This window comes from Tachyglossus aculeatus, chromosome 16 (genome assembly GCF_015852505.1).
Source record: "Tachyglossus aculeatus isolate mTacAcu1 chromosome 16, mTacAcu1.pri, whole genome shotgun sequence".
NCBI lineage: Eukaryota > Metazoa > Chordata > Mammalia > Monotremata > Tachyglossidae > Tachyglossus > Tachyglossus aculeatus.
In genome coordinates this window covers 34,404,865-34,865,997 of record NC_052081.1, presented here as the reverse complement: position 1 = coordinate 34,865,997, position 461,133 = coordinate 34,404,865, and the positions used below count along the sequence as shown (strand labels likewise).

At 43.9% G+C, this 461,133-nt stretch overlaps 1 protein-coding gene, 2 long non-coding RNA genes and 2 other non-coding genes across 5 annotated transcripts in view; 1 reads left to right on the top strand and 4 right to left on the bottom strand.

The window, feature by feature from the left end:
* The first annotated feature begins 42,941 nt into the window (after positions 1-42,941).
* SORCS3 (sortilin related VPS10 domain containing receptor 3) lies at positions 42,942-447,459 on the top strand. The gene is made up of 27 exons (XM_038758619.1): positions 42,942-43,301; positions 171,653-171,720; positions 233,022-233,121; positions 264,062-264,220; positions 313,884-313,957; positions 339,563-339,627; positions 347,587-347,705; positions 369,752-369,841; positions 372,680-372,859; positions 377,491-377,637; positions 378,505-378,607; positions 382,044-382,120; positions 382,560-382,651; positions 389,288-389,395; positions 406,734-406,851; positions 407,673-407,806; positions 411,342-411,455; positions 414,148-414,319; positions 418,476-418,662; positions 423,400-423,533; positions 430,750-430,873; positions 432,514-432,626; positions 434,527-434,658; positions 436,777-436,876; positions 439,243-439,348; positions 444,838-444,998; positions 446,486-447,459. Exons 1-27 carry the CDS (start codon positions 42,942-42,944, stop codon positions 446,548-446,550), a joined length of 3,402 nt encoding a protein of 1,133 aa, XP_038614547.1. The 3' UTR covers positions 446,551-447,459.
* On the bottom strand, positions 122,734-122,871 carry LOC119938940. Its single transcript, XR_005454624.1, has one exon. It is a non-coding gene; the product is annotated as a small nucleolar RNA SNORA7 (small nucleolar RNA).
* LOC119938830 lies at positions 328,250-328,387 on the bottom strand. The gene has a single exon (XR_005454531.1). It is a non-coding gene; the product is annotated as a small nucleolar RNA SNORA7 (small nucleolar RNA).
* Positions 447,460-450,017: 2,558 nt separating the features above from the next.
* On the bottom strand, positions 450,018-453,596 carry LOC119937992. The gene is made up of 3 exons (XR_005454319.1): positions 453,493-453,596; positions 451,519-451,570; positions 450,018-450,103 (listed from the first exon to the last, which is right to left on the bottom strand). It is a non-coding gene; the product is annotated as an uncharacterized LOC119937992 (long non-coding RNA).
* Positions 453,597-459,698: 6,102 nt separating this feature from the next.
* The window catches only part of LOC119937976, a 2,054-nt gene continuing 619 nt past the window's right edge, over positions 459,699-461,133 (bottom strand). The window contains exons 2-3 of the long non-coding RNA XR_005454311.1: positions 460,637-460,813; positions 459,699-459,871 (exon numbers count right to left, since the gene is read on the bottom strand). This is a non-coding gene — a long non-coding RNA (uncharacterized LOC119937976). The remainder of the gene's footprint in view (positions 459,872-460,636; positions 460,814-461,133) is intronic.

Sequence of the window (461,133 nt, the reverse complement as noted above, 5' to 3'; positions counted from 1 at the left end):
CAAGAAGAGAAACGTCATTATGAACAGAAATGGAAGCAGCAGGAGAAGCAGTGTGACCTAGAGGAAAGAGCATGGGCTGGGAGTCAGAGAATCTGTATTCTAATCCTGACTCTTGTCTGCTGCTTGACTCAGGCAAATCGCTTAGCTTCTCTGTGCCTGTTACCTCATTTGTAAACTGGAGATTAAATTACCCTTCCTCCTAATTAGATTGTGAGTCCCATTTGAGACAGGGACTGTGTCCAACCTGATTATCTACTCCAGGGCTTGGTAGAGTGCCTTGCACAGAGTAAGCACTTAAGAAATACTCTAAAAAATGGAAAGAGACTAGCTAGTAAGCTGAAGATGGAACAAGTATTCCAGTAATTCTACAATGATCTGTTCAATTCCGTATGCAAGAGGAAGAATTAGATGCCCATGATGAAAGAAAGTGTAGCTGATGTGAGGGCTGAAGAAGTGGAATTTATCACGTAGAAAGTGAAAGATGTAAAATCACTAGAAGAATCACAGAACAATGGTTCTGGAAAAGCACTGGCTCAACATTCTACAGAGTAACAGAATGGGGCAATCTCTCAAAGCTGTAAAGGGTCTAAAAAGTGTGTGGCTATCAGGGGAAGTCAGTACAAGATTTTAAAAGTCTGCTTGCTGACACAAATCTATAAATTGTTCACCTGACCCATTCTCAACCACATTCGAGAGACATTAGATGAACGAAACAGAAGGGAACCAGGCAGGCTTTCGGTAAGAAGAGTCAACAATAGATCATATTCACATCATCAACCAGCTAACAGAGAAGAACAGAAAATTTTGAATCCCTCTGCCAACTGTTTATTTACTTCAAGAGAACATTCGAATTTGTCAGACGTAACGCACATCTCCATGCACTGTAGGAACAAGAAATGAACAGCAGCATATGTTTGTGTTTTTCAGGCCTTCAACAACAAGATTATAATATTTGCTAATGCCATCGACCTAAGTATTGGGTAAGAGGCAAGAGGGTAGACAAGATGATGGACTCTCACCTAAGCAGGTCTGTCTTTAGTGTTTTGGAGGATTTGTTCAGGAAGAGTAAATATGAAAATGGCTTTGACAGTAGGCAGAGGAAAATTGCAAACGCCTGAACAAATGTTGCAAAACATAAGCAGAAGCAAAAAAAAAAGTTGACCAGGATAAATTACGGAGGATGAAGAATGAAATATGAAATGATGGTTGACTACTGAAGGAAGTGATAAAATATGGGGACTTCTGTTAAATGGTAAAAGCCAACAGTGCTTTTGAACAGAATTAGATGGAAGATAACCAGGATAGAAGGCATCAATAAAAGATCGCTTCCATAAAAAACATGCAGTTGATCGGTAGGTCATCTGAAAAATAAGAAGAAAACTTTGACAGCTCCTTTATAACAACAGTGTGCTATGAGAAGTGGCTCACTGCCAAATCAGAAAAGAAGAAAGTTTGGGACCCCTGTCATATACTTCTATGTATTAAAGAAGCACTGTGGCTTAGTGGAAAGACCACGGGCTTGAGAGTCAGAGGTCATGGATTCTAATCCCAGCTTTGCCATGCGTCAGTTGTGTGACTTTGGGCGAGTCACTTAACTTCTCTGTGCCTGTTACCTCATCTGTAAAATGAGGATTAAGACTGCGAGCCCCACGTGGGACAACCCGATTACTTTGTATCTACCCCAGTGCTTAGAACAGTGCTTGCACATAGTAAGCACTTAGCAAATACCGTAATTATGATTATTTCTCAAGCTCCTAAAACAACGCTTGATACAAATGAGGCAATCAATGAATATGGCCGAAGATGGATGATAACCATGAATAACGGGACAAAGAATGGATGGTATTTCCAGCACCCGATTTTAAATAAAGAACTGAAGAGAAGGAACCAGGCAGGAGATGTTATGGAAGTATGAAATGCCTTGAAGCAATAGATAGTATGTGAACACACACACACACACACCTCCCCCTCCCCCCACCAAAGTCCTGGAGATGTCCAGAAATGTCAGCCTGCCATTTTCAACTAGATGTCCCACCAGGACTGTCTCCTTTTTCCTTGAGGAATAGAAGAAATTCTGATCCAGTTCCAGGAGGTTGGTTCTCAAAGCTATTGGGAATGTTGACAGCACCAACTGAACACTGGACAGTTTAAGGACCTCCCAGCCCCCAACCCCCCACCACCCATCTGAGGTGTCAACATTGAACCTGAATGGGGAAGCTGGAGAAGAAAAGCAAGGACCCTGGTGTAGACTGAACTACAGGGTAAATTTCATGCTTTATATACAGGAACAGCCCCTAAACCATGTATCAGTGCCAATTTTGCACAACACTGCCGTACCTACATGTAGCTGCTGTTTTTATTGAAATATAAATTGGGTTTTTAAGCTCTATTAGGCAGCCCAAGATTTTTTATTATTATGCTCTTACTATCTGCCCAACACTGTTCTAGGTGCTGGGGTAGATACAAGTAAATCCGGTCATCATCATCATCAATCGTATTTATTGAGTGCTTACTATGTGCAGAGCGTAGACCATGTCCCACAGGGGCTTTCAGTCTAGGTAGGAGGGAGAACAGGTATGCATGCAAATTGGAGTGAGTGCAGCTTCCCTGAGAGAGAAATTGGCAGGCCAAGTGCTGATTTCCCAGGGTTGGGAGGACAGAACCTTTCCTACGCTTCCCTTGGATTTGGCATTTCCAAATTTCCAACAAAATTTCCAAGGGAGTCACCAGGCCAGGAAAATGGCCATCCTCTGTGCGGCCAAAAGAGTCACCAGACAGGGAGTCCCAAGATGTATAGGATAAATAGAAAACGTAGAGTGATGCAAAAGTACCTATCTCTTCTGGGCAGGACAAGGGGCTTCCTTATTCAATAAGAGGCAGCTGGCAACTCTCCTTGTATGTCTTCGTAGTAAATTCCATCCTGCCTGCCAGTGGGCTGTATTTGCCTGGAAACAACACATTTGTGCCTGCTAAGTGCTCAGAGATGACCCAGGGGTGCATCCTGAAACCCTACCTCTGGATAGCTTGCCTTCTGCTCTCTGAGCAGCGGACATTGCCACCCTGTATGAGACGCCCCTCTTCTCGCTTCTCCGGCCGTGTCTTCTGCTCCCTATTACAAGTCGTCACGTCTTAATTACCAAAGTGATTTCTTAGATTGGCAGGTGGTAAGGAGGGAGGAGGGGAAGGGGCTTGCTCAGCTTCTCCCACGTTTAAAGAAATGGCGTGGAAGACAATTTTTCTCCTTTGATGTGTTTTAGGAGCTGTGAACCGCAGTGGGCTAAGCAGGGAAGTGCCTTTAATCAAATCTCAAAAAGAGCTTTTTCCCCAAGAATGGGACTACTACATTCACCCTCTGTGCATTTCACCCTCACCTGGCCTCTCCCTTGCTTCTAGACCAGGCCACACTGTGTTTGTTTATGCTTAGGGGAATTTGGAGGTGGGTGAGGGCAGTAAGTCTTTTTAAAATGAGTAACACTAGGAAAACAAAGGCAGTCTTAAGTTGATTTTTCCAGTTTTTTCTTTGTTATTCTTTTCCCCTGTATTATAAGATGGGCAGGTATTAAGTTGGAATCTGAGGGGATTTTTTAATTGTTTTGGTGGTATTGCTACCTTCAGTGATTGGGCTCTGCCCTTCCTTAGCCCTTCTAGGAACCTCTGAGACACAGCAGCCTATTATGCCTTGAGTAGCTTGAGGGGGGTAGACAAGGAAACTCTCCCCCCATCCCTCCCCAGCTCTCCCTCCTTCTCAATAATAATATTAATCATAATAATAGAATTTAAGTGCTACTATGTGTTAAGGACTGGATTAGGTACCAGGTAATCATGTCGGACACAGTTTCTGTCCCACAAGGGGCTCGCAGTTTAGAGGAGTGGGAGAACAGGTGTTGGATCCTCATTTTCAGATGAGGAAACGGAGGCAAAAAGAAGTGAAGTGATTTACCCAAGGCAGGTCCTCTGATTCCCAGACCTGTGCTCTTTCCATTAGGCCATGTTCCTCCCCCTCTCCTCTTCCTCTCTCTTTTCTCCTCTCTTGCCCCCCTCCCCCCCCCATCCCTCCCTCCCCTTCCTTCTTTTTACTCCCCGCACTGGGGTAGGTGTTGTTGCTGCTGACAATGTGAGGTTCCATTGACCGAGACATTTTCCAGGACCATATTCCTCAACCATGAGGGCTGGTATAGAGAAGCAGCGTGGCTCAGTGGAAAGAGCACAGTCTTTGGAGTCAGAGGTCATGAGTTCAAACCTCAGCTCTGACAGTTGTCAGCTGTGTGACTTTGGGCAAGTCACTTAACGTCTCTGTGCCTCAGTTCCCTCATCTGTAAAATGGGGATTAAGACTGTGAGCCCCCAGGGGGACAACCTGATCACCTTGTAACCTCCCCAGTGCTTAGTACAGTGCTTTGCACATAGTAAGTGTTTAATAAATGCCATTATTATTATTATTATTATGGTGTAACTGAGGCAAGAGTGCACTAGCTAGTGAATCTTGGGCCAAGCCTTGTCTCTACCTACCTCACCAGCTGCTATGCCTTCTCCTCAGGATGATTGATTAATCACCCTCGTTATCTTTTACCTACTCTAGTGATCTATACAGTGTTTGGAACACAGTAAGTGCCTAAGAAGAGCTATTAAAAAAACAAAAACAAAAAACCTCTCTGATTGCACCTACCAGATGGGTGGATATCCCACTTGACAGTGAAACAGAATTGGACACCTAATAGTCTATTTCAGCAAATGGCTATTTTCTGCGAGTAGTGCCTTTTCACTTTTTCTATTACCTTTGCTACTTTCCCCATTTCCCATTTATGTGTAGAAGCAGATTTTCCTAACTGATCTCCTCTTCTCCTTCCTTGCCTGACATATTAAATACTCATTAAGCTATTTTATTGACTTGCAGAGAAATCTTCCCTCATTGGGCCACTGGAAACCTCTTATTCTTTCCCCTGCCCCTCCAACCACCATGCATTTCTGATTAAATGATCGCTTAGCCACCTAACCATGATCTGGAGGATGGCTTCTTACTTCCAAGCATCTCACTAAACTGTAAGAAAGGCAACATGCACCTCTCTAGGTCACTTGTCTAGAGCTGCTTACTCTATTGAACTCTTCCCAAGTGCTTAGTACAGTGCACTGCACAGAGTAAGCACTAAAATACCACTGATTGATTGCCTGAGGTTTGGGTCTAACCTCACTGTTGGAGCTCTAAGATAGTACCATTACAGGGATTTCTTTGGGGAAACCCTCTTCATTTCAATCAAATAATGAATAGTATTTATAGAACATCTGTATGCTGAGCATTCAATCAATCAGTGTATTTAAATGCTGAGCACTGCACCACACACTTGGAAGAGTACACTATAACAGAGTTGGTAGACGTGTTCTCTGCGCACAACGAGCTTACACTGTACTAAGCGTTTGGGATTCCAATTGTATTAGAAGACATCACTCCTTAAGGAGGGATAGAGGAGGTTAAGGAGGTTACAGTGCAGCATGGGAGACAGATAAAAATCAATTACAGAAAGAAGGGAGAAGAGAATAGAAAGGATTTTTGGATGATGATGATGATTATAGTTAAGAAGTTACTACGTGTCACACACTCTTCTAAGTGCTGTGGTAAATAGAAGTTAATCTGGTTGGTTAGAATCCCTGTCCCACTTGGGGCTTACAGTCTGTAGGAGGGAGACCAGGTATTTAATTTTCATTTTACAGTTGAGGAAACTGAGGCCCAGATAATTCAAGTAACTTTCCCAAGCCAGCAATTGGCAGAGCTGGGATTAGAACCCAGGTCTTCTGACTCCTAGACCCGAGCCCTTTCCACTAAGTTGTGCTGCTTCCCCTCAGTAAGTGCTTAAATAGTACTTTATATGCAATATCGGAACGTGCAGAAGTGGTATTGGTGGTTGTGAGGATGTAAGGGCTGAGGAGGGAATTGGGAGGAAACAAACTGGGAAGAATAATTGATGGTATTTTTTGAGTGCTTACTGTGTGCAGAACACTGTGTCTGAGAAGGCCTCCTGTTAAAAGTTTGTGATGTAGAGCGAGGATTTGCTTGATTGGTTTGGTCTCTTTGAAATTCCAGAATCCTGCCCCTGCATCAGGAACAAGCAAGGATGCTGTCTGCGATTTTTCCAAGAAATGGCTGGGCTGTCCACCTGGCCCGTCCTCGCCCATGAAGTAAGTTAGATCTGATCCTTTCTTCTGCCCCCCCTCCCCTCCTTTCCACTCTCACTCTCTCAGACCCTCCTGGATTGTTTTCCTAATGCACGTTTCCGATGATTTCTGTTCTCCCACTGCTCTAACCCGCCGATGCGTTCATTCATTTGCTTGCATTTCCCGGCTTGCTAACTAAACTTGAACACAAGGGAGCACCAAAGAGTTTCCTATTGCTTGGTACGCATTTATAGAAATAACTTATTAATCACTATATGTTTCCATGGGTCTTACATATGGATGTTAATATATAAAGAGAGTGTGTCTATTTAAAACCAAAAAATAAGACCCGTTAAGAAAGTACCCTCTATCTGCTGTGTATGTGGACCGAAGAAAGCTCGTATTTGATTAAAATTATCATGGAACAGGTAGGGTCAGTACTGAGTACACCATATGCATCTTATCTATATATTATAAATGGATAATACAAACACACACACACACACACACACTCATATACTTGTGTGTTTTTGTATATAATATGTTTTATTCTGTACAATATGTTTTAATATGTGTGTTTTGTATATAATATGCATATCTGAGAGTGTGCGTCCTCCTTATATATTGTATTGTGAATTTGTTTTGGAGAGCCACAGTGCTTCATATACACCTCATCTTCCCCATAACCTCTTGAAGGTAAGAAGGGAGTAGTAATCATCTTTATCTTCATTCTGCAGATGGGAAAACCTCAGGTGCAAAGCAATTCAATTGACTTGCCTAAGGTTCCTGGAAAGAGCCAGGCCTCCTGACACCAAGACACTAGTTCTTTGCATTAGACCAACCTGCTGTGTGTATATAAAAGGCGATAGTGAACGACTTCTAAATTCCCCAGAAAAGAAACCATTTTTCTTGGCACCTGGAGCCCTAACTTCAAAGCCGCATGTTTCCCTGTAAGAGTCGCAGGAGTTGACAGAGATGATTCTGAGAGGGATGGGGTGTGGGTTCCACCATTATGACCGGGCACCCTTTTGGGATGCAGTTACTTTTGCCCTTTATTGCCTTCCAAGTTGGGAGCGTATGATAGGTGTAAAGGGGGGGAGAGAGCCTGGCTATTCACTCCTTGAACCTCAGTATTCTCACTCAGAGCTGAAGTGTTCCGGTGCTCAGGAAATACGTGATCCAAAGTCACTGGGGTTATATGTTCCGAATCCAGGAAGGTCATTCTATCCCATGATATGTCTGTTATTGAAACAGGAAAAATGCTCAAGTTCAGGGAGTAGATGATCTCATCTGAGGAAGTTTGATGAAAACTGATAATAATGAGATTTTTTAAGTGTTGACTATGTGACAAGCACTGGAATAGATCCAAGATCATTTGATCAGATACAGTTCTTGTCCCTCGCAGAGCTCACAGTCCTAAAGGGAGGGAGAATATCTCCTCCTTTTACCGCACCTCTCTGATTTTCTAATACAATCCAGCCTGTTCACTTCACTTCATGTAACATCAACCCATTCACTGTATTTTGAAGCTCCCCTATCTCGCCTCTGACCCCCTGCCCATATTTTCACTCTAGCCTGGAACTACCTTCCCCTTTGTATACGACAGTCCACCACTCTCTCCGCCAAAATCACATCTCCTCCAAGAGGCCTTCCTCGACTAAGCTGTCACTTCTCCTTCTCCCTCTCCTTCTGTGTCACCCACGCATTTGGAACGGTACCCTTAGCCCCACAGCACTTATGTACATATCCAAATTTTATCTTAAGGTCTGTCTCCCCTTCAAGACTATAAGCTCTTTGTGGACAGGGAATGTGTCTACCAACTCTCTTGTATTGTACTCTCCCAAGCACTTAGTACAGTGTTCTGCACCAAGTAAGCACTCAATAAATACCACTGATTGATTATTCTACCCCCATTTAACAGATGAAGAAACTGAGATCCAAGATAAGTGACTCTCCCAAGGTCACACAGCAGGCAAGTGGCAGAGCCGGAACTAGAACTCCCACACCCGTGCTCTTCCTAGAGAAGCAGCGTGGCTCAGTGGAAAAAGCCCGGGCTTTGGAGTCAGAGGTCATGGGTTCAAATCCCGCTCCGCCAATTGTCAGCTGTGTGACTTTGAGCAAGTCACTTCACTTCTCTGTGCCTCAGTTCCGTCATCTGTAAAATGGGGATTAAGCCTGAGAGCCCCACCTGGGACAACCTGATCACCTTGTATCCCCCCAGCGCTTCAAACAGTGCTTTGCACATAATACATGCTTAACAAATACCATCATTATTATTATTATCATTCCTACTAAGCCATGAGGCTTCTCTTAACAATATGGCCAAGGGAGGGGATTATAAATTCATAACACAGCGGAATACTTTATTCAGAAGATGCATTCTGACTCAGATGTACATTTTTCTTCCCTCAACTATCCTACTCCCTTCTGTAACGTATACTTTCAATCTGAGTTATGAGTTGTGACTTGGACCGTGGTCTTGCAGGGGAGAAGTCCCTAGTGCCCTCCCTGGGCCTGCAGCTCCTATAGAGGGCAGAATTGGACTTTGGAGAGATTTGTGTACTGAATGAAAAACGAGTTGCAGTAAATGGACGGTAAAGCTGAATAATAGAGAGAAGCCTTAAGGATTCTCTAGATAGTGAATCGTGTGGGTCCCAATTGGGCAGGTGGCGGGGATGTGACTGCTCACAAAACCAGCCCGGGTTTTTTTTTATGGTATTTGTTAAGCACTTACCATGTGCCGAGCACTGTACTAAGCACTGGGATAGATACAAAATAACCAGGTCCATGTCCCACATGGGGTTCACTGCTTGAATCCACACAGAGAAGTGTAGTGACTTGCCCACAGTCATGCAGCAGAGAAGTGGCGGAGATGGGATTAGAACCCAGGTCCTTCCGACTCCCAGGCCTGTGTTCTATCCACTAAGCCATGCTGCTTCTCTCTCTCTCTCTCTCTCTCTCTCTCTCTCTGTCTTTGAGATAGCCCTGGGCTAGCATAGCACGGAGATGTCTGCTCTGTGTCTGGGAGGCATCCCAGTATGGGACAGATCAGAGGATGTAGGCCGGCAGACTCACAACTAGAGAATGGAGGTGGATAATTTGCTCATTGATAATTGTACAATTGCCATAATCACTATCATGACACATTTTGTGTGCTGCTATAGGATGTTACACTATTCCACGGTGTTACCTTGAGTAACTACGGTAGGCTTTTCCATCAGGAAAGGTAGACAAGCCCTGGTCCTGAGGTCAGGAATGATTATCTCCATGGAGGAACTGATTATAGTGCCAGTGCCGATGATGATGATGGCATTTGTTAAGCACTTACTATGTGCAAAGCACTGTTCTAAGCGCTGGGGAGAATACAAGGTACTTGTGCACCTCCACTCACACTCTCTTGTCTCTGCCAGGGGAGATGATGATGGAATTTATTAAGCGCTTACTATCTGTAAAGCACTGTTCTAAATGCCGGGGAGGTTACAAGGTGATCAGGTTGTCCCATGGGGGGCTCACAGTCTTAATCCCCATTTTACAGATGAGGTAAATGAGGCACAGAGAAGTTAAGTGACTTGCCCAAAGCCTCACAGCTGACAATTGGCAGAGCTGGGATTTGAACCCATGACCTCTGACTCCAAAGCCCATGCTCTTTCCACTGAGCCTTGCTGCTCCTCTGCTGGGGTATGGAGTGCAATGAGCCAACAGGTGGGCAAAGGTGGAGCTCAGTGCTAAATCCATAGGCTCTAGGGTTTTTTTTTTAACGTGTAGGATGCTTTTACAGTTGAATTGACCACAGTACAATATTGTGTCTGAACTGTGCTGTACTGCTGTGACCCGGAGGGCTGTGGCCTTGGTAGCCACAGTGGTCTCCAGTGTCCACGTTATCCACCTATTTTTAGGATTCCTGCCAGGCCTCTTGTAACACTCTAAGTGAATCTTAGGTCAGAAACTTCACTGAGAAGTGGAGTGGCCTAGTGGAAAGAGTATGGGCCTAGGAGCCAGAGGATAAGGGTTCTAATCCTGTCTCCACCATTTGCCTGCTATGTCACTCTGGGCAAGCCACTTCACTTCTCTGTGCCTCAGTTTCCTCATCTGTAAAGTGGGGATTCACACTTAGTCCGTGAGCCCCACCGAGTTAGGGACTGTATCTGACCTGATTACCATCTATCTATTAAAGTGTGTTGTATGGTGCTTGATACGTAGTAAGCATTTAACAAATTCTACTATTATGATTAATAGAAGCAGTGTGGACTGGTGGAAGGAGCTTGGGCCTGAGAGTCAGAAGACCTGGGTTCTAATCCATTATTATTATTATCATTATCACTGGTGGCATAGCACACCTCGAGCAGAACTGGGACTAGAACTCACGTCTTCTGATTTCCAGAGCAGTCCTCTTTCCACAGGACCAGTAGCGGAGCTAAATAAATTTCACGGTAGCCAGGTAACAGAAATCACCATTTATTCCACTTGTTAGTACCAGTAGCTTTTACTATTGTGCTCATCTTCCCCATTGTTCATTAACATCAGGGGGTTCTTTGGGGAAATGAGACTTGGTGCACACACTCTGTCTAGTCACACCAACCCAATAATTACTTTGAAATGTACTGGCTAGCAATTATCTTAAATAAAGAGAAAACACAGCATACTCCCACCCTGTAAATTTAAAGTGTTTACAGAGTTGCTAATAGTCCCCTCTGGTTGGGGCAGCCACCGTTTTCAAATTTAAAATCAATCAGCACAGGGAGAGAGATGAAGAAAGAGAGAAAACAAATGAACCCCTTGCGCATTTTGAAAAGGATCCGGATGTCCCGGAAATCATCATCAGGAAGACAAGCTGCTAGTATCCTTCAAATTGCAACTGGAATTCATCGACAAATTGAAGAGGAGGATGAAGAGGGCAGGATGGGAGGGAGCTAGAGTGTGTTTTTTTTTTAATTTTTATTCCTACACTAGAAAACTAGTTTCCCCAGTGAAGACCACCTGGTTAAAAAGGAAAGGGGTGGTTAGAGAGTGTGTTACAGTATTGCCAAAATGGAAATTCTCAATCCTCTATTATTCTCCAGGGCAGCTAGGTTCAATGTGGGATGAGACTATGGTTTCTCTCAATGGTGTTCTGTAAGTGCATTGTGGGCAGGGAATGTCTGTTCATTCAGTCAATTGTATTTATTGAGCACTTACTGTGTGCAAAGCACCGTAGTAAGCGCTTGGAAGAGTACAGTATAATAACAAACAGACACATTCCTGCCCACAACTAGCTACTTTCCCAAGTATTTAGTACAGTGCTCTGCACACACTAAGCGCTAAATAAATATGACTGATTCCTAGAGCTCTTCAGGGTATCAATCAGGTAGTTCCTTCTATGATGTCAGAGAGGGTTCAAAAGGCTATGGAAAGCTTCATAGAGCATAGCACGCCTCATCTTGTAGCCAGATGGAGATGGCCTTTGAAAATACCCTAAAAAATCTGGAGTCTTGCAGACCTACAGGTGTGTTGAGACTAGTCTTCGAGAATGTGTTCCTGTTCTCCTTGTATGTGTAATCCTCAAGATGTGCCATGACCTACTAAGGAAAATGATCGGGGGAGAGAGAGAGAGAGAGAGAGAGAGAGGGAGAGACTCTCCCCCACAGGATCAGGCAAGACAGTTCCATTCACTGACAGAAATCAGCATCAAGCGTAGACATGGTATGCAGTTTATTCCCTCCGGCATTGGGTCAAGCCATTGGTAGGCTTGTGGCCTCAAGCCCCTCCACCTCCCTACGAAGGCCAATTGGAATTGCAAAAGATAATAATAATAATGGCATTTATTAAGCGCTTAGTATGTGCAAAGCACTGTTCTAAGCACTGGGGAGTTTACAAGGTGATCAGGTTGTCCCACGGCGGGCTCACAGTCTTCATCCCCATTTTACAGATGAGGGAACTGAGGCCTGGAGAAGTGAAGTGACTTGCCCAAAGTCACCCAGCTGACAAGTGGCGGAGCAGGGATTTGAACCCAGGACCTCTGGCTCCAAAGCCCGGGCTCTTTCCACTGAGCCATGCTGCTTCCCCTGAAGATGAAGCAGGAGTGTGTGGCCGCTGTAACATTGAGAACCTTGGGACCTTTACTGAATAGGAAAGAGGGAGGCAGGGAAAGGGGTTCATTTTGAAATTTTAATTTTAGTTTACCGATTTTGTCTTCCCCCTAGATGGCCAGCTCTTTGTGGGTAATAATAACAATAGTTATGGAATTTGTTAAGCGCTTACTATGTGCCAGGTACTGTACTAAGTGCTGGGGTGGATGGATACGTGCAAATCGGGTTGGACAAAGTTCCTGTCCCTGATGGGGCTCACGGTCTTAATCCCCATTTTACAGATCAGGTAGTTGAGGCACAGAGAAGTTAAGTGACTTGCCCAAGGCCACACAGAAGATAAGTGGCAGAGCCAGGATTAGAACCCAAGACTTTCTTACTTCCAGGACAGTGCTTTATCCACTGTATCATGCCGCTTCCCTGCTTGGGTACTGTCTTCAATTTATATTTTTTTTCATGGTCCCAAGCACCTAATATAGGACTTTTCACAATGCAAGTGCTAAACAAATATTAGAAATAAAATAAATAATATTTGGGAAGCATGAGGAGCATGAAAGATAAAAAGGAAATGAAAATCTTGTTCCATGTCACCTGCAATTTACGTCTTTCTTAAGAAAGCAGCAGGGTTTAGTGGAAAGAGCCCAGGCCTGGGAATCAGAGGATCTGGGTTCTAACTCCAGCTCTGCCCCTTGTCTGCTCTGTGATCTTGGGCAAGTAACTTAATTTCTCTATTCCTCAGTTTTCTAGTCAGCAAAATGGGGATTAAATCCTATTCCCGCCTATTTAGACTGTGAGTCCCATGTCGGATAGTGTCTGTGTCAGCCCATCAAACAATGGTATTTTTTGAATGTTTACCATGTGAAGAGCACTATACTAAGCGCTTGGAAGAGTACAACAGAGTTGGTAGACCTGTTCCCTGCCCATAAGGAGCTTACAGTCTAGAGGACCAACCTGATTATTTTGTATCTGCCCCAGTGCACTTAGTACAGCGCTTGGCACATAGCAGCACTTAACAAATGCCTTAATCACTATTTATTTTTATTGTTATTATTATGTGCATATGGCTCATCTCAATAGCAAATCAATCCTACCTTTTCTTCCTTTGGTGAGAGGTGTCAAAGACTTTCCCAATCACAAGGAATCAAATGGGATGGTCCGCGGTCTTTCGAATGGAAGGATTCATTCATTCACTCAGTCATATTTATTGAGTGCTTACTGTGTGCAGAGCACTGTACTGTTTGGAAAGTACAGTACAGCAATAAAGAGAGACAGTCCCCAAACTGAGGATGCAGAGAGCCCTGGGCTTTTATACTTGAGGGTTGGGCAGCAGGAGGGATCCGAGCGTATCACATCAACCAGGTAACCTGCAAGTTGCGACTCAGTCACAGCAGTATCTGGTTCTCTGACACATGCTAGCTAAATTTCACCACTAGAGCCAATTTGGCAAGATCCGGGTTATGGATATTTTGCTTTCTGAAGAGCATTCAGATGGTCTATAAACATGTTTCCGACAGATAACAAAATTCAGGCATCTCGTAGAATGCCTAGGGATTTTATTCGTTACCTAATATTTTGGGCAAAATACCAGGCAAGGGCAAATTCATTCATTCAATCGTATTTATTGAGCGCTTACTGTGTGCAGAGCACTGTACTAAGCGCTTGGGAAGTACAAATTGGCAACATATAGAGACGGCCCCTACTCAACAGTGGGCTCACAGTCTAGAAGCAAATGAAGCACACACTGTATCCTTTATCTAGGCATTGGATTGAATTCCTAGGAATTCTAAAGAATGCCACTATTGGCTAAGGCAATGGAAAAATACTTGATATGGCACAACATGCCACTGCCAAGTACTTATTTTATCATCATCTTGAATACACTGAGTGAAGGCTAAGTGGTCATTTACGGACCCCAAGAATATAAGGTTTTTTAGGTTATAGCACATAGCAACAGCTCACTGTAGAACCTACTCAGCCAGAGAATACTGGCCCGGAACAAAAGGTTTCTGGAGTGGGGAGAAAGGGGAGTAATAGAGTGATTATTAGAATGAGGGATGCAAATTAAATGATTGCAGTTATGATTATATTTGGTAAGTGCCTACACTGTGCCAAGCACTGGGGTAGATACAGGATATTTAGAGTAGACACAGTCCCTGTCCCACATGGAGCTCACAGTCCAAGCGGGAGGGAGAACGGGTATTCAGTCTCCATTTTGCAGATGAGGAAACCAGAGCACAGAAGTCAAGTGACTTTCCCAAAGATCGTACAGCAGACAAGTGACCAAGCTGGGTTGAGAGCCCGGATCTCCTCACTCCCAGGCCCATGATCTTTCCAAAAAATTACGTTGCTCTGACAACGATAGTATGGAAACAGGGATAGAATGTTTGTTACTGTGTTTGGGGAAGCATAGTACACTCCTGGTATATCATACCTGCTCACCATACCATAGAACCTAGATATCCCTGGGGGTAAGCATGAGATCTCCATGTCAAGAAACAGCTTGGCCTGGTGGATACATTATGGGCCTGGGTTCTAATTCCAGCTCCGCCGCTTGCCTGCTGTGTAACCCTGGACAAGTCACCTAACCTCTCTGTGTCTGTTTCATCCACTGAAAATGGAGATTCACTACCAGTTCTCCATCCCACTTGACTCTGAGCCCCATGACACAGGCAAGTAGGTAGACTGATTAACTTGTATCTACCCCAGTGCTTGACAATTAAGTGCTTAACCAATGCCATAAAAAAGAGGGAGAAGGAGGGTCTCTAGGTTGATGGACAGGTGTCCTGAGTTGTCATGTGCTCCAGGCCCGGGAACAAACTGGAAGCGATGCCATGGAAATGCCTTGAAACCCACTCTGTGTCTGGTCTGGATCACTCCTCTGGGTAGTTGGGGCACCAAGAGAAGTGATGGGGAGAGGGCCTGGGTGAGTTTTAGGGCAGTGCCAGGATGAGACTCATCAGTGCAAGTCCTCGGGTTGTATTTAGTCTCTACCATAGCTCAGCTAAAACCAGGCCATGGATTTGGGGATTAAGAAACCTGTAATTCAGTGGGGGTAATGCCGGGTTTCTGTTTTTATTTTTAAAAATTGGAATAAAATCAGATTTAAATTTTAAACTTTGAAAAATGGGCAAGAAATATGTTTTTATTTTAGGTACTGTTAATAAATGATTCTCTAGTTCGGAGGACCCTGGCAAATGGAGGCAGGATGGAGATGAGGTGGGGGAAAAGTGGGGTGGGGGGAATCAGACTGGCAGGAGTGGCTGCAGATGGGACACTTAAGAAGGGGGAGGGTGGGTGGGGGAAAAATGTGAGGCTCTGAACGCCTCGGCAGTCCCCCCACTTCATCTGGCTTCCCCAGTTCCGCAGGGGCTTGCTCCTAATGGCTCAGGCCCCAAGAGGGAGGGCTGGAAGGGAGGTGGAGGGAAAAGAGGCCAAGGAGTGGGCTTACCAGGGATGGGAAGAAGAAATGTGGCCATGAACAAAAATGGTATTTACTGAGCACTTATGTGCAGAGCCCTGTATTGAGTGCTTAGCCTGGTAAGCTAAGAAGTACCTCAGAAAGAAGCAACTTCCCAAGGAAGCTGAGTCCTGGAATTCTGCTTTGCAAAACAACTCCTCCCCCTATTTTTTTCCTTCTTTCATTTCCTGTTTTGTGAACTTCTAGTGCTTGCGGCATCTTCAGATAACAACAGATTAGAAGGCCCAAGTTGCTTGACGTTTTGGGAATAAGACCCCAGATCTAGTCTTTCAGCCATTGTTTAAGTTGTTAGGATCCTTGCCATTCTATGATCCAAGGAGCGGCTGGGATTTCTCTTTGTTGTTCCTAGGGCCCAGAGATTGAAGGAGGGAGGGGAGATTTCCCCAGCATTTTGATCATGCCAAAGGCTATTCTTAGAGATTTTTCCCATGGAAGCTCCAACTTGTAATTTTGGGAGGCACCTTTCCGTCCTCACATTCCCTGCTGCCCACCAGGCTCCCACTTGCCATGGAAGGGAATTGTTGCAGGCTTAGATCTAAAAGTACTCTGTCCGTTTCTTTATGGAATTATGGGTGCTGACCCTCAGGCTGTTTTGTGGCATTTGTTTTTATGATATTTGTTAAGGGCTTACTATATGGTAGGCACTGTACTTAGCACTGGCGTAGATGCCAGCCGATCTGGTTGGACACCGTCAATATCCCACATAGGTCTCACAGTCTTAACCTCCATTTTATAGATGAGGTAACTGAGATGCAGAGAAGTGAAATGACTTGCCCAAGGTCACACAGCAGGCAAATGGCAGAGCTGAGATTAGGACCCAGGTCCTCCTTCTGACTCCTGGGCCCATACTCTATCCGATAGGCAACACGGCTTCTCTGGCCTGAGGCCAATGTGGATAATTGCAGTCTGCCCTTCAACTCCCACTTGAGTTGCAATTGGATTCAACTCTGCCAGTTTTTCGTTTCCTTGTCCTGAATGGTTTCAGGGCTTTGGTTTTGCAAAGTAATAAACCCTGAGGTGATTTTTGGATATTCTGGGGATTCCTTTGCATTTCTAATATACTTTGGTGTCCTCTGGGGATACAAGGTGCCATTTAAACAGCCTAGTAAAAGATGAGACTGAACTGGATTTCTAAGCAGGTTATGAAGATGAGAAGCAGTTAACCCAGGACAGGGCTTCAACAAAACTGCCCCCTCCCTCTGGTCACCTTGGCCCACTCTGGCCCGTGACAGTATCCAATTGGGCAGAGATTGAGAATGGACAAGCAGTGGAGGCATTATGTTCCTGCAAGACAGGAGACCCATCTCAGGAGATGATGCTCCAGGGACAGCAAATAGCTGCCTTGCAGCCACTTCGAGCTGTCTCCCGTTACCAGAATAATGTGAGTCCTGGCGTAATGGTAGAAAGCATTTTTCAAGGGAATGTCAGCTCAGTTACTGCTAGGGAGGGCCCATTGTATACCTAGGAAAGGAGCACAAGAGATAAATATTTTGGGAAAAAGCAAGCTGGAGAGATGAGCTGTCAGAAACTGTGAACGTTAGGGAAATGGATGGCATTTTTCAGTCGTCTTCCTCCTGGCTAGGTAACAAGATCACTATTGGGTTGTGGTTTCTGGTAAGCTTCCACCAAAGTACCATTTGTTTGAAACGAGTTCCTTCTGATGAATCTCACCTGAGCATAAAGAGGTGAGGGTTGATTTGGGCCATCAGTTTCCTTTGCGGGGGGGGAGAAGGGGTGGTGTTCCATGGTGGGCACTCGTCCTCCTTTCCTGGGTTAACAAGTTGATCATCAAGTACCCCCCAACAGGGGATAGTAAGCCTACTACATTGTATTTTTCTCTGTACTTACAAGAGGCCCGTAAGACAAACACCATTTTCTTTTAGAACCTCTTCTTTTGAGACTTTATAAGCAACCTCGGTGATTCAAAAACTGAAAACAATTTTCCACAATGAGGACTCATTCTGCCTCTTTCCCTGTCGTGTGGATAGTTGGCAGTTTACTCAGACAATGACCCCTGTCTGGTGTGTTTGTAGGGTTTTAACATTTCGATTCATGTTCAGCAGCACGTGGCTGCTGTTGTAGCATTGGCTTATTACAAGCATTAGGGGGTGCTTACGTCAGAAAATACCAAATGTGATCATTTAAACAGGCCAAAAAAAAATCACCTTTCATGACAGTGTGGCTTAGTGGAAAGAGCCCGGGCTTTGGAGTCAGAGGTCGTGGGTTCAAATCCCAGCTCTGCCACTTGTCAGCTATGTGACTTTGGGCAAGTCACTTAACTTCCCTGGGCCTCAGTTACCTCATCTGTAAAATGGGGTTGGAGACTGTGAGCCCCACTTGGGACAACCTGATCACCTTGTAACCCCCCCAGTGCTTAGAACAGTGCTTTGCACATAGTAAGCACTTAATAAATGCCATCATTATTATTAGTATTATTATGACAATAGTCCTGGTCCTGATAACTTTTTTATGGTGTTTGCCAAGTGCTTACTATGTGTCAGACACTGTACTAAGTGCTGGGGTAGATAGAGGCTGATTGGGTTGGGCACAGTCTTAATCCCCACTTTACAGATAAGGTAACAAGTTCAGAGAAGTTAAATGACACACAGCATCACACAGCAGACAAGTGGCAGAGGCGGAATTAGAACCCAAGTCCTCTGATTCTTATACCTGTGCTTTTTCTGCTAGGCCATGCTGCTTCCCTGTAATGTCGCAAGTGTTTGTGTGTTTTTGTGTTTAATGGCTCTAATATTGTGTGGCACTACATCCTTAAAGTAATCCAAGGATTAGAACTTGAACATTCCTTACTGCTTAATGTAATTTGTTTTTCTGGAAATCTATGAAGACCATTGGGTTTAGCAGCTTTGAAACATAAATGTCTACTAATTATTTTGAAAGACTGCTTAGGATGAGCTGAAGGCTGCATGCAAAGAAATGTGGAAATGCATCATTTGTTCTGTGTCAGAAGTCATATGCTTGCTGATATTAATGCCCACTCAAAAATAATTTGACGGCTTAAAGCCAGGGCAGATGAATGACACCTGTAAATGTCTTCCCAGGCCCCAGGTATTTTCACTGGGTCCGTATTCTGCCAGAAATGAAAGTGAAAACCGTTTTGTTGGGTGGGAGGGATGGGGAGAGGGCAGTATAAGCTTCCCTCATCTTCAGTGCCTGTAAACCTTGCAAATCATTTTTCAGTTAAAAGGTTAATGCCGCAGGTGCTGTTGTGTTGTTGTTTAGCCATATCTTAGCAGGGCTAATCCTGGTAGAGATGGATGCTTAAAGCATAAGCTTGCTTAAGGCAAGTAGTAGTAATAGTATTTACTAAGCACTTCATATATGCAGAGCACTGTGCTCAGCATGGAGAAAGAATACCCAGTCTCAAAGGGCTCACAGTTCTAACAGTTTAAGTGGGGCGGGAGGCAGACGAAGCAGGAGTGATGAAACTGTAAAATACTCTATCAGCATAAAGGACCGGGACAAAAGCACAAAATAAAAAGCAAACTCAGTAGGGTGCTGTGGCTAGAAGAGTAGAATTTCAGGCTCCTCAGGGTTCAGTGTCCAAGGCATAGTCAGAACCACAAGCGACTACTGGAGCAGCGACCAGTCTTGTGAAGGGCTCTTGCTGCAAGGGCTTTTCTCCTTTCCCGTTGGGATGGGCAAGGCAGGATGGGCTGGAATTCCCTCAGTGGTGAAGAGGAGAGGTAGTGTTGGGTGGAAAGACTTAGCATTTTCTCTCCTAGTGGCATCTTGCCCCTAAGTAGGAGAGAGATCGGGGTGGTTGGCTCGGTCTGCTGAGGAGAATATGTTGGGTAAGGAGGACCCAGCCGCGGATTCCACTTGATGATTCTGGAATTGACCAGGGGCCTCAGATGACTAGAAATGACTGTTCTTCAGCCTTTTAGAACTAGGAAGGGACCCCAGAGGGAAGATTAAGCCCCCTCTTCATTTGGAAATCCAAATCTTGATTGAAAATTGTAGCTAAACGTTTGAGCCACCCAGGTTAATCAAAGCTAGTAACAATCTGAAAGAAATTGGACACATCCCAGTTCACTCATTTGGTTCCTTGAGACTCCAGGCTTTCATTTTCCTTCTTACTAAACCACACATGTGTCACCCTGAGGACGTAGGAGGCATTTTCTTGCCTGTAGAGAATTTCCCATCTGTTCCCATTTGTCACACCGTTCAGTGGCTTGGTGAAGGCCATATGGATGGAAAATCCTGCCCAGGCAGAGTATTCTGGAGGTTTGTGTTTCCCTTGGAGCTCAAAGAGCCCAGCCGACAGTGTTATCTAAAATTGAGAGACTTGATCCACACATTTTGGCATAAGAGCTGTATAGGACCTTGGACAGTTATGTGTGTGTGTGTGTGGGTGTGGGTGAATATAGATGTGTGTACATAGAGGTCACTTCACTTCTCTTTGCCTCAGTTACCTCATCTGTAAAATGGGGATTAAGACTGTGAGCCCCACATGGGACAACCCAATTATCTTGTATCTACCTCAGTGCTTAGAATAGTGCTTGGCACATAGTAAGCGCTTAACAAATACCATTATTATTATTATTATATGGGTTGGATCTGTTCCAACACCAGGGAAGGAAAGACTAGGAGTTAAGCGCTTAGTACAGTGCTCTGCACACAGTATGCGCTCAATAAATACAATTGATGATGAGTTGAGGTAAACTGCATTAAGGAAGTATTGAAGTCTGCATCCATGGAGTGGAGTGGTTATCCCAGAGTTGGAAAGAAAAAGGAAAAAAGGAGTGAAAGCGCAAAGAGACAGTGTTTTTGAATCTGTCCTGGTAAAGCAAGCGTAATTCCAGCAGGGTATTCAGTAGGGTGTGAAAGGTGTTCTCTCCCTCTTGTGGGAGTACATAGCTTGCAATCTAAGGTGAAATTGAGCAAAATAAGGTTTTCCTTCACTTCTCTTCAAATCCCACTGGGCCGCACTTTACGCTTTGTCATATCTCCTTTCCGCTCGCCTGCATCGTGGTATGAATTCATGATAAAGCTTTTGCATAACAGGAGTTGGGTTGCCTCTGGACCTAGGGGCTGGAGTGCAAATAGGCAGGAGGATGTTGATGCCTAATGGACCTTCAGCTCACCATCCCGAGACCCTGCATGATGTACCTTGATCAGTGGTCCAAGCTTTTAGGGTGAAGGAACCTCTCTCAACTAGGAAGTGGTCCATGGCCTATTCAGTTACTAAAACCATTTTTAATTTGTGATGCAAAGCTCTATTAGTGAGATTTGAAATTGGGAGGTGGAGGGGACAAGGGGTGAAATAAAGCAGAGAAGCAGCGTGGCTCAGTGGATAGAGTCCAGACTTGGGAGTCAGAGGTCATGGGTTCTAATCCCGGCCCTGCCACTTGTCAGCAGTGTGACTTTGGGCAAGTCATTTCACTTCTCTGTGCCTGTTACCTCATCTGTAAAATGGGGATGAAGACTGTGAGCCCCACGTGGCACAGTAAGCGCTCAGTAAATACGATTGAATGAATGAATGAATTGTATCTTCCCCAGAGCTTAGAACGGTGCTTTGCACAGAGTAAGCACTTAACAAATACCATCATTATTATAAAGCAGGATCAGATGAACCACCTAAGTTTGGACTTGTAACTCTCCGGCCAAAATGTGGGTTTAAAATGACAAGGAACTCAAGACAAAGAGCAGGCTGAAGAGACAGGTTCTCTAGTGAGGGTATTTATTTAGCACTTACTATGGGCCATGCACTGTGCTAAGCCTTGGGGTAGATGCAAGATAATCCAATCAAACACAGACCCTAAACCACACAAGATTCACAATCTCAGAAGTAGGGAGAGCAAGGGGACCACCTTTCCTCTTCCTGAAGGATTTCACTCCATCTTAAAAGAAAAAAAGAAAAGGGGAAGAAAAAGTACCTGAACTGGTTTCATTAGCAGATGGTAGAGGAGAAGCTAACTGGAAACTTCTGTAGCATATAAAACAAAAAATCCTAAAACCAACCCAAGAATTAAATGATGTCATTATCAGGTATTTAAAGTAAAACACCGTCTGTTTCATCAAAATTCAGAGTTCTCATCAGCTGGAGAACATGCCTGGCTTCATGTCAACTTGATAAAATACAATTTTCCCCCATATTTCTCAGTAGGAATGCTCCTTGTTAAATGCCAATGAAGAAAGGGGTCATTGAGAAGGTACTGGGGGCGGTGGCGGGGGGGACATTGGAGAGGGGAATAGATGTAGAGTTTAATTTTTCCAGTTCTTTCTTTATATCCTTTGTGGCATTTTAATGAAAGTGGTCTATTGCTGTACTTCAAGATTTCTGAATTATTAAAAAATGGCTTCATCACCCCATGCAAATCAGGACCACATCTGATATTTATAAACTCCCTGGCAATGCTACTTGGTTTGTACCTCATTAGTGGGTTCTGAAGTGTGCTGCAGTGAGAGAAACTTGGCCATTCAAAAGCCGGACCCAGACTCCCTTAGTCCCTGTTCTTAGCACGCAGTCCTTGGACAACTACTTAGTGACCTCAGGAAGCTTTTGTGCTATGTCAGCCTGCGGCCAGTCAGCACTCTGTTTCTGCGGAGGAAGTAACAGATCATGCCTCACCTCGGGAAATCAAGTTGGAAGCTTCCTCTGGTTCAGGGCATACACTTGCCGGGCTCTTACAAGGCATGAAAAAATCGGCATATATACAAGAGGCATACTGTCTTCAAATTCAGTTTGTTCTTAGTGATTTGACTCTGGGCAATTTTACCTTACTCTTTTCTCGTTTCTTCTCCCCATTTATCAATTAGTGGTATTTACTGAGTACTTACTGAGTGCAGATCCCTGTACTAAGCACTGGGAGAACACAATACAGGAGAGAAGGAAGACACGATCCCTTCCTACAAGGAGCTTACAGACTATACCCTTCTTCCCCTTTTCTCTCTTCTCCTTCCCCCACCTGGAATTTCCTTAAGTTAAGTTACTTCGTGGAAGTGGGTTGCACACTCTAGGAGGCTCGTTCACACTTTGGAGCCACTGAATTCCATTTCCTAAATTACTGCTTCAGGGAACTAAACGGTCTCCTGGTGGCTTGAAGAATCGACCGAATCACCCAAAGTGCCCTACCATAGTTGCCAACTTTTCATTTTGAATGTGAGGGTGGAAAGGGGGTGGGGCTCTGGGGGAGACAAACGGGTCCAACCTTACTATTCCTCTTTTTCTTCTTCACCAGATCTTCTCCCTCCCCCTTGTCCCTCCCCTTTACCTTTCCCTCCTCCAAATAACACCCCATTTGCAATTTTGAAAATGTTTTTTGGTTGAATGTTGTTTGCTTAACTGCCCTTGCCTATATTTACCGACTCCAATCCTATGTTTTCACATACCGAACACAGTACTTTGTGCTCAATCAATATTTATCGATAAGGATAATGATGAGTGGGGATGACCAGTATGATTCAAATTCTATTCCTCTATTCCATTTCATGCCCAAATCATGTAGAAGTGAATGTTTTGTAACTTAACGTGGCCCTTCTATGAGTATTAGGTTTTGCGACTATCCTGGATCTTGCTATGAGGCTGTTACATAATGGGCCGGAATAAGTTACTTCCTGGAAGTGGGTTGCACACTCTAGGAGGCTCATTCACACTCTGGAGCCACTGAACTCCATTTCCTAAATTACTGCTTCAGGGAACTAAACGGTCTCCTGGTGGCTTGAAGAATCGACCGAATCATCCAAAGTGCCCTACCACAGTGGCCAACTTTTCATTTTGAATGTGGGGGTGGAAAGGAGGTGGGGCTCTGGGGGAGACAAATGGGTTGGGAATTAAGAGGAACAGGCTTCCAAGAGGTGATGGGCCATAAAGACCCAGTTTGCCGTCTTTTCAGCCCCCCTCAGAATTTCTCAAGTCTCATCGGAAACCCCGGCTGAGTGCTGTGGGGAGCCTAGCCCAAGAAGCTGTGGGTGAGAACAATGGCTTCCCTTCCACAGCTGGAAAACCAGCGGAGCCCCCATAGGGCTGGAATTTAGGTGCCCCACTTACATCCCCAGATAGCCAATTCACCGTGGCAGGATTTAGCCAACCCTTGAATGCTGTGGGACCTGGGTTGAGCTTTCTTGCAAAATAGACCTAGTAAAAAAAAGGTGTTATTTCCAGGGGATCCCTTTTAAGAGCTTAGGAAAAAAGTACAGGATTTGAAACTAAATGTCTATGGTTTCCAACATAGTTGGAAAAAAAAAGCCATATGCAGGCTTTGAATCCTTGAATAGAAAATTAGTCTAGAAGCTCCTCCCTCCCCTAACACCACAAGAACATCAGAGCTAATGTGGAGATGGACTGTAGGCCCCAAATTCCTACCTCCCTAAACTTAACAGACCACAGCTCTCCCCATACTCAAAACCTTTCTGAAATTCCACTACTTCCCACCAGGCATTCTTGATTAATTCCCAGCTCACCCGAATCATATAAATCCATAAATCATCTCTAGAATTTAGATACCTGCTCATTCTCATCCTCAACTAAATATATATGTATATGTATTTAGTCAACCATAAACTAAATTATTTTGATGACTTTTTAATTGGTATTAAGAACTTATTGTGTTTCAGGCACTGTATTTTAAGTGCAGGGGTAGATATAAACTATTCAGGTTGGACCCCGTCCAAGTCTCATGTGGGTGTCTCAGTCTTAATCCCAGTTTACAGATGAGGCAACTGAGGCACAGAGAAGTTAAGTGGCCTGCCCAAGGTCACACAGCAACGAAGTGATGGAGATGGGATTAAAACCCAAGTCCTCTATTCCCAGGCCCATGTCCTTTCCACTAGGTCACTCTGATTACTCTGTAAATATACTTTTAGATCTGTCTCCCCCGCTGGGAGACTGCGAATCTCAACATTGCCCATCTTAATTTGTATGAAAAATTTTAAATCATGCCATTTCTCTCTCTAACTGTCTCTCTCTAGAGAGAGATAGAAAAAGAACAGTCTTTCATTTTCAAAGATGACTCTATTGACGATGTGATCCTGTTGATGTGTGTGAAAATGCCTTTAAAAAACAATATGTGACTGACATTGCCTTCCTTTTTGTTTGCATGTGATGATAGATCCTTGCTGTGCTGGTGGGTTTTCATCCCTTATAAGGTTTAAAAGTCCAGGCAGTATAACCTCTTTCTATAAAAATAATAAAGTAGAGTTTGTAATATTAATTATTTTCTTCAGGAAAGTGGCAAAATGCTGTGTGCATTAACATTTATCAGAGCCACAGAACTGGCTTTGGCAGACTATCCTAAAATAGAAGCTGCCATAAATGAAAAACTCCTAAAGAAATTGGAGAGAGAATGAGAGGTGATGTGAAAATAGTCTTTTGAATAAACAATTATGCCAGTCGTGCCATCTTCAAATGTGAAGGACACTATATAATAAAAGGAAGTATTCATAAAAGAAGAAAATAGCTGCATAGTGACAAAACAATGAAAAGATTCAGGTTCTGCTTTGGGGGTTGGGGGGATTGGTGGAAAGGTTGTTTGAACAACTCCAAAATAATACAGAGGCTCCCAAATAAGCCTGTCTTCTTCCAAGGAGTTAGGGACACTCTATTGACATTGTTCCCTGAGACTTGAGAAGGTCCTTGAAGATAACAAGGGGCAAGGTACCAAGGCTGAAGAGATACAAGGCTAGGCAGATGGAAACCAAACCAAGGACTTCTGCACACCTCTGAAGAGTGACACAGACCCAAACACAAAGCCGTCAGATCTTTACAGAGTAAAGATGGCAATCCTAAAGAGATTGTAGTGATACTTGCTTGTTCCTTATTAAGACTGGGGTTAGATGCTTAGGTTGCTAAGCAATGTAAGTTATTTATAGTAATGTCTGTCTCCCCCTCTAGACTGTAAGCTTGTTGTGGGCGGGGACTGTGTCTGTTTATTGTTATACTGCACAATCCCAAGTGCTTAGTACAGCACTATGCACCCAGTAAGCGCTCAAAAAATGTGATTGACTGACTAGGCGTCCGCAACTTTATTCATTTTTAAGTTGTGGTTCAAAGTGGCAGATGCTTTCGCTTGCTTTTGGAGTTTGACTTTAAATGAGGACTCATGCAGGGCCCTGAGGTACAAGCTCTTGATTTGGGCTCCAGGGTCTCACAATATAGAGAGAAATGAGAAAGACAGACAGACACGCAGGATGAAGTGGAAGAGATATAGCAATTAAACAAAACAGCGGTTGAGCTTTAGATCATAAGCTCCTAGAGGGCAAGGAACACCATCTTCTGTTGTTTTCTCCCAAGAGCTTACTTAGTACAATGCTTTGTGCTCAGTAGGTGTTCAGTAAATACTGTTGATTAACTGATTCAACAACAAAAAAACCCAGCAACAGAGCAGTAGGACACCATTCCTGGGAGGGATAAATTCTCAGGCTCTCACAGCTCCCAGTTTGCCCATATCTTGCCTAAGTTCTCATGGCCACTCCAGGATTCTAGATAATAGCATTTCTAGATGCCAGGAAGAGGACTTTTGTCTTTCACCTGCCCTCCGGGCAATGGGCAGGGAGGTGTATAAATCACCGTAGTATCCGCAAGGTGGGAAACCCATGGCCTCAACACCCACCCTGCCCCTCTGAGCTACCTGGTCCTGAGGGCAAGGGCAGAAACTGTTTTGTCAGTCAGTCAGTTATATTTATTGTGCATTTACTGTGTGCAGAGCACTGTATTTTTTGAGCTCTTGGGAGAGTACAAGGTTAACAAAGGATGGACATATTCCATGTATACAGTGAGCTTGAAGTCTAGATGGGGAGACAGGCATTAATATAAATATATTACAGATATGTACTCAAGTGTTTTGGGGCTGGCAGGGGGAATGAAGGAAGGAAGCAACTCAGGGTGGCATGGAAGGGAGAGGGAGAAGAGAAAAGGAGGGCTCAGTCAGGGAAGGCCTCTGGAGGAGATGTTTTGTCCCTCATCTACCCACTGCTCCAACCTTGCCAGAAAAGACTGGCTGAGGAAATGAACCTTTTTTTCACAGACCACCATTTCTAAGGGTTTTTTTGGTCTTATGCAGGTTTTTCCACCCCTTCGGCTATTGCGGATGAATCGCTATGAAAAAAATTAACCTTTCAACATGTTAAGACGTGACTTTGTCCTTGGCATTTCACAAACTCAAAACTGCAGTCAGAACCCAGTTCCCATGGCACACCTATTGAGATCTGAAAGTGGGGAGAATTTGTGTGTGGGGGGGAAAGGGGAAGGGTAGGGCCAGGGGAATGTTCTCACTCAGACACCTACATTGGCTCTTTCCACACATATGGAAAGGGGAGAAAATGAAAAAGGTATCCAAGATGTCATCATTATTACTATCTTCCAGAATAAAGGAGAGCGCTGACTAGAGCAGTAGAGTGGGCTAGAGGAAAGAGCACAGACTTGGAAGTAGGAAGACCTGAGTTCTAATCCCGGCTCCTCCACTTTCCTGCTGGCTGATCTTGGGCAAGTCCCTTCACTTCTCTGGGACTCATTTTCCTCATCCGTAAAGTGGGCATTAAATAATTGTTCATTCATTCATTCAATCGTATTTATTGAGCGCTTACTGGGTGCAGAGCACTGTACTAAGCTCTTGGAAAGTACAAGTTGGCAACATATAGAGATGGTTCCTACCCAACAGTGGGCTCACAGTCTAGAAGGGGGAGACAGAACAAAACAAAACATATTAACAAATTAAATTAAATAGAATAAATATGTACAAATAAAATAGAGTAATAAATACATACAAACATATATGCATATGTACAGGTGCTGTGGGGAGGGGAAGGAGGCAAGGCAGGGGGGATGGAAAGGGGAGGAGGGGGAGAGGAAGGAGGGGGCTCAGTCTGGGAAGGCCTCCTGGAGGAGGTGAGCTCTCAGTAGGGCTTTGAAGGGAGAAGGAGAGCTAGCTTGGCGGATGTGCAGAGGGAGGCCATTCCAGGCCAGGGGGATGACATGGGCCAGGGGTTGACGGCGGGACAGGCGAGAACAAGGCACGGTGAGGAGATTAGCGGCAGAGGAGCGGAGGGTGCGGGCTGGGCTGGAGAAGGAGAGAAGGGAGGTGAGGTAGGAGGGGGCGAAGTGATGGAGAGCCTTGAAGCCGAGGGTGAGGAGTTTCTGCCTGATTGTTCTTCCTCCTACTCAGATGGCGAGTCCAGTGAGGGACAGGGACTGTGTCTGACCTAGTTATCTTGTATCTCCCCCAGCACTTGAGTGCTTGGCCCCTAGTTAGTGCTTCTAACAAATATCATTATTATTATGTTTGCAGTAATTGTTGTGGGCCCTCGCTGCTCTTTATTGCTGACAAGATACTAGCCACAGATGTGGAGCTACTGCTGAAGAACATCTTTAACCACAGGCTCTCAGATTTCTATGTAATTTCAAACCAAAGTGGGGCACAAAATCCTTCCATAATAGTTGAAAATGAGATTCTGGCTTAAGGAGAGAAGGGCAGAAAGGAGTAGGGAGAAGAGTAGGAAAACCTAGAGAGGGGAAAATGGGATGTGCATAGATATACGTACACCCAAATGTCTATATAAAATAATAGTAATGACGATGATGATCATGGTACTTGTTAAACACTGCTTATAAACTAAGCACTCTACTAAGCCCTGAGAGAGATACAGTGCAATCAGATTAGACTTAGTATTTGCCCCACATGGGGCTTCCTATGTGCATATCTTTAAATTATATGAATTATTTCTTTATAATAAATTTTGTCCACCCCTCTAGACTGGATGCTCATTGTGGGCAGGGAACGTGTCTGCTAACTTTGTTGTATTGTACTCTTTCAAGCACTTAGCACAGTGCTGTACACATAGTCAGTGCTCAATAAACACCATTGATTGATTGAAGTGGAGGGGAAACAGGCATTTAACCGCCATTTTCAGATGAGGACATTAATATATAGGGAAATGAAGTGACTTGCCCAGGATCACACAGCAGGCAGGTGGCAGAGCCAGGATTAGAACCCAGCTCCTTTGACTCCCAGCCCTGTATTCTTTCCAGTAGGCTGTGTTGCTTCCCACATACACTTACTGAGCAGCAACTGAAAGGTTTGCCAAAATCTCTAATGGTGAAAACCCCACCTGGTTTTACAACTCTCCAGTGCTGGGTTCTGTTGGGTTTGCAGGATCTCTCTCTCTTCCTCCTCCCTCAACTCTTTCTCTCTTTCATCTCTCATTCTTTCATAATTCCCCTCCCAGTCCAGCTCTAGTTTCATTCGATCTATCTGTCACTGAAGGTATGGAAACTTCTCTACATCCTCTGACACTTGGAAAATACTTCTCTGATCTCTCAGGTGGATGTCTTTTCCAAAATCACCTTCAGAAGCCATTCGTTTCCGTTCTTTCCCTCTGCTCTATAAATTCTCTTTATGGCCACTCTTAACAATGATATTTTGATAGATTACGGAAAGTTCATCTTTTTCCAAAGGACTCAATTAATACACCAGAGACTCAACCGGTATTTATTTATTGAGTATACAGCCCTTTTGTAGGTACTCATGTTACTAGAATAGATATGAACCCTGCTCGAGGACTTGTATTTACGGTGGAAAAATCAAATGGTTGGATTATAATCAAACGTCTGCCTGAAAGAGAGCAGTAAAATTTGGGCACCTCTCCATCCCCAAAAGAAATGATCAGAGAAGTTTTGAAAATTATATACAGCAGCTCAAAAAAAAAATTACTTTTCCGATTGGCACAAAGCCACGTGTTTTCAAAGTCTGGGAGGACGACAGGCTTCCTAAAATGTTTGCTGACCTGAAAAAGATTTTGCTTTTCAAGTAGTGGGGAAAGAAAATCTGTTTCTTTGATCTATTTTTTATGATATTTGTTCAACACTCACTACACACCAAGCGCTGTACTAAGCGCTGGGGTAGATACGAGATAATCAGGTTAGACACAGTCCCTGTCCCACATGGGGCTCACCAGCTTAATCCCCATTTTACAGACGAGTTAACTGAGTCACAGAGAAGTGAAGTGACTTGCCCAAGGTCACCCAGCAGACAAGTGGCAGAGCCAAGGTTAGAACCCAGTTCTTCTGACTCCCAGGACTGTGCTCTTCCCACTAGGCCACGCTGCTTCTCCTTTGAGTTTCACCCCAGCAGTGTGTAAGACCCAGAATGCTTGCATAGCCCCAAGATTCAATAATTCAATCATATTGAGTGCTTACTGTGTGCAGAGCACTGCACTAAGCGCTTGGAAAGTACAGTCTGGCAACAGATAGAGAAAATCCCTACCCAACAACGGGTTCACAGTCTAGAAGTTCAGCCTGTTCTCAGGCAACCTCATCCTAGAGTTCCATCTCCACGGCACATTCCCTCTAGACTATAAGTTCCTTGTGGGCAGGGCACATATCTTCCAACTGTGTTATATTGTACTCTCCCAAGCACTTAGTACAGTGTTTTCCATGCAATAAATGATCGATAAATATAATTGATTGAGGTGTGTACGTTGCCATACCCCATTAAGCTTTGGTGGATTTTTGCCAAGGGATTCAAATATCAAGAGTGAAAAATTAGAAAGCAACTCAATCAAATCATATCAAGACTATATTCTGTTAAATTAGGTCTTTTTTTTAAAAAAAGGGGTCAGATTGTGAAGGGGAAAAGATGTGGGATGTGCATTCACTCTTTCAAGGCGCCATGGGAATGAATTAGGAATAAAAAACTGCTCTAGCGTTGGTCCCTAATTAGTGGCCTTGTAGTATCTAACCCCATTTTTTTTTATTGAACAAGACCCAGAGTGACAACCAATTCAAAGATACCATTTTGGCCTTGCCACTGAATGCCCAGCTTCAGAAACATCAGCAGAATTCAAATTAAAATTCTTAATATTCTACACTCACCAAAAAAAGCTTAGCTGTTTAGGGAACATAGACCTGATTACCACATTCTGTGTTTATTCTAATCCATGCAGGTTCATAAAGTCCACTTTAGACAAAAATCAGGCTGACATAAATATATGAGAAGAAAACCAGTTCACATTTATGGACCCCATAAAACCCAATGCCTCAAAAAATTTACAACTTCACCCCACTGGCTCTATTTTTGACACTACAGCCCGGTGTCATAAAACAAATTAAGTAAGTGTGTATCTTCAAAAACAAAAGAATGCCTTCTAATAATATATTCTCAATCATTAAATGAATTGAACCATCTATGATTGGATTAAGATGGGCAAAGCAATGGTAAAATAAAATATAATGAAGCCCATAACATAAAGAGAACCAAATGCAAAAATAAATAAATTTTTATACCATAGATAGGGCATGTAAGCCAGGAAGGTAAAGAGCTATACTTTTGGCATGAATGGTCTTGTAACTTTAAGTGTTCATGGGCAAACTACATGCATTCTATGCTAGCCCTGTTGCCATTCAGCAAAGCAGTGTGGTCTGGTATCCTGCCAAATGAATTCAACCCCTTCTGCCAGGATAAAACTGGGAGAAGCCTTTCTGGGTCAGCATCTTCCAGGGATTGAGGGCATGTGACTTTGGGCAATAACTGCTCTGTGCCTCAGTTTCCTCAGATGTAAAATGGGGAGTAAAACCGTGAGCCTCATGTGGGACGGGGCCTGTGTTCAACCTGATTAACTAGTATCTACCCCAGAGCTTAGAACAGTGTTTGGCACATAGTAAGCACTTATCAAATACCATTATTATTATTATTACTACCTACCGAGCCGTCTCTGGTCTTTCCCCCCTCTTCTCAGTCCTTCCTTCCTCTAGACTGTGAGCTCCTCCATTAGATTGTACGTTCCTTCAATCAGTGGTATTTATTGAGTGCTTATGGGTGCAGAACATTTACTGAGTGCTTATGGGTGCAGAACATTTACTAAGTTCTTGGGAGACTACAACAGAATTACCAGATAGATTCCCTGCCCAGCTCCTTGTATACAGGGAGTGTGTCTCCCAACCCTGTTGTACTGTACTCTCACAAGTTCTTAGTACAGTGTTCTGCCCACAGTAAACGCTCAATAACTGCCATTGGTGGATTGACTGATTTCCATTCAGAGTTACCTGAGAAATCAGCTGTCAGGTACGTCTCTCCCTTAGGATCAAAGCAAAGATCAGGGCTAGAAAATGGAGCAGATATTGAAAGGCAAGGATCCTGATTCATTGGATATTTGGTATTCACCCCACCCTGAGCCCCACAGCACCTATGTATGTAACTATAAAACTATAAATGATTTATTTATATTCATGCCCATCGCCCCCTCTAGATTGTGAACTCACTGTGGGCAGGCGATATGTCTACAAAGTCTATTGTATCATACTCTACTAAGCACTTAATACAGTGCTCGGCACCCAATAAGCACTCAATAAATACCATTGACTGATTGATTGATTGATGGAATAGGTGATGATCCAGCACGGCCACTCAGAGCATCCATCTGTAGAAAGATGGTTTCCTCAGAGGAATATCAGGGGTGGCCAAGGTAGAGGGTACCAGGGTATTGTTTGTATTTCATGAACATCCCCAAGCCCCTCAGCATTTGCTGTACCAACTCAGCACTCTTCTGCAGGAATTTTGGTGCCTTTTGCACATGGTTATTAATTTACCTAGAGCTTCAGATAGAAGATGGAGTAGAAATAAAGCCAATGAATATATCATTTTACTGTGCTCAATTATTGGAGTCACGAAAAATCTCTCTCCGGGATTAGCTCGCCTGCATGACAAGATGACAGCTGTACCAGAGGATTACCTCAGAAGGGCCTTTTGAGGTCTGGGGATCCTGGAAGAGATTTTTTTCTGGCCAGGTTTCTGACAGTGCTCCACTCCAATCCCATCTTATATCTAGCTACTCTTTGGAGAACTTTATTGGATATTTTAAATCAGTGAAGTCTGAGAACACGAATCATATGCTATAACTCGGTTCTTGAAAAATGCAGCCATGACTTTTCGCTTGGTCATTCTTTCCTCAAGGGTTACCGCTGACTCTGTGTCTGCTGGGCACAAGCTTCATCTGAACACTACAGATGTATGGACATACTCTATTATTTATAGATTTTTTTTCCCCAAAGCTTTCAAAATCCAGTGTCTTCCCTGAAAGTATGAATGAGACAGTGTAAACAAGTAGTGAAACTTCTGGTGAGTCTTCTCTTGGATACTAGTGTCCTCTTGCTTCTGTTATCTGAGCATCTTCTACACTGTCAATAGTCAAGGGTCAAACAAAGTATCTAGAAGTTTAAGCCGCCTATTTGGTTTTTAAGATAGTAGGAATTGGCTGAAAATTCTGGTCAATCACCCCACTTTCCTTTCCTGTTGTTTCTTTCAGCCTTGGCAAGCTGTACTATTTGCTTTGCCAGACACAAGAGGACACTTTAAGGTGGCACTTTGAGACTTTATCACACTGCTGTATTTGCTGGTGACTTGGCCCCTAAACAGAGTGCAGCTTGGCCTTTTCTGAAAATTGGCAGCAGTGATTTTTTTCCCCAACAAATCCGTCTCGAAGTACAAAGTATTTGCTGGGGCCATTTTCTGACAATATACTGGGTAAAATGATCTCTAATCAGTACTGTTTTTTACAAGGAATCTATTTCACGTTGACAGAGTAGAAGCAGCCTGTGTGTCATGGAAAAACCCATTTAATCCTCATCTTATCAATTAGAAATCGGAATATGAAAGCTTGTTACCCATCCCTTTTTCGGTGAGGCTTTGAGAATCTCCAACGAAAGGTCCCGGATTAATGTCGTATTACACTATAGCTGTCCAAACAGTTAATTGACCTGCAAAGGGGTGCTTGTAATCAGCTTGAGGCAGGGAATCTCCTCATTGTTCTGCATAATTTTGCCTTCTTTACAAAACAATTTGAGTTTACCATGAAGCTGTGCAAATAACTAAATGATTTTAGATGAGATTAGAAAGGATTATTTTGCAGTGCAATAAAATGTTTGTCCACTAAAACTGACAGTGGAGGTAACTTATTTGGATAGGATGTGAAAATGATTTTATGAAGAAATGTAGTGTATTGATAACTGCCCTGGCTCTACCCAGCTTGGTCATTTGTGTCTCCCTGATTGTTTCCAACAACCCCTGGGATTATTTAACAATCTGAAATTCTTGAAATTCTAGAATTCTGAAATTCTAGAAGGGCTTCCCAGCCCCACAGACTGCTAGGAGAAATCATGTTTAGAACTAAGATGTGTAAATAAGCGAGACTATCTACTAGCTTGCTTAGTTTTCATAACCAGCTGGTCCTCCCCCTAGGGAGGGACTCGCAGGGATGGACTTACTTTTGGGGCAGCTGCGAGTTGTTGCTCCAGGGCCGTGGCTTTCAGGAGTCTCCGTAAGAGAGAAGACTGCAGGCTGAACGGTTCTGTCTGCCTTGGCATATGGGCCAATCAGTCCACTCCAGCAGCACTGAAATGACTGGCTGTGGCGGCATCATCTGTAATGCGTGTCCAACCTGATTAACTTGTATCTACCCCAGCAGTGCTTGGCACATAATAAGTGTTTAACAAGTGCCATTAATATCATTGTTATTACTATTATTAATAATAATGATAACAGTCATTGGGGGAAGGGGAGGGTGGTGGCAAAAGTGAACAGGCCTATTTCTGTCAACGGCTCACAGATGCTGTAGTCATTTTTCCAAGGCTGCCTGCCCTCCAGGCGAAAACATCATTCGCCTGAGGCTTGCGGTTGTTTGCAAAGCAGAGTTGGTTTCCAGTTTTCAGTCCAGAAAGCCTCCTATACTGTTCTTTCACTTACCTAAATCGAAAGAACCCAATAATACGTCCGGAAGCCAGACATTAATTTACATCTGTAAATGCATTGCCCTTTCAATATTAATCAGGGTTCCCAGTCTGTGTAATCAATTTTTCTCTTGTGGTGACATTGTTTCTTTTCTCGATGAAACTGGATCTTACATATTCAAGCCTTTGATTCTCTCTGGCCTTTCTTATATGTGAAGCTCAAATATGTTTTGTGTTTTGAGGATAGAGAATCAGCTAGGAAGAAAGGGAAGCCAAATATTTTCTTTGCTATAATTGCAGAGAAAATTCAGTTGCTATAATGAGGGACTAGTTGAAATGCAGTGTTACTGGATGATCACCTCAGATATTTATTCTTCCCTACTTGCTGATGGTTGAATGAGCTTTTCTCTCAAATTCAGTCAGTAAACCAGTAGTATTTATTGAGTGCTTACTGTGTGTAGAGCATTGTGGAAAGTGCTTTTGGAGGGAGTACAGTGTACTGGTGTTGGTAGTTATGATTCCTGTCGGTAAGGGGTTTACAGTCTAGAGGACTTCTCAGAGTTATTTCAAAGGTTTATGCAGACAGTTCCTCACTGTACCCTTAGCATTACTTAAAATTGACTGTTAAAAGCAAAACTATAACACTCCTCTGATAAGACTGATTCCAAATCATACACATGTCATACATTTGTAGATGTGACTCATGGCAATGGGAAAGAGGGAACATAAGATTTTAAAAGCAATTTAATTGGAGGAAGTCTAAAAAGCTGCTTGGGGGGTGAAAAATAAGTAGAAATCTTATAATGATGGTAATCATTATTGATTATAGTAGTATTAGGTGCTTTCTGTGTGCCAAACATTGTGCTTAACTCTGGGGTAAATAAAAGATTATCAGATTGGACACAGTTCCTACCCCACTTGGGACTCACACTTTAATAATTAGAAAGAGCATTTTATCTTCATTTTTCTGTTGGGGAACTAAAGCACAGGGAGATTAAATGAGATACCCAAGGTCACACAGGAGGCAAGTGACAGAATCAGGATTACAATCTGGATGTCTTGACTAGTATTTTGACTAGTATTTTGTACATATTTTTTACTCTATTTATTTATTTTATTTGTACATATCTATTCTATTTATTTTATTTTGTTAGTATGTTTGGTTTTGTTCTCTGTCTCCCCCTTTTAGTGAGCCCACTGTTGGGTAGGGACTGTCTCTATGTGTTGCCAATTTGTACTTCCCCAGCGCTTAGTACAGTGCTCTGCACATAGTAAGCGCTCAATAAATACAATTTATGATGATGATGATAGTATGTCTTGACTTGTCTTGAGAAGCAGCATGGCTCAGTGGAAAGAGCACAGGCTTGGGAGTCAGAAGTCATGGGTTCTAATCCCGGCCCCCCCACATTCATTCATTCAATCATATTTATTGAGCACTTACTGTGTGCAGAGCACTGTATTAAGCGCTTGTGAAGTACAAGTTGGCAACATAAAATGTCTGCTGTGTGACCTTGGACAAGTCACTTAACTTCTCTGAGCCTCAGTTACCTCATCTGTAAAATGGGGATGAAGACTGTGAGCCCCACGTGGGACAACCTGATCACCTTGTATCCCCCCCAGCGCTTAGAACAGTGCTTCGCACATAGTAAGCACTTAACAAATGCCATTATTAGTAGTAGTTGGAGTCCCATACTCTTTCCATAAAGTTTAAGGAAGTCCTTTGAACAGGGGGTCAACTCCATGAGACAGTTTTATCCAATTTATTTTCCCAAAAGTAAGCTCCTTAGGGGTAGGGATTGTGTCTACTGATGCTATTGTACACCCCCAAGCTCTTACCATAGTGCTCTGCACATATTAAGTGCTCAATAAATACCACTGATTGATTGACTCCTATGCTGGAATGTTCCGACTTTGCAAGGGGGTGATCAGGAGAAGCAATAGCTATTTGGGAGCCATCCGGTGCACTTGGAGAAATAGAGGCAACTGAAGATGCTTTCACCTATGCTCTTGGGCCTTTTTTGTTTGCCACCTTCTGCACTGTGGTTGAGTGGGGAAAGAGTAGAAGGTCTGTCATTCCTCTAAAGAGACAAGGTCCTTTTACATAGTCTGTGGTTTACACTGTGATTTGTTGGCCTGAAATCTATCTAGACAGGCAGCCAATGAGACACAAGACCCCACAGCAATTCTTAGATTGGATACTAAGTAGGATTGACTTTTTTTTAAGCGATCTGAGGGATTTTGTGGATTAAGCATTGGAAGGAGAGATATGAATGGGAATCTTGGCTCCACTAGAAGTTCACTGTGTGGCCTATGCAGTTGACACAGACATTTAAAATGTCTTTTTCCCCCTCTAGATTGCAAACCTGTGGGCAGAGAATGTTTCTGCCAATTCTGTTATATTGTACTCTCCCATGTGCTTAGACAGTGCCCTGCACATAGTAAGCATTCCTTAAGTACCTCCGACTGATCGATAGGCCAACACCTCACTCGGTTCCTTGTTTGGCTCAGCCATTGATTTCGCCACGGGGATTTAGTCATGAGCAAATGAAAATAATGACAGAACACCACCCGCTTGCATTTAAACAATCCAGATTATGAAGGTGATCTTTAGTCCATTTTAAATGGTTCGGATATCATCGTTTATGTTTCCAGTTGAGGCAGACCTGAAAAAACCATCAAAAATTAATTGTAAACTCGAGTTGTTTTGTAAAGAAAGCAAAATTATGCAGAACAAAGAGGAGATTCCCTGCCTCAAGCTGCTTATGAGCAACACTTTGCAGGTCACAGGTGGAGACCTGGTTTTGAGCCAGCTATTTGGTTAAGAAGCTCCATTCCCTTTTTATGAGAAGAGCCCCAGGGACTCTGCAAGCATCCGCCTCTATGTCAGAGGTGCTAAGGGAGGGGGGATACAGTTCCCATCTGAAGAAGCAACATGATCGAGTGGAAAGAGCACAGGCCTTGGTGTCAGGTTTACTTCTCTCCCCTTCTAGCCTGTAAACTTGTTGTGGTAGGGCACATTACTCTCTCGTGTGTAGTCTCCCAAGAGCTTAGTAAAGTGCTCTGCATACAGTAAGTGCTCAATTCATACTATTGATTGGATGATGAATTGTCTGCTGCTTGACCTTGGGCAAGTCACTTAACTACTCTGTGCCTTAGTTTGCTCATCTGAGAAGTAGAGATTCAATACCTGTTCTCTGTCTCCTTCAGACTCTTAGGTCTATGTGGGACAGGGTTTGGGTCCAACTTGGTTATCTTCTGTCTGCCCCAGCACTTAGTACAGTGTTGAACACCTAGTAAGCACTTAGCAAATGTCATTTATCTGCTCCCCGCCCCCAAATCTGAAAACCTCACCTGAAGGAAGTGGGAGTGCATTAGAGGGCTAGTGGGAGAGGGGTGGAGAAGGGGAGAGGTGGAGGGAATGCAGATGGGATAGGGGTGGTTAGAGGAGAGTCAGAGCTGTTGGGACAGGGATGGGGGGAGGACAGTTAGTGCTGATGGCACAGGGGTAGGTGAGAGGGTCAGGGCAGATAAGGGGGGCGAGTGGAGGGGGGTATCGGTGCCGATGGGACAGGGATGGGTGAGTTGGTGTCAGGGCGGATAGGAGACGGGTAAGTGGAGGGAGTCGACAGGGCTGATGGGTCAGGGGTGGTGGGCTTTTGGGGCGGGGGGGGAGGCCAGTGCCAAAGGGCGAGGGGCGGAGAGGAGGGGCTTCAGAATTGAGGTCCTCTCCCTCCCCTGTTCCTCTTCTCCCCTCAGACCCGCGGATCAAAGTCAGATTCCGTTTTCCGGGTCGATAGCCGGAGCGGAGGTTAGGGAAGTTCGCCCGGATTTGGGGGAAAATCCCTCTCTGGGCAGGGAGGGTCCCGGAGACCCCCGCGGGGATGGAGGCCTCCAGGGCTGGCCCCCGTGGCCCCGGGGAGGGGCCGGTTGGTGGCCGGGATGCCCCCCGGCTGGCCTGGCCTCTGGGCAGTTCATCATCGATGGGCAAAACGCCCTGGCAGCGGGGAGGCCCGCGGGACCAGCTGCGGCCCCCGAAGCCTCTGCACCCCCGGGCCCGCCCGGCACCCTCCCCAATGCCGCCGACCTCCGGACGGATTGCGGGACCGGCCCTACACGCCCTCCGTCCATCATCTCCCGCCACCCATCATCTCCCGCCACCCATCATCTCCCGCCACCCATCATCTCCTGCCCTATCATCTCCCGCCCTCCCCCCATCATCTCCCGCCCTCCCCCATCATCTCCCGCCCTCCCCCATCATCTCCCGCCCTCCCCCCATCATCTCCCGCCCTCCCCCATCATCTCCCGCCCTCCATCCATCATCTCCCGCCCTCCATCCATCATCTCCCGCCCCATCATCTCCCGCCCCATCATCTCCCACCCTCCATCCCTCATCTCCCGCCCCATCATCTCCCACCCTCCATCCCTCATCTCCCGTCCCCTCATCGCCCACCCCCTCATCTCCCGCTCCATCATCTCCTTCCCCATCACCTCCCGCTCCATCTCCTTCCCCATCACCTCCCGCTCCATCTCCTTCCCCATCACCTCCCGCTCCATCTCCTTTCCCCATCACCTCCCGCTCCATCTCCTTCCCCATCACCTCCCGCTCCATCTCCTTCTCCATCACCTCCCGCTCCATCTCCTTCCCCATCACCTCCCGCTCCATCTCCTTCCCCATCACCTCCCGCTCCATCTCCTTCCCCATCACCTCCTTCCCCATCACCTCCTTCCCCATCACCTCCCGCCCCATCATCTCCCTCCCCATCACCTCCCACCCTCCATCATCTCCCACTCCATCATCATCATCATCATTATTATTAGAGTCTAGAGCAAGTTTAGGTCATCTTCATCTTCCCCTTTACCCTGTCACTTGAGATAATAATAATGATGGCACTTACTATATGCAAAGCACTGTTCTATGCGCTGGGGAGGATACAAGGTGATCAGGTTGTCCCACGGGGGGCTCACAGTCTTAATCCCCATTTTACAGATGAGGTAACTGAGGCATAGAGAATTTAAGTGACTTGCCCAAAGTCACACAGCTGACAATTGGCAGAGCTGGACTGTGAGCCCACTGTTGGGTAGGGACTGTCTCTATATGTTGCCAACTTGTACTTCCCAAGCGCTTAGTACAGTGCTCTGCACACAGTAAGCGCTCAATAAATACGATTGATTGATTGATTGACCTCTGACTCTCAAGCCCGGGCTCTTTCCACCAAGCCACGCCGAGTTGGTAGACACGTCCCTTCCCCAATCGAGCCCTTCCTTTCTCAACTCACAGTACAGAGAACTTTCCGTGTCTGCCGGGAGTTATCTGTTGGGGATTCCCAGGGCCTCCAAACGGGGAAGACTTCCTGAAGGAGGTGGGCCGGGTTGCGCGGCAGGAAGGCATAGGCGGCCTAGCCAAATGCTCCCATCCTCTTCCATTGGAGGTTCAGATCCCTTTCTCCCCCAGGCATCCACCCGCCCAGCTCCCGAGATTTCTTTCACCTTTTGAAAGTCCGAGGGACCCAGCTGCGGTTGCCAGGCACCGCCCTGGGGCCAGGAGGAGGAGGAGGAGGAGGATGCATCCTCCTGTGCCCGCTCCCCGCATCCGGTTGCCAAGGGACCAGCGCTTCCAGGCTGCGGCTGGCACTGGGAGAGAGGCGAGGATGGACAGGACGGGGCAGTGCCCTCCCTCCCCAACTGCCTTCAGTCATATTTGTTGAGCGCTTACTGTGTGCAGAGCACTGGACTAAGCGCTCCATCTCTGCCCCGCTCCCCCCATCACCCACCCAACCCCACACTGCCAAGGAGCCGGGATCCAAGGATTGAGAAGCGGCGTGGCCCAGTGCCAAGAGCCCGGGCTTGGGAGTCAAAGGTCATGGGTTCTAATCCCAGCTCTGCCACATGTCTGCTGTGTGACCTCGGGCAAGTCTCTTAACTTCTCTGAGCCTCAGTTACCTCACCTGTAAAATGGGGGTGAAGACTGTGATCCCCAGGTGGGACAACCTGATCACCTTGTAGCCTCCCCAGCACTTAGAACAGTGCTTTACACCTAGTAAGCGCTTAATAAATGCCATCATTATTATTATTATTACCCCCAAACCAGTAATTGACTCTTTCAGAGACGGGCCATTAGGAAAGGGGATGGTGGAATGAATTTTTGGAGAGAAAGTGAGATATTCGAACTAGGTAACTCGGGAGCCTCGTAATATTCATTTGGTCGTATTTATTGAGCGCTTACTGTGTGCAGAGCACTGGACTGAGCACTTAGCAGGGGAGGGGAGGAAAGGGGCTTCTCCGGCCTGGGTTTGGCCTAGATCTGTCCCCAAGAAGACGTGTGGGGGGGGTGGGGGGTGGAGACACAGATAGCCTTGCCTTCCCTCCCTTCGCCAAACCCGTTTTTTGGCTACTCTCTTAAAAAAAAAAATAACCTAATGAAAGCCTCCGGTCGAGACTGCCATCGCTTGGAGAAGCAGCGTGGCTCAGTGGAAAGAGCCCGGGCTTGGGAGTCAGAGATCGTGGGTTCTAATCCTGGCCCCGCCACTTATCAGCTGTGTGACCCTGGGTAAGTCACTTCACTTCTCTGTGCCTCCGTGACCTCACCTGTAAAATGGGGATGTAGACTGTGAGCCCCGTGTGGGGTAACCTGATTAGTTTGTGTCCTCCTCAGGGCTTAGAACAGTGCTTGGCACATAGTAGGCGCTTAAGAAATGCCATTATTATTATTATTATTATTAAGTAACGTGACCGGGCGGGGGCTGCCGCGGAGAAAGGAGGGCTAGGAAAGGGTGAAGGGAGTGGGCAGGGGCACAGGGAAAACGGAATGGCAGTGTCATGAAAGGAGGCGATCAAATTGGAAGGAAGAGTCGGGTTATTGATGGTACAATTTCGCGGCGGGGAGGGATGCTTCTGGAACTTATTTTCATAACTATTTCGTCTTCTGAGAATTAGCATAGCTCACTACAAAAACAAATGGACTCACTGCGCACAAACGCAGACCCCCTTTTCTCCTAGGCGCCTCTCTTCACCCACCGATCCGGGGAGGAACACACACACACACACACACACACACACACACACACACGTATTCATACACACACACACATCCACACACATGTATTCATACACACACACACACTCACACTAGCAGTGAGGCGCTAAATCCAGGATTGCGGGCTGGGAGAGCAGCTCGGGTGCTGGTGTATTCCTGTGTGGTCGCTCCCTCTCCGTTGGATCAAAACCTCGAACATGAATAGTTTTCACTAAAAAACACTCTCCTCCTCCTTCTCCTCCTCCTTCTCCTCCCTTCTCATTTCTTCTTCTTTTCCTCCTCCTCTCTTCTTCTTTTCCTCCTCCTCCCTTCTCCCCCTCCTCTTCCTCCCTTCTCCTCCTCCTCCTCTCTACTCCCCCTCCTCCTCTCTTCTCCCCCTCCTCCTCCTCCTTTTTTCCTCCTCCTCTTCTTCTCCTCCTCCTCCTCCTCTTCTTCTTCTCCTCCTCCCCTTTCTCCTCCTCCTCCCTTCTCCTCCTCCTTCTCCTCTTCCTCCTCCCCTTTCTCCTCCTCCTCCCCTTCTTCTTCCCCTTTCTCCTCCTCCTCTTCTCCTCCCCCTCCTCCCAGATCCCCCTCCCTCCCTCCCGTCCCCAGGCTCTTTTCCCATCCCCTTCTCCCGCCCCTTCCCCACCTCCCTCCCTCCCCCCTCTTCCACCACCAACCAACCCAAAAGGGGGGGAAAAAAGAAAAAAAAATCCCAAGAATCAAAAGAAACCGCGTTCGACCCGCGGCGGGGAGGAGGAGGAGGAGAGTTGGGTGGTTGTGCTTTGGAGAGGGGAGACGCGTTTTTCCTGGGGATGCCCGGCTCCCCTCGCCTTATTATTTTTTTTTCTTTCCCGTTTCGGATGCTGGAGGAGGAATAGTCCTTTTTTGATTTATTTCTCTGGGCGGAATCTCCCCCTCGGAGGGGGGGAGGAGGGAGGCGGAGGGGCTTCAGCCCGGAATCCCCCTCCCCTGCGCTAGGGCGGGCGCACACACACACACACACGCACACACAGACACAGACAGACACCCAGAGAGAAGGAGGGAGTCAGGCTGGGCGACAGCCCCGTCCGGCTCACAGGCACACACACACACACACACACACACACAAACAGACACACACAGAGACACACACAGACAGACACACAAAGATCCAGAGAGAAGGAGGGAGTCAGTCTGGGCGACAGCCCCGTCCGGCGCACAGGCACCCAGAGACACACAGACACACACAGACAGGCACACAAAAATCCAGAGAGAAGGAGGGAGTCAGGCTGGGCGACAGCCCCGTCCGGCTCACAGGCACACACACACACAAACACACAGACACACACAGACAGGCACACAAAAATCCAGAGAGAAGGAGGGAGCCAGGCTGGGCGACAGCCCCGTCCTCGGGATGGAGCGGGGTCCGGCGGGCTCTGGGAGCCGGGCAGGGACCCAGGAGTCCGGGCTGGGGCTGCTGCTGCTCCTGCTCCTCCTGGTCCTCTCCTCCTCCTCCTCCTCGTCCTCCTCGTCCTCGTCGTCGTCGTCTTCGTCCACCTCCCCCTGCGCGCCGTCCGGGGCCGAGATGGTCCGGGCCGGTGGGTTGGGGCGCCCCCCGTCCGTCCGCGGAGGGGGCGCGGAGGCCGCCCCCCTCCTCCGCCCCCCGGGCGCCGTGCCCCCCGGCCCGGGCGAGGCGCAACCCGGGAGGGCTCCCGGGCGGCGGCGGCGGCGGCGGCGGAGGAGGAGCCGGCGGGGGCCGGCGGAGGCCCCGGACCCCCAGACAGGGCCCCGCGGGGGCGGGCCGCAGCCCAGGGGGTCGCAGCCCAGGGCCCGGGGGGGCGCCCCCGAAGCCCAGGACCTCAGCCTGCCCACGACCTCCTTCGCCCTGACGGGGGACTCGGCGCATAACCAAGCCATGGTGCACTGGTCCGGCCACAACAGCAGCGTGAGTGTCCAGCCCTCCATCCATCCATCCATCCATCCATCCATCCATCCATCCATCCAACCAACCATCATCATCAATCGTATTTATTGAGTGCTTACTGTGTGCAGAGCACTGTACTAAGCGCTTGGGAAGTACAAGTTGGCAACATATAGAAACAGTCCCTACCCAACAGTGGGCTCAACCATCCATCCGTCCATCCATCCATCTGTCCATCCATCCAACCATCCATCCATCCATCCATCCAACCATCCATCCATCCATCCATCCATCCAATCAACCATCATCATCATCATCAATTGTATTGAGCACTTACTGTGTGCAGGGCACTGTACTAAGCACTTGGGAAGTACAAGTTGGCAACATATAGAGACAGTCCCTACCCAACAGTGGGCTCAACCATCCATCCGTCCGTCCATCCATCCATCTGTCCATCCATCCATCCATCCATCCATCCATCCATCCATCCACACTGGGGACAGAAGGCCAGCTCCCCTTCCTTCTCCCCCATTCCCTCCCCCCTCCACTTTTAGAAACCTCGGGGCAGCCCGTTGTCACGCTCTTTCTCCCCTCCCGCCCTCCAACAGGTGACCCGGGTTTTGTCAGCGCATTTCCTCGGGGGTTGGTTGGAGAGGGGCTCGGGGGTCTCCCTTTGGGGGGGTCCAGCTCCCTGCCCCTCTGACTGGTCTCCGTGGAAAAGTTGTCAGCGTCGGGGAGAAGAACAGGTGGAGCCAAGCCGAGCTGGGCTCCCTCACTGCGGGGAACCCATCTCGGTGCCAACCTCTGGCCAGAAATCTGACAGAGGCAGGCCAGAAGAGTTTGGAGCCCAGCCAGCACCCGAAAGAAACGCTTCTCGCCTGAAAGTGCTTAAATTGAATTGCTGAATTCACTAGCGCTGGTTGAGAGACTCTGTAAGCGTAAAAAAAAGGCCGTAGGGTTATGTTGGAAGGGTTTTTTGTTGTTGTTGTTTCCCTCTTTGCTGGGTTTTTCTGGAGCCTGTTGCATCAAGAGGTGGCGCCCTGAAACCTGTTCAGGTTTTTTCTGTCTGTCTCCCTCCCTCCCTCCCTCTGGGCTCTCGGTCCGCTTGGGTGGCACGCAGTTGCGGTGGCAGCCGAGCTGCGATGTTAGTGGCCCTTCCCAAGATCGGGCTTGAGAACAGTCGAAGATTTCCCGTCTTCCTCTCCCCCGGCACCTCCGTCCTCCCCACCCCTCACTCTTCCCTAAGGAGGGATTTCCGTAGGCCTTTTCACGATTCTTTCCGGAGCTTTGAATCCTAGGGAATCCCTGGCACTGGCTCAAAGCCCCTGGCACTCTCCGAGTAGTTACCGCGTCCAGCTCCCAGCTTTCCTTCTCCCGGATTCCTTTCCCTTAATGGAAATGTGCATTAAGCAGATGATTTTAACCCTGAATTAGGAGGCAGGACGGGAACCGGGGATCTCCTCATCAAAGGCTGCTATATATGGGTTGCTCTGACAGTCTCCTAGACGATGCGAGAGCTCTGTGGCCTTTTGGGCAGGTGGTTTTACCAGAACACAAGTCTCCCCACCATGACTGTTCTTTGCTGCCCTCCTGATTGATTTAACTAAGCGGTCTTCCACAACAGAGGCATAACCGTGTGGGAGTTGTAGCTACCTTGCCTTGCGCGCCTCTCAAACCCTGAATTAAAGGATTTCAGAAACTCTCAGACAGCCACCTCGGTATGGATTTTCAATAGCTAGAAAGATTTTTTTTTTTTATTCAACCGTTACAGCAGTCAGCCATTCTTTTGCATTCCCAGCAATGAAGGGAGTGTGGCTAGGGATTTTCCGAGTAGGAGAAGGCAGGGATAGGCAACTGAAGTTGACTTAATTTCTAGCCCAGCTGGGGCCAGTTTGCTGGTTGTTGCATTGCTAGTGAGAGACCGGTGATAAATTCAAACTTTTTGCTTGGTAGAAAATGTTAGAAATTATGTTTCCTGGAAAATGAGTGGATAGGAGATGAGGGCAGATGTATTCCTGGAAGAAAAATGCACGTTGTCTTCGAAACTGTGGAATACAGGTTGACATGAGGGGAACTCAACTTAGTAAGGCTCCCCCCCGCCCCTTGCCCAAAGACACATATTTTGTGTGAGTGAAATCCTGAGAATTGGTTATTTTGGCGGGGGGGGGGGGGGGGATTACTTTCAGAGCTTATCAAAAAGCAGTTTTAGGGTTTCTTCACTGGAGTTCTGCTTCCATCCAGCAGTACAACTACTAGCCCCAGAGGGTCAGCACACTAGTGTCTCACCCAGATGTGGACTCAAAGGTTTATTGTGGTTTTTTCATCCTTTGCTTTAGCCAAGTAGAAGACAACACAGTCGCTTCACTCTAGATGAATATTTGAGACCAGGAGTAGAAAATTTCTAGAGGGTATTGACTCTTCTGACCCCAAATCATACCAAACGAAATTAGGTTTAGGTGCGTGCTGTAGGTTGGCAGCTGTGACAAGTGCCTGTCAATCGATTCTTCCTGTCTCCTGTATTCGTTTTTGTAATTTGAACATATGAAGACTCTTTGTAGTCCAAAGGAAACAGTCCCTGAATTCATTATTTGGGGACCTTTGGTGTGATTATTTAAAACCTCCCTGAGTTAGAGGGGGGCGGGAGGGGAAAGATGGTGTTAGTAAAACCTGTGAGGTGTCCAGGGAAGAGGTGGCTATTTACAAGGTTTTCCTAATCAGGGAGAAAGGAAGAGGGGAATATGATAATAGCAGGCTTCACCCCTCTGGACAATTTGTCCCTGGAAAGGAGATCTTGAATTCGTGTGCTAGTATTAAACTTTTCCCAGGACCTGCCATTTCATCTTCATAAATCTAAGGCTTATTTCTGGATATCTTTCATGTACCCTTAACAGCTCCTATTAATTGAAGGATCAGTAGTTTGATCTAACCCCATCCTGAAAGGTCACCTGGTAAAGTTTGAAAGGGTCAATCTGACCCAGGGGAGACTCTGCAGAGATCACCATAAAGGCACCGAACCAGACAGGCTCAAGTTCAGGGCTCAAGATGACAGGACTGTAGAGGGCATACATGGGGGAGGAACAGTGCTTACACACTAGTCGACTCAGGAGCTTTTTTAGCTGGATGTGAGAAGGGACAAGAAGGCAGAGGAAGGGGAGGACCAGGCATGTTTCTGTGTGACCCCTGAAGCCCAAGACTGGAAGGGAGAAAATACTTGTGGTGTTCACAATAGGAGGCTTTCGGGGTGCTCTTTCCCAGCTGGGCCAGCTGTTCTTTCTATTAACGTGGGAGTATTGCCAAAAACACTTAGGAGAAAGCAGCCCCCACCTCCATTTCTTTTCATGTGGAAACCAAAAAACAAAAACCCAAATAGCAGTCTACTGTTCATGTTCAAGCAAAGCCTCCCGCTCAATGGGCTGGCAAATAATCCTGGTGAAGGGAGCGTTGGAAAAGGCTGCCTGCTTCTCCTGCCTCTTCCTGAAACCATCTTTGGGGGCTCCCCTTTGGCACTGTGCCGATGAGAGCTCCTTTTGTCCCCATTGCATGTCACCAAAGCAACTGCTCACCTCTGCAGTGGTGAGTTTCAAGTTGGGGGGTATTGAGTCGTAATGCTTTTGTGGGTAGTTTTCAATTAAGGAGCCGAACAGTACAGCATGGATGGGGAGAACGAGGGAGATAGTGGTAATTCGAAGAGGATACCTCTGCTCACCCAGGTTCTGAATACCAATACTGTCAGGAAGACATTGACACTGAAATCATTCATCTGGACTGTGCTCTAAAATATTTACTTCTAATGTGCAAAATAGTGACAGATTTGATCAGATTAATGGTATTCCATTTGGAAGATATTTTAATTGCAGTTCCCAAACAGATTTTTCAGATATCTTTTGGCCTGATGATCACACTCATCGTCCCTGCTAACAGCCCTAGTGTCACAATATCTTAATGCATTTTCCTTTGCTGAAATTTAATAATGAAGCCTGCCCCGAAAGCCATTCTTCAGGAGTTTGCCAAAAAAATCCGCTTTTAATTAATATTACAAGGGGAGTTATTTCAGCTGGATGTAGCTGGGAAATAAAGCTGAGTGTCGCAACCATAATTGCTTCAGATGGTTGCCATCCACTCTGTGAGGTGGTGGGGGAAAACTGGGGATTTAACTGCTGGCTATTTGTCTGCAGGATAGTTTCATCAAAGATATTAGCTGAATAGGGAAACTAATATGTGATCTGCACCTCAGATCCTGCAGAGATTTTTAAGGCATACAGGACTAATCAATTAACAGTGTCCATTGAGAACCTACTGTGGACAGAGCACTGTAATAATAATAATGATGGTATTTATTAAGCGTTTACTATGTGCCAGGCATTGTTCTAAGTGCTGGGGTAGATACAAGGTCATCAGGTTGTCCCACGTGGGGTTCACAGTCTTAATCCTCATTTTACAGATGAGGTCACTGAGGCACAGAGAAGTTAAGTGACTTGCCCAAAGTCACACAGCTGACAAGTGGCGGAGCTGGGATTAGAACCCCTGACCTCTGACTCTCAAGCCCGGGCTCTTTCCACTAAGCCACGCCTCTTCCCACTGTACTAAGCACTTGGGTGACTACAGTGTACAGAAGCAGTAGACATGATCCCTTCCCTCAAGGAGCTTACAATCTAGTTGGAGGACGGACATTAAAATAAATTACAGAGAGGAGAAAGTTGTAGGTTATATACATATACACATAAATGAGAAGCAGTGTTGCCTAGTGGATAGAGCATGGTCCTGGGAGGCAGAAGGACCTGGGTTCTAATCCTAGCTCCGCTACTTGACTGCTGTGTGACCTTGGGGAAGTCAGTTGACTTCTCTGTGCCTCAGTTATCTCAGCTGTAAGGTTGAGATTAAGACTGTGAGCCCCATAGGGGACATGGATGGTGTCCATCCTGATTAGCTTGTGCCTGGCACATAGTAAGCACCTAAGTACTGAAAAAAAAGGGTAGTTAGATGGCACAGTGGAAAGAACACAGACCCCGGGGTCAATAGGCCCAGGTTTTTGGCCTGGCCTTGCCAGTTCCTACTGTATGACATTGACCAAGGCACTCAACAGGTTCATACCTCAATTTCCTCATCTCTTAAATGGGGAAAATGTTAATTTTCCCCCTCCTCTTAGGTTGTTGGTTCTTTGTGGTTCCGGGGTTACAGCTGATCTGATTATCATGTGTCTATTCCAGCACTTAACACAGTCTTTGACACATAGTACTTAATGTGATCATTTTGATTATTGTTTTACTACTATTAGTCTCTTAGGTGTTATGGAAGGAATTAAATGACAGTGGGGGAGGATATAAAGTGGGGAGATTAGAGATTAAAGAAGAGATGAGAGCAAGACACAGTGAGTAGATTAGTCTGAGAAGAATGAAAGTGGAAGCTGAGGTGTGGTGGAAGAAGAGAGTGGATAAATAGGAGTTAGTGAGCTGGTTTAGTGCCTTAAAGCCAATAGTCAAGAATTTCTGCCTGATGCGGAAAAGGATGGGCACCCATTGGGAGTTATTGAGGGGTGGGAAGAATAGTTGAAAAATACTGAATGGAAAGGTCCTTTTAAAATAAGAACAAAGAATCGTCTGAAGTCTTTTTAGATTTGGTGAAGAAAAGATATACTCTTGGGCTAAGTGAATAATAATAACAATGATAATCATAACAATAATGGCAGTAGTGCTATTTGTTAAGCACTTACTAGGTACCAAACACTGTACCAAGGGCTGGGGTAGGTGCAAGTTAATCAGGTCGGATAGAGTCCCGACTGTCCTATGTGGGTCTCACAGTCTAGGTGGGAAGAAAAACAGGTATTACATTTCCATTTTACAGATGGGGAACCCGAGGTACAAAAAAGTTAAGTGACTTTGCCTTGGTCAAATAGCAGGCAAGTGACAGAGCTGGGATGAGAACCAAGGTTCTCTGGTGAACGATTTAATTTAAATTGTAGATGTAATTAAAATGAACAAAGGTGTTCTGGGCTTCACCAATCTGTGGAAGCCAATAATTCAAGAACAAAGGTCACCAGGAAATAAAGATATTGAGTTGAAGGGCTTAACCAAGGTCAACCAGTCAGTGATATTTAGTGAGCGCTCACTTCATGCATGGCACTGTACTAAGTGCTTGTGAGAGTACAATACAGTTGGCAGACATGATCTCTGCTCTCATGGAGCTTACAGTCTAGCTGGGGAGACAGACACATACCTAAGTGATGTGGGGTGGGGAATCCAATGGTGAAGAGTTTCTACTTGAAACAGAGATGGATGGACAACAATTGGAAGCACATAAGGAGCAAGTAAGGAGATGTGTGCGCAGTAATAATTTTTAGAAAAATCATCCAGGCTGCAGAGTGAAGTATGGACGGGAGGGAGGAGAGGCTGAAGGCAGCAGTTTGGATGAAGAGGAAGGAGCAAATTATCTGCTTAGAGGATGGGACTAAATGCCTGGATGAGGCAGTAGGAAAGGAAAATAAAATGAAGAGATGAGAGCCTAGTCAGGGAAGGCTTCCTGGAGGAGACTCGATTTTTATTAGGGCTTTAAAGATGGGGATAGTGCTGATCTGTTGGATATGTAAAGCAGCGTGTCTCAGTGGCAAGAGCCCGGGCTTGGGAGTCAGAGGTCATGGGTTCAAATCCCGGCTCCACCAACTGTCACCTGTGTGACTTTGGGGAAGTCACTTAGCTTCTCTGCGCCTCAGTTACCTCATCTGTAAAATGGGGATTAAGACTGTGAGCCCCACGTGGGACAATCTGATCACCTTGTACCCTACCCAGTGCTTAGAACAGTGCTTTGCACATAGTAAGCGCTTAACAAATGCCTTCATTATTATTATTTATTAGGTAGGGGGAAGGGGTTCCAGCCAGGAGGAAGGATGTGAGCAAGGGGTCAACTCCAAGTGAGACAAAAGCGTGGGACAGTGAGTAGTTTGTACTAGAGGAGTGAAGTGGGCAGGCTGAATTGTAATGGGAGAGGGGTGAAGATAAGAAAATGGGAGAGAGCTGACTGAATGCCTTGAGTCTGATGGTGATGAGTTTCTACTTGATGTAGAGATTGATGGGCAACAATTGGAAGCACTTAAGGAACGGGGAGACGTGTGCAGAATGATTTTTTAGAAAAATGATCAGGGCAGCAGAGTGAAGTATGAAGTGGAAAGGGGAGAGGCTCGAGGCAGCAGCTTGGATGAAGAGGAAGTAGCAAATTAAGGAGAAGTTGTAGAGCTGGAATTGACAAAATGTGGCTGAATATGGGGGGTGAAGGAGAGAGATGAGTTCAGTGAGCATCCAGTTGTTGGCTTATCCAGGTCCTATGGATCTCCTCTCCCCCCTTTCCTCCCCTGCCATATTCCTCACCTTTTGGCCAATGCCATGTCTGGTAATACCTTGACCGGAGAGCAGGCAGGGCATGGAAGAGAAGCAGCGTGGCTCAGTGGAAAGAGCCCGGGCTTTGGAGTCAGAGGCCATGGGTTCAAATCCCGGCTCCACCAATTGTCAGCCGTGTGACTTTGGGCAAGTCACTGCACTTCTCTGGGCCTCAGCTACCTCATCTGTAAAATGGGGATTAAGACTGGGACAACCTGATCACCTTGTAACCTCCCCAGCACTTAGAACAGTGCTTTGCACATGGTAAGTGCTTAATAAATGCCAACATCATTATTAAAGAGCCCAGCTTTGGGAGTCAGAGGCCGTGAATTATAATTCCGGCTTCGCCGCTTTAAAATTAGAGAAGCAGCGTGGCTCAGTGGAAAGAGCATGGGCTTTGGAGTCGGAGGTCATGGGTTCAAATCCCAGCTCTGCCAATTGTCACCTGTGTGACTTTGGGCAAGTCACTTAACTTCTCTGGGCCTCAGTTACCTCATCTGTAAAATGGAGATTAAGACTGTGAGCCCCACGTGGGACAACCTGATCACCTTGTATCCTCCCCAGTACTTAGAACAGTGCTTTGCACATAGTAAGCACTTAACAAATGTCATCATTATTATTATTATTTATGGACTGGGGAAGGGGAAAAAGGTATGTGAGAAGGAACTTGCACCCATCCCTTTTGTTACTGTAGCAACTCTGGTAAAAAAAAAAATAATTGGCTGGGAAAAGGAGTGGAAATTTATTGCTAAAAGTAAGATTTTAGGAATTGGTGGATTGCAGTTCTCCATGGTTTTCAGCTTTCCCATTCACAGAAGTAATCTGCGTGTCCATGTTGAGGAGATGGCAGGAGAAGCTGTAGCTAAGACCTCTGCAAATCCAGATCAGAGGGACTGAACCCCTTCTATCCCAGTAGGGTCACAGAATGTTACCCCAGATTCCTGAGAGCTTGTTTGTGCTCTTGGAAAGAGAGAACTTGGCGTATGGCCCATCACCTTTTTAGTTTGTGATTGTCATTATTGAGCTTGGACCACAGGAGAGGCACTTTGCCTGAAGCCAGAGGGTGGTGGCTTCCTATTCCTGTCCCCAACTTCTCCCCATCAGCCTAGGAAGAAGACGGGCAGTGGTGATAGCGGTGGTGGCGGCAGTGGGCCGGGGCAAAGATGAGATCCAAAAGTTCCTTTCTCTGTTGCCCCTTCCCCTTGGACATTGAACTTTCCTCCCTTGTCTCTTGAACTCAGCTTACTTTCTACATTCCCCTCGCCTCTTGTTTTGGAGAAGGATCTGCTGGCCAGGGAGACTTGGAAGTGTTTCGTATTTAGTTGTAGGAGTTGTTCTCCCCATTTCACAGGTGGGAAAATCGAGGCCCAGGTCTGTCCAAAGCCATCCAGAGCAGTTGTCCTGGCAAGGAAGGGATTCTAAATTCACATCCTAGGGGTTTTCTTTATCCGAGCACCCCTGCCAACCTGGTTCCTGAGGTTGGCGACTATTCTTTTGCTGTTGACTGGAACTTACCATGGCTAAAGGGAGCCATCATGGGTCACCTCATTGCTTGAATTAGCAAGTGACTGGCAGATTGTGATTTAAAAAATCAAGACTTGTTGCATCATGAGAAAGCATTTTGCACGTTTATTTTGATATGTGTACTTTAGGTTTAATTATGGTAATGCTATTCTTCCCTGTACACTACTAAATAGGCAGTTGTAAATTTGGTAAAAGCAATGAAATCTTAGTGATAAAATAAGGGCTTGGCTATTAAATCTGTGCTGAGAAACCAGGTAAACCCATCAGACATAGATTGAGCAATGCCAGTGCCACCGATTGGCAGCGGACAATTAATGGTGCTTTCAATATGCAGCATTGTAAGCCATACCCCATCCCTAACTAGAAAGACCTCCTTTCTGAACAAACTTTTAATAAAACTTCCACCTCGGGGAAGACTCGATATGGACTGTGTTAGTTCTACTGATTCAGTCCCAGCTTTTTGAATTGATTTAATTAGTATTTGTTGAGCATCTGTAATGTGCTAGGCACTGTACAGAACTAAACATGATATAGCTCTTGCTTACCAGTGGATTACATTCTAGTGTATCTGGGCAGCACATCTGTAACTGTTCTTCTTTATAGGTTTTAAAACAAAGCTCATTAGGGTTAGTTTGAGAGGGTGATGGAGGCAGCAGGGATGAGGAAGTATCCAGTCTTGGTTTGGAGAATGTAGGCTAGCAATGCCCCCTTTGATACAGGGAAGACTTCCTGCAGAAATTGAGCCCAATATGCTTTGAAAAACATGCACCTGTTCACCAGTAAATTCAAATGGTTGGCTAACCCTTCGGTGGCTAGAGCCACCAATGTTAGCAGAAATGTTGCTCCCTGAAATTATGAGGTTGTGCCTGGAGTTCCTCTTTCCCTGTGTTCTCTCTTTGTTCCTGAACATGAAAGAGAACCACAGTAGATATGTAAAATATTGCTAACTTCCTTCTCTGAAATGACACATTTACCAGCTCATTAGCTTTGATCGAACCCAGATGCTTTTTGGCCTGAACTTACGGGTACTGAGCTTTTTGCCCTACTGCCTATTCAATGTTCAGAGCGTATGGAGCCTCGGAGCCTGAGATAAACACTAGAGGGAGTGTTGCCCTTGGAAAGAAATAAAAATGAATGAAAAACCCATGCATCATGAGACGTTGCTCCAAGGAGGAGAAACGGGGATTGCAAAGGGCATTATTGAAGATGTATATTTTGGCAGAAATGTAAATGGAGCCCCTTCTTTCCTCTCCCCCTCGTCCCCCTCTCCATCCCCCCGCCTTACCGCCTTCCCCTCCCCACAGCACCTGTATATATGTATATATGGTTGTACATATTTATTACTCTGTTTATTTATTTATTTATTTATTTTACTTGTACATTTCTATCCTACTTATTTTATTTTGTTGGTATGTTTGGTTCTGTTCTCTGTCTCCCCCTTTTAGACTGTGAGCCCACTATCGGGTAGGGACTGTCTCTATGTGATGCCAATTTGTACTTCCCAAGCGCTTAGTACAGTGCTCTGCACATAGTAAGCGCTCAATAAATACGATTGATTGATTGATTGATCAGGAATTCTGTTGGGGGCAACCACTTTCAAAGCCTTTTGTCTAAGGAAAGAAGGAAGTGGCTATTGCACATAAACGGATCCTTTTTTAACCTTTGCTAGAATGCATGGAGGAGGCAGCCGAAGCCCTCAGGAAACTTTGGATGAGGAGAAGCTCAGGGAAGTTTTCGGGATATCTACTGTATTCTCTTCCTTTGTGCTGTCTCAATCACTAAAAGTTAGTTGGGGGAAAATTAGATTCTTGTGGGGTTTCTCCTACTGTTACTCAACAACCCTTGGGACCTCACAATTACTCCCACCGCAGTAGATAATTGGCTTGAGAGAGGCTGGCAATAAAGTCACTCAATGAGTATATGTCCGGTCCTCAAGGAGTTTATGGTCTTACTGGGGAGCGAAGACAGGAAAATATATAATCCACATAAAATTCTACAAACCAATGCTTAATGCGTATGAGTTGAAAAGGGAGGCGGGAGTCATGGATCATACAGATGGGTTGAAGAACGAGAGGTTAAGTTAGAAACCCAACTGTTATGCGTCCACAGTTCCCTTTTATTACTTTTGCCTGAATTTTGTTCCGTCCGACTTTTTGTGTCACCACCTTTAAGGCAGCAGTTAGGGTGAAAAGAAAATTTGGCAGATTGCTGTTAATCGTCTGTGGGCTGTTTGTAAATCTCGAAAGAGTACTAGCGAGAGGAAATTAACTTGAGCTGCAGCATGGAGCATGCTGCATATAAGGAAGAAATAAGGAAGAAACTCTTGACTGAGTGACTACCCACTGGATATTGTGGAATCAATCCATCAGTAGTATTTATTGAGCGCTTACTGGGTACAGAACACTGAACCAAGTGCTTGGGAGAATACAGTATAACAGAGTTGGTAGACATAATCCCTGCCCTCAAGGACTTTACAATCTAGTGGAATTGCCTTCCCCCAGAGACCTTTACAAAGAAGACGCCCAGGGTGATTTAGGTGAAGCTAACGTAGAGATTTTGTACCTTGGAGTTCTCTCCCAACATTCACGTTGTAGGAGTTTTTGGTACCAAGTTGAGTATTCTTTTTTTTTTTTAATTGGTATTTGTTAAGTCTTTACTCTGTGCCAGGTGCTGTACTTAGCACTGGGTTAGATACAAGCTAATTAGATTGGACACAGTCCATGTCCCACGTGGGGCTCACAGTCTTAATCCCCATTTTACAGATGAGGTAACGGAGACACAGAGAAGTTAAATGACTTGCCCAAAGTCACAATCAATCAATCGTATTTATTGAGCGCTTACTGTGTGCAGAGCACGGTACTAAGCGCTTCGGAAGTACAAGTTGGCAACATATAGAGACGGTCCCTACCCAACAGTGGTCTCACAGTCTAGAAGTCACACAGAGGATGAGCAACAGAGGAGGGATTAGAACCCAGGTACTCTGACTCCTGTGCTCCTTCTACTACACCATGCTGCTTCTCTTCTTTCAGGTAACAAGGGCAAGACCATTTCTGGGAATCAATCTGTCAATCATTCGTATTTCTTGAGCATGTTCTGAGTGCAGAGCACCATGCTGAGCACTTGGGAGAGTACAATATAAGAGATGTGGTAAACAGCTTCCCTGTCCACAAGGAGATTACAATCCAGGAATTTACAGTCTAGAGGGAATATCCCCTTTCTCACAAATCCACCATCACTTTTCTCTCTCATCATGATTTTGCACTTACGTGATTTGTTGGAGATTTAAGATTCACTATGAATCACAGATTTTCTGTTCTAGGGCAGGGCTGGGATTCCAATGGGATTGTTCTATTCCCCAGGCATGTTGAAAGTAGGGGAAGGATGAAGGAGTCTGGATGTCTTAATAAGTCTTCCAAATAAATATCAAAGCTTTCCTTCTGTTCTTATCTCTTTCCTCCCTCGAAATTTAACCACTGAGCCTTCACTCAGTGAAGGTAGAGAGGCAATTAAATGCATGAAATTCCATGCATAAATCATTCCTTGCCCTGGGTGAGTAGCTATTCGAAAGGCACTGGAAAGTTAATTAAACTCTAAATTAGGAGGCTATTGACCATCAAAGAAACAATTCAGGGCTCTTGTGTCACTTCTATGAGATCGGTTCTTTGGGAGTAGTAGGAATAGTATTTATTAAGTGGCTACTATGAGCTAAGCATTGTGTTAAGCTCAGGGAAAAAATAAATAGATGCGAACTAGATATGGTCCCTGATCCCTATGGGGCACACAGTCTAAGAATAGGTAGGGAGAGTGTTGGCAACAGACAAATGAGCGATGCAAATAATAAAAAAAACCCAGGAAGCCAACACAAAAGATAAAGATAACAGTAATAAGGGCATTCATTGAATGCAAAGTGTTGGGGAGGTTCAACAGAGCACAGGATATGTTCCCTGCTCACAAGCAGCTTATATTCCAATGGGAAGAGTTGGAAGACAGACTTTAAAAGTGGTAGAATCAGAAATAATAATTGAATATGCATATATACACTGGTGCTGAAGATGACATAAATTAGAGTACATGCTAAAGGAGGCTTTTGGGTTAATATGATTTGTGGTGCTGGGAATTTATCAGGGAAGGATTATTGGAGGGGATAGGATATTGAGCAGGGTTTTGAACATTGGACAGCTTTAGCTTGGAAGAGCATTAGAATGGTCTTTGAGTTCCTAGATGGGGAAAACTTGTCAGGGAGTAAAATGGAGGAGAAAGAGAAGAGGGCTGAGGGGCTGGTTAATAGCATTCTTCAAGTCTATGAAGAACGCCCATAAAGAAGGTGATGACCAGCTAATCACCACAAGGTCGTAACAAGAAGCAGTGGGTTTGAAATACAGTAAGAGGAATTTAGGTTAGATATAAGGAAAGTAATTCCATCAGTAAGCAGGGGTGAAAGGGATTACCAAAATAGACTGAGGGAGTTCCTTTTCCTTTTCTGTAATCATAAGAGATAATCTAATAATTGTGGCATTTAAGTGTTTACTATGTGCCAGTCACTGAACTAAGCGCAGGGGTGGATACAGGCAAATCAGGTTGTACACAGTCCCTGTCCCACATGGGGCTCAGATTCTTAATCCCCATTTCACAGCTGAGGTAACTGAAGCACAGAGACTTGTCCAAGATCACATAGCAGACAAGTGGCAAAGCTGGGATTAGAACCCAGGTCCTCCTGACTTCCCAGCCTTCACTGTATCCACTAGGCACACTACTTGTCCATCTCATCTACTGGGATGATTTGTGAGACATTTCTCCAGATCTCTTCCAGCCCTAAGAGGCCGTTGTCTGGATGCCAAGGGAAGATAATGGAGAGCTATAGTATTGTTACATGGACAGTACTCCTGTAAGTCTCCAGCTGGAGCAAGCAGAGGGTCAGGTGTCATGTGGGATGGGACTGTGTCTCATTTTATTAACTCGTATCTACCCTAGTGCTTAGCGCGGTGTTCGACCCACAGCAAGCGCTTAACAAACACCAGAGTAGTAATGATAAAAACTATGGTGACAACAAAGCACATTGGCTTAAAACAAAACTGGATAAAGACTTTTCGTATTATAGGTCAGTAGGTGGAAGCATTTTACCCAAAGCAGCCTGGGCTCATTAATTTTCAAATCCTGCTGGGAAGTAATTGGGGAGAACAGGGGCACCGTGAGGAGCACCGTTCTAGGACTTCAGGGCTCCTTGCCAGTTGCAAATCCTCGATCCGGTACCCTGTAAAAACCTCCTTTCGAATGGTCGTGTGGTCTCACACTGGAAGCCCTGATGAGGAGACGGTCGGGGGAGAAATCTAATCTGCTTTTTGGCTTCGGTAGCAAGCGATTTCTCGCATTCTGGCATTTTGCCGTGGGTCAGAGCCTCCTGAATGTCTTGGTCCTCAAGGGCTCCAGCCTGGGGCTGTAGTTTGTGCCAGCCAGAAATGGCTGAAGGGGAACATTTACATCTCTGAATTACAAAAACAAACAAGTACATTTCCACTGGCATTTTCAAAGCCACAAAGCCCTGGCGGTGTTGTGCATCTTCAGTTTCATTCACATGTCCCAGCCCCTACTCTATTCTGTGATCCCCCAACCATGGCAGGAAGTCTTCCCTACTCTCTGCCCTCCACAGGGAAAGATTGAGCCTGACTTGTCTCTAGCCCTTAGTGCCCGTCCAGGAGTGCCAGGTAGTAATGGCTCCTGAGTTTAGCCTTTGCCACTCCATTTCTCTTCCCAAAGGAATAGTTGGAAGTTGGAGATTGCCACATCATGCCAAGTAGGAAATAAGAAGAGTAGGGGCGCTGAGAAGGGGAGATGTGGATTGCCTGAGCAGTTGAAAATAGAAATTGTGTAAAAAAACATAAAATCATGTGCAACTTTGGTATAGGCCTGGGCTGTCGACTAGCAGCGGCAGTAGAAGTAATGGTATTTATTTAATGCCATAAAAATGGTGGCATTTGTTAAGTGCTTAATATGTTTTAATCTGTGTACTAGGTTTTGCGGTAGATACAAGAAAATCAGGTTGGTTACAATCCCTGTCCCTCAGCATGCTCACAATCTAAGCAGGAGGGAGAACAGAAATTGAATTCCCATTTTACAGATGAAGAAATGGAGGCGCAGCAAAGCAAAGTGAGTTGTCCAAGACAAGTATTCGACCAGTATGAGAAGCCAGGTCCTCTATCTCCCAGGCTTGTGCTCTTTCCATAAGACTGTGTTGCTTTCTTACTAAGTGCCTACTTGCCTGCTGACTGTGGTGTACGCGCGTGACGGGACGTGCTACGCACTTCATCGGGGTGTGGCGGTTGCATGATGGGGCATGGTGGTCACGGGATTGGGTGATGTTCAAGTACTGGACATGATGTTCACCCCTCCCTTCCTCTGCCCTACCTCCTTCCCCTTCCCACAGCACTTGCATATATATTTGTACAGATTTATTACTCTATTTTACTTGTACATTTTTACTATTCTATTTATTTTGCTAATGCTGTGCCTATAGCTGTAATTCTGTTTGTTCTGATGGTTTTGACACCTGTCTACATGTTTTGTTTTGTTGTCTGTCTCCCCCTTCTAGACTGTGAGCCCATTGTTGTGTAGTGACCTCTATATGTTGCCGACTTGTACTTCCCAAATACTTAGTCCAGTACACAGTAAGCTCTCAATAAATACGATTGAATGAATGAATGAAACACTAAGGAAAGTTTGACACATATGCTGCTCTCTTAATGCTTCCACTCTACCGGGGAAGAGACTCAAAATATATTTATTTAATATTTACTTACAGAATAAATAAACTGACCATTCAATTGACTCTTTTGTTTATTCAAGAACAAATGCTAGAACCCGCTGATGGGTTCATACAATTCAGGGTGCTAATTAGCTGTGAATTGAGATGCCATTTGGGGCTATCATTAGTCAGGGAGGATTTACTGGAGAGAGATAGTACAATCTGTGAATTAACTCATATATAAAAGGGGCTGTAAATTTGGAGAGTGAAAGGTTCCCGGCAGTGGAGGAGGAACCAGCTCAATCTGGGTCTGCTGCCTTCACAATCACTAAAACAGCTTAGTGCCTAGCACAGGCCTTGGAGTCAGAAAGTCTTGGGCTCTAATCTTGGCTCCACCACTTGTCTGCTGTGTGACCCTGGGCAAGTCACTTCACTTCTCTGGGCCTCGGTTACCTCATCTGTAAAATGGGGATTAAGACTGTGAGCCCCATGAGGGACGGGGACTGAGTCCAGCCCAAACTGCTTGTATCCACCCCAGCGCTTAGTGCCTGGCACGTAGTAAGTGCTTAACAAAGACCGTAATTATTATTATTATTATTTTTCTCTTTGAAATCCAAGGAAAGGCCAAATCAGAGCCAATCAACGGTGCTTTCTTGAGAGCTATCAAGGCAGAGGAGGCAGAGCCTCTTCCCAGCCTCACTGTGAGACTCTGGTCAAGTTGTACTCCTCTCTGGATCTCAGGAGAAGACACAATCATCCCTGGATTTTCTCCGAGTCCCAGAGATGATCTGGACTGTAGGAGAGCTGCTCTGAAGCTCCTTATGACTGCAGGCCTGGGATAGCTCCATGTTCTCCTCCTATTCCTGATTCATTCCCGCATGCCCCCAGCCGTGCCCTTAAGCTGTGACTATTTCTCGGACTGTGTCCCATTTGATGACCTAGAGAAACAGCGTGGTTTAGCAGAAAGAGTACGGTCTTGGAAGTCAGAGGCCATGGATCCTAATGCTGCCACCTCCACTTGTCTCCTGTGTGACCTTGGGCAAGCCACTTAGCTTCTCTGTGCCTGTTATCTGTAAAGTGGAGATTAAGACTGTGAGCCCCACATGCGGCAACCTGATTACCTTATTTCTACCCCAGCACTTAGAACAGTGCTTGGCACATAGTAATTGCTTAACAAATACCATCACCATTATCACTATTATTATTATTATTACCTAGTATCTGTTCCAGCATCTACTACAGTACTTGACACAATAAGCTCAAGGAATGTTAGCAAATACTGCAGTTCATTCTCAGGAGAAGTGTGCAGGTCGGGAAGATCACCAGAACTGTGCTTCAATTCACCCCACCCTCAACCCCATAACACTCATGTTCATCTCCTTATACTCTGCCATTTCCCCCATCTGAAGATTATTTTCATGTCTGTCTCCCCCTCTAGAGAATGAGTGTTCCTTGTAGCAGGGATTGTGTCTACCAACTCTGTTATCTTATATTCTCCTGAGCTCTTAGTACAGTGCTCTGTACACAGTAAGCACTCCTTAAATACTATTGATAGATTAATCTATTCAAAAGAGGGCTGCATGGCCATTTTTGCTGGGGATGATCTGGTGCTTTGGTGAGCAGGGAGATGGGCCAGACCTTTCTGGGGGAGTAGTGTGATTCCAGTGCATCTGCCACCCACGGGTAATTATCTTTACAATCGAAGCCAGCTCCGGACAGACGAGGCAGCTGTTTCCCAGCAGCTGGCAGCCGCTGACCCAATGCCCAGAGGCTGGCCAGAGGAAATGCCACAGATAGCCCCCGTGAGGAGCCAGCAAAAGCAAGAGCCAGCAATGTGATCCTCCTCTTGCCTCAGCGATCCATCCAAGCTCAAGTCCAGGGGCAAGGAGAAGAGCGAAGCTGAATTGGTAGAGAAGTCATTTGATGATACTTGCTAAGCGCATCTGGATGTAGAGCACTCTACTAAGTGCTTCAGAGATTACAGTACAGTAGAGTTGGTAGTTGAGATTCCTGTCCCAGGGAGCTGACGGTCCAGAGCATAGAGTAAACATAATAGACACTATGTAGATAATCCTCTGCAGCTTCTAAAGGAGGAGGATTTATGGGGGAGGGCAAATGTAGAAAGCCGTAGTTCTTCCATGCTAGTGGAGGACATCTTATTGACACTAGAAAGGCCAGATAGTATGGTCTGACTTTGATCAGCTGGGCCATAGTCTCTAGATTTCTAGATTGTTGCTGCAACTTGCCGAAGTTCAGCATATGCTGATTCTGACTTCTAGTGAACTCAGTTTCTGAGGTGGAAGAGTGTATGTGTGTGTATAATTTTGTCTTTTACTTGAGAACAGTGTGGCATAGTGGAAAGAGCACGGGACTGGGAGTCAGAGGACCTAGGTCCTAATCCCAACTCTGCCACGAACCTCCCATATGACCTTGGACAAGTCACTGAACTTCTCTGTGCTTCAGTTCCCGCAACTGCAAAATGGGGATTCAATATCTGTTCTCCCTCCAATTAGACTGTGAGCCCCATGTGGGACCTGATGACTTTTTATCTACCCCAGTGCATAGTACAGTGCTTGGCACGTAGTAAATGCTAAACCAATACCACAGTTGTTATTATTTTTCTCTGTCTTTGCCTCTGGTTCTTGCTCATTCTTCCATTTCGTTTTCCTTCATGAACTCATTTACGTGTTACTCTAAGAATGCTTCATTTATGTCTTCTCTGAAGGATTTTTTAATGTCTTACAAAATAAAGAGGCCTTGTGAAGGTAGTCACAGTTGCTATCTTGTTGTTGGGGGTAGTTGATTCAGTCATAGCTGACTATAGTTGGGGTTAGATTCTTGGGAAGATAAGGTCTTGATTGAAATGTTGGCCTTGTCTTGCAGGGGAAATCCCTATAAGTATTTTGTCTTTTGTATAGTACTTTTCATCTCTAGTCTGTAAGATCCTTGTGGGCAGGGGATGTTGGATTGGACTCTCCTTAGTACATAGTAAAGTGCTCTGCAAACAGTAAGCACTCAGTATATACCATTGATTGCTAGATAGATCTTCCCAAAATACTGCACATCGATTATCTCAAAATATCCTGACCACATCCCTGCAGGATATAGAGAGACAGATATTATTATTCCTATTTTACAGATTAGGAATCAGAAGAACCTGGGTTCTAATCCTGGATCTGCCACTGTGTGACCTTGGGCAAGTCACATAACTTCTCCGTGCCTCAGTTACCTCATCTGTAAAATGGGGATTGATTATGAGCCCCATATGGGACAAGGACTGTGTCCAGCCTGATTACCTAGTATCTACTCCAGTGCTTAGAACAGTGCCTGCAACATAGTAAGCTCTTAACATATACCATTAAAACAAAAAGGAGCTTACAATCTAAGGAGGGAGAACTGGGTTTTGACTCTAGAACCCCTGCTCCCAGCCTACTACTCTTTCCACTTAGACCACACTGCTTCCCTAAGCCAGTGACTTTCTCCTGCTCCTCACATGCCCATGAAGAAAATTAATCAACCCAATGCCTCTTAGTTGCTTTTTTATAGTATATATTAAGTCCTTATTATGTTCCAGGCACCGTACTAAGCTCTGGATCTTGTCTTATGCTCTCGAGTTGGTCCCGACCCATAGTGACTCCATGGACACATCTCTCCCAGAACACCCCACCTCTAGATGCAATCATTCTGGTAGTGCAATCCATAGAGTTTTCTTGGAACAAATACGGAAATGGTTTACCACTGCCGCCTTCTGCGCAGTAAACTTGAGTCTCCATCCTTGACTCTTTCCCATGCTGCAGCTGCCTAACACAGGTGAGTGTTGACTTGTAGCAGATTGCCTTCCCCGTGCTAGCCACTGCCCAAGCTAGGAACAGAATGAGTCTGCTTCTGCTTGCCTTTCCCTCCCCAATCCAAAACTGGTAGAGAACTGGAAACTCTCCAGGTACGATCCTGAGAGTGGAAGCTCTCGGTAGATACAGGCTCCTCAGATTGGACCCAGTCCATGTCCCACATGGGGCTCACGGTCTTAATTTTGCATGTGAGGTAGCAGAGGCACAGAGAAGTTAAGTGACTTAACCAAGGTTTCACAGCAGGCAAGTGGCGGAGCCTTTAGCCTTATGGGCTTTGGCCAGGCATTGTATAAGCAAGTGCAATAAATAAGCAAGGGAAAGACTGCAGAGTGCAAGGTATCTGAAATTCAACTCTAATTAGAGCTTCACATGTAGAGCCAACTGTATCTTCAGGTCATTCTTTTCTAAAGTTCTCATTGCCACCACTGTTCCTGAATTCGGTAGGTCTCTTAAATGAACCGGATTCCTGGGAGAGGGCTAGCACGACTAGCCGTACACGGGGCATACATCCTTGACTTCTCTCTCTGTCTCTCTGGGCTCATCACCAGGCTATGGCATTGCCCTGCCAGTTGAGTGGATTCCAGGTTTGTGCCCAGGGATTGCAGTTTTAGCAGGCGCCGGAATATAAATGTTACAGTCAAACTCAAGTTTTGATTGAGCGCACGACACGATATTTCATTTAGAGGGGAGGAGATGCAGGACTGGGGATTTTGGACATCCTGGCCGATTATTTAAAATATATTAGCTCTGATAAAATATTTAGTGTTTAAACAACAAATTTAATACGGTGAATTGCATTTTATTTATTAATGGCAGTTGCAAGGAGATTTGTAAGCGTTCTGGCGAAGTGTACTGTTGTGATATTGCGAAGTATAGTAATTACTGTAATATTTTGTTGAATTATTAATATCTACTGTGCCTGTAGGACCATAAGCTCCTGCAACAGCCAAGGTTTCAAAATTGCTTTTTTTTTTCCTCTGGTTTTGTTTTGTTTGTATCCTTATGAATTTTTAAGGAAATGGTGGGAAATTTTGAGGAAATCATATCTTGCTAAACCGTAATGCACATCTCAACTGAATGTACCCATCAAACTGTGTCTTCTTTGATATGGTTCCTCTCTTTCCTCCCTCTCCCCTCCCCGGCCTAACATGTTTGTGAAGCAAGTCAAGTTACTACTTGGAGAATTGTGTTAGGGAAATCTCTACATCCATTTTTCATGTACATCTCCAAGGTGGGAGATTATTACTTGATTCTGACTGTACCTTTAGATAACTGACTTAATCAATGCCATTTGTTGAGCACCCACTATGTGCAGAGCATTGAACCAAACGTTTGGGAGAGCATGATACAGCAGAGTTGGTAGAAAAGTTTCCTGCCAACAAGGAGCTTACAGTCTAGAGGGAGAGACAAATTATTGATATGCACATAAGTGCTGAGGGTAGAGGGCTTAAAGGGTACAGATTTAAGTGCGTAGGCAATGCAGAAGGGAGAGTAGGGAAAGTGAAGACTTAATCAGGGAAGTCCTCTTGAAGGAGATGTGATTTTAAGGCTTTGAAGGTGGGGAGACCTAGGCGGTGCTTTCCTTTCAGCTTCCGACTTGAGGGATTTCTTTGCACATCTACCCTTGGTCAGGTGGAGTCAGCTAGTCAATTTGTTTTGGTCTGTTTGCAAAGCCATTATAAATTCCTCCCTCCTAGTCTGGGAAGGCATTGGCAGAGGCCTGCTGTGATTACTGGACTCTGGAAAGCCCTGCCTTTCTATTTGTGATAGTTGCTAAGTGCTTACTACGTGCCAGGCACTCTACTAAGCTGTGAGGTAGATACAAGCTAATCAAAAGGTTGGACACAGTCCATGTCCCATGTATGGTTCACAGTCTTAATCCCCATTTTACAGATGAGGTAACTGAGGCACAGAGAAGTTAAGCGACTTGCCCACTCTGCTTTGCTTGCGGCTCCCTACTTTAGTTCATCATTCAATAGCCATTTAGATATCCTGCTCATTCGTTCTCCACACAAGTCTTGCCCGGTGGAAGAGACATAAAGACTATTGAATTGATGCTGATGGACAGGGTGCTGGGATCTGAGTGGTATGAGGCCTGATAATGGCTCCTTCCAACATTGTGATCTTGGGATTTTTTTTTATGTTATCCTTGTGTTACACACTTGTGCATCAATTGTTCCTCATGTGTCTATCACCAACCCTCCATCCCCGCCTTTTAGATTATGAGACCTCTCTTGAAGGCCAAAGACCTGTGTCTTGTTCATCCTTTATTGTATTTCCCCCAGTGTTCAGTACGAGGTAGTGCCCAGTAAGCACACAATCTTGTCTTGTGCCGTTGAGTTGTTTCCGACCCATAGTGACACCACGGACATATCTGTCCCAGAACGCCCCGCTCTCCGTCTGCAGTCATTCTGGTAGTGGATTCATAGAGTTTTCTTGGTAAAAGTATGGAAGTGGTTTACCATTGCCACCTTCCGCGCAGTAAACTTGAGTCTCCGCCCTCGACTGTCTCCCATGCCGCTGCTGCCCAGCACTGGTGAGTTTTGACTCCTAGCAGATTGCCTTTCACTCGCACACCACTGTCCAAGCTAGGAATGGAATGGCTCTGCCTTTGCTTGACTTTCCCTCCCATAGCCGAGACTGTAGGGTACTGGAAACTCTCCAGGTGCGACTGAGAGGGGAGGCATTCATTTAAACCATTAAATGAATGACCTTGAAACTTTCAAAGATGTCACATCAGTGTCATCTATGGGCCATATTTAATAACATAGAACAGACAGGGTCATGGAGAAAGAGATCCCAGCACCCTGTCCATCAGCATCAATACAATAGTCCTTATGTCTCTCCTCCACTGGACAGGACATGTGTAGAGAATGAATGACAGTGGGGTATCCAAATGGCTCTTGAATGATGAACTAAAGTAGGGAGCCATAAGCAAGGCAGAGTGAGAAAAAAGCTTTAAAGATGTAATGAAGCACAAACTAAAGCAGTACAGAATAACTGTGGACAGCTGGAAGACATCAGCAGCTGACTGATGAGCCAGGCAAGGAGTAATTAGGGCGAGATGGCTATTTTGGGGGTAGAGATTTCAGGAAGAGCATGCCATCAAGGGGAAAAATTGGAAATGGTGTCAAGTCACTGCAGGCAACATGCACAACTGTCCAGGAAAGGTGACCTTTGCATATGTACAAAGCATTGTTGATTGGAGTAGTAGTAGTATTTATTGAGCACCCACTAAGCACGATGTACTCTAAGCCCTTGGAATTTTCAAAAGAAAAAAGTTACATATTCTTTACCTAAAAAGAATGTATACTCTAATAGAGGAAACTGAACTAAAAATATTTGCCAATAAGCTGAAAAAAATAAATATGTGTGTGTGTGTGTGTGTGTGTGTGTGTGTGTGTGTGTGTGTGTATGAACTAGCTGAGGATGGGAACAAATAAGAACAGAGTTCTTGGAATAGCTGATTGGATTATACAATTTGTATTTCTGGGCATTAATCAGGGAAGGCTTTTTGGAGGTGGTGGAATTTCAGGAGGGCTGTGGTCTGTTGGATTTGGGGAGGGAGAGATTTTTTTCAGGTATGCCTGCTACGTATAGAATATGTTTCTGAAGGAAGCATCTTTGAACCTGAAGGACAGATATGTTTGTCTAAGGGTACCATCAAATGATAGGGGCTAGTGGCAATGTTGGCTCGGTGTGGCAGCGACAGTGGGTATTTTGGTAGGGAGGTGGGTGAGGCTGCTGGAGAGGGGCTGGGGAGAATTTGAATTGTGGGTGCATTGTCAACTTGCCCTGTCTCTTCTTGGTTCTGTCTTCCACAGCCACCCTTCCTGCTCCTCTCTGACAGTCTCACAAGTTGACCCGTTCCCTGGTCCTCCTGCCACTCTTTTGGGGGAGTGGTGGGATTGAACAGGAGTTTTGGTTGAACAACTAACATCTTTGCTGCTTGACAACTCTTCATATTCTAAGCTGGTATATAAAATATACTTGTGTAGTAAAAGTGATTACACACAATTCTCTCAAAATTACATTCATAAAAATGAATCACTGATGATCTTTGAAACCTAATGATGTTGCTATGTGCCTCCTTCTGTCTTGTCTCCTCCATTTATCCTAAATATCCACAAATTTGTAGTTGGGGACTATGATTCCTCAAGGGTAGAAATTGGCATAGGAAGAAGGAGAGAGGAAATGAAGTTAGAGATATGGCTACATAAATATAAGAACTGTCCAGAGCCCTGATATTTTAGAGTGTCATATGGAATAAAGGAAATAATTAGCACCTTCTGTTTCAGAAGTGGCAGTTCCTTTGGAACAACCCTTTTTGGCTATTAACCTCCCTCTAGTCTTCATCAAGCAACTCATTGGAAGAGGCAGCAGTCTGAATCAAGCTTATCTCTTTCCCTGGTTGGGTTCATTTCAGTTGCCAAACATCTGCTATTTCCGAGGTTTACCTTACAAGGCAGCATCTAACTCTACATCCTTCAGCCAACAGGCACCTAGTTGAAAACCATCTCCCAACTCCAGTGGTTTTTTCCTATTCCCAGAATGGTTATGGGAGCAAATATGGCAAATCATCATGTCTAGCCCGTTGTTTCGCAATGCAATTACTGCGTTGTTCCCAGGGCAGCTATTAACACAAAGACTGGAGCTTGGTTTTTGCCTTGTTCAGAGAGGCCGCTCAAATCGAACATCACCGCCATGAATTCTGGGCTGAAAATGGTTCAGCATCACCTTGTGTGTTTGTCTTTCAATTGTCCTCAAAATGTTCAGGCCTAGGGTTGTCAGTGTGGCTTAGGTTGCTTCAACTGCTGGGCTTTTGCTCTGAGCCCACCCATGTTGAAAGGTGGAGCTTCTTCAGGTCTTGAATCTGGCACCTCAGCTCTTTGGATGAATTTGTTTGGGAGTTAATTAGATTTTTCCAACTTGTGTTGGATCATAAAGAATCATAAATCCCATCATATCATAATAAACTTCTGTTCTGCTGCCCAGAGTTCTCCGTTTTTGCTCACATCCCTAGCTCTGCTTCTTTCTGAATCCCCAGGAAGCTTTAATCACTGTTTTGGATGCATCTGGTGCCAGATTTCATTCAACAAGATCACAATTCCCTCTTTATGACATCATTGCCTGTCACCATGGAAACATTCCCAGAGTCACAGAGACTGATTGTGGCATCATTGAAAGCATCAGGCAATGGAAGGAAAAGGAGAGGAAATGCAGGGAAAAAAATTCATGTGACATGGCAGGGATATAGGATTTTTCTTCTTTTAGGGGATGAAATTCTAGCCTGGACAAAGATTTGGGCTTTAGGGCCTTTTGAGGAAAGAAGGGAAATTGGCAGCAAGTCAACTACTACAGGAGGAAAAATGAGTGACTTGATTTGGGAAGATGCTTGCACTCTGAGGTTCATTATCTGGCACTTTTCACTTGGAATGGAGGGCTAGTAATAGGCAAATCCCTGGCCATTGGCTTCAGCAGCATCCCAGATATTGCACTTTTCAGCTACTTGAGCAGCCGAGGGAAGAGCTACATACATATTTCCTAAACTAGTGCAAAAAAAGTGCCCGAGTTAATAATGGATTCATTCTTTCTCCTAGAAGAGAGAGAGAACCGAAACTGTATAGAAAATAGAGCTAGATCCCTCTTCTCCGGGAGTCCTCTGTGTCCAACCCAGTGGGCTTTGTCTTTAATTTCCATGTAGCCTCATGTGCCTGTTGCTTTTCCTCTGCAGGAGATCCTTGCTGCCAGAACTAAACTTTTGAAAGTGAAGGACTGGAATTCTTCACTTGGGTTGACTGCCCTTGCAGTCATCCCCGATGATGTCTTCTCATTTCTCCAGTAACAACTCCATACACTGCTTCCGTGCCCCCTCTGTTTATGTTCCCTTGGTCCTCATTCACTCTTTTCTCCTTCCTTAATTCCCATGCACCAGGAGGATCCCCATCTCCTCTCTGGTTCTTCATTTCTTCTTATTTGCTTTCTCTTCTTTCACATCCTTCACTCTTCCTCCTTCCAAACCCCTCACTTCCTTCATTGTTTAATCCACCGTCTGTGATGCTTTTGGACTGTTGTCTGACAGGAAGCGGAAACAGTGAGCTGAATTACCTTTAACTGCAATTTGATTCCCCATCTCCCTAAAAAGAATTCAGTTCTGCCTGAAACTAGTGTGTATTGTGTAGACTGATCCAACCTGGCTTGTTTTCCCTTTGGGTTTGAGCCCTTTGGTAAGCCTCAATGGGTCAATCCAATCCCATGGGATAATCTCGGAACCAAAACCCTGGGGAGAGTGGATCAATTCTGCCTTATTTTCTCTCCTCCTTTTGCCCACACTTAGGGGTTTGGGAAGCTGTTCCACAGTTTGGGGGATGCGCTAGAGGATCCTGAAATCAATCAACTTCATTCATTCAATCGTATTTATTGAGCGCTTACTGTGTGCAGAGCACTGCACTAAGCGCTTGGGAAGTACAAGTGGGCAACATACAGAGACGGTCCCTACCCAACAACAGGCTCACAGTCTAGAAGGGGGAGACAGACAACAAAACCAAACATGTGGACAGGTGTCAAGTCATCAGAATAAACAGAAGTAAAGCTAGGTGCACATCATTAACAAAATAAAATAAATAGAATAGTAAATATGTATAAGTGAAATAAATGAGTAATAAATCTGTACAAACATATATACAAGTGCTGTAGGGAGGGGAAGGAAGTAGGGCGGGGGGATGGGGAGGGGGAGAGGAGGGAGGGGGCTCAGTCTGGGAAGGCCTCCTGGAGGAGGTGCGCTCTCAGTAGGGCTTTGAAGGGAGGAAGAAAGCTAGCTTGGCAGACGTGCAGAGGGAGGGCATTCCAGGCCAGGGGGAGGATATGGGCCAGGGGTTGATGGCAGGAGAGGTGAGAACGAGGCACAGTGAGGAGGTTAGCGGCAGAGGAGTGGAAGGTGCGGGCTGGGCTGTAGAAGGAAAGAAGAGAGGTGAGGTAGGAGGGGGCGAGGTGATGGAGAGCCTTGAAGCTGAGAGTGAGGAATTTTTGCCTGATGCATTGGTTGACTGGTAGCCGCTGGAGATTTTGGAGGAGTGGAGTAACATGCCCAGAGTGTTTCTGCACAAAGATGATCCGGGCAGCGGCATGAAGTATAGACTGAAGTGGGGAGAGACAGGAGGATGGGAGATCAGAGAGGAGGCTGATGCAGAAATCCAGTCGGGATAGGATGAGAGATTGAACAAGCAGGGTAGCGGTTTGTTTGGAGATGAAAGGGTGGATCTTGGCGATGTTACAGAGGTGAGACCAGCAGGTTTTGGTGACGGTAAACTTGACTCTTTAGGGAGGATCTCTCCCTGGGGTCCTCAGATCCAGGAGGCTGTCCTGTCCTTCCTAGAGTCTCAGGTCTGTTCCTAGCCAAATACCAAAGGGACAGAAATTCCTCTCATTATCAGCTATTTGTCAGGTGATCTTTTTCCAGATTACCTACATGGCTGCTTCCTTTTTTCCCCTGGCCCTGTATGTTTTCTGGTTCCAGTTCCTGCTTTGGGGAATATAGGGTGGAGACATGACCAGCAGATGACAATAATAATAATAATGGTATTTGTTAAGCACTTACTATGTGTGAGGCTCTGTACTAAGCGCTAGGGTGAATACAAGCAAATTAGGTTGGACACAGTCCCTGTCCCATGTGGGGCTCTGTTTCAATCCTCATTTTACAGACGAGGAAACTGAAGCATAGAGAAATGAAATGACTTGCCCAAGATCAAACAGCAGACAAGTGGCAGAGCTGGGATTAGAACCCATGACCTTCTGACTCCCAAGCCCATACTCTATCCACTAAGCCACACTGCTTCTTGGTAAAGCTGGCTGGCTTCTCTACTGCTGCCCAGTCTTGGAGGGAGAGAGTTTTTGCATGCCTGGATTTGAGGAATCTTCTTCATCCCCCAAGGAAAATGGATGTCTAGCCTAAGAAGGTGGAATATGACATTCATTCATTCATTCAATCGTATTTATTGAGCACTTACTATGTGCAGAGCACTGTACTAAGCGCTTAATGTGATTAATGATTTGCATCAGAGTATTAATTGCTCATGGGTTAATCTTCTATAATTAATTGAGTCAGATTTGTTCATGGTTACGAACGTAAGCCAAGGTAAAAATTCAGTTTCCTTAGACCAGGGTCGCAGATTATCCGACATTCAAATTTTTAAAAATCTCCTTTATTTAGCGAACAAATGACCTTCCCCAAAATGCTCAAAACCCCTTTGCTGAGGAAACTCGAGTCTTTCAAAGGTCACCATTTCTTCCTCAGGTTGATGCTGTTCAAGCTCTGGCTATACTGTTTCATCTGTCAGCCTTGCTTTCTGCCTCCTATTCTCTAGACCTTGGACTATTGTTTAGTTTCCCAGGCTTTGACTACATCAAGATGTTGCAGAAAAAATAATTTGAAGAAGAGAAGTTTTTGAAAGATGAATGCAAATGTATCTTTGAGGGCTTTTAAATATTCACAAGACTTCACAAACATTAACTCATCAATCAGTACTCACAGCTGCCTTTGTCCTGCCTACCCCCAAGAGGCTGGCTAGTGGTTATTACTGCTCCATTTTATCCAAATTTTGAGAAATGGAAAAACTGTAAAGACTGGAGCCCAGTGAGGCTAAGAACCTTGTCTGAGAACACTAATGCTTGTTCGGAGCAGTTGTCGTCATCATCATCATCATCCAAAATCTAATATTAAGTGCCTTCCTACATGGCTGTGAACTAGGCAGGGCTAGCAAGAAATTGTCACAAATCGAAAGTTTTCTAAAGTCCAGTAGACAAAAAATTCAAATTGTGGACGTTTTCATAAATTGAAATCAACCTGTCTGCAGCGTTCTCAGCCAAACCCTTCCCCTCTCCCCGCAAACTATATACGGTTTAGAGTTAGGGGTAGAATTAGGGTTGGGGCAAGAACGATTCAGGGTAGGGTTGGGGGAAGAGATTTGATGACCATCTTCATCTGGAATGAAATTTCTGCAACATTAGATGATTTTCCATTATGACCTCGTAAGATGATTTGCATACAGCTTTCTAGGTGCTGTCCCAAATGGGCAGATCAGATGTGGTCCGTAGTATCTAGGAGTTCACTCTCTATGGCAGGCGATGGTGATCTGAATCATCAACATGCCTGTGACCCAAAGGGACAGAGGCAAAAATTAAAGTGAAAGTATTCAAATTAAAATAAGGGGTAAGCGGTGGGGAGAAACTTCATTTATCAAAGGGAAAGAAGAATGAATCAAGGGGAGTAGTAGTAGCTTTAGTATCGAGTGCTTTTTGTGTGCCAAGCACCGTGCTAATCAATCAGTCATATTTATTAAGCACTTACTATGTTCATAGCACTGTATTAAGTGGTCAGGAGAGTATTCATTCAGTCATACTTATTGAACACTTATTGTGTGCAAAGCACTGTCCTAAGCACTTGGGAGAGTACAAATAACAATAAATAGACACATTCCCTGCCCTTAACGAGCTTACAGTCTAGAGTACATTACAACAGAAATAGGGACATGTTCTCTGCCCATAACAAGCGTACTTAGTATGCATTGGGTAATACTACAGTCCCTGGCTCTCAAATATTAAATGGGGAGAGGGGACTGGTTACAGTCACATAAGGTGTGAAAATGACATAGGAAGACAAAGACATAGGAAGACAAGCAGAGCAAAACAGAAGCTGTAGGGACTTTGTCTAGAGGAGCAGAGGTTTTTGCTCTTCATGACTCAGAGTCCAACAGTCCCTGATAATAATAATAATAATGATGATGATGGCATTTAAGTGTTTACTTTGTGCAAGGCACTGTTCTAAGTGCTGGGTAAGATACAAGGTGATCAGGTTGTCCCACATGGGGCTCACAGTCTTAATCCCCATTTTACAGATGAGGTAACTGAAGCCCAGAGAAGTTAAGTGACCTGCCCAAAGTCACTCAGCTGACAAGCAGCAGAGGCAAGATTTGAACCCATGACCTCTGACACCCAAGCCTGTGCTCTTTCCACTGAGCCACGCTGCCTGATCACCACAGCCATCCCAACCCTCAAATTTTTATGGAGGCCTCACGTGATTGCTGTTTTGTGGAGGTCACAAGTAGTCCAATCAAGGTCAGAAGAAAGGTCTGGGTTCTTGCTGGAGACCCCCCATGAGGCTCATGTGGCTTAATTATCCTTTTTCTTTCCCGGCTTTTCCTAGGACAGTCTTGTTTTGCAAATTGTTTTTCTTCTAACACCAAGCCTACATTTTTTCCCATCAAAATTACTCCTCAGAGGAAGAACTCGACAATCGTTCCCATCTTTAAACCCTACTTAGACCCTTCTTGAACTCTGTTAAGGGACTGGACCAGTTCTCCAAGCACCAGTCTGTGCCACCTCAGCCATGACCCACCTCCCCACGCTGCCTCTCCCTCCACGCCTAGTTCTCTGGCGAGGTTGCTGATGGTGGGTTACAAGTCTCCTCCCCTTCCTCTGGGCTGCACTACTCCTCTTATAAGTCATGTATATGAGGGAGCCTTCTGTTGACCTTCTTTTAATTGCTAATAATTATTCACTTTTATATAGCTCAGGGTGATAAATATTCATGAGCAGGCTAGTGCATCAGTATTGGGCCCTTTAAGCTATGGTGTTTTAATTAAACTGAACCTTGGAATTCAAAGCCATAAAGAGACATTAAAAAGGAAAAAAACGTAAGGTGGGAAGGACAGTAAGGCAGATGAAATGTTGGCTTGGCGTTACCAAGTGACCTCACCTTTCCTGAAGATTGGTGAGCCTAGGGCTGACACAGTTCCATCCAGCTCCAATTTTGCCTGGAAAATCTCCTCCAGTTGGCTTTAAACTCTTAAGCAGCGTGGCTCAGTGGAAAGAGCACGGGCTTGGGAGTCAGAGGTCATGGGTTCTAATCCCAGCTCCGCCACTTATCAGCTGTGTGACTTTGGGCAAGTCACTTAACTTCTCTGTGCCTCAGTTACCTCATTTGGAAAATGGGAATTAAGACTGTGAGCCCCATATGGGACAACCTGAGTACCTTGTATCTCCCCCAGTGCTTAAAACAGTGCTTGGCACATAGTAAGCGCTTAACAAATATCAAAATTATTATTATTATTATTATTATTATTGAGAGTTTAGAGAAGCAGTATGGCTTAGTGGAGAAACCATAGAACTTCAGTTTTAATCTTGGCTCTGCCATTTATCTGCTGCGTGACCATGGATGTTACTTAACTTCTCTGAGCCTCAGTTTCCTCATCTGTAAAATGAAGATTCAATAGCTGTCCTCCCTCCTACTTAGACTCTGAGCTCCACCTGGAACAAGGACCATGCCCTGTATCTTTTTTCTACCCTAATGCTTAGTATAGTGATTGGCACATAGTAAGCATGTATCACAATTAATATTATTGGAGTTTGAATTTTTTGAATCTCCATTCATCCATGGGCACCGCATCGTCAAGTGTTCTGTTCAGTGGGATTCCTTCACTGCTTTTTGAGATTTAAGTGTTCTTTGAACAGGTCGGTGATATCAAGTTTAATAAGCACAGCGGCAAATGGGAATCGGTCCTTGAAAATTCTGAAACGTATTTAAGTGCCCTTTAATAGTATTAGAAAGAGTGAGGGAAGGGCCCTTGATAAATGCTTTAGAGTTCCAGGTCCTTGGTAAAATAAGGGGCAGCTTGAAATCCTGTGTCTTTTGGTCAAACTGAAGAGATGAGGGAGAGAGGAAAGGCATAATTTTCAACTCTCCCTGGGGTCTTGGCCTGGGAGAATGCTGTACTCCAGGGAGCCTCACATTATTATGATATTTGTTCAATCCTTTCTATGTGCCAAGCACTGTTCTGAGCACTGGAGTAGTTGCCAGTTAATTAGGTTGGACACAGCCCATGTCCCAAATGGAGCTCCTAGTCCAAGTTGGAGGGAGAATAGATACTGAATCCCTCTTTTGCAGTTGAAGAAACTGAGGCACAGAGAAGTTGTGACTTCCCTCTCTAGAAGAAGAGACTATTCAGGTGAGGACAGGTTTGAGATTGGGGAATCATGTCTCTGTGCTTTAAAATGGGAAAAGGGGTTTGTTGACTGCAGTATATAGAAACCAAGATGTTCATGAAATGCATGAGAGTTCTTTTCTCTTTTTTTTTGTTAAGAGGAAGTGACTAGATTAGCCTTTCAGAGAGGTGATTTCTTCTTATAGGTCTTTGGGCAAAGGAGATTGGGAAAATACTCTTGCAAAAGGTGATTCGAATCCCATCTTTATTGGAAATCACAGCTTTGCTCTCCTTGGGTTTGACTCTCAGATTCTGCTGGAAGGTATCTGGGGAGGGACCCTCAGAACTGATACTGGGTGCCAACACCATCACAGAATTCTGGGAAAGGCAACTGTGCCTCTTTTAGCTCTTTGACATGTATTTGGTCAAACATCAGAAATGAGAGAAAACTTGATCAGTGTAGTGCTGTTCTAAAGATGAATTTGTTTGCTCCACATTGACAGCCACTCCACGGGCAAAAGTCTGTGTGATGTTTTTCATCATGGACAGCGGCAGTATTCACTGTGTGCCTGCCCTTTGTGGCACATTTTATCAGAGGCTGAAGGAGAAGCTCCTGGCCAAAAGGTTGGATTCAGCTCAAGGCTAAGCTAGTAGTAAGACTCTTAGTTATTAAAGAGACATTGTTTTTGAGCAGCCCTACATTCTCCCATACGTCTTCACAGTTTCTTCCAGGAATATGTGTCTAGAGACGCACACAAGTGCTAGTAATAATTATGATATTTGTTAAGCTCTTACTATGTACAGGAATAGATTCAAGTTTATCAGGTTGGGCACAGTGCCTGTCCCACATGGGGTTCACAGCTTCATTCCCTATTTTACAGATGAGGGAACTGAGGCACAGAGAAGTTAAGTGACTTGTCCAAGGTCACACAGCAGACAAGGGGCAGATCCAGGATTAGAACCCGTGACCTTCCGAGTCCCAGGTCCATGCTCCATCCACTACACCAAATGCTAAGGGTGGTGGGAGTCATGAGCATGATCAGAGTCAGATGGAGTTAATCTGGGAAGGCTTCCTAAGGGAACTGGTTTTAAGTTATTTTGAAGCATGTGTGAAGTGTATTTGTCAGAGAGAAGGGGTGAAAAATAGTCCAGCTGGGGAGAGTGGCACTCCCAAGGACAGGTAAATCGTGTGGATGGCACAGTATGAGTGTAATGAGAAGGCACTGTCAGCGAGGTGCAAGTGTGGAAAGGTCCTTGGGCCGCAGTCATAGTGGGGAATGCTACTGAAGTAGAAAGACAGGTCTCCTTTCTTGCTGGTATCCCCAGTGGTTAGATGCCACTATGAGTGCAAGTGGGATTCACAGTTCCAAGCAGCCTTCAGGAAGGGCTCAATGTCCCTGCCTAGAATGGCTCCACAGCCACCACCACCGCAGCAATCACTTCAGGTTTCTTATCTGGGCCCCTGCAGTGCCATTAAGACATCACGGGGACTTGAGTCAGGCTGACCCATCATCCTCCCGGTGCTTCAGGTGACCTCACTTGCATCTGCTAGCTTGTCTTCTCCCATTTATAGTTGCCTCAATGTCAACAGGTGCTACATCCCGGTTTTCAACCTGGGAAGCTTGACTCTTCCCCTCTAGACTGCAAGCTCCTTGTGGGCAGGGAACGTGCCTACCAAATCTGTTGTGCTCCCACGGGCACTTAGTACAGTGCTCTGCGTACAGTAAGCACTTGGTAAATACCACTGATGATGGTGACGATTTGCATTCCCATCCTGCTAAACAGCACCCTGTGAATTATATTACTTGTCATTTTGGTACTTAACATTATGCAGTTCTCCCTTGTGTTTTGTCTCTTCGAGTATTCTGTCTCCTCTATTAGTCTAGTGCTTAGTACACTGGTCTCTACATGCAGTGTACTCTCAGTAGACACTGTTGGCAGCCTGACTGGCCACCTGGCTGTCTCTCCATAGTGCTTCCATCCTTGACATATTTTTTAGTTAGTTGCTTTGCCCTCTTCTTTGCCTCTCCTCCTCCCTCTTTTCTCTCAACTCTCTGTGAAGTGGGCCAGCCCAAGAGGAGGAAGAGTGCAATAAGGGGAAGAGACAGAGAGAGAGAGAAGTAAATGAAAACAGAATGAAATAAGACCCGTTCCAGCTATGACACTGAAGAAAATCTCCTGAATGAAATCCAATCTGTTATTTAACCCCCAGGTCCCGGTTTAGTACCCGCCTATTGTGAAGGGAGAGCTAAAATAAAGTGGCTCTATCTTCCTGCAGATAAGCCTGCAAAAGGCAGTTTGGACCTCTCAGAAAAGGAATGCAGGGCTCTTAACTGTGCCATCGCTGCATTTCACCCTCTTCTGTGCAACCTGTTTCAGTTGAGGGGACCAGAGAGGCCTGTTTGGGTTGCATCAGCCGCTATCGCTGTGGTGAGCGGGAAGAAGCAGAGCCCGAGTGACAGAGACTGTCAACCTCCTTCAGTCAGAGGCCCTCAGACTTCCTTGCACACACTTCATATTTTGGCTGGATAAATAAATAAAGTGCCAAATAACAGATCGTGAGCTTTGAGCCCACCCACAGTTGAAAAAATTGGAAAGATGACAGGAAGAGCACCCATGAGCTCCCTCCCAAGGCTCCGGCGGGCGTCCGTCAGCCAGGTGTGGGGGCTTATGGTGAGAATTAGATGGATATGTGGAGGAACGAAGCTGCTCTTTTTTTCTTTTTCACCTGATCCGGGGTTTTGTGCAACTTCTCTGCTCTTCTAGCAATTGGGTGTAGTATTTTTTTTTTTTTGAGAGGAAAAAAAAAACTTCTTCCCACTTCTCCATTTCTTCTTGGGGTTAATCTGTCCCCTCTGCCTTATTAAAGAAGCAATTAGCACGGCATGTTATTGCTGAGAAGCTTGCTATTCCCCTTCCTGCAGCTGAGAAGAGAATGCACTAAATGGCTCCAACCCCTCACTAACTGCACTTGAAACTGGGCTCCTTTAAAATAGGGATAATTCTGCTCAGGGAATCCCTTCGGCAAGAGGCTTGAGAAGCGACTCAAACTCTTTAACTTCCTGACCTCCAGTTCCGCAGAGCGTTTCCATGATCCCGCACCTCCAAAATCCAGTTTCTCTTGATATCCCATGAGAGATGACTACTGCATAAAAATGGGGTGCGGCAAAATTCCTAGGAGGGAAAGACAAAAAATGGTTCATTCTGTTGAGATAACTTGGCCTTTGCTACTATTGTCACTTTCTAACAGCTGTACATAATTTTGTCAGACTAGTCTCTGCTAGCTTCTCGAAGCTCCAGCATGATCTCCCTGGGCATATCCTGACCCTTAGTTTTAGGAACCTTAGACCAAATGTAAGCACTGAAGAAATAATTGGGGTAAGGAATGAGAATCAGGCCAATGTTCCATCCAGTCCAGTATTCTGTTTGCATCAGTGACAATAGGGTACTTGAAGGAACTGTGTCAGTTCATCAATCAATGATATTTATTGGGTGCCTATGTTTGACTTCTTTGGCATTCATTTTAACAATTAAGACTGCAGCTTTTCATATCCCTTTTCCTCTCTATATTCCCAACTTTCCCAGTTGTCAAGCATTACAGGCCTCATATTCACTGAAAGCCGTATTGTATCTACTGCTCCATTTAACCTGCAGAGCATACCCGTGGTACTAAATTCCACATGCTCACCGCCTGCTGTGGTGTTTCCTTTTGGGTTTTTGAAGTTGCCACTTGAAGCTTCAAAGCCCGTCCCTCATCCTCTCTGTACAGGAGTTGGTCAGTCAATCAATAAATCTACACACTTACTGTGTGTAGAGCACTGTACTGTGTGCTTGGGGAGTATGGTATAATAGAGCTGGTAAACATGGTGGCCCACAGCTTTTCTGACTTTATTCTTCATGATCCTGTAGACTTAAACCATGTCCCTTATCAGAGCCTTTGTGTTTCCAGAGTAAAGAATTCTAGTCTTTTCCATCTTTCCCCATACAGGAGCATCCCCATCATTCTGATCATGGTGGTTGCCCTTCCCTTATTTTTCTCTTTCTCTCCTTCTTATGGTTATTTGAGCACTTACTGTGTGTATAAGAACTGGGGTTGATACAACTTAATCAGGTTGGACACCATCTAAGTAGGAGGGACAATCCTCATTTTACAGATGAGGAAACTGAGGCACAGAGAAGTTGAGTGACTTGCCCAAGGTCATACATTACACAAATTGCAGTTGGGATTAGAACCCAGGGCCTGAATCCCAGGCCCATGCTCTTTCCACTAGGCCACGTTTAAGCTGCTCATCTTAAACTACAGCAAAGTTGTACAATATTCCAGGTGTGGATAAACCATGGTTTTATGGAGTGGCCATCCTGTGCCTTTTGCTTTTCAACTCTTTCCTGCTGGTGACCAGCCCATCATTTGCCCTATTTGGTTCCTGCCCTACATTGGTCCAATGATTGTAAAGAACAGTCAACAGTGACTCTTGAGATCTTTTTCTTGAATCAAGACAAATTACCTCAATCTCATTATATATTAAAGAACCTAGTCAACCTGCTCTTGGGTGGGGCTATGAAAATGAGTGTTAAGTGAAAGGGCATTAGACACAGTGTAGTTTTCCACAGGAAACAACCTCAAACACACTAATTTGTTCCTGACATCCAAAAAAACTGACCCAAACTACTATTTTAGTTTAAATACACCACAGTTAACTCTTTATTAACTCATATGATAAAATAGCAAGGCAAATATACACCAGTAATAAAATTTTATAGATTTAAACAATTAAATGTCAACATTTATGTCTACATATACACATATGTATGAAAAGTAATAATTGTCCTCATCAGAAGCTTGATACTGTGATTTGACTGAAGCATCCATTTAAGCACATCTAGTTCAACTCCCACACTTAGCTCTTCTGCTGTTTGTTACTTTCAAGACTTGACTGTACTCTAAGAGCCACTCGATTGCTGCTTGCCCAGGCTCTATACTTGCCTTTTCCCCACTTCCCTGGGATGCTGGGAGGATGAAATGAGCTGACAGATGTGCAAGTGTTTTGAGCTCTTAGCAAGAAAGGCACCAGAGATTGCCTGGAAGTAGTATTGTCATGAATCACTTTCACTCCCTTAAAGGCCTCCTGTCTTGCTTGGGAGGACTGGAAGAGCTGGGTGAAGGGGTTGAGTGGCTCTGATTTTTTTTTTCTCCAGGAGAACCCACAGCTTGAAAGATGTATCCCTGCTTTGATTAGTAAGCCGACCCCAGAGACAAGCCCAGGCCTCCTCCCCCTCGGTTACATGCCAAGACTCTGCCTCCTGCTCTTGGAGAGCAGTGACCCAAGGGAGAGAGGGGAAAACTGAAGATCATTAAGAGAGAAATCGGTGACGAGCTACACGGGAACGGCTTGAAAAGCACAAGTCTTTGTAGTCCCTTTTTATAGAGTCTTATACCTGGAACAGGTGCACATCAAAAGGCAGCACTAGACAGGAAGATGAGGCTTAAATGTCTCATTTTATGCTGAACTATTAAAGGAAAAAAAGAAGGTTAGGGCTCCATAAGGGAAGAAGACTCTGTGAGCGTGTGTGCAATGGGAAGGCAATTATCCCTGCGCTGCTCAATTCGCCAAGCTACGCAGGGCTGCTGTGGCTCTCAGCTTTGGGTTAATGGACAGGAAGAAGGAGAGAAGGTGTCGTCCACAGAAGGAGCCAAGCAGAGCGGCACAATCGGGCATCTGGTGGCCAACGATGCTATTCACTTGGCTACCTGGGGGCCTGGCTGGGAGTGGTGTCTTTTCTGCTTTTAGAGAGCATTGGGGCATTATGGGAATCAAAAGCTCAAGCCTGCTTTTGAAGGGAAGGAGGCTGCAAGAAGTCTGGCTACTGAGTGATGATAGAAATACTTCTTGCCTGTATTCGTTCATACAGTGCCTGTATTCCCATGATGTCAAGTTCATCACACAGCATAACGAGACGATAGCATGGGCTGATTCAGAAGCCGGATGCCCTCGCCGTGCCCAGCCTCTACTGGTCAGGCAGGCCCTGGGGCAGGGCACCTATCCCTCTCCATCTTTCTCCTTGTACTTAGAGTGGCTCTCCGCACAGCCCAGTGGGAGCCTGGACCTGCGTTTGGCTTGTGGGAGGGCTTTCGGACAGGGCCAGTCTCCTGCCCCCATCTCCCAACACACTTCTCCCACTCCGGTTTCCACCCCGAACACTTAGTGGTGGTGGTGACAGTGTGATCCCTGCGGGGAGGAGGGAGTGAGAAGCAGCATGACCCAGTGGATAGAGCATGGGCCCAGGAGTCAGAAGGACCTGGGTTCTAATCTTGGCTCCACCACCTGTCTGCTGGGTGACCATGGGCAAGTCACTTCACTTCTCTGTGCCTCAATTCCCCCATCTGTATAATGGGGATTAAGACTGGGAGCCCCACACGGGACAGGGACCGTGTCCAACCTGATGAGACTGTATCTACCCCAGTGCTTAGTATGGTGCCTGACATATAGTAAGCACTTAATACCCCAATACCACAATGTTGGAGCATGGTCCAGGAAGTCAGAAGGCCCTGGGTTCTAATCCCAGTTCCTTGATTTGTCTGCTGTGTGACCTTGGGCAAAACACTTCACTTCTTTGCCTCAGTTACCTCATCTGTAAAATGGGGATTAAAACTGTGAGCCCAAGTGGGACATGGACTTTGTCCAACCTGATTATCTTGAACTTACCCTAGCACTTAGTACAGTGCTTGGCACGTAGCAAGGGCTAAACAAATACCCTTGGAAAAAAACGAGTGAGTCACAGTCACCTCCTTCTCCTTGGAAACAGGGCAGAGGAGAGTGGCAATGGGTATATGGGTAGTCAGCAAGATGGGGGCCGAAGGACTGGGCTGAGTGAACTGGTCAGTGCTGGAGTGGCACAGAACAACCCTGGCCTCCTAACTGGTATTTATTGAGAGCTTATTGGGTGCAGAGCACTGTACTAAGCATCCTTTCAGTTACTTCCCCCTCAGTGTTCAGTCTCTGCAAGTCCCCCGAGAGACTTGTGAGAACTGCCTCCAGGCCATTGCTGACCTTAACAGTCCCAGCTCGAACTCATGCCAGGCTCGCAGTGGGAGCAGAGGCCACAGCAGGCTCCCACTGCCCATTGCTGCCACCCTGGGCCTGCACTTTCTGTTCCCCTTCAGTTTTGTGAAGTCTGGCCTAGTTATGACAAAGCGGGAACTGCCATTCCGGCTCTCATTTTCTTACCAATCCTAGTTATGGTGCTTCCAGTTCCTTCCACCTGACCAATTCCAACGCTGAATCCCAGGGCTAGGCTTTCCCTTGTTCCTGATTAATAATAATAATGGCATTTAGTAAGCGCTTACTATGTGCAAAGCACTGTTCTAAGTGCTGATCCCTACAGGATAGTCATGGCGAAGGTTTATAGAAGCACTTTGAGATGTATGCCCTCTAGACTCTAAACTCGTTATGCGCTAGGAATGTACCCACTAGTTCTGTTGTAATAATAATGATGGTATTTGTTAAGCGCTTACTATGTGCAAAGCACTGTTCTAAGTGCTGGATACTCTCCCAGGCTCCTAGTACAGTGCTCTGCCCATAGTAAGTGCTCAATAAATACCAGTGAATGATTTATGAAGGGCAAAAGAGGCCTGCTGGCTTAGGCTCTCAGTCAGCTCAGTTTGCTGGCCTGGCACTAAGAGACTTCTGGAAGGGACTGTTCCCACGGAAATGTTTTCTGAGTGAATCAACAGTCAACGTAGTGGGAGGTGGGACGTTGAGGGGGAAGAGACTGTTCACTCATGGAACAGAGAGAATGAGTCCGATAAATGGAAAGGGCGAGTTGAATCATCTTGGACTGACTCCAGACCCTGCCAGCAAACTGGAGGCAGTGAGACTAGCAGCATGCTTATGTGTATTGGTACACAACATGCCATGGTTCTCAGCAGCCAGAATGAGGTGGCAGAAGCAGCAGTTTTCAGAACAGCTTGTCCACCTGCAAATATGTGTTTTTCTCTCTCTGTCTTTCCCTCCTGCTCTCCGCTCCTCCTCACCCCTCCTTCTCACCTTCCTAATCAGCACTTCTCTACTCTGTAATGTGCACATTTGTGTGACGTCAATTAGGAGTGCTTCTTTGCTTTTTCTTGTTGCTAACCTTTCTGAGAGCCGGAGAATTTATCTGGGGTGGTGGATTTCTGACCCGCCGTTTATTACCCGCTGTAGAACATGCCTAAGAGGGGCCAGGCACCTGCCGGGCCCTGTCCCGGAGTGGACTGCCCCAACTGTCGAGACTGGAATGGGATAGGAAGAGTATTCTCTGCAGATGCCACTCTCTGGAGAAATAAATCTCTGCCAATGCAACTTTGCCACATCAGCTTCCAGAGGGCAGGGCTCTGGTCCTCTCTTTGGATGGCAACTAGTGGAGAGCCAATGAACCAATCGTCAATTATCTGAGCAGATGAGTTCAGAGAGTCGAATGTCTGCACAGATGGACGATATCAGGCTTGTCCGCCTGAGAAAGTCAAAGCTAATTTTGTGTGAGGGCTTGAACTGCTTTATCAGCACAAATCCAGACCCAGTTGGGCTAGTCAACTTTTTATTGTAACCTAAATGTACTGGTGGTCAGTGACAATACTTAGGTTTGGTGATGATGTAGCTCTTTACCATTATGTTACCAGATTATCCGAGCTTTGCAGAAACACTGTGAGTTGATGGGCTCATAGGAGAGCTCCTAGGACAAGTCCATCCATTAGTCAGCCAGTCAATCTGTAGGTTAATAATAGTTGTTGGTAAAATAGATACCATCGGGTGCTAACTTTCCAAAGTCTCTTCATAGCCTCCTGATCATTGTACTACCTCACCACTCCCTCTCTCTCCCCTTTTCCATCTATTTATCAATATGCCATCTCTCTCCTGCTTTCTAAATCTACCTCTGATTTGGGCCTCTGAGGCTTCCCATGATTTGTGTGTCACTGTCTCTTCATTTAGGTTGTAAACACCTTGAGGGAAAGGATTTTATTCTCCTTGATGACTTCCTTTGTACTCTCCCAAAGAGCACTGTGCTTAGCCCTCAATAAATGTAATTGATTGATTTTTTGATCACTAGGTTAGGGAGTACCAACTCTGAGCAAAACCTTGTACTACTTGTGGGAAGTTAAAAATGAAGACTCCTCATGTTTCTCACTTATTGAAGTCCTAAAGAGATTCCAGTGACTTTTGAATTCCGAAATGGTGTTACTTTGGGTTTCCCATTGAACTCTTGCCAATCTAAACCAGTCTGAGTGAACTGATAGTACTATGTCTGATTTTACTGCTTATGGCTGTGAAATTAGGGAGAGAAGAGGAAACACCTCTGCACCTAAAGTGGTTCTCCACACAGCCCAGTGGGAACCTGGGCCCACAGTTTGGATCATGGGAGGTCTTTAGGACAGGGCCAGTCTTGTATGTACACCTGTGATGAAGATCACCACTGGAGGATTCAAAAACAAATACCGAAATATCCACTACATGACTTCCCAGAATCACTCAAGATTTAAAACTAAAGTCTACTTCTTTCCTACTATTTCTGCTGCTTCTTTCTTTCCTTCTTCAAACATGTTGTCTTTTCCCATAGAACACCTTTCTTCAGTAGTTTATGGAAGAGGGAGAAAGGGATTGAAATAGAATAAATAGATTATTAAAAAAGTGCATTGAAACCAAACATCTATTCACTAAGGACAGCAGTATAAATAGAATGAAAGCATAAGCTTCTCCTGGAGGCAATAGATTTCTAAAGTGATTATGAAGCAACAGATCTTTGATTATCTCTGCTAGTGTGGAAAATCTCTTTATGCGTCTAGTTATATATTTGTGTCAGTTATCTTGTGCTGCTATATTATTTTATATCAGGAACAAGACCACCCTTTTAATGGTTTTTAGAAGATGAATGGTTCTTATCATGGTAACTGTCCCGTATTTTGAAAATGAAATGCAAAGTCAATAACCTTTCTTTGGTGGGAGTGGTTTACCTTCTACAGATTTTTTGTGTGTGCAAGACCTCACTTGTAGATTGCAAACATTCTGGGGAAAGGCAATTTTTCCTGTTTTGAACAAGACTGAGCATATGATTGAAGCCCAATATTTTTTAATAACAACTTACTATTCTAAGGCTTTCTATTGGCTAGGATAACTAATATGCTCTTCTCTCACTTTGTAGTTTGAGCTTCCTTCTCTCCACTTATTAACTGACACAGAGATATTGTCCAGTACAGCAGATCTTTGATTATCTCTGTTAGTGTGGAAAATCTCTCTATGTGTCTGGTTAGATATTTCTGACAGTTACCTTGTGCTGCTGTATTATTGAATATCAGTCAGTACCATTCAGAAAGAGAGGGAGAGAGAGGGAAACATCGCTCCAGGACCCTGTACCTAGAAACACGTAAATAAGCATTGAGGCTGATCATATGTGAGTAATGAATGTTAAAATAAAACCAGAGAATCCTCAGTGACACAGTGTTTGATGAATAGCCCCATTAGTGCATTTAAATTAAGTATCTGGTTTAATGATGTCATGCTGCATACTGCTGTGAGTTATATTGCATGTAATTTAATGCCATTACAAAGGACTCTTAATAAATTCAGCACAGTCTGTGTTACATGATGCAATTAAGATCTGATGGCATGGTATTGATGTATTGGTGTTTGACTTTATGAACTTGCGGGGTCCGTTTTTTTGGAGACAAAGTGAGAAAGAAAGATTGTGGTCTCAGTGATGAAATACTTCCAGGGTCAGATGAACAGTAGCTATTTAGGCCCACCAAGTACAGAGAACCAGCAAGCCCCTGATCCTGAAGGCAAGTGAAAGGAAACTGAAGCGAGGGAATTCATAGTTGAGGCAAGATAGAGGATGTTTTAACCAGTTTAGACAGGTGCATGTGGTTTTGTTAGGGGGTTGGAAAGCTTAGCTTCTTTGTCTCCAGGTCATTTTAGTTCTGAGCCTTTTCCTTTTGTGGTTTGGTTAGCATTTCATGCACTGGACACATACGCCTTCTTAGTACCTCTAGGCTGAGTCAACCCAGGAAGGTCCGGTCAAAGAACCAAATTCAAAGACACTATAAAGGCTGGATAAACACCTGCAAGTCCAAACCTACCGAAATAAAGGCCTCCACATTTCTTATCAATAATACGGATGTCAGTCACTAGCATTTATACTCTCCTTCCTCCACAGAAGTGTTGGAGGGCATAATTCATTGAAACTCAATTAAGACTTATCAGTATTTAGGAAGAGCTGGAACCAGTGGCAAATATATATATTGTATTTTTCCAATTTGATTTTAAATGTATTTTGGAGGGATAATAAGAAATGAATTCCACAGCTAGAAAGCATAATTACAAAATGCCCTTGTTCTCAGGGATTCAAGGTCACCACCAGCATCAGTGAAGCCATTTTGTGTGTCCAACTTCATTCCCTGAACCTGAGAGTCTCTCTCTCTCTCTCTCTCTCTCTCTCTCACACACACACACACACACACACACACACACACTCAATCAATCAATCGTACTTATTGAGGGCTTACTGTGTGCAGAGCACTGTACTAAGCACTAGGGAAGTACAAGTTGGCAACATATAGAGACACACACACACACACACGTGGATGAACCTATTTTCACAGTGAGGCATTCAAAAAGTAGGTGTGGAAGGCCTGTTTTCCTGTGTGACTGGTGATAATGACTTCCCAAGCGCTTAGTACAGTGCTCTGCACACAGTAAGAGCTCAGTAAATACGAATGAATGAATGAACGGGGTCTCCAGAAACTCTAGGCTCTAAATCTCGACCTGGGAGGGTGAGAACTCTTGCAAAGAGAAGGAGATCTCTTGTCGTAAAAAAAAACAGAGATAAAGTGGATAAGAAGAAAAAACTACTTTCTCTTAATAAAGGGATAATACTGGAACACCTACTTTCTTGTCAGATAATTGCAGATAGATTTAATGTGAGCTTCTTTCTAATAACAAGATGTTCAGGGATATTATACTTGCAGATTATTGAGTCATTAAAAGTAAATGTGAAAAACAACTACCATGAATCCTGTTGACACAAATAGTACTATTGGGCTAACTTTAACTTTACAGTAGCTGGACTTCCTAGATGGTGAGCCCTTCGAAGGACAGGGTCTCTGCCTAATTCCCCCCGTGTACTATTTCTTAGCCCTTAGAACAGAGCTCTGCTCACACTGAGTGCTTAATAAATACTATTAGTACTACTACTCACTTTTCCAGGGGCTTGTTAGACAAGGGGCTTTCATGACTAGGCATGGGGCTCTAACAACCATGCACTACGTACAGGCCAAATCCCCAATTTTGTCAAATCAAGGGGGGAAATGACTGCTAATACCCAGGTTCTTTCTGGACATCACCTTATCTCCTCTGCCACGAAGAGCCCACCTTTCATAATTCTGGGCTCCAAGCTGTGGATGTCAGAGAAACTGAAGGGTAGGGCACCCTGTCTGAGCTGCAATTAATCAGTCTTGATGAAATAAAGGTGTTTAATTAAGCAGTTGGTAATTAATCCATACACCTGTTTAGCCCCTTTGAATTGACTCGGTACTTAACCCCCTTTCCAATAAGCTATCGACCATTGTTGCAGAAAGGTTCTCAGAATGGATTAATCCATTAACTTGATCCAGGGGGTTGACCTCCCTGTTTTTATTTTCCTTATGCATTAAAACCAGGGGTCTGTTCTCCTGTACCATAATCACATTTGCCCAAAGGTTCCAGCTCCATGAGAAAGAACTCTCCTGTCCTTGGAGAAAACCAATTTAATTCTTGTATCACTGTATATTCTTTCAAATATTACTATATGCATCTTCTCAAAACCCCTTGCTTGGAAGTATTAGGTGCTGCTACACCCATTTTGTAAGAAGGAAAGAAAAAGGTCCAGATGGGTGAGGAGGTTTCTGGAGGCTTTCTGGAAAGTCAGTTGGCAGAGCTGGATAAAGAGTGTTGCGTTCCAGATCCCAAATTAGTTGTTCTAGCAGATCACACCAGTTTTCCTGATTCCAGTTTTCCTGAACCAGTTGCCTTTAAAAAGTATCAGGCCTTAACACATTTGATTTTATTGGAGACACCATTCAAATCTCTTGGCAAGCCCACTGGATAATAGCTGAGAAATCATTTAATGAGATCTAGACCATTTTACAGCTCACACAGGGTTTTCATTTATTGTGGCTCTATATTCTGTGCATACTATGCTGATTTTTCTAAGGAATAAAAATGTTTATTTGCTATGAATTTTCCTCCAGATTGTTAATCCTAAAAGCCATCATAATTAAAGCTGTGATGTGTCACTTTAAGAGCTTGGGCCAAAGTGAATATCATTGATGAGTGGGCTCCAGCCAGATATTTAGCTTTGAATTAGTTTTGTGGTTTGGGTAGATTATAGGAAAAAACCCATACATCCCAGCTGTTAAACATCCACTTCTTCTTTTGTTGTTGTTTTCTTGATGCGATGAATACAGATTTTGAACAAATGCCCAGGGTTGAGCCTAGCTGAAATCTTTAGAAAATTCAGGGTGTTTCAGCTTTCTCTTTTTTAGGGGATGATTTGTAGCTTCCTGCTCCCCACTCTTCGCTCCACCCTCTCCGCCATTTTTAATGTACTGTGTGATCTTAGAGAATGAATTTATAAGGGAAACATCATGAATAATAAAATAAGGTGCTTGAATGCCGGCATCTCTCCCTTCTAAAGGCTGAGGAAATATACTTAGCGAAGATAGTCCTATATATTACCCGAATACACCAGTGCCAGGGCTTTAAAATTCCTGTACAGGGCTGCTGTGGAGCAATATTTTTTCCTTTGTAGAGTTGTAGACTACCCTTTTCTAGGATGAATCCTCTCCTCTCCACAATGACTAGTTGAGACTGCCTTTCTTGAGGAAACTTGGCATGTGTTGTTCCTATTGGCATTGAGGATGGTGGTAGAGGGGGCAAAATGCCATTTTTACAATTCAGAAAACAAATAGCGCTAATGTTCAGATTAGGTGGTAGGCTAATGACTCAGGTTTAGCTGAACCTTAAAGTGTCTGTAGTGATTTAGTCCATCACGTCTGAAGTGACTGACTTATTTGTCTTGTTGAATAGATGAATTTTCAGTGAAGGCAGTGTTTGGTCTGGTGTTCATCGACTTGATGGAGGTGGGTTGTAGTTTGCAAAGGGAAGGAGTTCTCTTGGGTCAGTTTGTTTTTTGCTCAGGAGCCAATTTCAAATGAAGGTGATGGTCAACAAAGTCATCTTACTAGGTCCCAGATGGGGGAGCCTGAAGAATAGACCAGTTGGTGGAGGGTGTAATAGAGGCATAGGAGGACTCATTTCGAAATATCGGAGCCAGTTAGAAAAGAAATAGTAAATTTAATGATTCCTAGAAAATTTCTTGAAAGGACTGATAGCATGTCAGGAAATCAAACCCTTCACTTGAGGTGGTGCTTAGTTGCTCTGACAAGTCTGCTATTTTAACTGGATATAATGCAAAAGGAAGGGAAAAATTGTCTCTCTAGCTTTCTAGCCTGCAACCTAGACCCTGTATGATTGTCTGTCTACAGGTTACTTATAGACCAAAACTGCAGATGTATTTACAAAGTCCATTAGTTGGCCAAGTGGTTTTCAGGCTTCCCAACATTTAACAGGTAGTGAAGCAGTGTGGCCTAGTGGGAAGAACTCAGACCTGGAAGTTAGAGGTTCTGGGTTCTAACCTCAGCTCCATCAGTTATCTGCTCTCTGACCTTGTCACATAGCTTTCTGTGCCTCAGTTTCCTCATCTGTAAAATGGGGATTAAATTCTATTCTCTCTTATTTAAACTGGGAGCCCCAAATGGAACAGGGGGCTGTGTCCAACCTGACCATCTTGTGTCTACCCCAGCACTTAGAACAGTGCTTGACACACAGTATGTGGTTAACAGATACCATAATTATTATTTAACCATACAGACTTTTAGACTGTGAGCCCACTGTTGGGTAGGGACTATCTCTATATGTTGCCAACTTGTACTTCTCAAGCGCTTAGTACAGTGCTCTGCACACAGAAAGTGCTCAATAAATACGATTGATTGATTGATTGATAGTGAGGATGCAGCTCATCCCTCTAGAGTGTTAGCTCATTGTAGGCAGGAGTGTGTCTATCTGTTGTTATATTGTACCCTTCTAAGTGCTTAGTACAGTGCTTTGCACACAGTAAGTGCTCAATAAATACGACTGACTGACTGAATGAATGCAGCTGGCAATAGTGTGGTGACCACACTTTTAGACTGTGAGCCCACTGTTGGGTAGGGACTGTCTCTATGTGATGCCAATTTGTACTTCCCAAGCGCTTAGTACAGTGCTCTGCACATAGTAAGCGCTCAATAAATACGATTGATTGATTGACCAGAGTTGTGATGTGTGGTGGAGAGAAGAAAAATTCTGGCTGGAGATCAGGGATGTTTCCTAGTAATAATTCAGAAATTTTTGACTGGAATCTGGGAAAGAGGGATTAGATGGACTCCATTTCATTTTCCCTTCTGCCACTACACAAGAAGGTACCTTTCAGGCTGCCCTCCTTTGACCAGGGAGCCTAGAGAAGGAGAAGGGGAAAAAATGAAAAGGTGAGGACACTATTAGCTCCTTCTGGGAGCATGATCTTAGCTCTCTTTTCCACCACTCTTTCCTCTCCTGCTTCTGACGTTTATCAGAAACCACCAGGACCATAAGGCTAATGGTCCTTATGCCCTGTTCTATAGTGAATGGCTTTCCTTTTGCTGAGGAAACAGTTGTCTGTTAGGGCATTATTGTGCCATGTTCAACACCTCACTTACCCCAAAAGTTTCCCTTCCTATGACAACACATTGCAGTATTGGAAGGAGATCTCTGATCTTTGGGCAGTACCCACCCAAAATTAAGTCCTGGATAATAATAATAATAATAATAATAATAATGGCATTTATTAAGCGCTTACTAGGTGCAAAGCACTGTTCTAAGCGCTGGGGAGGTTACAAGGTGATCAGGTTGTCCCACAGGGATCTCTCAGTCTTCATCCCCATTTTTACAGATGAGGTAACTGAGGCACAGAGAAGTGAAGTGACTTGCCCAAAGTCACACAGCTGACAATTGGCAGAGCTAGGATTTGAACCCTCTTTCCACTGAGCCACGCTGCTCATGATGAAGGTGAATTTTCCCATGAGAAGGATGGATGTGGAAGGAACAAAGGTCCAGATATCAAGGACATATAAGTATTTCCACCCATCACAAAATGAAAATAGGAAGAATAATCCTTCTGCAGTGAAGTGGCGGCAGGTTCTTCTGTGAGCTTACACTCCAGATTCAGCAGGTTCTTAGCTGATGAATAATATATAAGATTTCCTTCCTTCTCTCCCTCTCTTCTCACCAATGCCTACTATTTAACCCATTACTACTTTGGAATTTAAACCTTGTTTAATGTTCAGGGATAGAAATTGCTAGAAAAGCACCATATAACATTATGCAGTTTTGTATTAAAATTTCATAAGTGCCAATTACCACCTACGATTTTTTTTTTTTTATGAACCTGGCAGAGAAGTACCAAATTACTAAAGCAGCTGGAACTGTTGCTAAAGTGCGATGTTGATGATACATTAAGGACCTGTTTCTGATATTTGTCAGGTTTTTAAAAAAATAATTGAGTGTTTTAACCTTGGGCAGGCAGGGAGTAATCTACTTTCTCGATGTAATTCATAGTTTGAGAGAATCAGAGGGACCAAATAGGCAAAGAAGGTGGAAGCAACTGTGGAGGAGAAGGTTCCTGCTATTTTCTTCATACAAAGAGAAGCATCTTGGTCTATTAGAGCACGGGCCTGAGAATCAAGAGCTCTGACCCCAGCTCTGCCGCTGTCCCACTGGGTGAGCTTATTTTGACCACATGTTTTATTTTGTTTGTCTCCCCCTTCTAGACTGTGAGCCCGTTGTTGGGTAGGGACCGTCTCTATATGTTGCCAACTTGTACTTCCCAAGCGCTTAGTACAGTGCTCTGCACACAGTAAGCGCTCAATAAATACGATTGAATGAATAAATGAATGAATTTGTTCTTCTGGCCCCTTAGACTATGAGCCCTGTATAGGACAGAGACTATGTCTGACCTGATTATCTGCACAGGATAGATACCACATAGCAAGTGGTTAACACATAACATTATTAGAGAAAATATAATGCCCAAACTGCCCATGAGGAGAGAACAGAAAAACAAACAGGGAGTAGCAAGGTCTTTCTGGGAAGCAGCATTGCCTAGTGGCAAGAGCACGGGCTTGGGCATCAGAAGTCTGGATTCTAATCCCAGCTCTGCTGATTGTCTGCTGTGTGACCTTGGGAAAGTCACTTAACTTCTCTGTGCCTCAGTTATCTCAACTGTAAAATGGGGATTAAGAGTGTGAGCCTCGTGTGGGACAGGGATTGTGTCCAACCTGATTACCTTGTATCTACTCCGGCAGTTAGAACAGTGCATGGCACATAGTAAGCACTTAACAAATACCATCAGTATTATTCTTATTGTTCTGTCATTGACCAAACATGATAAAAGGTTTAGAAAGATGTAAGGCCATTTAGAATCGGATCAAGTGGCAGGAGTCAGAAGCCACGCAGATTAGTAGATTAGTAAAGGGAAAGGTTGTGGGTGTTAGATGGCACATATCTATCTGTAAGTATGGATGTGAAGGAGGGCAAAAAGCATGCTGATCCCTTAATCAATCAATCCATCCATCAATCATATTTATTGAGCACTTACTGTGTGCAGAGCACTGTACTAAGCGCTTGGGAAGTACAAACTGGCAACATATAGAGACAGTCCCTACCCAACAGTGGGCTCACAGTCTAGAAGGGGGAGACAGAGAACAAAACCAAACCTACTAACAAAATAAAAGAAATAGAATAGATAGGTACAAGTAAAATAAATAAATAAATAGAGTAATAAATATGTACAAACATATATACATATATCAGCATAGTCGCTGTCAGAGACAGATTCCCTTTGATCTGAATCAACATAGACACAGTTCCTGTATCACACAAGTTCAACGTCTTAGAGGGAGAACAGATATTGAATTTCCATTTTACAGATGAGAAAACGGAAAAACAGAGAAGTTGTGACTTGTCCGAGGTCACAAGTGGTAGAGCTGGAATTTAGAACCTGAGTCCTCTGACTCTCCAACCTGTGCTTTCTCCACTAGGCCATGCTCCTTCTCTCACTATAGGCATGCCACCGGGGAAGCTGATCTGATTCTATCCCAGTACTGGTTTATCCCCATCTTGAAGGTTCCTGCATCCTTCAGGCAAGCATACTTCTGGGTGGGAGAGAAGCAGGTGGCTTTTGGGTACTGGTGTGAGGATTAACTAAGTACTCATAACCCAGTGGTTTTGCTGCATGTTAAAGATTTGCTTTCAAGGAGCTTCCGGACAATTAGATTGAAGACATGATAATATCTCTCCAAATCGATTAAGGAATCAATCCGTGGTATATATTGAGCTCATACTGGTGCAGAGCACTGTAGTCAATGCCTGGGGGAGTACAATACAATAGAAGTCGGTAGACCCACAAGGATCTTACAACTTAAGCAACAATCTCCATAGGGCAGTCTCTTTAACCATTGGGTTGTAAATGTCTCAAAAGTGAGGGGGATATTTCTTTATTTCCTGTCCCTAAGCCTACAGTTCATTGCTCATATATACTGAGTGCCTACTGTGTGCAGAGCACTGTACTAAGCATTTGGGAGAGTACAATATAATGCAGTTAGTAGACATGTTCTCTGCCCACGAGGAGCTTACAGTCTAGAGTGATAATGATGAAATTCCAGGAACCCATGGGACTAGTGCAAATGTACTGTGTGGTTTCATGCCAAAATGGCCCCGACTTCTTCTTTAGCTTGCTTTTAGCTACTGTAACTTTCAAAGCGAGGCACTGAGGATTATATACCGCTGAAATTGGTCATTTGGAAAATTTCCCAACCCACCAGGCTAGAAGAGGTTGATGATAATAATTGTGGTATTTAAGTGCTTACTCTGTGCCAGGCACTGTAATAATAATAATAATTCTGGTATTTAAGTGCTTACTATGTGCAAGGCACCTTACTAAGTGCTGGGGTAGATACAAGTAGATTGGCATGGACACAGTCACTGTCCCACATGGGGCTTAGTCTCAATCCCCATTTTAGAGATGAGGAAACTAAGGCCCAGAGAAGTGAAGTCACTGGCCCAAGGTCACACAGCAGACAAATGGCAGAGCTGGCATTAGAACCCATGACCTCTGATTCCCAAGCCTGCACTTTTGCCATGAGGCCAGGCTGCTAAGTGCTGGGGTGGATACAAGCAAATTGGGTTGGACACAGTCCCTGTCCCATGTGGAGCTCACAGTCTCAATCCCCATTTTACAGTAGAGGCAACAGGCACAGAGATGTTGTGACTTGCCCAAGGTCACACAGCAGCCAAATGGCAGAGCCAAGATTAGAACCCATCACCTTCTGAATCCTAGGCCCCTGCCCTTTCCACTACTCCATGATGAGTGTCTGTGATTAGTGTCCAGTCTTTACTGTGCTTAATAAATGCCACAAAAAAAATGCAAATGTGTTTAATTTTGAATAATGAGATTAGATGCTCCACCTTTTTCTATCTTTTCTTGAATTTTTTTTCCTTATTGCCAAAATGAAAGTGAATTTACTCGGGGTGATGGTTTTTGGTAAAAAAAATTTCTGTACTCAAACCCAGCCTATATCCTCTAGCCAACAAGGCTTTAGTACATCAGACATTGAAAAATTAAGGATCTGGTCTACCCAAATCCTGAATTAAAGAGCAAAAATTGCGTGTAGATGGAGTGACACTCAGTGGGATGTGTGTTTGGTAGAACTTGGAGGTAGCGGTGTTCTGTATTCCTTTGAAAGCAAGGCTGAAGTCGGGTGACTTAAGGAGATGTAAGAAACTTAAACTCACCCCACTTACTGCCTAAGAACTACATTTCCCAGGGTCATGTGGGACATAGATTCAATCAGCAAGCCAGGTGGAGGCTTTTAAATTTAGGGAAGGGAGCCCTGTTTGGTTCTTTCTGCCTGCTGGGTTACATGCTGGTCATCTTGCTGCTTGTGAGTACTCACTCAGAAAGTGGTCTGGTTCTCTACAGAAGTTTTGTTTTATGGGTGTATATCTAAAACCTTTTTACTTGGGGCTGAGTGGGCACTTATTTTTCCCTATTTTCTCTTTTCTTGCCTATTCAGCTACAACATTTGAGTGTTTGAGAAATGCTTCTTGGGTTCTTCCTCTAGTAACACAGCCTTCACAAAATGCAACGTGAATAGAAACTGCAGTATTGGGGTTGGGAATTATGATCTAAGTTATCATAAGGACTTTGGAGTCCAACACTGATTGGGGAGGGAAAGCCAAGCAAAAGTAACACTTGATTTTTGTGTTTATCCCCTTTCCTCGGGCCTCGTTGCAGAGGGACCCAGGCAGCAAGAGAAACAGGGGAGGTTGTCCCTGTCAGTCCTTGCCCACCTGGGTTCATATTTGGGCCTGCGGGATGGGCCTGGGGAGTGGCCTACTGTGATAGAGGAGGTGAGGTTAGTAACAGAGGGATAGATGGTTGGGTTTCCCTCTCTCGTTCTGGTCCCAGCCCCAGTGCCTTTCTTTTTTTAAAAAAAATGGTATGTGTTAAACTCTTACTATGTGTGAGGCACTGTACTGAGTCCTGGGTAGATACAAGGTAATCAGGTTGGACATAGTCCCTGTCCCACATGGGGCTTAAATCTTCCTCCCCATTTTACAGATGGGGAGCCTGAGGCAGAGAGAAGTGGAGTGACTTGCCCAAGGTCTCACATCAGATGAGTGGGGGAGCCTGGATCGGAACCCAGGTCCTTCTGACTCCCAGTTCTGTGCTCCATCTATTGGGCTACACCGCCACCCACTGCGTCTCTCAGCCTCATCCCTAAAGTACCATATTCCGGGCAAAAAAAGAATTGCGACCATCTCATTTTATAAGCCCTGCTATCCCTCACAATGTGCCAAATGTCGCAGAGACTAGGTTTGCTTTGAAATTCTGGGAATGAAAATCAACCAGGAGCCAAAAAATGAGGTGCATGAATATTTCAGAGGTCCAAGGAAATGTGAAGCTATTCACTGCTGTTTTTCCCAAACGGGTTTTGCCTCTTTCTTAACAGTGATCAGAATCACCTGTTGATGATCCAGGGTTTGAATGTCCAATGTATTTGTGAACCACGGTGCCTTTCGTCATTGAAAATGTTGGGATTCTGCACATGAGTAGAGTTGAAATGAATGAGCTGCAGTTCTTGTATTTATAGGCAAATGGTGTGCTATCTCAAAGTATAAATAGAACAATGGTGTAGTGAGGGAGGAGCTGGCTTTCCGGAACTGTGAAAACCCAGCAATTATTCCTGGAACTACGCTCATTGTTTATCTCTACTTGAATTTTAATAAACAGGACTCTGCCATTTATTCATGCATTTTCAAATGGAAATATATCTACCATTATTATCCCTTTCTCATGAGTCAGGTCCCATCTTGCAGATTCACAGCTGAGCAAACGTATAGAAAATTAGTGACAATTAGATAATTGTCACCCTGTATAAGCTCAGCACAGCTGTGAATGAATATGGCCTGCTCTGTTGCCACCTGGTGCACTTCACAAACCCTTCTCATAAGGTTTCATGAGCTTACTTTAATGCTGTAATCACCAAAAAATTTGGTAGCCCACAGAGCTCTTGTACCAGGGTAACCCTCACCTGCCCAGAGGACACAGAGTAAATGACACAAATTAAAATCTCCATAAATGGGTGAGTAGATAAATTACCGTTTGCATGGCTGAGTTACCAGAATCTAAGGGCCAAAGCTAGATTGAGTGGATGAGAAGTCTTCTCCAAAATGATCTTTCGCCTCTTCTTTTGGCCATAAATGTTGACTCGGATTTAGCTCTCAAATCCTAGCTAATTTAGCCAGGATATGTGAGAGTTAATCTGTAGGTTTTATGGGATGGGAATTGTGCAGTCGGGTCTGAAGGTAAGCAGAGGGTCCAGGAAGAAGAGTTTACATCAGGTTTATTGTCTTCCCTCATCAGTCTCTTGGAAAAATAATCTAACTGAGCTTCCCAAACTCCGGGGAAAGTGGTGTGCTACTCTGGAGACAATGGGGTGGGAACACAAAGCAAAATATTGTCTCTAGCATTGAGATCTGATGGGGGAAGGAAAACTAAGGGTGGTTAAAGGCTCTTGCAGGTTTCTTTGGACTAGTCGAATAGTTGTCTGTCTATATCACATGAAATCTCTAGGTAAATTTGAAGAGGTCTGCAAACCTTTACTGTTGGGTAGGCAATTCCTTTAGTTTTATAGGCTTTGGTGTTTTATGCCCCCTTTCCCCAGCAACCTGACTCCCAAGTCCATTTTGCTGAGAATTTAGATTCTATAATTCCACAGAGCTTGAATATTAAACCCAGATCTTTTTTTTTTCCTATTCATTTATTTGCCCTGGAAGAGAAATGGCTAAAAGTTGTTCCCATTAATCTGTGTGAGGATGTGGATTTCAAAGTGTTCTATTTTCACAGGAGAGGGTCTCGGGAAGTCTGAACATTCTTTGCTTTCTCTCCAAGGTTAAGTTCAGCCTACTGTTGGGGAAAAATGCTGAAGCAAATGCTGGAAATAGTACAATCCACTTGATGGTTTATGGCTTTCCCTGTGGAGCTCAGACATTCAAATTTAACCTGTCTGCACTGATTCTCTTTGGCCATTAAAATTTCCTTGGTCACCAAGTAGCAGGATGTAGACACCTTCTGAATTTTCCTGATCTCTGTACCTGTGGTAATGTGGCTATGCAGTGTACTGAGCCTTGGGTTAAATATGAATTGTGACTGTGATTAGGTTCACTTTTATTTTTTAAATCTGGGAAACTTGTTTTGCTAGTTCTCCCCTCTTGTTCATACAAGTGCCAACATCCAACATAACAACCACCTGAAATTGGGCTGTGGGTAGAATTTATTTGCAGGCATCTTAATTTCCCTGGTGATAATCAAATTAATTTTGTTGCGACATTTTTAATTGAAAGATGAAATGTTGCTGAGCTTGTTCAGGAGATTAAAAAAAAGTCGAAGCCCACTTGTTAATGAGCACAGAGCAGAGACCGGGGTCAGCAGGTCATCTTCATCTCATTCCCTGGATGTTCTTCCAGCCAGTGCTAGAGGAAATGTACAGCCTGCTGTGACCTCAGGGAATGAATGATGGAGCTGGCTATCCTCTCCCACAGGGTAAGGGTCAGCGAATTAAAGTTTGGGCTTATTTTGTCGGCCTAACGCAGGGAACCGGTGAACAGAGGGTTGGCAGCCAACTGCTCGTGGTGAAAGTCAACTAGTCAGTCATTTCTATTTACTGAGTACTTACTGTGTACAGAGCACTGTACAAGCGCTTAGTACGGTGTCAAGTGCTTAGTACAGTGCTTTGCACACAGTAAGCACAAAATAAATACAATTGAATGAGTGAATACTAAGCGCTTGGAAGAGTACAATATAACAGACGCGTTCCCTTCCCTCAGCAAGCTTACATCTACAGACGGGTTCAATCCACCAAGGAACTGGCATTAAGGAAGGATTGATTCAATCGTATTTATTGAGCACTTACTGTGTGCAGAGCACTGTACTAAGCGCTTGGGAAGTACAAGTTGGCAACGTATAGAGACGGTCCCTAACCAACAGCGGGCTATCTACCCTTTTTGAGGGAAGGTGGATTTGACGGGATGCACTGAAAGATGTCCTAGTCTCTCTGTTGGGAGTTGGGAATTCCAGACAGAGTGGCAAAGACTTTCACATGAGGTTGAGGGTGAGGGGCTATGGGATTCTAGGGGGGAGGTGTATTTGATGAGTGCTTACTATATGTGGAGCACTGTACATCCTGGCTCCACCAATTGTCAGCTGTGTGACTTTGGGCAAGTCACTTAACTTCTCTGTGCCTCAGTTACCTCATCTGTAAAATGGGGATTAAGACTGTGAGCCCCCCCCAGGACAACCTGGTAGCCCTGTACCTCCCCAGCGCTTAGAACAGTGCTTGCCACATAGTGAGTGCTTAATAAATGCCATCATTATTATTATTATCATTACTGAGTGCTCGGGGGAGTACAGGACAAAAGAGTAGTTTATAGATGATCTTTGCCCACAAGGAGCTTACCAGAAATTGCTGTTGTTTTGGATATGCATACCTTCTCCTAGAATACTCAGAATTATTATTATGGTATTTAAGTGCTTAGTATGTATCAAGCACAGTTCTGTGCATGGAATAGAAACAATAATAATAATAATAATGATCAGCTTGGACACAGTTCCTGTCCCACAATCTAAGTAGGATGGAGAACAGATGTTGAATCCTCATTTTATAGTGGAGGAAACTGAGGCACAGAGAAGTTAAGTGACTTGCCTGAGGTCACACAGCAAGCAATTGGTAGAGCTGGATTAGAACCCAAGTCCTCTGACTCCTAAACCCCTGCATAATCCATTGAATCATTTCATCCCTAGCTTAAAATTTGGCCTATTGAGGTAGTTATCAGGGAAATTCAGTAAAAGCTGCGATTTCACAATTTATACTTGGAAACAAAACTAAAGACTGAAGGCCATCTGGTCATCCCCAGAGAGGCAGCATGACCTAGTGGAAAGGGCACGAGCCTAGGAGTGAGAGGACATGGGTTCTAATCCTGGGTCTGCCTCTTATTATAATAATAATAATGATAATAATAATAGCATTTGTTAAGTGTTTACTATTGGCCAAGCACTGTTCTAATTACTGGGGTAGGTACAAGGTAATCAGTTTGTCCCACATGGGGCTCACAATCTTAATCCCTACTTTACAGATGAGGTAACTGAAGCACAGAAAGGTTAAGAGGGTTGCCCAAAGTCACACAGTAGACAAGTAGCAGAGCTGGGATTAGAACCCATGTCCTCTGACTCTCGAGCCCATGCTCTTTCCACTAAGCCACGCTGCTTCTCTTACCTGCTGGGTAGCCTTGGGCAAGTCATTTCTCTGCCTCAGTTATCTCATCCAAAACTGGGGATTAAAACTGTGAGCCCCATCTGGGACATGAACTGTGTCCAATCTGATTATTTTGTATCTACTCCAGTGGTTAGAACGATTCCTGGTGTGCATAGAGCATGAGTTTGGGGGGCAGAAAGTCCTAGGTTCTGATCCTGGCTCTGCCACTTGTCCTCTCTGTGACCTTAGGTGAGGCACTTAACTTCTCCGTGCCTCAGTTACCTCATCTGTAAAATCAGGATTAGGATTATGAGCCCCCAAGTGGGACAGTGACTGTGTCCAACCCAATTTGCATGTATCCACCCCAGCACTCAATACAGTGCCTGGTTTATAGCAAGTACTTAACAAATACCACATTTATTATCATTATTATTATTATTATTATTATGTAAGTGCCTAACAAATACCATTATTAAAAAAAATTCCACATCTCCAGGCAGAACTGCATCTAATTTTAGCAAGTTAGTAATAATTTCTGGTCTAAAAGTGAATACAGATGTGGATGGCATTTTAAGGGTTGTCCTCTGATGAAAGTAGACTATTTTAATCCCTTTCCATCTCTATGCTGAAACTAATTACTCTTGCTGCATTTCTTTGGGTACTTTGTGGAAAAAGAGATTTTCTAGCAGCTGAAAAGCTAAATGGTATATCAGGAGGAAATAAAAAGGGAGAGCAGATGTATGTCTGTTTCTCTTGTGTTTCCTTCACCTATCTCTTCCATTTTCTTTCTCCCCAACAATACTTTGTCCACCAGTATGCTCCCTCACTAATAAATCTAAATTACACTGAAGACAAGGGGCTTTGAGCTTGTTGTCACTGTAAGCACATTGTCCTGGAGGTGACTTTAAAGAAGTTTTTGGTTGTATAAATACTGGCTGAAAAATATGTTATTAAAAAAAATGGAAGAACTGAGATCACAAACAGGGTTTAAGGACCTTCAGTAGAACTAGTTCAGGCAGTCATAAACTCCCAGAGAAAGTTATTGGACTTGAAGATTGCAGCAAAGTCTGTAAATTAAATTTAAAAAGTGCAGATTTATTACCTCAAGAAGAGGCTTGACTGGATGGGAGTGATAGGCTAACAGGGACTGGTGAGAGCCCAGAGTGGGAGATAAATCTGTGACAGGCAGCATGCAAGGTTGTTTGGTTTTTCTCCATTTGCAAAAACATTTCTTTGGATTTGAGGGGAAACCATGGCTTCATCTGAAGAATAAAGAAGACCTGGGTGGAGTTAAAGTTTGGTCAGCACTATATCCCAGGATTCTTGTGAGTAGTGAATTTCCTTTTGGAATCAGATACTGGATCTTAATGAACTTGTTTTTAGTTCAGTCCCCCTAAGGAGTCTGTATTTGTTGTGCAAGTTGACTTTAGGCATGTTCCTTTTTTATCAAAGAGACTGGGAATCCCTGTTCACGAATGTATACATATATATGTATACACCCCCACATCATGTACATTCTTATACGGCCCCTGCCCTTCACCAAAGGCCTCACAGTTGGAAATTCCATTATGTTCTCTGGGCCGAAATTCTTGGTTTCATTTTGTAGGTGTGCGCTAAAATAATGCATAATGAACTCAATCTCTAAGTGTCTTCTTGGAGGGGAAACATTTTAAGTAGCTCAAGAAAGCAACATGGATGTGTTTACTATTCATTCATTCATTCAATTGTATTTATTGAGCACTTACTATGTGCAGAGCACTGTACGAAGCTCCTGGGAAGTACAAATCAGCAACATATAGAGGCAGTCCCTACCCAACAACAGGCTCACAGTCTAGAAGGGGGAGACAGACAAGAAAACAAGTAGACAGGTGTCAGTACCATCAAAATAAATTGAATTATAGCTATGTACACATCATTAATAAAATAGTCATAAATATGTACAAATAGACACAAGTGCTGTGGGGAGGGGAAGGGGGTAGAGCATGGGGGGCAATGGGGAGGCAGGAGGAGTGGGGGAAAAGGGAGGCTCAGTCTGGGAAGGCCTCCTGGAGGAGGTAAGCTTTCAGTAGGGCTTTGAAGGGAGGAAGGGAGCTAGTTTGGTGGATGTGTGGAGGGAGGGCATTCCAGGCCAGGGGAAGGACGTGGGCCAGGGGTCGATGATGGGGCAGGCAAGAACGAGGTACAGTGAGGAGGTTAGCAGCACGTGGGCCAGGGGTCGATGGTGGGACAGGCAAGAACGAGGTACAGTGAGGAGGTTAGCAGCAGAGGAGCGGAGGGTGCGGGCTGGGCTGTAGAAGGAGAGAAGGGAGGTGAGGTAGGAGGGGCTGAGGTGATGGAGAGCTTTGAAGCTGTGTGAGGAGTTTTTGCTTCATTCAAAGGTTGATAGGCAACCACTGGAGATTTTGGGGAGGGGAGTGACATGCCCAGAGCATTTCTGTACAGAGATAATCCGGGCAGCAGAGTGAAATATAGACTGAAGCAGGGAGAGACAGGAGGATGGGAGATCAGAAAGGAGGCTGATGCAGTAAACCAATCGGGATAGTACTCATTCACCCCACACATTCAATCCGTCACCAAAACCTGCCGGTCTCACCTCCACAACATCGCCAAGATCTGCCCTTTCCTCTCCATCCAAACCTCTACCTTGTTGGTACAGAGAGCGAAGTCAAGGATGACACCAAGGTTGCGGACTTGTGAGACGGGAAGGATGAAAATGTTGACGGGAAAGTCGGGGAGAGAATAGGGTTTGGGAGGGAAGATAAGGAGCTCAGTCTTGGGCGTGTTGAGTTTTAGATGGTGGGAAGACATCCAGATGGAGATGTCCTGAAGGCAGGAGGAGATATGACTTTACTACTGTACCTTTAGAATATACTGTATTGTGCCAGCTCACCTTTGGCTCATTGTTTGGGAAGGAAACCTAATGCTTTATGGAGAGAATACTGTTTTAGGAGTCTGGGTACAGTATTGAATCTGGGTCAGAAGTGGCATGGCTTAGTGGAAAGAGCCTGGGGTTGGGAGTCAGACGTCATGGGTTCTAATCCCAGCTCCACCACTTGTCAGCTGTGTGACTTTGGGCAAGTCACTTCACTTCTCTGTGCATCAGTTACCTCATCTGTAAAATGGGGATTAAGACTGTGAGTCCGGCATGGGACAACCTGATTACCTTGTATCTATCCTTGTGCTTACAACGGGGCTTGGCACATAGTAAGTGCTTAACAAATACCATTATTTTCTAGACTGTGAGCCCGTTGTTGGGTAGGGACCGTCTCTATATGTTGCCAATCTGTACTTCCCAAGCGCTTAGTACAGTGCTCTGCATACAGTAAGCACTCAATAAATACGATTGAATGAAAGAATGTCTCTGATATGAGATGCAGCGGTGGTTCCTCTTCCATGACCGCCTGGCATCTATGTCCTGTTAAAGCATTATGTCGCTGTGCAAACCTATCAGCTATTTTAGCACTTATATATCTATTTACATAGCATACATAGCATATATTTTGTTAATGATGTGCATCTAATTTTATCTCTGTTTATTCTGATGACCTGACACCTGCCCGTATGTTTTGTTTTGTTGTCCGTCTCCCCCTTCTAGACTGTGAGCCCGTTGTTGGGTAGGGACCGTCTCTATATGTTGCCAACTTGTACTTCCCAAGCGCTTAGTACAGCACTCTGCACACAGTAAGCATTCAATAAATACAATTGAATGAATGAATGAAAGCAAGAAGCACAGTTCTACAAAGCAGCCCCACCTGTCACTCTGGAAACTAGTTTTATTTTTTTATTTTTTTTCTCACCCAGAGCTCTTTGAATTTCCACCTCCTCCAGTCAGTGGCATTTGAGTGCTTACTGTGTGGAGAGCACTAAAATAAGTTCTTGGGAGAGTACTTGGAAGAGAAGCAGCATGGCCTAGTGGATAGGGATGAGTCTGGGAGTCAGAAGGACCTGGGTTCTAATCCTGACTCCGCTACTTGTCTGCTGTGTGACCTTGGGCAAATCACTTCTCTGGACCGCAGATATCTCTCTGTAAAATGGGGATTGAGACAGGGAGCCCTGTGTGGGCCAGGGACTGTGTCCAAACTGATTATTTTGTAGCTATCCCAATGCTTAGTACAGTGCCTGGTGTATAGTAAGCACTTAACGAATACCATTATTATTATTAGTGTACAATACAAAAGAGTACATATAGATAATTCCTGCCCACAAAGAGCTTCCAGACTTGCTCCTTGTGGGCAGACACCTACAAGTAGCTTGGGGAAGCGGCATGGCTCAGTGGAAAGAACACAGGCTTTGGAGTAAGAGGTCAGGGGTTCAAATCCTGGCTCCGCTGATTGTCAGCTGTGTGACTTTGGGCAAGTCACTTAACTTCTCTGTGCCTCAGTTCCCTCATCTGTAAAGTGGGGATTAAGACTGTGAGCCCCCTGTGGGACAACCTGATCACCTTGTAACCTCCCCAGTGCTTAGAACAGTGCTTTGCACATAGCAAACGCTTAATAAATGCCATCATTATTATTATTAAGTAGCTAGAGACAGATTAGATACCAGCTCTGTAATATGAACTCACTGTTCATGTAGTTTCTTTTTTCCATCTTCATGATGGCCCTGCCTTTCCTGCTGTGCAGCTTCCTTGTTAATGCCTACATGAGACCCCGAGGTGTGGAACTCTAGGGGAACTGACCTAGATGGGGACCACCCTTCCACCTTTACTCCACTGTGCTCCTGTGGTTCTAAGAACCCTTGATCTTGGGTGGCTGCAGGGGGTCAGGCTGCAGAGAGACAAGATTTTGTTGTTGTTCTTTTTTTTTTTAAAAAAAAAAGCTTTATGGGGTCAGTTTGGGTTAATGGACACAGTCAGCCCAGCGGAGGTGAAGGACCACAAGGGTAAGCTAAGGGAGGAAGGGTAGGGCATGTAAAAATATTAATAAAGTGAACATCTTCCATAGATGACATACATGGAGAGGAAGTAAAAGAAGTCATCCTAACACCCACCTGGAAGGGGAATTCCTCCTGACTTGGGTTCATAAGGTCTCGTCAGACCTGTGGCCCGAATGTGTGACCTTGGGCAAGTCACTTACCTTCTCTGGGCCTCAGTTACCTCATCTGTAAAATAGGGATTAAGTCCTACTCCCTCCAGTTTAGACCGTGTGGGACAGGGACTGCATCCTACCAGATTGTCTTGTATCTACCCCAGATAGTTCACAGAGCTTCAGGGACCTGGCAGTGGAGAAAGCACATTTTTTTAATGGTATTTGTAAAGTGCTTACTATGTGCCTGGCATTGTACAAAGTGCTAGGCTAGATACGAGATAATCTGGTTGGACCCAGCTGTGATTCTTACCCAGGTTCTCCGATTCCCAGGCCCATGTTCTTTCCAGCAGGCTATGCTGCTTCTCCGCTTTCTGAAAAATGATGGCTTTCTCCTCAGTTGGGAATGTGACAAAAAGTTAATCAGCCAGATAAAATATTCTGCTCCAAGAGGTCATTAAAATAAATATGTTGGGCAATTATTTCCACCAGAAAACAAATTGACTTTACCCAACATGATTTGTGACTTAAAATTCCAAGAATCAGCTGCTTGTACCATCAACCTGGGCAAAGGGCAGAGTGCCCCACTTAGGGAAAGCTGCCATCTTTTTGAGGACCAAATTGGACATCCTGGTCCATCTGTTTATTGCTGAAATTACTTTGGAGATAATGACCGGAAAACTTGATTATTAAGTCAGCCAGCCCATAACTTTAATTTGAGCCTACACTTACTAGACATCTGATGGAAAAGCTTAAGGAGTAATGGGCTGGCCCTCTTTATACAAAAATGGTTCTAATCTCAATCAAACAGGCAGTCAAGAATACATGTTCACATCGTTTCTAAATGTGCCTGAAGCAAAGTAGACTCCAGGGGCATGATCTTCTTTGATGCTGCTAAACTAACTTGGAATGGCCAGTTCCTCTGGACGCTTCCATCAGGGTTCAGTTTCAACTGATGGGAAGTCAGATGTTGGGACAATAGATGTGGGTTGGTCCTTTAGGCTACAGCGAGGTCCTTCAATAATAAAAGCCACTGATCCTGACATAGATTGATTTGTCTTCCAGTTGTCTCTTCTTGAGTCTGAGCTTAGCCATTGGCCCTTGGCAACTTCATGGTAACATTTTCAGATGGTGTCATAAACTCAGATTGATGGGTATCCTCACCGTATACTCCTCTGAGTCAGATTCTGCTTGAGGGGAAGAAAGCAGATTCCAGGCTAAACTATCACCTGGCCCAACAACGATAGCTCCATGAACCTTGCTAAGTAGGGCACCAGTGAGCCTGCAAGGGTAACCAGACTTGCCAAAACCCCAGTGAATTTGTGAAAACACAAACTGCTCTTCTGTCTAGACTGATCTAGGAGAGAGCAAAGGCGTTTCTGACCGACTCCAAACGTTTGTGATTTTAGTCAATCTTGATTTGGAGCAAATCCTTGGGGAAAGACCGACTGACATGGAAGCCAGGTGATGTTATCAGCTTTCCTTTCTGTTCCTGCTTTGGGAGTGGGTGATACCTGGGATTGACTTTTACCCAGGAGATCTCAAATGGCAGTGTTTGCAAACATTGTCCTAGGGAATAGCCCGTGTGGGAAGACTTGAGGTGCAGGTCATCTTTTACTGCTTAGCCTTTATCAGTCAGTGGTATTTACCTAGCATTTACTGTGTGCAGAGCTCTGTACTAAGCACTTGGGAGAGTACAATACAGCAGAGTTGGTAGACACATTTTCTGCCCATAATCTAGAAGGCAAACGTTCAGTCCATATTTCCCCACTTTTTAAAAATTGTATTTGTCAAGTGTTTACTATGTGCCTGGCACTGTACTAAGCGCTGAGGTAGTTAAAAGCTAATCAGGTTGTATATAGTCCATGTCCCACATGGAGCTCACTTTCTTGATCTCCATTTTACCAGTGAGGTAACAGAGGCAGAGAGAAGTCAAGTGACTTGCCCCAGTTACAGAGGGGACAAGTAGAAGAGCCAGGATTAGAACCCAGGTCCTTCTAACTTCCAGGGCTGTGCTCTGTCCACTAAACCATGCTGCTTCTCATGCCTCAGTGTTATTGGGTTTGGATTTCCCATACCAGCTGGTTGGTTTGTTCTTGGAGGGAGAGTTAGGTTAGGAACAGGAGCAGCAGAGTTCATACTTCTAACAGCTCACCACGACCTCTGTTCCAAATCTCACTTTAGCCGTTGAATTGGTCCATTCCTCCTTGGTCTGGAGGAGGAGTTGGGAAGGGGTCGTCTTAGCGGTATAGTGGGGTGTAGCCCCCTGGGCTCCTGACTCCCACCCCTAAGCCCTTTAGGCCTTGGAAGTATATACAGGCTAAGAAGGGTAGATGTTGGATTAGCCCGATTTGGGGGTGTTGGAGATTAGTCAGGGAAACATTCCTGGAGGAGTAAGGTTTCTAGAATGGTTTTGAAGATTGGGAGAGCTGTAATTTGGTGGATTCAAACCAGAGAGGGAGTTTCAAGCAGGGAAAAAAATACTGAGGCTTTGATCAGTTTTTTTTTTAGCATTTTCTCTTTGGGTTCCTGACTTTCCAACTTGATCTTTCTTTTTTATGCCTGGCTAATCTTTACCTCTGGGAAAGCTCATCTTATTTCATTGCTGTTACAGGCACAAAGTTGGAGGGAAAAATACAATTACAAGAAATTGGTCCTAGGACAATAGGGGCAATGATATTAGCATGTCACTTGGTGAAGAAGCCCTTAGCTGAACCAGAAGGGGTCTTGGTAGTTTAGCACTAGTGTTCTGCATTGTGAAATAGAATCTAAGAACTCCTGATTGTGGCTGCCCTCAAGTCTGAATAGTGAAATGTCTCTATATGTTGCCAACTTGTCCTTTCCAAGCGCTTAGTACAGTGCTCTGCACACAGTAAGCGCTCAATAAATACGTTTGATTGATTAATTGATTGAAACCCACTCAGTAGATTTGCTATGTAGCTAAGTTCCATGGATGAGAGAAGAATCAAATGTTCATCAACCAATCAATCATATTTAAGTGCTTACTGTGTCCAGAGCACTGTACTAAATACTTCGGGGAGTACACTGTAACATAGTTGGTAAACGTGTTCCCTGCTCAGATTGAGCTTACAATCTAGAGGGAGTTACATTAATATGAATATATGGATATGTATCTAAGTGCAGTAGGGCTGAGGGAGGGGTGAATAAAGGAGGCAAATGCAAAGGCAACACAGAAGGGAGTGGTAGAAGGGAGTGTCTTGATCATAGTAGCAAAAGTTGAGTAGCATCCAGTTGAGGTGGTTTCAAGGTATCAATCATATTGAGGGCTTACTGTGTGGTATTCTATAAATATGGAGAGCACTGGCACAAGTCTGAGGTGTGGGGAGAGGGTAGATGGTGGGTAGAGAGGACTTCTGGAGTGGGAGTCCAATGTGCTAAATTTAGAACCCAGGAGCTCTAGTCATTAGTTTCCCAGGGATGATGGTAACACCGTGTTTCTGGATTGGGGTATTTTGTTTGGCCTTTTCAGCCACACAGGCACTCAGAGGTGAATGTCCCCTTCAGTGGGATCATCTATGAAATAGAAGGAAGACCCCCCCTCCCCCACCCCGAACCCCGGTCTTATCTATATAGGAATTAAGTGTCATTACTACTGCACTCTTCCCTCTCCTTTTTTTTCCCCTCTAAGAAACAAAGTCTTTTCAGGGTGTTTAGCTTTAATTCTGTTTTCTGTGTCAGCAACAGGCAGACTGAGTTGGCTCAGACTGGCAAGAAGCTGAAGTGCTCTCAGTAAGTGCCCATTCTACTGCTTACAATTCAGGTGGTCTTCCTGACTGCTGAATGCAGGTGGGCAGGGGGCCTGGGTCTTGCCACTGGGAGCTCCACTACTGCATTGTAGCCCACACTTATTCCAGGCATTCAGCACTTTCAAAAATTGGCTTGGAAAATAACTTGAACATTATTACTGGGGATTCAAGAAACTCCGGGTGGCTATTGAGAGCTTCTTCCCAAAAGTGAACAGCTGAGGATCCCTCATTATTTTCCCACATTTCTTCCTAACCCCAGCCTGGGTTTGCTGTTTTTATGAGCTGACAACAGTCTGGGCTTTACTGTGTCTCTCCTACACTCGGTGAAAAAGGAGCATTTCCCAGTTAGATCCAAAGATGACAATGCTAGTAATGGTGAATCATCCTCTTAAAAAGAGGGGGGAAAAAAATCTGTTCTTTTCTGGTCAAAGCCTGAAATGAGACCAGTATAATGAAAGATGCTACTGTCTCTGTCTTTTATAGCTGATGAAATGAAATAAAGATGGGCTGGAATCGGCTTTGAATGCACATTTTGATAAGGATTTGTGCTCTCGATATGTTTCACGCACACTGAAGAGTCAGTGACAAGAACGCTGGCAGCCTGATATCCAGCCTTCATCACTCTTCTCCTCCATGTAGTCCTCCTTACAGTTTGAGTATAACTCAAATTTTTTGTTCTGCTCTGCTGCCTCTTGTAACAGAAATAGAAACTTAGTGTCCAACCAAGATTTGCTTGTATCCACCCCAGAGCTCACTAGTACAGTGCCTGGCACATAGTAAGTTGTTTAACAAATACCACAATTCTTAGGTGGTTGAGTTGGATCATTTTCTCTCAGCACAAACCAGCCCTTCTGGTGAGTATTTAACAGCCATCATTCTTGTGGTGGTTCTTATTATGCACACAAAACACACAAGCAGCCTTTTTAATTGGCTCTGTCCTGCAATGCTGAATAGGGACGCCTAATTATGGTATTCCTGAATCTTTTGAAATCCAGTTCACTATAACTGGTGCACAGCTAACAACAAAGTTCATAGGGAGGCCCAGTCACCTTTAAACAAAATAATTTGGCAGTTTGTCAGAACTCTTCATTATTAGGAGAAGAAAGTTTTAGAAAGAGGAAAAGTATCACTGGGGGAAATGGAATCCTTTCCACTATCTCTAATTCAGTTAGAGAGCCCAAGGTAACAGGTTTGGGAAATCAAGTCAAATCAAATCAAGGAAAATCAATCAATTGCATTTATTGAGCGGTTGCTGAGTACAAAACACTGTACTAAATGCTTGAAAGAGTACAATATAACAGAGTTGGTAGACATGTTCACTGCCCACATCGAGCTTATGTCTAAAGGGAATGGAAAAATACAAGGAGTCCTGAACCTCCTTTGTAGAAGATCTAGGAAAAATACAAAGCACCATCTAGGAAATATTGTAAATCAATCAATCGTATTTATTGAGTCCTTACTGTGTGCAGAGCACTGTACTAAGCGCTTGGGAAGTACAAGTTGGCAACATATAGAGGCAGTCCCTACCCAACAGTGGGCTCACAGTCTAAAAGTGGGCTCACAAAGGGTGAGTATGTGCATCAGCCTGGGGCTATGAAAAATATGTAATTATAGAAAAGGTTGTAAATGGATTCCTGTATGTCATTACATGAGAAGCAGCATGGCTTAGTGGATAGAGAATGGGCCTGAGAGTCAGAAGGTCATGGGTTCTAATCTCAGCTCTGCCACTTATCTGCTGTGTGACCCTGGGCAAGTCACTTTACTTCTGTGTGCCTCAGTTACCTCATCTGTAAAATGGGTATTGGGACTGTGAGCCCCACGTGGGACAGGGACTTTGTCGAACCTGATTTACTTATATGTACCCCAGCGCTTAGTACAGTGCCTTGCACATATGAAGCACTTAACAAATAACATAATTATTATTACTAGCAAGCACACTGGGACTGGGTTCCTACCAAGGGCCAGTTCACTGCCCTCAGACTACCCCTCTTGACTGTAAGCTCTTTGTGGGCAGGAAATGTATCTGTTTATTAATTGTGTTGTGCTCCCCCAAATGCTTAGTACAGTGCTCTTCATACAGTAAATGCTTAGTAAGTATGATTAACTGACTGACCACTTACCCCTCTCATCTGTGAACCCACTGAAGAATGTGCCTTCTTGCAAAAGACTCTTCAACCTCATGGCTAGGCTTTGGAGCAAAATAAAAGTTTCTTTCCTATGTCTTTAATGTTACTTTGTTGCAATTTCATTAGTGGCTCAATGAAATTAGCTTAGTGTGGATTTCCTTTTAGGTTACCCCTGTGGCAAAGATTTCAAGTAGCAGGGTAGGGGAAAGTGGAGGGGTGGCTCAATGAAATAGCACCACATTGCCATGTTTCTCATTTAGAGGAAGGGTCTTCATAATAGGGGGCAGCTCATTAAATTCAGTAGTATTTTATTGAATGTATACAGCGTATAAATAGAAAAGTGTACTCTATCCAACCGCCTTTCCCAATAGTAGAAGTGTGGCATTCTCAATTGAAGGGGAAGTCATTCATTCATTCAATCAATCATATTTATTGAGTGCTTACTGTGTGCAGAGCACTGTTCTAAGTGCTTGGGAGAGTGCAGTATGAAAGGTGGTAGACAAGTTCCCTGCCCATAGTGAGCTCAACCCATCCCCTTTTTCCTCTTCCCCATTAAAGTGTGAGAGTCTTCAGGATGTCCTCTAAAATCTCAAAGACTTTGGGGAAATTTTCTCCCAGCAGGAGGCTGGAAAATCCAGTCCTAGTCAGCATATGGCCCTCCTTATGATATTTATAAGAGGGTAGAGGAAGTGTTTTAGTGATACTGAAGCACAACCTCAAGTGATTTAAAGACGTGTGAAGCAAGTGGCTGAGATATATAGTGGGAAACAGATGAGTCTGGTGTGTTGCAGTAATGAAGCAGGTGGATCGTTTAGAACCAGAAATGTGGAGTAGTCACATGAGGAAGTAGAACTGAAAACAGTGTGAGCTTCTGTTTAAAGAAAGTATAACAGTTTAGCAAAGGATTCTTGGTCAGACACGGGTCTTAGGGAATCAAAAGACCAGGAATTAAAATCACTCAGACTTGAATAATGAATATAGTTGTATGTTTATGTACAAGCATGTGAACAGTGAACAAATCACAGAGCTCGTGGTTTGATATCACTAAAACACTTTGCCTTCTTATGAACATCACTAGGAGGGTCATATCCAGCTAGGACTGGATTTTCTAGCCTGCTGTTTGGAGAAAATGGTGGGTTTTGAGGAAAGTTGTGACCTTTCCTTCCCAGGTCCTTTAGACTAGGATAAATAATAATAATAATAATCGTGGTATTTATTAAGCTCTTACTATGTGCCAGGCACTGTACTAAGCACTGGAGTGGCTATAGGCAAATCGAGTTGGACACAGTCCCTGTCCCATGTGAGGCTCACAGTCTCAATCCCCATTTTGCAGATGAGGTAACTGAGACACAGAGGAGTGAAGTGACTGGCCCAGGGTCACACAGCAGACAAGTGGTGGAGGCAGGATTAGAACCCATGTCTTTCTGATTCCCAAGTCTGTGCTCTATCCACTATGCCAATACTGGAAGATTATTGCATCATCCCTGGCAAATCATTAGGGATTGTACCTAGTGGATGTGTGTCTGGGATTTTGGGAAAAACCTCTTTCTTCTGCATCTTCCTTGGTGATTTGTGTTCCTGGTTGCGATAGTCCAGTCACATTGCTAGAATTGCAGCCTGTGCCCCTGTCAGTCTCACAAAATACTTCTCCTGAAGGCAGTGAGGTGGTTGCCCCAATTTTACCTGAAGATCCTCTAATAAGCCTTTTATCCACTGTTTGTAAACATGTTTCCTGAATGCTGACAGTTAATGTGTCCTATTTTGTTCTGGTTGATGATTGAATGATGGAACGAGGAGCTTTTGGCCAAGAGAATTCTCTCAGGCTGAGAATGACTCTTGGGGTTATAAAGTAAAACCTTTGTAGTAAAACCTTTAGAGAAGCAGTGTGGCTCAGTGGAAAGAGCCCGGGCTTTGGAGTCAGAGGTCATGGGTGCAAATCCCGGCTCTGCCAATTGTCAGCTGGGTGACTTTGGGTAAGTCACTTAACTTCTCAGTGCCTCAGTTACCCCATCTGTAAAATGGGGGATTAAGACTGTGAGTCCCCTGTTGGACAACTTGATCACCTTGTAACCTCCCCAGTGCTTAGAACAGTGCTTTGCACATAGCACTTAGTAAATGCCATTATTATTATTATTATAAAAGTCAGCTAGTCTGAGGGCCATCACAACCAACCAATGTCCTAAGTTTCCCAGAGAGTGACAGGCCCAACCTCTTTTCAGAATTCACACTTCTGTTGTGGGATTGGGATCTGGGAACTCCTTGGCTCTATTTTATTGGCATGAGACCTGATGTCTCCGGAAGATGTTGCCCTCTCCTTGCAGGTTCCTGAAGTTAATGTGTGAATGAAGGAGGAGTCTCTCATCAGGGGTGATGGATGAACCTTGGTTTTGAGACTTCAGGACTGAGATCCTGTGTGAGGCAGTTGATTACAGAGCTAGTGGCTGCCTGTTGTGACCTAGAGGGCAACAAGGGCACTGTGAATTCTACCTGGGTTCTGTTCCTGTCTCTGCTGCTTGTCCTCGTCATAGTAATAAAAACAATGAGGGTAATCATTAAGTGCTTATTACATGCCAAACACTGTGCTACGCTTTGGGGCAGGTACAAGATAATTAGATCAGACACGGTCCCTGTCCCACACAGGGTGCTCAGTCTAAGAAGGAGGGGAAGCAGGTGTTTTGTCCCCATTTTACAGCTAAGGAAACTGAGGCACCGAATAGTTAAGTGACTTACCCTAGGTCACACTGCAGAGCAGTGGTAGAAGTGGGCTAAGACCAGGGTCTTTTGACTCCCAGTCAGGTTCTCTTTCCAATAGGCCACGTTGCTTCTGGTGGATAAGGTCTTGCAAGACTCTCTCTTGAGGAACACAGAGTTTTGGTGGCGGTGGGCCTGAGTGCCCCCTCCTTCATCCTCCTCATTCTATTTCACCTCAGCCATCTGATGGTTTCCTGGTGTGTGACTGGTACCGACCCCAGCGCGCTTGCATCCCGAGACGTGAGCCATGCGTTAATACTGACAACCTGTTCCCTTCATGGACGTTAATCAATGGGAAATTAGAAATGAATTGATATATGCATATGACATGCACATTAATTCCAAATGTGTTTATCGTAATTAGTGCTATTACAATGAGTACCAAAGGAATCAGGGAACGATTAGCTACACTTAGTATTTGTTCCGCTTTGTTTAAAGAAGTAAAACATAAAATTAAAAGATGTTTGAGTGATAAGACTCCAGTTTCATGGCATAATGGCTTTCTCACCCTCCTGGAAGTCTACAGAGTCTAATCTGGTTGTGTTTGCTAGGACAAGAATCTCCAAAATCCCAAGTTCATTTGGAAACCTTCCCAGAATCGGTGGGTCAGGTAAAGATTGCCAACTCCCCCTAACATCTGTTTCAGACAACTGGCTCTTCTCTTGACATCCACATTATAAGCTGATTGAATGGGAAAAAGATGAAAAATGGAGAGGGAGAAATGTTAAACCACAAAAAGCAATTGCTCTATCATTACTTATGCAGTAGTTGACTGAAGGGTGATTATAAAGATGTTTCTTGTTCACACCCTTCCACCTACTTGGAACTCCCTCCCCCATCTCATCCGGCAGAACACTGCTCTCCTCATCGTATCTGGCATTGACTCTGGACAATCATGGGAAATCAATCAAAATGAGGTGTACTCAGACATCCCAAGTGAAGTCCCTGCTCATTTAAAAAAAAAAAAAAAAGGGAAATCATGGATATAGCCAGAAGCCTCCACAGCAATTCCTGATAAAAATATTCAATTCCTCCGGGATTGAGTGTACAGAAAAATTAGTGTATTTAGGCGTATGATAATGCTTTCCTTAGATGCCTAAAAGGTTAATTCATTCATTCATTCAATCATATTTATTGAGTGATTACTGTGTGCAGAGCACTGTACTAAGCACTTGGGAAGTACAAGTTGGCAACATAATATAATGGCAAGGTAGGGAAGGCATGCCCTTTCCCCCACTATTCTCTCCAAAATGTGTTGTTTCACCTAGCTTGAAGATATGTTTTGTCTGCTCCTTTCTAACCACCATCTAGCTTTTTGTGATCCCACGGACTTCTCTCAACTTCCACCACTTGATGGTGTGGAAATTGCAAGCGGGAAAGAGTGGGTCATCTTATTTCAGACAATTAATATTGAGGTCAAGAGTCTCTTGGCTACGGACTCATTACTGTGTCACCTTGGCCTAGACATTTAGCTTCTGAGCCTTAATTGGGTAAAATATATGATAGGTTTTTTTAAAAGTATAATAACCTACTGCCTCTGGATTTGGTCAAGAAAGAGCCATGTTATTTATAATTCATCCATCTCTTTGGAGATAAGGGCTGTATTGATATTTGCCAGGCAAAGGTAACTTTCCATTGAGACATAGAATAGGGCATTTCCCAAGCATTTTCCCAAGACCCTCTAGATTGTAAGTTCGTTGTGGGAGGGGAATGTGTTCTATTGCTATATTGTACTCTCCCAAGTGCTTAGTACAGTGCTCTGCACCCAGTAAGCGCTCAATGACTGTGATTGATTGAACCAGCTCGGCAGGTTGAGAAATAGAAAACCCCACTGGCCTTGGAGACTGTCAGGTTGACGTAGTTGCTGGCAGTTGGGGGTGTGTTTCTGAGAGCTGTTTGCAGGGAATATCAGTGGCTCTCAATTGGAGTTGGCCCTAAAATCTCATGCTGCAGCTCGTGACCAACAAACTTGGTTATAGCCCTCCCCTACAGCTGCATGCCAGAGTCGCCAGTCTGCAATTGGAAGAGCTTTTGAGTGACTGTTTGCTGCCTGTGATCTCCCTGCTATTCTGGGTTCGACTCTCCAGGAGAGAATTACTAGAAGTAATGAGGCCTAACGGAAAGAGCACAGGAGCTGGAGTGAGGAGATCTGGGTTCTAGCCTCGGTTCCACTGCTTGCCTGCTGTGGGGCCTTGGAAGAGCCCTGTAAATTCTCACATAGTTTTCTCATCAGTAAAATGGGGATTCAATAACTATTTCCATTCCCCTTAGACTCTGAGCCTGACAAGGGACGGAGACTGTGTTTGATTATCTTGTATCTACCCCAGTGCTTAGTAAAGTGCCTGGCAGATAGTAAGCCCCTAACAAACCACTATGTCATTGTTATGACTGTTATTACAGAGTCTTTCAATTAAAGATGGAGAAAAATTTGGTTGCAGTATGCCAGGCTCCGATCTAACCGGACCCCATGGCCTGGGACCCCTCACTTATTCTACCATGTTTGGAATGAAGGAATTCAGCAGATGATCCCTTGGAATTGTAACCCTAGAATCTCTAACTCCTACCAAAATGCCAATGATCTAGGAGTAATACAACTAGAGTTTTCAGAGTGTATCATTTCCATTCCCATTGTTGTTGATGATAAACTCCAGCATTCAAGGATGGAGCCCACTCATCTTTTTTAAAAATTGTTCTTTTTGTAATCCTTGCAGCTACTAATTGTAGCATCTGTTGAACTCCCTTTTTATGCAATGCACTGTTCTAGTTGCTTGGGAAGTATAGAATAAAGAAGCAACATGATTGTGGGATATCATGGGCCCAGCTTTTACAAATAAAGTGCACTTGCCCTGGGTGACTTCCTCCCCTCTGGCTTGTGTGCTGCTCAGGGAATTGCTTTCAACATAATTAAAGCTCTGAGAAGTTGCCTCCTAGTCCTGTTAGAGAATGACATGTTTGGAGTTATGGTATCTCTCTTCCTGTTCCAGGAAAAAACTAATTTAAACTGGATTGTTCGGAGCTCTGGGCATTCTCCAGTAAATGAAAGGTGGTGGCAGAAATAATTTGGTGCTGGTGTCTTGCTGAAGAGTGGCCACTTGGGTGTCTGACTACTGACATGCTGCTTATTAGCATTATTACAAATTTATTCCATTCATCAGGCAAGAGCAAACCGCAGAATCATTTCCCTTCCTTGTTGTATCATTTTCTGATTTTTATTTTTCCCCAGCACTGAAATAATCCAGATGATAATGAATGTGATATTAAGCACTTACTCTATGCCAAGGTGCTAGGCATTGGGGCAGATTAACCAAGCAGTGGTATTTGAGTGTTTACAATGTGCAGAACACTGTCCTAAGCATTTGGGAGAGTACAGCGCAGCAGAGTTGGTCTTGTCTTGCTTATGCCGGCAAGTCATCTCTGACCCATAGCGACTCCATAATAATAATAATAATGGTGGTATTTGTTAAGCGCTTACTATGTGCACAGTGCTGTTCTAAGCGGTGGGGGAGGGAATACAAGGTAATCAGTTTGTCCCCTGTGGGGCTCACAGTCTTAATCCCCATTTTACAGATGAGGTAACTGAGGCACAGAGAAGTGAAGTGACTTGCCCAAAGTCACACAGCAGACAAATGGCGGAGTTGGGATTAGAACCCATGACATCTGGCTCCCAAGCCCATGCTCTTTCCACTGAGTCACACTGCTTCTCTGTTCTCCATGGACACATCTCTCCCAGAACCCCCCACCTCCATCTGCAATTGTTCTGGCAGTGTATCTGCAGAGTTGGTAGACATAGATAATCAGATCAGACATGGTCCTTTCCCACATGGGGCCAAAAGATGCCATGCAAAGGGTTAGGCTGATCTAGCTGGTCTTTAGTCTCCTTCCACAGCCATATCATCTTTTGAGCGAAGCGGATGGCAGCCATTGATTTAATTTTAAGCAAATTGCCCTAGGTTTTCAGGGCAACAGTGATCATTTGACCATTTGGGGCTTTGGACAGGAATTTCCAGTCATTATGACTGTTTATTATCCATGAGTCCAAAATAGCCAAGGCGACATCTCAATGACTGAAAATCTTTGTGCCTGTCATCAAGTGGGAAAGTAAACCATGAAATCCACACTGGAGCCTGCCCCAGGATGCAGAGGTTCAAACATATCAAGTGCTTAGTACAGTGCTGTACACACAGCAATCTCTCAGTAAGTGTCACTGATTGATGGATTGATATCCTGGAAAACCCAACCACGATTAGATTGACACCATAATCAACGGTTAGGTTGGGACCTTGACTGAGATGGAGAAAAGTTATGGATGTAGGGGGTAAATTAGCAATGTTAGATGGTTCATCCTTGAACATTGGGTTGGATGCCCAGCGGACCACTGTTATCTTTAACTTTAAGCCCATTGGCCCCATACCAGATGGACAAATTATGGGAAACTGAATACAGCAAAGGTGTTTAAGGTCAATAGTACCATGTATTTTCAATAGCCGCAAGGTAAACAATGTAATAGTGTTCTTCCACTATTGGGGGTTAGGAGCAGTGTGGCCCCCTTAAGGGACGGAGTACCTTTTGGGTTTTGTTTAATAATGCATTCCAAACTTGCCCAATTAAAAGTGGAGCTCAATATAAAACAATATAAAGTGGGACAAAAAGGAAGAGCAAGACAGAATCAGTGTCATCGATCCCCCAAGATGACTGTTTGTTACTGGAAGGAATTTCCAATCGGTTCATAATATGTCCAACATACGCATTTAATTTTAAAATTTTATGACTAGCAAAAGAAGTAAACCATAAACTAAGGATTGCACCTTCCCCAGCTCCTGAGGATGGCTGTCACCTGGTTCCACCAAGCATTCTTTTGTCACTGCAGGAGGAAGAGCGGTGGATGGGTGGATAATAATAATTATGGTACTTGTAAAGTGCTTACTATATGCCAGGCACTGTACTAAGCACCAGGGTGGATACAAGCAAATCAGGTTGGACCCAGTCCCTGTCCCATGTGGGGTTCATGCTCTCAATCCCCATTTTACAGATGAGGTAATTGAGGTGCAGAGAAGTGAAGTGACTTGCCCAAGGTCACACAGCAGATAAGTGGCAGAGCAGGAATTAGAACCTATTCCAGTCCCATGCTCCATCCAATACGTCATGCCTGACAGAAGAATGGCATTTATGTTCCTCTGATATCAGCCCTAGAGTTTTGATGTCAGGGGAAAAGATTCCTCTTCTGCTTCTCCTATGCTGGATGTTTCCATATTTAGCAGTTGGAAATCTAGACTGGGGGCATAAGCCTCCCTATCCCCCCTTATTTTTTTTTTTCAAAGAAACGTCTTCCCTTGAAAAGACAAAGGGGAAGTAGTCTCTCTTTTGGAGGAATTGAGTCAGACTGCTGAAATGGGCATTTGATTTTTCCACATGGAGTCTCTATTCCTTGATGCTGACAGCTAGCGTCTCACCTACCACGCAAGATTTAAGATTGGAGGTTATCCTTTCCCTTTGATTTTATTTTGGGCTGTGGCTTCTAGGTTCTTTGTAGGAAGAACTTGCATTGGGATCCAGTTCAGAAAAGAAAGAAAAATTCTTACCGACAGGAATAATTACTTCTGGGTGATGGCTATGGAGCCTTCGTGTGGTTGTGGGGTGATTTGGGGAGAATATAATTTTTTTTTTTTTTTTTTTACTTGATCTCAAATAGTTACTAGGCCTTAGTTTAAGAAGATCACCCTTTTGCAAGGGCTCTATTAGAGCGTGTATATTCCTACCTATAATTAGGTCCTTAGTGTCTGAACCATTATGAAGCAGCGACTATATTATGATCAAATTAGCCTGGCTCAGTGGAAAGAGCACGGGCTTGGGAGTCAGAGGTCATGGGTTCCAATCCTGGCTCTGCCACTTGTCAGCTGTGTGACTTTGGGCAAGTCACTTGACTTCTCTGGGCCTCAGTTACCTCATCTGTAAAATGGAGATTGACTGTGAGCCCCACGTGGGACAACCTGATTACCTTGTATCTCCCCCAGTGCTTAAAATAGTGCTTGGCACATAGTAAGTGCTTAACAAATATTATTATTGTTGTTGTTATTATTATTATTATTATTATTATTATTATTCTAAATCCTTCCAGGAGCATAAAAAGGGTTTCTGGACCTGCCTGCTCATGGCTGGATTTATCAGTGGTTGTGGAGCTGTTGGAAGAGAAGGCACTCATGTTTGACTAAGTGGCTTTGATGGGGAAGGTGGACAGTTGCGTTATGACCAGAAGACCTGTATCTGCTTCTAAATGACAGAGGAAGGAAAGTCAGTGAGGTGGGGAGTGGGGAGAGGCGATGGCGAGCTTGGGGCCCTGCTGTTCTTTTCTCTCGTGGTTGTGGTAGTGGTGGCCAGTTGAGGGGCCAGGACTGAAGTGGTGATGGCCAGCTAGGGTTGGCCAAGAACAAAGAAAAGCTTTTGCCCAGGTTATAGAGGGAATTGATGGGTTCACATCACAGGAGGACATGGAGCTTCCTGCCATGAGAAGCCACATGACCTGGTGGAAAATGCACAGCCCTGGAAGTCAAGAGACTTGTGTTCTAGTCCCACCTTCGCCTTTTGTCTGCTGTGTGGCCTTGGTCAAGTCACTTAACTGCTAAATGCCTTGATTTCCTCATCTTTAAAATGGGCACTAAATACTTTTTCTTCCTCTTAGACTATGAGCTCCATGTGAGACAGGGACAGTGTCAGATCTGACTGTATTTACCTCAGTGCTTGGCATGTAATGAGTGTTAAAAAATACAACAGTCCTTGGGTGGCAGTTGAGCAGGTTATAATGGGAAAGGTGATGAAAAGTGGTCCCTCTGTCAGAGCTGCAAAGCCTGGGGAAGAGGAGTAGAGAAAACCAGCCTGCACACTTCGCTCTGTACCTCGATCTTGTCTATCTTTCCATCGACCTCTTACTCGTTCCTGGAACTCTGGCCCTCCTCATATCTGACGTACCACCACTCTTACCACCTTTAAAGCCCTCCTGAAGTCATCTTTTCTCTAAGAAGTCTTCCTGATTCTGCTCTTCCCCTCTGCATTACCTATGTACTTTGGTCTGTACTCCTTAAGCATTGGAACTCCCCACCCCCAAGCTCCACAGTCCTTGTATACGTATCCTGCAATTTATTTTAATGTCTACCTCCCCGCTTTAGGCTGTAAGCTCCTTCTACCAACTCTACTTTATTGTACTCCCCCAAATGCTTAGTACAGTTCTCTGTGCACACTGAACACTCAGTAAATACGATTTATTGGAGCATTCCCTCTGTTTACTAAGTGACTGTTGTGCTAAGAAGGGATCCCCAATGGTGTGGAAGAGTCACTGTGCCTCCCAAAGTACCTCACTTCCTCCAGAGTTGCTCATTCACCCTGAGGGGACTGCCACAAAGTTTGCACACATACTTGCCAAGTAACTTTCCTTGTCATAAATGTGGGAATATTTGGTCTCCATCCTCCAATCCCCTTAATACAGGAGGTGCCTGATTTCTTCAGACCTCCAAATCGGAGCCTGGTTTTATTCTCCCCTGCCCAAAACGGGCCAGGTGAAAAATCACAAGTAAATGATGACATTATTACAGCAGCACTCTAATAGTTTCCTTGATACTCACAAGTAAGCAGAGGCGATGCATGAAATATTCATGGTTATTCTTTCTCTCAGACAAAGGGTTGAAAGCATCCAGTGCTGGAAGCTTGCAGATTGCAGGAAGCATGAGGAAATGCTACCTGCAGGTTTGCCTGCAGGGCTAACTTTGACCTTTTGGAGGAGAGATAAATAAGAATATTTTTTTCTCCCCCCTTCTTCTTATTATTATGCAGTGTTCTTGCGTTTTCTCTAAGTCTGGCTCTGGTTCCTGCAGGAGCAGCAGCACCGTAGGATGTGCCTGCCCCTCCTACTTAGCATTCGGAATGGGACTTGGAAGTATCAGATATTTTCCTGTAGAACTTTCAGATGGGTGAGCGGAGCGGAAAAACTTTCATTGGGGGAGAAAGCAGGTCCAAGTGGACAGGCCAGGTCTGTCATGGGACACAAAAGTGCCCTGGCTAGCAAGCACTTGAGATTGAGGAGAGAAGCGGAGGGAAGGAGGAGAGTTGGAGAGCAGAAGCACCTCTGTTTCCGTCCTTGGGGAGCCTAAATAATTGAGTGACTCTGCTCAATCAATCAATTGTATTTATTGAGCACTTACTATGTGCAGAGCACTGTAATAATGATAATTATGGTACTTGTTAAGCGCTTACTATGTGCCAAGCACTGTTCTAAGCACTGGGGGAGATACAAGTTAATCAGGTTGGACACAGCAGACCCTATCCTACATGGGGCTCACACAGAGAAGCCGCATGGTGTAGTGGAAAGAGCATAGGCCTGGGAATCATGAGGTCAGGGATTCTAATTCTGGCTCTGCCACTTGTCTGCTATAATAATAATAATAACTATGGTATTTGTTAAGTGCTTACTATGTGCAAAACACTGTTCTAAGCTCTGGGGAGGTTACAAGGTGATCAGGTTGTCCCACGGGGGGTTCACAGTCTTCATCCCCATTTTACAGTTGAGGGAACTGAGGCACAGAGAAGTGAAGTGACTTGCCCAGAGTCACAGAGCTGACAGGTGGCAGAGCTGGGATTTGAACCCATGACCTTTGACTCCAAAGCCCAGGCTCTTTCCTTTGAGCCACGCTGCTTCACCTTGGGCAAGTGACTTCCCTTCTCTATGCCTCAGTTCCCTCATCTGTGAAATGGGGATTGACACTGTGAGCCCCACATGGGACAGGGCCTGTGTCCGACCCAATTTGCTTGTTATCAATCAATCAATTGTATTTATTGAGCGCTTACTGTGTGCAGAGCACTGTACTAAGCTCTTGGGAAGTACAAGTCTGCAACACATGGAGACAGTCCCTACCCAACAGCGGGCTCACCTCAGCACTTAGTACAGTGCCTTGCGCATGGTAAGCGCTTAACAAATACCATAAATATTATTATTATTATCAATCCCCATTTTACAGATGAAGCAAGCGAGGCCCAAAGAAGTTAAGTGACTTGTCCAAGGTCACACAGCAAACAAGTGGTGGAGCCAGGATTAGAACCTAGTTCTTTCTGACCCCCGGGCCCATGGTGTATCCACTAAATCAGGCTGCTTCCCCCACCTACTTATTGTAGTAAGCATCTGTCTGGTCTCGCCTTATGCTGTCGGTTGTCTCCAACCCATAGCTGCTCCGTGGACACTTCTCTCCCAGAATACCCCACCTCCATCTACAGTCATTGTGGTAGTGTGTCCGTAGAGTTTTCTTAGTAAAAATATGGAAATGATTTGCCATTGCCTTCTTCCATATAGTAAACTGAGTCTTTCCCATGCCACTGCTGCCTAGCATGGGTGATTTTTGACTTGTAGCAGATTGCCTTCCACTCACTAGCCACTGCCCAAGCTAGGAACAGAATGGGTATGCCTCTGCTTGACTCTCCCTCCCATAGCCAAGACTGGTAGAGTACTGGAGACTCTCCAGGTGGGATCCTGGGAGGGGAGTAAGCATTCGGGAGAGCACAATACAACAGAATCAGCATACATGTCCCCTGCCCACATAGAGCTAACTGCCTAGAGGGGAAGACAGGCATTAATATGAATAAATAAGCCAGACTCTGCTTACTGAGTGGGTACACAAGGGACTCCGAGCCTTGCTTACCTACTTGATCACTTATAATGATGATAATAATAATGTTGGTATTTGTTAAGCCATTACTATGTGCCAAGCACTATTCTAAGTGCTGGGGTAGATAAAAGGTGATCAGGTTGTCCCGCGTGGGGCTCACAGTCTTCACCCCCCAGTTTACAGATGAGGTAACTGAGGCACAGAAAAGTGAAGTGACTTGCCCAAGGTCACACAGCTGACAGGTGGAGGAGCCTGAATTCGAACCCATGACCTCTGACTCCCAAGCCCATGCTCTTTCCACTGAGCCATGCTGCTTATGTTCTATCATACATTCCCCATAACTTAAGCGCTAACTCATATGTGTACTCTTCTGTCCTTCTAACTCCCGGGGAAGCAGCGTGGCTCGGTGGAAAGAGCACGGGTTTTGGAGTCAGAGTTCATGGGTTTGAATCCCAGCTCTGCCAATTGTCAGCTGTGTGACTTTGGGCGAGTCACTTCACTTCTCTGAGCCTCAGTTACCTCAACTGTAAAATGGGGATTTAGATTGTGAGCCCCCTGTGGGACAACCTGATCACCTTGTAACCTCCCCAGCGCTTAGAACAGTGCTTTGCACATAGTAAGCGCTTAATAAATGCCATCATTATTATTATTACCTGAAAATGAGTTGAATGTCTGGCCCCCACATTCTGCCAGGTTGCAAGGCCCTTGAAGGTAGAGGTGAAGTCTACTAACTCTATTGTACTCTAATTTACACAGAACTCTTACTACGGTGTTCTTCATCCAAGAGGAATTCAATGACTATGATTGATGGGAGGCAATGGTCACAGGAACAGCATGGATTGTTAGAAAGAACATGGGATTTAGAGTCCGGAGACCTGGGTTCTAATCCTAGCCTCATCACTTGCCTGATTTTGCTAGGGTTTTGCTGCTCTTCCAGTTTTGGGTATCTTAGACCTGCCTCATCACCCGCAGCAGCGGCTCCTTGCAGTCTCTCTGGCTTGGGCCGTTCAGCTTTGTTATTCAAGCCATTAAGTTCGTACCCTTCCATCATTTGTTCCAGTTTTCCATCCTCAGGCAGGCGAATTTTCTAATTTATGGGTCCCTTGCTCCTTAGCTTGAGGGGCACCCAAACAATTCAGCTAGATTAAAGGAAGGGCTTCTTTTCAAAGTAGCCGTACCATTTATTCCCTTCACCAAAACCAATCAGGTATTCTAAGACATTTGCCCTTGGCACAACTCTGTGACCTTTTCAGCAGATGTCAATATTCACTAGAATTCCCCTCAGCTTAAACTGCAACCACGGAAAAAGGAAAGTCATCAGTTAACTGAGAAAATGTGAGTGTGCTTGGTTAGAAGACATCTGAAAATCTCAATTTTAGGGGACCAAGTAAGATGAATAGAAAAGTACAGGGCTGTGGTTTTTGATTTCCATATATTCGCTCTCTGGGTGACTTGTTCTTGAAAATGACCGGGTTTTCTAGTAATCTGTGATTTAAAGGTTGTTTTCAAAATCTAGAGCAAAGATCAGAAATTTTAATTTTTTTCTGTAGTTTGGCAAATGAATCAAAGTATCCTCTCAAATCTGGGACCCCAGACTATTTGATGTAACAGAGCCAATCGTATTAGGAGTGGGTGGGTGCTGACAAACATACAATTAAAGGGTCCTCAATGAATCCCATGAAGCTGGAGAATTATTGAGCTAAACCAGTAAGGACGGATGGTTGTTTTATTTATAAAAAAATATTAAAAAACAAGTCAAGGGATAGAAATGCCAAAACTGTGATGTGTGGGAAGCAGCACAAACTACTGCAAAGAGCCTGGGCCTGGGTGTCAGAAGACCTGGGTTCTAATCCTGCTTCTACCACTTGCCTGCTGTGTGACCTTGGAAGTCATTTTACTTTGCTGTGCCTTGCCTCAGTCTCCTCATCTGTAAAATGGAGATTCAATACCTGTTCTCCTTTTTACTTCACTGCTTAGAACAGTGTTTGAGACACAATAAGTACTCAACAGATACCATGTGTGGCATTAGAGTACCTTTGAAAGGATGCTAAAATTGCTGCTTACAACTTCAGCAGAGCTAATTTCTGAATCTGTAGAGTAGACCTGACTAATTCTAGGCCTAGCATTGTGCTGAACACTGGGATAGATTCAGTCAGTTCAGGTGCAATCCTCATCACACATGGGACTCGCAGGTATTTAGAACAGGTATTTCACCCTTGAGGTCTAACATCAGGCAAGTGATGAGGCTAGGATTAGAACTCAGGTCTCCAGACTCTAAATCCCATATTCTTTCTACCAGTCCATGCTGCTCCAGAGGTAGTGTCTTTTGCCTCTTACAGATGCCCAGGACAATGTCTTGGGCGTAGGTGATGCTCAGTAATTACTGGTGACTGAATGATATTGATGTCTTCCGTTCTATCTCTATCCCTCCTTTGACTTCCTCCTTTTCCTCTTTCTGAAATGAACACATTTTGCTTCCACTCTTCGCTTGCTTTTTGCAGCGGTGTCTTGAAGGCTCAGAGTGTGGAGGGAAAGAAGACTGGATCGTGGTTGTTGGGATCTGGTTGGTTAATCAAACCAAAGAGAGATTGAGAGAGTAAGACTAAGGTTTGACTTCTGCCATATTCATGAGGAGTCAGGGTGAGAACTGAGACTCAAAGAGGCTGATCTAATCATTTCCTTCAAAATATCCTGTAGGCATTTACATCTTGGGGGGTCTCTTCCTGTGTTTAACTCGGATGGAGGAGGGAGAAGAGGGGAGGGATCCCTTTGGGCTCCATGTGACCGCTGAGAAACATTCTGAAGAGGATCTCACTCTCTGCAGTTGCAGAAGTTTGTAGAACTTCTTCAGGATGCACTCTCTCAGCACTTCTTGTATTCTCCGTTTCTGCCTCTGATTCATCTTTGTCAACAGTGATTCATTGAGGTAGGGTACACCTACCCCCACACTTGTGACTGTGCCAAAAGAAGTTGGGAAGATGACATTTTCTGAGTGGCCTCATTTCTCAGGGTGGGAGGACTAGCTGGAAGGATTCCTTGATGGCTGTTATCACATCTTGGGGTCTTCAGAAAGAGGCTTTCTATAGCAGGTCTGGGAAAAACAGAAGCAGTATTGCCTAATGGAAAGAGCACAGTCCTGGAAGACAGAACTTGGGTTCTAATCCCACCTCTGCCAGTTTCCTGCTGTATGACCTTGGGCAAGTCATTTAACTTCTCCAGGCCTCAGATTCCTCATCTGTGAAATGGGGATTAAGTGGCTTAGACTGTGAGCCTTATGTGGGACAGGAACTGAGTTGGACCGGATTATCTCCTATCTACCCCAGCGCTTAGTACAGTGTTTGGCACATAGTAAACATTTAACAAATGCCACAATTACTATTGAATAGCACTCAGTCTTTTTTATTGGGTACCCCCCTACCCCTTGTGCAGAGAACTGCACTACCACTCTGAGGAGCACAATTAACCAGAAGACCGGGTTCCTGTCTTCAAGGAGATTATATTGTAACAGGAGACTGACAGATGTAAGACATTCTCAAACAGGAGTAAGATGCGAAAGGAACGGCTTAGAGTAGTAAGTATGGTACAATAAATAAGTGTAAATTAATGTGAGGAATTTCTAAGGTAGGTCAATCAATCAATCGTATTTATTGAGCGCTTACTATGTGCAGAGCACTGTAGGTAGGTAGGTAGGTAAGTGCTAAGGACAGCTTTAGGTTGCATGTGAGTGGCAAAAGTGAAACTTAATCCAGAGAATGCTTCCTGGAGGAGGTGAATTTCAGAAAAAGGTTAGAAGATCCTTGAACTCATATTACTGTTAGATGGTGAGTACTGGGGATGGAGCGCACCAGTACTCATTATTTCCTAAGGACTTGAAGGGGATAAAGTCTTCAGTCCAAATCTGATAGTTTTGTTTTTCTAGCACATATGATTCTGCACTTAAACTCCCCAGTTCCCCTTACATTTGAGTTGAGTTTTTAAGCCCATTAGCCTGTATTCTCAATACCCCATCATGCACGATTTACCTCTGGACTGATTGCCTACATTTCTTTTTGGATCCCAAACTCTTCACTTTGGGTGAAACAGGAGAAAGCTGTCAGGATTAATAATGAGCGCTGATGACTGCACCCACAACAGAGGAGGAGATGTTCTGAGATTTAGGAAATTGGCATTGATTCATTTCTGTCACTTTGATAGGTTCTCAGACAATGTTGCCTTCACCACCACCCCAGCCACAATGATTTGTTTGAGTGCAGGGTCCAAAGAGTGACTGCAAAGAACCCAAACACAATTAGGCATACAAAATGGCAGCTCAGTGGTTCAATGCCTAATCCCTTTCTCCCCGCACTGATTTTTCAAGTCTAAACTCACTGAATCAGGAGTCTGGAGCCTCACCCCACAACACTTAGGTACCTATCTTTAAGTTGTATATTATAAATTACTCATATTAATGTTTGCCCCTCTATACTATAAGCTTGTTGTGGGCAGGGAATATGCCTGCTGATTCTGTTGTATTCTCTCAAGAGTTTAGTACAGTGCTCTGCACAAAATGAGTCCAAATCTAGGGTTCTTCCAAGTTTTTTTTTTCAATTTTTGTGGTATTAAGTGCTTACTCTGTGCCAGGCACTGTTCTAAGCCCTGGGGTAGATACAAGCTATTCAGGTTGGACAAAGTCCCTAAGCCACAAGGGACTTCCAGTCTGTGAATCCCCATTTCACAAATGAGGTAACGGAGGCTCAGAGAAGTGACATGACTTGCCCAAGGTCACACAGCCGACATGTGGTGGAGCCGGCTTTAGAACCCAGGTCTTTCAGACTCCAGGCCTTTGCTCTATCCACTCAGCCATTCTGCCGAGAGTGACTGACAGAATCTCTGAGCTTCTTAAGGATGTATGTGTCTCTTGATAAAGGAGTGCTTCTGGCAGTGGGTGGGCAGCCTGTTCAAGGAAGCTGATTCAGAGATCTATGAGGCAGTAGCATCCTATAAGGATTTGATATGACGGAAGAGCTGTGGTCCTCCTCTTAGTTTGGTGCAGTGCTCTGAAAAGTCCTGCCAAAAAGCGTGAATCAGAGCAGTGACAGTTTTCTCCTCTCCTTAAGGATGCTCAACTACAGCTGTTCACTTGTGAGACTTCAGAGAATTCTCGTGGTGCTTCAGCAATCATTGAGTTTCATTAATTAGGGCCCGGGGCTTTTCTGGTTTAAACTGCAAGGGGGCAGAGGCAGCAAGAGTGTGTAGGTCGTGCTGTAGTGCTCCTCTGAAATGCTTCATGCCAACTGAGAGAACTGACAGCCTAGCTGCTTCAGTTTGGGCCTATTGTAGCGCTCAAAAGCTAATGAGTAGGAAGCAGAGATGATGGTGTGAGGGTTATCGACAGATGTTGCCCCTTTCTGCCTTCTGCCACTGAAAGCATTCTTACAGCCGGAGTGAATTGGATGCTCCGGAGGGAAGATCTGGCCTTTGGCCATTCCTGGCTACCACTCAGGATGGGTCTGAGTGTCATTTGGAAGTGAGGAGAGATTGCACAGCCACAGTGAATTGGCTGAAGCGAAGAACGGTCAGTTCCAGGCCTGAAGCAGCGGCAGGTTGGAGGGAGGCCTGGATGGGAGGGTGGAGACTGGTTTAAACTAGTGACAGGCCAGAAAAAGAAAATATGATTTCCTTTTCAAGGGCTTCTTTCTCTTTACCCTTGGTAGCAGGATGAAGTTTAAGGCTTTCCTTGGGCTATCGGCCAATCCAGCGACTGCTGGGTTTCCATATTCACTCAGTAATAACGGTGGTAACAGAGACATGACCTGATTAAAAGGAAAAATGGCCAAAGTCAGCAGCCAGGGCCTCTCGGCAATTTTGAACCAGCTTGTGTAATGAAAGTTGGGGAAAAAGCCAGGGGTAGCCTGAGCTAGTAGATCACGATTTGGAGAAGAAGAAAAGGGATGCTGGAAAAACCCCATTGAAAGTAATAAGGACTGCTGGAGGAGGAAGGCTGGTCAGCCAGCTGGGCTTGTCTAGTGCTTGAGCACCCAAGCCTCTGACAGAGAGTTTAAACATGGACACAGCAACCTAAGGGTGCAGGGTTTCATGTCGGTGATAAAGGAGCAGTGCAGTCTGGTGGAAAAAGCACAGGCCTGGGAAGTCAGAGGACCTGGCATCTGCCACATGCCTGCTGTGTGGCCGGAAGCAAGTCATTTAACTTTTCTGTGCCTCCATTTTCTCATCCGTGAAGTGGGGATTCAATCTCTGTTTTCCCTCCTTCTTAGACCAGGAGTCCCATGTGGGTCAGGGTCTGCATCCAACCGGCTACTCTCGTATCTACCCCAGTGCTTAGTACAGTATTTGGCACGTTGTAAGTGCTCAGCAAATACGATTATTATTATTACGAATAAATGATGGAAGGGAACAATACACTGGCAGCATAAATGAACAAAATGCTGAGCTAGCTGTCGGAAGAGAAAGTCAGGTGGTTCTGTGAGAGTTAGTGGGCTTGAAGTTAGAACTGGATTAATAAAAGAAGACTTACTGAAAGAGATGGATTTTAAGGTGGATGTCAAATGGTTGAAAAGACGTGGAATAGCACATCAGAGTTATTTCAAATGTGGGGAAGTATGAAGAATGGGAATCTGGAGAGGCTATACAGTGACTTTGCCCTGAGCAGAATGTCCTTAATATTTTGTATTTAGAATATTTACTTTGTGTATAATTATGTTTTTAAGTGCATGGTTTACAGCTTGCTATATGCTAAATACCTTGAGTACTGTGGTAGATACAAGATAATCAGAGCCAACGTGATCACTATCTCTCACCAGGCTTCCGGTTCAAGAGGAAGGGAGAGCAGGTTGTTTTATACCATTTTACAGATGAGGAAACTGAGGCATAGAGAAGTTAAATGACTTGTCCAAGATCATGCAGGTCAGTGGCAAAACTGGGACTAAAACCTGAGTCCCGTGACTGTCCTGTGTTTTTTTTCCACTAGGTCACACTGGATGTTTACAATTTCTGTCTCCTGTCTCCATTAGTGGATAGAGCACAGGCTCGGGAGTCAGAGGACATGGGTTTGAATCCCAGCTTCGCCACTTGTCTGCTGTGTGACCTCGGGCAAACCACTTAACTTCAACGTGCCTCAGTTACCTCATCTGTAAAATGGGGATTAAGACTGTGAGCCCCACAAGAGACAACCAGGTTACCTTGTATCTACCCCAGCGCTTAGAACAGTGCTTGTCACATAGTAAGCGCTTAACAGAAACCATCATCAACATCATCATCATTAGATCCTAAGTTCTTCGGGAGCAGGAATAGTGTCTTTTACTTCTATTGCAAGGTTCCAGTAACCTAATGCAGTGCTCTGCACACAGTAGGTGTTCAGAAAATACTTTTGATAATGATTATCAGCAGAATTGGGCTGTAAGGTGATTCAGCATTGCCTGACTTGCTCCCTTTATTGATCCCCCTAACCCCGCAGCACTTCTGTACATATCTGTAATTTATTTATATTAATATCTGTCTCCCCCTCTAGACTGTAAGCTCATTATGGGCAGGGAATATGTCTGTTGTATTGTTTGGCACTTTTCCAAGCATTTAGTACAGTGCTCTGCACACAGTAAGTGCTCAATAAATTTGATTGACTACTATTCTAGAGTCTGTCAGGTCAAAGCAAATGTCAACTCCATGTATTCCATCCTAGTGTTGGGAAGCAGACCTGGTAATGGGGCGACAGTCTTCGAATTGCATATCCAGGAGGAATAGGGGGGAGTAAGTGCTCAGTACGTACAATTGATGGATTGATTCATGAGAGCAATCCCTCCAAGGCCCAAGGGCAGAAATTCTGCAGATTGAAAAGCACAGCTAGTATATTGTACCTGGAATAGCACAGCTCTCCTGGGAGCTTTGGCCATGTGACCATTTCTAATTCTCAGCTTAATATGGTGTTTTGCACTTAATAAATACTGTTGCCTCAGAGACATGGCAACAGGTTCCTGGAACCATGCAATAGAAGTAATAGACACTATTCTTGCTCCCAAAGGAAGGGTCATCCTTCCTCAGTTGCCAGTTTTGCACCTCACTGTCAACACGAGGGACTCCTTAGGTCTCACCTAAATCACTCCTGCTGCAGCTTGGACCCACCCCGGATGGAGATTTGATGGGGCAATCAATGAGGCCGTGGACTCTTTTCTAGACGTCAGGTGGCTTGTAGTTGAAGATTGGCTTTCCATGGAATGATCATTCCACGTTTGCCTTGGTCACCTTAGATGATTATTAAATATGGTTACTGAAGCTTTTAATTTCTAAAAGAGAAATATATAAAATAGTTTTAACCCACTCTCCTCCTGCCTTCCAGAACAGCCTACGGTCTGTCATTAGGGACCACTGATTCACTCGCTAGCTTCGGTCTTCATAACAGTCAGCATCAGAGGTGATCTTAATGCTGTATCCGTGACTCAGGATTCTGATAAAACTTCCACTGGCACTATTAGTTCTTTTTTTTTATCCCCAGTTTACTCAGCGGTGGGGAAATGAGGAGGGGAGAACAAAAGCTTTCCATTGTTCCTTTGCTTCTAGTAATTGGAGAGAATTAGTGTGCAGTTTTATTAAGACGGTGTCTGTATTTTCCATCAGTTATTTGGTTAGATTCAGGTGGCTTGTCCACTGCTGGTTCTAGAGCAGGTCCCCCCATTTAGAGTAGTAGTAATGACATTTTTATTAAACGATTGCTCTGTGCAAAGTACTGTACTAAGCTCTGGGAAAGAATACACAGGTGAGAATTCCCTGGCCCTCAAGGGGCTCACAGACTTAAGAATAAAGTGGGGAAAGGGGGAATGGCAAGAGATAGAAAAGGGTGAAGCAGTAAGAACCCCAAAATGAAAGATGAGGACAGAGATAAATACAAAAATAGAATAAAGCAAATGGCACAAAGTATTGTGGTTAGAAGAGCAGAGTCCTGAGCTTCTCATGACTCAATTTAAAAATCACAACCCCAGTCACAGTGACCATCCCAGCTACAGCCTTCCAAACTTACTGGGTCTTGTGGAGGGGGCCTGGGGTTGCTGCTTCTGTCCCGGCTGCCAAATTGGAGCCAGGCAATTTGGGATCAAGGTCCCGGGATCCTATCTCTTGCTGACCAATGATGGTGAATGGCCCTGTTTTGGGGGGATCTTTTTGGCATCAGGCCCAGCTGGTTAGAACATGGGCTGTCTGAGTTCTAGACTTGGCTGTCTCCCTCAGCCAGCTCATGCTTCTTGCAGGGAAAGTGCCATCATTTCTTACTTGGGCCCCTGTTTTCACTAGTGGAGAGAGACCAAATGATTTCCTCGCTGAAGGGAGGGCAGAGAAGGGGGACGGATCACAGTGGGGAAATGACTTCTCTAATCTGAAAGGAAGAAAAACCATTCTCCAAGAGATTTTTGACTCCTTCCTCTTTGCCTCTGAAGTATAGGCAGTAATAATTAACCTCCAGTTGACCAGTCATGGCTAACCAAGCTCCTTTCCCCATTGGCTGGTGGTCAGGAAGAAAGTTGTATGTAACAGAGTCCCATTATTATCAGGTTTATGCATTATTTAAGAAGATATGCACTTCATTACCACGTCATCCATCAGAGGGAGGTTTGACAGGTATATTAACCTAATGCATTTTACTATTTTGCTCTTGGGAGAGCAGGAGAGAGAGAGAGGAAAAAAGAGGGAGGAATTGGCTCGATTGGTGAAGGAGCGAAAAGGAGCTCTGGGAGAGGCAGATTGGAAAAAAACCGAGTAATTTGATATTGGGGTATTTTTAGATGGAGAAACTGACTGTGAATTGAAAATGCATGCGAAGAAAATTGTCAGAATTTTGGAGGCGTATGGGAAGACACATATGTTATTATTATAATTGCAATAAATGTTCTCGAGCAGTGAGACCATTTGGAGGTCACCCTGAGATGAAGATAAAAGAAGAAAGAGGGAAATAAAGAGAGGAGAACAATGCAGTAAATCTCAGAATTCTCTCCCTTTATTCATAGCCCGTTACGCATTTTTTTCTTCTACAAAGAAGCCAATTCCGTTTTTTAATGTAGTATTTATGATTGCAGTCAAATGAAAGACCTCTTCGTGTCTGTTCTTACACACTCTCTCCACACTCAGAAGCTTGACATTCGATGCCATGCAGAACAGAAAACAGCAGTCATGGGTCCGTGGATAGGGCTGGTGATTGTTGTTGAGCCTGACCTGCTCTGTTTTGCTGGAAGACTCTGAAACTAACTGTCTTGATTAGGAACGTTAGGGTATGGACCGATCAAGGCCCGGAGATCAGGTCTGAGGCTGGCCTTGTTCGCTCCTCCATCTTTTCTGCTGGTATCCATTTATTTTTGTATTGGAACTGGGGTTGCTGAGATTCTAGGTCAAGTAAAAACAAACAATCTGTGGCCATTTCAATACTCCCTGATCAATCAGTGGTATTTAGGGAGCGCTTATGGACATGAGAAGGCATGCTGTCTCTTGTGCCTCCTACTGAAGCAAATTCGAGTGATTTGATCTTAGGCAGAGCTGAGGCCGAGCTTAGGAGTATAGTTCCTATTTTCTTCAGTTTGATGTTTTTCAGGTCCCTTGTGCATGGCTTTGCCTTCAAGAAGGTGGCACTGATCTTTGAGTTTGGAGAGCAAATTTGACACTCGGGCCTGGTATCGAGGGCCTCACGGGGAGCCCAGAATATGTCTACAACAGCCCTGACCCTGTGGACATGGCCATCTCTCTGATGGGGAAAAGAAGAAGGTCAGAGGCCTCAAGCTTTAGCCAGTCAGGCCTGACTCCTCCCCAGTACAAGCAATTCAAATGTCCAGTTCCCCAGCTTGTAGGGTAGAGGGACATTCATTCCTTTTTAGTAACCAAGGCAAATGAAATTGGGGTTTTTGGGCCTTGCAAGCTCATACCTAATTTTACCTAAAATTGTTCTCCAGGAACAGATTTTCTTTTTATAGTAAGCAGAACTTCTCCCCCGTCTTGGCAATCTGGAACGGGATTTGCTAGTTCTGTTTGCATGGATCATTCATGCTATCAACACTGAGACAGCCTTCTTAATTTTAAAACCTATCTTATTATTTTTGTGAGTGACAGTCATTGTCATAGTTCTACCCATTATTCCACTGAACCCAGAGTTGCTCGGCTGGGAAATATTCTCTCAGGCCTGGGAAAGAGCTTTCCTTGAAACAGATCTTACAGTTCCCCTGATGGGCTTGTTTTCAAGGAAAGCCAGAGGGAATTTCAGTGATTTCCCCTTCCCCTTTGAGCTCTTTTTCAGGGTGGATAGTTCAGAAGAGGTGATTGGAGTGTGACTTCTAGGCATATGTACTTGAGCTTTGTTCTGAATATTTTTTTTGTCTCCACTTGCACATCTACTTTCAGTGGGAAAACAGGTGGGACTGGATATCCCTTTTGTGAGATTTTGGCTTCATGAACTTTCATTGGAAATGGGGCATTATTTAATGGAGAGAAAGGAAGAGGAGGCTTAATTTCAGCAAACCCATCTCTGTTGCTTTAACTTTGGCTTTCTGAGAGTGGATCTGTGCAAACTTCTTTATACGCTATTTCTCCCTCTTTCCTTAAAGTGGAGAGGCAGTGATGATGGACAGGGAGGAATAATGAGCAGAGAGCATTCCAATGGGACCCTAGGGGAAAGGTCACCACAGATCTTGGCCAATCCATTCACTGTCTCAGTTCTTTGGGAGTTGCCTGGGGAAATGGGCCTCCCCTATAGGAAGCCAGTTGGGAAAGTGGAGGAAAGATTGCCTGCTGATCCGGGCATTGGCTTTGGGCTCGCACCAACCCAGCGATCCCAGCCCTGTGGGTGAAAGGCTGGAGGCTACCCCCACTTCTGCTCTATTTTTGGGCTCCTTTTGGGCAGGGAACATGTCTACCAACTTTGTTGTATTGTACTCTCTCAAGCAGTTACTGTGTTCAAAGCACTGCACACAGTAAGTACTAAATAAATACTATAGCTTGATGGGAGACTCATATCAGGAATGATGGATCAACCTTGCTTGCGAGGACCTGTGCAGATTATGGTGCTAGTGGCCCGTGCCACATAACCCTCTCTTGTCTGTGACAGTCATGTTCCCTCTGAGGCCTGGAGTGCAATGAGTGAGCAAATAGCCAGGGATCCTGCATCACATTGTAGAGTTCATGTGTGCTCTTTGCCCATGCTAGCCACCACCGGCGGAACTAGTATTTAGGTCTCCCAAACTCCAGGAGCAATTACAGGGCTAATGTGGAGGTTTATTCTCCCCAGAGCTGTAAATATGAATTCCTCAGATTGTCAGGACAGTAGTCAGAGAGAGGGTAATGTCTCAGTTCTGTTTTATGCAGACTGACACCCCTTGCAGGAGGGAGTTTAATAAATGTTTTTGAATATGAGTGCGTTTATCAAAAGTTCTGAGATGCTGGAGCCTTCCTGAATGCGCCAGCTAGATAAATTAAAAGAGAACTCTTCTTTCAGCTCTATCAGGAGAGTCCCTGGTAGACCTGCGTTGATGACAAGTCTCTTGTCTTTTTAAGACAAAAGTCAGGCTTGCCAGGCCAGTGGCCTGGCTTCTTCCTCTCCCTTCTCTGAAATGTGGTCTTAATTGCACATTAAGGACTGCCCCATCTCCCCAACCTGCCGAGAAAGCCTTATTTATTTCTTTAATCTTGTACCTGGCATTCTTTTGTGACTGACAGGTCCTGTTATATTTTTACGTGTTCTTTCACCAATGTTTGCGATGTTGGCTTGAAGGAAGTGCACAGTGGCAAATATAAAAGCTTCCCTGAGAACTTGAATCCTTCAATTCCTTAAGATTTATCTGTTTTCATAAAACTGATGAACAGTGCCTGTAAACCAGGCCGTGTCTGGACTACCCCTATTGTTCCAAGTGCTCTTATTTCAGTGAGATTAGCAGGGTGTGGGCAGGCCTCCTTGGGCAGTGCCACACTGAATATTTTGCAGTGGAGTAACCGGGTGGAAGTACTGCAGGTAATCCCCTGAGGAAGTTTTTGTCCGCCTTCATTGTGAGGCAGAAAACTCAGTCCTTTGTATTTTCTTCTGCCCCTGCTAGGCTCATGGCCAGGGAAAGGAAGATGGAAATAATTTGGATGAAAATAATGCCTTCGGCTCACTGTTGGGATTTTGAAAGTAGAGTGTCATATACCATATATCATATATATGATATATATATCATATATATCATACATATATAACAACAACAATGAGAAGCAGTGTGGCCTAGTGGATAGAGCACAGGCCGGGAAATCAGAAGGACCTGGACTCTAATTCCAGCTCTGCCACTTGTCTGCTGTGACCTTTACTTCCCTGTGCCTATTATCTCATCTGTAATTTGGGGATAAAGAATGTGAGCTCCATGTGGGACATGGGCTGCATCAACCTGATTAACTTGTAACTATCCCAGCAATTAGTACAGTGCCTGACACATAATAGGCCTTAACAAATATCATTAAAAAAAAACCAAACAAACCAGCCCTACATCACTGAGTTCTGTTATAAAATCGTATTTGTATCCCACTTATGTTTTCACAGGGCTTTATTATCAGTTTTCTTTCTGTGGGCTCCTTGAGGGCAGGGGTCATGATAGTTAACTCTTTTGTATTCCCCCTATGGCTTACTATCGCTCCTCTGCCCAGAGTAAGTCCACAGGAAATATTACTGATTTGATTTTTTTTCCTCCACAACATTGTTGTGAATTGGGAGAAGATATGTGATAGTAGGAGGAGTATTTTTTATTGAGCACCCACTGGTCACCTCATTTGCCTTTAGGAATAATAACATAAGTGGAAACCTGACATGGTTAGAGTTTTAAATGGTGAGGATGAGTTTCCATATGACCATTTTCCAGCTTGCTCTAATCGAGTTTATAATTACAGATTAGGTGAGGCCAATCTTTTCTTTTATTGCCATATTTGTTGACAGCTCAAAATCAGTCTTATTCCTTCCACCTGGCTGGGTAGGATGGTCATTCATCTGCTTTATGCTGACAGGCTAATTTTCAAGTGATCTGTCCCTTGTGCAGTACAGATATGATACCAGTTGCCTTAATTTCCAGTATTTTTATTTTCACCACCCAGTCTCTCTCCTCTACAGTTCTTGCTGCTGAGATTCATTCATTCATTCAATAGTATTTATTGAGCACTTACTGTATGCAGAGCACTGTTCTAGCGCTCGGGAAGTACAAATAGGCAACATATAGAGACGGTCCCTACTCCATAACAGGCTCACAGTCTAGAAGGGGGAGACAGACCACAAAACAAGTAGACAGGTGTCATTACCATCAGAATAAATAGAATTATGGTCATATACACATCATTAATAACATAGAGTAATAAAGATGTACAAATAAAATATAGTAATAAATATGTATAAATATGTAAAAATGTCAGCTCAGAAGTGGTGCCTGTTTCAGAGGAACTTGGGAGGAGAATGGACAAGGGTCTGGAGCCAGTATTGAGGGTGGGTAGTTGTGGGGGTTGTGTACAGGGGTCCTCCCTAAGTCCTGGGGTTTGGGCACACTTGGCCTAATGACACAGAATGATGCCTAAGATATCATGCTGCACTGCATGCCTGGTGTGTCGCATGAACCTAAATGTCTGGTATTTTTGAGGGCCATCAGTACCCACACTATGGCTGCGGAACTCTGTCTTCCATCTTACAGTAAAGTAACATGGGTCATTTTTACTCATCTTTCCATTCATATGACCAAAAAAGTAGAGCGAGCAGTGGTTTTAGGTAAATTCCAGGGCTAAGTCTTCCTCAGGCTAACGGGTATATAACACGGGAACCATGTATTTGTGAAGAAGGCAGTTATGAAAACAATGCGTCAGGGAGTGACATCAGTGAGGAACAAAAAAATGCCTGGAAGCATTCCGGTTTTAGAAAGCTGAGCAAATTGTGGTATGTGTGTGACTAACTTTAGCTACTCAAAATTGGAAAGTCACAGACAGGAAGTGGTACAATGCCACTGAATATAGCAGTACAAAGCTTGTGCTTTGTTGACTGGCTGCCCCCTGGTGATATGAAAAACTTTCTTCCTCCTCTTCTTTCTTCCAAGACCTTCCTTCTTATCCCTCGCTTTGCCAGGTTTCTCAATATTTAGTCTCTGATGGAGTTATACCAAAAGTGACGTATTGCTTTCATCCTTTAGGAGTCTTGCCTGGTTTGGAGTTTAGACACATCGAGGACTTTAGTGTCTTTAGGATAAAGATCCCTGGGTCAGTTTATAGCATGACCACAGTCTATCAGATTCTTATCCATTTTGTATCGATGCAACACAGAGAGTGACAACCCAAAATGTAGAGAAGCAGTGTGGCTTAATAGATAGAGTACAGGCCCGGGAGTCAGTAGGACCTGGTTTCTAATCCCAGCTTGCTCACTTATCTGCTGTGTGGTGTTGGTTAAGTCACTTAACTTCTCTGTACCTCAGTTACTTCATCTTAAAATGGGGGTTGACTGTGAGTCCAAAGTGGGACACAGACCGTGTCCCACCTTAATTTGCTTGTATCTACCCCAGTGTGTAATATGATTGAATGAATACGGTGCCTGGCACACAGTAAGCACTTAACAAATGAAATGTACACATAGGAAGGAAGTACTTCTTGAAGGATAGACAACAGATTAGAAACTCTGTGATGACTCTGCATGCAAATCAAGCTTAGTCCGTTAGCCTGCTTCTCTAACATAGGCCAAACCATTTAAACACATAAGGTCTCGGTTTCCCTTAGTATAAAGTGTAACTGGCAGTACCAACTTCTCATTCATGACTGCTATGAGGATTCATGAATGGAAAAAGAATCAATCAAGCCCGTTGCAACAATTTGTTGAAAATGAAATGAAAATAAGAAAAAAAAATAGTCCAAGCCCTTTGGCAATACCTTTCTTTCCTCAGCTGCATCCAGCTCTGGTTCTCCTTCCTTTCGAGGCAACACTCTAGTTAAGTATGAATTCTCAGTTTTGATTGATGACCTTTCCTCTTCCTGTTTCTTCCTAATTTTGTTGGCACAGGTATTGGGAAATACTTCCTGCCACGCAAAAACAACACACTCCCCTTACCACTGATAAGTCTCCCTAATTCTGCTCCATGACCCATCCTTACAGGTATCTCCCTTAGAAGTAGTAAAGGTAAATATCAATCAAAATCCAATATACTATTTTATTTTTATTCTGGCAGATGTCACAGTACTAAATACACTGAGGTAGGTGGTATTTCCTATAAATTTGCAGAAAAAATGGTATATGATACATTGATTGAAACATTAGCTATAACCTCATTAACTGAAGGAGGCAGAGAGATGCGGGGTACAGAAAGAAAGGGGAGTAAACAAGCTAAATCTTTCTAATGAGACCTGGAACAGAAGGAGTCATGTTGGCTGAAATAGAGAAAAGCCTGGTTAGAAGCATCAGAGGAGAAATCTCTTGTATCAGCGGTGATAGGTGTGTAAGGACTCAGAGCTGACAGGAATTAGGTGAAGAGGGAGTCCATGAAATGGATTTGGAATAAGGAGTCAATGGAGGGGGAACTGAGACACTTAGATTTCTGTCAACACCAATGTCTAGCACTGGCACTTTGGAAACATTAGAATTATCCATGTTCAAACCCTAAAAACCACAACCCTCATACCTCCAGTCCTAACTTTAACAGCCCTAAACAGAATTCATTCATTCATTCATATTTATTGAGCCCTTACTGTGTGCAAAACACTGTACTAAGTGTTTGGGAGAGTACAATATAACAACAGACACATTCCTGCCCACAATGAGCTCACAGTCTAGAGGGGGAGACAGACATTAACATAAATAGATAAATAAATTACAGATATATACCTATGTTTTGTGGGGTTAGGAGGGAGGATGAGTAAAGGAGCAAGTAAGAGTGGCACAGAAGAGAGTGGGAGAAGAGGAGAGGAGGGCTTTGGGAAAGCTTCCTGGAGGAGATATGCTTTCAATAAGGCAACTGAATCTCAAAGACTATAAGATTTGACTAGCAAGATAATTTAAACAATCTCTTTGGAGTTATTAGGATCTGGTCCTGCTTCTTGAGGACTGGAATTGTGGTGACCTGCTTCTTGGGAACTGAGAGGTCCTGAGAGTGAAGAGGTTGCATTCCTTTCTTGCACTTCAGCCATTATTTTAAGGCTGCCACAATCACACCAGGTTTCATCCAGTTTGGATGAAGCCAGCCGAAGTCCACCAAAACCAAGCTGAAACCTTAATTTTCCTAATATTTGGAACAAATTATTTCTTTATTCCTGGTTCTTGGTAGTTTTGGTTGAAAGCTCTAGGCCTGATATACCCTTAGAGAGATCAGCTCTTTCTGACCCAGCAGAAACTGAGGAAAGCTTTGGATATCTTTTGCTGCTGGCTGTTTCCAGATGGGAGCTATTTGATTATCTATTGTAGTCAAATCCAGCCCTTAGCTTGTTTGAGAGATGATTGCAATAGCATCTCTCTAGTCCTGAATACCAACTCAGAGCACAGGAAAGAGAAGGGAGCGTGCCTGGCTTCGGGAGTTCTGGATGAATCACTTGGCTGCTTATAAAACATAAGGATGCATGGGAGGAGTTAAATTTCACTGCTGAGGAGTGTTCTGCATCTCATCTACTTTCCTCCCTCCTCCCCCCTTCTTTTCTTTCTCTTTCTCCCTCTCTCTGTCTCTCCCACCTTGTTTCTCCCTCTCTTTGTCTCTTTTTCTCTATGAGCCCCATGGGGGACAACCTGATTTCTTTGATTTCTAACCTCAGAGTGTAGAACAGTGCTTGGCACATAGTAAGCACTTAACAAATACCATTATTATTATTATTATTAACTCTACTATACTGTTATATTGTACTCTCCCAAGCATTTATTACAATGCTCTGCACACAGTGAGCGCTTAATAAATATGACTGATTGCAAGGGAGTTCTCTGGGGCAACTGCACAGCTCCTCCCCTCTGTCTGTGCCTCTCTGCCAGCATCTCAGATTCCATCTGAACATGTATCCTATCCTTTCCACTCTGGGCTTTGCAATTTGTTTGGAGAAGTCAAAATGTGAATCACCAAATGCATCGTTGGCTTCCTTGCCTTGTTGGATGGGAAGGGGCTGTGCCCAAGAGGTTTCCCTTCTGCTGTGCATCTTTTGGGGCTCCTGCTCTTGTGAAGAAGAAAAGGTGGCATTTGCATTGTCATTCCATGTCAGGGAATTTTTATTTTCTGTCCAGAGGAGAATCGGTGCAGTAGCTAATAATCCTGCTGTGAGTGTTTGACTCTGAGCCGATTGGTGTGATTCAGCCGTGTCTCTGGAGGGCAGCCTTGCATATTTCCCAAGGAGGTGGTTCACCTGTCAAATATGATAGGTTTGGAAATTTCCTTCAAGAAACCAAAGTAGTAATTACAACTAAAGCAGCCTCAGCCCTGCTCCCAATAGGGACTTGATACACGCTGTTGGCTGGCTGACAAATAGCCTGGGAAATATAGCAACAGTAGGAGTAGGAGGGGGCAAGCCAGGGCCTAAAGAATGAACACTACAAGGCTGGAGAAATTCCCCAGCAACCAGGGAAAAGCAAGCTCCAGAAGGCCTGAGGTCTGAGGTGAAGGGAGGGAATCTGGAAAGACAGCCCGCAGGAGGAGAGTAGATCTCACACAACTCAGCTCTGAAGAGCTTTTCGAGTTTTCCATCTTTCTCCTGCTCCTTTATCCTGTACCCAGAACAAATTAAATTTACTGGGCTGTTCCCCAGACTGCCGTCCCTAGTTGGGTTTTTTTTGTTATATTTTTGTTTTTTTATCCCAGGGCATTTCTTCTTCCCGCTATGGGCCCAGATCTGGGAGGATCAGTCAATACTGTTTATTGCATACTTACTCTGTTCAGATCTATGTACTGAGTGCTTGGGAAAATACAGTATGACAGAGTGGTAGACATGTTCCTTGCCCACAGTGAGCTTGCAGACTAGAGGGGAGACGGATGAAGAACAGGGAAGCAATTACTGGGCCAAAGGAGAACCCTGTATGCTCACTTGCAGGACTGCCCAATGGCAAGTGCACTCATTTCCTGCCGGTTCCCAGTTTCATTAAATTCTTTGTCTTTTGCACAGATCCTCTCTGGGCTATTTACCATTCTTGTCGCCTTTATCACTGGAATAAGTGAGCGGTGTGTTAATGCTTCATAGAATCAGTGACGTATGACTTGGACTGTCAGTCTCTGACACCTTCAGTGCTCAGTAATTTCATTATCGGCCTGTTCCTTTCCTCTTGGCAACCAAGTACTTATGACATGGTAACTTCCATATATAATGACTCTTCGTGCTCTTGGTTCCTAGACTGTTGTGGCATCATATTTAGTGTTCAGATAGTTCTTCAAGGAAGCCAATGCTATTCTCCCTTTCACACCCCATTTTTCTGGTAGTACAAAGCAGAATGAGAGTAAGCGTAGAATGTTCTCTGCTGCTAAAAAAAAAAATGTTCAGGCAATTCTTCAGAGGAAACCTATGGCGACTAATGATAGCACAGAAGCTAAATATTGGCTAAGTCAGAGTGTGGTTAAGATGATTTTTCAAAGTAGTTTCTATAAATTTTGTTCACACTGCACTCCTGCTCCCCAGATGGAAGATAACTGCCAAGCAATCCCCTCCCCAACTCTGGTCTGGAAGCTCTTTGGGGGCAGCGGTCAAAGCTATACTTACTGTTTTGTATTGAAGTCCCCCAATCACTTAATACAATGCTCTGCACACAGTAGATGCTCAATAAATACCATTGATTGATTTGATTCCAGCTTCATCTCTTGTCCTTACGAGGCATTGAATCAGAGTTTGGGCTTCTGGAGACATCTACCAATAGCCCAAAGCCAATTCAAGATGGAACACTTGGTTGATTTCATGCAGAGAGCTCTTTGCTTAATTTGTTAACCCTCTCAAATGATGACTATGTTTGATTTTTTTCCGGAGTGGCTCTGGGGTCTAAGGAGAATGGATTCTTGTTCCACTCAGCAACTAATCCCAAGCTGGCCATATATTGGCTGGTTAAGGAAACAAGCAGTGGGCAATAGAGGCTGCTCAGGGTCAGCTCGTGAATGGGCAGTGATGATCATCAATCAATCAGTCAATCAATCAATCGTATTTATTGAGCGCTTACTATGTGCAGAGCACTGTACTAAGCGCTTGGGAAGTACAAATTGGCATCACATAGAGACAGTCCCTACCCAACAGTGGGCTCACAGTCTAAAAGGGGGAGACAGAGAACAGAACCAAACATACCAACAAAATAAAATAAGTAGGATAGAAATGTACAAGTAAAATAAATAAATAAATAAATAAATAGAGTAATAAATATGTACAACCATATATACATATATACAGGTGCTGTGGGGAAGGGAAGGAGGTAAGACGGGGGGATGGAGAGGGGGACGAGGGGGAGAGGAAAGAAGGGGCTCAGTCTGGGAAGGCCTCCTGGAGGAGGTGAGCTCTCAGCAGGGCCTTGAAGGGAGGAAGAGAGCTAGCTTGGCGGAGGGGCAGAGGGAGGGCATTCCAGGCCCGGGGGATGACGTGGGCCGGGGGTCGATGGCGGGACAGGCGAGAGCGAGGTACAGTGAGGAGATTAGTGGTGGAGGAGCGGAGGGTGCGGGCTGGGCTGGAGAAGGAGAGAAGGGAGGTGAGGTAGGAGGGGGCGAGGGGATGGACAGCCTTGAAGCCCAGGGTGAGGAGTTTCTGCCTGATGCGCAGATTGATCGGTAGCCATTGGAGGTTTTTGAGGTTTTTGCTTCATCATGAAGCAAAGTAAGTTAGTTTGCTTCAGGCAAGCATGGTGTTCAGCTGTAGATTGTCATTGGAAGCACAGAACTGAAAGCTGCCCAAATGTGCCTTATTAGACCATAGAATGTAATCCCTCTCAATACTGCTTTTCATTCATTGACTAGGTCCAACCCAAGGGATGTGATGAATTATCCAATTTATTTTTCCCCTAAGTAGATGGAGCAGCTGAATAATTCAAACCCAAAGTGGATTTTTGGGTGGGACTGTGTAGCTGGTGGAAATCAACTGGATAATTACCTCAGCTTCATTTAGACTTTGTAGAACCAGCCAGTGGGAGAGAATTAGCCTCCTGGGTGGAACATAAATGGAGAGTTACAAAGCTTGTCTCCTGCTGACTTTCACCATTTGATCAATATGTACTCAGAAGTATTGTTGAGTGTGACTTACAAGTGACACTGATAATAGCAGAATGTAAACTCCTCGAGAGCAGGAATCCTGTCTACTGATTCTACTTCACTCTCCCAAGGGCTTAGTTCAGTACGTTGCACATAGTATGTGCTCAATAAACATTACTGGTTTGTTGAAACTCCTAGGAAAACCGGATATGTTTTGTGAGGTAGTCCCAGAACTTGGTCTTGTAAAATATAAGATATTACTACAGTTTTATAGTTTTTTCAGTATGCTGTGAAGTTTGCAGTCTCATTGCCATTCAGTCTGACAATCTCGCAAAGGGTGAGCTTTCCTTGATTCCATTTTCTACCTTGAATTCCAACTCCAATTTTCAGGGCCCTCATCAAATCTTCAGTCATCATGGCAGAGGACAGGTTTAAATAGAACTGGTCCTGCTTTCCTTGGAGGGTGCTGAAGTAAGGTTAGGTAGGCCATCTTCATCCCTGACTCAAACTGGAGTAAACTTAGAATCTTGGTTGAAATTATCAAGACTCAGATTTATTTAGCTGTTAACAGAGCCTTGGTCTGTTGGTAGCATCCAATGCTTTGATGAAATCTATGAAAACAATATGGTGGTCTCTTAGTGTGGCTTCTTGCAGTACTCTTGTACTGGATGTGCTACAGAGGTCATATTGTTATATTGTCACATCTCCCAAGCACATAGTAGAGGGCTCTGTACACAGTAAGCACTCTGTAAATAAAATTGATCTGCTGGGCTACAGGTTTGGTCTGAAGTCACATCGTGACTTGGGCTGTAAACAGGTTTGTACACATATTTCTTCAGCAGCCTGGCTAGAGCATTCTGGTAAGAATCATTCCAGCAATAGGGATCAGTGAGACACCCTGGCATTTCCTATAATTGTCTCTCTCGCCTTTGTTCTAGAAGAGAGTGGTTATAGTGTTATCTTTGAAGTCCTGTGATATTTCCCCCATGTTTCCCCTTTGGGGAGGTGGGGGTGGAGTTGGGCCATGAACCCATAGACAGCCTAAGCAGTATGACCCCTCCTTGCTTGTCAATTGCCTGTGGAAATACTATCAACTCTAGGTGTGTTACCACCTTTCATAGCTTTGATGGTAGGTGGACCTTTATCAAAATTGGAGCAAAGACCATTCACTGCATGTAGTTTCAGCGATATCCAGATTTGTACAGTCCAATCAGAGTCAATCCTTAAACTTTAGCTAAAATGAAATTTCCTACCAAAGAACTGATGCACTGAATGTGCTATTCAGATCGACTATCAAGTTCCAGGTCTTGGGAAAGTTTTATCTCTGATCCTGAACTAGATTCATAATTGACCCTTTATCTGGGTGGGAGGGAACAGGGGAAAGACCAGAATTCAGAGAATGTAGCTCCTTTGTGCGTACAAGGGTGTGAAGAGACTTTCAAAATCACTACAGTATGACACAAGTTCAAACTACAGATTCCATTATTGTGTAAAATTTGGAAAGTTTAATTACTCATTTAAAACAGGGATAATAATAGAACTTGCTTTACAGCAACTTGAAAAGGTCCTAGTTTCCCAAGAATTAAATGGGAACTTTATATTTGGAATCCTGCTCTCCATTATTCACATCTCTGGTTGTTCAGGTGTTCTTTATTGTAATATAAGATACTTTAAATATTTTGGTGAGTCATTTTCCTAGGTAATTAGATGTAGTGATTAGAATAACATCCGGTTACTGTCAGTGACATCTCAGTATTTAACAGTGATGAATTGTACATAGAATGAGTTGGGTGAGATCCTAAGATCCTTGAGCAGATTGGAGATTCGTGCTTCAGGATAGAGGATATTCTTAACAAGCAACGGGTGCACAGAAAATCTGTAGACCTGAGCATGAAGCTGGCAGTAAGACTACATAATAGAAGAGGGGAGGAACTGGAATTACAAATTGCTGTATTTGACTTTGGTGGGGCAAAGAATTCTGGATTTTTCTTTTCCCTTTTCCTTTCCCTTTCCCTTTCCCTTTCCTTTCCTTTTTTTTTCTTTCTTTCCTCTGTGGATCATTCCTTTAACCACTCTGAGGTATTTTCATTTGGTGAAGAAGCAGCCAAACTGGGCACAGGATTTGCATGCGGGATTATGTGACTCACTGGAGGGTCAGCAAGTTAATGGAGACAAGACAGGAGAAACCAGGGACGCACAGTCTGGATTCCCTATTTTCACTGTCGATCCTTTCCGATATATTCAGAAAGGCTGTGATACCAGGGAAGATGCAGGCAGTGCCATGTATATGTTTCACAGGTCTGGGACTGATGACTTATAGACGGGACATTCCTGTTGTCATTTATTTTGTTTTCATTCATTCATTCAATTGTATTAAGTGCTTACTGTGCACAGAGCACTGTGCTAAGCACTTGGAAAGTACAATGCAGCAATAAAGAGAGACAATCCCTGCCCATAATGGGCTCACAGTCTAGAGGGGGGAAGACAGACATCAATACAAGTAAACATGCATCAATATAAATAGAGTTATAGATACATATATACATAAATGCTGTGGGGCAGGGAGAGGGGAGAAGAACAAAGGGAGCGAGTCTTGGTGACGTGAAAAGGAGGGGCAGCTGAGGAAAAGCAGGCCTTAGTCTGGGAAGGCCTCTTGGAGGAGGTGTGCCTTCAGTAGGGCTTTGAAGGGGGGAAGATTGATTGGTGGATTTGAGGAGGGAGGGCATTCCAGGCCAGAGGTAGGACATGGGCCAGGGGCCAGAAGCAAGACAAAGTTTCCTCACCTGTAAAATGGGTATAAAACACCAGTCTCCCTCCCTCTTACTGTGAGCCTCATGTGGGGCGGTCTGTGCCTGATCTAATTGTCTTGTGTCTACCCCAGTGCTTAGTACAGTGCTTGGTATCTAGTAGACACTTAATATTATTCATCTTACCAAAGGAGTCTCTCAGTCACCACGAAACTTCTCCTGGAAAAGAGCCACTGTTTTTTTGGAGTGTAGCCTGCCAGGTTTGAATTGTCTTTTAAAATGTCTTCCATGCCTGCTGTGCTGCTCTGTCTGAGGTTTCTTTGCCCTGTGTCCCTGAAGCATTTCTTCTGTCCCTGTTGCCTTTAGTAACCAGTCGTCATCCATTCTTTTCACATGCCCCATCCAGTGAAACGGTCACTTAAGTGAGCGTGGCCTCAAGGCTGTTTGGCTGGCTGTTTTCCAGAGCCTGGTTGTTTGTGACGCTGTCTTCTTTCCAGAAGGTGTTGAGTATGGCCCATAGGTGATGCGATTGAATGGGTGTGGGCTAGTGAATAGAACACAGGCCTGGAAGTCAGAAGGACCTGGGTTCTAATCCAAGTTCCACTACATGTCAGCTGTGTGACCTCGGGCTAGTCACTTAACTTCTCTGGACATCGGTTACTGGAGCAGTAAAAATGGGGATTGAGTGTGAGCCCCATGTGGGACAGGGATTGTGGCTAACCTGATCGACTTGTATTTGCTCCAGTGCTTAGAACAGTGCTTGGCAAATAGTAAGTGGTGAACAAGTCCCATAATCATAATAATAATTATTATTGTCATGATGTCAGGTGTGGGTGCAGGGCTCACAACCGCATTTTGTTCTGAAGCATGATGTCGTATTTGGAGACTTTGAGTGTGGTGGTAAACTGAGTAAGAGACAGAGCCCCAGGTGAGTAAGGGATGATAGACCGGAATCCTGCACCTTGGTATTTCCCGGGGGGAACAGCCTGAGAATAATAATAATAATAGTGGTATTTGTTAAGCGCTTACTATGTGCGAAGCACTGTTCTGAGTGCTGGGGGGATACAAGGTGATCAGGTTGTACAACGTGGGGCTCACAGTCTTAATCCCCATTTCACAGATGAGGTAAGAGGGCAGGCGGGGACTGGAACAGTGAGGAGCTTCTTGCAGCGGAGATGTGATGAGCCTGCCATCTGTCAACTAGACTGCAGATAGCTCCCCTGCTGGGGAATGGATTTATGAATTTCTCCTAATTATTTTTCTGTGACTACAGTCTGCCTGGAGATCCTGTGCCTGCATCCAGTCCTCCAGCCTGGCATTGGTAGAAGGGGAGAATGCCCAGCAGGGAAACACACATTGTTCGTGTTTTCCCCCTTGAACTCCAGGGGTGCTTCCCTAAAGCTGAGTGTATCACATGTTTAATGTGTTAAAGCTTCATGATGGCCCATGATAATGTAAGGAGGGACATTAATATTTCAGTGAACCCAGAATGCTGGACCAATATTGCAACCCAGTAGGAAGTAAATTTTCCAGCTAATTGAGACCAAGACACATTCGGATAATCTACTGGTTGGTAACTCGATGCAGTTGGTTTGGGATCCTTCAGATGGACACATCTTCCATCTGTCCAACTATCCAAACTTTTCTTTGGATTATCTGAGAGAGCCAGGCATGGGATGACAAGCATTTGGCTGTTGGACACCCTGAATTTCATTTGGTCAGAATTTGCACCTCTCCCTCCCCTCACCATTTTGGACTTGAGGAAAGGGAAGCCCCAGACACTTTGCCTTAAATCTTCATCCCACTGATGGGGAAATGACCCAATCATGACCCAATCGAGTAATACATTCGTAGGGAGAGTTGAGTCCCAAATCCAGAATTTCAGTCCAAGGTGGGGTCTTTCCACTGCCTTCCTTCTGCTCTGGCATCTTTCCAGGGGTAGGACATTCTGGATGAATGAGATGCAGAAAAAAGGTCTGCATTCAATCTGGACAAGGGAATATGGGAATATGGCAGTGAAATAGTGTGTGTCCAAAAAAAAGAGAAAGAAAAAGAACAGAAAATATGCAGCTGCCTCCTGCTTGATTTCTGATTCTCAATTTTGTGATATCTCCATCCTCATCATTGTGATTGAAATGGCCGTTTCTCCTACTCTTGCCAACTGCATGAATCAGTTTATGGTTACCGGCATCACACCATGTTTTTTATGGGTTTTTTAATGCTAAGAGGAGAACTGAAGTTATCCACGTTAATAGTGAGAAGGGAGTACTGAGGGAGTCTTGAGACACTCTTTTTAAGCAGTGCACTTCTACATGGCTCATTTCCTTGAGCAGGCACTCTAACATGCCTCTCGGAGAGGCAGAAAATATTCTTTTAGCTAATTTTTATTAGCTGAAAACAGAGCCAACTAATGAGATGTTTCTGGGTGACGGGGGAATCCCACCTGCTCCAGGAGGGAGAAGAATGAGACCTTTGCTTATTTCTGAAGGTCTGGACTTGTAAGCCCCTTGAGGGCAGGGATCATTTCTATTCATCCTATTGTACCCTCCCAAGTTCTCAATACAGTGCTCTTCACACAGTGAGTGCTCAGTAGACACCATTGTTTGAGTTGACTGGACATATTAAGCTCCTTGTGGACAGGGACTGAGTCTACCAACTCTATTGCACTCTCTCAAGTGCTTAGTGCAGTGCTCTCCATACAGTAAGTGCCCAATAAATACCACTGGTTGATAACCATCAGCTTTGAGAGGCAACACAAAAGGGATGGGTTACAGAAGACAATTGGATTTCAGTGATGTGAGATGAAAAGGACTAGGTGGATTCCCATTTAGGCTGCATAATCCTACACTGGTTTATTCTGGGGTGGAGAGACAGGGTGTTAGATGAGGTGTTGAGGTGAAGTGTACATTCTTTGAGGAGTTTGGGTGGGAAGATAAGGAGTTCCGTTTTGGATGTGCTAAGTTTAAGGTATCAGCAGGGCATCCAATTAGAGATGTTCTGAAAGCGGAGAAATGTGAGACTGCAGAAGAGGAGAGAGATTGGGGCTGGAGATATAGAATTGGATATCATCTGCATAGAGAGTAGTTGAAGCCATGGGAGTGAATGAGTTCTCCAAAGGAGTGGGTGTAAATGGAGAATAGAAGGGGAATCAGAACTGAGCCTTGAAAGACTCCCCTAGTTAAGGTTTGGGAGGCAGAGGAGCCCAAGGGAGAGACTGAGAAGGAGTGGCTGGACAGTTAGGAGGAGAACTAGGAGAGGACAGACAGTGTCAGTGAAGCCAATTTTGGGTAATGTTTCAGAAGAAGGGGCTGGTCGACAGTGTTGAAGGCAGGTGTAAGGTCCAGAAGGATTAGGATGGAGTAGAGGCCGTTGGATTTGGCAAAGATATCAATGGTGTCCTTTGAGAGGGCAATTTTGTGGAATGAAGGGGACGGAAGCCAGACTGAAGGGTTTGAAGAGAGAACTGGAGGAGAGGATGTGGAGACACTGGGTGTAGACAACTTGCTCACAGAGTTTGGAGAGGAGTAGTAGGAGGGAGATGGGGTGATAATTTGAGCGAACTGTGGTGTGAAGGGAGGGGATTTTTTAGGATAGGGGAGTCATGAGCATGTTTGAAAAGCAGAGGGGAAAAAAAGCCATTGGAGAGCGAACAGCTGAAGATGACAGTCAAGGAGAGAAGAAGGGAAAGGGCAAGTGCTTTAATAAGGTCAAAAGGATGAGATCAGAGGTGCAAGTGGAGGGGGTGGATTTTGAGAGGAGGCAGTAGATCTCTTGAGATACTGCTGGAAAGATGGCAGAGGTGAAGAAGGGGCAGGAGGAGGGAGGGATGGGAGAGGAGCAGGGGATATTTTAGGGGGATCATGCCTGTTGGTTTCAGTTTTCAAGAGCAAAGGAAGCGCACCGTGGAAGTGATCCAGGGCTGTGGGTTAGTGGTATGAGATCAGTGAAGGGTTAGGGGAGCGAGTTAAAAAAAATAGTTTAGGAAAATACAACTCCTTTGTGGGGCCTCTGGCATGTGACTAAACACCTTTTTAAGGCCCAGAGGACCTACTCCCTCTCAACCATAATTCACAGTGATGCTTGGACAGGAAGCTTCAGAACCTCCTGTGATCTCTTTGTTTCCTTGGTTCCTCCCCAGAGTCACAAGTTACCTCATTTTCTTAGAAGCTGGGTTAGGGTGTCTTTGGCTTTCTAGACCCCAGCTCCAGGGGTTGAAGCCTGGCCTATTGGCTGAGAAAAGACAGTTCAGACAGCGATGTGCCATTTCCGCTCTGCTGTTGCTAATACCCATCCTGATCCCATCCCCATGTCTTTATGCTTCCTTCACTCCTGTGCCATTGCCCTTCCCTGTCCTCCCACTCCTTCCAGTGTTCCTCCCTGCCGCCGACACACAGTTTGAGCCTCCCAAACTTTACATATACATAACTGCCTCATATTTCCCCGCCTGAATGTCAGCCACCCTAACACACGAGAGTGAAATTAGGGGACCTCTTCTAGTAAAGCGTCTCTGTCTGTTGATACAGTGCAGTGTCGGGGAAGTGGTTGTGTACTTTTGAGTAACATCACGGGTGGTGAGGGCCACAGTGTGAGTTGTCCTTAACATGCGGTTCTGCAAGAACACGAGTCCTGCATTGCAGGAGAACTGCCTGTATTTTCTGTTGGAAATTTTAGTAACACTCAAGGGCATTAGAGTGGCCCTGGATCCAGTCATTTGTTCCCTTCTCCTAGTTCCTGTGCTAGTAGGTCCCTCCCATTGTGGGCTAGTCACTCTCCACAGAAGATGGTAGCAGGATTTATGGTGTGGCTGATGGCTGCTGGGTTAAGAAGGGATGCTCCATGGCAGGATCTCCCTGGAGGCATGCAAAGCCACATAAGCTCTATCTCCTGCTCCTGGGCCACCAGGCTCTTTAGGTTTTCAACTTTAAGGTGACGGAGATGTTAACTACGTTATTGCCGAGCATTGATCCATCTCCTGTGCTGGGCACCAGGTATCACCAGTGGTATTTATTGAGTGCTTACTGTGCGCAGAGTACTGAACTAAGCACTTGGGAGAATACAACACAACAGAGTTTGTAGACATGTCCCCTGCCTACAACAAGCTTACAGTCTAGACAACTTTGCTTGACCTATATTCTTTAGGAGGTACTTTGCCACAGCTGTGACCCAAGTAGATCACATGTATTACCGCAGGCCTAGGGATGAACATGCTGAAAGCAATAGTTCATCTTAGCTGCTGAACTCCAACTGTTGGAGGCATCTTGCCAGCCAAAAAATAAGCACTGGGGATGTGGGTTTGTTCCTCTAAATTTCTGGTGTGAGAAGGGCAGTCTTTTCTCTACAGGGCGATTGTTGTTGATTAATTGTTTGAGTGTGCATAACCCATCTAAGGGATTCTGGGTGGATATGTCTCTAAAGAGGAGATCTCTCTGAATTTCCCTAGGTTGGGTTTGTCTCCCAATCCCTGTTTGGATGAATCTTGGTTGAATAGATTTTCATTCAATCCTTGTTGGAGCAGATTATTCCAGAAGCCAGGAAGAAACCTGAGAAAGTATTTACTGATTTTGCTGACTTTTTTGCACATTTCATTTTTGAGAGATTTCTTTTATTTACATCTTTTTTTTTTTTGTCATTTATACTGTTGGGCAAACTTGAGAGGGTTCATAGATTCAGGGCAGCTCCAGATCTGAGCATTTAAGTGTTTATGCACCTCTGCAAGCATAATACTAATTTCTTATTCCAATGTCTTTAGTGTGAAAAGTGTACAGGAAAAGCATTCTTTTAAGATCCCCAGGGTTTCTTTCCTTTATTGGCTGTTCAATAGAAAGCAGCCTGCACTATTTCTGCTTTCAGCTGTGATTGAATCTGGAGAGTATAGCATTGTACAAGATAAAACAACACCCACTGTTTAAACCACTTTACATCTTCATTTTCCATTTGGCTTGAATTTACAATGAAATTTTTGGGAGGAGGGAGTGATATTCTTTATTGATCGCATCCCTCCATTTGTGTGTGTTTTCTAATTTTATTTGACTACGGGCAGGCTTTTATAACAGAACCATATGAGTTAGGGAACCACAGAGCAGAACTTAAAATAATGGTCCATTTCCCAATGAGTGTTGCTTTCCCAAGTTGTCACTGTTGAATATTTAGCAGATGTTCTGTGGAATATAATGCATGAGAGGGAGTGTCTGATGTTGGTGCAGGTTCCATAATTCAACACTGAAATGAGGCATGAGTGAGTTACATTGAGTTTGTCACTGCAGCTTTGTGAAATGGTTTTGGGAAGGGCTATGGTTCAGTGTTTCAACCTTCACGGCCTATTTTAATATAGGATACTGTGGTCAGGGTTACAAGCCATAAAGCCCACGGTTTGATGTGAGAGGAGTGAAATAAATTTAAGATGACCCAGCCCTTACAGGAGGACACTTCTTTTGGATGCAAATTTGGAATCGAGCGGACAGAATGGGAGCAAATATTTTCTACATTAGTGTCAATTTCTTATGTATCCATGGATCTGAAGATCTTAAAATGGAGATGTTTCATCATCCTGGTCTGCCTCACTTTCACCATTTGTAAGATGGGGGCAATCGTTCCCACTGTAGCACTGCGACAAATTGAAAAGAAGCCACACAGATTATTTGGCAAAGCTCAATTCCTGGGCTCTAGCTTTATTGACCTACTTTGTCCTTTGGTGAGATTGAGATTGAGTTTAAGGGAGGGTGGAGGGGAAAAGAATGCAAGGGACAGGAGATTTAGGAAACAGCAAGAAACTGCTGCCAGGATCAGACTGTTGCTGCTTTGATGCTTTTCCCAGGGGCCTGGCTTCTCATCGGCAAGGATTTGCCTCTTATCTGCAGGGTGGGCATTGTGACCTAATGGAAGGAGAATGAGCCAGCAGCTGGGAGTCCTGGCTCTGCCCCTTGCCTGTTGTGTGACCTTGGGCTGAACATTTCTGTACTTCAGTTTCCTCTTCTCCTCTTGGACTGTGAACCTCATGTGGGATGTGGACAGGTTCTGATTTGATTATCTTGTATCTACACCAATCAGTCAATGGTATTTTAGTGGTTACTTTGTGCAGAGCACTGTAATAGGAGAGTACAGATGAGTGGGTAGACATGTTCCCTGCCCACAGGGAACTTTCAATCTAGTGGGAGAGACAGACATTCAAATAAGTTACGGATATCTACGTAAGCGCTATGCGGCCGAGGGTGGAGTAATAATAATAAGTGGGGTGAATATCAAGTGCTTAAAGAATACAGACCCAAGTGAAGAGGCAACACAGAAGGGAGAGGGAGTGGGACAAATGAAGGCTTAGGTGTGGGGAGGCCTCTTGGTGAAAATGGGGTATTAGTAAGGCTTGGAAGGAGGGGAGAGTGGTGGTCTTTTGTATAAGAAGAGGGAGAGAATTCCATGCCAAAGGGAGGACATGGGGCCAGGAATCAGGGGTGAAATAGACAAGATCAGGGTACAGTGAGTAGGTAGACCTTAGAGGAATGAAATGTGTGGGCTAGGCTTTAGTAGGAAATCAGAAAGGTAAGGTAGGAAAGGGAGAGCTGAGTGAGTGCTTTAAGGCCAATAATAAGTAGTTTGAGCTGACTGAGTGCTTTAAAACCAATGGTAAGCACATCCCACACAATAGTTGTAGAAGATTTTCTTTGCCTCCACCACCACCCCTTCATCTCCGAAGGATTTCAAAAGAAAACCTGGAAGCAAGCTAATTTATCCATGGTTTCCTTTAGTTAAACAAACACCACAGACCAAGTAACTCCCAATATCCTACTAAATACACCAGCAGGAGGAGCTCCGCACATAGTACGATGTATCACATAGTACTATGTGCTTCGCACATAGTAAGCGCTCAATAAATACGATTGATGATGAGCTGCAAAATACCTTGACACATCAGATATTGACAGTTAGTGATTATGGGTGATACTTAAGAAGCAGTGTCAGCATCAATTGTAGTGATCACTTAAACACACATCATTCTATTTGGTTGTTCCCCGTATCTGTAATTCTGGGGAGCTTGTAAAGGAAATAAGAGATGCATTCCCTACCCTCGAAGAGTTTAGGGGCTAAAAATACGCTTTTGTATTCCGAGAAGACAGTATGGATGATGAGTCTCTAGCCATGTTTGCCTGAGAAATTGAAATGGGCACATAAAAAGAGCACACTTTGCCAAGATGAAGGTGCATTTGATGCTTAGTGTCTGGTGCTGTTTTCCAGTCTGCTACTTGGCATCCTGATGTTCATGCAGGTACAGCTCCAGGACAGCTGCCCCTCTCCTAATTTTTGCCTGCTGGCTTCTTCTGGCAGCTGCAGGTGTTTCCCAGGATTCGTGGCTATATCGCATGGTGAGATGGGGGAAATTCTGACCATGTCTTCTGTGGGTTATTTCTGGAAATGCTTAAGACAGGACAATTGTCACTGGAGAAAAGCTGTATGCTTTGCCATAAAGTGTTAAAATGACTCAGCTGGGTCTACATATCAGAGACAAAATCAGGATTTTGGGGTTTGGGATTTTTTAATGCAGAGACCCCCCCCCACCCCCCATTTCTCTCCCTTTCTCTCCCCTCCTCTCTCTCTCTCCCTCTCCCTTTCTCTTCCCTCTTCTCTCCCCCTTCTCTCTCTCCCCCTTCTCTCTCTCCCCCTTCTCTCCCCCTTCTCTCTCTCCCCCTTCTCTCTCTCTCTCTCTCTCCCTTCTCTCTTTCTCCCCCTCTCTCTCTTTCTCCCCTTCTCTCTCTTTCTCCCCTTCTCTCTCTTTCTCCCCCTTCTCTCTCTTTCTCCCCTTCTCTCTCTTTGTCCCCTTCTCTCTCTTTCTCCCCCTTCTCCCCTTCTCTCGCCCCTTCTCTCTCTCCCCCCTTCTCTCTCTCCCCCCTTCTCTCTCTCCCCCCTTCTCTCTCCCCCCCTTCTCTCTCTCCCCCTTCTCTCTCTCCCCTTCTCTCTCTCCCCTTCTCTCTCTCCCCTTCTCTCTCTCCCCTTCTCTCTCTCCCCTTCTCTCTCCCCTTCTCTCTCTCTCCCCTTCTCTCTCTCTCTTTCTCCCCTTTTCTCTTTCTCCCCTTTTCTCTTTCTCCCCTATTCTCTTTCTCTCCCTTTTCTTCCTCCCCTTCTCTCTTTCTCCCCCTTCTCTCTCTCTCCCCCTTCTCTCTCTCTCTCCCCCTTCTCTCTTTCTCCCCTTCTCTCTTTCTCCCCCTTCTCTCTCTCTCTCCCCCTTCTCTCTCTTTCTTCCCCTTCTCTCTCTTTCTCCCCCTCCTTCTCTCCCTCCCCCTCCTTTTTCTCCCCCTCCTTCTCACTCCCTTATATTTTTTTGTTTGAAAAATGCCTGGATTCTCTTGCTTGAACCTCTTCCAACAAATTAATCTTCACACTAACACCAGCTGTATGAAAATGCCATCTCAAAGTGTGCATTGAGATACAGTCATGAGTTACTCCAAGCAGAGGTCAGGGTGGTTGTGAAAATCAATCTGTTTTAGACCACCGGTTAGGTCATCATAGCCCAATGTATCTTCTGCTTTTATGTTTTCGTTCCTTGGACTTTATAACTGGTTTGTTGTTTGTGTTTATTTCTGTCTCCTCCACTAGACTGTAAGGTTTTGGAGGACAGAGATTTGTTATCTTGTTCCTCTGCAGCCTCCATAATGTGATGCTTTGAGTATAAGGTGTTCGGGAAGAGAAGTGATATGTAAAATAGGGAAAGCTAGAGAAGAGCCGATCACCTATTAGTGAGTATTTTCTGCCTGTTGCAGGAGACAATTAGGCAGCCATTGGAGGAGAGGCATATGGCAATCAAGAGGTTCAACCCATTCTTTGGCCCTATTCTTGAGAACATAAAGAGGGACTGGTAGCTGGAGTCAGAATCCATCTTTAATCCACCATGAAACTCCTTCAACTCAAAAGGCTACGCACATCATTGGAAATCTTTAAGAGGGTCATGCAGGAACTCTTTTAAGCTAAAGGGTATGTTCGGGAGGCACGTACCAATGCTGATGTGCCCCAGTAACTATTTGTGTCAAACAAGAAAAGATCACAGAGTTATCTGAGATGCCACTATATCGGCAGGCCTAACCAGAACCATTCCATCTGCCACTAAGGGGTTTTAAATGAGTGTGACTTTAGCTCTCTCTCTCCGCTATGGCACAATTGAGCTGGTGACCCAGAAGGAAGAGACTGTGGAGGTGACAGAATATTTGTACGCCACTGAGATCAGCTCCCAGATAATAGCCTTGTTATCTGACAAACATAGTAAGCTGGGCCAATAACATTTTCATGGGTTTACTGAGAAAGAAAAGCTTTTTAAAAATAATCAATGCTGTGAATGTTGGTAACAATCAAAAAGCAGTTTGGGAGAGAAAACAAGAACACAACAGTATATTCCTTATGCCACGTCAAAACAAACTCCTCACTACATTCAAGTGTCTTCCCCAGTTGTCTCCTTCTTACTCTTCCACTCTCTTCTCCCACTACATCTGAGCTTGCATTCTTTGTTTATACCACTGGACTGAGCTTCTTCTGAGTGGGGATCACGCTTTCCAATTGAACCCTCCCAAGTGCTCTACATACAAAAAGTGCTCAGTAAATACCAATGATTGAATGGTCCCAAGCTTAGCTCTCCCTAATAAACCACTGGGCTCCAGCTACCTCCTGTCTGGAGCTCCTTCCCCACCAAGTCTGCTAAATCCCATCCCTCCCCACCATTATTGCCCTCCTAAAACCACTTTCCAGAAGCATTCCCCAATTTTTCCCTGCCTTTCTTATCAGTTCAGCCCAAGAGGCCCTTAACATGGACATGTGGACTGGGTTATTCCACTTGCATATATTTTTGCTTCCTTTCTTTTTTCACTAACTCAGTCTATTTTTCCCCTTCTATTTTCACTGTCTACTCTGTGTGTCTGCCCATATCTCTCTCAATAGAATGTAAGATCCTTTAGGAAAGGAACCAGATCTTTGGCTTTTGATGTATGTTCCTGAGCACCTAGAACAGTGCTCTGCATCAAGTAGGTTCATATAGACTGAAGTTGGTTGCTGCGATAGCAAGCAGTGCTGGGGGGAGGCAGAGCGAGCCCCTCTAACCCCGAGTGGACTAGCCCCAGTGGCTCAGATCTGGGCTACTCGCCCCACTTCACCCACCCCTCTCTTCATCCCCCTTCCTCAAACTTCCCCACCAAAAAGGACGAGTGAGTTTTTACGAGTTGCTTATTATGTGGTACCATGTTCTGCTTTGGGAATCTTCGGTGGGCGGTAGAAATATTTATCAACATTAAGGGGTCGTTTCAACACTTTGGAGGCTCAGGTATTCCAATTTAGAGATGCAGAAAGGCCTGGGCCCCCAAAGACTAAGCAGAATGACTGGCTTAAAATCAATGATCCCATGACAAGAATTGGATCCGTAGCCTTTGTTCGCCCTACTGCATTCTTCCCCATACAAGTTAAACATTGGCGACTCTCTTTAAAGCTCATTATTTGGGTGTGACGGTTGCCAATTCTACTTCTAGAGAAATAATTGTAAAGATGAGTTTCAGATGTTCCAGCTGCTGCATAACAGTGTAGTCTGCCAATGATGTAAGTGCTGTTGAAGAACATAAATCACGTACAGAAAGAAGCATCCTACAACAGGGAGAAGTAGTTGTAGTAGAAGGATTTATCGAGCACCCACTTGGTATGGTGCACTGTATTAGGTGAAGGGGAAGTACAGATTAGCTAAGTGTGATGTTCCCTGCCCATAAGGAACTGAAAATCTGACCTTTGACAAGGAAGAGCATTTACCTACAGCTCCCACTGTTGGGGTAATGACAAATAAAGGGTTCTTGAAGGATTATACTTGTGAAAAGGATTCTCAGTTCATATTGGACTGTAGTTCCATGGTCCCCTGGCACAACAGAAATCAATGCTTTCTTCCAGAGGGCAGTGCCTGCTTTCTGGAATCACACCATTGGATTTTGCTGGCAACTGGTGTGTGAGGCAGCACAGATCTTGTCACCTGGACAACTCTTTTAACTAGTCATATTTTTCTGGTCCTGTGAGGATGGGGGTGGCATCAGAAGCCACCTGCTCACTGGTTTGTCATCCTGACAGCCAACATTTTTGTTTCTGGTGATGAGATGCTGACATCCCTGAGTCACCGGAGTTACTTAAATAAGGCCTTCATGGGGTGGAGCGGGGTAGGGGGGAATGAATCAACATTGTGTAACCTACTCCCTTCCAGTCCACATCAGAAGTGATTCACATCCGAGTAGGAGCAAAACTTTGTAAGGGAATGGTGGGGCAGAGGAAAGTCATCAGTTGAGTATGTTGCTAACAAGCTGCCAGCACTGCAGAGTCCTTCTGCAGAAAGAGATGGAGGATGGAGGTCTGGCCATATAGGCTTTTACTTTCAATCTCATCTCAACCCAGAAACTCATTGAGATTTGCAATCTCTTGGGACAAAAAAAAAATTGCCTCTGAAACACTGAGCTTACATGCCCGGAGCATAAAGTGGTTATTTATTAATATTATTGTTGTTATACTTGGTAAGCGCTTACTATGTGTTAAGCACTGTTCTAAGTATTGGCGTTGATACGAGTAGATTAGACAAGACACGGTCCTTGTCCCCTATAAGGCTCAAAGTCTAAATAGGAGGAACAACAGGTATTGAACTCCTATTTTTACTGTTGAGGCACAGAGAAGTTAAATGACAGCAGGCAATTGGCAAAGCAGTGATTAGAACCCAGCTCCTTTGACTTCGAGGCCTGTGTTCTTTCCACTAAGCAATGCTCCTTCTAAGTTACTCCGTGAGTGCAGTTAACCAGCCCCTGGATACTGTTTAGTTTGCTGCAAACAGAGCAGTAATAAACTCAGTCACTTCAACCTGCCAAGGGGCTTTGCCTCTAACCAAAGGTAATTTAGCCCTGCTCATTGTGAGTGAATTTACCTCCGGACAAACCTTGCCTAGTGTGCTGGGATAAACAGCTCTGTGGGAATCAGATGTGGTTCCTAATAGCTCTTCTTCTAAATGTTCCTTGTGAGGCAGGCTCTGGCATGCTTTAGGGATAACTTTTTCCAACCCTATGCAGGTAGAGCTCTTGGTTCATTTCTGGCAATTGACTGTCCAACCAATGCTGATAACCAAATACTTCCTCTTTCCTCTCCCGCAAAACAGCCAAATAGTAGCAAAACCTGAGTTTCCACAGCTTTAACTACAGGTGTGGCATCTAGCCAAGAGGAAAGCCACAAATGTGGCCTAATTGCCCTAAATCCCATAGGGTGTGTTATGTAGGTTAGGGTCATGAGAGGGTGTTCTGATTTGAATACACCCAATCGAGTTCTCCTATTTCTGCCTTGTGAGTTTCCAGAATCCTACACTCCACACCCACAGGTCCCTCTACTGCTCCAGGCTTGGGCTAATTTTGAGCAAAGTTACAAGTTGCCAAACTGGGTGGATCTCCCTGGAGCCCAGGAGGTGGGAAGGAACCACATAGCTCCTTTTCACATGGGCCCTGGATCATGAGTTGCAGCTTCTATTTTGGAAAGAGCAACAGTTCTTCCTCTACCTTTGCCCGTTTCTGTGAGTCATTTGGTTCATGGTAAAGTGGGCGGCTTGAAGTGGAGAGAAAAGAAATTTATACAGAACCTTTATTTCAGTGAGGGAGCAGAGGAGGATGAAATTGGCCAGGGACTTGGAAAAAAAAAAAACAACTTTCACCCTTAGATTTTTTGAACATGTTCCCAGAGGCCTTTAGTCAATAGAAGAATTGTACTGATTTCTGCTCATGCTGATTTTCTCCTTTATTTGTGTTGCAGAGTGGTTGGTCACAGTTTAGAGGGTGCCCCTGTGGTCAGGAATCAATCAGTCATATTTACTGTGTGCAGAGCACTGTACTAAGTGTTGGGAGAGTACAGTACCACAGTTGGTAGACATTTTCCCTGCCCATTATGAGTTTGTAATCTAGAGAAATGGGATATTTCTGGGTAATTTATGGATCAACAGATTCCTTCTGTCCTCACCTGTATTTTACGCTATTTGTTGAGTGGGGTACACACCTTTGCCTTGTTAAATACCTTCAGGCATCTGTTCTTTATCCAGAGAGGTTCCAAAACAGGCAGTGCAGATCCTCAGACAAATTAGCTATAGTCAGCTGGGATGATGGTCAGCAGAGGAGCTAAGAAAGCTTTGGCAGGATTAAAGGGGCAGTAAAAATGTCAAAAAAAACCCAACAACCCAAAAACCAAAACACTTGAAAAACTCAGGGGACAGCCCCACCCACTTTGTGGCCAAATGCCCCTACCTGTTGTGGAGAGACCGTGGAACCCCCCAAAATAGATCATTTGTACTGGGAGCCTTTCTAGGACTCAGCAAGCTAGGACAGACTTATGTTTTATGGAACCTGGATTCATTACTCCCATCGCCCATTCCCTTTCTCAGTTGCCTGATGCTGGTTTGCTGAGATTGGGTTACCAGGCACAAGACAAAAAGTTGTTCTAAATTCTTCTGCTCATTAAAATGGAGAAATTTTAATTTTGCCATTACTTATGTTCTTTGTCCTGAGAAGGGGTAATTGAGGGCAGGGGCAAAAAACTCCATAGGGTCAGCAAAGCAGCTTTGATCAAAGATAACCAAGGTTGGTGAATTCTTGTAGGGAAACTACATCTTCATCCTCAGGACAGATATTAAGCCTTGCCCTGAGGGTATTCCTCAGGGATTTTGCTGACTGTACTATTCAGTATTTAATAAAGTCAAAGATGGTCTCTGCTTCTTAATAATAACAATAATGGCATTTATTAAGTGCTTACTATGTGCAAAGCACTGTTCTAAGTGCTGGGGAGGTTACAAGGTGATCAGGTTGCCCTACGGGGGGCTCACAGTCTTAATCCCCATTTTACAGATGAGGTAACAGGTACAGAGAAGTTAAGTGATTTGCCCAAAGTCACACAGCTGACAACTGGCAGAGCCGGGATTTGAACCCATGACCTCTGACTCCAAAGCCCGTGCTCTTTCCACTGAGCTACGCTGCTTCCTTCTTATTCATGTCATGGGATCCCCATCTCCCCATCCCTATATTTCAACCTTAATTCTGGAAAGTTGATGCATCAGACTGGGTTGAACCCTGACCTGTTTTGAAGGCCCCATTGTAAAAGCTTGTTGTGTTATTGGTCACCCTGTCTTGTGGTGACACTGCTTTAATTGCTACACACATCCTGGTAGCATTGTCCAGGTCAGATCAGAACAGAAGATCATCATTTGTACAAGTGTGTAGAAGACCAAAGCAGAAAAGAAGCTGGGTTTTTTGTTATGTTGTTCTGTTTTCCCTTGCCAAGATTCTTACCTGGAAAGCTGAGGGTCCAGGATACAGATTAGCTTTTTATTTGACAAAAAATAAATTTCTCAAGACTGGGACTACAGAGTTTTATCCAGAGGAAAGATGGAAAGATTTGATCCAGTGTGATCAATAAAAGTAAGTTATGCCTATGTTATGGCATTCCAGAATTCATGATAAAAGATCCTTAAATCATATCCCCACCAGTCACTGGAGCTCATGTTCATTTTTCGTGAGTTAATCTGAGAACAAGCCCAGTTCATATTGTTTTTAAAAAAAGGCAGAAAACTTTCTTGTGGAAGTGTCTGTTTGCTTGGCAGAGAAATGCTGGATCCAGAAATTAGACTGGAGGGAGGCAATTACTCTTTGGCAGAGAACGGGTTGGGTAGCCCTATCAGTCTTCTCCCCAATCTGACTTCTGGGATTTGTGTCACTGGCGAGCATGCTCTTGCTTGATGGTCTATTCCCAACTCTCTGCATCCACTAAGGAATCTGCATGTAGTTATTGAGTTTGAAAGACCGATTACTCACCAGGGACTAGGCCAACCCCATTGAACAGTGACAAATAACGATTTACCCAGAATATCTTCTGCTAATGGGCCCTGCAGGACTCCCTCCTCTTCCAGCCCTTCAGAACAACAGGAATAAGCAACTGCCCACTGATTAGTATAGCCTCTCTTATGCCGAAAACCTTTTTAGAACAAGAAAGTCAGTGTGGCCTAGAAGAAAACATGAGCCTCAGAGGCAGGGGTCCTGAGTTCTAATCCTGCTTCATCACTTGCCCGTTGAATGACCTTGGACAGCCACTTGAATTCTTTATGCCTCAGTTTCCTCATTTGTAAACTGGGGACCAAGTAACTGTTCACTCATCCCCTTAGGCCCTCTATGAGACAGGGATTGCGTCCAACCCAGTTCTCTACCACAATGCTTAGTACAGTCCTTGACACATATTAAGGGCTTAACAAATGCTCCAATCATTATTAGTAGAACAAAAGTGAAGGAGTGAATTTTGGGGTATTTGGTTTAGAAGTTCTTTGGCTAGAGATTTTTAACTTAGGAACTGAATTACCCTTTGGAGGATTTGTCATGCTGTCGGTTTCTGCTAAAGGAGCTCGTCGTATGGATGTTTTGTTCATTCATTCAATCATATTTACTGAGAGCTTACTGTGTGCAGAGCACTGCACTAAGCGCTTGTTGAAATTGTGAGGCCCTCATTGGGAATTTAACCCAGGCCACTGGTGACATGTTGGATGTCGATGTCACCAGTACACCACTGCTTCCCTCCTTGGGGCAGGGACTCTGAACACCATTTTCAGTCAATAGTATTTGAGTGCTTATTGGTGCAGAGCATACTCCTAAGTGCTTGGGAGAGGAGAATCTGACAGTGTTGGTAGACGCAATCCCTGACCTCAAGAAGCTTACAGTCTAATGGGGATGATTGACGGTAGGCTTCTTGGGCTGCTCCTTGCCTCACACAGAATCCTCTCTGAGTTTTCCCCAGCACCTGAATGTCGGTGAGGAGGCCATGACAATTGGTTTTCTACATCTTTTTGCCTCTTAGACCTTGGCCATTCAAGTCGAGATGAAAGAGCTTCAAAGGCACAGGGGTCTACCTCACCTGGTATCGATGACTCCTGGTCACTTAAGTGTTGTAAGGATTTATCTAGAATGAGCCTGGACTTTGCCATGTGGCAGTGTAGGTGGAGGCCACAGCAGTGACCTCTCATCTTCCAGGCCTTACTGATTTTTATCTTTTTGCAGGGCCTGGCTACTGGTGCATAGTATTCATTGTTCTCTAGTTATTTTATTTTTATTTTTAATGGTATTTAAGTGCTTACTATGTGTCGAGCACTGTTCTAAGTGCTGGGGTAGGTACAAGGTAAGTCAGGCACAGTCCCTGTCCCACAAGGGGCTCACAGTCTAGGAGGGAGAACAGGTATTTAATCCTCATTTGACAGCTGAGGGAACTGCGGCACAGAGAAGTTAAGCAACTTGCCCAAAGTCACACAGTAAGCACAGGAAGCAGGATTAGAACCCAAATCCTCTGACTCCCAGGCCCAATGCTGTTTCTCCAGTTATTCCTTACCCTCAGGAATATGTCGCCAGGGCTCCCAAAGAACCGGCCTCTTCACCTTCATAGGATGATACCGGAATAAATCCAGGTATTATTAGTGGCTGCTGATTACCCCATTCAAGGCGTATGATAAGCATTTGATAAATTCCAATGATTAATTGAGCAACCTCTTCTAAGAGTTGCCGGGTGGCATCTGCATTCTTTTTAGTTCCTCTGCAGGAGTCTTTCACACTCCTGTTTCCATTTGCAGGAAGCAAGTTATCAGGTGTGAGCGGGGGAGGAAGAAAGAGAGGGAGAAAGGGGACTATTAGGGGGCTTTTAGGGGTTGCAGAGACTTCAACCGATTTAAAGCTGGCAAGTGAGCCAGCGGGTTTAACAAACTAAGGTAATTTTCCTTCATAGTAAAATTTTATGGGCATAAAAGGTCCTTTCACTACCACATGCTTACAGGTTTGCATGAGTTCCTCGGTGATTTAGGATATTGCAGATTACAAATAATTATTTCATAGGGCAGAAGTTCCCTGGGGCTCTGGATTCCCTCCCCGAGATCCAGGCAGAGGAGATGAGCTATGATTGGCTTTGGGGTTCATGATGGTATTTAAGTGCTTACTATGTACTAGGCACCTTACTAAGCGCTGGGGTGGATACAAGCAAATTGAGTTGGACACAGCCCCTGTCCCACAGTCTCAATCCCCATTTTTACAGGTGAGGTAACTGAGGCACACAGAAGTGAAGTGACTTGCCCAAGCTGTCACAGCAGACAAGCAGCAGAGCCAGGATTAGAACCCATGACCTTCTGATTGCTAGGCCCGCGCTCTATCCACTATGCCATGCTATTTACCTCCCTGGAGGAAAGGAGCTGGGCCATATGACTTCTTGAAGTTACTTTCCAGTTGATGACATTTATGTTCAGTGCTTCTATACATCATGCATTGTTTGAAAGAACTGGGGTAGAAAAAGGTCAATCAGGTCAGGCGCAGTCCCTGCCTCACACAGGGCTCACATTTAGGAGGGAGAACAGGTTCATAATTTCCATTTTACAGATGAGGAAACTGAAGCAAAGAGAACTGAAGTGACTTGTTCAGTGACACAGCGGTCATGTGGCATAGTTGGGTTTAGAATGCAGTTCCTCTGACTCCCAAGGCCATGCTCTTTCCACTGGGCCATGCTGCTTCTCTATACACAGTTCCATCCTCTAATGGTGTGTGGAGCAAAACCTCACAACTTGGGACACTTCTTGCATGTGTCATTGATTTTAGCTTTGAAACTCTAAAAGGTCATTTAGATTCCCTCTCCCTGGCCCCAGTGTCCCTACCTCTGGGATCATTTACTGATTTTCAGGGTGCCTGATTCTTGTGCTCTAGCTTTACTTTTTATTACCAGCTCCATCTCTCAAGGGTAGGCCAAAAGAAAATGGCTCTTTGCAGAGAAAATGTCAACATCAGGGATTTATGCTAGATAAGAGAATAGTTTTTCTGAAAGAATACGCTGGAACAATGTTCTGATCCCCCTTTGGTCCTTGAGAACGAACAATCCCATTGATGCACTCCACTTGCACAATTACAAGGAAGTCTATGATCTATAAATTCCAACAGTGCCTGCGTTCTTCCATATCTTTTTCCAGAGCTTAGTTCCAGAACTCCCTCTTTATTATTTAATGGTATTTGTTAAGTGCTTACTACCTTCCAGACACACAAACAAGATAATCAGGCTGGATGGAGTCCATGTGCCACTTGGGTCTCACAGTCTTAATCCCCATTTTACAGATGAGGTAACTGAGGCCCAGAGAAGTGAAGTAACTAGCCCAAGGTCACACAGCAGACAAGTGGTGGCATCAGGATTAGAACCCAGGTCCTCTGTTTCCCGGGTGTGTGCTCTTTTTAATTAGGCCAAACTGCTTCTCAATCTTTTATATCAGGAATAAAAAACTTGCTGGAAGGGGCATCTGAAAGGAAGGTGTGTGGAAATGTTGAAATGGATAATAATAATAATAACAATGATAATGATGGCACTTATTAAGCACTTACTATGTGCAAAGCACTGTTTTAAGTGCTGGGGGGGATACAAGGTGATCAGGTTGTCCCACATGGGGCTCACAGTCTTCATCCCCATTTTACAGATGAGGTACCTGAGGCCCAGAGATGTTGAGTGACGTGCCCAAAGTCACAAAGCTGACAATTGGCAGAGCTGGGATTTGAACCCATGACCTCTGACTCCAAAGCCCGTGCTCTTTCCACTGAACCACTCTGCTTCTCTGCAGGATTCATTCAATCGTATTTATTGAGCGCTTACTGTGTGCAGAGCACTGTAGCAGCATGGCGTAGTGAGGTGACATTCTCATCCCAGAGCCTGGGCCTGAAAGTCAGAAGTTCATGGGTTCTAATTCCGGCTCTCCCACTTGTCAGCTGTGTGACCTCGGGCAAGTCACTTCACTTCCCTGGGCCTCAGTGACCTCATCTGTAAAATGGGGGTTGAGGTTTTGAGCCCCATGTGCGACAGGGACTATGTCCAACCCGATTTGCTTGTATTCAACCCAGACTTAGAACAGTGCCTGGCACAAAGTAAGCACTTAACAAGTATCATAATTATTATGCTACTAGAATGACTTTATCTGGAGGCTTCTAGATATGTTCCTGAAAGACAAGGGTAGAAACTGAGGATAGCAAACCTGTGCTGTCAAATCTATCAATCATTGATATTTATTGAGTGCCTACTGAGTGTGAAGCAGTCAAAGTATTTGGAACAGTTCAGTAGACGTAAGACACATGATCTCCACCCTTAACGAGCTCCCATTCTAATGGAAAAGATGGACTATAAACTCTTTATAAATCGTATGCATATATGGAGAATGTAACAGGAAAGTGTTCGATACATCCAGTTGAAATAGCCTTCTGGATGACCTTGGGGTTAACTAGTCTGTGCCTCAGTTTCCTGAACTATAAAATGGGGATGAAATACCTATTCTCCTTCCCTTTCAGAATGGGAACCCTATGTAGGGAGGGGACAGTGTGCTCAGCACAGTGCTTGACACATAGTAATTGCTTAGCAAATACCAAGGTTGTTGCTTCTGAATATATAAATGGTAGTCTGTATCTAGATGCATAATTGCTGAAGATGAGTGAGAAATGGGAGTACAAAGAGTAGCTCTTGCACATTTTGCTCCATGGGAGGGCTGCTTTGGAGGATTTAGGGTGTATGAGGAAAGAGCCAATATTATCTTTAGAAAGTACCTGCCACCAATCCCTTCTGAGACCTTTTTCAAGGGACTAATTTCAGGAGCACATGTGAGAATTTTCTGAGGTCCCCGCAGCCCTTCTCTTTCTAATGTGTTGTCAATATTTGAGTATTTCCAGTATTACCACCTGGGATGCATATGCTGGTTGCAAATGTGACCTTTTTGGTATCTCCTCTTTCCTTCGGTCATCATTATCTTATCCTAGGAAGCCCTTGAAAACTTGAAAAACACTGGAGTGAAGTGCCTGATATTTCGGGATATCTTGTGGCTGGGGGACTGGGAGGAACTCATTTTACCTTGCTTTGTTGGTTGAATGCACGATGCTTGGAGACAAGAGGGTTACATTATCATCTCTTCAGAGCTATATTAATAGCTTTGTTTTCTGGTGGCTTGAAGGCACCGCCCTGCTTCCGACCTAGCCTTTAAGTCTGTGTTCTTTGGCAATTTTTTGGGAGGTTGTCTTTTTTTGCTTCCACTCTCTCATCCTCCACTGGCCTTGGCTGTATAAAGAATGGTTGCTTAGAGTGGAGATGGCAGAGAACAGCCGTTAGGAATTGTAATGAATAGGAGAGGTGTACTCCTTCCCTCCAAAGTGACTAAAGGTTTGTCCTGCTACTCGATGACTCACTGAAATGATGACATCTTCCAGGGGGTCTGTGACCATTTCCAAATTCAGAGGCCCCTTTCCCATGTAACTGTGACCTGAGTCACACCTCCAGTCCCACCATAGATGGACAGCTCCTCCAGACTCTAAACTCATTGTGGGCAGGTAATGTGCCTATTGTCATATTGTGCTCTCTTAAGCACTCAGTACAGTGCTCTGCATACAGGAAGCACTCAATTAAATACGATGGAATAAATAAGTGAACCAGCTTGGGAGGAGGGAATGTTTTTCTCGATTTATCATCTCTAATGCCACTTGGAATAGTAGTAGTAATAGTGCCCGTTGTTGGGTAGGGACTGTCTCTAAATGTTGCCGACTTGTACTTCCCAAGCACTTAGTACAGTGCTCTGTACACAGTAAGCGCTCAATAAATACGATTGAATGAATGAATTAGGTGCTTGCCATGGGCCAAGCGCTGGGTCAGAATAAGATCATCAGGTTAGACAGAGTCCCTGTCCCTCATGGGGCTCCTAGTCTAAGTGGGAAGGAGAACAATTATTGAATCCCTGCTTCATGGATGAAGCAACTGAAACACAAAGAAGTGACTTGCCCAAGGTCACACAGCAGGCCATTGGCAGAACTGGAATTAGAACCCAGGACTTCTGACTTCCAGACTCATGCCCTTTCCCCTCGGTCACGTTGCTGACAGGATAGATAGAAGGCAGTGCAAGCTTTTCCTCTCTCTTTTTTTTTAAGGGCATTTATTAAGCACTTACTGTGTGCAAAGCACTGTTCTAAGTGCTGGGGAGGTTACAAGGTGATCAGGTTGTCCCAAGGGGGGGGCTCACAGTCTTCATCCCCATTTTACAGATGAGGTAACTGAGGCACAGAGAAGTTAAGTGACTTGCCCAAAGTCACACAGCTGACACTTCGCAGAGCCGGGATTTGAACCCATGACTTCTGACTCCAAAGCCCGGGCTCTTTCCACTGAGCCACGCTGCTTCTCTGATCTGATCTCTTGTCGTCATCATCATCCATCATCAATCGTATTTATTGAGCGCTTACTATGTGCAGAGCACTGTACTAAGCGCTTGGGAAGTACAAATTGGCAACATATAGAGACAGTCCCTACCCAACAGTGGGCTCACAGTCTAAAAGGGGGAGACAGAGAACAAAACCAAACATACTAACAAAATAAAATAAATAGAATAGATATGTACAAATAAAATAAATAAATAAATAGAGTAAAAAATATGAACAATATGTCATCAGAAGAGATGTTGAAGACCGACAGGTCAGAGGGCCAGGAATTGAAGGAAGCTGACTCTGCCTGTTCATGCAGCCACTCACTCCACCCCCAAAATTCTTCAGCTTCTGTCTCTACATCCTGGCTTGAGATGCAGAGCTCTCTAGACTGTTTCCTTCATTAGCTTGAACTTCCTCTCCTAGTATATTTACAGTCTTCCCCCTGTCCCCTGTAAGTTCCTTACAGGAATCATGTCTCTCCCTCTCTCTTTCTCATGTCCTCATTACCAACCAAGTGGCTAATACAGTGATTTGTTCACAATATATGGTAATGAAATGCTGCATGTTTTCTTTCCAGCAGGGCACAAAGCAGTGTAGTTTCCTTGGAGAACGCCTACCAACTGCATTGTATTTTTCAAAGCACATAGATCAGTGTTCTGTACAGTAAGCGCTCAATAAATATCACTGATTGACTCCTTACCATTCCCCACTGGGTGGTGAAGCCCTCGGGACCAGGCCTTGGGACGGAAACTTTGGTAGGCTCTGCCACCAATTCTTCTAAACCTCAGTTGGGCCCCACATTATTACCCATATTTGTTTCTTCATCAGCAAAATCAGAGGGGTGACCATCCCGACTGACCTCTTGGCAGGATGGGGAGGGAATAAATCCAATGGCAGACTGCTTGGTCGTCATTAAGGGCCATAAAAATGCTCAATAGAATGGCTGATTATTTTTCTTTAATCTGAAATGGATACCTAGAATGGAAAGCCCCATCTCAGTTAGAACAAATTCATTATCTTGAAAACAGTTTAATGGCTTGTTGTTTAAATGAACTGGAGGAAGTTAAATTGTAGAATGGGAAGTAGCTAAGAAAAGTGAAATGAGTTGTGCATTAAATTTAGATAAACACAATTATGTGTAACTGGATTATCACACATGCAGGCGTGCAATGTATATTAGGCACCTGCGTTTTGATTAAAATCGATTCAGGTGCGAATGGTTGGAGCTGGGTTCATTCCACTGCACTTTAAGAGGCTGAATATGTTTATGCAAGTTAGTGAGGGAGCCTCATCCTTTTCAGCTTCTGGTGGAGGTGCGCTCTGGATCAGAGAATCAATTGTATTTATTGTGCGTTTGCTATGTGCGGAACACTGTATTAAGCACTTGGGAGAGTACAGGGTAGCAGAGTTGATAGGCAAGTTTGCTGCCTACGAGGAGATTAGGTGGCTTTGCAGAAACCAGAGGGGGACATGGCACAGAGTGTGTAATTGCTTTTTCTTCACACTCAGACTGTAGAGTTTTCTTGACTTCTCCATAATCCAACTGGTAAAGAGGCCGTGTGGTTTAGTGGGAAAGAGCATGGGCCTGGGAATCAGAGGACCTGAGTTCTAATCCCTGCTTTGCTACTTGCCTGCTGTGTGATGTTTGGCAAATCCCTTAACTTCTCTGGGTCTTGGTTTTGTCATCTGTAAAATGGGGAGACATTACCCATTCTCCCTTTCCCTTAGACCGAGAGCCCCTTATGGGACAAGGGTTGTGTTTGATCTTATTATCTTTTATCTCCCCCAGTGCACGGCAAGTACCACAGTTATTATTTGGTGGCCTGCTTCTCTTTCACCTACTATCTTGTCCCATGCTGCCACCGTACTAGAAATGTTGGCCGGGTGTACAGCTTGCATATCTTCGGCCAATTCTGTTGTACTCTCCCAACCGATTAGTACAGTGTTCTGCACATTACTATGTGCTGAATAAATGCCACTGATGATAGCTTGAGAAACCATCCCCAATGTGAATTTGCTTTCCCAGTTAGAAGAAATCTTGTGAACCGTAAGGTGCAGAGCCAGATACACCTTTGCCCACTACAAATGGACAGCCCTTCCTATCTTGAAGCTGTTCACCACCTGAAAAAAAGCCTTTCAGTTTCATTAGCTCAGTCAGTCTAAGGCCTAGAAGAGAGAGAAGAGAAGAGAGACATAGAAAAGGCAAGGAAAAGAAATGCTTTGTGATCTCTGACTGGCTAGTTTGGTTAGCAAACCTCAGAGGGCTTTATTCCTGACCTTGAATAAGTGCAGCTGTGGAGAAACAAGCTGACAATGGTCAATTAATTCCTGTTGGTATGTTTTATTTCAAATGCAAAGCATCCTTGGGATTAAAATAAATGCTACCAGCTTCATGGATGCATTTAAATTAATGATTTTTTTTTCCCTTTCGCTTCTTGATCCCATAATACTCCCATCTTTTAATGGATAAATGCTAAGCTCTCCTCTGGGTGATTTGAGATGCATTATATATTGTTACACAATCTAAAGGAAGCCTCTGTCTCTTTTCATTTCATTCTTCCAGGTGATACTTATTCTGACAAAGCTGTACGACTTCAACTTGGGGAGTGTGACTGAGAGCTCGCTCTGGAGGTAAGCGGATTAAACTCTCCAAACCAAGGCAGATGGAGTGCTTTACTGGCTCCTCTGAAATAGATTGCTAACGTGCTGAGGGGGAGGATGAACCAGGGAGGACTAGAAAGGTTAGCTCCAACAGCTTCCAGCCTGTGGGTGACCAGCGACCTTCGCATCTGCCAGGGAACCAAGTGGGTGCAGGATGTCTGAAGTTTCCTAAGGATCATGAGGCAAGGAGGCAAAAGTGAAAGTAATACCAGGTCCCCCAAAAGACAAACATGACAGCACAGCCCGGGGCTGCTTTTGTGTTTGCACGATGCAACTGGGACTGTGGGCCCTTGCGTTGGCCTGTGCAGTCACAAGTGCCCACGAGGACACACATCCCCTGTGGGTGAATTCCACTGTCAGTGGCATCTTCAAGTCTGAAAGACAGTACCCTCTACCTCCCCTATCCCTCACCCTTCCGTCTGCCCCACCCCACTGTGTTTGTGCATGTGAAAGTTTTTCTGTTGCATCCTTGAAATGGAAACTGTTGGAGCCGACCTCTTCCACAGGTATCATGTTGGAGCTTTTTCAATATCAACATCGCATTACTGATTCGTCTGCAGTTTGAGGTCTCCTATGACCCACCGAGGCATCTTTTCTTCTCTAATTGGGCTTCGTCACTCCTATTGGCTTTTCTCGATAAATGGTCCATCTTGTACTTCTCCCTAATGAGTTTCACCTTTTTCTGATTGCTTCATCAGTGGTTTTCAGGATTTTATTCCCATTTTTCTCAATCCCATGTAATGTATTTGCCAAGTTAAGCACTCCAAGGGCTCAGCTTGGGAATTTCCCTGTAGCTACAATTGAAGCTGCCTTTTGATGTCCCTGCCCACTATACACATCCTGTAGGTTGGCACCATTCAGGCCACCTTTCCATGTACCCACAGGCTACACCCACCTCATAGAATTACCGCTAAATCTGGATCCAATAAGGAAGTGGTAAAACCTACCGAGACCAGGTATCTACCTAGTGATGTTCAGTTAGCCAAATGGATCACTAAGACGATGGTCCCCACGGGTACAGCAGTTTTTAAAGTTTTTACTTAAATTCACACTCTGGGTTGGGAACTCTAGGATGCTGAAGATGCCTTTCTCTGCAACCCAGAAAATTTGAGTTCATATCATCCTTGGCCAGAAGCTTAGAGCTTTATTGTATTGAGAGACACCTCTTTGACTCAACCTCTAAGGTACTGCATGGATAGGTGATAGGATCTGGAAGAGATTAGGTTTAGGATTCTGGCTCACTACACAGGACTGGAAATTCATATCAGTGCCTAAGATATCCAGATAGCTGATAAAAGTTAAAATGGAAGGACATCCAGGGCCTCATCTGAGAAGGAATGCTTCATCTTTCCCTGAGAACCCTACTTCCCAGGGTTGTGGCCTCCCTTCCCTCATTCATTTCATTCATTCAGTCATATTTATTGAGCACTCACTGTGTGCAGAGCACTGTACTAAGTGCTTGGAAAATACAATTCAGCAAAAGATAGAGACAGTCCTTACCCAACAATGGGCTCACAGTCTAGAAGGGGGAGGCAGACAACAAAACAACTAGACAGGCATCAGTAGCATCAAAATAAATAGAATTATAGATATAAACCCATCATTAATAAAATAAATATAATAATAAATATGTACAAATATATACAACTGCTGTGGGGCAGGGAAGGGGGTACGGCAGAGGGAGGTAGTCGGGGCGATGGGGAGGGGAGGAGGAGCAGAGGAAAAGGGGGGCTCAGGGAAGGCATCCTGGAGGAGGTGGGCTCTCAATAGGGCTTTGAAGAGGGGAAGAGAGCTAGTTTGGCAGATGTGAGGAGGGAGGGTGTTCCAGGCCAGCGGTAGGACATGAGCCAGGAGTCGACGGTGGGAAAGGCGAGAATGAGGCACAGTGAGGAAGTTAGCGGCAGAGAAGCGGAGTGTGCAGGCTGGGCTGTAGAAGGAGAGAAGGGAGGGTGGGTAAGAGGGAGCAAGGTGATGGAGAGCTTTGAAGCTGATAGTGAAGAGTTCTTGCTTGATGTGAGCGTTGATAGGCAACCACTGGAGATTTTTGAGGAGGGGTGTGACGTGCCCATAACATTTCTGTAGAAAGATAATCCAGGCAGCAGAGTGAAGTATAGACTGAAGCGGGGAGAGACAGGAGGATGGGAGATCAGAGAGGAGGCTGATGCAGTAATCCAGTCGTGATAGGATGAGAGATTGTACCAACAAGTAGCGGTTTGGATGGAGTGGAAAGGGCGGATCTTGGCGATGTTGTGAAGGTGAGACCGGCAGGTTTTGGTGACAGATTGGATGTGTGGGGTGAATGAGAGAGCGGAGTCAAGGATAGCACCAAGGTTGTGGGCTTGTGAGACGGGAAGGGTGGTAATGCCATCCATAGTGACGGGAGGTATGAGCCCAGGGAAGCCTGGTTCCCTGGCAGTGAGACCTGCCCTGTGCTGCATTTTGAGCTCTTGCAGTCAAGTATAGAAATCTCCATGAGGAGCAGATGCCAACTGGTTCATCAACAACTCTTTCAGAAGAATAATTTGGACTCTCTATTCAAAAAATTTCCAAGTCTCTTAATTTTTTCAAACGAGTTGTACATCAGCATGGGTGAGAAGCAGCATGGCTCAGTGGAAAGAGCACGGGCTTTGGAGTCAGAGGTCATGGGTTCAGATCTCGGCTCCGCCAAATGTCAGCTGTGTGACTTTGGGCAAGTCACTTCACTTCTCTGTGCCTCAGTTACCTCATCTGTAAAATGGGGATGAAGACTATGAGCCCCCATGGGACAACCTGATCACCTTGTAACCTCCCCAGCACTTAGAACAGTGCTTTGCACATAGTAAGTGCTTAATAAATGCCATTATTATTATTATCTCTATATTAAAGCTTGGTTTGAGCCAAGTGGAAGCCCAGTGGCAAATGAATGCAAACCCCCTGGAGGTCACCTTGGGTCCTCCAGTCCCCATTGCAACTTCGGGGCATTTTCCGGATGCCCCAGAGGTGCTCAGGTGTTCTTGAAGCTCTGAAGGAGTCTAGCACAGATTTGATTGTTGCCTTGGCTGAGTTTTATAACCTTGTAGCACGGGGTGTGTGCTACGCTGCTCTCACATTTGTATAATGTAATGTGGCAGAAATCATGGGGAGAAAGCTGACACCATCTATCTTTCATTTGGCCGCATCCTCAGCCCTAGAGGCTGGGCTGGCCCTGTTTTCTGGCCTCTTTGACTCTCGAGTGACTCTCGAGTCGATGTTTAGGATCTAGTGACGCTCCTATTTCTCTCTTCCCTGCCTATTTTCAGAGCAGTGCAGTGGAATGGGGACCAGTGTGGTGGAGGGCAGCAGACTGGTAATAATCTAGCAAATGCAAAGGGATTAACAGCTCGTAACCACTGCCGGGGTGCCTCAGTTCACAGGCTGGCTGAATCCTCATTACACTGTGCCTTGATCATCCGTAAAGGTATAAATAACCATGTGGCTAATAAATGGGAACATAACTGTTTCCACTTACTGTGTACTTTTCAGGGTATTTAAGCTTTTAAAAACTTTTACCTTGTACCTAACAAGTACAAATGACACCATGATGACACTTTAAGCATAATTACTGTGCAATCTGCTTGGCATAAATAATGAAATGAGTCAGCAAATCCCATCCTAGTGCTGAGAAGTGACAGCAGCCCTCTGCCTCTCGGGAGAATGTAGTAGGGAGCAGTTCCACGTGGCCTAGTGGATAGAACTTGGGCCTTCGAGTCAGAAGGACCTGGGTTCTAATTCCGGTTCTGCCACTTGTTTGCTGTATGACCTTGGGCAAGTCACTTAGCTTCTCTGTGCCCCAATTCCTTTATCTGTAAAATGAGAATTAAAACTGTGAGCCCCGTGTGGGACATGGACTGTGTCCAACCTGATTAGTTTTTTATCTACCCAAGTGCTTAGTATAGTGCCTGGCACATAGTAAGCACTTAAATACCATTTTAAAAAAATTATAAAGAAATAAAAAGGACAGGCTTAGATGCAGCAAGGTGATTGCAGCAACACTGGCTGCCCCTTTGCATCCTCTCAAACCAGGCCTGAGTGCCCAGTGGATTCTGAGTATCAAAGCTGGTAGAAGCATCACCTGAACAATAATAATAATAATAATTTATGGTACAGTGGGGGCATGGTTCAGGGCTGGGTACTTTGAATAAAGTGAGTAAACTTTAGAGGACATTGGCTGCATCTCGTTCAGGAGCTTAAGAGTTACTTAAAGCCTTGAGATGTGTCCTTTGTCCTCAGAAGCGTCCTCCCCTGTGAAATGGGTATGTTAGTAACTGAAGAGGGTCCTGAGTTTTAGCCAAGAAAGAGGAGGTTATTCCTGCCACTCCCAGTGAAATGGACTCTGGATGCTGTCCATGTGGGAGTGATCATTGTCCCCAGCTCCTGGCATCCTGACCAGCTGTCCCTCCCTCCCCACCAAAGTCACGGCTCTCCAGTGTCCTCAATAGCATTTATTGAGCATTTATACTATATCTATATTATACTACAAGCTGCAAGACAGGAAAGATGAATCTGGGAACACTCCCATCCCCATTTGCACTTCCTGATTTCTAAACAGTGACAACGCTCTGAGGTCAGCACTGTGAGCTTCTTGAGGGCAGGGACTGTGAATGTGTACTCTCCCCAGCACTTAGTACAGTGCTCTGCACAAAGCAAGCACTCAATACCATAGTTGATCAATGGGGGCAAATAACCACTTCACTTAGGAGCGGTGTCTTATATCTACCTCAACACCTATTACAGCGCTTAACAAATACCATTGTTGTTATTTTCATTGCTTTATTGTGTGGCTCATCTATCTATTTCATTTTTGGAACACTTACTGTGTGAAGAGCACTTTATTAGATGCTTGGGAGAGAACAATACAGCAGAATTTGTAGACACATTCCCTATCCGCAAGGAGCTGTAAAGCAGTGTCCAATGCTGGTACCTGCCCACACAGCTGGGCCCCTTTCATAATAATAAAAATCGTGGCATTAAGCACTTAATGTGTGTCTATCATTGTTCTAAGTGCTGGGATAGATAGGAGGTAATCATATCGGTCCCTGTCACGCATGGGACTCCTAGTCTAAGTAGGAGGGAGAGCAGGGATTGAATTCCCATTTTACAGATGAGGAAATTGAAGCACAGAGAAGTCAAATGACGAGGCTATGGTCACAGAGTGGGGATTAGAACACCAAAAAGGGGGTGAAAGATGGAAGATAGCCAGCAAATGAGACTGGGAGGGAGTGAGGGGGGATAGGAGAACCAAGAGTTTGCTGTGTCATAAAAACTAAGTTAAAATAGCATTCCCAGGAGTAGAGATTGATCAACATTATCAAAGGCAGTAGAATGTTCCAGGATTGATTAGGTAAGAGTAGAGCGCATTGGACATGCCTAAGTGGAAGTCATTGGTGACCTTGGCGATCTCAGTTTCTTTTGTCTCTACATCTTGTTCATTTACTGCTTCTCTAGCTGTTGCCTTTGTCATTTGTTTGTCTCTCCTAATTGTTTTGTCAATGACCTTTTGTGGGGGGTGTATATATGCTGTTTTTTTAGAGGAGACCTTTCAGATTTATTAATATTGTACTTGCCAAGACAGTCCTGATAGTAATTGCCAAGACTTCCCAGAAGATATTAGTTTACAGATTTTAATGACACTCATGATTTATTTATGGGCTTCCCCTTACATCTGTTAGTCCCTATTCCTTGGTGGAATTCCTGCTGAATTGGAATGGATTAATAAAAACAAAATCACAGATTGGAATAGCATTTTCGCTCTCCTATTAATTAAAAGCTTTCTCCCCCTGTTCTTTAATCTTTTCATGTGTTAGCTTCAGATGACTGGCACAGTGCATGCTGAGAGGAAATTCTGTCTCAGACACCGTGTTTTCTGTTTGCTTCTAAATTAATCAGTGGCATTTATCAAGCATTTCCTATGTGAAGAACTGTACTGAGAACTTGGTAGAGTACAAAGGTAGCAAGACATGTATTTCTTCTCCTCAGAGAGCTTACAGTCTTATGGTTGAGTGGTGCAGCCTGAAATTCTTTATGAATTGTGTGAGCAGGAGTAAGCAGAAGGCTATAACAAGTAGTACTATACAAATGTCAGGAAGAAGTAGCTGGATAAATTGAATATTAAGAATCCGTATGGCGGTGTTGAGGCTAGGATTAAAACATTTATGTGCCAAGTGCGGGTGTTGGGTTGTGGAGTCAAGTGCTGTGAATTAATCAGAGAAAGTTTCGTGGAAGAAATGAGGCTTTGGAGATGGGGAGAGCTGTGGTCTGGCGAATTTGGTGAGTGGCAGGCCTGGGGTACAGCATGTGTGAGGAGAGCAGTTGCAATTGCCTTTAAGAGATGAGAGAGGATAGATCAGAAGAGAAGGGAGAGAGGGTAGATTTACAAAGATGGTGGAGGGGTTGATATGAGAAATAATGATAAGAAGTAATAGCTGAAGCTGTGAATGGATGAGAAGTAGCTAAAATGCTAGAGAAAGTTCACTGTGTCCTGGAGAATGAAAACTTTGCCTCTAGCTCTTTTCCAAAGTGAGAGTCCCCCCAGCCCGGGGCTTCTCAGGCTTTTACCTTCCGCATACGCTTTTAACTCTTTCCCTCTATTCACCCTGTGATCCCCCACCCCTGATTTGCATCTCCCCTGAAAGGCCTTCTCTGACTAAGCCCTCATTTTATAATAATGATGGCATTTACTAAGCGCTTACTATGTGCAAAGCACTGTTCTAAGCGCTGGGGAGGTTACAAGGTGATCAGGCTGTCCCACGGGGGGCTCACAGTCTTAATCCCCATTTTACAGATGAGGTAACTGAGGCACAGTGACTTGCCCAAAGTCACACAGCTGACAGTTGGCGAAGCCAGGATTTGAACTCAAGACCTCTGACTCCAAAGCCTGGGCTCTTTCCACTGAGCCACGCTGCTTCTTATCCTACTCCCTCTCCCTTCTGCATCACCCTTGCACTTTTATCTGTACCCTTTAATCAACCCACCCTTAACCCACAGCACTGATGTCATTATCCATCAGTTATTTGAATGTCTCTCTCCCCCTCTAGCCTACAAGCTCCTTGTGGATATATAATGTGTCTCCCAAGTGCTTACTATAGTGTTCTGCACCCAGTAGCCACTCAATAAATATGATTCATTTATCAACAGAAAGACAGGTTTGTCTGTCTCAGCCCCTTTCCCCTAAAAGATCCTGAAAAGTGGAAAGGAGCAGGAGTTGGGGGTGTCTAGTTGATTCTATTCATAGAGCCAGAAGTCCAGTTCAGTGCTGTGCCAAGCCACTTTACAAGTGTGACTGGGAGGTCCTCTGCTTTGATTTCCCCCTCCTCCAACTGAGGATTCCTAATGGCAGGTTGAGAAACACTGGCTCCGTATAATCTAAATGGGAGTGAATGCACCTCTCTTGTGGGGAAGCTGTCACTTCGGAGGCCCTGCCACACTAATGAATTTCCTGGCCCACTCAACTGACCTGACCGTGGTTTTGGCCCTAGACCAAAATGACTCAAGAAATGATTTGGCCAGTGATCAAGGAGGAATTACCCAAATGTTTAGTCATTCAGGTGCCTATTTTTTATAATGGTATTTAAGTGCTTCCTTTGCACCAGGCACTGGGGTGGATACAATTTAATTGGGTTGAGCACAGTCCCTGTCCCGCAGAGGGCTCACAGTTTTAATCCCCATTTTACAGATGAGGTAACTGAGTCACGGAAAAGTTAAGTGACTTGCCCAAGGTCCTCTGACTCGCAGGCCCATCGTCTTTCCAATAGGCCATACTGCTTCTCCCATATCTTGATGTGGAAAAGTGAGGAGCTGAGGCTAGAATTCCACAAGTACAAGACCCTGCCATCAGCACAGACCTCCATGGTGAGCTCTTGATGGACGATAATGGTGAGATTCCTGGGTTTCCACCACAGAGCAACAGCAGGGTGAGGAAGCTAAACCCAATTCTGAAGCCTCTTATAGACTAGCTTTACTAGAGGACAGCGATTTGCTGGGAGGGGGGTGCAGAGATATGGATCTAGTTCACAAATCCGATGTTATCCTGTTTACGGTTTAGAGAAATGGATCCTTTTTATGACCTCTTCTTCTTCCCCCTATTAGGCAGGGTGCATAAATCTTGGTTTCTTTGTCCAGTGGCTAGTAGAGTTTAACACTTTAGCATGGATTGTGTCTGTTTATATTGGTCTTTTATGTTGTTTTTTTTCTTCCCTCCAAGCACCGTGCCATTTTATAACAATCATAAATAATGCTGGTAGTGGAGAAATGGTGTGAAAATTATTCCATCCTATTCCGTAGCCCCAGCTCTCTCTCATTATCGCGGCAGTAGATTCATTAGGTTTCTAATGAAGTTAATAAGTGAACAGCATCAAACAGCCCCTTCTAAAAATGATGTTTACAAATGGCTTCATTTCCCCAGCCTGAAAGGTGGGTCCTTAATTTATTCCCCGGCCAGATGTTCTGCACATGAGCCTTATGAAGCTAAAAAAATATAAAAGACCCCACCATAGCGTCCATATATTTCCAAGTTTATAGGATAACGGATTTTTTTGTCGGCCCCACTCCTGCTTGTATATAATCACTATAAAGATTAGGTAGTCAAGCTTTCCTAGTTACTTTCTCATCATTTGGTGGCCAATTGCTTTATTGAACAGCATCTGTAAATGTTGTTAGAAATCTCTGAGCTGCTTTTTCTCAAGGGTCATTGCCCTAGAAATTATTCTGCGAGATGAAAATGGGCAGCTAAACCTCTTCTGCATCCCAGGAGCTGTGGGGAGCCTGCAGAAGGGTATTCCTCCTAGGTGGCTGAGGAAGCCAAGATAGAATGCCATGACTGCAATATCCTAGACAACCAAGAACAGTAGAACAATGTCTAGGTAGAAAAATGTCTAGGAAGGTCAGAAAAATGATCCAGTTCTCTAAACCTTAAATATTAGAACACTGAATTTATGAACTAGATCCGTTTCCCCCTAAATCAGGCCTTTAGTAAAGCTATTCAATGTAGGCTCCACCGTTGGGTTTAGCTTCCTTTCCCTTCCGCTGCTATGTGAGAGAAACCCAGGACTCATACCGTTAATTGTCCATCATGAGCTCACCGAGCAGATCTGTGTTGACAGCAGGGTCTTATATGCATGGAATTCCAGCCTCACTTCCTGACTTTTCCACGTCCAGGTATGAAAGAAGCAGCCTAGTTGGAAGAGCACAGCCTTAGGAGTTAGAGGACCTGAGTTCTAATTCCAGCTCTGCCAATTGCTTGCTGTGGGACCTTGGGCAAGTCACTTAACTTCTCCATGCCTCAGTTTCCTGAACTGTAAAATGGGAATTAAATCCTTTTCCCTCCTACTTAAACTGTGAGTCTCATGCGGGACAGGGACTGATAAACTTATATCTACCCCAGTGCCTAGAACAGTGCTTGACACACAGTAAGCACTTGACGAATACTATAGAAAGTCTCACTGCTTTACTCTTATTTCTTTGTCCTCTCCACTTTGAGAAAAGTCAGTAGTTGGCTTCATCTGGAGCTTTTTAGACCTCACTTCAGTGAGTTTAGGAAGGGTATTTTGGGGTACTTGTGCCTCCTGAAGAGCCCTTTTACTGCTTCACCTGTTCTAAGTTGTATCATGATTTTTTTTCTTGTTCCGTACCAGGAGTGATGCAAGCCATTACTCATACAACAATCCGTAGTAGAGTTCTTAACGTTATCAATGACATTCATAAAGGTTAATTATTAGAGTGAGCTCTGGCAGTTACTAATTAGAACCATTACACAATCAGCACACATTTTGACAGCATCAGGCTTTCTTAGTTATCGTTGATCTTAGAAAGGGCTGCTCAATAGTCAATGTAAATTGTTTTTGCTGGGGTGGGCTGGTCAGGGTGACCAGGTAGCTGGGATCATGGATTCTCAGGAAACAGAATCTGGAATTTGGCGACAGTCAGATCCCTAAGGATGGGAACCTACGTGCAATCCATCTGGATGTTTCAGTAAGTCTTGATTGAATGACTGGCATTAAAAATAAGAAAGTTGAGCACATTTTTCCCCAATTATAATTGTAGTGAATGAGACCTCTCTATAAAGGTTAATAATCCTAGAAGAGAAGCAGTGTGGTCTACTGGGAAGAGCATAAGCCTGGGAGTCAGAGGACCTGAGTTCTAATCCCAGCTCTGCCAATTGCTTGCTGTGTGGCCTGGGGCAAGTCACTTAACTTCTCTGTGCCTCAGATTCCTCAACTGTAAAATGGGGACTATATACCTGTTCTCCCTCCCACTTAGACTATGAGCCCCATGTAGACAAGCACCATTTCAACCTGATTAACTTGTATCTATCCTAGGGTTTAGAAAGTATTTGAAACCGAGTAAGCACTTACCAAATACCATAAAAAAATTGAGGTAGTTAATGGGGGAGGCTTGTTAATCTATGATACCCTTTACATTTTAAAGACTTCCAGGAAACCTTTCTTGTTGGGCCGCCTCCATTTCGTTCGACAAGTTGCATTGCCTTTGTGATACCAATAATAGTTCTTTTTTCTCCCTCACCATCACCAGCCTTAGGTGTTAGGACATTTAGTTTGGACATTGATTCTTTCAGATTGTTGGTAAACTATTCTTCTATATTCTTAATGTGTGTGTGTTCATTTTATCCTTCCCTGATGGACGTTTATTTCCTTGTCAGGATTTGGCAAACTCCTTCCAACCAAGAGCCTCCAAGTGTATTTTATTGATTCCTTCAGTAATGTAAACCCCTTCAAAACATACTGTGCAAAAGGAAACTAACACTTAACGTGGAGTGAATAGAGTAATTTTGTCTTGCATGAGGATAAAAATCAAGGCTCAAAAAGGCAGAATCCGTGGTGGAGTCATAAAGGAGTGGTGCATCAACGTAATGTGTGAGGTTAAAAGAATAGTCATAGGATATTTTACATGAACTACATTTCTAGCAAGTACTCAGTGAATGGCCCATCTTTGAGGGGAAACCTTTGGAAATGGGTAAATTAGCATCAAAAATTAGTGTTAAATTGTTAATTTTAGTTCCCAAGATCCCTCTTATACATCAAACATATATCAGCTCCTTTGGGCTAGATATTAGACTTAAAAGGTCGGCTGTCGTACAAGATTTCTACAAATGACTTCATGAGATTCTTAAATTGGAAAGAGTCAAGGTATGGTTACCAGCTGACTGTTAAAATGAAAAACATACCACCAATAGGGAATTGCCAAAGAGGTAAATTGTCATCGGAAGAATCAATCGTATTTATTGCACACTTACCATGTGCAGTGCACTGTACTAAGCGCTTGGGAGAGTATAGTATAACAGAGTTGATACACATGTCCCTGCCCACAATGAGCTTACAGTCTAGATGGGCTATGTTCATTAATATAAATGAATAAACTACAGATATGTACATAAGTGCTGTGGGGCTGAGGGAGGGCTGAATAAAGGGTGCAAATCCAAATTGTAAAGGTGACACAGAAGGGAGTGGGAGAAGAGGAAATGAGGGCTTAGTTGGGAAAGGCCTCTTAGAGGAGATAAGTTTTTGAAGGTGGGGAGAATGATCAAATGTTGTATATGAAAAAGGAGAGCATTCTAGGATAGTGGCAGTACATGGGTGAGAGGTCGGCCTATCATGGAATGGAGGTGGGAAGAGGAATACTAGGGAGAAAGTGTGCTTACATTATTGGATCTCCTTTTCTGTACCTAAGTGAATCCCCCCAACACCACCTTGGTAAAAATGCCTCTTTACCAGAAGAACGTTTAGAAAGCTAAAGACTAATAGTAATCTGAGTAAAATCACTAAATCATATTGCTGGAAGGGGCCATGAGGTCAATCAATCAATCAATCATATTTATTGAGCACTTACTGTGTGCAGAGCACTGTACTAAGCGCTTGGGAAGTACAAGTTGGCAACATATAGAGACAGTCCCTACCCAGGAGTGGGCTCATCTGGTCCAGCCTCCTGACTCCTGGAAGGTGAATCACTAGGCCATCCAGAACACAGAGACACTTAGGGTTTGCCTAAAGATCTCTGGGGCTGGAGTTCACTCAGCCTCATCTGAGGAATTGACTACTGTGCTGACACAAGGGCATCATCTCAGCCTGCTCCTTTGGAGTTAGTGCTTCTTTGAGAACACAGTCAGAAGCTTTAGTTGCTGTCCCAGCTTTGAGGCTAGTTTGCTTGATAAATTGCTTAAATCCTACACCTAGAAGGGCCCTCTTGAGGTCCTTTGACCCAGCCCTCTGACTCTTATCGATGGCTTAATCACCCTAAAATATGGTGTGTCTAAATTTTTAAATGGCTTCTAAAGTTGATGATCCAAAATCCCCCTTTAGTAGCCTGAAGTCCGGACTGGCACATAGTTCTAAGACAGCATAAGTAGCTGAAGTCTCTCCTCCTGTCCCTGCTTGCTTGCCCTCGCCCTCTCTCTCTCTCTCTCTCTCTCTCTCACCCCCCCATAGCTATCTATCTAATGTCTCCATCCATTGTGAGTGCTTAGTGGAGGAATATTAACAAGCCAGATTGGGTTGTCAGCCTGTTCATAGCAATCACACATGAGGTAATGTAAAGAGAAGCAGCATGACCTGGTAGATATGTATTTCTATGTATCTACCAAGTAAATATTAATCTGAGTAACTCTTAGTCACATTCTTCATGTTCTGTGAGATATATGCTGAATAGACAATGCAAAATAAGCTAATGGGACCTTTCAGGCACTTCAACAGTGGAGGAACCTCCAAGCCTGTTGGGTAACCATCGATTGCCAGAGAATGGCACCCACAAAGGAACAAGGCTCTTCTAGCCCATTTGGAAGATTTTTGGCTTCTCTCAGTTGAGGGTAAATGGAAACATAGGAAAGGGAGAAAGGGTAAATGAAAGACCCTGAGATGTTGCATTCCTATTTGGAGGTATGCAGTAATGTCGGATGGCAGAGAGAGGGACCATGGCATGAAATCAATCTTTATTATTTCACCCTGAATTACAGAATCTCAAAATCATTCAGCATGTAATGGCTCCATTTTCTCTCTATGCCATGTAGAACATCATATGAGCTAATATTATGAAGTTACTAAGCTAATAATCGAAGAAGTCTTGGGATCCTGTCAGATGATGGTGGGAAGAAGTAGCGGGTGGAACTGAGGCAGGCAGAGAGCACCAGCCCAGGAAACTTGGGGAAGGAGAGGTAGCCAGGGTGGTGAGAGATCCAGCTGAGGGTAGCCTGACTTGACTCTTCCAGTCCACTTGCTGAGCCCAAGCTTTCCCTAGCTAGCTCTTTCTTCAGGTCTTCTGCTGATCTTTATGGGGAGACTAGATGGATGCTGATTTTTTAAAAACCATGGTGCAAACTCCTGATCACCTACCAACACGCTTTGAGAGTAATATGGCAGATATATGACTAGTGTTCAACTCATATGTCAAGCGGATTTATCCTTGTGGGAATTTTGGTCTCTGGATTGAAGTGGTGGGACATGATAACGTTTACTTTTTTCAAATTCTCAAGATTCTTGAATAAAAGTGTCTCTGTGCCAATTAGCAGTAGTAATGAAGATTTGGTGAGCTGCCTGTGGTGATAGCAGCTGCACATCAAAGAGACTTCAGAAGCTTTATCAGGGAATGCAGAAAGTTGGATGGGAGTCTGGGGGTGGGGGAAGAGAAAGAGAGAGAGGGACTGACTTTGTGCCAATATTTATAAGTTGAATTTTCCCTGCTCTTGAAATGTTCCTGGTCACTCTGAAAGCAGAAATACCAGAAATCTAATGAGGACAGGCTTCAGAATTCCAGCCACATTTGCTGTAATAGCTGAGCATGGGGAAAGCACTGAGGAATCAGGTGGTCTCACTAGGACAGATTGACCCAGGTGAAATTCATATGTGTGAAAAGCCGTTTCAAATGAGAACCCAGAGAAATATGGAATCTTTTTCCTTTTTAAAAAAGATTGGCATTTGAAGGCAATGCAATTTAGATGTGTGTCATTCAGAGACTGTCTCCGCTTCCAGACTGAGCCCAGAGTAGTGTGAGGTTGCTTGGGCCATCTGAGCTGAGACAGTGCTGCTGGAGTGCAAGAAAGTTCATTGCTGAAATGACAATGCACTGGAAAATTCCCGATGTCTTACGTTAGGATTTAAAATTGCCTTTCAACCAGTTGGAAAAGAATTGAGCTTCTCTGTGGTGGGGTGAAAATTTTGGTTAGAGAGACTGTCCAGAGAAAATGAGAGCACTGAGCTGGGGGCCAGTTACCCCTTCCATATCTGGATAATTGAGTCCTCCATTTCCCAGTGGGCTTAATTTGGGATCAGACTGGTCCTCTAGGATACTGGAAAACCCTGATGGGTCAGTGTCTCTGCTAGTCAGTCTGAACTATTGCTTTGTGCGTAGGCAAATCAGAGGGGTGGGAAGCAGGCTTCTAACAGCCAGAGCCTGGTCCAGAGAATGAACCACTCTGAGTAAGGAAAGAGACAGATGAACAAGAAACCTGATGCTGACAAGGAGGAAGGGAGAAACAGTGTGGCATAGTACTTAGAGCATGGGAGTCAGAAGGACCTTAGTTCTAATTCCATTCCACCACTTGTCTGCTGTGTGACCTTGGGCAAGTCACTTTACTTCTCTGTGCCTCAGTTCCCTCATCTGTTTAGTGGGCATTAGGACTGTGAGCCCCATGTGGGACAGGGACTGTGTCGAATCTAATTACCTTGTATCTACCCCAGCACTTAGAACAGTAAGCACTTCACAAATACCATCATTACTCCCTCAAGCATTTCCAGATTCTTGTAATTGTTCCTTGCTAGTCCTCCCCTGTCCTAATTCTCTGTAGAGCCGTTCATAGGATACAAAGGAATTGAAAAGCGGAGGGCTTTGGATTTTACAAGTTCCATGCCAAATCCTTTCAGCAGTCCATTTTCCTGTGTTTAGAGGAATTGGGGGTCATGGATCTCACACCTACTTATGTTTTCTAACTTCAAATTGGGTCTGGTTTTCAAGAGACCTGGCCGATCCAACCTCCCACTATGTTCTGGTTGGTGCTCTTCATTGGCTTCATGAAAATGATATAAATCGAAAGTGTTAAACAGTATATGATTTCCTATAGGAAATAACATAAAGTGCCTTGATGCATTCCCAATAGAAAAGAAATTGACCAAAACAATTGGAATGCTTTACATGATTAGAAACACAATAATTCTATCACTGTTAGCATACATGACCAATTAGCAATGTAGATATATACTCATGATCGGTAAAATTAAAAAATATTTTAATAATAATAATGACTTGCCAAGCATTTGTATTGACCCCAGAATAGGGTCAGGACAAGTTAATCGGGTTGGACACAGTCCCTGCCCTACTTAGGGCTCACTTCTAAGTGGGAGAGAGAACAGATATTGAGTCCCCATTTTCAGAAGAGGAAACTGAGGCACGGAGAAGTTAAGTGACTTTTCCGTGATCAAACAGCGTGCAAGTGTCGCAGCCAGAAGTAGAGCCCAGATCTTTTGATTCCAGCCAGAAGTAGGGCCCAGCTCTTTTGACTCCCAGGCTCTTGCTCCTTTCTCTAGGTCACACTGATTCCACAGCATTATTATATGAATAATGTATACCTTAAAAAAAATTCCTCCCCAAAAGCTTTGCACGTGTTAATCTGATGCTCACTCGAGTCTAGGTACACCTGAACTTTTAATTTATCTACTAGATTTCACCTCTTTCCCCATTTGCTGCTTACAACCTCCGTGTCTGGGAAGATTGAGAAGTAGTGTAGCCTAGTGGAAAGAGCACGGGCTTGGGCGTCAGAGGACTTGTGTTCTAATCCTGGTTCTGCCACTTTGCTGCGTGACCTTGGGGAAGTCACTTAGTTTCTCTGTGCCTCAGTTAGCTCATCTGTAAAAGGGATGAAGCCCCGCACCCTCCTGCTTAGACCGTGAGTGCCTCTGTGGGACGAAGACTGTGTACTACCTGATTATCTTGTTTCCACCCCAGCACTTAGAACAGTGTTTAGCTCAGTGTGAGCGGCTCCCAAGTACCACTTAAAAAGAAAAAAAAAGCCACCCGATTGCTGTAGACCAATATGTACAGCCCTGTTGCCCCCTAGTGGAGTGATGCTGTATGAAATTATTTAATATTTGCTTTGCGGTCCCAATATTTGTGAGGCCGTATGTTGTGCCTTAGATCGTGAGCCCCCCAAGAGGGAGGGACTGTGTCTATTTCCCACCTGAATAAGCAGCGTGGCTCAGTGGAAAGAGCCCGGGCTCTGGAGTCAGAGGTCATGGGTTCAAATCCCGGCTGTGTGACTTTGGGCAAGTCACTTCACTTCTCTGGGCCTAAGTTCCCTCATCTGTCAAATGGGGATGAAGACTGTGAGCCCCTGTGGGACAACCTGATCACCTTGTAACCTCCCCAGCGCTTAGAACAGTGCTCTGCACATAGTAAGCGCTTAATAAATGCCATCATTATTATTATTATTTCCAGCACAGTACAGTGCTCTGCACGCAGTAAGCATTTAATAAATACAGTTACTACCAATGCTACCATTACTACTAATAGAGAAGCGGCATGGCTCATCATCATCAATCGTATTTATTGAGCGCTTACTGTGTGCAGAGCACTGTACTAAGCGCTTGGGAAGTACAAATTGGCAACATATAGAGACAGTCCCTACCCAACAGTGGGCTCACAGTCTAAAAGAATGAAAGCACTCAGCTACTGGAGAAGGAAGTCTCGACAAGGCAAACTCGACAAGAGGGGCATCTTGAAAACTACATGATCCTCAAACAATTAGGAGAGCCTTCTGTTATCACAGTAATATTTATTTAGTTGATCAGCAAGTTGCCTATAGCATGGAGACTCTAGCAAAACAGCATCTTAATACAGATGACGACGGCTTTGCCTTATATCAACAGTCAACGTGCAGCGTGTGTCGGGTTGCTTCCAGTGGAAGAAGCCCGGGCTTTGGAATCAGAGATCATGGGTTCAAATCCCGGCTCCACCGATTAGCTGTGTGACTTTGGGCAAGTCACTTAACTTCTCTGCGCCTCAGTTACTCCATCTGTAAAATGGGAATTAAGACTGTGAGCCCTCCGTGGGACGCCCTGATCACCTTGTAACCTCCCCAGTGCTTAGAACAGTGCTTTGCATATAGTAAGTGCTTAATAAATGCCATTCTTATTATTAATACTCACTGTACTAAGCACTGAGGAGTAATTAACTGAAGTGTAAAAGACAGAAGCTGCATGTGTGGTGGTACTGCTCAGGACACTCTGGTCTGCTCCCCCGCAGCAAAGGTACATGAGTGTCTCATGGCACAATTGGACCAAAGGGCTACTGCCTAGTGCAAGCAAGCTGTAAGGAGGACTGGCATTAAAATCCAGCAGGGCTACTGTGGAAGAACACAATAATGGAAGATTACTGTGCAAATCTGAGGGCTCAGATTCTAGTCCAGGTTGGGAGAAGTGAAAATGGCATGATCTATGAATGGCATGATCTATGAGCTGCATGTCTAAAGTGGTCAGGGTCTCACCCCTGTTCACCCCGGAGCTGACCACTAGCTTTTGGGTCAGGTGCTTTGTTTTGAGATGCAGGGCACCCCTCTTCTCAGCAAAGACGTAAAATGTCACTCAGCAGCAGGAACTCGCAGGGGGCTCTCGATGGCTGTCGAGGAACTGAGCAGAACTTGTTCAAGACCCTGAAAAGGTTTTTTGGGAGGGTTTGTCTAGAATTTTTCCTTAGGGATTCTAGATGTTCTTCTATTGGCATCAAACTTACAGGGGATGAGTTCACAGTTAGGGGTGGTCGGTGAATCAGTGCTTGATTTATCCCACAATTTTATGCAATAGTCGGGAAAGCAGCGTGAGAGATGCCGACAAAGTTGCTTCCTTTTAACTTTTTAGTTCAATAAGAGAAAACCTCAGAGAATCAAACATTTTCTTCAACCACTTCAGTGGATTCTAACGAGCCCTTTAAGTGGTTGGGCTGGGTCTGCTCAGCTCCAACTCACAATTTATGCTTTCATTACAACTAGGTGATGGGAGGCATAATGATGACGGAGTCTCTTGTTGGGAATGATGGATGAACTTCAAGGCTGAGAACCTGTGTGAAGAAAGGGATTCCAGTGCTAGTGGTTTGTGCACCGGCACTGGCAATTTCTCAATCAGTCCGTCAACTGTATACTTGAGTGTTACTGTGTGCAGAGCACCTTACTAGGTGCTTTGGAGAGTACAGTATAACAGGTTTGGTAGACGTGTTCCCTGCCTGCTAGGCGCTTACAGTCATTTGCTCTGTGGTACACAGTGCAGTGATAAAATTGGGGAGGGGGAAGGCACACGGAAAGTGTAGGACCTATTGAAGACTGACACAGACATAGTGGGGTGCCTATACTGGGTTGAGTTGCCGTGGTGTGGCCTACAGTTGCTTTACTAGGCTCTGTGGCCTTTACCTCCTGCATTAGCCAGCTGTTGCCTGGGACTGTCCTCATATAATGCTGTAGGAATTTCTTGGGTCAGAAATCTTCACCACTGATCAATCAATCAATCAATCAATCAATCAATCGTATTTATTGAGCGCTTACTATGTGCAGAGCACTGTACTAAGCGCTTGGGAAGTACAAATTGGCAACACATAGAGACAGTCCCTACCCAACAGTGGGCTCACAGTCTAAAAGGGGGAGACAGAGAACAGAACCAAACATACCAACAAAATAAAATAAATAGGATAGAAATGTACAAGTAAAATAAATAAATAAATAAATAAATAGAGTAATAAATATGTACAACCATATATACATATATACAGGTGCTGTGGGGAAGGGAAGGAGGTAAGATGGGGGGATGGGGAGGGGGACGAGGGGGAGAGGAGGGAAGGGGCTCAGTCTGGGAAGGCCTCCTGGAGGAGGTGAGCTCTCAGCAGGGCCTTGAAGGGAGGAAGAGAGCTAGCTTGGCGGAGGGGCAGAGGGAGGGCATTCCAGGCCCGGGGGATGACGTGGGCCGGGGGTCGACGGCGGGACAGGCGAGAACGAGGTACAGTGAGGAGATTAGCGGTGGAGGAGCGGAGGTTGCGGGCTGGGCAGTAGAAGGAGAGAAGGGAGGTGAGGTAGGAGGGGGCGAGGTGATGGACAGCCTTGAAGCCCAGGGTGAGGAGTTTCTGCCTGTTGCGCAGATTGATTGGTAGCCACTGGAGATTTTTGAGTAGGGGAGTAATATGCCCAGAGCGTTTCTGGACAAAGATAATCCGGGCAGCAGCATGAAGTATGGATTGAAGTGGAGAGAGACACGAGGATGGGAGATCAGAGAGAAGGCTGGTGCAGTAGTCCAGACGGGATAGGATGAGAGCTTGAATGAGCAGGGTAGCAGTTTGGATGGAGAGGAAAGGGCGGATCTTGGCAATGTTGCGAAGCTGAGACCGGCAGGTTTTGGTGACGGCTTGGATGTGAGGGGTGAATGAGAGAGCCGAGTCGAGGATGACACCAAGGTTGCGGGCTTGTGAGACGGGAAGGATGGTAGTGCTGTCAACAGAGATGGGAAAGTCAGGGAGAGGACAAGGTTTGGGAGGGAAGACAAGGAGCTCAGTCTTCGACATGTTGAGCTTTAGGTGGCGGGCGGACATCCAGATGGAGATGTCCTGAAGGCAGGAGGAGATGCGAGCCTGGAGGGAGGGGGAGAGAGCAGGGGCAGAGATGTAGATCTGGGTGTCATCAGCATAGAGATGATACACTGATGACATCAGCAGACATTTCCCTACTTGCAAAGCCTCTTCTGGGCTCTCAGAGCCACACTATTTCTACTGGACCGACAGCAGGGAGGGAAATAGAGAGAGGAACAGGAAAGAAAAGGGTTATTAGGCGTTTTTTGGACCACCTTGAGAAGAAATTAACATCTACCCTCATGAAGACATACCATGTTCCTCTTTGGAGTAATCTCCCCTTCCCATGACTGATACATTCTTGTAATGATATGTGTTAAATGCTTGCTCTGTGCCTCTAGAATGTAAGCTCATTATGGGCAGGGAGTGTGTCTGTTTATTGTCATATTGTACTCACCAAACTCTTAGTTCAGTGCTTTGCACACAGTAAGCACTCAATAAATGCAATTGAATGAATGTGCCAGACACTGTGCTAAGCACTGGGGTAAATACAAGCTAATCAGGTAGGACACAGTCTATTGTTCCATGTGAGGCTCACAGTCTTAATTCCCATTTTAGAAATGAGGTAACTGATGCAGAAGTTAAGTGACTTGTCCAAGGTTACACAACTGACAAGTGGCAAAGCTGGGATTAGAACCCAGGACCTCTGACTCCCAGGCCTGCCTTCTTTCCACCAGACCACTCTGCTTCTTGTGAAATTCCTGAAGCATTTTCTCATCCTCCCCCTCCAGGGAGAGAGTCAGGAATGAGAACTACATATCAAACCTGATGCAAATAGAGCTCTCTGTGTGTATTTTGTAATTGTTAAAATTGACCCATCAATGTTAAAGACCTTTTTAAAGTGGATCATCAGATGCAGCACTAATGAGAGGTGATATTTGTCTCATTTTACAATCCTGAACGCAAATCTATTCATTAGCACCTAGGATCTTTCCTCATACGTTAACAAGAGAATTACTTTTAAGAACCTTGTGGCAGCATCCCAACTGCATGGAGTTTCTCCAAATCCATAGACTCTAAGTTTGTTTTGAGATTCCTGCTGAGGTAAATTACTACTGCTCACCTCTCCCCTGAGCACTACCCTTTGTATTAGAAAATAGGCCCAGGTATACTTTACAGCCTTGGGATTAGATTGAATGAGGGAAAAGAAAATCTATTTACACCTCCAATCTATGTATTCTCTCCCAGCGCTGAGTACAGTGTTCTGCCCACAGCTCTTAATCAATCAATCAATCATATTTATTGAGCGCTTACTGTGTGCAAAGCACTGTACTAAGCGCTTGGGAAGTACAAGTTGGCAACGTATAGAGACAGTCCCTACCCAACAGTGGGCTCACAGTCTAAAAGGGGGAGACGGAGAACAAAACCAAACGTACTAACGAAATAAAATAAGTAGAATAGATATGTACAAGTAAAATAAATAGAGTAATAAATATGTACAAACATATATACATATATACAGGTATACATATATACATATAGTATTAATGAATACTATATGTCAAGCATTGTTCTAAGCACTGGGGAAGATACTAGTTAATCTTCAAGGGAAGGAGCAGCATGGTTCCCGGAAAGAACGCAGGTCTGGGACTTGGAGAACCTGAGTTCTGATCCTGACTATGCCACTTTTCTGCTGTGTGACCTTGGACAAGTCACCTAACTTCTCTGTGCCATAGTTACCTCACCTGTATAATGGGAATTAAGATGGTGAGCCCTGTGTGGGACAGGGACTGTGTTTAATCTGATTAACTTGTACCCATCCCAGTGCTTATGTTCTTATGTGCTTATGTTACATTGCCAAGATCCACCCTTTCCTTTCCATCCAAACCGCTACCCTGCTCATTCAAGCTCTCATCCTATCCCGTCTGGACTACTGCACCAGCCTTCTCTCTGATCTCCCATCCTCGTGTCTCTCTCCACTTCAATCCATACTTCATGCTGCTGCCCGGATTATCTTTGTCCAGAAACGCTCTGGACATATTACTCCCCTCCTCAAAAACCTCCAATGGCTACCGATCAGTCTGCGCATCCGGCAGAAACTCCTCACCCTGGGCTTCAAGGCTGTCCATCACCTCGCCCCCTCCTACCTCACCTCCCTTCTCTCCTTCTACTGCCCAGCCCGCAACCTCCGCTCCTCCACCGCTAATCTCCTCACTGTACCTCGCTCTTGCCTGTCCCGCCATCGACCCCCGGCCCACGTCATCCCCCGGGCCTGGAATGCCCTCCCTCTGCCCCTCCGCCAAGCTAGCTCTCTTCCTCCCTTCAAGGCCCTGCTGAGAGCTCACCTCCCCCAGGAGGCCTTCCCAGACTGAGCCCCTTCTTTCCTCTCCCCCTCGTCCCCCTCTCCATCCCCCCATCTTACCTCCTTCCCTTCCCCACAGCACCTGTATATATGTATATATGGTTGTACATATTTATTACTCTATTTATTTATTTATTTATTTATTTATTTATTTTACTTGTACATTTCTATCCTACTTATTTTATTTTGTTGGTATGTTTGGTTCTGTTCTCTGTCTCCCCCTTTTAGACTGTGAGCCCACTGTTGGGTAGGGACTGTCTCTATGTGATGCCAATTTGTACTTCCCAAGCGCTTAGTACAGTGCTCTGCACATAGTAAGCGCTCAATAAATACGATTGATTGATTGATTGATTGCTTAGTATAGTGCCTGGAACATAGTAAGTGCTTAACAAATACCATAAAAAAACAATCAAGTCAGACATAGTCCCTGTATGGGACTCCAAGTCTAAATAGGAGGGATAACAGGCATTGAATCCCCATTTTACAGATGACAGCAAGCAACTTTCAGAGTCAGGATTGTAACTCATGTCCTCCGACTCCCAAGCCCATACTCTTTCCCTTAGACCACGATTACTAATTGTGGTATTTGCAAAGCTCTTAAAATGTACTAGGTAATGTAGTAGATATAAGATAATCAGATCAGACGCAGTCCTTGTCCCACGTGGACAAGGGGTTCACAGACTAAGAAGGAGGGAAACTAGGTACTATTACTATTTTGACTACCACCCTATGTATGGTCATCTCTGGATAAGGAGAAAAGTGGAGTGGGACTCTAGTAAGGGGTGAGAGTCATAATATATCAGTAGAGCGCCTGTGCCAAAGTGCACATTCATGACTTACTTCATTTTCCATCATTTTATATTTCTGGGAGATAGGGAGTGTCAGATACCATCCTTGCATTTCTTCTTACCCATCATCAGTGATATTTATTAAGCACTTACTTTGTGCAAAGTACTGCTCTGAGCACTTGGGAGAGTACAGTACACCAGAGTTGGTAAGCACATTCCCTGCTCACACTGAGTTTTCAGTCTAGAGGAGGAGTTGAGGAAACTGAGGCCCAACCAGGGTAGGTGAGTTGCTGGAGGCCACACAGGAGTCCAGAGGGAGAGCTGGGGTTATAACCCAAGTGTCTTGGCTGGCAGGGCTGTGTTCTCTCTACTAGAAAAGCAGCGTGGCTCAGTGGAAAGAGCCCGGGCTTTGGAGTCAGAGGTCATGGGTTCAAATCCCAACTCCACCAAATGTCAGCTGTGTGACTTTGGGCAAGTCACTTAACTTGTTTGTGCCTCAGTTACCTCATCTGGAAAATGGGAATTAAGACTGTAAGCCCTCCTTGGGACAACCTGATCCACCTTGTAACTTTCCCAGTGCTTAGAACAGTGCTTTGCACATAGTAAGCGCTTAATATATGCCACCATTATTATTATTACTAGACCCCAGAGGAGTGACTCCTCTTATGGCTCCCAAGAAGGCATGACTTTATAACTCAGTTTGAAGAATGGGCCTTTTGAACCTCACTGGGGAAACCTTGCTCTGCCCCTCACAGCCTCCTTCTACCTTTCTGCCTGCATATTTTGCTTCTCTATCCACAGTACCCTACAGATTTTTCCATTTATTTTGCGTATCTGTCCATGTCTTTATGTTGTCGTAGTGTTTTATTTCATCTCTCCTTAGTTGCCTTCCTCCAGTCCCCTCTCCTCAAATTCATCTTTAGATTGTGAGCCCCCTGAGGGGCAAGAACAAGGTCTAATTCCCATCTTTGCATACTTTCCCAGCCCTCTGAACACAGTTAAAGCATAATAAATACTCTGGTGGTGACTTCAACTACTACTTTACACTGTCCCTTGGCACCAACCAGACTGGGATTTGCTCCTTTTGGTTTATAGGCTACTTCAGTATGCTAATAAGACTCTCCTCATCCTTACTTATCCTTTCATGAAGACACGGGCTAATGAGTCTCTGGAGAATTGCTTGCCCTTCTCCAGGAGAGTCCATCCCTCAGAGACTCATCCATTACTCTTTTTATCATCTTGCCCTCTTCTCACTTGCTCTAGTCAGTAGCAGTTTCCAAGAGAGATTTTGCCAAACCTTAGGGTCCATGTTCATCCTCCATTTGAGAGCTGCCACCCTCACATCTCATCTCCCGAGTAAAGACCACCCATATCCCTGTCCAGAGCCCTCTGATGTTTCAGAAGTTATCCAGGGTGAGATCAGAGCATGAAGGGTCAATTAAACTGTTTCTCAAAGCCTGTGGAATTTAAGATGATCTGGATAGTTCATTCTGATAAATGTTGGCTCATTGGGGCATCCCTATCCCTCACCCTTCCCAGAAGTCTAGCCCGGAAACCATTCTACCCCATCGTGTCATGTCTCTGGACTTGTTGGGAAAAGTAGATGACCCCTTAAATGTGAATTTCTAGGGAGAAGAGAGAGATGAGAATGGGCTGCCCTATTTAATTGCATAGTCTTTGGTGATGTGTCTGCAGGAGTCATTCTTCTTGAAAAGAGTAATTTTTCTTAGCGTGTTCATCTGAATAAGATTATGCTATGGTAATTACTTTTGAATCCTCAGTTCATTTGATTTTACCAGCCTTACTTTACTCCTTTCTATCAGTGTTAAAGGCTAGAGAGAGGTGCACCTATCTCTGACACAATTTATGACCTCTTTCTTTGCCTTTGAGAAGATAGGTAGATTTGCTCTGGCAAAGGAACGTGGCAATGAACTGGACACAGTGGTAACCTGTTTATCTTTAACCATCTGGGGTGGCATTGGGGCCTGCTGGAAAGGGCACGGAACTGGGAATCGGGAGACATGGTTTCTAGTCCCAGCTCTGCCACTGACCTTGGGCAAGTCACTTAACCTCAATGCCCCAGTTTTCTCATCTGAAAGTTCATTCTTTCATTCATTCAATCATATTTATTGAGCGCTTACTGTGTGCAAAGCACCGTACTAAGCGCTTGGGAAGTACAAGTCGGCAAAGTATGAGGTAACATATGTTGGGGGTAAGATCAATTCTGAGCCCTCTGTGGTACAGGGACTTTGTCCAGTCTAATAACCTTGCATGTACTCCAGGATTTAACATGTAGTGAGCACTTAAATAGCTGAGAAGCAGTGTTTCCCAGTGGGTAGAGCATGAGCCTGGGAGTCCTAAGGACCTGGGTTCTAATTCTGCCTCTGCCGCTTGTCTGCTGCATGACCTAGGGCAGGTTGCTTCACTTATCTGTGCCTCAGTTATCTCTTCTGTAAAATGGGGATTAAGAGTGTGAGCCCCGCGTGGGACAGGACTGTTTCCAGCCTGACAAACTTGTATCTACCCCAGTGCTTAGTACAGGTAATAAAAGCTTAACAAATACCATTTTAAAAAGTCACTTATTTTGATTATCATTGTTATTGGTGTAGGGAGCAGAGTTTCCCAGTTTGGGTGACATTCAGTTAGACATCCTAGATATTCTATCCTATTCTATTCTATATAGAGAAGCAGCATGGCTCAGTGGAAAGAGCTCAGGCTTTGGAGTCAGAGGTCATGGGTTCAAATTCCGGCTCCACCAATTTTCAGCTGGGTGACTTTGGGCAAGTCACTTAACTTCTCTGCGCCTCAGTTACTTCATCTGTAAAATGGGTATTAAGACTGTGAGCCCCCGTGGGACACCCTGATCACCTTGTTACCTCCCCAGCGCTTAGAACAGTGCTTCGCACATACTAAGCACTTAATAAATGCCATTATTATTATTCTATATCAGTAGCTAAGTGTTTGGCAACGTTGATGAAAGAGCTCATGGATGTCAGCGCTGTTGTTCCTCAAGAGCAGTGCATCACCCCAATAATTTGACCTCCCCATTTGCCCTTTTCTTTTCCCTAAAATAGTTTACTGCAGCTATTTTGGATTCCCTGTCCCAGGAGAGACTTTTTGCATTTCTATGTAGAAGAAAGTAGAGTGAAAGTGAGCGAGGTCAAACTAAAATGTAGTAAGAGGCCCTGATTATTGCCAGAGGTTTTTATACATTTCTTTTCAGACTCTGTGTTCTCTGAATGGCACACACACTGCTATGCACACTCACCCCCTACACAAGAACAAACAGTGTGGACTGAAAAGTTTGTTTTCTGGGAGGCTCAATATGGACAGCTTCTGGAGGAAACAAAAGATTGTTTGTGCAATGAAAGCATCGTTATTTGCCATCCATGAAAGGGTATGGCTACAAGGGCTGATATTCTATTTGCAGAATGGAATTTATAATCACACACCCATACACACACACACACACACACACACACACACACATATATTCTTGGGCTCACAGACACAGCAGATATGTTAAGAAAAGAGCAAAAGAGGATATTAAAATTTTATGGCTTCTGCCGAGAATGGGGAATGTAAATGTGCCAGTTATCTTGACTAGAAGGCTCTTATTTGTGTATGTATGCGTGTGTGTGTGTGTGTGTGTGTGTGTGTGTGTGTGTTTGAAAATGGAGAGATGGCAAATTGTTGAAACACCAAGCAGCATGCTTTAGATCTAAGGGAACTCTGGGTAGGTTTGTGCCTCTGTGCACTTCTGGGAATAGGAATCTGGTGTTTTTAATAACTCCATCCTAGTACACTAATGAGCCACTCGCTCCCCCTCTAGTCATTTTTGTAATTGTTTTATCAATTGATCTTTACATATCGATTTTTTATTTGTCTGCCTTGTCTCCTCCACCCTTTCTGGCTTTACTCCTGCTTTTCCATCCAAACAGTGTTCATCATATCCCTGGCTAGATTATTGTATCAGCCTCCGCTTTGATATCTCTGCCTTCGGTCTCTCCCCTCTCTAGTCCATACTTTTCTTTGTGGGTCCGTTTTTTTGCAAATATCATTATAGTGTCTCTGTGCCCCTTAAAACATCTCTAGTGGTTACCCAATCCATCTCTGCATCAAGCAGAAACTCCTGACTATTGGCTAATTTAAGGCATTCCATCAGCTCTCTTCTCCCAATATTTCCCCAGTTTGCCCTCTTTTTTTGTTCCTTCTAAACTGACTTTCTCATTGCAGTTCACTCTCGACCCTCTTTGTTGCCAGCTCATGTTCAAGATCATGCTTCCTCTCCAGTTCCATTTGGAATTCCCTTGCCCTTCAAACTTGGGCAATCACAGCTCTCTCTGCATCCAACAAACTCAGCTCTCCCACTCCTACTTTACCTAACTAATTTCCTACTAAAATCTTCCGCCACATTTCATTCCTCTAACGCAGAACTTCTCACTGTACCATGACCTTGTCTATGTCCTCCTTCTGGCCTAGAACCCTCTACCACTTCTGCAGGGTTTAGAGGAGGAGACTGGGAGTCAGAAGTTCATGAGCTCTAATCCTGGTTCCGCCACTTGTCTGCTGTGTGGCCTTGGACAAGTCACTTCACTTCTCTGTGCCTCAGTTACCTCATCTGTATAATGGGGATTGAAACTGTGAGCCCCATGTGGAACAGGGATTATGTCCAACCCAGTTTGCTTGTATCTACCCCAGCACTTGGTACAGTGCCTGGAACATAGTAAGCCTTTAACAGATACCACAATTATTATTATTATTATTACTATCCAACAGACCGCCACTCTGTCCATCTTCAAAGTCCTGCTGTGGTCACTTCTCCTCCCAGAGGCCTTTCCTGGCCAAATCCCTCATTTTCCCACCCCATTTGCCCTTTCCTCTACGTCACCTATACAGTTAGGTGTGTATCTCTTAAGCACTTTAATACTCACCCTGACTCCAGCCTCACAGCACTTATGTACATATCCTTTTACTCTGCCATTTCCCCTATGTGTAATTGAATTTCTGTCCTTATCCCCCATCTAAACTCTAAGCTTCTTCTGAGCAGAGATTGTGTCTGTCGGCTCTGTTGTATTGTACTCTCCCAAGCCCATGGTACAGTGCTCTGCACTTGGTCAGCCCTAAAATACTATTGATTGATCAATTCAATACCCTCTTGATATCCCATCTCCTCCAGGAGGCTCCCCCCAGATTAATTTTCTTCTACACAGAAAAGCAGCATGGCCTAGTGGAAAGAGTTTGGACCTGGGGGTCAGAGGACTTGAGTTCTAATCCCAGTCCTGCCACTTGTCTATTCGGTGGTCTTGGGAAAGTCACATAACTTCTCTGTGTCTTAGTTTCCTCATTGGTACAATGGAGATTAAATCCCACTCTCTCTTGTTTAGATTGTGGCTTCATTTGGAACAGGGATTGTGTCCAGCTAGATTACCTTGTATCTACTCCAGTGCTTAGTATAGTGCTTGGCACATTATAAGTGCTTAACAAGTACCATCACATACTGATGTAAATACTCTACTGTTCAAGCACTTAATCACTTATCTATCCTTCCATTCTCTTGTTATAACCAGTTGTCTTTTTTTTCTTCCCAACTGTAAATACTCTTGTTATCTCTCTTCCATTAGATTGTAAGGAATCATCTCATTTACCTGTATTGCACTCTCCTAAGTGCTCTACATGCCCTAAATACTGCTAATTGCTTTATCTGTAGGTTCCTTCCATGGATCCAGGAATTGTGTCTGTTATGAAATGTGCACCCTGAGGACCTGTAGAGCCCTGTGCTTCCTGCATGTGCACTGAGGCTGGTGTTTTCTTTGTGGGTGCTCTCTCTGTTTTTCACATGCTTGTACAGTATCGAGATATATGAGGGAAGTCTAGGAAGCTCATGTAGTGGAAAGAGTTGATAGAGCACAGTCCTGGGAATCAGAAAGACCTGGGTTCTAATCCCTGCTCCACCACTTGTCTGCTCTATGACCTTAGGCAAGTCACTTTAATTATCTGTACTTCAGTTATCTCATCTGTAAAATAGGGACTATGACTGTGAACCCCATGTGGGACATGGACTGAGTGCAACCGGATTGTCAAAGCACTCAGATTGATTGGCTGAGCAGACATGAATATTGGTCTTTTGTGGCTGATTTCAACAGAAATGTGAACTAAATACTGGACGACCGACTCTCTTGTACACAGCATCCTTCTTCTCCACAGTGATGTGTTGAGAGTTTCCATTAATTCCCAAACCGTTCCCCTCATGAAGTAGCCTAGTGCCAGAACTGGATCCAAAGGGTGGGAGCTAGGTGAGGTTCTGAGGGTATCATGAAGCAAGACATTCACTAAACTGCATTTCATCTGACTGGTTGCAGTCCTCTGCATTAGAAAGAATGTGAAAGGGCACTTCTACACGTTGTTCTTATTCATGGCAGAAGTGTTTGTGCTCACTGATGGGGTTCCAGCCTCCTTGTTTGGGTGGAGCAGTCAAACAGCTAGCATTTCTGGAAGAGTCATCTTTCATTTTTATTTTAATCGTGGCATATCTTTAATTTGCTTGGCACAATGCGCTCAATCCATAATTATAAAATACGCCACTAGCCCTTGGCATCATTATGCTCCCTTAGTATGTACACAAGCAGCTCTGTCTTTTTATTAATTTAACTTTATATGCGCTAACAGATTGCCATAAAGGAAAACAGAGTTTCTCAACCAGTTCAGCTAATAGCTGTGTTTCAGCAAGGGCCCCGTGGTACGTTTTGAACAATAACTACCTCTCCAGCGCCACTTGCAGTTTTTAATTGAATTTCTATCCTGTGGATATCATGTTGGAGCTATTCATCTGCTCCACTAAGTCTTCTGATATTAAACAAGTTCTTCCAAGTTATTATTGTAATACAAATACTCCTTGACAGTTGATTTGCATTAAAAATTCACCACCAAGGTGGGGATAACACAGAGCAGGCAGCTTGCCCTGAACCTGTATGAGCAAAGAAATCCCATTAATATGGATGAGGTTGTATTGCGTTTATTTGGGTTGAATTTTTTTTTCCTCTCTCCTGAATTGAAAGGTAGGATCTAGGCTTCCAGAAGCCCTTAAGGAAAGGGCAGAATACCTAGAATTTTCAGGACTCTCTTGAGCCAGGTGTGGCTGGCTAGGATTGTGAAACATTCAGATTTTTCAAGATGCAATGGTTCCTGAGGTTTTATTCCTTTGTCCTCCTCTTCATTTTCCCCAACCCTGCCACTCCTCCCTAATCCTGTCTGTTACACTTTAAGAACTCAGAGTCCAGGGGCAGGGGGGAATGAGGGAGAGAAACAGCTCTTAGTTAAACTCGCTGTGATTTACTTGTACCACCTATGTCACTGCTAAGTCTGGCTGTCCTTTTGAATGGTTGTCAGAGATTTCCTCAGAGAAAGGAGACACTGCATTTAGACACCCACCCCAAGTCCAGTGTGGCCTAATGGATAAAGCACAGGCCTGGGAGACAGAGGACCTGGGTTTTAATCCCTGCTCCTCCACTTGTCTGCTCTGTGACCTTGGGCAAATCACTTAACTTCTCTGTTCCTCCGTTATCACATCTGTAAAATAGGGATTAAGACTGTCAACCCCATGCGGGACATGGATTGAGTCCAATCTGATTGTCTTATGTCTACCTCAGTGCCTTGCGCATCGTAAGTGCTTAACAAATACCACTGAAACACACACAGAAAAACAAAACAAAAACAAAACCCAAACAAACGAAAAAACACCCAGAGGCCTCTCTTACGGGGAGGTGGAATCTTCATTCTTGAAGACTCTCTTTTCTGTAAAGGATGGCTTGGCTCTCTCCCTTCTAAAATGACCTTCAACCACTGCCTGCCTCTCTGGACATTTTCAGTTTCTTTCCAACTTTTATCATACTTGTTTTAGAGAATAATATTTAAAGCAGATATGCCATACTGCTCATGAGGCTTTTGCCTTTTCCTCTTGTTGTTAGCCCCTGATGCTGCCAATAATTAACACAAAATGGCCAGCATTTCCTGGCCAGTTGTGGAATGACTGCCTTTCCTTGTAACATGGCCCTGCATTTCCTGGAACACAAGGGGAGGCAAAACCACAGGTGTGCTACCAAGCTGGGAGTCCTCCCTATTCAGACAGAGGGTTTACCCGCAGATGAAAAGTAACTGCACTGAAATTTCTTCAATCTGTTATTGGTTTAGGAAGAAATGTCCTGATTTGGGGTGCCTAAAAGTCAGAAGAAGGCCTAGATTCAGCGATGAAGCAGGAACATCAGTCTGGTCATTCCTGATAACTGTCTGAGGGTGTCCATGTGTTGACTGTTGGAGGAAAAGTGAGAAAGCTAAAGTAGCCTGAAGAGTGGGGACTGAATGTCGTGGGAACTGATGGAGTACCTTAAGGTTAAAGGTCAGGAATTTGTGAAGGTGGATGGGTACCCATTGGAGTTTTTTGAGGAGAGAGAAGACGTTTACTGAATGACATTTTAGAAAGATGACCCTGGTAGCAGAATGAAAGGGAGACTGAGGCAGTGAGACTAATCAAGAGGCTCATATAATGGTCTGCTCAGGATAAGACAAACTCCTGGACAAAAGTCTTCCTATCTGGATGGAGAGGAAAGAGCTGTTCTGAGAATCATTGTGGAGAAAAAACTCCCAGGACTTGGTGCCATACAGAATGTGAGAATGGAAAGGCAGAGGGGAATCGAGTTGTAATACCAGGGCACTGATTTCTGATGCTGCTGTTGTCGCCTGTAAGGGGAAACTTTAGGTGGAGGAGTGGATTTGTAGGGGTGTGGGTGTGAAATGGGGACTTGTGTTATAGACATATTGATCTTGAGTTGCCGGCAGGACTTGGTTTGGAGGCAAGGGGAAATGGGAGATTATAGAGAAAGTGAGAGCTTGGGGCCAACAAAGTCTTGTTTTCCCAAGTCAAGGAATTGAAATTTAAAGCACATAACCCAATCCCATTTTGGAAGTCAAATTACCCCCAAACCTTGCCTCTATGTCTTCCATTTTAAGGACACAGAGTGGCTAAATAAGATGCAGTAATATTGATGGGATCATTATGGTGCCAAAGCCAGTTCAGTAGGCAATCCGTTCCATGGCAGACATAGCCAGAAATACACCGCAGTCCAATTTTCAAACAACTTGTTTTGTCGTTCAACATCTGGAGAGATGAGATTAATATTTGAAATCCTCGAAACTAGCCTGTGTGTATCTGACTTGCATAATCCTCATATAGTCACAGAGAGAGTGCCTCAGAATGGAGACCATTATTATTTATTTGCTCCAGTTTCAACATCATTTATGCATTAAAGTATGAAAAAAGAATAATACTTTCCGATAGCACTGCTAAACATGCATTTAATGTAGATTTAAAAGGACATCTGTTGTTTCAGCAGACTCCCCTGATTATTATAAACACACTGAGATTTGGCAGCTGCGTAGTAGCTGTGCACACGGAACAATAAGAAGTAGAAATATGAGTGTGTACAAATTGAGTGTAGATAAGCAGCATGGCTCAGTAGAAAGAGCCCGGGCTTGGGAGCCAGAGGTCATGGGTTCTAATCCCGGCTCCGCCACTTGTCAGCTGTGTAACCTTGGGCAAGTCACTTCACTTCTCTGGGCCTCAGTGACCTCATCTGTAAAATAGGGATGAAGACTGTGAGCCCCACATGGGACAACCTGATCACCTTGTATCCCCCCCAGCACTTAGAACAGTGCTTCACATATGTAAGCGCTTAACAAATGCCATCATCATTATTATCATTATTATTAGTCCTCATAAATATTTCCACTGATCAATTATTGGGGTTCTGAAGTCTGCAATTGTCCTGTATAAATCAAAATGACCTGTATATTTATGACCATAACTCTGATGCTTTCAGGGGAGAAGAGACTGTACGAGAGCATATTATAAATTCATAAAGCTATACTTTGTAATCTTGAGTATTAACATTTTGATTGAGTTGATAGAGCATTTAAATGGAAATATTCAATTGCAAAGGCCAAACACAGTTGGAAAGCTTGTACATGCAAATGGAAGCCGTACAGTTTTCCGTAATGGAACATAATACTAATAACGAGAAAGATAACTCTCACTAGAAAATCTGACAATGCTCAACTTTCCTTGCATATTTAGAAATAGATGAAGGTGTGCCAGCAACTTCAAGGCCATAGCATTCAGGGTGTGTCTACACTGTCAGTGGAAGCCCAGCAAAATAACAGGGAATCGAACCTTTTGCAGTCACCCTGCTCCTGAAGTACATTGTTCCAATTCCCCAACCTGCTGTAATTAGTAAATCTGTTATGGACAGGGAACGGATCTGCTAATTCTGTTGTATTGTACTCTCCCAAGTGCTTAGTACAGCGTTCTGCACATAGTAAGCGCTCCATAAATACAACTGATTAGTATTATTATTACTACAATGTCTTAACTTTTAAATACCCGCATTATGCCTAACGCTGTATTATGAGCTTGGGAGTATACCGGGAACATATAAATTGGGGCAGTCCCTGCCCACAAAGGAGTTTACAGTCTGGAGAATGGAGGGGGGATGGCGGCCGAAGACAAACACGGTGTGGTGGATGGAGCACGGGCCTGGGAGTTGGAAGGTTCTTGTCCCAGGTCCACCACTTGTCTGCTGTGTGGCCTTGGGCAAGTCACTTAACTTCACTGTGCCTCAGTTACCTCATCTGTAAAATGGGGATTAAGCCCTGTGCGGGACAGGGGCGTTGTCCAACTGATTTGCTTGTGTCCACCCCAGCGCTTATTACATTCCAAGTGCTTAACAAATACCATCATTATTATTATTAAGGCAAACCCACAAAATTCACTTTTAAACATCAAAATGAACCACACGCTCCCTTCCCTGACCCAGTCCATGCACAACGACGTCCCCAAATTCTCTATTTCGGAGCTTCCATTTCCTGCTTTTACACTGTAGTAATTCCCTGCTGTAGGCAGGGAACATGTCTACCGACTCTATTATGGTGTATTCTCCCACGTGTTTAGTACAGTGCTCTAAACACAGTATGCGCTCAATAAATAGGGTTGATTGATTGGTACATCCCACCTCCATTCCAGCTGAGGGGCAAATTTCACATCCATCTTCTCTATTGTACTCTCCCAATCACTTAGGACAGTGTTCAGTGCATTGTAAGTGCTCATTGATTAACTGATTGAAGGAAGAGAGGGAGTAAAACAGGAGGGGGTAATGTCAGTTATGGTAAGGGAAAGAAAAGGATGAATAGGGAGATGGAAAGAGAGGGAAAACAAACAATTTCCTTGACCTTTTCAGGCTCAGCTGGTAGCATTGTAAATGACAATGCCTTGTATTAGGCGGTGGAGGAGTCTTAAGGACTCCCCACAGCTGTAACTTTATTAGTGTGTGGAGAAAGGTGGGTGACATTTGCATACACTATATTTGGAAGCCACCAAGGAGAAATGTAGGCAGTTGCTTCTAAAGAGCCAAGAAATATTGGCACCGACCAAATCTTCCCCTTGAACAACTCATCTGAAGACAAGTTACTAGCAAATGGATTTAATGAGGGAGAAGCCTGAAAGTTGGCAAGGGCAAGAGAATTCTGGGGCCGTACAAGTCATAGAATAATAAAACTAGAAGGGACTTTGAAAGATCAACTGATCCAACCCCCTGCTTCTAGACATGTGAGTACACCACAGTGATCTCTTCTGCTTCAGTAGTCAAAGAGAACAACTTGGTCAAGACCCTTTCCATATAAGCTCATCTTATAATTGAGGCAGTTATCGAGTCGCCCTTTACTTTGCCTCCTCTTTTCCAATCAGTCAATAGTATTTACTGAGAGCTTGCTTCTATGCAGGTGATTGTACTAAATGATTAGGAGAGTCAATTAATGGTATTTATTGATCCAGGCATTGTTCTAAGTCCCAAGGTAGATACAAGGTCATCAGATTGGATATAGTCCATGTTCCAAATGGGGCTCACAGGCTTAATTGTAATTAGATATTTGCCCTCCCCCTCATATCACATCTACCAATTCTGCTGTAGCGTATTTTCCCAAGTGCTTATTATGGCACTCGGTATACAGTAAGCACTCAATACCATTTATTGATTGAGTCCCACTTGGGTTGGGAATAGGTCTAATCTGAATGCCTTGTAATTACCCCCTCAACTTCACACCACAGTATAAGCACTTAATAAATACCATTATCCATTGTATTTATTGAGTTCTTACTGGGTGCAGAGCACTGTACTAAGCGCTTGGGAAGGTACAATATAATAGAGTTGGTAGGCATATTCCCTGTCTCTATGGAGTAGTCATTACTACTACTATTTCACACTGGATCTGGCTTAGTGGAAAGAACACAGGCTTGGGAGTCGGAGGTCATGGGTTCTAATCCTAGCTCTGCCACTTATCAGCTGTGTGACTTTGGGCAAGTCACTTAACTTCTCCGTGCCTCAGTTGCCTCATCTGTCCAATGGGGATTAAGACTGTGAGCCCCATGTGGGACAACTTGATTACCTTGTGTCTACCCCAGTGCTTAGAACTGTGCTTGTCACATAGTAAGCGCTTATCTAATACCATAATAATAATTATTATTATCTCTATGGCCATGTGAAAGAGGTGGTAAAAGTTGTCAGGCAAAAAAAAAAAAGTAAGATTCATTTAGATCTGAGGCCACTGAGTAGTGAGATGAAGGGGGAAAGCTTGTCTGCTTTCCCAGAGCCAGTTCTGGCTGAAAGTGCCTCCTTTCCTATGAAAGGAGACCCAGGACAAGCTGCCCGTAACTTCCATTGAATCCCAGTAGATTGGCTGGATCTTGCTGATAAAGGGATTAGAGAGCAGTAGAACTGTTTCCCTTAGACCTTAGCAATGTCCCCTAGTGATGTTAAAATAAGCTTAGGATGACTTCATCTTCTCAACAACGTGTAATTGATCTGATGGATTGGACGATGAAAGGTGGTGGTTTCCTGGATAGAAATAGTCTTTAGACAAGAAGGTGAAGGGCCGTCTTGCTGAAACTGGGAAAAAGCTTGGAGTGATTCACTCCGACTTCACAAAATATCAAAGTCATGAAAAAACTCAATTTAAAACAAAAAGCGAGACTAAGACTTTCTCACGAATTAGCATCACAAAAGACTTCTGAAGGGATTTTTTGAGAAGAAAGACTCCTCTTTTTGGAGTATTCACCTTCTCGGCAAAATAACAGTAATAATACCCCAAGCTGCTGACTGAGCTTTATGATAGCAGGATGTGTAAAATCCCCATTTTACAGATGAGGTAACTGAGGCACAGAGAAGTTAAGTGACTTGCCCAAAGTCACGCAGCTGACAGGCGGCGGAGCCGGGATTTGAACCCATGACCTCTGACTACTGAGCCACGCCGGGCCTGGGGGTCAAAAATAATAATAATACTAATAACCTGGGAGTTAGTCCCGGCTCTGCCATTTATCTGCTATGTGACCTTGGGCGAGTGGCTTAGCTTCTCTGTACCTCAGTTACCGCATCTGTAAAGTGGGATTAAGATTGTGAGCCCTATGTGGGACAGGGACTGTATCCAACCAGATTAACTTGTATCTACCAAGTGCTTAGGACAGTGCCTGGCACATAGTAAGCACTTAATAAATACCATAAAAAATTGGTAATGAAGCTGTCGGCTGCCTCAGTCTAGGTCCTGGGTATTGCCCCTGGTAGCCTTCCTGAAGCCTACCTATGGGGTGCTGGGAGAGCGACGGGTAGGAAATCTCAAATCCATAGTGCCTCAGATCCCCCGCAGCAACAGACAGTTGGATTTTAGCCCGTCTGCCGATGTGGAAGTGGGACCAATGTACCCATCCCGGTGATAAACGGCTAGCATTCACATCTCTATGCCAGCCAATCAAAATGGGTCACTCGCAGAAGCCTGTGGTTTTCCTAATGTCCCACAGGGAGCTGGTAGGGAGGATAGGCAGATCATCACCAGATTATTCATCAGGTTATTAGCAGTCTTTTGGATGCATCTATGAACAAATGGATTTTGGCCAGATCTGTTGCTCTTTACCTTCTATCAGTATTTTTGTCACAATTGAAAATCACCGCCCACTGCTTACCCTTCAATTATTCATTGTCGTATTTATTGAGCGCTTACTGTGTGCAGAGCACTGTACTAAGCGCTTAGTTATTTCTCCTCTTCTTGGTCTGGGAGGGTAGGAAGGTGTCAGGAAAAAAAAGTGTGGATACCAGGGTGGGGAAGCAATAAATTCACCCATCAAGGCTGGTTTTTGGGGGGGATGGAAAGGTTCTCCCGCTTCTCAGGCCTCCTGTGATCATTCCGTTCACAGCAGCTGTCTCTACACAAAGCAAAACCCATACTAATTTCCAAAAAAAACCCCTGAACCTGAATATTTCCTAGTAGGGCAAATGGATTCTGCTCTGTTTCTAGAGAAGTAGTGTTTCCTAGTGGGAAGAGAAGTAGCGTGGCTCAGTGGAAAGAGCCTGGGTTTGGGAGCCAGAGGTCATGGGTTCTAATCCCGGCTCCACCACATGTCTGCTGTGTGACCTTGGGCAAGTCACTTAACTTCTCTGAGCCTTAGTTACCTCATCTGTAAAATAGGGATTAAGACTGTGAGCCCTACGTGGGACAACCTGATCGCCTTGTATCCCCTCCCAGCGCTTAGAACAGTGCTTTGCATTTAGTAAGTGCTTAACAAATGCCATCATTATTTTTATTAAGAGCCTAGCTCTGGGGATCAGAGGATCTGGGTTCTAATCCCGGCTCCACCAATTGCCTGCTGTGTGGCCTTGGGCGAGTTACGTCACTTCTCTGAACCTCAGTTTCCTCATCTGTAAAATGGGAATTAAACACCTGTTCTCCTTCCTACGTAGACTGTGATATCTAAGTGGGGCAAGGAGGGTATCCAATCTGATTAACATGTATCTACCCCAGCACATGGAACAGTGCTTGACATATAGTAAGCACTCGATTAATGCCATAATTATTATAATTATGAGGAGTATAATTATAATTATATTCATGTATATAATTATAATTATGAGAAGCATAATGAGAAGCAGCGTGGCTGTGAGAAGCAGTGTGGCTTAGTGGAAAGAGCCCGGGCTTGGGAGTCAGTAGGTCATGGGTTCTAATCCTGGCTCCTCCACTTGTCAGCTGTGTGACTTTGGGTAAGTCACAACTTCTCTGGGTTTCAGTTCCTGCATCTGTAAAATGGGGATTAAGACTGTTATCCCCATGGGGGACAACCTGTTTACCTTGTATCACTGAGAACAGTGCTTGACACATAGTAAGGGCTTAACAAATACCAGTATTATTATCATCATCATCATTATTATTATTCTAGGTAGACCTTGGGATTGGGCTAAAGCAAATTGTTTTTGTTCATGTATTAGCAGGATCACAAGCCTGGCAAGGGGCCTGCCCTCCCCTCATCTTTTTTTTTATGGCATTTGTTAAGCTCTTTGTGCTAGGCATGGTACTAAGCATTCAGGTAGATATCAGGTTGGACGCAGTCCATGTCCTACATGGGGCTCATTGAATTAACCCCATTTTACAGATGAGGTAATTGAAGCCCAGAGAAGTTAAGTGACTTTCTCAAAGTCACACAGCAGACAGTTGGAGGAGTCAGGATTAGAACCCAGGCCATTGGAGTCCCAGGTCCATGCTCTTTCCATGAGTCCACTCAACTTCTCAGAATCATCTCCCTGGAATCATTTGGAACATTCTAAGAGGAGGTTGGCTCCTCTAACAGTAGGCTGCACCTCTTCTGGGAATAGAGTCAACCTCTCCTGAGGGTAAAGCTAAGGGAAGTCAGGCAGCATGGACTTCCTGTTGGCTGTGAGGTGTACTGCCTGTCTCTTCCCCTGAGACCCAGCCAGGAGAAACCTTTGTGCAGGAAATATCTTTCTTTTTTACTTAAACTGTTCCTGAAGTGAAATGTAAGTTGGAGTGGGTCCATTTGGTTATTTTCTTAATATAGGGCTCTCTTAAACTAAACCCTATTTCCCAGCCAATTCACAAGCATAGCTCTCAGGCATGGCTTAGCCACGTGGCTTTGCCCTAAGCATCAGAGTTCTGTTAATCAAGTCCTCAGCTTGGCCCTGACAGTCTTGATCCTCAGTGGCTTTAAATAATACCATGTAAACCTTGACTTTAACATTTTCTGTTGTGATCTTCTCCCATTTATGGTCCTGATTAAATCCCAGCTTTTAATCTCATCTTGTTTGGTTCAGCCATGATTGCTGGGGTCCCCACAGACCTCTCACCTGCAGCCTGCTGGAAGTTTTTAATCCCATATCTACATTGGATAATTTTGAGCGTAGGGTGGCCAGTAATTTTAGCCCTAGTTCAATGCTATACCGCTGCTCCAGCTTCAATTTCCTGAGGAAAAACTCTGTTGGAGTCTAATACCATGCAGGCTTAGCTGTTGGGCTGAGATTGTGAACTTCAACATGCCTTAATTAGCCCTGGAATTTTCCTGAATGGTCCATCACATCTGCCTCTCCTATCCCCTTTTTAGAAACAGGAACCCAGCACAGCTTAACACAGGCTTTGTTCTCTCTGTGTCCAGAATAGAACAACAGTGTACATTCTAAATTGAAAGGGCACAGACCCGGCCGGTGTAACATTAGGACCCAAACAACAGCATAGAAAGATGCAGCCTCACCGCATTCTTTTCAGTGACCTTTAAAGAGTAAGGAACCAGAGAGAAGCTGCATGGTGTTGGAGAAAGAGCACAGGATTGGGTGTAAGAAGACCTGGGTTCTAATCTTGACTTTGCCATTTGTCTGTTGTGCTTGACCTTGGACAAGTCACTTAACTTCTCTGTGCCTCAGTTTCCTCATACGTAAAATGAAGATGAAATACTTCTTCTCTCTTTGACTTGAGTGTCTCTGCAAGGGGCAGAGGTTGTGTTTGATCCCATTGTCTTGTATCTACCGTAGGGCTTAGCTGCTTACCACATAGCACTTAAATACTGCTAATAGTTTTATTATTGGCAGTAGTATTATCATCATTATTATTCTGATTAGGAAACCCACAGAAGTGTTCACCTTCCCAAAACATCTATTGTTTGTTTTCACACTTTCTGTTTTGTCATATATATAATCCCCTCAATCAACCCATCAATGGTATTTATTGAGCTCTTGCTCAGTGTGTAATTCAGTTGGTCAGCAAGATCCCTACCCTCCAGGAACTTACCGCCCTCCTCCCCAGTGGTCTGCTCTCCAGGCCTGTGCTGAGGGGGAAGAGAGGAAGAAAGGATGCTAGGATAAAAACCACCCAACCAACCACCAGGTCCTTCTAGACTATAAACTCATTGTGGGCAGGGAATGTGTCTACTAGCTCTGTTATATTGTACTCTCCCAAGTACTTAGTACAGTGTTCTGCGAATGGTAAGTGCTCAAGAAATTTCATCAATTGGCTGAGGTCAGAGCACACAAAGCACAGATGGTCAGGACAAGGACAGTGTCTGCAAGAACAAGCAGGCTCTCTGCCCCATGGGAATGCCACGTGGGACCTGGACCCGGCGAGAAGGAGGTGATCTGTGTGTTCAGACCCATTTACATAGTAAGTTCTTAATATATGTCAGTATTACTCATCTTGAATGGGTTGGTGGCTGGGGTTGGGGGGAGTCTTTCTCCAGAATATTGGATTCACGTCAGCAGAAATGGGTCATAAGTTCACAGGCAAAACGTTCACATCCCAACCCAAGGTTGCCCTGCGCAGGCACAGCCGGGGAGTGAGAAAACGAGTAGGAGGGAATTGCTGTGAAACTTGCAATTGAGTCAGTTCTATTTCCATTATAGAGGCCCCAGACTGAGTGGGAGTGTGGGCATCTGTAAATATGGTCTTAAATCCTCAGCAGAACACTTTAAGCATACCTCCCCTAAAAGTTTTCATTTAAAACCTTTCTAATCCAGTTATAATGCTTATTCTTAATCATGCATTTGAGGATTTTTTTGAAACTTGGAATTAATCTGACCAGGAAAGACTTGTTTTTAGTTATGCAGTTTTTCCTGTATTATCTCCTGCAGTGTGACCTTTTGATACACATTTAGTAGATAAGTGACTTGTGTAATTCACTAAGTTCCTGCTATTCCAACATGTAATGTGATCTGTGTGCTTACCTTAGGAGCATTTGGGTCCGAACTCTGATAAAATCCCAAATCCCTTCTGGTGCTTCCAACCTGAACCAAAGCAAGATTTCTTTTCACTGCAAAACCAGAGACAGCTGCCCTTCTTCTCACTCCCTCTTTACCAGCTCATTCCTTGGGGAGCTTTTTACTTCCACTCTCCTTTTTAAAGGCCATGTTAACTATTGACCCACCACCCGTATCACTTCCAGATCGTTTGTTCCCTTTTCACAAGGCATTTGGGCTTGCTTAATATTTGTATGCTTCCTGGGGAAGTGGGTCAGGGAAAGATTTTTTGAGAGGAATATTAGTTCTGCAGTGGTTTTTCCTGAATTCAGGTGAGAGGATTTGGACTGTGAAATGCAATTCGTGGTCAAAAATGCTTTTTGGCCAAAAAGTTCATTAGAAAAGAGCATGAAGACACACGTTGGAAAGAAACAAGTATACTTTCAGTATGTGTATGTTGCAATAAGAATCTCTTTATGTTGACTCCACTTATTTGGCACTGTCCATGTGGTACTGAGATGTCTTTTATCAACCTCTTGAAAAACAGCTTTTTTTCCTCTTACTCTCATATTTTAATGAGCTTCTCAAGCATTTTCCTTGCTCATGCTAATATGCTTTTACCACTAAGAATGGAAATAGAAAACTAAATGTGAAAGAAAAGCCTTAATCAAGCCTGCCACTGCCCACGCTAGGTAGCCAATATAGTAGAGCAAAATCCTAGATGGCCACTGCGTCACAGTGGATTTGAGAGAATGGATGCTGCCCAGCTCCAATGAAAAAGTTTGAATAGAGTTTCCTGCTGGGTATCAGATCACTGTGTTTCACTCCCACAAGAAGGCAGTTGCCCTTAATTCCCCAAGAGGAGGAGCTTTAAGAAAGAAGTGGTGCTCTTTGATATAAAGATGTGCAACAAATGAGGAACAAGGAGGCCAAAGAGAACAGCACCAAATACGACAAACGTTGAATATGATACCCCAACATAAAACAGGTTTTTTTGTGTGCACAATGTGGCTAGGACTGCAAAGGGCCCCGCATGGGCCTTTCATCCAGACGTACATTTGGAGGTGAATTTCACAGTCAGCAGTGAATATGAAAGACAATTACACACTGATCCTTTTTCTCCAACAACATGCACAGAACACATCATCACTTCCTTTGATCCCTAGTCTTCTAAATCCTATCTGCCTCTTGAGTGTCCAGGAATTATCTGTAAGCCAATCAGAGCTGAAAGATATAAATCTGAAAGGCCCAACTCTTTCTCCTGCAGCTCTTCATTTTGTGCTTCTAGATCAAATTTCCATCATACTACTTTTGGTTTAGTATTGACGCACTTAATCATTGAACAGCAAGCATCAATCTGCCAAGTGTCAACCAAACCTAAGTGTCTCCCTCTAAATCCAGCTCATACCCTAGCCCAATCTTAGTCCTTTTCCTAACTTCAGAACTCTCAGTAACTGCAGTTCAATGTCTAATTTTAACCTTGCTCAAATCCCAGCTTTAATATGGTTTTTCAGTGATTGACTGTATTATGATTGAACTCGATTTTTGACATTGTTGATGGCACTTCCTTGCCATTGATCAACTTTGAATTATTTTTTTATTTTTCACTGTTTGGTACTCCGTGCGTCTTTGCTGGCTACTTCTCCGGTTCCCCAGCTGGGCTGCTCCCAGCACTGGAAGAAAACACTTGGCTGTTATTGGCACAGGGCCCTGAACCCTGCATTGCAAGTCATCATTACAGGACTCTCTACATGTTTGGCCTAACTAGCAGGAGAAAATGTACATCATTTTTGCCTCTTTGTTGCCTTTAACATTTGTTTTTCTAAGATTCACTTGCTTCCATTATAATGCCTTGTTGATTGTCTTACATGGCCTTGTCAAGATGCTCTGCAATTATTCACTAATGTGTCACAGTTTGGCATCTTTGCAGTGATGTGTCAGGTCAGCTATGACCATCTGGAAGCCATGTTGCTTCTGTCAGCAGTTGCCAGTCCAGTCTCTTCAAAACAGTTTGTACTGAATGTGTCATTCTAGGGAAATCTCAGTCTGGCCACGGTTCTTACCCTGTGTACTGTTGCCTTCCTCTTGCTTCTGTTTGACTTGTCCTCAGAAACAAGGCTTAAGTATTGCTTGAAGATGCCTAAGTGGAGCCTATCAGGAACGTCCAAGAGTAAAAAGTACTCCAAGAGTAAAACATTATAGGCATTGTCTCTTTAAAGTCATTTAAAAAAATTCTCTCTCTCCTTAGGTGGACCCAATGATACCCCAGTTTGTGGTCAGTGCTGTAGTATTCTTGGTGTTTCCTTCACCTGTTTGATAAAAGCCACAGATTTTCCCCATCTGCCTTCCCTCCTACAGAAAGCCTAAGTCTCTTTCCGGCACAGATTCTCTCTCTGCCTCTGGGAACACACCCAGGTGACAAATTCATTTCACTGTATAGCAGTGTCTGAGCCCTTGTCAACAAATTACTTCTGCTGGCTCTCCTAGGGCCTCTTTCTGCCTCTTTTCCAGACCTCTTTTGTCTTTTAATTACTCCGGCAGCTTGCAGACTTGAATCTCTCCCTGGTTGTTTGTCATGAACCCCAATGCCATCTCCTTTCTTCTCTCCAAGCCCTGCTTTTCTTATCATTGTTTTACACTCTTGTAACTGTCAAATGAATTCAATTACATCACCCCAAGGGCTCTCTTAACTTCAGTGTTTCTTAGCAAGGAAATGTTTCTGTCCAAACGAGATACACAAGCCACACCTTTTCCAAAACTTCATCACTTTTCTGGCTGTTCCCTCTTTTCCAAATTGAATTGGTTTCCTTTTTTCTTACTCTGTCTCTCCCCTATTTGGGCTTCAAAGAGATGCTCTTCTGGTTTAGCTTTAGGACCCAGGAAGAATCCAAGGAAGGGGGTCACTCCCACACCTCTTCCTAGAAAGCTATATCCAGATGGGAAGTTCCAGGCACACTTTGCTCCTTGTCGTACAAACATCCTGAAGCCTATGATCTTCCCCAAAGCTGAGCACTCAGGAAGATAAATCAATCAGTCATATTTATTGAGCACTTACTGTGTGCAGAGCACTGTACTAAGCGCTTGGGAAGTACAAGTTGGCAACATATAGAGACAGTCCCTACCCAACAGTGGGTTCACAGTCTAAAAGGGGGAGGAACTTGGAAAGTTCTGTTCTAAAAAGAACAGAACTTCCATTCGTGCCTATTCGGCCTGTGTACACAGAAATGAGGGGGAAAAAGACAGATGAGATAAGGTGCACAGCCGAATTGTTCAGCTTTCTCTGACCTTTGACCTTTATTAACCTTCCCTCTTCACCCCCATTTTTTTCTTTGCCACAAATCTCCTTCCCCAATTTCTCTCAATCAGTCATATTTATGGAGTCCTTAATTGTGTCCAGGGGACTGTACTAAGTGGTTGGGAGAGTACAATATAACAGAGTTGGTAGACATGTTCCCTATCCACCAGGACCATACAGTCCAGAGGGGGAGTCAGACATTAAAATAAGCTAGGGATATATAAGTTCTATGGGGCTGCGGGTGGGTTGAATAAAGGGTACAAATCCAGTTTCTCGTTGGTAGTGTTCTCCCAGCACAAAGGAATTTGGTTCATTTAATCATTGGACATAATCAAACCTGGAGATTCAGGGCCCAAAAGATGTTTCTTGGCCTGAATGATTTGATTTGGCTGTCATCATTGGTTACATTACCCACCTCCTCCTCAAATCTCTGCTTGACTTTGTTGCAGCTAGGGTCAGCTGCTGCTTGCCTTGCTCTGGATGGGTCCCCTCATTTGTTCTCTTAAAAGTGAACTCTGATGTGTTCTTGGTCCTGCTCATTTTTCTCTGAGGATTAGGGAGTGAAATGTTTATTAGCATAAGAAGAAACTCTTCTAGTTCCCAAACATATTTTGCTGAGTTGGGACTGAGTTGGCAAACAGGACTTCCTTCCTGTGACTATGTCACAGGACTTCATATGTCCTGTGATCCTGACTCCATATGTCACAGGACTATGTCACAGGACCCTTGTGCCGCCTAGGATGGGAGTCCAAGCTATGAGGAGTTCCTTCTTTTAATGGCATTTTTTTAAACTCTTACTACATTCCAAACCCTTTACTAAGCGCTGGGATAGGTACCCCATAATCAGGTTGGACACAGTCCACGTCCCACAAGAGGCTAACAGGCTTAATCCCCATTTTACAGATGAGATACCTGAGGCCCAGAGAAATGAAGTGACTTGCCCAAGGTCACACAGCAGACCAGTCGCTAAGCCAGTATTAGAACGCAGGTCCTTCTTACTCCGAGGCCCATGCTCTGTTTATTAGGCCACACTGCTTCTCAAGTTCCTTGTAACTTGTCAGTACCACTAGATTAAGCAGGGAGTTTTCTTTCCCTCCCTCTTTCCTGAAGTATCCCAGCCATATGGCTTAAAGAGGAAACTTGGAATCTAAATATGAAGGGCCGCTCATAAATTCTCATTTTTCCGGTGGGAATAAATAGTTTTCATGGCTTTGTAACTTCAGGGGAAGTTGTTTGATAGGAAGGAGGATCTCTTTGATTATGCTTCCTTTACAGAGACTATCCTCTACCTTCATTTTCTGTGTCAATTTGTGTTTTATGACTGTTACTAAATGCACAAACATCCTTATTCTGTGGCAAATTGCTCCCTGAACATAGGCGGCCTTAGGCAAAGTTTGTATATCTGCTGCATGTGCTCAGCCCAGACTGAGTGGAGCAGATGTGCTCTAGCATATCTCTCCTTTCTTGGGGGTATTTCCCCAGATAATGGACATGTATTTCTATTTGTGTAGGGCTTGGGGGAAAGGGTCGTCAGACGGAGGAGGAACCTACTAAGATATTTTTTGGCTCCATAAAAGCTCTGTAATGAAAATCTCTACACTTATTGTTGCTCTCTTCATCTTGTTTTTATTCACAGCCGAAGGACTTTGCTTGTAGGTAGGGTATGGATTTGTAAGATTTTACCTGATTTCTGTCCAAAAATGTTGATTTAAAAATTTGAATTAACCCCCAATTAATTTTTTAAAATCAATTTTTCTTGATGTTCTTACTTTCAAAATGGGACCCTGATGTTGATTAATCTACCCTGATTCTTCCATGATTGACCTAAGGCGATGAAGCACATTTGTGAGATGATACATTAATACTCGCCACTGCTATCAACAAAATCAACCCCATCTTCAAATGGCATATCTTGAGGGCTGGGACATCTATAAATTAATGATAATTTTTATTATACCTAGGTATTTCCCTTCTCCCCACCCTGCAGAGTCGAGTTTCAGTGGGCAACTGGTGCCAGTGTCCATTTTTGCTTATCGCTGAGTGTGTTTCATGGTTCTCCTCCCTCCAGTGTGGAGCACCTCCCCATAAAACCAAAGTCTGGATGTTGAGTTGCATACAGATGGTGGAGTGTGATACACTACAGTTAAACAAAGTTGTGTTATCACTCTGTATGCTGAGTTTAGGGCTGACATTGAACATTCGTTTAGCCGTTTACATCATTCACAAATGTAGGAAAGGGATTCTGTTACTGAAGAAGCATGCACCATGCAAATGTTGTTGGTTAGTCATCAAAATAAGATCAAATCATTAAATATTTGAGTTGAAACCCAACTTTTACTCTAACTGCCCTGGAAACACCTCCAATTATATATCGTGTGCATATTTTAACTATATATACACCCAAAAATATATAGAATGTATATGTGTATAGAGAGAGAGAAAAAGAGAGAGAGAGAGAGAGAGAGAGCTAGAATATGGATTTGGGAGGTTTAAAAGATACAGATATACATATATTGAGTAGCTTACTCAGGTGGAAGGAAGTTGCCCTTATATTATCCGTTACAAACATAATCTCATCTGCCACTCCTTTCCATTATCCTTCTTTCTTCTCTGCTTGGCTTTTTTCCTTTCAACCATTCTTTTCTTCACCACCTTGCCACTCTGCTGTTAAGGGAGGGTATGTGGTTTGAAGGATAGCCATTTCTTGAAAAATGAAAATTCTTTGATTCATGCTTCAGCTTTCAGAAGAAAGGGCTATAAAAGTCTAGCAAACAAGTAAATAATAATATCGTTATTGCCACCCTGAATAATAAGTCTGGGTCTGCCTTGGCTTCAGCTTTGCTTTCAGCAGGGGGCCAATTTTGACTAATGCAAAAAGCAGGTGAAAAGTCTTTCTAATGCATCTAATGCAGCCAATTAAGGAATGCTATACGTGGAAAAAAACAATCCGTCCTGCCCAGTGGAGCTGATCAGCTTTGGGACTTGAAGCGTGAAATTTGATTACTTGTATTATTTTAGCTTGCATCGCTGCAAATGGATATGGCTGGGAAGAGGGAGGAAAATACAGCTCTCTGGGCAAAATTACTCAGAATAGGTTGTGGTTTTGGTGCTTCTTACTGAGGGTCTGTACCAGTACTGAAGCAATGCTCACCTCAACCCTTCTCTGGATAGGATAGCAGGAGTCTAAATGACTGACAGACAGCAGCCCTAGGTAGGCAGGCTGAAAAGCAAGCAGGATAGAAGAGCCTTCTAGAAGATTGTGATTCTGAGAGGAAGAATAAAACCAATTGTTTGGTGCTGCATATGGCAAATGTAATAGCCTAGCAAAGGACAATCTTTACATATGCGTGGTGTGGAAGGAGTTGCTGTTTGGCTCTCTGCTTCTTGGGGTTATGATCTTCTTGCAGACTGTGTTCCAAATAAGCACAGTACTTCCACAATACTTACGTGCAAAACTTTAGTTTATATTAGGATTGTCTCTCCCTCTAGACTGTATGCTTGGTGTGGGCCAGGAATTGTTTCCCAACTCTGTGGTATTATCCTCTCCCAAGTGTTTAGAATGCTGCTCTGCAAAGAGTAAGCTCTCAGTAAATTCCACCGATTGATTAAATAAGGCCACACTATTTCTAATTGGATTAAGCACAACTAGTCTGTTTTCTGCTGTTGTTTCCTAGCTGCCCGCAGCTCTGCCACATTACATAAGATTTTTGGCTTCTCTGTTCCTTTCGAAACCTTTCTTTTGTCTTCCTTGTTTATGGTCCTCTCACTGCAGTTCACCTTATTCTACTGGGGCTCATTCTCCTTGAGGGCTTTCCCCATTGCAGATGTGCTGTGATGAGCATTACTTTGAGGTTATGACTGTGCATTTTGGGGTGGTATTTTTTTTTGAAAATGGCATTTAAGCGCTTACTATGTGCCCTGCACTATACTAATTCCTGGGGTAGATACAAGCTAATCTGTTTGGCCACAATCTATAGCTCACATGGGGCTCACAGTCTTTATCCCCATTTTACAGATAATTTAACTGAGGCCCAGAGAAGTTGATTTATCCAAGGTTATACAACAGGGAATGGTGGCGCTGGTATTAGACCTTGGGTCCTGCTGACTTCCAGTCCTATGCTTTATTCACAAGGCCGTGCTGCTCAGTGTTGCTGATCTGTGATAGAAGTTGAAAGTGGCATCTGAGGTAAAGCTGGCTTTCACAATTGCTCTTAGAGACATTCAGTTTGGTCTCGAGTTTGATACCACATTGGCATCACATTCTGCCAGTCTCCTCCCCAACTGTCACTTCACCACTTCTGCATCACCTAAGTACTTGGGTACTCACACCCCACATCTATTTTTTTACTCTCTTGATTCCTTCTGCTTGTAATTCATTTCTGTTGCTAGATCTTAAGTTCCTTGGGGCAGAGATCATAACTCTTAAGTCTATTTTCCTCTTCCAAGTCCCTGGTATGGTACTCTGCACAGTAAGTGCTCAATAAATACAACTGCTTGTTGATTGAAGGATTTTCAAAGCTCACTTTAGCCTCTGCGGCTGGAAGAGTTCCCAGAGGACTCCAATCAAATCCTAGCACCATCTCTCAGATCGCTTGTTATGTCCTTAAGGGTGGTCTAAGTTGAATAAGACTGGCTTTAATACTCAACCGGATCTTAACTTTGGTGATGAGGAAAGGATCACACAAGGTTTCCTTGATTCTAATAATCTGTGAATCAAGCATTTATTGAATGCTTACCATGTGCAGAGCACTCTCCTACGTGCTTGGGGGAGTACAACAGATTTAGGTACGTGCAATCCCTGCCCACAAGTAGTTTACAGTCTAATAGCTGATAGTGTTGAATCCTTCCATTATATCTATGAATTCCATACAGAAGCCTGGAAGCTTTCCTTCCTACTCCTTCTGTCTCTGACTACAATAGTGAATGTGTCTGTTGTGCTTTCTGGGTTCCAAAATGATATTGCAATTCAGGTGTTTGGATTTCCCAACATATTTTGGGTCTTTGAGGAATTACACTGGAGATCTATTGATTCTTCTTCACACTTTAGATGTGTGACCCCTTTAATCTGATGACGGATTTCATCAAAAGAGCATATATTTCTCAAAAAACCTGTACAATATGGCAAAATATGTGAGAGCAGGGGTGTTCTTCTGTTGTGTGTTTCCAGGCACTTAGTACATTATCAGCACTAAGCTGTCGGTATGTAGCCTTTAGTACAGTTAATGATGGCATGAAGCGTTTTGACCCCCAGGACGAGAGGTGGAAGTCTGAAAGAAAAGTAGCAAACCCTAGGCAAATAGTGCCCATATTTTACCGTTATTTTGAAATTAGCCCAGAGCTCAGTCCATGAGATGCTGTTTCCAAATCCAACTGTAATTTCACAGTTCTAGAGGTAACACTGGTGTCTGTGTCTAATCCTCCCCAGAAATTTAGGAGGGGCACTAGGTTTTTAGGGCTCCAGGATAATGATTCACACATTGGAGCAGTATATCCCTAAATGGCAATTTGGTAGTGGGAAGAATTCATATCCTTCCAGATTTATCAGTTGTTTTACTGACCCTTTCAAAGACAAGGTGCAATGGAAATAGGTACAATTAATTTGTCTTCATGTTCACAGGCTATTATGATGAGTCACAACCAGCTCTTTAAATAAAGAAATCTAAGGGAGGGACAGGACTGTTTAATCAGGCTGCGGCGAACCAGGTCTAAAGCTTTAAACTTCCAGTCAAAGATCTTCCATATGCCCATGACCACTCTCTCAACTCAGGAAACATAAGATGAGCCTTTCTTGAATGTGTTCGGTACCCTCTATGGGCCGTGGGACAATAGATGTACTCCTTTCACATCTGGTCAGGAGGGGCTCAGGAACAAGAGGCTAAGGGAAGTGAGTCTGCAGTGGCTAAAATGCCAAGGAAAGGGTTGTGTCTCTAGGAGAACTGGGGCAGCCCAGTGCTGGTGGTCATGATGGCAAGATGGTAAGGAAAGTTGCTGAGTTAAATTTTCCTTTTGACACCCAGAAACATTCCCTGTATAATAGTTCCACTTAGTCAGTATGGCCTGATTGCCCCGTGTGGTTCCCCGCAGCACCCTGGAAGACTTCATTCACCTCCCACCAGCAGGATCCAGCAGGCCGCGTGGAGTGCATGGGCACCCTTTTCTCCCATTAGGTGACAGAGTGTCCTTGGGAATCTCTAAGGGATCTCCCGCATTAGAGCTAAGTGACAGTATGTAGATTTAAAATGCTGTAGAAATTAAATCACTGGCAAGTTTTGTTGCTCCAGTGGTTTGGGCTTGGATATTTCCTTTCTTGGGCCAATTTAGTGAGATAAGGATGCCTAAACATGTTCCCTAGACTTTATTTTACTGTCCTTTCCTAACTTTTGCAGCCTCTGATGCTCTCAAGTCCACCACCCCACTCCCCCCGACCGCATCCGTTCCCCTCAGTCTTCCTGTGCTCCTTTCTCTCCCAGACAGATGATAATAGCAGTAATGATGGCATTTGTTAAGCACTTACTATGTGTAAAGCACTGTTCTAAGCTCTGGGGAGGATTCAAGATCAGATTGTCCCACGTGGGGCTCACAGTCTTAATCCCCATTTTACAGATGAGGTAACTGAGGCTCAGAGAAGTGAAGTGACTTGCCCAAGGTCACACAGCAAACATATGGTGGAGCTGGGATTAGAACCCACAACCTCGGATTCCCAAGTCTGTGCTCGGGACTGAGCCACGCTGCTTCTCATGAGATCTCACCTTTCAGGGTGATGAGAATGGCTCAGTATACTTGGGAGCTACATAATCTGGACTTGGGCTGCAGCCTTCTGATTTCATTTTCTGCACACCTCCTCTGAACAAACATTTGTGGGTCTGAAGAGAAGAGTGGCAGTTATGTGGGAGTAAAGTAGACTGGGCTGGTGACTCTTGCCGCCACCCACCCTGACTCCCCATGTATCTGAAGCCACTGGCTCAAACGGAGCTCCTTAGGCCTTGGAGATATTTCGCGTGGCCTAGCCTGGGTTCTAATCGTGGGTCTACCATTTGCCTGCTGTGTGGCCTTGGGCAAGTCACTTCACTTCTCCGGGCCTCAGTTTCCTCCTCCGTAAAATCTCCATTTTTTTTTAAAGATGAGGAAACTGAGGAACCTTTTCTCACTCCCCATTAAACTCTGAGCCCTGCATGGGAAAGGGACTGGGCTGATTCTACATATAGTGTTTTTAAACCAGTGTTTAGAACACTGCTTGGCACATAGTAAGCATTTCACGAATACCCCAATTAATATTATCATTACACCTGGGGCCCCTGGCCATTGATTCCCATAGAATAAAATAGGAACCAAGCATCGTGGCTTCTCACCTCTGAGCTCCCCCTTAAATAGTTGAGCTCTTGGACAGCACTGAGTACAGCTGAGACAGGTTCTCTGGATCTGGAGTGAGCATGGACACAGTCATCGGCTGGGCTGAGGGCAGTCAGCCCCAAGCCATGTCCCTCCCAGTCATGCAATTTAGGAAAGCCTCTTTCATTATGACAGTGGGAACTTGAAGAGATAAAAAAAAATGATTCTATTTCCTTTGTACCTGCCTTTGAAAGGGTAAGTAATATAACTGGTAAATCAGATCAGGAGAAAAGGCCAGTAAGAACAGTTCTCTCCCTTTGGAAATGTGCAGTGTTTTGGAAGATGGTGTGTGATTTGGAGAAACCAAACCTGGCCCAAGGAGATATTTCAATAATAATTTGCTTTCTATTTGAAGGCTGAGATTACTTATGTGCCTTATTATTTGCGGTCGAGAAATAACTGGTCTTGCCAGTCTTGTCGTGTAATCTCCCAGGTTTGTTTGGCATGCCTAGCCACTGAGGAACTACTGCAGGATGGGCCAAAAGGGCATCATGGCTCTTCTGATTTACATTACAAAGCCCCTCGAGGAAGCCATTCATTAGGTTTCTGCTTGGATTGAAACTTTTGGCCCTGTAATTTTGATTGTCACCTTCTAGGCACCTAATTGTATTCTTTCCTCTTAATTGTTGGCTCTATTTTGGTAGCTCTGTCTCCCATCCTGAAGTTGGGAACAATGTTTTTTCCAAAGTGGAGCGCCTCATTTCATTAGTTTTCAATTTTAACCCTGGGGAGGGTGGGTAGGTAGAACTGGATCTTCTGGGTTTACGCCATCGAAGCAATACTTTAAAATGTATTTAATCATGGAGTAATCATGTGCAAAGTACTTGATCATGGACTGTCATACTGGAGACAAGGTACTTAGGACTTAGGCTGGTTAAATGGGACTTTTCCAGGCTAGTGAAGGAAGTTCTCCTTTTGTAGATGTAGAACCAAAAAGGTGGTGGGAGAAAGGCGAGAGAGAGAGAGAGAGCAAAATTTATTTTGGTGATTCCATGTCAGCACAGTGAAAAACACTGTCATTTCAAAGTGAATGCCAATTTAAGTCTCTGCGTATGTGAATTCAGAGACCTGGCACATACCTAACACAGACTGCGGCTTCCACCCCCACTTCCTTCTGATGCCCTGTGGGCCTTCTGCCTGGAGTTGTGAGAGCGGAAGGCCTGAAGTCATCTGGGCTGGGTTGTGAGGAGAGCAAGCAGTGGAAGAGGAGGAAGAGAGAGGTGACCAGGGGGTTAGATGCTCCAGGGCTCTCCTTCCCACCTCCTCCCCTCACCCAGCACCTCTGACACTGCCACCAGTGGCTTTCACCTCATCTTGTCCAAGTTCAACCTTTGCCCACTGGTTTCCCTGCCTGAGAAGGTAGGGAAAGCTAGGTGTGAAGGTCCAGGGTGGCAGTGACAACAGCAGCAGTGAGATCCAGGGCATTAGGGCTGTAGAAAACAGATTCAAGAATAGATATAAAATAGGGATATGGAGGGCCTGGAGAGATGGGTCAAGTTTGGTGTGTGGGAAGGAGAGCTGTAGGACATCAGGGACATGTGCCTCAGAATGGGGGACCTAGATTCATTTAGCTCTTTTTTAAAAAGAAAAATGGTATTTGTTAAGCGCTTGCTATGTGCCAAGCACTGTACAAAGCACTGGGGTAGCTACAAGTTAATTAGGTTGGACACAGTCCCTGTCCCACATAGGGCTCACAGTCTTAATCCCCATTTCACAGATGAGGTAACTGAGGTCCAAAGAAGTGACTTGCCCAGAGTCCCCCTTCAGACCAATGGCAGAGCCAAGATTACAACCCAGCTGCTTCTGACTTACACGCAAGTGCTTTATCCACCAGGCTATGCTTCCTGTCTGTAGTCTCTGAGGCTCCTAGAGCAGGGAAATTCACACTTCTGGTGAATACGGAAGATAGCTAGGGAAAACGGATGACTCCAGGATCACACAGGCCATAAGCCAAGAACTCACTTGTCTGCCCACTCACATGCAACATACACTGGGTGACTTCACTGATTTGTGTCAACCATACTGCAAAGCCGAGAGCATTCTCTGGGACAACTCATCTCAGTCCTGGACTGCATCTGGCCACCAGCTGGACCTTGGGAGGATGGAGTTTATCAGGTACCAGGCCCAAGGGAATGGGAATCAAGGGAGGGCACATCACAGGTTGTGATGATGGCGATGCCAGGGAGCCAAGTCTCCGTTCTTCCTTGCCACCGCCACCATTCCGTTCTGTGTCCTCTGATCCTCTTCCTGTACAGACCCTGGAAAGAGGGCCTCTCTGGTCACCCAGTCTTGCCGGGTTCAGTGTGAGTCCCATCAGTCACAGGATCCCCTCAGAGCATCCCCAGCCTCAAGGGTCAGGTGAACAGGATGACAGTTACTGGCTTCTGGAAAGTCAGGAGTAGGTCTTCAGGGCCCAAACAGAAGGGCAGATGTGCAACCAGGTTCCCAGCAAGATCCATCCCCACCCTCCATGCCAGATTCCCGGAGCTGAGGCTGGGCTCCTCGGCCCTCAAGCTCCTGCTTGGCTCGCCATGTTCTGCAGCCCCCTGCCCTCCCCACTCACACACCATCCCTTTCTTCATTCTCCACCTCTGTCCACCTCCCCAACACTGTGCCACTTAACATCCCTGCCCGGATCTCACCAGGTCTCAGCGAAATTATTTAAAATTTAAACAAACTTATGGCAGAAACGTTTACATTTCAGGGGACAGAGGGAGGGATATAGGAGGGATGAGGATAACTACCACAGATGCACACTGTAAAAGGGGGAAGTGGGGACTCAGCACATGTGTGGCAGCATTCTTAATGGGGTCTCAGGAGTGGGGGCTATCTTGAATATCCCAGGGGCTGGCCATCTTGAGGGCATCAGGAGAGTGGCTACTGCTGCTCTGAAACACCCGCTTACCTAGTTCACCACGTAAAGCTGGCCTTGGGATGGAGGTTTGGGAGGTGGTTGGGGGTGAAGAGGAATTGAACGACGTTTCACTTGAGCTGCTGGTTTCATTTCTGTGAAAATAGAAGTGGGGAGGTGATACTGAGGTGAGAGGAAAGGAAGCAAGCAGCATCCAGAACAGAAGGTTTGGGTAAAGCTGGAAATGACCTGGTGCTTCCATTCGTGGCTAATCCTCCAAAAGCAGCTGTTAGGCACCGTGAAACCCCACAGAACCACCTCCTTATAATTCTCTTACCTCCAGCGGAAAAATGAGATTCTGGTTCAGGCTGGTTTCAGGTAGTAGGGAAAAGAATTGTCTATGCTCCATGGAAATGTGGCTCTGGCTCCGTTTATTGACTTTTTTCATTTTAAATTAACTTTCCATATGATTCCTACCACTTTTTTTGCCATGAATAAAATGGGAGAAAGCCTGGAGAGATGATGGTTTTTGCCCAGAATAAACTGCATCCCGAAGCCCAGGCACACTGGAGGGGAAGCCTGAGGATTGCAGCTTTTCTGTGTGAGGGGGAAGCTGCTTGGCAGCTTTTACAGGAGGGGCCAGAGATGCCTTCTCAGTTCCGGATTGCTTTTTGCGGAGCTGTGAAAGAAACACATTTGTAGTTGATGGGAACAAAATGAGAGCACCAATAATCTTTCCACCCTTTCCTCCAACCTGGGGGAATTGCTTTTCAACCACTGGTGGCAATTACATTTTTCCCCTTTAAAAAGGGCTCTGCAGTATTAGCCAGTTATCTTAGTTTGTGATGGAGACAGCTTTCTGACTACTTATAGATTTGAGTAGTATTGGTTCCACGAAGGCCGGGAGGAGGTGCACTGTGGTCAAAGTAAAAACTGTGGTGTTTGTACAGCATTTACTATATGCCAAACTCTGTACTAAATCCTGTGATAGATGGAAGACAATTAGGTTGGCCTCTGTCTCTTTTGGGGCTCACAGTCTGAGGGAGGGAGAGCAGGCATTGAATCCCCATTTTAATGATGCGACTCATATGACACTATGGACCCTGTAAAGTCCTTTGTGGTAATATTTTTTGAGTGTTCACTGGGTGCAGAGAAGTAAATCTCAAAGAAGTGGCTAGTTGTGAATTCATAAGGAGCTTACACTCCTAAAACAACCAGGCGACAGCCTCTTTTTATGCCCGATGGGACTGGAACTGTGGGTCTTACACTGGCTTTTTTAGCCACTCACACATTCAGGTGGATTTCACCGTCAGTGGTTGTGTCTTCGAATATGGAGGATAACACTATCTATTCTGAGGTAATGAGCACCTTGTGGGCCAGGGACTGTGTCTAATTCTCATCTGAGTAATTTTTTTTCCTAACACAGTGCAGTGCTTCATATGTGGTTTTATTTTTGTGGTATTAAGCACTTATTATGGTTCAAGCACGCTTCTGAGCACTGGGGTACGTACAAGTTAGTTCAGACACAGCCCATGTCCCATATGGGGCTCATAATTTAAGTAAGGGGGAGGACAGGCATTGAATCCCCATTTTACAGGTAAGGAAACTGAGGCTCAGAGAAGTTAAGTAAATTTCCCAAGGTCTCAAAGCAGGTGAGTGGCAGAGCCAGGATTAGTACCCTGGTCTTCTGAGTCCCACCCCTGTGGTTTTTCCACTGGGCCATGCTGCTCCTTAAATACTAATATCATTAAGCGTGGTGAGGGGTAAACTATTAATGGGAATTCAGGTGTTCTGAGGTTGCATTCAGTTGCTCTTGGTGACACACACCTCCCATTGGCTTATTTTTCTAAGCTGAAGATGTTTTCTTTCCTTTGATTCAGCCAACACAACTTGAGCTCTAGAGGCCAATTGGGCTCTTTCTGACTGCTGTTCCATTGCCTGGGGTTAGAGTGCAGCCTGAGGAATTCCTTTATTGATGGAGCGCAAGAGGAAATGGATATAACTTAGATCTTCTCTTGGTTTCAGTGGCACACGTGAGTGTCATGGCTCCCACAAGGGGAAAGATTTGTTCCTGTCTTCAGTAGGAGCAAACCCTTCCCAAGAGATATGTGGAACTCAGGAATGCTGTGTGTCATTTGGCCTTGGGTGTTTTTCCCAGCTGTTGCTGTAACCAAGTAGCCCTTGTAAGTTTCATGGCAGACTCTGGTGCTCTAACAGGAGTTGCTCCACACTGGATTGTGGGGTCAGCATTGATCTCCCCTCTCCTCCTTTCATTCATTCATTCAATCGCATTTATTGAGCGCTTACTATGTGCAGAGCACTGTACTAAGTGCTTGGGAAAGTATTATGCAGAAATCAAAGGTGACAATCGCTGCCCACAGCGAGCTCACAGTCTAGAGGGGGGAGACAGGCATCAGTACAAATAAACAGATATCAATATAAATTACTAAAATAACAGATATATGCGTAAGTGCTGTGTGGCGGGGAGAGGGGGAAAGAGCAAAGGGAGCAAGTCAGGGCGACACAGAAGGGAGTGGGAGATGAGGAAAAGTGGGTCTTAGTCTAGGAAGGCCTCTTGGAGGAGATGTACCTTCAGAAGAGCGAAATGTCCAGCAGTCAGACTTTAATCATTCAGGTCAGACCTCGATCTCTTGTTAGGATTCCGATCACTCTCCTTTGTAAGAGAGAAAGGATAGTAGAGTCCATGTTTAAGAGACAATTCAGTGTTTAACAAATGGACTTCCAGTGATCTGCTTTTTGGTAGTTGGATGATTTAGTTGCTTTATTTTCAAGGACTTTTGTCTACACCATTATAAGTCAAAGATTACTCTGGGATCGTGATAAATCAGGAGTCAAGCCGGTGAAAGCAAAAGACAATGTCATTTTGGTTCAGACTAATGGTGGGTTTATCCAAATATTCTGTGTCTGACCAGGGCAATTAAATATGCCAGGGAGAAGAGTGTAATGGTTATTCTCCTTTGACATCCACTCTTTGGTTATAGATGTTCCATGGAACATCATTAATTTTCTCTCTAATAACCCACTGGGGACCGATCATCCATGTATAAATTTCATGCAATTAGAGCCTGCTAAATTTACCTCTAGCATTTCCTCTATTTACTCATTATAATCATCATCATTGACATTATTATTCATTATGAAGCTCTTGTCCATCAATTTATCCAAACCCTTCTTGAGCCTTTTTTGCATATTGCCTAGAGGATAGAGCACAGGCCTGGGAGTCTTAAGTTGCTGGGTTCTAATCCACTTGTCTCCTGTGTGACTTGGGCAAGTCACTTAACTGCTCTGTGCTTCAGTTACCTCATCTGTAAAACGGGGATTAAGACTGTGAACCCCGCATGGGACGTGGACTGTGTCCAACCTGTTTAACTTGTATCTGCCCCAATGCTTAGGACAGTGCTTAGCATATAGTAACACATGCCATTAAAAACTACCAGTACCAGCTTAAGAAGTACCATTAAAAAAACACCTTCTATGAGTTCCAGTGCTCATCATTCTTGTGTGAGTCTTTCCCACTTTGTTCTGAACCTGACACCTTCAAGGTTTAATGGCACCTTCAAAACCTCCTGCTCTAGGGCTTGATGAACAACAGTTCTGGGTTTGCCCTGTTGATACCATCAAGATTTTGTAAACTTCAGTTATCTCCACTCAATCTTTGTCTTGTGGGCGGGGAACATGTCTATCAACTCTGTTATACTCTCCCAAGTGCTTACTACAGTACTCTGCACACAGTAAGTACTCAGTAAAGATGATTGATTTCAAGGCTGAAGGGTTTTCATCCTTTCATTCTACTCTGAAATGGGAATAGCTCCATCATCCCCCTCAGTCTGTTTTTGCTTCTCCACATCTTCTCCAGTTTTATTCTTTCTTTATTCAGAGTAATAATGATTATTAAGCACTTACTATGTGCCAGGCACTGTACTGTACGGGGCCAGAGTAGTGATCTGAACTACTCCTGGTATTATGTGTATGGACTTCTAGGTTTTATATCGTGCCCACAATGTTTGTTTTTGTCTTCTGTATACCTCTCAATAATGCCCAGAATTTTGTTGGCCTTTTTGGCACATCTGAAAATGAAGGATCAGTTGATAATGATTCCAAGATCTCTTTCCTGAACTGGGACTATTATTCAGAGACCATCAAGAGGGCAGTTTTACTTAGATTTTTTTCCCCTTGCATTTGCTCACATTGAGATGTTGCCAGAGTTTATCCCAAACTGTGCAGCTCTGGAAGAGGTAAAGTAATTGTATTTACTATCCATTTCACTGTGTGCAGAGCAATGTACTAATTGCTGGGAAAGAATCCAGAGGGGGAAATTTAAACACAGTCCCGGACCCTCAGGCAGCTTACAATCTGAAAATATTAAGGGGAGAAGGGACTGGGACCAAACGCATAAGGAGAGATGAAACAAAACTGAGCAACATGAAGACATTTGACAAATGTGCAAAATAAAAACAAAATTCAGTAGGGTGCTGTAGCTAGAGGAGCAGAATTTCAGGCTCAGCATCCAACAATCACAACTGCAGCCACAGTATCTGGTCAGAAGGAGAGCTCAGATTCATCCTCAAGCTTAGAGACTTCATAGTGAATTCCTTCCAGGTCATTTAGGAAGGTATTAAACCAAACAGTCCTAGCACTGATGTCCCAAACTCCCCATATTAATAATTATGATATTTGTTTAAGCCCTTATTTGGCAACCACTCTACTAAACACTGGGGTAGATAGAAGATAATCAGGTTGGACACAGTCTCTGTACCACATGGTGCTCACAATCTAATTATTTTTCCTCATCTCCAAAGCTTTATTTCTGCCCTTTGTTTTCTATCTCTTAGCCAATTTTCCATCCATGACAGAACATTATTTCCAATCCCGTGATTACTCAGATAAAAACAAACAAAAAAATGGGTGGAACTTTGTCAAAGACCTTAGAAAACCTAAATACGTTTTTGTCTATTTATTCCCCTCATTCCTGCTACATGTTGACCCTCTTAGAGTACTCCACCCAGACTTGAGGCATGATGTTTGTGTAAATAAACTTTGTCTTTTGCCAAATAGGTTGTGCTTGACTTGCTGCTCGTTGATCCTAAATTGAATGATATAGTCTAACAACTTACTAGGTATAGACGTGAGTCTCACTGGTCTATTATTTACAGGATCACCTCTTGGAACCTTCTTTTAAGCTACCAATCCTCTGGTTCAGTGGCTGTTTGTAATGATAGGTTCTATATTCTGGATGACAGGTCTGCAACTGTCCTTTTGAATTATTTGAGAAATCACTGTCATTTGATCCTGGTAACTTATTAAATATAATTTATCAGTTTGGTCTAAAACAACCAAATTTGATCCAGTTCCTCTGACCTATCTACTTCGAAAAACAATTTGCATGTTGGCTTCTCTCCAAGATCTCTCTTGAAAGAGACTGAGCTAGAGTTCATTGAACCTCTTAGCTATCTCCTTTTCATCCCAGAGAGCACCTTTTCATCCCAATCAAGTGGCCCTTCTCATTCCTAAAATAGCATACTGTCTTTGATATAGCTGAAGAATCTTTTAACTCTTTTTGTCCCTTACAAAAGTTTTTTGAAACTCCTTTTTAGCCAGTCTAATTTACAGTTTACCCCTGACTGCACATTTTAAAATCATCTTTCTCTTTTAAGTTAAAGGATTATTTTTTATTTCCTTCAAAGCTCCCTTTTTACTTTGCCAATTAGCCTATGGTGTTTCATTTTAGTCACTTTATTTTAATTTGCTTCATTTTATAACCAACTTTTTAGCCATTCTACTGCTTACGTAAATATACCTATCCTTAGCATTTATGTATGTTTACATGTGCATTCAGTTATCTATACTGATATTTCGTCCTGGAATATTCAACTCCCTAGCTGATTGTTGTCCTTTCTACTGCTCCACTATTGGTAAATAATTTGTTTGTCTCCCTGTTTAGATGATAAGCTCCTCGTGTGCAGGGCATATGACATCATTTCATATCTCAAAGGCCAAGTACGATGCGTCACATTCCATAGGAGTTTACAAATCTAGTACTTCCTCCTGGGCCTCAAAGCCTCCAGGGTACTTATTGATTGCTTTAGAGTGACCAATCAACCATATTTAGTGAGTGCTTACTGTGAGCAGAGCACTGAACCAAGTGTTTGGGAGAATACAATATAACAGATGCATTTCCTGCCCATAATGAGCTTACAGTCTAGAGTCTGCAACCCTTCACAGGAAGGAAGTTCTTCTCCCTCTTCCTTCTTTTGTCTTCTTTCCTCCATTTTCCTTCCAACCTCTATGGTTAGGTAGAGAACAAAATAAATAATAACAAAAAATGTGGCATTTAAGTGTGTACTCCGTGCCAAGCACTGTACTAAGTGCTGGGTTAAATACACTAAGTATAGTGCTGGGTTAAATACAAGATAATCAGGTCAGACACAGTCCCTTTCCCATATAGAGTTTATAATGTGAAGTGGAGGGAGAACAAATATTGATTTGCCATTTTACAGATGAGAAAACTGACTCAGAGAAGTTATGAGTTTCCCAAAGTTACACAGCAAGCAAGTGGAAGAAATGGAATTAGACTCCAGGTCTCAAGAGCCCCAGGACCATGCTCTTTCCACTAGGCCGTTCTGCTTCTCTAAAAAGCATTCACCACATGGGAAGGAGGCTTTTGAGCATTGTTGTCTCCATTTTAAAATGCCAAAAGAAGTGAAATAGGCTTCAGTGAGAATATGGCAAACAAAGGATAGTTGTCACAGGCTGAGCGGATAAGGTAATTGTTCTGCTAAAATGAAAAGTCTTCTCTTTGAAATGCTCTGTATAATTTTGGAAAAAGATGTGGACAAAGGTTCCTGACTCCCATTTACACATGATCCAACTTTTTCTTAAAACAATTTTCTCTTCTGCTTCCACACAGATCAACAGACTATGGAACAACCTATGAGAAATTAAATGACAAAGTGGGCCTGAAGAGTGTCCTGAGCTATCTTTATGTCAGCCCCACCAACAAGAAGAAGGTAAGGGATTGGTGGGGCAGGGGTGGGGATTGAGAGTGGATGTGAATGAATCACCGGAATACAAAACTAGAGAATGGAAATGGCCCAGCCCAAGTTCCTCCTAGAAAGAGATTTCAATCTGCAAATAAGAAACAGACATACCCATTTCTGGTCTCCCTTTAGAAGGATGATGAACAGTTTGCATTAGGTTGCAAAAGCATTTGGCAATGGTGGAAAAATTGTAGTGTTTTCTGAATATTTCCCTTGTAACAGGTTTTGTTCTGAAGAATAGCAGGGGGAAGGGCGATAATGAATATCCCAGATGATATTGAATTTTTTTCAATCTTAGTCCCTCTCTCTTGTCTCAGCCTGTCTGTTTCTCTTTCTCCCATCCTGTCTCTTTTTCTCTCCCCCTTGTCTAGGAGGCCCAGATAAAATCATGTTAACAGACATGTTAAGTCTGTTATGCCACTTAAGGGCAGCTCTGACATGAACATCTGGAAGGCATGATGTCACAGTCTCCCATCTTTCCCCTGGGGGACATTAATACTTTGATGACTCACAGGGTCCAGATTTGCCATGATTTATGGGTGGGGTCTGATTTACTGTCTTTGTTTCACTGATAATGCCCAGAAGCTTTTGGCTGGCCATGGCAATCCCTGCAGTTACTGGTCTACCGGCCAGAAAAATGCCACTGTCCTACATCACCTCATATATTCTCCCTTTCAACATGGGGCTTTACAGTCATATTTTGCTGTGGTTAAATACTGCGCTGTCCTTTGCCACACTGCTTACATTATCAGAGTTGCAGAACCAATGTCTAATTCCCTGCTTGAGAGCATGAAATGGGAATGTGGCATTATAGGATGTAGTATGAAACCCAAAAAATGGAAGTGTGTGCTTTAGGTGAGGTGAAGAGTGACAGGTGCATGAGGAAAACCACTTGAATCTCTTGGTGGATACTGAATCAAGGGTGTGTTCCAAGTGACAGACTAGACCTGGGGTCCCTATCAGGATTTTCTGTGGGGCCTCATTCAGAAATATGAAGTATTTGAGGGGCTATGTGTATTAGCATGTAATTTGCATGTGAGAATAGAGATGTTGTAACCATGTTCTTGGGCAGTTTTCAAGTTTCAAATTTTATCACTGCTCACTCTGAAACATTTTGTGTTTTAATCTTTCTCCTTTTCTTCTCATCCTGTCCCACTGATTCTCAGCTCTGCTTTCTGTTCTGAGAAGTAGATAGTAACTAAGGGGGAGGGGCTTACCGAGAATCACATGCAATTTGTGCCAGGCCACCACAGCCTCTGGACCCTACGCTGGAGATCATTGCTCTGGACGGAGCTTTACCATTCCCTGGAAGTTATCGTCCAGCTCAATTGTCACTAGAGAGCCAACCTCGTACATCCACTTTTTAAAATTAACCTCTGGCCAAGAATCCCACTTTGGACCTTAGTGATCCAGTTTCTTTCTACTGAACAGATTAGCCCTGCAATCTAACTACCCCCTTGATTCATCTGAGCTGGCTGAATATATAGTTGTCCTTTGTATTGTTGTTGTGCTTCAGTGTTTGCAAGTTGTGCACTGTCTTCTCTTTTGCCTCCTTGTCTCTCCTTCCTTAGGAAGCTTTTACAGGGAGTGAGCCACTCCCTTCTTGATGGCAGAGTGCTCTACAGGTCCATCCCCAGCCACTGACTCCCAGGTTTTCACTTGGGATGCAGCATTAGCAGGGTGGTTCAGTGAGAAGAGCCCGGGTTTGGGAGTCAGAAGTCATGGATTCTAATCCTGACTCTGCCAACTGTCAGCTGTGTGACTGGGCAAGTCACTTAACTTCTCTGGGCCTCAGTTACCTCATCTGTAAAATGGGGATTAAAAGTGTGAGCCCCACGAGGAACAACCTGAATACCTTGTACCCCCCCAGTGCTTAGAACAGTGCTTGGCACATAGTAAGCACTTAACAAATGCCATCATTGTTATTATTATTACCTGAGATTTTGTCATACTATGGCCTTAAAACATTTCTTCTATCCTCCTTGCATACAGCTCCCAATTTCAGCTTTCCATGCAGCAGCTGTTTGGGTATCCCTTCTAGACTGTGAGCCCACTGTTAGGTAGGGACCTTCTCAATATGTTGCCAATTTGTACTTCCCAAGCTCTTAGTACAGTGCTCTGCACACAGTAAGCGCTCAATAAATATGATTGAATGAATGAATTAATTCTTTCATCACTCATTCTCCTCCTATGCCCCATTCAGCATAGTTGTAATGCTAGGAGACTAAGAACATTCCAGGACTTTCTTTGTGATCTTATCTTGTCATAGGATAATGAGAAATGCTGAATAGTTGAGGTCAAAGTGTACTTTTAGGGCCTGAATACTTAATAATTTTGAGAGAGGCTCCATTTTGATGATAAATCGTGCTCCGAACCCCGTGGCTTCTGATGGAACAGAGATAATTTTTGCTCAAGCTGATGAGGTGGCCTGTGACCAGGTACTCTTCACAGAGAAGTGGGAGAACTTCCTGCCCTTCCCCAAACCTCTAAGGAACCTTCTAGAAATGGCTCCAAATATTAGAATGACAGCCAAGACGCCTGGGTTACTATCCTGATCAATCATCAAGCTTCTTCAAGTTCTGGTTGGTCATAGAGACCTGCAGATACTGCCATTACTTTAATAGTTTTAACACTGTTTCCTACCACTTTGTACTCATTAGTGTTTGGAGGATTAGCAGTTTCTTGGAGGAGGAAAAAACTGTTAGATCTATACGTTCCTAATTGATTTACTAGTGAGAAGGATAATTACTTCTCTAGTATCCTGCAGAAATACAGTGGGAATTGCCTGTCAGATTTCTTTGAAGCACAAACTGCCTCAGCTCAGCTGTTAAATGTGCTGTATGCATTCAGTTGAATGATGCTGGTTATACCAGCCTCCTTTTCCCAATTCAGAGTGGTAACTGTAGGCCCAATCTAGTGGTCAGGCAAAAATGTTAAATGTGTGTTTTCCCTCTTTTTCTATGGGACCTCTTGGCTGGTTAGACAGCTTCAACTATTCACAAGGAGGAAAGTGGATATTAGGGGAGTATGTACCCTCCCAAAATGAGTATATTGGGCCAGAATGCATTTGGTGAGTAGATCAACAGGTTGATACGATTTGTAAGTGTATGGCCTAATGCACACCTGACAGTTGAAGCTGGGTATCTTCACTAACCCCACAGGATACAATGTTCACACTCTGAGCTGGGCCTACAGTGACTTCCCAATGGATGACTCCCACATCTGTCAAATTGGTCCAGTGCTACACTGATCCTTCCCCATCAATTGGCTGCAGTGGCAGTTTCTTCTTGACTAAGGGTCCCCACCCTGGAACCCTTTTGGGATCTATATATGGACCTGCAGAAATCCCATTTCCTGGTGGGAGATGAGCCAGTACCTGCCATACCAGAGCCATCCTGGAACCAGTATGTGTGTTTGCAGTGGGGATGTAAGAAGGAGAGGGTCTGGATGTGAAGATGAGAGAATGTAGGTAGGCAGCAGAGCCTAGTCAATAATAATAATAATGGTATTTGTTTAATGCTTACTATGTGCAAAGCACTGTTCTAAGCACTACAGAGGTTACAAGGTGATCAGGTTGTCCCGGGGGGCTCACTGTTTTAATCCCCATTTTACAGATGAGGTAGCTGAGGCACAGAGAAGTTGTGACTTGCCCAAAGTCACACAGCTGACAGCTGGCAGCGCCAGGATTTGAATCTATGACCCCTGACTCCAAAGCCTGTGCTCTTTCCACTGAGCCATGAGCATGGGCCTGGACGATCAGGGTTCAAATTCTGGCTCTGCCACTTGTCTACTGTGTGACCATGGGCTAGGTACTTAACTTCTCCATTCCTCAGTTACCTCATCTGAGAAATGGGGATTAATAGTGTAAGCCCCATGTGGGACATGGACTGTGTCCAAGCTGATTAGCTCTTAATGCAGTGCCTGGCACATAGTAAGTGCTCAGTGGAAAGAGCCCGGGCTTGGGAGTCAGGGGTCATGGGTTCTAATGCCTCTCCACCACTTGTCAGCTGTGTGACTTTGGGCAAGTCACTTAACTTCTCTGTGCCTCAGTTACCTCATCTGTAAAATGGGGATGAAGACAGTGAGCCCCACGTGGGACAACCTGACCACCTTTTATCCTCCTCAGCATTTAGAACAGTGCTTTGCACATAGTAAGCACTTAACAAATGCCATCATTATTATTATTATTGACAAATACAACCACCACCCCCAAACAAACAAACTGGACAGGCAATAGGAAGTGAGGCTTACAGACACATTCTCGCTCTATGAGTACCTCAACTGTTTTTGAAGATGGTGCTTCTTTTGGTGAGGTTCTGCCCATGTGTGTGATTGAAAAGAGTTATGTGTGTACATAAAGGTAGTTCCTTGCTGTGCTTTCACATCTGCCACTTGCAGAGCCTATCTGTGTTTTAGAGCCTCCCTCCTTAGGATCCTGATCTTCCCGAAGTCTTGGCACAAGGAGAACCATCCCGTTTTCCTGATTGCTGTCTGCTACCTGTAGTGATCTCCCAACATCCCCCTTCCCCTTTACTGTTTTGTGATCTCAACAAGGCCACTTTACCTCTTGCTTTTGCAAAATAGAGATTAAATATCTGTATTCCTCCCCGTACCCCCAGGCTGTAAGCCCTGTATGTGGGAAAGAGACCTTGTCGGATCTGATTATCTTGTCTATACTCCAGGGCTTGGCACATAGAAAGCACTCAACAAATACCACTGTTATTAGTATTAGGGCTTTCACAAGGCTGGAGCTCAGGAGCCGCAGAATACAGTGGGGAGGGGATCCCTCAACCCTCCACAATGGAGCCCAACTGGGAGAGTGGTGTAGCGGATCCAGTGTGGCTTTGGGAGAAAATTTAGCTGGGATTTAATCTGTTAAAGTAGAGAAATGGCTTCATTGTCATCATATGCAGTGTAATGTTGTGTCCTGTCAAATAGGGACCCCCACAAAATTCATCAGCCCCAGGTAAATGGGATGTTAACACAACTCTTGTAGTTGAGTGGCTGAAGACAATGCTTAACTGAGCCTTTAAAACCTTTATTTTCCCCTCACTGATTGTAAATGTTCCCTGTCAGGTCACCATTTAGTCACCACAATCATGCTAATGTCCATTCTCCAGGCATATTCTAATCCCTTCCAGCTATGGTGCAGAGAGCATTGCCTCAGTGCAGGTGAACTAACTGTGTTCAGAGACTTCATTGTTGATCATCTTGTCCTCTGCTGTTAATGCTGGCGACCCTGCTGAAACTGCTCAGAAAGCTGAATAATAATGATGTTAGAGAAGCAGTGTGGCTTAATGGAAAGACCACGGGCTTGGGAGTCAGAGGTCGTGGGTTCTAATCCCGCCTCCGCTACTTGTCTGCTGTGTGACTTTGGGCAAATCACTTAACTTTTCTGTGCCTCAGTTACCTCATCTATAAAATGGGGATTAAAAGTGTGAGCCCCATGTGGGACAACCTGATTACCCTGTATCTACCCCGGCGCTTAGACCAGTGCTTGGCACATAGTGCTTAACAAATACCATAATAATAACAATGTGCCAAGCACTGAAAGGGTCTTCTGTGATAGGGCCAGATTTCAGTCTCATTTAGGAGGTTGGATCCCAGCACAGATTTCCGGACCTTAATTTGAATATCACTCAACTCTGTTGATCTCTTGAAGCTATGATTGCTTTTTCAATTTTCTTCTACTTGGTCAATGCAGTGTTGGAAAGGCTACTGCTTAGGGAGCTAGAATTTGGCAAAAGCTTTTAGTTCTTTGTCTGAGAAAATTTTTTATCTGTGCATAGGGAGGCTGGTTTATAACCTTGGATTTCTCCAGGCTTACTATCAATCGATAATTCTGTGCTACAACCACTGATGGTACATTAACTACCATGGTGATGGTGCATAAGGATTAGCAATTGCAGTATGTATTTTGAGAAATAGTTGTGGTACTGCGGTCTGTGGGAATAATTGGAGACAAACTAATTTTCACATTTGGTGCTTCTGGTAATTATGAAATGCCTCCCTCTAAAGTGTATAGTTCCAGAACTAGTTCTCATAGGTTTTTGACTTGTGAACCTCTGTAGTTTGTATGGAGCTGTCAGTTTATCAACAGAATTTATTGAGGCTCACTTGGCACAGGGAACAGTATGCTAGATCTATGGGGATTACAAAGGAAGAAGAGGACACAGTTCTTGACCTTGGGAAGCATACAGTCTCGTGGAGGATATGGATTGGTTATAAGAAAGCAAGTTAAAATCCTCTCCCATTGATGGAAAATAAGCAGATGCCCCTCAATGACAAAAGAACAAAAATCAATCAGTGGTATTTTTCAAGTACTTACTGTGTACAGAGCACTTTACTAAGCACGTGGTAGAGTATGATAAAACAGTTATCAATCAATTGTATTTATTGAGTGCTTACTGTGTGTTGAGCACTGTCACTTAACGCTTGAGAGAGTACAGTATAAAAGAGTTGGTAGACACATTCCCTGCCTACAATGAACGTACAGTCTACTGCTAAACTGGAAGCAGAGACGATGTGATAAATAATGGAAGGTGACCATTACCACACTGTCTCACTAGCTCAAGAGCACTTTATTCTCCTCCCCATTGTTTTTTGATCAAGGTGAAGCATTCGCCCAAACTCAAACAGCAATTTGTGAGCAGACATGGGTAGATGAAATAGAAAACGGTCAACTCAAGTGTGTCCCACATTCAGGGCAAGAAAAGGAGAGCTGTTATTCTTAAATGTCATTTTCCATTGTGCAGACATAAAATGAGATTTGCCAGCAGAAGGGGATAAGCTGAACAGGAACCAGGGCTAGAAGGTGTTACGTGATTGACCTATTTCCTCCCTCTCTTTGCAGCTAGGTAAGATTTAATCTGCAGAGCTCTAAGTTACCTGAAGGACCCTCATTCCCATTAGGTGGGATATTTCCTATTTTACTGTGCTGGTGTGGACCCTTTACCCTGTGTTAGATACAGGAGGAATTGTTCTGGCTGAATAGCAGGCTGATGTATAATAATCCCACCCAGAGAGATGGCTCCCACAGTCTTCAGTTGGTGAAACCGGGCTCATTCCTGTCTAGGACTAGGGTGAATTACTCACAGCAGGTGTTTAAAGTTTTGCAGAAAGGAGAGGATTTTACCAAATGACATCCCAGTGTGAGGGGGGTAGTTTCTAATTCACACTAGTGTGTGGATTGCATCAGGGATGATGGATGAGAGGGAAGAGATTGTGACAAGGTCAGAGTTTTCTGTTGGTGTGTCTGCGTAATGCTTGTGTGTGTGTGTGTGTGTAATTCCTGTTGATCCCTTGATTGCCTCCATCCAGGACAGCACACGAACATACCCTAGACAATATTGACAGCTCTCTGAAGGGATTTAGTGATGGACTGGCAGGACTGAGTTTGCTCCCCACTGATGTTTCCCTTTATGATTTATTAGCTACCAGAATGTTTTCCATCAGCTGGGATTTAGAACAGTGGAACATGGGTTGCTGGGGTTTGTTCTTATTGCGCTGGATTTGAGAGAGTTTAACGGGCTCCAGACCTTTCCCCTTTCTCCTGGGCCTCGGCATTTAGAGGTTGAAGTGGGGCTCACCCTGGGAGCCAGGGAGGCAGCTTAGTAAGGAATCGTGGGAGTGGGTGGTGTCACCCATTTAATAATAATGATTGTATTAAGTGCTTACCATGTGTCATGTGCTGTTCTAAGCGCTGGGGTAGATACAAAATAATCAGGTCAGGCACAGTCCATATCCCACATGGGGTTCAGCGTCTACGAGGGAGAACCGAAGTTTAATTCTCATTTTACAGCTGAGGAAATTGAGGTACGGAGAAGTGAAGTGACTTGTCCAAGGTCACACAGCAGGTAGGTGGCAGTGCCCGGGTTAGAACCCAGGTCCTTTGACTCTCAGGTCCCCGCTCTTTCCACTGGGCCACTTTTCATTGATTTTTATAGAAGTTCTCTGAAGAAGAGGGAAGATCTGGGACAGGAGAAAGTACTGGTTTCATCCATGACTCACCTAGGAGAGATATGCTAAAATTATTCTGGACTCATTTACATAATCCATAATAACTTTGATTAAGTGATTACAAAGTGCAAACACTGTACAGGGATGGCCTCTGGCCCATGGGGGAGTGGCAGTATAAATAATACTTTGGGGAAGAGGGGGAAGGACTGACACAAGGAATCAAAAGAGGAGTGTAGAAACAGGCCAAATTCCAGCATTGAGTTGCCCAGAGTTTCTGCTCCACCAGGCCCTGGGATTTATGAGGCTGCTTATCAAAATCTTAAATATGCCCTAAAACACTGAAAAATCTCAAAACAGTACTCAGAAACCAGGAAGGAGCAAACTTCTTCCTGTGTACTGGTTAGAGCATGGGACAAGGAGTCAGAAGGTCATGGGTTTTAAGTGCTTAACAAATACCATAATTATTATTATTATTAGTAGTAGTAGTAGTAGTGGTAATATAACCCAGGAGATTGGGCAACTTCAGTCCTGTTTTTAAGGCCAAGAGGGACTCAAAACCTGGTATTGTTATTGAGTCATAGGCTCATCAATGGTTGAAGGAAGCCAGTGAGGTCATCCAATTTGTTCATCCCCTTGCTGTCAGGCAGATCAGTCATAAACAGCCTGAGACAGGTGGGAATATTTCTTCTTTTGAAAAAAAAAAATTCAGAGGAAGAGACTCCATAACCCCCTAACTCAGTCACTGGACAGTGCACAATACTCCCCTTGAATACGGTCTTCCTTATAGCATACTAATATTTCTCCTCCTTCCATTCCAAGTATGTTTCCTCTTCTATTTTGCTGGGGTAGCGATTCTTCTTCAGAGCCTTAGGCTTGTACTCTTTGCTGAATTGACAGGGCACTGCACGGTTCCCCCTCCATCCATACAATAATCCAATAGCAATGCTGATTCACTCATGGGGAGCATAAAAGGAATAAATTAGGAGAAAGGGATCCCACAATCCTGAGTTAATTAAAACAGTGGGTTTTTAAAATACATGTGCAAATCACCCAATAAGTTGCAAGCTATCCATGTAAAATGGTAACATCTTTTCCCTTCTGACTCTTCCATAAATTTTTATGTATTTCAAAATACCCTATGTTAAGTTTCCTCAGAGCAAAAAAGAAAAATCCAATAAAAATCGAATAAATGTAAGACAAATAAAGGGTCCCTAAGAAGTCTGCAAGTGGCTGATTTTTATTGTTCCTCTAAAATTCACAGTTATTGCAATTCATGCATTTATTTAAAAAAGAAATAATTTGATGAACATCCCAAAGGAGGATCAGAGAGAAGCCAATTCATTTTCTCCCATTCTCCAATTTTGAAATAAAAATTACAACACTAAAAAGTCCCTGACAGAATCTAAAAGATGGTCCCATGTTGCAGTATTTACAGGGCTGGGGCGGGTGGTGCGAGGGGGGGGGGGGGGGGGGGGGGACTTTTTTTGTTGTTGTTGAGAGAAGGACTCTGTGTTCCAGAGACAAGTTAATTTCCATGAAGGTCTTTGAATTTACCAAAGGGATGGGTGTGGTTGAAAAGTGTCCTGGTTTTATTGTTCCACAACCCTAAGGCTGCACCTGAAAATCAAACCTGCCCTTTTTGGGTGCACTTGGAAACCCGTTTCACTAGTCCCACTCAGTCATTTCCCTCATGATCACTCTTTCAAGGTTTTGGTTGTGTTGAGCGTGCTGCTACAGAAAGATGTGGACTGTTCAGGCACTAAACCGATAGAGGCTGATCTTTGTTATTTTCCTCTTTTCCTTTATTTTCTTTGGCACCTTCCCTAAATTAAGCTTCTGCAGTCGTGGTTTAGTTTCCCCATAAATTTATTAAATTATGAAGTATGAAAAATGAGGTAGTTGAGCATTAACAAGAGGGGAATTGTTTCCCTCCATCAGCAAAAGAATCAATCAGGACCAAGAAGTGAGCAGGTTTATTTTAAATGCAAAAGGAAGACAAATAAAAGGGGACAAGGTGGTGGCCCTGTTGCGGAGTGAAGTAGGGCAGCATCAGGGGCTCTAACAGGGCATCGCTCAACAGTGTCGGACCATTTACTTTGTGCCAGGCACTGTCCTAAGCATTTGGGAGAGTGAAATACAGTTGGTGAACACAGTGCCCAAGTGGGTCTCCCCATCCCACATCCTGGGCAATTCTTCCTTGGCTTTGGTGTTGCCAGTACCTGTGGGGAGCAGCTGTGTGAACCAAAGACTGCGATACTCCGCTGATCTTCCTGCCTCCGACTTCTTCCCCCTTCAGTGTATACTGCAGGATGATGCCCAGATCATCTTCCCAAAGCAGCATTCAATAATGGAATAATAATGGAATTTATTAAGCGCTTACTATGTGCAAAGCACTGTTCTAAGCCCTGGGGAGGTTACAAAGTGATCAGGTTGTCCCTCTGGGGGCTCACAGTCTTAATCCCCATTTTACAGATGAGGTAACTGAGGCCCAGAGAAGTTAAGTGACTTGCTCAAAGTCCCACAGCTGACAATTGGCAGAGCCGGGATTTGAACCCATGACTCCTGACTCCAAAGCCCGTACTCTTTCCACTGAGCCACGCTGCTTCTCTGCATTCCACATACTTGTCTCCATTCCTCAAAAACCTCCAGTGGCTACCCACCTCACTCTTCCTCAGGCAGAAACTCCGGATAGTGGACTTGAAGGGCTCTCCACCAGTTCTCTTTGTCCACTACTCTTCAACTGTCACTCTTCGTTCCTCTCTAGCTCCTCTTACGGTGTCTTTCTTTCAAGCCCTTTAGTCATCAACTCATTCCTCAGGTTCTTTCTCTGCTTAGAGATCCTTTCCCCTTCAAATTCACGAGACCATTGCTCTCGCCATTTACTAAGCCCTCCTGAAAATCCACCTCCTCCGGGAAGCATTTCCTGAATGAATTCCACCCACCACCCTTGGTCTGCTCATCTCAGCATCTTCATTTAGAACTAATGCATATATTCACATACTCAGTTTATTCCATTTTTCCATGCTCCTACTACAAATTGTGTCTCCCTTCACTCTTATTTTTTATGTATATAATATATGAATGTCATGTCACCATCATTAAATGGTAAGGTGCTTGGAGGCAAGGACTTTTAATGCGCTTTCAAATGCCTAGTACAGTGCTCTCCAAACAGCCCTCAGTAAGTTATGTTGAATACATGAATGTTTACTAGGCAGATCTCACTAACGAAGCACAAGTGGTTACATGTCATGGATGATACGATTTAGAGGATATTTAAAAATTCAAGATAATTGTTGATAATCTAGCACAATTTATCAAGTCCTCACTCTCTACAAAGCTCTGTGATTGGTTCTAAGGGAAGTCACAAAGGAAAGACTAGCAAGATCTCTGACCTCAAGAAGGTTCCAGCATTATGGGAAGGGTCAAAAATACACAAATATTCAGTATAAATAAACACAAGTGACAGAAGCATAAAGCCAAACAACAGAAAGACATGCACAAATTATAGAGCTATGCAGTAAGCATCAAAGGGTAATTGGGAAGACTGAACCTGATGGGGTTAATCTAGGAAGACTTCTCAGGAGAGGTGGGCATTTAGGAAATTCCTTAAGCCAAAGTAAATGCTTAATAAATAGTGTTTGATTATCAAAATAATGTAGCAACTGATTTTCTTTGCCAGTCATACTCTACGTCTTCTCTCCCTGTTTCCCTTATTCTTCATATATATTTTCTCCCAAAATGAAAATAGTAGTAATAGTATTTATTAAGCATTGTGGGGAGAGCTCTTGACACTGTAAACACTGTAAAGCTGAAAATTAGAACCATCTGCGGTTCAGGTATGGCCTCAGGTGTCTTGATTCCTGATATCTTTATTTTCAGTGTGCGGTGACTCAGAAGTGGTAGCTCTGGAGTAAAAGAGTGGGGATAGGAATCCCCCTTGGAGAAACACTCTAGGTTAAAGTGGACTTGGAAGAATTTTGCAAAATGTCATCTGTGATGCTGCCCTGGCCCATGGGGTGTTCATAGCTTATAGGGGAGAGGTCAGTGAACAGTCACATAGAGGAAACACCAGCAGCTAAAATTCAGTGATTAAGAAACAAAGCATTAAAGGTGACATTTGGTTCACGTTTAGAGAGTCATCCTCTCCTGGGGCTTCTCACTACTGCAGGCTGAGTCGGATGGGCCTACCTCCCTGGCTTTCCAAATGTTAGGCAGGTGGTTCTTGCCCACCCTCAGATCCTTGGGAGGAGAACAGCAGTTAGAAAAGTGCTGGCCTCTCACAGAGCTCTGCAGTCCGGGGCTAGGAAGTTTTGGAGAGTGGGGTCTCTACCCCTCTTTGTCCTCTCCTGCTGCAGGGGGAGGTGGGGCAGGGCCCTCGGTGATGAGCAGGGAGATGGAGGCTCCCTTTCTTGAGTGATACTGGTACTGATGATGTAAGGGATTCCTTTGTGTTTTCATATTAGATCTTTAGTTCTCTGTGGTGGTGCCCTGGCCTGCCTTTATATGTGTTATCAGTGGAAATGAAGAAAGCACAGAGAGCTAATTTGCAGTTTTCTTCCACCTCTGGATGAAATTCTCAGACCCCCTGGAGAGTGTGATGGAAGAATTGTCATGGGGCTGATCTGTATGCTCATGGCTGTTCAGTTCTCAGGAAGCCTAGCCCAGTGGCACATACTTTTCCTGAAGCCCACCTGCAGGGTGGACAGTCCATTTTTGCTCACTTGGAAAACGTAACACCTGGCTGAGATGTCATGACTAAATGTGAGTTTTTCTCTCTTAGCCAAAGTCATGTTTTTGGATATATCATCCTAGATGCATACTCAGTTAAATTTGTTTGCATGGCTGACTAGTTAACTAGGTATGTGTTGAATAGCAATGGGTGTGTGGAAAAGGAGAGCATTAGAACATAAGCAATGCTGTTAGTGTCCTATCTGTAATCTAGCCTGCTTAGTGTTCAGTCTCCAACTGTAGCAACATAGGATTAATCTACTTCATTCGCAGTGAACTGAACTCTCTACACTGTTAGCTCATTGTGGGCAGGGAATGTGTCTTTTTACTGTCTTATTGTACTCTCCCAAGTGCTTCCTTAATGCTCTGCACACAGTAAACACTCAATAAATACAGTTGAATGAAAGAGTGGGGTCACCAGGAGTGCCAACGCAGTGAGGTGCATGAAAATGCACCCACCTTTGGGTGGAACAGAACAGCTGGCCAACAGGTTTCTGTTACTTATTTTTAAAATTACTTTTATGGTATTTAAGCACTTACTATGTGCCAGACACTGTATTAACTGCTGGTGTAGATACAAGGTATTTGGGTTGGAGACACTCTCTGTCACACACAGGGGTCAGTCTTAATCCCCATTTTATGGATGAGGTAACTGAGGCACAGAGAATTTAAGTGACTTCCCTGAGGTCACACAGCAGACAAGTGACAGAGCTGGGATGAGAAGCCAGGGCCTTGCTCCCAAGCCCGTGCTTTTTCTCAGTCTGTTTTTGGTAGAAAGGGGAAGAGTTCCATGAAAATGAGGAGGGCTGGATTATAATTATCCAAAGTAGAGTTTGGCCAGAACCTTGAATTTGCCCACTTGAATTTAAATGCACCTAATGGGTGACAGTACATGTTCTTGAGGAGAAATCTAAACCCTATCCCTGGAGAGAAGAGCAGAGATGGCAGATGGGATATTAGAGATCAGGGTAACAGAAGCAGTCCTGGCAGTGTGCTTGCAATAATGAAGTATCTGCTTCTTCACCTTAGTTACCGCAGCTTGATCCAAGATCATGTACCACTTGCATCCAGTGACTTAAGGAGATCAGTCTGGCAGCCCAAAGGGGGTGGAAAGTTATTTCTCCAGAAACATTTTCCTCTGTATTCATGGCTTTTCAACATGTCAGGAGAACAGTCTCTAGTGTTGGAAAGACAGCCAATTCCAAATAGAGAAAATGCATGTTACTGTCTTTCCTTCTACATTTAATAAAATTCTTTTTTTTTGTTTAACAAAGCTCTGTGATCCTTCCTGCATATCCTGCTGAAAATGTATTTGTATTCCTTTTGTAGCCCTTTTGTCCTCTGTGTCTAGGGGCTGTTCAGATGTCACAAACCTCTCAGCAATATTGAATGAGACACAGGTAGCCAAATTAAAAGATATTGGGTAGCACACTGTCCTTCTCTTTAAAAAGGAATGAAGAATAAGATCAAGGAACTTAAAGTGTAACCATGTGAATAATAATGCCCAGAATTTATAATGCATTTGAGCATCAAATATTTTATTTTCTCCCTACAGTATTCCTTTTCGATGAGAGGGATTTTTCACATGAGAAAACTGGAGACTCAGAGAGGTTAAGCAACTTATCCGCAGTCACACAGCAGGGCAGTGGCCAAACTAGGGCCAGAACCCAGGTCTCCTGACTTAGAGACCCCCGTGCTTGTGTTTCTCCCTCTAGGGAAAGCTGCCTCAAGTGCAGAGGGCAGTTAGCTTTTGGTAGGCAGAGCCTTTTGATTAGAGACTCACTAAGATGGATGAGTTAGAAAATTGAGTAGCAGGGAACTTTATTTTCAGAGCCTCCACGTTTCTTTTCCATGTCACCCACCAAGGGGACAGGCAGACATTCCTTGTAACGTTGAACTCAAATCTTACTGTTGGATTGCTCCAGAATGGTCACTAGTTCAGGAAAACCTAGCTGTGTTTTGTTGAAAAGAAAGCAAAGGAGTCAACATTGCCTTGAAATGAACTCAGGAAAACAGCAGAGTTTAGGCTGATTAATATCAATGATTTTGGTGAGACGAAATAATTATGACAGTGTTTATTAAACACTTACTAGATGCTGAGCACAGTGTGAAGAGCTGGGGTTGGGGGGTAAATGCAACATAAACAGATTGACACCGTCCCTGCCCCCGGGGGGCTTGGGTTTGGTTCCTGTAGAAGCATGTAAGTGTATGTGCATTCAATCTCACTTAACCTCCCAGCCCCTGGGTGAGGCTGAGCAAAAGGAATTCAGGGAGAGGAGTGGGGAAAATGGTATTTTCCTTATTTTCCATTAGGGAAACTCAGCTGGGAGAAACTGAAATATCTCAACTACTCTAGCTTCCAAGTAGGTGAATGCCCAAGCCAACGGGGGTATTTTCTTTTTTAGAGAGCTATTTGTGCTCAGAAATGGCATGTGAGTTATTAGTGCAAGGCCCGAGAGTCTGGTTGTTCCCTACTCCTCTCCCTGTAGCAGTTCTGGGAGTGGTGCACAGTCTTGGTACTAGTGATAGCTGATTGTGACTTTGATGAGAGGTTAATGGGCCCTGCTAAAGGTCAGAGAGCAAGTCAGTGACAGAGTGGAAAAGGACAGAGGATACCTGATCCCACTCACAGCTTTGTTCGCTAAGTCCAGATTGTGCTAGGGTACCAAATGATGTCCCCCAGTTTTTGCTTAGATTTCTTGGCATGCCTACCAGGCACTTCCAAGTTTAATTACAAAGCCCTCTCCTCTCTTTCCTCCCACCCCCTGCCATAAACCCCACAGAATGAGTTTGTTAAGTTTCAGGTGCCAGTGAGAATGGAAGCCAGCCAGATGTATCTATTGATCCGGTAAAGAATGACTGATTGGACAAGACAGGTGCTTGGTTGCTTACCTGTGTTGTGTTCTGTTCCTTCCTATAGCCCCATTTCTTACTGCTTGTCAGAATCCCACACTATGTTGTTCATTCCCTTCCTTTCACATTTTGTGGTGGAGTATGGCTGTAGGTCTGAACAGTTCAGAGGAGAGGAGACTAAAGGCACAGATATTAGTTGTTGACATTTAACTTTGCAGTCATTTTAAGCAGTGGCCTGAATAACTGCCTCAGTATCCTTCAAACCTGAGGTACTTGGTTACCTGCGGCAGGATTTCAGGTGGTTAAAGATAAGTGGGGGTTGAGAGAGGTCTGGGGCCTGGGGCAGGGGAAGTGGTATATGGGTTTTTCTCTCATGGAGGAGCCATGATGCAAGGGTAATTCCAGGCAGCGATCTGCTACATTGTAATTGTCATTAGGAAATTTATCTGAAGACCAAACAAAAGGAATTTTTCTTTCAGCAACTTAAACCAAATTCAAGCAGAACCAATTTCTCTGATACAGAAGATACCTCCAGCTCAAACCAAGGGCCAAAAACTCACCTTCTGTTTTCAGTTTTCTTTTGGCACTAACTGCCCCCAAATGGGTAGGGGACTAATGGTCCACTTCTACTTTTATCAGTTCCCTGGGCGCACTTTTACAGTCTCATATTTGAAATTGGTGGTTTCTGAGCCCCTCTTTCCTCTTGAGATCAAGGTTTGGAACGTATTTTGTGTGATTGAGTGGAATTCTGATGATGATAAGTGGGTTTTTTGGGAACACATTCAGAACTTTTGCCTTATCCGTTGCTCCCTTATTCATTGATTTCCCACTTGGTTTTTCCCTATATAAGGCTAGCTTGCTTTGCTCTCCCCAGAGGGAAAAAGCACTTTGATTTTGCCACCTGAAAGACCCGAGGTTTCCAGTGAAAAAAGATGTTGCCATGTGCAGGGCAATTGAGAATGGATGTGGTAGGAGGGTTTCAATGAAGAAGAAAGCCATGCCTACCAATGCAACCTAACAAGTGGTCATCCCCTTCTCTGGCCTTCTGACTTATAGCTCTTGTCCTCTTGTCATTTTCACTGGGGATTTCTCCCCCTCTGGCTAATGGTCCAATTCCACTCAGCTGAATTGTTTTTCTGCCTCCATTGACCTCAGAGTGATCTGTTGGGTTTGCAATGGACTTAATCACTTTTCATGATTGCATTGGAAGCTGAAAATAGATAATTAGGCTCTTTGTCACAACAAAACTATCACTGGAGTGTTGACACAGAGCCTAGGCTTTTAAAACTCTCCCTAACCCCTAGAGCCAATCTCTCCTCTGACAGCCAGTTGCCCAAAGTTGGCAGAATTGCTGATTCCATAGTTCCAAATGAAAATAGCAGGTCCTTTTCCACTGGCAGTATTTGCACATTGCTGGAAAATGTTGTGCTTGGTTTTTATGGGAAAGAAGGGGACAGTAAAAGATGTCTTCGTTACTTTGTATAGTTGGGAAAGAAGAGAAAAACAATCACAATACACCTGAAGGGTAAGAAGTGCCAGCACTTTCTGCACTTTCTACGCTGGGTTAAAATCATTTGAATTTCCTCAGAGGAGTCTTCCCAGCCCGGTGGGGAAGGGAAACGCTCCAGTCTTGGCGGGCGCACAGTCTAATCTGCTATTGTGGTTCTGAGCAGTGACTTTCCAGGTCTAAAACTGCTGCAGGTTTTGTGATGAGGTTTAATGACTCTCTACTAGTCTTTCCCCATCTCCTGGCTTCTCTCTTTTCACTTCCCTCTCTGCTCCTTCTACTTCAGGCAGGCAAGCCTACCCATTTCAGTTTTCATCTGGGCCTCCTTCCATCATTTTCTCCCTCTGAATTCTCTCTCCCTCTGTTTTCCTTCCTCTCTTCTCCTGTTTTCAACCTCCAATTCCCTTCCTTTTCCCCTCCTGTTGTCTCCTCGTCTTCCCTCTTTGTCACCTATTTCTGTTTCTTTGATCCCCAGCCAGTTCTCAAACTATGCCCTTCAAATTCCTCCTAGTGGAGCCTTCCAGTTGAACTCCAAGTGAGAGATGTCTTCCCCTTACTCCACCCAACATCATTTCACATATTACTGCAAGATAAAAAGCTTTTTTAGATTTTTATGCATTTCTTGCTATTTATGTCCATATCTGTGTTGTATTTTTATAGTAGAGGGCAAGAGCTTCATCTTACTGACACAAATGGGAGCTCATGAGTACCTGCTCAAGGGACCTTGATCTCGACTATCTTACCACCTACTTCTTGCCCACGTCCTGTCTCTGGCCTGGATCACCCCTTCCCCCCAACTTTTTATCCGACAGACAATTACTCTCCCCCTGTTTCAAAGCCTTATTAAAGACCCATCTCATCTAAGAGGCCTTCCCTGACTAAGCCCTCTTTTCTTTTTCTTCCATTCCCATCTGCGTCACCCTGACTTGCTCCCTTTATTCATCCCCACTCTCACGCCTTATGTACATATCTGTTATTTATATTAATGTCTGTCTCTCCCTCTATACTGTAAGCTCTTTGTAGACAGGGAATATGTCTCTTATATTGTTATACTGTGCTCTCCCAAGCACTCAAATACAATTGATGGATTGATTGACACCTCTTAGAGAACCTAACAGGGAAAAAAGAGAGGAAATGGAATTCAACTCATTCCGAATCTTTTCTCTTTAGTGGGTATTTTTTTAATGGCATTTGTTAAGTGCTTATTATGTGTCAAGCACCATTCTAAGCGCTGGGTTAGATACAAGCTAATCAGGTTGGACACGATCCCTTTCCCACATGGAGACACAGTCTTACCTCATTTTACAGATGAGGTAACTGAGGCACAGAGAAGTCAAGTGACTTGCCCAAGGTCTCAGAAAAGGTAATATGGAGAAGATTGTTATAGTACACACTCCTCTCCCTCTTGCCCATAACTGAGAATAATTGAGTGTGAGCTGGATTTTAGGTTGCCCTTTGTGTCTTTAGTGCTGGGTGTGAGTATAGTGAAGCAATGGCAGTAGTTGTGGGGCTTCTGTTCACTTACTAGAGAGAAAGAAAAATTGGTTTGAAAGTAACCCAAGAGAGAAAGTCAACTCTTGAGTCTGAATTGGCAGTTCAGGGGAATGATAGATGTACTGAATTATTTTTCTCAATGAAAGCAAAACACTAGCAGAGGAAAGCGTTCAGCGCATGTTGTGTTCAAAAAAAAGCAATCTAAATGGGAGTTACAAATGTAACTCTGACCTCATCCTCACTGACCTTATTTTAACCTATTTCATAGAGTGTGAAAACTCAGCTTTGGCTTTGGTAAGCAAGCTTGATTTATGAAAAAGCAAAAATCATTAGCATTCTGGGTTGCTCTCATTCATATTCAGGAGTTTATTCCAAAACAAATACTCAAATACAAGTAGCAGTGCAGCCTACAAGAAGCAGTGTGGCCTAGAGGATGGAGCCCAGGTCTGGGAGTCTAATTCTGGCTCTGCCACTTGTCTGCTGTATGACCTTGGGCATGTCATTTACCTTCTCTCTGCCTCAGTTACCTCATCTGTAAAATGGGGATTAAGGCTGGGAGTCAGGGACTGTGTCCAGCCTGATAAGCTTGTATCTACCCTCATGTTTAGTACAGTGCCTGGCACAGAGTAAGTGCTTAAGAAACACCATTAAAAAATTCCAATATCTCTTCTGCCTTTCAGCTTTTCTCTCCCCTAATTAGCCTAAACATCGATATTTCAAATCTTTGGCATAAATCTACTTCTCACAGTGGGTAGGGATAGAATATGAAAGGTCTATGTTGCCTTCTGTAGGAAGAGACCTGTTGTTGGGTAGGGACCGTCTCTATATAATAATAATAATGGCATTTATTAAGTGCTTACTGTGTGCAAAGCACTATATGTTGCCAACTTGTACTTCCCAAGCACTTAGTACAGTGCTCTGCACACAGTAAGCCCTCAATAAATATGATTGAATGAATGAATGAAAGAGGAGTCTCAGAAAAATTTTGCACACATAGCTGACCTTCAATCTACAGTCTGTGCTGGAATTTAAGCTTTCCCTATACACAATTTGTATTGAAAAAGCAGAAATACAGACATTTACACTAAATCTTTCCACTTCTTTCCCTGAGCAACGTTTCCTAAGCTAGGCAACAAGGGAGTTTTTTTAGAGTTGGACAGACAGAATGTCTCAAGTTTAGGAATCAAAAATGTTTACTGCTAGAGGAGAAAAACAAACTGCCAATTAACATTTGGGAAACTAAAATAGGAATGGGCAGAAGTGGCTAATTGTTCTATTGCTTGTGCTAATTATTTCAAATTGATGGTGTTTGAAGATGCACCATGTTTGGGGCTTCTAAATTTAGACATAGGAGGAGAAAGGGTGAACTTTATGGACCTTATGTTGCAGACTGTAGGAAAGAACAGCTTGCTCCTGGGAAGACCCTGCCCACTGAGCTTAGCAGAGTTCATTAGTCTTCCTGCTAAAGTAGTTTTCTCTGACTAAGAACTTTGCTTCTGGTAGAAGCATATCTGAAGAATTGTAAGCTCCTTGAGGGCTAGGATCATATCTACTAGCTCTATTGTAGTCATCCAATCACTTGTACAATGCCCTGTGCACAATATGTGTTCAGTAATAATTATTATTATGGTATTTGTTAAGCACTTACTCTGTGCCAAACACTGTTCTAAGCACTGGGTTAGATACAAGGTTATCAGGTTGTCCCATGTAGGGCTCACAGTCTTAATCCCCATTTTACAGATGAGGTAACTGAGGCACAGAGAAGCGAAGTGATTTGCCCAAAGTTACACAGCTGACAACTGGTGGAGCTGGGATTAGAACCCACATCCTCTGACTTCCAAGACTGGGCTCTTTCCACTAAGCCTAGCAGCTTCTGTGATGGAGAAATGCTTAGGGTGACTGTTGAGCTGACATGAATTGGAATTACTCGAGAAATAATGTGACCAAATGGAAATAGCATGGTCCTGGGACTCAAAGCACTTAGTACAGTGTTCTGCACACAGTATGCACTCAATAAATATGATTGAATGAATCAATCAAAGGATCTGGGTTCTAATTGTACCACTGCCATTTACCTGCAGCGTGACCTTGGACAAGTCATGTAACTTGGGGTACCTCAGTTTCCTCATCTGCGAAATGGAGATTAAATGCCTGTTGTCGCTCCTACTTAGAGTGGAATCTCCAGTTGGGACAAGGATTGTATCCAACCTGACTAGTATCTACCCCAGCACTTAGAAGAGTACTCGACACAATATAACTGCTTAACAATACTGCTATTATTATTACTAGAAGTAGTATATTACTCATATGGATTGCCTTTATCTACAGTTGTTTTAACTTTATCATTTTGAAATGAAAATATTTTAAACTGTCCTGAAGCAAGGAAACTTAATATAAGGCAATGTCCAAGAGACCACCGATGTCTGCTTAGCTCTTCAGAAACCAAGAGTTTGCGGGGGCCATTACTAAAAGCTTAGACTGTACCTGCCAACGTCATTGGTGTTCATGGTTTCTATGGCTAGCTGTCCCATTTTTCATTATCCAATAATAAATATAGTCCTGAAAGTCACCTTTAACACTTAAAAATTGCTTGGATTTTATGAGACTGTATTGAACTGACTGCCAAGGTGTAAAAGCCTTATGGTTGAGGTACTTTTATAATGCACGCTTCATAAACCCTTATAAAGTGAGTGATGAACACACTAGCTTTAAAATGGTTGTATTATAATACCAAGATGGGGTGCTCAGTCCCCCAGCTCATCAATTACATCTGCTATTAATGCTAGTTTCCAAGAAATAAGAAATGGCGGGGAATACAAGAAGCTGAAATAATACTTTAAGGTAGGGATTCCTTCCTCTGGAAAGCTTGATACCAAGAGTCAGAAAGCATGTTCACCTTGTATTGATTATACATAAGAACATAAGCAGTGCCATAGTAGGTCAGACCAATGAACCATCCAGCCCAGAATTCATGCTCAGAAGATCTGTCACCTTCTTTGACATCCATTCTTCTGACTACTAGCACACCTGACCTTCTTACCTCTTAAAAACTCTGGTTTCTACTCCCCTGCCCTCCTTTACCAAGCTCTTCAACCTTTAGCTTTAACTTCTCTAGCTCGTGCCCCATCTCCCTCCTCCCATTTTTGTCCAACCTTCTCAGAAGCATAGTCTACAATTTCGCTTCCTCTCCACTGCTCTCTTCTTGACCCACTGCAATCAAGTCTGTGGCCCATTCACTCCAATTTCCAAGCTCACGAATGGCCACCCCAGGTCAAGTCCAGTGAGCTGCACTATGTCCTAATCCTCCTTGATCTTTCTGCCACCGCTATTCTGTGGGCCATTTCCTCCCCCTTGAAATGCTTTCCGACTCTGCTAGCATAGTACATGCCGGGTTCTCCTACCTCATGGGCCACGAGGAACAACTTAGTGGTGCATTACATTTGAGAGCTGAGGGTCAAGGAGAAGTTGATAACACCAAGGGTGCGGACTTCTGTGGCAGGGAAGATGGTGATGTTATCATCAGAGGGAGGGATAGATTTGGGAGTCACCCACACACAAGTGATAGTGGGAGCAGATGAACTCCCAGAGAGAGTATGTGTAGACTGAGCAGAGTAGGGGACCCAGAACAAAGCCTCGTGGAGCACCTGCAGTTGAGGAGAAAGATGAACTAATGAATTCATCTTTAAAGGAGCAATTTCTTTATTCAGCTATTTAATCCTGATACGTTTGTTACTCCTCTTTCTTATGGTATTTAAGTGCTTATTATGTGTCAAGCACTCTTCGAAGTGCTGGGGTAGATATAAATTTTTCCAGGGTGGAAACTGCCCCCGTGCCACATGGGCTCACAGGCTAAGTTGAAGGGAGGTTCAATCAATTGCATTTAGTGAGGGCTTACTGTGTGCCGAGCGCTGTAATAAACACTTGGGAGAGTACACTATAACAGAGTTGGTAGACATCTTCCCTACCAACAGCAGGCTTACAGTCTTCCCAGACAGTCATTAATATAAATAAATTACAGATATGTATGTGAGTGTTCTAGGGCTGAGGCAGGCATGAGTAAAGGAAGGGTGCAAATCCAAGTGCAAGGCGACTCAGAAGGGAGGGGAGCAGAGGAAATGAGGGTTTACTTTTTTTACAAAAAAACACTTTTTTTGTTGTTGTTTTGCCCTCTCAAGTATTCTTCTAGACTGTGAGCCCGCTGTTGGGTAGGGACTGTCTCTATGTGTTACCGACTTGTACTTCCCAAGCGCTTAGTACAGTGCTCTGCACACAGTAAGCGCTCAATAAATACGATTGATTGATTGATTTAGTTGGGGAAGGCTTCCTGGAGGAGATGTGCCTTCCATAAGCCTTTGAAGGTGGGGAGAGTGGTCATGTGTAGGGCATGAAGATTGAGGGTGTTCCAGGCCAAAGGCAAGACGTAGGCCAAGGATGGGGGCGACATAGATGAGATTGAGGTAAAGTGAGTACGTTGGCATTAGAGGAGCGAAGGAGGATTCAATCTCCATTTCATAGATGAGGTAACTGAGGCACAGAGAAGTTAAGTGAGTTGGCCAAGGTTGCACAGCAAGCAATTCACAGAGCTGGAGTTAAAACCCAGGCCCTCTGACTCCTAGTCCTGTGCTCTTTCCACTCTGCTTGCTTCTCTTATATCCTTGCTCTTCCTTCTGCTCCCACTATTTGTCAATACTTTTTGTCTGTCTCCTCCATTAGATTATAAGCCCTGTAAGGGCAAGGAATGTATATCCAGCCTCTGTTGTACTCTACCAAGATCTTAGTAATAGTAATAATAATAATGTTGGTATTTGTTAAGCGCTTATATTGGCCAAGCACTGTTCCAAGCTCTGGGGTAGATACAAGGTAACCAGGTTGTCCCACATGGGTCTCACAGTCTTCATCCCCATTTTACAGATGAGGGAATTGAGGCACAGAGAAGTGAAGTGACTTGCCCAAGGTCACACAGCTGACAAGTGGCAGAGGCGGGATTAGAACCCACAACCTCTTAGTCCCAAGCCCGTGCTCTTTCCACTAAGCCACACTGCTTCTCATATGCCTTCAGTAGATAGTCAGTAAACACCACTGATGGATTGATTTTGTCCAAACCCATGTTAAAGTACATTTATTACAACCCCCTTTGATAAAATATCCCCTTTTGGTTGGATTTGAACCTTCCACGTTCAGGTGTCAGTGACTTATCCCGATTTTTGATCTTGTAGGATGAACCAATAGTTCTTATATAGTGAAAGGCCATATGGTTCTCTTAGCATCAGGGTGCTGAGCCATAGCAAAGCTCCACAAACAAGAAAAAATGCTGCAAAGACAACGGGAGTCAGCCCCAGTTGGTTACTGGGAGGTGGCAGCAGCCCACACCTTCCTAATAGCCTGAGTGGAGCCTTTCTGCTTGAACCCAGATAGTCCCAGACTTGTGACTGGGAGAGGCATGTTGGCAAATCCGCAATAGGCCCTGCAAATAGTGGCCCTAACAACCTTATGTGTGCTTAAAGTAAAAGGGTGTGGCCTAGTGAAGAGAACACCTGGCTTCTAATTGTGCTTCCACGCCTTGGGCAAGACACGTGATTTATCAGTTTCTCAGTTCCCTCATTTTCAGAATGGGGATTCAATACCTGTTCTCCCTCCTACTTAAAACTGTAAGCCCCATGTAGGACCTGATTATCTTGTATCTACCCAGGTGCTTAGTTCACTCCTTGGCACATAGTTAGCACCTAACAAATACTATTATCATCATTATCAAGGGCTCTCAGGCCAGGCCCCTGTCTCTGGGAACCAAGTAGCGATACTGCTAACTGGACCATCACAGGCTACGGTTGAGAATGAAATGAATTTTCAGGTCTTTGCTGGCCCCCTTAAGGGTTTATCCAATCTTTCTGAGTAGCGAACTGTCAAAAAGAAGCCAAGCTTCCAAATTCTCTCCTTTGACTGTAAACATCCCATGAGCATTTAAGAACTTGCTTCCAATCGGATTGTCAGTACTGGATGCCCGTGAATCTTGGAAAATAGTCTACTCACACCAATGACAAATTGTCTTATTTGATCTGTGGAACTAAACTTCACAAGCAGCCTTCAGGAATCATTCCTTCAGGAATGGAATCACCTCTGTAGATCTTTGAAAAGAGAATTGACAACTCCCTGCCTGGCTGGTTTAGCCACTTACTTGCTGGAGATCCAGGGCTGGACCAGATGATTTTCTAGCTCTGGACTCTGGGTCTATAACCTTAAAATTTTAAGTCTGATGTCTTTTTCTTTCAGTTTTGACAATAGGAAGGACTTCTCTAGCAGGATGAAGTTTCCTGATACTTGAAGATGAGGGGTAGTAGTAATAAGGGTGTTTATCACATGCCCGCTGAAGGCAATGCATTGTATTAAACATATGGGAACGTAAAGCAGTAGCACATGAAACATGTCATGCCTTCAAAAAGCTTACACTCTAACAAAGGAAACCTAAAATATTTGCAGTTAGTGGAATCAGAATAAATTGATTTGTGTGCACATAAATATATATATATATATATATATATATATAAAACATTGCATTCATATGTATGTATATATCCAATTGATTTCATAGATATGTAAAGGGTACCTATCCCTAATTTTTTATGTATATAAATATATATATATATATATACACGTGTGTTTATATATATATATATATATATATGTGTGTGTGTATGTATATATACATGTGTGTGTATATATGTGTATAATATATACACACATGCACATGTGTATCTATCTCCAGCATCACCAAGGTTAAGCTTCTCCCAGGACTGCTGTGTTCCTCCATCCACAAGAGGAAGCGTAATTTGTGTCTGGGCTGCTGTCCCAGTTATGGCCCTAGTTGATTTGAACAGAGCTGTTCCAATTCATCCCTAGCTTGGTGTCATTGGCTGGATGGCTGGCTGCAGACAGGGATCCACCCGAAGTGTTTTAGGTAAATCATTTCACGGACATTTTCAAGGACTTTTTCTGGCCATGTGCCAAGGGATTAAAAAAGGAAAAAGAGGGGGAAAAAAGAAGGTTTTTAAAAAAATCTCAAATTGGAAAAAAATAAAAAAGGAAGGTGAAATGTAATTTCCTCTTTAATAAAGGCTGTCATTCAATCTAATATTATAGAAATGATTAGATCTTAAAAACCTATAAATTATATTTGACAACTCTCTGGTGCTCCTTTGCAATTCCTTGTGGCAATTATAAATGGCAACAGTGGCTCTGGCAGAGAGGTGCCTTCTGACTGGAGTTTGTTTATTGGTTCTTAATGAAAAGCGATTAATCTAAATCACTACTGGGGCGGATCCTTTGCTGGGTCCCCATAATCAGAAGTGGCATTTTTACCTTTTGACAAATGTGCTTCTATTCCCCTAACCTCCCCCAAAATAAAAGTTTTTATTTTGGAGAAGAAAAGCAAGCTCAGGGGGGAATAATCCCCTTCAGCCCTCCCCACCTCTCCCTCTCTTCCCAACATCCTTCCTCCACCATTCAAAGTTTGAACAGTCCTCATTATATTGTTATCCAAGAGGCCCTCGCCATGGTTTATTACTGTTATCGAAGCTGTCTCCAAACAGCGTGTTTGGGGCCAAGCCTGCATGGCATGTTGGATCATTACTGAGAAGATCCTGCCTGACTAAATTGCTACCAACCCACATTGTTCCCCTCTGCCTTGTTTTGAGAGAGTGAAACATAAAACAAAAAACTATTCGGCCAAAGCGATCGTAGGGGAAGGAGGGAGAAGGAGAAAGGAGGTAGAGTTGCGATTGTGTTCTTCCTTCATTTCTTCACTTTAACCAAAGTGCCACTATCAGAGCATGTTCGACAAAAAATTCTCAACAATTTCCCTGCTTGTTCCCAAGGTGGTATTTCTTTAGCGCTTTGAAAAGTAAACCTCTGCCTTGTTTCCTTCGAGTTTTGGTTCCACTGGTGACTTTTCGTTCAGTGTGGCATATTGGGGTAGGAGGTGGGGTGCCAAGGACAAATAGTTGTCTGGAAGCAAGTTGCTTCAAACATCTTCTATCATTACACAAACCTAGCACTGTTCATTTACCTAAAACTCTGGACTTTCTCATCTCCTACCTGTCATCCATTAAAAAACAACAACAAAAGGTTCTGTTCTTTTCTTCCTCACTAGTGGTTCTTGGTTGGGGGAAAAAAAAGGTAGTCTTTAACGCTCCTCCCGCCACCCACCGCGGCCAGGAGTGGTGGAAGAAAATGACCTTTTCTCAATCTAAAACATTAAAGTTGCTTGTAATTGCACTCAATAGATACCACTGATCGATTAATAATTCAAACTATAGATAATTAGATTGAGTCTCTTGTGGTTCCAAATGTTGACTATTTTGTATTAACCCCAAGCACATAGTGCAATGCGTGGCAGAGAATATAATTGCACAATGAATGTCATTAATAATAACAACTATGGTATTTGTTAAGCGCCTACTATATGCAAGACACTCTACTAAGTGCTGGGGTGAAGACAAGCAAATCGGGTTGGGCACTTCCCTGTCCCATGTGGGGCTCACAGTTTCAATCCCCATTTTACAGATGAGGCAACTGAGGCAGAGAGAAGTAAAGTTATATCCAGAAATGTTAGTCCAGAAGGATCCCAGTTCGTAGTACAATCCTGAATGCTCATAAAGTAGCCATTTGAGTCTAGTTGGCTGGTTTGTTGAGGGCAGAGTTGCCATTGCCTGCCTGCTTTCTACCAATCTGGGATCTTTTCTAGGTGGCCACATATTTGTAATACGTAAGCTCCCCTCTAGACTGTAAACTCATTGTGGGAAGGGAATGTGTCTCTTATATTGTTTTATTGTACTCTTCCACCCAGTAAGTGCTTAATGAATACAACTGACTGGCTGACAATATTGAATTCCTCCCTCATTTCATGCATCTGCCTGCGGTCTGGGTCCTTACTATCAGGCATTTCTAACTTTTGAAGAAGTCATCTGAAGAATCCTTTCATGTCTGAATCTTATCCTTTAACAGGAGGATAATTGTCAGTGGAGGAATAGACTCCAGTGACCAGATGGCCATAGAAGTAGAATAATGCCATCAGGATTCTTGGCTAGTCAGAGCTATAGGTGAAAAACCATTGTGTTTAAACAAGATTTGGAGGATGAGTGGGTATCCTTTGCTTTTCACAGTAGGTAAATTTTGGTATTCATTCTTGAGATTCCTGGATAATCTGGCTGTCATGTCAACAACAGCTCGACAGCAGAGTGGTTTGGAAAAAAATCTATAAAAACCTGAGCACACATCACTTCCTGGTTAATCACTGTCACAGTCCAACCCTCTAACAGTAACATTGATGTTTATGCATGGTTAGCCTTAATAAAACTAGTTGGGCTTTTGGAGAATCAGTAGGTTGGGCCTGTTTCCTTGTTTATGCCTCCCGATTGGCTGGGAGGAGGACACATTATTGGCCATAAAATGGGAATGCATCTCTAAATTGGAGTTAGTGAAAATTGGAGTTAGTGACCATGTGTAAAACTTGAAATTGGCAAGGTGATAGCTATAAAAAGAACCCCTGAATACCATAGGGAAGTAGTAAATTTAAACTTCCCCCTAAAGAACGATTTGTGTTCAGATGGGACTCAGTCATGGAAATTAGGTATAATTCTGGAGCAAAGGCAGCTTTGGAAGAAAATTCCAAAGAACAAGTATGTGGTAATAATATCAGGCAAATTGTCTGACCTTTGGAACTGAGAAAGGCTGTTGCAAAATCTTTATGGAGTGGATATATGTCCCATAAGCACAGGATACAGGAAATACGCCTCTGTCACCTGAAGGGTCAGTCAATCAATGGCATTCATTGAGTGCTTAGTGCGAAGAGCACTGTACTGAGTGCTTGGGGGAGTACAATGTAACAGAGTTGGTAGACAAGTCCCCTCCCCACAACAAGCTTACAGTAGAGGCCAAGCTATATTATAAAATCATGGATTTTAAAACCTATATGATAAGGGTGTTTTGGGTAGCATTTCTTCAGTGTTGGAGGAATTGTCCTCTCTGTGAACTCTCACTTGGACTGTGGGCACGGCCCTGATAGAGGATGATGGAAAGGAAATGGAAAAAGTAGAAATGACCCTGACAAGCAACTGATAGACTTGTGGGCAGGGGTTAGTGATTAGATATCCTTAATGGCCTAAAGACTAAAGTGGAAACCAGGAGTTCAGTGCTTGCTGACTGGCCCTGAATGCAAGTGGTGATAAAATAGAAATCTCTATCTTAAAATTCAATTGTGGGAAACATTAATTGTAGTGTAAAGAGCACTGGAAGGTCGGGCTTGCATTGCACAAAATGAAGTCCAGAGTTGTCAGTTTTCCAGTGTATTTATTCCATGTAGGCAGCTAATTGGATTTTTTTTTGTTCAGAAACAACTAGTTGGGCTAAGCTATTTGGAGCAAATTGATTGAAACAGCACTTCTTTCCTTATGTACTGTACCAGTCTATTTATTCCGTCTGCCAAAAGACAACCTCATTGTCCATACCATTATCCCTGTGAAATTTTATAGATTGGGGGAACACATACAAAGGGTAGGGAATTGTAGCAAATGCTCATCGTAAGGTAGCATAGGATCCAGGTTTCCTGACAGTGTGGATTGGGAAGTACTAGGAATTAGAGATTGAGTCTGTCTGCACAAACAGTTATCTGGATGTTGAGGCCAGAAATATACCATAACCCCTGCCAAAGTTGGGAACTGTCATTTGAAAATACCTGCTGGATCTGGCAAATCTGTTTAGATTGGTATATAGATATTGGGTTGTATAATTCCCATTTCTCAGAATGTTCATAGGGAAGGAAGCAATGCTAAGGCTTCATCCATGAATCTCTTATACATCTCTTTTTGGAGGGAATAACTTTTATCAAGTATGCTGTAACTGATGGTTTGTAAAATAAGCCAATTTATGATATTGGTTTTATCTTCTAATTAAAACCAGAGGCTTGAAGGTATTTTTATATCTACATAAAATAAGCAGTTTCATTTCTCTGTACCTGGGGAAAAATGGTGCTATTAACTTCTCTGTGTACAATTAGTGGTGAATATGACACAGGGCAGTAGCATTAACACATTCTTCCTCTTATTATTTTTCAGTTGTTGGTAACAAGCATTAAACTCAAAATCTGCAGATGACCCCAGAAATGACACTCCTGCAGTGTCTTAAGAAGTCAAAAAGGCGACATAATTCGTTGAAATCCATTAGCTAGTGTTATCATGAAATTGCAGATGTTTGCAGTCTTCTTTCAGTGCTCTTGTATTTTGAAGTGAAACATGACTTCTAGAATTCATTGTGACATTGGTATAAGGCAGCAAACAGTATCGATAGCCCTTTGCCTCGAGTGGACCTATTTTCCGGGATAAAGAATGCGGGCTGAGTTGATGTTCCCATGTGTGTATGCAGGTTTTGCTTTCAGAGCTGAGCCAGTACAGGAGAAAACACATTATTGGGTACTGCCAATTGTTTTTCCCTTCATGTCCAAGGTTGCTTTAAGATGGATTTTCAAACTAGAATGGTCAGGGATGAATTCCAACATGGTTATAGAGGTTGGAAGTTTGGAGGTTATAAGCACCTTGGATGGCTGTGACTTTTGTTAGCCTAGAGTGTAGCATAGTATTTTGAACACAATAGGTGCTCAGTAAATGCTGTCAATGATGACATCTGCCTGACCATTAATGGTGATACACAACGACAAATCAACATTTCCGCCCACAAGGTCACCCCCTCATCATTCTACTCTTTTCCTAGCCCCTGACCATTCCTCTACCTCATCTCCCACTGCTACAATTTGATTCTTTAATTTCATGACACCCTCACAGATAGCTTCTTCACTGCTGGATGTGGGGAAATTAGGAAAGGTTTTTTCACAGTTTGTTGCTTTTCAATAGCAAAGAAATCCAACTGAAGGCAAGGTGCTTTGATACCTCCTTTCTAGAGGTGGACAGACCTGTATGAGGAAAGAAAGGTCTTAGAGATAAGAAAGAAGGGATTCAAGAATATGTATCCCTTAATTTAAAAATTGGTGATGAAGATTAATGAAAATAAAAGGAAGGGGTGATTGCTACAAGCCTGGGGGCTTGTCAGAGTTTTAGATGATTAAAAAAACATTTTGTAGCTCTTTCAGAGAGAAAACCCCCCTTTGGCAGTCTGTCCTCATCCTGCAATGTTTTAGCTCTCTGCATCCCCGAGGAAGAGATAAAGAAAAAATAACCCCCATCTTTCATGAAGAGGAACCTTTTATAGCTCTGTAGACTGCAGTTCACAAATCGAGATGACTTCATATTTGAATTTCACATACTTAATGCCTCCCTTCTAACTCTTCTTTTCTCATTTCTTCTCTCCCAATTCTCTGTTTTTCAGATCATGCTTCTCAGCGACCCAGAGATTGAGAGTAGCATTCTCATCAGCTCTGATGAAGGGGCCACCTATCAAAAGTACCGGCTTAACTTCATCATCCAGAGTCTACTCTTCCATCCCAAGCAGGAAGATTGGATCCTAGCTTACAGCCTGGACCAAAAGGTGAGGAAATGAGCATCTGCTTCACATCCTTAAGTATTTATCTGCCTCCATACTTAGAGAGAGACTATCTGAAGTCCTTAGATCGTTAGTTTGAAACCCAGAAGAATTCTAAAAGTGACATTTGTGGGAGCTCCCCTCTTTGCCCGAACTCATGACCCATTTTGGAGGAACCTGGTTTGCTTTTGCTTTCTCCCTTTCACACATCAATTAGTTGTGTGCTGTCAGAAGATGGGATGGTGTTAGAGGCGGTTTCACATCCAGGTTCTTGGGTTTGGAAGCAAAAGCACAAACTCAAACCAGTGTCTATTAGGTTTCTTTGATTCACCAATAACAAATTATTGAGTGTTTGGAGATATGATTATTCTCCACTGGGCAGCTTTGATCCAGTTTCCCACAGGACAGTGGGGTGGAGATAATTTCTGACCCTCTCTTTTGTGATCTTTGTGCTTCAATATTGCAATGGCTTTTTTCCTGTAATTTCTCTTATTCAGCCGACTCAGCCTACTGCTCCTCCAATAGGTTTGAATATGTGTCAGAATATTCAGTCTCAGCCACTTTAAACAATAGCTTCCACATAACCTTTCCATGTCTTATTATCAGAAGAGTTTGGTGGGTACCAGGTACTTATTGCTATTCTCCTGAGGGTGTCTGAGTGACATTTACAGACCAAAAACCATTGTAAATACAGTTCTTTCTTGGTACCAAGTGGACAGTGTATGAGAGACTTAGTCAAATGTCAAATAGATTTTGAGCTTAGGTGATAAGTGCCAAAAGGAATTTGAAAGAAAAAAATATATACTTTAGATGTGATTATACGTCTAGATGCCAATGAATCTAAAACTTCTAATTGTACTGGTATTTCCTTAAGAGCATCCTGAATAGCAGAGACTGGTGATAAATTGATAAGTCTTCTAGACTGTGAGCCCACTGTTGGGTAGGGACCGTCTCTATATATTGCCAACTTGTACTTCCCAAGCGCTTAGTACAGTGCTCTGCACACAGTAAGCGCTCAATAAATACGATTTGATTGATTGATAAGCTATGGGCAGCATGTCATGGCTGTATCTTTTGAATAGGTACTGCTTTCTTCTTAGAGTTCACAAACAGTATCCAAACTATAGCTCATGTAAGTGTAAATGTGATGTATTCCCCAAAATCTTGGTCTTTTATTTTTCTTCTTAGAAATATGTGGATATAAGGGAGTGGGCAGAGATGGATTTTCCTAATCTAGCTTCCAATCTCCGGAAAAGGTTTATTCCTTGGGCGCTCCTGCTTCTTGACAACTTTGCATAAAATGACTGTGTGCCTGAGCATTGTTTGTGGCCCATAAAATTTCTACCCGATCCCTCTCTTAAATAAATGGCCATGGAGGTGGATAATGACATGGGAAGGAGAGGTGGATAATTTATTTGGGGGAAGAGGATTTTCTTTTCTTGAGTTGGAATCTATAGGAAAAAGAACAGCACTATAATGCTGCAGATCAAAATGCAAGAGTGGTCTTGACAGTAGATACCTGAATGTGTTGTTCTCAAGCTAGACATCTTAATGTGCATAAATGGAGATGGCTTTTTGCTTCAAGGGAAATGAAAGCTGCCAGTTTTTAAGTATCAGAGGGAAAGATTGTTTATGCAGACAGGTCTATTGATATTTCCATAAAATTCTGTTGCTAAAACACACTGCCAATATTTTCAAAATTCACATGACTACCTTGTAATGATTGGTTTATGAAAAAAATCATAATTGGTGGAACTCTCAAAATACTTATACCAAAACTGAAAGCGATATTCCAGATTTTGTGGATCATGAAATATCTTGATTTAAAGCACAAGAAATAGAGTATAAAGAATAAAAAGGGTAAAGAATGCTCTTTAAATAGCTTATCAAGCCATGTGTGGGTGCACACAATGTGGAAGAAAGTGTAGTAATAATAGTATTTAAGTGCATACTGTGTAGAACAATGTACTAAGTGCTGGGAAGCAATATACAGTAGAAATTAGACATGAACCCTGTCCCTCAAGGAGCTCACAACCTATGAAATATGTCTCGTGTTGTTCTTTTCAGTCACACCTCCTTGCATGTGGAGGTTCTCACTGTCAGCAGGGTGATCTTTAAAAACAACAGACAGCTTGTGTTTTCTCTCTCTGAATTACTAGTATTATTTATTATTTTTAAGTGCTCATTGTGTAGTCTAAGAGCTGGGGTAGATAAAAGTTAACCAGGCCAGACATAATCCCTGTCTCACAGGGGGCTCACAGTCTAAGTTGGTGGGAGACCAGGCATTGACTCCTTGTTTTACAGATGAAGAAACTGAGGCACAGAGAAGTTGAGTGACTTGCCCAAAGTCACACAGAAGTCAACTGGCAGAGCTGGGATTAGAACTCAAGTCCTGTGACTCACAGGCCTATGGTCTTTCCATTAGACCACACTGCCCCTCTGCATATATTATTATCTATCTTTCAATTTACTACATATATATTACATTTTACATATGCCAAATGCACACATATGATTCCTTGCCTATTATATCAATTTTCATTTTTTATGAATGGCATATTTGTCCTTTTATTTCTCCTGTCTTTGCCCATTAGAAGATGAAACCACTGAGGGCAGAGATCACAACTCGGACTTATTTAGAATGTTTCACTACGTGCATATTACAATGCACTGCTCAGAGTTAGGTGCTCAGTAATTCAATCAATGACATTTATTGAGCACCTACTTTGTGCAGAGCACTGAACTAATTGTTTTGCAGGCTACAATTCAGTGGAGTTGCCCAATGCCATTCACACTGATCCTACTTTCCAAGGGACCGGCCTAGCCCCAGATATACAGGCACTGCACTGCTGAAGTGTGGAGATGATTCTTTCCTCTTCAGAAGGAGAGACTCCTGGGTGAAGGGAGCATTACTTCAGAGTTCTGAATCCACCTGTTACCACTGAGGGGGAGGCTTGCTGAAGTAGAGGGAGCTGGCTCAATTCACATAAGATCACCACCCCAGTCTAAACTATGAAAATTGGGAAAGCACCTGAATCTGTGACATTCCTTCAGTAATCTATTAGTAAGAAGAGAACTTACTGCTTAGTGATCTGTACAGACTTCCCCTCAACGTATGAAACACCGAGTGCCATCCTAACCATTATCTTCAAGATGGGAGGTGAGTGAGCTCACGGGAAGCTATGGGTTTAGCTCACTGCTCTGGCAAAACCATAGCCAGAGTCCACTGCAACAGATTGCAGAAAAATATTAACTGCATACGACCCAGATCACAGTGTGTCTTCATATTGGAAAAGAGCCCAGTGGGCATTGTCTTTGCAATGCAGTGGATTTAACAGAAGTGCAAGCTACGTTACCATATGAACATCTGATAAAGATAAAGTCCTGGTAAATATTAGACCAGCTTTGCTGGCCTGTGAAGTTCTCCAAGATCCCAAGAAAACTCCAGAGTCGGTTGAGCCACAGTTAGTGATGCTCTATATGATAGTTTTTCCATCACCACGACCAACGAGGCCAAGTTGGGCTGGCTTTTAGCCTCCAAGCAGTCCATGTCTGGTCTCCAGGATTTGAGGCCGAGTCTCGCTAGCTCAGTGGATGGATACTTTCTCTAGTTGAGAATTACGGGAGGGTCTCAGTCCTGAGGCATCAGAACACTGCATGAGGGAATTGGTTAAGATCAAAGTAGTTGGTGCTGTACCATGTGCGTTCTTGACCTGTCTAGTGGGATTCTCATTTGGGCATGGTACGCACCAAGGAAGCAGCATGGCCTAGTGGATAGGGCATAGGCTTGAGAGTCAGAAGGATCTGGGTTCTAATCCTGGCTCTGCCACTTATCTGCTGGGTGACCTTGGGCAAGTCAGTTCACTTCTCTGTGCCTCAGTTAACTCATCTGTGAAATGGGAATTAAGACTGTGAGCCCCATATGGAAGAGGGACTGTGTCCAACTCAATTACCTACAATTATTATTATTATATCTACCCCAGTGCTTAGAACAGTACCTGGCACATAGTAATAATAATAATGATGGTATTTGTTAAGCACTTACTATATGCAGAGCACTGTTCTAAGCGCTGGGGGGGATACAAGGTGATCAGGTTGTCCCACGTGGGGCTCACAGTCTTAATCCCCATTATACAGATGAGGGAACCAAGGTACAGAAAAGTTAAAAGTGACTTGCCCAGAGTCACACAGCTGACAAGTGGCGGAGCTGGGATTTGAACCCATGACCTCTGACTCCCAAGCCCATGCTCTTTCCACTGAGCCACTCTGCTTCTTACCAAATACCACAGTTATGATGATGATGATGGGCAGGGGGGATAGTGCATTTCACTGTGCATGCAATAGACCCAGTACAACAGATGTAACCCCAGTATAGTGCCAGTTTGTTGCTGCTCCATAACTCAGTAGCCAGTTGCCTTGGTAGCTTCCAAAGTCTTCTCCACCCACATTAGCCAGCTGTTTTTCAAGATTACCCTTGGGTCTGCCCACCCAGAGGAATGCCGTAGGTGGTTTTTCGTTCAGAACCCTTCATTTGTTTCATTCAGAACAGGCATTGTGCTAGTTGAGGAGCTGGGACTAAAGGCCAGGTGTCCTGACTGTGAGTGGTGCTCTTTCCACTGGGCTAACAAAATAGTTCTTAATAAGGGTTAATTGTCTACTACCATCATTCATTCATTCAATCATATTTATTGAGTGCTTACTGTGTGCAGGGCACTATACTAAGCGCTTGGAAACTACAGTTCGGTAATAGAGATAATCCCTACCCAACAACAGGCTCGCAGTCTAGAAGGGTATTTATTGAGCGCTTACTGTGTGCGGAGCACTGTACTAAGCGCTTGGAAAGTACAATTCGGCAACAGATGGAGACAGTCCCTACCCAAAAATGGGCTCACAGTTTAGAAGCGGGGAGACAGACAACCAAACAGAACAAGTAGGTAGTGTGACCCCCACCTGCCGGCTCCTCCTCTGGTTGGGGTCCCGGGGCTGAGGGGTGGGGAAGGGGCTGTCCTTCCGGCCTCCCCTGCAAACTTTCCGGGGTTCCCCCGGGGAGCGGCATCGAGGAGGGGCTCGGCTGTTTCCCCGCCCCACAGTTGGCCACTGGCCAGGCCCAACTGAGCGGGGCCTGGCCTGCAGCAGCCGGGGCAGCCGAGCCGAGTCGAGCCACGCTGAGCTGAATCCAACTGAACCGAGCCATGTTGGGTCTCCCACCTTGTGTCTCCCAGGTTCCCTGGCCCAAAGATAAGTAATTCCAACAAATTCATCCTCGTTCCCTGGTCTAAAGTCTCATCTCTGTTACCCTCTTCCCCTGCTTTCCGCCTCTCAGCCTATTCTGGCCTTGACCTTCCCTCTCAGGGACTGCCAAACACACTGCTTTTGGTGTCTTATTTTCCTCCATCTCTTTTTCCTCATCTTCATCCTCCTTTTCCTCCTCTTGCTTCTCCTTTTCCTTCTCCTCCTCCTCTTCCTTCTCTTCCTTCTCCTCCTCCTCCTCCTCCTCTTCCTTCTCCTCTTCCTCCTCCTCCTCCTCCTCCTCTTCCTCTTTCTTACACCATACAACTCAATGTTAAAAACAATGTATCATACTGCGGTCATGGTAAAGTCAATATTTGGTCCAGATTCTCCTGGTGAGGAAGCTTCTTCCTGAATTGTGGGCATTTGGGAGGAAGCTCTAAGTGTTTCAGGTGGCTAAGATAGTACATCAGAGAAGGCTGCCTAAATTGGGATACATTTTATGCAGATCGTTCCCTTACCAAACTTCTAGAACCCAATTTGAGGCACATGTAAATGTTGCTACAGGTATTTCAAAATTGTGAAAAAACTTGTTTTCCTGGGAGTTTTGAGGGCCAAAATAATCTAGAAATCACATTGGAAGGCATCTTCTTGAAATACTTCAAAGTCACTTGTGTAGCCCTTCAGTGGCTAGATGATCATTCAGTGGGCAAGTTCTTGTTCTGATCCTGTGGATCGTGTAGAGTTCACAAATCTGTTATTTATGCAAATGACTTGTGATAGCTTTTTTGATAATCCATGGGGTGCCTGGATATATTCATCTAAACCAAGTGGCATTTTGTGAAAGAGGAAAAATAAGGAGAAAATAGCTATTTTTCCACATGAGTGGCCAGATTGAAAAACTCCACATTATCGTCCATCTTCTTTCTTGGCAAATGAAACTTTAAAAAATATGGCAGAAATGGGAATGTAGAGAGTGAAAAACTCCATGACATGTCTGACTGCATTTTTCGCTACTCAGCTACTTTATATCAAAGCTGGAATGTGAGTCGTTCTCTCTTAATGTACATTTCCCGGAGTTCCTTATTGGCCCAGATTTAAGTGGCTGTTGTAGAAACTCATGGCCACATACTAATGAAGAGATACCATTAGAAACCTGGAATTGGAAGCAAAAGAGAAGTTTAAATCTATCCTTTTGGCACTTTACGTGCAAATGAGATTCCAAATTCTTTGTAATTCTTGTTTTAGGCCTTTAGATGAGAAACCATAATTGTACCTGTAGCTGATCGGATTAATGTCTGATGATACCTTGCCGTACTTGCTATTGTCAGCTTCAGGATTAGTTACTACTGACTTTGGATAAATCAATTGGGGATTAACTTGGTGTTGCCTCAGTTTGGAAGTTTAGTCTGAGAGTAAGGGGAAGTACTAGGGCACCTCTGCTTTCTATTAAAAATAAGATTCTACTAGATATTCAGAATGAGGCAGAGACCTAAATTGGTCCTAACAGAAATAAACGCTCACCCTGCCTGCCTAGAAAGAACCACTATCACCAGGCACAAACAACTCCCTAACTGGGGCGGTTTTCACACAGTGGCAACCATTTCCAATGCTTCTGTCAATCTGATCCTAATGGGAGTCATCATGATGGTGAAAATAAAAACTGAAATAACACTTTGCTTATCTCGAGTGATTCCACTATATCCCTGTGGGAAACAGATATTATCTTGGATTTGGGCAGTTCCTTTCTTCCAAGGAGCACCAAGTGTTTTCACAAATCATTTTGACTAACTACATCCCTATAAAGGATCCACAGGATGGGCTATATTATTCCCCTCCTTTAAAAATTGGGAAACTGAGGCTGAAGCACCTGAACAATTTAGCCAGAGCTGCATAACTCCTCCTTTGAATGCCTCTTATAAGAGAGTTTCATCCCCATAGTCAGGGTGAGAAAAATGAAGCCCAGAGAGGTTAAGTAACTTGCCTGAGGCCATACAGTAAGGGGAACATAGGACCCGGGATTTAGGATTCCTGACCTTTAGGCCTTAGAGTTGTCCTGTAGATTGCAGTACCCCACACACCTAAAAACAATTTAGGATGAATGTTATCATAAGGACAATATGAAGTGACATTTTTCTCTAAGTGTTCAAGAACTGAAAGAACGAGTTTGCAGTGCAGAAGGATAAACAGCTTATAACATTATAAAATATACTTATTTGAAAAATATCAGTTTTCATTTCCTACCTGTATCTACAATTCCATCCAGGGGTGCAACTAAAACAGCACTGGATCAGCCCATAGTATTGAGAGTTTACCAGAGGCAGATCTTGGTACTAAGCACTTGGGAGAGTACAACAAAAACAAAAGTAATGATCCTCATTCTAAGCCTTTAAATCCTGGGAGCAGCTGGTAACATTTTAGGGGTAGGCAGCTTCTCTGCACGGAAGCTTTGAAACTTGGGAGGTTCATTTAATACTTCTCTGATTCCATGTCTAATTTCCTAATGAGAACCTGAAGTCTAATAGTTCAGGGGATGATTCATTTTAAAGCCTTTGTCCATGCTTATCTCAGTATGATTGTATCTCCTGAGAGTAAGGGGAAGTACTAGGGCACCTCTGCTTTCTATTAAAAATAAGATTCTACTGGATATTCAGAATGAGGCAGATAGCTAAATTGGTCCTAACAGAAATAAACACTTGTCAAGCAAAAACTTGCCCGGGACAGCTCCTGATTGTTGAGGAATAGTAACAATGATAATAATAATAATAATGATGGTATTTAAGTGCTCACCATGTGCTAGGCACCGTACTGAGGGCTGGGATGGTTACAAGCAAATAGGGTTGGACACAGTCTTTTTCCCACATGGTGCTCACAGTCTAATCCCCATTTTACAGATGAGGTAACCGAGGCACAGAGAAATGAAGTGACTTGCCCAAGGTCACACACCAGACAAGTTGAGGAGCCGCGATTAGAACACAGGTTCCTCTGATACCCAGACCCATGCTCTATCCATTAGGCCACGTGGCCAGCACCATTCCACAATTAGTGGGGACTGGCTATGAGAAGGTGCTCTCTGCAGGGCTGTGCACACCTCTATCTATCTATTCCAGCATTTAATCAATAATATCGATTGAGCAATTACTGTATGGAGAGCACCCTAGAGTCCTTCTCTTGGGAGGGAGGGAGAGAATGGACAGATTGACAGTTTAGAACTTGTTTGCCTTAAAGTTGCAGCAAGATGATGACCAGCTGGTTTTGTTCAGAGGGTCCTGCCCAGCTGACCTTCAAGGCTAAGTTTGTGGGGACGTGACCATGATAGGACCCTCTGTTTTAGGATTGATTTTGAGGCAGCGGGGCACACTGCTGGGCATTTCAACTTGAAGTTTGGTGAAGAAAGCAACACCCAGCAGGTCCTTTGTGCTGCCTATTCTTAATCCCACTCCCCCTCCAGTTGGGAGGCTGATTTTTCCATCCAATTTGTAGTTGTAGTAGGGCCAAGGGAAGTTGGCACAGGGTTCAAAGGTATCGCCATTTCAGTAGTCTAACGTCAATAGCATATTGAAGCAGCATGGCCTAGTGGAAAGAGCACAGGTCTGTGAGTCAGGGGACTTGGGTTCTTATTCCAACTTGGCCACTTGTCTGCTGTGAGATCTTGGATAAGTCACTGAACATCTGTGCCTTAGTTTCCTCATCTGTAAAATGGGGATGAACTATCTGTTCCTCCTAGACTGGGAGCCTCACCTGGGATAAGGACTACGTCTAACCTAATCATCTTATTTCTAACCCAGCACTTAGTTCAGTGTTTGGCACATACTGAGCCTTAAATACCACAATTTTTTTAACATTAAGGATAAGTTTGCCTTCAACAGAGCCCACCAATCGTCATGGAGTAGTGGAACCCTAATCATTTTTCTTTCCTTCTGTTAGATGTTATTTGTTAAGCACTTAATATATAATAATGATGATGGTATTTAAGTGCTAAGTGCAAAGCACTCTTCTAAGCGCTGGGGGGATACAAGGTGACCAGGTTGTCCCACATGGGGTTCACAGTCTTAATCCCCATTTTACAGATGAGGTAACTGAGGCACAGAGAAGTTAAGTGACTTGCCCAAGGTCATACAGCTGATAAGTGGCAGAGATGGGATTAGAACCCATGACCTCTGACTCCCAAGCCCATGCTCTTTCCACTGAACCACACTGCTTCTCAGTACTGGGGTAGATAAATTATATTTGGGTTGGATGCTATCCCTGTTCTAGCTAGGGCTCACAGACATAATCCCTATTTTACAGATGAGGTAACTGAGGCATAGAGAAAGAAGTAGGACGTGGTGAAGGTGTGGTGATACAGAAGAGAAAGAAAGGAAAAATAGGCGAGGGAGAGGGGTGACTCTCAGAGCACCAGGGTGATAGTGGCCATAGCATGGTTTCCAATTGGATGACAGCAGGTCCAGCAGGAGCAGGGGCCTAGCTATCAGGCCTATCTGGGGCCATGCTGATTTCCCCACCACCCAGATACAAGCAATGACGGAGCAGGTGGCGGTGGCATTTCTGGCAGAAATTGTACTTCACGGAGCCATCTGGATAGCTCCCATTGCTGCTAGAAATGCATCCTTCCAGTTGGGTTACATGCTCCGGCTCTGGCCGAGGATGGGCCAGTTCAATCTTAAAAGCGGAAGGGTCTGGTAGTGGCAGAGGATGCTGCTGCCAAAAAGGAAGCGGATGTGGAGACAGGCCACCCTATCACCTCCTCCTCCTCCTCCTCCTCCTCCCTGGTGCTGTGCTACCAGCCTGGTAACTGTCGAGTTGTAGCCGTTTAACACTCCAGCTGAAATATGGGGTCCAGTGAGCCCTTTGGATGACAGTTGGAACCCCCAAAATGTGGACATCCTAACCAAAGTGGCCACTTTGTTCTGGGCTGGCATGAGTGATGTCTCCTGAGCCTGGAGCCTCATTTATGTGTCTTGCTAGTCTTGTGTTCTTTGGGGTTGGCTGAGTCGCTGGAGAATGCACTAGTATTTTGTGAGTGAGGCAGCTAGGGATTCTTTTCCACCCAGCTCTGGTGACCTGTGACTCTGTGCAGATTTGCTTCTGTATTCCCATCCTGGGAATGAGGTTCCAAACAGGGGCACAACAGAACTGTGAGAGCTACCTGGAGGGAACCAGTTGACCCTGGTGCTTCTGAATGAATCTCTAGGTTTTGCCTTAGGCTTATTAAGTTGTCAGGAGTTCAAGTCCTAATTATTGTAGCTGTTGCCTCTCTCTCCCTTCATCGTCATAGTGAATAAAATGAACTGGAAACAGGGTATCTTATTTTTTTGAAGTATTTTCATCAAATCTCCAAGCAAAAAGTAAGGACTCAGAAAAAATGTTCCAACCCACTCCAACTCCAGGGGTTTAGCCTCAGTTGAGTTTATTTGCAATAAGGTGAATTGCCAATGAGAGTCTCTGGTAATGTGAGCAAGAGATCAGAAAGGTGTGAATTAGCATTCTGACCTCGAGTTAGGGAATGAATCAAAAACTCTCAGGTAAGTAGACAGCAATCACCTGACTCTAGACCTTCCTCATATTTGTGCCACTGGGCAGCTGCCACATAAATTGCATTTCTTCACAGAGAATGGTGCATCTCACATTTTTTCAGGGTGGATGTGACCAGATTCTGGCAGTGGCAGAATGGAAAAATCAAGGCATTTTTATGTCATGTGCTTGGAAAACTGAAAATGTAGAACATAAAGTAGTGGGTTGGGATTAAAAGACTGACAGATGTAGATTAAACATTAAGAAAATCGTGGAGACCTCTAAGAGGATAGTCTTTAAACTCTTCTTAAGGCTGGGATTCTACAACACGTCTTAAAGTTCAACAGACAGGGTTGAGTGAATAATTTGGGTAATTTTCTGTAATCACAGGGAGCTTGTTGCCTGAGCAGGTAACCCCTTGTAACAGTTGTCCTTCATCAAGCTGCTCCTGCTAAATTCAAATCCAAATCAAGTAGGAGGAGCGTTTGGCTGTGTATGGGGGGTTGGGGGGGGGGGGGGGGGCGTGGAGGGAGAGAAGAGCCAATTAGTTTTTTAAAGAGCTATTTGAAATGGCATTAAGGTACAGGGTAAATGTAGGAAAAGAGTAAAAAAAATATGCAAAGGAATATGTAATGTGTCCTCGGACTTACCAAAATTTGGTGATGATGATAATGATGGTGTTTGTTAAGCACTTACTATGTGTCAGGTGCAGTTCTAAGTGCTGGGGTAGATACAAGATAATCGGGTTGGACAAGGTTCTGGTCCCACATGGGGCTCACATTCTTAATCCCCATTTTACAGATGAGGGAACCGAGGCACAGAGGAGTTAAGTGACTTGCCCAAGGTCAAACAGCAGATTCATGGTGGAGCCGGAATTAGAACCCCTTGACCTTCTTACTCCCAAGCCCATGCTCTATCCACTAGGCAATGCTGATGGCTTTCTAATTATATTGCCCAGGCTTTGGGGAAATCTATGAGCTAAAGCTAATGACAGAAATACAATTTTTGTGTCTTAGATGAGGCCAAAAAACCAAATGGTGGGAAAGTAACTTGTTTTCTGAAGGTGCAGGTTATACTTTTGGATTTCTTTACACCTTCCATTAGTTTGTTCTGAACGTCAACTTTAATGCAACATAACTGTTTATCATTTTAAATAGCTAATACCGGAATGCAAAGTTTTTCTGCAGATTTAGAGAGACAGCATCTTTAATATGGTAATAAGGAGAGGAGTTGAAATCGTTTCACTTCATTTGCAAATCATGAATATGTATTCCCCCTATAAATGAAAGAAAAGACTAAAACAGATATCGTGTTTGTTCAATTTGTTAAAGAGAAGACAATTTGTCAGGACTTTTAAAAAAAAACTTGAGCTATATGCAAATGCAGGGAAATCAGACCCCCATGTTAATTCTGTGGCATGATGAATATTTTTATAATCCTAATTAGTACCAGTCATTTAGTCTAGCAATTTCCCCCAATCTAGTCAATTTGAAATTAAAATAGATGCCTTGATTACAAAACTCATTAGCAAAGAAGCACCCTTCTCACTAACCAGTTCATTTAAAATGCACAAAATGAATGAAGTGTGAGCACTTGTGTTGTCAATTGCCATAAGTGAAGTGAGCCTTAATTGGAAGCATTGTGAAGTATTTGTATTGCTGCATGTTTCATTGCAGTATGATATATCATTCATTAAATGAAACAAAAGCAACTTTTAAATGGTCTAATTAAAGAGAGATGGTGCACTTGGTTATTTTATAAAGTCAAATGCCACATTTGTTGGCATTTGAAGAACTGAAAGGTATTAATGTCGGAAAGACTAAGTCTGACTCTGCATTCATCACTCTGATTATGTTGAGACTGGCAGTTATAATGGGAATCAAGAAAATTAAATTAGGGAGCACTGACTCCTTATTTAAAAGTGCCCATACCCATATTGTCCTCGGGAGTTTGGAAGGGAAAGGAAAGCATTGGACCCAGGAAAGAACAGATTGATTTGTGGCTCCAGGCTGAGCCACGGAGCTGACTAAGTTGCAGGAATGGAATGAAGAGGACGGGCACCAGCCTGTCACATTTAAAAATTGCTCCTCATTAAAGGGAAATCTCTAACCAATAGCCTCCCTTTCTTTTCCGTACCAACGCATTCAGTGCCTAAAATGATTGCACTGGAGTGCTGCAGTTACCATGGAAGAGGAAAAAAGGGAAGAGGATGAAGGGCCCTGATTTCATAGAAAGTAGCCCAGGGCTACGAGAGGATTCCCCAGGAGCTGGAAGAGGAAAATGAAATAATCTTTTCCGTTTAAATTCAAACTCTTTTTAGACCTCTATCCTTCTTGCTGAGGTCTAAACTCTTCACCACATCCCCTTTAACTCTCTACTAATTAAAATTATGGTATTTGCTAAGTGCTTACTATGTCCTTGGGCTGAACCTAGGGTCCTTGGCCCAAGGATCCCACGCACTTACTATGTGCTAAGCTCGTTGTGGGCAGGGAATGTGTCTTAATTGTTGTATTGTTCCCTACCCAGCTCTTAGTACAGTGATCTGCACACAGTAAACTCTCAATAAATATGATTGGATAAGCTAGGTTGCTGTTTTTAGCCATTTGTGTCTTTGGCAAGAACCAGAAGAGAGAAACTTGCCATGCCATCAATTGAGCAGTCATATTTATTGATCACTTACTGAGTGCAGAGCACTGTTCTAAACACTTGGAAGAATACAATACAGTTGGTAGACACTATCACTGCCCTCAAGGAGCATGCAGTAGTTCCTATAAGTGAATCGTAAACATAAAAGCCAAAAGGAAATGCCAAGTTTCTGAAATCTCAAATTGAGTTTTGCCTAATTTAACCCACCCCCCACAAAAATGACAATAACTCTTAAAAGACAAACTACCCATAAAGTCCATATCCTTAGCATAAGTGATGCTCCAGCAGGTCAGACTCATTGCGTCCATCCCAGCAAGTCATGTAGAGGTACAGGCTGCAATGGCTGGCATCCTTGAAAACTGTAAGCTTGCTTTTTCCTGCCTTGCTTTTGGCTCTGTCCTTATGTGTTGAAGAAGAACATCTTCCGATGGAAAAATCCAATTTGGCCTCCAATCTTCATGGAGCAACCTAGTGTCAACTCCCACCCGAACATTAGAGGCTTTCCACCCTGCCCAGATGAAAGCAATGGTTTCTGACTCATGGAGGCCTAACCCACCCCTAGACCTTCTTCCCTGACTAAGCCCTCTTTTCCTTTTCTTTCACTCCCTTCTGTGTCTCCCTCACTTGCTCCCTTTATTCAAACTGCCCGCTAAGCCCCACAGCACTTAATAATAATAATTATTATGGTATTTGTTGTGAGGCACTGTACTAAGTGCCAAGGCAGAAACAAGCAAATCAGGTTGGACACAGTCCCTGTCCTATGTGGGGCTCAATCTCGATCCCCATTTTACAGATGAGGTAACTGAGGCACCAAGAAGGGCAATGACTTGCCCAAGGTCACACAGCAAATAAGTGGTGGAGCTGGGATTAGAACCCATGACTTTCTGACTCCCAGGCCTGTGCTTTATAATAATAATAATGGCATTTATTAAGAGCCTACTATGTGCAAAGCACTGTTCTAAGTGCTGGGGAGGTTACAAGCTGATCATGTTGTCCCATGGGGGGCTCACAGTCTTAATCCCCATTTTACAGATGAGGGAACTGAGGCACAGAGAAGTTAAGTGACTTGCCCAAAGTCACACAGCTGACAAGTGGTGAAGCTGGGATTTGAACCCCTGACCTCTGACTCCAAAGCCCATGCTCTTTCCACTGAGCCATGCTGCTTCCCCTATATCCCCTAAATCCCCTTTATCCACGATGCCATGCACTTAAGTATATATCTGTAATTTATTTATATTGTCTGTCTCCCCTTCTGGATTGTAAGCTTGTTGTGGGCAGGGAATGTGTCTGTTGTATTATATTGTACTCTCCGAAGTGCTTAATACAGTGCTCTGCACACAGTTAGTGCTCAGTAAGTACAATTGACTGACCTCCTACCAGTCTCTCTTTCCTGTCCCTTTTCAATGTTCCCTCCAACTGATCCTTTTGGGTCTTGGGTGGGTGCTGTTAGGTGGGAATTCGGCACCCAGTGCTTTACTCTTGGAGTTTTATTGGCTAAGCTGGGTCCTTGTGATGAGAAATTTACTGGTTGATTAAGGTTTGTCCATATGTGATATTAACTATGAGGATATGTTTTTGGAGCCCCTGGGGATGGGAGAAGGGAGAAAGGCAGGTCAGGCTGGCAGTAAGTCACTGTGTTATTACTGGGGTTGTTTATCACCTTACCTGTCATTTTAACCGTTCAAGTGACCTTTCCCCCAACACACATTTTTGCTAACTCTCAAATAAGTGTCTTGATCAAAACAGCGGGCAGTATCTATGTCAATACATTATTGAAATCAGGCTCTCCAGAATGGAATCTTTTAATTTGAGTGGTGGTTAGGAAGCTACATTGCAGATTGCCATCCAAGAGCTTTTCACCAGCTGAATGAGTGTGTGGGGGGGAGAGATGGGATCAAAGTGTGTTCATTTTTCAAATAGATTTGAACTGATTAGGTTTACATTTTCTTGCCATTAAAATCAATAGAGGGAAGGAGTCTTTTCTGGACTCAGTACCCCAAAATGGAGGTTCTTGTGGCTGGGAGCCCAGAAGCATAATGCCTGAGAAAGTGAAATGCCTGAGAGAGCTGGGCAAGTTTACCTTCATGCTGGAAACCCAAATAGCCACCAAGTTATTTTCAAGGGTTTCTAAATATTGGTTGGCCCTGACTTAGCACACCGCAGTGGGCTATTAGGGGATGTCCAGCCTTGAGGAATATCCTTCAATGGTTAAAGCCAGTTTGGCTAGAGCTGTTGACTGCGGAGTGCTTTCTCCGCACCCACCAAAGTGAAACGAAATTGTAAGATGACAAAGTCCTTTTCAGGGAATCGTTAACAACAGTCATTGATTTGGTGTGCAGGATGACAAGACAAAAAGCTGGCTCTCAAGGGGTTTACTGGGGTTTAATGGGGGGGGGGGAAGACAAGTGAATATAAAACCAAAAGCATGAAATGGACTAAAATTGGTCTGAGCTTAAATAAAAACAATGAACACATATATAACTGAAATTATATCTACATTACATACATGCCCAGATTGATAGGTGAGTGCCAAGGTTGGCTTTGGGTATGTAAACAAGAAAGGTAGTTATTGAGACTCAGCTTTTGAAAGAGGGAAAAAGGTGGCTTGGTGGAATGCCCTCCAGATGGGGGAAATAGTCTGAGCATTAGGTCAGAGTTGAGAATATTTGGGGTAGGGGTTGGGAGGGTAGCTTGGGAGGAGCAAAGAGCAGAGGCTAGAGGCTGTGGCTGAGAGTTTTCAGAAGAGGGAAGTTAGGTATGAGGGAGCCAGATGATGGAGACACTTAAATCTGATATACCAGAGGCAAGAGGGAACAGGGAGGTTTTTCAGAAGGGAAGTAGTTGTGATCCAGTCAGCAGAAAAATGATTCAATCCCCTAAAATCTTAAATAAGCACAGCCCTCAATAACACTTGTTCATATCTTTATATTCCATTACTTCCTCTCATTTGTACTTTATTTTAGTGGCTTTCTTCCCTGCTGGACTCTAAACCCCTTGAGGGCAGGGGCCATGTACTTTGGGCAAGTCACTTAACTTCTCTGTGCCTCAATTCCCTCATCTGTAAAATGGGGATTAAGACTGTGAGCCCCATGTGGGACAACCTGATCACCTTGTATCCCCCCCCCCCGCCAGCGCTTAGAACAGTGCTTTCCACATAGTAAGCACTTAACAAATACCATCATTATTATTATTACCAATTCTGTTGTACTCTCCCAAGGACTCAGTTGAGATCTTGGCACACAGTAAATACCCAATAAATGTTATTGAGTAATTGATTGATTAAATGTGGGCTAGACTTGTTGTGGCCTAATGGGAAGGAGACTCTGCCATGCGTTTATCTGAAAGAGGGATTCCCCCTCCTGATTAGCCCTGTGAAAAATTCTACAGGGGCTCCAGGATGTCCCTAATTATCCTGCTGTTTACTCAGCTAGGTCTCTGGCTACAGGGGGACTCAAATCACCTCATCATTTGAGAGGGGCTGTTCTTCTCTCCTCCCCCTTCTCTCTTCGTTCTTTTCTCTCTCCTTCTACTCCTCTCTTTGCTTCTCTCTACCTCCTCCCCACCTCTTCTTCTGCTGTGGGCTTCTCCTTATTCCATGCAAAAATCTCTCTGAAAAGCACCCAGTCAGTAAATGGTAAAGGAGAGGAAAAGACAATTTCAGAAATCATACACTTGGCACATCTCTTCTGGGAAGCCTTCCCTGACTGAGCCTTCCTCTCCTCTTGTCCCACTCCCTTCTGCGCCACTCATACTTGTTCCTTCATTCATCCTCCCTCCCGTCCCCACAACACATATGTATATATCTTTGTTTATTTATTTATTTACTTATATTAATGTCTGTGTCCCCATCCCCCCGCCCCCCCCCCAGACTGTGAGCTTGCTGTGGGCAGGGAATGTGTCTGATGTTATACTGTACTCTCCCAAGTGCTTAGTGCAGTGCTTTGCACACAGTAAGCACTCAATAAATATGATAATCAGTAGTATTTATGGAGCACTTACGGTCTGTAGAGTAGTAAGCATTTGGGAGCATACAATAGCATTTAGACATGATTCCTGTCCTCAAGGCTAGGTTTACAATCTAGCATAGGCTTAGAGGTAGGGGGAAATCAACAGAGTTTAAAAATATGTAAGCAAGTGCTAAATGGAGGAGGGGTGAGTGGCCAAATGCTTAAAAATGAAGAGACCAGCTGAAGTGGCAACTGGAATAGTTTTCTTTTTTCTTTTTTTATCAGGGAATCTTCAGCCCTGGATTAGTTAACGTGTGCTGGTAGCTATCTTTGCCCAGTGTCTTCTGCAGGAACTTCTTTTCCATATGCCATTCATCAGGGCCCATGTCTCTAATTACAAAGCTGAATCCAGTGTCATTATCCAGATTCAAATCTATTTCTGTCCATTTATCCCTGAAATATACTTTGAGGGGGAAAGTTATGGCGGCTGTGTGAACTAGGACAATTTTAGCATCTCAATTCCCGGTTTGACCATTCTGGTCTTGGCTTCTTGGAATTGCATTTTCCTGTACTGTTTTATCTTACATAAAAATGAGAGATGCCGGGGGTGGGTGATGAGTGTGGCGGGGATAGCAAAGAACATTCTGCCCATACTATTTATTTTAATAAGTGGGGTTTTTTTTTTTTACAGATTTGGAATTCTTCCTGCATATTGGAAGGTTTCCTGTCATCTCTCTTGTGCCCTCTCTAGTTTCTAATACTGCATATTGAATTTAAACCGCTTGATATCATCAGCTCTCATAACCTAAAGTAAATTCAGCAATCCTAAGAATTTCACCTAGTTATGATTACTCTATGATGAGGGGGCAGGTCAAATTCAAATTGAACATGCTCTCCCAGACCCTTTCCCTTGCTCTACCTTCACAGCGAAACAGAGCTCTGCTGTAGGGCCAGTCTTATTCAACTCATTCTTTGTTTCCATTCTTGAAAATACAACAAGGGATCTGGAAGGTAGTTTAGGAATACATTTCTGCTTCAACAGGAAACACTTCCAACTCAACAGAGAATACATGGATCATTGAAAGTCTCTGAGACAGCCAACCAGATGCTGCCCTGTGTTGATGGCTTTCTTCTGGAACCTCAAGAAGCAGTGTGGCCTAGTGGAAGGAGTATGGGTCTGGGAATGGGAAGATCTGGGTTCTAATCCTGCCTTCTTCACTTGTCTGCTGTGTGACATTGGGCAAGTCACTTAACTTCTCTGTGCCTGTTACCTCATCTGTAAAATTCAATCATTCAATTGTATTTATTGAGTTCTTACTGTGTGCAGAGCACTGTACTAAGCACTTGGGAAGTACAAATGGGCACTATATAGAGACGGTCCCTACCCAACAATGGGCTCACAGTCTAGAAGGGGAAGACAGGAAAAAAAAAAGAAAAAAAAGACAAGTAGGTGTCAGTACCAACAGAATAAATAGAATTATAGCTATATACACAAACGGGGATTAAGCCTGTGAGCCCTATGTGGGACAGAGACAGTGTCCATTCTGATTATCTTGTACCGACCCCAGCTCTTAGTACAGTGCCTGGCACGTGCTAAGCGCTTAACAAATACCATTAAAAGAAGAAAGAAAAAACCCAACACACACAGAAAAAGACCCACATATGATATTGTTGGCCTGCAAACATGGCCAACTTTTCAAGGTCAGTACAGTGTTATGGACTGGTAACAACATAAGACATTCCATCACTGAGGCAGCCCAGGACTCTTTCTTTGAAAAAACGGTGACCATTCTTTTTGGGTACCACCTTACAGTGCTGAAGTTTCCATATATATCATTAACTTCTCACCATTCCACAGCTTTTCCGAGTGGATATAGGAAGTGAGTGTACAGTAACTGGTCCAGAAGGGGGGCAGTGCTCCAGGAAGCCACAGACTTCAACCACAGAGTGCCGCCAACTCACACAGCTGCCTGATCTAGTGGAAAGAGCGCAAGACTCAGAATCAGGGAACCTATGTTCTAATCTCAGCTCCACACTTGCCTGATGCGGGACCTTATGCACTCCCTTAACTTCTTTGTGCCTCAGTTTCCTCATCTGTTAATCAGGGTGAAAATACCTGTTTTCTCTCTCTCACTCACACCCTTGTAAGCCTCAGGACTTCATCCCCAGTTTTCTCTTTCCCATTGATTCTAAGTGAATGACTCCCTGGTAGCTAAATAGTGTCTGAGCCTCACCCAAGCGCCCTGGGATTGTGCTCCTATGGTCCCAAGCCTTTTTCCTTGGAATCGGACTGTCCTGAGTATCCTAATAGCATCTTCAGGATGTGGCTGAGTTATCAGCTTTCTGATGCCTCTCCACTTCCTCTTTCGCATTGCTCTAGGCATTCTCAGGTTCCCCTGGGATTGGCAGAGGCTGTGCTGGGTGCGTTGTGCTGAGGCGAATCTTACTGACATTTATGTTCTCTTCCCCCAAACGTTCGCCCAAGCACCACACACGAGCACTCTCTCTCTCTTTCGCTGTCTCACTCACATTTGGACTGGGCAGCCTGCAGCAGGATACCCAAGTGTTATATAGTGTACTGCAATAGAGCACATACAGACCAAACAATTTAAAGGCAAGATACAGCCCAGACTCTAAAAATATAATATAGCTGCAGACTTCATTAGGGCAACAGCAGCTGCCAGACCTGGCTAGCAGGGGCAGTCAGGAAAGGAGCCAATTTCCTTGAGCAGAGGTTTAGGGAAGACATGCTTATTGTGTGCAGAGCACTGTACTAAGCCCTTGAGGAAGCTATCTAAAAGAAATAAAATATGCAGTCCCTGCCTTCAAGGAGTTTATGATGCAATAGGAAAGACTGTGGAAATAAATCAATTCCCATCATCAATCCATGGTACTTATTGAACCCTTATTTTATGCAGAACAATGTACTAAACTCTTGGGACGGCTCAATAGAGTAAGACCCCCATCCTTGCAGGTCTATAATCTAGTGGGAGAGCCAGACACCAACATAAATTACTGGAAGTGGAAGCAACCTAGTACCATAGTTGAGAGTGAGGAAGTAGATATAATAGGCTTAACAAATTAACACAAAAATGAGTGCTGAGCTAGGACAGTAGTGCAAGTCATCATAATAAGCACTGGGAGTAAATACTTGAGTAAGAATTAGCCCTCTGTGGGTTCACAATCTAAGAATAACTAGGGTTATTGTTATTGACAATTGTTATTGAGGGTTGACCAGGGACCCAGAAAAGGTGAAACAGTAAAAACAGAAAATATCAATAGTCAAGAACCAGGATAAATATCACAGAGGCTAGAAGGCACTGTATTTTCACTCTCTTCACCACCCAGGCAGAGCTGTTCAGGGTCCAACAATCCCCACAGTCACAACTACCCCAGTACCAGTGTTTTAGAAGGGTGGAAGGCATTGCTGCTTAGTACAGTGCTCTGCACACAGTAAGTGCTCAATAAATACGATTGAATGAATGAATCTGCCCTGATCGTGCCAGTGGAATGGGGTGGACAGGTGTAATGGGGACAACTGTTGCAAAGCAAGGAAGTTGCCATGATGAAGGAAAACCTTCTAGTGCTCAGAGATGGAAAAAATGGTCAGGAATGACCCTTTCAAATCAGGAGGACAGTTAGTTATTTATCTGTAGTGGTAGGGATTCATTGCGGGTGAACACCTGACTGCTGGAGCATTTGTCTAAAACCTGTTCAGGAAATGTCCTGGGGTCACAGTGGGTGGCTTCAATAGCTCTGCAGTACAGCTGAGCCTCTGTTCCACTGCCTGGAGCAAAAGAAGAGGAATCAAAAGAGCTGGCTGGTGGGTTGGTGGTGTTTGATTGGCATGAGGCTTGCCTTTGGCTGGACACAGTCTAATTACAGCCACAGAACTCTTCTTAGGTGGGCCCTGGCAGGAACAGATGTGAAGGAACTAATGGCTCTCAGGAAATAAGACTGCTTGGAGGAAGAACAAAAGGCCTCTATGTTTTGTATATTTCTCCCCTGTAGACTCACAGAAATGTCTCTGAGTGCTGAGAAAAGAAAGGAAATTCAGTAACTTCTCAGTTAGTCCTGCTGTATTGTAGATATAGTCTCTCTTTCATTTCTGACCTTCTCTGGCAGCTATATGATTGAATATGTAAGCCAGAGAATGAGTGAATAAGGCTATGGTGACAGGCCCAGTCCTGTTCAATTCATTCAAGCTGCCAAACTTGAAGATGTAATGAGGGTTTTATGAACTGGAGTCAGTGATATTTATTGAGCGCTTATATAGCGCAGAGTACTAAGCACTTGGGAGAGTACAGTGTAACAGCATTGATAGATACGTTCCCTGCCCACAAGGAATTTACAGTCTAGAAAGGGAGACATTAATTAAAATAAATTATGGATATGCATGTACGTGCTGTGGAGTTGAGGGTTGGGTGAATATCAAGTGCTTAAAAGGTACAGATCAAAGATGGAGTAGGGAAAATTAGGGTGTAGACCTCTTGGAGGAGATGTGATATAATGAGGCTTTGAAGTTGGGGAGAGTGATGGTCTGTCATATATGAAGGGGGAAGGAGTCAAAATACACTTCCTATTCTCTTGGGAAACTCTTCCAGCTCTGCTGATTATGAGCATTTTCAAAAGTCTTGGAAACGGAAAAGAAGCTGCTGTATAGATAAGCTTCTCCCTTTAGACTGTAAACCTCTTGTAGGGAGGGATCACATCTACCAACTCCATTGTATTATACTCTCCTAAATGCTTAATACGGTAAATGCTCAATAAATACCACTGATGATTGTGCTTCAAAGGCAAGTGCACAAGATGATCTGCAAAAAACTATGAATATCTTCTCAGATGACACATAGAGTTATTCACTGGCCATCTTGGAGGAAAATAGAAGATCTCCCCAGGCAGCCCTAAAGACAATCAAATATTTCCACTGATGGCACAGATCTTAAACCTGATTTGCATCCAGCTACTAGGCAGTTTCTCCAGCACTGCCCAAGAACCAAACTCAACATCAAATGGCAGGATGTGGTTACCAGGAATAAGGTCCTGGAGCATGTCAGTTCACAAGCATCGGAGCAAGCCTTGCAGTTAGAAATGTGAAGAGAATGGGCAGCAGTTGCTATAGTCACTGTCGAGGGACACACGCAAGCCATGAGGGCAGAATGAACAATACAGAGACGCAATAAACTTCAGCATCAAATGATGCAAAATAGCAGTTGTTGGGAGACAGACCAGCCTAGTGACCAATAATCAGTAATGAGGTTGCTCTCCTTGAGCAAAGATTTTGTGAAGATTGATCCCAAGAGGTGGGATCTAAAGCAGTGACCGGTCCTGGATGGGATAAACTCATGAGAACATCGGCGGTCTAATGCATAAACATGTCATGGTGACTCAAAAGTCCTTTGAGCCCCATAGAGACATGGACAGACTCACCGCCAGTAGCATCATCTCTGAAAATAAAAGATGGCTATAAAGAGAGCTGGATATTGAATCACTGTGTCCCTTTGCCCCTTAATCCATGAGAAATTAAACAAATTTACTTTCCCCATTTACAAGTCAGAGGCAAATATTAGTTTACACAATGGTTAATCACTTATCGCTATGTACTTGTGCCGAGCAAGTTGTTTACTATGTTGTCAGAAACTGTTTATGCCATGTTTTTATTACGCATTTTTCTCTTGTAAATTTATCAGCCATGCTGTGAGTTTGATACTAATTCTAATTCATCTCACTTTCTTTCCACCTTGCGTTAGCTATGGCTTATGCCAGTGTATTCTTTGTACATAACTTCAGTGTGGAAATGTTTATGCATACAGTGCATGGCTATAAATTGAAGAATCACAGGGCATTACCTTAGTTTCTGTGCATGCAGACACTGCATATAAGCTTCATTTTTCATGCAGTCAGGTTTATAACCTTGGTGTCAAAGTTTGGTTTGGGTTGTATTTTTAAGGTTTTACATCATGAGGCCCAGGATGTAGGATGGAACAGGCAGGGGAAAACTGACTGCTGTTGTGATGGGGCAGGCAGGGGCTGAGGTGACCTCGGGGATGGTGATGGAATCAGGGAGGAAGAGGAAGAGAGGGGAGGCAGCCCATGCTACTTCTTCTGCTCTTTGGGAATGGAAGCGGTAACGTTAACTGTCGCATGCACTGCAGCAGCTGAACATGGCCTATCCTACGTCGTACCTTGGAATGTCTGGTGTGGCCCACTAAGTAGCAAGGTTCTTGAAGGTGGGGATGGTCTCTACCCAAAATATTGTATTGTATTCACCCAAATGCGTAGTACAGTGTTCTGCACAGGGAAAGAGCCAAATAAATATGATTGATTGGCCAGATCACATTGTCTTTCTGGCTATTTCAGAAACTCCGAAGAGGAATCTTTCCACGTGGCCTAGTGGAAAGATTGTGCCTGGGAGTCAGTGGACCTGGGTTCTAATCCTGGATCTGCTGCAGGCCTGCTGTGTGACCTTGGGCAAATCACTGAATTTATCTGTGTCTTAGTTACGTCATCTGTAAAATGGAGATTAAGACTGTCTGTCCGACTGTGTCCGACCTGATTGGCTTATATCAATCCCAAAGCTTAGTACAGTACATGGCACATAGTAAGCTCTTAGAAAATGCCATTAAAAAAAAAAAAACAGACCAGTTCAGTTGGGGGAATGACAGCCACCACCGCTACTTCCATCTGGTTGTCTGCTGTGGCTGGCAGGAGCAGTGGTGCTGGCCATGGCTGACTGTGGTGGCAACTGGTTTCAGGGGCCAAAGGCAGATGCCTATTGAGTGGACCCCCTTTCTTTGCTCCCCTTTTTCAGTTTCTTCCTGTTTTTCTATCTTTTTTCTCTCCCTCTCTTCCTCTTCCCCTCCATTTCCCTCCCCTCTCTGTGTCCCCATCCCTCTCTGTCTCTAAAGGATTTGAAAGGATATGCTTCAGAGAGGAGTTGGCCTGGCTATAAGCTGGGCAGCTGTAAAAGAATGGATTGTCACATGTGACAATTTGTTGAGAAACTTGATTTTGTTCTCTACTTATGTTTTTTTCTAAACTTCTAAATAAAAACATGCTAGATTGATAAGCTTTAATCTTATTTTCTGTTCTTTGTACTCTAGTACAGAAATTGTAGCTTAGAAGAGAGAGCTGATTCTCCCCCTTCTAGACTGTCTCCCGCTTCTAGACTGTGAGCCCGCTGTTGGGTAGAGACTGTCTCTATGTGTTGCCGACTTGTACTTCCCAAGTGCTTAGTACAATGCTCTGCACACAGTAAGCACTCAATAAATACGATTGATTGATTGATTGATTGATTTAAATAGCTCATAAATTTCCGGTATCTATTTTTGAGATTGGGTGACATTGGTGAGATCAACTTAATCAGTAGTTCTTTCAGGGGTCTTCTCTTAGGGCTGGAGTGGATGTCAAGAGAGGTGGTGTCACGGTGGGTGAATGCCTAACCTGTTCAGAACAGGTGTTTGTTGCCTGGCAGAGGTCGTGGTTTAGGATTCAAAGTTAACCACAACATACACCTCTTGATTAGCTCTGATGTCAGAGTGGACCATCATTTGTAATCAGCAGATGTGCCTCCCTAGGAAAGACAGTGCTCTGAGGTGGGTAGGTGATGCACAGTGAATGCCCGCGATCCTGAGACAGGTTTATTTTCTCAAGTGGCAACTTTAGTCCCATGCCACCACGTGATAATGCCTCCTGTTTCAGCTTCCAAGCTGGATTGTCTCCAGACGTGGCTAACATTCACAGAGTTGTAACTGTTCAGGCGAATTGCCTGGGTAAATACTGCTGCCATTATTTCTGTTCAGGGAGGGGCATATCATTGTGGAATGCTGAATTGTTAGTGATGCTAAAAATATGTGAAGATGGGTGTGTGGGAAGAAGGGGAAGGACTTAGATTGATGAGAGAGGCAGCAGATTCCAGGGGAAGAAGGGAAACCAAGAGGAGATGGTTGTGGTAGAAGGAAGACATTGATTCGATCTGGAGAAAAAAAATTAAGATAGAGAAAGATGGACAAGCTGCAGGGAAAAAGGAAAGATTCTCAAAACATGATCCTCTAATGGGTAGAAGTTCCCCTGCCTTCTGGCAGCTTCTAGAATTAAAAATAAAGTGGGACCTGAGCAGGTCATTCACTCCAGGCCTCGGCCTCCGGGTAGGACTGTTATCTTGGGCTAGGATAAATCAATCTGTCCTCCTAAGTCATTTTCCCAAAACAATGGAATTGTCCTTAGCCCCTAGAGTTCCCCTGATCAATTCTGGACTTTGGGGGCAGTGAAGGAGAGAATCTGGCAGCGAGAAGAGGTCAGTAAGATATTGGCTTGGAAGCAATGCCTCCATTTCGGAATCAGTAGTATTTATTGAGCATTTACTGTGCACAGGGCAGTGTACTAAGTGTTTTGGAGAGAATGATAAAACAGAGTTGGGAGATGTGTCCCCTGTCCACAACAAACATATAATTTAGAGGGGGAGATGGACATTAATATAAATAAGTCAATTATAGATATGTACATAAGTGCTGAGGAGCAGATGCCACATAGTGACTGAACAGGGCACACTGCTGCAAAGGTGGACAAGTCTTCCTGCTCAGGGAACATGTTCTCCCTCTGTATCCCCAGAGGACTATGGGACTATAGCTTTTAGCCGCACTGTGGCTGGTGTGTGAGTTTCTGTCGCATTGCCCCAGCCACTCTTGCGTTCAATAAACATGAGGAATGGCACCATAATAGCAACCAGTGCACACAGACACTCACACTTTAATTAAAGGAATACATCACACAATAAACTACATTTAAATGAAAAATCTTTCTGCTGGAAATTCGGTTTCTATATTTTTCCTCATCGTTGAACTTTGCTGGTGTTTAAACACTTCTAAGAGAGCAGAAGACGGCAATTCAGGGTCAGCATGGAGTTGGGTAGGGGAAACATTGGGAGGTGGTTGGGGGGACTGGCCTCGGGTGAGTCTCAATGTTGGCTGAATCTTGCCTGTGGACAAGTAGTGCAGCTTCTTCCAATATGCCCACAAAGCCAATGGATTTGATTAATAATGCTGGTGTGCGAGGTACTCTTGGATGATTTTTCAAAGCTGCAGGATGAGGAGTGGCAGGGAGAGAAAATCCGTTCACTGCAGTGTTTGCATAGGCATTTCTTGAGGCCCTTTGACTTGATGATTTTGCAGAAACGGAATAGAGCAGTCACTTAAAGTGGAAAGCCGGGAGGACAGCCTCATGTCGTTTCAGTTCCTCTGCTCCATTGTGCAGACATTGTGGTGGGGAAATGAGGAAAGATCAGACCTCTTAATCAGGCTACATGTTTACTTGGGGTTTTGGGAAGTTCTCCATGGCCAAACCTCATTGATTTCTGGGTCCCAAATGGGAGAAGCTGAATACTGAGGTGGCAAATAGGCTTTTTTCAAGGTGTGTATGTGTTTACCCCCCCAACCCAAATTCATTATTTTACTGTGAGGACAACGCCAAATTTTCCCACCCAGTTTATGAATAGGTATACTCTGTCTCCTGAAGATCAGCTAAGCAGAAGACCTGGGAGTAGGTGGCAGAGATGATCTCAGTGTTCAGATTTTTGTATTCTCCGTGTGATTCTGTAATGTGGAATCATCCTTGTCAGCATGAACACTGATAAAGATTGAATAATAATCCTTCTATTACCTTTGGTATTTATCAAGTTCTTACTGAAAGCTAAGCATTGGCGTAGATACAAGGTTAAGAGATCAGGCACAATCCCTATCCCACATGGGACTCACCGTCTGTCTTATTCCCATTTTTCAGATGAGGAAATGGAGGCCCAGTGAGTTTAAGAACTTAAGCCCTTGCTCTTTATTTAAGGCCGTGCTGTCTCCTGAATAATTTTGAATTAGACATCTAAATATCTAGGGCTTCTCGTTTCCTTGAGGAAACATTCATGACTTTAAAAAAAATAACTTGGTTACTTCAGAACATCTGAAATTTGCTCAATGATATCTTGAATTTGTATAGCACTTTTATTTTTCCCCAAAGTGCACTTCTATCAATGAGCTCATTTTTAACCTCCCAATATCTCTTTGAAGTGAGAAGAGGCAGGTGATATTATCCCACTTTATAGGTGAGAAAACTTGAGGCCCAGAGAAGTTGCGGCATGCCTAAATTCACAAAGCAGGCCAGTGGTGAGAATGGGACTAGAACCCAACTGTCCCGAGTCCCAGACCCCTTCTCTGTCCATTAGATCAGGCTGCTCCCCACGTGTAGACAACACCCAGCAAATGTTCAGTCATTAATTCATTCAATCATATTTATTGAATGTTTACTATATGCAGAGCACTGTACTAAACGCTTGGAAAGTACAATTCAGCAATAGAGACAATCCCTGCCCACACCCAGTTTACAGTCTAGAGGGGAGGGAGACAGACATCAAAACAAGTAAGCAGGCATCGATAAAAATAAATAAAATTATAGATATATACATATATAATAAGTGCTGTGTGGCTGGGGGAGAGCAAAGGGAACGAGTCAAGGTGACAAGGAAGGAAGGAGAAGCTGAGGAAAAGGGGGCTTAGTCTGGGAAATGTTTAATAATGATGATGCTTCCTCATTTTCATTCACCTTTGCAGCTTAAGATGAAACCTCTTCACTCAAAGTATGTATCTGTAGAAACCTATTTTCTTTATAATTCTGTCACTGAAAAAAATATACTTTGGGGCTGGTATATAAGATTGTTCAACGATTTGGGGGAAAATTTGAAGGAGGGCTGTTGCACAGGGTGAACAACCTGGGTGGCCTTTCTTGGCCCAAAAACACCCAGGGTGATCTACGGGCCATCATGGGGGACAGTGGGCAGGGAGGAGATAATGGAGCAGTGGGTCACCTCTAAGCGCAGCCGCTGCAAAATCAGTCAGGCCCAGGAAAAGATTTAAAGGTGTAACTATTGCCCTTTAAGCATCCTCTCAGCTCCCCCATCCCATCTGGGCTTCTTCTGGGGGGCTTTCTCCTCCATTGGTGGCCTTGACTTAGGACATGAAATATTCAGGAAATTCAGGTAAAAGAAAAATTTAAGCTTAACATATCCAGTAATTGGTGTGCATGTGTAGATCTATGCTAATAATGATAGTAGTGATAAATGTGAGCCCATTCTTCTAGACTGTGAACCCGTTGTTGGGTAGAGACCGTCTCTATATGTTACCGACATATTTCCCAACGCTTAGTACAGTGCTCTGCACACAGTAAGCACTCAATAAATATGATTTAATGAATGGTTACTACAGGCCTGTAGTAACCAAATACCATACTAAGCACTGGGGTAAATACAAGATCATCAGGTTAGACACAGCCGTGTCCCACATGGAGCTCTCGGTTTAGTGACAAGGGAGAAGAGATATTTAATCCACACTTTACAGATGAGGAAATTAAAGCACAGAGAAATTCACTGGCTTGACCATGGTCACATCGTAGGAAAGTGGTGGAGCCAGAATTAGAACCGAGGTCCTTTCAGTCCCCAGGCCCAAGCACTTTCCACTAGGCCACGTTGCTTCTCACTATATCAAGCTTGAGGGGAGCTGGTGAGTGTGATGGCTTTGCTCTGGCCAGAATTTCCCCCTTTGTCTCTTCCTTCTTCACCTAGGAAAAAGTCCCTTGGCTGGATTTTCTGCTTCCATGGAGAATGGATGGCCATCTCAGGGCTCCCAAAATAAATTGGATACTGAAGTACAAAGGGAAAACACCATGTTTTCTAAATGATCCTTGTAATATTAATCTTAAAATCCTTCGGGGAGTAAATGGGTTTAAACTGATGGGGCTTGTGGAATCAGGAGATGCTGAATCTCATTTGGATGGCATCGTGTTCAAAACCGCCTTTAATGCAGTGGGAGACGTGGCTACATCTCCCTTAAAGTTGAGTTTCACTTATTTTTCACCTGGGGATAGTATTTTGTTCTGCCACTTTGGGTAATTATCAATGTTATTTGTTGTCTTAAAGGAGGGTTTCCTCTCCCCTGAGCCATCTGTGCCGCCTCCTTCCCTAGGTAGTGAAGTTATGTTTCCTGTTGCTATTTATATAGCTCTCGGGGTGGTGTTTACCCAGAGGAGAGCATAGGAAAGTGGGGACCTTGTCTTCCTGAGGAAAGTCAGCTCCATCTGGATTATGCCTCAGTGGTCAAATCCTGCAGACTCTGAAAGCATCCTAGGAGTAGAAAATGCCCCATTTCAAAACAGTGTGTATTAGTAGATGTATTTATGTGGTTGCACATTCAATTACTTACCTGGGCTTCCTGATCTGTACATGCTTTCATGGCTGTTTCCTCCAGTAGTATAAACTCCTGGTGGGCAGGGAATATGGCACGTGCTACTTTTGTATGACCAAGGAATTAGTTCAGTGCACTGCACCCAGTGGGTGCTCTAAAAATGCCATTACTACTACTACTACTGGGTGATCAAGTTTTGAAAGAACCTAGCAATATGGGTCTTTTTCTGGCTGAGTTCACCCATTTGTTTGCTTGATCTGATTCTGGAGTCGAACCAGGTTGGTTTCCAAGAGAACATTAATGTTGATCTTGTGTCCTGTGAATTAGACTGTGGCTTTCTGACTGCCTGGAAAACACTGGTCATTCTCTAGAACATCGTTTGATTCCAAACTCTCCCTCCTCCTCAGAAGCCTCCAAAGCTTCCCATTTCCTTCTACGTCAAGCAAACCTTCTAACTGTGGGCTTCTAGGTTTCCCACCAGCTTGCTCACTCTTTCTTACCTGCCCTCTTCAGCCATTACTTTCCATGTTCACATTCTCCACTCCTAAGGAAAAGCTTTTCTCTCTGTCTTTATGTATCTGTCTGCCTCTCTCAGCCTCTCTTGAATCCCTCCCACCTCTGGCTCCTTCAAATCTGCCAGATCACAGCCCTCCCCTCCTTAAAACCCTCTAATCCCACCTCCTCCAGGATGCATTTCCAAATTATCAGTTTTCCCCCAAATCATGTCCTCCTAGCTGCCACCCCTGCAATCTTGTATCCCCAGTCACCTGTCTCACACATGCACATCTAAATGCTTGCACTCTTTAAGCACTTTTCCATTCATTTCCCTTAATCTTCTTAACAATAAATACATTTGTATCTGTCCCCTCAGTTGAATTATAAGGAATTATTTCTTTTCTCTCTGTTGCACTCTCCCAGTTGCTTAGTAAAGTGCTTTTCACGTAGCAAGTGCTCAACAATTGCTACCAGCACTTAGAACAGTGCTTTGCACATAGTAAGCACTTAATAAATGCCATCATTATTATTATGATTATTATTACTGATTGATAGATTCTTCTGGGTCTTAGAAGACAATGGAATCTCCAATAGATGTAGAAGTAGAGCATCCACCAGAGTTCTTTGAGCTGAAATCGACAATTTGGACTATAGAGTGTGTGGCAGGATCAGGGTTTGGCTCTCCTATCTTTGAGGTTGCAAAGCCTCCTCTTCCCTCCAGCTGGGAAACACATTTCAGCAGCCCAGCAATGGGACTCTCATGAATTCATCTATTTGCAGTGGTGAATGGCTGGTGGGATTAGTTTGAATTGTCCCAAGGCAGGGGAGCAGAGTTGGGGTGAGTGATGTGCTGACTCTGCTTAGGGAATCCTTGAGAGTGCTGTCCCCATTGAGGGCCCAAAATAAGAGCCAGTTGCTCTTGATCAATGGAATTCAAGGTGCTGTTTTTTTTTTCTAGAAAGACCTTTATAATTAGGATACCGGTTACCGTAGAAACACCTATTTCCAACTGCTGTACCTTGGCTGCTGTTCAGACTGGCTACTCACCTCTCATAAGGTTGGATTTGGGGGTCCCTGGAACAGATGATATTCTTTCAGGGAACATACAACACTTAGGACTGGCTTTAGCTGCCAAATTTGCGGCATACAAAGGCCGTGTAGTTCTTGATGACACTGGACCAGTAACTCTAATAATAATAGTTATTATAATTGTGGTGTATAAGCCCTTGCTGTATGCCAAGTAGTGTACTCAGAGCTGGGGTAGATACAAGTTGATGAGGTCATATACAGTCCCTGTCCCACACAGGGCTCTCAATCTAAGGAAGAGGGAGAACTGGTATTGAGTCCCCATTTTACAGATGAGGAAACTGAGGCACAGGTAAGTTGTGACTTGTCCAAACACCCAGATCCTCTAAATTGTCCTAACTATTTCAATGGAGTTTCTTCTGAATGCCCCCACCCACAACCTTAGCACCTTAAGTATAAAGTTTTCACAGTCCTTGAAATGAAATAATGGACAAGTATTGTTTCCAACTTTAAAAATGGGATATTGGGAGAAAAGTTGGCCCTGATAATTACAAACCAGCGAGCTTCCATCAATACCTAAAGAGACACTAGAATAAATGATGAAACCATCCATTTACAACCATCTGGAAGAGCCTAGGATCCTAAGAAGTTGCCAAGCATTGCAAAGTAAATATCACTCAGATCAATTTAACCTCTCTCTGTGCCTGGAGGAGGCCTCACAGCCAAGAGGGAGCCACACATGAAATTTGTGTGGAGTTTGATTTCACTAAAACTGTCAATCCCATTAAAGAAGTCAGAAAGTAGGATTGCGATCAGACTATTGTTAGGGGGTGCATAGGAGTCCATATTGAGCCCCATAGAGTAATTATCAGTGGCTCGGTGTCAAACAGTGGGGATCAATCCAATCCTGGATCGACTGATGTCTCTCATGGATCAATTCGGGCAGGGGGCGGGGGTGTCTGTTCAGTATATTTATTGATTTTCTGGAAGAGAGAATCGAGAACATGCTCATCAGATTTGCTGATGAGTCCAGTGTGGGTGAGATGGCTAACACTTTGGAAGACAGAAATAAAATTCAATGTGACCTTGATAAGTTAGAGAAATGGATTTACAAAGAAAGGGAAAACTCATTAGAGACAAATGCAGAGTAGATCCCTTAGGGACAATACCTTCACCGCCCCCCCCACCCCCACCCCACCAACATCTTTAAATTCAGTTTGGGAAAGACTGGCTAGGCACAAGAACACACAAGAACAACAGAAACAACACAAACACAAGAACAACAGAAAAAGAGTTGGGAAGGTCAGAGCCAACCACATGCTGAATGCAATGGAGTGCCACATTTAAAACACTGTAGAGCAGAGCTACAGTAACAGTAGTTCAACATACAAAACTAGGAAATAAACCTTCCATTGAACTCCACTTTTAATAATAATAATAACAATAATGTTGGTATTTAAGCACTTGCTATGTGCCAAGCACTGTTCTAAGTGCTGGGGTAGATACAAAGTTATCAGGTTGTCCCACATAGGGTTCACAGTCTTCATCCCCATTTTACAGAAGTGGTAACTGAGGTGTAGAGAAATTAAGTGATTTGCCCAAGGTCACACAGCTGACAAGTGGCGGAGCCGGGATTAGAACCCACGACCTCTGACTCCCAAGCCCGTGCTCTTTCCACTAAGCCACGCTACTTCTACAAATCAAACGTTGACCCCGACGTGATATGAACACGCAACCTTCTGATCTGGAGTCAGATGTACTACCGTTGCATCTTTCTTGTGATTTCCCTCAAGGTGTGATTTCTGGTTTGGGCTACCACAGGTCAGAGATGATGTGGCCCCTTCTCCCCCTTCTAGACTGTGAGCCCACTGTTGGGTAGGGACTGTCTCTATGTGTTGCCAACTTGTACTTCCCAAGCGCTTAGTACAGTGCTCTGCACATAGTAAGGGCTCAATAAATACGATTGATTGATTGATTGATGTGGCGAAGCTGGGAGTGGGCTAGAGAAAGCTGTCAGAAATGTTTAAGGAGATGGAAAATAGATCCTATGAGGAAACTTTAATGGACTTGGGGTCATTCCTCTTCAGAGAAGAGAAAACTGAGGGATGCAGCAATGGATTCAAAGCATGTGAGGGACTTGTGTGAGTTCGCTGGACAGTTATCATGGAGTAATGGAAAGTGTATGGACCTGGGTTCTAATTGTCTCTCTGCCCCAGTTACTGAACTTCTCTGTGCCTCAGTTTTTTCACCTGTATAATGGGGATGACACTGATTCTTCCTCCTTCTTAGGCTGTGAACCTTATGTGGGACAAGGACTGTGTACTGTTTATATCGTATCTACCCCAGTTCAGTGCTTTGCACATAGTAACTGCTTAACAAATGCCACTATTACTATGAGAAAATAAGAGGAAATCAATCAACCAATCATATTTATTGAGTGCTTACTGTGTGCAGAGCACTGTACTAAGCACTTGGGAAGTACAATTCGGCAACATATAGAGACAGTCCCTACCCAACAGTGGGCTCACAGTCTAGAAGAGGAAATGTTCTTAAACTAAAGCAGGAGAGATTTCAGTTGGATGTAAAGAATATTTTGACAATATTGACTATTTTTTAATGGTGTTTAAGTGCTTACTACATGCCTGGCACTGTTCTAAGCATTGGGGTTGATTCAAGGTAATGAGGTTGGTCACAGTCCAACCACTAGGCCAAGCTGCTTCTATTGGGCTATACATCATGGGGATGGTTGGCAAGGATGTTGTGGAGGATTTTAAGAAATAAAAAGATATATCAACACCTCCCCTGGGTTAATGAGAAGCAGCATGGCCTAGTGGATAGAGTGTGGGTCTGGGAATCAGAAGGACCTGGGCTCTAATCTTAGGGGGGCAACAACAGTGTGCTGACCAACTCTGGGACATGGGTTCTGATCCCAGCTCCACCACTTGTCTGCTGTGTGACTTTGGGTAAGTCACTGCACTTCTCTCTGCCTCAGTGATCTCATCTGTAAAATGGGGTTTAAAACTTGGAGCCGCATGTGGGACTGGGATTGTGTCCAACCTGATTAGCTTGTAGCTACCCCAGCTCTTAGTGCTTGGCACATAATAAGCGTTAACAAACACCATAGGAAAATCACCTTCCTGGAGGCAAGCTGTTCCTTTCAGGGTCCCTTTGAGCTCTGTGATCCTCAGCCCACATGTGTGGCTTTGTTACTCTCTAATCTACCTACTCACTCTCCTCTCTTAATTGTCGACCACTTGAACTCCCTCCTCATCTTCAAAGTCCTTCGGAAATCGCATCTCCTCCAGGAGGCCTTCCCTAATCAATCACTCATCTCCCCTCTCCATTTCCCTAGCTGTAACTACTTCAGTATTTCCATGTCACGTAGCCCTTGAGTTACCCACTTGACCCCCTCTACCACTGGATTGCACTTTATGAAGCAGTGTGGCTTAGTGGAAAGAGCACGGGCTTGGGAGTCAGAGGTCGTGGGTTGTAATCCCGGTTCTGACACTGGTCTGCTGTGTGACCTTGGGCAAGTCACTTAGCTTCTCTGTGCCTGTTACCTCATCTGTAAAATGGGGATTGAGATTAGGAGCCCCACGGGGGACAACCTGATTACCTTGTATTTACCACAGTGCTTGGCACATAGTAAACGCTTAACAAATACCATTATTATTATTATATACACATCAGTCAATCAGTTTTATTGAGCACTTTCTGTGTGCAGAGCACTGCACTAAGTGCATGGGAGAGTAAAAGAAAGAGGTTTTTTTATGGAATTCAAGTACTCATTATGTGCCAGGACTGTACTAAGTGCTGGTCTAGGTACAAGCTAATCAGGTTGGACACTGACCCTGTCCCACATGGGGCTCAGTCTTAATCCCCATTTTACAAATGAGGTAACTGAGGCCTAGAAAAGTGAAATGACTTGCCCAGGTCATACAGCAGATAAGTGGTGGAGCTGGGATTAGAACCCATGTCCCAGCGTTGGCCAGCACACTGTTACTGCCCCCCTAAGTGTAATTAATTTTAGTGTGTTTCCCTGATAGATTGTAAACTCTTTGAGGGCAGTAATCATTTCTTCAAACTGTTATAATCTCCCAAATTCTAAGTGTAATTAATTTTAGTGTGATTTCCCTGATAGATTGTAAACTCTTTGAGGGCTGTAATCATCTCTTCAAGCTGTATTATAATCTCCCAAATGCTTAGTAGAGTGTGCTGCACAAAATAAATGCCCAGTAAATGTGATTGATTGACTGTCATTGCAGGGGAAATAATGGCCACCAGGTCAACTCTGCCATCTAATTATCTCTTTCCCCAGATAAACGTAGCCGCCTTAGATCCCTGCAAGTGAACCTGCACTGTTCGCAGACTGAGACCTCTCACAGATGCCCACCTGGCATCTCTCCACTTTGCCAAGTCACTGCCCTGGCGTCCAATTTTGAAAATTTGGCACCCTAAAGTCCCACGTGATCAAATCTAGAATTAACTCAGGCACACATTTTTTGCTGCGAATTCTCTTTGGCGAACCAACTCCTGCTATTTCAGAATCTCCGCCTTCCTATAATCAACAGAACAAAAGTGAAATCAAAGTGGAGAAATGAGTGAATCTATTTGTTTTCATTTTAGTTACTTGGGTTTTTCTTTTTTTGTATAACTGTGTGTAAACAAGGGCTGTAAATAGAAACACATATGCAGATTTGTTTTTCCCCCAAACTCCTGTCTCGTGCTGGCTGGTGCTACTGAAATCGGTTGGCCCAGAGCCTTAGATGCTCTTGTGCATCCAGCCAGATGGCAGGAATGGATGGCCCCTGGATTGTGTTTTGGGGGTAGGTCTCTAGTCATGCAACCTGCCCTTTTAAATTGAAAATGACCTGTAGCTTCCTCTTCTCTGTGCTCTGATCCAGTCACTGTTTTTGGCAAAGTGACTCTTGTCCGCCGGGCTGTAAGCAGAGAGCTGTTGGAGTCGGGGTCTTTGTACCATGCCATCTTTGCAGTTCTGTTCTTTCAGCATTTTAGATGATGAAAGTAGAAAAAGCAAGTGTAGTTGAAGTCACATTTTCATAAATCATGTCACAGGAGGTGGGAGTGAGCTCCAAGTTATGGCTCCAGCAGGAATCTCAATGTCTTCCTGCTGTGGGGTGTGTGAGAACCGTCAGTCCTGGAGGGAGCTATGGTACAGTCAAGGAGGATGAAAATAACAATGTGGTATTTGTTGAGAACAATGTGCCAAGCATTGAGGTAGATACAATACAATTAGATGTACAATGTGGCACCATGTGTGCCACAATGTTAGCACATTAAGCGCTTAGTACAGTGCAAGTGCTTAGTACAGAGCTCTGCACACAGTAAGCGGTCAATACAATTGAATGAATGAATTAGAAATTTGAAGTAGGTAAGGTTATCATTCTTGATACTGTGAATCTGAAGGCTCGAGAAGGCTATGGCACCAGCCTATGAATTGAAGGTGCCAAATAAATCAGTCAGTGATATTTACTGAGCACTTACAGTGTGCAGAGCACTGTGTAAAGCACTGGGAGGAGTACAGTAGAATAGAGTTAGTAGACATAACTGTAGCTCTTGAGGAGCTCCCACAGGGAGGGAAAATGTTTTTTTTACCTACTAGATTGTAAGCTCTTTTATACAGGATTTGTGTCTACCAACTCTGTTGTGTCATAGTTCTGAAGTGCTTAGTACAATGCTCTGCTCACAATACTCAGTAATTACCATTGATTGATTATCTCCATTTTTACAGATGAAGAAACTGAGGTACAGGGAAGTTAAATACAGTTCACCCACATCCTGCCTCTGGTCTGGAAAGACCTCCCTCCTCAAATCTGGCAGACAATTATTTTCCCCGGCTGCAAAGCCTTATCTAAGGCACATCTCCTCCAGGAGGCCTTCCCTGACTAAGCCTCCCTTTTCTCTTCTCCCCACTTCCTTCTTGCTCACTTTGTTCTTCCCCACTCCGAGCCCCGGGACACTTATGTACATATCTGTAATTTATTTATTTTGCTTGGCATATAATAAGCACTTAACAAATGCCATCATTATTATTATATTAATATCTGTCTCCTCCCACAAGACTGTAAGCCCACTGTGGGCAGGGAATGTGCCTGTTTATTGTTGTATTGAACTCTCCCAAGTGCTTAGTATGGCGGTCTGCACACAGTAAGTGGTCAATAAATACGAGTGAATGAATGAAGTGACCTGCCCAAGGTCATATGTCAGAACCATGACAAGGACCTGGGTCTTTTGACTTTCAGGACTGTGCTCTTTTCACCACACAATGCTGCCTTCCCACAGTCTTCATTCTAGGAAAGTTCATGGGTGGTGTGTTACCAAGTCAAAGGAACATATGTTCCTCTGTGGGTCCTTTGTAAATTGGAAGCTCCTGTTCAGACATGGTACTTTTTCCCAAGTTTGTGGAAAATATGACTACGTTCTTCTCAGCCAAGGAGTTGTTTCCATTTTATCCATTGGTTCTATTTGTTTCTTCTCTTAGCTTTGTAAGGAAAGTGTGACTCGAGCAACTGCACACAAATGGCATATAAAAATCAGATCGAAGCCATTAGTTTTGGTTCTAACTGAGAATGGATCTTGGTTAAACATTAACTAAAGCAAATGTTCCAGATGGGAAGAGAGCAGGAAGAGTGAAACCACAACCTCTTTACACAGCCTTGCAGAGTGTTGTGGTCCCTGAGCGGAGAAATCTCTTTAGGGCACTTAGTACTGTGGGTGTTGGGCGCTGATACGAGAGAGAAGTTCATCTGCTCACAGCCTTCTCTCCAAGGAAGTTTTAATGCCAATTGAATGTGCTTCGAAACCACCAGCTCTAAAAGGCAGAGCATACGCATGCCTTCATAATGTATTTCCTAGAACGAGCACAGACATCTGTTCTGAAATCTGGGCGACAATCTTCACTTAAAGCAGCAGGATGTAGTGGAACAAGCTGGGGTTTGGGAGTCGGGAAACCTCGGTTCTAATCCTAGCTCTGCCATGGGCCTGCTGGACAGTCTTGGGCTAATCCCTAAAACTCTCTAGGCCTCAGTTTTCTCATCCGTCAAATGGGGATAAGATGCATAGTCTCCTTAGCTCTTAGATGATAATAATAATGATGGCATTTGTTAAGCGCTTACTATATGCAAAGCACTGTTCTAAGCACGGTGGGGGGGGGGATACAAGGTGATTAGGTTGTCCCACGTGGGGTTTACAGTCTTAATCCCCATTTTCCAGATGAGGTAACTGAGGCACAGAGAAGTTATGTGACTTGCCCAAAGCCACACAGATGGTAAATGGCAGAGCCGGGATTAGAACCCATGACCTCTGACTCCCAAGCCCGTGCTCTTTCCACTGAGCCATGCATGATCTCAGGCTTAGATCATGAACCTCATGTGGAATAGGCCTGTGTGAGAGCTGATTATTTGGTATTTAACCCAGGGCCAAGCACAGTGTTTGGTGCATAAGCATTTAAATACTAACAACTATAAAGTCATTCATCTTAGGTTATTTTGTACAAAAAATGAAAAGTCCAGAATTTGGGACAACCTATTAATTACACCCCCACCCCATCCCCAAAATGAGGACTATCAGAGATACCAGGATATTATTATTATTAAGTGCCGTTGAGTCAGTTTCTGATTCATTACTATTCCATGGATATACTTTCTCCAGAACATCCTGTCCTCTGCCATAATCTGAAACATTTCTAATGGTTCTTCCGTTATCATTGTTATGGTCTCTATAATAATAATAATAATGGCACTTGTTAAGCGCTTACTATGTGAAAAGCACTGTTCTAAGCGCTGGGGGGCATACAAGGTGATGAGGTTGTCCCACATGGGGCTCACAGTCTTCATCCTCATTTTACAGATGAGGGAACTGAGGCACAGAGAAGTGAAGTGACCTGCCCAAGGTCACACAGCTGACAAGTGTCAGAGCCAGGATTCGAACTCATATCCTCTGACTCCCAAGCCCGCACTCTTTCCACTGAGCCACGCTGCTTCTCATGCTGCTTCTCTATCTATCTAGCTGCTTGTCTGCCTCTTCCATATTTTCCCTGGACTTTTCCTAGCTTTAGTGTCTTCTCCAGAGAATTAGTCCTCCTGATTATGTGTCCAAAATAAGCTAATCTAAGTCAAGTCATTTGGCCCCCCAAAGACCACTTTGTTTAATTTGCTCCATATACAAGCTGAGAAACCAAAGTTGAGAAACACTGTCCTAATAAAGTATCTGAGGCCGTTATCCACTTGGTTCTGGAACTGACACCTCATGTCCCCATGATCCGGTTTCCATATTTGTCATTGCTGAAGTTTTTCTATTTGAAAAATTCCAGGGTGATATTGGCTTCTTTCCTTATGGGTGTGGTGAGGATCAGTGTCTAGGAAGGTCCCTGGAGACTCAGATGAAATGATGCCAAATGAAAATACTAAGGTGACAGGGTCATGAAGCAGCCAAGGATTTTGGGTAGTCTCTGATCTTCATTTCAAAAGTATCATAAGAAGCAGTGTGGCTCAGTGGAAAGAGCATGGGCTTTGGAGTCAGAGGTCATGGGTTCGAATCCTGTCTCCTCCACATGTCTGCTATGTGACCTTGGGCAACTCACTTAATGTCTCTGTGCCTCAGTTACCTCATCTGTAAAATGGGGTTTAAGACTGTGAGCCCCCTGTGGGACAACCTGATCACCTTGTAACCTCCCCAGAGCTTAGAACAGTGCTTTGCACATAGTAAGTGCTTAATAAAGTCATCATCATATTCCCAGTATCATAGTGTAAGAGTCTCTAGTACTGAATCAACATTTCACCCTTTAACCATTAACTCTTCAGGGAAAGGCTTCCAGGTTAAAAGTCTGGTTTATCCATCCACTGCCTCCTTTTCATTAAAAGAGAATGATGACATTCAGAGCTTCTGTGGAGGTTTTCTTGGATTGGGTAGTAAACTCCAGTTTCCTTTAATAATTGTGGTATTTGTTAAGTGTTTACTATGTGTCAAGCACTGGGGTAGACACATGATAATCAGATTGGACACAGTCCCTGTGCAACATGAGGCTCACATGATAGATGAGATCAAGGTACGGTGAGTCGGTTGTCTCTAGAGGAGCAAAGTGTGTGGGTTGGTTTTTAGTAGAAATCAGCATGGTAAGGTAGGAGGGGCTGAGCTGATTGAGTGCTTTAGAGCCGATTGAAACAAATTTTTCTGTGTGATGTGGAGGTGAATGGGCAACTACTGGAGGGGCAGGGAAACACATACTGACCATTTCTGTTTTAGAAAAATGATCTGGGGAGCAACTGAAGTTAGGACTGGAGTGGGAAGAGACAGGAGGCAGGGAGGTCAATGAGGAGGCTACGGCCAAGGTAGGATAAGATGAGTGCTTGGATCAGCATAATAGTTGGGTGGAGAGGAAAGAGTGTACTTTAGAGATGTTGTGAAGTTAAAACGTATGTGATTGGTGATGGATTGAATGTGTGGATTGAATAAGAGAGATGAGTCGAGCATAGTGCCAAGGTTGCAGGGAGGATGGTGAGATCTTGATTCTTCTATCCGATGCCCACGTTCCCAAATAGCTTCACCATGTGCCTTATCCTGGTAACTGAAACTGTTAGAGGATCCTGTGTAGTTTGGATGAGCTTTCTTTATTCTAACTCTGATACTTTAAGCTAATTAAATATTAATCATCACATCACTAATATGATTGGAATAGTTGAACATGAGCTATTCTGTTTGGTTGTGGGTCAAAGTAGAGTTCATTTTGGACTGATGTTAGTCTTATGGTCTTGGTTTTTTTGTGGACGATAAACTCCAAATAGAAGGGAAAAGTTAGAGAAACTAGGAGATACATCCCTAATTTGAGAATAGCTCCAAGGAAGCATCCATTATATTATTACTCCAACTTTCCTTAAACTTGGTCGTTGGAGACAGAAGTGAACAGGATGGACCATCTATTTGACCAAGTATGGTATTTCTTATTTTCCTCTCATCCATTAGATTGTGAGCTCCTCCAGGGCAGGGCTTGGGTCTTTTACTTTAATTCTCATCTCCCAAGCACTCTGCAGCATTAAGTGCTGAACAGATTCTCTAGAATGAATCTTTTTTTGTGTTTTTTATTTCCATTAAGTAAAGGGTGGCAGAAAGTTGAAAAATGAGTGCCAAGTTTCATCTTTCCCAATTGAAACTTGGGAGGCTGTTTCCATTTAAATAGACTGTGGAGTGATGCTGACTGCAATAATGTAATGAAGAAGATAGATCAGTGGGATAAACAAGAACTAGGATCTGAAGAAATCTTGGGAAAGCTTCATATGCATTAAGTGGAGTTTGAAGACTGTGGGAAAGGAAACAAAAGAGATTTAAAATTGTCAAGAAACAGGTTTGCACATCATGAATGTACTAGGCTGGTCCATTAACTTACCTATTTTTTCATAGCTTTGCTGTTACCATTTCTACCTTTTTCCTGCTACTCACTGAATGTGTGCAACTCATGCTTTCTGGGAACCCCCACTAGACTGTAAGCTCCTGGAAGGCCGGGCCCATATCTTTTAATGTCTACTGTACTCTTCCAAGCATTATAGTGCTCTGGTCACTGTAGGGTGAATGCAAAAATAAGTACTGTCCATAGTCCAGGTACAGATGGCCATTATGATTGTTCTATTGCATTTGATATTACTAAAACTATTTAGCAAGGTCTCAGGATTTCATGATCTATGATCAATAGTTTTCTATTTTCTCAGGAAGTTACACTTTATAGCTTGTGACGCCTTTATGATATTTCTCACTTGTCTCATACAAATAGTTCCATTCCCAGTTGACCCACTTATATTTATGATGATATGACTCATCTTAGAAGGCAAGCTGTAACTGATCAGCTTTGAAATATAGCTCATCTATTACCCAGAATTCTCTTTGTGACATATCCCAGCTCAATTTCATTCATCACTATTTCCCTCTCCCTTGATTTGTGACAATTGCCAAAATTTTCCATTTTCTTCTGTCATCAAGGTTTTAAAAAATGGTTGCATATTTGCTTTTAATTTCAGATTTTGTGTCTGAATATATTTTGTCAAATGTTCTAAGTAGTATCTCCAATAACATATACACCTCCCTGGAGCTGAACATAGCTTCTTAAAGGTTTGGCTTGTTTCTCTATTATCCCTTTACGCTTTTATTCAAGTTCCTCTTTCACTGAGCATGTGTAATAGGAATATAATCTTCCTTTTAAATCAAGTTTATAGATTTTCTTTGATCAACCTCATCCATATTGTGGTTATCCTCTCCCATGTAAAACTACCTCGGATTTTCCCCATCAATTGATTTCTTCATCAGTGAATTTGTTTCAATTGCTTAACATTAATTTTGTTCTCAAATTTTTGCATTTTTTTCCCCAGAGGGTTTTATTTCTCATTCCAGTCACTTTTTGATATCTAACGAAGTACAGTGTCCAAGGTCTAAAATGGTGGCTTTGTTTTAAATTCTTAGATGTTGTTACTTTGCAAAATATCAATTATATTATTGTAATAACTGTGGTATTTGTTAACCACTTACTATGTATAATTATAGATTTGCTAAGCACTTATGTGCCAAGTATTGCACTGAGTACTGGGGTAGAAACAAAATAATAGGGTGGGACACAGTTCCTGTCCCACATGGGGTCACTCTCCAAGTAGGAGGGAGAGCAGGTATTTACTCCCCATTTTACAAATGAGGAAATTGAGGCACAGAGAAGTTAAGGCACTTGCCCAATTTCACACAGCAGGCAAGTGCCCTGGATTTAGAACACAGGTGCTCCGACCCCCAGGCTCATGATCTTTCCACTAGGCCAAGTTGCTTCTCAGTGCACTTGCAGCCAAGTAAGGGTGCTGTCAGTAAGTATAAAAATGCTATAAGGAATGCCGGCTGGGAAAAGCAGTGTTATATGCTGGAATTACAATTAGGGCATTGCAACCAATGCAATAAGTGAGTAACAATAATGCTTGTTAATATATCACTATTAGAATTGATGTTAAGGAAAGCAACCGTCACATGGTGCCTCCAAGCATGTTTCTAGAAAGGAAGGGGGAAATACAATGCCAGGCTGAATGGTCCAAGAACTGGCAATTCTTATGTTTCTTTTGGTTTAAATCCATACTGATAGTTATTGTGTAGTACTTTCGTTTTAGGAGTAGATTTAGGGTTATTAGATGCTCACTAACACATCTGGGCAAGTTGGGAAAGCTTGTTCATCTCAGAGGTCTTCAGTCCTGCGCTTTTCAGAGATTTGCAACTTAAAGGAATGTTTGGTTGAAAGAGTTCCTAGAGAAGTAGATATCTGGAGGCATCTCCCATTAAATATATGTAAAGTGGAATTTGGGGAGAATCTGCAGTGAGGCGGGGTCTTGCCAAACATTTGGAATGGGCTTGGATCTGAGAAGCTATATTTGGCCTAATATCTTATAGAGGGCACAATGAAGCAAATCTTGTTGTAGTTGACGAGGCAGCCTGAATTATTTTTCGCCAAGCATAGCCTCACCCCATTTTCTGTGCTTTATTTTCCCTTGTTCCTTATCACTAAGTATGTTTACATAAAAATCAGACACATATTTGTTAATGGGTCATCAGCTCTCTTTCTCTATATTGTGTATGAAGTCACATTCTATCTGTGATTATCATAATGGTCCCTAGAGTCAAAGATGATGTGGGGAGAGTGCCTTGTGCCTACCTCTGGCCTGGAATCCCACTGTTGGGTAGGGACCGTCTCTATATGTTGCCAACTTGTACTTCCCAAGCGCTTAGTACAGTGTTCTGCACACAGTAAGCGTTCAATAAATACGATTGATTGATTGAATGCTCTCCCTCTTCAAATCTGACCTCCCACCTTCAAACACCACATCTTCTCTAAGAGGCCCTCTCCGATTAAATCCTCATTTCCTCTTCTCCCTCTCCCTTCTGTGTCACCCTTGCACTTGGACTTGAACCCTTTACTCACCCCTCAGCACTTATGTACATATCTGGAGTGTATTCATTTCTACTATTGTCCGTCTCTCCCTTGAGAATGAGTCTGGGTTCTAAACCCGGTTCCCCCACTTGTCTGCTGTGTGACCTTCACTTCTCTCTGCCTCAGTTACCTCATTTGTAAAATGGGGGTTATGAGTATGAGCCCGATGTGGAACAGGGACTGTGTCCAACCTGATCTGCTTGTATCTTCCCCATGCTTAGTTCAGTGCTTGGAACATAGTAAGTGCTTAAGAAAAAGCACAATACCTCAGGTAAGGGAAGCCACAGAGTATAAGGACATGTATAGAAGTGCTGTGGAGGCAGGGGTGGGGTGAGTATTAAAGTGCTTTTGGGGTATGGGCCCAAGTCCATAGGTGAAGCAGAAGGGAGGGACAATCAGATGGGAAGATGAGAGATTAGTCAGGGAGGGCCTCCTGGAGGAGATGCAGCGTGGCTCAGTGGAAAGAGCACGGGCTTTGGAGTCAGAGGTCATGGGTTCGAATCCCGACTCCACCACATGTCTGCTGTGTGATCTTGGGCAAGTCACTTAACTTCTCTGGGCCTCAGTTACCTCATCTGTAAAATGGGGATTAAGACTGTGAGCCCCACATGGGACAACCTGATCACCCTGTATCCTCCCCAGCGCTTAGAATGGTGCTTTGCACATAGTAAGCGCTTAACAAATGCCAATTATTATTATTATTATTATATGATTTTAGTAGAGCTTTGAAGATGGGGAGAGTGGAGGTCTGTCAGATAAGAATGGGGAGGGAGTTCCAGCCAGGAGGGAGGGCGTTAGCAAGGGGTCCGTGGTGAGAGAGACAAGATCAAGGTACACTGAGTAGATTGGTTTCAGGGGAGGTAAGTGGATGGGATGGGTTGCAGTGGGAGAGGAATTGCCTTATTTCAAATCCCAGACCTTATAGGACTTCACTAAGAAAAAGGTATATGTGGAACTCTTCTGAAGGAAGGAGCACTGATATGTTTTGTTCCACAGACAAAGACTGCAGCCCTAATCCCAGCCAGCCACAGGGCAGTGTGAGTGCCCTGGCCACAGGGAGTTGAGGGTGCTATGGTCATGGTGAGAGAGTGTGGATAGTTCCATCTGTCAATCAATCAAGAGTATTTCTTTTGCACTTTATTGGGTGCAGAGCTCAGTACTAAGCACTTGGGAGAGTTCGATACAACAGAGTTGGTAGACACATTTCCTGCCCACAGTGAGCTTACAATCTAGAAAAGGGGCTTACATTATAGACGGAGAGCTTCCAGTCTACAGTCAGTCAATGACTAGTATTTACCAAGCATTTGTTCTGTGCAGAGCACTGTACAAAGCACTTGGGAGAGTACAATAGAGTATGAAGATACAATCCCTTTTCTCAAGGCAACTCATCTTCACTAGCAGATAACAACTCAAGCACACGTTTTTCTGCTAGTGGGAAGATCACAAATCTTTGCCCTAGGATCTAGGATTCGTGGTTGCTCAAGAGACAGATTTGTTCTCAGGTAGCACCTGGGGGTTACCAAGATGATTTAAGAATCACCCACTCACCCTGAATCGGACAGGGGTGGAAAGAAAAGAGGCAAGGTAGCTTAGTGGAAAGGCATAAGTGAGGGAGTCAAGAGATCGAGATTCTAGTCCCAGCTCTGCTGCATGTCTGCTGTGTGAATTAGAGAAAGTGATTTAATTTATCTGTTTTTCAGTGTACTCATGTGTAAATTGGGGATGGAAATACCTGACCTGTTCTCCTCCCCACTAAACTGCGAGCTCCACATGGGGCAGGGACTGTGTTCTATCTGATTATCTAGTATATAACCCCACACTTCGCAAAGTGCTTGGGTACATAATTCGTGCTTATTAAATGCTATTGTTACCATGAATACTAATAATGATTTAAAAAATTGTCTGCTTTACCTAAATTAGGCTCAGCAGAGAACTGTGACTGCACATAACCTTTTGGTTAAAAAATAATAGATCAAATTCTCATTTTATTACCCCAGGATAGGATAGAGCTGGACAATTTGAATAGTTTCCAGAAGAGTTTCAATACATTCATTGCTGAGAGTTCCAAAATGAATTTCTAGGGGATAAAGTTAGAGTTGCTAGAGGAAAAGGTTGAAGAAATTAGAAGGCTCAAGAAAGGTTTAGATAGATTCAAGGACTACAGGCTTATGATGGAATGGTATAGCGAAAAGCTGGGGATATATATTAGAAGGTGGATCCGTAACCTGAAGATGGATGTAGAGAGGGCAATGAGGTGGAAAGATAAGAATTATTCCATCATTTTACTCCAGTAGACAGCCACTCTAGATCATTCAGGCTGCACAGTGGAGTTTTTTTGGGTTGACTTGGCCTGGCTGGGCCGAGTACATGGATTAAATGAGCAAGATAAATACTCAAATCCCTTCACTTCAGGTGGGTAGACATTTTCTCTGTGTTTGTGACTATTTTTTCATTATTTTTTATAGTTTCCAGTGCTATTCTAGAATTGAGAGAACACCGAAGAATAGCATAGGGGGTTAGGGAGTGTGGTAGTAGATCTATGAAATGTGCAATTGGAAATGGTTGTAAGTTGGGGATTAGGTTTACTGGCTTTCTCAGGTTGCTGCCCTTAGTTGATGTAGGGCATCTGATCAATTGTCATCCTGTAAGATAACCCAAAACATCCATAAACATCAAGGTGTGATTACTTTGCGGATAACCAGCAGATTGAATCCTGCCTTCAGCTTTCAGGCCACAAGAGGTTTTACCTGTAACATAGATGTGATTAAGGAACTAATAATTGAAGCATTTATAAAAAAGTTTCATGTTCATTTCTATTTTCCAGCTGTTCAGATGATTCATTTAAATTTGTGTGTGTGTGTGTGTGTTGGGGGCGGGGAAGGGATAACTGAGGATGTACATTCAAGTACCTCATGAGAGGTGAGCTAAGTGGCCTTAAGAGATGTGATTATGCTTCACACTTAGTTCTTATGAATAAAAGTAGTGGAAATTCACTCTCTGAAGCAGGAGGAGGTCATCCAGAGGGACAATTATGGTAGATGTTGCTCATAGTTGTACAAGGAAATGTCCATTAGTTGTGTTTTTAAGAAGTTTTAACAGACTGCAAACTCTTGTTTATTTTCAATGAATATTGCATTTTAATGAATTTGGCTTTTGTTGTGCCAAACACACAGTGTGATATAATAATAATGGCATTTATTAACCATTTACTAATGTGCCCAAGCACTGTAGGAAGTATTGGGGTAGACACCAGATAAGCAGCTTGGACATGACCCCTGTCCCCCACAAGGCTCACAGTCGAAAAGGAAGTTTTTTTAGCCCCATTTTGCAGATGAGGCAAATGAGGCCCAGAGAGGCTAAGTAACTTGCTCAAGTTCACTCAGTAGGCAAGCAGTGGAGCAGGGACTAGAATCCAGGTCTCCTGACTAAAGTATGGGCTTTTTCCACTAGACCATGCAGTCATTCTACATACAGTATTGTTTTTTACTCTAGGTTAAAAAAATATATAAATATATATATACATATATATATATATGTTGGTCTTTCCTCTGCCAGCTTTACAAATTAAGCCTAACTTCAATTGTCCCATCTGTGATATTATAGCATAGAACTGTAATATTAATTTCTAATTTTATTGTACTTTCCAAGCACTTAGTACAGTGCTCTGCACACAGTAAGCACTCAATAAATATGATTGAATGAATGAATCTTTGGGGTACTTTGAAATTTCATGGAGTTACAGAAATTTTAAAGATGAAAACCATTTCCCAAATGTTGAGTGTATTTTTCAAGGCTTTTGAGATCTTGAATAAAGGCGGTGGGGGGAGGACCTTAGAATTGTGTTCTTGAACATGTGAGATTACAGAAAGAAATGTCAGCACCTTCTTCAGATACGTTTTCCTATTTTAATGCATTGCTCAGATGAGGCATACGTTAGCACTTCCTGCTGTTGTCTGTTCCAATTTCCACCCAGATTTGACAATACTTCTGAGCTGTGTCGCTGAGGGAGGGAAGACACATCTGGAAAGATTCCTGCACCTTTTTATATCATGCTGGATTCATGATTTCACCATGGACCTTTTTCTTTGTGTCTGCTAATGATGCCATCCGAGTGGTGTAAAGTGACTTGTCCATAAAGACTCGTCGGGACCACAGGACCCCTTCTATTGAGACACCCACTGAGCTCAAACACTTGCTGTGGCTTAGAATTTAAGGTAGCTGCCTCCAAAGCCCCAAATGAATTGTAGCCGTCCTTTCTGCTCATTCGAATCAGCCTAGAGACTGAGAGTTCAATTTAATCTCTCGGTCATCAGTCAAGTCGAGATCTAATACTATGAAAAAAGCTACAGCAGCTGGTCTCTGGCTCTTAACTTGATGGAGGGAGGAATTCTCTCTGAAGTAATCACTGTTGGGAAGACAAGTAGCTGAAATGAGAAGCGTTTAGTTCCAGAAAGCCAGACTTATCCACAGCTGCTTTAGACTCAGACCAGGAACCTCATGTAATGAAAGCAAACAAGAAAACAAAGTGTTGTAGGCTCATAAGGAAACCAATGGACCTTCAGCCTCATTTGCCCCGCTATGGGGTAAGAGGCAATCAAAACAGAGATTCATGGAAGGGGTTTAAGAGTTAAATCATATTTATTGAGTGATTACTGTGTGCAGAGCACTGTACTAAGCACTTGGGAGAGTACATTACAACAGAGTTGGTAGATACATTCCCTGCTCACAATGAACTGGCAGTCTAGAGGGGGAATTGACAAGTTTGGCTGAGATGACAAGCATCGGGGCTCTATGGAAGGAAGAGTATGGGTTCCATGGATTAGGATCATTGTTAGGGTGCACGACCTCTGCTACAAGCAATGGGAGATGGATAGGAAGTCAAGGCATCCAACATGGTGTGTTGGGCTTACTTCACTGCCTGGGTCATTTTTCCAGAAAAACCTTGGTCTGCTTTCCCACTAGTCAAAAATCTCCAATGGTTACCCACCCACCTCCCTGTCAGATAGAAACTTCTTACCGTCAACTTTAAGGCACTGCATCGGCTCTCTCCCTCCTACCTTACCTTGCTGATGTACTACAACTCAATCCGCATGCTTCACTCTTCAAACACCAATGTAATTTTTATGCCTCAGTCTCATCTATCTCACCACCAACTGCTTGCCCACTTCCTCCTCTGACCAGGAACTCCTTCTCCCCCTTAATATTTAACAGTCTGCAACTCTCCTCATTTTCATAACCCTTCAAAAATTATATCTCCAAGAGACCTTTCCTGACTAAGCCCTCATTTCCCTTACGACCCTCCCTTGTGTGTTGCATGTGCACTTGGCTGAGTACCCCCTAAGCACTTACTCACCCACAGCACTTATGCACATAACCTTATATACTGCTATTTCCCCCATCTGTAATTTATTTCTATGTCTCTCTCTCACTGTAGGCTGTAAGCTCCTAGCAGGCAGTGACCATGTCTATCAACTCCATTATATTGTTCTTTCCCAAGTGCTTCATACAGTGCTCTGCACACAGTAAGGCTCAATAAAATACCACTGAGTGACTTAAAAAAAAATTAGCATGTTGCTGTTTTTTTCTATATTTTTCCTCATGTATGTTCTTCCCTGTTTGTTTTTTTTCAGCTGTATAGTTCCATGGACTTTGGAAGGAGATGGCACCTGATGCATGGCCGGATCACTCCCAACAGGTTTTACTGGTGAGTGGAACCCACCAACTCTCCTTTGTAAATTAGACACAGACAGATATAAGAACATAGAGGCAGATGGCCAATGGATTTTAAGGGAGTGGACAACAAGGAAACTATTTAAGGAGAATATTAGCATGGGAAAAAGCAATACATTTCTGGGCCAGCTGCCCCCACAAAATGAAGTCATTTCCAAGTGTCCTAACTCTCCACTTGAAGTTCTTGGTAGAACATTTCACCCATCCTCTGCCTCAGACTGTGGAAAATCCTTGAAGGCCAAAGCTGTGGACATAAGGAATTTAAAAGCAAAGTGGTTAAATCAATCATTCAGATGATGGAATTTATTGAGTGCTGAGTTGTAGTGGAAGAAGAGGAAGGATAGGTAGGAGAGAAAGAATTGACTGAATGCCTTAAAGCCAGTGGTGAGAAGTTAGCGCTTGATGTGGAGATGAATGGGTTTTTTGAATGAGGTTTTTGAGGAGTGGGGAGATGTGTACAGAATTTTTTTTTTCAGAAAAATGATTATGGCAGCAGAGTGAAGCTTGGACTGGGGAGTAGGAACACTGGAGGTCAAGAGGTCAGAGAGAGAGCTGTTGCACCATTTGAGGCGGGCTATGACAAGTGTTTGGATCAGCATAGTGGTGATTTGGATGGAGAGGAAGGGGCAGATTCTAGAGATGTTGTGAAGGATGTACTGACAGGGATTTGGTGATTGACCAAATATGTGGTATGAATGAAGGACACGAGTCAAGAATGATGCAGGCTGGCTGATGAGACAGGAGGATGGTGGTAGTGTCAACAGTGATGGGAAAGTTGTGGGAGGAGAGAATCTAAGTGGGAAGATGGGGAGTTCTGCTAAGTTTGAGATGTCAGATAGAATATCCAAACAGGGTTGTCCTGAAGGCAGGAGGAAGTGAGAATTGCAGAGTAGGAAATGGGTCGGAATCAGAGAGGTAGATTTGGGAGTCATCCATGTAGAGATGGTAGTTGAAGTCATAGGAGCAATGAGTTCTCCAAGGGAGTGGGTGTAAATAGTGAATAGAAGGCAACCCAGAACTTTGTTTTATGGTTCCCAAAGTTAGGATGTGGGAGGCAGAGGAAGAATCAGTAAAAGTGATTGAGAAGTAGCCATCAGAGAGGTAGGAAGAGAACCAACAGAGGACAGTGTCGACGATACCAAGGTTAGATAGTGCTTCCAAGAGAAGGGAGTGGGCATGTCCTAGTGGATAGAACACGGGCCTGGAAATCAGAGGACCTGAGTTCTACTCCTGGCTCCACTGCTTGTCTGCTGTGTGACCTTGGGCAATTCACTTGACTTCTCTATGCCTCAGTTACCTCATCTGTAAAATGGGGACTGAGACTGGGAGCCCCATGTGGAACAGGGACTGTGTCCAACCCTATTTGCTTGTATCCACCCCAGCATTAAGTACACTGTCTGGCACACCATAAGCGCTTAACAAATACCACAGTTATTATTATTATTATTGCAGTATCAAAGACAGCCGCAAGGTATAGGAGGGTTAGGATGGAGTAGTCTGGTGGATTTGGTAAGAAAAAGGTCAGTGGTGACCCTAGAGAGGGCAATTTCAAAGTGGGTGGAAGCCAGATTGCAGGGGTTGAGGAGAGGTTGAGAAAGTAGCAGATGCAGACAGCTTGCTTGAGGAGTTTGGAAAGGAATGGTATGAGGGAGATGGCAGTGTGGTTTGGAGGTGTCTAGCTGGGACTTGTGAAAGAAAAAAAAAATAAAATGGAAATGCCTAGAATGCAGGGTTGTTTGCTGCTCCTTTGTGAGGAAGAAAGAATAAACTCCAAGTCCCATATGTCATTTGTTGGTGTCTCCGAGTTCCCTAAACTCTGCACTTCTTTTACATTGGCCCCCAGAGGGAAGAACAAAAGTTTGTGCCCTTGTAAGCGAGCCCAGCGACTGCTGGAAACCTTGTTTCAGAATCATCACTTTTAGTCTCCTGAAGGGCAGTTGCTGTTGTCATTCCTTTTGGTGACATGGCTGTCATATAAAGGGAAATCATTTCATACAAACAGGTTTCTCTAGCTGAAATCCTCTCTGGAGATGTACACATATGGGAGAGCTGAACTGTAACTTCACAGAGGCAACAAACTAGAAACCCAGATTTGGGGTGAGGAACACGACAGTACGTAGTGGATAGAACACGGGCATGGGAGTCAGAAGGTCATAGGTTCTAATCCCGACTCTGCCACTTGTCTGTGTGACCTTGGGCAAGTCACTTCACTTCCCTGGGCCTCATTTACCTCATCTGTAAAATGGGGATTAAGACTGTGAGCCCCACATGGGACAACCTGACTACGTTGTATCTACCGAGCGCTTTGAACAGTGCCTGGCACATAGTAAGTGCTTAACAAATGCCATAATTCATTCATTCAGTCATATTTATTGAGCGCTGACTCTGTGAGCAAATACCATAATTATTAATTATTATTATAAGGGTAAAAGTGTGCTGGGGCTCATAGAATAGCTTTGTAAGAGATTTCTCGTTCATGGAGGGTCCCAAGAATATGGTGATCCCTTCTTCCAAAATTCAAGATGCACTCATTCTGCAAGGTTGAATTCCTAAGGAGGGCTCCTCTTGAGCAGGTCTAGCCCACTGGAAAACAGGAAATTGTGGGAAGCCAATGTGCCTGGGCTGAGTGGTGGTTTTTCTTCCCACATAGTCTCTCTCTCTTTCACTAGTTGGTTATCAATCAGTCATATTCATTGAGCTCTTACTGTGAGCAGAGCACTGTACTAAGCACTTGGGAGCGTACAGTATAACTGAGAAGGTAGACATGATTAATTCATTCAATCATATATATTGAGCGCTTACTTCATGCAGAGCACTGTACTAAGTGCTTGGGAAGTACAAGTCGGCAACATATAGAGACGGTCCCTACCCAACAACGGGCTCACAGTCTAGAAGGGGGAGACAGACAACAAAACAAAACATGTAGACAGGTGTCAAAACCATCAGAATTAATAGAATTACAGCTATATGCACATCATTAACAAAATAAATAGAGTAGTAAATATGTACAGATAAAATAGAGTAATGTGTACAAATATATGCAAGTGCTTTGGGGAGGGGAGGGGGGTAGGGCGGGGGGAGATGGGAAGGAAGAGAGGAAAAAGGGGTCTCAGTCTGGGAAGGCCTTCTGGAGGAGGTGAGCTCTCAGTAGGGCTTTGAAGGGAGGAAGAGAGCTAGTTTGGAGGATGTGTAGAGGGAGGACATTCTAGGCCAGGGAAAGGACGTGGGCCAGGGGTCGATGGCGGGACAGGCTCTGTCCTCAGTGAGCTTACAATCTAGAGGTCATGTCAGTGGAGTTGACCTTAGTCCTGCTTATTGCTCTATGCTCATTGGGTTTGCTGCTGTCTGTCAGAATTATGGACACTCTTGGAGCGGTCCAAGAGTGAGCGGATATTGATCTCATTCCTTCACCAATTCCTCTCCTTTACATGGCGCTTTGCTTATCCAAATAATATAATTTCTTACATTCTATTTTCTTTTTTTTTTAACGGTATTTAAGGGCTTACTATGTGCCATGCACTGTTCTAAGCGCTGAGGTAGACGTTAGGTTGGACACAGTCCATGCCCCACACGGGGCTCATGGTCTTAATCCCCATTTTACAGATGAAGTGAAGCACAGGGAAGTTAAGTGACTCACCCAAGGTCACACAGCAGATACTTGGAGGAGCAGGGATTAGAACCAAGGTCCTTTGATTCCCAGGCCTGTGCTCTTTGGACTGGGCTGTGCTGCTTCCACAAGTGTAAAAACAGGGAGAGAGAGGGAAAAGGAGAGACAGCCCATGCTGAGCTTTTAGGAAAATCAGCATCTCTTCAAACAAAGTTAGCATTTCAGCTGAGTATTTCAGAGCTGCTTACCCATTTGCAACCACAATTTTGCAAACACAGTCATTTGCAATTGCAAGTAATGGAATTTAGACATCAACTTGATAGGCAGGATCAGATTGGGAGACCCTTTGAAAATCAGGGCACACCACAAATAATATTTAATTCAACTTTTCCTTACATATTTAAACTAGTGTGGCAATTTTAAAATCATTATGTTGAAAATTACACAGACAAGGTCAATAGGAGAGCTTTGAAAGCACACACAGTCTGCAAGCAGCATCTGAATCCTCCTTCTAAAGCCTTGACTTCTGTTTCCATGGGCTGTTCAGTTTGCCAGTTGACGTCCAGAGACATCTTAATGCAATTAGAGAAACTTAGTGGTCAGAGGACAAACTTGGTAGTCACCCGCTGTATTGAGGGAGGCAAGAGGAGAGATCTGTTATGATATCGGTGGGAGAAATCAGAGGTTGTTAGAAATCTGACTTTTGTATTTGGAATTAGGGCCAGGGAAGGCAGAGGCTTCCATAATGGTTTAGTGGATGGTTTTGCCGTGGCTTACACAGGCTGTTATGTCACTTGGCAGGAAAGAATAGATGGGATTGAGGGGATAAACAAAAGCTAAGGAAAGGCAAGATCAACACATGCATTACCTCCAGTAGCAATATTAGTAATGGTATTTATTAAGTGCTTACTGTGTGCGTAGTTACTTCCTAAGTATTGAGAGAGAACACATACGTGGGAATTAGACAGTTCATTTCCCCTGGAGGGGAGGGAGGTGGTGGCATTCACAAGCTAAATGTTCAGAAAGAGGTAGGGGTGCACCTAAGTAACAAGTGCTGGACAAGAGGAAAGTTGTGATAAGAACTAAAGATTGAGTCACTTTGACTTCAAAGGCATATTCCACTAAGGCCATTGTATAGGGGAGATGAGACATCTTGATTCTCCTCAGACCTCAGAGGTAGTGGAATCCCAATGATGATAAACTTTTCAAGGCAGCAAATTAGATTGTTCTTATTGTGGTTGAAATCTGAACCATTTTATTGGAGCATGAAGTCTGGGGTTAGAAAAAGCCAAGGATATAATGCAACCCCTTTGCAGCCAGGGGCTTAGAGAAGCTGCAATTGCTTACTGAGTTGCCACATGTCAGGTGAATAAAGGGTCTGCAGAGAGGAGGAGACCCATTTAGGTTGTGAGTTCATCCTTTTTTTTTTTCCAGACTGGAAAAGTGAACATTAGGAACTTGGGAGTCTCTGAGGAATCTGTAATTTCCCTAGATGAGTAAACTAAACTAGCTCTCTTCCTCCCTTCAAAGCCCTACTGAGAGCTCACCTCCTCCAGGAGGCCTTCCCAGACTGAACCCTTCCTTATCCTCTGCTCTTCCGCCCCTCCCCATCACCCCCACTCCCTACCTCTGCCCTACCCCCTTCCCCTCCCCACAGCACTTGCATATATTTCTACATATTTATTACTCTATTAATGATGTGTATATATCTAAAATTCTATTTATTTTGATGGTATCAACACCTGTCTACTTGTTCTGTTTTGCTGTCTGTCTCCCCCTTCTAGACCGTGAGCCCGTTGTTGAGTAGGGACTGTCTCTATATGTTGCCAAATTGTACTTTCCAAGCACTCAGTACAGTGCTCTGCACACAGTAAGGACTCAATAAATACGACTGAATGAATGAATGAATATATGAATCACAGATCAGAGGATCAGGGGATGAAGGTGTCACAGCCTTCCCTGCAGTTTGGCTCCAGGAATGTAGAATGTCTCAAATTGGCCATTACCTATAAACTCCCTTTTTGGTTCTCTCCAAATCTTGTATTAGGAATACCCAGACAATGAAATTATCCAGATGGCACTCCACTGGCGTCATCTCAGCATCATTTCATCTCCATGTCCCTTAGCATTGTGACCTCAGCTCATGCCACTGATGTGATTCTTTGGTGGCTAGTTGCTGGCGCTCAAGAAGAGCGTTGGGGGCTGCAGGCCAATCCTGGGTGACTGGTTTTGCCAGTGAAGCTCCTTAGCCGGCAAAGGGCTTCTCCCACTGTGTTGTGCCAGATGTCTTTGAGACTTGTCAGATTTTCACAGAGCATTAAAAAGGGCAAGGGCAGGAGGGGGAACAGGGACCTAGTGGCTCATGGGTTTAATCACTGGATGTGTGACTATTTACATCCAAGTCATCGCCTTGAACACAGACAAGGTTGTGTCTTTATGGGCACACTAAGCAAATGAATGCAAGAGCTTGAGGAGACATATCTGTGTCCTGAAGTACTTTCTCTCAGATTCATATATGGCTGTCTAGATTATCCACATTGATTAGCAGCTAACTGCAGTCAGAGAGACTTTGGCTATACTTAAGCAGTAACTTCTTGAGTTGCAGGGCCAACAATGGGGCACGTTATCAGAGAAGATTATGAACTTCCCATTGCTGGTATTTTTTAACAAGTGGGGTAATTATCAAGCAATGGTTCTTAACACCATGCTTCACCTATGGTAGGAACTTGTTAAATACCATTGCTCGTGTACTGAATGATTTAAGAATTCATCTTCCTAGAGGTTCAATCAATTGTATTTATTGAGCACTTACTGTGTGCAGAGCACTATACTAAGGGTGTGGGAGAGTACAGTATAACAGTGTAACAGACACATTCCCTGCCTGCAACGAGCTTACAGTACAGAGGTTGAATCAGATGCCATCTTGCAGTCCCTTGCACTTCTAGGGTTCTGTGATTTGGGTGCAAATCCATTTAGCCATCTATACTAACAACCCAGCTGCAAAATTACCTAGTTACCTAGTGGAAACAGCATGAGTCTGGGAGTCAGAGATCCTGGGTTCTAATCCTGGCTCTGCCACTTACCTGCTATGTGATCTTGGGCAAATCTTTTAACTTCTCTGTGCCTCGGTTCCCTCATCTCCAAAATGAGGATTCAGTGCCTGTTCTCCCTCCTACTTAGACTGTGAGCCCCATGTGGGGCCTGGCTATCTTGTATCTACCCCAGTGCTTAGTACAGTGCTTGGCACCTGGTAAGTGCTTAGCAAATACCACAATCATTGCCTGATTCATTGCCTGAATCATTGCATTCAGATCCTTTTGGAGAATCCATGCTCGTAAATTGGAATTGTTAATGGGGCATTTCCTATACAGAAAACAAGCAAAAGAAAAAAACTTTTCCACATTCTGCTTCACTCTCTGCTTCTAAGCACCCTTTGCCTTTTTCTCTATTAGGGGGAAAAAACCCCCCACCAACCCAGATGGACCATTGGTTTGACCCAATATGGGACTGATTATGTTTCCTATGTTTTCATGAAGATGAGGGGCATGCTGAGTTATTCCCTACCTGCCAAGGTGGCTCCTTCACATAATGCTTTTTTGCTTAGCCCTTTAAATCCCTTTGACAATAAATTGAATGATTGAGCCACAGCATTTTGTAAGTAATCTCTCCCTTTCTCTCCTTAGCCAATGTACTTCTGTTTCTGTCCAGTCAGCATATCACCTTTAAAATAGAGGGGCAGGAGAGAGGTATCTCCTGGTCCAGGAAATACTAGCAGTTTCTTTCTGAGTCAGACCATTTATAATAATAATAATAATGATGGCATTTATTAAGCATTTACTATGTAGAAAGCACTGTTCTAAGCACTGGGGGAGATACGAGGTGATCAGGTTGTCCCACGAGGGGCTCACAATCTTCATCCCCATTTTACAGATGAGGGAACTAAGGCACAGAGAAGTGAAGTGACTTGCCCAAAGTCACACAGCTGACAAGTGACGGAGCTGGGATTTGAACCCATGACCTCTGACTCCAAAGCCCGGGCTCTTTCCACTGAGCCACTCTGCTTCTCTATCTGTACAGGAATAAACCTGCCAGCTCAAGGGACTCTGGTGCAACTTCAGAGATGTCCTTTTTTAATACTCGCATTCAATTTATTTGAGTACCCCATTAATTTCTGCAGCTCCTCTTTGGAAAAGCTGAACAGATGTCAGTCCTGGAGGGTTTTGGTTTGTTGTTTGTTTGTTTTACTTGCCCCTCCTAAACCTGTCATATTTAGTCCCTTTCCAGCTTTCTCCCTGTTCCACTTTTGAGGGGATGTAGTCAAGTAATCTGGGCAGAACGGTGAAAGTTTGAGGCAGGAATTGTAGGTAGACCCCCTTGGATATTGGAGCTTCGTGTGTAAGGCCTTTTGGGTGGGTATGGGGAAACTAAAACATTCAGAAGGCAAGTCTCAGAATGAACCTGATCTATTAAAGACACTGTAGTATGCCATCAGTGCAGAGGTACTGGATGGAAAACTGGCAGAATTTAAATGGGGCAAGTGTGCAGTTCAGTCAGCAAGGAATGTGATTTGGGAAAACAGAGACTCAAAATAGAAACCTGATGCGGTTCTTGGTTTTTTTTGACCATTTTTTTTAAGGAAGAGAAACAGCTAAGCCTTGTAGGAACAGTGCAGGGTTGGGAGTTAGGAGACTTGGGTTCTAATCCCAGCTCCTCATTTGCCTGCTGTGTGACCTAGGGAAAATCACTTAACTTCTTAAATGCTAAGTACAGTACTCAGCACACAGTGAACTGCTCAATAAATATGATTGATTGATTTCTGTGTGCTTCAGTTTCCTCATCTGTAAAATGGGGGTTAAATACCTCTTTTTCCTCCCCATTGGACTGTGACCCGGATGTGAACAGTGACCATTTCTAGTCTGAGTGCACTGTACCCCAGGGCTTAGCACAATGCTCGCCACAGAGTAAACACTTTACAAATAGCACTATTATTATTGTTAATACCAGTAATAATAATGAGGTAATGAAATCAAAGAAGCCTGGCTGCTTTCTCTGCTATGTCATTTCTGCTATAATGTGCTTTCATTATGTTATTTGGATATAATACAATGGAAGAATTAGGGAACATTTTTCCCACTCAACAGGTCGGTCCTGAGTATAAAGTGATCCACAAATTGATTGACCTTAAGGAAGAAACAGTTGTTTGCATGTTTGCAATGTGAGGTGAGACTGCATTTCCAAAGCATCTACCTCAGCTTTACTGTAGTTTGCCACGTAGGACTTTGTATTTCTATTTGCTTTCTGCAACTTTTCAGTATTTACTACAATAAAATAAAAATGAGTGGCAAGGATGGAATGCATTCTGCTACTGGTGGGCATGATAATACTATCAGAATTTGCAAGAAAAACGTCAATCATTTGGTACCTTTAAACACTTTCCCCAAATGAATTAATTTCCATGCAGTCATTGGTCATGAAAACACAATTTTCCCATAATGTATGATTATACAAGACTACAACTACTGCCCTGTAGCATAAATGGCTGCATTTCAGCTGTTTTGGAAGATGGAATATAGGTGGCAAGATAGCAGATGTGAGTTTTAGCTGCTGACTCAGGAAATATGGGGTTGGGATTCAGCTGAAAAGGTATACTGAAACATGAATGCCAGTTCTGGAAATTGAAGTTCAAATGAAAAAGGCCTGCTTCTGAACAAGGAGGGAGTTACATGACCACAAAAGAAATCCTTTAAGTATTTTGGCTTTTCCAGGCACTATTCTGAGGGTACTACAGGGAAGAAAATACTTGAAGAGGGCAGGATAGTGGAGAAGATATGACTAAGTGATCCACAATATCCTCATTCATCTCTTCTGGAACCATGGAAGTCCTGAAGCAGTGTTAGTCCAGTATTGGGTTAAAGCCCATCTCCTCCGCTCAGATTCACAGCAGAGAACAGAAGAGTTACGGTCAGCTCTTCTTTCCTTCCTATCTTGAAAGAAGGGCATATTCATTTAGCAGAGTGTAATGAATTCTTTCACTCCCTGAAGCAAGCAGGGAGTTTGAAACTCCCTGAGAAGCAGCACGGCATAGTGGATAGAGCACCAGCCTGGGAGTCAGAAGGTCCTGAGTTCTGTTGTTGGCTCTGCCACCTGTTTGCTGTGTGACCTTGGACAAGTCACTTCACTTCTCTTTGCCTCAGTTACCTCATCTGTAAAATGGGGAATAAGAGTGTGAGCCCCATGTGGGTTATGGACTGTGTCCAACCTCATTACTTTGCATTTACCTCGGCACTTAGAACAGTTCCTGGCACATAATAAGGGCTTAAATTCTTCCTAAAAGCTCTTTGCGTAGGGGTCTGGCCGTGATGGGGCTGTGGAAACAATCAGTGATGTTTATTGAACCTTTACCATTTTCAGAGCACTGTTCTTAGTCCTTGGGAGAATGCAGTAGAGTTGGTAGACAGGATTCCTGCCCTCATGAGCTTACAGTTTAGTTGGATTCCATATAACAGCTGAAGGAGGCACCAGAATGGTTAACTGTAAATTTGATCACACTTGATTTTTCCCCCTCTTGATTCACTGAGTGACCTCAGGGAGCATCCAAATGAGCAGTGAGGTCAGGCTGATAACCTATGCTACCAGGTCAGCTTGCTCTTCCCCCACCTCTGATTGTCAGCCCTGGCCTGCAGAGCAAAATCCCCCAAATCTGGAAGGAGTATTCTCAGGCCAGTTAAGTCCAAACCTTGGAGGATGCCAAGGTTTAAGAATTCTAAAAAGCTGAAAGACTATTCTTAATATTATGTCCTACCAGACAAGGGATCCGGAAAAGATGGGCGGGGAGCCCAGCTGCAGAGGAACTTCCTCAGTGTTATTAATTATCTATTGCAGAATAATTTAATTACCCAGCTGTCATAAAATATTACTTGAGGTACAAAGCCCAGACTTGCTTTTAAATATACAGCTTCTTGTGTCAGAGTAGCAATTACACTGAAGTAATTCTATCTTGAGTTCTGCAAACTTGAGGTGATCACTAAAGCTGCAGGACATAAAGGAAACTCTTCTCTTACCATTGCTTGGTGGAGTGAATGAGACATCCCCTGGCTGAAACTGGTAGCCTCTGGCCCTTCAGGGAAAATACTGCTTTGCTTTGTGTTTCACAAGGCACCTGATGGTTACTTTCTCTCTGACTCCATCCTCTCACCACCCTCCCCTATTATTCACTTTCATTTCCATCTCCTAACAACCATTCATTACTTCTCCTGACATCCAATCTGAGCTTTCGCCCAAATCTCAGACTGACCATTATTTGCAGCCTGAAAACAATGGAGATAGCATGTTTTATTCTTCAGTTGTTCCTCATTGTTTTGCCCTCCCCATGTCCTGGCATCCGACTGGAACCTGAAAGGGGATTATTTATTTTAATGAATTTCCCTGATAAATTCGGCAAACTGTTTCTCACCCTTAATAATTAGATGTAATTTTAGAGTGCTTTTTGCAGTTGAGGTTTCCTCTCCTCCCTCCTAGGTTCTCATCCGGGTTCTGTGTGACCTTGGGCAAGTCACTTAACTTCTCTGTGCCTCAGTTTCCTCATTTGTTAAATGGGGATTAAATACCCACTTTCCTTCCCATTAGACTTGGAGCCACATGTGGGACAGGGACTGTTTTAAATCTGATTAGGCTGTGTGTACCCCAGCATATAATACAGTGCCTAGCACATAATAAGCACTTAAATACTATTTTTATTGTTATCAGGTTCAAGAAAGATCATTTCTGTGGTCTCAGTCCATTTAAATTCAGCTATGAGCATTTCTGTTAGGGAAATATCTAGTGCATGGCACTGAGCATTCCCCATTAGTAAGGAAGCACATCCTGTCCTTTCCCTTTCCAGAAGGTTGCCATAAATTTCACTTTAGGCTGAATTTTGATGAATAGGATCCTTGCTTGGAGCATCTTTTGGGAAAAAAAATCACAATTTAATATGTTCAAGTGCCCAAAAAAAAGATGCTTGCTCATTTATGGTCCATTTTTCCCCATCCAAAACCTCAAAAGCTTCTTTGATTTATAAAAAGAATTTGGGAAATGAATAGTCTATAATGCAAACAATTTAAAGTTTGAAAAGTAGCTGATGACAAAGCAAAGGAAAGGTACTTAAAGGATTTTTTTCCCTACAAATGTAGAAATGCAGTTGATTTGGTTGCAACCTCTGAACGTGGTTGGTACAGCCTCCCTGGTAAATATTATTTGGTTTGAAAACCCCTCCCTATCCCTGAAAACTTGATAACTTCTCATGCAGCCCCTCAGCCTGAAAAGCAGATTACAGTTGACATTTTGTTACTAATGGGCGTGAAACCCCTAAGTCACAGAAAGATACTGCTTCATGCAACCTCCCTGTTAGAACTGGCACAGATTGACACCCAGAATAGGGATAGCCCAGGCTAATGTGAATTTGGGAAGTGATAACAATTATGGTATTTTTTAAGTGCTTATTATATGCCAGGCCCTGTACTAAGCACTGGGGTGGATACAGGCAAACTGGGTTGGAAACAGTCCCTTGTCCCATGAGGGGCTCACAGTCTCAATCCCTATGTTATAGACGAGGTAACTGAGGCCCACAGAAGTGAAGTGACTTGTCCAAGGTCACACAGCAGACAAGTGGTGGAGCCGGAATTAGAACCAATGATCTTCTGATTCCCCGGTCTGTCCTCTATCCACTAGACCATGCTGCCATGGGGGCCAGAGGAGAAGGGAGCTGGGATCCAAACAGGAGGGATCCAGAAGCCAAAGCAGATTCAGGTCCAGGACCCAATCTTATAAGGATGGGTAGAGGAAAAAAAAAAATACTTTACCTTGCTGGGGTGTACTGGTGACAACCAATTTCTCAAAAAGTCTCCTCTCTAGAGGAGTCTTTTCCATGTCTAGAAGCAGGGAGAGGAACAACAACTCAGTTGACTCTAGAGGTGGGACTGTCCTCTCTGTCTTTGAGGTTTGTGCTCAGAAAGGTGTGTACAAGTGCTAACCAGGTGCCACTGGTTCCATTAAGTTAATAAATACGATGGACTCATAGACCTGTGTGTTTGTGAATCAGCCTTCTGCTGGGCACATTTCCTTCACACTTGACTTTCCGCAGCAACACCACTTTGTTGGGTAAGAGGCTTAGTGAATTTTCATAGGTTCAAGAAAATGATGAGCTCTAGAAGGATAGGTGAAGGGGATGTCATTCACATAAGAGGCACTTGGTTGGATTACAGGTGTGCCCAAGCATCCTTTCAGATCTACCAATCTTCTGGCCTACCTCTAGCCCACATCCTGCAGGCCAGAGGTGAGATTGGAATGCCCTTCCTCTTCAAAATCGTACAGACAATTACTCTCCCCAACTTCAAGGCCTTATTCTCTGTCCTCCAAAACACCTTCCCTGACTAAACCCTCTTCTTCCACTCCCTTCTACATCATCCTGACTTGCTCCCTTTATTCATCCCCACCCCCAGGCCCACAGAATTTATGTGCATATCTGTAATTTTATTTATTTATATTAATGTCTGTCTCCCCCTCTAGACTGCAAGCTCACTGTGAGCAAGGAATGTGTCTGTTGTTATATTGTATTCTCCCAAGCTGTTAGTACAGTGTCTTGCACATAGTAAGCACTCAGTAAATATGATTGACTGACTGACTGACTTTCTAGCCCGAAGGTTTTAGAACACATCTGCTCAAGGAGCTGAATGGCTCTAGTACCCAAAAGGAGTAGTGAGGAGCTTCTCGGTGTTCTTATCACCTTTTGTGAACTACAGAATGAACAGTGCAGGGCAAATTCATTTCCAGCAGGAAAGGGAATGCCCCAAGGTAGGTCTCAGTGATACGGCACCAGGGAGAGGACTCTGAAAGATGTAACGATCTTTAAGAGCCATGCATCATCCCACTCTGAGATGCCTTCCCTCCCAGTCATCTCCTGCTCTGGCTTTTGCCAAATTTCCAGGCCTCGCTGGACACAGTAGTTAGTAGATGCATCTCAAACTCCAGTTTTGAGACCCAGCTTGTTCTGGTTTTCATTTCTTTATGACCTGGGTCAGCGAGACATAGCACATCAAACAAGTCGAGTTTCCAGCTGACAGGAGGCACGGGAATCAGACTGCTCATTTTCTGCTCTATCTAGATCCCTGAGTGCGTGCCGGGGCACTGGGTGATAGCGTCAGTTTTAGCATCACCTCGTGAGGATTTGGCCCCATTCAGTAGGCTCTGGAAACTAACTGGGCATATCACTCCAGGCCCTCCTGGATTTAGCAGTGAATAGGTTTCCGGGGAAAGTCACCCAAGACAAGGTGCACTAAGGATCTCAGATAGAATTTTAGACCTGCTACCTCAGAGTAGCTTCTCTCCTTAGAAAGTATGCTGCTAGAGGGCAGGGATCATATCTACCAACTCTTTTAGATTCTCCTAAACGCTTAGTACTGTGTTCTGCATCCTTGTCTTGTCTTATGGTGTTGTTTTCTCTGATTCATAGTGACACCATGGATGCATCTCCACCTGCAACTGTTCTGGTAGTGTATCCATAGAGTTTTCTTGGTAAAAAATATGGAAGTGGTTTACCATTACCTTCTTCTGCGCTGTAAACTTAAGTCTCCGTCCTCGAGTCTCTCCCATGCTGCTGCTGCCCAGCACAGGGGAGTTCTGACTTGAAGCAGATTTCCGTCCACTCTCTAGCCACTGGCCAAGCTAGGAATGGAGTGGACATCCCTCTGCTTGACTCTCCCTCTCGTAGTCGAGACTGGTAGAGTACTGGAAACTCTCCAGGTGTGACCCCGAGAGGGGGGTTCTGCATCCAGTATGTGCTAAGTAAATACGACTAATTGATTCATCTTGTTCACCTTCACCCCAGTTGGGCTTTTACAAAAGGGAATCAAGACCACTGGGCTTTGGGAACCAACGACCCACCAGTCAAACCAGTCTGGGCAGCAACCAGACTTCACCCCAGCCAGCAAACACCCTTTCACTTTAACAGAGCAGGTGAGATATTTCTGCATTAGTTAAACAAGAATCATATGTTTACCTCAGAAGCAGCCGTTAAAGGAGATTTTTGATGAGCCTTTGATTAGTAGAATTGAACAAACCCCTCAAAAATGGCCATTTGTCAGGAATTCTATGAGGCAGAATTTATTCTCATCAAGAGAACCAATTGAAACTTCCTTCAGCAGTTTTCAGGCATTCCCAGAGCTAAATGTGCAGTGGTTTAGTTCAAGTCTGCCATCATTAAGACATATGCGAGTGAAGAGACCTGAAATAAAGAGGATGGGGGAATTACCCTATTAGCCCAACTGGAAGCTCGGAGAGAAGTTGGAAATCCTGGCCTATGTTTTTTGGTATATTGTCCTCCACAAGTTGTATCTGAAGATGGGGGAAAGTAGGGTGTCTACCTGAACTGTTGTTTAGATGCATCATTATGCCACAGCAGTCAGCCAACTGTGGCATTTTGGTTTACTCTAAATTAGAGAAAAAGTGTGGCCTAGTGGAAAGAGTCCGGGCCTGGTAGACAGGGGACCTGAGTTCTAATTCCAGCTCTGTCAATTGTCTGCTGGATGACCTTGGGCAAGTCACTTAACTGTTCAGTGCCCCAGTTTCCTCATCTGTAAAATGGGGATTCATTATCTGATCTCCCTCCTACTTAGACTGTGAGCCTCATGTAGGACAGGAACTGTGTCCAACCTGATTAACTTGTGTTTACCCCAGGGCTTGACACATAATAAGCACCTAACAAACACCATTTAAAAATAATAATAAAAAAACTCTTGTGCCTCTCCCTGTCTTCATTCTCTTTCCTCTATTTCTCTTAGCTAAAGCCAAGGTGGAGGGAACCTCGCTCTAGAAGTGAGGGAGTGCCAGTCTCAATGGAAGCGTTGCCATGAATCTGTTTGCGAGGACTTCCCACTCAGGGTTTTGAATGCGCATTAGGGTGAAGAGCTCAACCAAAGCCAGTGGTTATCCGTTCTGCTTCCAACCATAGATTAGCAGAATTTTGCCAATTAGAGAATGTTACAACCAGCTCTCTGTTTTCTTGGGTCTCTTATCCAGACCCTTTATTTTTCCTTATTGCTCTTACTCCCTACCACTTGTGCAGTTCACTGCTCTTTAGAAGGGGAAGAGAAAGGAGATACAGTTCAGACTGGTCCTTTCGTACGGAAGGCCCACAGGACTAAATTCAGTTGGCTGGCCAATCACTTTGTTTACTATTGGAAGGAGATGATTGTGGCTTAGTGGAAAGATTATGGGTTTGGGAATCAGAGGTCATAGGTTCTAATCCCGGCCCCGCCACTTGTCAGCTGTGTGGCTTTGGGCACGTCACTTCACTTCTCTGTGACTGTTACCTCATCTGTAAAATGGGGATTAAGACTATGAACCCCACGTGGGGCAATCTGATTGCCTTGCATCTACCCCAGCGCTTAGAACAGTGCTTGGCACATAGTAAGTAAGGGCTTAACAAATGCCATCATCATCGTTATTATTATTGTCATGCATGGCCTAGTGGAAGGAGAACAGGCCTGGGAATCAGGAGATGAGGTCTAGTCCCAGTGCAACTGGCCACTGTGTGACCTCGGACAAGTCACTCATCCTCCTAGAGAAGCAGCGTGGCTCAGTGGAAAGAGCACGGGCTTTGGAGTCAGTGGTCATGGGTTCAAATCCCTGCTCCACTAATTGTCAGCTGTGTGGCTTTGGGCAAGTCATTTAACTTCTCTGTGCCTCAGTTACCTCATCTGTAAAATGGGGATTAAGAGTGTGAGCCCCACATGGAACAACCTGATCACCTTGTAACGTCCCCAGTGCTTAGAACAGTGCTTTGCACATAGTAAGCGCTTAATAAATGCCATTATTATCATTATTATTATTATCCTCTTTGTGCTTCAGTTTTCTTATCTGCAAAGTGGGGAAAAGATAGTTTGTATGCACCATGTGGAACAGAAGCTGTGTTTGATCTCATCCTGTTTATATCCCAGTGCTTACTCCATAGTAAGCACTTAATAAAATGCAGTTTTACTTGAGCCATCGCCAGTTGGACTGTGCATCACATTTGACTGACCAAGCCTTACTTTTAGGCAATAGGTTAGGATGATCAATTAAGATGCAAGGGCTCTGCTGTATGCAACTATCTTTTGCTGCTTACTGAAAAGGGAGGGAAGACCACATGCAATAGGTACATCAGCAAAATTAGTTTAAAACTAGATGCATAAAAAACTCCAGGAAGATGTTGATTGGCTTTAATTTGATGCTTAATTTCTCTGCATTGCAAACCACACTCTTTAGTGGGAGGGAAGGATCCCAAGCTGTAAATAAGTAGGTCTCCGTTGGCTCTGTTTAGAAGCTCAAAAAATTAGCTGACTGTGGATTGTTGGTAACACGCTGTCTTCTCTCTGCGCACTAACCTGTCTAAGCAATTGCTTCCAAATGCTCAGAATTGGAGAGACTAGTTAAAAAAAGAAATATTGAGCTATCCAGTCCAAGCCCCTAGAGGCATTTCCTAGAGACGATCCCTAAGCCACTCAAACTGTAATTGCTCTGGGGGATCTGTCTTCTGCCACTTCCCTGTACTAATATTAGAATTTACTGAGTGTCTACTTGGTGTAGTGCATGGTCTCAGATGCTTAGGAAGTATGGAATAAAGAACGACTATGTTCTCTGCCCACAAGTGCTTTACACTTTAAAGGGGATATAGATCTAAGAAAATGATGGTATTTGTTAAGCACTTATTATGTGCCAAGCACTGTTCTAAGCGCTGGAAGTACATACAGCTAGAGGAGTCAAAATATATAATTGAATGTAGAGTTGAATAAACGTATTTACAAAAGTGCTGAGGCCCAAGGGTGGGCTGGTTGATGTTTGTATCCAGAATGATTTCTGGAAACTCAGCTGGGATGGCCAATGCTTTTGCTAGATCCAATGCTCTTGATTTTTCTAAGGAATTTTAAGGGTTGAGATTAAATCCCCGTGAAAGATCAGGAAGCTAGATTCTGTGGCAAGGGGAAACATTTCCATTCAGATTGAAAAAGCAGCAAAGCAGAACTGGGGAAACATTTGCCTTTCCTAGCCCCAGTGTGCCAATAGAGTTGTCTACACGAGCATTTAAAATGGCAAACAGCTGTTTTATTTTGTAACCAGGAGGAAATACTTGTTTGAGTCCCTGCAACAAAGCAGCTGTTAGTTTTGTGCTGGTTTGGATAGCCTCAAAATCTATTTGTGCAACATTTTCCCCAATTGACACCTCTGAGCTTTCCAACAGCCCAAAAGGATGAAGACAACTTTCAAAACATTTTCATGGTAAAGAATCTACTGGTGGTCAGATTGTCTTTCAATTGGATTTATTTCACAAATCGTTTCACCATGGGCTTGTCTGGTGTGATTTTGTTTGTTTTTGTTTTTTTAGTTGAAGGCTAAGATAAACTTCAGAATTTTACTAAGCTAATTAGCCAAACCTATTAATTAGGTGGTCTTCCAGGCAATAAAATTCTCTCCGCTCTCCCACCCATCCATTACTAAGCCATAATTACCTCTTGTTTCTTTTGCTTTCATCTTCTAAACTTCTGCAAAGTATCCTTCTCAGTAGTTCCTTCCATATCCTGTACTTCACCTAATTATCCAAATTTCTTTACATTCGTTGTGCTGCCTTTCTGATTCATTTTTGTTATGTTTGCACTTGGTTTCCCATGCGGATACCTTAGCATTTCTTTCAGAAAAAAATGGTATGGGTGTTGTCTTATTTATCACATTTATTACTTCCAATGACATTTATGAAATGTTCACAGTGGGCAAGAATTCAAACATGACAGGATCTCTATTGAAGTCAAAGTAGCTAAATTTGCAAATATGTATGTTCAGTTGTCTCATTTTTTGGCTCTTTTTGCTCTGTGGCAGTCAAATAGGCTATTTGTGATGCTAAAATATTTTCCTCCTTGTGTTCTTTTAACTAGGCAGGGTCTGTAACTCAGTTTTCCTCCCCTCCATTTGGTTGATTTCCTGCTTCCCCATTTCATTTCCATCTAGGCTGCCGACCAACCAAGAAATACATTCACTGTGTAATCATCACTTATAGTCAGGAGTGTAAGGAGAGCTTATTGTTCCTGCGGGGTGGAAATGGTAGTGAGATAATATCGAAGATGTGTTCTCCTGCACCTTATCGTGTCTGCTAATGACCCCACTGCCACTGAGCTCCTCATCCTTCTACTTTAACCTGGGTTTAAACCAGAACAGCCCAAAATTGGAAGGTAGGACAAGGCAATGAAGTCAAGGAGTAAGCATCTTTAAAAGCCAAGACGTGTCAAGGTACTTGGTTATATTTTAAAGATCAGTGGAAAGGAACATGTATCAGGGGAACCAGAACAAACCTGGGAGTCAGTTCTAATCCCGGCTCGGCCACTTGTCTGCCGGGAGACCTTTGGCAAGTCATTTTAACTTCTCTGTGCCTCAGTTCCCTCATCTGTAAAATGGGGATTCAATACACATTCTCCCTCCTACATAGGCTGTAAGCCCCATGTGGGACCTGATTATCTTATATCTACCCCAGTGCTTAGTGCAGTACTTGAAACATAGTCAGCAATTAACAAATACCACAGTTATTAATTAGTCCTTCAAGTGTGATCTGGAATTGACTTGTTATTGGTATGAGAAATTCTGTGCTTGTTGCAATCAGTGGTATTGATTTAGCTCCAAGTATTTAAAGTGTTATGCTAAGCACTTTGGAGAGTACCATGGACATAAGCGGGGAAGCAGTGTGGCTCAGTGGAAAGAGCCCAGGCTTGGGAGTAAGAGGTCATGGGTTCTAATTCTGCCTCTGCCACTTGTCAGCTGTGTGATTTGGGGCAAGTCACTTAACTTCTCTGGGCCTCAGTTACCTCATCTGTAAAATGGGGATTAAGACTGTGAACATCATGTGGGACAACCTGATCACCTTGTACCCTCCCCAGCACTTAGAACAGTGCTTTGCACTTAGTAAGCACTTAGCAAATGCCATCATTATTATAAGCCACCTATTCATAGTCCTCATGGAACTCACAATCAAATGCAATGTTTTTTGGATAGAGCATGGGCCCAGGAGTCAGAAGGACCTGATTTCCAGTTCTGGCTCCGCCACGTGTTCGCTGTGTGACCTTGGGCAAGTCACTTTACTTCTCTGTGCCTGTTACCTCATCTGTAAAATGGGGACTAAGACTGTGAGCCCCAAGCCCATGCTCTTTCCACTAAGCCACGCTGCTTCGCAAGTGTAAGTACAAAGGGACTTATGGGGGATGAAGACATGATAGAATTTATAAAGAGTATTGTGATTCTTTCAGAATAGATGTCCCCAAGACGTAATACATTGCAAAAATAAAGAAAAATAGATTACAAATGGAATTGAATTTTTATCAAGTGAATGAGTTCCTAATTAATCCCCTCATTATAAAAATGGACTTCTCAAAAAGCTAAAGAGATAGATATTTGGAAACAGGAGAGTCGGTCTAATACAACTGATGAGAAATTTGCATTTTGCATAAAAAATCAGTTATAAGACCCAAGTGGACTTCTGAGTTAAACACATATCTAAGGGCAGCTGGCAGAACATGCGATTTATGATTGGGAGGTCAGATATTCTTATTGGAGAGTTCTAGGCTCTCGGAGGACAGGGGTTGTATCTTTTATGTCTCTGTACTCCTCCAAGAACTTAGTTCAGTACTCTGCACACAATAGGTGCTACACACAGTCAATAAATACCATTGATTGAAATATATGCATCCCAATAGCCCCCCTTACCATTTTAGGTATGTATCGATTTAATATTTTGTATAGTCGCATTCGTTTCTCCTTATAGTTGCTATCCCCCTCTAGATGTGGGCAGGGAACATGTTCACCAACTCTGTTATATTGTGTTCTCTCAAGTGCTTAGCATGGTGCTTTGCACTCAGGTCCTCTGACTCCCAATGACCATGCTCCTTCCATTCGGCCACAGTTGCTTCTCAAAGTACAAATTAAAAAATAAAAGCACATCTAAGCAGGAAAAACATCTTCAACAGCCATCTTGAAACCAATACCTTTCCAATCTTTGTAGCACAGTCTGCTGGGTACTGGGTCTTCAAGGAGAGCTTTCACTCCACCACAGAGGAAGTTAGGTTTTCTGCTCCAACCACTGGAGTATGACACAAGAATGAACAGTAACTAGAGTTTATGGAGGATGAGGAAATGTAAGCACTATATTGTAGGTTCTTTTGAGCTCATCAAAAGTTACAAGATCTTGGCCTCCCAGAGGTAAAACAAAACAAAAACACCTCTGGTGTTCACAGAAAGAGCAACAATTTTTTTGTGTGATTTTTCTGTTAGTTTCTCCCCCTCCTCCCCAATACTAAGCTATTTCTCAGTTGGCTGCTTCTGTTCTTTGCTTTTCAAGTTGCTTCAGGCTCGAGTACACTTGGCTTAGGAACGTGAGTCTGGGCATGGGAGGAGAAATGACTGACTCCTCACATATTTCTACTGGCTCTTTTCATTCAACAAGTACCCCAGTGGTGTGTCATCTAGAAGGAAATGGTTACCAAGAGGCTTGCTTCCTCTTCCCCCTCTGTGTGTAAGTTCTGTGTGAATCCTACTGATTTCAGGTTATCTCGCTAGCAAAGGATTCCACTGTCAGAGGAAAGCTCAGCTTGTGGAATGTCAGGTGGTAGAAAGTGTGGTATCAGGTTATTTTTGTGGAGGCAGGGGTACTATGCATATACAACTGCTATAGGATTAAGGACTCTGCTGATTTCCTGTGTACTGAACAATAAACCTCCATCACAGGAGCCATGGATGGTTGTGGAATCCTCATTAAACCCAGAATCAAATTGGATTTTGTATGCCTGAAGCTTGCAGAAAAGGCCACTGAGTTTTCCCCCAGGGTGATAGGACAGTATAACTGTCTCTACTATTTGCTTTTCATGCAATTAAAAAGCAACAGAAGACTTTACACACCTTAGATGCTAAAAATTTAACAGAACATCTGTTAATGGGCCAGTATATTGCAAACTCCTTTAGGACAGAGATCACATCTGCTAATTCTGTTGCACCGTCCCAATCAAAGTACAATGCTCTGCACAAAGCAAGTGTTCAATGAATGTTGTTGATTTATTGAATGAGTTAATAAACAAAAACAAGCAAGTGAAGAGGGTGTTTGCTGGGAAGTGTTTTCCCATTTATGTTGATTCCTCAGTGTTGCCTATCCTTGTTTAGATGTAAACTCCTACAAAGCAGAGAATGCATTTTGTATAAGTTTCAATGTGTATGGTGCCACAATAAATGTTCTTCTGATTCTGGGGGAACTTGATAGAGCCTTAGTTTAGAGATCAAAGTATAATGGACAATAGCCGGGGAAGTGACTTCTTATAGAGAGATCTGCACAAATTTTCCTCTGCCTCTACCTTTGATTGAATAAAGATAAATTTCAGACCTACAGCCAAATATGCCTTTGAGTCCTCTTCAGGTCGCCCTCCCAAGCCAGCTGCCTTATCTTGCTCTTTGCCCCGGGACAAACCCTTCCTTTCAAATCTCACCTTCTTTCTATCAATCAATCAATCAAATGCTTATTGTTTGCAGAGCACTGTACTAAGCACTTGGGAGAGTAAAATATAACAAAATAGAAGCAGTATGGCCTAGTGGGAAGAGCATGGGCCTGGGAATCAGAGGACCTGGGTTCTAATCCTGGCACCACCACTTGCCTGCTGTGTAACCTTGGGCAAGCCACTTTAACTTCTCTGGGCCTCAGTTTGCTCATCTGCAAAAATGGGGATTCAGTACCTTTTCTCCCTTTTATTTAGACTATAAGCCCCTTGTGGGACCTACTTATCTTGTACCTACCCCAGTGCTTAGTAGAGTGTTTGGCACATAGCACACGCTTAACGAATACCACAATTATTGAAGTTGGTAGATGTGTTCCCTTAGCCGTAATTTGTTTTAATGTCTGGCTCCCTGGCTAGATTGCAAGCTCCTTTAGGGAAGGATTTGTGTCTACCAACTCTGTCATACTCTCCAAGGTGTTTAGTACAGTGTTCTGCAGAGAGGAAGTGCTTAATAAATACTATTGTTTGTGGCCCTCTATTGTCTGTCCTTCTTCTCCTGAGTCTTTTTTTTTAAGCCTTGCTTGATCATAGGAAACAGCCCAGAGCCTTACGTTTTATCTGCTATGTCCTTCCTTTCTTCCTTCCATTCTTTCTTCCTTCCTTCTTTCCTTCCTCCCTTCCTTACTTCCTTCCAATTAAGTCTCAGGACTCACTTCCAGGAGGGGTACTGTGATTTCTTAACATCCTGTAGCAAATCAATGGAGCGATCTGAGCTCCATTGCCTCTGGGAAGCAGTGAACGGATGGGGAGGGAAGTTGAATCATGTTTTCAAAATTTTATATTGTTCTGTTGTATTATACTTTCCCAAGCACTTAGTACAGTACTCTGTGCTGAAATACTGTTGATTGGAACCAGTAGAGAAAATAGAGCATGACCACACCTGTCCATGGTAAATGCCACAAAATCTCCCTTGTCGTCCATCTGTCCTCTCAGTTCATTGGGAAATGGGTGTTTCTGAGATAAAGCTAGTCAAGCAATGAGTTAATCTCCTCCAGAGTTCTTTCCAGGAGCCGGGGGCCAGTGTGCTAGTAGACTACAAAGCCTCTCGTCATTCTCGTCAGCAGTACAGAACAGAAATAAAGTGTGAAAAATTATTTCTGGATGTCACTGCCCAGATGATGGTCTTTCCAAATGACAGATTTTCCTTTTCCTTAAATCTTCTATTGCTGTTGAACTTGGACATCATCTCTCTCAGGGGCCAAGTTCCATCATTCATTCATTCATGCAATCATATTTATTGAGTGCTTACTGTGTGCAGAGCACTGTACTAAGCGCTTGGGAAGTACAAGTCAGCAACACTTAGAGACGGTCCCTACCCAATCAATCAATCAATCGTATTTATTGAGCGCTTACTGTGTGCAGAGCACTGTACTAAGCGCTTGGCAAGTCCAAGTTGGCAACATATAGAGACAGTCCCTACCCAGCAGTAGGCTCACAGTCTAGGAGGGGGAGGCAGACAACAAAACAAAACATGTAGACTGGTGTCAAAATCTTCAGAACAAATAGAATTAAAGCTATATGCACATCATTAACAAAATAAATAGAATAGTAAATATGTACAAGTAAAATAGAGTAAAAAATCCATACAAATATGTACAAGTGCTGTGGGGAGGGGAAGGCTGTAGAGCGGGGGGATGGGGAGGAGGAGAGGAAAAAGGGGGCTCAATCTGGGAAGGCCTCCTGGAGGAGGTGAGCTCTCAGTAGGACTTTGAAGGGAGGAAGAGAGCTGGCTTGGCAGATGTGTGGAGGGAGGGCATTCCAGGCCAGCGGAAGGCTGTGGGTCGATGGCGGGACAGGCGAGAACGAGGTACCTTTGAAAAGGTCACAGTCAAAGACCAAGGAACCCCATACTCCATCTGTCCAGCTTTCCAGGCATCCAGACCCCGAATGGATAGAAACCACCGCTGTCCCTTAAATGGGTGAAGCTGTTCGACAATGAGCAAAGCAAACTGACTGAGGTTAAACTATCTATCACTCAGAGAAAGTTGCCAGCTAGTGTTTAAGTAGCCTTTTTAGACAAGACAGATACTATACTAAATTTTGCCTCTCCTTTCCATTTGTTGTCAGGTTGGGTTTTCGTGGGAATTAGTATTTTGTAGGCGGGTATGGACTTAATGGTTTTGTGCGACTGTACTCCTTGGGCCTGATCCTGTCAGCAGTAGAAAAGTACAATTGGGGGTATCCAGCATGGGGATTCCTGATACTGGGGCAATTATTTCCACAGGGATAGCTTGGTGTAATTCTTGCACTCTTAATGACTCACGGAGGCCATTCCTGGATACCTGCTCACTCACTGCTCAATTTTTGGCCATACTAGCCCAATTCTCCAGGCTCTGCAGAGGTAGAGGTGTGGAGGGAGGGGGAATACAGAGGTAGGGGGAGAGGCTGGTACAGTTGGACTTCCTGTACCCTCTACAATCAGGTGGCCTCGTCAGAAGAGCGCAGGCTGGGGAGTATGGGACTGACACATGACCAACGTGTGACCTTGGGCGTCACAACTTCTCTGTGCCTCAATTTCTTTATCTGTGAAATGGGGATTCAATTATCTGTTCTCCCTTCCACTTAGTCTGTGAGCCCCTTGTGAGACAGGGACTGTGTCTGTTCTGATTATCTTCTAATAATAATAATAATAATAATAATGGTATTTAAGTGTTTACTATGTGCTAAGCACTGTTCTAAGTACTGAGGTAGGTACGGGGTAATCAGGTTCTCCCACGTGGGGCTCAGTCTTAATCCCCATTTTACAGATAAGAGAACTGAGGCACAGAGAAGGTAAGTGACTTGCCCAAGATCACACAGCAGACATGTGGCAGAGCCGGGATTAGAACCCATGACCTCTGACTCCCAAGCCTGTGCTCTTTCCATTAATCCACAATTTCTGTTCCAGTACTTGACACAGAGTAAGCACTTAACAAATATCCCAATTATTATTTCTAGTCATAGCCAGTACCATCAGAATCCCAAATCCTTTCCATTGGTGTCTCTGTAAGGTCCAAGAATCAGCTACAGCTCCCTATGCCTCAGCCATTTGGTCAGCCCAACCTTCCTGACTTGATGGGCTGAAATTGTGTAGGGATGAGTGGAATGGGTCATAAAGCAGAAATGTTTGGCTGTCAGGATAATTAACTACTGCAAAAGGTTATAGACCCTGGGTATGAATTCTCCATCCATGGAAAGCATTGATAAAGAGACCAGCCAACCATCTGTTGTGGATGGCGTGGAGAAAGGGAGCTAAATTAGATGATCTTTCCAGAACCTTCTCTGCTCCAGGATTCTGCTATTCCTTGGCAGTGCATGGGTTCCCCTTCTTAATACTGCTGTTCTCTCAGGGTGACGTTTCTCCTGATCTGCTTTTCTCTCTCTCTCTTTCTCCTTCCTCCAGGTCGGTCACAGGGTTAGACAAGGAGCCTGACCTGGTACACATGGAGGCCCGGACAACTGATGGATGTGAGTGACTGGGGGGCAGATGGATGCCAAACCATGGCCTTGAGGGAGGGCCAGGGAAGGCTGTCCTCTTGGGCAATTTGTTACTTTTTCCTACATATATTTTAACTGATTAACGAGATAGGCATAAATTATCTCTAACGTCTTGGGAGGAAAGGAGTAAGGAGGGGGATCGACTTCCTGAGGAGTGATTTTACTGAGATACTCAGTCCTGAATGAAACAAAACAACTGGGATGAACAGTCTTCTTTGACCTATTTTAAAAAGTCCATTGTTTCGGTAACATTTCAGGCTCATTCCATAACTTCATTGTCACCTAAAGTGCAATAATGTTAGATATATTTCACAGTGAGTATCGTCATTAGTGAGCTCTGATTCTGCATTTATTTGGTCCTTCTCCTACAAAGAAATTATGCTTTGTCGATGCAGCGAGTATTGGGCTAGACCTACATTGCCCCCATTCTCACCATTTAGATATCCGCAGTAGAAAAAAAAACAATATCAATGAAACAGATTCACGGTAAAATGCTTTTATTTGAGTGCATGAGGAGTTTGGAGAAAAGATTTACACTTGACTGTGGGCACACAGTCACACCCAAAAAGTTCAAGTCCACAATTTTTTAATTAACATTTTTGGGTACTCCACAAATAGGAACCCAGCCTTTTGGGAGGATTGGAAGGAAGAAAAGGGAGATTACTGGATGAGGAGCCCGTATTGTAGTTGGAAGAAAGGAAAGGTGAGGCAGGGGTAAGTAATAGGGAGGTTAGATAGTCACCCCACCCCCAGCCCCATAGGACTTACATACATATCCATAAGTTATTCATATTAATGTCTGTCCCCACCTCTAGACTGTAAACTCCTTGTAGGCAAAGAATGTGTCTACCACCTCTATTGTACTGTAATGAGAAGAGAAGCAGCGTGGCTCAGTGGAAAGAGCATGGGCTTTGGAGTCAGAGGTCATGGGTTCAAATCCCGGCTCTGCCAATTGTCAGCTGTGTGACTTGGGGCAAATCACTTCACTTCTATGTGCCTCAGTTACCACATCTGTAAAAGGGGGTTGAAGACTGTGAGTCCCATGTGGGACAGCCTGATCACCTTATAACCTCCCCAGTGCTTAGAGCACTGCTTGGCACATAGTAAGCACTTAATAAATGCCATCATTATTAATGATAACAAAAAAGTAATTGTGGTATTTAAGTGCTTACTATTTGCCAGGTTGGGATACTAAGTGTTGGGATAGATACAAGCAAATCTGGTTGGACACAGTCCCTGTCCCACATGGGGCTCACAGTCTTAATCCCCATTTTATAGATGAGGAAGCACAGAGAAGTTAAGTGACTCGCCCAAGGTCACAAAGCAGATATGTGGAGGAGCAGGGCAAATTTCATCAAGTTGTATTCAGTCAGGCTTAGATACAGATCTGACAGATGTGAGTTAGGATGTATGGTCAGTGAGACTGCCTGAGGTAATAATGGGGCATTTTGAGATTTGTGGCCAGTCCTCAGAGATAGGAGCCCAGCTGAGAGAAGAGATGGCTCACCGGACAAGTGTGCAAGCCTGGATTCTCCATGAGGCGAGGTTGCTAAGAGACTGTGTGGTTTACTCCCTGAGTCTGTTTCCTGAGGTTGCCTTTATGGGCAACTGCTGTTTTCTTGATGGTGATGGGAAAAATACATTTTACTTCATTTTTGTTCATTTAAGCAAGTAGGAAATAAGTGCAGCTCTTCACCTCCCTACTCTCTTCAACTCAGGAAAATAATCCTGGAGTCTTTTTTTTCCCTACCAAAACACACAAATGGCTCGACTCCCTTTTTTGACCCCATCTTGACCTGAGTTCTGTAATAAGCCTGGTTTTACTACCCTCAGCATGCTTCACACTTTCCAGGTGACCCATTTCTTCGACTTCCTCTAGTCCTTTCTTGACAAAGGAGTCAGCTGGCAGATATCCATGAATTGCCCTTTCTCTGCTCCTCCCATCTCCCACTCCAATCCACAGCTCATCTTATATCCTCAAACTTCAGGGAATGTTAAGCTTCCAGCTGTCTGTTCCTTTCCTGTATGGGGAGACGAGGGCAGAGTAATAATAATAATAATGTTGGCATTTGTTAAGCGCTTACTATGTGCAAAGCACTGCACATTTTACCCATACTTTGGCCCAACTTGGAGAGAAGGATAGACCTAAAACTGGGTCCTTAATGCAGGTGATACCAGAACTGTCTTCAGGTGAAAATGCAATGTGGTGATGACAGAGAGCTTCTATCCTTGTGGGACCATGTTTTACCTTTGGAATATGGAAATTGGTGGTGACTGATTGAATGGGAACTAGGCCATAGAATCCTTGACTTCACCACAAAGAGAGATTATTAAATGGTTTGTTCAAAGCTCCTCCTCCCTTCCAACAATAAGATGAAGGGAAATTGAAAATTGGGAAAAATATATCCCTCCTATTATCTGCCTCTCTGTCTCTCTCTGTCCCTCTTCCCCCACCTCCTCTCCTTCCCTTCCTCAAGAGGAGCTTTTAAAAAGTGCTTTGATCACCCTGGAAAAAAGGGCATTTATCTAAATGTGGGACAATGGATTAAATGGAAATGTCATTTTTCCATTTAATTGTATCAGCAATCATATTTTAAATTTAGGTTTCCAGACTCCGAGATCAGTCTCGGGGAAAGTCATTTTTTTTTTTTTCATTTTGCAAATGAACAAACCTTTGACAGACTTCTTCATTGTCTATGCCCAAATCACAGGTCTGGGCTAAGCTCAATTCCTAAATCATCAGTCCCATGTGGATAGAGCTAATGATTTTAGTTCTGGATAAACTCATGGATGTGGGGTCCATAAGTTATTAATGGAGGAAAAGTTGGAGGGATAGATGGAATAGTTAGGAATGTTGGATAGTGCGTCCCTGAATATTAAGTTGGTTATCGGGGAAGGCAACCTTCAAACAGTTGTTCAGGGCATCCTGGTACCACTGTCAGAGAAAATGCCAAGCTGGGCAGACCATTGGTCAGATTGCAATCTTTACCTCTTTCCAGGATGGAATGTGACCTTTTGAAAAGGTTGTGACCTGTTGTTCTTCTTTTGCAACTTCTGAGCTGAGACTGGCCGGCTTCCTTAGGTGGTTGAGGCAGTTGCTGGCAATTTCACGGAGATAGCTGGGTTCTTGCAAAAGTTCCTATAAGTTCATAAACCTGATAGGTTGAATTGTTACTTGAACTGCCTTTGTGTGTGTGTGTGTGTGTGTGTGTGTGTGTGTGTTTTAAGGTGGCTTTTTTTGAGCAACTGTTACTGGACTTGGTCCAGAAGGAAAAAAAAACCATAAGACCCCAAAAAGGCTAAATGTTTTGTGGGACAAAATGGAGTGGGAAAAATCTCAGTTTAGAAAACATTTGGCAGCTCAGTTTTGAGACTTAAGAATAGAGGGACTTTTTTGTTTCTTGAGAATTTAGAAATTCACAATTTTGAGAACAGTCAAGCTGAGAGAAAGCTGGGAGAGAGAGAGAGAGAGAGACAATAGGTGAAGACCCCAGCTGATGGAGATGACTGGCTCACAGCATTTATGAAGCCTACAGAGTCCCGCTACTACCCTCAAAGTCCTGTTCCCAGCTCAGCTGTTCTGGTCTCTGGAACCCCCAGAATTCTCCTGCCACTGTGAGTGAACTATGTTCCCCTAATTTTGTAGGAACTAATGTAGGGAATGAGAGTGAAAAGATTCTCAAAATGTATAAAAGCTACAATAACTGCTCTTATACTTCCAGTGACTCAATAGATGTCTAATCTTTGTGCCAGAGAAGGAGTTTGCCTTCCGTTCACTGTAGGAACTTTACTTACCCTTCCCTTGTGGTGAAACCCAATCAAGAACTTTGCCACACTCCCTGCCTAGGTGTGGGCGCCAGAACGAACATTCATTCATTATCCTCCTCTGGGGTTTGGCACATGTTAGCCCAACAAAATGTAGCAATTCTCTTCATTTCTATATCATGTTTTGGCTCATCATTTTAATTCTAAATTCCTAGTAAATTGGGTTTTTCACTCCTTGCTGGGCAGTGGGGAGCAAGGAAGGAGCCAAGAAGCAGAAAGACATTGGTGCCATCTCACATCTAGAGTTGGCCTTGGTTTAGAGAAAATTTGGTTTTGTTTGGGCTCTGAATAGCCACAATTGGATCAGGAAAAATAATGCCCAAATGAGAAATCAGAACATTAGAGAGCTTGATAAAATGGCCCTTTCTATAACTGACAAGCCAGAGTCTATCAGGATTGCTGGCTTGCTGGCATAAGGCACTTTCAGAGTCCCATGAAAGGTGGAGATCTCATTGTCATGTCAACTCTGTAAATTGATTTGCAATGGTTTTTCCTGTTTTGTGGTTTTCATGGGAGCAAATTACCAAGTCTCTTGGGGTCTGAAAATATTCAGTGTCTGTTTCTGTGAGAGGAAGGCAGGAAGCAGCATTCTGCAAAATAACACTGGTGTCCTGAGACCATTTTGTCCTTTCCATTGGTGGAGGAGTGAGACAGAATGCCCAGAAGCTATTGTGAATCAACCCCACTTACCCATTATAGGCCAAACTGGTGTTGTAACATCACCACATTTGTGGAAAAATAGTATGTGTGTATGTTGGGGAAGGGGAAGAGAGAGAGTTGGAATTTTGCTATTACCCGACCTGTTTGGCTCTTTAGTTTGACCTGTTGTCCTTCAGCTCAATTCAAGCTAAATGGCCTCATTTGTATAACTTAGTTTTAAGTGCATCCATCTCCTCTCTCCTTTTTTCCTCCCTTGGTTAGGTTCTGATGAGAGAAGTGAGGCTCTCTGGGAGCTGTTAATCCAGTTTCCCTCTGGGGAGCAGGATTATTGCTCAAGGGCTTAGTGCCTTAGGTAAGAGTGGTTGCCTAGTGAATGTCTCTTTTCTCTCAATAAGATCAAAACTCAGTTCAAAGATGTTCATGACGTCTGGCCTAGTCGGGCAGCCAGGATAATCAGTGATTTTGCCTCTGTCTTTAACTCCATTCCACTCATCCTAGCCCTGGCAAGCCACTTATTACCACAAGTAATTGCCTTTACAGGGTTTGAATGAAACTTGTGAAAGCATCCCAAAGCAAAGGTTATAGACAACTTTGTGTTAGATATACATCAACATTAGTACAGTGCTCTGCACACAGTAAATGCTCAATAAATATGATTGAATGAATGAATCAACATCATCACGACTGCCTTTATGGAGAATTGTTTCCTTTCCCCTTAGAAAGTGAGCTCCATGTGGGACAGGGACTGTGTCCAACCTGTCTTGTACAGAATTTGAGACATAGTAAGCGCTTAACAAATCTCATTATCATTATTATCTGGAACCGAGTTCGCCTAGAGCATCACTGAGGTCCAGAAAGGATTGTGTAAACATCCTGAGCCCCAGAGTGAGAGCTGGGAGTTCCTTGGAAGTTTCCATTCCTGGATGGCACAGTCCTCTTGTAGGCACAAATATATACACCTGCCAACAAACTAACAGAATCCGAGTCTGAACAGGCTCTCCTAATTCTGCAGTTACCCATGTAAATTAATTTCATTTGGACCAGTCCCTCACCTCACTGTTGAATTTTTTGGGGGTTGAAATGCCAACCAGTTTCAGTTTTATTGCCAAACTCTATTGGTTTGAATCTCAGCATTTTCTTTTGACTTTACTTCTTCTTACCTCCCTCCTCCCCACACTGACCTCTCCCCACGACCCACTTTCATCACAGGAAAGCAAACCTGGAACCCTGTTTTTCTGAGAGGTTAAGAACTAGTTCCAGGAACAGTGACAAATTTGTTCCGGAGAGTTTTCTCACGTGGGGTCTTGAAGGCTGAAGACCGTAGACATTATGGTGGCAGCTTTGCAGCTCTCCATATAAATGTGCTTTGTGAACAGCCTTGGAGAGGCATTTAGAGTTTACGATGTGACCCAAGAGCGAAGCTGAAAGCATTTACTATGTGATTGCTTATTCCCTTCATTCCTCACTCTCTTTTCGCCTCTGTTTCCCTAGTACTCTTTCTTTTCCTCCCACCTCTGGACAAGGTTAGTGAGGCGGTAAATCTGAGCTTCAGGTGAGAGGACTGCCAGCGGAAGAGAAAAATGCTTTTTGTGTCCAGGAAGGCTCAGGAGAGCATCTGTCATTACTTGACTTGGTTTTGTTGTTGCCACGACTCTGGACAGTTCAAACCTTCTCGCTAAGGTCTATTAGCTAAATGCCACTTTTGCAGAAAACAGTGTAGGTATGCTTAGGAACATCATGGTCAACAATTTAGCAATGAATTGTGCGTTGTTCATAAGACCACATGGCTTCCAACTGGAATGAATGATGGAAAACATAAATTTACACTGATTCCGAGATCCAGAAAATGTCCCCAGTGCTTTAGAAGGATATGATTATATGTTTTCTGCTCTTGGCCACCAGCTTGTACACTCTGATAGGTGAATGTGAATGATTCTGTTTGGGCAATCAGATGTTGAAGGGTGAGACCAAAATATGGGGCTTTTATTTGCCACATCTTGGGTAGTTATCAGTATCACCTCTGGAAATCTTCACTGAATCCCTACAGATTGTATAAAGAATGAAGAAAGAGTGTGTCCAATCTCTATTTGCAAGTAGTTTATCAATTAATCGTGTTTTTTGAGCACTTACTGTGTGCAAAGCACCGTACTAAGCACTTGGGAGAGTTCAGTATAACAGAATTGGTAGACATGTTCCCTGCCCACAGCCATCCAGTGTCGGGAGCAGGACGGATATGCCCACAATCACCATAAATTTGTGTAGCGGGCTGACCGCATAGGAGCAGACCATCGCTACAGTAAGGCCAGGTGGGACAAGGGGTCCCTACATCTCCCAGTAAGAAGTGATTCCCCTTGGCCTGGGAGTCAGAAGGATCTGGGTTCTAATTCTGTCTCCACCACTAGTCTGCTGTGTGACCTTGAGGAAGTCACTTCATGTCTCTCTGCCTCAGTTACCTCATCTGTATAATGGGGATTAAGACCATGCGCCCCACATGGGACATGGACTGTGTCTGACCTTGTGTCTACCACAGTGTTTAGGAAAAAAAAAGGGTGCTCCAAACTGATTATCTTGTATCTGGATCCAAGCTGATTATCTTGTCTCTACCTCAGCAATTAGTACAGTGATTGGCACCTAGTAAGTGCTTAACAAATCCCATTATCATGACCAACTAGAACCGAGTTTGCCCAGAACATCACTGAGGTCCAAAAGGACCTCCCCTTTTAAAAAAAAAAAGTAAGGCAATGATAATGATGGTACTTAAGTGGTTACTATGTGCCAAGCACTGTTCGAAGCGCTGAGGTAGATACAAGGTAATTGGGTTGTCCCACTTGGGGCTCACAGTCTTAATCCCCATTTTACAGATGAGGTAACTGAGGCACAGAGAAGTTAAGTGACTTGCCCAAAGTCACACAGCTGACAAGTGGCAGGGCTGGGATTAGAACCCACAACATCTGACTCCCAAGCCCTTGCTCTTTCCACTAGACCAAGCTGCTTCTCGTAGGTGGGGGGAAGGTGAGAGCATTCACTCGCCTGAGACATTGGTGCCCTCTAGCACTTACAGATTGCAGACTGCCACCCCATGCAGAAGAACTCTGCAGAGACACTCTCCCTGGTAGGGACGGTGCTTCCCAAGCGCTTAGTACAGTGCTCTTCACACAGTAAGCGCTCAATAAATACAATTGATTGATTGAGTGGCAGGAAGGTAGGTTGGGGAGATGTACTGGAGGAAACAGAGGCTCCTTCAAGCCTCCTCCCTCCCTCTGCCTGCTGATGGGGGTCCTACATCGTTCATGCATGGTCCTGATTACAGTTTTGGGTTGAAGGGTTCAGGTTGTATCATTTAAAGGTGGCCAAAGCTACCAACTGTCTGTGACCTCCTTGGGCCAGGACTGTGGGGGCTGATGCTTCTCCTTTGGGCGTAACTGGTCCTTTCTGCCATTTCAGATGCTCACTATCTCACCTGCCGCATCCAAGAGTGCACGGAGACCCTCAGAAGTGGGCCATTTGCTCGCTCCATCGACGTCAGCTCTCTCGTTGTCCAAGACGAATATGTCTTCATCCAGGTTAGTCTTTGAGTTGGGTCCTGAGGAGACGCCTGCCCGTCTGCTAGAAATGTGGGAAGACTGCCACTGTGCAGGGAAAGAGTAGTTGCAAGCCTATCTGTTCTGGCCCTATAGAAGCAACATGGCCTAGTGGAAAGACTACGGGCCTGAGGGTCAGAACACCTGGGTTCTTTTCTTGGTTCTGCCACTTGCCTGCCATGTGATCAATCAATCAATCATATTCGTTGAGCACTTTGTGCACAGAACTGTACTTAGTGCTTGGGAGAGTACAATATAACAATGTAACAGATGCATCCCCTGCCCTCAATGAGCTTACAGTCTAGAGGGGGAGACAGACATTAATATAAATAAATAAATTACAGATATGTACATAAGTGTTGTGGGGCTGGGGTGAGGAGGATGAATGAAAGGAACGACACAGAAGGGAGTGGAAGGAAAGGAAAAGAGGATTTATTCAGGGAAGGCCTCTTGGAGGAGATTTGCCTTCAATTAGGCTTTGAAGGTGAGGAGAGTCATTGTTTGATGATAGGAAGAGGGAAAATATTCCAGGCCAGAGGCAAGACATGAGGGAAAGGTCGGCGGTGAGATAGGTACAATGAGTAGGTTTGCATTAGAGGAGTGAAGTGTGCGGGCTGTGTTGTAGTAAGAGAGCAGAAAAGTGAGGTAGGAGATGGCAAGGCAAGTGACCTTGGGCATGTCACTTTTCTGTTTCTCGGTTTTCTCACCAGATACCTCTTCTTCCCCTCTACACTTTGGGCTCCATTTAGAACAGGAACTGTATCTATCAAATTGTTTTGTAAATACCCCAGCACTTAATGGAAAGAGTCCTGACTTGAGAGTCTGAGGACCTGGCTTCTAATTCTATTTGTTCTGACAATTTTGACACCTGTCTACATGTTTTCTTTTGTTTGTCTCCCCTCCCCCTATCCGTTGTTGGGTAGGGACCATCTCTATATGTTGCCGACTTGTACTTCCCAAGCGCTTAGTACAGTGCTGTGCACACAGTAAGCACTCAAATACAATTGAATGAATGAATGAATAATTCCGGCTCTGCCAATTGCTTCCTGTGTGACTTTAGGCCAATCACTTGACCTCTCTGGGCCTCAGTTTCTTCATCTGTGAAATGAGGATTCAATACCTTTTCTCCCCCCTACTTAGACTGTGAGCACCATGTAGGAAAAAGACTGTGTCAAACCACATTAACTACCCCAGCTCTTAGTACAGGTCTTGTCACATAGGAAGTGCTTAACAAATACCATAATAATAACAATAATATAGTGCTTGACACAGGGTAAGCACTTAACAAGACTGTTGTTATGATTATTATTATCAATATTATTATTATTATTTTTATTGTTATCCTCCCTCGAACTTTCTCAGCCCCAGTCTCATCCCCTTTCTGGCCTTCAAGAAATGGTTCAATTTCAGCCATTTAAAAAGAAAGCTAGTTCTGGAGAGTGAAGTGGAACAAAGCATGCACCCATATTATCTGTACCAGGTGGAACACGGCAAATTGCTAATACCCATTATTCCCAGAGTGGCAGACTTTGTGCCTGGAGTTCAGTGACAATGTGTTCTTTGATGAGAGGGTCACAATGACTCCCAGCTGGATAAAAGCAATCTGTCTTTCACCAACACCTGGAAGTTGGAGGTTGGGATCTGATTGTGTGGGTCGGAATGGATTCCCAAAGCCAAGTTGTGGTTGGTGGAGGCTCAGAGATTTAGGTCATAGGATGGTTCTGACAGCCTAGACTTACGACATTTATCAGAGTCACACCCCGGCCTGGATTGGAGGCCACACGAGTCTCTATTCATAGAAGCAACAATATTTATCAAGCACTTACTGAGTGCAAAGTAATAGCATTTGAAAGGCCCGCGTGAGAGTGCCATTTTAGAGAGAGGACAGAAAAAGGAATCTATTATCATCAGTTACACTTTGCTGACTTTTTAAGGGACACAGAGGTTGGATAAAAGTTAAGGGAAAGGAGAACAATCTAATGATCATCCTTATGCGGATTATTTGGGTTTATGAAGATGGACTTAAGTTCTCTGATTTAAAAAAAAAACTTTAGGTCTTAGGGATGCAGGCTACTGACATGATCCAAATTCATCTATAATTTTGAGGAAGTAGAATTTTCCACTTGCCCTGTGTTTCCTGTCCTGGGCTTGAATTGAAGGAGACTAAGGACACATTATATTTTGCTGTTTACCCCAATAGTAAATGTCGGTGGTCTGACAGCATTGCCTCACAATGCGAAGCCTGAATAAAAACACAGCCTACACTCGAGGCACTTCATTTTGTTTGTGGGCATAAATATGTGTTTGGCACTACTAAACCAGTATAAATGCAAAGTGTAAATCAGGTCAGACTTTCTGTTAAATGGAGGGAACGACCGCAAAGAGTAGTAGGGAGCCTTTTGTTTGAATTGATCACAGAAAAATCATAGTCTGGAAAAAAGAATAGCAGGCTGGGTTATTTGAGAGTGATTGGGACTCATTGGTGCAGCATTACAGCCTTCCAAGGGTTTCCTCTCACGAAGTTGGGATCCTCTCTCCTGCGATTCCAGTGATGGGGGAGCTGCCATCATAATCAATTTTGCTAGGTATCTCTGGGAAGCTGAGAGAAATTCTTCAAAGCTCCATTTTGGATGTTTGGAAGCAACATAAAATGGGGGAAAGTTCCTCTCTATTGAACCTTTAGTTTTAAAAGAAACACAACAACCTGAATTGCTTTCCTTCACCATAGATCAAATAGAAACGCCCTGTGATAAGGAGCTATTTTGTACAGAGAGGGAGTAGCTGGCCAGGTAGTTGGTGGGTTTTAGAACACAGATGGTTGAAAATTGTATCCTCTATAGCGGAGAAATTGCTTTTAAAGTGATTAAACTGGAGAGCAGGGGATCACCATCTCAGGTGATGTGTGCTTTGGCTACCAGGAAATGTGCTTGAAAATGCAGGACACGTGAACTGTCTGAAATTGGGGCTTCAAAGTAGACAACGGTATAAATGAAAATAAGGGCCTATAGGAAACAATAGCAAAATGTCTGCTGGCTCTACATCGTGGGAAACTGGGTGACACTAGAACACCCAATCTATAGTTCATTTCTGAGCATGGGGTGGCCTGTTTATTTTCCACCTGAACATGGATGCACTGAAATCAGATTTGTTATACTGTGCTGGACATCTATAAAGGAGAGGGAGAGTCCCCAATGGTGTGGCAGTATTTTTTTTCCCTTTAAGTTGTTATCTTCTTTAAATTAAGGGCCCAGAGGCACAAATTAATAGAGTCTAATTATTCAAAGTGAAACTGTTTGGCAATATTTTAAAAGAGGTTAATTTAGACTTAATGGGAGACTTTTTGAGTGTTAAATAAATATCAATTTCATCATTAGTGATACATTTATAATGCAGAAGCTTAACAGAAGTGTGAAAGTTGCAGGCATAATTTTAAAAAGGAACCCAATGAAGGCATTTAAGCAAGAATATTTCAAGAAGGCTTTCAGATCTGCAGATGAAGGGGATTAAAAGTAGAAATATCTTTAAATAGAACTAAGTAACTTTTATAAAATATTTTAGTGTGAATGTGGTAATTGCCACTAAGTGATTATTGTATTTGTTAAGCACTTAACTATGCCTCAAGTGCTGTTTTGGGGTTTTTTTAATATGGTATTTTTTAAACACTTATTATGTGCTAGGCACTGTTCTAAGAGCATTGGGATTTATTCAAGTTAGGTTGGACACAAGTCTCTGACCCACATAGGGCTCACAGTCTAAGTAAGAGGGAGTAGGATTTGATCCCCATTTTACAGTTGAGGAAACTGAGGCACAGAGATTTTATGACCTGCCCAGGATCACACAGAAAGCAATTGGCAGAGCCTGGATTAGAACCCAGATCCTCTGACTCCCAGAACCATACACTTTCCACTAGGCCATGCTGTTTCTTCTAAATGGAAAGGTTTGGAAGCTTGATTCTGTTCCATCTAAAGTCTGTTGTGCTTGCCTAAGTGCTTAGTACAGTGCTCTGCATACATTAATTGAAGCACTTATATGTGCATATTTCTCTACTAAGAGTTTGGGAGAGTACAGTAGCATACGTGGACAAGATCGTTGCCTTCAGAGAGTTTCATTATCAGAGAAGCAGCAGGGAGTAATAGTAATAATAATAATGACAGCATTTATTAAGCACTTACTATGTGCAATGCACTGTTCTATGCGCTGGGGAGGTTACAGGGTGATCAGGTTGTCCCACGTGGGGCTCACAGTCTTCATCCCCATCTTACAGATGAGGTAACTGAGGCACAGAGAAGTTAAGTAACTTGCCCAAAATCACACAGCTGACAGTTGGTGGAGCTGGGATTTGAACCCATGACCTCTGACTCCAACGCCCGGGCTCTTTCCACTGAGCCACGAGTAGTGAACAGAGCACAGGTCCAGGAGTCAGCAGGTCAGAGGTTCTAACGCCGCCTCCACCACTTACCTGCTGTGTGGCCTTGGCAAGTTCTAGTTCCTGAGTTGTGGGGGAAAATGGACTGAATGTTTTAGTTTTAGTCCCTGAAGCTTTTGACCATTTTAGTCCCTGAAGTCTGTCACTGGCTACTGCATGGTTCTGTTGAAGAAGCAGAGCAGAACAAACAAATCTGGGTCATTAGGCTAGAGCAGAAAACCTGGACCTGGTGACATGTGGCGGATTCTGGGGAGCAGCTGAGGACTGAGAGCAGGAACAAGGGGTCTTAAAGTAGGTTGGTGGAGGTGGAAAGTTGGGGGTAATTTTTTTTGACACAACAATAGTACTACAGAAAGAGTAAAATAAGGAGATAGATAGGGACAGAGTGACTGGGAAAGTGCAGGGAGGAAACAGAGTGGCTTAGGCCTGGGAATCGGATGGACCTGATTTCTAATGCCAACTCCACCACCTGTCTGCTGTGTGAGCTTGGGCAACTGACTCAACTTTTCTGTGCCTCATTCACCTCATCTGTAAAATAGGGATTAAGACTGTGAGCCCCATATGGGACATGAACTATGTCCAACCTGATGAGCTTGTATCTTCTCCAATGCTTAGAAAAGTGCCTGTCGCATAGTAAATGCTTAACAAATACCATTTTTAAAAAGGGAAGGAAAAGGGAGGTTGGGGGAGAAGAGGAGAAAGAGGGACAGGAAAAGGAAGAAACAGATAAAAAAAGGGGGAGGGAAGGAGAGGTAGGTCAAATCATGAAAACCTCAGTGAAAAAATATATATGGAGAATTGGAGAGGGGGCAGAGTATAGCAAAGGAAATTATTAAATGTGGAAAACAGGATGTAGAAGGAAAAGTTCAAGATACTTTTCTTGAGAAGCAGCATGGCCTGATGGAAAGAGCATAGGCCTGGACAAGTCACTTAAATTCTCCGTTTCTTCAACTGTAAAATAAGTATTCCATGCCTATTCCCCTCCTACTTAGACTGTGAGCCCTCTGTGAGACAGGAATTATGTTCAACCTGATTGACTTGTGTCTTCCCCAAGGCATTATACAATGCTTGGCATATAATAATAATAATGGTATTTCTTAAGTGCTTACTGTGTGCAAAGCACTGTTCTAAGTTCTGGGGAGATAGAAGGTGATCAGGTTGTCCCACATGGGGCTCACAGTCTTAATCCCCATTTTACAGATGAGGTAATTGAGGCACAGAGAAGTGAAGTGAGTTGCCTAAGGTCACACAGCAGACAAGTGGTGGAACTGGAATTAGAACCCAGGACCTGTGACCCCCAAGCCCGTGTTCTTTTCACTAAGCCACGCTGCTTCTCAAAATATGGTATTTGTTAAGCGCTTATTATGTTCCAAGCACTGTTCTAAGCACTGGGGTAGATACAAGGTGATCAGGTTGTCCCACGAGGGGCTCACAGTCTCAATCCCCATTTTACAGATGAGGTAACTAAGGCACAGAGAAGTTAAGTGATTTGCCCAAGGTCACACAGCAGATAAGTGGTGAAGCTGGGATTAAAACCTCTGACTCCCAAGCCCATACTCTTGCCACTAGGCCTTGCTGCTTCTCCCCAAGTGCTTAGTACAGTGCCCTGCACACAGTAAGCACATAATACCATTGATTGATTGGTTGACTGAGAGTATCAAAGTAGATTGGACTGTGGAGGCTCCTTTCCTGAATATTTGTGCACTGATAGGCTAGACAACCATTTACCTAGGATGGTCTGGTGCTGAGCGGTGGTCCAGGTGACCTTGAAGAATTTTTCCAGTTCAAAGAGTCTATGGAAGCACATAACCGTCCCCTCTGACTTCAGCTGAATCCCTCCATTCATGCAGGTTTGCTCTAACCCCGTGACTCACTGAGGGCAGAACCCAGGTAATACCCAGAAAGCTTACCAGCGGATGCAGCCACAGTCATGTATTTTCTCAGTGAATCCATCTCTGAATTCTGAGAGCCTTAATTCCATCCCTCTCCTTGGTCAGTAGAGGGTTCTTCGGAATCTATTTCAATTCAACCTTAAATCAAAAACTTTCTGCTTCATTAACCTAAGGACGGCTTAATGGAAAACAATAAATTATAATTATTTCAATACATTGCAGAACGAAGGCCAGGAGTTCCTTCTCCCTCTGATACATTTAGGATATTTGCTCAGATGGTTATAGTACAGGGGAGAAAGTCCAAATGCAGGCTATGGGGCCTGGTCAATCATTGTTAGCATCTGTCTTCCTGCCTCTCTGCAGCCATTACCCTCTTGCCTCTTCTGCCGCTCTCTGTCATCCATTATTTTGTGGCTCTCTCTTTGAAATGCCCAGGATATTGGATGACAAAGTGGGATGAACTCCCTCATCTCTAATTCCCCCAAATCAGTGATCATCCCAGCTATGACTGACTAAACATCACCACGAGATTCAGTCAAATGTATTGAGCGCTTACTGTGCTCAGAGTGTTGTACTAAGCGCCTGGAAGAATAGAATATAACAATAAACAGAAACATGCCTTGCCCGAAAGAGCTTTCAGTCTAGGAGTGGGGGGGAGACAGACATTAATATAAATAAATAAATAAATTACAGATGCCTAGTAGATAGAGCACGGGCTTGGGAGTCAGAGGTTCATGGGTTCTAATCCCAGCTCTGCCACTTCTCTGCTGTGTGATCTTGGGCAAGTCATTTCACTTCTCTGGGCCTCAGTTACATCATCTGTAAAATTGAAAGTGAGACTGTGAGCCCCACGTGGGACAGGGACTGTGTTCAACCCAATTTACTTGTATCCACCCCAGTGCTTCGTATAGTGCCCCACACGTAGTAAGCACTTAACAAATGCCACAATTATTCTTATTATTGTAAGTGCTGTGGAGCTGGGAGTTGGTGTGAATAAAGGGAGCAAATCAGGATGACACACCAGTTTAGGGGGGTAGGATGAGAGCCTCACTGAGAAAAAATGTCCTGCTACCTTCTGTTTCAGATATTTGCATTATTTCTGAAGCAACATAATGCTCAAGTGAAATTTGGTTGGTTGTCAGGTGATCATCAAAGCATGCAATCTCTTTGCTCTCCTAATTTCTGAATGAACTTGAATTAAAGGTGCTATCATTCTCAGATCTAAACCTCCAGGTCTTAAACTCAGTGATTTAGCCGAGTGGTAAGCATCTATTTATCAATCAGTGGTATTTATGGAGTGCTATCTGGGTGCAGAGAATTATACAAAGCACTTTGGAGTTGATAGACTCATTCCCGAACCTCAAGGAGCTTACAGCCTAGAGGAGGAATTTTAAAGGAGGATGGGCAAAATGCTTCTTCTTAATCAATTTTTTAAATAATTATTATACTTAACTGCTTACTTCCTAAGCATTGGGGTAGATAAGAGTTAATCAGGTTGGACACAGTGTCTGTCCCACCTGGGACTCAAAGTCTCAGTTGTGGGGGGAGAACAGGCATTGATTCCCATTTTATAGATAAGGAAACTGAGGCACTGAGAAGTTAAGTGACTTGCCCAAGATCACACAGCTGTCACCTGACAGAGCCAGGATTAGAACCCAGGTTCTCTGACTCTCAGGCCCATGATCTTTCTACTAGGCCAAGCTAATCAGCATGGCTCAGTGGAAAAAAGCCCGGGTTTTGGAGTCAGAGGTCATGGGTTCAAATCCCAGCTCTGCCACTTGTCAGCTGTGTGACTTTGGGCAAGTCACTTAACTTCCCTGAGCCTCAGTTCCCTCACCTATAAAATGGGGATGAAGACTGTGAACCCCCTGTGGGACAACCTGATCACCTTGTAACCTCCCCAGCACTTAGAGCAGTGCTTTGCACATAGTAAGGGCTTAATAAATGCCATTATTATTATTATTATTATTATTGTAATCAATCAGCCAGCAGTATTTATTGAACATCTACTGTGTGCAGAGCACTACTGTGCGCAGAGCACTGTCCTAAGCATTTGAGAGAGTACAGTTGAGTCAAAGGCATGGTCTCTGCCCTTGCGGAGCTTAAATTCCAGTGGAGGAGCCAGCCATTCACAAAAAGTTGGAGAAAGAGAAAGAAACAATGCTTTGGCTACTGATAGATTCAGTTTATTGAGTGCTTATTGCATTCAGAGCTCTATACTAAGCATGTGGGAGAGTACAAGACAACAGCACAATAGTAGACCCTGGGATTGGGAGGAAACGTGCATTTTTTAAAAAAAGGAAATTGATTTTCTCCAGCTAATATCCTTCATGGCAATTGGATTTTGAGTTAAGAAGACAAGGGTTTGTTAGGTCTGAGGTCTTTCCTGCTGTCTGTAGTCTCGTTTGCCCTTAGTACCGTGCTCTGCACACAGTAAGCACTCAAATATGATTGAATGAATGGTTTGTAGGTCTCTAGTTCAAATCTCTCGCATGCCTACTGCTTGCTTTTGGCTTGATGGAATTCCCTTAATAATAATAATAATAATAATAATAATAATAGCATTTATTAAGTGCTTACTATGTGCAAAGCACTGTTCTAAGCGCTGGGGAGTATACAAGGTGATTAGGTTGTCCCACGGGGGGCTCACAGTCTTAATCCCCATTTTACAGATGAGGGAACTGAGGCACAGAGAAGTGAAGTGACTTGCCCAAAGTCACACAGCTGACAAGTGACTGAGCCGGGATTTGAACCCATGACCTCTGACTCCAAAGCCCGGGCTCTTTCCACTGAGCCACGCTGCTTCCACGTAGATCAGTCTGAAGAGCTTAGTACAGTGCTCTGCACACAGTAAACTCTCAATAAATGCGATTGAATGAATGAAGAGGCACATATACAGAGAGAAGCAGCATGGCTTAGTGCACAGAACCTGGACTGGGAGTCAAAAAGACGTGGGTTCTAATCCTAGATCTGCTACTTCTCTGCTGTGTGACCTTGACAAAGTCACTTCATTTCTCTGGGCCTCAGTTACCTCATCTGGAAAATGAGGATAAAGACTGTGAGCCCCATGTGGGACAGAGACTGAGTCCAACCTGATTAATTTTTTATCTACTGCAGTGCTGGGTAACAAGTACTAGTATTATTCTTATTATCATTATCATTATTATGATTATAACACACTCGAGCATCTGTGCACTCTTCGCCTTTCCCAAGGAAGCACCCAAGCGTATATTTATTTCCATGGCGGACAAAGATGTTTTCCCTTTGTTTCTTTTTAAACTGGAAGCCTGAAAATTTCAACAGAAATCCGTCCTTGCAATTTATTTTTCACTTCCATCTCCTTAACTCTGATTGATTTTTATCTTTGCAATCAGTTCCACCAAAAATGGCTCACTGGGACACTGCAGCTGATCACGTGCTTGGTCCCAGCCTCCTGACTGCCATTGAGCAGAGCATTAGAAGCTGATTGTGAACCTAATAGATTGAAGATGTTTAAGAGCACTGGACTAGATTACCTCTGCTTTCCCAATGACTAACATTGTCTGGGCCCAGCCACACTCTCTCCTCTGGACCATGGTTGGGAGAGCCCTGAAGGGCAAGGGTTGAAGGATGCTGCTTATATTGGATGTATCCAAAAACACCTCCTTAAAGTCAAGCTATAGGGAGTGAGTAAGCTTCCTCTCCTTAGCTCTTTGTCCTCCCACTCCTCTCCCTGGAGCTGTTTCATCTTTACTCCATCAGAAGTAATCAGTTTTGAAGCTTGAAGTTAAACATCTGTTGCTAAAAACTGATTGACTTCATTTTTCGCACCCTTCCTCTCCTCCCATGCATCTTGGGCTTTTTAATTTGTCTGTTTCCCTTATCTCTATTCCATCCTCCTCCCTCCTTGTTTCCACTGAATCATAAGTATCCATGGATGGAGAACCAAATCAGCACCCTCCTCTTGAGGGGACAGAGCCTATTTCTCTGCCGAAGGTGGTTTGCAAGGGCTGCACACCGGGTAATAATTCAGAGATCCTGCCTGTGGATATCCATGCTAATTCCATTGAGCCCAATTAGAATGCATCATGATACCCAGGGCTGTCTATTGGATTCTCTTGTGTAAACATTTGCATTTAGTGTCTGTCTGTAAAGCCTTGGGTAGCCTGATATGATATTCCAGATTGCATTGAGAGAAATGTGAATATTTCATCAGCCTGCCCACCTCTACCACCGGCTCACAGGGAAGTGAGAGAGTCTGGCTTCTCTTTTTCCCACAGTGCCACTTCCCACACCACCCTGCCACCACACACACACCGTTTGCCTTTTGGGGATAATTCAGGCACCATGCTGACTTCAACTGTAACTCTAAATCAATCAAAGGTATTTCTTGAGCGCTTACTGTATGCAGAACACTGTACTAAGTGCTTGGGAGAGTACAGTATAACAGTTGGTAGACATGTTCCTTGCCCACATCGAGCATACATTTTAGAGGAGGAGACTGACATTAAATATATTACAGATATGTACATAAGTCCTCTGAGGCTGAGGGTGCTGTGAATATAGGGTGCGAAGCCAACTGCAAGGGTGACACAGAAGGGAATGGGAGAAGAGGAAATGAGGGTTTAGTCAGGGCCACCACTTTCCCAACCTTTAAAGCCTTATTTAAAATTGCATCTCCCTTCTGCATTGCCTATGCACTTGGATTTGCATGCTTTAAGCACTTGATATTCACCCCACCTTCAGCTCCACAGCACTTATATACATATATGTCATTTATTATAATATTACCTCCCTTTATAGAGGTAAGCTCCTTGTAGGCCAGGAATGTATCTCTTGGGTGTTTTATATTGTTGTCTCCCAAGTGCATAATACAGTGTACTGTATACAGTTAGCACTCAATAACTACCATTGATTGATTAATGAAAGCAATTAAGTTTTTTCACTCCCACCCCACAGCATTTATATAAATATCTTTATATTCCTTCACTTGCTTATAGCTGTAGGGTAATTTTAGTATATGTTTCCCCTGTGGCTGAAGGCTCCTGGATTCCAGGGATCATATGTACCAGTCCTATTGTACTCTCCCAAGCATTTAATACAATGCTTTACACAAAGGTGCTCAGTAAATACTGCTGATCGGTTACCAGTTTGATTATGTAACTGTACATGGTATCGTTTAAGCCTATTGGGTTGTTTTTTCTCTGGAGTGTCTAGTGGAAAATTATCCTGGAAGACAGAAATCACAAGGCATCCCAGTTTGATCAATTCTGCGATTTTCAGTTTTTCATGTAGAGAGGTGTCCTGTTCCTGCTCCGGGCTGGCAGCATGGGCAGAAGGAGAGACTTTCTCCAGTAACTGCTGCTTTACAGGTGTGAGAGCCATATGAGTAAAAAGGAATGAGCTCCTTTACCCCAAGATACCTAACAGAAAGAATGGAGCTAGAATTCAGAGCTATTGGTCTTTAGTCATATCGCTGGAAGTATGAGGGGACAAGGTAAGGACTGGAAGGATATACTCTTATTATTACCAAGTGCAGGGGAAGAAAGGGAATGATTCCTTTGCAGAGGAGAATTCCCTCTCTCCCACTCATGCAAGCACCCCCATCCCAAATCCATGCTTAAGACCTCTGAGACCGTGGCTGACATTTTGGTTGACAAGCTCCCTCTCTGGGCTCAGATCCCTGGGCTGTGGCAATTCAGAGATGCCACTGTCTTTCTGGCTCTTACTGCTCCGATCAATCAATTGCATTTATTGAACACTTGTTGTGTGCAGTGCACTGTACTAAGCTTGGGTGAGTACAATATAACAGAGCTGGTTGACATGTTCCCTGCTCACAGTGTGCTTACAATTTAGAGGGAGAAACTCGAGGAGACTTTCCCTGAACTCTAGGATAAAGCAGGTAGGTTTGGGGGCTCAGAGTGTATCCCCTTTCTGCTTCACCCCACCTCTGTGTTGTTAACCCCCAACCACCTCTCTCCACACTGCCAAGAAACTGTGAAAGGACAGGGGTGGTAAATGAGATCAGAGTGTGAGGGAGTGCAAAGTTGGGAGGGAAATTGGCATATTTCCTCCCTGTCTAAAGTCTTATTCTTGTCATTGGGAATGCACCGGTTAGAAATGCCATTTCTGAGTCAAACCAAAGGCCCATTCATGCCAATGCTCCATCTCCATCTGAGGCTATGGAATGCTTGGTAGGACTGTGTGATAGCTGTCCTTTAGGGTGGGTTTTAAGATGTTCCCTATAACCTGTGGGCTTTTCACCCACCCATTTATCCATAGCCTTTTTGGCCCTGTCAATATTTTCATTCTGCACAACTTCCTGTGGCAATGCCTCATTTGAAGAAAATGGACATTTCCATTTGGGGGTCTCAATCATATACAAGTCTGTGGTAGGTGCTCTCCCAAGCACATAGTACGGTGCTCTATATGCACTAAATGCTCAATAAATACCAATTAATCAATTAATCGATTGATATACATAATGGACCCCATTTTCAGGCTCCCTTTTATCTGAGCCCAGATGTGAAACCCATACTGGGGTGGGGGGAAAAAGAGGGATTATTTGGTTTCAGTTGAATTAGGAATAAAAATTGGGGAAAAAAATAATATAATAACCACAAAAGTTAAGGAAGGGGCCATTTAGTTTCACTGAAGACCCATTTGTTAAAGTTTATCCCAATTCAGAAAGCCATGTAAATGGATCATTTATTATGTTTTCCTGCTTTTGAGAGAAGAATCATAGCTCGAGACACTGAATTTCCTTGTTACTGGTGTAAACCATTAAAAGGATCATTTGTTTTACATAAACTAATCATCCATTTGTAAAAGCTATATAATCTTCTTGTTTTTTTCTGAATTCATGGATAGTATTCCAATTTAGAGACTCGATACTAGAAGAGGAAGGAAAGACCAATTACAAAGATGTCTTTATTGTGGTCAGGTTCTTAATAGTCACACCCAAACACTTTTCCATATTATCAATTATGATAAAAGCCATACTACAAATGAGAGGGACAAATTGTGAATGGTAAAGGAATGGGAGATAAAGGAAAAAGATTTTGGGTGTTGTTAATGCTTAGTAATGTTTTGTATTTATTCAAATGTATTTACTGAGCGTTTACTGTGTGCAGAGCACTGTACTAAGCGCTTGATGATTGAAATTTTCTGAAATAGCAAAAGTACTGTGACTTTGTACCTCTATTGAACTGAAATTTCTTAGTGAGACTTTACCGTATTTCCTTAACTAATTGGTTTCTATGCTTAGAGGTGTCTACTGTTTAGCAGCCCAAATGTTCCACCAATAAATTGGAAATATCACATTCTGATGTTCAAGATTCTAAGGGAAATCATTCATTCAGTTTACCCTACCCTTTCAAGACATTTGGAAATGTCCTGAAAATATCAACAGAATTAATTTTCCTCTTGACAGTCATAATGCCATGCTGTTTATTCAAGTTACTTCTGCTATACTGCTCCCTGAGCAACTTGGTTTTTCTTTGCATCATTTCAGTCTGCAGCCCCTCCTCTCTCCAGTGCACGCTTTCTCCTTCCCTACCTTCAGTGTCCGGTGACACTGGCCCCAGCGCCTTTGGTGTTAATGGGCCACCTCAGGCAGCTTTTCACATCTTTGAGCAGTGCCACCTTTTCTGTTTGTCTGTGCCAAGAGTGTTAATGACAGGATCGTCTATATTGCCTGCATTTTTACAAGACTTTCCAGCAGGTACCAATTGTCAGCCCACAAGAATTCCTGAGAGCATGAGAAATACAGCACAATCCAACATCCCTAACTTTTCCCACTAATGAGCCATCCTGAACCTTTTGTCCATGATTCTGAACTCTCCTCAGCCTTTTATCTTCTCTAACTTTCCTCTGTAATTCACCTAACCTTCCCCATTGTAATCTGCTGTGGACCTTTCCCTCATATAATTATCCAAACCCTTCTTGAATCTGTCAATATTTTCACCTTTGTAACTTCCTGCGGTAATGAATTCCATGTTTTTACCACCCTCCTAACTTATCTAGTCCTAGATTGGTTGTGTGAGTACCTGAAGGAAACCTTTTTCAAAAACAATTTAGCTGTTCCAATGGTCTTAAAACAAATATTCTTCTCCAGCGACAAATGAAGCCAGCATTTCCATTATGGGAACAATTGTAAGTGCAACCTGTCTTAACAACTGAAGGAGATTGTAGAAATCTGCTTCCCTGGATGCCTCTAAAATCAGAATAGATAGAATGTCACCTATGCGTGAAGGTTTAAAGGCAGCCATATCCAGAGGCAGGGGGGTGAGTTGGGTGACCTCTTGAAGTTCCTTAGACTTCTGCAATTGAGTAAAGCCATTGCTAGCCTATAACAATGGGCCCAGATAAATGGGGAAAATGTTTGCTGGAGTTGATGCAGTCTCTCAGGGGTGCTTAGGTTTCCAAAAATCAATTTGCTTTTCATTGGCATGGGCAGGTAAAATTGTACAATATATTAATATCACTGCCATAGCATAATATCAAATATAGAGTTACTAATGACTTTCAAATCAAGCCACCTAGCAAAGGAGATTTCTTTCTGAAGTAATGACAGAACCTAGGGATGTGTGTTTGAGACTCAAAGTGTAGCATAATATCAAATATAGAGTTACTAATGACTTTCAAATCAAACCACCTAGCAAAGGAGATTTCTTTCTGAAGTAATGACAGAACCTAGAGATGTGTGTTTGAGACTCAAGGTGATGTGGTTACATAGGGAGTATTTACAGTCAATCAATTGGGTTTATTGAGCACTTACTATGCGCAGAGCACTTTACTAAATATTAATAATAATCGTGGCATTTGTTAAGCGCTTACTATGTGCCAGGCACTGTACTAAGCGCTGGGGAGAATACAAGAAAATCGGTTGGACACAGTCCCTATCCCACATGAGGCTCACAGTCTCAATGCTTTGCACATAGTAAGCGCTTAATAAATGCCATTAAAAAAAAATCACATTTTAAGGATGAGGTAACTGAGGCACAGAGAAGTAAAGTGACTTGCCCAAGGTCACACAACAGACAAGTGGCGGTGGCGGATTAGAACACATAACCTTTTGACTGTCAGGCCCATGCTCTACCCAGTATGCCATGCTGTGGAGAGTACAATATAATAGAGTTAGTAGACATGTTCCCTGCCCACAGGGAACTTACAGTCAAGAGGGGAGCATACATTCTACAACTTCCACCCTCATGTTATTTTATACAATTATTCACCGTCCTCTACCTCTTCTCCCTCCGGTGGTACTAATAGGCCTTCCAGGTTTGGTTCATTAATGTGTCCTGGGCTTTCTTCTGGCCTCCTCCTTGTCTCTTCCAGCCAGGTTCCAGAGCCACCCCCTATAAAAGGAATGGAATTGCTGCCCAATATCCCCACCACCTTAATTGAATCATAAGGCATGAGTGGGCCAAGCTGGGTTGCCCCAGATTCATAACTGACTGAGCACTTGGCCGAGCCTCAGCTGTTCTAGTTACCTGGCTGAGAAGGCCAACGGTTCCAAAAGTGGTTCTATGGCGTGTAGCTCTACCTCAGTGCCATTCTCAGTAGAAGGGGAGGGCAGCTCACCTGTGCCAACCATCCTTTATTAGCACCGACCTGTTTGGGCGCATGGTTTCACAATGGTGACAGAGCAATCTTCTCAGAGAGGCTGGTTCTATGTGTCATAAAAGAGAAATTGTATCCTAAGGGGAATGATTTTGTGGGGTGTGGAGGACGGGAGCCCTTGCATCTCTATCATTCATTATAAATAATGTGAATAGAATTAATGACAAAAGAAATTGGAAAAATTAATTGTGCAACATAATAGCAGTGTAATTCTCATTCATTTCATTGAAAATGGAAAAACAATGCAGGGATTGTGTGAGACGTAACTCCTGCATTCTGGAAAAGGAGGTCATTTTACTCGGCTCTGAGAAATTATTCACAATCCATTGGACACAGCCATCTATTTGGAACAGCTTCTAAGATACTGTAGAGCCTTTTTTTTGCCTATGAGAAAGGCAGATCAAGTGTGAAATGAGTCCGTTCTCATTCCATTTTCTCGTGGACAAATATCCATATCACTCAACAGCCCAGGGTAATCGTCCCAGGGTGCAATAAATTGCTGGATCCCTGGGCCTAGTGATCCAAATGGAGCCTCTTTAGGAATGACTGGTAGTATCCAGGCTGTAGCATCTTCCTGAAACTTGAAGCATTGGCAAAAATCCAGTTTGCACACTAGAGGCACAACCCCTGGATTTCTGAATAAAGTCTGCCAGATACACTGGTCTCTTATGATAAATCCGCCTTTGCCAAGTGCCCCTTACTTGGTGAATCACAGAAATCTGGAGCTGTTTGAGAGACAGGAAAAATCTGATTTTGCTCTTGGCCTTTGCAGAAATAGTGGCAGTGACTGAATCATACTGTTGTATATTTGAATCCTCCCTCCAAAGTGGCTCAAGGATCTCAAATTCCACTTTCCGAGTTAATCTTCCACGGCCACCAAAAACAGAATGGCAGCCCAGAACAGAGACTAATGGGATTAAAGTACACATCAAATTAAACTTGGATTTGGGAAGAAAGCGAACAAGTCAGAAGAGACAGATGTATTTAATGGCAAGTGCATTTGTCCAAAGAAATCATTTTCACTGGCCAGTGGCCCAATTAAACCTGTAAAATAGAAATCCAGAAAATCAGATTAACGAACTGGTCATTAGCAAAGGAAAAGCCCCAGCTAATTCTGTGTTGAGTGTGACGGATGAGCCCAGAGCAAATAATTGGATGACATTCATCAAATGTGAAATAAAAGGTACCAATGAAAGGGAAAGCTATAATCTCTGGATTTTATGGTGCCAGCAAGTTTGCTGATAGCAAAGGAAAAGTTCATCAAAATGAATTAAGTCTGTAAACTTTATTCTTCCCTAGTTCAGGCGTCGGACCTGCACCAATAATCCCGGAGATGCATTAGGGGCCAGGGAGAGTGATTGCTTTGACTGCTCAGGCTGGAGGGAAATGTAATGACTTCCTTTGGAGAACAAAGATCCCTCCTTCCGCCTCCCACCAGGGGTTTTGATAGCGATATAAAAGGAACCCTGTTTCTCTTCCCTCCCCTTCCTCTCCCACTCTGTATCTTCTTTGCCCACTCAGTGGGGAAAGAGACACCATTTTCTCATGCTATTTGCCCTCAGAGGAAGGTAACAGGGCCAACATTGCAAGTCCCCTTCTACGTAAGTACAGCTCTTGGCTGGAACAGAGAGAGATGCATATGTATTCTCTCTGGCAGAGCAGTCACCTTCAAAATTAGGGATCAGGGCTGAGACCAACCTTCCATTGTGAGGGATAACCAGGAACCTGCATTTCAGGAGCCAGGAGTATGGGCCACAGAGAGGACTTCATTTATTGCAAAGCTCCGCTTTGATTGGAGCAATGAATGATCAATCAGTCAATGGTATTTATTGAGCAGCTACTGTTTGCAGAGCACTGTCATAAGCACTTTGGAAAGTGCAGTGGAGAACAAATGAGAACATTGTAGGCTGGAACTTTGCTTGGATTTCAGGACTTTACCTTTATGGATCTTGTCTCTGGACATCAAAGCACTCAAGGGCAGCAGTTCCAAAACTTCATGGGAGTTGGGATGACCTGAAGCACCCCCCGCCCCTCCGCAAAACAAATTTCCATATATTGTCATAAAAGAACTGAGGCCCAAATCACTTATAGGGTGGCTGGAATTAGATCTGAGCTTCTTGAAGCCAGATCACTTACTGGATGACACATTTGATTTGAGCTTCCGAAGGGTGGGAACCACACCTTTTGGGCTTATTGTACTCCCTCAAACACTTATTACAGTGCTCTGCACACAGCAGATGCTCAGTGAGCACCTGCTTGTTGATTGACAGGCAGAGATGGTTGTAGAGGCCACGGGCTGTGAGTCAGAGGTTGTGGGTTCTAATCAATCAATCAATCGATCGTATTTATTGAGTGCTTACTGTGTGCAGAGCACTGTACTAAGCGCTTGGGAAGTACAAGTTGGCAACATATAGAGACAGTTCCTACCCAACAATGGGCTCACAGTCTAAAAGGGGGAGACAGAACAAAACCAAACATACCAACAAAATAAAATAAATAGAATAGATATGTACAAGTAAAATAAATAAATAAATAGAGTAATAAATATGTACAAACATATATACATATACAGGTGCTGTGGGGAAGGGAAGGAGGTAAGATGGGGGGGATGGAGAGGGGGATGAGGGGGAGAGGAAGGAAGGGGAATCCTGACTCCACCACTTGTCAGCTGTGAGACTTTGGGAAAGTCACAACTTCTCTGTGATTACCTTGTATCTACCCCAGTGCTTAGGACAGTGCTTGGCACATAGTAAGTGCTTAACAAATACCATTAGTATTATTCCCATCAGGCAAACCAGGATGCTGTAATTTTCCATCATTAATCATGCAGTCAGTGGATTGAGTTGGGGTACTGTTCCAAAGCTGGCTCCATGGAGATTAGGTCTACCTATTTCCCCACTCAGCAGAGGATACTTGATGTTGGAAGGGAGAGTTGCAATAGGGGTTTTGGGAAGTTAAAGCCCAGACAAAGCCCAGACCAACTAGCTCAAGAACAGCATCATTAGTGAAGAAATTGTGCGATCTTAGCTGGAAAGGAGCAATCTGGGAGTTACCTGGCTCATTTGCAAAGGGCACATTTACACCTGCTCCCAAATGCATGTTTACAAACTACGCACGTTTTGATTATTCCCTTCGCTGCCACCCACTCACCATGTTTAGTGCACACAATTCTGCTAGACGCACATTAAAACTAAAGTGCGTGAATCTAGTGGTTTGCATTGCAAATTGAGGAAGAGTTTGTGTATAGATCCAAGTGCATTTGAATTCACTTTCATTAGGAAGTAATGAAGGCCAGCAGGGGATAGGAAACTTTATTGTGCCTTGCAACGTAGATGGCAAAGTGCCTTATTAACCGATACAGTGTGGGGTTACCTAAGGTATAGTTTCAATCCCAAAAATCTGTGTCTTCATTGCAGAGGGCTAATGCAGAAGTATCCAACCTAGTCCTTCTTGGTTGGGGGCTATTATGAGGGAGAGAAAGTTTTTTTTGCTTTAATTCCAATTGTACTGTGGATGGGGCAGATGTAGTAATAATAATTGTGGTATTTTTTTATGTGTTTACTGTGTGCCAGGTACTGTACTAAGCGCAGGTGTGGATACAAGATGATCAGGTTACATGTGGGGCTCACTGTCTAAGTAGTGGGGAACAAGTATTGAACCCCCACTTTTCAGATGAGGAAACTGAGGCGCTGAGAAGTTAAGTGACTTACCCAAGGTCATACAACAGAAAGTGGTGGAGTTGGAATTAGAACCCAGGTCCCCCAACTTCCAGGCCTATGTTCTCTCTAATAGGCCACACTGCTTCCTAATGTGGACATCCCCCTGGAGCCACAGTGAAGGTGTTTCTACCCTGCCCCTGTGAAGACAGAGATCAGGGAGGTTTGTATCAGGAGGGAAAGATAGGTAGATGTGTTGGTTCCCAAATCTCTGCTGCTCTCACTGTGGGCAGGGAATGTGTCTGTTTATTGCTGTATTGTACTCTCCCAAGCCCTTAGTACAGTGCTCTGCACACAGTAAGCACTCAATAATGCAGTTGGATGAGTAAACCTAGGACGATGGGCAACAGCTGGGATGGAGAGGTGGGGCATTGTTCCACTTCTCCTATGCCACTGCTGCACCTTCTTCTGTCTAACACCCCAGCCCTGGTCACTGCTGCTATTATCTCTGGAGTGAGGAAGCGCAATCGGGATGGGATGGGATGGGGATGCCAAGTGAAGGGGAGTCATGCCACAGGAGCCGTTTCAGGAGTGAGTTTGCTTCCCTCAGTCAGCTTTCTCTGATTCCCTCACTAGGCTGTAAGATCTATGAAGGCAAAGATCATGTCTACCAACTTGATTGTATTGTACTCTCCTAAGTGCTTATTTCAATGCTCTGCACACAGTGAAGGCTCAATAAATACCAGTGATTGGTTAACTGACACTTTCAGAGATCTTTTCAGCTCTTCAGTCGGCTGCAGCACTGGACAGTTCATTTGACTCTGCTTTAATGTCCCCATCTTTAGAACAGGAGGAATACTGCATTTATTTATTAAATAAAAACATTTATTAATAAAGCATTTATTAAGTGCTTACTATGTGCCAGGCACTGTACTGAGTGCTGGGGAAGATACAAGATAATCAGGTTGGACACAATCTGTGGTGCCTATGGGGCTCACAGTCTTAGTCCCCATTTGCAGATGAGGTAACCAAGGCACAGAGAAGTTCAAAAAGTTGGAGGTGGGGGATGGGAGGTGGTAGATGACTGACTAGTATCTGAGTGGGTAGTAGAGCAGGATGATATGGGCTTTGAAGGAAAGGAAAGAAAGGGAAGGGGGAGATGGAATGGTGCAAAAGCAGCATAGGGGAGTGAAAAGGAAGCCAACTCCTCCCCCTTTCCCAGTGAGTCTGGGGGAGTGGGTGAAGATGAGACCCCCGCTTTAAGAGAGTGGCAGGGGAGACCGTGTCATCTGGAGAGAGCCAGGTTTCAATGATGGCGAGGATGAGCAGCGACTGGATGGACGTTCCCTACCCCGAAAAGCTTGCAAACTATTCTGTCCTTGCCCTTAAGGAGTTTGCAGTCTGTCAGTAATCAACAGAGGAAACATCTAAGCTAAGAAAGCTAACTAGCTGTAGAAGTTTGTGCAAGAGTCATGTCCCAATCAGCAACCAGCCCTTCAGACAGCCCCTGGTTTAGGAGCAGAACTCTTGAGGCAGATCAGCTAGACTACCTCTCCTCCCCTTTTCCTTCCTCACCCTCCCTGCTCCTATCTTACAGCCAGCCTGAAACTCATTCATCAAACCCAGCAGGACTATGCTTTGGGAGAGGCCCTACTCCGTTCTCTTCTCCCCCATTAGTTGCCTTTTTTTCTGCCTTAGGCAGTGTGTCAGAGAAGATGGGTTGATAATCGTCTTTTTTCCACGCAGGAGGGTGCAAGGAATAGGAAACCACTTCAAGAAAGGAATCAGCTCAGATTAAATGAAAATGAGTGTATGGTCTCCAGGATAAATCAAGACCAGATATTCTGGCAATGCAGTCCTGTGCTACTTCTCAGGAACCTAGCTATGCACTGTAGGGAGAGGGATGACTTGCTCAAAAGTGCACAATCTGTCGTATGGACGAATCAATTACCTGTGTTTCGTCTTGGGTGGGCTACTATCAAAAGCATCTGAACAGAAATTTCATTGCAAAACTGTCTTTTTTGTTTTTCCAAATAATATTTCGTGGTCTGCCTGTCAATAGAAAAATGCCATCTTGTGCATAGATCAGATGTCAGATTCTCGTTCAGGATCATCTGAGCTCTGGAACAGTTGTCTGACTGGAGTTGCCAGAATTCATAAACAGTATCGTTGACAAGAGCGTAATTGTTGCCAGAGCAGTATGTCATTTAGACGCATTTGGAAGTTGCACTTCAGAGATAAAAGGCTGTGTGTGTTGCACGCATTTGCACACACTCTCTAAGTACTTCCGCTGTCTTGACTAGAAACTCAAAATCCCCTGTGCCCAGTTAATGGTAGTGTCACATAATTTCAAAACTTGGGGACCTGCCAACAAGGGGGGAACTGGCGTGTGGAGCATTTTGAAAGATGACCTGTCTCTGTTTTCTTCCTTTTTTAAAAACCTTCTGTTAGGTAACTACAGGTGGAAGAGCCAGCTACTATGTGTCTTACAAAAGAGAGGCCTTCGCTCAAATTAAGTTGCCCAAATATTCTCTGCCAAAGGTAACATCTTTTCCTTTAAACAATGAGGGGATTCTCTGTGGCTGGTTTTGCCATACATCTGTGGGCCTGCTGGGAGCTTTATGCAGTGGACAAAAGCCGTGCTGGAATTCACTTTCTAAAAAAGCTGTTTGTTGCAATTGCGTGTTTCTATGAATCAAGTCCAAATGTTGGCCCCCGTCTGCTGTCATTGTGCTCGTCCTTTGCTTACTCTACATAGTGAGGCTTTCAGTCTGAGGGATCAGATTGGAAATGAGTCTTTAGCTATTTCTCTGAAGTTTTCAAAGGCAGCAAAACATTTTTCTCCCTTACTAGAATCATGGAGCTGCAAAGTTGGGTTTTAGAAGCATGATAGTCCAATTAGAACCCATCAGCATTCCAATTCAACCTTTGCAGACCTACCTTGGGAAGCAGTGGGTTCTGGCTAATAGGTTGCTCACGTGAGCATCTGGAGATTTTGTACCACCAGGACTTTCTGGGGACCCTAAAAAAGCCACTTTACTTCTCTGTCCCTCAGTTCCTTGGTATTATAAAGGTAACTGAAATAGCGCTTTGAGCTTTACAAAGGAAAGAAAAACCCAGTGTTCTGGCCATTTTGAATAACTGAACTATTGAGTGTCTCTTCAAATTCATCACCTCTAGAAATTAGCTGGTTGGATTCTGAGAACAGAAAAGAGGGTAAGGAAGTGGGGAAGAATGAATTAAGGAACTTGAGCTTTGGAGGCTTAAGACTGAAGTAAAGAACTTCTGGAAACACATTGTGAGAAATGTGTCCAGAGTCTTCTCCTTTTCTTGGTTCCAGTATGACTTGTCCCATCCCCATCTCTGAATACGATGGAGAGCCCATGAGCAGCCTGGTGTTAATAATAATAATAATTTGGTATTTGTGTGTTTTACTATGTGCCAAGCACTATACTAAACTCTGGGGTGGAGTCCAGATTAATCAGGTTGAACACAGTCCCTGTCCCAGAGGACTCACAGTCTGTCTGAGGGAGGAGGATTTGATCTTCATTTTACACATAAGGTAACTGAGGCACAGAGAAGTTAAGTGACTTTCCCAAGGTCACAAGGAATAACCCAAGATTACATCTCCCAAGCGCTTAGTACAGTGCTTTACACATGGTAAGCACTCAATAAATTTGATTTAATAAATGAATGAACCCAAGTCCTCTGAATCCCAGGCCCAGGCTCTTTCCACTAAGTCATGATGCTTAGTGCTTTATGATTTCTGTAAGTCTAAAAGTTGGTCAGTCAAAATGACCAAGAAGAAAAAGAGTAGGTTGTAAACGAGCCTTTCTTTTCTTCCTGATCTTTTTTTTTGGCATTTTCTTTTTTCCTAATTGATAAACAGGATCGGGAAGCCCCCGAGCAATGTCCAGCGCAGTTTAGCAGGAGTGGAAATTCCGCAATGGTTTCACTTCTTGGGGTTCAGAGAAGAGACGGGCCCTCTAGTTCTCTGAAGCTTCCCTGTTTCCAGTTTGTGAGTTCAGTAACTGGCCCATTTGTCACCTTCTCTGGAGAGTAAAACCCTTCTTACTACCTTGGGTGTGTAGGCTGTATGCTGGGACAAATGACTGCCCTAAGATTTTATCTCAACAATGGGCCACTCCATTAGAACCCTGCGACAATTTATTCAGCCTGTGCAGCCCCTTTTATAGACCTCCATCAATACCTGCCTCTTATTAATATGACAGCTGCTGTGAAAATAGCTGTATGGTTATCGATCCCTTTTATTAGCTGGTGTTATTGTAGATTGCCATCATTGGAGCAAAGGAGACTGGTGGGAGAGGGCTGGCTCTTTCTGTTATTTAAAAATGGAAAAGGCTTTTAAGGAAGTTGTCACTGTTCACTGTTAATGATCTTTTAAAAAAAATGCATGAAAGCTTTTTATTTTTCTGCCTTTTCACCTGTCTATCTTCCCCTATTCGTAGCCTACCGTAATATGTTCGCTTCTGGCCCATGTTGGTTTTCCAAAATAGTTTTGGTTTGCTTTAGGTAAAAAATTAAATGAGCATGATAAGTAATAAATGGTGTTATCACCCTGTATTGATTGCCAGTAATGGACTGACTTCTCTAAAGATTGGAGCATAAGGCATGGTCCCCAGCTTGTTAATTTGCAGTGGAAATTGAATATGAAATGAAAGACAAACTTAGGGAATAGATGCCAATATGATTCAGAGAATGACCATAACTGGATGGATTCCCTTCCTTCCCTTATCTTTAACAACTCTTCTAGTTTCCATCTTTGACACACCTTCCTTTTCCTGTGTTTAATCTCCTCATTGCCCTCTGGAAAAGAACATAGCTAGAGGGTAAAACATTTGCAGAACAAAGCAGTGTTGTAGAAATTGCATGCCCTGGGAAGACCACACCACACTTCTGGGTCTCAATCTATGGTGGTCAGTGTGGATTACATTAACCATGGAGACCTCATTTAGAGTTGGCCCCAGAGAGGCCTAGCCCAGGGTGTGCCTAGTACATTGGTTGAGGTCTAGACCCTTATCTTTCTTTCCAAGCCCGATTTTCATCAGCCAAAGCTGTCAGTCTCCCGTTGGCACTAACATTCACATATTAAAATACAAATTAAAATGAATGAATCCCTGGAAGCTGTGGAAAATGGGACCTACAGCAGCCTATTATGTCCATCCTGGAGTCGTTTAGAAAGAACAAACAATTCCTGATGCTGGTAACGTAGAGGCTCAGGGTAGCAAAAAACTGTACAGCATCTCTTATAACTCATGGTCCCTCCCAGTTGTTTCATGTCATGGTAATTGCTGTGTGTCCCAAAGGGCAACGGAATATAGAGAGCCCCGGTAAGAGACCTTTTGTCCTCTTTAACAGGACATGCATATTATCAGCACCGATGAGAACCAGGTGTTCGCAGCTGTCCAGGAGTGGAACCAGAACGATACCTACAACCTCTATATCTCAGACACCCGAGGGGTCTATTTCACCCTGGCCCTGGAGAACGTCAAGAGCAGTCGGGGCCTGGAGGGGAACATCATCATTGACCTCTATGAGGTATGTAGTCAAGGCCACCCTGGGTGACCCCCTCCCCTTCACCTCTGCAAGGCATCACCATCATTACCTGGGCAATCTTTGCCTTGTGTAAGAGCAGGTGCCTCCAACTCTTCATTATTCAAGCAATGGGTTGGAAAATACAAGACCACAGGTAATGCAAACAAGGGAGACAGCATGGACTTGAACTGGGGAGTAAGGAAAGACCTCCCTGGGTCTATCCTGAAGCTCAAATCAGTAAGGATAAGCTGCCTGGTGTCAATGGAATGCGAGTCCAAGTAGTAAGTGCAAATGCATAGTACAGAGTTCTGCATGCAGTAAGTGCTCAGTAAATAACTTTGAGTGAAATACTGCGAGGGCCATGGTGTGGGAGAAGGTCAGTGGAAAGATAGACTCATAGCGGTTGAGAACTTAAAATCAGCCACAGATAACCCACAAAGCTGGTAACAATACTTGGAGATAATGGAGAGCTCAAGGGTCTGAGACTGTGTGTGGGTTTGGAGTTTTCAGATTGTCCTTCTGGTTTATGAGTAAGGACTTCTTACTGACTGTCCCATAGGTGAGACTGCTGTTCACTTTATTGCTCTCCTAGGGTGATGGGTGACATAAAGCAAGAATAAATAGCAGTGTGGGAAAGTAATGTGGAAAATTCCTACAGATTCCTCTGTCACCTTGCCACAGATGAGCCAGTACTGGAATCTTGCCACAGAGAAGAATACTGACTGTTTCCAGATATAGTTTAAGATTTTCCTGAGGCCATTGACTGCCTAAATCCTGGGATCTTCTGATTTGTATCCGAATCATGTTTGTGTTAATTCTGGGATATCTGGAGCCACACTTCCATCCAGTTGTGTTTTTGAGTCCTTGTACACAACACAAAGGAGTGACCTGGATTTATGTGGCATTGATCTAAAGGTCACGGGAGGCTTTCACTGTGGCTTAGCAAAGGCATGTGTTGGAACTAGTTTCTTTTGAGCTATAAAGACAGAGAAGATACAACAAAAATGTCCTGTAGGCCAGAAATCTGTGTACTGGACTTTCCAGAGGTCTTCAATAGTGGTACTCTTCAGAACAGAAGTCATCCTGAATAGTAAGACCTGGCAACATGAAATGGACCATAAACCAAAATGAAAGACACATTCAAAACACAAAATGTATTTCAAGAGTAGAAAAAACTCTTTTTGAAAAAAAAGCATATTTTTTTTTACATCTATAATGCATTAGTGGCCTTTTTTATGCCAGTTGCTTCGAATGAGGTTTCTGACCTCCATTTGCAGCTCAAAAAATGCTCAATTCAATTCTGAAAAGGTGAAGTAAGTTTTCATCCATGGACCCCTGAAAAAGGCTGACAGAAAGGCCAGTATTGTTCACCATCTGGAGACTCTCAGAGTCCAATCCAGTCACCCCCTTTCAATCAATATCAGTTTTGAAAATGATTCACTTCCTAATGCATTTTCAAACAAACTTTTGGGGCAACTCTGCTTTCTGCGAATTAACAATCCCCAAGGTAAAGAGGTTTTTCTGCTTCTCTTTCCTCTTCCTACAGTCTCATTGATGGATTAATTGGCACAATCTCAGAGGATTTCCAAGTGAGCCTTTATGTTCCCTCTGGTTGCAGTATAATTTTTGATGTCCCTCCTACTTGGAATGGGAGCCCCATGTTGGGCAGGGACTGTCCCCAGCCTTCTTATATCTGTCCCAGTGCTTAGTACTGTGCTTGGCAGTAAGCACTTAACAAATGCCATGGTTATTACCATTATTACAAGAAGAGGAGATGGGGAAAGGCAGAAGGGCCAGCTACTTTGAGGGACTGTGTGCAACCTGATGATCTTGTATGTACTTCAGAGCTTAGTACAGCACTTGTCACATAATAAATGCTTTTCAAATGTCACAGTTGTTATTATTAGGAAGGACGTGGACCAAGAGCCGAATTGGCTCTGAAATTCTTATTGGAAAGTTCCAGGAATTCCACTTTAGACTCTGGAGAGAGGTGGAAGAGATGGGGCTGGAGGATAAAAAGCTCTTAAACTTCTTCCCCTCTATTGCCCTCCTAATAGCCAGGAAACACTGAAAGCCAGGTCAAAGAGCAGCATGATGGATGGAAGTGAAAATAATTGGGGATTTTCTCGATACCCTAGTAGTTCAGTCTGACCCCTCATGGATCCCATCCTGAGGGAGTTTATCCACTAATGTACTGGTCAGATGGTTGTCCTTTGGTGAAGGGAAGGGAGTAGCCAGAGATGCCACTACTCACTCTTGTCCTCTGAGACAGAGAGCTATGCTGACTCATTCTCAGGATGGTCCACTGAGTTGGTTTCATCAGTCAAAGGACAAGGATAATAAAACTCCACAATAAAAGGATCTGACAGGCTCTCAGGAGAGCTTCCTGGTATTTATTCATCTTAAACCTGTACCTTCCCCACACACATCTAATGACAGGTTGAAAAAGAATTAGAGATTGTTCCTATATTCCATAAACACCAACTGTGTGTGAGTCTTTGGTCAGATAATGATAGAGAGATATGCTTCCATCTTTTCATAACAAATGACGGGGAGAAAGAAAGTCCTTTCCCTTGTAGCCATTTGGCTCAGCCTTCCTAAACACTAGCCAGAGTGAAAAATGCTTTCCGTGCCTAGACTTGGACTGACCTCTGCTCAGCAAGGTCCCAGTTGGATTCCCCATTATCTTTTCCCCAAAATGAAAAGGTCAGAAATGCTACAAGGACGATGTCAGTCATACTGAGGCTAAAGACAGCCAATGCTTTGTAAGATAGAGTTAATGGAGCAATTTTCGATAATGCCTCACTTCATTTTAAATCAAAGTAACTAGAATGCTCCTTAAAAATGGTCCGATTACCTGTGGGAGGTGTAATGGGAAGAAGGTTCACAGGTAATTTGCTTGGACAGATATTGGTGTTGTGAGTTCAGCCAATGGAGAGATCAACCTGGATGAATCCTACAGGATTCAATGTAAACAAGTTGTCTGAAATGTTAGACCAGAATAAGAATTTGTTGTTCATTCCATGACAATCATCTTCTCTTTTAATCAGTGGAGAAAGTTAAAAAAAATTCCTTTGGCCAAAATGGCAAGTGGACACTGTGGTTCAAAGAGTGACTGCCACTGTGTGCCTGAACACTAAATCCAAAAGGCAGGACTTTTGTAATAATTGTTATTATAATAATAACAACAATAATGGTATTTAAATGCTTACTAGATACCAAGCACTTTACTAAGGACTGAGGTAGATATAAGAAAATCAGGTTGGATATAGTTTCTGCCTCACTTGGAGCTCACAATTTAAGTCGGCAGGAGAACAGGTATTGAGTGTGCATCATACAAATGAGGAAACTGAAGCACAGAAAGTTGTGACTTGCCCAAGGTCTGTTAACAGTTAAGTAGCGGAGCTGTGATTGGAACCCAAGTCCTCTGATTTCTAGGACTTTGCTGTTTTCATTAGGCCATGCTATTCCTCTAATTTCCCCACTCACTCACTCCCCATCTTACTTTCTTTGCTCGGAACCCTTAACCCTTTTCTCTCTCACACCGTTTTCCTCACTCACCCCCATTTCTCTTTCCTCACTCTAACCCCCAGTCTCCTTGTCCTCAAGCAACTGCTTCAAAATGATTCAAATCGTTTAAACTGGAACAGTGTTACCGATACTTTTTCTTGTACCAATTTCTTGTTCTGGGTCATTCTGCCTTACCGTCACCCCTGTTTTCTATAAGAGACCTGTTCTCCTTCCAGTTCCTGACTCAAAGCAAGGCTTTTGTCCTGCCTGTGATTAAATAATCAGATAGGATAAGAATCCTTTAAAGCCAAACAATTCATGTTTTCCCTGGGGTTTCAGAAGCCCACTTGACCGCAGATGATGATAATTGGAGCAGCTTATTTTCCAGACTGTGCATTTCTATTGTATTTAAATTAGAGGAGGGGATTGAAAAAACAAAACAACACTCAGGTCATCTCGCCTCTCCTCTCTGTTAAGTTTATCCGACTTAGAAATTACCACAGCATTTAGAAGGTTTGTATGGGGTTCTGGGACTGTTGTCCAATGCACAGTTTGCATAGTGGCACTTCCTTCTTGTATAACATCCAAAAATAACTGTTTTCTCTCCCCCTTCTCTTGTCCTTTCCTTCCTTCTCTCCCTCGTCTCTCTCCTTATTGTCTCTCCTTTTCGCCATTCCAGTTGGAAGCTGCCAAAGCACCCTGTCTGGGAACTTCAGACTAAAGTGCTCTACTGTTATGTGCCTATAAAAGAGTCCCCCTGCACATTACAGTGATTGAATTTCAGTGCAGCTTATTGTTCTGCTTCTCCTTTGGGTGTGTGGATGGATTCTCTGAGGGAGACCAGTCAATCAATAAGAAAGCGGCTAGGCCAACAGATAGAGCACAGGCCTTGGGGTAGAAGGACCTGAGTTCTAATTCTAGCTCTGCCACTTCTCTGCTGACAAGGGCTCTTATCACCAAGACCAGGCTGCCTAGCATCCCACACTCCCAACCCTTCCCTCCCACAAATTCCAGTGTCTAGGAAATGATACTAAATCTGTCTGGCAGTCTTTCCCCACCCTTCCTGTTTTCGGCTGGTTAATGCAACATGCTTTTTTTGTTCATCTCTCTCCATTTATTCCTAGGTAGCAGGGATAAAAGGGATATTCCTGGCCAACAAGAAGGTGGATGGCCAAGTGAAGACATATATAACCTACAACAAGGGCAGGGACTGGCGTCTGCTGCAGGCCCCAGACACCGACCTCAGAGGGAATCTGGTGCACTGCCTGCTGGTTAGTCTCTCATGGCTAAGGATGTTCTCAGACCCACAGGGCAAATCCCCTCATGAGCAAGGTTGTGTGGAAGCAACTTTGGTTCCTGAAACTCCAACCTTTATCTCTGTCACTTCGGGGCACATGGGGCCACTCAGGACCTTGTGCCAGTCTCCTAGTGATCTTTGACAGCACTCAGTGGTACTTATTGAGCACTTACTGTGTGCAGTGCACTGTGCTGAGGGTTTGGGAGAGTACAATAACAACAGAGTTGGTAGATGCATTCCCTGCCAAGGAGGAGCTTGCAGTCTAGAGGGAAACATCCAAACTCAGACTGAGCCCTATAACATTCTCTTTTCAATGAATTTATGAGGGAGTCATGTGACTCAAACTTTTTCTTCTTTTTGGCCCATGTCTCCCTTATTTAAGCAGTAGTCAGGATTTGTTGGATTTTGATCCTATTGCAGAACCTTAGACTCCAAACCGTAAACTCCTTGTGGGCAGAGAATGTATCTATCAACTCTATTATAGTGTACTCTCCCAATTGCTTAGCACACAGTAAGTGCTCAATAAATAATAATAATGATGGTATCTGTTAAGTGCCTACTATGTGCCAAATGCAATTGATTGGTACACTCCCAAGCACTTAGTACAGTGCTCTGCATACAGAAAGTGCTCAATAACTATGATTGATTGATTGATTTTGGCAAGTAGGGGTATAGACCTCGACTCTGAGACAGGGAAGCCCACATTGCTTGTTTTGGGCTCTGATGAAGCTCTTGGCTATCTCTCTGTGAGATGAGACCTACTCATCAGATGACCAAAGCCACGTGCTCGCCAAAAGAACTGTTTCTCCCAATGACCTATCTCTGTCTTCTCCCTCTGCAGCCATTTTGTTCCTTACACCTGCATTTGCAGATCTCAGAGAATCCATATTCTTCAGGCAGTATTTCAAGCAAGGACAGCGCTCCCGGGCTCGTGGTAGCCACAGGTAAAGAGTTTCTCTGGTTTCTTCATGCTTCTACCTCATGGCGGGATATAGTCACTGTTGCTGGTTTTGTAAAATGTGTCCGGAGTGAGACATCCACAAATATCAAGTTAACCACCCCCAGCCACCCCACCCCGATCTCAATCCTAGCCTGCACCTGATTTTCATCGTAACTAGCAGCAGCAGATTCTAGTATGAGGCACAGAATGATTTAAAACAAAGCGATTTCTTTTTTATGAAACGGAGTGAATCTTTATGGCTATGAACAGCCCAGGTCATAACCTGGTCTGTTTTCTAGGGCTTTGAGAAAGCTTTGATTATCCAAGCCCCCGGCACTGGGCATCCCTTCGTTGCAAGCTTCCAAGTCTTCCTTCTCCAAGTGTATCAACAACCTGATGACAGCCTGTTTTATTTTTAAATGCCACCAGTGGTAATTAAGCTGACAGCCTCTTTGGGCTTTAATTGCCTCCTCTCGGCCAGTAGACTAATGAGGATAGATGAGGTAACTCAGTCCCATTCCCAGCTCCAGCTAAGCTCTGCTCCACCAGGAACCAAAAGGAAGAAGCACAAGACTCATGAGTTAACAAGTGGAATGTTTTGTGGCTGCTTCTCTAGGAAGAACTCAGGAGACCTAGAGGGCTGGCAGTTTTCTCCTTTGCCTCAAATGGGAGTCAATTCACCTTGCATTTTGAGGAAGAGGACAGTTTTCATCTGGCTCATGTCAGGGCAGGCCAGCGATGCCGGTCCAGTTTATGCCTTGGCCGTGGTGTTTGGAAGAGCTTGCAGAGCGGTGATCAAGTCCAACAGGGATTTTGGAATCTGAATTTTGAGAGTTTGGTAGGGCTAGCTGGGCAACCCCTTCCCCAGGTAACCCTCCGGTAAGGATGGGCAAAGCACCAGGACAAGAACTGGGAGGAGGAAGCAAGTTGCTAACAGTGTAAGAGCTGTAGCTGTAGCTGTTCTCCGCTCAGTCGATGTCCTCTCCAAGTCACAGCCTGGGGTGTACATTTCCAAGTTCTAGAGGAGTAAATTCACTGTACCTGAGAATTTCCCATCATCCTCTTACCACCATCACCACTCGAGCAAGGGGACTCTTTTTTATGGTATTTGTTAAGCATTGGGAGCAGACTGTTCTAAGCGCTGGGGTAGATACACAGTAAAAAGGTTGGACACAGTCCATATCCCACATGGGGCTCACAGTCTTAATCTCCATTTTACAGATGAGGCAGCTGAGGCCCAGAGAAGTGAAGTGACTTGCCCAAGGTCACACAGCAGACAAGTGGAAAAGTGGTATTAGAACCCAGGTCCTTTGGACTCCCAGGCCAGTGCTCTATCCACTAGGCCACACTGCTTCCTCTCTAATAACTGCTTCTCCTAATTACTTAATTGGGCTTGTTCTCTGAGTCTTTATGGGAAGGATCCAATTTTTTCCCATTGCTATCTTTTAAACATAGGTTTACTCTTTTTATTTTTCAATGGTATTTATTAAGTACTTTACTATGTGCCAAACACTGTTTTAAGCACTGGGGTAGATACACGTTAATCAGGTTGGACACAGTCTCTTTCCCACATGGGGATCACAGTCTTAATCCCCATTTTACAGATGAGGTAACTGAGGCACGGAGAAGTTAAGTGATTTGCCCAAGGTCACACAGGACACATGTGGTGGAGCTAGGATTAGAACCCAGGTCCTTCTTACTCCCAGGCTCATGCTCTATCCACTAAGCCATGCTGGGACTCTATTTTGAAGCTGGGTTGTTGAAATCCATGGGCTGATGTGAGGTTGTCAAACTAGAGTTGGGCTTGTGTTTCTCATTTTGAAGCATTAAATGTCAGGTGCTCAGTTAACATTTGCATTATTGCATTTTTTTTGTGCTCTTATTTTTGATGCAGAGGTATAGGACCTAACATTTCCAGCCTGCTATTTTTAAAGGAAAAACACCAACTGGCCTGATGATGCTTTCTTTGTGTTGTTACACCTCAAGGGTCAAACAACGGCTTTAATGCTTGTCGTTAAGGAGGCTGAGATGAGGTGCAGTGTGTCCGATGGCCTTTTATCCTGTTGTCCAATGCTTACAGAGCTAGGAGTTTGGGAGAAAGTAGAAATGAGCAGACCACCACTGGATCTGGGTCCTGTAGACATTTCGCTGCCTCTCTAAATCATAGAGAAGCAGTGTGGCCTAGAGCCTGGGCCTGGAAATTCAGAATGACCTGGGTTCTAATCCTGGAAGCACTGTGGCTTAGTGGAAAGAGCATGGGCTTGAGAGTCAGAGGATGTAGGTTCTTATCCTGATTCCATCACCTATGTGCCGTGTGACCTGAGGCAAGCCACTTAACTTCTCTATGCCTCAGTTACCTCATCTGTAAAATGGGGATTAAGACTGTGAGCACCATGTGGGACAAACTGATTATCTTGTGTCTACCTCAGTGCTTAGAACAGTGCTTGGCACAGAGTAAGTGCTTAACAAATACCATAATAATAATTATTATTATTATCATGGACTATGTCCAGCCTGATTAGTTTGTATCTACCCCAGCGCTTAGTATAGTGCCTGGCACATAGTAAATGCTTCACAAATCCTATTTTTTAAAAAAATCCCTTTCACCTCTAAGTCTCCATTCTTCTAGGTCTAGAGGACAGCAAGAGGGAGGAGAGAAAGAAGATGTAGAAGGGCACAGAGGGAGTGAAATGAAGGTGTTTCTAGGTGGGGGTTCATTTGTGCCAGGTCTAGATAACAATAATAATAATAATAATAATAATAATAATGGCATTTATTAAGTGCTTACTATGTGCTAAGCACTGTTCTAAGTGCTTGGGGGATACAAGGTGATCAGGTTGTCCCACGGGGGCTCACAGTCTTAATCCCCATTTTACAAATGAGAGAACTGAGGCACAGAGGAGTTAAATGACTTGCCCAAAGTCACACAGCTGACAATTGGCAGAGCTGGGATTTGAACCCCTGACCTCTGGCTCCAAAGCCTGGGCTCTTTCCACTGAGCCACGCTGCTTCTCCAAAACTTAAACTCTTGTCCCCAATAGGTAACTAGGACAAATGACACTAATAGTAGTCACTGTGGGTTTAGAGAAGAGAGTGCAGAAGAGAAATGGAACCTGCCCCGAGAGGCAAACACACTTGTGCCAATAAAGCAGACAATATGTTTAAACATATTTAAAATGGTGTACCCAGTCTAGCTACCAGTTTAATTCCCTGGAGGACTGGCCTTTCACAAAACTTTAACTTTTTCAGCATTTTGCAAATGAGGACTTTACCAAGAATGACTTCCATTTTTTCTCCTGCTGGGGAAGGTTGAAATATTAAGACTTGGAAGAGCAAAACAAGAGGAGGCATTTAACAGAGCCATTCTCTGACCTCTCCCCACAGCATGCGTACTGTTGAAACCACCTGACATTTAACAATGATCTGCTTGTGTGTTGTAGGCAACATTGGCACCGAACTCTCATACACTGACATTGGCATGTTCGTGTCCTCCGATGGGGGAAACACATGGAGACAGGTAACTGAGATGGATCGGGAATGGAAACAGGAAGAGATGGGCTAATTCTGAAAAATTTTTAAAAAAAGGCTTCTTTGCAACCTGGCCATCCGGTTGCTTTTGACTGAGGGAATTTCTCTAAACCTGCCTTCTACATCCACCTACTTTTATCATGTTTTCCATGCTTAGACAATTTTGCTGGCAAATGAATCCAAATCACTCCCTTGCTGTAGACCATTTTGCACTTTGAGGCTGGAAGGGTGGGAGGGAGAACTGTGATGAAAAATACAGAATGGCACCTGTGGCACCCTTTGTGGTGTGTTTGGCTGAGTTGAATCTGAGGTCTCTGCACAGAGCCTCCATTTGGGTGAAGATAGTGAGTAGAAGCTTTCTCCCAGATGGCTCAGTTTCCCTCCCTTCTTGTGGTGTCATAACAGGGGGGTCTGCTCCTTGTTTTCAGATCTTTGATGAAGAGTACAATGTCTGGTTCCTGGACTGGGGCGGTGCCCTCGTGGCAATGAAGCATACCTCCCTGCCTGTCAGGCATCTGTGGTAAGGAGATTACTCTTCCCTGGGGGTTGAGAGTGGTGTGTTTGTTGTCTTTGCATCTGAAAGCTTAGCCAGCCATGCTTTTTTCCTTTTGTGGTATTTGTTAGACGTTTACTATGTGCCAGGCGTTGGGGTAGATACCAGTTGGACACAGCCCATGTCCCACATGGGACTCACAGTGTTAATTTTTCTTTTACCGATGCAGTAACTGAGGCACAGAGAAATGAAGTCACACAGCAGACAAGTGGTGGAGCCAGGATTAAAACCCTGGTCCTTCTCACTCCCAGGCCCATGCTATTTAATAATAATAACTATTATTAATATTACTATTAATGTATTTGTTCATCACTTACTATGTGCCAAGCACTGTTCTAAGCACTGGGGTGGATACAAGGTAATCAGGTTGTCCAACGTGGAGGTCACAGTCTTAATCCCCATTTTCCAGATGAGGTAACTGAGGCACAGAGAAGTTAAGTGACTTGCCCAAAGTCACACAGCTGAGAAGTGGCGAAGCAGGGATTAGAACCCACAACCTCTGACTCCCAAGCTCATGCTCTGTCCACTAAGCCACGCTGTTCTGTCCCTGGGTAGCCCCAGCCTGCTTTGGGGAGCCTGGGTTCGTGCCCTCTCAAGCTGCATAGGGTTAGTCATTTCTAAACCAACAATGGCAGTTATCACATTCTTTGCCCAAAAAGGAGCACAGCAGAAACCAGAGACGGAGCCGCTGCCCTCAAGGTGCTTTGCAATCTGTTTATTTCTAAAGACTAATAAATCTTTCAGACATCTATATTGAAATACTATGGCCCCTGACAATACTGAGCTTTTATTTGCATTGTATATGGAAGAGAGAGGCAGAGAGAGGCACAGCATTTCACCATACACACGCGTATGGTGATAGAGTTGTTCTCAGATTTAGAATGTAGCTGCTACCTCCCAGAGAAAATAGGAGTTTATAATTGAAAAGCCGAGAAAACTTTAGCCCAGCTAATAAAGCGTGCTGTTTTCCACAAATTGAAATGATAGGTTGCTAGATAAGCATGAAAGCAGAACAGCCTCCAAATGAATAGGTCCATCTGTGAATATGTGCATTTAGGCAAATAGATACTGAAGGATAAGTGCTTTTGCAGGTGATTTTTGGGTAGAGCTTTACCCTGGTATTTTGAAAGCATCTTGGTGAAATGTACAGCGGGTTGAGGGAAGTGTACCATCGTGATGAAGAATGGCATGGTAATGCACGGACTGTGTCCAATCTGCCGGAGAAATTAGGGTCTGCTTAAACCTTGGTTGCTTAACCGTGGCCAAGACATTACCTTCGTTTTGCAGTGGAATGGACCTGGAGATTGAGATGGAAATAGCAACCGGCCCCTTTCCTTTTCATGCCTCTGAAGAAATTCTCTCAGGCCCTGGCAACTTGAAAGGGACCAGTAGAGAGACATCACTACCCCAGTAGGGGTGATTTGGTGAGCACCCCAGATGTCAAGGGCTCCCAGAAGACCACCGCTACAGAGTTTTGAAACATTTACACATTTCAGGTCGGGAGGGGAACCAAAAGGACAGATCTCGGCATTCGCCCCAGCCAGAGTGATTTCACGCATGGAGCTCTTTTGACTGGGACAGTCAAGTGAGCATGTGCACATATTACAAAGCAGCATGGCTCAGTGCTAAGATCACGGGCTTTGGAGTCAGAGGTCATGGGTTTGAATTCTGACCACCACATGTCTGCTGTGTGACCTTGGGCAAGTCACTTAACTTCTCTGAGCCTCAGTTACCTCATCTGTAAAATGGGGATTAAGACTGTGAGCCCCACGTGGGACAACTTGATCACCTTGTATCCCCCCCAGCGCTTAGAACAGTGCTCTGCACATAGTAAGCGCTTAACAAATGCCATCATTATTATTATTATTATTACTATATTATGTGTATTAGGGAGCCGCCTCCCTCCTGGAGTTAGTGAAAAACAGAGTCAGGTGTCCCTGGTTTCGTTTAGGGGATGGTTTAGTGGCAGTTTTACTTGGAGGACATATACTTTAGAAGCAGCCTGACAAAGTGGATAGGACATGAACCTGGGAGTCAGAAGGTCATGGGTTCTAATCCTGGCTCCAGCACATGTCTGCAGTGTGACTTTGGGCAAGTCACTTCACTTCTCTGTGCTTCAGTTGCCGCATCTGTAAAATGGGAGTAGGGACTGTGAGCCCCACGTGGGACAGGGACTGTGTCCAATCTGATTTGCTCGATTCCACCCCAGTGCTTAATACAGTGCTTGGCACATAGTAAATGCTTACAATACCATTGTTATTATTATTATTATTATGAGATAAGGCATGAGATCTCTACCTGGAGTATGCTGATTCCCCAGTTGTTCCCGGCAACTGGGGGAGAACAAAGCAGTGACACCCCCCTTGGTGCTGGATGGGTCAAGAGAGAATGATTTGAGGAACGAGAGGAGTTGCAGACCTAGGAGAAAATCCACTATGTCACCCACTTCCCCTGTACACACCTGGGAATTGGGAAATCTGGGTCTCAATGCCACTGGCCTGCTGAGTGTCCTTGGGCAAGTTACTTAACCTCTCTTACTCAGTTTCCTTAACAGTAACTGAAGAGAAGTTACCTGTTCTTATATCTTATACGTGAGTCCTGGGTGTATCAGGTACTCTCTGATCCGATTATTTTGTACTTAACCTGAGGCTTGACACAAACTGTGCTTTTCATAAATATAATCATTATTATTTTTAGACACCCCCCCCCCCCCCCACTCTCTACTCATGGATTACATTTGGAGGGTACAGTTTGTCACGGACAGGGAATGGATTAGATTGACTCAAAATGTCCTCCAGTTCCCCTCAAGCTCCCCCTCCCCTGCCCCAATTACATGTCCATTTCCATCTCCTGAGAAATGTCCAATGCTTGCTACAAATGATGTTATTAAACTACTCCCCATAAGTAGGAAAAAACAGAACCAAATAAAAGTGATTCTGTTCATGTTGGAGTTTATTTTAAGAATGAACCTGTTGAGAATTTTTTTGTAGCTTCCACCTTATTTTGTCTCCTTAGAGAACAGGCAGAAATGGTTGTTCCTAGAAGTGGTCATTACAGTAAATCCTCTTGTCTCCCAAAATGGCCACATAACCAAAACCTCCACATATCAAACCTTTCCATTATTCCTGGCCCCCACTCTGAGATTTGAGTAATCTAAATTAAAAACCCCATGAAACCCAGCCCTCCTGGTTATCAAAGTCCTTCACAATTGATCCCTTCAGATTCATTCCCCTAGACAGCCCTTCAAAATGAAATTTAAGAAATTGATTTCAATGGTGGGAGCCATGAGGGGACTTAGTTACATGGGAGATCTTCATAACTAGGATTAATTTCTATTCCTCACTGGGGCACTGGTGGACTGCAAAGGATTATAAATTGTTTCTAATTTTGTGATGCATCAACCTGGGAAGCAGCCAGGTGTGCAGGTCTGAGAACTAGGTGGGGGATGCTACCCTTCTGACTGTGAGGGCCTTTTGGCTCTTCTGAAAGGCATGCATGGCAAAGGAGGCTCATTCCCTGGTTGATCAGGCTGGAGGGATTAACTAGTTAATGACTTCCAAGTTGCCCATTGTGCTGTGAAGGAATCCTTTTTATGAACATTTGAGGTCCAATTTTGGGGTGCGTGAAGGGAAGGTGTTCTGCAACACTGGGACCTTCCTATTCACTTCGAAAACAAAAAGGCTGCCTCCCAAGAAAAGCAATTGAATTTTCTCCCCTCTCTCCAGACCAGCAGGGATTACTGGACCACACTGGCAGAGCAGGCATCCATTAAGCCAAAGGCTGAAATGACCGAGTCCTTAAAAGTCAAGATTGAACCTGATAATTTAGGAACCAATAAACTTTTATGGGAGGCTGTTTGCTTTTCATTTGCAGACACAACTCCAGGAGTACTCTAAGGGCAAAAAACATTGTCAGTGGCAACCCAAATGCTTTGGCCGAGAGTAGAGCTCAGTTTTGTTTAATGTGATTTTTAAAGAGAGGGGAAAAAAGAAAGAGAAAAAGAATGATAGTTTTGGAGACTATGGTTGTGCAAAGTGGCTCTTAGTCCCTTTGTAGGCCAGCAAAATGCTGGCTTTAGTTTAGGGCAAATGAAGCAGAAGGGGGGCCACTGGGTTAGGTGACACAGGGAGTGGGATGACAGGTTAGTGGAGGGAGGAGAAAGAATCAGTGAACCCATCATTGATATTTATTGATTGCCTACTGAGTATTTGGCACTGTACCAAGCACCTGAGAGAGCACAACAGTGGCAAAACATATGCACCCGAACCCTCAAGCTAACCATCTAAAAGGAAGGCAAACAAATTGTTTACAGATAGTGAAAGCCAGTGGAAGAACAAGTATAATGCAGGAAGCAGTTCAAGCTCATCAGGATGAAACAGCTGAACAAATAATTGAATATCTAAATTAGAAAATAAGCATGTGCAGTTTATTCAGCAAGTGCTGAAAAACAGAAGAGAAGTAATTTGAAAGGGTGGTAGTTGTCCCAGCGTTTGGATTTCCGCCAGCCGTGCTCATCTGCACGAGTGCAGGAGTTCAAGTGAGCGGACTGTCTGGGATGAACCAGAGCTAGGAATGGGTGGTATGAGAGTGATGGAGGGGTGAGAGGCAAAATTGTTGAGTTGGGTGGAGAGGGCAGAGTTGAGGGATGGGCAAGTCAGAAGTGGGTCCTGGAGGAGTGTGATTGCCTGAGAAAGGGGAAGGGGATCCAGCCTCCAGAGGTCATAGTGAGGAGTGAGGTCTGAATCCGGTGGACAGAGAGTGAGAATCAGGTAGCAGATAGGATCAGATAATGGTAGGTGGGTGTTAATGTGGTTAGAAATTGAGGATTGTATGGAGGAGGAAAGATCCTTTGACTGAGATCATGCTGATGAAATGGGGCTGAAATGGGGTGAAGTCAGAAGTCAACAAAGTTTAGAAATGGAAAGAAGCAGAATAATTATCATTATTATTATTACTACAGTATTTGTTAAGTGCTTGCTGTGTGCAAGCACTGTTCTAAGCTCTGGGGTAGATACAAGGTAATCAGGTTGCCCCACGTGGGGCTCACAGATCCCCATTTTACAGATGAGGTAACTGAGGCACAGAGAAGTAAATCGGCTTGCCCAAGGTCACACAACACACAAGTGGGGAGCCGGGATTAGAACACGTGTCCTCTGACTCCCAAACCCATGCTCTTTCCACTAAGCCACACTGCGTCTCTGGCGTACTTCGTATGGCTGAGGGGGAGGTGTCAGAGGGAATATCAACGTGAAGCTTAAAGTTTAAAGGAGGTCAATCAAATGAAAGTAGGAAAGAGAAAAAGGTGTCAGCAGTTAATCAGAAATGTGGAGGCCCAGGGACAATGACTAGAAGCTGCGGAACATAGTAGGAGGTGGAGGATTTGGGATGAAAATGAAGGGAAGGTGAAAAGGAAGGGAAGGAAAAAGTGAGATAAAATGGGAGAGACATGAGTGCAAGTCCATTAAAGTGGTAAAGGTTTCTTCTTCTGCCCACTACTCACAGGTAGGTGGGATTTAATCAGCCTCCTCTAGACTGTAAGCTCCTTGATGGCAGGGAACTTGTTACAGAGAAGCAGTAGAAAGAGCCCAGGCTTGGGAGTCAGAGGTCGTGGGTTCAAATCCTGGCTCCACCAATTATCAGCTGAGTGACTTTGGGCAAGTCACTTTACTTCTCTGTGCCTCAGTTACCTCATCTGTAAAATGGAGATTAAGACTGTGAGCCCCATGTGGGACAACCTGATCACCTTGTATCCTCCCCAGCACTTAGAACAGTGCTTTGCACTTAGTACGTGCTTAACAAATGCCATTATTATTATCATTATTATTATTATTACCAACTCTGTTATATCCTACTTCCCCAAAGTGCTTAGTAAAGTCCTCTGCACACAATAAATGCTCAGTGAATATGACTGATTGATTGTTATAGTATACGCTCCCAAACATTTGGTATAGTGCTCTGCACACAGTAAACGTTCAGTAAATACAATTAATTGATCAGCTGTTCTGATGCTCAAGAAAAACTAAGAGGGTGGTACATCCTAGCTGATTTCCTAGTCAGCCTCGTCCAGTTATCACCTTCCATGTCAAAGTTTTACAACTTCTACACGTAGTAGAAATTGTATTTATTAAGTGCTTACTTTGTGCCGGGCACTGTATCAAGTTCTGGGAAAGAGTATCCATATTCGACATGTTTCCTGTTCCTCAAGGAACTCAAAATCTATGAGGATCACAATCTAGAAGATCTGTGTTGGAATAAAATGAACCAGATTGATTCTGCTCTAAACTGGGGCCATAGTTCCAGTCTGGGTGTTTGGAATGCTATGCTCTATCTATGGATTCACCCTCTTTGGGTTGGTGTTAGAATTCCATTATGTTGAAACATTTTCTGCACTCCAACACAGCTCCAGGCTGATCCAGGAAATGCATTTTGGATCAAGTCTCATAGCACTACAGGGAGGTGGTAAGATTAATGCCCGCTGATAATCCAAATGGCCAAAGCACAGGACGCAGAGGAAGATTTCTATCATCTAGAAAATAGCTACATAATGATTCTACTCAGACATATTCCTTTTCAGACCTGTTCATGTTTTTGTTTTGATCCCAGGGTCAGTTTTGATGAAGGAAATTCCTGGAATAAATACGGCTTCACAACATCTCCGCTGTTTGTGGATGGGTCCTTGGTGGAACCAGGGGTGGAAAACCAGATAATGACGTGAGTACCACTGAGAAATAAGAGGTAGTGGTAGTTTCAATTTTTTTTTTTTAATGGCATTTGTTAAGCACGTAGTCTGTTCCTGGCACTGTACTTAGTACTGTGGTAGGTACAAAACAATCAGGTTTCTCACAGACAAGGTCCCACTTGAGGCTCACAGTCTTAATCCCCATTTTAAGGATGAGGTAACTGAGACCCAGAGAACTTGAGTGACTTGCCCAAAGTCGCACAGCAGACAGGTGGAAGATTAGAACTCAGGTTCTTCTGACTCCCAGATAAATGCTTTATCCACTAGGCTCCGCTGCTTCTCTGAATTGTGTGCCCTTTGCTGGATAGACAAAAGCACATTGTAACCAGTGTGGATTTTTCCCCAAATGGGATTTCCAAACCCTCTAAGAGAGCTCTTATCCTGGAGTTGGACAAAAGGAGTTTTGAGGTCAGGCTGGAGAAAGTCCAAATTTCGCCAAGAAATTCTCAGTATTTTAAGGATTGGAATTTATTTGAACCTGAAACATGCTTATTGTTCAGGGCCTCGTTGTGGAGAGGTGCTAATGGGTAAGAAATTCTGGGATTCCATAATGGGCTGGAGGCTAGGATAGTCTCTACAGTGTTGCATGTCTCCAGTGAAATAGGATGTTAATACTCAATGTCACTGTTAGGAAGTGGTTGAGCATGTATCTGTGAGACCGGTGGAGGTGAGGGGAGTTGGTGGCCATATGGACAAACTTCTAGAAGGCCCACCCTAAACAATCAACAGAATTGTAACTGTTTAACCTGTGCTATCCCATTTCAGAAGAACTATATGGCAATGGAACTTTCAAACCATTGTCTACTTCTAATGTGGATTTTCTCAGTATGTACGAATTTTTGAGGATATAGATGTAAAAAGTAGTCCCCTGGTTTCAGGGCTAACTGGATTGAAGGTTAATGGATCATGAGCATTTTCTTCACTACCCCATTCGTCTCAGATGCCCAGAAGTTTTAAGATTGGTAAAATGTGTGTTCCCTCTGTGATTCCTATGCTCTCTAGGTCCTGGGATTTCCTGAGGATTTCATGCAAAGTGGATTGTTTATTCTTAATTACCCAAGTTTTTATCTCAGCTACTTTAACTTCTTGCATCTGGCCCATGCATATCAGAATATTGCTGGAAGAATTCATTTTATCCCTTCCCTTCCTTTTATTTGCCAGGCAAAACTAAATAGACCTTCATTTGTAATTATTTTAGGTTTTCCTTGGGCTTTTCCATAAAGGCTATATACCCATCTCCATGTTGATTCTGATTCTTTAGGGCATCATGGAAAAGGTGCAATATTTCTCCAATATCAATTTTTAGTCATTTCTTCTTTTTGACAAGTAGGGCTGAGCAAATCAAGAGGGAGATGAGAGGATCCCTTTGAAGTTAAAATAGATTTCTGGAAGGATGAGTTGGCATTTATTTTTGTTTGTCATATCCCAGCTGTGTGAAATGGAATGCATTCATCAAAGATCTTGTGCACCTCTTAACTCTTATCTTTGACTCTTTGGTTGAAGTATTATTTATGTTAAGGGGAATTGGATGATGAGACCAGATCTGTTTGAGTGGTTGGGGCTGTAAAGTTGTGGGGGCTGCACAACTGACACTCCATTCCACAGTGTGTGAAGGTAAAGTCTGTCAGAGGGGACTGGCATCCAGAGGCCTCACCTTCCTGCGAGAATTTCTATTCAGAATTGTTGAAGCCTGATAATTACTAAATCTGCTAAACAGAAAATTAAAAATAGTCAATTGTATCGATCATTTGCTTTTAGTGTTCCCTAGACTGGACCAAAGGTTTATTTGCTTAAACCTTTGGTCCTTGTGCTAGTATTCTGGGTGTGCAGTAGGGAAAGCAATTAGAATAACAATGGGATGGTAAGATAATTGCAGTTTCAGATGTTCTTGTCATGATTCTGTGATCCAGTGAAGCAGCAGAGTCTCTTGAGTTAATCAACGGGACAGCATGGCCATTTTCCCATTTCTCTAATTCCTCCAGCCTGAAATGCTAAAGAAATGAGGCCCATCGTAGGTTGGTCCTCTAGACTGTAAGTTCCTTGAGGGCAGGGACTGGACCTATGTATTGTATTGTGCTTTTCCAACCACTTAGTACAGTGCTCTGCACACAGTAAATGCTCAATAACTACCAAAAAAAAAAAAGACAAAGACATAAAGATGCATTGTCTGTGGTCATGGAGCCTATCTTTGAGATACATTTAGAAAATGTAGGGAAATATCTGCCATTTAAAACCTTTTCTCCTAGACTTTAAGCTCTTTTCCCACTAGACTGTAAGCTCCTCAAGTGCAGAGATTGTGTCTGTCAACTGCACAGACACTCCCAAGTACTTAGTACAGTGCTCTGCTCAAAGTAAGTGCTCAAAGAAATACCATTGATGGACTGATTAAGTTGGTCCTTTGCCCCATGGATATCTTTGCTATTTGCAGCGTCTCTCTGTCTAGAGTCGACCTCTTGCTTTTACAATGCTCCAAAGTTCCTGCTCAAGGAGAGAAAATATCTCCTGATTGCCACATGCCAGGATGCTCTTCTTTACTGCCAGTGTTACCAGCAACTTTCTGTCCAACTGTACTGTTTGAGAATATTCTTGACTGTGTCTTTAAAATGTTCATTTTTGTCCTCTATGCTTGCAACTGCTCTATTTCAATTCAGGATAGAGAAGCTGCTTGCATATCCTACCGCCATCCATACTACTCACAGGCCCTGTATAACAAAATGGAGATACCATGAGAGTTGCCTCAGTGTCATGAACTGTCTGTATTTTTGGACCTAATTGTTCATAATCTTGCCATTTGATGTTGGTACATTGGTGGCAACAGTGTGTAGGATTTCTCTGGTACTGAATAATAATAATAATGATGATGGTACTTGTTAAGCGCTTACTACCTGCAAAGCACTGTTCTAAGCGCTGGGGAGGTTACAAGGTGATCAGGTTGTCCCAAGGGGGGCTCACAGTCTTCATCCCCATTTTACAGATGAGGTCACTGAGGCACAGAGAAGTTAAGTGACTTGCCCAAAGTCACAGCTGACAGCGGAGCTGGGATTTGAACCCATGACCTCTGACTCCAAAGTCCATGCTCTTTCCACTGAGCCACGCTGCTTCTCATGATGATGAGAATGATCAATTTTGTTGAATTGTCAGGCTAAAGCTCTAGTGCAGGCCATGAAGGAGTTTATAATCAGCTAATCATCTTGGCTGTAGGCCACCAGAACATAGTCATCAGCAAAGAGAAGTTCTTGGATGACTGTCTCAAAGTCGTTCAATGACGGTTCCCAGCCTGTTGAGATCAGAGTTCCCCGACGGGTCAGAAGTGGATTCCTGAAGACATTTGTGAAAACTCAGCTAAAATGTCCCCCCAGAGCCTTTTAATGAAGTGGAACGCACAAGCTGCCCACCTGGGATCCCTGAATTTCTCATCTATTACCAGTTATGTGAGCAATGTAAGTGAGGTATCAGACAAGGCATGGGTACTGCCACCTGAGCTATCATTAGCTCAGGGCTCTTCAAGAAAGGAACCTCCTTACTATTAGATAACCAATTTTTTAAAGTGTATGTTAAGCACTGACTATGTGTCAAATACTGTTAGGTACAAATTACTTAGGTTGGATACAGTCCCTGTCCCTTATGGGGCACACAGTCTAAGTTGGAGGAGAACAGGTACTGAATCCCCATTTTATAGTTGAGGAGACTGAGGCACAGAGAAGTCAAGTGACTTGCCCCAGGTCACACAGCAAGCAATTGCAGAACTGGAATTGGAGCCCAGGTCCTCTGACTCCAAGGCCCATTCTCTTTCCATTAGGCCACACTGCTTACCAACCATTGATACCTGACCGCAGGCCTAAATTGTAATTCTTAAAATTAGTCCAGACCAAATTCTAACCCTCACCTCTCCCTGTGACTTATCACATTCCCTGGGCCTACCTTCATCCCTGCCTAAATGAGATTTTTTTTTCTACAATGTGAGTAGTCATTTGATTTCAAGCATTGTAATCATCATTGACTGGGATTGATTTTGACAATCTGTTGCTTCCCCAAGAAGATACAATAAGTAAGCAAATGCATTCCTAGATCATTTTTTAATGCAACAAAATATCTACAAGGGTTGTGTTCATTACTTCCCTCCAGGGAATGAACAATGTTGCTCCTTTTATGGGCTTAGCCACCATAATTACAAAGCATTTTCCAGAGTCTCTATGGATTTCTTTCCTGCTAGGTTTCTTTTTGGCTGTATTGTATTGAATAACAGTATTTTGCAAGTTACACCATAGCATTTTTAGAATATTGATTGGCAGTTTCACAGAAGGGCAAGATATCTCACAGAGCTGCCGAAGAGTAGAACTCTAAGAGGTGATTTCTGTTCAACGTTGATGGATTCCCCGATGTCATCTCTTCAAAAGATATTTGAGTCAATCTGGAAGAGTGTGGAAGGCTCTGTTCACAAGGCCAATGTTCTGAAGAAATCAGTGTCTTTGGAAGCTGCCTCTGCCAGTCTTTGTGAGAAATATAGTTGGGGGGGGGGGGGGGGGGGGGGGTGGAGGGGAGAGACAGGCCTCAGCTCCAAGGCATGCAAAGTTCTTGTCGTTTTTTGCTGCCGTCCTTTAAACTATTATGATTTCTCCATATCAGTAAACTCGATGATGACTATTCAGTTCCTCCGAAGTGGGAATTAAATACCAGTTCTTTCTCCCACTTAGTTTGTGGACCCCAGGTGGGACAGGGACTATGTTTGTCTTATATCTACCTTAGCACTTAGTGCAGTGATTAGCTTAACTATTACCACCCGCTCATTATTATATCTTGCAGAATGCCACAGATGGTACTTTGGTCAGAAATCTTTACCACTTATGGCATAACCCCTGCAGGCATTCCCCTATTTGCAGACCTGGGAAAAGAACTTATATCTCCTAGTTTCATTTTTTTTAATGGTGTTTAAGAGTCAACTATGTGTCAAGTTTATCAGATTGGATACAGTCCCTGTCCCACATAGGGCTTATAGTTGGAGGGTAGAGGATTCAAGTCCCATTTTACAGATGAGTTACCCAAGGCACAGAGAAGTGAAGTAACTTGTTCAAGATCACATAGCAAGCAGTTGGTAGATCTGGGATTAAAAACCAGGTCTTCTGACCCCCAGGCATATGCTCTTTCCACTAGGCCATGCTGCTTCTTAAGAACTGCACCCTTTCCCCTGGACTAATATCAGGACTAAAGAGCAGAATGAACAAAATTTAGATAATTAAAGAAGTTCTTGGGGGGCAGCCAGGAATGACTTGAGTGCTTGGAGTCAGGGGGATACCTCTGGGAAGGACTCAAGTAAGCAGGTATTAGAGTACTAATTTAGGTGATTGTGAACTCTAACTTTGATATTCTAAAAACCGGACTGAGTCAGCTGTTCGTTATGGATAGGGGAAGTAGCGTTTCCTTTATTGGAGTCTACAATTTTTTAAAGGGGAAAAGGAAAGTTAGAAGCTGCAGGCACATACTTATAAATCAGAAAATTTTGCAATAAAAGTTAGCAAGAAAAATAATTCCAACCTTTGGTTTCAATACATTGTTTAGATGTTAATGCCTACGTCATGGAGAGCTGATAGAAACAAATGCCAAAGTCCCACTCAGTCTGTTTTTGTATCCCTCTTGGTTTTTGGAAGAAATTGATTTCACTTTGCCCAGGTAACCATTCCAGTAATTATCCAATCCACGGGTAACTACCCTGTAGTTACATGTTCTGACGAATTACACTTGGCATCATTTGCTAACTCAGAGATGCTATTCTATATAATTTGTCCTCACTTTAGCTTTCCCACCAGCTCATTGCCCTCATGCTGTAGGGCAGTTGAAGGGCCATTTTTCAACAGTGGCTGCATTAATGCAGAAAGGGCTTAGATTGACAACACTGTGAGATGAGACTCCCCCGCACTATATTCATTCCCAGCACTGATCCACCTATAAAGTAGGAGGGCAGACTTGCATTTCTACACTCCTTTGCTCTATCCATAGCATTATCAGAGCTCCTGTACTGAAATGGCTCTTTGTTGAAATAATATAAACCTGGAGTTTTAAAAACATAGTCACAGCTCACCAGCTCTTAGTGCTAGTGAGGCTATTTCTCTCCCTCCCCCGTGCACGTTTTCCAATTCATAACAAACATGAATTCTGGGATATAGTGTTGAGAAATGTCATAATGAATGTGCAGCTAGCTCGGGAGGGGAGCTTAAGGGCACTTAAAAGAAAGAGAAGCAACGTCTTCTTTGTTTCTCTTTTACCCTTCCTTTATTAAATCAATCCATAAGCATCTTATCTACTCCTTTCCTATCCTACCCCTTCCCTCTTGCTGTCATCTCTGGTTTCTGTCTTCCTGTTCCCTTTCCCCACTCTAGGTCTATAGCCCTGAGTCAGCTCTTATGTGTCGGCAGGCTAAAAGAATTGAATAACCATCTTCAAAACCATTTAGACATGAATTTACTTTTTGGGAAATGAATAGGTGTTGGCAGAAGTGAGCTCTTGCCTTAACATTTTCACAAATTTAAACTCTTCCTATCATTTTGTATTGTGACTTCCTTCTATTTTCTCTTCTCTCCTTTCCATTCCTCCGAGTAGCTTGCTCTTTTTATCTCCTCTTCCTAATCTCTCCCGTAAGCACCTCCCTTTAGCCATCTCACCATTCATGTAAGTACCCACGTTCTCCTTTTTCACTAGTCTTCTTCATTGGTACCTGTCTTTTTCTGTTAGACTCTGCTTTCTGTTTCAGCTTTTGATCCAATTCCCCCATAGTCAGTGACCACCTTTTATGGCAATACCATCTACTCCCTAATAGAAAATGATCTCCAGGTTATACCTGACATTTGATTATCTTCAGAACTGGGACCTAATTCTCTCAGATTTTGTTCACACCCTCAAATTCCAGCCTCAGAAGAAAGGTTTGGGTTGATTTCTGGTCAGCCCATGCTTAATCCATCAAGTCACCCAGCTAAGCCTTGACAGGGTGCTTTTCCTCATGACTTTGCATTTGGCTATAAAGAAAGCTACAGTTCGGGTGCCTTTCCCAGGCAACTTGAAACCAAACTAGAAAAGAGTCATCAGCAAAAAGTGTTGGAGCAGAGAGGAGCGGTAAGTGCCTAGAGTGGAAATCAGATTCTGTCATTCAGCCAGAGCAAACTGAAATGAAACAGTCAACTTACTGTGTGTGTCAGGTCAAACAGTCTGAGCCCCCTTTGAGCCTCTTCACTGTTTTTAGTACCCACTAAGGGATAACATTTCCTTACTGTCCATTTTAACCAAGCTCTCCATGTTATGGATCTCTTTCTACCTGGAAACTGACAAAGCTGTGACCTATTTCTGCATCCGACCTGAACAGCTCTGGATGGCTGTTGGGTGGTTGTCAGCCCTTGACTGCTGAATTTTGACCTGTGACCTAGAAATCCAAAGCTCAACTATCCTGTGAGCAACTCTGGGTCCTCCAGTCTCCTGAGCAGGAGAATCGATTTTAGTAAATTAACAGGCTAAGGGGTCCTGATCAAAGAGAAAACTCTCACCCATATGCCCAAGTAAAAATGAGGAGAACTACTTGAAAACCACACATGATGAAATGGACCTCTAAATAATTTCTTACAAGGTCATTTGGTCAATTTATACTGCATTTGTAAGTTATTGTGTATTTTAAAAATTAATGAAAGATTTAATTATAGCGGGGTCGCTGGTGACCTTTTCCGAAATGACTTAATCATAAATCTGCAGGCATTTCAGAATTGTTTTTCAGGTTTCTAATAATTTGCTCTCAAATTAATGTCATCCAGCCAGCAAGAGAAGCATAGCCTTGGTAAAAAGATCGGGTTGGGATTTGTGGTTTCCTAGCAATGGCTAATTCTGAGTCCAGGACGGAGGTGGCAAAGGAGATATTCTGTGACTCACCGGAATGAGCAGCAGGTTTAACTGTTTACTTTGAGGAATGAGAAATAAATCTGATGTGTCAATAGGAAGACATTGCCATTTGGTGGCCCAGCGTGGAGACTCTCTCTCCTGCGCTTAGATACTAAAGCAACTGGAAAAATGGCCTCATGGCCCTGTGTCCTAATTCTTCCCCATTTACAAAATCAGGGCCATTGTCATAACTTCCAGAGCTGTAGACTCACCCTGTGAGCCAGGCGTCAAACTGATCCTCACCAGTAGTGGAGAGTCTGCCAGAGCAACTTAGCTGACAAATTTGCTGAAACAGAAGATACTCCAAATCATTAATTTGAGGCCAAATGGAACAAGCCCTTTCTGGCACTAGTCATGGTGGCCCGCAGTGCTGTATTTATGGTACCTGCTGTCTTAGTCCTCAGCAAATCCCCAGTCTGAGCATAGCCAGCCAGAGACTCCGGAGACTATAGCCAACAGGAGACTTTAGCTCCTAAGTACACCCGTGGGCCCTTCTGTTTCTCAGCAGCCTCCTTTGAGAGCAGAGGGTGGTAGGGCTTATAGGACTGGAAGGTTTAGGGGTTATGGGATGGGACCACTGAGAAATGTCCCTGAATATGATAATATTCAATCTTAAGGGACAAAGCTTACCCCCTCCTAAAATTCACTTCTTTAGGCCTACCTCTGGTTGGGCTGGGTAGGAGTACAGTGCAGAGAAGCAGCATGGCTCAGTGGAAAGAGCCCAGGCTTTGGAGTCAGAGGTCATGGGTTCAAATCCCGGCTCCGCCAATTGTCAGCTGTGTGACTTTGGGCAAGTCCCTTAACTTCTCTGGGCCTCAGTTCCCTCATCTGGAAAATGGGGATTAAGACTGTGAGCCCCCCCTGGGACAACCTGATCACCTTGTATCCTCCCCAGTGCTTAGAACAGTGCTTTGCACATAGTAAGCGCTTAATAAATGCCATTATTATTATTATTATTATTATTATGACACCTGTGGCTTGAAGGTCTATCTGGCCAGTAATTAAGAGTAGCCAAGTACCAGCCTTCCTCCAGAAAATTGGCCGACAGTAATGGCTCTTGGAGTCCCTTGAAATAATAATAATAATGGCATTTGTTAAGCACTTACTATGTGCAAAGTACTGTTCTAAGCGCTAGGGTGGTTACAAGGTGATGATCAGGTTGCCCCACGGGGGGCTTACAGTTTTAATGCCCATTTTAAAGATGAGGTAACTGAGGCCCAGAGAAGTTGAGTGACTTGCCCAAAGTCACACAGCTGACAATTGGTGGAGCGGAATTTGAACCCATGACCTCTGACTCCAAAGCCCATACTCTTTCCACTGAGCCATGCTGCTTCTCTAATGATTTGATTTGCCAAGCCCAGAATCCTTTCCGTAATAGGGTGCTTGGAGGAGAGTTCCATGGGACTGGGCTCATACCATAACTCAGTGTGAAGGATACATGTAAAAAGAGTGATTCTTTTCCTTTATGATATTTATTAAGGGTTTACTACATGCCAGGCACTGTACTAAGTGCTGCGGTACATACAAGCTAATCAAGTTGGGCATGGTCCATGTCCCACATGGGACTCACAGCTTTAATCCCCCTTTTGCCGTTGAGGTAACTGAGGCACAGAGAAGTGACTTTCCCAAGCTCACCCTGCCGACAAGTGGTGGAGCCGGGATTAGAACCCAGGACCTCTTACTCCCAGGCCCATTCTCTTTCCATTAAGCCATGCTTCTTCCTTATGATTCTCGACTAGGAGCCTCTCCAGAGTCCCTTTTGATCCAAAATATTGGGGCTGCTTACAAAGTGCAGTCATAACACACTGACATTATATTCAGGTCATGAGAAGCAGCATGGCTCAGTGGAAAGAGCACAGGCTTTGGAGTCAGAGGTCATGAGTTCAAATCTTAGCTCTGCCAACTGTCAGCTGTGTGACTTTGGACAAGTCACTTAATTTATCTGGGCCTCAGTTACCTCATCTGTAAAATCAATCAATCAATCAATCGTATTTATTGAGCGCTTACTGTGTGCAGAGCACTGTACTAAGCACTTGGGAAGTACAAGTTGGATTAAAAACTGAGAGCCCCCCGTGGGACAACCTGATCACCTTGTAACCTCCCCAGTGCTTAGAACAGTGCTTTGCACATAGTAAGCGCTTAACAAATACTATTATTATTATTATTATTATCATTAACCCAAGTAACTTGAAATCTATAGCTGGCTAAGCACATTTGGGCATTGTTCACACTTGTTAATGTATGCCCCACTGAGACAGATAAATTGTCTTCTGTGATTGAGTAGTGAGATGCTGGCTTGGTTTCACCCAGTCTGTAATTATAAGCCGTGTACAGGCCCACAGGACAGAGAGAAAGGGTCTCTGTCCAGGCAAGCTGCTGCTTTTGCATCAGGATAGATGTCGAAGGAGAAGTGGGTTCTTGATAACCATTCTTTGGCTGTAGGACAAACTTCTGCCTGCCTCTGACAGGACAAGACCCAACTGGAGATGAGTTTTGACAGCTTAAATGCAGAAGTTGCTCAAGCTATATTGTCCTATAGGTTTGGGTCCTCTTCTCTCAAATTGCAGCTCACACTCCCCCTCAGAAATTTTCTATGATTAATCTTCACTCACTCACTGACCTGCAACACAGCTGGTGATCTATTCCTCCCCCTTAACTTGTGAACACGTAAATACCATAATTATAAATCAGCTTTGTCTTGTCTCCATTTGTAGGATATCTCCTTGAGGGCAGAGACTGTGAGAATTCTTTATTATGCATCCCAAGAACCCACAGCACTGCTAGGCGCATAATGGTCCCTCCAACTCTGTATTGGCTAGTCCATTGGAGAGGGGCATGAGCAGATTTTTCTAGCCTGCTTCAGTCATGGGCCCAGACAAAGTTCTTGTAGTAAGATTGTAAGTTCCTTGCAGGCGGGGATCAGGTCTACTAAATATATCGTATTATACGCTGCATACAGAAAGCACTTAGTAAATACTATTATTATTACTACTACTACTACTTCCCCAAGTGCATAGTGCAGCTCTCTGCACATATTAATCACTCAATAAATTCCATGGACTGATTGGTAGTTGTCATGGTATTTTATTGAGTACCTACTGAGTGGAAAACATTCTACTAAGCTCTTGGGGGGATACCAAGGAAACACCAAACACTCTCCCACTTTCCTTCACCTTTGTTTTTTTCTCTTTGGATATTGAGTTTCTGCATCTTCAGTACAGAGTCCTGGAGGAATCTGGGTCCGAGCCCCATTCTGTTCCATCAGCCTCAGAACCACTCTGAGCCCCGGTTGAGGCATGTGACCCCCTAACATGCTAACTGGCTTTATGCAATTCTGAAAGTGTTCCTAAATAATAATAATGACATTTATTAACCGCTTGCTTTGTGCAAAGCACTGTTCTAAGCACTGGGAAGGTTACAAGGTCATCAGGTTGTCCCACAGGGGGCTCACAGTCAATCCCCATTTTATAGATGAGGTAACTGAGGTACAGAGAAGTTAAGTGACTTGCCCAAAGTCACACAGCTGACAAGTGGCAGAGCTGGGATTTGAACCCATGACCTCTGATGCCCAAGCCCGGGCTCTTTCCACTGAGCGACACTGCTTCTCTGAAGCTAAAGATGCGTGAGCTTTTCTAAAAGTGCAGGGTGAGGACACCGTTATGAGAGCAATAGCTGTGGTTGGAGAGGAGGCTAACTGGACCTATTCAGAATGCCCATTTCACTTCTAAGGCCATTGTCACAGCTGCTCACCAGTGTGTCTGCTGAGTATTCCAGGGGATCTGAAGGCTTCTCTGAGGAGTGGATCCATTTTCATTTGGTGGAGGGAAAGCAGCAGCAAAGCAGTGTGGTCTATTGGGAAAGAGCACAGTCCTGGGAGACAGAAGACCTGGTTCTAATCCTGACTTCACCATAGGCCTGCCAGGTGGTCTTGGGAAAGTCACTTAACTGCTGTGTGCCTCAGCTTCTTCATCTGTAAAATGAGGATTAAATACCTGTCCTCCCTTCTCATTCATTCATTCTATCATATTTATTGAGCGATTACTGTGTGCAAAACACTGTATTAAGCACTTGGGAGACTACAATACAACAAAGGCTATGAGCCCCTTACAGGATAGGAAGTATGTCTGAACTACAATCTTACAGCTGTCCCAGCACTTACACTTACTGAGTGCTTGAGAAATGCTATTGTTATTATTATTATTATTATTATCTAATCTCCTCACCGTACCTCGCTCTCGCCTGTCCCGCCATCGACCCCCGGCCCACGTCATCCCCCGGGCCTGGAATGCCCTCCCTCTGCCCATCCGCCAAGCTAGCTCTCATCCTCCCTTCAAGGCCCTACTGAGAGCTCACCTCCTCCAGGAGGCCTTCCCAGACTGAGCCCCTTCCTCTCCCCCTCGTCCCCCTCTCCATGCCCCCCATCTTACCTCCTTCCCTTCCCCACAGCACCTGTATATATGTATATATGTTTGTACATATTTATTACTCTATTTATTTTATTTGTACATATCTATTCTATTTACTTTATTTTGTTAATATGTTTGGTTTTGTTCTCTGTCTCCCCCTTTTAGACTGTGAGCCCACTGTTGGGTAGGGACTGTCTCTATATGTTGCCAATTTGTACTTCCCAAGCGCTTAGTACAGTGCTCTGCACATAGTAAGCGCTCAATAAATACGATTGGTGATGATTATTAGGGTGATGGACTCTAGGCAGCAAAGACAGGAGGATAGATGGGCAGAAAGGACCCGATTCTTATTCAAACTTTCCTTTTCTTAAAGATGACTTTTCTACCTGGTTTCCCTGGACCAAACTTGGGAAAACTTTCTAGGGATTTGAATTCTACACTTTCCTTCCTCCCTGCCCCCAACCTGATGATGCAAAACCTTGTCTTCCTACCATTGTAAGCAGGAAAATTTCTAGTCACCAAAGGAATAGATGATAAGATTGAATCGATGTTTGGTGAGGCTTAGAAATAAGTTTCCATGCTTTGAGTCAGGTGACCCTAAGCTCTATTTTTGTGAAGAGGAAAACATCCTTACAGTTCATACCCCTCTAATTACATTTAGTGTAGTATTGTTTCCATCTAAATTATAGCAATTATATACCAAGATCTCCTTTGAAATCATTTAATTAAAGAGTAGCTACCATGGTATGCAGTTGGAATGCTAATTTTTCCTTTTTATGGAACCTTGCTTTTTCCTAATTATCATTACTCTGTGAGGTTTTTTGGGTGTTTTGAGTGGTTCTTATAGGGAGGGCATTGTTCTAGAGATCTAATTCTGCCTGCTGAGGCCCCAAATTAGTTGGTGATGACTAATTGTAGTTGGGGTATTTGTTAAGCACTTACAGTGTCAAGTACTGTACTTAGCACTTGGGTAAATAAAATTCAGTCAAGTCATAAATGGGAAGCAGCATGGCCTAGTGGATAAAGCACAGCTCTGGGAGTCAGAGGACCTGGGTTTTAATCCTGACTCAGCCACTTGCCTGCTGAAATGGTCTGAAATAGTGGCATAGTAAAGGAACATCCTTGGTGGGCTAAAGGTCCAGTCTCCTGCTTTTGGAGAAGCCATAAACAAATGTGCAGTAGTCAATCCTTTCAAATGATTTTTTAGAATGATGGATATGTAGAGACAAAGCTATTGAAAACCAAACCCATTAGGGTGTGATCGGATATCCGCCCTGGGGAGCTGGAATTCCCTGGGTGATGTGGCAAGTGTGGCATGGTGGGGAGGGAGAAATTAGGGAGCATTTGATAGGAAGAAACTATATTGTTGTTTGTAGTTTGGGGGTTTTGAGACTTGATCATTGCTAGATGTTGTCCTTGGGCTCTGGTTGGTTCCAACTAGACACAGTGAAAGAAATAGTAAAACATTCCTTAAAAGCAGATTCCCCAGCAAAATGTCTTTCCCTAAGAGATATTGCAGGAGAAGGAAAGATATACTTGTGCTGAGCTCTCTCAGATGCTTACTATTGTACTTAGCCCTCAGTAGGAGTGCTCACTGTTTGATAAGCAAAGGCTTAGGGTGGTGAGAAAATTCATTTCATGTCTTGTCTTTGTTCCATCTTTTGGGATATTTTGATGATTGGCTAATTTTGCTGTAGAGGAACGATCACGGAGTCTAAGCAACATAAGGGCAGGCAAGGATCATGCCCAGCCAACTTTCTTCATAGAGTGCCTAGTCCAGTCCCATACCCTGGTGGGAACTTAATGGTATTATTCAGTGTTGTTAACAACTCTGTCCTTGACCTTTGGATCCCTTGGTACCTTTCCACCCCTGCAGATTGTCTTCAACTGGCTGAAGAACTATTTTTATCCAAAAGAAGTGGAACTTTGTTTATTGGAAGCAGGCTCCCATAGTTTTATGAATATTTCCAGTGATCAGAACCTGTTATTTCATTCATTCAATCATATTTATTGAGCGATTACTGTGTGCAGAGCACTGTACTAAGCGCTTGGAAAGTACAAATTGGCAACATATAGAGACGATCCCTACCCAACAACGGGCTCACAGTCTAGAAGGGGGAGACAGACAACAAAACAAAACATGCAGACAGGTGTCAAGTCATAGAACAAATAGAATTAAAGCTAAATGCACATCATTAACAAAATAAATAGAATAGTAAATATGTACAAGTAAAATAAATAGAGTAATAAATCTGTAAAAACATATATAAAGGTGCTGTGGGGAGGGGAAGGAGGTAGGGCGGGGGGGTGGGGAGGAGGAGAGGGAAAAGGGGGCTCAGTCTAGGAAGGCCTCTTGGAGGAGGTGAGCTCTCAGCAGGGCTTTGAAGGGATGTTTTTATGTTACAACTGGTTGCCATCTATCAATTAGGCCTTCTTTACTTCCCAGCTGAACTCTAAACCTTGGCCAGTCAGCACTTCTCATCACATACAACAGGAAATCAAAGCACCTGGGTCTATTCCTTGGGCCTGTCGCTTCCCTTTATTTTTATCCCTTTCTTTTTATTTGTTCAGCTACTTTATTCTTGCTGCAGACTGTTCTCAACAAATTGAGAAACTTTTTTTTCAATGCCGTCAGCTTCCGGGCGCCTTCAACAGAACAACAAAGAACCCAATTTCAATAAACAAAAGCCAGAAACCAGAAAGCTCCCCACCACTAGTGAATTGGAACAAATAACAGTCCCAGATGAGAGATTTGCATGCTAGTTGTATGTTCTAATAATAATAATGGTATTTGTTAAGTGCTATGTGCCAAGCACTGTTCTAAGCACTGGGGTAGGTAGAAGGTAATCTGGTTATCCCATGTGGGGCTCACTATCTTAATCCCCATTTTACAGATGAGGTAACTGAGGCACAGAGAAGCCCAAGGTCACACAGCAGATAAGTGGCACCGCCAGGATTAGAACTCACATCCTAATCTGGCAGTAGGCCATGGCTTCACTCTGGTCTGCAGAGAGCAGTTACTTAGACTGTGAGCCCCATATGGGACCTGATTATGGTGTATCTACCCAAGGGCTTAGTACACTACAGTAAGTGCTTAACAAAAAGCACAGTTATCATAATTATTATCCTTTTGGAGACCTGGGCGGTGGGGGTCGAGGGAGGAGTCCTTTCCAGAGATGAATCAACTGTTCTGGAGTTCCAAACCCACTGGTGTGAATGGCTGGGTTGATACCGAGCCCAGCAGAATGATGCTCCAGGCATCCTTACTAATTCAAAGCTTTTCACACTCCCTAGAAGGGGCCCTGGAAAAAACTCTTGCAGAAAAGCATTCAGGCTTGGGCTGGGAAAGACAGACAAATTGTCAGTGAACCACATTTCTGAGTGCTGCAGTTTAAAGGATATGGAAGCCCCAGGCTGTGTTTTTTGTTGATTGGGTCTAGAATTTAAGGGGCCATGGAGTCTGGAAATGGATCTTCAAAACAAGCATCATCTTCTAGTGCATCAGGACAGGGAGAAATCCGACTCCTCCCAAAAGCTCCCAATCTTCTGTCAGTGACCAGCTTGTCAACTCACCTTTTTGCCTTTCCCCATTAGCAGTCGAGTATCTTGTCATTTTTATCAAATGTCCAGGAAATACCATCGACTGAGTCCACCTATGGTCTTTATTGTACTGGAGAGGTGTTAAGTTACCTTGTGATTTACTGTTTCATGTAGCCAAATTTCACTGTTGTCAAGTGAAATTCATTGAACCAGGGATAGCCTCAAAGAAGTGAACTCCCTCATTCCTCTCTTCCAGGGATCTTCTGGAAATCATGTTTGTGAGAGCTCTGCAGACAGAAACAGATGAGATATGTGTGTGTTGCCTGACCTTGAAACTGTCTTTAAGCTAGGATGGCCCAACTCTTTCCCTGGGGTCTTTTTGACCACAGCTGTGGATCTCTGCAGGCCACTTGCTTCAATTCAGTCTTTGAGATCGGCGCAGTACACCAGCTCTTTTAGGTCATTTCGTATTTTACAGATGATATCCCAGCTCTTTCACTCTTCTCTGGCTGCTAACAGGCAAAGTGTACCATGGAATCATCTGGTCTTTTAAGTCACCAAAGTAATAATAATAATAATAATAATAATGATAATAATAACTATGGCATTTGCTAAGCGCTTACTATGTGCCAAGCACTGTTCTAAGCACTAGGATAGATTCAAGGTAGGCAGGTTGTCCCACGTGGGGCTCACAGTCTCAATCCCTGTTTTACAGATGAGGTAACTGAGGCACAGAGAAGTGACTTGCCCAAAGTCACACAGCAGACAAAGTAACTTTAAGCGGTAAACAAGGAAAGGAGGAGTATATTCAGTGATATGATTGGGTTTTGTTGAAATGGGTGCCATTCAATTAGGCAACCAACTGGTTGTCATCTGGTGTGATTGGCTTCCCCTTTAATCACCCTGATAGATCTATTGAAAATAACTGGAGAAGAGAGTAACGAAGTTCGGGCACTTTCCATTTTTTCTAAAAAGGATCGATCACTCACATATTTCTAGGTGCTCTCACTTCTAGGCCTAGAAAAGGTCAATATTGATTATCATAGTTACTCAGATTGTGAGTTTCTTTTGTAACTGAGAAGCATGAATTTTCTTTATCAGGCTGTCAGTCATTTTTAAAGGGCAGAGAATGTCAGTGTGGGACTGTGGATGTGCAGGCCCCTCTCCAAGCCCATTGACTGAATGTAAGGGGTAGCAACACAAAGTTATGTAGATTTTGACATCGGTGTCTTTAAAGGTAGGGTCCCCAACCTGTGCAGTCGCTGGAACAGGTGGATAAACCACAGAATTCTGTCTGTCTTCCTCTTGTCTAGCTTTGCATTCAAAGGCTATTCTCTCTCACTACTCTTTTAATTCATTTGTGTCAACCTGAATGTTTTGATAATTGTGGCTCTCTTTCTCTCTCTCTCTCCTCCCCTCCCCCTTGCCCTCCCCCACCTCCAATACTTAGAGTTTTCGGCCACTTCAGCCTCCGTTCTGAATGGCAGCTGGTGAAAGTGGACTACAGATCCATCTTTAGCCGGAGATGCAACAAAGATGACTATCAGACCTGGCACCTACTAAATCAGGTACCACTAGCTACCTTTTAACCCCAACACGTAGAAACGGTTTGGGCCCACTGAAAGCTCGCGAAGGACCACCTGATAGATCTGCAGCCTACTTAGCCAAATGGGAAAGAGGTGCTAGAGGCTCAGTCCAGACTTTCAGACTCCTTTCTTTGGACGAGGGTCAGTCCTGCCTCTGAGATAAGAATGAAAGAACCGTTTTTTGCCTCTGGTTGGTTCAGTTTGCCATAAGTCATATGTCCTTTCTAGGTTCCCAAACTCACTTTTTTCAGCCCCATGAAATCATCTTAGCCAAAGTTGATTTCTCATTTAGTGCCTAAAATTCCTTGGGACCCAACTCAGAAATTAATAATAGTAATAATAATGGCATTTATTAAGCTCTTACTATGTGCATAGCACTGTTCTAAGTGCTGGGGAGGTTACAAGGTGATCAAGTTGTCCCACGGGGGGCTCACAGTCATAATCCCCCATAATGTTTCAATAAATTCAATAAAATTCAATAAATACCCCTTACTACTCTTATAACTAGTACTACTAGTCCCTGAATTTTGGGCCATATAATCCAGTCCTCTTTACTTATCAGTGTTCATGATCCTTCGCTCTAGGAGGATTCGGCCTGCTAGGGAACTTCTTACTTCTGAGGATGTGGGCACAAGTCACAAGTGGACCCAGCTATGTTCTTGCTGAGGAATCTAGAGTGCAGTTTGCTAATTGAGCCAGTGAGACTAAGAGTAAAGCAACACTTCAGGGGTACCACATCACAATCTGGTTTGTTTTTTCCCCTTCTTCATGGTTTCTAATTCCCTGTTATTTTGTGCTCCAAGGGGGAGCCTTGTGTAATGGGAGAGAGGAAGATATTCAAGAAACGCAAGCCCGGGGCCCAGTGTGCCCTAGGACGAGATTACTCAGGCACCATTGTCTCCGAGCCCTGTGTTTGTGCAGCCTGGGATTTTGAATGGTGAGTCACTTCATTCTTCCCCTCTCTTACCTCAGGATGCATTAAATCCCCCAAGGGATGGCAAAGCTAGGCAGTCCCTTGGGTGACTCTTTTTCTGCCCTTAAATTCATCCAGCTCTTCCTGACCTAGATGGAATAGGTGAAGAGGATGATGGGGATGAAGGCATTTTTGGTGCAGAAGATGGTCCAGCATGGAGGGAGGCAGAAGTAGAGGAGGGGGCTCAGGGAAGCTGCGGCAGCTGCTGCTTCTCCTTGAGTGTGAAGGTACTTGAAGGTGGCAGACTAACAGGGCTGGAGTTGGAATGTCCCTGGGTTCCCCTGGTGCAGTGAGGGCTCAGATTCCAGCCATTAGTTCCTTTCTTTCAGCAAAAGGCTCTAGGTAAGCACATAACCTTGCTTGTAGGGAATACTGGGGTGACCTGAGCCAGCAGAAGAAATGTTACCCTGATTCCCAACTGGGAGAAACATACTCATTGTGATTTCATTGCCAATTAATTGATATTGCCAATTAATATTTCTTGGGCAACTAGTCCAGTTTTTTTGGTTAACCCTCTCGACTGGCATGTAATGCAAATTTAATTTGCTTTTCCTCCTTGTTCTCCTGAATTTCATTCAGAAGAGAAGGTCCCTGCCCTCTGGTAGTTGATATTCTATATCGCCAGATTGGGTCTCCAAGGAGAATTTCTTCTCTGTCCTGGACGCATGAAAACTAATAAGCTCTTTTGAATTCTGATCCTTGCCTCCAGTTCACAGGACAAGGAATGGGCATTTGCATAGCATCTCCCATTCTCCCAGGGTTAATCCATTAGCTAGAGTTTAAGATTTGTTCAACTTTAAATTTTGTAAGAGGCACAAGAAAAGAGGAAAAGAGGGAGAGAGGGCAAGGATATCCTCAAAACTGAAGCCAATTAGCACATCTGTCCCAAACTCCCATTTAGTTCTCTGCTCATAATCTAGCAGAACTAGGAGCCAATAATTTGGAAATTATTTCTCTTGGTAGTGATGGTAACGATGGTATTTATCAAGGGCTTACTATGTGCTAAACACTGGAGATGATACAAAGTAATGAGCTTGGACACAGTCCCTGTCTCATACAAAGCTCACAGACAAAGAGAGAATAGCTATTTTATCCCCATTGTATAGATGAGGTGAGCGAGGCGCAGAAAGATGAAATAACCTGCCGAGTTCACCTAGCCTTCCTCTTTCAACTCTCCTCAAACCCTCTTGACTCCCCAACTGCATAGACCCCTGTTAGGCCAGCCGAGACATCTGTAAGGTTTTATACCTTCGCCGATCTCAGGGTGGGTCAGGGTGACTGTAGGGGGTCTCAGCTCCCTGTGGTGAAGAATTACTCAAGGAGGATAGACAAGTCTCCCCAGCCCTACCCTCTTTTGCCAAGGAACTGCTGAGTGCATTCTGGGGTCAACAGGCTTCAGTTGTGACAGCCATATAGTCCCTCTGTGAGTGCTGTTATTTATTGATTTGCAGTGTTTAAAAGTAAAGGAAGTTAAAAGGAAAAAAAAAAACAGAGGCTAGTGAATGGCTGGTCAACTGGCAGAACTTTGCTCAAAATGAAAATATGGACACAGTTCCTGTCCTGAATGGGGCTCCCAGTCTAATGGGGATGGGGGATTGTGGAGGAATGGGCATTTAATCCCCATTTTACAGATGAAGAAACTGACACAGAGAAGTTAAGTGACTTGCCTAAAATCACTGGCAGGCAAGTAGCAGAGCTGGGATTAGAACTCAGGTCTTCTGACTCCCAGGGCTAGGCTCCCAATAGTCATGTCAAAAATCGTTTTTCCTATGGAGCCGGAGCAGCAACTGGTCTTGATAACTTGTGTTGGTCAGGCCTTGCATGAGGGAAGATGAGAATCATTTGATTTTTTAATATATATTTAGCAGAAGTTAATGAAGAAATCTAGAGCCATGGGAGCTCCTGGCCATGTTTCCTTTCCTTTTATTAGGTATTAATGTGGCTCTCTTTGTCTCTGGGAAAGCACAATGCCTCCTGAAATGTTTAATTATAGAGCCACTAGCAGGTATGCTTTACTATGCATATACTATGCCGGGCTGCTGAGGAGGACTACATTGAACAGTGAGACAAAGAGCATTAAGAAATTTCTCTCCCTCCAAAGACTGTTGTTAATACTCCAAAGACTACTATTAACCGGGTCAACAGTTATTCAGCAAATTAATCTCACTAAATCCAATCCACAGGCCTTTCTGAGTCTGAGACACTGATGTTTTCCCAGTTAAAACAAAGAGCAAATATTCCCAGCTCTGAATGGCCATAGCCACCGTATCAGGGCCCCATCATACAGGGTCAAGTTGGGCTGTGAATCAAAGGCAGAGGATGGGTTTTAGTGGAAGGGAACTCAGCGGACCAGGACCCAGGTTAAGCATTTTTCACCTGGTTAATCAATCAATCATGTTTTTTGATCACTTTGTGCAGATGACTTTAGTACTCTGTAGTAAGTGCTTGGGAGAGTACAGTGCAGCAGGATTAGCAGACACTTTCCCTGCCCACTGAGTTTACAGCCTAGAGAAGTGAGCAAATTAAGCCATCTTTTAGTGTCAAATTGCCCAGCCACGTGGTGGTGTAGTCGTTGTTGGGAATGGTGGTAGGCACCTAGGGCTACTACTTCTGTGGGTCCTTTCTTCATTTTCCTTTACTTTTCCTTTCTTCTCCATCCCCCTGTCCACTCTACTCCTGCAGCTGGCCATGGAGGTTCCTATTGTGTCTCAAGGCATGGCAGCCATAGCATTTACCTAAGCCTACCTGGCCTCCTGGGTTTCTTTCTTCATTCCCCTTTTCAGTCACCACAGCACAGTGTACATTACTGAAGCAGTTGGCTTAAATTTACTTTCCTCCCGAGAACTTGGCACATCTCAGAAAGAGAGCATGTAGACTGAGGGGACAGAGGCAGCCAGCCTTGTCCCCAGCGGGACGGAAGGTCCTCTGTGAGGTTTAGTGGGTACCTGGGATTCCATTGCCACGCACTCTGATGAGGTGCTAATGACACTGAACAAGATCTAGGTACACCCCAGAGATAGCTTGTGAAAGTGATTCAGTAGAGAGGAAGGTTCCCAGTCCTAGTGACCTTGTGTCCAAATGAATCCGAAGGCAAACTGTTGAATGATAAAATAGGCAAGGAGAAATGGAGGTTGTGGGTATTGAGTTGGTATGATGTAATTACCGGGGATTTTGTTTTCAGGTAAGGAGCGAGGTTTGGAAAGTGCTCAAGGAGTGCTATCTTTTCTCTTTTTGTCTTATCTCATTTCTCAGTCCTTGTGCCCCAACTCTCTAAACCTCACAAGTACAATAGACACCCTAGAGATGAGACATTTTTCAGGCTCCTGGCTGGGGCCTCCCCTGTAACCAGTCTATATGGGGAGTCTATCAGGTGCCACATTGAGCATCTCATGGTGCTGATGGCCAAGCGGTAGCTGGACCATTGAGTGGCCAGCCGCCTGAAGGTTCTGAGCGGCTGTTCCAGGAGAAAGCAGTCACTGTGTACCACTTGTTTCCCTAGTGATTACGGCTATGAGAGGCACGGAGACAATCAGTGTATTCCAGCCTTCTGGTTCAACCCGTCTTCCCTTTCGAAGGACTGTAGCCTTGGCCAGAGGTACCTGAACAGTACCGGGTAAGTCAAGGGCTCAGCATCATCTGGGCTCCTTCTTCATCAAGGACAAGAACTAGGGAGATTTAGATTCCATCTTTTCACAAATCTGATGATGATTTGGACTGTCATAGGAATCTGTTCACCTTGATGTCTTTAGAACAGGGAGAGGTCCAAGGAGCTTTCTAAACAGAAACCTGGCTTCTGTGGCTTTAGTCGCTTTACAAAATTTCCCATGTTGGGCACCATTGCTGTGATCTGTCATGTTTGAGGGAGTTGTCGCATTTCCCGCCCGACCATCTTACTGTATAGAATGGTTGCTTCAGTTCTCAGGCACCGAGTAAAGGCCCAAAGTGCAAGTGACAAGTAGAAATTGTGCACTCTTGGATACAAGATGATCCTGGGATCTCACCCTCTTGCCACTTGTACTAGAAAATGAGAATCCAAAAGTTCAATCTTAGTATTGAAAATGGAATTGGATACAGACATGGTGCTTTTCATAATTGTCAAATTATGTTTTTTCTGTCCTTTATTATTGATGTGCTCAAGAGCTGCGAAACAGTTTCCTTGGTGATTTCCATTCTCACCCCACTTACCTCTACTGCACCTGCAGAATAGTATGTTCAATGAGGGAGAGCCAGTGGAGAGGCAGTGTAGGTTCACAGGGAGGCTACTGAACTAGAATCCAAGTCTCCCTAGGCTCCAGTTAGATTCTAGTCCTAGTCCATCACTGAGGGTCCTGTGACCTTGAAGAAGCTACTTAACCTCTATAATCTTCAGCTTTCCCAACTTTGGGATTAATTCCATCTTCCACTATTTCTCTCCAAGGAATTTATATGAATTCAGAGTATGTGAAATGCTTTGAATTCTTCAAGGGAAAATGATATGGCTATCCAGATTTAGGATAGGATGTATGTTGAAGATCAAGACCATTTCTTTGCTATCGAAGGTTTGAGACGACAGATGAAACTGCAAGACACACATCTGATGGAAGATTAGTCTCCATTGCTTGTAAACCTGAGCCTGCAGACATACTAGTGTTGGATAGGCTTAAAGGGAATAAAAAAATCTTGAACCCAAAAACCTTAGACAGGGACCTGCTGAGGAGAAATATAGTTTCATAAACTGGATGGCTGCAGCTGTTTTTGCAACCCAGATGTTGACCAAAGGGATTTTGTTAGGAAAGTAATGTATAAGTGACCTCAGAGGCACTTGACAACAATGGGAAACTAGTATAAATTACCCTGACATGCTATTATCTTTCTTGGTAAGTTTACAAGTTAGTATCCAGATGATCAACATACATCCATGTACAAACACCGTAAATAACAGATACCCACACAGGTGATAGGCTTTGGCAAGTTAAATAGAATTGTTGCAAATCAGCAGAGAAATTAAGTGTCTATCTGGCTTAGGAATATGATTTCACCAGGAATAGCTCATTTGTTGAAGTCCAAATCTTATTTCAAAATATTTGGAATTTGGAGGTAATTGACTCAAGACAATTCAGCCTGGATATAAATAATGATACTAATTGTGGTATTTAAGTGCCTACTATGTGCCAAGCACTATAGTAAGAACTGGGATAGAGACAGTGCAATGCAATCCTAGACATTTAAGGAAGATTCCAAGTCTTTCCGAAGGATGAACTAATAAGACGGTGTCCTGGGATGGAAATGTTATGCCACAGCTTTGCAGCTAGTTTTAAGTGCCTGGGTTCCTGGGCCAATAAGAGCCCAACAGAGCTCTAGGAAAAAATGCTGAATGACATTGCTGAGCCATATGTACAGAACAGGCTGTTCAGTACTGATCTTTTAGGTCATTCTATATGGCAAAGTGGGTGAAGGTTTATAATTTAAACTTCAATTTTAACCCTTGGTGTTAAGTAGGTAGATGCGGAAAACCCTGATTGAACAAAACCTGAAGTAAGGATGAGAGAAAAACATCTCAAAGTTGACCATTTTGTGGTGTTGGTTTCAGTCCTAAGCGGAGGCTTAAATCAGGTTCATAAGGTAATTTGTGTTGGCTGGTCCCAGGGAAGAAAGAAAGTGTCTGCAGTGAAGGATCTGAGTTAAGATGGTCTCTTTCACGTTCCGTGGGAGGCAAGAAGATATTTTTTTTTCCTTCAGTTCAGAGCCTTGGGCCTCTTGGGCCGAGCCTGAGTAGGTAGAATTGTAAAAACTAGGGAAAGTGTTGCTTTCCCCAAGTTGGGGCTAGCAACTGATTCCGGTTCATCTGGGTAAGGTGTCTGTTTATTGTTATATTATACTCTCCCAAGCACTTAGTACAGGTCTCCGCACACAGTAAGCTCTCAATAAATATGACTGAATGAAGAAGACTGAAACTTTCTTGGAGTCCTCCTCAGAGATGAGCAGTAATAGTAATAATAATAATTATGGTATTTGTTAAGCACTTACTATATGCCAAGCACTGTTCTAAGCACTGGGGTAGATACAAGGTAATCAGGTTGTCACATGTGGGGCTCACAGTCTTAATTCCCATTTTACAGATGAGGTAGCTGAGGCACAGAGAAGTTAAGTAGATTTCCCCAGGTCACACGGCAGACAAGTGGAGGAGGCGGGATTAGAACCCATGTCCTCTGACTCCCAAGCCCGTGCTCTTTCCACTAAGCCACACTGCTTGTCTGGAGGCTGGAGCCACTGGGCTCCAGGCGCAGCTGTGACAGGCTTTCTCTTCCCCTGTGACTGCTCTCCAGCTACCGGAGGATTGTGTCGAACAACTGCACCGATGGGCTGAGGGAGAAATACACGGCAAAGGCCCAGCAATGCCCTGGGAAGGCTCCCCGGGGGCTGCACGTGGTGACCACAGATGGGCGGTTGGTGGCCGAACAGGGTCACAACGCCACGTTCATCATCCTCATGGAGGAGGTAAGTTCCGCGGCACAGTCGGGGCATCTCTGCACTTTGCAGAAAAGCAAGAGGAAAGGAGGACTGCTGATCGATTGAGCAGGGAAGAGGATTCCTGTGGATTAGATTGAGTGTGTTAGCAAAACAAGAGGATGGTGAGGGAGAGGGAAGGGGCACAGTCTGGGCGGTGAGACAGGCAGAAGAAGATGGTAGTGGGAGGAAAACGGTTTCTTTTCATTTATTTTGGGTCTGAGGTATCCACTCCAAGATGAGGCATGGATTCTGAGGGTTCTATAGGACAGGATTGCTGGGTGGTGAACTCAGCAGGTGAACACCTCTGTGACTGGGGGAGGCGGTCAGCATGGAGGTGGGGCAAAGGAGGGTCACCACCTCTAAGCTAGGACTAGCTAAGCAAAGGATTTTTTAAAAGCCCTCCTAATCCTGTAGCAGCCAAATAGCTGATCTGAGGTTCCCAGCTCCAATTTCCTGGACTAAGACTTTATAGGATCTGCCACCTTCTGCTTCCCCTCCCCTCAACACCCACTTTTCAGTTAGGCTCAGAACTAGAAGACTACACAGTTCTAGAACTATTTTTTATGATAGAAAGCACTGTCCAGGGCGGTGTGATGAAGCTAGAAAATCTTTCTTACCAGACCATCCATGACGTCAGACAGTTTACCTGTCAATCCAGGAACAGAAACCCGCCCCAAGAAGAGCAATTATCCTCCCGCTCTGTTCCCCATGCCTTGAACATTTCTCTCTGCAGTGTTGTAGGAGCATGGGTCTGCTGAGATCCCAAGATCTAGGGGGCTGGGCCAACTCCCCCTGCTGTGACCCAACTTCTGCCCCCTCATCTCTGGAGCACCTCAGTAGAGTTGCCGGCAGCAGCAGTGGGAGTGGGAGGGTAGGAGTGATGGAGGACCGAAGGGAAGGAAGAAGGAGCTATGGTGCGGGGCATCATCACCTCTGTCACCTTTGGAGACTAAGTTTGGGGCAGGGAGCGTGAAGAAGCAATGGATCTCTGGGTGAATGGAGAGTGGCGCTGGCCGGATTGGGCCATGCTGGACTGGATTGAGCTGGGAACCTCCTTCAGGCCCCTCCCTCAGCAGTGTTCACTCCCCTCAGGTCTGTGACAGGAGAGAAGCAGTGAGGCCTGGTGGATAGAGCATGGGCCTGGGAATCAGAAGGACCTAATAATAATAATTGTAGTATTTATTATGCACTTACTATGTGCCAGGCATTGTACTAAACTCTGAGGTGGATACAAGTAGATTGGGCTGGACACAGTCCCTGTCCCACACAGGGCTCACACTCTTAATCTCCATTTTACAGATGAGGTAACTGAGGCACAGAGAGGTTAAGTGACTTGCCCGAGGTTACACAGCAAACAAGTAGCAGAGCTGGGATTAGAACCCAGGTCCTTCTGACTCCCAGCTCTGCCACTTGTCTGCTGTGTGACCTTGGGGAAGACACTTAACTTCTGTATGCCTCAGTTACCTCATGAGCTGCACATGGGACCTGGACTGTGTCTAACCTGATTAGTTTCTATCTTCTCTGGAATTTAGTACAGTACCTGGCACAGAGAAAGCACTTAACAAGTACCATAAAAATACCAGACCAGCCTGACTTTCCACCTCTATTCAGAGCCTGTTTTCAGGTTCCACCTGCTGGCCTCACAGTCCCTCTCTGGCCCCAGGGCCCAATCCCCACTGGCAGAAAGGAACCACCACCACTGCTGAACCATTTCCATAATTTTCCATAACAGGTCCCGGATCATTTTCTTTTCTGGATCTGAGTAGCAGGTGTCACCTGGCCCACTTCACTTTCAGCAGTGCTTGGCCATCTTCCCCTTTACTTTTCCAGGATAGCCTAGTGAAGGTCAGACTCCTTTAGTAAGAACGAGTCGCAGTTTCTTGTTAGGGGAAACACATTTTCAGTGCTAAGAAGTCACACAATCAATCCATCTCCTCCTCTTCCAGAGAGATCTGCAGGCAGTCCCCAGACTTCCTGCAAACTGTAAAGTCAAAATGTTTTAGGTCAGAAGCAATTTTCTCATGGGGATGATGTCATACACAGTGGATTGGTTCCTTAACTGAGGTTGGATATGGTATTTCTACCCAAAGCACCCAGAATTGGGTACTCAATCATAGATGTATAGCTTAGTATATTTATATGGTAAATAACAATCATATTGACAACAAAACAAATTGAAAATAGAGTACATAAAATAGCATAGGATTTGTACAATGTGCTTTACTCCTACCTCAAATGATGCAAAAATCCTAGACATATTAGAATACTCCTTTTTTCCTCTGAAAACTGGGGGTTTGGTTGGGTGAGTGTTTTCTTGAAACTTTCCCCCTCTCAATGAGTCAGTGGTTTTTACTGAGCACCTACTGGTTGTGGAGGACTGTACACACTTTCTGCCCTCAAGAGCTTCATAATATAAAGGGAGAGACAGACAAGAATTATTTACAGGTGATGTGCTTAGGAGGATGTAACAAGAAGGGGTTTAAATATGTTAGATGAAGTAGCAGAATAGGTAATTGAATATACAGTAACGATCTCTTATGTATATGACTTCATCAACCTCCGCACAGGTGGTCCGTGTCACTCACAGATTTGGAAGCCCGGGCTTTTAAAGTAAGAACAACTGAGTGTTGGATCAGGGATCAGGGCCAGTTGAACCAGAATTGCCCAAGTCAGATGCACCCATATCATTTTCTAAAATGGCCCAGAAAAAGTTTACCAAAATCCTGATCTGCCTCAGCTAAACCAGGGTTCAGTCAGCCTCATTTTATATTTTATGAGCCTTGTAAACACTTTTGGGTTACTACAAAAAAAAAAAAACGCACAGAAAAAGCTCTAGAAAATTGTTTCAATTTTGAGAAATGTTCATTGAAATTTATTTATTCATCTTTTCTTTATTTTTCATCAGCTTCTTACTACTCCTCTCAGGCCCAGAAGTGAAATTAGATGTTTTCTGTGGGACACTGAAGGGCAACCCCAGAGGCTAAAGAAAGCTAGGAAGAGGGAGGAGGTTTAGTAGTTATTCCACATCCCAGTTCCCATGCACTGTTAAGACACTTCATCTGTCAGGAAAGAAGCAAGTATAGTATAAATGCTGCACTTTTCAGTTTACCAAGCCCTCAAAATATTCATGCAGATTCTTTCCGCTCTTGGGTTCTGGGCCAGGGCCACCAACAGTCAGGGCTTTGGAAACCTTTAGAATCAGACCAATAGATAAGGGCATAGCAAGGTAGTTTAGTTAATGCAGGCAGAGCCTCCTGTCATCCACCCCTCGAATTTAATTGAAAGAGTTGGGGGATTCACAGGAAGGCAGTCGCATATTTCCATCTGATAGTTTACAGGGACCAGAGCTATAAAAAAGTGTCTCCTGAATGGATCTGCAGAGCAGTGATCTTATCCATTTTGAAATGCCTCCAGTTCATTTCCACTTTAATTTATATTCATAAACTTGAGCATCATTGACATTGTGTTGAGGGACCGGGGGCATCTATCAATATTTCATACACAGCTGAGGAGCTTCTGGTCAAGGGGAGGAACAGAAAAAGTGGGTAAAAGGACCAGTTCCTGTTGCTTATCAGTGCAAAAGTGAGTTCTCTTCACTTTAGTGAACTCTTTCCACTCTAGGTCAAAGATCAAAGAAGTAGGGGGAAAGGCAAGAGAAGGGGTTTAATGACAGTTTCTGGATCATCTAAGTTGAACTACAGCCTAATTGGATTGCTCTGATTTTCTGTTTATTCCCCATCTAGACTGTAAACTTGTAAACTTATGTTCTCCCAAGTGGTTAGTTTAGTGCTCTGTTCACTGTGAGCGCTCAATAATTAAATGCCATTGATAGATTAGCTAGTCCCACTCCTCTTTCCCCCTTTCCTCACCACCCTAGAACATTACCAGAGTGTCCGGGCTCCCACCTGCTTCTATAATTTTGGTTTCATGGGCAAAGGGGGAATGGATGCATAATAAATCCTAATGGGAAGCTCAGTTGATTAGGAGCCAGAGCTTTTTATGATATTGTCAAGTGCACTTTTGGTAACCTAGAGGGAGATGCAGGTATGCTAATAGGATGAAGCAGAGCAGCAGGAAGAAGCATAAAATAATTCACCCTCAATCTGAATGTGCAAGAGCCCCAGCCCAGAATTGTCTGTTCCAGGGTGATCTTCAGAGGACGAACATTCAGTTAGACTTTGGAGATGGGATCGCTGTTTCCTATGCTAACTTCAGCCCGATCGAGGAGGGCATCAAACACGTGTACAAGAACGCTGGGATCTTTCAGGTGACAGCATACGCCGAAAACAACCTGGGCTCCGACACCGCCGTCCTCTTCCTGCATGTGGTTTGTAAGTAGGAACTGACCCTTCCCTCCTGGCTTTAGCTCATCGCATTTCCCTTCCGCTTCAGAGAGCAGAAGCCACCTGCAGGGTTTGCAGCTTCCGGCTGTGCGGGTGGAACTGCATCATTGTCTCTTTGTGAGGAGGAGCCTCCTGTTCCCAAAAGAACCGGCTTCCTTCGAGTTTCATGGGATTTTGTGTCCCTCTGTGTACTTGTAGAAAAGCCAAATTCAGACATGAAAGCATCAACTTCCTCTTCCCTTCTCACCTCTGCCCCTCTGCTCCTCTCTTCCATTGTTCTTCAAAAGCTTGTTCCCAGCTTGTTGTCCAGGCTACATAAAGTCAGAGAAGAACACTAAATCTGTGAGCCCCATGTGGGACAACCTGATAACCTTGTGACAACCCCAGCACTTTAGAACAGTGCTTGGCACATAGTAAGTGATTAACAAAGGCCATCATTATTATTATCTGAAATCTTAATCCAAGACAATGTCTTCTCTTTTGGAGATTCATGATGTTGATTTAGTTTTATTGAATTGCAACCTCAAAAAATTCCCTGTATCACCCACCCACACCTCCCCTGGCAAGCTCTCTGTTACTAAGCACCCATGTTTATATGCACACACCTACTTACATTCGGGTGGATTTTCCTTTGGACTATCAATCAATTGTATTTATTTAGTGCTTACTGTGTGCACAGCACTGTACTAAGTGCTAGGGAGAATAAAATATAGCAGAGCTGATAGACAAATTTCCTGCCTACAAGGAGCTTACAATTTAGAGGGGTAACTAGGACTTTTGTTGCGGGCAGAACATTTATGGCCACTTTCCCTCCTTCCCCCTGAACTGTTGTCATGGTCAACACAAGGCCTCAACCATGTATTTACTCTCTCTGCCCAGCCTAAGAGAGGTACAGTATTAGTTTTAACTTCTACCCCCTGCCTTAACTATACTTTGTTCCTGTTTGTTCATCCCTTGGGGTGAGATTTGAGGAAATGGCCAAGGGCTAGAAGATTTAGAAGTCTGATAATGGCAGACAAACCTACAAATATATGCCAGGCACAAGTATTATTCACCTGAAAGAGATTTGTGAAAATTAAAGACACAAAAATCCATCTGGTGGCATAGCCCAAAGCCCATTTCCCGACAATTACAATTGAAGACTTTATAAATCAGAGAACCATTATTCTCTGAAGTAGAAGGATGAGGATTGAAGAGACCCCCTTTTTAATTAAAAACAAAGTATGAATTTTTTAAAAGCTATATTCCATGAGCTGGCTACCCAGGCTTTTCTTGACATTTAATAGGTTTAGGACTTTGGACTCACCTGGAACTTCTAGTAGGATTTTCAATGATTCTATCAACAGCACTCAGGAAAGTGATCAGGATCTTACTGGATATGTAGGATTCTTATCTCTGTATTCCATAACAGTTTTAAGACAGCACCCAACTCAAGAAGGAAGGTGAAAGATAAGAATTGCAAAACTTGAGAAGAACAGCAGTTGATGCAAGGTACTCACTCTGTCATATTGCCTTGCTACTGTGTAGCCAAGGCTTTTTGCGGAGAGAGAGTAGTCCCATATAAGTCTGTAGGGACCGTCTTGCCCCTGAAGTTCTGTGGAAAGAGTTTTGGGCTGGAAGTCGAGTGTGGTGGATTCTCATCCTGCCTCTTCCAAATCCCACCTCTGTCAGGCTGTAATGATTGGAATAACTGTGGTATTTAAGTGCTTATATGTACCAATTACTGTACCAAGCAGTGGATATAGATACAAGATCAGCAGGTTGGATACAGTCCCTGTCCCACATGAGGCTCATGGTTTAAATAGGAGGGTGAACAGCTTTTGAATCTCCATTTTACAGATGAGGAAACTGAGGCATAGAGAAGTGAAGTGACTAACCCAAGGTTCTGCAGCAGGCAAATGGCAAGCCCAGATTAGAACCCAGGTCCTCCAACTCCCAGACCCATGATCTTTCCACTAGGCCAAGCTGCAGTCCAAATGACAGAGCTGGTACCTGTCCACTGCCTGTTATTGTGAGGATTCAGGGGAAAACAAATGTGAAGGGTTAGGACCATTCCAGCTCCTTGGAAAGTTTCAAGGGATCAGCTTCTGCAAGGCCCCCAGAACCGATTGTATGCTCCCAAGCTCTTAGTACAGACTTCTACCCACAGTAACCTCTCAATAAATACCACTGATTGATTGACTGAGAAATGGCCAGACTTGGGCTCCATCTCATCAGATGCTCATGATTTGGAACAATCCCTTTTCCCGACAAAGTTAGCCTGAACCCAGACCAGGCCTGCAAAATCCCAGGTCACATTCTGGGGTTCAAATCCTGGGGTCCCAGGATTTTCCAGGGACTAGCTACTGTATCTAGAGAGCATCGACTTTGCCCCGTGGGCCAGCACTTCTGGGATTGAAGCAAGTCTGTGCCAGGTATGTTTCCACTTCAATTACAGAATGTAGTAGGGGGTCATCAATGTGGGGGAGGCCAGAGCCTGAAGGGGAGTGTCTCTTTGCCAAGGGGAGCCAAGGCAATCAGGTTAAATAAACACTGTGATCCTCATTAATCTACAGCAGAAAAAATCGAGAGAGTCCTAGTAAGGTACATAACACCTATTGTTGCTGATCCTCTTGGCAAACACAGGACTCTTTCATCACCCTCATAAACCTTCACCCTGAGGTATTGCCCTTTCCAATGGAGAAACTTGACAGAGGCTTCCAAGTGGCAAAAGCCTAGCAAAAAGAACGGGTTTATACTACAAGTTACGCAAATGAAGAGGAAATGTTCCTTGAAACTTTTATCACACACATAATTCCCTCAGAATCAATCATGGCTACATTTAACAGCCAGTTATTAGAGCGTTAACTGCTCTTGGCCTCACCTTGGACCATTAGCTAACTAAAGTAGTTGTAGGCCGGCAATAATAACCAATTTCTCAGGGAGTATGTCATTTTATCATAGGAATTTCTCTGTGATATGGAGTCTTTGCAAAAACTTGAAAAATTTTCATCTCTAAAAAACTTCTTCCTCATTCCCAATAACCGGTCTCCGGCTTGGAGACTATTGGACTCCCTTCTCATAGGAAAATTTTCTTTTCAGGCTGTTTTTCTGTAAAATGATTACTGTCAGGAATGCCTTTTCATGAAATTGGGATATTGTGCAAAACAAGGCTGAGGATGGGTGACTTTTCTACCACTCTTCCTGGATACCTGTTTTTTAGAAATCTTCTTCAGTCTAAATCATCTGGCTATGCCGAGGGGGAAAAAAAATCCTCCTTCCACCACCTCCTCCCTAATTATTAATTCAGGCTGAGGTATCTTTGACTTGGATGAGCTGACCAGTCTGTCTTATTACATCCTCCTGGACAGACAGGGGCCAAGTCCTGGCAGACCGTGAGGGCCAATAATGAAAGGTGGAGGCTGAAAAGACATGAATCCCAAAGTGCATTTCACTCCCTCCTTCAGTAGACAGAGGAGGTCACAGCCTTCCAGGATGAACACAGAAGGCATCAGGCCCAGGTTTAGAAAGGCCAGATGTGCTACCCAACTGCAGAGCTCTTGTTCTGGAATGGAATGAGCCTGGCAGCCCCTCTGGCTACCAGCCTCTGCAAATGAAACCCTGAAAGAGCAAATAGCCAGGAAAAGCTCTCTCATCCCTGGAGCAAGCCACTTAAGAATTTCGATTCAAATTCAGCGCAAAAACAAGAGGGAGATATGGAAGAACACACAGATGGTTAAATAAAATCCATCGAAACAAATGCAATATGAAAGCATTAGCATTTTTCCATCTGCCTGCTCTTCTCATTTTATTTTTGCGATGAATTGAATTAAAAGTCTTAATTGTTCTGCAGTGGGGGTGCTCAGGCATGTTCTGATTACTTGCTGATATAAAACATCACGCTGCCTGCACCAGCTTTTTGAATACCAAAGTCGGTTACTCGTGTACTAAACAATTTCATTTTTTGTAAGAAAGTTGGACTTTAATTATAACTAAACAACCATGACTGTTTTCTCCATTGCACCATTATCTGCACTGCAGTGGACAGGGTACATTTGCCAATCATAAAGCAACAAAATTTAACCCATAAGGGTAGTGAAAAGACCCCAGTGGACAATATATAAACTAAATCTCAAAACCATCAAATCACATGAATCAAATGAGCTGTGACTTCTCTTATTGACTGGGCGACTAGCAAGCTACCTCTGTGCTTCGGTTGATGAAGCATTCATGGTGCATTATGCAACGAGCATAGAGTATGTCTAGTGATTAGGCAAGACTAGGATTGTTTAAAGTCCATGGTTCTAGGGGGCTCATGGGTTCTGTCCACATATGCAGATAATCTGGGTAGGAGATTCCCTAAACCCCCCAGCTCCTTTGACCTGAAATATCAGGGAGTTGTGTATTTGTATAAGAAATATCAGTTAAATTTAGACCTCTGCAGAATGTAGTGCTTTGCACAGAGTAAGCACTCAATAAATAGGATTGAATGAATGAATGAATAAATGCAGGCATGTTTGCTTTCAAATCACTTCCCCTTTAAGGAGATAGGAAAGTACCCTAGAGTTTGAATTGATTTGCTTTGAGTTGCCTTTTCCCCTTTGATGAGTTGGTATGAAGACTGAAACATCATTGCCACTTGCGAATCCATCATGGTGGTGGTGGTGGGGAGACCCTGAGTGAAGACTGACTTCATTCCCCAAACCCTATGAAAACTAGGGGCTTTGCTGTTTTGTGAATCTGCAGGTCCTCTGGAACACGTCCATCTCAGCGTTCCATTTGTGGCCATTCGGAATAAGGAAGTCAATGTGACTGCAGTGGTGTGGCCCAGTCAGCTGGGAACTCTCACCTACTTTTGGTGGTTTGGCAACAGCACTAAGGTTTGTACCTTTCTCATTACTTTGATGTCTGCTAATCTCTTCAGAAATTGTAAAGCCACTTCAGGGAAAAAGATTACTTTCTGTTGCTCAGACTAAATCTAGCTGTTAGGGGGTGTCTACACTTCACCACAAAATGGGGCTTGGTCATCAAGATGAACCAGACCACAGCAATAAGGCTGTATTATTTGAGGGCCTTCTGTGATATGCCCTTCCAGTGCCTAGTACATTGCTGTGTTCCCAGGGACAGGGTAGGGCATCAGTAGACGTTCCTTGTCAGGAGTACTCTCCCAAGCACTTAGTACAGTGCTCTGTGTGTAGTAAGCGCTCAATAAATACCACTGATTGATTGGGGAGGAGGATCCAAATTTCTCATTTGCTTATATTGGCTACCATTGAAGAGATTTGGTGGTTTTAGAAATGGTTTGGTGAGCTGATGTTTACTTGATTGGAGGTTTTATTCTCTTCTCTAGTCTATTCTCTTTCTCATTAGTTGTCCTGTTTCCACTGGTTACTATTTGTCAGACTGGCACTAGGATTCTAAAAAATATATCTGTAATTGCTAAAATTTGGTCAAAGCTTTAAAAAGGAAAAACCCTCAGTCATGCTGAGTGACTAACAATAGTTTCAGAGATCACAGTGTTCCAGTTTCTAGTGTTTCCATTCATGAAATATCACCCTAATGCACACCCCCACCCGCCAACAAAAGAGTGCCAGATGATTCATCAACTCTGTCTGGTTCACCTTTTGCAGTCAGAATTCCAGTGAGACAAGGAAGGAATATTATTACAGATGGGCAGACTGAGACTCAGAGAGGTCAAGTGACGTGTCTGCAGGAAAGGGAGATTCAGAGGAAAGAGGAATCATATCTGGGCTCAATCATCATCATCATCATCAATCGTATTTATTGAGCGCTTACTGTGTGCAGAGCACTGTACTAAGTGCTTGGGAAGTGCAAATTGGCAACATATAGAGACAGTCCCTACCCAACAGTGGGCTCACAGTCTAAAAGGGGGAGACAGAGAACAAAACCAAACATACTAACAAAATAAAATAAATAGAATAGATATGTACGAGTAAAATAAACAAATAAGTACAAGTAAAATAAATGAATAACAATGACAATGATCCCTTTCACCTCCAGCTAGAATACAGTTAATAATAATAATTGTCATAGGCATGAAGTCCTTACTATGTGTCAAGAACTGTTCTAAACTCTGGGGAAGATAGAAGATAATCAGGTCGGACATAATCTCTGCCCCAATCTAAGTAGGAGGGAGAACAGTATTGAATCCCCATTTTACAGATGAGGAAACTGAGGCACAGAGAAGTTGAATGAATTCCCCAAGGTCATGCAGCAGACAAGTGGCAGAGTCAGGATTAGAACCCAGGTCCCCTTACTCCCAGGCCCATGCTCTTTCAACTAAGCCAAATTGCTGTTTTAATCAGCAGAGGGGCACATCTCTAGAAGTCTTTTAAAACAGAAGCAAGTATCACTGAAGTGGGAAAGGCAGCTGGGGAGGGAGGCCAATTCAATTAGGACCCTGGAAGGTCTGGTCTGCTCAGTTGTTGTCTCAAAGTAGAGTGTGGTTGGGGTGCCAAGCACGGACTTCGTAGGCTCAGAATCCTTCCTGACACTCAGCTCCCCAGCGACCTTGTGATCGGCCATTCATGACAGCTTGGTTCTAGGACCCGGTGGTTAATGGTGAGCCACCTCCCCCTAGTCTCTCTGGTCCCAACTCGGTGACCAAGTCACCCTGCAATCCAACACCAGTCATTCTCTTGACCTGCCTCAAGCTCTCCCATCTGTAAGCCAAGGAAAACAATACTGCCCCTTCCCCCATTTCCCACCCCACTGGCTTCTCGGGGCCGAAATTCCACAGAGATCCCTGGATAGGAAAATTCTATTCCGAGAGGTTCAACAAGCCCCCATCCCCAGGGACCCGGTAAGGGTGGCAAGACAGGTGTATGGAACCCCATTGGTTTGCCTTGTCACTTCAAGCCAAAAAAATCTCCAGCTAGTGCAGGAAGATTATTCATCTATCTCTTCAGAGTCCTGCCATTCTGTCGCTTTGAGAAGATACACACACTTAGTGCTTCTCACCTACTGCTGTGTAAGAAGCCCATTTAGCAAATTTTAGCTGTATATTAATGTGGCAACTCTTTAAGTAATTACTTGGAACCAAATTAGCCTTGTATTGAAATCATCATCCTCCGCACTGGCATGGAAGACAGCGTAATTGTGGAGGCTCCCAGGGGTGGCAGGGCATTTGGGTTCTTGGTTTTTATTCTTCTCTTTGGCAGCTCCTAAAGCTAGGGTGCTTTGTACAGAACTTTCTCTTAAGTGGTCTGTTCTGCTCTTTGAAAGCTCAGGTAGGCAAAATGGACAGATGACTCCAACCTGCTGAATTCTGGTCTCAAACAAAGGGGTAGAGCAGGGTTGGAGTGTTTCTCTTTTCAGAGAGTGGCCACCCCTCACACTCTGATCCCGCTCTGGGGAGAAACTTTGACCAAGGGCAGTTTACTCTTCTCTTCCTCCTGTCACTGAATCAATGGTATTTATTGAGTGCTTACTGTGTGCAGAGCACTGTACTATGCTCTTGGAAGAGTACAGTACAACAAAGTTGATAGACATGATCCCTGCCCACAGTGAGCTTTCAATCTAGAGGGGGAGACAGACATTAAAATTTAAGTGAGAGAATGGAAACGGCAGAGTATGGATATCTACATCAGTGCTGTGAGGCTGGGATTGGGGTGAATATTATTAAGAGATTAAGGGATAGAGATCCATGGGCATAGGTGACGCAGAAGGGAGGGCAAATAAGGGAACCAGGTAAGGCCTTTTGGAGATCTGATTTCCACAAAACACATCCTCTCTCCCTGATTTCCCCCTCACCCCCTCAGAAGCAGAAACCAATCTCAATAGATTAAAGGTATTTATTTGATAAGGACAGAACATGACAAACATACAGAGCTGAGAATATCTCACCTGTTTGCAGGACAGTAAAGACAGACTTTCCCCACACACATCCTTATAGGATTTTGGGGGCCACTGAGCTTGCCACTGCAGTTGCCAGTTTTTCACTTGGAGCTCAGGGGCAAACCAAGGGTGCAATAAAAGGCAAGAAAGAGAGACACAGCCAGAGAGCCCCCGGAGCTTGGATGGGGATGTAACCAGAGGCCCACACAGAAGAGAGCAGGTAGAGAGAGAAGGAGATAGAGGACATCAAAGACCCAGAGAGGAATTGGAAGAGAAAAATAGAGATGAAAGTCAAAGATCCAGGGAAGGTCAGGGATAGAGGCAGGGAACAGAAATTGGTTTGCACTCCCTCCTTGGATCTGATGTGAAGATGAGCTGAATTTGGGCCCTCTGTGCCTTTAGGGGATCAAGAGCTCACCCCACTCCATGCTCATAGAGTTGGATGAGGGACAACCCTATCATATTCAGAAGGAGGGTGGGATCATAGTTTGCCTACCACCTTGAAGAAAGGGGCAGAGTGGGCTGGCTCTATCTTCTACCCAAAGCATTGTTTGGAACAAAGCAAGTGGCTTGTACCCCCAAGTTCTGAGAAGGTGATCACTTTCAGGATCCAAACCCCAAGGTCAGTGTCCTTATTGCCACGATTTTATTTTCTGAAAAATCAAACCCTGTTGCCATCATTCTTTGGGCACACTTCAGTTTATTTCCCATTGCTGCTACCATAAAGAGCAGAAAGAGCCCTGGTAAAGTAATGGCACCTGGGAGAAAGGATGAAATGTGATTTCTGACCCCAAGCAACCAAAGGCCTCTTGGCACCATGATGAGTAGTCATTCCTACTCTGGCTGCTGCCCTTACTGGGCATCAGTGAGGGTTTTTTTTTAAAACCAGCTGTGAGACTTGTGAGGGAAGGCATTAAAAGTAATCCCAGCTTTTATGGCTCCTAACCCATGTCTCACATTGAGAAGCAATGTGGCCTAGTGGATAGAGCAAGGACCCAAGAGTCAGAAGGACCTGGGTTCTAATCCTAGCTCTGCCACTTGTCTGCTGTATGTTTTTGGGCAAGCCACTTACCTTCTCTGTGCCTCAGTTACCTCATTTGTAAAATGGACATTAATACTGTGAGCCCCATGGGGGAGCTGGACTGTCCAACCTGATTGACTTGTATCTACACTAGCACTTGGAACAGTACCTAGCATATAATAAGTGCTTACGAAATGCCATTTTAAAAGAACCAACAACTTTTGTGCTTGGAATAATGGGTGACAACTCCGTGACTCTGGTTCCCTGAAGTTTTCTATAGACTGAGACTCGCTCCACTGCCATCTTGTTGGATCATTTGTAATTGATATAGAATTGACCAGGAACTGGGACTAGATTGGTCTCCAATTAATGTATCTACCTGGATGGAGTGGTGTTGCAGGCATTAACCATTCAGAGACCTTTAATTCTATGAATTCTATGCCACATGCTATAGTCTCAGTATGTATGTATCCTAAACAGGAAGGACACAAAGAATCCGGACTGCTCTGCATGAGGTGCTTAGTAAAGGCAATATCCAAAGATTTTTCCTGCAGTTAAATAGCCCCATCAGTCTGGTGGGACTCTCATAATAACTAAATGGCTACCCACCGCTATATCAATTTACAGCTTGGACATAATGGATACTATGTTACGTGTTACTCATGGTGGCCTGAACAGAGGATGTATGCACCTATAAAGACTGAGACAGTAAATATTACATTATTTTGAAGTACATCATTTTAGCTGTGCTTCGTGGCCTGGACAGAATGTAGATTCAGGGAAGTAAATTGCTCAACTGCTGGATTTGCAATGATCCTAAAGGCCAATTTGCTTGGATTAAGAGAGGTCCAGCTTAATAAATGTGTCTGCTTGTCTAATAGATTTGAGCAAATGAACCTTAAAATGCTTAATTCAATTTAGGGTTCAGCTCCAGACATTGGTGGCCAAATAAAGTTGAAGGAGTCGATTTGCGTATTCCAACTCCTGATGAAGGTGAAATCAGCCATGACAGTGTAACTCAGGATTTTTGAAAAAAGAGCCATTTGAAAAGCAAAAATAACTGCTATTATTCTTGAATCAGGGACTTGGGACCAAACTCCAATGGCCAATGGGTAATGTTTCCTGCTTCAGCCAGCCTGATAGATTTGGTACTCTCATTCTTCTCTAGGGCAGTATTTGCTTTTGTGCCTCACCAAAGAGACGCAGTCATCCATCCCCTCACACCACAGAAACTTCATTGTGAACGGCACTGAGGGGGAGTTAGGAACCTGGGTTTGAGTCTCAGCTCTGCCACTGGCTAAATGTGTGGTCTTGGACAATCCTCAATCAATCAACTGTATTTACTGAGCCCTTTCTCTGTGCAGAGCACTGTACCAAGTGATTGGCAGAGTACAATATGAGAGAGTTGGTAAACCCGTCCCCTGACTATGACAAGTTTATGGTCTAGAGTTGGGGGGAAAGACATTAATAATAAATAGATACATTTCAGTTAAGTCATTTAACCTCTCTAGGCCTTACTTTCTTCATTTGTAAATAATGACTGTGGTACTTGTTTAGTGCTACTATGTGCCGGGCATTGTACTAAGCACTGGGATAGATACAGTGAGATCAGACACAGTCTCCATCCATAGGAAATAAGATCGTGAGCCCCAGGAACTCTCTGATCCCTAAATCTTATATCTAGCAGCATTTGGATCCTAAAAAACACTTCATAAATCAAATGATCTAAGCACAAGCAAGCAATATATTAGTAAATACTTAAATACTGTTACAGTGAAAACAGATGAGGTTGGGCAGATCAGGCTACTCAGTGAGGAAAATACTCAAATAAACAGGACAAACTTGGTCTGGTGATGAGAAAGGAGAAGCATTGTTTAGTAAAGGAGAATGGAAAAAGAGTATCAGGTCTTCAATTTTAGAGTCTGTTGCATGACCTAAGGGAAAATCTGCCCAGTAGCTCCATTACCCTAAATGTGCTCTGCTGAGTTCAGTATTAGGGAGGGCAAAGGAAAGTTAGTCAACTGGTGTGTTCTTCCCTTCTTTTCCCCTCCTCGCTTGCCATGCATTTACTCATTCTTGGGAAGAGAAAGGAACACGGCCAGGGTTTTATTCCCTCCCCTCTCCCTCCTCACCTTCAGCTCTGTGAATCAATTCCCACCAGTATCGAATTTAAAAGTCCACTAGAGTGTAAGCTCTTTGAGGGTAGGTATTTTGTCTACCAACTGTATCGTATCAATCAATCAGTCATATTTATTGAGTGCTTACTGTTTGCAGAGCACTGTACTAAGTGCTTGGGAGAGTACAATATAACAGGCATATTCCCTACCCACAGTGAGCTTACAGTCTAGAGGGGGAGACAAACGTTAATATAAATAAATTACGCATATGTACATAAGTGCTTTGGGGATGGAGGAGATAAAGAGAGCAAGTCAGGGCAATGCAAAAGGGAATGGAAGAAAAGAAAAAGAGGGCTTAATTAGGGAAGGCCTCTTGTACTCTCTCAAGTGCTTAGTACAGTGCTCTGCCTACAGTAAGTGCTCAATCAATACCACTGATTGAGCTCTGAATAGAGTGGCAAGAACTTGCATGAACCAAGCAATTGATTGTATTCACTGAGCACTTTCTATATGCATATCACTATACTAAATGCTTGGGAGAAGACGGTAGAGGTGAAAGCCAGGATCCCTGCGTTCAAGGAGTTTGTATTCTAAATAAGAAGGTTGATCATTACCACATACATAGTTTGGCCTCTTGACTTCCACCCCCAGATTGATCCCAACAGTATGCAGATGAAAACACCCCTGATTCCCCTGATAAGAGTTGCTTTATCTGAAAGAAAATCCTAGGTGCCCTCGCCAGGACCTATGAAGACCAGTGAAGGGGTTCTCCATTAATCTGTTGTGCGTGGATGTTGGTGAAGGGGGTCTTGGAAGCAGCATGGCATAATGGATAGAGCATGGGTCTGGGACTCGGAAAGCCGTGGGTTCTATTCCCAACTCCACCACTTGTCTGCTGTGTGACCTTGGGCAAGTCACATCACTTCTCCATGCCTCAGTTCATCTGTAAAATGGGGATTGAGACTTTGAGGTCCATGTGGGACAGGGACAGTGTCCAGTCCAATCTGCCTGTATCCACCCCAGTGCTTAGTATGGTGCCTGGCACATAGTAAGCGCTTAACGAATACCATAATTGTTATTATTATTATTTGGGTCTCACAGCCGCTGATTACCTTGGACAGCAGCATTTCCTTCACCTTCACCACGGAGGGCATGAATACCATCACAGTCCAGGTCTCAGCGGGGAGCGCCCTCATCCAGGACACCAAGGAGATCGCAGTGCACGGTAGGTGCATGCTCACCCTCATCAACGGAGCCCCAGTGGGCCCAGCCCAGCGAGGACCCACTGGAGAACTGGCACAGGAGCCGGCTTGGGCCGGCTGAGAGTTGGGGATATTGGGAGAGAGGCAGAAATTCAGGAACAACTGTTACTGATTTGACATTTTCTCCCAAGCAGACACATTTCTCCTCCATAATTGCATAACCTACATGTGAACAGGGAGAAAACAATGCAATGCATCAATAGTTAAGAGTGTGCCAGGCTGGAATTCTGAGATTGAAGGGAGCCCGATGTTCTATTCAATTTTATGCCACGATATAGCTCTGTGTCTGGACGGGACATTTTATTATCAGTGAGCCCGTCTACTAACTAAAGCTCCTGAGAGCACAGTAGTGGTCTCTTGGGAGCAAAAGAGGGATAAGCAATCTTCTCTTCATCCTTCCACCCCCGTCCCACCCTTCCATTTTTGGTTGAAAGGGGCAGACAGGGCTGGACTGGCCCTGAAAACCTATCGGTTCCTCTCCCGGGTGTTTCTTGAAGGCCTGTGGGTTAGAGTTGGAAAAGGATCATAGTGGCAGCAGGTTTATTGGAGACAGAATCACTGGGGATGTATGACAGTCACCCTGTCCTTGGCTACATTCTTGACAGCAATATATGCCATCCCTAGTAGGTGCTGGTCTCATGTTTGCTGATGGAATTTCTGTTGCAGCTCCTGGGGGTTGGAGGGCAGGGTGGGGAGGGAGAGTAAGTGAATGAGAGAGAGTGTGTGTGTGTGTGTGTACACACACTTATCTGTTTTTACAGTGACATCAATATGTGCTATCCCTAGCAGTCTCTAGGCCAGGACACTGCATGACGTGGTCTCATTTTTGCAGATTGAATTTCCGTTGCAGCTCCTGGGCTCCGTTTATGTGTCTGTGTGTTTACATGCACATGTACCCTTAGCCGAATCACATGTTCCAGAGCCAGAGCGGGTGTGGAGCTGGTCCTAAGTCTGTCCTTCACCAGTCTGCGGCCATTGGCTTGATGGATTACTCTAGGGTCTAACCTCGAGTAATAATTCAATTCAGGCCCTTCTAGACTGCCTCACTCCCATCCTAGTGAGATGACAGGAAAAGGGAATTGAGGGAAAAATGATAAAACTACCCTTCCATTGTCCCCATTATCTGATCATTTTTGTAAAGGCTATAAAATTTCAGCTTTGGCAGCTAAATCACCCCCCTGCTGGGTTTTAGCAATTAATGCCTATTTTCAGGAAACAAATTACTTACATTAAGTGCTTATTCTCAGGAGCACAATGCATGACAAGGGGAGAACAAAACTATTTCCAATAACCAGCTTCAAATTTCTTTCTGATCCTGTTTTATTATTCAGTAATCACATGGCAATCGAAGGGAGATGGACTAGAATTTCTTAGCTGGAACAGCTTGGAAACCCCAAAATATGTAGCCAAAGATATTCTCAGCTCTCACTTTGTGTCTCTTTTCTTTCTGTCTCTATGTGTATTTGTCTGTGTCTCTGTCTCTCCACTTGCCTCTGCCTCTCTTTGTGTCTCTGTCCTTATCTCTTTGTCTTTCTCCTTACCTTTCTGTCTCTGTCTCCCTGTAACTGCTTCTGTCTCTTTCCATCACTCTCTCTCTCCACAGAATATTTCCAGTCACAGCTCTTGTCATTTTCTCCAAATCTGGATTTCCACAATCCTGACATCCCTGAGTGGAGGCAAGATGTTGGCAGAGTCATCAAGCAAGCACTGATCAAGGTAGGTGGCTCCTCTGCTTGGGCAATTAAGGAAAAATTGAGGAGAAGCAGTGTGGCTCAGTGGAAAGAGAGTCAGAGGTCATGGTTGCTAATCCCGGCTCCACTACTTGTCAGCTGTGTGACTTCGGGCAAGTCACTTAGCTTTTCTGGGCCTCAGTTACCTCATCTGTAAAATTGGGATTAAGACTGTGAGCCCCACGTGGGACAACCTGATGACCTTGTATCTACCCCAGCGCTTAGAACAGTGCTTGGCACATAGTAAGTGCTTAACAAATACCAACATTATTATTTTTATAAAAATGGAAAATACCTGAGGGTATTCAGGGATGAATTATCAAAAGAAAGGAAAAAGAAGTTACAGTTATTGAGAGGCAGTTTCTTTTTCCAGATTCAGGAACAACCATCCTCCCCTATATCATAGTCCCTGTCCCAAAAAAACCTCCTAATCTAAGGAAAATGAAATAATAATAATAATAATGCTAACAGTGGTATTTATTAAGTACTTACTATGTGCAAAGTTCTGAGGTAGGTACATCAGGTCCTGCCTGAGGCTCCGAGTCTTACTAGGAGGGAGAACTGGAAATGCATCCCCATTTTGCAGATGAGGTAACTGAGGGTGAGGTAAGTGACAGAGCTGGGGTTAGAACCCAGGGCCCCTGACTTTGTGGGTAACTGTTCAGTAAAGACACAAACAATGAGGGCAACACACATTTGATGCAGGGCCACCTGACAACTCTTTAAAGCGCCACGGGCTCCTGCCTTTTGAATCTCACTACGGCACAATTCCGAACCACTTGAATGAAAGTTGTAATTAGTGAAAGTTGTTCTCGGTAGACAGTGTGCTCTTTGGGTTTGATTGTCATTTTAAAGTGGATAGTAAATGTTCCCTCCATGTTTTGACTCTCCTGCCCACCCTGGGGAGGAATTGCCTGGGCCACCCGGAAATTCCAAAGTCCAACTTCAACCACTTGGCCTTGATTGCTTTGAGTCTCATTAGGGTGAGGTTTCAACAGGTTGTGGTTCCCAGGCTATCAGAGAGGAGTGGCACAGTGGGTTTTTCAGGAAACTCAAAGCTCATCTTTTGCCCTCCATCAAGCTGACATACTGATTTAGAAGCTAACTCTCCAGTTTGTGGATTATCCAGGCCCCTGGCTGCCCCATTCTTTCAGCTCTCTGTTGGGTCTTTCCCATTTTCTGCTTATGAATAAGGGCACTGGATAGCATTCCTAGGGTATGGAGGAAATCAGAGAGGTGCAAAGGAAAATTTGAATAGCCCCTGGCTCTCTGCATTTTTGGGGTGACTTTGGGGAACCCATGTCTAAGGAGGAGACTCTGAGGATGTTGGATACAGAGACTAACTGATGTTATTTGAGCCTGGGCCTTTGGAGAGTGGTGAAGGAGGCAGTGTTTAGCCAGGGAGGCCTAGGGGTTTTGTGGGCTCAAAGTTGGCACTATCAGTGGGATTTCTGATACCTGATGATTCTTGAAAACATACTGAACCCATCTCTCAAAGAAGGTGATCTTCAAGAGGGTACTTAACCGTTCCCTCAAATAAATGGTGAAATGTACATTAGAGGCTCTTTATTGGGTCCAGTAAAAAAGTTTCACTATGGAGGGAGGGTGGGGAAGGGGTGAAACCTAGTTACAATCTCTTTCACTCCACCTCACCCACTCAGAGGAGGGTGGATCAATCAGTGTCATTGGTATTTATTGAACACTTATTGTGTGCAGAACACTATACGAAGTGCTTGGGGGACTACAATACAACCGAGTTGTTAGACATTATCCCTGCTCACAGTTTCTAGAGGATGTAGAGTGGATGGAGTGGATGTGAATTTCTAACCCATTGTTGACAGGTTTAAAGCTAGTCCACATCAACCCCTTTCTGTACACCTTTGCAGGTGACCAGCATTCCTGAAGACCAGATTTTAGTTGCAGTGTTTCCTGGCCTTCCCACTTCAGCTGAACTCTTCATCTTGCCCTTCAAAAACTTGACAGAGAGGAGGAAAGGAAGTGAAGCTGACCTGGAGCCGGTAAGTGAGAACTGCCTGGTCATTCCCAATCGGTGCAATTAGCAGCCACGTGAAATAAGGGGTCAGGGTCTTCATGTGAGCAAATAGATTCTCAAAGTTCTCCTTCTTTCAAAATTGTATTGGAAGAAGGGGGGGCTGGGAAACAAAAATTGAAAGGTCTAAGGGGGAGTTTCTCACCACCACCCCTGATAAAATATATATGAATAATTGGCCTTCATATTTGAAGACGACACCACAGATGGTGACGATCACCTTTGAGTATGTGTGTGTCTGAAAAGACCAATGTGGGCTCCACAGCCCCAGCCACAATGGGCACACAAAAAATTGTCCTTTGTCGTGTTTTTGTAATCATAGGAGAGAGTCAGGGCAATCCACCTACATTATGAGTCACATCCTAATGTGTCATCAGACTTCTTGGCTGTCTGCTTCTCTTCCTATCCCAAGAATGCCTAGGAACAAGCAAGGAGGTTGCTTGGGCTCCACACCACGTTCTGTAGGCTATTGGCGATGGGCAGCCCCTGTATCTCCCCAACCATCCCTTCCCAGGTTGGTCTTATCAGACTGAACTTGCAGGTGTTGCCTCCTCTGAATCTGAGCTTTCATGAAAATGTCCCCAGCTCTGTAACCTTACCACTTTAAAGCTGCACCAGGAAGAAAATGAGTGATTTTCAACATGACGCCCAGAGAAGGTGGGTGGAAGAGAGTGTTATCTTTATTTGGGAACAGTGTTGGGTCAGGAAACAACTTTCCATGAGGTTACTAGAAGGCCTTGAGACTCAGTGTCAGTATCAAGTGGCCATCACAGCACTGCCCGTTGCCCTAGCAAGGACATAGTAGTAATAATAATAATTTGTGGTATTTGTCAAGCACTTACTATGACTCAAACATTGTACTACATGCTGGAATAGCTAATCAAGTCGGACACAATCCGTGTCCTGAATGGGCCTCATAGTGTAAGTAGGAAGGATAAGAGGTATTGAATCCCTATTTCACAGATGATTAAACTGAGGCATTGTCCAGCACAGCAGGTAATAACAATGATGGCATTGATCCTCTGACGCCCAAGCCCATTCTCTTTTCACTAGGGCACACGTTTCCTCCTGATTCTAGTTGTGTTAATACACTGGGCAACCGGACCTAAACTAAATAAAAAGTGCTCAGCTTTTCCTTTCCAAATACTCTTGCCCTCTGGCTTGGTGGCTGTGACATCCACATGGTCAGCCCTGTGCTATGGCCAAGACAGGGGTGGGAATGTGAGTAGTAAAAAAAAAACCCTTTTAGATAAAGTGGGGGAATATTTTCCTTTTCTTTCTGTTGCTGTTCTTTCTGAGTCCTGGGTAGTTTTGATCTTTGGCATTGTGTCCACTCAGAGCTAACACCTGGGAGAAGACCACACCTTAGGCAGCAGGGGAGAATACTAAAGTCAGCCCAAAATAAATCAGAAGGCCCAATTCATATATTACTTTTACAAGACTTCTTTATTGTGCAATAGCAAGTGGCATGTGTGAACTATATTTGGAAGTTACAGTATCCATCCATTTAGGTAAATGGTAATTACAGCGATGAATAGCTGCTGTGATATTAAGGCAGGTAAGGCAAGATAAGAGCTAGGAACAACAGCCTGAGTCTGCTTAAAGCTTGCTCGCTGGCATTATGGAGTGATTAAATCAACTTTATAAATTGTGAGGTTTCCTGGGAAAACAACGTATTCCCATAGAAATTAGGCCAGATCCGACTTTTTCTGCTCTGCCCTTTTTTTGTGCACCAGATTAAGAGCTCCTTGGGGACTTTTCTGGCCCACTGGGTTCATGCATGGAAAAGGAGGAGGAATTAATTTACCTCTTGCCAGAGGAGCAAAGAAGTGTGCTTTCCCAAACCCCAATATGGCTCCTTAAGGGAAGTTAGCTAAGGCATCCAGCTGGTTTAATTGGATAAAGGAGAGAGGTGCCTGGCTCAAGAGGAGGGGAAAGGAGAGGTGGGGTTGGGGGAGGAGTATGGCTACTGTCTTGTCCTCACAACATGAATGTTTTCTCTCTACTTCATAAGAGCATCCTGTGTGGATTAGTCGTTTAGATGCGCTGGTTTCCCCACAGTCTTTCATGCCCCTTTACCTTGCAGGTTGTAGAGATCCTGTTTAATGCTCTGAACCAGAATTTGGTCCAGTTTGAGCTGAAGCCAGGGGTCCAAATCATTGTATACGTCACTCAACTGACACTAGGTAAGTCTGGGGTCCTAGGTACGGAAGTGTGTGTGCGTCTGTGTTCATTCTGGTGGAACATTTCCTTTAGGTCTCTTGTTTCACCTTTTCCCTCCCCGTCTGGCGCATTGTGGGAGAGGAACCCTGCAGCGCTATGATGGAAAATGTCCTTTATAGAATAGTTTATGCCAGGTTCACTCATTCATTCAACTGTATTTACTGAGTGCTTGTGTGCAGAGCGCTGTACTAAGCACTTGGAAAGTAAAATTCAGCAACAAAGAGAGACCATCCCTGCTGACAACGGGCTCACAGTCTAGAATAATAAAAATAATGATGGCATTTATTAAGCTCTTACTATGTGCAAAGCACTGTTCTAAGCACTGGGGGAGATACAAAGTAATCAAGTTGTCCCATGGGGGGGCTCACAGTCTTCATCCCCATTTTACAGATGAGGGAACTGAGGCCCAGAGAAGTGAAGTGACTCGCCCAAAGTCACCCAACTGACAAGTGGCGGAGCCGGGATTTGAACCCATGACCTCGGACTCCAAAGCCCGGGCTCTTTCCACTGAGCCACGGGAAGACAGACATCAAAACAAGTACACAGGCATCAATATAAACAGAATTATATACATATATACATATATATATCTATATATATATATATATACATCAGAACAAGTAAAACAGGCATTAATATAAATAAACAGAATTATAGATATGTACATATATACACAAGTACTGTGGGGCGGAGGAGAGTAGAGCAAAGGGAGCAAGTAGGGATGAGGTGTGGGGGAAGGAGGAGCTGAGGAAAAGGAAGGCTTAGTCTTGGAAGGCCTCCTGGTGGAGGTGAGCCTTCGGATTTGTGTTTGCCCAATGGTCACCTCACACTTTTTTAAGGTTGTTAAGAGCTTACTACATGTCAAACACTGTTCTAAGCGCTGGGATAGGTACATGAGAAGCAGCATGGCCTAGTGGAAAGAACACTGGCCTGGAAGTCAGAGGACATGGGTTCTAATTCTGACCTTGCCATGTGTTTGCCGTGTGACCTTGGGCAAGTCACTTAACTAAGAGAAGCAGCGTGGCTTAATGGAAAGAGCACGGGCTTGGGAGTCAGAGGTTATGGGTTGTAATTCCGGCTCCTCCACTTGTCAGCTGTGTGACTTTGGGCAAGTCACTTAACTTCTCCGTGCCTCAGTTACCTCATCTGTAAAATGGGGATTAAGACAGTGAGCCCCACATGGGACAACCTGATAACCTTGTATCTATCCCAGTGCTCAGAACAGTGCTCGGCACATAGTAAGCACTTAACAAATACCACCATTATTAGTGTTATTCTCTATGCCTCAATTACATGATCTGTAAAATGGCGATTGAGACTATGAGCCCCGTGGGACAGTGACTAGGCTGGGGTTGGAGAGAAGGGTCAGTTTTAAAACTCATTTTTTGTGCCTGGGGGGTCATTTAAGGAACTCTGTCTTTTCAAGCAGTTCTTGTTAGTGGAACAGCCTTCATAATACCCTCGGGAAGGCGCAGATCCCAAGCTGTGTTTTATGACAATCTGGAGAAGGACCATAATAAAACATTTCATTAGTATTTTACCTTATGTCCTCAGGCCAGAAAAGAATAATCACAGGAAGATGCTGTTTTTAGCACAGTAGCATTCCTTATCTCTTCCTACAATGAAATTCCACCATTGCAGAGATTGCGCCCACTTAACTATTTAGGTGAGAAACAGTGAGCTTCTGGAAGCAAAGCTGAGTGGAGCTCCTGTTGCATTAAGGAATCCTCTGACTTGCTCCGCTTGACAGGAGAGCCTTGGTTTCAGAGAGCGGGACTCAATCTTCTGAACCGGTTGCTGGCTGTGCTCAAAGGGCAAGGCCCTGATTGGAAAATAATGAAGTGGCTGCTACGGTGATAATAATAATAATAATAATAATAATAGCATTTATTAAGCTTTTACTATGTGAAAAGCACTGTTCTAGGTGCTGGGGAGGTTACAAGTGATCAGGTTGTCCCACGTGGGGCTCAGTCTTAATCACCATTTTACAGATGAGGTAACTGAGACACAGAGAAGTGAAGTGACTTGCCCAAAGTCACACAACTGACAATCGGTGGAGCTGGGATTTGAACCCATGACCTCTGTCTCCAAAGCCCGTGCTCTTTCCACTGAGCCACGCTGCTTCTCTGCTCTGTCAGAGGAAGGGCAGGGATTAAAAGTGGGATCTCCCCATCCCCACTTTCCCTCCCTACTTTGTCACACAGCTCCTCTGTTCCCCACCACACTTATATACATACCTGCTATCTATCTTAATGTCTTCTGGCTCGGGGTCTGTGTCTTCCCCTTCCCCGCCTCCAAATGGAACTCTGTTTTTTTTCTCCCCTTGCAGCCCCTCTCGTGGATGCCAGCACGGGCCACAGCAGCTCAGCGATGTTGATGCTCTTATCCGTGGTGTTTGTGGGCTTGGCAGTCTTTCTGATCTACAAGTTTAAAAGGTATGTTTAGGATAGGCCTCAATCAGGCTGTCTTTTTTCATCATCTGGTGAATGAGTTTTAAGAACTGGACCTTTGCCATTTTAAGGTTTCAACTGAACTCTTCCTGAGCACAGTCAAGTACTTATGTCTCTGTCCCCTTCCCCACATGCCCCCCGCAATCAATCACTGACATTCATTGAGCACTTACTCTGTACATAGCACTTGGGAGAACGTAATAGTGTTAATAGACATGCTCCCTGCCCTCGAGGGCTTAGAATCTAGCAGCAGGACAGACATTAAGCTAGATAGCAGGTATGCATAAGTGTGGTGGGGAATAGAGTGAGGAGCTGTGTGACAAAGTAAGGAGGGAAAGGGGGATGGGGAGATCCCATTTTTAATCCCTGCCCTTCCTCTGATACAGCAGAGAAGCAGCATGGCTTAGTGGAAAAAGCGTGGACTTGGGAGTAGGAGGATGTGAGTTCTAATTCTGCCTCCACCACTCATTTGCTGTGTGACCTTGGGCAGGCCACTTAACTTCTCTGTGCCTCAGTTACCTCATCTGTAAACGAGGATTAAGACTGTGAGCCCCATGTGGGACAACCTGATTACTTTGTATCTACTCCAGTGTTTAGAACAGTGCTTGGCACATAGCGCTTAACAAATGCCATTATTATTACTATTTTTATTATTAGCAGCAAGCAACAGGTGCTCTATTAAGTCTTGAGCCCTCAGTGACAGTCTCCCACCACCTTCTTGTTCATTCATTCAATCGTATTTATTGAGTGCTTACTATGTGCAGAGCACTGTACTAAGCGCTTGGGAAGTACAAGTTGGCAACATATAGAGACTGTCCCTACCCAACAGTGGGCTCGTTATTATCAATAATAATAATAATAATAATATTGTTGTGGTATTTGTTAATCACTTACTATGTGCCAAACACTGTAGTAAGTGCTGGGATAGGCACAAGATAATCAGCTCCTATATGGGGCTCACATTCTAAGTAAAAGGAAGGGCAGGTATTAAATCTCCAATTTGCAGACGAGGGGACTGAGGCACAGAGAAGTGAAGTGATTTACCCAAGGTCACACAGCAGATAAGTGGCAGAGCTGGAGATTAGAGCCCAGGTCTTCTGACTCCCAGGGCCCTAGCTCTTTTTAGGCCACTCTTTTCTTGCTTAGGGCAGTGTATTAGACTCTGTAGGTGCTCAGTGAATGAATGCAATTACCACAGCTGCTGCTTGTTGGGTCATCTGGCATTTCCATTCCATATTATTGCTATAATGGCTGTGCCCCCCACAGTGCTGTGACATAACTCCACCCCACCCCCTGTTTCAACATCTAAATAATAATTGTGGTATTTGTTAAGTGCTTACAGATAAGTTTCAGATAAGGTTTGCTAAGTTCTTCGTAGATGCAAAATAATCAGTTCAGATACAGTCCTGGTCCTACATAATAATAATAATTATGGTATTGTTAAGCACTTACTGTGTGCTAAGCACTATTGTAAACACTGGGGTAGATACAAGTTAAGCAGGTTTGACTCGGTCCCTGTCCCACATGGGGCTCACACTTTTAATCCCCATTTTACAGATGAGGCAACTGAGGCCCAGAGAAGTTAAGTGACTGCCCAAGGTCACACAGCAGACACGTGGCAGAGCTGGGATTAGAACTCATGTCCTTCTGACAGTGAGGCTCGAACTCTATCTACTATGCCATGCTGCTTCTCCAAAAGGGCTCACAATATAGCAAGGCAGAACAGATAGTTAATCTCCGTTTTACAGATGAGGAAACTGAGGCACAGAGAAGTTAAGTGACTTGTGCAAGAGAAACAGCGAGCTGAGATTAAAACCTAGTTTCTCTGACTGCTAGGCCATATTGAGTCCAATGAGGACTGATCTTTTCTTACTCAGAATCCCATTGATTGTCTTCTGTGTGTGTGTTTTGAATTTGATACATTAGCCGATGCAAAGCTGAAGCCTGCAAGAGTCTGGTATCTCGCAGAAATGCAATTTGCTAATGTACCTATAGCCACAGCCAATGGATGGGGTAAAAGTCAAAACAGAAAACCGGCAAGAGGACAATTTCATTTTCATATGAGATGGTCAATCAGTCAATAATATTTACTGAGCACTTTTGTGCACATACTGTATTAAGAGCTAGGGAGAGTACAGTAGAGTTAACAGTGGGTCATTTTAGCAAAGCCAATAGATGTTTCTGACTGAACTGATCAGACTGTTACCCACAAACATTTCCATTGTAATGGTTCATTTTCCACGTCAGGGATCAGCAATTGCCTAATTTAGTTCCTTATAGCATTCCGGGATTTGTGAGATGCTAATACTTGAGACTTCAACCCTACCCTGCCCCTGAGGCAGACTTGGTAGAGTGCCCAGACCTCTGGGTCAGCTGCATATAACTATGCATGATGGGCCCATAGAAATCCTCTAAGTGAAGAAAAAGGGATAGAGTCCTCTTTGGTTGCTTTCATGTTGTTTCTGCTGGGACTTTTGCTTTTAGATTTTTAAATCCTGGTTCCAAATCAGCAGGGCATCCTCCTCCTCCTCCACTCCTGATTAATGCTATTCTTCAGAGGCCCTGTTTCCACCCAGGCCATAGGGCTTTAAGCAGGGGAGAGCAGCAGTTTTCAGTTGAGGGTTTTAAAGAATTCTTGTGCTGCCCAAGGCTACCCTATTCACATGCTAATTAGAATCCATATACTGATAAATATTATCCAACTGTCAGCTCTATTTTTTCTAATCAATTTGAAAACTCACTGAATGGCAAAAAAAACGTTTTTATGGTTATGTGTGTTCGTCAGACTTCTTAAGATAATTTGAAGGGTTGTTATAAGAGGATGCTTAAAGCCACGGTCAATAATACATTAACTATAGCTCTAAGTGCTAAGAACTATAACCTCTTCAGTCAATAAACACTGCTATGAAAATCCTAACTCTGCTTATACTAAACCAGGTTGGTGTGGAATAGGACTTATTCAAAACTCAATTGCTACTATTATGATTGTATTTGTTAGGTGCTAACTATATGTCAAGCACTGTTCTAAGTGCTGGGATAGATACAAGTTAATTGGGTTGGACACAGTCTCTCTCCCACTTGGGGCACCCAATCTAATTGTTCCAGTTACTCGCTGCAGAAAATTAATGGCAAGGAAAAGCTGAACGGAGAACCTAAAGGAAAAGGGCTCTTTTCCTTGATAAAAATGGAAACTCCCAGTAGCAAACCCATCACTGTGTCACCTGCTCTTCATAGCCTTTACTTGTGGACCGACTCAAGGCACCAGTCAGACTCCTCCACTGGCATGGCAATTTTGCTGCATCTTTTTTTCCCCCTTGATCATTAAGTCTTTCCATTCAGGCACCAACAGTGCCCGACTGGTAGAGTCTGGATTCCTCACCCCAGGGACCAAGTATTTCTTCCCTCTTGTTGTGGAAACTTCCTCAGAAATGTATACATCTTCTGGCTTTTCCAGATCATTGGCTTTGCTGCCTTTCAAAATGAAACCCTTCTCCCTCAACTTCCCGATTCATTGCTCTCAGGCATTGATCAGCAGGAGGGTGAAGGCAGAGGCACTTTTCTGGCCCTAAACCACACTTTAAACAAATGTCCCACCACAAGCATCAGCTACTAGCCTGTCTGGTGGTTGTTATTTTCCACAGCCTTGAGTTACCAAGAAAAGATAGGAAACATATTACCTTTTTCTCAGAGGTTGGCTTAACAGGATTGCCTTTCAAAGCATAGATCCAGGAGCTCAACAAATTGGGTTTCTTGGGAACACTTTGCAAATGGCTCTGATTCCTGCAGTCTCCAGTATGGTTTCAAATAACCTCCTGGCTACTCCCTTGCTTCACTGCACATTGCCATCTCTAAACACACTGAGAAGCTCGTACTTGCTTACCAGCCTGGTCAGAAGTTTAAGTGTGTCCTAGTACCATGGCCACCAGACTGCCCTTCCTTTCGTCCTCCCAGCAGATAGATTCAGCTGTTTGCAGAACGGCAACTTCTACCAAGAGAAGCATAGATCCTGATAGGCACATTAAGACACTGGGTAATAATAGAGTGAAAAGCTGTTTAAAACTTCATTTCAAATAATGATAATTGACTCTGGGGACAGAGCCATCGGTTCATTTATTAGTAAAGTTTCCAAGTCCTAATTCTAAATTTTTGTTGGGAACAAAAAGAACAGGCATCAGCATGAGTTTTTCATTGTGTACATTTAAGTTACTTGCCTTTCCTGGGGATACAGCAATAGATTTCACATCATTGATGGGCAGCGGCAAAATTGGGGACTGACAGTAAGCTGGAAGAAAACCAAAACTTTGGACTAGCCTGCACCAAGAAAATGCTACACTCTACCAAAGACGGTTTTCAGTAACGTTGAACTTAGTGCTATCACTGAATTTTGCTACCTTTACATTGGTGCACTGATAGATGAGAAATAGAAAACCTTATCAATAAGGCCAGCTTAACCTTTGGGAAACTGAGAGTGTGGTGGCCATGAGGCACCTAGCTGTGTACTCAACTAAAGGTCTACAGAAGTGTTCCACTTTCTATATGGCTCTGAGAATTGGACAAATCATGAAAATTTTAGCCAATACCATGAGCCAGTTCTAGCTCATGTGGACATGATCAGTGTGCTTTACTTGCATAGACCAAGGGTCCATCCAACCCTGGCTTCAATTCCCAACTGTGAAATCAAGAACATTTGAGGAACTGTAGACACTGACTTCTTTTTACCCATCCTCAAGGTTTGGGAGTTATCTTTAAATGTTCCTACAGACCTTTTCCTCAAACCTTGGGTTACCCCAGTTCTCCAGGGAAGCCAAAATATGGAGAACAGAAAGAAAAGACGGTATCATTCAATGAATTATAGAATGGCTTCCTGCTTTTCATTCAATTCACTGCTTGAATGGTTTTAGACTTTGAACATGCTAACTTTCACGGTTAATGTAATTTGCATAAAATCTGAATCCATTTCTCAGAGCTCTTTGGTGGACGACATAAGATGCAGGTTCTCTCGTGGGATTTTTCTTAACCCTGCCTTTACCCAGGTTAACTTTCCCTTTTAGCCCTGCCAGCGGCAAGAGAGTGAGCAGCGGATGCCCAGCCGCTGCCTCTTAAAAGCTCAGTCCCTTCTCTAGCCCTAAACATTTTGACCCAGCAGCAATTGCTGAATGCGTCTTTCTCTTAAGTACTTCAATATAGCTGATACCTGTTCACCTCAACCTGGCTAATCCTCAGCATCCAAAGCGTGACGCTGAAGATTACTGTATTCTTTACAGCTCTTCACATCTGATACTCTCTCAAGCAGACAGGCACCCCAGTGAGTAGAATAGGGAATCTCTTTTCCACAGTTTCTGACTCCAGCCTCCCTCTTGCTCCTTCCTGTTCCCAATTTGGCACCTCCCTTAATCCAGGGGCTTGGACTGATGCCCTTGTTTCCGATGGCCTAATGCATCTGGAATCTCTATTCCTATTCCATTTTGCTGCAGGAAAATCCCATGGATTAACATTTATGCCCAAGTCCAACATGACAAGGAGCAGGAGATGATCGGATCTGTCAGCCAAAGTGAAAATGCCCCCAAAATCACCCTCAGTGACTTCACAGATCCAGAGGAGCTGCTGGACAAAGAGCTGGACACCCGGGTTATAGGTAAGCAAGTATCTTGGCCTCTTGCCCATGGTCTATTAAATCCGTAGAAGGAAGGTAAGGGCTTTAGCCAAAACATATATTTCTATAGAATACTCCACTCTCTTTCTCTGAGGTTCAGGATCTTTACAATCTATAAAAGGTACAACTGGGAATGAGTATATTTGTGGGCGTTTTTAAAAGTCAATTAAGGGTTGGTTTTAAAAGCCAGAAAGTCAGTTAGATCACTGAAGGTATGCCTTTGGTACAGGTTTGGTCGGAGGCACCATACTGGGCACTGCCCAGAATTTCAAGGGAATGTTAATTCACTTGCCCGGCCTTTGAGTCTACATTCCGTAAAGTTAGTCTGACAGAACCCCCACTGGATATATTAGGCAAATTCATACATTTCCAAAATTAACTGAACCTGGGAAGTCTTGTGAGATGGGCTGATGGCATTTCTTCCTGGGGCATTCTCTGAGCAGGTCTATTCCTCATTGGTGTGGTTTTTGGACCAGTTTTGTCTTCCCGGAAGGCCTCTGGCAAGGAAGGGAAACAGGTGATAAAACCATTAAAGAGAAGTCTTGCAAACCTTTCCACTAATAACTATAACTAATCATTTCTTCACTAGAGAGGCCTAGTGAAGAAGCACAGGAGCAGGAGGCCGGAGGCCTGGGCCCAGTCGTGGCTGTGCTGTGGGTGTGCTGTGTCCATTTGAGAAAGTCACTTGCTATCACTGGGACTCCATTTTCTGGTCTATAAAATGGGGATAAAATGCCTGCTCTCCCTCCTTTTTATATCATGAATCACAAACGGAATAGAGACTGTGTTCAATTTGATTATCTTGTATTTAGTACAGTGTTTGGTGCATAGAAACTGCTTAATAAATGTCACTGTTAAAGTACTTAATAATTTATCTAAAGCTAGCAAAAAACACACTTTAAAGCAAAGACTAGTGATTTACCTAAGGGGCCTGGACTGAGTATCACCTAGAAGGCTAAAAGTGCTGTTGGCACTACAGGTAGAAGGGTAAAGTTGTTTTTCAGTTTGAAGTCAGTGATGGTGTCTCAGATTTCTTGGTGCCCTGTGTACAATGATCAGTAAATACTGTTGTGGGTTATTATAGGAGTTTGTGCTTCATCAAGGAGAAATTATATGAAGTGGCCATAAGACCTAGGATGTTGAAGTCTTTTGGTTTAGGGCAAAGATGAAGAATTTGGGGTGGGACAGGAAGGGAAAACTGTGGTATGGAGCTCTAGCCTTTGCAAATAGGGCTCGGGCCCCATTCCCTCAGCCCAGAACTGTGCCTCTCTCACATACACACAGAGTGACTGTAAGTTTCTTGAGGGCATGGGACTATGTCTACTAACTATATTATCCTCTCCCAAAAGCTTAGGACAAAGCTCTGAACAGACTAATCTGCAGTCTGTTAATTAACAGATTAATTAACAGCCACTTCCTCTACCTCATGTCTTGACCAGTTTTCTCCTGTCTGTCTTTTCTCCTTTTAGGAGGCATCGCCACTATTGCCAACAGTGAAAGCACAAAGGAAATCCCCAACTGCACTAGTGTTTAGAACTGAGAAGCCACTTGGTCTGAAATCTGACTTTTTATTTTTAACAATTATTGTTTTTATTATGAGAAAGGAAAAACACGTCCTTTTTTATCTTTTGTTTACCAGGGCCCCCTTCATAAATGGTAGGTAGAAAATTGGCTTTGGGGAAAGACATTCTGATCATAGGAAACAAAAATCACTGTATATTTGCTAAGGGGAAAGCCTGTTTTCCCCAGAAACTGTTGTTTTATTCTGCCAGTGGCAGCTCAAGATGCAGGACTTTCTACGTCCTCCCACTGTCTTTACCTTCTTTTTTTAAAACACAAATTCTCCCATAGGTAAACAACAGGAACCATTTTGGATACACAGAGCGTGGGTTTTGGGGGTGGGGGGGCAGTGACAGCTCCTGAGAGCATGGACCTGTTAAGGAAAGGGGCCCTCCCCGGTGCATGGCGAGCCTGAGGAGACAGATGGTGGATTGTAGATAATCACAATGTAAATAGCCTTTTTATTTCTTGGGAAATAATTTAATGTTTAGTAAAAGGAAAAGACATTCATGTGCACACATGTTCACACTGACACGCGTACACACACATACACACAATTGACCTACCAGCCAGAAACCTGTTTGAGGTCTACAGGTCCTGGATATATTTCAGTTGTCTGCCATAGTTAACCCTTTCCCTTTTGGGTCCATACTTTGCTTTTGATTTAGGTAATGAAGGATCTTGGAATAGTTTCAAAAGATGGTAAGTAATGGATGATTTCATAATGCACTTTAATTCTGCCTTTGCCTGGAACACTCATGGGATTAGAGCTTCACCCTCTGTCCACAGCCCTAGACATGAATCGCAGCAAGGATATAATAATAATAATGATAATGGCATTTATTAAGCACTTACTATGTGCAAAGCACTGTTCTAAGCGCTGGGGAGGTTACAAGGTGATCAGGTTGTCCCATGGGGGGCTCACAGTCAGTCCCCATTTTACAGATGAGGTAACTGAGGCACAGAGAGCTAGGGATGGCCAGGCCAGGTGGTGGAGGGGAGCCCCTGTGCACCGTGGGCTCTGACATTGGGCAGACCCATCCGGCTCCCCGTGGAACACCAATCTTGGGTTAGAACAGTGCTTGGCACCTAGTAAGCGCTGAACAAATACCATCATCAACAACATCATCAGAGGCTGAAGTTCTTTTGTCCCTGGGATTTTTGCAAACCACAGATCTCTTCAGGAAAGTTTTAAGGTGGGAAAAGGGGGCACTTCCTCCGTTGAAACATGGGTACCAAAGATGCTTTCCCAGAATCTGGTAGCTCAGCCCTGAAAATGGCACTGATCCTGGGCCTGGGGTCAGTGGAAAAATCAGGTTGCAGAACTTCAATGGAATTTACTCAGCTAGTTCCTAGTCCCTTCCTGGCTTTTTTTATCTATGAGGAATTACAGCATGGGTTAGTTGTTATAGGCCAGGCAAATGCTCTTTTAGCCTAGAGAGAAAAGGAGCAGAAGGAGGGAGTGGCCAGAGGAACTAGGACGGGAGAACGACATTGATAAATGGGTGAAAGGCAGGTGAAAGGTCAGACAGTGGCCAAATAGAACATCTGGATTTGATTACTATTTTTTTTTTTGCAAAAAAGATCTAGTCAAAGGCATCCACCATCTTTAAAATCATGTACTTGTTTTTTCTCCCTCACTTGGGTTAATGAGACTCTTTTGTGGAGGGTAACAGCTGGTGTGCCTTTTTTATTTTCTCATGATTTCGCACTTATGAACCAGTTCTGTTATTGGAGTGTGGTTTGACCCCAGGCTTGACGCACCGTTTTTGTTTCCAGAGCTGCTTGGCAAATGATATAGCATTTGTAAGATCAAATTTGGTGCCTAAAGACTTTTACGAGTCACAGCGTTTTACCTCCTTGAAAGAGTATGCAGAGAAAATGAAATAGAATAGTCTGGTCAGATGTTTGTCAGTTGACTTTAGTAAAGAAAGTTCTAACATTTCCTCTAAAGATTTTTAGGGGACTTAAAAATTTCAGCCCTTGCTGTCTTGTTTTTAGGGTTAAATGGGGCAGACAACTGCAATACTTGTATTAAACTCAAGAACACAAATTGCATGAGTCATATCTATATATATATATGCAGTATATATATACACATATATACTGTTCTTGGTTTTATTGTTCCATTTGAATATTTCTACTGTAAAAAAAAAAGGCAGTGGTTTTGAAATTGTTGAAAATAAATGTATTTTTGTACATCAAACCTATATACCTGACTGAACCATCATCTCTTATTGTTAGGTTGGGAAGGGGCCCGCGCTACTGTCAGTCTAAACAAAAAATATATGGTTCCTTTAGGATGGTAAACCAGGTCATCTAAACCCCATCAACTTTACATTCTCCTCTTCATGAATTATATCGATGACTTAGTGAAGTGACACTCATTTCTCTCCCTCCCCTCAGCCCCCTTCCCACTATGGTCATTACTGAATGTCAGACTTGTCTCCACTTACCCAGTCGCTGATGAGGACCAGAAGACAAACAATGCCAACACGCTGGACCGCTTGGAAAACTTGTGTGCCAGAATGAACTTCCACTGCTGGGTGAGAAACCACAGCGATGTCTGACTCCTTCCAGGTTTTTAGTTCAGCAAGATTGCCATCCCACGTAGGGCTGGTGGGTAGAAGGGGGATTAAATGGCCTTCTAGGTCTGAGTTCTAACCCACTGATGTGGTAGACACATATCTGTTCAAATTTCCACCTTTTGCTCCTCTTCTTGGTTTAATAGATGGGTCATGGGTCCTAGTCACAGCCATTTGGAGACCAAGTAGCATGTAGCATTAAGACTTATGGGGGTAGGAGGGAGAAGAGTATTTCTTCCCTCTCTTCCTTCCCCATCACACACCTGAAAGAGACAAAGCACCAGACATCATGAAAAGATTGTTTCTGCCTGTTTCCAGGAGTTACGTTCAGCTCAGGTTAGAAAGAGTGTCGCTTAATGGATAGAGCACAGGGCTGGGAGGCAGAAAGACCGGGGTTCTAATTCTGGGTCTGCCACTTATCTGCTGTGTGACCCTGGGCAAATCACTTAATCCCCATTTTACAGATGAGGTAAATGAGGCACAGAGAAGTTGAATCAGTAAGTCCCATGCAGGACATGAACAGTGTCCAACCCGATTAGCTTCTATCTACCCCAGTGTTCACTACAGTGCTGGGCACATAGTAAGTGCTTAACAAATGCTATTTTTTTAAAAAGAAAGGAGGCTCTCTAACAACTGTCAAACAAGCTACAGTTATTTCTCTCATCCACCGCCCTCCAGGTACCGGCAGCATTTCGTCCTGCCTGTTTCCTCTGCAGCTTAGAAAAAATTAAGGCTGAGAAGGGCAGGGCCTCTATTTTCTCAAAACTAAGGTCCCAAACAGAAGACAAAGAACAGGGGTTGAAAACAGTTATTCTGGCTTGGTACTGAATTAAAAATAACCTCGATTCTTTATCCTCACCTCTTTATGGCAGCTTATTGTAAAGTCAAATGCAGGAGCTATGAGGCAGCATGGTAGATGATACTAAATCCCATCCTTACAGTCTGGAAGAAAAAAGGAGACAAGTCATCCTGGTCAAGCAGAAATGCATTCCTGGTGACTTGGGAAGGAACATAATGTTCTTCTGCTCTGTGTTTTCTGGACTATTTCCTGGGTTTCTTCACTGACTCCTCTTGGCCTTGTCCTCTCAGGGATGTTCAGTAGTTTCTCCACATCACCTAAGCACCAGTTAGCAGCTGGTCAGCATGTGTTATGGCACTATGGGGCAATAAGCTACCCTAACTCCTCTTGAAGATGGAAACAGTGCAAAGGAGACTATCCATTCCTACTTCTGTTTGGTGTATTGCTGAGCACCCACATCTCGCTCTAAGATGGATGTGGTGAATTTGTTAGAGCCACTGGCCCTACCTGTGAGTAGAACAAGATGAAGAAGGGGGTGGAATTGAACAAATTCTCTTTTACGGGAAGCACACCTCATAATTCCTGCCTAGGGAACGGTATTTTCATTAAGTTTGTTTGTGTCAGTGAGTGAGCCAGTGACGAATGGGAAAACTGGTTTGGAGGAAATGAACTTCGAACCTGCATCCACTTCTCCCACCAAATCACAAACCTTTTGAAACTCTTCCCATTGCTTTTTATTGCTTTTTTAATATCTGTATGATTTAATTTTGCATGGCCCAGGTGGAAGAAGCACGAGGTGGACATTTCTTTATAGAGCTATGAGGGATGGCTCAATACTTCATACGATTGAGCTGGGTAGAGAGTAAGTCAGGTTCTGAATCAAGTTTATGCCCCAGGGCTGGCCATTCTCCAGCAGAGAGAAAAGCATTTCTCCATCCCATTCTATCCTCATCATTCCAGTGGTGCTAGTTGGGTCTCACTGGGATGAGTTCCACTTGCTTCTCTGGGTTGGTGTCAGTGATGCTTGGAGGATTTCCTCACAAATTGCTCAATTCCAAGTGGTTGCTGGCCTTCAGCTCATGGAAACCATTTGGTTTAAAAATAAACAATGGAAAGGAAGGCTGTTTCCCCACCCTTTGTATGCAATTATGACACCTTATCCTCCATGGCTGAAAAGACCTATACCTAACCTGGAAGCCATTCCTTAGGAAACATAGAGCTCCTCTCCTGTAGAGTTTGCCATATGCAGTAACGCTTGCTAATGTGTCTCTTGGTCTCTTCACTTTCCCAAAGGGAGCTGAAAATTCTGAGGGAGCCACCCAGGTGACAGAAAGGTCTGCTGGGCTCCCAGAAACGACTCTGGCTTTTGAATCTTTCATCCCCAGCTCTGCCTCGTCTCCACAGACCTGCAAGAACCCTCTGACCCAACAGCTACAGGGCATTAGGGTAAATAGGGTACTTAACAATTTCTTATAATACCATAATACTTATGATAACAATGAGTTATAAATACCACATAATAACTGTGATATTTGTTAAGCACTTACTATGCACCAACCATTGTGCTGGGTACAGGATGATCAGATCAGATGCTGTGTCTTTCTCAAAGTCTATGGGAGAGAGAAAATGAGTAGTTAATGCCCGTTTTACAGATGAGCAAACAGGCACAGAAGAATTAAATGATCTGTCCAAGGTCAAACACTAGGCAGGGGGGCAGAGCTGAGCCTGTTGGACCGTTGAGCGGAACCGGGAACTGGTGCCATTGGTGCGGCCCCCCGGACCAGGGGAGGTGGCCTGTTGGAGCTGGGACTGCTGCCCGTATACAGAGTGGTATTTCCTCTTTGAAAAAGAGTCCACTGATGGTGAAGTTCCTCTGTGAGTGTGTGTGTGGGTGAAAAGGCCAATGCAGGATCCACAATGGGCACACAAAAAGGTTGTCCCTTTTGTGATGTTGTACATAATGGTTGTGGCTTGGCGCTCCCTTGTCTCTCTGCCTGAGAAGCTTTAGTTTCAAGGGAGCTGGAGGGCAGGGTGAGGCCTCCTTAGCCATGGTGCAGCTCTGTTGATCATCATCATCATCAATCGTATTTATTGAGCGCTTACTATGTGCAGAGCACTGTACTAAGCGCTTGGGAAGTACAAATTGGCAACATATAGAGACAGTCCCTACCCAACAGTGGGCTCACAGTCTAAAAGGGGGAGACAGAGAACAAAACCAAACATACAAATAAAATAAATAGGATAGATATGTACAAGTAAAATAAATAAATAGAGTAATAAATATGATATGTACATCAACCTGTTGATGACTCCAGGCACTGTCCTATCCCCGCCTGGAACACAGTTAAGCCCTGCACACTGTTGGGCAGTGTTATCTACAGGGAAGCTCTACATAGCATTGCAGAACCCCGGCCCTCTGCAAAAGCCCTAGTGGGCGCATACCTCCACCTGTCCCCTCTCCCCCTACCTGCCACCCAGTTCTTCCACACTCCTTCTCCCCAGACCTGCAGGCTTTTAACTTGTGATAATGTTAAGCTTCTGTCTAAATTGCAGAGAGGGGCTCTGTGGTCTAGTAGGCCGTGGGCAGACAGGCGGTGAGATCCAGTCAAGAAGCTTGAGCTTAGAACTGTCGATTTGCTTGTCACCACTCTATCTTTCAGGATTTTGGTGAAGTCACCAGGGAAGCTGATAAGTGTCTCTATAAACAGTGTACCTGATTCTTTTATTGCTAAAATTAAAAAAACCCACCCTTCCAGAAGCTTTTAGATTGATTCTGGATTTTGTGGGCTTCTCTCATGGCAACTGGAGGCTTTTGAAGGGGGAGGGAGAGAAGGGGTTGGGGAAATAAATTAATCTTTGTCAATTACTCAGCTCTGTTTGACACATTCCCATTTTAACCTGTCAACTCCAGCATCTTCACAATGGGGGGAAAATGCCAGTGGTTTCCCCCAACAGTTGTTCTATTTATAATGGTAACAAGGCACCATGGAGCAGCATGCTCAGCAGCAGCTAATCATCCTGTGCTATGCTATGTATGCCTGGTGCCTAGTTAGCAGCTGGTTGGCCAGCTGAGTGAGGCATGGGACTGATCAGGAACAGGGGAGAGGGAAGGACTCCACTGGCCCTTGGGACCCCTCTGTGTCCTCACCAAGATGCTGATGGCCCCTTTCAGGGCATCTAAACTCGTCTCCTCCCATCACTATTTAATGGGTTGTGCTAATTGAAATGGTCTTCCCATTATTATTCTTTGCATCTGACCAAGACAGATCTCTTATTCTAACCAGGAGGCAAATCTGAAAATGGCAAAAGGTATGGATAGCAAGCTCATCATCATAAAAGGAGGTGGTCTTTTCATGCACCCTTGGTGAATGGGATTATCAGTTCACATAGCTCTTTTGGGCCACATTGTCTCTGAACACACAGAAAGCTCTGTTTTTCTATCTTTGCACACAGCCCCCCAAACTTTTAATTCAAGGAAAGAATCAGAAACTGCCACTGCTTCAGGAAGGGGTGCCCGTGGAGGACCACTTACTTCTTGTTGCTGAGTTGAACCCACATCCTAAGTGTGATTTTCAAAGTGTTGTCTCTCCATCCACGGTGTCCTAGCTGTGCAATCTTCTCCCTCTGCAGTCTCAGGGGCCACCAATTTTGCCACAGTGTATCTGTTAAAGGGACAGAGGGACCCGAAGGAGAACATTTCCTAGACTTGGTATTTTGGCATCTCAAATGACTCAATAGGTCTATCCACTTCAGGCCTTTCTAATTCACAGAGATATCAGGTGAGGGGAACCTAAGAAAGGCCATAATTGGGTCAAACCATTGATCCTGTCTTTGACAGAAGGATGCTTAAAGGACAGGATGATTTATGGATCCCCTCCTTGACATCCCTGCTCAGAGTTAGGAATGTACCATCCTAATTACCAACTGCCCCTCTCCATTCCTTACTTTCCATCTGATAGAGATGGAGAGTTAGGCGTGTTTGGTCTTTTCCTCAGTGCTCTTTTGTTGTCTTTGTGACTCAGAGTCTTGATGGGACTGATTGGATTTTCTCAGCCAATGCCAGGGTCAAAATAGTACCAACTCTGCTCTTTCAGTTTAGCTTCTCTAGTCAGAAATGAGCAGAGCAGAACTTTCAGGAAGATCATAACGTCAAGTCAAAAATAGTATTTGTTAAGCACCTAGTATCTGCCAACCCCTAAGAGAAGCAGCATGGCCTAGTGGATAGGACACAGGCCTGGGATTCAGAAGGACCTGGGTTCTAATCCCAGATCTGCCACTTGTCTGCTGGGTGACCTTGGGCAAGCCACTTAACTTTTCGGTGCTTCAGTTACCTCATCTGTAAAATGGGGATGAGGACTATGAGCCCTATGTGGGACTTGGACTCTATCTACCCAGCACTTAGAGCAGTGCTTGGCACAGAATAACTGCTTAACAAATATCATCAAAAAAAATCACTGTATTAAGCACTGGGGTAGATAGAGAATAATGCAGATTAGCCACAGCCCTCCTCCCATAGAGGGTTCACAGTCTCGGGGGGAGGAAGACTAGGTATGGAATCCCCATTTCACAGATGAGAAAACTGGGGCTCAGGGAAGTTGGAATGACATGCCCAAGATTCCACAGAAGGCAAGGCACTGAGGTGGGATTAAAACCCCAGTCCTCTGGCTGAGAAACAAAAGCAACACAAAGCACCAGTGGTGAACAGATGCAACCCAAAGCAAATGATCAGCACAGTGTGTAGAAAGACCAAGCTCTTCGTACAGTGCTCTGCACACAGTAAACATTCAATAAATACACTTGCATCACAGAAAGTACTTCCACACAAAAATAAAAATCTCGCTGTCAGGAATGTTTTCTTGGAATCCAAAGGACAGCACAATTATGGCATTTGTTAAGCACTTACTATGTGCCGAGCACTGTTCTAAGTGCTGGGGTAATCAGGTTGGGTGCTTACTGTCTCAAACCCCATTTTACAAACAGGTAATTGAGGCCCAGAGAAGTCAAGTGACTTGCCCAAAGTCACACAGCTGGTCAGTGGCAGAGGCGGGATTAGAACACATGATCTCTGACTCCCTAGCTCATGCTCTTTCCACTATGCCATGCTGTTCTAATTCTTTCCAAAGGCAAGAACCATTGTCTTTTGTCCTTCTCTGGGGAGGTTGAAGTCATCTAGGTTCTCATCCCACTGCTGCCACTTGTGCATTGTGCAACCATGAGCAAGGCACTTCATTGCTGTGTACTTCATTTATTCATCTGTACTCAATAGCATAAGACAAGACAATGAGGATTTAACACCTGTTTGCCCAATTTGGAGCATGGATTGTACCCCCCCCCCTCTTTATACTTTACCTCAGTGCTTAGCCCAGTACTTGGCACATAGGGAGTGCTTAATAATAATTACGGTATTTGTTAAATGCTTACTCTGGTCCACGCACTGTTCTAAGTGCTGGGGTAGATGCAAGGTAAGCGGATTGTCCCACAGGAGGCTCATAGTCTTAATCCCTGTTTTACAAATGAAGGAACTGAGGCGCAGAGAAGTGAAGTAACTTGCCCAAGGTCACACAGCCAATAAGTAGTGGAGCCAGGATTAGAACCCACATCCTCTGACTCCCAAGCCCATGTTCTTTCCTCTAAGCCATGCTGCCACTCACACGATATTATTACTATTATAATTAGGAAGAGTTACCTGTGTCCATAACTGGCATTGATCTGGCTCTGGAGGAACTCTCCCGGATGGAGAAGGCCTGTAGATCAGAGAAGAAGGGGAAAAAAAGTTAGTCTGGAGTGCAATGCTAAAAAGTAAAAGAAAAATTGGGGGAATTGGGATTCCAACAGACTCTCTCCCTGCCTTCCCTTCTTTTCCTCCCTCTAGCAGGGAAAGTCTTGGCTTTTAAAAATAATATGAAGGGAAGAGGGACAGTGTGTCCTTAAGCAATTCACTGAACTTCTCTGTGCCTCAATTACCTGTTTGTAAAATGGGGTTTGAGACAGTAAGCCCCCAACCTGATTAGCTTGTATTGACCCCAGCCCTTAGTACAGTACTTGGCATATAGTAAGCGCTTAACAAATACCATAAAAAGGGACTCTGTCCGGGCTGCTTATCTTCTATCTTCCCCAGTGTTTAACATATGGGGATATCGTTATTATCATTATTATTATAGTAGAGCTTTAGCTACCTGGGAGAGAAACTTACCTCCTCATGCGGACAAGCCGAGGATGCATTTCAGAACAAAAGTGTCATTCATTCAATCGCATTTATTGAGCACTTACTGTGTGCAGAGCACTGTACTAAGCGCTTGGGAAGTCCATGTCGGCAATATATAGATATGGTCCCTACCCAACAACGGGCTCACAGTCTAGAAGGGGGAGGCAGCTCCTTCTTCTTTCATGAGACACACTGGATGGAACCCAACAGGTATTGTATACACCTGTTCCTGCATTGTGTCTCAGTAAAGAACAACAATACTGATCATTTCACATGGACCAAATTAGCACCATGGCCATAAAGGAAGTAAGCTTTATTTCCCAGAACTGAGAAGTAGTTTCAATTTTTTTAAATTTTATTTAGTGATTAATGCCTTGCCAAGAAGTGGAACAAGCCCTGCCAGCTGAGTTTATAACAAATCTGAGACCGATCAAGGTCTCCTCCAAGAACCTGTCATTAACATCATTATTACAGTTGTTATCAAGCATGTGCCAATTTAGCATCATCGTTTAAAGATCTGTAAGTGTGACAAGCTGTGTTTTTTCCTACTTCTAGAAAAATCACCAGCTTTTTTTCTTCCTTTCCCAAAGTTGCTTTATTTTTAAAGGGAAGGATGCAACAGAGATTAAAATAAAACAGGATATGGAGTCACTTTGATGGAGAGAAAAAAAAATTTGTAATTTATTGTTCTCCAAGTTATTCATCAAAAGTTTCATTTTTCACTAAAGTAGTTACCTTATCTTAAAGCTGCCATTCTGAAAATATATCACAAAGTTAGAAAGATTGAATTGCACTGTGTTTGCTGCAGCAACGATTCATGGAGCCCCGGTGAGTCTCAGGTGCCCTAAGTCGCTGCATTTTATAATCTTTTTTCTTTTTTGTCCCTTCATTGGGGTACAGAGGGGCTTGAAAACGCTCTTTGTAGTGCATGTTGAAAGACCACTGAGGAAACGGAGGGCAGCTTTGTCACAGGCCTGGAGAATGTTACATGAAGCCAAGAGGCAACTTATCTAGAGCTTACTGCCCATGTGAATGAAAGCAAAGGAAGCAGCATTGTCTAGTTGATAGAGCTTGGGCCTGAGAGTCAGAAGGACTTGGGTTCAAACCCCTGCTCCACTACCTACTGGCTCTGTGACCTTGGACAAATCACTTCCAACTGTTCCTCAGTTACCTCATCTGTAAAATTAACTTGCATCTATCCCAGGGTTTAGTACAGTGCCTGGCACCTAGTAAATGCTTAACAAATACCATTTTTTTTGTTAAAAAAGATCCCAAGTTCTCGAGTTTGGAGGGGAAAGCGGTTCACTGTCCAGGCATGCCTCACCTTCTACAGGGGAGTCTCTGGTGGCTGAATAGATTGTAGCTCACCCTAACTATATATCCTAGTGCCAGTTCCAGGCAGGAGGCTCCAGTTCTATATCCCTAATTAATTAATTGCTGTGCTTACTATGCAACAAGCACTACATTAAGCACTGGGGTTGATACAAAATAAGCAGATTGGACACAGTCCCACAATGAGCTCCCGTCTAAGAGGGAAGAAGAATGAGATCTTCTCTCCATTTTACCACTGAGGAAACAAGCAAAGAGCAGTGAAGTAACTCGTCCAAGGACACACAGAAGGCAAGTGGCAGAGCCAGGATTAGGACCCTGGTCCCCTGAGTTCCTTGCCCATGCTCTTTCTACTAGACCAAGCTGTTTCAACTAGCCAAGGAAAGAGAGAGGAGAGGGGAGAGGATCTGCCGGTCCTGACAGACAGCAGGAAGTGGACATACCTAAAGGTATGTCCAGGTGACTTGAAGAGGGATGGAAAGGGGACTAGGTCAAGGAAAGGAAGAGCATGGAGTGTACTCACGAGTCTCCCAGAAGGAATCCCAGAGGTGGTTTTTTTCTGTCCAACAGGGAAAATGACCTCCAGCTCACAATTTCAAAAAGAAGAAATCTCTTCTCCGAATTCCTCATCCCCAAAACCGTCAGGCTTTACCTTTAGCTGTAGCAGAAAAGGCATCCTGAGTTAATGTGAATTTAGTGTCTATTACTTCATCTATGATAATGACACTTTTATTGAACTGATACCCTTTAGATTGTAAGCTCGTTATGGGCAGGGAACATGTCTGTTAATTCTGTTGTACTCTCCCATGCTCTTACTACAGTGCTCTGCCATAGAAGTGCTCAATAAATACACTGATTGATTGATCCAAACATGTCCAACAGCTACAGTTAATACAGAGAGGGTTCAAAGACTGCGGAGGTAGAAATAGCCCCAAATATCCTTTCCCGAAAAGCTACAGAGTATTGCTTAGCAGAAGATGTATCTTTTAAAGTTCCTAGGCACTGGCAGCTGGGACCTAGGTTTTTTTTTTTTGTATGGTATTTGTTAAGTGCTATGTGTCAAACACTGTACTAAGCCCTGGGGTAGACACAAGTTAAGTCAGAGACAGTCCCTGCCCCACATGGGGCTCACAGACTAAATAGGAGGGAGAACGGGTGTCCCCATTTTACAGTTGAGGAAACTGAAGCACAGAGAAGTTAAGTGACTTGCCCAGGGTCACACAGCAAGTAGTTGGCAAACCTGGGAGTAGAACCTAGGTCCTTCTGGCTGCCACGCCCATGCTCTCTCCAATAGACCATAGTACTTCTGCAGTTTATCTGCTGAGATTGAAAAAAATCCATTAGGACTACTAGGAGTCATTATTGTAGTGGGATTCTAGTTATCCAGTTCTGTCCTGTATTGCAAGTTGAGAGAAGCAGTGTGGCCTCATGGATAGAGCATGGGCCAAGGGGTCAGAAGGACCTGGGTTCTAATCCCAACTCTGCCATTTGTCTGCTGTGTGACCTTGGGCAAGACACTTAACTTCTCTGTGCCTCAGTTATTTCATCTGTAAAATGGGGATTAAGACTGTAAACCCTGTGCAAGACAGGGACTGTGTCCAACGTGATTAACTTAGATCTACCCCAGAGCTTAGTACAGTGTCTGGTACATAGTAAGTGCTTAATAAATCCCCATTTAAAAACAAAAAGTTTCATTCCACAATGTCTCCTTTCCTCTAACCTCTGCCTCCTCCCCTGTCAAAAAAAAAAAAAAAAGTCAAAGACTATTCTGGTCCACATGAACCAAGTTTCTGGAAAGTTATTGTTTAGCAGGAACATCTGGTATGTGAATGGAAAGCCTATTTTTCCTTCTCCCTCTAGTCAACACCAAGTGCATACTTTACAAGCCTGCCCTTTTTCCCAAGGAAGGAAAGCTGGCTCATTATTTACCTGTATTTTTCCAGTGCAGTACAAATTGTTTGTGTGGAGTTTGGGCTTGACAGGAGAGAAAATATCCCATGAGCAGCAACTTATGACACTTTCCCACTAATTAAAAGTTTTCAATGTCTGTGTCTGTCGAGGAAAACACTACCATCTTTCCATGTTCAATTACGGCTCATTAAGCAGGACCTGCGCTCACAATCCCCAGGAACAATTATTGTAAGTGTTGGACTTTGGGCTCTTAATGAGTAAGAAAACAGGCAGGTCACTTACCTACTGTCGCTTGCACTTGGAGCCTTGTTGGGGAGCCTGCACTTCCAGGAACATTTAATAAAGATGAATGTATTCGTGGACTTCCCATTTAATGGCTGTCAGTCAAATCCAGTCTCATTCCCTTTCAGCCTGCATGCCAGAAAGGCCTTTCACCTTGCTTTCCTCCAACGTGGAGTGGCTTCTCCTGAGTGTGCAAAGTACCTGAGGATTGCTTGCCTCACAAACAGAACCCTAGAGGGTTTGAGGCAACCACAATTGGCTCTGGATGTAGAGACTTCAGACTTTGTCCTCTTGTGCTTTCTCACCTTGCCCTAACAGGTCAGGACATGGCTTCAAACAAACACTTATTATCACAAAAAAGGATCGTAGAGAGGCTGAGGATTAAATACTGGCAGTCACTACACAATTGAAGTAGTGCCTTGGATACACTCGTAGCTGACATAAACCATAAACTCAATCATCCTCCCAAGAGTTCCAACAGCAGGAGCCCCAAAGGGGGTTGCTGAGGAGGGGCAGTGGTTGTCTGGATACATGGTAAAATTCTCCTATTCTGTAACAGCAGTAAGGAATGAATATAATGCAGATATATTAAAAATGGTATTGTGCATTATATATATTATATTCATTGCTCGCTGCTATTAGAGGATGTACGTATTTTTACACACAAATGACCGGCTTCTTCTGAGTGGCTACCACCAACGGTTGTAAGCACTGATTTCTAATTTAAGCCCAAGAAGCCATGTTGCCACTACTATTATTTTCATAAATGTTTGTGGGAGGGACACAAGGTCACTGATGGGAGACTCTGCCTGGCAGGAACTGGAGGTGACTGGGCTGATGGGATTAAACACATAACGGGCAGGGAGTGTGCTATCTCCTTTCTCAATGATGTCCAAAGCCCACCCACAGCTGAGGCTGCTGGTTGACACCCCAGTCCTGTAGATCCTACCTTATCCACATCCTGATCCAGGCTCTGAACCAACTGCCTTCCTCTTCAGAATAGGCTGGACCAAAACACGCCCAAGATGGGAGGTTCCATGAAAATTGAACTTGTCTTCCAGCTCCATGCAGTTGGTCTCTCCAAGGCTGGGATGAAGCACTTTGGAAGAGGTTCTTGGAGGGCAATCTGGAGAGATGAGGGAAACTCCAATCTTATTAATCTGCCATTTGAGGGAGGATAATAAGCAGCTATTCTAGTGACAATCCCTTTAGAGGAAATACATACTGCAGGCAAACTTACTAGATATACAGGCAAAATTCCACCAACCGGCTCTGACACCGAGATGAGGATGCTGTTATGGAAGGTGTCTTTCCCCCACAATTGTTAAGTTATTTGGCTCTACTGACATGGAAACATTTGCTTGTGATCTTTGGAGGCTCTTCTTTATCCTTAAAGTACAAGCATCTCTGGGGTTTGTCCTCAGCTAAACCATCGATCAGTGGTGT

What these genes read in the sequence shown, in the direction of transcription:
- SORCS3 (XM_038758619.1), top strand. Translation starts at nt 42,942, where the DNA reads ATGGTCCGGGCCGGTGGGTTGGGGCGCCCCCCGTCCGTCCGCGGAGGG. An exon ending in GGCCCGGACAACTGATGGAT is followed by an intron (nt 339,628 to 347,586) that starts GTGAGTGACTGG and finishes CTGCCATTTCAG; the next exon opens with ATGCTCACTATCTCACCTGC. An exon ending in CAAGGAGATCGCAGTGCACG is followed by an intron (nt 430,874 to 432,513) that starts GTAGGTGCATGC and finishes CTCTCTCCACAG; the next exon opens with AATATTTCCAGTCACAGCTC.